Source organism: Sturnus vulgaris, chromosome 25, assembly GCF_052056855.1.
Source record: "Sturnus vulgaris isolate bStuVul1 chromosome 25, bStuVul1.hap1, whole genome shotgun sequence".
Classification (NCBI taxonomy): domain Eukaryota; kingdom Metazoa; phylum Chordata; class Aves; order Passeriformes; family Sturnidae; genus Sturnus; species Sturnus vulgaris.
The window spans coordinates 293,505-860,183 of NC_142267.1; the positions used below are offsets into that span (position 1 = coordinate 293,505).

Here is a 566,679-nt window from a genome sequence, read left to right on the forward strand (position 1 = left end):
CCTCTCTGCCCCCCTTCCCGCAGGAGCAGTGCAGGGCTGCAGTGGGGCTGGGCGTGGGGGCTCTGCCCAGCGCCCACCCGGCCGTTCCCACAGGTGCTGTGCCGTGCCACGCTGCCAGAGAGCGGGCTCGGCTCTGGCACATTGTCAGGCAGGGAAGCAGAGCTGGGGGAGGGAAGAGTCCATCCTTAAGAGGACATGTCAAGTACAATTAGCGTTATCTGTCTAAATATGTACTGGGAACACAGAATACAAGAGGAGGCCTGGCTGGCTTTAATGGAGACATATGCAAGGTCATATTGCCTCATACAATCCCCCAATCTGATTTGGGGATTACACATTCTAAGTAAATTGGCGTTATTCCTCTTGCATCATTGATAAGCTGCGGCCAAAAGAAGAGGAGTAAAAAAAAAAAAAAAAAACAATTAAAAACCCAATCCCAAGAACTGATCGTGCACAGGGGTTAGGGAGTGAAGGCAGGAAGGCAGAGAGTTACAGGCAGAGAGGAGCTCGGGAAAGAGGGAGAGAACAAAAGAGAGGAAGAGAAAAAACAGTGTGACAGACTGGCAGAGAAAGCAGTGGAAAGAGCAAGGAAGAAAGGAAGAACAAAGGGAAGAAAAAGGTGGAAGAAGGGATGCCAGAAGGACTGAGGGTGCCAGGGTGGGGGAGGCACCTCACATCAGGGAGCTGTTACTCCAGCCATAACCCCTCAGCCTTTTTGGTGTCAGGATTTGAGTGGGAAAGGAAGGAGCCAGGCTGGTTATGCACCTTCTTCACCCGAGGGGCTCCGTCCTCCTGTCCATCCATCCAGCTGGGATATCTCACCAGCTCCTTCCTGCTCTGGGTCCCAGCCAACACGTGGCATCTATCTTTGGCAGTGGCAGAGTATAAGTGACAGGAGGAGGACATCCACATGCACAGAGCACCAGGGCCCTGGAACACAGGGGTGAGCCGTGGCAGCAGCACTGAGTCTGCTGAATGCCTCTCACTTCTGTCCTACAAGGGACTCAAGGGTCTCAGAAGGGCTGGGTAGAAGCTGACAGCGTGAGGCATGGACAGCTGGGGGTCCTGGCTTCAACCATGGGCACCTTGTGTGTGACCTCGGGGCAGTTTCTCATTCTCCTGCTGCCCTGGGCAGTTGTGAGAGCTGTTCTGGCAGAGCTGCAAAACACTCTGCAGGAATGGGCCAGGCACCCTTGCCACCGTGCAGGAAGCCACCCTGTGCTCCTGGCCACCTCCCAGCTCTGGGAGAGGGAAGTCCCTGTCTGGCAGCAGAGCAGCCTTCCCCCAGCCATGAGCTCTCCTCCCACCCTGCCTGAGCAGAATAACCCCCTCCAGAAGTCTCATGGCACGGCTTTTATGCTCTGTCACATTTTTGGAACATATGGTTTTAAATAATTCAATTTACTTTTCATGTATTTTGCTGTGACTTTTTTTCTGCTGTCCCTTTTCTCCTTCTTCCTCACTCTCTGCATTTTCCTGGGTGGTAAATGCACAGATGAGTGGATAAGGGGGTTCAGTAACATGGGACCCAGTCCTGCACCCTGTCATCTTGTGCCCCACAAGTTGTGCAAGGGAGGCCTCACCATTAGCACACAGGTGAACCTCTGGGAAAGAGGGGTCAACAGAGGAAATCTGAAGATTGGGAAGGGAAAATATGACATGGCACAGAATGCAGCCTTAGATGTGTGGGCAAAGTATGGAGCAGCACATGGTCTGAATATCCCATGCTGGACCATGTTCTTACCCAGCTTTTGTAAGTCTTGGCTCTTACTCAGGTCTGCCCTGTGTGTTAACTGGATCCTTTCTTTTCTCACTCCAGAATGAAGTGAATTTAGAGCTAAAAACGAGGCAACAAACAAGGCCTTGAAATCCCCGAAAGGTAGGAGAGACTTCAGACTGCAATGGGTATGTCACTATGCCCTCCTGGGTTCTCTTTTCCTCTGAGCAACTCTCACATTATGGCCTGCTCACTGTGGCCACGTCTGCACTAGAACTTCTGGGCTTGGACTGTTGTTACTCGTGAAGAGAGATGGAAACAGAAGAAGGTCAAGTGCAGACATGGCATATGTGTGTCCTAATCCTGTCTTTGTCTTTGTACAGCAGTTGTCCTGGGCACCCGGTTTTGTCATGGAGGGTTTTCCTCAATATCTTCTCTACTGCCTCTATCTTTACAGCTAAAAAAGTGTGTAAGGATTTTGGTGAAGGGGAACTGCTTTATCCTTATCCATGTGTGCTGGGGGAGATGGATATAATGTCCATCACTGAATAGGATGCAGTCTCCATCTACTGTGAAGTTTTGCTGAGCTCAGTTCACATAATTCAGATGGTGATATGCATGTTCTCCTCCTCTTCTGGCACATTTTTAGCTATTCAGACTGCAGAATCATGGTAGTAGTGTGGAAACATTCCTGTGCTTGCAGCAGAATTAGGGCTTTCCTGGGTTTTCCTTTACCTAGACCTTCATGGTCTGTCTTAGAAGGAAAAACCCCAGCTTCACACACAGTCTCCTAGAGCTGGATGGTCACTGAGTCTGTGCCTGGTAAGAGTTAGAGGTCTATAGCCCAGGGAAATGGAACATTGCTTCTTAAATGCCTTATCTCCATGTGCTGGGTAAGACATGGCACCTAAGAAAATGGTTACTGAGAAGTCCCTGCCATGCTGAGGCAGTTCCTGCTGTCCCTGGCTCCTCTCCCCCAGGAGGACCATAAAATTCCTTGTGTGTCACCTGAAGAGTTCCCACTCTCTCCCCGTGTCTCTGCTCTGTGCCCCCTGCATCACCAACCACATCTGGCCTCTCACATTGCTCCCCTCCATCCCCTGGCACCAAGACAGGTCTGGGGGCAGGAGAGGCCATGGGGAGGGTGGGAAGTGCTCTGCCCTGTGTGACATTACTCAGAGGTGCCAGGAGCACTCACTGTGCACTCACTGTGTGCACTCAGAGCATCCCTGCAGCAGTGGGGACCCCCAATGCTCAGTTTTGGGGAGCTCATGGACTGAGTCCGAGCAGCATCTGAGGGGCCCAGACTGGCTGGGGTGGGAGGGGGCCCCAGGCTGGGCTGGGCAGTGTCAGAGGTGACCGGTGGAAGGCCAGTGTTATGTAAATACTGCTGCTGTAACATGGCAGGCCTGAATGGCCCTATGCATCCATCCATCATTGCTGGGGAACAGAAGCCTCCCTTGGAGCACGGGGGGCCAGCAGTGTGGGGCATGCAGACACAGGCAGCATGTGCCCTACTCATAAACTGTTTGTTTTCTTTTTGTCTCTCTCGTTTCGGGGCACCCCACCGAGAGCAACTCTCTGTTCTGTCCTTGCAACCTCTCCCCCAGCCTTCCCCCACCACTTCAGGCCTTCCTTTTCCTCCCTTCTTTCCCTGGCCCTTAAAAAATGGAGGAGAAAAAAAGGGGGGAAAGCAAGTCCCCAGTTCACATTGCGGCTTCTTTCTCTGACTTCAAAGGCTCCTCATCATTGTTTGGGATCGGCAGGCAGTGGCCCTGAAAACGTGATCACAGCCGGGCACAGTGTAGGTCACCACTGAGCGCCATGCTCCAAGTGCTGAAAGGAACAGGCAGATTCTTCCCTTTTCATGCTTCACAACCCTGGTTACAGCACTCTGCCTCGCCCGTGTGCTCCTCACTGCATGGCTATTCTTGCTCTTTTCTCCTCCTTTTCCTCCTGCCCTCCCTCTCTCTGTTTCTCTCGGGTCCCTCATTTCTCCATTCGTTTGCTCCCATCCCGCCCCTCTCTGTGCCCAGCATCACACACTTCTCACACTTTCTTCTCTTCTTTCCATTACTTTTCTTTCTCACTGTCTCCTGCCTGGCACTGCTGCCACTTCTCTCTGTCATATGAATCACTGTTTTATTTCTCCCTTTTCCCTCTTCTAAAGGTCAGGTTGGAGGTTGATTTCCTCACGCTCCCTGTTCCTGTTTAGTAGCAGCCTTCCTCTGACATTTGCCCGCATTTCTGTCTTGGCCTGTGATATCTCACTCGCTGTGCCCAAAACTATGGCAGTTCTGTTAATTTCTGGATTAGTCCTAGGCAGCTGACAGCCCTCCATGCAAAGGTGTGAGCCCACTGCTTTCATGTGTAGTGGGTTTATCCCCCAAAATTTAGCCTGGCCGCACATGGGGAGGTAGCACACAGTGCCTGCCATCAATGTCATCTTCCAAACTTGCTCTTTGGCTTTGCTGGTTAACCTGAAGGAGTGAGCAGGTAGGGCTAGTGTTGTAGATGGATTTGGAAAGCCAGGCAGCGACTTCATATATATCACAGGGAAACACTTAAATCTTGTAGGTCTAATGTGGAACATGACACTGATGGTATTGCTGAGGGCAGAGTTAGGCAGGGATAAGGCAGAGGAAAACAGGCCCAGCAGTCGAATGGGCATCCCAGAACACTTCCACAGTGGATTTCAATGAGGGAACAACACTTCGTTGTGCTGAAGCTTGGGCATCTTTGGCAGCACAGTGAGGCACAGCCAGATGGCAACTCCCTGCCTGCAGAACATCTCCCAGCAATATCTGGAGCTTCATTTTGCTGCAGGGGAAGAGCCCAGGACTCTGCACCCCTCCAGCACCCATCCAAGGAACAGCCACCCTCTCTCCACCCCCAGAAGCAGGGATCATGGTGCTTGTGCCTCTGGTGATTTGTGAGGTTGTTTTAATGCCGAGGAGCCCACCAGGACTTGTCTCTTGCTAAATAGGCATATTAAGGGACATTGCAGCAGGGGTTATAGAGTAATAATTTGTTCTAATGAGCTGGTGTCACGTTCTCCCTGGCTGAGCTGTGCCCGAGCAGGAGCTGTGGTAGGAAGGGGCTCTGCTCGCTGACCTGTCAGCCCAGGTTAATGAAGTGCTGCTCTGCTGGGGGGTCAGAGAGCAGGAGTTCAGCCAGTCAGCAGTGGCTCGAGGGGCTGGAGGGGAAGGATGGGGCTCTTCCCTGAGCTGAATGCCCCGGGGAAGGCCTGTGGATGCAGCAGCAGGATATGTGTTATGGCACTGGGATTTCCATGCTGTGCTGGTGGCTTGAGTCCCACAGCAGCCTCATCAAACTGTCTGCAGGCAGGGGTGAAACTGCTACAGCTGGGCACTGGCTGGGGCTTGTCCTCTGGCCTTGCAGGAAAGCCCACGTTGACACACTGAGAAGGAGGCTGGAAAAATAAGAGAGCACCTATGTTACAGATGCTTACAGACGTGAGGGGATAGGTGCAGAGAAGTGGCCAGTGGTGATGACCATTGTCTAGCTAGGAAGTCCACAGGGAGATGGTGCTCATCCTTACCTTTGTGTGCAGAGTGTATGAACAGCCAGAAGTTTTCTTTGTCCTTCCTGTTCACTCTTTCTCCTCTTGTGATGCTCCCCCATGGCTTGCTGAGATCCCTTGCCTTGCAAACCCAATCAGTTTCTTTCATTCCTTCTGGGTACCTGGGCAGGAAAGACACAGGAACTTTTGCCAGTTCCCCAGTTACCACCCTTAAGGGAGCAGGTTGGTGGCAGGACAGCCTGGGCAGCTGCAGTTTGAGCAGGGCTCCACATCCTGCAGGAGACAGCAGGAAGAGCCACAAACAGGGAGTCCTGGCCCAGCTGCTGCCTTGGGTATCCACGGTCTGCCTTGCCTCTGTGAATGACACGAGCCCATCCATGCTGGGGCAGGATGCTGCCCTTGGTCACCACAGCAGCCTGAGCTCTACAGCACAAGTCCTGTATACCATCTTCCTGCTTCTCCTCCTCCCACTCTTTGCTCCCCCCCTGCTTCTCTTTGCTTTTCCCTGTCTCCATCTCTCTCTCCCTTTCATCTACTCAGAAGGCTTTACTCTACTTCCTTGTCACCCTAATTGATTGCATTAACCTTTCAGCGTATTGGATTTCCCCAGCACCGTGCAGAGAGCACTGTGCAATATGCTGATAATCCGGGCTGTAATGGACAGGGAGCAGTCAACGAGCTCCTGCTCCAACAGGTTCTGCTGACAACTTCTTCTCTGGAGGGGGGGAGAGGAGTGAACCAGGGGGACCTGGGCCATGGCTGTCCTGCAGCCCGTGCAGACCTGGCCTCAGTGCTCCCCTCTGAGCAGGCTTGTGTTAGCTTGTGGGAGTGGAGTCCTTGAAAAAGGATCTGGCTTGGGAAGCAGGGAGGAGATGTTATATTTGACCTATTACTGTAATTTTTCCTAGCGTTTGAGCACCATTCTTCCCTATCTGCTTGGTCTACAGTTTTCCTCCATCTGTTCAATACTAAATTAATGTAGGCTTTACATTTAGGCACTTGTTGCTAGTGGCAGGATGAGAAGACAGTATCATGGAATCTTCCTGTTTTCACATCGTGCTTGCCTCTGCCTTTTCCTTTAGGATGAGGATACGAGGGAGATGGACACATTTCCTCAGATTTCAAAGAAAAGCATAGGCATATTGTGTTGATAAGAAAGACAGCACCAAGGTGCAGAGAGACGAGGAGACAGAATTATATCTCAGGCTTAGCCTTGGATAAATCCTTTCACTCTCTGGTACCTCATTTTCACCCAGGATGTTGGAAGTGTTTTGGTGCTGCAGTCTGCTGGAGGGCTGGGGAAGATGGAGGGCAGTTATTGCTGCTCAATGGGCAAGGGATGAGAAAGTGGCTGCAGACAGGCAGTGAAGCCACACAGCCAAGTGTAACTGCTCACACTGCCTGTGAGGCAGGCAATAAACACACAAGATCAGTGGCAGGAGCATGTGAGCCTGTGAAAGGCTTGGCAGACTGCTGCTGGTCAAGGGCAGAGCCAAGAGATGTTCTGGCGTCCTTTAGTTTAAAGGATTGGAATGATGGATCTGCCGTAGTCTCCTGGCCATGGTTGCCCCTTTTAAGTCTCCTCGCCATAGGCTCAGTTCAGCACAATGCTTTGAGCTCTAGGTTGAGTTTTGCTTAAGCCAAAATCATTTAAGCAAATATTTAGGAGTTCCATTTGACATGGACCATAGGATGAGACCCAGACTCTTGTGAGGCCCTTTTGTAGTTCTCCTTTTCAAACAGCATTTAGCACAAGATGGTTCTTCATTTATGGTTACAGCTCAAAGTGTAAAAAACAGCAATAGTGGAAGGGCTGCTCATCACTTCATAGGTCTTTAGTTCAAGTTACTTCACCTTGTTAAAAGCAGTTTCTCTGAAGGTACCCAGTCTTCCAAGAGGATGTTTAGAGCTGGCCTCCAGAAACTTGGCAAGTTCCTGAGCACACCAGGAGGAGGGGACAGGGCTGTACTGTGCAAGGTAAAGGTAAATCTCCAGTTTTTCCAGGAAGGAACATGAAATGACAGGAGTTAAAAGGAGGAAAAACTTTATTCCAGGGAATCATTCCAAAAAGTGGGAGACTCCTTACAAGCTAGAAGGTAGTGAGGGTAAGGACTTTATTTTTAGGTTAAATAAAAAAGAACTAGGAGCAGTAAGCAAAGGATGAGAAATTTCAAACAAGCTAGAGAGAAAGCGTGAGGGAGAGCAGCACCTCCTAAATGGAAGGGTAAACAGGCACTCCGAGGCATTAACTTAATTGATTGTTCTGCAACAGGCTGAACGCTGTGTTACTCTGTCACCGTGGCAACAACCCAAAAAAATTGTCAGCCTGTTTGGATGAAGTGAAGCGAAACATTCTCTAATTTGCGGTGATCCGGGTGTTTGTTTTCCTTCCGAAGAGGCGGGGGCTCTATTGATCTATTGTTTGCACAGAGCTTTTTTTTTCATGGTGATACGGGGAAAGCAGGAGCCCTGGGGTGTGCTCTTGGGGCAGGTAAGGCAGCAGGGGTGTCTCTGCTGTCTTTCCCCATCTGCCCTTGCAGGGTGGCCATGCAAAGCCAGCAGGGGCTCCAGTGGTAGGAGCCATCCCGAAGAATCTGGAGGACAGGAGAAGGTGTTTGGGTGTGGAGAATTTGTGCCAAAAGTGTTTGGCTGTGATAAACTTGTGCCAGACCATAAACTGCTTTGGTCCATCCTGTTCTTGTCCCTTTGGGCTCTTGCAGTTCACAGAATCATAGAACCACGGAGTGATGGAATATCCTGAGCTGGAGGGGATCCACATGGGATCATCAAATCCAGCTCTTGGCTTTGCCTCGGACAACCCCAAAAGTCACACCAGTTCTGTCTGTATTGCAGTCTCTGGTGTTAGGTGGAGTCAGCAACAACTGCCTCAGGGACAAGAGCACCTCTGTCCCCCTACCAGCTCCCTTTCCAGATCCTTGCTGTTCCATGTTATGTGTGCAGACCTGTGTCTATGCACAGCCTGTATCGTTGCACACTCGGGGGCGTGACAGGAATCATGTTTATCCTTATCCCATGGCTATGGGAACATAATGAAGTCCCCGCTTTGAGCTGTTTGTTGCAGCAGAGATGAAATCCCTGGGCCAAAGGAGGAGAGATGTTGTCTCCTGGGATATGGGGTCAGTGTGCTCCAAGGGGCTGTGTGGGACAGGAGACGGGGATGGCCACAGTGGGATGGGTGACTTGCTGCAGGCACAGCTTGGGGCCGAGCCAGGGGAGCCACACAGGTGGGAAGAGGTACCACAAGTTGTACAGTGACTTGTGCCCTTCGTCAGCAGTGTCTGGCTCTGCACAGCCCTGGAGGCCAAGCAGGAGCTCTTGGAGATGCCACTGGCTGTCAGCACGTGCTTGGTTTCAGAGTGAAATGTCTCTGCAGCACTTGATTCGGCTGGGAATTGTTCAGTCAGAGTGGGAAAGTGCAGGGAACAAGGGAGAGAGTCCACATGGCCAGGGGTGAGTAGCAAGGCCTTGTGTCAAAGACATGATGCCTAGAGACGGGGGCTGTGGCAGGGGAGGGGAAAGCTGGCAAAAAGGTGCCTTAGAGGTCTGCAGTGGGGAGAACAGGCAACTGTGGCTCAGAGCCAGTGGGAGGGGGAGTGGCAGAGGCGGTTCTGGGCCAGCAAAGGAGAGTAGTTTCCTCGTGACAGGGGAGGGACAGGCTTGACCTTCCTTGTGCTTGGCCCTGCAGAGAGGTTTCATCCTCCTCTTTGGGGTTTTCTGCACTCTCACGGCCTTTGGGCACCCTGCAGGCAATCCAACGTTTCCCATACAGGCTGATCATCCTCACTCCTTAGCAGTGCCCCAGCCCCTGCACAGCTAGTCCAGCTGCTGTACAAGGGCTGTCTATTTGATCCCTAAGATTTCAGGGAGAGCAGTGGAATATGTTGGTGTCAACTGCTGGAGAGTGTTGCTTTGTGGGGTATGCAGGGAGAAAATCCCACCATATATTCCCGTGCTCTTCCTGCCTCCCTCCAGGATCCTTTCTCTGTTGTCCTAAGGGGTTTTCCTCCTCTGTTTGTACTGGTTTTGCTTTATCACCCTTTTCCCCTTCTGTCTCTCTCTTCCCTTCTCTATTTCATTCCTTCCATCCAGTTTCTAACTCATCTGCTCTGTTCCACTTTTTTCACGGCATAGATGTGGGTTGGGGATAAGTGACTGTGGCTGGTGGGTGAGTAGTGTTCTGAGGCACTGTGTGCCACCAGGGCATCTGCCCCCGTGCTCCTGGTGGGTGTGTGGGTGGGGGCACCATGGGCATGGGAGAGAGGAGTGCTGCATGTCTCCTGGGAGAAAGCTGAGCTGCCAGTGAAAGTTTGGTGGTTATCAGTGTCAGGAGAAGCTAAATAACCCTGTAAGTGGTATGAAGGTGAATTCACGGTCTAGTGAGCACTGAAAATTTGAAAGGGCTCTGAGACAGGCAGAGTGTGGAGAGGGGAATACAGCCCGCCCATGGCTCAGGGAGTGGTGTGTTGCTGGAGCAGAGCGAGGACATGTGCTAATGCCATCCAGATCATCAGCCATGGCAAAACACCTTTGGGGGGCTGGACAGAACAGACAGGGTGCTCAGGACTACAAGTTCGGAGACAAATGAGACACGCACACGTTAACATGGCAAGAACACCCTCAGAGAATGTCTGTGGGCAGCCACATCTGACTGCACAGCCCTGTACACATGTGTCCAAGTGCCCACACAGTGCCACAAGGCCATACCCACGCAGGCAGGTTCACATCTCTGCGTGTCATCCTGTGTGGAGATGCTTTCACAGCTCCATAAACACGGGGTCCCAGGCACACCCAAACTGCCAGTGCAGTGCTCTGCAGTGCTCTGTGTCAGCTCGCAGTCATGCCAAATTCCTTTTTGGTGTAACTGCACTCCAGTCAGGCAGCACAGACAGATTTATCCCAGCATATCTTGGATGTCTCTGTGGTTACCTGCTCTGAGCAGGAGAAGACTTGTGGGAAATCTGTTCTCCTTCCAGCTGGGAGAGGCTGATGCCATAGAGAACCAGAAGATGTGCAGAGAGGAAACCCCCTTCAGCTCTTCACCTGGAGCTGGTAATCTCCTACACCAAATCCCTGGAACAGGGGAATTGCAGTTGAAGCTCAGCCAGTGGTGATTTAGTGTTAGACATTTGCAAAAGAGACTTTGATTAATTCGTAGTAAAATCAAGTAGCACTTGGGTGCCAGCACCACATTCCAGGGTGAGACAGCGACCAAGGTGCTCGCTGGGCAGGCTGCCAGGTGCCTGAGCAATCCCCGCGGAGGTGGCAGCGCCATTCAACCCACAGCCTCTCCCTGCTTGGGCTTCTTAATTATTAATTTATTTTTCTCCCTTCCTTGGCAAAAAAATACTATTTGGTAACGACCTCAAATTGCAAAATGCTGATGATTTGGAGAATGTGTCACAGAAGCTCCAGGGTGATAAAGGGGAGACAAATCCCAGCCAACAATCCGGCTCAGCCAGTTTGCCTATTTATTAAAGAAAAAGCCCAGATCATTAACTTTTTTGTTGTTGTTCTGTTTGCGGGCAACTCCCTGCTGGCAACTTTCGGGTGCCCAGTAAATTAAACCAAGTATCGGCCTGGTTCAGGGCAACCTGAGCTTCTATTTAGAGCTGTGAGAAAACTGGCTTCGTTTATGTTAGCACGTGAATAAACCCTTTAGGGTACCATGCAAAAGTGCTCTCTGGCATAAAAGCAGTGTCAGAAAATCCTTACTCTTGCTGCCTCGTGGAGGGTCAGGTATTGTAACTGGAGAGCTGAGCTTCTCTTTTCCTCCCACTGCTTGTTCACACAGTTAATTGCCCCTCGACACCTCACTGTGCCATGCTGGTCCCCAGAGAAGCAGGGCTGGAAGAGAGCATCTGTAGGCACAGGCTTTGTTGGTTTCCCCGTTTGCCTGCTTGGTTTAGTTGTTGAATAAAGAACAGTTTAGGGATGGGCTTGCCTGCCTGGTGCCTCTGTGAACTCCGAGAGTTCCCTGTGCTATCAGGGAAGGGTGATTACATCCCCCTCCTCTGGAACATCCCACGTGCTCACTGAAGTAGTGCTTCAAGCTAAATCAGTTTGCTGAGGGCTCCAGCTTCCCTTAATTCGGTGTCAGGACCAGGCTTGCATGGCCATTATTCAAGAAGTTTTATCAGAAGCACAAAGCTAGCATCTGCCCTCCTGCTTCCCTCTGGGCATCACCAGCTCTCCTGCCCTGGCTTTGGCACACGGAGACTCGAGGGACTGCCTCACCGAGCCCATTTGCAGGCAGAGCTCGTTCCAGCTCCTAGAGAGTCTCGGCTGTTTCACTTGCTGAAACACCGGGAGCACGGTGGCTTGTCACTGGTGCCTGGCACAGCAGCTCAGAAAACCTGCCAGAACCGAGGAGCTCGTGTGGGAAAAGGGAGCAAAGACACTGCTCAGATTACTAGCCTCTCCCCTTCCCTCTTCCAACCCAGCTCAGTTGAACTAGGGCTGGATTTTAGGTTTTAATCTCAGCTGATATCCACATACTTTCTTCCAGAGGTAGCCACCTTCTTCCTTGGCCTACCTCATGTCCTTCTACACTCATTTCTCTGGTGAAGCCTGCCCAGACCCGTGTTCATGTGGATGCTGATGGGAGGAGAAGGGTATTTTTCAAGGTTTCTGCTGGGTTTTTTTCTTCTGAAATATAAGGATGTGCAATTTTTTTAGTTTCAATTTAGCATTGGAGAATTTTATAATTTAGTAATTAAAATCTCTGATAGGCTTTAGAAATTGCAGCTAATTGAATTTAATGGGAAGATGATTTTCAATTTTATTTGATTACCCGGACCCCTGGCATTGGTATTTATGGGAAAAAAATGGGAAATGTGCTGTGTGGGCTAAGATGGCATAATTGAATTAGGGCTAATCGGATTTCTTCGTCATGAATTTCACTATAATTTTCCTATAATTTTCCATTAGATATCTAGTTTACAAATATTCACAAAGAAATGAAGCTCTTTCGGAATGGAGATTGCTGGCTAACAGGATTACAGGGACGATAGCTCGGCACTGCCAGCCCGGGCTCCTTCAGTAATGCAATCGCTGCGTCTGCCTCACACTTACCGCCCGCCGCTGCTCCCGCACCCCCGGCTCTGCCCGGGCTGCGGGGCCGCGCTTCCGCCGGGGTGGGCAGGCTCGGCAGCCGCGGTGTCCCTGGGCACGGCTCGGTGTCCCTAGGCACGGCATGTCCCTGTGCCCCTCGCTGGCACACGGATGCCGTGCCCGGCTCAGTGTCCCTGTGCCCCTCGGTGGCACACGGATGCCGTGCCCGGCGCTCAGGTCCCCGCCTCTCTGGGAGCCACGGGCAGGCACGCTGGCACATCCTGTGTCAGCAGCGTTGAAGCTCCGGCCCCGTTGCACAAGCAGGGCCAGCCCACGCGGATCCCCGCGGCTGCATCTCGGGCAGCTCTCGGAGCGCGCCCACCACCAGCTTGCTTGGGTACGAGGGGACGCTTTGCCTTCCTTCCCTGCGCCCTGGTGAGGATCCTGCTGTCACATCCCAGAGCAGGAAGAGCAGCCAAGCCCCGCTGTGTGCAGTCCTGGGTCTGCTGCTCATTTCTTACCTCCTCCATCATCTCCCCTCATTGTCACTTCTAATGAGTGAGTGACTGCTCCACTGGGGACGGTCCCTGGCAGTGCTGTGTACCTGCCTCAGTGCTCCGCAGGGAGCAGGGGTGACATGGCCTCTGCCTGTGATGGGGCAGGTAGAGCAGAGCAGACAATGTGCCGGGTTCCCTCTGCCTTCTCTCCTTTCTCCTCTTGCCCCTGCCGAAGCCACATCAAATCCAGAGTGAACTTTTGGAGACCAGCCCTACTCCACAGTGTCAGAGTCCTGTAAAATCCAGCTTGTCTCTCGACCTGCCCCGTCTCTGTTACTTGCTGGGCTGCACGTTGGGAGCCTTTACTGATCTGCCCAGCCCATGTCAGGATGGAGCTGCTGGCACAGCAAGTCATTGCCCTGTAGAGTAAGTAGGGTGGCAGCTCCTCTCTACCCAGTGCCCCTTGACATCTCCATGTCGTTGGGCCTTCCACATGTGTCCAGAGCAGGACAGTCTCTGCTAAAACATCCATGACAATCCAGCCCTGTCCTGGGTGCTGCAGGACCATGTACAGGGCTTCCTGTGTCTGTGCATTCACATGTGACTCCGTGTGTGTCACATGGCATGTCCTCACATTTTCATTTGTATCCAAGCGTGTCTCTGCAGGAATACAAGCTGGCTTGCACATCCTCTAGACAGAATTCACCATTTCGTTTTGCACTTGCCCCATGCACTGCAGAAATAGGTCTTACCCAGTCTGCCCATCCTTGGGCAGCAGTTTCCCATCCCAGCTGCCTGCTTTGCCAAGCCCGAGGTCAAGGGCTTTGTGGGGTTCGGGATGGTTCAGGGTGGTATTTGCTGGTTTTGCAGGCAGGGCACCTGCTTTTGAGTGCCAGGTACCTTCCCTATTGGACCTGCTGCCTGGGTACGACTATGCCTTTACCTCCTCACCCTGAAATCCCCAGGCTGCACTTTTAATTGCTGCAGTAAATTGTAACTAATTGTTAGTGCATTCAAACCCCTGCCACTCCTTCCCCCCAAGTCTTCCTGGGCCCCTGTGGAGCACATGCCATGTACGTTCAGTGCCATATGCCCTGTTCCCTGTACAGTCATTCCCTCTGGGCAGTGGTCAAGAGATGAGCAGCGTTGGCTTCCAGCAGATGCTAGAAGCTGTGGAGTACCTGGAAAAGCAGTAGCCACATGATGGGGAGCTGGTGTCAAACTGTTTGAGTAAGGCCAAAGGAACAGTAAATGGCAGAGTTGCTCCCATCAGAGCCTTCCCCAGCACGCTGAGACTTAGCACAGCTGCTTTGGCAAGGGGTTCTGGGAGCCATGTGCCAATAATGTGATTGAAACTGAATTGAGAAGGAAGGAGGGAAAGAGAAGGAAAGGGAAAGAAAGCATGGATTGTCTGCTCCTGCCGCCCAGGCCCCGAGGCCTCTGGGCACCTCCCTTGACGAAACAGAAATCAAACAAAATTACAGAAATAGGGCAAGAGCATTTGCCTAATAGACTCCCCAAGCAGGAGCAGGAGGAGGGGCATAGCACTGCCAGATCTCCAACCTGCAATCTGAGAGCCAGCGCCCTGATCCCACATGAATCCAGAGCACAGTCCCAGGCCCCCAGGCCAGCTCCAGCTAAGGAGGGAGAAACTGCCAAGAAAGTGGGCTAAGCATAAAAAACAAAGGTAGAAGAGACACAAAAAGGGGGATGTCCCACATCTCAGTGTGACTCACCCCCTGCTCAGCCCTGGCACACTGTCTGCGGGGAAAGCATTAAACTGTAATAATAATAAATTAATCATCCTTCCCCCTCCCATTGCACTTTTCATCTGAGGATCTCTGAGCACCTGGCAAATATTAATTACCAAGAGCTCCTGATGCCCCTGGGAGGGTGGAAAGGGACACAGAGAGATCTCTTCACCTGCCACGGAAGGGCAGATGTGGCTGGAGCGGGCAGCGCTCTCGCCATGGCACAGAAGCACAGTTCAGAGCAGGGTGAGGGGTGCTGCCTTCCCTCGAGTGCTCCTGGAGAGCAGGGGGTCCAGGAGCCTTTTCATGCCAGGGCATGGTCAGAGGCAGCTTTTCCTCAGAGCGGATCCATATCCTGGAGGGATAAGGGAAGGAGGGGAGATGCTACCCTCATGGGGGGCACAGGAGCAGAAAGCTTCAGAGCCCTTGAGAGAGGAAAGAACCAACTCTCCTTGGGTAAGAGGCAAAGGAGGGAGTATGGGGAAATAAAACCTGATCCTGTGGCAGGAGATCGCTAAGATAGGAAATCAGGCCTTGCCATTGCGTCAGCTGCAGGGCGTGGATTTCACCTGAAAAAACACCTTGGCAAGTTGTTCCTGCACGGAGGAGTGGGAGGGGACAGTGGGAAGTCTGTGGAGGGGATCCTCCAGGTGTGTTTAGGTTGTGTATGTGGGTTCATGTGTGTCATGGTGTATGGATATGTGTGTATTTGAATGTCAGTGAGCACAGAGTATCATTTTCTTTGTGGAGGGCATATGCATGTTGCATGTGCGTGCTGGGATGGGAGGGGTGGGGAGCTTTGTATACTGATGTGTGAACGTGCTCAACTCGGTGCACGTAGAAGAACAGGTATGTTTAGAGGGTCTGTGGGGCTGTGTGTGTCTAGTGACATATCCACATTAGAAAGTGTGTTCCTTTTGTGAGGAGTTGGAGACACAGCTGGGGACAGCTCCCACTCTCTCAAGGAACAGTGATGGTGAGCAAAACTCCTGCTCCTTAAAATACAAAGTTCACAAGAGAATCAAAAATTAAGACATCTGACATAAAGTGCAGTGAACTTATGGGACTTGTCAGCAAACTCAAACCTGGAAGGAAGTGTTGAGTCCAAACGGAGCTATTACAGAGCCTACACAAACAATTCTGGTTGTGTCCATTACCTCGCAGGGTGGGATATTCCTTGGCAGGTGCTGTAGCGCGTGACTCAGGTGCAGGGACCAGGGCAGGCTCTGCTGAGCTCCATGGGTGGTGTTGGCTGGGCTGGTGCCTGCGTTGGGACCGAGTGAAGTGCAGACAGGCAGGATTTTACAGGCAGCACTGGGTGACAGTGCTGATCAGAGCTGATGGTGCGGTTCGAAACCAGTGAGTGGGGAAGTCGGGGCAATGCTGATAAAGCAGGAGCTGGACTGCAGCAGGTGGGAAGGCAAGTCCCGTACAGGAGTGCTGCTTGGCTGGGCAGCCCCCAGGCAGGGCACACTTGCCTCCTGCCTGACACTGCTGTCCCCGCGTGCTTCCAGACTTGGAAGGTCTCTGGGTGGCTCCATTTCACTAGACTTTGTTTAGATTTTTTTCTGAGAGAAGCTAGAATATTTGTGGTTTCCACAAATTACTCCCCTCTCCTCTTCCCTCTCCCTGCCCTCTGGCCTGCTTCGCTGCCTGTGCGTTTTTGCCCATGCAAATGCAGCGCTGCTGAGGTGATGAGCCACAGTTTGTGTTGCGTCTCCGGGCTCAGGACACTATCTGGGTGCAGCACATCCTGGTGCATGGAGCCAAACACACCTGGGCTCCTTCCAGCCCTGTGACTAACCTGTCCGGCCACTTCTGGCAAGTCACTTCCCTCACTGGTGCCTCAGTTTCCCCATCCCTAGTGGGGTAATGATGCTGGCCTCCTTTGGGAAGCACATAAAGTTCTGCTTATAAAAAGGATTTAAGAGCTGCTAAGTCCATGGGCAGCTCCGTGTGAGCCCCGGAGAGGAGCCTGGCTCTGCCAAAATCCTGGAGCCAAACGTGGTGTGTTCACAAAAACAGCCTACAACCTGCTCAAAATACCTATTTAATCAGGTAAATAATCTGCTCGTTTGTTTTAAAGAAAGAGGCTTATATCTGTGTTTACCCAACACGCCTCTCAGAACCTCCCTCGCATTCTTTGCTACTTAGAAAAATAAAGCAAAAAAAAAATGAGGAAATTCACTGCAAAAGGGCCCCCTTCCCCCCACCTCCCGTGGGCCCGGCGTTGAGGGGTAGAGCGGCGTGATCTTCCTGAGGGCCATTGGGCAAGATGCGTCCAGGCTTGTGACACCCGCAGGTGGCGGCCACCAGTGCCCCGAGGGCTCCCGTCCTGTTCGGTGTGCGCTCCGCACCGCACGGCCGAGCCCGGACCCGCGTGGGACGGCGGTGCCGGGGCAACCCCGCCGTGCCCCGGCCGTGCCCGTTACCCGGGGCATCGCTGCCGCTCGTCCGGCCCCGTGCGCCCCCGTCCATCCCATCGCGGTTTGCTCCGCGCCGGCGGCTCCGTCCCCGCCGCTCCGGGGCTTCCGGAGGAGCCAGCGCCGCGGCCGCGGGCCGGGCGGCGGGGACGGCCGGCAGCGACGGCAACGACGGCAACGATGGCAACGATGGCAGCGATGGCAGCGATGGCAGCGATGGCAGCGGGGCACCGCGGGACCGGGGACCAGGCTGGTCCCGCCGGGCGGCCCTGCGTGCGGGGCAGCTCCGCGCTCCTTCCCCGCCGCGCCGGGACCGCCGCTCGGTGCGCGGGGGCCGCCCGAGGTAGCCCCGGAGCCGCTGCCCCTCTGCCCCCGTAGCCGGTCCGACCCAACCCGTGCCGGCCCCGCACCTGCCCCCGGCGGGCCCGGGGAGGGGGCGGGTCCGGCGGCCGCCAGTCACCGCCCCCCGCGGCGGCGCGCCCGCCCCCGGCCCCGCTGCCAAAGTGACTCGGGGAGGACCGGCACGGCAATGACATCAGTGCTTTAAACAACTTGTTATTCGGGAGCAATCAGCTGCAATTAGGTATTAATTAAGTATTATGAAAGTTGATTATTTAAGTGAATTCGGCTTTCGTCTCTCCGACTATGGTAAGTACAGCACAATTGTCCTTTTCCTGCCCCCAGCCCCCCGCCCGCCTCTCGGCGGAGCCCCCGGCCGGTGCGGCCGCCGGTGCCGGTGTCCCCGCGCCGGGCGGAGCGGAGCGCAGCGCTGTCCGCCCCGGCCGCCGCTCCGCGGCTCCGCCGCCCCTCGGCCCTTGGCGGGGCCGGCGCTGCGGGCAGCGCAGCCTCTCCGGCCGCGGGGCCGCCGCCGCACCGAAACTTTTGTTGGCGGGTGCGCGGTGCAGAGCCGCGGGCCGGGCGGAGCGGGGCGCGGGGGCGGCACCAGGTGCGGGGCGCTGCGGCGGGGGGCTCGCCGCCTCTTTCACTTTGCTTCTTTCACTTGTTTTACGGAAGTTGCTCCCGCGCCCGCCGCCGCTCCGGCCCCGCTCTCCCGGCCCCGCCGAGGCGAGCCGGGGGCTCCGCTCCCTCCGCCGGTCCTTCCCGGCAGCGCGGCCCCCGCGGCCCGGGGCAGCGGGGCGAGATGCGGGCTGGCCGTGAGAGGATGCAGAGGGGAAGTTTATGGGGGTTTTGAAATTATTCTGCCTTTGTATTTGTTGTAAGTTGTGTGGGTTGTTTTCTCTTTCATTTTTTCCCCCTCCTGAGCTCTGGCGTGTCGGTGGTAAAGGTTGCTTGTCAGGTTCCTGTACTGCCTAAATGAAAAGGAATTTAATTTATTTGGGACAAGGCAGTGTCAGATGAAGAGGCTGCTTATTACATTTAATGAGTTGTTTTTTGATTTTTTTTTTTCAGCCTGGGCATATCTGGGATGGGTTTGTTTTTGTCCTTCCATGTGAGGTGTATGAGACCTCCCCCACCCCTTCACATCATGCAGGGAGGAGGAAAGGTGGCCAGGCTGGGGCAATGTTTTGGTTTTAGATTACAGGCCCTAGTGTTGGGGTTGGGTGTGTTTTAGATTGTAGCTTTTTGTGGCTTGTCCACTGGTTTTTGATCAGGTATCAGGATGGCGAGTAGGTTCTGGCCTGGTGCTGGGCTGGGTTAGGCTAGTAGCCCTGCTGGGGGTGATGATGGACAGGTCTCCATCAGCCTGGAGTGTGATTGCAACCAGGAGCTGTAGGACTCAAAGTGTTGGTGGTTGGTTTACCAATCCTCGGACCTTCTGGATCAGAATCTCACTTAGATTTGACAAAATGTGCAAATTCAGAGTTTGGTAGGAATCAATCCCTCGGGTGATGTTGCCTCCTTCTTTGGGACCAGGTCCCACACCATGGCCCGTACTGACTAACACAACTGTACTTGCTCCTCCAAAATGGTGTAAACCATTCTTTGCCATGTAAAAATCAAGTGGCAGCAATGAGCCAAACAGGCCTGTGCTGGCGATGTGCCATGGTCCAGGTAATTACTGCCAGAGTGTATGTGTGTGTTGTTTTTTTTTTAATAAGGAGTAAGATGGTAATAAACTGGTTGATGATTGACTGGGCCTGAACTATGTACTCTGATACTGTGAGTGAGAGGATAATTTTGTCGTCGTTTATTCCATTTATTTACTTATTTCTACCATTGATATCAGGAACCGAGTGGCTCCGGAGCCACTCCACCTGTGAGCGCGACGTGCCGGCTCTGCTCGGGTCCAGCCGTGGGCGTGCGGCTGCCTCCCTTCTAGATCAAGAAGCTGGGATGCTGCGTGGGCAGCCCAGGAGTTAAGGATGTGGTGAAACTGCAGGAGGGCAAATGCTTTCAGGAGCAATAAACAGTGATTTACCCCGCTCCCGTGTGGAGGAGCTGCGGCAGCCGCCCGGGCGGCCGGGCCGGGGTGGCCCCGGGAGGGCAGCGCTGTGCCCCGGCGCTGCAGTGCCCTCTGCCGGCTGGAGCGCTGCCCGCTGCCCCGGGGGGCTCCCCCGAGCTGGGGCTGCCCGGGCAACGCCCTCCCCTCCCCAAAAAAGGGACCCTCCTTCGCCTCGCAGCTGCTGTGGGTGCTCAGCCTTGCCGCCCAGGTAACACGTGGGTCTCGGTCTCTGCTATGGGAACCGGGGCTGCAGTGAGCCATGGAAATGAGGATCGGGGAGATCTCTTTAAGTCAGCATTACGGCGTGTGTGGGTGAACCCGTCTTGTCATGATCTTGGGGCAAAGACCTGCCCCATAATCACCACCTCTAACCCTTATCTGCTTGGGCCAGTTTATCTCCCTCAGTCGCTGCCTCTTGAATTCTCTCCAAGCCCTCAGGCGGTGACTCTCCAGAGGCAGTGCCCGAGGGCTGCTCACAAGAGCTGCCAGCTGGCAGAGGCAAGTCCAGAGGGGTTTCTTTCCCAGAGGACTCGGTATGTGGGGTCTGACAGTCTGCTCATGCTGAGGGCTTTCTCAGCTCAGTCAATCCTTGCGTGGACCTTCTAGGACCAGAAATGTTAATAGTGGTTAAGGGCTGGAAAGAATTTGTGGACTGAGTCCATCTGCGCAGGAATGTGGCAAGATGTTCCCTACATGTGACTTTCTGCGAGTCTGGTTTTAAATACCTTGACTGACTGGGTACTTGTCACTTCTTTTGGGAAACTGTTCCTCCGCCTAGTTATCCTGGGTATGAGATTACAGGAACCGACCTCAGAATGAGGACCAAGACTCCCATGGTAAATGGGCAGAGGAATACCCAATTTCCCACTCATAGGGTTATTTTGTGTCTTTGTCAAATCACTGCTGTTGTTTGAAACACCCAGTGGATAGAATCACCTTCTTTGGGCTGGTGACAATGTGTTTTTTCTTTTTCTTTTTTGACCGGAATTTTTGGGATACATTGACTCAATCAAGATTGGTGTCATTCCAGAACTCATGCTCTGGAAAAGGTTCCGAGGGCAGTTGGTTTGGGTGTTAATGTCCTTTTCCAGTAGTTCTGTGAGATACTTGTTGGGTGGAAAGCATTCAAAGGCTAAAGCCTACGAGTGAAGATTGTTCCTGGGGAGAAGGGTTTAGCAGGGCAGGGATTAACCTTCCCATCATGGAGTAAGCAGCACCCAGCTATTACTCGGTGAACATGCTTCAAGGCTGCTTGAAGTCCATAGGAGTGTTTCTACTGCTTTGGCTCTAGAGAGAGATAACTCACAGAAAGACCAGAAAGTTGATCTCTGAGATAAACTCCTGTTTCCTTACCTGTATTCTGTCTGCTGTGTCTAACGAGTCCTTCTAAACCAGGCCTGCCACTGGCAGAGTGGGGTCTGCTGATGTGTGCGGGTACTACACCGTTCTGCTCTGAGACACTGAGACCCCGAGGGGAAGAGGCAACTTGTACTGAAACTGGCTGGGCATGGTACGGATACCTTGACTGGAGGGGATCACATATTTAATGTGTACTTCCCGTATCATCAGTTTCTCTTTCTGTTTTCCTGAATTGTTTGTGGTTCTACCTGGAGTCCTCTTTCCTGCAATTGGAAAGTACTATCTGAGCTCGGAATTTATCTCAGGGCATTGCCTACGCAGCCTTTTCTGTCCCACTTTTTGCACTTGGCCGTGCTCACAGCGGGAGCCTTTGTGGCCACTTTGACTCTTCCTGTGGCCCCAGATCCCACCCCTGGGCTGCTGTGCAGCCTACAGTTTAGGCGCCCTCTGAAAAGTTGGTTGAAAGTGTCTGGAAAGTCATGAAAAGTCCTGTAGTCGGTGAAGATAACCATTGCCTGTGCTGCATCTCCCACCTCCACCTGGGCTCCTTCCCTCCCTCCCTCCCTCCCAGGGTTTGAAGATGCAGCCGTTCCCAAGGTTTGGAGAGCTCAGGTGCCACCCAGGGCTCAGCTCCCAGAAGTGCTGACATTGCAGAGGCCGTGCTAGCTGATCCAGCTGAGGTTTGGGAGAACCAATGTCCTCGTCCTCAGCTGCACTTTGCAAAGCAAAGAGGGGGCAGAGGAGGCTTGGCTGGAAGCAGGGGAGGGGCAGAACCTCCAGCCAAAAGTCCCACGCGGCACCGTCTCCTCCCCTCCGGTTCAATGCGGACTGGATCAATTTGGACGTCTTCAGCAATAAAAAATGCCGATGTCGTCCTAATTCACTAGGCCCCGAGATGACAGCAAATTTACATTTTTTAATTAAACTAGCAGCCAGTTTTTATGAGAGGGGGCTGGGTTATGCAAATCAAATGGTTGTGTACGAAAGATTAGGAGAGTTTGGGAATAAATTCCACAAATGCTAATAAAAAAAAAGAGAGAAAATGAGAGGGGGGAGAGAGAGGGACATTGTTCCATTAGCCCCTTTTAGGCTGATTTCCCTAGGGAGAAAGCTACAGGGGGTGAGAGATGGAGGCAGCTTTCAGAGACAGGTAAAAATCCATTTCAAGGATGGAGAGCCCCTTGGACCAGGACCTTGTTGCTCCCTGTTTCCTCTCCAAGGGCTCGCAGGGGAGGAGGCAGAAATTGGTGACAGAAGAAAAACTTGCTGATTTCTAATCCCCATTCCTGCTTGACCAGTGATCTACAGGCTGGAGCAGCAGTCAGGACTGACTTGAGAATGTAGAAGGTGTGCAGTGCTCAGGTGCTGGAGGGGCTGGGCCAGGTCACTGTGGTGCTGTAAGAGGATGGATGTGGCAGGGTGACAGGGCAGTCCCTGGATGGGCAAAGCCCAGGGGCTATGCAAAGCTGCTCTGGATAGGGCCCATCTTTGGGCTGACAGATGGTCACAGAGCAGGGCTGCAGCTGGGATTGGTACCCTGGGGCTTCATCTCCTTTGTGCAGCTCTTGTGGGTGGGCTCCTGGTTCCTGGCAGGAGCTGCTGGTTGGAACAGGCAGTAGATCTGATCAAGGTGAGGGTCTGGACTGCTGTTCCATGTAAGTATGGGCTTTATCTGCAGAGCAGAGTGTGTTTTGGAGAGGGATGGTGATGCTTTTCTGCTTTTCCCTCACCCAAACTGTGAAGCCCCTTTGTTGCCCATCCGTAGAGCTCTCAAGGCTCACTCCAGCTGTCACCGTGTCATTCTAGTGTCTAGTCGTGTCTTTCTTTAACCTGGCACCAGTCTTCATCTCTTTCTCAAGGGACTTTCCATCTTTCTTTGTGCAGCGATTCCAGAAAATAAAAGTTTGTCAGGTCCCTTCAGGAAGAAATAGTTACAGTGACCAAAAACCGTGTGTTTCACTCATGTAAAACATGTTCTTGTAGAAGTTTCCCAAAGAATTCCAAGTTCTCGTTGCATTTGGGAGTTAGGTGTGGTGGCTCGGTACCAAAGCAATTGTTTGCTCTGCTATGGAGAAACAAAACCAGAAAATTTCTGGAGGCTGGGAAACTGCTTAAAGCTTCCAGTCCTAAGGCAGTTTCATGCTTGGAATAAAAGCTGAACAACCCGTGTAGGCTGGCAAGAGAGAGCGAAGGGTGGAGAACAGGAGATACAAGGGAAAAGGATGGATGGGAAGACTAAGGTCACTGGGTGCATTTTATTACAATCCCCTGAGGATTTGGTGCCTCACTAGAGAGCTTTGCCACCCATTCCTGGTTTTGGGGTGTGAAATGATGATTCACCAACGTGCTCATGTTTTGCTTTGGAGAGGTGACATTTTGGCAGAGCCTCTGTTGTGAAATCAGTAAAAACACCAAGCTCTGGTGGTGCATTTCTGGAGGTGTTCCCCACACCCAACACCTACATCCCCGTCACCCTGTCCTGAACGTGCACGTCTGCCCCAGACACTCACCCACCTGCACGCTCCCGGACACTCACGTGTTGGCAGGTGCTGAACTTCGTGTTCCCCAGGTCGCTCTCTCAAGACGTTGCCATGATGAGCACTCTGGTTCTGTGCACTTGCATCATGGTTGCCATGAGTGAATCTTTCTTGGCAGCAAGAGAAAAGGAGTGTGGTCTCTGCCCTGTGTGTCGGGTGTCTCTGTGCTGCCACGCTCTGCAGTGAAGCCCCCACTGTTCTGCTGCTGGGGCCAACGGTGGCCTTGGCATCACCTGAGCCCAGAACCTCAGACAGACTGTTCAGGGGATTTCTGTAGCACGAGTTTCTGAGCTGAACTAGGGCCAAGTTCAGCCTAAATCTAACAAAGAGCTCCAGAACAGGTCTGTGAGACATGGCAGACTCTGAGGATTTGGTGTAGGATGAATAACTCCTAATCTATAAAGTGGGCATAATCATCCTCCGTTGTGCAGCCCAGAGCCAGGGCAGGGCTCAGGGATGGAGATAAGGGAACGAGGCCTGGCTGCTGTCCATGGCTGGGTGCGGGGTCGGGCAGGAGCGCTCCTGCCTCCAGCCGGGGTGGGGTGCCCGGGGTGTGGGAGAGCCGAGCCCGCTCCCTGGGAGCCCCTGGGAGCTCCTGTGCCCGCCTGTCCCACGGCTCCCTGGGCATCCCAGCAGCCCTGGGCCCAGGGGGGGCTGTCATGGACCTGCAAGGGGCCCTCTCCAGGACCTGGGCTGGCAGGTGAAGAGCTCCAGCTGGGCTGTTCTGTTGGAATGCTGCAGTGGTGTCAGCCCTGCTCCCAAAACTGGATGGGCCAGGGCAGAGCAGAGGGAGAACCAGGAACTTTCAGCTCCCATACATGGGAAACTGTCAAAAGCCAGGTAGTAGCACCAGCTTTTGTCTGGTATTTCCAGAAAAACCCGGCAGGACCTGGCATCCCAGGGCATAATTTATTATGGAAAAATAAAATAATAAAGTACCAATCCCTTTGAGGCCTGAGTCATAGAAGCATCCTCATTAAAACAGCTCCACCTCTCTGCCTGGTGTTTGCCAGCTCCATGCCTGTATGAATCCACTCCCTGAGCTGCCTCGCCCAGGGCAGCCCTCCTCCTCCTCCTCCTGCTGCTGCCTGTGCTTCCCCAGCACACCTCTCTCTCCTCCAGCACTCCTTCCCCTGTCTGGAGGAGCACGAGCAGTTCCACCTCTCAGCTTCTCCCCAGGCCCCCCCATCTTCGGGCCAGGTGGATGTTTTGTTGGTGTGTGCTGTAGACAAATGTCTTCATCTTTTCACCCACCCACCTCCCAGCCCGGTGCTATCAAGTTCTCTGGGCATGGCCCTGGCTCCCACACGCCCTTCTCCTGGCCATGTGGTGGTGTGAAGGTGTGTGTGGTGTCTTTCCGTGGCTCGAAGCTCTCTTCCAAGCGGCCCTGTGCAAGCAGGGAAAGGAGAGGAAGCTGCTTCTGGGGTAATTGCCATCTGCATGTCCCGAAGGCAGGCAGCAGATGTTAGCAGAGGAGGACCGGATTGGAAGAGGGTGAGGGAACAGAGGCTGGGGAAAGGGGGTCTGATTTTTCTTCTCGATTGCATATGAATATTTTTCACTGAAACTCAGTAGGACAAGAATCCCGGTTCTGCAAAGTTGATCCATGCGTTTGGAAGCTTAAGGGGAAAGCTCCTTTGCTCGCTCTTGCTGTGTTTTCTGTCACTCACTCTGCTTTTCTCAGCCTTTTTTTATGCTGCACTATTTAACTTTTCTTACTAAATAGCTTTCCTTTATGTCCTCCTTCCTTTCCATATTCTCACAGACCTGTCAGTCTTTGTCACTCTCCTGGACTTCCATTCTGTCTTTGATTCTGTCTTGCTTTCCCTTTCCTTCCCCCCCCCTTCCATTGTCTTACTCTATTTTTCATTTTCCCATTTGTCTGTGGGCTGATATTCAGATGAGCAAACTTCTTCCAGTTAAAGGAGGTCATGAATATTAGGATTTTTCTATCAAACAATGAAATATGGCTCAAATTACCCTAAAGAATAGGGCCCTTTTCATAAACCACCTGCTGTTTTTTTTGAAAGAAAGCACAACCACTCGCCTGTGTGCTCCAAGCAGTTGTCTCACATCTCTACCTCGCCAAGCTTTGCCGTTCCAATTCCTCCTGCTGAATTTGTTGCTCTTGGTGGAGTAAGTCTGCTCTTTCCAGACTGCCAGCACCCAATGAGTCTGGGTTTGGACAGGTTGGGACAGGATAGGGATTCTGGCAGGATCCTCACTACTTTAAATGTTGGTTTGTGATTGTGCTTTTTTGATTGCGGTGTGCATATTTTGGGGTTTTATTTTTGTTTTCGACAAACAACTTTCTGGTCTGAAACTCATTTGGTCTGAACCTCTTGACTTGAGTGAGGGATCCCATCCAGATGCTCACACCCAGTGGGGCATGGAAACACATGGACCCCCCCGCCTTGTCCTTGTCTTGCTGCTGTGGAGCAGCCGTCGCTCCCCGGCACGAGGAGGCTGTGGTGGAGGTGACCTGCTCAGGCCTGGACACCAACCCGGGCTGTGGTCATTTCCTCCTGGCTCTCATGGTCCTGTCCCTTTCCTCCCAGCCACATAGCTTCAGAAAAGGACCTCTGAGCACAGTGGCCACAGCTGCCTCTGGGAAAGCCAAGTTTGTGCTGCATGAGATCCTCCATTCCTCTTAACTGGAGAGTGCCGTGCCTTTTCCAGGGCAGCACCAGTGCAGCTTGGCAGGGACGTGGGGAGTGGTGGAGCAGTGCCCCAGGGAGCTGGAGAACTGCAAGCAGAAGAGCCTCTCTGCTCCTCTGGGAGTTGCCACGAGGGTAATGCCAGAGACAGGGACAACAGAGGACACCAGCTTGTCTCAGACTTGTGTTTTGTTTTCGGTCCAGCCTATTTATACTCTTCATAGTTGCTATTTTTTCCCCAGTTACATGAATGTGTCTTGTCCTCGCTGTCTTCCATCTTCCATCAGCAAAGCTTGCCATTTTCTGCGTGTCTTTGCTGGGAAGCTCACAGCACCATTCCTCCTGGGCAGAGACCACACTTCTCTGAGGAGGCACCTCTCACTGGTGTGCTCATTCCAGGAGCCTGGTCCAGCCCTTCCAGCCTCTGCCACCTGCATTTCCCTGGACACAAACTGCACACACGGCCTGGGCTGTGTGAGCACGGAGTTTGTTTTGCCAGGGTGACCTGTTTAATCATCTCATTTTCTGGTGGCCGTTTATTCCTCGTTTCCACGGTTACAGCCCCATTAAGAGGAGAAGCAATAAGGCAGCGAGTCAAACAGGTAATAAAAACATTAAAGCCATGTGCGCGCTGGGAGGGAGGGAGGGCGAGCGGCACTCAGTGAGACGAGACCGGCCGTGCCAGGGAGACAGCAGGGTCACAGGAGCCTGTGCTCAGTGCCACCAGCTCAGTGCCCAGCCTCTGCAGGGGCCTGGCAGCCAGCAAAGTGTCCTACAGCATCCCACAGCATTCTACCCTGCTCTGCTGGAGTGTGCTGACACTCAGGACAATGTCACTGCCACCAGCGTGCTGCTCTCCCCGTTGCTGTGCCGCTAAGGCAGAGTTACAAGTAGACAAAAGCACTCAAATTTAGGGGGTTTTTTTCTGTGTTTTCTTTCAGGGCTGTGACTGTCTGGCAAAATTTGTAACTTTCTGTTTCTGTTTAGTTCTGGTGATGCTGGTGGGCCCAAATATTTGTTCCTGTAACAGCTCTACCGTGGCACTTGCCAAGGTACCTGCTCTTGGTGGTGTTGGCTGTGCTGCTCCCCTGCAGAGCCACGGCTCTGCACAGCTCCTAAAGTAGAGCTGACTGCTCCACATGCTACACCGAGGTGTTCACAGCCAGCTACCTGAGCCAGCACAACCCAGAGTACTGTGACACTGATTTGAGGCTTTCCTAGGGAGAAATACTTGTTTATGGAGGGCCATATTTCTGCAGCCTCCAGGAGAAGGTCAGATGCCATGGAAACGGGATAGCCAGTTTCTGCTCCACAGCAGGGACTGTGGGCTGGGGAGTGGGTGGGAGCTGCTCACCTGGGAGCAGCAGGGGATGCCTTTTAGGCCATATGTAGAAATCAGGGGAGAGCTGTGGAGGGCAGGCAGCATCACTGGGAATTAGCTCTCTCCTGCTAGGAGGAATCCCCAGATTTCTGGCCTTTCATTGTGGGCTCCTAAAAGGAAAGTAGCAAAATGAAGAAACCGAAAGCAGCAATGCTGGAGTGAGGAGAAGGCAGAGCCCTGGTATCTCAAGAGAAAGAAAAGAACTGTTTTCAGCTCACTTCCCTCCAGGCAGTGGTCCTCAGGGAACCCCTCAGGGCTCTTGGAAGGTGGGAGCCTTTGGATACTATATGTTTGTTATCCCAAAACTGACTTGGCCAGCCAGGAGATGGTGGCCTCTCTTCCTTTGGGAAATTTTGGGCTAGATGTACTCCTGGCTGTAAAGCCATCACCTGACTGGCGAAAGCCAGCAAATTTACTTTTCCCTATAATTTCTCAGTGGCCGTGGAGGCCAAGCTGCGTTGGATCTTAGATGGTGAGATGCTGGGTTTGAAGTGGCAGGTGGCTGCCATGAAGGAGCAGGTGCCCATGGGCTGGGAGGATTCTGACCTGTGAATAAGGGTGAGCTTCACTGTGGATGAAAAGAGGTTAAATGTAACAGTCCCACTCATATAGGTGGCACAGCGCTGACAGCAAAACAGAAACATTCAGAAAAGCAAACTCTAAAGGAGAGCGAGAAAACAGTCCCAGAACTGCACTGAAATGGAGTGCTTTACCTGCTAGCTCTCTCTGCTGAAAGAGTCTGCCCTGTCACAGCCCCGCTTTGCCCTGGTGGGATTTTTTTATTTATTTCTGACATTGTTTTGAGTTTTACAGTTTCTTTTCTCCAGACTTTATCAGAAAGCATATTTGTGGTGAGAGCCTGTGAAAGGACCTGGCTTGCTGAGTAAATGTTCAACGTGGAAATGAGCTGCATGACCTTGAGGGGGGGAGAGGGAGGAAAGCTGACAGAAATTCATAAAAAGCTGAAAAAGTAAAGAACAAGGAGAAGGGAGGGGAGAGGAAAAAAGATAAAAGGACTGGCCAGACTCGAAGAAGTCACACAAGAGAGGAATAATGGTCTTTCTTGTTACAGCAGTGACTGGACCTGTCGTATTAGGCATCTTAAAGAGCCCGATTCTAAGTTGTGCTGAGCACTGACACTTTGAAAAATAGGCCCATTTAAGGTGACTCAAGTTGGGCAACAAAAGTCAGTAGTCACTTTAGATCATCTTGGCCCCTGTTCAGAAGGGTGAATTTTATCCTTGGCAAAAGGCCAGTGGGAGGCCCTTCTGTGTACTGTTCCCGTTCCCAGAATAGGACTTGGGGTGGCTCCTGGAGCTTGTGCCCCTCTGGGGCAGGGGCAGAACCCACTCTTCTCGGGTTTTGGGCTGAGCCCTCCCTGTGCAGCAGGCAGTGGTCACTGCCTGGGCTCATGTGTCATCCCAGTTGCCTTTAGGCACAGAAACTGGGCTTGAATTTTTTTGTGGAATTTCTGGGGGCTGTGGGTGTCTGGAGCAGGAGCTGGATGGAGCAAAGCCTCTGTCCTCAGTGCAGGAGGGGACAGGAGCAGCAGTGCAGGAGGTTTCCCAAGCGTCCTTGGAGTTCCTCACGTGTGTGAGATGGAGATGGAGACACTTGCTTTTGAAAACTAATGAGGATGTCAGCCAGAAAAGACCAACAAAACGCTGTTGCAAGGAAGAAAATTTGAGTGGAAACACGCTGCTGTCACTACCAGAGACCAAGGTGTGAGGTCCAGGTGTGCTCTGAGCTTGGCTTTCCAGAACTGCCTAGTTTGGGCTTGATGGTTTTTACTTCAGTCCCGCATCTAGTCCTGGAGGGTCTAAAGTGGATTTTAAAATTGTGTTGTAGGAATTGGAGAGAGATTGAGCCCAGGTTTCTGCAGGTTTGTATTCCTCTAGCATGCCCTTAGTATCTGGATGACAGCAGCTCCAGCTCCCCTCGGCCCTGCAGTCCTGGGCTCTGGTGCCATTTCCGTGGAGGGATCTGGGCACGCAAGGAGCTGGCACCCAGCAGTCAGGGGGCTGGAGCAGGAACCCTTGTGCTCTTCAGGGAACCAATGGCTTCTGCTCCTTTTTTTGTTGTTTGAATGCATGGAAAAAGTGTAAATGCACATAGGCTCCCCTTACAGCTCATTCTATTGTAATTTCTTTTACTCTTCAAATTCTCTTCGTTTTCAAGAGGGGAAGTCTGACTTCAGTGGCATCAGCACTTCCAAACCACTGCACACTGACATAAGCAGTTCAGGGTGTGGGGCAAGGACTGTGCTGAAGCAGAGCCCTCATTTGTGTTGAAACAGGGCTGATCACCATTCTTTGGTTAAACCAAAGCTGCACTATTGGTCCTCATATATACATCTTTAAATTTGAGTTCATTTAGGTCGGGGGGTCGATTTTTTTTTTCCATAAGCCTGAAAATTGTAGAGTAAGATTTTCATCTTTGCTGCTGGTATGGGAGAGCTCTACTGTATGGAGGGGAGCATTTTTTCATTTCTTCCCATTTGGAGTGTGTGAAATAGTAGGGAAAAGCCTTGTCTAGCGATGACCTCAAAATAATTTCTCTAGCAGTGCAATGTGATGTCAGACAGACATCAGTATGTGACTGGGTGGGAAGTGCAGACAGTGGGGGCACAAGTGCCTGACACAGGGGAAAACCATCAGTCCACAGCTCTGGGAGGAACTGGAGCAAAGTCACCAGCACAGATGCCAGAGCAAGGAACTGTAACTGTACATGTAATAGCTTTGGATGTTTGCTTTTATGTGACAGTTGCTGCTCAAGCAAACAGATTGGAGAATTCTAGACTTGCGTGGATTTCAGGGATTTTATTTATATGTGTTCAGCATGGGACATGAGTGGCATGGGAGCATAGGGGCTGTTTCAGCAGGAGAAGACCCTGTACCCTGCTCCTCCCTGCCCCTGTGCACCTTGATTTTATGAGCTGAGCCTTCCCCTCTCGCTCCTGTCTCTTACTCTTCCCTGAGGTCACCGTCCCTCCAAACCCACCTCACTCACCTGCACCCTCTGTCCCCAGCATCATCCCACACTCCCGGAGCATCCTCTGTCCTGTTCCCCTCTCCCTGACGTGCTCCCCTGCTCCTGCAGAAGCCCTGCCCCGTGCCAAAAGCCCCATCTGGAAGTCAAACAACCATGCCCAGAGTGCTGGCCCTGCCCGGCCTCCCCTGCCCAGCTTGAGGTGCAGCTGGAACTGTCCTGTGAGAGCTGCAATGTTTTCACGGTTTATTCTCCAAAAGGAGAGCCTGCAGGGGGTGAGGGGCAGACTCCTTGCAGCGAAGGTGTTAACAAATAGCAGGTGATTAAACATGACAAGCAGTGACATTTCTGTGTGGGGTTCTCAGTACCAGCAATGCCAAGAATGAAGCTATAAACCCTGACATTTTGTGTTATGCACTGAGGTTTTTAATAGACATCTTTCTCTCCCTCACCCCTGTTTGTTTCTTTTATTCCTCTATTCTCTTCTGTCCTCTTCTCCCTTTCCTCTCTCTTCCTGATCCTCACCCTGGCTCTGCCTCATCCCAAGTGCCCCCACCTCCATCTCCCATCCCTCCCTCCCCGCTCTTATCTTTGCTCTCTTGCTTCACCAGACTCATTTGTTCGATGTCCTTCACTTTAGCTTTGTTTCTCTCTTCCTCCCTATTTTCTTGTTACACTTTTCCAAGATTTTCTGCTTTTCATGGCATCATTCACCGTTCCTTGCTCTTCTCTTGCTCCTCTTAGCTGCGGTCTGTGCCATATGCCCACGCTGGCAGTGTCTGTCACAGATGCACTCCCACACTTTATTCACGCACACTGCCGCTTCCCGCACACTTCCCTGCTCCCCACGCTCCCGCTCTCTCCTGCTCTGTCTCTCACATACGCTCGCACTTGCTCTTTTCTTTCTGTGCTTCCCCTCTCCTGCTCTTCTTTGTCTTTGTTACTCCCTTCTGCTGTCATCCTCCCTCTGTCTGTTCTTTTCCACTCTCTCCCCTTCTCCCTCCCTTTCCTTTCTCTTTTTGGGGTCTGATGTAATACTTTAACCATGGGCAGGCAGGCCAGTTGCTTGTCAGGGAGCAGGTGTCCCACCCCTGAGTGATGTTTTTGTTAATAACATTTTTGCCCTGACTCAGAAGCCGTCATTTTGGAGATTGGTTGGTGGGGTTTTTTTAAGGACAGGAGCTGAGGAGGCTGAGCTTTTGGGAACAGTTGCTGGGTTTGTGCTAAAAGGACTGCAACAGTTGTTCGGCTGAGTAAGAAACATTGGAACAACTGCAGATTCTCTCTTCCCCCCCAAAGGGCATTTGGAGGTGACACCCAATACACCGTCCCCCTTGCAGCCAGCTCTAATTGGAGCTGACGAGCTGCCAGTCGTTCTTGGCTTTGGAAATGGGGCACTTCTGCCACTGGAGTTGGCCCTACCCAGCCCTCGCTATTAGAAAAAACATTTCCTCCTCTTCTGCCTTCTCCTGGTGGTGTTGTGGGCACAAAATTAGCAAAACGGCAGAGTGACCAGAGCAGCCAAACACAGGGCTCTCCTGCAGCAGGTCACTCGGGGGCTCAGCTCCATGACCTGAGCACAAGAAAGGGGTGTCCAGGCACAGGAGGATAAAAGGGGTCAGCAGCGGTCATCAGCTCCCTGGTCCATGGCCTGTCTGGCTCCTGGGCCTTACCGGGCTGTGATCCCTTTCATGCAGAGGCTGAGAGGCAGGGCATGATGCTTCCCAGTGGGCAGGATGGGAATGGTGTGGGCAGGCCCGTCCTCTCTGCTGAATCAGCCGTGCTGTTGCCACCAATGCCAAGACTTTCCCGTCTGGCTGGCCCCAGTGAGAGCCACACTGCAGAAGTCACCAGGAAGTGCCTCCTGGGGACTGGAGACATCTCCAGAGGCTCCTTGGGTGGCACAGCAATTCCTTCTCACACAGCTGCAGAGTCTCTGGCTGTCCCCAGGTCCCTGGGGAAGATCTGTAGGGAGCTCCTGGACAATTACCAGGCTCAGTGCTGTGCATCAGGGATGTACCAGCCCATGGCTGCAGCTGACAGCTCTGCACTGAGAGCACCCAGGGTGGGCGAGAGGCTCTCCTGGGTGGACAGAGAGGACAAAGGCTGGTCCCCAGTGCAAAGGGCTCAGCAGGTATTTAAAATGAGTTCAGACTGCAGCTTCAGTCCCAGTATTTCCTCTTCCTTGATTCTGCACTCATTCTAAAAATCAAAATACTTCCCCATAAAGAGCCACCTTCCCATAAAAGGGCCTCTCCCTCCCTGTCTGCCCAGGTCTTATTGATCAAGCACCACAGACGGTGGCTGCAGCTTCAGTTGCCAAGTAGGGCAGATCGATAGAGACTCAGGATGGGATTTTTGGCAGCTGGAACATATATTTGTTTCTCCTTCCGTCCCACCATCCCTGTGGGAAATGGTCGCTGTCACAGTGGAAGCAGGTGGAGCAAAGCTCCGTCCTCCTGCTTGCCACTCACCTTGTCATCTGCCCTCTGTGCTGCAGCCCTGGGACCAGAGGCCCCTGCAGGAGCCTCTGTGAGGCTGCAGAGGATGTGGGGCGTGTGTGGAGACAGGGCAGTCCCATCCTGTGCTGGCTCCCCCGGCCCCTCCCTGCTGCTTACCTTTGGCAATGGCCAAGCTCACCCTTTTGTATGCTGGGATAATCCCACGGGTCATTTCAGGCTCCCCAAAAGCAGTGTTTGGCCTTTATTGTTTGCCCAGTCTCTTCATTCAACTAGTGTTTCTTCCCTGCCTGGACCCCAAGGAAGTCCCCTGTGCCCGTCCCTGCTGTGGCCATCAGTGCTGTTCCATCTTTCCAGAGATGGGCACGGTGATGGGAAGTGAATTCCTGAAGGCAGAGGGACTTGTTGCTGGAGCTGGGGTTCAGGGCCGTGTTCCTGGCTGTCCTTTAGCAGCACTCGGCCCCTTGGTGACGGTGCTTCCCCACTCAGGGCGTTCCCAGGCTGCCCTGTGTGTGCGGGACCAAAAGCTGTGGGCTGGTCTCCAGCCTGAACTGGGGGAACGAGACGCAGAGGGGAGCGCTGGGGAGGACAGGGGTGCTGTGCAGACTTGCCTTGCTCCATCCTGTCTGAAGAGCAGTTCTCTCTGCCATAAGATGTCCTTAACCCTCGCTAGCTCTCCTGGCTGCCCAACCTCTGGCAGGTGCTGAGCGCCGTGCACAGAGAAGTTAATGAAATGAGTATTTTGGGGAGGGGGGGAGGGAGGCTCTGTACTGCACCCTGGGGCCCTGGGTTTATTAATGGTGACCTGCCATTAAAGACTAAAGTGCTAACCTGGTCATATTTAGCAGCTTTCAGTGGTATCCCAGTGGTCTCTGCCTGCAATATCAACTCCTGCTTTCCCCCGCAGCCCCAGCTCGGCAGGAGCTGACTCCAGAGTTTCTCTGCTACAATGAGTCTGGTGGGCAGCACTAAGAAGTCTCTGTGCTGCTGCTGCCAGACAGATTTCCACCTCCTTCTGCTGCTTCATGCAGCTTTCCCCTCTTACTGCCAGGTCTTGCCAGGCGGCGCTTGGAAAAGAGGACCAAGTCCTGGCATCTTCATGATCTCTTTTATACAGACAGAGCCTGGGGGTCACTAGGAGAGGGAGATGTGCCAGCATGAAGCTCAGAGGGTTTGGCCACGAAGAAGAGGCATTCTCCAGCTCTGCAGAGCATTTCCACAGAGCTCTGTGAGAAGGCGCTGGCAAATTATCCCTGTGAGGTGGCAGGCTGGGAAGCGAGGCAGCAGCTCTGCCAGACCTGATTAAAACAGGACTCGAGGCTAACAGCTCCAGGTCAGACACGAGGGCTGCTCCCACTGCCGCTGTCCCTCTTGCTCCAATCTAAGAGGGATGTGGAAAACCCAAGCTTGGGGGCACGTCCCCTAGGGGATATCAGCAGTTGGATATTGCAGTGACAGGCACTTTAGAAAGATGCTGGGAGCTGCTGCTGCTGCTGCTGGTCCAGGCAGGGATCAGTGTTAGCAGAAGAAAAAAAAGCCCCAGAGTTTCCTTGAAGCTAATTCTGCTCTTGATGCTTCCCCAGAAGCAAGATCCTGCTGTGCTCCATGTGCCAACTGAGATTATTGCTTTCCCTGATCACTTCTTCCTGGATTAAAAACTCAGCACAGAGTATTTTGCAGTGTGTTATTCCAGGATACCCACTAGAAGCTCAACATGGTGCAGGCTCTGGCAGAGATATCAGGGAATCATGAGGCATCTCCAGCTCAGGCTGCTCCTGCTGCTCAGATCAGGAGGTGGGGGAGCACCTGCCCTCTGGCACTGGTTTGGCCTGAGCTGAAGGCACAAAGAGCAAGGCTGCAGGGATTTTCCTCTCTCCAGAGAGCCCCGTAAGCCACAGATCCCATGTCCTCGCAGCCCTGCCCTTCATGTGGGCATGTTTGTCAGTGTGGGCTGCAGGCCATTCCCCAGCAGAGCCAGCAGGGCAGGGGCCCTGTTCCAGCACAGAGCTCCTGCCTCCCAGCAGGACGAGTGCCGGCTTGGCAGCCAGGCTGGGGGCAATCCTCGCTCTCTCCTTTGGCTCTGTGCCCCAGCTGATCTGCAGCCAGGTTTTGCTGTAATCCCTACATCCTGTTGCAGGTCCTTAATCAGCTGGAAAAAAACCCAAAACCCAAACCCCAAACTGTTGTGGTTAAAGCTCCCTGCTGCCAGGTGGTGGGGAGGGGTGGGCAGCAGCTTCCCAGGCACCAGGTGGGAGACTGGAAGGGTTGGGAGAGATTGGTTGGGAGAGTTTCCTTGGTAGGGATGGAAGCAGAGAGGAGGGTGTTTGTTTCTGCTGGGGGGTCTCTGCAGACCCACTCGTGCTGTTCCCCTGCAGAGTGGATGGGTCTGGGTTTGAGGCACTGATTGCTCCTGTTCTCCCACTGCAGGCTCAGCTATGGACACTGCCCCTTCAGCCCCTCATTGGGCAGGCTTGGAAACTCTCCGGGTTGTTGTTGAGTTGGTTTTTTTCACATTTAATGCATAGAATAACACTGATGGGTCTGAACAGCTCCAGCCAGGCGACGAGGGGAAAGAATAACAAGCTCCTGAATGTCAGGCAAAATTATGGGCCATTGCTATTTAGGGTGAGTCTGGTGGATTTAGGGCCTCTCTGTTCTATTGTCCTGGCTGCTCTGAGCATTGGAGCAGGCGAGACACAAGTCGGGAATTTTATTGCAGAGCATGTTCAGGGGAAGGCTGGTTCTGAGCATTTCCGGAGTGAAACAGCAGCACTGGGGGAGAAGGGACCCTTTCTGTTGGAAAGTTGGTGAGATGTGATACTGGAGCCTGGAAGTCGTGGAGAGGTGGTTATCCAGTAGAGAACAGAGCCCCTTTGCATCGTGGTTTCTGTCAGGATTCAGCTCCAGATGTTCATCACAGTCCCCAAGTGTGTGTAGGGTTGGTCTCCACCCATCAGACCTGGGCTGACTGTCCGGCTACTGCAGCCCTTGGCAGACCCTGCTGGTCCCCACTGCATCTCAAGAGCACGTGGCTCCTTGCCTTCCCTTGTGAAGCATTCAGGAATGTAGTTCATATGAAAAACTGTGCCTGTGTGTGTGTGTTGAATGGGGATTCGGGGTTTTGGTGTCATCTCTTGGATTCCTTTTGGCTGGCACTGGTGATGTAACCAGGCTGGCACTGCACTCGCATTACCAGGTGTTAGGGGAAGGGCCCAGCTGAACAGCATAAGCGTAGAAGGACACAGAAAGGCTGAAGAAGGTGTTACACAGTGTGATACAAGTGAGTAGTCCATGGAAAAATGAAGTCTTCACAAGTCCTGAACAGGGTGTACCCTAAACTTCCAGATTTTGGCAAATACATTCTGTCCCATGCCAGGGTGGGGAGGAGTGGCAGAGAGCAAGAAAGCCATTCAAGCCTGGCTGTCTGCATAGGTGTGAGGCTCAGCAGGGTGAATTCTTTGCTTCTTTGGGGCTCTTTTTATTTGACCGGATTAAAAAGCCTATTTGAGTTTCTTAAACCATTTAATCTAAAATCCCCAGGTAGATGCGCCATTGGATTCAGTTTTAAGCTTATAAACAAAATAGGTCTGTGTGTGTCTCTTCTTCATTTTGTTCTAAAGAAGAAGGATTTGACCTGAACTCCCTGGAGCTGGGGGGGAGTTGAGCCTCTGGTGCCCATGAATCCCTGTGAGCTTTCTGAAGAGGGGAAAGTGTGGAGACTGGAGGGCTGGGGAGACCTTCCTGCAGCTCCAGGTGAGATGTACGTGTGCCCTGGGCAGGGGCTGGGAGAGGCAGCAGGGGCTGGGCTCCACTGGCTGGTCCCCAGGGCTCAGTACCTGCACACAGTACTGAGTGCAGGTAGAGTTCCAGCAGAACCATTGCTCTGCAATTAGTTTGGGTATGTGGAAAAGGAGAAGACCACAGGAGATGGGAGGAAAGCATGGAATGGTCTGGATAATTCTAGTTCCTATAGTCCTTTGAGAGGACTACTCCCAGAGTGTCCAGCTCCTTCCAGGGTTTCCTCCTGCTTCCATCCTCTCCACCCAGTCTCCTCTTGTCTTCTCTACAGTGCCATGTGGCTTATTGCTGCCACTGCCTGTGCTTCGGAGCAGGTTCCATTGTCCCCAAAATGGGACAGCTCAGGATTTGTTCACAGGAGAGAGGTGCTGCTGATGCCTATGGCAGCTGCAGGAATGTCACAGGTCTGTGCCAGATGCTCCAAAGGAAGGTACCAAACCCAGAGCAGGCAAATGTAAGATATCTGCCCCTGTGTCCCCTCAAAGTGCTTTCCGTGTGTCCGAGATCACATCGAGTCAGTGACACCTGCACAGGTGTGACAGTGGCAGTGCTCAAACCAGCTGCAGTGGGAGCAGTGTCCCTTCCAGGTCCTGTCCCCAGTGCTGGGAGCACAGCAGGGGCTCTGGGCCGTGCAGCTCCCTCGTGCAGCCGTGGAAAAGCTGGTTCCAGCACAGCCACAGAGGGGCCAGGGGGACAGGCTGTCCTCACCTCTTGTGGTCTCTGCTGTGAGCACAGAGGCCTCCCGTGTCCAGGGCTCCCAAGGAGACACTCTGTGTAAGGGCGAGGTGGGAACAAGACTCTGTCCTTCCCGCCTTCCTTCTGCCGAGGAACTGGAGACAGACAGAGGGACAGGCATCTGTCCGATGGCAGCTAGAATAGGAGGGAGCCCTGTTGGCTTTGCCGAGGGAGCCTCTTTCTATATGGAAATGAAGAATTTAGGCTAATGGAGCTCAACCATCTCTAATTTTGCGATGGCAGGAGGATTTTGATTGAAAGTAATTAAGCAAGCTAGCTGTAAAATTAATTAAAGCAAAAGGGGGGGATTTTTTTATTGGATTGGATAGCGATATAGCGGCTGTCAAATGGGGGACGGATGGGGGTGACCTGAATTCTCTGCCCTCCCTCCTCCCACTCGGGACGTTTATGTCACTTTAATCTCCTTACAGCGGCTGGTGTGCATTTGTTTGAAATAATCAAGGAAATATGGTCAGAAATTGTCAGCTTTCAGATCTAATTTACCTGACAGCCCTGCGCAGACCAGTAAGCCTCTGTGTGCGTGTGTGTGTGTGGTGCATGCGACTGTGTGGTCATGGAGGACTCCTTGTCTCCCCTCGCCTCTGTTTTTGTTCATTCTGTCTTCTCTTGATTCTTAGCAAAAATAATTCTGACATATCTGGGGCCACCCAGCACCTTGCAGGAAAAAGAAATAAGTTTGACAATTTTCCTGCAGTCCCTTCTCCACCCCCACCTTCCCATCACTATCTCCTCCCAACCTGCTGCCTCATCCTTGCGCCATAACCAGCTTTAGGGTTTAGGCAATATAGGATTAGGGGAGGTGGCTGTAATTCTTTATTCCAGATGGCTGGCAACTGCTAAACCCACTGTCACAAGCACCGAGTTATAAAAATACTTAAATTAGGCCCTTTGTTTCAGCCCATGTCCCTGCCAAGCAGCTATCCTGGTGTCCTGCCGGGAGCTCAGCCTGCACAGAACAGGTGGGGGACTCTGAGTCCAGACTCTAATGATGCTGGGGAGAGGCTTCTCCGGACTCACACCTACCTGGATTCCCCTGCTCAGCTCCATCTGCTTCTTTTTGCCTTTAGCTCTTAAAGAGAGATCTGCAGCAAGAAGGAGCTGGGCAAGAGTTGGTGTGTGCTCACTTAGCAGATGAACATCCCAGTCCAGGACATACAAGGGCTGCGATTCCTGCCCATCTGACTGGGTGGGTGGGGGTGTGCACATCCCTGACAGAAACCCCAGGCTTCCCCCTGGACCTAACCCTGCAAGAACCTGGTGACCTGAGCTCAGCATACTGGAGACTGGGGAAGGAGGGCAGCTGCTATAGGCCCGGTGTTTCCTCAGAGCTGCCCTGGTGCCTCACATCTGTCTTGCTAGATTGGCTCTTAGGGTTATTATTTACTATTTATTATTATTCATTAAGCGCCAAGAGAGTTTGGGCTTTTGTTTGTTTTGTTTGGGTCTCCATATAGAGGCCTTTGCTGAGGCAGACTCCGGTGCCAAGACCTCTGGCACTTTTACAATTACAGCCCATGATCCTACTGTATTGTTTATGTAATGACTCTCAGTCCCGAGGGATTCTGCAGCCTTTCTTAGACCAGAGCACCCAGCACCTGGCAGGGAGAGTGCAGGGCAAGTGCTGGACCCTGGTGCCAAGGAAAATCTCTGGGCTTTATATCCGAGGGAATCATTAATATGTAGAGGGCTCAGGCTGGACCTGCTGTGAGGATCCACATGCAGGGGAGTTGATTAAGCTGCTTCAGAAGGAACAGATGATTCATCCTTGCCTGGTCTCTGTGCTCACAGGGTCTCTTCATAGCTCAGACCTGATGTTCTGGCTGTTGGGTGTCTGCAGCCCACCAGACTGTCTCTCATACAGGGAGCTGAGTTGACTGGTCCTTGTGGGCCAGCTGATGTGACCAGTCCCTGAACGTCCCAGAGCACCCCAAACCATCTCAGCATGGGGATTGAAAGTTCTAGTTGTTAAGCAGGTGTGTGGAGGGCTCCACAGCAGCTCTGTAACCTGCAGGACATGGGTAGGACTGGTCATGGCCAGCTGCATGGGGCTGTGCTGAGGTGGGTGATGAGCTCATCACCATGATTCTTGGGTTTAATTCCAGCTTTGCCACTGATTTGCTTTGTGTCTGTAGCCATGTGAATGCATAGCTTTGTGCCAGTGCTTCCTCATCAGTATAATGGGTATAATTAGGCTTCCTTGATTGAAGATGGCGCTGAACACTCAGTGTGCTGGCAGACTGTTTGCTTTTGTTTAAAAGTCCCTTCCGAAAAAAAGGAGGTAAGGCTAGATTTTAGGGAGCTGCTTCCCGTATCATATTGCAGACATATGTGGGATGAGGTCTCTGACAATACCCAGCTCTTCCCTTGTGGGACAGGTCTGCTCTGAAGAGTTGGCTTCCCCTAAACCTAACAGGACAGAGTTAGGTTAAGACTTAAGTGCTTCTGAGTACTATCTCTCCTGTATTCAGCAAAATACAGAATGTGGCAGTGCTGATCTTCTGTGTTAATTACAAATATAACAGAATGTAACATGAAGAATAGTCTAAATAATTTCATGGCTTGTTAACCAAAGGAGAGCTTAAATTCTGGGACATGGACCAGGCTACCACTGATAATGGTATCTGAACTCTGGTGTCTGGAGGAAGGGTCATACCATGCTGGCTGCTCTGATTTCCCACTGTAGATTGCAAGACCAGATGATTAAGAGTGCATTAGATAATCTTCTAACATAACATTCCCTACAGGCAGTTACTGGCATTGCTGTAGAGACATCCTGAACGACGTGTTGGAAAAGGAAGTGCACAGGACAGTCTTTCTGCATTGTGAACATATTTGAGACCCCCATGCAAAGCTGTGCTCTGTTCTGACTCCAAGTCTCCTCAGACATGGCCGAGGAAAATGCATGTGAGTGCTGACCTGGGGGCACCTTCTGTTGTTCTATTTGCACCTGCTTGTACTTGTTCAACACCTCTCTCCTCTCCAAGCACTGCCACTCTCACTGCAAATGAGTCTGGAGACCCTGACTCCAGCACAGCCAGGAGCTGAGAAACATCCCAAAGCTGGGTGAATGGGATGAAAAGTTCAGATTTGGGTGGTGTTTCTTTTTCTGTCAGTTTAGCGTGAGTGGCAGTGGAAAGGCATAAGCTCCCTCCTGTCACTGAGGCGGTGTCAGCTGGGAAATGATTCTCCTCTGAGCCAAGCAGAGTGACATGAGCATAAGATCAGTCAGAGAGGGATCAAGCCCAGCAGGTCGGGAAGAGCTGAGGCGCTGGGCTGTGTCTGGAATGAGCTGCCCATCCTCAGCTGGTGGGAGGAGAGTCCTCCAGGAAGGGACTGGCAGCTCAGCTAACATCGGTTCAGGGAATGGGAATGTGCAGAGACCTCAGGAGTGAGTCAGGAATACAGACACCTGTACCTGCCTTTCCTGTGAACTGCTGACCCTCACACAACATCCTGCTCCAGTGCTGAATCCTGGCTGCTGCTCCTGTGCTGCTGGCTTGGGGCAGCAAAAAGAAGGAAAAAACAGAGCCAGCAGCTCAGCTGATCAGGGGTTTCAGGCACAAGTTGCCCTGCCTGACTTGCAGTGGATTCAGGAGCTTACTTTGGAAACTGTCTCTAGAGCAAGTCTGAACAAGCTAGTGGCACCTAATTTCCCAGGGAGGTAGAAAAGCCACAGAGAAAAAAAAAAATGTTGCAATAGAATTTTGGGGATAAGAGGACACGGTGTTGCTGGCCAAACAAGGCTGTGGATGAGAAGGTATCTGCCACGTCCCATTTGCCTTCCTGGCAGTGGGACTCAGGAAGGCTTCTGTGGACACATCCTGGGCAGGGAAGGTGATGGATGTCTCCATGTAGGCAGTAGGACAGTCCCCAGGTCAGGTCAGATCCACGCTGCTCCCCAGACAGACCAGGAGCCAAGTCCTAGATTTGGAGAGGCTCAAGGCAGCACTGCCTGAGTTCCCTCTGCACAGAACATACACCCTCACGGAGCTGTCTTTTTATTTGCAAACTGAGCAGTTGTACTGGAAGAGATTTAGCAAACATGGGACTGCACAATGCTGTGTGTACTGAGTCACACATCAGGGCTGGAGCCAGCTAGCACTGTGAGCTACTGAGGCAAACATTTGAGAATAGCTACAATAGGCACCAAAAATATCTTCAGATGAGATCTTTCTGAGTTGCTGCACGTTGGGTAACAGGGAGGGCTGACAGCCTAAGCTTAAACTCTACCCACATGCTCTAGAGCTCATCCTGGGCAAGCCAAGCTACTGAGAATGAGAACAAAACGGGGGAAAACAGGTTTTCTCCTGTAAAGGGAACTCTGATTAGCCACCTTCACATGGGAAACTTCTGGCTCTGTCAAGGCTCTAGGGATTGACCCTGTGATCCTGGCTCTGGCTGCATGTCAGGAGGGAATGACCCCAGAACTTACACCATGCTGTTGGATCTGCAGCTCACACCTGCACAGGGCCAGGGCAGGATCAGTCCCTACAAGATGTCTTCTGTCTGTTTTTAAAGTTCCCAGGCAAGGGGCTTGCTCCTGGAGTCTCCTGTAGAAGGTCTCTCTATTGCAAGATTTTTCTCAGGGGTTTGCTCTGGGGTTGTTCTTTCCTCTCTACTACTCTTAAAATAAAGGAGCCACTTCCCCAAAACCCAGCTCTGGCTTCTGAGACATGATTCCCCAAAGGCAGATTTTGGGGGCTTGTCCAGGCCATGCCAGCAGAACAGGAGGACAGGCAGGGGAGGTTCTGGATGCTGTCTGATGTGCATACAGAGGGCAGGGCTGGTGGTGACCACTGAATCTGAGCAGCCTCCTGCCAGGTGACCCTTTGGCATCCTTTCCCCAGCCCCCAAAACCCTTTCCTTGCATCCTGCAGCTCTCTACCCCCTCGTGCTGGGGCTGGGATCTCTTGGCCTTGCTGCCTTCCAGCACACCATCTCTCCCACTGGCTTTGCAGCCGTTTTTTCTGCCAGCACAGGGCACTGAAAAGTGCTGGCACTGCCAAAAACCCTGTGTGCACTACGACTCCCCAAACATCCCTTTATTTTTATTGTTCTGTTAATTACTGTTTAAACTTTAATAAGTCACTTCGTCAGGAGGGGGGACCTGCAGTGAGGTTTCTGTGCAAACACTGGGCCCGGCGGTGACTCTAGTGTAACATAACCCTTTATACAATGTGGGAATGTTTAGACTGTAACAGAAACTTGTTATTTTAATGACAGTTAAAGGGGGAAAAAAAAGAAAGGAGCGAATGAAAAAGGGAAGCAAGTTTGTTGGGGAAATGGCTCATCTCAATCTCTCTGTCTGGCCTCTTTTCTCTTGGCTTTAATGATATCTGGATAAGGAGGCTTTATGGCTGCAGTAGAGGCAGGGCTTGTTCCCAGAGATGCCCTATGCAAGGCAGTATGTGATCCCTTCAGTTCTGCAGGGTGAGGCCAACAGCAGAGAGATGCTGATGGAAGCAGCATGGCTTGATTTTGCTCAGACACAGCAGCAGATGCCTAAAGCCAATTTGAGCTCAGTCTAATTATTCTGACCCACACAAGAGACTTTCCCCTTCTATTCAGAGCTTCTTCCACTGGTTAAGTTTTTAAGTAGCTGTGTTGACACAGATGCTGGCATGTCATACATAGGAGGGTCCAACATCTCATGGAAAAAATGGGCCTTGAAGCAAGAGGATGATGTTTTGTTTTGACTCCTCAAAATGAGGAATCATGGAGAGCTGAGAGAGGGAGAGAGCCTGGCTCACACTCTTGGCAGTGGGAGAACAGAGGATTCACAGGAATCCTTGATTTTGGACTGTGACTTCTGGCATCTGCATTGCTTTGAGGTGGAGAGTGACTGTGCAGTGGCTGCTGTCCCCACACCACAGCACTGAAGTCACCTCCAGGTTTGGCTTGGCTAAATTTAGCACTCACTATAGACAAGACCATATAGAGTGATATATATGATCTGAAAACCTTCAACTCCTGCTGACCTCTGTTGCTACAGTGAAATCCCCCAAATCTGTACAGTGTGAGTGGAGAGTGACATGACACCAGGAGAAGGGACAGCTCCCATGTTTTCCCTCACAGAATTCCATGTTCCCCCATCCCCAGGCTGGTCCTCTGGGGAGCCCAGTTTTTTCTGCCAGACCTGGCTGAGGGTAGGGAAGGTGTGAAGAGGGTATGGGGGTGCAGACTGGGGCACAAGAGCTTTGGCAGGAGATGCTGGGAAGGAGAAAGGTGGAATGGTGCTGGGAACTTGAGGAAAGAAGATGGGAGAAGAAGAGCACCCTAAGGCTAAGGCCAGCAAGTAGGATGGGAAGGGAGGCACAGAGGACAAAACTTCAGAGGGGAGGGGAAGAGAGGAGGGTGTGGGGTGTAAGGAATACTTTGCTGGGAGAAGGAGCCTTCCTCAGGTTCCAGCTCATTCCCGGGGATGCAGTTCCTCTGTTCCTCTCTGCTCTTTGCTAAGTTTCTGTGCAGGACAGGAGCCTGGGGGACTTGTACTCCATAAAGCTCTTTGGTGAGGGTTGAGTGTAGGGTGGAGTGGGAGGGGATGAAATCATGGGCCTCTGGGGAGTGTGTGTTTTCCCAAGTGGGTGAGCATGCAGGGAGCAGGCCAAAACAGTTCATGCTTTCCTCACCCACTGCTGGGGTTGTGATTGTTATTGATTGGGTTTGCTGTTCTCGGCACTTTGTGTTTTTCCAGCTGAGCATTGGCTGCCCCTGGAATTTTTTTTTTTTTTTACCCTCTGCTTTAATTCAAATACCCACAAACACGGCAGATGGGGCAGGTGTTTGGCTAGCTCTGTGCCAGCCAGAGCTGCAGGGGCTGAGCCTGCACTGGGGCTGCACAGGGCTGGGACAGTGCCGGGGTCTGTGAAAGGTACCAGCAATGTGCAGACTTGCTGTCAGTAGGATTAAATTCATAGGTCTGTATTATCTCTGGATGTATGCCGTACAGAAAGGTAAAGAAATCTGCTCTTGTATGAAAACCATCAGGGCTTCGTGTTGGAGCAAATAATAGGGACATGCACAGGGATTCCCACGCTTGGGCATGTATAACATAGAGCTGGCTTTGGGTACATAAACGTCAACCTCAAAGCCAAAGGGCCAAGAGAATGCTAGCAGGAGAGAGAGTTTTGTTTCATTTCCAACACGTGGTCATGACCTTCAGACCCCACCAAGCCCCTGGTGTTGGGCTGTTCTCCCTCCAGCCGTGCTCTCGTGTCCTCTGCAGAGCTGTGCCTGCTCATGGGGCCAGTGGCAGGAGCCGTCCCTTTAGGAATGGTATTTTCCAGGTTCCTGTGTGAGGCCAAACATGTCCCAGCTGCAAAAATAACTAGTCTGTATATCCTGTGGAAACAGGAGCAGCAGCGACACATCTGTCTGGTCTGGGCAGAGCCAGCTTGTAACTAATGCCCCAAAGGGGCATCAGGCGGCTGCAAGCTCCTTGTCAGTGTGCAGAGATCCGAAATAGAGACCTTGGCGAGGAGCAGCCCCCTGGAGGGTGAAGCTCTGCAGTGAGCAGAGCAGCAGATACCTCTGAGCCTCTTGCAGGACCAGTGTGTTGCCGCAAGCCGTGAATATTGCCTGGCTCTCATGGCCCAGCCCCGGGCACGGCCGGGCACACAAAGCCCCAGAGCAGCCCCAGAGCAGCCCCAGAGCAGCCCCAGAGCAGCCCCAGCCTCCTCTGGCTCCCTCCTGCCTCCCCCGTGCCCACTGGGGTCACTTTGCTTGGAGAGCACAGGCAGAGCTCAAGGATAGAGCCCCCTGGACGGAGCCAAGGAGCCACCGAGTAAAAACGCTGAGGTTTTCCTTTTCTGTACAGCGCGTTTCCCTAAATTGCCTTTGACTGTGTGCATCGCTAATGAAAGTTTATGCCCTTGTTAGAAGGACAGGCAGGTCCATTCCAGTTAGGGCTGGGTCTATCCTTCTGCCAACTGCCCTCCCCAGCACACACACACACTCTCACTCACTTGCTCTCCCTGGTGAATAAGTAGAGGCTGTTATAAAAAAAAAAAAAAAAAAAAAAAAAAAAAAGAGAGAGAGAGAGAGGGAAAAAAGAGGAGGGGAAAAAAATTTCCATATTTGTGTAAGTTGCTTTAAAAGCATTTTATCATGTCATAAAAAAAAAGGAAAGTACTCTCGGAAATTGATCCTGCACAAGAGCCCATTGGACAGAAGGACGTTGGGATGTTAATGGCTATTTTGCTCCAGGGTGGCTTATTAAAAAATTTATACATAAATGCTTAAAATTGCATAAATTATTTAAAAAAAAAAAACATAGTAAGCAATTTGCAATCCCCATCTACTTTTCCTTTTTCTTTCCCTCATCATTCTTTTCTTCCATTCTTTCTTACAAAAAGAAAATATTCCTTCCCACTTCTCTTACCCTTGTCCCCTCCCTGTCTGAAAATGTGATGTGGCCAAAATTGTACATGTCTGTGGGTAAAATAAATACGATTTTAAATGGTACCTGCCACTGACCAGCAGAGCTATCTGTGAGGGGGAAAAGGAAAAAAAACAAAAAAAAAAAAAGAAGGAGAGAAGAAAAAAGAAAAGAAAGAAAGAAGTTTGGATATGATGAGTGTTTCTCGCAGGCGTGGAATGTCACCCACATATCCTGGAGATTGTACTGGGGAGGTTTATGATGGTTTCCCATTGATTTGTTTCCCCGACGCAGCTGCCGACCTCTATTGAGGGACAAACATAATCAGCACTGACGCAAATTAGATGGTTATTCGTTTTGAAAATTGACAGAAAAACAATAAAAAAGATGAAATGCTCCCAAATCAATAGATATAATGAAATTCAAATAATCCGAGAGATGAGGTCTCCATGGCAACTGATAATGTGGAAAAGAAAACAATTTAATAAAGGACAGACACACTTTGAAAACAGATTGGGCAAAGGGAAGGCGGGGGGGCGAGGGAGCAAGGGGGGCTGTGGGTTGGGTGGTGTGGGAGGGGGCAGCGGGAGGAGGTGGTGGTGGGGAGCCGGAGCCGCTGCCTCTCCGGTTGGTTAGCAGTGCTGGAGTGAAGGATCACTGTCCATCCCAAGGACGCTTGCCATAATTAAGAGAGGCTTTCGGTCCAGAAAGTGCAGATTCAGGTTTTAATACACAAAATTATTTCAGGAGCACTGAATCGGAAAGTCGTTTGTTATGACCTTCCTGAGAGGCCTGGAGCAGGGCATGTTGGAGGCGCGGCGGCTGAGCCAGCTGAGTTATGGCATATTTGTGTTTTTATAGTGCGGAGGGGAGGGGGAAGGGGGGAAGAAGGTTAAACAGTATTTACAGCTCAGTTGTTTTCAGAAAGGAAAGAGAAATAGAGTTCATGAAAAGATGCGAGTGGAAGAGAGAGAGGGAGAGGGAGAGATCCCCTGCCCGGCACACTCACTCTGCTGGGACGTCAGCTCCAGTGAGACGTTCCCCGGTGTGTTTGCCTTGAGGTGTGAGCCGCACATGGGCTGGGGCTACAGAGGGGCTCTTGGTGGGATGGGCAGCGTGTCTGTCCCTGCTGCAAGTCTGGCAGGGTCCAGCTGGCAGTCCACTGTCTTCTCACTCCAGGCTGCAGAAAAAACTGCATCTGGCGTTCGGGCTGATGCTGAGCGTGTCCGTGGTGTGAGTGCTCTGCTCACAGCAGCACCGCCTGTGCTGGCTGCACGTGTGCCTGCTCCTGGGCTCTCTGGGGTGCTGGTGGGCTCTGTGGGTGCTCCTGGGCTCTGTGGGTGCTCCTGGGCTCTCTGTGGGTGCTCCTGGACTCTCTGTGGGTGCTCCTGGGCTCTCTGGGGTACTCCTGGGCTCTGTGGGTGCTCCTGGGCTCTGTGGGTGCTCCTAGGCTCTCTGTGGGTGCTCCTGGGCTCTCTGGGTGCTCCTGGGCTCTGTGGGTGCTCCTGGGCTCTCTGTGGGTGCTCCTGGGCTCTGTGGGTGCTCCTGGGCTCTGTGTGGGTGCTCCTGGGCTCTGTGGGTGCTCCTGGGCTCTCTGTGGGTGCTGGCTGCGTGTGCGGGGCTGAGCGGAGCCAGGTGTGTGCAGGCGCAGGTGCTGTGTCTGTGTGTACACCTATGTATGTGCAGATGTGACACCTGTACAGTCACAGCTACACAGGCTGGTGTGCATTAGCATGTGCATGCACTTGTGTGTGTTTGTGTGCAGGCTCGTGTGTGCCTCTGCATGCCACAGTGTACCTGCACAGCCACGTTTCTGTACACGTGTGTGCTCCCCGGGATGGGGCTCTGCAGTCAGTGATGGCACAGGCACATGGATGGGCTCATGAGGACATAGGAGATAAGAAGATGAGCCCTAATGACCAGAAGGAACAGTAACAAAAGACAAGACATGGAATTAGAGTGGTGTGAGCACTGGGAAGCACGGGGTGAGTGGCCACATGGCCCAGCCAGGGGGCTGCTCTCCCGTGCTGCTCTGACAGGGCTGCTGAGTTAACTCGGGCATGACCCACTGCTTTCACACCAGAGCTCATTCTCCTCTGGCCTGATCATTCCTTCCAACAGGATGGAAGCATTTCTCCTGACCACGCTGCACAATATTTGCAGGTTGCAGACATCTTCAGGGACTCAAGAGCCCTTGAGCTCCCAGTGCTGTGTGTGATGGGTACCTGCTCTGGATTCACAGAAGAGTTCAGCCCCACTTGGGGATAACAGAAACCTCGAAGGGCACTGAGGGCCCTCCTTGCACACCCAGCCCAGAGCAGTTACCTGCTCACATACAGCTCAGGCAGGAGCCAGGGGCTCTGGAGAGGACATAACACAAGCTGGAGGGCTGAGATGCTCTGGTTTGCTCTTTGTATGCAGCTCTTGTAGAGGTTTCCCTCACCTCCTGCAGCCTGACACACTGATTTACTTTGCAGGACCTTGAAAGACCACAATAATGAACTTTCTCTGGCCTTGCATTTCTTAGTGGTGCAACAAGCATTCAGGCTCCCAACTCCTATTTAGCTCCCGACTTCCCACTGCAGTTAATTAGCAGCCTGCATTCTTTGTTAGGTCTGAGCTTAATAGTGCTGAAAGGGATTGCAAATTGCTCTTAAATTGCCGACCAACTACCAAAGGGTCAGAGAGACCCTATTTTAGGAGCTGGCTCACTTAACCCCTGCCCTCGGTCTGGGATGAGCCGAGCCTGACACCCGGGAGGTGCTGTCCACTAACTTGGGTCATGGTGGTTTTGGGTTCGCTGTAAAATCACTCATTAAAGACAGTCACCAAGAAGAACTGATGAAACTTTGAGCAATTCTGTTCTGAATCTGTCCTTTAAGAGATCTGTTGTCTCTCCTGGTCCTTTTTGTTTCCCCAGTGTCAGGTATCTGCTGTCCCTTGTGATCACATCCCCATGTTTCCTGCACCCCTTGCCTTGACTCCTTCAGCCTTTAGAGTGGGTGTGCAGTGTTCCCAAGAGCCTCATGTCCTGGCCTCATCTTCATTCCTTGGGAGCTGGCTCCCACATGAGGTAGCAGGCTTTTCTCCAGAGGCTTTCCCAGCCCTCTGCTTTTCCACCAGCCCTTGCGTCCCTCTCTGCATCCCCTGTGTCCTCCAGGCACAGCACTCCAGCCGTGTTCTGTGCCGTGGAGAGGTGAAGTTAGGCACTGTGTTTGCATTTAGTTGCCCGGACAACACGTCTGGCTTCACAGGGAGTTTTCTAAGGGCCACGGGGAGCCTGCAGGGACTTGAGGGTGATGAGCTATTACTCTTCACTCTCCCTTTCACATCCTTTTCCCCTTGGTTTTCTTCAAAACCTGTGGGGAGATTGATGGCAGGATTGTGATGTAGATGTTAGCAGTTCTGCTTGATTCATAGAGTTACTTAGGCTGAGTGAGGCTACTTATGCTCCTCTGGATAGTAAACCTTTTAACCGGACTAAAAAATTAATAACAAATAAATAAGGCAAAGAAGAGAAACTGGATCAGAAAAGCTGATCCTCTTGGCTTTATGTTATCTGAAAGAAAGATGGTGAGGACAGAAGGCTCCCAGGGAGCCACTGCTCAGCCTGGGGAGCCCAAGACCCTGCTCACTGCATTGGGTTGGAGCACTGAGAGCAGGTTTTTGTAGGAAGGAAACTGCTGAAATGTCTTATCAGAGATCCTGCATTGACAAATGAACTAGGAAGTTTGCTGCAGGACACAAGGGATTTTGAGCTTCCATCTGTCCTCTATCAGTGCTTTTCCTCTGCTGTTATTTGATTTGCAATAGTACCTAAAATTGCAAAGGCACTGGGCCCACTAAGCTGGGCAAGAAATCCTTTGCCAATGGGTGATCCATGAAGGGGAGTCACGGCAGAAGGGGAGCCTGCATGATGTCCTTTGCCCAAAGAGAAGGAATGGTAGCAGAGCAGGGAGCAGAATCAGAATTCCTGACTCTGTTCCCCACTTTTCTCCCTCTTCTTTACACTCGGCTCTTTCTGTTAGTTGTAGAAGCTTCCTGTGTTGCTTGTATGCAGAAAGGCTTTGTTTTGCTGTCCTTTGGAGGTTCCAGGGCACATGAGTGCAGAGCAAGTCAAAGGGAAGGGCAGAGATGAGGAGCTTTGCCTCGGCACAGGGGTGAGAAGCAGACCCTTAGTGGCTCTCCCAGTGAGGAGCTGTGGGGTAGACGAGATCAAAGCAGATTCAGAATCATTTCTGAGATCTGCCTAGGAAAAGGTTCAGACGTGCATTACTAAGGAGCTGTGAAGGATTAGTCCCATCCTTGCTCCAAGCTGAACCTTTCCCCACCAGCTGTGCCAAATGCCTGCAAAAAGCTGGTGGAGCAGGTGGGTGAGAAAGGTGTCAGAGGAGGCCAGTGGGGTGAGGCAGAGGGCTGGGGAGGCTCTCACTGCTCAGCCATCGAGGGCAGAAGGAAGGGCACTGACCTGGGCTGCAGCAGCACAGTGCTGAGCATCCAAAGTGCCCATCCTGCTCTGCTGCCAGCTCAGGGACTCTGCGGACTCTGGAGGACTTTGTGAGTTGCAGCCCATTGCACCATTGCAGCAGGAGTGGCTGTGCTAGGGCCAGCTCACTCCTAGTGTGAGGTCTGCACTGCCTTTCTCTCCCTGGCCAGTGATATATGGCATAAATTAGGCCTCTGAAGGGGGATACTGCATCCTTAAGAAGAAATATGTCCTCATTTTTCTTAAACACCGTTTGCACTGAGTGAAATGTTTAGAAGGGACGCTGAGGGATAACTTTATTTCTTACTAGGGAGTTCAGAGCCGTTCAGTTAAACCCATAAAACACTGGGAGTAGGGAAGCTGACAGCCTGCCCGTGCATTAGAAAAGCCATTATTCATCTAGGGGAAGTTCACCCCATGCTGGAGCTTTGTGTTACCAATGGGGTGGTCCAGGGGAAAACATGGGATCATCTCCCTTGGCCATCTAAGGGGGTCAGTAGGATGCTCAGAGGCGGAAAAGTCTCTGTAACAATCCAGCACAGTGACACAGAGTGCTGATACAGAGACCCCAAAGCACTGGGGAAATTCAGGAGGCCTGACCTCCTGTTCCATTTCTGTCACAAAGCCGTGTTCCCAAGTGGAGTTGGGAGTCCTGATTCCATCTTCACTGCACCAACATTCAGCCCTTTCTTCCCAGCAGGATTTAGAAAACCCCCTGGAAGATGAAGGCAAGGCCCTGTAGATATTAGCAGTGTGAATTGCTGTCTTGGGTGGTGGTTGGTGCTGTGGTGGGCTGCATTGCAGGTGGGGGTGTGCGAGCTCGTGCCCAGGCACCTGGCCAGTGCAGGCTGCATCATCCCCCAGTGATGGCTGGGGACAGGGCCACCCAGGGCACCCAGAGTCGTGGCAGACAAGGCATCGGCCACCAAGGAGCTGGTGACTTTCTCTTTGATTTTTTATTTTTGGAGGCTTGACACCAAAAGATTTAATATTTGTTTGAAATGAGAAACAGTTCTCGAGTGAATTTGGAGAGCCTGGGAATTAATGTCAGACCCCCCTCCCCTCCTTAAACATCCCTCCTCCCCGTCAACTGAGTCCCCCCCTTTCAATTTCTGAAGCTTGCTGATTTGAATATTTATAAATATCAGTAAATTATTTATTGTAGCAATCTGCTGTGCCATTTCACCAATCGCCGTTAACACTTTAGGGCTTGCTCTCCAGGAGGATGCGACTGGAGGAGACTGGAGGGCACCTGGGGGCTCGGAGCAGGCCCTGGGGAGGGGCCCTGCCCGCCTGTATGCCAGGAGGGGCTCTCTCTGTGGGGTGAGGTGTTTGCAGGAGAGGATGGGGACACTCTGTGTCCTGTACCAGGGGACACTGGGAGAGGACGTGGCTGAAAGGAGAGGCTTTTGTGTTCACAGGGGAGGGCAGCCAGGGCTGGCCTGAGGGGGTGGGCTGTTTGTGCCCTGTGGCATGCAGGGACCTGGCCCCGACTCACAGCTCAGCACTCGCTGCTCTTCACTTGTAGTGTCTGTTCCCATGAGGAGGAAAATTCCTCTTAGTTTCTCCTGTCCCATTCCCTCCCTTCAGAATTACACTCCTGCACAGGACATGCACACTGCTCAGAGATGCTGTGGCTGTTTTCTGTTTGGGGAAAGGAGGGGCTCCCAGTGTTCATAAGCTGTTCTCCCAGAGAAACCCCACCAGCAGCACAGGAGCAGCCAAATGGCCAGGTGAGAACCAGGAGCAGCCAAATGGCCAGGTGAGAACCAGGGCAGGGCTCCAGAATCTCTGAGCCCATGGCTGCCCCTGCTCTCAGGGTGTGCTGTCCCTCACTGCCCAGGGCTGATTTCTGTGCTCTGCCCTGCACTGTCACCAGGAAATTAGAGCTGAACTCTGCAGCTCAGCAGGCTGAGCAAAGGGAAGCAGGGCTTGCTGAAGGGAACTGGCACTGCTCTCTGTCCCTTTGGGCCAGGGCTGAACCAGGCTCTGGGAGCTGCAGATAAGGGGAAAAGGAGCCCCTTGTGGGTCTGTAAATGCCTGTGTGACAGGCAGGAGAAAGTCAAGCAGTGAGGACTGCAGGCAGACGGGGCTTGGCAGGCGCTGGATGTGGGGACCAGAGCAGAGTCCCAGCCTTTCCTCCCCGGTTTGTGGATGGGCTGTGTGGGGAGAGCCCTCCTGGCTGTGGGAAAGCAGGGAGTGAAACTGGCAGCTCTTGGGGAAGGACACCCTGGCTGCTCACTTCATTTCTCCTCCCACGGCTTTGATTCTCCTTCTCCTGCCTGCCCAGTGCTGAGCTGGAGCCTGTCACATCCCACTCTGGCACCCAGGGCTTTCCCCAGCTCCTTGCAGACAGGCTCAGGCGGGATCCATGCTTCCAGGGCAGAGGAGCTTGTTAAAGAGCCTTTGTGGACTCCCCAAGGTCAGCCAGAACAGACAGCATCCACTAATCCAAGGTCATTTCCTGGGCTAAAAGCAATAAAATGTTTTATTGATAAACTGAAGAGGGGAGAGAATACGAGCTAAATCCACTCTCAGACATTGTGGGCCATGCCTGGCATGTTCTACCTTTGCCCTGGCCCTGCCTGGGATAATACACAGGTCTTCATGCTGGAGAAATGAAGAAAATGTTTTCTGGTAGGGGCTGAGCATTTGGCTGCCTTCCCTGCCTCCTCCCAGCATGTGGCTGGGCAGTGCCAGGGATTGCTCCTCAGAAGCATGTTCCCAATGCTCCAGTGGCGTTCTGCTGTGAAGCTTTGGCTCCATTTTAGGGACTGCAGCTCAAGTGTGAAGAGGCTCCAGTGTGCAGCATCCTCACCTCCCACCCCAGCAAGCCCCGCTGCCCTCCTTGTTCGGGACTGCTGGGCAGGCTGGAGTCTCTCCAGTCACGTTTGCACCACAGTGGTTAAAAAAGAAAAGGACGGTGCATGCATGTCAGCCCTCCTTTCTTCCCCCTCCCCGCCCCAAATAATGCCGTTAATAATTAATCGAATGAGAGCTTGCAGCTCCTGGAAAGCTGGCACTGGGACCTCCCTCCTGAACGGAGCTGCTCAGCTGGGCTTAAAACTCTTCAATAGGAATATGAAAGCTCCATCTGTTCCACGTACCCGTCCTTCTGAAGTGACAGCGCTGTCCCTCCCCAGCCAGCAGCCCTGTCCCCCCAGAACAGCCCTGCTGCCCCAGGGGCAGGGCTCTGCCCTGCACCCAGCTCTTCCCGCAGCAGAAAGCTCCTGCTGTTACCCCCACCCATGCCAGCTGCTTCATCCAGCTCCTGCACGCCCTTTCTTTTCCAGCTGGGACCCTTCCTCCCCTCTGCCAGGGTGTTTTCATTAACCCCACGCTAAAGCCAGGCTTGGGCTCTCTCCTCCTCTCCCTGCAAAGCCAGACTTATCTTTGTTGCCCCTTGGCTGGGCTGTTTCTGTCCAGGCTGCAGATCCTTTTGTTCTGCACACTGTGTGTCCCCCCAGCCCGTTCTGTCCCGCGTGGGAGGCAGGGCTGAGCTCTGCTCCCCCCGTGCAGTTCGTGGTGACCCGGGGCTGTTTCAGGGGCTGCACGGAGGACAGAGCCAGGCTTGCATGTGAGGTGGAGCAGGGGCAGCAGCCCAGTGCCCAGGTGAGCTGTGCCCACCTCTGTGCCGGCCCTGGCTGCAGCGAGCTGTGCCTTTCCTGCCAAGGGACGATTGCCATCAAGATGCGATGGGTACAGAGGGGGAAGAGCCTGTGTCTCCTCGAAGGGTGTGGAGAGGGGGCAAGAGGAGTAAACTCCCGGCGGCATTGTTTTCAGAGGAAGTGTTCAGTGTAAATAGAGCTTGTGGGAGAGTTTGTCCCGGGCAGAGATGAAAAGTCCGTGTGACAGGCTCAGGTTATAAATGGCTTCCTTAGATTGATGTGAAATCAAAACATTTCTATTTAGACGAAGAAAATGAAGGGGGATGTTTACTTAGCCTGGAATCTTTAAACAGTGATTTGGGGTGGGGAGCTCGGTCTGGGGGGAGGGTGCCTCTCCTGGCTTTGGGGATCTGGCAGCCCTGACCTTGGGCAGATACAAAAATCCCTCATGCAGCAGCTCAGCTTCTCTCCTTCTGCCCGAGAGAATGGAACACAGGTGCTCTGGTCTCCTCCAACCTGAGGGCCATGTTCAGCATTTCTCTGTAAGAAGGGTTTCCCTTCTGCTCGTGGACTTGACAGCCTAAAAGAAGGGAACAGGAATGTTGATAGAGGTAATGTCCATCCCATTCCATAGACAAGGAAGTAAGGGAATGGAAAGATAAAATGATGTGTCCAGACTTGGAGAGAGGTGGTTGCAAGGTTGGCAGGAGAAAGCTGGAAGTTCTGACTTCCACCTATATTGGAATAGGTGAGATGAAGATGTGCAAGAGCCCTGGTACTTCAGAGCAAATCCCATTCCAGGAAGGTCTCTGGGAGGGTTAGTTTTATAGATCAGGGAAGTGGCATGTTTTCAGAACTTGCTTTATTTTTAGCTTAAACTTTAGGAAAATATTCTCAAAATGTTAAAGAGAAAAAAATCCCAAACACAAGAAGGGAGCAGGGTAGGAGCTGAGGGGCAGAAGCAGCGGAGGCAGAGGGGCAAAGCCAGGCTGTGTGAGACGGAAGGAGGCAGAGCAGGAATGGAAGACAAGTTGCAGGCTCCCTGGAATCGCTGCACACGCGGCAAGTGCAGCCTCAGGAACGTCTGTTCCTCTTTTCCTTTGAATAAATATTTATATATTCATTTGCCAGCTGGTGCACACACTTGGCTGCTCACCTCCAGACCAGAATAATGGGATCTGCCTTCCTGGCAGAAAGGGGTAGGGCAGTGAGGAGTTGTGCTGCCGAATGTCTGCCTCCCAGTTGTCTCCAGCTGCGAGCAGTGCTGATCTCACCCGTTAAGCAGGGCTGGCTATCGTGAGAACATGGACAGGGAATCACCGGGCGGTGTTTGGGAGAGAGGCTGGTGATTCCGTGCTGACCCAGTGCCCTGGCCCCGGGCAGGCACCGCACGGAGGCTCCGTCCCAGCCACCTGCAGCCAGCGGGGCTCTCCTGGCCCTTGGCCTGACCCACATCAGCCGTAGGTGTCCTGGCCAGGCTCCACTTGGAGCTCACAGCAGCCTCCTGAGATTGCCTCTGTGGTACCGGTTGGGCAAAGGATTGGCCTTCACTTTGTGCCCTAAATAGTGGGAATGCAATTGGAAGGGAAGGTGCCAGCAAACAGAGACTTGCAGCTTTATGGGCATCTGCCTGTGCCCATCTGTATGTGCGAGGGCTGCAGGCTTGTGTTGGGGAATGTGTGAAAAAGGAATGTGTGGGGGAAGGCACAGGAATGTATTTTGGGGAGATGGGACTTCTTAACCTGTACATGTAGGACTGTGTTTACGGAGTGTGCCAGCGCATACACACAGCTCTTTGAACAGCTGTAATTTCTGCATGGGGAGGGACGTGTTTGGGAGCATCGTGTGCTTTCCCTTCGTGAAAGCATGATTGCACGTAGGTGTTAGTGCCAGGGGGTGCGTTTGCAAAGTGGAGGAGTACATTTTGCCTCCCTTTGTGTAGGGGGCTGATATATTTGTCGGGGGGTTATTTTTCTTGCAGTCCTTGACAGGAAGCGTGTCTGAAGCTGTCAGGAGTTTACGCTAAGCAGCCACTCTCTGGCTGTTGGACAGCAGGTCTAAAGTTTCAGTCTGTTTGTATTGGGCTGTCATGTTATGGGATTAGGGGCTGTCACGGTGGCTTCTGGGTGCATTGTAGGGGGTCTGATTAATCTCACTGTGCTTCTGTGGAGCAGCACCTCTGTGCTGGTGACAGGGAGGTGTGGGCTGAGCTGCCACGAGGGACTCCTGTGCAATAAAGGAACCCATTCCCATCATTTGAGGTCTGGAGACATGTTCTGTTTTGCTCTACTTGTGACCAGCCCTCTTTCAGCACAACATAAAATCCAAGAGCCCATTTTGGAGGGACCTCCACCTCCAGCAATATCCCCACAAGTAACTCTTGTGGCATGTGTGTTACCAGCAAGTGTTTTATTGAGTGCTCTTCCTGAGCCCTGGAATGCAGGGCAGGGTCTGCCTTGGCTCTGCTCTGGGGGAAGAGCCAGGCTGTGTGCCCATTGCAGCCTTCCATCCTTTAACCCTGCTTAGTCTGGGCATCTCTCAGAGGTATCAGAAATAAAGAGAGAAATGAGACAGTGCAGCTGCTTTAGAATAATTATTTTGCTTTTATTTGGGATTGAACCTTGTTAATTGTTGGTGCAATAATTATGCAAGTGACTCTGATAGAGACCATTTAGTTCAAGATTCTCCATGACCTTGAAGTTAAGACCTTACCTTCTTCCTCTCCCCCCACCTTCTCTCACCCCTCCTTTACTAGCTGTCACATATGAATAAACTACATTAAAATAACAAACTCACACTAATTAGCTGATTGTGCTGGGAAGTATGAGAGCAGAATTTCCTGTGTGCAAGAGCAAGCAGGCAAAGGGGCCTGATCAGCCAGTACCAGCCCACAGCAATTTTCTCCATACTACTGTGACACACCAGTCTAGTTCTGGGGCTCTAAGCACACACACTTTGCCAGGGCTCCTGTCCTCCATACTGGTTCTTTTAGGTGCATGCTGGTTCTCTTCTCTAAGACTATGCACAAACTCTTTTAGGCGAATTCCTCTCTGTCCATAGGGTTAGGCTTGGGAAGCTGTTGTCCTTGCTAGAGATGCTTGGGTGCAGTTGCTGGCTGGTGTGGTTTTGGCACCTACTGCATCTGGGATAGAGCTGGGAACCTAAAGCAGGTGGTGCTGCAGTCTGAAGGAGAGGGAAATCCAGGCTTTTAACAAGTTTGTATCCTGCCTCAGCCAGGAGCAAAGATTGGTCTCGTGCTCACCTGCTGGAGATGTTTGGGGCCTTTCAAGCCCAGTTTTGTCCCAGCACAAATAAGTGCCTCTTTCTTGTGGCCAGTGGCATATTTTGGTCCCAGCAGGTTCAAAGGATGCTTCTCACCACGCTCTTCTGGCTGGGCTTCCATTCAGAGCTTAGGAAGCACACAGTAGCTCCACCTTCCCGAGGGTGAGACTGGCCATGCCCGAAAGCCCATTGGGTTGGCACCATTCTTTTGCTGTTTGGGTTCAGGTTGTCAGACCCCACTAATGCCCTTCCTTGCTTCCTTCTCCTCTCTCTTCCCAGCTGAAAGAACTCTATGCACTGACGCAGCCTCAGGAAAACCCGCAATGGCTGCCAAGCGCAAAGGCGGCCTGAAGCTGAACGCCATCTGCGCCAAGCTGAGCCGCCAAGTCGTCTTCGACCACGGGGGAGCCGAGCAGGCACGTGCAGACAAGGGGCCACAGCAGGAGAGCAGCAACAAGGACCTGCCCCAGCCTGGCACCAAAGAGCTGGGCACAGAGTTCTCAGATGGACTCAGCCGCGTGCAGAAGATCGAGGAGGACAAGAGGAGGGAGGTGATCGAGAAGTGGGTGAACGGCGAGTACAACGAGGAGCCCTTGCTGGGGCGAGCAGAGGGCAAAGAATGTAAGGGCACCGAGAGCACAGAGGTGCCCCCCGAAGGGGTTTACATGGTGCAGCCCAAGGGCTGCAGCGACGAGGAAGATAACGGGGACGAGGCAGATGCTCTGAGGGGCTCACAGGATGGCAACTTCTTGGATGACAGGGATTCAGATGGGCCAGCGAAGGATGATGCCTACCGGTCCTCCAGTGGCGAGCCAGGCTCCAAGCTGGGGGCAGGAACCACCTCAGGTAAGCCCTCTGTCCCCTCCATTTCCTGACACAGGACAGCCTCAGGGTTACATTTTCTGTGTCCATGCCAGGTCCTGCAGCACCTGGCAGCCAAGGGGAAGGGTGAGAGCCCGATCCCCTTGCAGAGACCTGTCCTTTTGCTCTTGGGACCATACGGAGTTTGCCTCTGGCTTAGCCTCCCCTTCCCAAGAAGGGTGGTGTGAGAGTGCACGTGGCTGGATAGCTCTTTCCAGACCACAAATCCCTGGGGAGGACAAATCCCACCCTCCAGACTCCTCCACACCACTCAGACGGCCATAGCTGTGGTTTCCTGGTCTGGTATTCCCACGAAAGCAAAGAGAAGCAGAGATTTGTCTTGTGACAAATCCCAGGTGGATTCTGCAGGGTGTGCACGCACGGGCTGCCTGTGTTATCCAAGCACACTCATGGCCACACGTGGCACCTTGATGATGAGTAGCTGCTGACCGCGGGAGCCCCAGGACGAGCTGGGACAGGGCCAGCAGCTCTGGCAGGGCCGCCTGTCCCGCGGCCCCCCCGGCCCGGTGCCGAGCGCCGACCTGCGGGACCCCGGGCGGGGCCGCACCTGTGGGCGGGGCCGCACCTGCAGGACGGGCGGGAGCAGTCGCCGGGATGAAGGTTCTGGAAGGAGTGGCAGCCGAGGTGTTCCTCCAGGGACCGGACCGGGGGCAGCCTGCAGGCGGCCGAACTGAGCCGGGGCAAGGTTGGGGTGGTCCCCAGAGAGCCCCTGCAGAGCCCCCAGCACTGAGCGTCCCGACCCCTTCTTGCTGTTCACGGCCCCTCGGCCGGGCTCAGGTGACACTCGTGTCGTGTCGTGGGGCTCAGGTGACACTCGTGTCGTGGTGTTGCCTCCCCTCATTAGGGGCCCAGTCCTCCAGCTTTGCCACCCTGAGCTCGATCCCGAGCTGCTGAAAATGGAGCTCCCACACCTCAGTTTCCCCCACCAGCTCGTGTGTTCTTCCTCCGGCTGTGTATTTCCTATTTTCAGACCGCTTCTGCTTCATTTTTGTGGTTCAAGAGATCTTTGGGAAAGCCCTAGATAACTTTCTTGCTCCATTTCTGATACCCAGGTTTCCCCCAGATTTACTCGAGGGGGTGTATGAGCACTAAGCCTTCTTAAAAGCTTTGGGTGAATTGAATTCTCTCCATTAGGGCAGAGCAGCTCCCTCCCCATTTGTCACTCAGCTGGGCTGGAGCTGTAATTGAAAGATCTTCCCCTAATCTGCTCCACCTGCACGCACCCCTCCCCTGATCTCAGCAGTTTGTGAATCCATCAAACTTTGCTCCTTTTGTGTGTGCGCATGTTTTCCTCCTCCTGTTAATAATGCAGCTGAAACTCATCTCCGTCTGTCCGTTCCCCTTCTGGAGAGGCACATTCTCTAGTCTTCACGAGTTCAGTGGCAGCGCACATAATTATGCATATAAGATATAAACAGAGCTGTTTAATTATCCTTCGCCACATCAGTGACAGAGTAATTAACAAACATTGCAAGATCAATGAGGGAAAGTGTGACCTTCAGTTTCCTTTGATAGGAAAGCCCTTGTCGTTCCCAGACACAAGGTGATTGTGCCTGGACTCTGGTTTAGTTTGTTTTAATTCACACCACTCCACCCCACCCCACCATTTGCAGCTTTTATTTGCTATGAAAACTAAAAGGAGGGGAACGTAAATGTAAAAAAAAAAAAATTGTTACCGAACTAAGGAAAAGGAAAAGAAGCTGAGGTTTCTCACTGGGGGAAGGGATTTCAGTAAAATACCTTTGCAGGGCTGTATTGTCAAAGGATTATGCAAAAAATGGGTAACTGTTTGGGAACGGGGAGGGGGGGGCTGAAGCTTCATTTATGTCTAAGGCAGGTAATGGCACATGAGGGGTCCAGTTTACATACAGAGCCACGTGGGATTTGACTTGCAAACAGACGTGCTGCCACGTCTTGAGCGTCTGCTTCGAGAACCTTGTTAGAAATGTCATTTGCAACATTTCCCTGAAAGCACAAGAAACATCCCTTGCTTTGGAAAGGACAAAGTTATTTTCCTTTACTTTTTCTGTCAGTGTTCAGGAAATGAATTTTCACCTGTTTATCACCAAGTTCTCTCAAGACCTGATGTTACTGGGTGTGAGATTTGGAACTTCCTCTGTCAAAGAGGAGGAATTTTTTGTAGGAGTTGGGGGATCACAGGAGTCAGATGAAAGGAGAGCAATACAGCTCTGCCCTCCCAGTCCAAGTGGCTTTGGGGGAGTCATCACAGAAACCTTGATTTGAAGATTGTGAGCACCAGTTGCTCCCTATGAGAACAGGGGGTACAGAGCTGACAGTGCTGAGCAGTGTTTAAAACTGAGCCCATGCTTGCATCAGCTGGAACCTTGTGTGAAAAGCAGGAGCCGCACAGAAAACCAAATCCTACATCTAACAGGCTTTCTTGGTCAGTGGCAGAAGTGATCCTAGTTATATGGGGATGACAAGGGCTCCTGCTTGCCAGGGTCCTGGTGTGTTCACACTGTCCACTTTCTGGGGATTCAGCTGGTGCCCATGTCTTCCATCAGCACCTCTCGTGGTCTGTTGCCAAATCCTGGCCACCTTTGTGTCCTTCCAGGCTGACAGGAATGCTTGTTGTGCATCAGGCAGAAGTTCACAGAGGCTCAGTCAATGCTATTCAAGCCTTTGAAACAAGATGGAGTTTCTTTGTGAGCCTCCCCTTGGAAAAACAGGACTGAGGAGTCGGTGCTCAGTCTTGCCCTGTGTGCTCCTCCCCGATGCACTTGGGAAGCACAGTCAGGAGTCACAAAGCCGGTGTCTGCCAGGAGATGGGTGTCAGAAGCTGATCTGGACGTGCAGATCTGTTTCTTCATTCATTCAGGCCCCCTCTCTTGCCCACTGACCGGCCCATGCTTCTCTGTGCACATTTATATATAGCAGTGAGATTTCTCAGTCTCTGACACAGATCCCTTTCCACAATCGCGCACTGACGCACACGTACCCAGGCAGATTTTCCTACACATGTTCTTCACTTTGTGTGTTACACAGTGGGCTAAAGCAGTCAGGAGGAGCTTCCCCCTGTACAAGCTTTTGGATCTGCCTTTCTTTTCTTAGTTTCTTGGCTAGGTCTCTTGGAATATTCATTGGCCCTGTTTTCAACCAGGAGAGTTTTCTCTTCCTAATTTCCTGGGGAGTCTCCACTTAAGAGAACGTATATTCCAAATGCCAGTTTCTTGCTCATCATCCTGTATCCCCCAAGTCTATGTATTTTCCCTCCCAAGCAGAATAAAAGACAGAGCCCTGGCTGGGATGTCCCATCCCCCAGTATCCAGACCTTGCACTCCATTTGGGCTGTTTTGCTTTTCCTTCCATATATAGTGTGCTGCTGCAGGCTATTTTTAGCGCCTTTTTTGCTAGCTTCGGATCCTTTGTGATATGATAGCTGCTCTGAGACACACAGATCTCTGCTCTTTGGCAATGCCCACAAATGGAGAGCAGAGGCAAGGGGAGAGGGAGCCCTTTATTATCACACAGGAAAGGAGAGGAAAATGCCATGCAGGGAAGGGGGTGGAAAACACAGGGATAATGCTTCCTGTGGCTTCCAGGACTCCTCACAGGGAGTGTTTCCCAACTGTTGTCCTGCTTTGTTTTCTCTGTTGGTGGATATGAGGAGGGTTTTCTGTCAGCTAGGTAATATCAATTACCTCTTCACCTTTGTCTGAAAATGTATGTGAAGTGAGGTGGCTGAGTCTCATACGATGCTTCTGGTGAGCCAGCTCCCTTCTCTAAGGTGCTTCCACTGCCTCTGTCCTTCATGTTAGGAGCAATTAAATGCAGGTTGTCTTAACTTCAGGGCATGTGTTGGGCTCATGCTGGATGAGTAGAGCTGCACTTCTGGCAGGGAGCAGTGGGAATTGGCCAGAGCTTTGTCTCGGATATGGGTGAGGAAAGACTGAGCAATGCCAGCAAAGCTGTTGATCAGGGTGGGTGTTGTGATCATCTGGAACCAAATCTGAGCAAAGGAAAAGCAGAATTCAAGGCGGGTTTGGGGATTAAATCCATGGCAGTGAAAGCTGAACTCAGATTTCACAAAGCTCAGAAGTTCTGAACCATCCCACACCTCTTCCTATAGGCTTGGATTTTGCACCTAACTGTTTACACCAGTTGAGGTATAGCCACATGGTACAAAGATGGGACACAACGGCTTTCAGGGCAGTGGCTAAAGCTAGCAAAAATCACATTTAATAGCTTGATTTCTTATCAGAGCCTCAGTGTGGTATTCTTTTTGCCCTTGCAGCTTGACACAGGCTGGCTAGAGTTTTTCTTGGAAGTGCTTGGAAGTCAGGGCATTATGAGGGAAGCTGGGGGTTGTTTTATAGGTCCAGAAAGAAAGGAGAAGCAGAACTGGGAAAGCAGATTTAACGGAAACAGGAAATTGTTTGTCCCAGTAGGGAATTCATGGGTTCATTCTCTTTTGTTGGGTCCTAGGGTTACACTGAAATGGAAGTGGGGAAAAGAAAAAAAAGAGGTGAAGAGAACTGCTTTAAAGCAGAATGAATTTTTTTAATACACTGTGTGTGAAAGATAAAGTTGTCCTTCAGGCAAGTCTTCTTACTGGACCCGGTGAGGAGTGGTTCTGCATTTAACATCCTGTAAGATTAATACCAACCCATGAGGTTGTGCTATGCCCTAAGCCTGACACTGCAGAGGCATTGCCACCCATTCTGTGACTAACAGGGTGTTTATTCTGGAGGCAGGCATCCCAAATCCCATGCAGAATGCTGGGCTTAAGTGCCCGGAACTGGAAGGTCATTTTGGGCTAAATCAGATCCCAGCAGGTGTGGCTTTGTCCTTGCCTTGCAGGCTCCAGGCGTGTTCTTCACATCGCCTTCCCCAGAACCACGCACACAGGGAACCAGTGCAGCAGCACTTGTGCTGCAGTAAAACAGCTATTCCAGGCAATCCTGGAGCAGGAATGTGACCTTCATGCTCTTGCCCATTTAGTGCCCGTCACAGGCAGTCTTTTCCTCCACAGAGCCCTGCGAAAACTGATTTGTGGGAGCTGATAGCTATTGAACTTCGGCTGTGCTCATTGACAGGCTCTCGTGTGCACAGAAATGCTCTCGTGTACGTGCCTGCCTGTGCAAGTGGCATCCCTGGCTGTCAGATTCCCACATCTTAGGGATCTTTGGGGTCTACTGACCTGTTCTGTGGCAGCGTCTTTGTGCCTTCCTTTTCCACTGTGTTTCAAGGCAGTGTTGCTTTGTTTTGAATGGGATCCCTTGCCCAGAACTTCCCTTCTGCTGTCAGTGCACCTCCCTGTGCTGGCTGCCTGGGAAGGAGTGTGCTTGCCCATTAGGGCCAGAGCAAGTGTTGAGTAAAGATGACGAGGGAGGTTTGAAGGACTCCTGCACACAGTAAATCTTTACTCTGCAGGAGAAAGCGAGAGGGAGAGGAGGAGGAGCACTGTGTCAGACTGGAGCCCGAATGAGGCTAAGCCAGCACATCAGAGCAGTCTTTATTTCCTCCTTTACACTGATATTGGGTGACCTCCAGATGTGTGTTCTTCCCATCCTGGTGGGCTGTGAAACTGCCTGAGGGAGTAGGGGAGGGAAGAAGGGAGGGAGACACTCAAGGAAGGACAGCTTTTGCTCATTCTTCCTCCCTGTAATCAGGCTCTGTTAGACTAACCCCTTCCTGCCCCTTCCCCGGAGCCCTGGCTTTATCCCCCTCCCTGGAGCCCTCATCAGGACAGCAGCTTTCTCTCCTCAGCCTAAATCCTGATGGAGGAGAAGGCTGTTCCTTGCCTATTTTTCACCTGTGTGGACTTCCCCCTTTCCTGGTGTTAGTGGAAGCTGTTCCTGGCTGCTTGAGAGGCTGGCTGTGGGTTTCCATAGCATTCACTGGACTGTGGCCCTTTTCCACATGGCAAGTAGTAGCTGTCCGGTTATAGGGATTGAGAAGGAAGAGAGCAAGCTGAGTGAAACTTTACAAAATGGACAGGGAAGGACTGCAGCAGAGATGGGGAGCTGCCCTGCCTTTGTGGTGCCTTCTCTTCTCTGCTCTTTCCTGCACTCCTCATTGCCCAGTTTCTCATGCACGCAGCCTTTGCTGCTCTTCCCCTGCCTCGATTCACCTCCACCTCTGCTGCTTTCCTGCTCTGTGCTCTGTTGTATTCTGCTCCACCCCACACATTGCCTTGCCCATCTCCCGTATCCATTCCACACCATGCTGTCCTGCCTGCTCTCAGTGCTGCTTGCTCTTCACCAACACACACGGCATTTTCACATGGCTATTCCCCCTTACACATGCTGCCATCTATCCTCTGTGCACCTCCTTCCATACACAAATATACACAAGGACAGATCTGTACAAACCTCGGCGTATTGGCATTGGTCTCACTTCCAGTAAAATTACTTTTTCTTCATATTAGGCCAAGGCAAGAGTGCAGAGACATTTATGAAACTTTGTTTAATGTACTGAAAAGCCATCGGCTAGAACATTTAGGAAATTGATTTTCCTGGCATTGATGAACTCTTTTTATTTTACCCCAGTATTAATTACTTTTTTTTTTAAACAAATTAATTTAAGAGTCATAAAACCTAACAAGTGAGCCAAACGTCAGTAGATCATGTTCCCCTCTCCCCTTCCTCCCCCCTTCCCTGCTACTCGTGCTGGTATGGGAGGAGAAGAAAAATCAGAGCCTGGTGTGAGCCTCTCCTCTGGTTTCACTGCAGGGGAAGCTTCATCACTGCGGGATTACGCCGCCACCACCATGAACGAGTTCCTGGGCATGTTCGGCTACGACGACCAGAACATGCGTGACGAGCTGGCCCGCAAGATCAGCTTCGACAAGCTGAACGCTGCTACCTCAGAGGCCGCGGCCAGCGCCGCCCTGCCCGGCGACGACGCCGGCAGCAAGCGAGCCCGCTTCTCCAAGTACGAGGAGTACATCCGCAAGCTGAAGGCTGGAGAGCAGCTCTCGTGGCCCATGCACTTGGCCAAATCTGAGGAGCTGGGCTCCAAGCTGGGCAAGGAGCCGTCCTCAGTGCTGGCACAGCCCATCCGCGTGCCGGGCCCGGACGCCTCCATGCTGACGGAGACCAAAGCCACCATCCTGCCACTGCCCTCTCCCAGCAGTTCCCAGATGCAGGGCCTGATGTCACGGGCCTCCAAATACGACTTCTTCATTCAAAAGCTGAAGACGGGTGAGAGCATCAGGCCACAAAATGGCAACACTTACAAGAAGGCCTCCAAGTATGACCTAGAAAACGTCAAGTACTTGCACCTTTTCAAGCCTGGGGAAGGAAGCCCAGATATGGGAGGAGCCATCGCCTTCAAGACAGGCAAGGTAGGCCGGCCTTCCAAGTATGATGTGAGGAACATTCAGAAGCTCACTCCAGTAAAAGCTCCAGTCCCCAGCCTGGCCCCTGCTTCCCTCGCCAGTACCCCCAGCAGCACTCCCGTGGCCGGGCCAGAGCAGTCCATCTCATTGCCATTCAACACTCCTGAGTACCTGAAATCAACTTTCTCCAAGACAGACTCCATCACAACTGGAACAGTCTCTACAGTAAAGTAAGTGTACTCCCATTTGTCTTATCTAAGTACTAGAGGGGGATCGTACCATAAGTCTGTGTGTGGTTCAGTGGGCAATTCCAAGTGCTTGCACTGTTAAATACTGCATTGTTCATGGGATGGTTCTCTTCGCCCTCTGCTCCTCTTTTACACCTTACATCTCCATTTATCTGGTTTGCACTCAGGCTGTGACTTGCCATCAGCAGTCATAGCCATGAATCTGGAATCCAATAGCTCCTGAGTTCATATGGTAAAATGAAAGAGGAGGGAACACGGTGCTGTCAGCACCATGGTCAAGGTTGGAACTACTTTTATTTTCTTCTCCCTCTGGTTTCCCAGGCATCTGGATGTGTCTGTAGGAGAGCCTGATTCTTGTTTCCATTTAACTCAAAGGCATGACTCTGCTAACTTTACTGTTAGCAAGATGGGGCTTTTTGTTTGTCCCAGATCTCAGAAGATATTTTGGCAGCTAATTCCCATCAATTTCCATAGGAGTTAGGCATATACCTACTTCTGTGGGACCAGGCCTGTGTCTTCTCAATTTGCTTACACAAATAGAGGTGATTCAATTACCCCTCAGACTGGGCAAACTCATTAGCCCAATTACCACTAATAACCTCCTGCACATACGTTGCCAGCAGTCTCTGCAGTGATGCCGTTGACTGAATGGAGGGATCTGAAGGCCTTGCCAAACCTTGGATTACTTTTTAATGTGACTTCCAGAGGTGGGAGCTGTAGAAGAGATACATATGTATGTCAGCCTGCAGCAGGGAGGAAGGGAGAGACTTCTCTGGTTTTTTGTCATGGTTTGGGTTTTCTTGTTTCTCACTGTGAACCTGGGGCTGTTGTGATCTGTGAATCCCAAGAAGTCATTTGTAGTAAGTCCAGAACCTTCTGTCTTTCCCTCTGTGCCATCACACACAACTACTGCTTAGTCCTCTGATGAGAAAAAAGGCTTGTCTTGTGTTTGCTACGTGGACCTAGGAGACCTTGGGCTTGCTTGAATGCTTTTTGCAGTCCCAGCAGTCTGCATCACTCACTTTCCCTGTTTCCCCACATGGAAGGCAGAGCCATGTAATGATATCTCTCTTCCATGTGAAATGGTTGTTTATCAGCTGCCTGCAGGCAGATGGGGAGCTCCATGGTAAAGGTGTATGGGAAAGGACAGAGGATTATTAACATCTGCATCTGCTCAGGATGCTCAGGGTCCTGCTCAGGATGAACCTGTGTGTGCTGCAGATGACAGGCAGGGACTCCTATTACTGAGAAACACAGTGTTGTAAATATTCCTGTAGACTCAGTGCCCTGTTGTCATGGGTGACTTGGTCCAAGAGTCTTGAGAACGCTCAGCTGCCTGGGGCTCAGTCGCCATCCTAGAGCTGTGCCCGAAGGCACAGGCAAGATTAACAAGCCTCTTACCTGCTGTGGTGCTGCACTGGGATCCCAGTTTGTTTTCCTTTCCCCTGCTCATTTTCTGCCTCTTGCCAGATGTGGGTTTGCCAGCACCATGGTCATTCTTCCTCTGGCCACAGGGCTTCCTCAGCTGGGGCATCACGATGGGGCTGCAGCTGGAATGGAGGTGACCAGGGCCTTCAACCTGGCACTTTTCCTGTCCTAATCACACTGCAGAGCAGAATGGGCTCTGGTCCCTTCTCCTTCAGGCTACTCACTAGATACAGGCTCCCATGAGGACACAGCACCTGTTAATTGTGCTGGTGAAGGAAGCTCTGTGGTGTCTGGGCCATGGCTTCCCACTCCCAATCCCCACTGAGTTCAGTAACCTGGCAGGAATTACCCTTTACTCTCACACATCTGCACATACACCCTTGCCATGGGTTTAAACTCTCTTAGATCCAATGCTCTTAACCTGCCCTGAACTCGTCTACCTTCAAGTGAACTCTGTGCAAAAGTGTCCTTGTTTAAACCAGGCTTTAAACCAGAGCTGCAGGGAGGAGGAGTGGAGATTGGGCACAGGCAAAGCACACAAAGGAGATGGTGTGCAGCCTGTCTGCAGGTGCACTGGGGTGGCCCTAACTCCTGGGTAGGCTGGAGTCCGGCCCTGCATCTCATTTTCCCTTTTCCTGAACTCACTAAGATTTTATTTCTGTCTGCCTCCTAACGATGTAAAATAATCCAGGCTTATGTGACAGTTGGGGTGGTTTTCTCATTGATTAAAATACATAACCTGTCTGTTGGAGTTTTGGGGTATCGTGTGAAATAAAGAGGCATTTGAAGCCCCATCCAGGGGCTGGAGCCACTGTTTCAGTGCTGGTCACAGAGCACCAGGGCTGCCGGCCACAGGGAAATGGGCAATAGCTCACAGCATGGCTGGCAGAGAGAAAATTCTCCTGCAGCTGAGCCAGGGGCAAAGCTTCCATGCACACAAGGGCAGCACTGCCAGGTGCCTCAGAGAGATGTTTGTTTGCATGTGGCCATCAATTTTGCAGAGGCATTTTTTCTGTAGAAACAGGTTTTTGTGGTTGATCTTCTCAGTTTCTCCAACAAACTGCTGTGAGTCCTGCAAAGAGGGAGCGTGCAGGGAGGGTGGTAGGCAGCCTGTGTGTGTTTCCCTAGGAAAAGAAGGAACAGGATTTGAAGGGCAAAGGGGAGGGAATTTAAACATACAGGTGTCTTTGCTGGTACCCTTCCCTGGGCCCTCTGTCCTGATGTGTCAGAGATGTGTGAGAGAAGCAAGGAGTTTAAGCTGTGCCCTGTTCCTGCTAACCAGCTCTGCCCTGTGTGTCTCTCACTAGGAATGGATTACCCACTGACAAACCCGCCGTCAGCGAAGACGTAAATATTTACCAGAAGTATATTGCCAGGTAGGCAAAACTTTTGACTTTGCTGGGGAGAGGGCTGGGAGTAAGAAGGTGGAGTGGTGGTGGGAAAGACAGGTCTTGTCTGGATCAAGTGTTTAAACCAGACGTTGGCACTTGCATTTCCCGTGGCATCTGTACTTGCTCTGCCCCCCTGCTTGGGAGAGCAGTAGCTGTGAGAGGTATAAGTTATGCCAAGAGCATGCTTAGCTCCCTGGAGCTGTTAGACTTTGTGACAAATAGTGGAAAACTGCTTCACTGAAGAAGCCCAGGATTTAAAAGGGTGTTCTACCTCTTGGCTGTTCTTTCTATCCACTGCCTTTTTCCCTTGCCATGTCCAGTGTCTGCAGGAGGCAAACAGAGAACATCTCAGCTCTGAGAACCTAGGCTGGAGAGATTCACAAGTGATTTGAGTTTAGGGGGCTCTTGGCATCAACATGGGATGTTCATCCTAGAAAATGTTTGCAGCTCATTTGTCTGAGAAGCCCTCACTGAATCAGGTGCAGAGTAGGGCACCTTATGAGCAGGGGCATGCTCAGGTCAGGACAGTGATGCTGAGAGGAAGCCCAAGGCTGTTGTGGTGAGACAGAGTGAGTAATGCCACGAGAGCCAGAGGGACAGAGGAGGTGATTGCATAACACCTGTCTGGTTTAGAGCTCATGGTATAGAGGGTCCATCAGGCTTTACCCCCAGCCAGTTGAATCCTCCATCAGTAATGTGAGAAATCTCCCAACAAAAGCCCCTTGTATCCAGACAGACACGAGGGAAGGAAGCAAGCACTTCTCTCCAGGAAAGACTCTGGAGGGTTTGCTCCCACCAGCACTTGGGCACTTACTAATGAAAGGGGAAGGGAGTGTGTACTGTGCTTTCCCACCTTGCCAGAGCCCACAGAGAGTCTCCTTGTGGGACACAGTCAGCTGCTAGGAAAGTGAGGGGAACATTTTGGCAGGGAAAAAGAGAGGGAGCAGCACTCTCCTCCCTCGAGAATGGAATGAGAAGTGACTTAGTTTCCTCCCTTTTGCCCAAATCCCAGATGTAGGTGAAGGGGGCAGAAAACCCCATGGGAAGAGAGGACAGTTGTGCCACCACAGGCAGCTCCTCAAGCAGCAATGTCTCAAGTGCATGTGGGAATTCACTGCCTTGGGGGATAGTACAGTAGTAGAGTATACAGAATATAGGAAGGAAAGCAGGGGTTTAAACCACTCTTTGCATGGGGAAGAGGGAGCAGCATCCTTTTATTTCTGAGATTGCAGGAATTGCAGGGATGGCAGTGGGAGAGGAGGTGGCACCTTTCTGTCCCCCATTCCCCTCTCAAGCAGAGAACTGTAAACGCTTGAGCCACATCCAGTGCTCGTGGAGCTCTGCAAGCCCCTTGCCCTGGCTCAGGCAGGTAGCTGGGAGAGGACTGTGAGCTGCCTCAGGGACACCACATCCTGCTTAAAAGGCTCCGCAAGCCACCCGTTGGCAGTGCAGCCACTTCCCTTCAATTTACACACATTTAAAAAAACAGTTTAAAGCCTTAAAATCAAGGGGTGGGGGGAGAAAAGACACAACACTCTTATGTCTGTACTGCATAATTAGCTTAATGAGTTTGCCAAAGCCACTGCCAAAAGCTGCCCAGGGATAATCCATTCTCTCACACAACAAAACAAAACCTCTTACTTAGCTAGTTTGGGTTGGGTTGTTTTTCCCCCTCCTCCTCCCTGTATATTTATAATTAAAAAAAAAAAGACCACAGAAAAAATTATTATTATTATTATTAGTGCCTCAGCAGATGGTGCTTCTGGCAGCACTTGCTTAAATATTTATTTCTGTGTGGGTTTCCTCCCCCCTTGTAATTGGGGTGGGTTTTTTTTTTCTTCTTTCACATCATCGTTACAGAGTAATGAGTCTGTAAACACTCTCTAAGCATGCTGACTTCTTTATTTATTATTTTTATTATTATTTATTTATCAGCTCTTGCCAGATCAAGACTTTCTGGCCAAAAAAAAGAGAGTGAACCGATTAATGTAAAGGAAGAGGGAGTGGGCTGTTCTTGTGCAAATGAATCTATGTGTCTGTATTGACAGCTTAGGAGTTTGGATTTTTGTATCAGTGTGATGAGCTGGTCTGTGAGTTTCCTTGTTTCAGGGGTGTGTGTTTGTGTCTGTTCATGTAGATTCAGGGGGTGTTGATGTTCTGCAGAGTCTGTGCATGTAAATGTGTGCGTGTGTGTGCGTGTAAGTGTGTGGTGTGTAAGCTTTCCTGTTATGAAAAACCTAAACAGATGCTGTGCTTTAAAAATTAATAGCTTTGAACTGTTTCAAGTGTCAGAAGAAACACAGGATAATATAACCCTTTAGGAGCCCAACCTTGCACACTGAAGGAGCAGAATTTCCCCTTTGTGCTGGGTTTGCCACTTGCCTCCTTCCCCCAGCACACGGCTTGGTGGAACACTTGTCTGTCCCTTCCTGTGCTGCAGACACCACACACACCTTTCCGTGCCACATGGAGAGGAGGGTAGGAGTTGGAAGTGCTGGAGTGCTTGTTTAGTTGTTTTTTGTTTTTAAAACTGAGCCTGTGTGTGATTCCTGCTAGGGTGCTTCAAATTACTCATCTCCTGGAGTCAGATCTCGTTGGTGTCTGGCCCTTCTTTTACTCCAGCTGGTACCTCTGGTCATTTTGCATCCTCATTTTTGATGATAATTTGAACTGCTTTGTATGTGTCAGCAAGGTCTGTATCGTGCTCTTCTCTCTGCTGGCCTGCACCACGCAGTTCTCCAGCCCTGCACAGCCCTTTGCTCTTTTTTCCCCGTCACATCAGTGGCACAGAGAGGAAGCTTCCCACAGGGCACTTACTTTCCTTGAAGAGCTGCTGGTGGTACTGCTGACATAAAGCCCTGGACTAGCAGGACCAGTTGGTTACGTGTGCTGTGGAGCCACAAGTCCCTGGTCAGTGCCACGGTGGCTCTGGAGGCTGCCCTGGACAAGCCCAGCTGTTGCCCAGGCGTTGAGCAGGAATCTCTTCCTCTGCTCTCAGTTCCACACCTTTGTTTGTGCAGCCAGCCCTGCTGTTTGCCTTGTGGTTTGTTTCTTCTCTGCTGCTGAGGTTTGTTCCAGTTTCTCAATCACCTGTTCTGACGTGATCCTGATTTCCTGCAGTATTTCTTCTCCTTCCCCAGGGAAAGGCATGTCTGCTCCTGGCATCTGTCCCTGTCTCCCTTTGTGAATGCTGAGGCAAAGAAGTCATTTAATTTTTTAACAATGTCTATCTTTTCTGTCAATTAAGTCCCCTTTCCATCTCCTAGAGGCCCTGCTGTCTCCATAGTTGACCTCCTCTTCCTTACTGTGCTTCAGAAATGGCTTATTTAGTATTGCTTTACATCCAGACTTTTTCTATCCTGTAGCCTTGCGTTACCCCACCTTACAATGATCCATAATCTTCCCTGCTCCTGCCCCATTCCTCGATTGCCCCAGGATACCCTCACTCCTCTCATTTTCCTTTTTATCTGTTGCCCTTCCTCTTTTCTTTCCCTTGCCCTTTATCATATGCACTCCTGCTGTGTTTAGCACTTAAGTGACGTGAGGAACCTTTGAGGAACCTTTGAGCAGATGGCACTTTATCTTTGAATGTTTCCCCTCTGAGTCCCCTTCTCTCCACTGCTTTTCCCTTTCAAGCTCTTCTATGGTCCTCTAGAATTTACACGAGGGAGTTCATTGCACTGATTACCCCATTACTGGATCATCCCCTTGTGCCAATTCCTGGTGTGGCTGTCAGTCAATAAATTCTGCGTACTGACTGTTTGTATTGTAGGCATTACACGGCATTTCTGTCTTTCTGGTGTTTTTTGCCACCCTGTATGTCAGGAGTTTTCAACTGTGCTGTATGCAGCTTTTCTGATACCCTACTAGATGGGCTTATACTTAAAATTTAGAATCCGTATTTGCCCAGCAATTATGTGTCTCTTTCTGTTATGGGAAGTTTCTGAAGCTTGCTGGTGTGATATCTAAACTCCGTTCTAGAATTGTGTGGTGTTTAGTTCTAGGAACTCTCCTTCCTTATGATTCCCCAAGTAAACAACTTAGATAACGGAGATGAATTTCAAGGGGAAAGACAGATTAGGGATGTACAGGACCCGAGTGATCCGGCTCAAGAAGCGCCTTTAAATAGTGACAAATCAGCGAGGGAAGGCGCAAGGGTCACCGTCCTCGGGGGGATAAAGGAGGTGGGGTTTAATGCCATAAACATGTGAGATGAGAGCAGGAGCAGGACTCAGTTTATTTGTGCCTTGCTTACGGGCACTGCTGCCAGGACGGTGGGTGACCGTGTGTGCTGTGTCCCGTTTGCAGGTTCTCTGGCAGTCAGCACTGTGGCCACATCCACTGCGCGTACCAGTACCGAGAGCATTACCACTGCCTGGACCCCGAGTGCAACTACCAGGTACAGCTCAGAGCACTGCACGGCTCCAGGCGTGTGGGGGGAGCGTGCATCCTCCTGTGCCTTCCTCCCACGGGCATGCACATCCTCTGCATGCTCTCGAAGAGGACAGGATATGTTCTGAGTTTAACAGAACTTTATTTTGCTGCCGTTTAACTCAATCTAATACCATTTAACCAAACTCAGACCACTACGACGAGAAGCCGAATGTAGATCAGCTCGAGTCAGTGGGAACTACTCCACATTTATATCAGTGAAACACCAAGAGCATAAATTGTGCTGTGTTACCAAGTGTGCCTGGAACTAGGGAATGCTGATCTGTTAGTCTGTCTCTTTCCCTCCTGCTGCCCCAGTGACTTTGTGGCAGCAGTATCTGCAGCAACCCCCCAGCAGGAGCAGCAGCGGTGTGGGATTTGTGGGCAAGGCACGGGGGCAGGAGTGATGCTGTAATTGCTGGGAGCACTGCCAGCCCATGCACGTCAGGCCAGCAGTCATGTGCTGTGTTTGTTTACCCTTCTGCCAGGTCCGGACTTGGGCACTGGCACTGCTGTGGTCGGGCTGATGTGTGAGCAGCAGTGCCAGCCTTTGCCTCTGCCCTGCAGCAGACACAGCTCAGCCCTGCCCGGGGAGACCTTTGGGTCTCCTGGGGATGAGTCTGACCACAGCAGAGGAAGTTGATCTGGAGCTGCTGGGCTTGCCTGTGGGTTTTCTATTGATCAAAGGAGGGTTTCTCTCCGGGATGCACGTACTGGTCCTTCCAGCCCAGCATCAAATAATCAAGATGAGTCTGTCCCAACTGTGGCAGAGATATCCCTGCACCAGAAAGTGAGGAACACAAAGGCTGGAAAAACAGAAAAACCTATTATTATGATTGGCCTCATGATTATTTCCTAAGGAGTCTGGAAGCTGCTTGCAAAGGAGCTGTCTGGTCTCGCAGGGAATAAGGATTTAGGCTGCTTTTTAAAATGCAAATTATTTTATGGCTGAGATATATTTTAGAATAAGTAACGCTTTGTAATAAGTGGGCACAAATTAACAATGATTGGCAATAGCAATCCTGTATGTACGCCCTGGGAAATCATAGCTCCAGCCTCCAAGGGATTTCTGTTGAAATCTATATCCATATATTCCCGTGCCAATACCAACGAGATTGATCAGGATTGATATTATAGGAGGAAAGAGTGGAAGCGATAATCATTTGTTTCCTATGAGGCAGACTAGAAAAGTTGTTAAACATTAGAATACAGGCCTTTTCAATTACTGCTCAAAATAAATGGATATTGATTTCTTTTTTAAAAAATCAGATTTACTTTCTCACCTTCAGTGGTAAATATTGATGTCTGTGGGAAATAGAAATAAAAAGCTTCATTTTAAAGGCACTTAGCCTGCTCTGACAATGGGGTACCCCTTCATTGCTTCAAGCAGGTAGAGATTGAAAAGAATATTCTGGTCATACAGATTTAGCTCTGAGCTGTATTTTTCTGTAGAAAAGCATCTGTGACTTGAAGCAAGTCTTGTGTCCCTATTTTCCTAATAAAACCGTCCTACCTTCTAGGGAACACAAGGGACTTAGAATGGGAAGAGAGTGTAAAGGAGCAAAGGGTTTTTCCCAGTTTCTAGTCCAACATGAATGTGGCAGCCAGTATCTTGCTAACCACTACAGTGAGTGACTTGGAAGCTTGGCTTACTTGCTTGTAGGCTGTTCAGTTCACTGGTTTGCTTTCTAACTATAGCACTTCTTGAGATAGTAGCAGCTAAAATTATGCTAGAAGAACTGCAATCTTAAAGCTGCAGGGAGCAGATTCTGGGCATCACCCCAGTGTCATGTTTACTCTAGAACTTTTCATGTGTATTTACTTTCCCTTTACCAAGAAGATACATGCACACAATTCCTCTTTAATCTGATTCTCTTACCGTGATTGCTGCCAAGCTTTTAACTCCTGGTCCCATAAGTTTATTAACAACAACAAAAAACACCCACCCTGCCCCTAGGATTACTCACCCACTGGCATCATGTGTGTCTCACCGTGTGTGTGTGTGTATCTCTGCAGAGATTCACCAGTAAGCAGGACGTGATCCGGCACTACAACATGCACAAGAAGCGGGATAACTCCCTGCAGCACGGCTTCATGCGCTTCAGCCCCCTGGACGACTGCAGCGTCTACTACCACGGCTGCCACCTCAACGGCAAGAGCACCCACTACCACTGCATGCAGGTGAGCTCCTGGCAGCGCCTGGGGCTGTGCAGGCCACGGGGGGACATCAGTAGCCTGGCTACAGGGGACATTCATGGCCTGGCCACAGGGGGACATTTATAGCCTGGCTACAGGGGGACATCCATAGCCTGTCTCACTCGTTTCTGATTCAGGAACCTGGCTGACAAGTCTATGCCCTCTCCTCACTGCACGTGTCCTGCCAGCTGTTGGGAATGGCAAGGGGAAGCCCCATTCTCAGTTTTTAGAAGCCTTGTCCATGCAGTGAGGCAAAGCAGCTCTCAAGGTTTTCTCATAGTCTTGGACTTGTTCAAGCAAGTCCCATTCTCTGAGACTCAGGGACTTCTTTCATGGCACTGCACTGTCTCTACTCAAATTTGATCTGTCCCTCCCTTGAAACCAGATTTTCTTTTGGCACATCTGCCCTTTAGCACTGGGTTAATTTCCTCCATAATCAATTTCCAAAGTAATTAAACTTTAATGTCACATATCTGCACTTAACACCCGTGGTTCTCCATGTCCTTTGCCATGTGTGTGGTGTAGGCTGAGCCGTGTTTCAGGGGCAGCCAAGCTTCAGCAGCAGTGTAGGCAGAGCTGGAGCTCTGCACAGATGTCACTGTGATGCCTTCACTGTTTCAGATGTGAACACACAACATTGTTTGGGTCTTACCCTGACCATTCCTCAGGTTCAATGGTTCGACGTGGACTCGTTTTAGTAGAATTGTGGCCTAAACCATTGCCCTGAGAATGTGCTGCAGTAACAAGCAGAGTGATCAGCCAACCCCTTGGTGACAGATTTTCTGGTCTGAAAAGTCAGGCTCACTTCCTGACCTGTCCCAGCAGTTTAAAACCCCAGTTAAAGTCACAAGGCCTTAATCACATGCTTAAATGCTTTGCTAAGATAGACTTCAGCATATGTTTAACTTGAAGTCAGGTAAGCTTTCTGAAGTCAATGGGGCTTAAGCACATACTTAAATGTTAGGCATGCACTCAAGTTCTGTCCTGAGCAGGGGCTGGTTGAAGCATGTGCTTGCAGCATTTGATAAATTGGGAATTTCATGTGTCCTTCTCTTGAGAACATTTCTGTTACACTTCCATAGTATTGATTATTTAGTTTCTTCAGTTGAGCAGCGTGGGATTTGTTTGATGTGTTTTAGTGTATGAGGAGTGTTGCACAGCCTTAAGCCACTCCGAGTTGGAATAGAGACCCTCGCTTACACAACTATATATGGCTAATTCCATCCCTTGCCCACTGCCTTCCAGTAAAGTAATGCCCATGTAAGCAGTGTCTTACAGGAAAGGTGTCAGAATATAAACTCCCAATTAAAGAAAATACCGCTTAAATGGCAGATTTTGTGTCATCCATCACATGGGGGTTTTTTTCTTTATGTCCATAATTGGTGTGGATAAAATTCAGTTAGTTGTTTATATAAACTGACATTTTTTTAGGCTTTCGCACCAAGAGCTGCATTGCAAATTATTCCTAAGGACGCTTTTGTTTAATTCTTTTTTTTAATGCCATGCAGGGCCTGTCTTTTTTCAAGGTGTCAGTGTGGAGAGAGAGAGGCTCTTTTATATTGGAAATAGCTAGAGATCCTTTTTATTTTTTTCTCTGGGTATTTGTCATGGGTTTTGTTATTGCCTGTTTGAATCAACCTGGGCTGAACTAAGGGGTGGTGTTTTCCTTCTCTTCATTTCTGAGATGGTGCAGGCATTGGCACATGTTGTGCTAGAAGAAAATAAAAAAAATCCTCCCTCAGCAGGGCTGAGGACGTTTTCAGATTCCAGTGGGTTTTTACTCAATATGGCAAAGTTGCCCCGCTTTACCCAGAGGAAAGCAGGTTTTCAGCATTCCGTCCTCGTCACAGCATTCCCATTCGCTGCACAAGTTTAAAATTATTGAAGTGGGAGTCTTGAACAGTGACAGGGAAAAAAAGTCACCAGTTTACTAAAATCAGCTGAACATGGGGTTTAAGATTTTCTAGAATGAAACTGTTTATTACAATCTCAAAAGACTGGTTGGCCTCATGTTGCACCAGCATGCCTTACCTCCCAGAAGGATTAAAGAAGTAAATAACTTATTCCCACTCAATTCTGTATTCCCCAAATAGATGAAATCCTACTTTGTTCTGTGTCATTCCCAAGATAACAAAAAGCAACAGCATCTGTTAGTGTTATGTTCTCTTTAAGAGCAGGAGCCCTACTAACTGTTTCCCCAAGCAGGCATGATTATCTATAGCTGGTGTTTTATCCCTCCAGTCCTCCTTTTTCCTTACTGTTTCATGCCTACAGTTTGGGTTGGGGCTTGGGTTTTTTTTCACAACTGCTCTATGCTCTACCAGTCTTTAGATTGGGAATTAAAGTGATGACTTAATACCCCTAGGAGAAGCACACAAATGGAACTATTAAATGTACGTGTGCTACTCATGTATTTATTGCTGCTGGTAATAATGTCAGGCTGTTAAACCGCTGTGCTGATGACTCCTCTTTGGGCCTGGGGTAGGTGGGTTGTAATAAGGTCTATACAAGCACCTCTGATGTGATGACCCATGAGAACTTTCACAAGAAGAACACGCAGCTCATCAACGACGGCTTCCAGCGGTTCCGTGCCACCGAGGACTGCGGCACTGTGGAATGCCAGTTCTACGGGCAGAAAACCACTCACTTCCACTGCAGGTGAGACAGCAGGGGAGGGGAGGAGCCCTGCCTCAGAGCTGTGTGGTCTGTTTGCCTCCTTCTGCCAAGTCATAATTTCAGGAGTATGCACAGGGACTTGATTTGCCCTGCTGTGACCTTCTCAGTACTGCTCCTGGGAGAGCTCGTGTACCAGAGCAGATGTGATTTCCAGGATTGTGCCACAGACCATTCTGAAGGCAGGAGTATGATCTGAGGAGAGGATACCCACTAGAAAATAGAGCCTAGAATCATTTGGGAAAGACCACACTGCTCTTCAGAGTGCAACTGAAGTAGGCCATTAATACACTGCTAATAGCACTTCCACGGTAGGGTTCTCTCCAGCCAGCTCATCCCTTTTGGGGCCAGACTTAGCCTTCTGTACACAACTGCTCTTCTATTGATTTCTTGTGTTTTCAGGACAGTTTTTACCTTAGTCCCCTTTACTTGCTGTTTTGTTGGAGCTTTTAGTGGAGGGTGGCTGTATTCCCATGTTCCTGTGGCAGTTCTGCAGGGTGGAGTGAGCTTCCCAGCTCTCCCTCACGGCAGCATATCTGCTTGCCTGGGTGTCCCAGGTTAACCCACAGACAGCTCCTCAGCCTCCCTGCAGCTGGGTGTCATTCCAGCCCCAGTCCTTGTCCTAGAGGGAGGTGGGAGACAGCAGCTCTGCCCACGCAGCCAACCACCCTCTCCTCGATGCCCTTGCAGGAGACCTGGGTGTACATTCACCTTCAAGAACAAGTGTGACATCGAGAAGCACAAGAGCTACCACATCAAAGATGATGCCTATGCCAAGGATGGCTTCAAGAAGTTCTACAAGTACGAGGAATGCAAGTACGAGGGCTGTGTCTACAGCAAGGCCACCAATCACTTCCACTGCATAAGGGCAGGCTGTGGTTTCACCTTCACCTCCACCAGCCAGATGACTTCCCACAAACGCAAACACGAGCGCCGGCACATCCGGAGCTCGGGAGTGCTGGGCCTGCCTGCATCACTCCTGGGCTCCAAGGATAACGAGCAAGAGGAGTCCAGTAACGATGACCTCATTGACTTCTCTGCCATGAGCTCCAAGAACTCCAGCCTGAGTGCCTCCCCGACCAGTCAGCAGTCTTCCGTTTCTCTCATCGTCCCAGCTGCGCCCTCCTCTGTGGCTGAGCTTGCTTCCTCACAGGCCACCAAGTCTGCCAACAGCATGACACCAGCCACAAAGATCTCTGGCCTGCTTTCCCAGGCTCTTCCCAGCAATATACCCTTGGCCCTGGCACTCTCCAACTCAGCACTTCCTGGAACAGCTGGATCCTTCTTCCCCATCATCCCCAGTCGGGTCTCTACACCACTTCCTGCCAGCTCGGCTAATCTGATGGCTGCTGGTTCTTCTGGCACCAATCCAGCATCATCTGCTCCTGCAGATTCCTCATCCCAGGCAGTTTCAGGATCTGGTGAGCCAGTGGCTACTTCTTCACCTGCTCCAGCAGCCTCTATAATGGAAAGGATCTCTGCTAGTAAGGGATTAATCTCTCCTATGATGGCCAGGCTGGCAGCAGCTGCACTCAAGCCCTCTGTGGCACTTGAAGCAGGTGAGTTACCTCATCAGTTGTGATAGTGGTGAGAGGTAGAGCAGTGCCTGATGGCTTGGAGGAGAGTGAATGAGAAGCCACTCAGTTGTCCATGGGGCTGCAATTGGAGAGGGGGTAGGAAAAGAAATAAAAGGGGGAATGAATTTGGTTGTGTCTAATTAACCCTTGAGAAGGCAGTCTTGGCAAGGTTTCCTGTGGAGCCTGGCTATGCCCACACGGCCAGAGGAGAGGCAAGAAACATCTTTGCCCATGAAGGGAGCAGGCTCTTACCAGAGCTGAAGAGTTGGCTATGTGTAATTGGCTATAGGCTGAAAAGAGAGAAGCACTGTATTGAAAAGAGAAATTAAGAAAATATACTTTAACCAGTCCTTGAAGGCTCTACTGAGACTCTATGGAGCTTTAGCTGGGCCCAGGGTTCATGGTCCTGTAGCCCATGGCCAGTAGTTTTCCTGATCTGAGGGACTCTTCTGTGCTTGAGCTTTGTTGTCCCAGCTGTGGATTTGGGGATAGTGTTGGTACAGTCCCCAAACGGGACCTTCTTTTCAGTCAGTTCTTGCAAGCCGTGCTCCCCTCTCCCTGCATTACCCGAGGGGAGGGGCAGTGCTCTCCTGCTGCCCCCACACCTGGGGCAGGTCAGTCCCAGCCCGGCAGGTGGAGGTGAGAGCAGGGGGAGCCTCCCCCGCCTGCTGAGCACGGGCAGCTCTCGGTGGGCAGCGAGGGCCGTGCAGGGGAGGCTGTGCCCGGCGGCACCGGGGCTATGTCCGGTTCTGGTTCTGTCCCCCCATCGCTCCCGGATCTGGCCCCGTCCTCCCAAGAGCAAACGGGGGAGTAGAAGGAAGTGATCTGATTAAAGAGGGAGGGGAACCTTCACATACTTTTAAAATTATTGTTTGAAAAATTGTTTCCTAAAGCAGAGAAAGGTCATTGAGGGAACTATTTTCCTTTATTTTTTAATAAAATGCCACTTGCTGTCTGAGAAGCAGCTCGCCGTCAGCTGTACTGCCGGAGGGTAAATTAATATTTTAGTCACTTGGGGATTGTGGAAAAAAGCTCTGCAGACATGTTTCTGTCAGCAACTTTTTTCCCGTCCTTTTTTCTTCGCTGTTTTTCCTAATTTTTTTCCTTGAATTTTTTCTCCTTCTCCCCTTCTGACCGCCCCCCCATACCTCCCCATCTCTCCCCTTCTTTTTTTCCTCTCTTCCTTCAATTTGGATTTTTCTCTGATGGGCTCGGCACTCTAAACCTGCTCCCTGGAAAGAAGCACTCCCGGTTTTTGTGGGACACGCCGGTGCCGGTGCCGGTGCCGGTGCCGGTGCCGTGGCTCCGGGGCGGGTGCGGTGCCGGGCCAGCGCTGTCGCTACGGCAACGCTGGGGCTGGCGACGAGCAAGGGGGCTTGACTAGCAGTCGAAAGCTGCCACATTGCCTCAGCATTAACAGAGTCTTTAATAAACGCTTAAGAGGCAGCCCCGCAAATTAGTTATGACAGTTTGTGCAGAGAATCAGGTCTCCCCCACGCTCCTTCCGCCCTTCTCCTTTAAAGGGCCCATAGCCTGGACAACTTTGACATAATTTTGCAATAATTATCACTTGAAGAATTTCCACGCTGGAGTGGACGTCAGAACCCATCATGTCAACTTGGCAATAAACGCTGACCAGCAATCCCAGTACTTCCCTCCCCCCCACACTTTTTCTTTGCTTTTTCCACTTAGGCACTGATGCCAATGATTTAACTTATTTATTTGCCGTTGTAACCTCATTTTAGACCTATGCTTTCAATTTATTCTTTTGCGCTTAATTTCACTGTACTTCTTGAGCAGGGAATGGCCAACCAGCACCTCCTGGACGGTTCAATCCAGTCCAGGTGAAGCAGGAACCTGCAGAGGCCATGGGACCATCACCTGCCACCAGCCAGGACCCCTTGCAGGAGCAGAGCTTGGACCTGAGTGTCAAGGACCATGGGTGAGAGAAGTGGGTGGGCAGGCACTCTCAACACTTCCCAGCATCAGGCTTTGGGAAGTTTCCATACCTGTAACTCAGGAGGACACAGCATGTTGGTGAAAGGCAGCTTCACAGTGGTTGAGTTGAACACCCGAATACTGGAGGCAGGCAGGCTCACTCTGCTCCCCATTAAGTGTATGTTCTCCAGATGGTTTTTTGGGCTCACAGGCATCTACTGGCGCTTCAACAAGAGCCTCACTTCTTTGCTCCCTTCTGAAAATCGAGCCACTGGCAAAGCTGTTTTCACTTAGTCCTCCTGTCAGCAATTGCTGATTGAAGCTGCCCCCGTGCCACACCTCAGCATGCTCTTAGCAGTATTTGCATTGCTGTAGTCTGTTGAATCAGGGCTAAGGGAAGCACATTCCAGAGAATCTGGACGCACAGAACAGCTGGGTGTCAGGCTAACTCTGGGTCTGCCATAGGCTGGTCTGCAGTTCTGGTGATGGTTGTGCAGGTGTGAATGCACCTATCTCAGAGCATGTGTCCCACCTGCCCAGCATCTCTGCTGAGAGCAGGAGTGTTTTGGGGATTGTGCTGTGTGGAAAAAGTGCAGAGAACTGATCCTGGGGATAAGTGAGCTCCACTTTGACCTTTGTATCCATTTCTTTCCATACCTTATTTAAACAAGCCTCCCTTTGGGAGTCCAGCACTTGGAGCCAACTGCAGAGATCCTAAGGCTGCCTTTCAGTGCAGGATTGAGCCTTGCCTTCCTTACTGCCCAGGGCACCCCTGTCCCTGGCAGTGTGAGCCTTTATCAACATCCCCCCTGCTTTTGTGGCATTTTTGTGATATTTCTGAAAGTTCTAACAGGATGAAAGGGTAAAACCTGGGGGAGGTCATGAGTTAACAAATGCAGTGTGATGCAGTGGACACTGGGGGAAGAGGTCTGGGCCATTTAGTAGTTGAAAGAACTAAATTCTGCAGACCTGGGACCCTCTTTCTGTCCCTCTTGGCTATCACAAGTCAGCGAGTTTGGCCCGCCCAAGGGAGGGGTGGCATCATTCTTCTCCTCTGGATGTAGTAGGTGAGGAGTGAGGCAGCTTGAAGGGAGAAGGATTAATCTCAGTGCTCACAGTCCCTGTGCACATCTTAACTAAACCCTGTTGGTTTGTGTGTTTCAGTAATGAATCAAATGGCCACACAGTCTCGGCAAATTCATCTCTTTTATCCTCGCTTATGAATAAGGTAAGAGCCATCCATCAAACGCCTTTCATTCCCCCCACCAAGAGAAATTAAAGCTGCGATAGCGGGGAAAGGGGGGGAAGAGATGTGTTTGTTTTTTAATGTTTTGCCTCTAATAAGATGAGTTTGTACCATTTAAATTTTGAGACCATTTTTCATCGGGTATAATTTCAGAGCCACTGCTTACGAATTAATTTAATGAACTGGCTGAAGAAATATATTGCCGCCTCTGACATCTTTTTTTTTCCCATCCTTTCTAGACAGAGGAGGGCTCCAAAAGGTTTTCTTTTCTTTTCTTTTCTTTTCTTTTCTTTTCTTTTCTTTTCTTTTCTTTTCTTTTCTTTTCTTTTCTTTTCTTTTCTTTTCTTTTCTTTTCTTTTCTTTTCTTTTCTTTTCGTTTTTTAGGTTTGTTTTTTTTTTGTTTTGTTTGGGTTGGTTTATTTGCTTTTGGGAGTGTTGTTTGTTTTTGTTTTGTTTTTGTTTTCAGAATCTGGCCACTTCTCTCACTTTCCTTTTATAGTTACTAATTTTGTTTACTTACTTAAAAACATTTTCCTTCATTTGGGGAGGGAGAGAATAATCTGTTTTTATGAAAGAGAAGAAAAAATTAGAAGTTTTGAAACAAAATAATAAATTTCTGTCTCTCTGATGTGAGTAATGGTGTCTAACAGAGTCCCCTTTACTGTGTTCTAGAATATTTATTTTAGATAATGCACAGTTTCTTTTCCTTACTTTTTTGTTAAATTATACATCATCTCAAATGTGTATTTCTCCTTCACATGATAAATTCTACTGTACCAAGATTAATTTTGTGGCTGTATACAACTGCAGTAGAGATCAGGGCACCCTTTGAGCCATGCTTTAATATTCTGCTATGTGATAGGTTTTATAGGCATAACTATTGCCATCCCCTTGGCTCTGGGTGTTACATGCATCAAGGCCATATAACCCTCAAGAGAGGGCAAAGTGACTTTGCCTCGTAATCTCCCACCTCCTTTCTTTCTTATCACTGTTTTTCTCTGTGTTGTTTAATTTCTGCATTTATCCTTATGTCCCTTTTCTCCTCCTTTGGCTCTCTGTTACACTGGGGTTTGATTTTCCCTTTTAAACTTAATTTCTTATTTGTTCCTTTGTATTGTCCCTTTAATGTTTCCAAATATGCAGGTCTTTTTTAGTGAGCAAATCAATTTAGTTACTCTGCTCTCTGGGGTCACGAGTCATTCTGAAGGTCCCAGATCAGGGAAATTCTCTTTCAGTGGAGACTTCACTTGAAAATCTCCAGGATGATAAGTGATTTAAGTATATGTTTAGAAAAAAGCATTTCTTTGTGTGCAGTCTGACATAAGGCCCTTTAAGTTGTGCAAAGCAAATGTAGCCCAGGTGCAAATTAGGAGTCAGGTTAAAGGACTGGGATTAACCAATGAGATAAACCAGCAAGGAGTAGAACCCACTGTGTGTGTGATTGATGGAACCAATCCCAAGACTAAAGATTGCAGAGTCAAGCTCAGTCTGCTCTGGAAGACATCACACTTGCCTCTTCCTCCTGCTGCACACAATTTCTGTCCATGGGGAATCCTTCATTGTTTTTCTAAGAAAAAGAGCCCTTTACCAAAGTGGAATTTCCAGTGGAAACACACAGCCTGAATTTCCAGCCATTTCTCCAGCCATAAAGAGTTGCAGTCTCCACACAGCAGCAGGGGCTTTACCTTCAGGGGGCATTAAGAGAGCCTCAAATAACCAGGATTCCTGTAGCCTACTGCAGTTTATTTAGGGGGCTGTCAAGCTTAATTAACTGATATTTATAAAGGGCTTCTAGACCCTCAAGTGGGTGGAGTTTCCAGTGCAAGTATTGGGCAAAATCCTGCATTTTATCCATGCTGTGAAATTCGCTGTTGTTACTGGAGGTAATTGAGAGCACAACAGAGAAAGAAAGAGTCTGGGAAATTGTGCATTTATTCTGAAAGAAAATTTTCCCTCTAGGCAGGCTTGAGTAACTTCATTTTTCTATCCTGTACATCATACACCTGGACCTCTAAACCTTCTCTGTGTAGATTCTATTTGAAGACTTTCATGCAATGCAGATTGTGAGTCCAGGTCCTGCTTCATGGAGGATGTGTCCATTTAGCACAGAAAAGTGACATGATTTTATTATTGAAGTTAATAAGAATTTCCCAGGAACCTGAGACAGAATTTTTTCCCCAGCTGAATGAGCTTTTCATCCTTCTACCCTCACACATACTTGATAGTCACTAAAAGAGACATCCTTGTGGCTGGGGTGACTAAATAAACTAGAGTTTACCAGTTCTACCACCAGCACTTTGTAGGAGCTACACAGGACTATTACTGTTGAAGCCCACACACCTTTTCCAGAGTCAAATAGGAGATGTCTCTCCACCTCAGTTTCCTTGTGGATAAAGTAGACATGATGCTTCATTACTTTAACAAGATCCATGAAGAAATGTTCAGTGGGGACCTGAGTGCTTTATGGTGGTTGGGTGAAAGATGCAGAAGAGTGAAGTGGTACTGACTTCTGCTGATGCAGTTGGAGCAGCCTGCACGGACTTTTTGTCTTCTCTTTTAGTCTTTGAAGACCCTGCTCAGTGTGGGACAGTCCTGGGGGTGGCTGTGGCTGTGTGCTGGGCTTGATGCAGGGTCTGTGCTCTTGTTCCAGATGTCCAAGAGCAGTGCCAGCCTTGGCAACCTGCTGAACATTAAGGCAGAAGGGGAAGGCAGCCAGGCTGGGGAGCCAACTCAGTACTTGGGCAAGGCAGTGAAGGCACTGGTCCAGGAGAAGCTCTCTGAGCCATGGAAGATGTACCTGCGCAGGTAAGGAGGGATGGAGCTGGGATGGAGGAAGGGAAAAGTGTTTCCTTTGCAGTGGCTGACTCTCTGGCTCACCCTGGACACAGAGTTCTCTTGAATGTGAAGGAAGGGAGACTCAGTAAGGAAATGGAGCAGGTACAAAGCTCAGCCACGTACAGACACATGCACATACATGCCCAGACAGACACACCCAGGCAGACACAGGGGTTTGTGCTCTGACACACAGAGTCACCTGCAAATGCCAGTGCACACTTTGGAAATCACAGGCTTTAATGGAGAAGACTGGAAAATCTTCTAGTCCACCAGCTCCTGGCTGGTGTGAGATCCTTCCCTGCACTCCATTTACATTTTGTCCAGTCTGGTTATTTTCTGACCTCTGGGAGCATTATTCTACCACCTAGAAAGTTTCAGTGTCACAACCTTTTCCATGGTGTGTGCCTGAATTCCACTTTTTGTAGTTTTGTCGTAGCTCTGTTTATATCCCCTTGAACCACAGCAGATCATCCCTCCCTGCAGCTGGAGTTCAGCCCTTTCAGACAGTCACAAACTTTCAGCATTCCATTTAACCAGGCTTACTTCCTTCCTTTAATCTGCCTCTGGATTAGTCCGTTCTGCCTGCAGCTCCTGTTGCTCTCCTGGTGTTCCTGGATGGTGCAGAATTGCCCCCCTCCCAACAGAACAAGCTTCCTGCCCCCAAATAGGCAGCTCACAATTTGTTTGTTTGTGCACAGTACCATGTACAGTACCATGTTTATCATCCCGTGACACAGAATTGCTTTCAATGTTGTTCAGTGAGTCCCCGGTGTTTTATACACTGCCCAGGTGTATTTGCTGTGTGTTTCCAGACATGATTCTCCTGTTCTGCACCTTCTCCCTTGTCTTGCCAAACCTCTCTGTGCTCTTTTTCTCCTCTTGCACTGGTGCTGCCACCTCCTCCCAGCTGAGTATCTTTGTGAATTTCATAAACATGCTGTTTACTCCTAGATCACTAATTAAGATGTTAAATAAACTCAGGCTAACCCAAGTCCCCCTCTCAGCACTCACAGATGCCTCCTCCTCCCAGCTCAGTGTGGTACTGGTTGTCATCAGCCTTTGTTTATGGTCCCTCAGCCAGTTTCAAGCCATGAGGTGGCATTACATCCAGGCCAGTTGGAATTAATTCTAAGCATATGCAAGACTGAATCAAATGCTTTACTAAAATCCAAATATATTGCATCCCTTCATCCACTAATTTTGTAATTCTATCAAAAAAAGCAATTAAATTTGTCTGGCAAGATTTATTCTTTATAATCCTGATGCTGTTTATTGCTCATGGTTCCTTTATCCTCTAGATGTTTAATGATTTTCTCCTCCCTCTTAATATTTGTTCCTTTACTTTACTGGAAGGAGAAGTTAAGGCCAGAGGTATGATAATTGCCAAAGATGGCTTGTCTTTTTTTTTTTCCCTCAAAGAACCAGTACCTTGACTGTTTAATTTCTTTTTTTTTTTCCACTCCACTCCACTTCCACCTCCTACTTCTCTATGGCTTAAAAACCAGCAAATGGTAATGTAATCAGTTTGGGAGTTAATTTCCATTGCACTTCAGGACATACATCATCCAGACTGACTGATTTGTGCATTTTTATATTTTTTGCATGAGTCCCTTTATCTGCTTTCTAGAAGGTCTTCACTACATCCCAAATTCTCTGCTTTGTCTTTAGTTTTCTCACCCAAAGCAAATTTTATAATGCAGCCATTTTTAATTCATCACCTCCCTTTTTGTGGGAGGCCTTCTTTCTAGGTTCAGCACTTCTTGTCTCTGATAAAACAGCCCCTTTAGTTTGCAATAACATGGTTTCTTCTCTCTTACCCCACAATTACTTCCCTTCTTCTCCTCCCTGTAAGCCATTACTGACAGCACATGTTGTATATCCACAGACCTTCCTTCTCCAGTACAAGTTTTTTTCTCTTTCCTTTACCCTCCCATTGGTGAGAGGTCCCTCCTGGGACCATACAGGCTGCTGTTTGTTTCTTGCTTTCCTGCTCATCAGAGCAATTGTAGTTTGTTGTACCTTAATTATGCAAGATTCCCTTGTTAAGTTTCAAATCCTTCCTGCCAGCGTTCCTTTCTTGTTTTCTTGATTCCCTGTGATTCTGGAGTTTCCTGATATTACATGTATTTGTGCTGCACTTATTAAGTCCAGAGAATCTCAGCAGTGGGTGAGCAGTGACACCACACTGAGCTGGTTTTGCCCTCTTGGCCATTTGCTCCAAGAGAAGAGATATCTTGGATAATGTGGTGGGTTTTCCTCTGGGGTTTGCATGGCAGGGTTGTTGTTCTGTACCTCAGGGATGGTGCTCTGCAGTATTTCTGCAGTCCAGGCTCTAATTGCTGCTTCCCTAAGCTGTCTGCCTGTCTGTTTTGGCCAGGTTTGGCACCAAGGATTTCTGTGATGCCCAGTGTGACTTTCTCCACAAGGTGCATTTCCACTGTGTGGTGGAGGAATGTGGGGCCCTCTTCAGCACCCTGGATGGAGCCATCAAGCACGCCAAGTAAGCAGGAGGGCAGGAGGCAGAGGAGGCTCTGCAGTCATTCTGGGCTTCTCTAATTTCAGCATGGGTTGGCACCTGTCTCCACCCATCTTAATGACTTCCCTTTTCTTCAGAGATGGTTTAGGAGGGCCCTAAATCTTACCTCAAAGTCTCCAGAGCCCCTCTTAGGGTTTATCCACACCAATTTGTTTATAGGCTCCTGCCACATTCTTGTTGATCAAATTACATGAAATGGTCAAGAATTTATGTCTGAATCAGGATCATGTTTTGCAGTTTTCACTTCCGAACTGAAGGTGGAACTGTGAAAAGCAACTCTGAGTCTCCCTTCTCAACTGCTCCTGAGAGTAAAGCTTCACTGGCCCCTTCATCACCATCTGCTGCTTCTGCCACCATGGCCAGTGCTCCTGCCCTCGACGTGCCCACTCCAAATCCAGCTGCTATGCCCTCTGCTCCCACACTACTTGCTTGGAAGCAGCTGGCTTCAACCATACCCCAGATGCCTCAGATCCCAGCATCAGTGCCTAACCTGGCAGCTTCACCCTTGGCAACGACTTCCCTGGAGAATGCCAAGCCTCAGGTCAAACCTGGATTTCTCCAGTTCCAGGAGAAGTAAGTTTGCCTCCTTCTATCCTACCCAGCCTTGCAGTCCCCTCTGTACCTCCCCTCAGAGCTGCAATACTCCACTTCTGTTCACCCACTGAGGAGCCTGTCTAGAAAGTACTCAGGGCTTGACCTCACAGAAAACTTATTTCTGTAAAGTGTTGGAAATACTACAAGATTTTTGAGTGCATCTGAGAGCACTTTTAGGCATGAGTTTAGAAGATAAATAAGCTTGGTGATCTCTCAGTGATCCCGTGTGAGAGCTGTGCAGAAATGCAGGTATCTTTGCAGTATGTTTGACAGTGAAGGTTCTTGGGCCAGCAATTCGTGGACTGAGGGTGGGGCAGAAGGTACCAGACCCATTTAGCTGATGAGAGGGGCAGTGCTGGTTCTGTCAGATCAGGGGAAGCCCTGGCATCCTGCAGTGGCCACACCCAAGAGTTGTGTTCCCTTTGAACTTTCAGTTGGAAAAGTGGCCCTCAAAGACTACAGAAGCCACGGTGCATTGCTGTGTTCTGATAACCCAGTTGAAGGAAGTGCAGTAGCTGGGTGGAATTGCAGTAATATTGCCAGCTTCAATCTCCCTGAAGAGGAAGGTGGCTATGGGAAATCTGTGGGCCATGTTTGGAACAGAGGCTTCAGCTGGGCTCCCCTTGAATTAAATCTTGGCAAAGAAACAAATGTGTGAAATGAGTGAAGGTGATGATTGGGTTTTGGATGTATTCCAGTGATCCCTGCTTGGCAACAGACTGCAAGTACGCCAACAAATTCCACTTCCACTGTCTCTTTGGGAACTGCAAGTATGTGTGCAAAACCTCTGGCAAAGCAGAATCCCACTGCCTGGACCACATCAACCCCAACAATAACCTGGTGAATGTGCGAGACCAGTTTGCTTACTACTCCCTGCAGTGTCTCTGTCCAAACCAGGTAAGAGCCACTCCAGAGCAGTGTTCTGGCAGCACTGGGGACAAGGAGATGAAGGGTCAGGGAGACTGACTCCCCAGCAGGAAGTGAGGCTGTGTGTGGCTTTCTTGGCATTACTACAGAACCATGGAAGTCATAATTATGTGGTTTGGAAAAACATTTGGTTTCTATCAAATGGGAAATCATGATGCTTTTGTGTTTCTTTGACTCGGGCGAAGTGGACAAGGGAATGAGAATAATCTGAGAAAGATGAAATGGAATAAAAATCTGTGATGAATTTGTGATGAATCCAGGGAAAGCCATGAGCAAGGTTTTGGACATTTCAATGTAGAATAGTGTATTACAGAGTACACGACAGCGATGTGAAAATACTCGAGAGGGAACGAGGTGCCTGGCAGGTTGTGGAAGATAAAATGAGGTCTTGAGTGTCAGTGCAGGCCCCTCTGACACCTCAGAAGGAACAGCAGTGGTAGCAGGCAGCTGAGAGTGCACTGGTGTCAGACCTGCCTGAAGCTCTGTGCCTTGTGTCCCCCCAGCACTGTGAATTCCGGATGCGAGGCCACTACCACTGCCTGCGTCCTGGCTGCTACTTCGTCACCAACATCACCACCAAGCTGCCCTGGCACGTGAAAAAACATGAGAAGGCAGAGAGGAGGGCAGCCAATGGCTTCAAGTACTTCACCAAGCGGGAAGAGTGTGGCAGACTAGGTGAGTTCTGTCCTGTTTCTCATGTGGTGTGTCCCATGTCCAGGCCGAGAATGCCATAAGTTAGAGCCTGCAACTTATGCTTAAGAGGTATTTGGTCATTAAATCACTAAACAAGAAAGGCAACAAAACATAAAGCAGCTCCTGGTCTGTCCAGTTGAAGCATGTTTTCACAAATAGACCCAAGGTAAATGAATAGAAACTGTACTATAAAGAATTGTGTGTATGAATTTGTCTGGACATACAGCTTCCTCTATTTTCTTCTTTTTATCTGTTTGTCAAAGCCTGTTTTTTGTCTGTGTGTTTGTTTGTTTTTATACTTTGTAGTCTTTTGGACCTAATGCTTGTGTTGGGTGAAATTTAAGGACGCTCTTAGGAAATTTTTTTTTCTCAACCAGTGCTAGTGCAGCATATTGAAAGTCAAATGGCACATAACCAGAGAGATGGACAGGAACATGTAATAAGCTACTCTCCTCTCTCCAAACCCACTCTCCACAGCCCCTGTGAGCAGCAGGGAATACAGAGCCCCTCCCAGAGCAGGGCCTGAATGTGGCACAGGCTCAGACTGGGGCTGGCCCACTTGCCAGAACTATCAGCAGCACTGCAGCAGTTATTAAAACCAAATGCCTCCAGTGTAAAGCTGGTAAAACAAATGCACAACAACAGAAAATAGAATGGATTCCTCTGGGGGTACCTGGAGCTGAAATGCAAGACTCTGAATGGGAATTCCTAAAGACAACTCTATCTTGAACTGCCTGGGATTCACTTAAACCTTCTCATTGTGGCTTGGCAGCATCACAGACCCAATCTTCCCTGTCACTCCTGGTTAGAACAAATGCTGGAACCAGAGAAGGTTCAGAATTACCCTTCTGGGTGCTCTTCCTTCCCACTGCAGGAAAACAGCCACAGTAGCCAGAGCAAAACTTTTCAGCTTTGAATGCATCAAGAATTTGTACCCAAATGGAAGTTTGTTTGTGGTAACCAGGGCAATGAGTGTCAACACACCACGGGCAGTACCTACCTGGGTCCTATTTACACATGGCAGTAGCTGTTATTTACTCTCCTTTTGGTGTTTCAGGTGATAGCAGGGGCTAGACAAAGCAGGACAGTGATATGTGACACCAGCCCACTGGGATGCCCTGGCAACAGGCGAGCCCTCACCTGCCCTTTGTGACAATGTTCCAGTCCTGCAGCACTGTTTGTTCCCTGTCCCAGAGCACAGGGCTGGGGAGGGAAAGTGGGACCTGAACAAACACTCTTGGCCCACACATGAAACACTGTCTGTCAGCTCCACATGGGCTGGGTGAGTCAGGAGCTGTTTGGCAGCCAGGCAGCTGCAGCCTTTGCAAGTGTCAGCAGTGTTTGGTTTGGGAGGATGGGGTACATGCATCCAGCAGCATGTACACTTGCTGTAGGCTGCCCTAAATGACACACATTTAACCAGCACCTTGCTTTTGCCTGCACAGATACAGGCAGCATGGTGGAAATGCGTAGGTGTGTATGTTTTACCAACATGTGCATTCCTTTCTACATCTGTGTACATCCCTGGGGTTTATGTTGTGTATTTATAGATAGCAAGTGCAGAAAGCATTGGCCTGTTTTGTGTTTCTGAACAAACACACATGATAGATTTTTTCAATGTATGTTTCTGTGTGTATAATATGTAAGTGTGTGTGACTGGGGAGAGAGGGGTGAAACACACATGAGTAAAGGTGGGTGGATGGAGATAGATAAGTCAAAGTGAGCCTGTCTGGAGATCTCTGGCTCTGTGTACCTGAGGGTATGGCCAAGCAGGATGGGGAGCAGCAGATCCTGATCACTGAAGTAGCTGTGTCTGGACTGTGACAAGCCTGTGTTTATCAGCTCTGCAGTGTGGCTCTGGGGCTGTTACTGGTATGTGCACGCCTGGCACACGTGGCTGGGGCCACGAGGAGCAGAACGTGTGAAGTGCCAGGACCATGTGAACTGCTTGTTGTTCAGTAGCTGCCCCTATTACACAACAGTTTTGGAGTGGCAATAAACACTTCTGGCTTATTCCTGTCTGACCAGAGCTCACACACTGTCCAGAGCTGGCATGAGACTGCTTTTCTGAGAGCACAGTTAGAGGGAGGAAAAAAAGAAAAATAACTTTTCATTTCTAATCTAATGATGAGCATGTATTTTGATTGTAGCTTCTATGATAGAGCTAAATATCCTGGCTTTGGTCTTGTAAAAGAAAAGGCATTAGCTAAAACTGAAGAGCATTAGGCACTACTAGATGTAATGGCAATGTTCCTGCCTTTATAATGGCACAAAAAGGGATGGGACTAGGCTCATGTCTTAGATTTCTGTACACAGTAATCCTCTCTTGCAGTTGCTCAGCAGGCTGTAGATTGTGGGTTTGGGTTTTTTCATTCAAGACTGTTCCTGAATAACCCATGACCACTGATAATGTTCAGTCCATCAGAAATCCACGTGGACAGCAGCCTTGTCCTGTCCAATCATCTCCCCTCTCAGTACCTTCATGTGCAACATAAAATGGTTTTTGTGTCTGCAGGTTGCAAATACAACCAGGTGAACAGCCACTTCCACTGCATCCGAGAGGGCTGCCAGTTCTCCTTCCTGCTCAAGCACCAAATGACATCCCATGCCAGGAAGCACATGAGAAGGATGCTGGGGAAGAACTTTGATCGTGTTCCTACTCAGGTAGCTCCTTGTTGTGGAAGCTGTAGATCCACAGGCAGTGTGGGCCCCTTTGGCTGCAGAGCCAAGACTTGTACCCAGAGTCCAGGGGAGCTTTACCTGGCTGAACTTACACAAGATGAGTAAAGATGATGAAGCATAAATTGCAAAGCATTGCTTAGTGCAAACAGCTTTTCCTTGTAATTTTGTAGAAAAAAATTGAGAAGGATAACACTAAAATACTCATATTTATAACTTGCAGTCTCTGCCAGCTCTTTGAATATATACAGTTGGCTTATTAAAATTAATGTGCTTAGGATGTGGAAGAATTGAACGTGCTGGTTAAAGCAAATATTTCCTGTTGCATATAAAGAATAATTTGCTCCTTTCACCTAGCATGGGAGAAATACCAATCTTGACATTTCTCTTCCCTTATTGATGTGGATTTAGTTGGGGCATTCCCTGTCCTCTGTTAGGAAGTAGCAGAGTGATGCAATTGCTGCTTCAGTAACACAGAGAGCAACTGGCAGATTAGGTCTGTTTGTTTCCTGAAGAAATGGAAGAGTTTCAGCTGCAGCACTAAGCTGCTGCTCCAAAGGACAGCATCCCTGCCACCTCTCACTTGTTCTTATTCTTTAGATGTTTTAGCTGCCATTGGCTTGAGAGATGAAACAAGCTGTCTTTATTTAAATGCCTGTGGCTGATCTGACCCTAAGAACATCATCTGGTATATGGAAAACAAAAGAGACCATCTGTAGAAGCAAGATGAGAACCCTCTTTTATTCCACAACATGGGAATGAGAGGTCCCTGTTAGTTATTAAGAACTGTCAATAAGTGAACTGTTCAACTCTAGTGCTGCTGGATTTAATGAGTTCACAGATGCTAAGGAACTGGTGTTGCTGTTGTGGCAGCTTTTGGTCTCTAATAAAAAGTTTAGGTCCAAGAATCAGACTTAGGAAGAATTTAATGAATAAATTCATCTTCACTGCTCTTCTAGCATAAGCTGAGTCTAACCCTAAGAATTCTAGTGCACACTGGGCAGAAGAATCTGTATTTAACCTCCGTCTTCTTTCACTGGCAATCCTGTGCCACTTAGCAATGACAAATAGGAGCAGTGGTCTGAGCAGCCCTGGGAGCACACAGCACTTGTCCTGATCTGCTGCTGTGTTCAGCCCATGGAGCAGTGCAGCAAACTGAGGGTGAAACCACAGCTCACAGCATGTGGCAAAGCTGAGCAGATTGCTGGTCTGCCTTTTGAATTGAAATGAAAGCCTCAGTTTCTCCCATGCCCTAGTGCTCTGTGGGCAGTTCATGGCGTGTTTGACCTACCCATGGAGCTGTCCAGGCCACTGCAGCTGCAGGTGACCCCCACGTGTGGCCCTGGTGTCAGTCGGTGCTCCCTGCTGCAGGGCTCAGCACTGACACACTCAGGCTTGGTTCCAGCATCTGACTGCAGCAGGACCCACACAGTGAGGGGGCAATGCCAACATTAACACCTCCTCTTTGTGAACCATCAGAATCCACACACCAGGATGCTGGTGCCAAGATTAACACTCCCAGCTCCCCAGTGCAGCACAATTCACATACCAGGATGCATGTGCCAGGTTTAATGCTCTGAGCTCCTAGTGCAGGAGGATTCATGCTGCTGGCCCCAGTTCATGGGTTCCACTCACAAGCACGTGCCAGCTATCCCTCATGAGCTGTGGCAGAGGGAGATAAATGTGCAGACAGATGGGTTTGGTCCTGGTGTCTTGCTTCTGGTGTAAAAGTCCCTGTCTTGTTTTCCTGCTGCAGGTTATTGGCCACACTCCAAGAAATGAAAATCTCCCCCAGGTTGGCAGCATGGCACCCAGCCCAGCCTCATCAGGAACCCCAGCTTCCTTTCAGGGACCCCCAAGCATGATGGACACTGAAACAGAAGAGTACATGGATTACACTGGCTGCAGCCCTGGGGGCATTTCCTCTGAATCTTCCAACATGGACCGCAGCTGCTCCAGCACTCCAGTGGGCAATGAAAGTACCTCGGCAGGTAAGGGAGAAGGGCGTGTGGGGATGGATCAGCAGCTGCCTGCTCTCCTGGGAGATAAACTCAGAAACAGAGGCCAGGGGTCACTTGTGCCTTAGAATGCACACTGTGCCAACTTGAGTAGTGCCTCACACTAACCCAGCTCTCTCCAGCACCTGAGAGAAGAGGTCCATCAAAATATAAACCTCGAGCATCCAGGAACTAGCAGCATACCTTTTTCCTCCCTTGAAGAGAGGTTTTTATCCTGGGTCTTGCAGTTGGGTCTATTTTAATAGCTGATTTAAAAAAGAAAAAAAAAATGAGCTGTGGGCCCCTTCTATACTTGGCATTTCCTCTGGTACCTCTTTGAGTTTCCTCAAGCAGCATCTGAAGTCAGGCACTTTGCTGTACTGGTGAAGTAAACAGCAGATCTGACATACACAGGAGATAAAACCTATCACATCTTCAGAAAGCAAAACCTAAAAGTAGCTGAGTTCCCTTCCTCACCCAAAAACTCTTGTTCCACTTCGTGCAGTTGCACAGAGCAGACCCTTCATCCCCACTTTTGGGAAATAAGTTCCTGCCCTGTTTGCCAGGATCATGCAGAGCCATTTCCCCCTGCCCTGCATTACAGGGTCAGCTAGTCAGGAGTCAGATACCTGGTAGGAATTCTGCCATCATGGATTGATGACCAGAGAGCTCTCAGCTGTCCTTCCCAGGGTTAGGTGGGGTATTCTGCATGGGCTGCCTCAGTTTGCTTTAATTCCATACACATTTTCCTTGTTTTCTTTCCCAGCCCACATAAAGGCCAGCACAGCACAGTCATGTTGTGGGAGCACTGCTGGGTCATGGCCCCACGATATTATGGCACCTCCAGAGGGTTCTGCTGGGGCAGTGGTTCCTGGCACTCTTCTGTGCCAGAACTGACCCAAGTGCTAGGAAATGCCCCCCACGCTCTCCAGGCAGGGAGCAGCTCCAGCTGCCCCAAGTGCTGGAGCATCCTCTCAGCTGTTAACTGAAGCAGCAACCCTATAGATGAGCAAGGACCAGAATGACCAAATGAATCCAGAATTCCTGTCTGAAAGCCCGTGTCTCCTCCCCCATACCATAGGCCACCTTACCTCCTGCAGAGACAACTCTCCTCTTCCTGGTGCTGTCAGTTCCTCACCTTCTGTTTCTTCTCTGTTGCAGTTCTGTTCCATACATTTGTGAATGTATTTTCCATTTTCATCATATTGCTTCTGCTCTTGGGTTCTCATTTCGGTTCTTTTGTTTCTTGTTTTGTTGGTTTTTTTGGTTCGGTTTTGTTTTATTGTTTTTTCTTTTCTTTGTTTTTTTTTCCCTTTTTTTTTTCTGCCTTTTTTTCTCTCCACATTCTCCAGGCTGCCTGGTTCCTTCTACTGCTCCTGCTGCTGCCGATGATGCAACCCACACTGCACCACAACCTCCACCACCATCTCTGCCTCCATCTTTCTCACAAGCCCTGCTTAGGTCTCCCCTTCCCACCCTGCCCTATCTCTTCTCTCCATCTTGTCTCTCGTACTCCCTGCTCAGTGCCACCCTGGGAGCCAGCAGAGGCATTGTCATGCCTGCCGCCAGCACCGCTGGGTTCTCGCCCATCATTGCCACTCCAACTCCAGTAAAAAGTGACGTTCCCTTAGTGCAGGATGCAGCAGGTAACACTTCTTTGCTTTCTCTCCGTGTCCTGTGCCCAGCTCTGTCCCCACTCACCCTGCCCACGTTTTTTCTCTGCACCTTTGGGTCGGTAGAGCAGCCGAGGTCACTCTGTGCCTGAGCAAATGTTATCCAAGGGCCCAGCCATGCCTGCTCCTTTTCCTTGCTGACACAGTAACCACAGCCGAGGGGAAACAAACCACAGCAAATCATTCACAGACATTGGGATGGATAACTGAGAGTAATTGCCACCAATTCCTAACTATGAGAAAAACCTAACAAAATCCACACTTAACATGCATTTTCAGTGTCTTGGTAACCTCAAAGTGGCCACAGAGCAAATGTTTGCTCATGTGGCATTAATGGGACTTGGACTTCTTGGTTAGATCTTCCAGGCCACCCAAGGCAGTGCCTGCCATAGTTTGCTGCACAGATCTCAGCAGGTGAATGTCTGATGAGGTACCCAGGTCCTGTGTTTCAATTGATCTTGCAAACTTCATTTGAAGCCACAAAGTTCAGGGGTGCCTTCCCAGGATGAGGAGTACAGGCAGTGTCATGTGGTGACATCATCAGACAGGTCAAGCTGTTTCTCACACTCATTATTTATATCTGCTCTAATCAGCTGCAGAAAATACAGATAGATTTTCATTTTAAACTGCCGTGATTCCCATGTGTGACTAAGATCAGAGATGTCTCAGGCTGGGTATTCTCATTCCATCTGGGAATGGCTTTAGGGTGTGTCTCATTTTTGGTTTCTTTTCCCAACTCTTAGCTCTTTTCTAGTTAATTAAGGACATCTTTGTGCTTAAAGTTCACACTTATGAGGCTTCTGGCAGCCTACAAATGTCCCAGTCATTCTTCCTGCCAGTTTTAGTAATATGTAAATCCAAGGTCAGTGGTTGGGAGTTCGATTGGAAGACCAGCTTCACAGGTTTCCAACTCCAGTTCATAGATTTTTCTCAAGAGACTTGGCAGGAGAAGGATCCTTGCCTTGTCCAGAGCAGTGTGTGCCAATTAAGAAAAATGACAAGAAACTCTCTCTTTGCTTCTTTTTTAACTGAATTGCATGCAGCATGAAACATTTTAACCTTGTGCTGTGCTCTAATCAAATATTTTTAAGTGTCTTTTGTTTTTACCTTGGTATGGTTTGGTGAATGCTGACATTATTAGTGGTTAAAGAAAGAAGCTTATGGAAAACACCATTGAGATTTGGTGGAGACCACATCCCCTGAGGCTTGTAATCTTCCACGGGGTGCAGGGACTGAACATTGGCAAAAGAGGAGACTGCACCAAGGTGTCATCTCTCTTCCTTATGCCCTTACTCCAAAACTTTGCCTCTATGAGAAAACAGAACTGGTTTTCAACTAAAGTTTTAAGCACATCTGTTTGAACTATTTCAAAAGCTGTCTAGATACAGAGTTTTGAAGTAAAATTTAAATTCTACTTACTTCCCATCCAGTCTTTTCTCTAAGATGAGTTATCCCTTATTCCTGTCCAAAGACAGACAATATGAGCATTAATTAATTAATGCTAAGGAACTTGATGGTTTGGCTGTAATTTTATTAAAAGGAGTTAATGTGGACAACAGCAGCTTGTCCAGGCACCACTGCACTTACACGTGTTGGCTGGGAGTGGAGAACTGGATTTTACAATACCAGATGTTTAGCAGGGAGCAGAGAGTAAATTGGTCACAGATTCTGTAGTTAAGAGCCTGCCAATTTCAAGTCTCCAGTGGCAGAAAGTTATTCTTTCCCTGGTAGCTGGTTAAATCAGCCTTAGCATGCAGTTTCCATCGTTCTCACTCCCTTGGTCTCACCATGGATGACCTAAGCTGCTGTCCTGAGCTCAGAGCCATTAACAAATGGTGTAGAAAAACCTTTTGTTCTTTGCTCATATCCCACAAACTGTAGAGCCCAGCCACGTGGGAGAGGAGGTTCCTGCCACCACTGCCATTGGCTTGTGGGGGGGTTTCCTTCAGTGGTCACCACCTTCTCCCAAAGGGTCATCACCTGTAGTAGCTGTGCACTGCCAGAAAGGAAATGATTTACACCAGACTGTCCCTTCAGTGCCCCAGACAAGGATGCAAACTGCTCTGGGTTCTGGAGCCCTATGCACCGTGTGTCACAAATTGTGCCTCTTTTAAGAAGATGGCAGTTTCAGTAGGGAGAGAGTGAAAAAAAAAAAAGTGTATGTTAGTTGCAAGCTATAATTTCTAATTACGCTCACAGTTCTGCACCTGGTGAGAAATTCTTGCCTCCAACCTTGTCTGTGCTGCATGTTGATACTGGAGATTGTGGGTTGATTCTGGGAGCAGCAAGCAGAGAAGAAAAAAAGTTAATAGATACATTGAGGTCGAGTCCTTGATGTTAGTGGGATCCTAGGGGACATGAGCAGTAGCCAGTTATGTTGGCCCTGTGAATCAAAGTGGAAGATAGATGAGGGATCTTTATTTATACTGGGGGCATCGTGGAATTTTTGAGACCCAAGGGAATGCTGCAGAACTGGTATTTTCTCTCAGAGTCCACTGGCTAGTGATGATGAGAATTAGCCCCATTGAACATCTGTCCATCTGTCTTTCTAAGTGCACTCATTGTAATATGTAGGCTCATTACAGTGAGGGATGTTGCAGTCTCCTGGCCAAAGTCCATCCTGTTTCTATAAATTCCACCCCCCCGTTGCAATTTTAATCACGCATGGGATCTTCCTTCACTTCCTGCCTGTCCTTGGCAATTGTAGTGCATTACAAGAGCCTGGGTAGGGGAAAACAGTGCACACCTACAAGCTTTTAGCACAGTGCAACTCTTTTTGCCACCCCAGTGAGCTACAGTAACACACCTCAGCTCTTGGACTGGAACAAGCCAGCTCCTCCCTATTAAACTCTGATTTAAAGGAAAACGGGACTAGAGATCAGTTACGCAGCAAGAGAAACTGTGAAAGTAGCAAACCAGAGAAGCACCAGTTGACATTTGTACCAGATCAGGTTTGCCAGAGCAGAGACAAGGCGGGATGTGCAGGAAACTGAGGCAGTGATGTCCTGCAGGCAGCCCCAGTCCTGGAGCTGAGGCTCACTCAGAGCTCAGGGACGAGCGGCAGGGTGGGAGCAGTCGCACTTTTGTGTCTTGGCAAACCCGGAGCTTGCCAGGCCGGCCGGGAGCTGGAGAGAGCTGGCTGTCAGCAACACCGCTCTGCGCTTTCTCTCCTCAGGGAACACCATCACTATGCCAACAGCCTCGGGGGCCAAGAAGCGTTTCTGGATTATTGAGGACATGTCCCCATTTGGCAAGCGCCGCAAGACCGCGTCCTCACGCAAGATGCTGGATGAAGGGATGATGCTGGAGGGATTTCGGCGCTACGACCTCTACGAGGACTGCAAGGACTCCAGCTGCCAGTTCTCTCTCAAGGTTACCCACTACCACTGCACACGGGAGAACTGCGGCTACAAGTTCTGCGGCCGTACCCACATGTACAAGCACGCCCAGCACCACGACCGTGTTGACAACCTAGTGTTGGATGACTTCAAACGCTTCAAGTCTTCACTGAGTTGTAACTTCCCAGACTGTCAGTTCTCTGGCAATAGCACACACTTCCACTGTCTGCGCTGCGGCTTCCGCTGCACCGACAGCACCAAGGTGACGGCGCACCGCAAGCACCACGGCAAGCAGGACGTGATCAGCGCCGCCGGCTTCTGCCAGTTCAGCTCCAGCGTGGACTGCGAGGTGCCCGACTGCAAGTACAAACTCAAATGCTCCCACTTCCACTGCACCTACCCTGGCTGCAAGCACACAGTGGTGGGGATGTCACAGATGGACTCTCACAAGCGCAAGCACGAGAAGCAGGAGCGGGGGGAGCTGCCTGCCATCTCCCCCGGCCCCGAGGGCCTTGCCCACTCCACTCTTGAGTATGACATCCAGAACTCTTCCATCAGCCTGGACAGTTCCCTCAACCTCAGCACTGACAACAACAGCTCCCTGTTCTTCCTGCAGAACGCGGCCGGCGTGGGGCTCGGGGACTCGCTGGACCTGAGCAAGAAGGCGGCGGAAGGCGGCGAGGGCCCGGCCCCGAGCAGAGCCGGGGCTGCCCCGCAGGACGGGAGCGCGGCGGCGCCCGCAGCCGCTGCCGGGGAGGACGAGGACGACTCCTCCCAGGAGGATGAAGAGGACGATGAGGAGGAGATGAATGAAGAAGAGGACGATGATGAAGAGGAGGATGACGATGATGATGATGAGGAGGATGAGGAGGAGGAAGACCTGAACACAGATTCTGAAGAATCGCTGCCGGACCCTGAAGGCCTGGCCGCTAAAGAAGATGGAGAACCAGACGAGGGTGCTTCTTCCACAGAGCGTGGCGATGCTTCCCGGCCACAGGGCGAGCCAGCCCTCACTCCAGCCCCAGCCCCTGCCCCTGCCCCTGCTCCAGCTGCTGCCTCAGCCTCCACTGCTGCTCCAGCAGCTTCTCCTTAATCCCAGAGACAGCAACGGCAGTGGTTTGGTTTTTCTCCTACACAGAATTACTGAGAGGACCCCGTACGAGGCAAGAACAAAGATGGGGATGGCAAATGAAAAACGAACTCCGTGCCACAAACGAGAGAGAGGAAGGAAGGAAACCCCTGCTCCTCCCCAGGCCCCAGAAGAGATCAGCTGGCAGCAGGACTGGTGCTGCATCACTCCATCCTACAGATCCCGGAACCGGGGGCAGGATGCAGCGGGAAATGCCCTTTCTATGGACATGAACCCTGAGGGCACCCGCTGCTTTTCCTTGCTCCCTGCACGGTGCGTGGGGCCTGTGCCCATCTGGGGACCCTTTTTTATGGGCGGGGCTCTATCCCCCCAGTTTTCTTTCTGGGTTTTATTTTTCCATGTTTTCAGTTGTACGATAATAATAATAATCTCCACTTCTTGGAGGGGGGTGGGTGGGAACAAGAGGTAATGAATTTTAGAAATATATATTTGTGTGTGTGTCTCTCTATATATAATGTACACACACACACACATATATAAAATTAAAGGAATTGGTGTCACAAAGACAAGTAGCTCAGCTTTTGCCAGTGGGAAGGAGGGGGTGAGGAGTGTGCTCTCTCTCTCCACCCTTCCCCCTTCTTTCTCCAGCATTAAATGGCATCAGACAGCCAGGGTGGGAGTGGGTATTTATTGTCACATAAATGAGGATGCATTAATGAATGAGCAGGGGTGGGAATGGGACACTCCTCTGTTCTTCCAGATCCTTTTTACTGTTAATGATAATAATTTTGAATGCTATTTATATTGTAAAATTTTCTCAGTCTACACTTTCTCTGTAGGACACCTCTCCTCATCCCTGCTGTTCTGACTGTAGGGATTTAGCTGAAGTAACCTGGGAAGAACAGTTAGTTCTAGCAGGCAGTTTAAAGGGTCTGTCACACTGGAGGACTGGGGTTACTCTGCCATCCAGTTCCATCTCATCCCAACCCCTCGGTGCTTCCTCTCTGTGGAGGGTGAGGCGTTTTTGTGGTGCTTCAGTATCCCCATCTCAGGAGCTGTGAGCTGCCCCAGGTGCAGCACAGGGAGCACCCAGCTCTCACAGGAGCGTCCTGGTCACTAAAGCAGCCTTGAGAAAGGGCCCAGCTCTGCCCCGGGCAGTCGGACCGGGACAGGTCCAGGTGGCAGCGCTGGTCCCCAGCCCTGTGCTGCAGACACGGCGCTGTGTGACGGGCACGGATCTCAGGTGACTCTGGCAGGGCACGCTCTGAGCCCCCTGGCGTGTCCTGCCCGGCTCTGGGTGGGGAGGGGACAGCCCTGTTCTGCAGCAGGACCGGCTGCCCAGCCCTGGGCTTTGACCCTGCTGCACCCCCAGCCCAGAGCTGGGGAGGTGCCAGCTCGGAGCTGCTGCAGCTCTGGCCCGTCCTGGCAGGGCTGAGGGCTCGGGCACTGCACTGTGCCGGCTCCTGCCACCTGCAGCAGCCTGGGCTCTCCCTGCTCCCAAACTCTTCCCTGCTGTCTCTTCCCGGCCTGGCTGGGAGCACACACTACAGGCACTGGCCCGGACCCCGCGGGGGCCACAGTCCGACCCCAAATCCTTGCCTGAGCCTGCAAGGGCTTCTCTACACACACCAGGGCACCAGAAGGACTAGTATGAATTAATTCTGAGAGTTATTTTGGTGCCAGTTTTAAAGTATACCAGATTAATCTGAGCTTTGTCCTTTTAAAAAAAAAAATTCTTTTTTTTTAATACCATGCAGACACCCTCTCCCCTCCTCAGCTCCATGAGCACTTCAGCTGTAAGGGATCCCCAGGATTTCTTTTCACCCTGAACAGATAAAGGCCTCACGAAGTTTGGGTAGCTTTTTTTTTTTTTTTTTTTGTTATTTCCCTAAGGAACTGGTGCAGATCAGGTCTGATTTATAAACAAGCAGCTCAGCTGTGTAAATGTGGGGACAGAATGTTCAGCTAATGTTTCAAAAGGAAAGGAAAAAAAAAAGTTGTACAGTATTTTTCCTGTAAAGGTTATTACTATATATAGAACAAAAGAGAAACCACCAATGCCAAGGGGTGGAGGGGGAGGTGTCACCTGCCTTCTGGATAGCCCTTACATATGGTTAATTGTGTGCAATTTTTTTTCTCCTTTTTTTTTTTCTCTCTCTTTTTTCCCCTTTTTTTTTTCTCTCTTTCAATGTAGTGTATGTTTGTAGGGGTGGCAGGGGAGGGGGGCCTTAATGCCGTGGTTTGAGGCTGACTTCACACTCCCAGCACTGACCAGACCTGCACGATTCCGAACTCTAACTTGAATTTTGTAGAGATGAAACAAATGAAAACAAATGAAATATTATCACTAGTTTGTAGTTTATTTAATTCTTTGGAGTTCTTTTACTCTATCAGCTATTTGTGTGGCTTTTATTTTTATAGGGGGTTTTTTTGTTGTTTGTTTGTTTTTGTTTTGTTTGGTATATCCCCTGCCCTCAGCTGTGTGTTTCCTAGCACAACCCCATTCTTGAATAGAATGAAGCTCACGTTCCTGGGGCAGAGTGATGGAATGATGCCCTGGAATTTCTCAAAATGGGATGGGGCAAAAAAGATTTTACTTTACTAGCATTTGCTGCAGGTTCTGTACTTGTACATTTTTCCCTGTGTTCAGCTACTTAGATAGTACGGTGATGGGCTCCAGGAGGAATCCTTAGGTTAACACAAGCCACATCTTGCAAAGCAGATGTGATTATTTTGTACAGCCAAAATCAAGAGGATCTCTGTCGGTGAGTGTGGGAGCAGGACCGAGCCCTGCTGGGGGCAGGTCCTGCCCGGGCACACGGAGCTGGAGCCAGGGGCCACCAGAGGCTCCCTTGGGCCACCGTGGCTGTTGGAGCTCTCCCCTGGCACACGGCAGCAGAGGGCAGGGATGGAGCAGGGGGGAAGGCAGGGCTGTGTGCAGCAAGGGCTGAGAGGTGGCCGTGGCTCTGCAGTCCGGACACGACAGCCCGTGCCAGGGGCAGCTGCTGGCCCGTCCCTGCTCCCGTGTGCCAGAAGGGCCCGTGTTTATCTATGCACACCATTTTCTCCCCCCAGGCACCCAACTTCTCCCCAGCATCTCAGCCCTTCTCCCCAACTTCTGTCACCTCTTCTCTAGGAGCTGGCACAGGGAATGAGAGTTCTTTCCCACCGGGCTAGAGGTGACCCCTGAGCAGGGCCAGGGGCCCTGGCAGGACAGTGGCCACCGGCCAGCCTGGCCCCGTCCTTCTCCCACTCCTGTTCCTGTAACTCTTACACTGTCTCTGTTTGCAACAACAACAAAAGAAAGTGGAACCCGACTTTTTATTCTGCCATGTTCAGGCTTTAATTCAGCGAAACCCTTAAGCAGATGACTCTGAGTGGGCCCAGGTTTAAGCCCGAGCTTAAGTGCTTTTCTGAACAAGGGCCTCGACAGCACAAGGACCCCATCAGAGCAGGTGGTTTTGTCACTGCAAGCTCTCATAGCAATGGGACTGCCCAAAGAATGACCAGAGAAAGAGAGGGAGATTCAACTGGCTCTGTAAGGAGGGGAAGGAGGAGAGAGGAAATGGAACTGTTTTGTCCAAAACAAGATAAAAACCAAACAATAATAAACCATGAGATGGACCCTCCTGATTCTGCTACCATTCACTGCTGAAGAGCAAAAAAATTAAGTGAAAACTATTGACTAGATTGTTCATTCTAGCCACAAACTCAACTGGATTAAAGTCTGCGTGGAAGGAATTTTGTAAAGAAAAATAAATTTCAAAAAAATTTTCCAATGTAGCAAAAAAAAAAAAAAAACAACTTTAAAAAAACAAAAATTAAAAAAAAAAAAAAGACAATGAGGGAGGATTCTAGCCTTTTGTAATATCCATATTGCACACTAGGACTATAAGCCATTGCTAGCTCATTTTGAATTTTAAATGTGTAATTTTATTTTGTTTTGTTGTTGTTTTTTTTTTCTTTCCATGGGGGAGGGGGGAAATAAATGCTTGAACCACCAATGCTCTTTTTAATGTTTTATAAATATGTATGTGTATATATATAAATATAAAAATAATATGTATGCACATATATATGTGTGTGTGTATATATCTATATGTATATACATATATATAGATATATAGATATATATATAGGTTTTGAGACAAAAATGCAGAAAGTGAAAAAAAACACCCTAAACAGGATGGTGTGCTCTGATTTACTTGAATCTGGTCTCTTCAGCACCTGCGTTATTAAGAACTGAATATTTTTCCACTTGAATTTAGTGCTATTAGAAATTTAATATATGTGTTTTATTTATTTGATTTTTTTTTGCATGACTGATGCAAGGTTTGACATTTTCACTCAATAAAAACTGGAAAAAAAACCCCAAAGTTTTAAGTGATCAAGTTGTCTTCTTGCCTGAGGAGGTGTTTGTGTTTGTAGGACTTTGGGGCAGGTGGGATGCTTTGGACAGGCTCTGCTGCAGCTCCGTTCTCCAGGGAGGTGGAGGGAAGGGAATTCTCTCTGCATGGTGTTAAGGTTTCCCAGCAGCCCTGAGGTTTTATCTGAGTTGCCATCAGGGCCCTTCACAGACATGATGAGAGCATGAGCTCATGCTCACAGCTCCACGGCTTGCAAAGGGACATGGAATGGGTCTCTGTGCCTCTCTGCCTTCACCAGAGAACCCAGGAGCAGCCAAGCAGCGCCTGCCAAGCCTGGTGCATTGGCAGCAGCTGCTCCTTATTAGCAGAGAGGATTACACTCCTCTCTCTTTCAAAGCCCCCTGGCTGCTCTGCTGCAGCTCCCAGCCATCCTGTTTTCAGATGTCATTATTTGAACATGCTCCTAATCCAACCGTGGAGCCCAGAGGTTTGTTCTCACTGGAGCTCTGCCCACAGCACATGGAATATTTAAATGGCCATGTTTCCAGGTGGGGACAGGGGACACGAATGACACAATTCATTGCTGGAAAGCTTTTGCTGGAACTTGCCTTTTCTCAGTGGGACTATGACTGGAACTTCATAAAAGAATGACTAAGTTGTAGGAGAAGCTGCAAGCTGGACAAATCCAAGTCTCACTATTGCATTCGTTCCAAGCCCTTCCAGGTGGAGACAGTGCAGTCCTGCACCCACAGCCCTGCAACCACTGCCCCTGCACCTGGTGAGCCCTGGGAAGCAGCAGACACCAAGCAAGGTCACTTGTTCTAATGTCAAGACAAAAACTGGGCCGTTGCTGCTGCCCTTGTACTTTGATACCTCAAGTGTATCCCTGTAATAGGCTTTGAGTCCTCTGGCAGACACTGTCACATGGAAATCACTCAGGCTCCACCTTCTGGGTCTCCGCTGGAATCTTGAACAGATTCCACCAGTACCTGAAAGCTGACAAAACCTACAATTCCTACCTACAAAAAACAATTCCTACCAAATGGGTGAGGGAAAAGAAGGAAAAAAGGCACTGAGCATTTCCAGCACGGGAGGCACTGTTCTTTATGCCAGCCCTGGGGCAAGAAGTGGGCTCGCTGGAATCCCTCAAACACTTCTTCCCTCGCAAGGGTCAGGCATTGCTCAGAAGATGGGAGCACCGTCCATCCTGAAGCAGATCCCTTCATCTTCCCAGAGCAAGGCTGGGTGTCCTCGCCCCAGTCCTGCTCTTGCCCCTGAAGTGCCCCAGGCCCATCCTAGCTGAGGAAGGGTGGCCAGCAGAGGCAGCTTCCCTTCTTCCTTTTGCTCTTTTTTGGCAGGAAAACTCTTAAACAAACAAATGAAGAAACACTGAGGATTTAAGTAAACAGCTGAGGATTTATCTGACAGGCAGACAGAGCTGTTCCCTGCCCCCTTCCCTCCCTTCCCACAGGGCAGTGGCCACCAGCAGCCCCTGGCCTGAGCCCCATTGCTGCTGGCAGCCCCACAGCCCCATCTGTAATCCCAGGGCATGGCCAGGCTCTGCTCAATGCCACAGCTCTGCGATTGGCACACTGAACTGGGCACAACTGAGCCACTTGAACTGTGCCCAGAGCCCTCAGAGGGGAGCCAGGGCCTTCATCCAGTGGCCAGGAGCTACCCCTGCCATCCACATCTTGGGAAGAGCCTGCTGTGCCTGTGCCTGGAGGCACCCAATCCTTGTCCCTGCTGTGCCCAGGCCCCTCACACAACCTCTGTCCCCAGGGCTGGCAGAGCTGCAGCCACAGCAAAGGGGGGACACCCACTGCCAGGGGCATCCACCACACTTCCCCCTTTTGCCACTATTTTACACAGAGCAGCAGGTTCTGCCTGCACTTTTTACAGTTGAGGGGAAAAAGGAGGCAAGAAAGAGATGCAGTCGTGAGATATTTCAATTCCAGGCTGCACCAGGCTTGTTCTGGCAAACAGAAGAGCCTGTCGAAGCAAGAGGGAGTCCCAAGCTCCATCTCACACCCAAAACCTGCCACTGCTGCCATGGAAGTGTTGATATTACTGCAAAAAAGCAGACAGGTAAGCAGGCAAACAGGCACACAGAGATGGGACCTGCTGTTGACAGTGAGGGGGGCAGAAAGCAAGGAATAATTCATCTCTACAGGAAAGCTGCAGCATTTAGCAGCCAGTCCTCAGTGCATGCACAAAGGATGAAACTGCTTAAGTAAAGCAAATCTGCTCAAAGAGATGGAAGAATGTCCACCCCAGAATTTGCTCTGGTTTAATTAAATCAGTTAAAGAAATTAATTTTAGATAGGCATTACTCTAGCTGTGCACACACAAAACCTCAGCAGCAGCTATAGAAGCAGAGGTATGAAGTGAAGCAGTCTGTGAAGTGTTGAAAGGAAAGAGCACGGGGAGATAGACATGAGGAAGGTGAAAGGCAGACACGAGCAGGATGCTGCACAGAACAGCCTTGCCAAGCAAAGGGACTGGGACACAGGCAAACAGCCTGGCAAAGAGACAGGCAGAGAAAGAAAAATAGGCAACAAACAAGGCAGTTGTACTCCTCAATCCTCTGAATCAGCCCTACCCAGCCAATCACCTTCTCACACAGGACACAGTCCCAAAGAAAAGAAAGTGTTTTACCTAAACCAATAAAAAATACAGTGTCACTCTCCTATTCCCCTTCAGGCTGTTCTTGCAGCCAGCATCATAAAACATCTCTCATTATTTGCACAAACATAGAAGAAACAAAATAAAACCCTGAAGGATGAATTCCTTGAGCAGATGCAGAAAAGGAGGTCTTGGTACAAAAACAGGGTGTTGTTCTAGGAGGCTCCATACTGTAAGTAATCCCTGAGCAGTCCTTGCAAAGCATTTGGGGAGATTTTTAGCCTGAAAGACACTTTACAGAAATAAATTGTAATTGAGTTTTAATAATCTTCCCCTTTTCAGAAAGGGCCTGACAGATGCTGCCTAGTGCTCACTTCTGCCCCATTTCAAATATTTTTACCTTATTTGGATGAAATATATTATTTTTCTAAAGAAAGGAGGTTGGGTTTTCTTTTTTTTTCTCTCCAAAGAGATGGTTTTCCCTTCGTCCAGCTGGTGCCTTTATTAGGTTAGTGCTTGCTCCCTTTTGGGGATGGGATTGTTTTTTTCCCTGATCTGGGACAGACCATGCCAGCCCCTCAATCTAAAAGTGTGCAGCTTGTACTGCACAGCAAGTGGAGAAGCCAGGCCCTGATTTCCATCTTCCCTCTTCCCTGATACCCCAAAATTCACCCTAAGTACATTTCCAATTTTTTTATATTATTTTTAAGAGCATAAGAAGTGGTGAGAGCCACCCTTTCACCAGCACAGAACATGGACACAGCTCCACAGGTCCCTATTCAGGCTGACTCCTGGGGAAGCAGCATAGTCTGGGGACAAGACAGTAAAAGGGAAGATGAAGAAAGCTGGAAGCTCTCTCCTGTACCCTTAGGTAAATAATTTCCCTTGTTTCACCTTCCAGCACCCCTTTATTTATGTTTCCAATCCCTGGAGATCAAGCCTTTCTTTTGCTTTGCACCTGCAGAGCACTCCATGGTATGAGAGGGCAGGAAAACTCACAGCTCAAGCTCATCATCAGTTTTTGGTGTGCAGGGTCACCAACCACAAACAATTTGTGCTTAACACAAAGCACCACCACACAGAAAGGACCTTCCAAAGCTTCCTGTGTCAAAGCCCTTGGAAAACACTTAGATCTCCACAGCCTGCTGCTGAAGGGTTTAATCAAGCATGGAGACCTTGACTTTAGCAAAACAGATTTGCAACAAAATGCTGCTCTGGCCATGCTGCCTGAGCCTTTGTTTTCCCCAAGCATGGCACTGCCCCAGCCCAGGAAAAGCAAGGAGCCTCAGTTCCTGCAGCAAGCACTGCCAATGCCAGCGATGGGGCAGACACCACCTGGGCTTTGCCACACCCCAACACACACCACACTTTATTCCACCAGCACACACCAGGATGGACCTTCTGGCAAACCCTCCTGCCCTCTACCAAAGACAAAATTAAGAGAGAACAGTTATAAAATAGTGCTTACTTGCCAGAAGAAGCTGAGCTGCAGCAAGGGAAGGGCAGAGCCAAGTGAGTGTCTCAGAGCAGGCTGAGGTGCTGGGCAGCTCCTCACTCACACCTGCACAGCCCAGCCCCAGGGCCAGTGGCTACAGCTGAGTGCTGGCCACAGCAGGGCTGGGGCTCTCACTCCAGGGCAGAGCTCCAGGGGCTGGGGGAACTCTGCTTCCCAGAGGTGGCTTTCCCAGCAGCATGTCCGTGTCACAGCTCTCTGTCTATCAGGCAGTATTTTTTACCAGCATGTGTGAACATATTTAGGAGTGAAACACTTTGCAAAGTCATCCTCTTCCTTCTGATCCCAAACACTTTGGTTTATTTGGTTATGTCACCAATAAACAAAAGACAATAAAAATATGATTCTTCCTGCTTTTGACAAAGATGCACAGGACCAATTTGGCACATCTGAGGGTAAGGAAGGTTGGAGGGAGATGATCAGGAGACATCTCTCTTAATCTTTCTCTCTTTTGAGTAGCCAACATTTCTCTTGCAGCTATTGAAAGGGGAGTTTTTATATTCTCAAATTACTGGGAAGTACCAGTCTGATAGTGTTTCCTCTAGGAGAAAGCACAGGGTCACAGGCATTCACTGAAATGTATCCAGATGACACTGTCCAGAGGAAGCTCCCTTCACCTGTTTTTATATGCTATTAAGGTCCTATAGAAACTATGTTAGGAACCCACTGAACTCAACTGTAATTCTTCTTCCTGTGTAAAACAGAGTAAAAATACAGTACACAGTAAAACAGCACTTGAATAAGCCAGGTGGTAGGAAGCTGCTGCTGGTGTCTCATCCTGCAGATAAAAGGTTCTCTACCTGGTCATCTCTCAGTTAATGGGATGCCACTCTCAGTGCCAACAGGCCAGTGGGGTAAGCATTTCACAGGGCAGCTGAGCTAAGAAGTTTGTTTCTAGCAAAAAAAAAACCAAACAAAACAAAAAAAAACAAACAAAAAAAAAAACAGGAAAAAAATTACAAGTTAGTAGTCAGGCTACAAGGAGCAAAATCCTCTTCCTGCAACTGTTGCTATGCTGGAAAGAGAAGGAACACGACACAGAGGAACAGAACCTGTGATTCATGACTGTACCTGCAGGTTAGAAGGTCTGGCTTCTCCCAGATTCTCTGCTTGGATCTCTTCAACAAAATACACAAATACCCCATCAACAGCCAGAGGCACAGTTACATGTTTTGAGCAGCAACGACCTTGATGGGGTTTTCCAGGATTCATCAGGTTGGAGAAAGGAAAAACTTTAGAACTGGCACAGAAAACCTACAGAATTGGTAAGGTAGTAAGAAAGAAAAACGAATGGACAGAAAAGTGTAGTTAATGAAAACTGCCTTTTACTCTGCACCAGAAATCCTGAGGTAAATGAATTGAACACTGGCAACATGGAGGAAAAGGAGGGAAAAATGAACCTGCAGGGATGCTTGTACTATAAACCCTGTAAGTCACTCTGCAAGGCACATACCTCAGCAACATATTTTCCACATTTCACCAACTGCTGTTGTCCAGGCACTTTCTATTTTCAAAACCTTCTATGTATATAAAATGTATACAGGCAGGACAATACTTTTTCATCACATCCCCCGTGTTGTTGTGTTTTCTTTCCATTTTGGACAAATGTCACCACTTAAGAAAAGCCTTTCTTTTTAAACACTTTCAAATTTGCCCTGTTTTAGCTAAACGTGACGTTCTTTGTGAACGTTAAACAGCAGAGAGAGAGACTGGGAGGGAGAGAGAGACACACACACACACTCACTCACTCCTGGGGAAGATATTCGTCCATTTAAGGCATGAGAAATCATCACATTCAGCAGCAGGTCTAAATACAGTAATATGAAGGTCCCTTTCACTCCCCCGAGCAGGAAAATGTCACTGTGTACCAGACACCCAAATACTTGGGAATCAAGCAAATCCCTCATTTTTCAGAAGGGAGCCAAATCCTTCTGCTGAACAATGATGGAACTGTAGTGCTACAGTTTACTTGCTGCACACCATCTCCTTCGTGGCTTCTGGACTGGGATGGCAGGGTTAGACCAGTCATGGGACCAGCACAGCATTCCCTCCTGGAGATAAGCCTGAGGGGCCATGGGATATCTCACAGGCTCCCTTCAGCACCTCCTGCTGCTGGTGGAAGGAGCAGGACAGCATTATTCCAATGGCACACCCTGCAGAGCCTCCTGCTGGGAGCAGAGGCACAGAATAAATGCACTGCCCTCACTGGGGGACATCCATCCCAGCCCCTGCACCATCAGAGACAATGCAGCATTGCCACACTCCTGGGAGTGCATCTTACACTGCACTTACCCCACTGCCTCCTGCTGACACTGCCTAGGGCTGGAGCAGTCAGAAAACCAACAAGTGCCCTTTGGAAAACATTTTAAAAGGACCTGATTTCTGTAACCATCCCTTTTTCCCCTCCCTTGACCACCCTACATACATATTTCTCCTGAAAATAAGAGTCACAGCAATCCAGTAGTAGCCTGATGTTAAATAGTGGTAACTCATATTTATTACAATTATATACAATCATATTTTATATTTGAATCTATACATGATCACACAGACGAGCACACTTGCTTGGTGAGGACAGTGAGACTCAGTTGTTACAAGAATTGCTCTGCTAAGATGCTCTGATGCAGTGAATATCATGGACACCACCATTTACCAGCTGCAAACACAATGCTGCAAATGAGAGGTTTAAAATTCACTGCTTTGTGTATGGCCCAATGGGGCAAAAAATAAAAGGCTGGACTGGGCAAGAAGGGCCAGTGGTTAAACCTCAGAACTGGAGCTGTTCTCTGCTAGAGAGACACTGCTTTGCTGCAGGTGCCTGCCACTGGAGAGGTACCATTTATGATCATTTTTCTTCTCATTTAGGGAGAAAAAAAGGCTAAAAACCATTGCAAATATTCAGAATTAACCAACTAGTTCAGCATCTGATTTCACCCCATTCATTCATTCATTCATTCATGGCAGCTATAAATAAAAGATGTCAAAAACTGATGTGAGCTCCTTGCCTTTGGAGGAGGAAGGGTAATAACTGGGATGAGTAGAGTCAACTTCTTCTAAAGCCTTTTACTGGGGAGCAATCATCAATAAAGTCACCTGTTCTCATGGATTTTATGGTGGCCATGACACCTGGACTTGGTCCCTACCAACAGGCCACTCTGATGAATATAAACATGTGGGGTGGAAATAGAATTCTTTGGACCCCACAGAAATTTAGTGTTTTTACGTGCTAGGTAGTTTCAGCAATTTGAGGCTTGGTATAAGGTTTGGAAGAGCCAAGACTGAGATCTGGTGAGGAATTTGAGGTTAAAATTTTTTTTGTTTTGGTTTGGTTTTTGGGTTTTTTTTTGCAACAGAGTATCAAGTAGTCTGAGAAATAAAACAGGGTTATTTTGGGAAACAGAGAACTGGTTTGGGCCTTATGTGGGATTAAAGGCTTGTGAAATCAAGGAGCTCAGGACAGACTGGTTTCTGAAATTGGATAGAAGGGCTCTAGGATGCAGCAAGAGGCCAACTGCTTCTGTAAGAGGGAGAATTCTGTAGCTGTGGTGCATGGTAAGGCCATCGGTCTGCCAGCCTAGCAGTGACCCCAGCTCATGGGAAGAAGGGCTGGGAGGGGAGAAGAAGCCACTGCAAGACTGCAGAGCCCTGTGGTGAAACAGGGCAATCACGCTGTTCACCAAGCAATCATGACCTTGCTCAAGGTCAATCAAGGGAGAATCACTGCAGGGAATGGGAGCTTTTCTCTCCACAAAATGGGAGAGGCACTGGGGACAGTGCAGCAGGCTGGGGCAGATGTGCAGCAGCAGCAGCAGCAGCCAGGGTGTCTTAGTCAATCTCGTTCTCGTTGCTGGCCCCCTCAGGTCTCCGGAGCTTTTCCACCTGCTCATTGATCTGACCATCCCCTCCTCGCCGGTCCTCAGTCTGGACACCCAGACATTCCTCCTCATCCACGTGGCTGACATCATCATCCTCATCGTCCTCCTCCTCCTCCTCCTCCTCCTCACTCCTCTTGGTTTCCCGTTTCTCCTCCTCCCCCTGCACCTCCATGCGCACCTGGCCCGTGACGTCGATGGCCTTGGTGGCCTCGTCGGGGCTCAGCAGGTGGCAGCTGCCCTTGGAGCCCTCGGGACTGTGGCTCTCCTTCACTGGGGATGACGTGCTGGACTCGTTGCTCACGGGGGAGATGTCACTGCTGCTGTTGTGGTTGGCAACAACAGGGGTGGAGGGCGAGCTTGGCTTCACTGGGATCTGCCATGACGGGATCTTGGGAGCTGAAGGGGAGGGAGGGAATTGCCTCCTTGGGGAGGAGAGGGAAAGAAAAGGAAAGAAAGGGGCTTTTACTATAAATACTGAGGGGTTTCAGCAAGACTGAAACTGCAAGTTCTTTGCCATAAAAGAGCAAAACCAAGGCCACTTCTCCAGAGAGATTCTCAAAGTGCTTTACAAGCACTCAGCAACTGAGCCTGTACACAAGGAAAATATCCCAGCTGGGCAGTCTGAAGCACTAAACTGATCTGATTTGGCCAATTTCACAAAGTAAGCTAGCACTGCTATGCTGCCAGTGAAAAGACATGGGTGTCCCTTTATAAGACAATCACTAATTAACTGGTACAGAAAATTCCCACTGGAGCAAGAAGTCAGACACACCAGGTGCCTGAGCCAGGGAATTTCACCACCTGGCTCTCACTCACTGTGATACACCACTATTGCACTCTGATCATTGCAATCCAGAGCCTCACTCCCAGTCCCAGCACGCACTTTTACATGTTTGGGCCAGGCTGCCACAAACTGGTTCAGCTCCTCTGACCCGAATGGAGTCACACCAGCTTGCACCAGCTGGAAAGCTGGCCCCGAGTCCCTTCCTAGTGGATTTTAAGGGTATGATACCAGCAGGCTAATGCCCAGTACTAACAGGAGATTCCAAGTGCCAAGCAGGACAAACACAAGTGCAAGGGGAGCACTGGTGCCCTCAGGAGCCATCCATCGTGAAGGGTAAAGCACAAAAGCATGCCTGATGTAATACTCCCATGCATCCTTGCTGTGTATGTGAGAAGTGGGAGTATGAAGAGGGGTCAGATCAAGGTCTGCAAAGGCTGTGTGCCAGGGGGTGCTCATGGCCCTCAGGGCAGCTGGCAGAGCAGAGGAAAGCTGGCTGCTCTCCTGCACCGAGTGCTCAACTCAGCACTGCCTTCCCTGAGCCTCAAGTGGGAACAGGAGCTGCTGCTACTGCCACCAGCAACCCTGCAGAATTGGGCTGAGCTCACCCCATCCTCTAGGAGTGCTCTGCTGATTCTTTTCATCCTGGCTATGCCCTGACCACGAGCAAGGCAACTGAACTGCACCCACAAGTGACTTTCTAAAACAGAATACAGGTGCAGCTGCAGTCAATTCCTCCAACTAGATGAGAGACATCCTGACTGTGGGGGAAGAGCAAACAAAAAGGAAAAATCTTATCAATTCCCTAAAGCACACTGTGATTTAAGGCCAGGTTGCAAACAGAAAGTGATAGTGAAGTGAAAAATGGTGTTATTAAAATAGTAGTAACAGGATACAGAGATAGTTCCTGTTGGAAATGCCTTTCCTCTCCACGACTGAGGGAATCCCAGAGAGCAGCACTTCCCCCACAACAGTCTGCTCCTGTATTGCATCCATACCGGTTCAGGAGAAGTCCTTTCAAAGAGTAGATCTCAGATTTCAATTCATTAATATTCTGCGACTCCAGAATCCAATTGGTGGAAGTTGTGGCCTAGGATGTGAAGAACAAGACATAAAGATCAATCTTTGAACTGCAAGATGGTTCACCAATGTCACTTTTTCCTATGTTGTTCTTCTGCTCCCATCTGGGAATTTCAAGCCCTGTGGATAACTCACATAAGCTCTATCACTCAAAATTCTCAGATCTGAGCAAAACAACTGCCACACTAAGGAGTACTTGAACAGATCCCCACGATGACCAGAAACAATACCTGTCTCAAGGTGCCAAGACTATTCAATATTTGCCTTGTGTTTGAGAGACTAATTAATCCTGTCTCCAATCTTCCCTCCCATGCACAACCATTGCTAAAGCATCTCAAGGGGACATTTCTTTTTTCAGGAGGTCAGCACTTGTGAGAATTCAGGCACAGCTGGGCCCACATTGGATGTTTTCCACCAACATATCAGACAGAGAACAATACACAGAGAGATAAACCAAATCATTTGGCACTGACCTACTGAATGATTTCTAGACAAGAACTAGAACTAGGATCCTGAACAGCAGTGGGAGTTGCACTGAATCAGATCCTTTACTCCTTCATGTGACTGAACTTAGCTGAGGCAACAGATTTGAATATTATATGTTAACAACTGTTTTAAAACCATTTGCTCATTTCTCCTAAATCATTAAAGAAAGAATCAATTATCTGCACTCTGTAGCACTTAGAGGTGGGCTGATAAATACATACTTGAAAGTTACAAATATTTTCCCTACTTGATCTGAAGAATTAGATCTATGCTTGAGTTACCAGGTGGTATCTCCAGAAGCAGCTGGACTAGGCACTGTCTCTTGGATATTTCAAGGCAATGAATGCAGTTTTGTGGGGAAAGATGATAAGTAACTCATGGAAGCCTGGTACAGCTGCTGTTAGAATTGCATCAGAATTGTCATGGGATATCAGGCAGAAATTAGAGTCAGTAACTGAGGATAACATGCTGTAGACAATACTTCTTGCACTCTTTCTTTTAACCCTTTTGAGAACGTGAGAAATGGGACTTTTCTAAACACAGATCATGGTCTTTGGTTATCCCATCCTTTTGCTCCAGTAATTCCTGTAGCCATGAGACCAAAGAATACTCTGCCTGGCACGCCCCACAGTCATTTCTGCTAAAAGCCATTAGGAACAAACACACTGGGGACTATCACTGCAGAGATAGTTCTAATAAATTCCCCACCAAAGGAAGCCAGAATTGGAATAACTAAAACCTCCTCAGCAGTTCCCACTAGATGCAGCCAGAACTGTTGTTGCTGCTCCTAAGCAGACCTGAGGCAGTGCAGAGTGAGCCTGCAGCCAGCACTGCTCCCAGTGGCTGCTGGGCTGGGCGAGGCCCGGGCTGCAGTAGCTGAGTTATCCACACATGGGATCCCTCAGGATTCACACTCCCAGCCTCAGACAGCAAGAATCCAGGAGCCACTGTTCTGGCTTTCTAAGACCTTGAAAGCTACAGCAGCACATTAACAAGGGAGTGATTTCCACTCACTGGCCTGCAAAGGACTCAAATTTCCAAAACACATATGGTGCCAGATGCCTAGGATTTAGAAATAAAATCTGACATCTGGGGCTTTTTAGCCAGTCTCTTTAAAAACAGTTGTAGAAAATTCAAGCCTTGAATTTTTATGTACGTTTTTTAATTACTTAAAGTCCCTCTTTTTAATTTTTTACAGCATGCCAGTAGGAGTTTGAAAAGCAGATATAAAAACTTACATTACAGCTGAGAAAACACAGCTTTTATTCTTTGGTTTGTGGGGTTGCCCAAGTTTTTCTTTGTACACATGAGGTTTAGATATCATAACAATGTGTGCTACCATTTCAGTGCAGGGGGTAGAGAGGGGGAAGGAAAACTTCTTCAAGACTCTCTAAACCACCAAGACTTATGGCCTTTTTCCTTCTTAAAGCTCAACATGTGTTCTTAATCTTAACACTTAAGACCTGAAAACAGTTTTCCAATTTCCGGACTGGCTCCAGGCCACTGTCAGGCCACAGTTCCCAAGGAAAATTGAAGCAGAGTGTTGTGACCATAAAGTGGCTTTCATGGCTGCATTTACAGCTGAGGGATTCCTCCTGCACAGTGTGCACAGCACAGAGTCAGCTGTGCCCCACCAGTTACACACCATCAAAGGATCTGCAGCAGATCCAGTGTGCCAAGGGGAGAAAATTGCTCCTGCTGCAGGTAAAGGGCTGGAACACTGCCTGAAGGACTTCACAGGAAAACCTCCCTGTCCAGAGATTCCACACAATAACTGCATAATAACCTTGGCCTTGAACAATCCCAGTCAGTGAGTCAAAGGAAGACTTCATCTCCGTGTGACTGCTTCACATTCTCCCTGCCTCACATGCCAACAGTTACTGCCTGATAGAATGCTTGGGCCAAGGAGTAAAGCACTAATTCTCATTGCCAGAAAGAAAATCAATTTTGGTTAAAAGTGGTTACTTTACTTACATATGTAACAACACAAACTAGTCAGAGTTGATGGTTTTATTGCCCAGTCAAGAGTCAAGGGGAATGGGTCACTGTGTGTCATTAACAGGGTTGTAATGGGACCACCTGTTACACTCAGCTGACCAAAATCATTGAAACAAGAACCCAAAAAGTAAGAATGCTTGGCCATTACAGGGATCTGAACAAGTGACTTCAGGACAGTCTTTCAAATGTATGCTTGGCTGAACAGGATGCACAGAGTACAGGACACATACAAACCTGTAAAATTACATATTACATACACAAAAAAAATTCTCTGCACAACTATCTTTGCCTCTTTTGGTCAGTGGACAAACTCCACAACAACTTCATCTAAAATGCAGCACAGCAGATGCAGAGCTGAGAACAGGTCTCAGACCTCAGACACGAGAGCTTCATCTGAAACTACACAGTAAAGCCCTCTCTGAAATCAGATTTATTTCAGTGAGTACCCAACTCTTATCCAGTGCTCTAACCACACCACCCATGAAGAAGTCAGATGCAAAGAAACTGTTTGGGGATGTGGCAAAGCTGATGGCTGGCTTGTGAACCCAATAGGTGCTTTCCATGTGCCCACAAGAGAAGCCATGCATGCTCCAAAACTGATGATGCTCTAAAGGTGAAGAGTTGGAAGTTGGTACCTTAGAAGCAGCCAGTTCTTGGGTGAGCTCTTGGATTTTCTGTTGCTGCTGGATTAGCAGCTCTTGGACAGCTGCTAAGGTTGTCTGTAACTGAGTCACTGCAAGGGAAAAAGCAGAAGAGTTAAAGTGAGATACATCCACATATACACACACTCACCCACGCCTTTCCTGCTGTCTAGCTACAAAGATGCCTCTATTCCCACTATATTTAATTTATCTATGCCCGCCTGCTCACTTTAATCCATATGATTTATTTGCACTATGGGTAATCTACCTGCACTGCATCTAACCTCCAGTATTTCTAGTTTATCTTTCCATTGTATAGATGTCTATAGCCCACAGTATATCCGTCTAAAACCTCTCCCTTTTAATTATATTGGTTTATGATTTGTACATCTCCCTGAACTTACACAATGTTTGTATCATTTATCTATCTCAGGGCTCTTGCAGGCAAACACTGGGGCTAGCTGCAGTCTGGGAAGAGGCTGCTCTCGGGGTTGACCTTAGGGTATCATGAGAAATGAGAGATGCTTTTCCTCTCACCCTTCAATGAAAAGTGTAATTAGCATCCTCCCATTCTCAACCCACCAGCTTCTTCAACCTCAATATCTTTAATAAACTTACAGCTGAAAATCATAGGATTTTTTAATCCCAACTGAATATACTTTGCACTTTTCCCCTTTTATTTCAAGAGAGCACCCTGTATTTCCTTCCTACACCCCAGCAAACACTGAAGAACTTCTGCTGGACTCCAGCTGTAGAACTTTTTCTACTTTGACACTTTATCCAAAGCTTCCAGGGAGTAAACAAGCTGATAAAATAAATAAAATTTAAAACTGCATTGGTATGACAGGTAACAGCTAATCCAGACCATCATTAGGGCTTTGGGTAATGAACAGAAACCCTATAGAGTCAATAACATAGAAGGTGGCTAAGGTCAGAGAGGCACAGTAATTACAGACTCTCCTGACCCTTCCTCGGATTTTCAGATGGAAGGTGGGGATAAACCACCAAAAAAAAAAGCCCCTGAAAACATCAGAGAAGCAGAAATTAAAAATGAACTTTACAGCCCTCCGAAAGGCTGTCATTTTATTCCCCTTATTAATATTCTGAGGTTGGGAGCCTTTCCGTAAAAACATAATTAATTGAGGCCGTGCCGACAGTAAACAAGCAATTTCAAATTAAACCGAAATGACGGCGGCTTCATTTGCAAATGTGAACAGATTCTCAGAGCAGATAAATGAAGTCACCACATAAAGTGGAGATGGAGGGAAAGAAAAGGGTGGGGGTCTTGGCAGAATGGAGGATACAGGGAGAAAAGCTTTGAGGGGTGAATTGATGGAGTCATTAATCTTTACCTGTCTGTGTCACACTGCCACTCATCTCAGAAATGTTGGACTCAATCCTCTGAAGTTGTTTCCTGTCTTCTTTGCCTCCCATGATGAGAGGGACCAGATATTTCTGCATGGGGTACAGAAACTTTTTCAGGAAATAGGGATGTGCAGAGTGCTATTTCTAATATACCTGAAACATCCTCAAATCCCACCCCCCAAGTCTCAGCCTTTATCACAGAGTCAGTGTTCATTTATCCACACATCTGGCTGAGAAAAGAAATTTCCTCTACAGAAAGTGTTAAAAGAAGTTGCAGAAGAAGAGTTTTGTGGTTACATCTGTCAGGGTGCTGAAAACCAGTTCCTAAATCTGGACACAGCCACGAAATCTGCCTCATTCCACCCTTGCAGAGGGTGCACTGGATATAACAGGTCACAACTCTCCTCTAGCTACCATGGGACCTTCTGCAACCTCATCCTAGGAATGGAAAATGCTTCAACAGGAGCACACACAATGGACATGACCTGATTTCCAGTAGTTTTGAGATCCACGGCTAAAAACTACTTTTGTTTACTTGCCACGTTTTGACTCTGCATTTTCATGTTAAGTGTCTACATTTCTCAAATAAACAAATGGCAGTGCCAGTGAGAACAGAGATGCTTCACCAGCTTGGAACCAGCATGATCATTTGGACACAAGCAGCACACCATGTTTCTCTCAGAGTACAGCGTGGGAGTGGCAAGGGCCACGTTACCTTGTAGAGCTGGTGGAACCCAAAGGCAATTCCTGCCATGATGATAGCCAAAGCCCCATAATCTCGCCATCTGGAGCCAGGGGGACCTAAAGGTCAGAACCAAGAAATAATCACAGTCAGAACTAGAGGTGACAACATTTTTGTACATCCATTTTATCAGAGAAAAGAGTAATGATTAACACACAGTGTGCAGGCCTTTGGCTGAGGACATTTAAACATCTGGCCAGACCTCTGGCATTGACTCTGGCCTTGTAGCATCACAGGGAGAGAAATCATAGCAGCAATTAAAGAGGGCCCATCAAGACCCAAGAGGGTCCATCCTGTTTTGCCCAACTCTTTCCTTGTAGAAGGCACTCTGAAGCCAGGTAACTGTCTGTGGGGCTGGTACTAGCTAAGGTTAACTCCTTACCTGAATACCTACTGTTCCCCACTATCACAATTTTTGAAAATGGGGACAGAGCCAGAGACCCAGAAGAGTGCTGGAGAAAGGAAAGAAGAGAGTGTTTTAGGAAAGAAGAGAAATCTATCAGGGCAATAAATGGGTTTATGAAAACTGTGTCAGCAATTATGGACCATTTCAATGAGGAAGGATCCAGTGTCTTTCAAGCTTAAATTACAAATAGGGACCAAAGCACATGTAAGGAGCAGAAAGAAAATATGCAATTAAATATCTACAGAGAGAGGTAAAGAAGCAGATAAAAGCTTGAGATATTTAACACACAATTGTGCACAGAAGCTTAGAGGCTCCACAGAGGAAAGCAGAGATAGGCATGCCCTGCTCCTTCAGCAGAATCAGAAGGTACCTGTAGTTTTCCACCACTCTTATCCTGTCACCTCCCTCGCAGCTCCCTGAACAAACCTTGCACTGCCCCCGGTTTTCTTTAATAACAAAGAGGATGCAGAATGATCTGCCTAAAGTTCAATGGCAGGATGTGGGCAGAACTGACGAGATGGAAGACTGGTGTGGTCTCCAAACCTACTTGTGACTACAGTCTCATAAATGCATTCTCCAAAGCCTCAGTTTAGAAGGCTTAACTGGCTGAAATGGGTGGCCTCTGGTCTCCTTTCTCCTTTGCTCACCTATTGCCATTTTGCTTTCTGCTGAATTCTTCCACATAGGCATTTCATTCCAAAAGTTACCCCCCATCCCAGCACTTAGGGTCTAGAGTATTTGGGTCTGACTCCCAAATACTGGCACTCAGAGATTCTTGCTACATTTTAGGACACAGCTCCTGAAATTATCCTCTGGCTAGAAATCTGAACAAATTAAGGCATCTCTGTCAGAACTGGTGAATACTGTCACCAGGAGTATTTTGGGTTGCTGCAGTTGCAGTTTTGGAGCTTAGGCACATGATCAAATTATCATAACTTTTTAACTTAATGAGTTAACACACGTCAGCCAAACTGCAGTAACTGGCTGTGTACATGTCAGGATTTAAAATGATCTCTCACTAATCTTGCTGTGAACCCCAGCCCTCTATCTCCCCTTCCCCTCTGTGCTGTGCCCCCACTGTCACTTCTGGGATCTGAAATCTCTTGGTTGTCCAGTTCTCTCCCCTGAACTTCTGACTAAAAATATCCTCCTGTGACAACACAGTTTGTTGCAGGCTGAGCTGCTGTTGCACAGGGTTAATTATCTCAGGGTCTGTGAATCCTGCCCATGGCTGTCCTTGATGTCCCCAAACTGTCCCAAACTCCCTCCCAGCTGCACTGACCTCTGAGCAGGAAGGAGACACACCTGTAGGAATCCATCTGCTTTGCCCTTTCACCTCACTCATCTCTCCCTCCATTCCTATAATGCTTCAGCTAAGAACATTTTATTGCCCCCTGGTTTTCATTATTAATGAAAAGGGACCAGAATGATCTTTCCTAAAGTTCAGAGAGTCTATAAAGACAAGAAGCTGAAATGCCATTTTACTCATTTTAGAGATGTGTGAAATCTGTCTTGTGACCAAAAAAAAAAAAAATTAAAAAAAGTAGGGGGGGATGGAGAGAAGAAGTGAGCAAGTGAGGGACACAGCAAAGGCTCTGCACTGACCACAGCAACTTGACAATGTTACAGAGAATGTCACAGCTCTGCCTAAAACCCACGCAACCTTTCTTTTTCTCTGCAGTTCTCTAATCTAAAGAGTGAAGAGAGGTTTAGGAGTTTCTCTGTTTTAAGCTCCATGTTCACTATTTGCATTTCCTCAACTTCTCCACTTGTAAAACAAATAAAATTCTGATAAAGTGAAAAAGCACTGACAGCCTAGTTACTTTAGTCACTGCAGTAGAAACAAACCATTCTACTAAGAGACCTTCAAAAGTCAAATGGAAGGGACACAGACATTTTCTCCAGGTATAAACCTGTTTTCACTAAGTATATTTAATTTCCCCAGAAGTCACTGTAAATTGCATTTCCAGAATAAATACTTACTATTTTTAAGATCCCCATTCACCTAAGAATTAATTTTCCTAACAGTAACTAATTAGGCCTTGTGCATCCAACTTAAGGTCAGCTTCACTAGTATCTGCATTTAAAACTCTAGAAACTGATGCTGGCAGAGGTGATTTTCCAAAAGAAAACAGTGAATCAATGGAAAGGTGTTGGGGAAAAAAAAAGAGTTTGGATTCTAATCACCATTTTTAATTGTAAGAGGAAACAGTGTGTATTCTACAGACTTCTACATAATGAAGACACGAGGATGGGAAAAGAAGATCCAAATGGCAAGAAAAAAGTCACTGGAGCTGATTTTTAAGCAGGTGTAAAATCTGTACAAACCCCCATAAATGGAGCCCATAAATACCATGGGGAACAGCACAGACAATACCTGGATGATAAACATGCAGCTTTGCACACCTTGCTCAGAAACTCCCCTGAGTTTGCTTGTAATTATATGGGTTAGAAAGGTAAAAAAAAAAAAAACCAACCAAACAAAAAACCCCCAACAAAAATAACAACAAATTAATCATGTAAATATTTAAAGTCAGATTTTTGTCCTCACTGCTGGATTAGTGTATTTCATAACACCAATAGCAGACAGCCCTGTTTTTTTACTGGGGGTTCATTTTAGAGCATGTTTAAACTAGTCAGATTGAGTGATGCTTCCAGCAACTAATCGCATGTCAAATAAAAGATACTTTATGTAATAAATTACTGCTACAAGTAATTCAAATGTCATTTATCAGTTTTATTATCAGTCAGGCAAAGTCTTGTTTCTCTATATTAATCAAATTCAAGCTTTCTTTAAGCATTTTTTTTAAGCAGTTTTGACACCTCTTGGCAAAAGTACAAACTGGAGAGAAGGAATTACTCCTCTAGAACAAGAGGAGAAGCAGTAGAGATGGTATTGACCTAAAATACTCAAAATTTAATTATTGTCTCTTGTCCATAAAGTTTTTATACTTTCTCTTCAATCAAACCCAGAAGGGGTTGAGCATACAGGACCTATGCTACTCTGAAGGTTTACAAGTGTGCTTTTTTCTTGTTAACTCTTCAAGAATTAGGAATATGTATATAAATTACAGGTACTTCCAATACAGCATTAGAACACTGACTTCAACTGTATAAAAGTATTTAAGTGGTATGAATTTAAGAAATAGAACAAACTGTGGTGGCAACAGCAGGAGATGAAGGAAGCAAATTCCAAAGGGGTACCCAGGATTTACTGCTGTGACTCACAGGAGTGGGCATCTTACACTGGCATTACTGGCAAGATCATCAGCTTGGCTGTTGCTTCATTCCTGCTGAAGAAATGCCTGAGATGGTTCTGAACTTCTGTACTTGGAACCCACAGTTCTAATGTAATTTTTAAACATGAAGCAGCAACACCTTGTGGGAAGAGGGTGCAGAGAGAAATTAGATTTTGTAAAACACGAGACTGTTTTCAGCACAAAACCCTCCTCACTTTGTGTTTTGTGTAGAGGTGTCAGGACTACTAAAAAAAAAAAAACTTTAAAAGAACCAAAAAAATCAAACACAAAGTGGTTCACACTGATATAAGGGAAGATTAACTCTTCCAGAACAGGGTTGTGGTAAGAGTTATCTGAATGAGCAATGGACAACACCAAGAGGGATCTGGCCCTGCTTCTGCAGCCAGGCAGCAAATTTCAATTTCCTGGCATTTTCTGTGGACTACAGCACACAGGAATTAGCCCAGGAGGCAGAATTCAGCCCTAGCCTTCACCAGCACACACAACACAACAGCCAGAAATATTCCAGTTCTGAGCCCAAAGAAATCACAAAAGATTTTTGCCTCAAACTCTGTCAAACCAGAGCAGCTAAAAACTCAAAAAGCAAGTCTAGTATTATCTCCAGCAAACCTGTGCCATAAACTAATAAACACAGCTCTAAGTGGAGTGTTACATCAGTCAGTATCTGCCATAGAGCTGTTTAAGAGCAGCAACAAAATCCTATTCTTTATACTTGGCAGGTAAGTGAAGTGATTTTCAAACTACCAGACACACATGTGAGCTGAACAGCTTCTTTTGATGGATTTTTAATGGTGTGTACTTTGGTTTTTATTGTTTGGAGCTTAGATACTTTTTTGCGAGGTTTGTTTTAAAATGCAAATATATATGTAAATTTTGAGTCTACGCAGATTATGTTGGGACTCTAAAATTTCTTTGAGAGTGTATTTTGTACACAAAAATCATACAATCATATCCACATAGTCTACACAGAATTTCTGCTGTCACACCTCAGATTATTTAAGATGGGAGAGAAAAGTTTTCCAAGTTTTAGAAGGGAAGACTGAGTCCCATGTTGACAAAGTGCTTTTCTGACGTCCTTCCAGTGTCAGAATCTAATTTGCATTGAGTATCCACCTTCAGGTGCAGAGGTGTCACAGGCTGCTATGGATGGCATTTGTTTGTGGACACTGATCATCGGTATCGCATTTTCCTTGTGTAACATGATCTTGTCACAGGCATCAACAGCCACCAAGTGCATTCAAAGTAACATTTGGTGTCCCGTTCTGACAAACAGTCTGTCACCAGGTGAACTGAAATCCAGCTGCAGCACACGAGTGTGCAATCGCTGCAGAAATCAGAGCAGAAAGCGATGGGGAAGGTGTTTCTCAGTGGCACTTACTGTACACCACGGGGGGAGGAGGCTGAGCTGGCACGGGGTGCGTGGCAGCACCTGGGGACGGGGGCTCATCCGTGCTCGTGCCCGACTGCTGCAAAGCCAGGTCGATTTCTTCATCTGTCAGGCCTGGGGGAGCAGAGGAAATGAAATCAGTTTAGCACCTTTACCCACTTTATGCACACATAATTAAATTCTCAAGCCAGGCAGAACCCTTTCAAGCTGCAAAGAATTTTGGCACTGACTTGAGCAGTAATGCCTCCCCAATTTTGGATTCACTGGAATGTCTCCCTCTCTCTTTCTCTGTTGCAATTTAACCTTAAGCGACAGAATATTAGCCTCAACGCGGCTTCCAAATGTGGCTCATTCAATTTCCTTAATTTATCCTTGAGTTTATTGCTGCTTTTGAAGTAGCTTTCTATTGCAATTCTCCATTCTTCCCCCGAAAAAAAGATACCATCAACTGCAAATGTGGCTCATTTTAATCTGTAATGGTGTAAAAAAAAAAAGAGGGGAAAAAACTAACAATAATGCATGAAAACAGACAGGGAAACAAAAAACTAATTATTGGGTTAGACGACTAATTAGTCTAGATCGTTTCCGAAGACGGGAATAATTTGCTTTATTTTATGACAAATGCAGAAATAAAAAAGAAAAAAAATCAGGACTGACTGTGATTAGTATGAATGGGACACAGAATGTAAGGAGGAAATAAAACTATAACAAAACAGATCAAAACAAGGCCAAGCCCAACTTTCAGCTGAGCATTGCCCCGGCCCATTGGTACATGATTAGATTGCCCAGGGGCAGCCTGGCTTTCATTTCACACAGAGCTGCAGTAACACTGCACACATGGTACACGCTGCTGCACTGACTCCTGCCATCAGGAAACGCCAGGATGACCATCTGTAATTGGCCACAACATATGGAAAGAATTTGGCCAACAAGGAGGAAAAGAAAAGCAGCTAAAGGATTCACCATGACCAGCATCTCTGAAGAAGGAAGCACAGCTGGATTATTTTTTCCAACAGGAGAAAATATCCTCTGGAAAAAGAATTTAGTACTCAGATGGCAACCACGAGATGGGAGCTGGACAGTTGTGCATCATTTCCCCTGCACAGAAACACATAAAAACCCACGAGGAGCACGTGGAGGGATCCGGGACCTTCCACCAGCCAGCGTGTGCAGAAACACCCAGGAAGGCAGGAAGTGAGAACATGGATTTAAGGAAAGAGAATTAGAAGAAAGGGGCAGATCACTTGATTCTCACATGATTCTTGTAGGGACTGAGCACAGTGAGGAAAATGGTACGAGCAGGACAGCACTGGGAAAAAAAGGGGGAATTCTTTCTCTCCATCATCCCCACTGGAGATCCACAAAGCATTGCTGAAATGCTTTCAGATGAAATCCCTGAACTTAATACTCTAAAAACCCTACCTTTTTAATATTATAGAGAGATACATAGATGTATAGAAAATAGTCAAGCCACTGGGTATATTAGCTAAGTTGCAAAAAATTTTTTCAGGATCTTTAACTTCACTGCATTCTGGGGGGTCTAGACAGAATAATCTGTAGCACAAACAATATTGTCAGAAACAAATACACAACTCTGTCTCAGAACTGTTCTTTAATATCATATGCACTAACACAGTGCCTGTGGTATTCAGAAGGCTTTATAACTATTAACAGATCTTCTCTCTATTCCTGTGAGCGTGTGAGAAACTGAGTTCCTGTGAGACACCATTCATCTGCTCCACCGAGCATTTCAGAGAACTTCAGTGACTCCTCTAACAACAAAATACTGTCAGTGGAAGAAACAGTATCAGAAATGAAAAGTTCCTGATCTTTGGTCGTGCAATCTGACAGAATCATTCCATGACTTGTATTTGATGCATGGCTCAAACAGCAAGGAACCAAAACCACACAAAACAGTATGGAACAAGGCTTGCAGTGAGAATAATAAAAGGCAGATAAACACAACTCAGCGTATTGCTCTACTCACAAAAGCATTTTTTACAGTGTCTAATACATGCTAAAAAGCAAAGTCCAATCAGAAAGAAACTGTTTTAACCAGCTACTCATTATCCAATGTAGAACTCATAAACAGATGCCAACACTGCAGATCACCAGCAACTACTGGATTTCATAAAGATGGAGACAACATTAGTTGCTTGCTGCAAATGTGGCATTTTGTTCTATTTCCATGCAAATCTGATAATATTTAACACTTAGAAACATGAGAAGTAATAGAGACTCCTCATTCTGCAAAAAGCATACATTCATGCTGGTCATTTCTCACACACAGTAAAAAAATGGACAAGATATTCTAAAGCTCTTCTCAGGCAAGTATAGCCAGCTCATCACATTTCCCTTTGGAATGTTTTTTCTTCAAATTCACCACCTATGAATGCACACAGTATGAATTTTCCATGCCCAAATTATTCAACTTGGATATATTCATTACATACAAAAGTGTGAATTTCTAAACCAGATCTAAGTGTCATCTGTTCCAATATCTCATCTTGCTTTATTTTATCACAGTCCTATCACTGCACTACATGAAAAAGTATCCATGTTCATTCATTGTTCTAATCTAGCAGGAAATTGGTAACCCAAAAACAATACCACTGCCCTTGGATGCAAAAGCAGTGTCACAAAAACTGGGGCTTTGTGTCTAGTGTAGCTCTCAAACAGGTATCTCAAGAAAATCACCTCAGCTGAACAGTGGAATTGCTCTAAATGCACTTCCCAACACTCTGGAAAACAAACATTTTCCTTGTTCTGCGGCTGCAGTAAGATCAAGTCCATGCAGAATGCAAAAGGTTAAAAGGAACAATAAAGGAAACTGCCAATTGTAAGTGAATTATATTTGGCTTTGAAAGCTGAGCCACGGCTATATTATAAAAGGCATCTCTTTGCGTTGTTTACCATCACCCTGACTAATGCAGACCTTTTTTTTGTTTTAAATAATCTCATGCAAATTAGACACACACTTCCTTCCAGTTGATTGCTATCTGCAAGGAATAATCTAACTGCAGAGGGTACTGAGCAAGGACTGAGCTGGGGAGAAGGATGCACAGAAACTGTCTTCAGAGCCCCACAGAATGCAAACCTGCTCCCTTCCCCCAGCCAGCACCACAGCCATTGCAAAGAATTAGTCATAATTTTCACAAAGCTTTAAAAATTCCTTTTCAGGCTTCAGGGTGTTGATTTGAATAATCCAGCACCCATGATTGTTTTGCACTCAAAGGCTCTTGCTGACCCTCTTTTTTGATTGTCACTGCTGCCACTCAATTTGCAGGCATCACTCAGCCTCTAAACTGTAGTCAAACACAGAAACAGAGCAAGTCAGAAAATGAAATGGGTTGTCACAAGCGTCTCTTGGTGCCTGCACCTTGGGTGTTGTATAAAGAGCTCTTTTGTACAAAAACTTTTAAGACTTGACTGTCTGTTGATGTCCTTTTATAATACCTCTTACTATTTAAGGACCTCAGGTACATCAAAACACTGTTCCTCTTATGACCACTCTGAAGTAAAGGAGTACTTACAGTACCATCACCCATATTTCATAGATGAGGAAGAAGTGACACATACACACATGAGAAATGCTCCAAGGTCAGAACTGAACCTTTGGCAGACAGAAAATAAACCTCAGGAGATGTGAGTTTTAGTTATTTTCTGCAAAACACAGTAGCAATAATTGCAATGTAAAACCCTTTCATAAACTTAGCTAGATGAGCCACTGCTTTTTCTTCTTCTGACAGGCTCTGACATATTAGTGACAACCCTTTTCCTGTCCTATGCACTGAAAAGGTATTTTTCTTCATTATATTCCTCCTTACGTTACTCAGTCCAGTAATTCACACAAGATTTTCACAACCCGAAGGCTACATCAGTTTTGGGGAGGCATTTCTGTTTAGGTGAAATTAAGAAGTCTGCCATAATCAGGAAAGGTGGTAGAAAGAATTCAGTTCTTTGTGGGTTTCCAAAGCCAGCTTTATTACCACTCTAGACCACCCTGAAGCAACCCCCAGCCACCCCTGGGCAGGGACAAAAGGCAGGAGAGGCTGTGGGGCAGGGCTGGCAGCTGCTGGCTTTTTCCCACACTCTATTAAGGAGAAAACAAAGTAGGGCAGGACAACTTGTTTAGCTACAAGAACCCACACGAGCACCTGAAGCTAGTGCTGCTATCACATGACTGAAAGGAAGATGTGCACCCTGAAATGACATTACTCTGCTGTTCCTGGAAGCCACTGAGTCAACTCTGCTCAGAAAGAACATGGCCACATTTTAAGAGAATCATCATAAAATCCTTCTGGGATCTGATCCAGACTAATGATTCCACCTGTTCACTCGGTTCCATGCAGTGCTGGGTGACTCTTATCAAACCTGCCTGCTACGTCCTGTCTGTGCCCAGCTGAAGGTATTTCAAAAAGGTCACAAAGGCAAAATCTCCTGACCCATTTCTTTCACACATGGTCATTCATGAGGGCGAGCCCAACCCAACATTTGAATAAAACCCAAGGTTTCAGAAACATCACTCCGATTTTTTTCCCTTGATTTACACTGAGACACTGCATTTGAATGTAAACATCCTGGTCCTGCACTTCCAGTTCAAACTTTAGTAAAGGAACCCACACATCAAAGGGACATGAACTGGTCTCAACTGTCAGGCTGAAAAATGCAGAAATAAAAGTAATTTGAAAAGTTGCTGAAAGGGCTTTGAATTCTTACAGCTCTGTTCATCTAGGAGACTGTTAATTATGCAAGTGCAATCTTTCAGAAACATGATACACTTTAACCCATCAGGGTGACTAAGCAGCAATCAGAACTGATAAGGGTGCCCTAACCTCAGCTGCACAGCACTAAAATAAGGAAGGAAAACCAGACTAACAGAGCAATGCTAGGAATTACACAGTGAGTCAGCCAGGAATGAAAAGGTTAAAACAAAAAGTATTTTGGCATAACAAGTATAAATAAATAAATAAATAAACAAATACAGCAGCAGTTTTTCTTCCTACCTAAGCTTTTTGGAGTCTATAATAAAATGAAGTGTAATGGAGGAGAGGAGGGCAATGTCAGAGGGTGAGGGTTTGGGAGAGAGGTTGTTAAGTATCTCCCTCTCCTCAGCTGTGTTTACTCCATTTACAGGATCCCGGGTGATTGATAGACAGACAAAAGAAAAGCAAGCAGATAGTAACCCCCCTCTGGGAGCAGCAGCAAAGGGGATAACTCCTGACATCATCCAGAGCCCCAAACTCTCCTTAGCCACTTGTAATTAAAAAGACAGAGCAAGATATGCAAACCGGAGAAAAAGTAAAAGCGGATTTTTTTCGTTATTTATTATTAACATTTTGTTGGAACAGTAGAGTGCAATAAGGACTCTCAGAGCCGTTAAAAGTCGTCGGGTGACCTGCAGACCCCTATTTCCCAGAGCCTTGTATAAAATTGAATTTTTTAAACATAAATTACACGTAATGACGACACTGTAAAAACTAACAGTAATGGAAAGCTGTGCTGTATTTCATTAGCCTGTATTATTCCGTGCCACCTGATCCAGCCGGGCCTTGTTTATGAGTTAGTGTGTTAGCAGATGCCGATGGAAGCATTTGCTTCGACCTTGCTCTTCTCATTGGGGCATGAAATTACGACGGCAGCACCTTGATATTACAGCCATAAATACAGTAAACTGCAAATTTAAGCCAACGGCTCCTATTGTCTCTGAACATAAAGCTGATCGGTATTTATTTAAAAGGAGAACGAAAAAAAATATTATATATCACCTTGTTTATGGGTCCAGTGTCCCCCCTTCCCCTAATCTGCCTTATTCACTTGGTTAAATACTAAACAAACAAACTAAATCCTCTCTATTTTCTACTGATTAAATATTCTTATGAAATGAGTATTGTCTTCAGAAAACTGGATCAAAGTATTTTCACTCTGAATAAGGAAGGGCAAGTGACTTGCTTAGCATGTCTTGGAATGGAAGAAACAGAACAAATACTACAACTTTTCTTCTCAGTTTTATATATATGAGAAGTTCAAAAGAGAAAATGAAAAAGGTGCTTCTGGTCACTCATTCACATTTGTGTGTAACATGTGTATACATATGAATAAGAAACATGTTTTCTTCCAGCTTTCTGTTTAAAAATATCTCCCATGTTAATACTATTTCAAAACAAGGAGGAAAAGACAGAAAGGAAATTGCAGTGAGGTTAATTGGAAGGGCAAAAAAACATGGGATTCCTTCTCTGAGGCAGCAAACAGCAGGGAGAACGCCTCACTCTCCTATGGGCATTTTGGGTAAATACCCAGTAAAATTTATCAGAGGAGAAAAAATCAAACACAAAGGCAAAAGGACATTGTAATATCACAAAGCATACCACAGCATAAATCACAGCATTATAAGTCAGTTCAAAATGCATTTCACTGGTAGTTTCAGGGCAGGGAAAATACAGTTTCACTTGCAGCAAGAGAGGTCAGGTCTTCCTCTTCTAATGTAAAGTAAGCTCCTTGCTTATATGAACTATGTTATCTCTGTTCCATATAAAAAAGAAAGGAAAGAAAGAAAGAAAGAAAGAGACACCTTTAGGAGAAGCTCCTAATACTGAGCTATACATTTGAGGGGTGAAGGCACTAAGAGGAGAATTCAAGGAACACACAGGACGAAAATAGGGCTCACACTGGGGATTCTGCAAAGCCAAAGTCCCAGCAGATGGGATGGGTGCTACCACAGCCTCAAAGGACTTGGACACCCTTTTTTTGAATTAATCTACAACAAATCTTCAGGCAGCACACAGCATAATTCAACAGGCATAATTTTTGGTCCACAAATAGTTCAAAATAGAGAAAAAAAAAAGGAGATAGCAACATGACTAAATCAGGAGTTCAAAATAGAGAAAAAAAAAGGAGATAGCAACATGACTCTAAATCAGGCAAGACAGGTCCAGAAGTCCTCACCAACCTGAATTACAGAGCCAGAAGTTTGTTACAAAGCTCATTTACATTCCTACACAACAAGTATATGCAAAAACACTGACAAAATTCAAACTTGGGTACCTTCTTCTGAAGACCTGTCTATTACAGAATCATTCTGAGAGCACCATGGTCAGCAAAAAAGACAGAAGAAACAAGTCTTTCAGTAACATAAATAAAAATCTCTCCTAAAAATGGAAGGAGATTTTATTTTCTCATCATCTGTGATGGTGGTATTTTTATTTTAAGGTCTCTTGCCTCCAGCTTTTCCTTTCTATTAGCACAGTAGCTGATGGAAACCCTGGCAGAGGATGTGCTCTCGTCTGCTGCGTGCCTGGAGCTGGACACGAGGTGTGTGAACAACCTGCAAGGCACTGCTGCCCCACAGCAGCACAGCACAAACGTTCAGAGACATAAGAACAAAAACCTCTGCACGTTTGAAATTAGTTCAAATTTGTAACTACTTGGGGTTTGAAGGCTTTGAAGACTATGCCAGGATACCAGTTCTAAGGTAGTTTATCAGGAATAGTACATAACCAGGGCTCTGACATTTGTTTAAAAGAAGTCCTTAGAGAGCAAAAAATCCAGCTAATGGAAGAGACACTACTCCAGTAACCATAGTGCTGTCATGAATCATTACCACAAGTGACAACTCCCTAGAAATAAGACCAGGCATTCAGAGAAAACAAGTACTAGGTACACTAAACGGGTGCATTTCCAGGCACATCCAACCTGTGACCTGTAAATTCCTGCTGCTATTCCTGCACAGAAACAAGTCTCACAGTGATGGTTCCTGATCCTCATTATTTGTATCATAATACTCCTCAGAGGTGCCAAAAGGCATTCAGGGGGCAGGTGTGGTGCCAGGTATGTGCAGGCCACAGAAGGCAGCCAGACCCAAAGCATCCAACAGCCAGAGTGAAGCAAAGACAGGCTGCAAAGAAAAGCCCTGCACACAGAAATGAAGCAACTTGCCCAGAGTACACATCAGGCCTGTGCAATTTCCTATTAAACTGGGAACTACACCATGAAATATTATAGAAGAGTGAAAGAATATTAATTTCTTCTACATGCTCTTTTCCAAAAGGACAGTTTGGTACACGGCCCTTAAGAAACACATGCACTACGACCATAGCTTATAAAGCTTACCACATATTTTAATAGCAGCAGTGACAGAAAACATTTGTGCTTCAGATCCATTTATTTTGTGTGAACAAAATATATTTTGTTAAGCAGCTTCTTGAGCAATAGTAACAAAATGATAGCCTTTGGCTACTCTTTGATCTGTGATATTATCTTTAGGAGCTTCTAAAGAGAAAGCCAGAGGTGGTCTTAAATTCAAGTAAGGTAAAACACTGGCAATACAGGAGCTTTGGTTTTGATCTACCTTTGGAGCACCAATTTGAAATTGTATTTCCAACAACTTGAACCAGCATGTCACAAGAATTCCAGTGCTGATCCAGAAGGAGCTGGCCAGGGGGGATTTGCAGTCAGACATTTGTAACTCCAACTTGTCAGAGCAGTGAAGAATCCCCAGGCCTCTCTGTGGTGTGGGGGTGAACACAGACTGTATGAGGTCTGACCTCAAAGCCCAGCCCAAACTCTGGATCACTCACTGCTCCCCTGGGATTACTGGGCTGGGCTGCCTTGCAGTTCCAGAACCTGCCACTCTTTCTGGCCAACTCGGCATTCAAAGGAAAGGAATCATGTAAAAGAACAGCAATTTCAAGCCATTCTAGGAAATTCTTTAGCCAGATTTTTCAGAATATCTGAACAAGAGCACCTGGCTATTTTCTCCCTTAGACAAAACCAGTCCCAGAGCAGCCTCTGCAGACAAAGATGAACTGCAATGTGAAGAGCAACTTGGCTCAATGCTATTTATTTTCTCTTTTACTTTAAACTTTAGAAAGGAACAAAACAAACCCATTTGTACAGACTTATCACAGGGAAAGTGTCTATAAATGAAGTTTGAGTGTTTGAAGAGCACACAATGAAGCACTGAACACGCAGTGTGACACACTGGACACTCCCTCTGTCAGGAAGTTGCTATAGGGAGCAGGGAGAACTCAGGGAGCTACAGCTGCACGTTTTAAAAAAATGTAAAAATACATGGAAGTGTGTATGGAAAAACATATGGGAATGTAAGGAGACCAACACTGGGTGAGGAGCCATGAACACATGCTTTTTTCTGACAGGTGTTTTCTCACAACCCTATAGAGCATCTTGGCTCCTCTAACCCAATTTCTATAAGGTGGAATCAGTGTTAGACACCTGCGAGTCAGGTAACATCACACTAAGAAGATAAGTTGAATAAAGAAAATTACATCTAAATGCTACATACTTGATTATTATGGTACAAATGTTTCAGGTAAATTTGGTTTGCACTTCCCCCAGAAAGACAGAGATGCTACTACACTACCATAAAAAGAAATGTCAGCAAGAATTCATTACAGATTATAAATCACCTTTGTTCCTCAGTACTCTGTTTTTGAGAAATTTTTTACATGCCATTAAAATATTTGCTGAATGTTACTAGAAAGGTAGCCACCTGTAAAATTAAAGGCTGATGCTGCCAGGAACAGTGTTGAAATACCTTCTGTTTAAAAGACAAACCCACTTCGTAATTTTTAATGCAAGTATATAAATATTTCTCCACCCACCCTACACAATTTTGTTGGTTACGTCACCATTCATTTAGACAACAACCGTCTATATCATCACACAGGATGTTAATCTTGGGTGGGGAAGAAAGAAACAATAGTAAATTAACTTTTAAGAAACCAAGATTAGACATTTAGGCAGGGTCCTTCATGATGAAAGAACAACAAAGACAAAAAAACATTAGGGGACAAGTCAACAAAATAGAAGAAGTCTCAAAAGATCATTTTTCATCTTTTGGTTTGTTTATTGCTTTTTTTTCTCCCCTTGTGGCTTCCACAGAGCCTCTTCAGGGCTCTGGAGAAAATTAAAGAGCCTGGATTAAACGCCCAAAGGACGACTAATGCTAACAATACTAAAAATAATGAGGTTAAGTGGTGTAAAAACTATGGTGACCACACACGGAGAACTGGAGTGGTAAGGTAGAAAAGGAGTTTCATCATTGCTCCCTGGGGACATGCACAGAACATACTAACTGCTTCTAGTTCTCTGGGGTTCCGATTACCATGCCAAACACACCTCCAGAGTTTCCTTATTAGTATAATAAAAAGCCTCTACACATTTGTGTTCTATTCCCAGCCTTGCTATTGACCTTGTGTAGGCCATTTAACCTCCATCTGCCTCAGTTTCTACGTCTGTGAAAGAGAAATAATATTACACTGTATCTTTTCTAAAACATTTCAGACTGCCACAATCATCATGTGCAAAGACTGACAGGTTTGAGAATCTACACATGCCTTATATGCACTTGAGTTAGTAGGGCCCTTGCAACAAATAATTTATTCAAATAACATATTCATGTCTCTTTTTTTTGGTAGATCATCTGTGGAAATAGTTTCAGATTTCTAACTCTCATCTAGAACTCAAATTCATTAATTGCTTTGATTGGGTGCTAAAATACATGGCATTTCTCTGGTCTCCTTTTATCCAAGTGCTGCCCTCAAAATCCAGTCACTGGGGTTGAATATTCAATAAGGAAATACAGAAATATTTCTATTTTTAACACCGTCTGTTGTCTTAAAAAGGCTCACAAAAATTCCAGCCCAGAAGTTAAAATGGGAGTGGCTATACAGAATTCACACAGAAACTGGAGTGAACATTAAGAAACACTTAAGGCCAAGTTCCTGCAATATAACACGAGTCAGATCAGAAGGGGAGGCAGCCAAAGCAGTTCAAAGGATGAGGATAGCTCTTGCAGTTCCTGGGCTAGGAAATATTCCCTAAACGAAGGAATCGCCATAGAAATAAAAAGGGAGCGAATACAAACGGGAAGATATTCCCTTCTGGGCACTACCCAAGGCTGTGTCCCCAGCCTTGGTCCCCAGGGATGCAGAGCCCCAGACCCCTGCGGGCCAAGGAGCTCACACAACACCTTACCCGTCACCACAGGACAGAGCTCACAAACCTGACACCCGTTCTTTGCTTCCTCCATTTCCTCCCTGCTTTACTTTTGCTGCCACTGCTGCGTGTCTCGGGTGGGCTCTCCTTTTCTGAGGAAACCTGAGGGCCAGGTGAGGCCCTGAGTGCAGCGCCTGCCCTGCTCTCCCAGCCTCACACACACCAGCCCTCGCTCTACCCGACACTAAACTCACACCTCGCAAACAAATTATTTAACTGCTCTATCCCCCAAGGAAGACAGTGATCATTTCAAATGCAGCTCCCTGCTCGTCTCTCACATACACGCAACGGCCTGATAGGTTAAATGCTGCCATTTAATTACAGTAATGGAACCTGCTATTTTTTGGTTCCCTTGAATCCTCTCTCGCTCTCTTTTTTAAACACATACAGAGTCATCTTTTAAACATGTATTTTATATCCTGAGTTTAACAGCTGCATTCTCCTGGTTACTTGAAGAGCAGGAGTAATGATATTCTGATATTCTTCCCCGTACTTCTGAGCAACACTTTCAAACACTACATGAAAAACACAGGCTGGGGGATGCTGTAAGAAGGGATCCAGGCTAACACTGCAGAGGCCAGTCTGCCCCTCCATTTACTTAGATGCTTTGTGTTGATTTTATTGAATAAAACCAACTTAACCTCCTCCACCAACGCTCAAAGCAGCTGGGGCTGGAATGGTGGATAAACATGAAAATGCTTTAAGTAATTTTACTGAAAATTCTATGCATCAGTACATCACACTGACAGTATGGCACAGGGTTGTATTTATAGATCTATGGCTGGCAGTCAGAATTTTCTCAGATCTCACTGTTAATACATCTGTCTCAGTGTCCTCACCTAAAATTCCTCTGTTTTCCACAAAAATCTGGAGTTTGCAAACTGTTTCAAGAATGTAAAGGTCTAATGAAAAAAAAAAATATCAGAATGCTTTAAATTAATCTTATAATCTTGCCATTTTATAAAGGGTGTCTAATATTTGCAGAGTACTTTGAAGATGCAAAGTGGCATAGAAATATGGGACATAGGTGTGTTACATTCTTGAGCATGCTACAAAACACTTTTTTGTCAAGTGAATTCAGGGAAGAGGCTGTAGGTAGCCAAAGCCCAGAGAGTTTTATGCTTAGTTATTATTGAAGGGGGGCACGTAACACAGCACTACGAGTAACACAACAACTGCTAGGGGATTTTACATTTCATATTGCATAGCAATTAGAAAAAATCCAGAAGCAACGTGTAGGTATTTCCAAGTCAAAATAAATTCTTACCTATGCTAAGGCCACAACACTCCTAGAAAAATACCCATATTACACCTGTCCTCAGCTTTATTTACTATGTTTTATGCTTTTTATGCTTTATTTATTATGTCCTCTAAATGTGAAATGCTTATTTATTTGTTCCCTGCTAGGTGGCTCACAATCAGCCAGCCAGCCATGCAGGGATATTGCCCATCTTCATTCTCTGCTATGGATATCCACTGGTGTCTCTAAAGGATGGAATCTTAAAAGGTGAGGCAAGGCACAGACAAAGACAAATTTAATTTTATCACCGTAAAAAGGGACATTTCCACATGGGCAGCAAGGACATGAATATCATGTGTATGCAGGGGTGGGGGGATTATAAACGCATTTTTGGCGAAATTCAATAAAGCTGATTCCACTGCATAAGGTCAGCAATTTACTTTTAAAAAATGATATGATTGCAACTTTTAATATAACCCATGTATTTGCTGCAAGATGCTCTAGAAGATTGTGTAATGTAACCACCTGACCTCTCCACAGGAGCAGAGATCACCCCATTTACCCTTTATTGTCTTGCTAAAAGCAATGCACATTTGCACCGTACGACAAAGTCAACAGCTTTTACTTCAGAGCGCCTCAGGTTTCATGAGAATGAATTCTCTGCTCTGCTCCTGGGGAACTGGAGTCACCTGGACTAGGCTCCAGGAGAAAGAATAGCAACGAAAACCTAAATTAACCTCTTAGTTAAGGAAAGAATGATTGCACTCCAGGCTAAAATTAAGAGGGAACAGTGTGCAGCAGAAAAGCAAACTGTAGGATTTGGTGTTCACAGGAAGTCGAGACATAATTTTAAACAGAACAGAAATGTTGTCTAAGAGATCCTAGAGAATTATCTCATATAGGAACTTATTTTATCTTTCCTAGCAGGAAAGTATCATTAGGTCTGAAACGGATCTCAGCAGAAGCCCACAGATTATCCTAAGTACACCCCTTGTCTCAGCCTCAAGAGGGAAGGCTGTTTCTTTAGACCTGGAGCACAGGCTCATTCTCAGAGCAGGTCAGAAGCTGAATTCATTTACTTGCTCTGAGAAGACTGTGGGGAAACCCTGGGCTGGATGACCATGAAAAACAAATTCCGTCTGTCACAGAAATATTTTTATACAAACGTACACGGATTTCTTCAACCATCTCAAGGTGAATCTTTCTTCAAAGGTCAAAGCTGCAGGGCTGGATTAGGATTGCACGCAATCTGCCTGAGCCTTGACATTCTGACATTCTCAAGTTTGCAGCTTTCCCCTCCCATACACAGCTGATGGAAGTAAACTCTTAATCTCTCTGAAAGTGTGGCTTTTACTGCAGTACCTTCGAAAATCACACATGGCAGCACCAAGAACTCTGAAACAAGCATATCAGAGCAGTTTATGAACATAGCTAACATAAATCTTACTGAGTCAATAAGGCAAAAGTGGTAATTAACCCCATTTTACAGATGGCCAAGCTGCAAACAAGAAATTTACCCAAAGCCAAGGAAGCAGTCATGTCTCAGCTCTCCCATGCCTGCTCTTAGATTGTAACTACAAAAGGGACTTTCTCTTGGACTTGGCATTTACTTTCACTCAAAAACATTATAAATAAATAATTAAATTTACAAGTCAGACTTAGGGGCTGGGTCTTTTTGGCCCATCACTAAGGCTAACAATTTCAGGCCTTGGAATATAACTGACTATTTTAGCATTACCTTATAGGATAGACTTCAATTCACTCTGCTGTAATCATACTGTTTTTTCAGTACTACCAGGAATGGAAACATTACTTTGTCAGTAAACAAGGCAGATATGACTCAAAATACACTCAATGAGCAATAGGAGTTAATTTTGCAAAGCCATTTTTAACGGCTCTTTTACATTACATAGTTACTGTCAGATAGCCAAGTGGAGAGACATCATTAAACCCATGACATTCCAATTATTTCTTAAAATTAGGCTTACAAACAGCATTTTGTAGCATGCACAACTGCCTAAGCATTAAACCAGTCTGTTCCAATTTATCAATAATTTTCAAGCCAAGAAAGGATTGGCTTCCTTTGCACACTGCATCACATGGGCAGGTACGTGTAAGCTGGTGTCAGAGGGGTTTCTGCCCTCTCATAAACCACTAGTGACTGGGACAAGAGTCAGAGACAGCAATCAACTGATTTCTCCATGTTTATAGGGACTAAACTGACTAGTTTTTCCAAACTTCCTTCCAAATCTTGAGGAATGACAGTGAAGGGTTTCTTCAACTATATTCTTACCAAAATCCTTACAACTCCACAGAAGGACCATATCTGATTCCCAGGATGTCCTAAGGCTGAGCAGTTTACCACATTTTGTTAGCACTACTGTACCTCCCTTGTCACCAAAGAAGCCAAGAAAATCCATAAAGTTCATGACAAGTTCAGACATCACAAACAGTGGTAAAATTGATGGGGGAAGAGTCAGCATGATGAATAGGCTGGCACTGAACAGCAGGTGACAGATCTGCCTACGAAAGAGTGGCAGGACAGGGAGACATCTCCTTCTCAGCAGATGGATAGAGATCCTCAATCATTTTCGGGACGAAAAAAGAAGGCAACTAATGTGAAACACAGAAAGGTGGAACTCATTTCTGGATCACGAGCACATCTATTCTTCTGCATTATGACACTCCAGGAGTGGAAATCTGTATGTTGAACATTATCAGCACTGGGCAAACACACCAGAGTGCCACAAATGGATGTGATTACCACTAATGCTGATTTAGAGAGGAACTGGTGTGAGTTTGTTAGCAATGACAGCTTTCATTCTCTCACTCTTCATTCTTAAGTTCCCTAATAAGCTCTTTGGGAGACAATCACATTTCCCCATTTATGCAGGGTTGTGTAGAGCCAAAGCTTGGATGGAGGCACCTAAAGGACAAAATGGTTGCATGACAGGTGTAGGAACATTTTTCCTTAACCTAGTAAAATATTGTAAGGCACATTAGCTGTCTTGCACAGTCATAAACAGAGGCCAAACCATCTTTAGTAATTAAATATCCCATAGTGCTCCTCAAGAATCTTAGTAAATTTTTTACTCAGTAATTACATTCTCTATCCTTAAAGCTCCCTCTGCAAGATCACTTAGATAAAGTATTCTTCATTTCCTCTCCTAAAAATCACAAAGTGATGTTGAGCAGCTGCTATCCTCTACCTCAGAGGTGGATGCTTTTTAGTGGGCAGCACAGTGAGATCCAGATCACAGCATGATTCTGATAATGACAGATAACCCTATAAACACCATGGAACATACTCCATGCAACTAGCTGCAAAGTTTCTACAGTTAATGGGTACAACGTGCTCCAAAATCCTGACATGAAAAGCATTGTGAAAATGCAGAAATGTGCTGACTTCCATTCAACCTCTACAGTAATTTCTGTAAGTCTACACAAGATGTTAGACTTTATGCTACTTGAACACCTGCTGCAAACTTCTTATACAATCAGAAAGCACTTTCCTGCTGCTACCTATGCTAGTGAACTTTCACTGTGTTGATTTGTACTAGAAGCTTAAAACACTAAGCATGTTCTTGCAATAAATTTTTGCTATCAGTATCTGAATTTCAGGTCTTGCTTGTAGCTTTGCAAGTGCAAGTGATGAGGTCTGTGCAGGCATTGGTGTGAGCAGCTAGAGAACAAGTTACCTGAGCTGCAAGTACAAAACAGGACAAGCCTCACTCACACAATCAATTGTGCAATTGTGCTGTGTCTGGCTGGGATTGAGCACTGGATTTCAGTGTTTAGTAGCTAGTATGGGGCTATGTTTTGGATTTGTGCTGACAACAGTGAACAGATAAGATCTGTTCCCTTGGCCAGCTGGGTCAGTTGACCCAACTTCTCATGCATTTCCAGCCTCCTCACTGTTGGGGTGAGAAGTGGAAAAGCTGTGGCTCTATGTGTGAGCACTGCTCAGACACTGATAAAACACCCCTGTACTAGCAGCACTGTCTTCAGCACAGATCCACCACAGCCCACAGGGCACTGTGGAGAAGCCAACAGCAGCACAGCAGTGAAATAAAGCCCTTACTCCTTTTCTTCACCATCTCTCAAATCCATATCCTGGCAGGAAGTTTGAAGAGAAGGACAAGTCACCTAGCACTACTTGAGCAGCCAACACTTATGGTGTAATCCCACATTTGTATATCAAATATGGTACTTTCTTGAAAAGCAGAAGGTTTGGAGAGCCAGAGCAGTTTGGCCTAGATAGGTATTTAGACACCATAGGTTACTAACTCTGTTCTTCTGGCTGAGTTGGCACTGGACTCTATTGGCTTGCATTGTATTTTCTTGTCAAGAAAAGCCTTTGCAAAAACTGTTTGAGCTTCACTGAGACATGTTAAAGAATTAATTACAAAGTAAAGCTGAAGGAGAAAATTAATTTTGGAAACACAAGAGGTTACTTTTCTTTTCCTCCCTTTTCTGGAAGTGGGGGAGGAAAGGCAGTTATTTTCATCTTCATGCTGGGGGCAGGAGCTGGGAGCTGTCCAGTCGATAACCTGGCCATCAGAACAAGGTTTGTAATTAAAAGGTCACTGACCTGGAAAGCTGGGGCCTCACTCTCAGAGCTTCTCAGTAATGACGGCACTATTAAATTAAGACTGTTATGAAATCAATGCTAAAAAAGCTTTCATGGTAACGAGATTCCATTCAAGGACATGCAAACTGCTTCATGAAATGGACTTAAATTATAAAAAAAAATAAGAGTAATAAAAGATGGTTAAATTGAAATCTGCTGAAGAATTTGCTTTTTTTAAGCCCTCCAGCAGTGGGCTGTGCCCCTTCCCTCAGGTCCTGAAGGTGATTTACTTGGGTTTCTTTGACAAAGAGGAAAAAGGCAGGTTCAACTTCTAAGAATGCAGACTACAGAAAGAGGAAGAAAATTAAGTCAGTTTTCTACTGGAGATTCTGGGGCTGACAGCATTTGTTTCCTGGGGATCAAGTGCCTTTGAGCTCTGACTGGAAAGGGCATGTGGAATTAAATAATTTTTTCATCTCTTCAGAAATCACCATACTCTGGCATCTTGACACTGGAAAAATTTTCTGGAACACTGCTGCACTGCAGAAAACCTTCTGAGTGGACATTTTCCCAACATAACTCAACAATTGCACATTAACTTGCTCTAATGCACCTCTGTTCTTCCATCACTATTATTTCTGAGCTTCTCATATGCTTTCATCAGTTTCCACAATCCCACTCTGGAAAGGCATTACTGTAGTCATTTTACAGATGAAGAGACCAAGCAACTAAGAAAACAGTTCTTCATCCAAGATGACACAACAAGTCTGTAGCTTAGCAGTTTTCCCCTCCTCTGCCCCAAAAACCCAGCACCCTGAAAACAAAGCTTCCCATGTACAGTGCATTTCCAAGCCCTTTCTCTGTCTTGCCAGAACTTCAGAGATTCAGAGCACACAAAATTAACAAGCCACATGAGTTAGCGGATGGGTAACTGAGCAGTGCAGGACATCTGAGGCACACCAGTTAAATGACAGACACATTTCCACAAGGGTTTAAGCCCCACATGCTGTCTAATTACTCCCAAGGCGCCGCTGATTCTGTGGCATGTCATCAGCAGAATCAGCGAGTTGGACAAAAAACAAACAGCATCTTTTTTTCCTTTCTTTTCTTTCAGATACTCTGAGGGGAAACAGCTGTTTTTCCCTTCATCTGAAGAAGTTCATGATAAAAAGGAGGAAATGTCATAAATTACACAAAATGCCAGTGTAAGCTTCAAAGAAAATGATAAATGATTCTAATAACTTCATGTTTCTCATTAATGCCTCTGTATATGGGAGTTTAAAAGTGCTTAAGACAACAGAGAAATCTCATCTGACTTTTGAAAGCCCTTTTACAAATCCAGGATACCCTCACTCTCCTAACTGTCATCAACACTATATCACCCCATGTGCCAGAGAGAGCAGTTCAGCACCACCTGAACTGCACAGACCCAGGAACGCCTGATTTCAGCCTCTACAACTACTGTTTCACCAAACCCAGTCCAGATGATAATCCTGCAGAAACTTTCATTTCTCATCTCACTGCAATGTACTAAACCAAATCCAGCTCCTATATTAAAAGGAAATAAAATTTGATTGGCCTTTTTGAGGAAGGAGATGCTTACAGCAAAAGAAGAAAGTATTGTTATTCTAGAGAGAACCACCTCTGTGAGTCTCTGAAGCAAAATTTCATCGGCCAAGTAAGGCTTGCAGGACCTTTTTCAACTGGCAGTGAGGACTTCTCTAGCAGAAGCCTCAGCTGGGGATAAACATTACCACTGGGATGGCAGGAAATGTACATCAGAGAATAGAGGGAACAGCCCACCAAACCCTGTAGTCCCTCATGCACTCAGGACTAAACCAGCCATGACTTCTGCCTTCCAAGACTGGCTCTATCTGCCAGACCACACAGGTACCACAACACTGAGGACAGGCCACATTCCATGTGGACATATTGCCAGTGACTGCTGGGCACAGGCACTACTGGACCCTACTCCTTCCTATCTCCTACGGTTCAGTTTAGAAAAAAAACCAATTAGCACAGAGGCAAGGAGGGCTAATTAACAAACAGGAACAAACAAACAGTTCTACCAAACCATTTCTGCTCTTTAGTAATTATTAGCCAAGTAATTCATAAGAAGTATTAGTCTGGCCACAGTTTCTCTGGGCCTCCATCTCCCCACCCTTCCTCTTCTCCCAGTCAGGGATTTATTAAAATTAAACAGATTAGATGGAGCTCCTGATACGAAAAACTGTTCAGCGAAGCCTGCGGTGGGGAAGTGCAGAGCAAACACCAGAGACATTTGTCTCTAAATTGCTCTAAATACCTTCTGCAAATGAAATTCTAACCCAGCTGTGTTGAGAGAGAAAATGAGGACTAACTGGTCATTGTCAGCACAGAAGAAGATCAGGCAGTTATAATATTGCACGATATACTGGGGGCTAAGGATCTCTCGGCAACAATAGATTTTGTATCAGGTTACCCCGGGTAATCAGCACAGCTTTTAGGCTCAGCTTTCCCTTGCTTCATTGCTTCGATGATAGAGTTGAAATCCCCAAGCTTTTATGATTAATTACTCCCCGTAGGTCCACATATTTCAAGGAAAAACTCATGGTGCACAGCGACCAACAGGCTCCAAATTTTAATGTCATCCTGATGGCAGGGCAGGGCAGGGCAAGCAGCACACCTATGTGATTGGAATGTCCTCTTAACTGGCACTAGGACAAGGAGAGGATCACACTCCAGATGATGTGCCCCTGAACCACTTGTCATGGCATCACTGCCAAAACACAGGGCTGCCATTCCCTTCTAGGTCATCTGCTATTCAGGATGAGCACACTGGTGCACACACTTGAACTCTCCATCCCATGACTTCAGGTCTCAGGCATCCCAATAAGCAGTTCGTAACTCCAAAGAGAAAAACACGTATTTCATAGGCTTCCCTACTTTTCAAAGCTCAAGATCTTTAACTCTAGAATTTGATGTACCTTGAAGTACTTATGACTTCAATGTATATGTGGGCCACTCCCTTCTGAAGTCTGGAATTTGTATTTTCCATATCATTTCAACACCTTGCAGTGCTCCAAAATGCACGTAATTAACTTCAAGTTAAAACTGTCATTATTTACATCTTGTGGTAAGCAATATGGTCCCAGGACTGTAGCAAAATATGGAGTGAACATCACCTGGAATGCACTGCAAGTTGTGGAATAAAAACTTCAGAAATGAAATAGGAACAAAATATAGTTCCGCCATGAGTCAGAAAGTAAAATAAATTCTCTGTAGGCAATGACCAAAGTATGCTGCACCTCACTAAGATGATATAGGATTTGTCAGGATCTGTCTTCTATCCCTGCTATAGGAAAGGGCTAAACTCAGTCAGTAGTTTACCATTTCAGCCTGAAAGTCAGGTTGACCCCAAGCTTGACCTTAACCTGACCTTGCTGACTTTTACCAAGTTCTTTGCCTCTCTCTGTCTCTCTTTGGAAACATTTGACCTTTTCACCCAGAGATCGGCCATCCTAAAGCCAGTGTCAGTAAGGTTTGAACTGACCAGCTAGTCCTCAGCTCTGAACCATTCTCATTGCAGAAAAGATCTGATAACAGTTAACCCAGAAATTTCCCATGTGTCTTTTGTATTCTACAATTCCACATCTGGTGCAAATATTGCACTAGTCAGTTGGGAAGAAAAGAGACAGATATTTCTTATAAACCTCAGATCTTCTTTTGAGACAGACTAATTGCTTTGTCCGTAACATCTAATATTCCACAGCAATACTCTACACTAATTCAAGGTCCCTCATTATCACTGAGATCACAACCTAAGGAGTTCATACCTTTCTTCTTCAGGAATGCTCTTCTGGTTGCAAGAGGACTTTGGCGGACCCGTGGATTCTGTAAAAATTTCACTGCTGTCACAATCTGAGGAGGGTAGGAGGATTGGAGAAAAAGAAGAGAGAAAAGATCCAAGTTAGGTATGGTCAAATCCCTATTTTATATTAGACATAGTGTACTGCAAGGTAAGACAACCTTGGTCTGGAGACAACATCAACTTTCAGAAATGGTTCAACAAGTATCAGAGCTTGTGGTTTAAACAGACAGCACAATTATTGTGTTTCAACCTACAAGTTTCTTGTTTAATTACTTTGGGAGCAGCTCTACCTGTACGAAAAAACTCCTTTAAGACTGTTAGGTATTTCTGTTATTTATATTGTGAATCTTCTAACTTAAGTTGGCTCCTACAGTTAAAGCCAACCTTGAGTCAACGCATGTGATCTGTAACAGTTGGCTTATTGTAAGAATGCTTCCTTTCTATCTGACTTAAAGCTCCCTGCAGATTCTGAGATAAAGGCCTTTTCTGCCATCATTCTAATTTATTGAAAGCAATAAATAAACCTCAGTTTCTCATGACCAGAGAAGAAGCGACTTCACATGTTTTGGATCACATAACAACAATCAAAAAAGTCACTTTGAATGACACAAATGGGTAGGCAAGTAGTTAAATTTATATTCCACACCAGCAAAAACCCAGATTACTTTTGTCTACAAACTGACTTCTACATCCTTCTTTAAGGTGACAGAACATCTAAAACAGAACACTTACTACAAGCGAAGGGTAAAGCTGGGATAACACTCAATGGCATCAACAACAACAACAGCACTAGATTTTTACATTTCCATTTAGTGCCAGTGAAAGGTATTTGATTTTTTTCTTCATATGTTAGTTCCATTTTCCACATACTTCCCTATATTGTTACACACGTTATTACCTGTTATTGCACCAGTGATTCCCTCCACTTTTATACAAAAACAGCTGCTCCGATTGTGGCATCATGAGGAATAATGTGCTAACAGCACATCCATGTGAACCAGTGGAAGAGATTCCTTCTCTAGAGCTAAAATTAACCATCCTAATATGCTAGACCCACGTTACTCAGGTCTTTAAGATTTTATCTTAAAATACAGTTTCTGGAATTCAGTTCCAAAAAGGTTTCCAAAACTTTGACAGCTGAAACAGAAGGGAAAATAACAGCATCACTCCTGAAATCACTAAGTTTCACTTTGTGTTTGAATCAAGCTTGGAATATGCATTTCTGGTCAGAGAGCAAAGTTCTGATGGGTTTAATGGCACTTTCAATGTACTCCTCAGTGCATTCCATCAATGTTTTTTTCTTTTAAATTGCATCTCTTATTTCTTTAAATACATTAATCAGGCTAGTGTAGGCAAAACGGATCCATTGGACAATGCAATAAACATGAATTATCATCTATCCAACATGCATAATGGCTTAAAAATACATAATAGCAGGTGTAGTTTAAATGATTAGTTATTACACCTGTGGTGGGTCTGATTCAATTGGGGAAAATCATCTTTAATAGGTTAAAAGGTTTAGATCACCAGGCTTCCCTTAAAGTGGCTGTAGAGAGGGTATGATGGAGTACGCTGTCATTACTAATTCATTTAAGAAAAACATGGGGGATACAGCAAAGAACAGCATAAACGAGCGAATCCAATTTAAACATCAGGTAAAGCAGAAAACACCTTTTAAAAAAGCATGATAAATGAATTTGGAAGAGAGATGAAATTGACATATTTATTTTAACGGGAATTTGACAAAGTCCCAGCACACTTCAAAGTTGGGAGGATAAAATGAATGGGGTATTTTTAATTCTTTTCATTTTCTTGTTTTCCTGCATTTTTTCCTCAAGTTCCATTCAGTAATTTTGAACCACAAAACAGCAGAGCAAAACACCCCACATAAAGTACACTTTGGCTTCATTTATGTGCACTTGATCTGTCTCCAGCTGAAATGCAGGTGACAGGCAAATCGCAGATTTAAACTGTGCTGATATTGCTGTGCCAGATGCAGAAATATAAAGCACCCAAACTAATAACCTTAAGATAATATGCTGAATAAGAAAGATGCCCAAACGAGCAGCCCGACAGACACGTGAACATATCAAAGCCACTCTCCTTCTAACAATAATTACTTGTTTGTGTCTTCAGATACTCCTTAACACTCCCTCCCACATTTAGTGAGATAGACACGAACGGCCTGCAGACTTGCAGTTCTGCAAGCTCTTATATTTAATTATCAATTTTTAAGTATTACAAAACCCGTGAGAAATAAGCTGTATTTTTCATTGTGCTATTTCAATCACAACCATGTGAACATTTCATTGATTCTAACCCTTTATTAAAGCTTATTTTTGCCATATAAAAATGTAAACATTTCAGTAGTAAATTTCAGTCCAAAATAAACTTCTATTTTATCTCTCCCCTGCATTACTTCCTCCGTTATTCACAGCCTTTTTAATCTTAAAACAAAATGAAATTACAAGCAACAACAAACTCCACAAAAAGAATGCTGGACATGTATTCCTCCCTCTGGTAATCCCACGTTTCTCGTACTGTGTTTGCATTTACCCCTGAACATTCGTTCCTATAGGCTGAGCCAAAATGTCTTCATTTTCATAATTAATCTTGTATACATGAGCAACTTTCGAAGCAATTTTGGCCATGTCAAAATGCCAATATTTTCAACAAACATACACAAGAATTTCCCTACCTTCTATGGATCATTTTCTTTGCACAAACAAGAGCAACTGCACTCCATAATTTAAACAACAGAAAAAGGAGGAGGAAGATGAGAAGTCCTGTGTACAGCCAAAAAAATCATGTGGCAAATAGCACTCTGACTCAGCTGCTAACATTGTTCCATACTATTTCTGTAGCATTTGTAACACTTCTCCAAATTTTTATGGTGTTAGGACACTGCCAAATAATGAGAATTGTATCACTGCGTTGATTCTTAGACTGCCAGCACGCACTGCCGAGCAGACTGGCTTTATCGAATGGCTCAGGTACATGCTTGTATTAAAGAAAGAAAGTGTACTTGGCTTTGAAAAGGCAGTCAGTGCCATAAACTTGCTTTCCCACCACCACCTCTCCTGCAGTGACAGGATCCACAATGACATCTTTCTGACTGGGTGGAGATGGGTGGAATCCTGCAGCAGGTCTTGTCCTACAGTTTGATTTTCCAACTGAAAGATCAATGTCACTATTCATAGATTATATTTGCAACTGGATAAATGACTTAAATTCGGGCCAAATACTCTGCTTCGATGTCAAAGATATAAAATAAAGACAGAAACTTTATTGCAGATGCTATGGGAGAGCAGAGGGCTGGCAAAATTCTGGGCCAAAGCACAGCACTTGGATGATAACTTAGCAGCCAAGATCCTTCAATCCTAATTTCCCTACCTTTTGTGTTAATGGGGGAGCTAAAGACAGCGTTATTTCTTATTGTGCTCAAAGCTGCAGGGTTTCCAATAAAGCAATCTAAGCTAATTTATCAGTTGCTTGCATTAAAAAAAATACACCATGAAATTTAAAATACCGTGGCAAATGCCTATTTTCTATCAACTAAAAAAAAATTAAAAGAAATGTAAAAGTTCTTCACTAATAAAAGTTACACAGGATTTGGTAAGAGAGTTCCATGTGGAAAACAGACTCAAAAGCCACTCAAAAGGGACTGTAAGTGTAAGCCTGTAAGAGCTCTAACAGATTTCCTAATACTGGGAACCCTCTGTAGGTTATTACTAAACAGCATTTGTTGATAGACTGAGACTTTGAGATGACCTGTGATGTAAAGGTTGGGTTTGAATTATACGTTGCAAGGGATGGTATTTTGTCTTTCTGAGTGGATCTGTATCTGTTTAAAAGCAACACTTCTTTTCATTAAGCAGAGGCGGCCCAGGCCATGAACTATGCACAGACAGTTTACATTACATGTGCGGAAGCAATCAACACTGGCAATATACATGACGTATGTAAAAGAAGTTGGAATTAATTTTTTTCTAGTGTATTAAAAAATAATAATATGGCAGTATCAACAAACACTCAACCTATTTCAGCCAGAGCAGAAGGCCACAGCTATAGGGCAAATGGAACTGATCAATATATTAGCCTACAGCAACACCCCCTCAGTGTACGGCTGTATGTTTGCAAGGCTCGGAAGATTAAATTGTCTGTGAAAGGTTTCTGCACTCCTACTCTAAAGGAGATACCCAGAATCCTGTTAACAAGCATCAGGCTGAAGCCAACTTACGTTTTAACAAGGGCTGACTTAAAAGCCTGGCACAACAGTGAACAAGAAAACCCCTTGCAACTGAAATGCTGTGTTTTAGTAAGAAATCAGTGCCCTGCCAGGACTAACTTGACAAATATGGTTATCGGTGGCACACGGAAATAGTTGCAAAGCAGCTGTTAATCAGGGAAACACATCATAGAACGCTGATGCCAGCACTCGGGAAAAATGCAAGGGGCTAATTATGAAGCCGTATATCTCAGTAAGGAGGCAGCGCTGCCGCGTCCCAGCGCGCTCCCGCCCGGCTGGCTGGGACACCAGCACTGCTGCTCTTCCACCCCAGCACCGTGACATCCCTGTGCCACACTGCCAGGACTGTGACATCCCTGTGCCACAGCACCAGCACTGTGACATCCCTGTGCCACACTGCCAGCACTGCTGCTCTTCCACCCCAGCACCGTGACATCCCTGTGCCACACTGCCAGGACTGTGACATCCCTGTGCCAGCACTGCCAGCACTGCTGCTCTTCCACCCCAGCACTGTGAGATCCCTGTGCCACACTGCCAGCACTGTGACATCCCTGTGCCACACAGCCAGCACTGTGACATCCCTGTGCCACACTGCCAGCACTGTGAGATCCCTGTGCCACACTGCCAGGACTGTGACATCCCTGTGCCACACAGCCAGCACTGTGACATCCCTGTGCCAGCACTGCCGGGACTGTGACATCCCTGTGCCACACAGCCAGCACTGTGAGATCCCTGTGCCACACTGCCAGGACTGTGAAATCCCTGTGCCACAGCACCAGCACTGTGACATCCCTGTGCCACACAGCCAGCACTGTGACATCCCTGTGCCAGCACTGCCGGGACTGTGACATCCCTGTGCCACACAGCCAGCACTGTGAGATCCCTGTGCCACACTGCCAGCACTGTGAAATCCCTGTGCCACACTGCCAGCACTGTGACATCCCTGTGCCAGCACTGCCAGCACTGCTGCTCTTCCACCCCAGCACTGTGAGATCCCTGTGCCACACTGCCAGGACTGTGACATCCCTGTGCCAGCACTGCCAGCACTGTGAAATCCCTGTGCCACACTGCCAGCACTGTGACATCCCTGTGCCACAGCACCAGCACTGTGAAATCCCTGTGCCACACTGCCAGCACTGCTGCTCTTCCACCCCAGCACTGTGAGATCCCTGTGCCAGCACTGCCAGCACTGTGACATCCCTGTGCCACATCAAACACTCACTGTTTGTACAAGAATTAACTGCAGTCCAGTCAGGGGAGGAGGAAAGCTTTGAAGCACCTGTGATTTCATTGAGATTTAAATGAAAACATATAGAACCCCGGGAATTACTTCGGTTGAGATACAGCCTAAAAACTGACAAAGTTCGGCAGATCTCAAAGTTGGATGGAGAAGAGTTTAAAAATGCTGTAACAACAATGGCAAAGCTCTCATGTAAAACAGTGAGGAGAAAAAATACAATTGAAAGCAAGATTCATGGGAACAAAGGTGAGGAAGAAACACACTTTGAGCCGTATCTGAGATGAAGAATTTGGAACTAAGATAATCCAGAATAGCAGCCTCCAAAAAAGAAAAAAACAAAACATCAAACAAACACATACCAAAAAAAAAGGCCACACACACACACACAAAAAAAAAAAGGCCACAGAAAAAGCACCAAAAAACCAATCAACTGAAAAAAAAGTAAAAAAGAAAAGAAAAGCCAAACAAAAAATAAAAAAAAAAAACAAAAATCCCACAACAACAACAAAACATAATACAACACCAAAAAGGGGAAATCCTGGGTGCTCGGAACTTGGACTGTGAGTGACACTAACTCAGAGGCACCCACATGAAGGGTGAGGAACCCGGTCCTGTGTCCCTGTCATGGGTCCTGCTCAGCCTGAAGAAAACGAGGTTCAGGGGGGACCTTTTGCTCTCTACAACTCTGTCACAGGAGGTTGCAGCCAGATGGGATTTGGGCTCTTGTCCCAGAAAACAAGCGACAGGAGAAGAGGACACAGTCTTAAGCTGCATCTGGGGAGGTTCAGGTTGGACACCAGGAAGTGTTTGTTCACAGTATTCGACACTGGAAGGGGCAGCCCAGGGAGGCGGTGGAGTCACGGTACCTGAGGGCGGTCGGGGAAAGCCCGGCCGCGGCACTCAGGGCTCTGCTCCAGCCACCTGGGCTCCGTGGGCCCGGAGCTCTCACTCTCCCAGCCAGACCCAGATCCCTCTCTCTGTCCCAGCCGGACCCAGAGCTCTCCCAGCCGGGTCCGGATCTCTTTCTCTCCCCCAGCCGGACCCAGATCTCTCTCTGCCCCAGCCGGGTCCGGATCTCTCTCTCTGCCCCAGCCGGGTCTCTCTCTCTCTCTCTGCCCCAGCCGGGTCCGGATCTCTCTCTCTGCCCCAGCCGGGTCTCTCTCGCTCTCTCTGCCCCAGCCGGGTCTCTCTCGCTCTCTCTGCCCCAGCCGGGTCTCTCTCTCTCTCTCTCTCTCTCTCTACCCCAGCCGGGTCTCTCTCTCTCTCTCTCTCTGCCCCAGCCGGGTCTCTCTCGCTCTCTCTCTCTCTCTCTCTCTGCCCCAGCCGGGTCTCTCTCTCTCTCTCTCTGCCCCAGCCGGGTCTCTCTCTCTCTCTCTCTCTCTCTCTCTCTCTCTCTCTCTCTGCCCCAGCCGGGTCTCTCTCGCTCTCTCTCTCGCTCTCTCTGCCCCTGCCGCCCCCCGCGCCTCCCTCACGGCGGACCCCGCGCGCCCCCTGGCGGCGCAGCCCCCGCCCCGCTCCCGCCGTCAGAGCCCCAAATTAAGTGTTTTCACTCAGTGGAAATGAAATGTTTTGCAAGATGAAACAGAAAGAAAATTGAGGTTTTAGGTAATTACTAGTTGGCATTTACATATCACAGGCTGGTTCAACACCTATTCATTTTCCTCTTTTATTTTCAATTTTTTAAAATTGCTCATTAAAACGAACACATGACAGGGACGGGGGGAAAAAATTGCTCTTCCTCTTTTTCCTGAGGACTACAAAATCCAGATCTACTTTAAATACATTTATCTATAATTATCACATACAAAAAAGCCTTACTTAATTTACATGAATAGGGTGACCGAAAAAAAATTAAAAAAAAAAAAAAATCTAAAAGCCAGGAAAAAGCACATGTGAGCTGTCAGTGTGTTGTGCCTGCGGAGTGCCGGGGCCAGGCTGGAGCAGCTGAGATCCCGGAGCTCTGAGCTGAGATCCCGGAGCTCTGAGCTGAGATCCCGGTGCTGTTTCCCATCCCATTATCCCATCCCATCCCATTATCCCATGCCCAGCTCAGCTGGCACTCCACGCTCTCGCTTTCCCCTCATCTCCCCTTCTACTCCCACTACAAAGAAGTGACTCCACACAGTCCCTGCTTTCAACTTCTTTGTTCCAGGAGCTACTCCACACTTCCTCCAGCTGCTCCTGAAGGCGTGACCTTTCCACCTCCTCCATTCACACAGAATAAGCCTTTCCTCACATAACCTCCCTGCCTGCAGGATCCTGCTCTGCAGCTCCAGTCACACACAGGCTCTCAGCTCGCTGCATTCTCCACTCAGATTCCCTTTGTTCAATTAAATACATCTGTCCCATGCAACGCCCTTAATTTTCCTGCACCCTTCAGCTTTTTTTAAATTTTAACCTTGTGAAAGGCTCATTTAACCCCACAGCGCATTTTAGGATACAATTTGTATGAAAAATGCTATATAAAATAAAGTTTTATTGTGTCATATGTTAAGGACATAAAACATCCTAGATAGAAGTGTACAGGAGTTGACATGATAGACTAATATATTTTAAGGTCTATTGTGTAAATATGTATTTAGGGAATTCTAAAGCATGGTATTATTGACCCAAGTCTCTCTTAAAACACATTGATATATGGAGTAAAAACCCTTATGAAAAGTAGCAACTTCATCTGTGTAGTAGTCACCTTTCAAACTGAAATATCTGTCATCTTCAGTTTTTTATAATTCAATGGAGAACACAATGGACATCTTCACAAAATTCCTGTCTTTTTAAGAGGAATAATATTTAAGCTAAACTTACATGCATAAACCTAAAAAGAACTAGAAACTTTTACAAGTACATTAAAAGAAACGTACAGTAACTATTTTTATTTGCAGAGAAAATGTGCTAGATACGTATTTTTTGAGTTCAGAAGTACACCTACAAATGAGACTTCATAACATCAGGCTTAACACAATAAAAACTGTTACAGGGAAGTGATAAATGCTGGAAAAACATCTTATAAGAAATACGAGCAGAAGAGCAAACTAAATGTATTAAACTGATAATGCAGCCATAATAAATTTAACCGGTGAGGAGCATGAACCTTTTTTCTAGAGTTCAAACATTTTAACTTTTTATTGAAGAGAAATCATCTCACTTTCGGAGGGAAAATAAACCTTGAAAATCCCCTTTTTGTACTTCTGCCTAACGTGAAGTTGCAAGCTGCCTGTAATGCCCAGAAGCACCAAAGAAGGAATTGCAGCGAGATGAGCAGGGTGGGGTGGGGGGAAAATGGCCTGAAATCCAACGGGCAGCGAGGATTTGAGCTGGGCTTACACAGAACAGCAGCGAGGGCTGAGCAGGGAGCCCCGGGCTAAGGCAGGGACTAACTCAGAGCTGGGGATAAGGCACGGACTAACTCAGAGATGGGGATAAGGCAGGGACTAACTGCAGAGCTGGGGATAAGGCAGGGACTAACTCAGAGCTGGGGATAAGGCAGGGACTAACTGCAGAGCTGGGGATAAGGCAGGGACTAACTGCAGAGCTGGGGATAAGGCAGAGACTAACTGCAGAGCTGGGGATAAGGCAGGGACTAACTGCAGAGCTGAGCCGTGCCCAGGGTAAGGCAGGCACTAACTGCAGATCTGAGCCGTGCCCAGGGTAAAACAGGGACTAACTCAGAGCTGAGCCTCACGCTGTAGGTGAGGGAGCTGCTCCCCTCTGGGACAGCCATGACAAGGTCACCAAAGTCCACAGGACCTAAGAGAGATGCCAGACAGAAGGTCAAAGCTTAAGAAAAAGAAGCAGCTTTTTAGAACTTTCCATGACAGTTCCCAATTTCCACAACTTGCTTCTCCCTTCTTACAGGAGGAAGCTTAGGGATCACTGGGTGTGCTGTGAAATTAATGATGTTGGAGCTGTCACTCCAAAGGAATGTGGCAACCGAGTGTCCAAGGTGCTCACTACAGCAGAACTAGGACCAGTCCCTGGCTCCACAACTGAAAAAGATCCATGATCCAGGTTCCAGGGGAGCAGACGACAGCACCTCTGACTCTCACCTTCCTCTCTCTATCCCTGCTGCCATTCCTGCAGAGCTCAAATACAGCAGCTTTCAAAGAAATCCCTTTTAGCCCGCTCCCTTCACACGTGAACAATGTAGAAACCAATGAAGCTGTAATTTATTACATTTTCATTCTTTTAACTGCAGGGCAGGCAAGGACTGCAGGACGCTCATTCACGTGTTAGGGAGCTGGAGAATGACGTGAGGATACAAGTCTGTGTCACACCTAAGAATTGTGCCTTAAATTCACTATTGAATGGGAGACTCCAGAAGGCTGAATCAAGCAGAGATGCACCAGAACAGGAGCGCTGTTCACACTTACTCAGTTCTTTCTAATTCCACAGTCAAGGGACTGGACAAAGCCAGTGAACAAAGGTTTAGATTCAGTCCAAGAGGATCGAAAGTAGAACCCATCTGGAGAAGAAGCTATGAAGATGTTTTAGACTGAAAAGACTCAAATGACAGGAAAAAACATCAAGTTACTATTCCTCGAACCTCCTATTCCAAGAACCTAATTTCACAGAATTTTTTAATAATAGGGAATGTAGATTAGAGAATGAATGTTTTCCTTTCAGCAATAAAGCCCCAAACAATTAGGGCTGAAGTCAGGGGGCTGAGATGACAAGGAAGGACAAGGAAGATCTGAATGAGAATAAATATAGGAGATACTGGAGGAAACTATCTGGTTCACCAGAATCTAACAAACAAAAGGTTTCATGTTGAAAGAAGCTGGAAATTGTGACAGGTGTACAATAAATCATGCAAACCACAGCAGTTGGGAAGAAAGAGCAAAAGGAGAAGCACTTGAAACACTGGAAGACCTTTTTGTAAATTTATTTTTTTTTACTTAGAGCTCTTTGGGACAAGAATGGTCTTTTTCCTCTGTATTTGCACAGCTCCTGGTGCTGGTCTGCAACTAGCCTCCTCGACATTTATTACAACACAAATAATAATAAAGACTGAGCAGACCATGCACTTTGTTCCTGCTGTTAATTGCCCCATTAAGGGAAAAACCAAGTCAGGGGCAAGAAGCCTGATTGGCCAGAGCTGCCCCGTCTGTGGGGACTGCAAGTGGAATAATTTTATAGATTCAAAAGCAGCTGCGTCCCTTGTCTTTGTCCAGTTCTCAGCAGAACAGAGCTCACATCACACAATCCCTCCTGCAAATCTAAGCAACCTCCATGACCAGCCTCAAAAGCAACTGAGCTTCCTTGGCAATTCTTATGTTGCTTCCTCTATAACAGGGGTGAAACACAGTAAAATGGCAAACATGAGGAACATTTCCATGGTAGCTGTCCAGACCATAAATATTCTGCAAACAATGGGCCCACTTCATTTTCCCCTGGGGTCAATCTAGCATTGTTCACGGATGTTACATTCACTGCTTAAAGAAACAAAGCAGAGAAGTGTCAGGACAAATCCAGGATGCTGCTCAACCTATGCAGCACTGTGTGTACCAAAAAATGCAGCGTACTGATCACCTACTCTTCTTTCTCAAAACACCTGAGTAAGATCCCATCGCCCTAAACTGAGTTAAAGCATCCAAGAGAAAAGAGAATTAATGCTACGGAGAATTAAACTGACGCCTGTGCTCTTGTCCCAAATTCCTACATAGAAATTTGGGTCCAAAGCAGGAAGGCCTGAAAAATCAGAGACGGTTCAAAACAGCACTTCTACTAGGTTCTATTTTTCTTAAACCTTGGCACAGCCAGCATATGTCAGGGACTATTATAATTATGCTCTTTATGTGCTGAAAAATTAATAAACAATTACTCACTTCAGGAAAAAAAAGAAAGCAGCCATTTCCTTGACAAATGCTGCAGAAAGCATCAACAATCTCTCTGAAATCTGGGTCCACAGCAGGGAATTAACACCGAGGGAAGAACAGCCACTGCTGCTACAGACTGGAACGACTGGAAACCCAAGGCTGTAATGCACTTTTCTCAGGAGTCTGCACCTGATCTAACGGAGCCACAAAGCATTTTTATATTTTTGTAACAGAAAAAAAAGTACATGCAGTCTTTAATGCTGCTTTGGCTCAAGTACAGGTCCGTCAATCGATTTCTATCAAGCCACAACGTCCAAAATTTGGTATTTGAAATGCCCTAGTTTCAAACCCTCCAGGGCCAAAAAGGGCTTCTACACTGCCTTCGTGGCTGGAAAACCTCTGCTGTGGTAGGAAGTCAAGCTCACCTTCCCAGGAAACCATGAAAAAGATAAAAAATACACTTTCCTGAATAAATGAAAGAGACAGCAAACATCTTGGACCTTGATAAATTCTCATATAAATTTATTTACAGCCTAAATTTTTACTGAAACTTGCCATTCAGTAAGTTCTTCCCTAAAATACTGGCAAGAACTATATTAACTTCCTTGAGAATCCACAGGGAACTCTGGTGCACTTGCACTGAAAGGCTTCCAATATTCTTTAAAAAATTAAATAAGCTAAATAAATCCCGTGCATCCCTTTTTAAAGCAGACCCACAATACACAGTCTTCTCCCCACCTTAAATCAATGGTAACCCAATTCAAATGCCTTAGAGCTCTGTCTGAGAACTAGTGGAGAGATCAACGCTTTTTATCTGGAGGATTATGGATCACTCCCTGGGTGACTAACACACCCATTAGAACCACCACAAAGGGCAGCTGCTCCTCCTCCCACCCGACTTGAGAAAGCAGAATATAAAACTTCACCCCTTCACGCTGCCGTTCTTCTCCTGCCTGCCTTGTTTCATACTCTAAACACACCAAGATTTATTAACCTTTACAGTAAAAACAAATAAAATGATGATGAAGTAAAAACACAGTGATGTAAGGGCTGCAGCTAGCACCGTTTATCTGTGGAAATCCAATTAGTGCTCAAGTGGCAGAGATACCTGGAAAAGTGCTCACAATCGAATCAAAAAAAGATACAAAAACATTAACCTGATGGCTAAAAACTCCACATTTAAACATTTAAAGTAATCAGGGTGCTTTTATTGAGTATTTTCTATATTTCATTAGGTCCCAAATTGACGAGGAACCCCAGAGATGCATTTCCTGGGCTTTTGGATCCTTAAGACCAAACGCTTGACTTTGTTGTTGGTGTTGTAAAACACAAAAAGAAAGAGTGTTTCTTGCTAGAATAGCAAAGTTGTGCAGCAGAAACGACAGCAACAACTGCACATCCAGGAAATGCTGGAAAGCCTATGAGGATGTTCTTTGATCTGAGACATTCATTCTGTACTCAGCACGACGTGAGCAGAAATGCTGCTGTTGTTTGAAATATTTCTGCACATAGGAATATCTGGATTTCCCTGTACAGTGGTGCTTTACCAGAAACTTCTCTCTCAAAGCCATGGCCCGTGTCCCTTGGCTGGGAAAGGGTTGCTGCAAAGACAAGCACCCACTGCACACCTTGCTGGGCTCCAAAAGGAGATGGGAACACAACAAACAGAGGAGTCGAGCCCCCAGCAGCAGGGCCCTCAGATTAGGTCTGATTACAGATTTACAGAAAAAGCAGCCAGCACAACGTCCCTGCTGTGCCCTCTGAACACTCTGACTCTGCCAGCATTAAATTCACTTACATTTATTAAAAGAGGAATCAGGAGAGAGTCACTGTCAATGAACTGAAGAGCAAACTTCTGAGTAACAAGCTGTCTAAAAGCACAGAACAGGAGACAATAATGTTTCACAATTTTGGGAACATCTAATAGAACCTTCCCCACAGGTTTGGTTATGGCAGAACATTGTACTTGCCCTCAGAACCCATTTCTGTGCACTGCTCTCAGGCTGTACAGAGTCCAATATACACATCCAGAACAGACTGCACTAAAAGCAAAATAAAATGCACTAAAATTCACAATTCACAAATTTAACTTTGTTAAAAGAAGTAAACTTAATTGAATTATACAGAAAAATAGGTTTTATTTTGTATTTTTCCATCTATTTTCAAAAATCCTAAGTCTTTATCACCTTTGCAGGGATATTTAATGACACTGTCGGGATTTTTACTTCATGATAATCCTCAACTTTCTTTCTTTGTAATATGAATCCACTGCTCAAAAATAAATTTAAGACTCAAGAATATCATATGAACAACTTGGGCTGTACTTGGTACCAGAAAAATAGTTATTTCTTGACTTTACTGTTTCCCTGGGCTGCTACTCCAGCTCAAAGGTTCTGAACAGACTGGCTGTATTTGTGGTATTCCCTTTCTGCAGAGAATATTCAGGAATTAGCTTTCACATGCTCCGCAGTGCAATTTGTCTTTGGGGAGAAATTTCTAATCTCTAACTTTTGTGCTTGGTATGTAGCAAATTACAAAGAAGAATATGATACCCAGAATTTGAACGCTGAAATACAAAATGTTTAACATAAAAACTGTAGAAAAAATATCCTGCATCAAACAGATCCAACACAGCAACATTTACACAGCAATATCCCCTCCTCTCCATCCCCTGTAACCAACAGGGATGAGAACGGGGTGAAAATCAGTGGTGAGAGACCTCCTGCTCTTGTCTGGAGTATAAAGAGTCCTGGATTATTATTCTGCATTTGCATGTGGCAGCAAATGTGTAAATGTTTTAATAATACAAGAATCCCAATAGAGTGGAGGAGGAGGATATGAAAGAAAGAAATACAAGGACATTTACTTTCTTGAGAGTGAGATAGAAAGGAAAAGAGAGAAGGAAGATGACACGATAAGGGACAAAGCTTTTCTGGGGTATATCTGGAAAAAGCTAAAAGAGAAATCATTAGGAAGCCCATAGTGCATCTACAATGATACAGTGTGGATCAATTCATTTAACACTGCCCTGTACATTTACAGAAAAGTACTTTTGATATAATAAAGGCTCATAAACACACAGAAATTGGGTTAGACCTGTTTCAAATTCCTGCCAAACAATGGTTCAGAAAAATGAAGCTCTATTTTAATTAGCTCGACTCAAGAGTGATTTGATAACAGCAGATGCTGTCTGGATGCTTTCAGCTTGATGGGCTCCACATACATGAACTTAAGAGTGGCTTTGATGCAATTAGGTATCTCTCTCTCCTTTAACATGTGCTAAGCTGAACCAGTGGCTTGTGTCTATTTAACATCTTGAACTGGAGGGACACTGACACTCCTCGTCATTCTTCTCCAAAGGAGAGCAGCTAAAGTGAAGAGAAGCAGCTTATTTGGGGCTTACCCACAGCTCCAGCAACTTGAGGACAGAGAGGAGCAGGCACCAGTTCATGGCTCACAATGCAATATTAACATCTTAACATTAGGTCTGTTTCTAGCACAAACCAGGCTTCTGGCGTGTCACATTTACAGGCTTGGTTAGTCCCAGTCAAAAACCCGCCCTGTCAATTGCTGCTTCAACTCAGGTCATTTTCTGTAAAAACAAGAGGGATTCAATAACAATTCCACACGTCCCTTTCAGTGCAGTGTTCCCAGAAGATACTGCACCATTAGAGGGGCTTCCATGCAGTCATGGTACAGCTCTCCCACCTACTGTCCACTGCTTCCTTTTAGAGACAACTTCTATTCCTGGAAATATTTGTGCACTGACACCTTAGAGGCGCCTTTGCCTCTCTGAAGGGCTGTACCTACCTCCCTGTGCAGCCAGAAAGCACAGGCACTTGCTAAAGGACACATGCAACATAGGAGCTGCTTTAATGCACCAGGGACAAGGCTAATAGGAGGTCTTGATTTGTTAATTATCTGTCAGTTTGTCACAGCTGGGCTGCAAGGAGTGGGTGAGGGGGAATCTTTCTGCTTGGTTCTTTCTCTAAATGCTGAATTAGGCTGTCAAAACCTTCATCCCACCACAAGACGCAGTGAAAAGAAGAGCCAGACTATCCTTTTCTTCTTCCTTTTCCCAGCAGGATCTGCTGCTTCAGATGTCCTACCCTCCCACCATGAGTGCAGAAATGTATATTGCATATAGAAAATGACCTTCACACCATCACACCATGCCCCGTTTAGTCAAGGGACATTAGCAGACCTGAGCAGGATAAATCAGAGAGGAAATCCCAGTGCCAGGGGAGCACACAGGAGGCATTTATTTCCTAAGGAGCCCTAAAATTGCTACCTGCTTGAATCAGCGATTTCCAAGCAGGGTTTTGGAAGGCAGAAGGCCTGGCCCCCGTGAGAGCAGACAGATATACATGGAGTTAGAGAGATAAAAAGGTGGAGCAGTGTCAAGACTCCCTTTCTTCTCACATCTCTGCCCCACATAATCTTCTAAGTAGGGGGGAAAGTTCAGGCTGTGAAATTGGATAATGTATGGAATACCCCCATGGAGACAAAGCTAGAAAAGCAGAAAGCAGGCTGTGATACAGCAGTAGAATTTACCATAAATGCTTATACCTCCTAAATCCAGCTAAACGTGGCTGTTAAGCCATGGGAGCCCAGGGAGATCCCCACCCACTCCTCTGCTCTCCCGGCAGGCCACGTCCAGCACATCCCATCACCCCATCCTTTCCTCAGCAGGATTATGAAAAATCCCCCACAGGAGCTTCCCACACGCAAGGGACACACCCCTTCCATCCCTTCCACCCCTTCCTTCCATCCTTTACACCCCTTCCATCCCTTCCTTCCATCCCTTCCATCCCTTCCTACCATCCCTTACACCCCTTCCATCCCTTCCTTCCATCCCTTCCATCCCTTCCTACCACAGCAGTGCTGCACTGCCAGGTGTGGGAGGCTCCAGGTCTGCTCCCTGTACACAGGGGCACTGCCTGCTCCAGCTGGGAAAACAGAGGGCATTCATTCTTCATCCATCCACGTCTGCCTTTGTACGGGTGGTCAGAGCCACAGACTCACCAGAACGGGACAAAATGACCATGAACATCCCTCATTTCAACAGCTCAAAAAAGGTGTCTTAAGTTAACATTTGTGTATTTTACACTTAGGACAGCCAAGGAGCACACACATATGGTCAGCACACAAGTCAAATTCTCAGAACAGTTTTCTTCTCCTAGTGTTGGAAAAACTGGTGTTTTTCATCTTTTGATCTAAAATCCTTAGAACTAACATTTCATTTTCTAGTGCAACCCACCCATCACTATACAGAACACCAGCTGGAAGGACAGAAGAAGACCTACAGCTTCCTTGACTGATTATTTGGTCCTGAGCACTCAAACAAATGATACATTTTGCACAGACAGTCCCACCTTCCCCAGATGGGGTCTACTGAGAAATCCACTGGAGGGACAAAATAACTGTCTCTGTTTCATCAGGTGAAGTTAATAGATCCATTTTGAGCAATATTTCCAGAACTTAACCGCAGAAAATAAAATTTGCTACAGCATTGCTTCTCAAAATTTATGCAAGCTTGACTCCCTTTTTCACTCATTTACTGTGGTGGCGCATCCCACATTCCTCAGCTGAGATGGCATCAAGTTCCTTCAGGAAAATAAGAGTTACTGAAGTAAATGCTACCTCTTCAAACTAGGAGGAACAGAGCCCCAAATAGCAATTACAAGTAGAAAGCTGTTTACTGGTGAGTGACTTTGTGACTTCCTTTGAAGCCTTTGCATCCCTTTGGAGTTCTAACCTAAGTTTGAGAAATTCTGCTTTAAGGAACTTAACTATAAAGAGACCTAGCAGTGGTGATGACAATGTGATGACACAGCATTGCTCCCCACCCTACACCTCCAGAGGAGTGCAGGAGCAATTTCCCTGCAGGTCCTGGTGGCACCAGCCCCTCTGCCCCACAGTGATACCGGCTCCTGGCTGCTGGGATGATGCTGGAGATAACAAGCCAGCAGCATTGATAATATAACCAATGCAGCAGTCAGCATTAATTATCCCAAACTACTACAGGGCAAGGCCTCTTAAAACATCTGTCTCTCAATCTTCTGGTCTTTAATAAAATCACCCTCCCAGCCATAGGGTGTAACTACAATTGTACATACACATGTGCATGCAAAAACATAAATGCATAACGAGAGATTCAGGTCCTCATTAAAAAATGGAATAAATAAGAATTCACTAAGGAATTCTGCCCAGCTCTGATTTCCAGATCTGGTTTTGCTGCATTCTTGCCCACAGCCTGAAGAGCTCTGGGTGCCTCCCTATCCCTCTCCAGCTGCACCATCCTCTTCAAATTCAGACTTCTTGCACCTATAATTACTAGGTGCTCTGTGCCAGGCTCCTTTAATTAACCAACCCAACTCTTCTCCCTTTGGGATCAGACTAAGCTCTTTTTTATTAGCTCCATCATTAGCTCCATCAGTATCTAGGCCTAAACACGATACCTTATACCACTCCACGAGTGGGGCTGTAGGGTGCAAATGACCTCCAAAGCACCTGCCTGCAGGAGAGCCAGGAAAAGGAAGGCTATGAACTCAGGAAAAGCGGCACGAGGGGTGGATACAACACCTTCCAAATTTAAGTACATCAGCAAAAACGACACAGCTCAAAATCTTCAGAAAAATGTATTGTGTGAGGGGACTTTGGTGTTCCTGTTTGGTGCTTCTGCAGTGCTGAAGGTGGTTCAATCCAAAGAGGAGCAAGAAGAGAATAAATCCCCTGATTTGTCATTACACTGCAGCCAACCTTCTGATTTTCAGGGCTTCAAGAAAGAGCCAAGCATTCCTGGAGTGCATTACTTCTCCAAGCCTCACTCTCCTACTGACAGTCTTAGCAACTTTCTTTCTCTGAAGCTGTTTCATCTGATTTCTAGACAAACTGCAGTCCACACAGAAAGAAAAAAAACCAAATGTCAGAGTGCACCCTGGCCTTTTGTGGGCCCCGAGATGTCCTGCACGGAAGTGCTGGGGAGAGAAGAGGAGGTGGAAGCAGAAGAGCTGGGAATGCCCTGGGATTTCTGGGGCCAGGTCACTGCAGCTGCACAGCCTGACTTCCCCAGAGAGTTCTCTCAAGGAGAAGCCAGCCATCGATCTCGGGACACACAACTTCCAGGACCGTTCCTTATCTCAGAACAGCTTCTGCCACGGATTCCTGAATGCGCTTTAATGTTTAAATTATTAAATGCATTAATGTATTTACATTATTCAAGTCGTATGTGCATTTTTCTAAGATAATTTATGTATAAGAGCTTGAATGTCCATGACTGTTAATGTCTACAACCCTTCCTGTTCATTATTGATTCTGGAAGGAAAAAAAAAAAGGCAGTGTTTTAATGCCTTATTTTTAATGTATTAAGAGTCTGAATAAGTGCATTCTCTTTTTTCTTTTGTAATTTCATAATTTAAGTAGTGCATTTATTAAACTGACACAGTATGAATTGTGGTGAAGTCTGGCACAGGTCCATGCTGCCAACGCAGCCCAACCGACCATCACGCTACTCTGCAAATCAAGCACAGGCTCAGCTCCTCTTACTCCAGCTTCTACTCCCTACCTGAAATCAGAAGGGACACAGACTATAAAGTCTTTTAAAAACACATTTGCTTTGCTATTTACATGGCTTTTCTCCCATCTCCGTTTTAAGTTGGTGAATTTTTTTTATGTTGTTGATGAACCGTTTGAACGCAAACCTGATTTTTCAATGAGTTTTGACACACATACTACAGCTTTAAAATGTCTACAGTACCCTTTAATCCCTGTAGTTCCCAAGCTCTTGAGAAATCTAAACTGAATATAATTTTGCTGTTTCTACACCACAGTTGTCACATCATAAATCCAAAACTTTGATCACAGGTTAATGTTCACAGGCAAATTACACACAGAAATCAGGTCATCTCCACTGCTGAACCACAGTCACTTCAGAGCAGAATGCAGAGCTATTCAGCAGTAGCTGCCCATCCTGTGTGGCATTTTGGGACATGCCTGCTATAACAGGCAACAGAAACTGCAAAGAAAAAAGTCAGCTAACACACAACAGAGCCACCTCCGCTCTCTCCACCCACACTTAAATGGTGTGTATGGACATGCTCTTTATATATAAACTATGTGTAAATGCCTTGGATGTTTATAGCCAAGAATACTACTTCCAAAGTCCAGTTTTTACTGCCACACAAACCCACTGCCAGCTGAGCCTCCACAGAGCAACAGTGACACCCGATGGCTTCCAGCTTAACCTTGGGACACAATTCCCTGGGAGGAGAATCCAGGGGTTCCATTCCCTCTGTCGACGCGGTGGCCCCAACTCCAATCACCTATCAGAGCAACTCATCAAGGAGCTGAGCTGCAGAGAGATAAAACTTGCTGTACGTAGGCACTGTATGTAATTAAGAGTGTGCATAAGTTTCACAGTACATTCTGCATAATTACAGCCCTGCCTGGCACCGCTGCCAGTGCGAGCATGAACACACACGCACACACATAATGTATGCACAATATTGTGCATATGGACTTGGGAAAAGACAGCGAACAGTGAAAGTTGCTGGCTGTTGTTTTAAGAGCTGACTCTGCCATTTCTAAGGTTAAGTTTGTGTTTTTTTGCTGCTCATTACCATTCTTTAACTGTTACAATTTATATCAGCATATAATGTTAAATAATTACAGGGAGCGGAGCTCACTCTAGCGAGGATATAAATGCGCTGTGGGATTCTACAGATTTAAACAAATAACACTCACAGCAGGGGGTGAGCAGATGAATTAGCATTAATATCCTGCCTGGGAGATCCCAGTGCAGTGTTATGGCTTAAATACAGATCTTTTCTGTAACAGTCAATATGACAGCTACTACCAATACAGCCCAGCACATCCACCAGTCAATATACAGCTGCAGCTGAAAGAATGCCCTCGTAATAATCCATACAGCAGCCAGTTAAAATAAATAACTTCCCTTTAACAGTCTATATCACAGCCAACTGCATTAAAACCTTCCCTTTTAAGGTCTATACAATAGTCAGCTAAATGGAAAAACTGGCATCCTTCTTGGCAGCTTCCGAGGGAAGTCAGGCACCAAATGGGTGAGAGACTGAACTCTCCTTTCGCTCTTGGGGACGAGGGCGTCCCTCGGTGTCACGGTGGGGGATCCTGCTCTGCTGCTCTCTCGGCTCACAGGGGAGGACAATTCAAGCCTCCAAAGCACTACCTTTCACAAGCAAGCACATTTACTTTAAACAATAAAGACCCAAACCTATTTCTTTCCCGACTGGAATAAGGAATCAGAGCCGAGCTGGCCAGCAGTGGCCAGCACACAGATGTGTGTTTCCTCAGGGTAAAGGCAATGTGCTTTTTCTAGCACTTTTACCACCAGAGAGAGATATCCTATCTCAGCCTAAAAGCAGAACCCAAAGCTCTCTGTTTTAAATCAGTAGCTGCTTTTTCACTCTCTAACAAGAAGCAACAGGCTGAGGTAGGCTGAGAGTCTGCCTCTTTGGACTAGAGCACAGCCTTTCATTGTGCAACAGCAATTGCAACAGACCCTAATATAAATCATGACAGACATGGTTACAAAGCACCCAAATCTGAGAACTGAACTGCAGGATCCAGACCCATGGCCAACTCTGTCTCAAGGCCACTTTTACACTTGGGGTCAAATCCCGTTCTCACATTTCAGATTTAGATTTAAGATTTGATAGATTTTATCCTGGTACCCCTCTACTGGGATGGAGTGGCTGTAAATTTGCCCTTGAAATTAACTGCAAAACAAACCTGCAGAATTTCAACAAATTACAACAATACTTCTTGAGGCAAATTAAGAAGTAAAACACAAAAAAAAGTCATAAAGCACTTAATACTGAGCTTAGAGTTTACAAACTGCTGTGCAAGCAGTAATAAATCTCTAGAAAATTAAATGTGTAGCTATTTTCGTATTTTCCATACTGCTACGAGATTTTACCAATAGAGAATTTTGCCACTAAAATACTGCATTTGCTACCTTCCTTTAAATGAAAAGAGATAGATGACAATTTGGTTAGAAATAGAAATGATAAAGTAGGAATTGCATTTATTTTTTTAAAACTCCACAAATTCAAAACATCTGACTGCTTCCTTTTTAAGAAACCTGTCCCTTTGGGTATATATTAAAAAATATAAACATAAACCAGGGGCCTACAGTCCCACCAGATGTTTGGCACCTGGAGTCTTTTCAAGTAATTGATTAAGAAAGTAATTTTTTTTCAAGTAACAGGAAAAAATTGTGTTTAAAATCCTTCACATTTTCAATGCTGTAATTCTACTTCAGATTTGAAGGGAAGACTGCAGCAACAAACTCATTCCAGCTTATAGCCTCCCAAATTAAAAATAAATACACACCACCCCTACTCCAGAAGTCATGGTTTGAAGCTTTGACCATATTTTGCAAAATGACAGTTATTAAAAACAACAAACATGCATCACTGTGAGTCATCTGGTTTCCAACTTCTGAGTCAAAAGGGGCTGATTCCACACAAACTGAAACCTGGCTCTCCGAGGACTCGCATGTTTAACGATTTGTATCTCTGCACCACAGCTTCAGAACAGGATGTGGAAGAAAAGAATGAAAAGGAGGGAGAAAGGGGAGGGGAGGGGAAGAGAAAAAAACACTTTTTACTGGTCCCAGTGTCGCTGCAAATAAAGACCACGTCAAGATTTAAACCATAATAATGGAAAGGCTATAAGGTCCCTGCTATAATGTTTCCTCTGATATTCCCTTTCATAAATGTTCTCTTTATGCTGCCTGCTTGGCAATAATACATGTAATGTTTGTGAAGCAGCCCCGCTGGGGAAGCTGCAGCATATGAAGCCTCACACAACACACATTAGAAGCCAGGCAGTTCATTTACCAGTTCCACAACTTTCCTGAGCTCACCCATCATCTTCAGGGAGAATGCAACAAACCTGAGGAGACAAGCCCTATAAAGCAACCTCCAAATATGTTTATTTGGAAACAGATCCGTGTGTGCCAATGCATGGACATGCAGCTGCCTCCTCCTCCAGTGCAACACCTTTCTGGGCTCCCAGCTCCTGCAAGCACAAGCAAGAGCCCAAACCCACTGAGCTGTGCCAACGGGACCGGTGGCACCTGAGCTTCCTCTTGGCACAGACAGGGCAGGACCATTCCCCCAGGGAGCTCAGCTCTGCTCCCCAGAAGGAATGGCCTCAGCAGCCTGGGGCACTGCTTGCCTGGCAGGGGCAGGGGGACACAGCAGCACCTCCACAAGAACTTGGGCTGCAATCCCGTGGGGCAGCAGCTCTGATTTCCCAAGGGACTGATGGCTGTTCAGCAGCTGACCATCAGACTGGAAAGTAAGCCCATCTTCATGGAGTTGTGGCAACCTGAGCCAAGAAAGGGGTTCTCAAAAATCCAGTGTTGGGGTCGGGGGCAGGCTCATCTCAGCCCTGTCTGTAATTCTCAATCACTGCACAGAAAGTATTTATATCCTGTTGGCAGCATGTGCAACCAATGCGACTCCCTGTGTCAGAGCTGTCAATTATGGGCTTGACTTATGAGGAAAGATTAAATGAGCTAAATATGTAGAGCTTGGCTGAGAGACCGGGATGGGGGTGGGGGGAAGGAGAAATGATGTGATAACTGTCTGCAAACATCTGAAGGGTGCAGATGCTTAAGGAGGAAAGGAAACACTTAGGATCGCACACAAAACAAACAGAAGCAAGCTGGAAGACACAGGAGATTCTATTCTCACTGTAGAGCTGGAAATCTCCATTCCAGCAAGATGTCCTCTACTGTGGAACTGCATGCCAAGGAATTCCATCACTCAGGCCATTCAGCCTGACAAAACACCAGAACACTGACAGCTGAGGAGAATTCTGCTCTAACCAGAAGATGAAACAAGTAATGTAAAGAAGTGGGAATATTGTGAGTCCCCTCTCTGGCTTCTCTCCAGCTGTAAAATCATTTTACTAAAAAGTCATACATATTTTCTTTGCTATTTTTCCAGACTGACGCTTGTCAAAGTGTGTTACAGGATCACAGCTGGGAAGAGGACACAGCTTGTACAATGTAACAGAGAGAGATGCTATGTAAATGTGCACACAAAACAAAAACAAATTAAAAAATCCCAGTAATCGTTAGGCTGTTTGGAAGAATTTACAATGTAACTGACATATGGAGAAAGACAAGAAATAGGAAAAGCAGTGAAAATTCCTTGTAAATTATGATGGTCAGGGACTCCAAATCCAAGATTTATGCCAACTCTCAACTTCCTACTTTGGCAAATCTTGGTTCTGAAGTGCTGGCATCAGAAGAATCTGAAGAATGTATTCATGTGCGCTGTAGAGAAAGTTCTTTCAAGTTCCTGAATATTCTGCCTTTTGTGCCCCTGCTACCTCATTAATGTGATGAACATATCTGAGGCATAACAAACGTTTTCAAATGGCATAACCTCCCAGGTAAGAGGAGGAGATAAAGGCCAAGAGGAAGGAGGAAGGCAAGAAATGAGGGAAGGTATCCCACGCAGGCAGCTATGATCCTACATGGACCCCAGGCTGCCACTGGACTCTTTTTGGTCGCAGTAACAATGACACAGGCGGTGCCTGGGCAAAAGGAGTCCAACTCTCCAGTGGTGTTAGAGGCAGCAGAGGAATTAACAATCTCTAGCAACATTTTTCAGAGTAGGAATTTAATACTGTGGAGTCAAGAGGCACTCCAAAGAACAAATTCCTGCATAAAGTTATTTCAAGAAGCTGAAAAGGCAGTCAGTCTCTCTGGTGAAGTTCTTCAGCTGGTCCCTCCTCTCCTCAAGCACAGAGAACTGTGGGCAATTGCTGCCCTCTACAAGCTGCTCTGCACATAGCAAAGCTCGCACATCTGGAGCAGGAACGGTGCCTTTATCCCACCTTGATCCCATAACCACTGCCAGTGCGGGCACCTCTCTGCTGTGCCCCCATGCCAACACCTGGGGTGCACACAGCAAAGTGCTCCCAATCCTCCTGCCAGCTGAGCAAAGCAGCACAGGAGCTGTAAAATGCTGTTTGTAGGTGTAGCACATTCAGATCCCGAAAACATCACATGAACATTAAAAATTTGGGGTTTTTCAACGGGAAAATCCCAAGTATTAAGTATTTCCTAGCTGTGTGCCAGTGTGTTTTTCCAGTGTCTCAAAACACTGTAACTTCCATTTTACCTTCAGTGAGAGACCTGGGATCTCTGGAAGTCAGATCATACCTAATATTATAGAAAACTCTAGCCTAACTCCCTGAACTTCAATTTCCTTGTGCATTCATAAAGAACAACTTAGAGTATTACAACTATCTTAAATCCATTTTAAAAGTCTTCTGACCAGTGATGTTGGTTTGTCTGAACAGCAAGTAGGAGCTGCTTTCAGAGCTCTTTTCTGCACAAGTGCACAAAAAAAAGATTATTAACTACTAACTCATGCCCCCGTCAGTGGCAGAGGAAGGCTGACCCTGTCCTGGTTGTGCTGCCTCCTCCACTACTCTGAAGTGTCATTTAACCTGTCAGCTCTTGGGGACAGCCAGAGCCACCAGTACATTTCATACAGGCTGATTTGGTCTTAAACCTTCTTTGGCCTGTGACTACTCCCAGTTTCTAGCTCTCATTAATTAATATATAATGCTGTGATCCAAGTTATATCCCAAACTATTACAGTCTATCCTCTTTTAAAATTGAGATTTAAAAGAATTCCAAACTTTTCCACTGATCTCAAATGGACAATTTAACCTGGTATGACAGTGTTTCTTTAACTATGCTCAGTCAGTTTGCATCTGTGCTTGGCACACATTAATATATTTGTCTAAATCAACAGAGTAAAAGGAATCGACAGATTAAGCGAGTGCACTTTGCATGAACGACAAAAGAAGTCAGTGAACATCCAGAAGAAAGAGAGAAAAACAGGCAAAACCCAATAATCTTGAACTTATCAGAAGGTCAAGCACAAGAGAGCTCTGCTTAGTAAATCAGAGAGTTCTCTTTGCAGCAAACCAAGGTTATTGTGCGTGGCAGTCACACACCTCTGGCTCCCTGTTCATGGCCCAATAAACCCAAAATCTGCACAGGAATTGCCCTCCAAGCCTGGTGGAATGATTGGCCAGCACTGGGATCCAGAGCAGCACCTGCAGGAGCTCCCCAAACCAAGGCAGCATCACACAGGAGGCTCCTGGCCGGGCAGGAGGGCCTGGAGCTCCGGCCCCTCTGCCTCTCCTGCTGACAGGGCTGAATTACCCTGACTGATGCTTCCCTGGGGGCTCTAAGTCAGCTCTGGCTCTGGCTGTCTGGAATCCCCTCTGGACAGATTTACTTGCACAGAATCATTCCGTGTACGCCACTGCTAGGAACACACCCGTTGTGGCAGATGAAAAATTTGTACAGTAGACAGGTATAAATCTGGTGTTAAACAATAAAGGGTGGGAAATTGGAAAACAGAAGTGTGATGGGGAGTGCCCCTCCAGCACACTCCAGTCCCTCACATCATTTCTGGGAAAAAAAACTCTTCTCAAAAAAATCCAAAAAAACAAAAAAAAACCCCACCATCATTTTCTACAACTCTAGGCTAAAACCTTTGAAATGTAAAAGAAAGGGAAGTATATTACAAGGTATCCCTTGTGCTCCAGAAAACAAAGTATGTATTTTTCAGTGAAAATATCATTCTTGATTTCATTTCAAACAGTGATTTCAGGCAAAGAAGAACTTAAAAAAATTCTCATGTATCTCATTTTTTGTAGGATTTGACAGGGCAGAAAGAGCATCTACCCCTTCATAACAAGGATATAAATTCTCAATTTGCCCAATGATTTGTTTGTAAAAAATGTGTTTATAAAAAACCAGACTCTTAACTAACATGAACCCCAACAAGCTCTCTCAAATCTTGATACAAATCAGGAGCCTCTCCTCATTCCCATTCATGGTTTTGTTCAAATGGTAAAGACAACAGTATTTGTTAGCACCAGTCTCCATCAACTTCTAATTACACCAGTTAGAGCTAAAAGTAAAATCTCAGTTGCAAAGCTCCTTTCTCTGAAACCCAAATGAAATTTTCTGTACTCGCACTCTACCTGAGAGGAAGCCTTAACAGAACAGATAAGGTGTAAAATGAGACAACAAACCAGAAAGGATTTAATAATTCTACTGTCTGTCACTCACTGCAGTGTACCCTGTGATGTTTGCACAAAAAGGGGAGTTAAAAAGTGTTCTGGCCATTACCCTGACCCTTAAATATTTGAAAATCAATTTAACAAAGGGTGGGGGAAAGCCACGAGGGCTCCAGCACATTCCAACAAACTCTACACTAATTGCTATAGAGGCAGCAGTAATTCTTGTTAACTTGTACCTTTCTACAGCCTGTAAAAAAAGGAATAAAACGTCCACATTTCAGTGTTAACTGTTCTCATCTGCAGCAAGAAACAGAGAGAAACAGAATATGCTAAAATAAAAGGAGAAAAATTAAATAATCTGCAAAAGAATCCTGATCCAGGAATTTTGTAACTTAGTGAGCAACCAAGAGAGTGTTTTACATTTACAACCAGTACTTTCACATTTACAACTAGTACTTCTTCTGGATACCAAGCAGCAGCTAGAGCATGAGTATGTTTTGTGAGAGAAAAAACCCCAAAGAAAGAAGCAGCATGTCCAAAGGCCTCACTGACAACTCTCCTTCCTTAGGTTCTCCCTACAGCCCAGGCTCCTGTTGGAGGCTCTTACAGGCACAGCCTTCAGAGCTGTAATTCAGGCTGCAGCAGAAAGCAAAGGTCAACAGAAAAAACATTCAAGCTCTTGAAAGCACCTCAAAAGCAGCACAGGATGGTCAAAAAGCTACAAGACTCTACCAGTGAGAAAGAGAACAAGCTAAGCAGATGATTTAAATAATTCTGGAGAGATATTAGACCAAGGAAACAGATTCCTGATGTAAAGGGGATTTTCTACTGGTTTAACCTCACTGAAAGAGAGCTTGTCCTATGCAATTACATCCTTTGCACACCCCAGGACTTTGAGTGGCTGTAAAAAGACAAACCTATTCCAATTCCACAAGTGTTCAGAGGCTTATCAGGGGTGGCTGCTGCAAGCAGCAGGGGATGCAGCAGTGCTCACTGATAAGCCAGGCTCAAGGAGAAGCTGATCCTGGCTGCTGATGACAAACGTGGCTGTAAACAGCAGCAGAGCGAGATGCTGACACCCTCTGAACACAAGGTTACATTCCCACTCTGGAGCTCCACGGCAGATTTTAATGGGCCACGACAGACAGGCAGGGAAATGAGTGTCTGCTGTGCTGCAGGAATTATGGAATGATGGAATGATGGCTGTGCCCAGCCCTCCCACTCACCCACTGTCACTGTGTAACACACTGACCTCCTGCTAGGGAGGATTCTTCAGTGGGACAGCTTATTGTAAGGACACTGGATAACTCAAGGCATTAATGGCATGGATATGGAGTCTGCTATCTCCAGTTTGGTGGCTCAAAATATCAAAAGTGGGTGGGAGGAAGAGCAGTTTGGATTGTGACATGAGTTTTTAGGGCTGCATTCTGAAGGCCTCAGTAAGGCCATAAACCTTTGCAAGGTACCCTGGAAGACTCAAATGCAGGACACAAAATGATGTGTCAGATTGGCTCTGTACAGGATCCTGCAGAATGCTCAAGTCCTTGTGCAAACAACTAGGAATCCTGGCTTCTCCTGGGCTCCTGCTGAAAGCAGCAGGCTGTAGGCAGGGGTACAGGGTGGGCAGAAGACAGTGCCCCAGTGCACAGGGCAAGGATAGTGTCCATTACAATCACAAATCCAACACAAAACCAGCTTGAGACTGTAACAATTTTGCTGATACAATGCAAGGTGTTTTAATTCTACTGATTTCTCATTTTTGTGTGCTGCTGTGATCCAAACAGGTCTGTCCTGCGAAGCACTGAATCCTTCCACTCACTGATAAAGTCAAAAAGGGTGAGGGGGAGCACAGCAGAATTTGGTCATTGTCTTCCTCCTCTGGACTCCCCAAGTGCTCACCACCAAATGTGAAGTCCAGGCTGACAGCCCCGAGCACAGAGCCCCCCACAGAGCCCTGCTGGATCTGTGCCATGGCTCTCTGGTGTTTCCCTGAACACTTTTATGACACAGCACCATGTGCCTAGAGCCTGGTTTATGGGCCAGGATCTCCTGTGTGTGGAAGGCAGCGTGCAGGATCCTGGCCACAGGGAAGCCACAGCAGGATGGTGGAAGTCAGGTCATCTGGCTCACAGACCTGCACTGCTCATTTAATAAGGCATCTACAGAGGAGCACATGGAAGCAATAATGGCTCATAAACAAATGTGACAAAGACCCTAAGAGTTTACTATTTTTAAAAAGTTAATGAAAAAAATAAGAAGGAAACCTCCACCTTTCAGAGGGCTCTAATTAGCTCACATGCTAGACTCACCATCGTGTGAGTAAAGTTTATATTGGAGTTCTTTAAGTGTATAAATAATTTTATGTAGTAAGAATATCCACCCAACAGAAAGATATACAACTGCTACTCACTTCCTCTGAGCAATTCTGCAGTCACATATACAGTAAGAAATTAATTATATCTAAGGTAATGTTAGAATCTGCCTTGAGAAGGAACAAGCTGTTGACCAGTACAGGCTGTGATGATCTGCTGCCTGCCCTGACCTTTCTAAGGGAGGGACAACCAACTCCTCCAAAAACAAACCACCAAATCCAGCACAAAGCACATGATGCCCATAACTTCAGGTAATCTCATGTACAGATATCCATGCAATTAAGGGATGGCACAATGTCACAAGAGAAACTGCCACTGCAACAGAATTCACAAACAGCCCTTTCATGAGATGCATTAATACTGACTTTTCTCAGTTCATAGTCTTTACTCACATCTCTCTTTTTAAAAAATCATCTCCTGGGTTCTCTAGGTCAGAGTTGCTTGGTAAAAATACTTTGATGTGGCCAGTGCCACAAGTACTTGAGTTTTCTCCCTGCAAACAGCTATGATCAACAAATGAAAGCCAGAGGAGAAATTTAGAGATTTGTATATTTAGGACAAAAGCATTGGCTAAGAATTTTGTCAAGGCTTTAGCTGACTTATAGATGGCTGAAGAGGAAGGAAGGAAAAAAACCCCCAAGGCTGTAAAATACCATATACTGCAGCTCCAGGAGTAGTGGCTCACTTCCCACTCTGCATCACCATAAAAGAGCAAACAAAACAGGGTTCTCTTAGTTATCCTCATATACAAAAAAATCCCAGGGTCCTTTCCAAAATGCTTCTAGAGTAAAGACATGGGATTACACGCACTGCCAGCTGACAAACATTTCTAAGCTCACTCTGAGTGCCTCTGAATACAAAGACAGCTTGAATGAGGTCTCTGAGCAGCAGAGGGGTTTTTGTAAGAGTACAGCACCACGAATCTGGTACACAGGGCTTTCCTCCGACTCTGAACGAGAGCACAGGCCGGGACAGCCCAAGTGAGCCAGCTCTAACCCAGGCTCAGGTGGCCACAGATCAGAACTGGAGGTGTGAACAGCACGGCCACCTGCGGCACTTTACACCTGTTCCAGCACCACCAGCTCCTCGGAAAAGCGAAACAAAGGCTGAAAAATGAGGCGGCAAAGAGAACAACTCGTGCATCAACAAGGACCGGCGTGCTGCCTCTGCAGGAACTCACCAGCGGCTCCCGGGACGCGGCGCTGTCGGTCGCAGGGCAGGAGGCAGCCTGTGGAGCAGACAAACAGTGAGGTGACATTGCCACCGCATGGCCACCGCCAGCCCCCGCGCACGCCCGGCTGTGCTGGCAGCAAGCAAAAAGGTCAGAGCCACAGAAAAAGGTATTCATTCCCCATTTAAAACAGGGGAATTAACAGAATCTGCTGAACTGATTTTAGGGAGCCAGCAGTGAGAGCCAGCAAGACAGATGACATGGGAGTAGTGGCCACTACAACACAAATTTTTTAATACTTCTCCCATTTCCAGTAATGCACCCTTTGTTTTCTGAACCGTTCTTCTAAAGATTTCTAAACAACCATGATTTACTTAAACCTCACAAACTGTCAGCAGTACCAGGACCATCCTTCTTCCCATACTTAATTAAGAGATTAAGTTTTGTCCTCCAATTATAGTCCTCATTTTTATGCATATACCTCACCTTCAAAGTATCTCAATATTTCTTTCTCCTATTTGCAAAATTCACAAAAACAATAATATTTATATTATAAAATAAGTATTTACCACAAGAGGGTGCCAGAAACTCAAATATACTGCAACTCATCTGCTTCCAGACAAGGATCATCACCAGGACCCAGCCAGATCTCCCAGCTGGGCAGGGATTCTCTGGGATCACTTGCCATAACCTCTGGGTGGGAAGAAGGAAGGAAGGAAGGAAGGAAGGAAGGAAGGACCCACCACTGAATTAATATCCTCAGGAAATTCCAAGAGCAAAGTATTTAGCATTAAAGAAGCACCGATAGCCAAGAGAAATCTAAAATTGGTTATCCTGTTCACAGGCTACACCATCATCTTGCTCTTCTCTTTCTTTTACTATAAAAAAACAGTAACAGAGAAACAGGATTTTTTCTTTTGCTTATTTTTAGTAAAGACATTGCTAAAGGCCCAAGGAATATGATTTCTAAACAAAACAAAGTATTTTAAAATCTCTGGCAAGAATATTTATTGCCTTTAGAACATAATTCTATCTACGTAAACTATTTCATTTGAGCTGCAGTACTCCCCTCTCCCTGCATTGCTTGAGGCAATATATTAATTCATGAGAATGAGAAAATTAAACTAAGAAAAACTGATAATAAGCCATAACACATCTGACACTCCCTTTTCAGCATCTAAATTAACTTGATTTGTAATAGAAAACATGATGGGGCCCAAACATAAACATGTTAAGTGAGGCAGTGCCACTACTCACAGTCTCATGTTGAAAGCTTGGCAATAAATAAACAAACATCACCAGCGGCAGAAAGCAAATATTTTATTAAATTCTCTAAGCGTTTAGAGTGCAATGGGGACAACTTTCTACAAGCATCGATGACAGTGTCAAAACTGCAATGGTTGTGTAAGAGGAGTGGTGTTTACGTTCTGTGAGACTTGTAAAGATATTTTCATTGGTTTAATTCTGAACCTGTCCCCTTGAAAAGTCACCCATTGTACCATATATCCTTCAATCATATCCCCTTTTTCCAGGCAAAGCTCTAGGCCTTTCTCAAATTCCATCCAAGCCCCCAGAATCTGAGAGCACTGAACACTTCTCAGAGTTCTGGCTGAGGAATGTGCACCCGTGTGAGACCCACAGGGGCAGAGTTACAGAATCACAGAACGGTTTGGGGTGAAGGGACCTTAAAGATCATCTCATTCCAACCCCCTGCCATGGGCTGGGACATCTTCTACAGGATGGGGACACCTGTCCCCAGCAGGCAGGGCCAGGCTGGGCCAGCAGGAGCAGCCCCTGTGCCCTCTGAGTGGCACACGAGGGGAAGGAGGAGGACGCTGGAGCAGCTCTGGAGGGGTCAGGGCTGTTAATAAGCAAGACTTTCCCATTTCCAAACACTGAACCTTATTCTGAGGTAAAGCAACATAAATAAACGGGGCAGGTTTAAGTGTGCAGTGGGAAAGTACAAAATCCAAACAAAGGAAACTGAATGTGTTTTAGGCAATCACATTTGCCAATTAACCAGATGTGTGTCAGAAACTGCCAGCCCAGGAGACTGCCCAGGTGCCTTATGGACCAGTCACAGATTGTTCCAGGTTTCCTCATTCTGGAAGCATTCACGGGAGGGGATGGACTGTAACACCTGCACCTCAGACTGGGGCTGACGAAAACACCCAGGTGATGCAAAGCTGCCCTGCCCCCTGACAATTTGGTAACTTAGCCTTTCACAACCCACATCTGTGCTGGTTAGCCAAGAGTACAGATTTTATGTAATTTATTTCCATTTCAGTTTAGTTCAGCGGCCTTCCCTACAAACTCAGCCTCCTCAGTCCAAAGTAAAGGGATCAACAGAGAGGTTCATGGTTATTTCACCAAATCTGGACACATTTGAGTGATTGCACATAATAATGTGTCACTGGCAGGCTGCCCTATGTTTCACACAGCCAGACCTTTCCCCTCCTGCTGCAGTGGGACCCTGGGGGCACTGAAAGGATTTTACCAAATCCCATTGGCATCACACACTCAGGAACCTGTCCGGGTGAGATGAAAGAGCTCCAGGAGGTCACAGAATTTGAGGTGGGTTGAGCTTGCAGAGAAATACAAGTGACTGTAGAGCATGAACAGGACAGTGTGAGAGGAAGCCTACACTCTACACTACAGAATCACAGAATCCAGCTCGGAAGAGGCCTTCAAGAAAATAAGAATATATGCTATATACAACTCCATCACGCTTCTGTTTTTCCCTCTGGCTGCCCCATTCATTTCATGCCCCAGTTTAAAAATATCTTAAGCCTTTAGTGTTTCTTGAGCACTCAAACCAGTGAACTTCTATTTCTCTTTTGCTCTCCCCATTCAGTTTTGCCCTTTCACGCACTCGGCTCAAGAACCTCCTTCCCTTCCTCGCATTTGCAAGGCAGAGACAATCTTTTTGCCTAACTAGTCATAGAATCACAGAATATTCTGGGTTGGAAGGGACCCACAAGGACCATCGAGTCCAACTCCTACACAGGGCTCCACCGAGTTTAATGACCCAGCTGCACACTGTCCCCTTTGTCTCTGGCCGTGTTTGTATTTATTCTTCTCCTATTCAAGTGCTTGATGAGTTCATACACAAACCCTCAATGCCAACACGCCTGTGCCCTGGGCCCGGCCTGCACACCCTTCAGCCAGCCCCGCACAGCCCCTGCTCGCCCAGGGCACGGAGCCCGGCTGCGGCACCGAGCCCGCGGCGCACGGGGGCGGGTCCCGGAGCGCCCGGGGCCCCCGGCCCGGCCCGACCCCCTCACCTGCCCCGGCTGCTCCGCTCTCTCCGCGGCCGCCATCTTCCCAGGCGCGCCTAATCCATCCCCGATGCACGGACCGCCCGCTGCAGCGCCCGCCCCCGCAGGCACGGCGAGTCGAGCGCCGGCGCGGCAATGCGGCCCGCGGGGGCGGCCCCGGGGCCGTGAGTGCCCGGCCTTAGCCGGGCCGGGCCGGGCCGGATCTCCGGCAGCAGCGCCTTCCCCGCCGGCAAGAGCCCTTGGGGCACTGCGGAGCCGCAGCTGATGGCGGCGCGGCTGAAGCGGTGCGTGGTGCGGCGGCGGGACGGGCCGGAGCAGCACGGCGTGGCCGCGTCCTGCCTGCGAGAGCTGCGCGACAAAGGTGAGCGGCGGGCCCGCTGGGGGACCCGCTGTGGGACCCGCTGTGGGATCTGCAATAGGACCTGCTGTGGGATCTACTGTGGGATCGGCAATGGGACCCGCTGGGGGATCTGCAATGGGACCCGCTATGGGATCTGCTGTGGGACCCGGCTAATGTGCAGCACTGTGAGGAGACAGCTCCTGGTCTCCAGCCTCAGTCACTGAGAGTTGCCTGTCCTTTGTGCTGGGGGTAATAAAAGGGCAGTGCTATGTCACTTTTATTGTTCTGTTAAGTATTTTTTCTGTTCTGCAGCTTGTGGTGTTCTGGCTATTGACAAGGCCCGGGAACCCATCACCTTGGTACTGGCAGAAGATGGGACCATTGTGGATGATGAAGATTACTTCTTGTGTTTGCCATCTAACACCAAGTTTGTCGCACTGGCCAAGGATGAGAAATGGTCTGGTAAAAGCTTAGGTATGCTGTGAGTGAGGAAGCATGGAAGGGGAGGTGTGTTTGGAATACACCTAGTGACATTAGGCAGCGTCAGGAGATCAGGAATGACCCATGAAACTGGTGACTCTTGTGTCAGACAGTGGAACATCCTGGCTCTCGGAGTCTGTGGATGAAGTGGACAGTGCTACTGAGAAGTGGAAGCAACTGGCCAGGCAGCTGAAGGATGACCTGTCCAATATTATCCTGATGTCTGAAGAAGACCTCCAGGTACAGTGGGGAAACCCCCAGTCTCTGTCCTTTTATCTGCCCATCATCCATTTATCTCAGTAGAGAACTGAATCAATAAACAAGAGCTCAGGCTTAATTCAGCTGCTGCTTTTGGCTCTTGGTGCCAGAGTCAAACTTCTGCTTGAAGGGAAACATTCAAGTGTCCAAGGATGCTCTTAATCCCCAAGTACCCCTCACAGGGTGTTGTTCCAATTCTGACAGTGGGAGGGCAAAAAGTTGAGATTTGGCCAAATGACAACTGAATTCAGCACATTCCCTAAAGCCAGACACCTGTATAACATGTGCAGAGGAGAGGCTGAGCAGCAGGCCAGATCTGTCTGCTCCAGAGGGGTTTGAAGAACTGCTGTCACTTTGCAGAGCTGATTGATTCAAGTTTCTGACTGCTTAACACCTTGTCTGTGGTGAGGCATGGCAATAACTGTCCCTTCTTGTCCTTCCCAATGTGCAGCTTCCCAGGTGCCAGGCTACTGCCTTTCCTTTGAGTATTTACGTGCACTGTGAAGAAGCAGTGCTTTGCCATTATTTTTCAAGATTACTATTAAAATTGCACATGATTCCACACCTTCTTGAATGCCTTATGGCTTTTAGTAAAAAATGCTGCCTGATGGAGTGCCACTGCAGCCTCTCAGAGCTCAGGGGACTTGCTATGACAAGAAACCTTGTGGAACATGCTTGGTTTCAGAAGGGTTTGTACATTCTGTCTGTACTGCAAAAAGTGCCATGAAATAAGTTACTCAGGAGCCCTCTCAATGTTTTAAGGTGCTCATTGATGTGCCACGCTCAGACCTGGCAGAAGAACTTGGCCAAAGTGAAACCAAAATCCAAGTGCTGCAGGACACCCTGCAGCAGGTGCTGGACAGACGAGAAGAAGAGCGTCAGTCAAGGCAGCTCCTAGAACTCTACCTAGAGGCCTTGAAAACTGAAGACAGTATCTTAAGCAAAGTCACAGGTAGGGAGCATTTGTATGCTAGAGAAGGAGGTTTTCAACCCCTACTGAGTGGAATAAATAGAGTGAGTAATTTGGTCAGCTGCTGTTAAATGAGGTTGATGCAAGAGCAGGTATAGTGTAAGAATTCTCTGACCAGAGAGCCCTCTCACTGCTGTGTCACATTTCTCACAAAGCCTGAAAGCAGAATACTGGGAGAAAAGCTTAGATCCTGTAGTCCTCCTTAACATTATGGATTTCTTAAGTTCCACAATGCACCTAGATTGGATGTATATTTTATTAATCTCACAACCATCAAAGCAATCCAGGCCACTTTTCCTGTCCTGTGTTTGTCAGGGGCTGTACTGATTCTGCTCCTTTCCAGAACCTCAGGCTGCACCAAGGAAGGAGATGGATGTGGTTGACACAGGTACCAGCAGCACAGATACGTCAGCCACAACAGCACTCAGCAACCAGGTCCTTGCTGCTCTGAAAGAGAAAACTGCTCCAGAACTCTGCTTGGACAGCCAGGATCTAGAGGTGGGTGAGAATGACACAACCATATTCTGGCAAACCTCTCCCTCTGAAAGAAGGGCTATAGGGAAAGCTGTCCCTGCTTCTGGAGGCTGTTATGTTCAGTAGATCTGTTTCAAAGTGCTGAAATTTAATTAATTTCTCTTCCTCAGTAACACTACCCCTGGCTTGGAGCTCCTCTGTAACAGCCAGCTGACAGTGTTCCACACACTCTGCTCTGTGCTCTGAAAAGCCACAAAATAATTTTGGGTTTGGTCTCTGCCAAATCAGCCAGCTGTCCTAACGGCAAGGTTCTTTGGGTTTTTTTGGATGCTTATGCATCTAGCTATGTTTCTTTTATATATCCCAAATCAAAATAAAAACCTTATTTTGGAAAAAAACCCTGCATTATAGCTTGGAAAGTCTAGATAAATTGTAACCATTTAGGAAGGTGTTCTTTCAAGCTGTGACTTGCTACTCCTGCATTTCCTTCTGTAGAAAATAAGTAACTGCTTTCTCTTCCTTTGAACACCTGAACAGAGCTTCAAGCACTGAGTGCTGACAAATTTCTGGAAATCCACTAGCCCACGGGATAGGTGATGAAAGCTGGGAACATGTCCAGTTCCAAAGTGCCAGTACTAAACTTTGGTGCCTGGTTCCTGCTGTAGTTCGTGTCAGCAGAGGGTTGGTGGCTGGGGAGTCAGTACAAAGACTGTTACTCTGTCTTGCTGCAGCTGGTGTTGAAGGAAGACGCAGCAGCCCTGGCCTCGGCTCTGGGATGGGACAAGCAGAAGGCTGGAGCTCTGCAGGGAGCCTGTGAGCAGGAGCTCTCCAAGCGCCTTCAACAAGTGCAGGCTCTGCACTCCCTACGGAGCACGTCCAAGGGCAAGAAAACGCTTCCCTGGGGGGACTGGCCCAGCGCAAAACGCAAAAAGTGAGACTGCAGTGCTGCTTGCACTTTGGGTTTTGCTTTTGCATTAGAATCAATACAAGCAAAGACATATCCTGGGAACCATAGTTTGCTGGTCATTCTGTGGTCTGGCTATAGAACTACTAAAATCTGGACATTGTCCTGAGGCTTAAACTCCTCTGGTGATTTGAATTGCGTAAGCAAAGGGATTTTGACTTATTGCAGAATGCTAGAACAATGGTATTGCTAAGCACAGCATGTGAGTGTTCAGCTTTCAATTCCTGGTTGGTGGCCAGCAGCTTCCATCTGATAATGGTGGATGCAGCTCCTGAAGCCCCAGGCAGTTTGCTTACTTTATCTTCCACCGTTTTCAGTGTAAAAGGGATGGAGGATCTCTGGAAGACACTTTGAGGCACAGTTAGTGATGAGGGCAGAGGGACTCCAGCCTGGGATCTAGGAACTTGAATTCTCACCCTGATTTTATCAGTTAAAGTAAACTCAAAGTCCTTCAACTTCAGTGCTTTTTTTCTGTAAGGAACTCCAGCCTCTTGGATGCTGTGTAAGAACTATCATATAAAACACAGAAAAGGTGGAAATAATTGCTTTGTAAGGCTGTGTGACAGAAGATTTGCATTTGGCCTGCTGTCTTAGTCTCCTAATCATAATGCTTTTGTATTAGCTGGCTTATTTTTAAATTTGTTAAAGTATTTTTTTTCTAATATCAATAAAACCTTTTTATCTTACTGTTGGACTAGTTTTGATATTTCCACCAGCTGCTATAATTAAAGAATGGGCTGATAAATATTACCTTAGGAAAAGAGGATGAAGAAATTAACACAGAATTGAGAATGGTCTGTTTCAAACTCTTTATTTAAAGTATTTTGATTTTAATAATAGATACCTTTTGTGAGCAATTAAGGCATTTTGGCTGTAAGCTTACTGAATTCTGACAGACTTTCCATTTTGGAACAATAAAAATCCAGTCGCATTCACCTGAAAACCTAAAGATTCATTCCTGGACCTAACCTGCAAGATGAATAGGCTAATTTTGGTTTCTCTAGGATAGTAAATGACCTGAAACATTACTCAAAAGATACATCATGCCATGTTGGAATCTTCATTTTCAGTCACAACTGCTTCTTGTTCTCCAGGAATTCTCTCTCCCTTAGCTGTGCTGGACTTCTTTTTCTTCTTCTCCTTCTGCTCCATGTTATTTGATGCAAGCTCTTCACTCTTCTGAGTGATATATTTTAGCTGGGAACAATAAGCTAATCAGTACTCTACTGAGGAACTTCATTCATTCACAAGACATTAGAAAGAAATACTGAAGAGAAATTAACACGGCAAATTCTCATTACAAGAAACATGACAGACTCCAAAAAACATTTACTTTGCATTCTCAGGCAAGTTTGTGTTGTATCTTTCAAATTATATGGGGAAGGAAAACAATCTCCTCACATAAAAGTAAAATTAGTATTGGAAGCATTTTTCATGGATCCACATACAATCTGTCTTAACAGACGAGTGAGTTTTATCCAGTGAGCATCATATAGAGCAGCAAAGGAATACAGTGATTCTGTGATCCCTGTATTAATGTTGGGAGACTCAGCACCTCGAGGCAGACTCAAGCTATTCCTGACCTCAATCTACAACAAAGAAACAACATCAGGAAAAAGCAGTGATTCACAATGCTGTGTCTGTCTATTGCACTTCTGAACTTGGACCGTCAGCAGCCCTGGTGCAAGGAGAGCACTGCTGCTTGAACTGCAATCAGATCTCACCACAGTGAGGCAGAGTGGCATGAAACAAAATAAGATGAAAATTTAAAAATCACTGGATTGTGCCTATCTACCTCAGGAAGACCGTGCAATTGCTTATGCAACAGTTCCTTCACAACGTGTAACCTTCATTCAAATGCTTTTAGGAATTAACTGGTTTAAGAATGTTGCAAGACAGAAAATAGAGTGCATCTCACCAAAGAATTGCTTCTTCTAGCCAAAAGCTTCACATCTTCTGTAGTGACTGTGGTTCGTTTTGCATGCCTGTATAAAACCAAAAAACAGCCCTTAACATTTTTGCCAGTACTGACCATAAGAGGCCAAGATCAAAGACTACCTACAGGGAATTTCTAATTCATAACTTCATAGACACTATTTAAGCAGCCAACCAAGCCCTTTAAAGCTTGAATTACAAGATGTGTTTTAAATATTATCTAGGAGCTAACACAAAAAAAGGGAAAGCCTTTGTAACAATCAATGCATACCTTGCAAACATTTCGAGGTCTTTTGCAAAGATTTCTAGAGAAAACACAAAGATGTAATATATTTTAAGACACTAAGTGGGAAAAAGTACACAATACACAAGTTATCCAAGTCAGTTACGAGAAATGACCATAGCTGGTTGTTAGGCACCACTCGTACACAAACAGGAAGCCACACAAGATTCCCTCATACATCTAAATGCTTTTTTCAGGCCTGAAAAGTCCAACTAGTATTTCTTATACTTAAAAAACATATAATGCAAGAGAATGCCCCGGTGACACCTAGTTCGATGCTATTATTTTTGAGGCCTCCAGCGATGGCTCCTGAACAGCCATGGACCGGCTGCAGTAACCCAGGTAACAGCAGGTAACGCAGCTGTACCGCACTGCCGGAACGTGATGTCCGAGATGGCCGCGATGCACTGTTTGCTGAACTGCACGTCCTTGTCCTCCTCCACCTCCTCGCACAGGCACCCGACTGTATAGTGAACCGCCGCCTTCAGCCTCTGCAGGGACCACGGCAGGGACAGGCAGTGACACACCGGCCTCGCCCCAAAGGACCAAAGCCGAAACGGCCGCTCACGGCCTGGGCCCGCCGTGCGCCGCTCGGTACCTGCGCGAGCATCTGCCGCTCCTCGCCGGCCGCCGCCGCCGCCATCGCGGCCCTCACGAACCCCTGCCCCTGGCGCTTCCCGCCCTTGGCGCGCGGGGCGGGGCGGGGCGGGGCGGGGCCGCCGTGAGGGGAGGCACCGCTGCCATGCCGGGTCCCGCCTCCGGACACCGTGAGGGGAGGCACCGCTGCCATGCCGGGTCCCGCCTCCGGACACCGTGAGGGGCGGCACCGCTGGTATTTCGAGTCCCGCCTCCGGACACCGCGAGGGGAGGTAAGGCCGCCATGCCGCGTCCCGCCTCCGGACACCGTGAGGGGCGGCACCGCTGCCATGCCGGGTCCCGCCTCCGGGCACCGTGAGGGGCGGCACCGCTGCCATGCCGGGTCCCGCCTCCGGGCACCGTGAGGGGAGGCACCGCTGCCATGCCGGGTCCCGCCTCGGGACACCGTGAGGGGAGGCACCGCTGCCATGCCGGGTCCCGCCTCCGGGCACCGTGAGGGGAGGCACCGCTGCCATTCCGGGTCCCGCCTCCGGACACCGTGAGGGGCGGCACCGCTGCCATGCCGGGTCCCGCCTCCGGGCACCGTGAGGGGCGGCACCGCTGCCATGCCGGGTCCCGCCTCCGGGCACCGTGAGGGGCGGCACCGCTGCCATGCCGGGTCCCGCCTCCGGACACCGTGAGGGGCGGCACCGCTGCCATGCCGGGTCCCGCCTCCGGACACCGTGAGGGGCGGCACCGCTGCCATGCCGGGTCCCGCCTCCGGGCACCGTGAGGGGCGGCACCGCTGCCATGCCGGGTCCCGCCTCCGGACACCGTGAGGGGCGGCACCGCTGCCATGCCGGGTCCCGCCTCCGGACACCGTGAGTGGCCGAGGCGCCGCCCCGCGATGCAGCGTCGCTGGAGCCGCGTTCGTTCTACAGAACTCCCACATGTTACCGCGTGAGCTGCAGAAAAGGTACCTTACATTGAAAGTTATATTTCACTTATACAAATATTCAACTAGTTACTAAACAGCTGTCCTAGCAGAAATGTATATGGCCAAAAATTAATATAAAAATCAGTGTGCACAGCACCAATTTTAACAGATGAAAAGGTTCAGATACCCAGGTAAACTTTCAGAAGTCCTGAAGATGACTGGCAGTAGCAGTGCAGGGAGAGGATACAAAATAGAGCCAACTTTGCATGCTGCTCTGGGTATTTTTAATTGCCCCATGGGAGGAATAGGCAATGAAAGAAGGGCCTTTATCTGCCTGGAACCTTGTGTAAGTTCCTATGCTGTCTGCCACTCTCCATCTCAGCAATTCCTGAACTGGAGGACTTTATGCACTACAATACTATAAACCTAACATGACTATAAATTCTGTTAAATACTGCACAAAAACATTTTACCTAGTTTTGGCCAGCACCAGTGGGAAGAAAACTTCAACACATTTATAACTAAATTTATTTAGTTTTCTTATATGATACATATAGATACATGTATATGTGTGAAATACACCCACAAGTTATTACAAAAGTGTCCAAACACAAGTTCTAGCAGAGTACAGTAAAAAGTGATATTCTAGAAGAAATATTTGAGATCTACAGTATCTTGGTTTCCATTAGACATTGTAAGCAGAAGAGGACACATTTCCTCCATGGCCTGTCCAGTTAGTATGGATAAATACCCCTGGCTTTGATAATAATTCATATGTATGTGCACCAAAGTAATCACGCTGAGCCTGGAATGAGAACACACAGACAAACCAGACACAGAAATGTCAATATCATGTGAGTTCTAGAAGTTACACCTACTGTTACCTAATGAGGAATAGCAGAAATATTATAACACTCAAAATTATTTTCTCATTATGAGCAAAATCACTGCAATGAAAAATTTACTAATATCTAATAATTCAATAAAGAGTTCTGCAGAAATACAAGTAGGATTTCTGCTTGGTACCAATCTAAAAAACAAGCACTTCCATGTATCCAAACATTCAAAGTTAATTCTGAACAAACCATTTGGGTTCAAAGATACCATTACCCTTGGTCCACAGAAGGAACACAAACACACACTGGGTGCTGCCATACCAGTATCTCCGGTGTTCTCTATCCAGCTGTCTCTAAGTGTTTTACTGACAGGAATTTCAGGTACAACAGAAATATATTAGGCAACCTACAGTGTGAGTGATTAGGACATATTGCCATTGAGACCTTTAAAGCAGTATTTAAATAACAGCATGATGAGATTTCAGTACCTACCTGAATCAGGTTAGCTGGCAGTATCTCATGCCTGTATCCATCATAAAAAGAAAGTGCTGTCGTGAAGCAGGGCATAGGGATTCCAATCTGCACTCCAGTACTGATCACACGGCGCCAGGACTCCTGGAAAGAGGAAAAGGGGGGCAAAGGAAAACTCAGAGCTACTGCAGGCACATGAACTGCTCCAGTACAACTGTGTGTGCTATTTCACCTTCTATGAGATCTAATAGCCAAATCTGAGCAAATACAGCAACAGATTCCTGATTTTATATAAACGAGGTTGATCCAAAATAATGGCAAGTAAGACGGAGTTAACAGCAGGATGAGAACAGTTGAGACAGGCAGTCAAACCACAGCCTCAAGCAAGGATGCCGTTCTTTCACATAAACATGGTGAGAGCGTCTCAAAAGCCTGAACTCAGCAGGGAGAGGGGAATGTTCTGAGCTCTGAGGCACTTCCAGGACCTCTCACCAAGCACAGAACAAAGCTCACCCAAGGGCATAAGAGGACAGCACTGATAATTCAGAATGTGGATAATCCTCAGTTCAACTCTTTATCTGGTCTCGTAATTTGCATGGAATATTCAGATTCAGTTACAAGAACTACTTATGATAATACGATACTTCTTTTTTGGCCAGATAATGTGGTTTTAATTCTGCCTATCAGCTCCATCCAAATCAGGACACTGTTTGCACAGACACAGGCCTAAAGAATGGGTGGGTCTGGAACTGTTGTTCTGGGGCTACTGCAAACAATGGTACTGGAACAGAGCTTTATGGTCTGCTCAGCTGAAATCCAGATGCACAGTAGGCACAAGACACAGGGCAGTGATGAGAATGTTCACACAGGCCAGGCCTTTTCTCCTCATATTATGGTCCTTTTGAATTGCTGAATTTCTGCCTAAGGCTCTTCTGTAACAGTAAAATGAGAACCTTCGGTTTCCAATCAGAGCTTAGTCAGTATCAAAGGGAAAAGAAAACCATGAGAGTCCTGGCTGTAAATTGTTTTTATGCTCTCCTTTCCTTGGAACTTACCTGACAGTTTTCTACAGCTCTCTTAAAGAAATCATCCAACAGCAAATTCTGGAGTTCAGGGTTTCGATCAAAAGCATCTTTGATTTTTCCCAGGAACACACTAGGCAAAAGTTAGCCAGGAATAAATGTTACAGCTTCCAACAAAGGCCCAGAATCCAAAACTTACAGTGCCAAAACTTGACTCAGCCAAATTCAGATTCCAAACATGACAAAGACCAAATAAATTTTCAGCAGTTAAGCCACCAGAATAGTGAGCTCATCTAGTAACCTTTGGTGTTGTCTACAGCCTCTCAGAATCTTACCAGCAGAGTAGCTCCATGGATTTTCCAAGGAAATCTCTAGGCTTGTCAGCTAAGCCCCTCAAACTAAACTGCCTGCTCTTCCCCCCTCGGCAGCCAGGTTACCTTCTCATCTCAATTACCTTCTGATGATGCAGCCTCCCCTCCACATTAGTGCAATACCACCATAATTCAGTGTCCACCCAAATTCCTTGGCTGCTTGTCTCAGCAGCATGAAGCCTTGAGCATACGAGATAATCTTGGAAGCATACAGGGCCTGAAAAAAAAAAATGGAATTCACGTTCCAAGAGAAGTCTCACAAAGTTGAACAACAAACTTCATGGTCTATGTGCTCTGTTCAGTCCACATCTCAACAGGGATGAGTACAGTAGCAACATTCCAGTAATGTGAAAAACAAAATATCCTTTCTCCTTGGAAAGTCTGGTTTCAACAGACAGAGATCAAGAGATCAATACCCAGGCAAAGGCAGGAGTATTGAGGGGGGGACAAGCTCCTGTGCATGATTTATGATCTCTGTGCCTCATGCAGCCGTCTCTGCCCATTGTGGTTTAGAGTTGATTTGCTTCTGGGTCCTTCCTAACCCTCCTTTGGTTAGGAAAGGGTCACATTACGCTTTGTGGACATCATGAGACAATGGCCAGTGCTGAAAGCAGGAACCAGTTCTCATGAAGAATGAACCCAAGATCTGCTCCCCAGGGCTCAGAGCACCCCAAACCTGCTCGGACCCTGCAGCAGGACTCACCTTGCGGATGTCCTCCAGGAAGGCCTCCTTGTTCCCACTGAACTGGGTCACTCTGGGCCCTGCCAGCACCTTACTGGCCTGCACTCTCTCATCCTTGAGGGAAGACAGGCAGCGTGCAAACACAGCTTCACCTTTGGGCATGGCAGAAAGAGGAGATCATTAGTAAACTGGGCATCACTGTTCATGTCTGAGGTACTCCAGCACCACGGAGTGTCACTGAGTGATGAGCCATGTACACAAGCAAAATAACTGCTGCACAAATGAGTTATTCCAACAGCATTCCTGGGGGACAACACTGCCATTCAGTACAACCATGGGTAAGTATTGACTGATACAGCTTTCAAATGATAAAGAAAAAGGACACAAATCATACACGTGAAAATTTATCCCCAGGAACATTTACCAGCTCTCAGTTTTGAGAATTTACCTTAAAATCTTTTCCTATCTATCAGAAACAGACAGTGTTGCACTGCAATCTAGGGAACAGCAAGGCTGAAGACTTCACCAAGTATTGTATCATGATTTTAAGATAAAAAGATGCTCCTTAAATGCCAACTCACATTAACTGAATGTGCTTTGAAATACATACGTGCAAAATAAAGGCAATTAAAATCAAGAATAAATCAGCAGGTTAACTTATGAGATGAAATAAGGTTCACAATCTGGTAGGCCCCTAGCACTTAGAAAGTTTTCTAACATCACTAACCAGGTTACTAAATATCTGTCAGGCTGGCTCAGTAAGTTCTTAATCATGCTGGTTAAGCTGTATTGTTTGCAAACGAAGACTGTAAAATGAGGAAGAAAAAAGTTTGCTTTTCAGGGTCTGGTAGAAAGACAAGAAGCAAGTCTTCATACTGTCATTTTGTTCCACCCTTTAAGTGAGTTGTGATATACCAAAAATCAAACACAAAAAAAACCCAAAAAACCACACCCCAAAATCAAACCAACAATTTTTTTAAAAAAGAGTGAGTAATGTTTTCACAAGACTCTGGATCCTCCCTACAGCAGGAGGATGTATCATACCTTAATCAGAACAGACTAATTTCCATTTCTGCAAGAACTTCCTTCTACAGTGGGGAGGAGCAGCATGGTAGAAAAGTCAGGGAAAAGCAGGAGTAGCATGACTCTGCTTTTACAAGCAGAAGTTTGCAAGTCATGCTCGTGCAGTAAAACCACACAGCAAGTGCCCTGAGCAGGGCCACGTTTGCGCAAGGACTGTGGCACACACTTCCCTATAGCTCAGCATTACCTAAGCACGCTCCCTGGCCTTGCAGAGCACTGATAGGGGAGTGTCTCCTCCACCCTTAACCTTTGCAAGCACCCCGAACAGGAGAACATTAGCAGCACAAGCAAGAAACACTGTTTCAAGCCTAGAACTGACAGACTACAGTGGGGGTAGAGCACAAAAGCCATCTAGAGAACTTGTTCTGCTGCTGGAATGCAGCCATGTTTCTGTGACAGCTACACTTTCTTTCAGCTACTGAATATAATTTTTCTTCAGGACTTGACCAGCCAATACAAAGGAAAAAAAGCATAGAACTGAAAGTAAATCTGAGAGCAAAGAACCTGTTGACTCATGTAATTTACTCAATGGGAAACCCACTCTGGACCTGTGGTATTAGGGCACTCTAAATGTGCTGCAGATGTATTCCAGCTCCTCTGCATTACAACACTCTGAGCACAACACTTAATGTTCCCCTGCCACTGAGTCCTCACAGCACTGCAAGGACACCACGGACACAGGTGTGACAACAGGACCAACATTTAAGGACGAGGGTAAAAACAAGCCCAGCAAAGAAACCCAGGAACAGCTGTCAGGGTAGAAAGCCTGGAACAGCTACACCTACAAGAGCCTCTTGTGCCAGCCTAGCCCTGCTGTGGGCTCGCTCCTGAGACTGTCTTTTCCCTGCTCCTTCCTGTGGTGTGGTACATGGAGGCAGGAAAGATCAAAGCACCAGTTACCGATGAGTGTGACCGGGACTCCGTACTCCAGGGCAGAAATGGCTGTCCACTTCCCTGTGCCCTTCTGCCCGGCACTGTCCCTGATCTTTGGGAGGAGGTATTTGCCATCACTGTCTTTGAATTTGAGAATATTGGCCGTGATTTCAATCAGGAAAGAGTCCAACTCTGTCTTATTCCACTCTTGAAATACCTGAAAAAGGAGAAGAAGTACAAACACATTCATACACACCCCAATTTGCTTTATCTCTACTATATCTTTTAACTGATTATATATTTTGCCTGATTGATTATAATGCTCAGTGTTTTACTTGCTCTTTTCAGGCAAGGTAATTCACATCTCTACACCTGAAAGTGTGCTTCCTGGGGAGAAATCAACTGTAGCATGGGAAGAGTTTTAGACAATTTCTGTAAGCATTCAGCTGTCCATGCTCACTGCTCCTACCTCATGTAAAGCTCAGGAACATTGTGCCCCACCCTTGCAGGAGGCATGTCAGAAAAAAATCACTTATGTACACACAGCAGCTTTACCAAAGCCCAGCTGCTCACCAGTGGCAGACAGACACCATGGCACAAAAAAAGGAAAGCCATTAAAAACTGCAAATCACCTTTGCCATCTCATCATGCTCCATGCCCACCACATCTTTCATCAGGTGATAGGCCTCACAGATCAGCTGCATGTCTCCATACTCAATCCCATTGTGCACCATCTTCACGAAATGTCCAGCTCCTTCATCTCCCACCTGTCCAGAAACATCCAAAAATTCCCTCAGCAACAGCATCATCACCACTTCTGGTGTTTAATACGGACCCATGGTTTCCTTCTGCCTAAAGGAGGGAATCCAAGACAGTGCTAACTGGAACCAATGGGTCACAGCTCCCTCAGCACATGACCCAGTCACAAAACTTTGTCTTTCCAATGCATGGTGTGAGTTATTAGAGATGGCAGATTGGAAATGAACACAGCCAGAAACTATCCATCACTGATGGTGCTGTGCTTATTGTGGACAAATATCCATGAGCTTCTGTAACCAAACTGCCTAAGCAGGGATGTAACCCCCAGTTAGGGTCAGTATCAAATGACTATTTACCCAATCACAACAAGGTTCCCCAGATCCCACTTTAGCAGCAATGCTTTGAAATATGGTCTTGATGTGGGGCCTGTGGGGAGAAAGAATACACCTTAGCAGACAGGCAGGGATACAAACAGCACAAGAGAAAACAAATCAAATCTATCTGTATGATGCCTCTTGGTGTAACCTGCCAAAAGGCAGCCTGGGCTGAGGGCAGCTGGCAGGTTGATAACCCATCCACACAGCAATGCCAATTACATGTTTTTCCCAGTTAGACACTTTGCAAGACATTGGGACAATGAAGTCATGTGTCCAACTGTACAGACAAGCACAGTGCACTTCTAGGAGCCCAAACATCCTCTCCATTTGAACACAGCAGCTGTCCTTACTTAGCTGTTCAAGGCAAAAGATGATCAGGCAGCAACTTACTGTTGTTGATGGCTTTGTGCCATAGATTTGAACAGGCTGATACAGGTATGAAACACTAATGCAAACGGACAGGGACTCGAGAGATTCTAAAGCTCAGGTAAAGCCTTGACACACCTTTTCTTTCCACATCTACACAGAGAATGGGCAACCAGGGAGAAAGTCTCATATAAGCATTAATGTGCAGTCCTTTACTGAGACATGAGTACAAAACAGCACAGCAGCATGCAGAAACTTGCAAATAAATTGATGCATTCAGTAGTAGTACAAACATGCACTGAAGCTCCTTTTATAATGTGTCACTACAGGGCCATTTGCTGCTGCCCAATTCATGGTTAGCGGCTTCCCAAGTGTGTACAGCTTCAAAAGAAAAAAATAACAAATAGTACTTGCTTGAAATTTAAGCAAACTTCCCTTGTCCCTTCAGATGTCTGTAGGTCCTACTTTTGCCTGTGGATTCCTGGAAGAAAAGCCTGCCTTTGTTCTGCCTTACATGAAGGCTCAGCACTGCCCCATGACCCCAGCCAGGTTGAGAAATCAGGAGCCTTAAGGAAGTGAGATGGCAACATATCTTGTTCTCTCCACACCCACAGCCTCCTCTTTCCTGCCCTCAGTGCACAGTGTGAATTGTTGCAAACCATTCTGAACAAGAAAAAATATAGTAGTTCATGCTTACCAGGCTTCCTTGGCTCCTCCTGGCATGAGAGACGGTCCGTATCTGGCACCCTCCTCCCCACCACTAACACCACTTCCCACAAATAAGATGCCCTTTGCCTGTAGTTCCTTACAGCGCCTCTGGAACAAAGAGCAGAGCAGCACTATTTAATTTTGTTTAATGCCAGAGCCTTACACACAAAGCTTAGCAATTCAGATGTAAAATCAGGCTTTAGGTTCTGCTTTGGATGTGCTAGAAGCCAGCCTTAAGAAAGCTTGTACATACACCAAAGTGAGCATTAGGAAACTTCCTGTTGCTTTGACATGGATCCTTGCAAAAGCAACATGGTGAGAAAACAAGTCCTTATAAGCACCAGACACACATGACCAGCACTGAGACCAGAAGAGGCTGGGAATTAAATGTCAAGTGACACATGCTCTGTGTGAAGATGTGGGGGAGGCAGATTAGGCCCAAGGTGGAGTTGCTGAGTTCACTGCAGACTGAACATGCAAGCACAGAAAATTCTGAAGGCAAGTAATCGCTTCTGAGTGGGACAGAGGCACAGGCCCAGATCCTCAAGGACAGCTGCAAGTCCCCAAGGACTGACCCTCACTGAGTTTTTCACTCTGGCATGGCCAACTCACATATCCAAGATCAGGATGTCAGAGCAGGAAGACAAACACGAGCACCTCTTCTAAGATTCAGAAATACCAGTCTGAATGCGATATTTTCATGTGAGCACCCTAGATAGGCTAATGTAGCTTCTGTAACTTCTACAGTTACAGCCTGTTCACAAGCAGAGAATTACTCTGCTGCTTCCATTACCAAGAAAGACAAACCAGCAGTTCTGTCTTACTGGCCCTGCCATCATGAAGGATTAAGAAATAGCAACAAATCTATAAATACCCTTAGATTCATAAATCTCCCTGAAAACTGCCTAAGATTGTAAAAGGAAATTTTCTAATAAGTCTTCACTCTTTAAAACACATCAACAAAACATTCTCTGATGATCTGGGCAACTTCTATAAAAATATTCTTATAACACAGTCCTTAATTACTTTTTAATACTTTTTAATTTTGCAGAAATAATTCAGTTTGGCTTTTCCTGAGCACAGGGACGATGGCATCTTATTGACTAACTATTCTAATGATCAGAAGTGGAAGAGTTGAATGTATTTTATTCATTCACTTTAGGTTGGAAACAGGCTTACCGTGGTATCTCTATACTCAGAATTCCCACCATCAATTATGATGTCTCCAGTCTCCAACAATGGCACCTGTCAAAAATAAATCGCATTTTGGTTTTCTCCATGCATTCAAAACCTCACTAATGATGAATACCTGAAAACTTCCAGAGGAAACTCCTCCAAAACACCGCAAGAAGTCAACAGGTAGAATGAATGTCTGCCTCACCAGTTTATTGATGAAGTCATCCACTGCACTTCCAGCCTTCACCAGCAAGATAATACGGCGGGGCTTCTTCAGCGTGGAGACCATCTCCTCCAGGCTGTGAGCACCGATCACCTTGGTTCCCTTGGCCTCGTTAGCCAGGAAGTCATCCACTTTGGAAACCGTCCTGTTAAAAGCACAAACCTGGGGGGAAAGAAAACGTGTTAACAAAAGCTGCCAATGGAACAGGTACTTCAGCTCAGACTACAAATGATACAAGCAAGGTTCAATATCCTGTGCTCTCCCACTTCCACCTTCCTGACAGGCACAGGGCAGGGATGAATCTGAGCATGTCTTTGCAAGTGCCTCGGGAACCTGTGGTTAATGATAAGGCCAAGGCAAACTTCAGGAAAGTCATGTACAATTAGCATATCAGGTGCCAGCTGAGCACAGGCATGCACCGCTGTTCTTCTCTGGAAACAGGACAAAGGCCAGCACAGGTTATAACTAAAAGGAGGAAATAACACCCATTAGATCATCACAAGAGCGGGGGAAATGCACCCACAAAATGCTCAGCTCCAATTCCCGGTGCTACTAGTCAGCCTTCCGAAACAGTGCTTCCTCACTTACCACGAAGCCGTGGTCATTCATGTTCAAAATCAGGTTCTGACCCATCACGGCCAGTCCAATCAAAGCAATGTCAGCCCTGGAATGTGAGAGACCAGAAATGCCAGGTAAGTCCCTGGCAGAGATCCAGCAGTAGCATCCATTTCTTTGCCAGGCTGTTTTGACCATGCCAGCCGCCAGGGCAGCCTACCCCTTCTTAACAAACACGGAGTTTGAGTTAATTCTGCCAGCTATTACTGCAACAGATCCCAGAACGGAGGCTGTGCGGAGTCAGCGGGCAGGGCAGCAAGGCCGGCCTCCCTCCCTCCCAGCGCCGCGAGCGGGCTGCAGCCCCACGGGAGCGCGGCCATGGCGGGCCCGGCTCCCTCTCCCGCCCCGCACTCACTTGGCCATGGCAGCGGCGCTCGGCTCTGGCTCGGCTCTGGCTCGGTTCTCTCCGCTCCCTCTCGGCTCTCCGGGACCTGCCGGGGCTCTGCGGGCTCGGCCTGCAGCGCGCGCCGCTTCCCCTCAGCAGCCGCGGGCGGGGCGGGGCGGGGCCGAGCGCGCCCATTGGCTCTTCCGGAGCCCCCGCCCCCGCCCATGGCCCGATGTGCCGAAGACCACGCCCCCTTAAAGGGGCAGTGGCGCGGCGAGTGCGGGTCGGGCTGGGGCCGGGCCGGGCCGGGCTCCGCGCTGTCCCCGCGCCGTCCCCGCCGGGCTCTGCCGCTTCCCCGCCGCCTGCTGGGCCCGAGGAGCCCCGAGAGCCGCGCTCAGCCGCGCAGCTGCCCCGTACCGTCGGCTGTGCCTTTGTTCCCAGCGATATGCACCCCTGGGACCGCCGGGAACCGCGCAGTTTGTCATTTCTAATTACTATTAATTAGTTTCGATTGCGCCGCTCAACATGCTCCCAGGCGGCAGTCAGCCCCTCGGGTATCGCCGTTTGTCTTTGTGTGCCCGGGCAAAACTCGACAAACCTGTCCTTCCGTGAGCACCGAGGCGATCCCCGGAGCACAAAGCGCTGCGCTACCTTCTCTCCGCTGGATCCGCAACACACGCACGCTCTTCACACTGTAGTTTCTATTAAATTCTATATTAATTGTTTTCTAAACAAGATGACCGGCAGCAATCTGGCCCATCAAGTTTTTGGTTCACCTTAATTTTGCGCACCTCTTCTTTCTCAAGAACAATGGAGATGTTTCTTTTAATGAAAGCATCGGCTTGTTCAGCACAGGTTTAAAAACAAGTAATCGACATAAGATACCAGTAATTAAATCACACTGACAGGAGCACACATTCTATCTGCTAATGCACTGGTTGTACCTTTATTGTTTCACCTCGGTCACTAACAATTCAGTGGTGCAAGGTTACCATACACAGTTAGATATCTGCATTGCACACCTAAGGCTATACAGCAAATGGATCAGAATTAGTACAAATACATGAACTATATTTACATTTTGTATACTCAAGCTCCAAATATCTGATATATTTACAAAATAAAATAAGAAAATGAAAACCTGAAATTAATGTACAGTGTTGCTGATACACTCCTTCGCTGGGATGAAATCAGTTTGCAAAGAGATTTGTTCAAGAAGGCCACTTATACAGCATTTACCTTGTATACCTTGTGTACAGAGATTAACAGGGCCATGGGGACAGCAATTCCAAGGGATGTATTCCAGTGAAGAGCATGTCTAATGTCCAAATTCGGGAGCCATAACCAACTGCACATGAAGTATGAACAAGCAAAGTGGAAAATTCAGACCTAATGCTGGGAAGTGCTGATCATTCAAGACTCCCTCTGCTTCCAGTCTGTGGTTTCCAGGCAAGCAAGAGGTAAATTCAGCACTGCTCAGGGGCAGCCCATTCACTTGGCAACATTAAGAATTGAAGACTTAGGAGCTCCACACCAGTTTTCTGAATACACAGCTGATCCCAGCAATTTAAATCCTGTTCCAAATAACATTGGACACAATCATCTGGTTAGTGTTGGACTAGTTTTGATTTCAAATACACAGAACACATAAATGGCCTTCTGAACAAAAGTCAGTCCTGTTCTTGAACAGCTGATGTTTTTAAACAAGGAAGCACAAAGTTAATACATCCTGCTACAGACACTACAGCCAGACCACAGACTGGTTAGTAACTACAACAGAGAGATGCACACGTCAGACCCGACTGTGGGACAGCCAGCAAACTCTTCCAAGCAGCAGCAGGACCCTTCCTCCTCCAGCAGCTGCATCTTCAGCAAACACCCAGCACAGCATCAGCTACCCCCACTCAGGTGTGCAGCAGTACAGCAGCTGCACGTGCACAGGCAGTTCAGTACCAGTGGGTGTTAGACCAAAGCTAATCCTCTTTCTTATCTAATGTGCAATTAATTACAGATGTATAAATATACAATACATTACATAAAATTAAATCCCTGTAAATTAGGTAACAAGCAGCAAAAAGTAAAGTCTTTGCTTTGAAATACCATGCTAATCAGTAATAAGGACTATTAGACATTGACCAAAAAAACCTTTTTCAGCAGTCTGGAAAGCAAACTCTCTGGAAATAGCACTCCCTTCTCTTCTGTATTCCCAGAGTACAGGAATCTTCTTTAAAAAGGTACTTAAAGTGCATTTCTAAAATACAGTATAGGAGGTTTAACTTAATTTTAAAATACCCAGGAAGATCCAAGATAATTTTCAATGGACAAAAAGGACAGTTTTCTCCTTCCTTCTGGCAAGCAACAAAAAACCCAAATACAGCAGAGTTTGACACTCGTTCTCCCCAGGGAATGCCCAGCAAGCTCCTGTAGTGTGTGCCCTCACGGGCTGGCAGGCCCACAGCAGATTCCTCATCTGCAGAGGCTGAGTCCCCAGAGCTGCCTGACCCTGGGACTCCACACACACAGCAGGCAACCAAGAATGGGCACTGCAGTGTCACGAGAAGGCAACTCACTGATTTTTCCTTCCTCATTCTACTTCCAAAAAGAAATTTCTAACATCGTAAGCTAAGCTTTGAAGTGAATGGAAATTCACTTTTTTTGTTTCTTTGTTTGGTTTGTTATCTCTTTAAAGACAATTTGGATTGGTTTCAGTCCAGTTTTAAGCAGGGAAACCAAATGTCTCAAAGCAGGCTTCAGTAATTGCAGAAAAACTTTGTCTGCCTTTATGTCAGACCTGGAAACAGTAATGCCCATTTGAACTCCACACAACAAGGACTGAGTTTGTCACAGATTTTGCAGCTTTAAGAGATGCTGATGCTTAAAACCAGACTTTTGCTCTTCTGATGATCCGTTATCCACTCAGACCTCAAGTCACCACAAGTTGTTTGGAGTTTTAAGAAAGAAGAGTGACATTTATGCAACAACTGTAACACTTCAAGCTCTGTATAAAATACGTATCTGTCTCTTCCTGCTTTTAAAGGAAGATCCCCTACTCATTTTGTGCAATGCCTATATCCACTTGGTTCATTCTCTGGCTTATCCAAAGCAAAGACTTAGAAAACTGGTTTTCTTCTAGTTAAAAAAAAAGAAACAGATAAAAGTTAAAATGCTCTCAATGTGTCACAACCTACCACCACCTCAATCACTCCGTCTCCTCAAACAGGTTCCACTGTCATTATAAACAGTGGTGATGGTAGCAATAACTTAATGCTTAGAATTAACCTAATTCTTGAGATCAGCTTAGCTGCAGTGTGAGGAGCTCTCCTGCAGGACAAGCAGTTTTATCCACACACTGGAAGTGCTTTATCATCACTGTTTAACAAAGGAATATCATCACTGTAATTAAGAGTCACATACAATTAAACAAGACAAAAACAGAAGGAAAAAAATACCAAAAAAAACAACAAAAAAACCCATCCCTATCATGTTCCTGGGTCCCCAGGATGCTCCTTCACTCTGGCTTCCAGTTCTGAAATAAATCCAAGGACCATGAGAGATAGCATGAGCATATGATTTAGCTTGAGAACTACCTTGAGATATGTAAAGATATGTCCTAGCAAGTGTCATCCACTCCATCTCCCTGCTCCTTTGCCTTGCAGGCTGTTAGGAGGTCTCATTGTGCACTGCACTTTCCTGAATGATGGAACCCCACAAAGCAAAGTCCTTTCCCAAAAGATTCCAGTCCCACACACCACACACTCGTGGCCACAGAACTCCCGAGCGTGGCTGAGGCATGACCTGAACCCAAATGAGTTTCCTGGGCTGGAGCCTCCAGATGAAATCCAGGAACACTGCCAGGATCACAGCCAGCCCTATGTACAGCAGAAAGGACACACACACTCCCCTCAACCGCACTTCCACTTGACTGACAGAGTTCACTTCCCCAAAAGGAAATTCAGTCTGCTCTTCTTTCTTGGGTAAGGACCAAAGCTTTGGCCACAAGAAGAACTTACAGTATAGGTGAAGAACAGGACCAGAATCCACTTGCTCTATTCCCCAGGAAGGATTAACTCTGAAGACAGTGGGGTTTAGCTAATGAAAATTGCAGCACGGCAATCAGGAGACACTCAGCAGTTATTTCAAAAGAAATTGAAAGTGTCCTGCAGCTTCCTGGAGAACACTGCAGGGGCTGTTCCACAGACCTTGGATGCTCCCATGGACAGCTGGGGTGATGTGGGAGCATTTCAGGTAAGGGATGCACAAACAGGTCCTTGGGAATGATGCTGCAGAGCTGCTACCCTGACACAGCCATGGCAGTCCTAAACCTCTTCCCAGAGAGGTGAGAACTGTTCCTGCAGATCTTGGGAGTCAGGACGAAAAGCAGGAAGAGGGGATCTGCCCTCCATGGTGATCCAGGAACCAACTGCACTTTCATTTCCATTTAACACTCTCCCTCTGTCAAATACACAGCTTGAGCATCTGAAATTTTGGGGGTTTTATCTCATATTTCAGTTTGTGATCTATTTCCCCTCATATCAGCACAGTCTGCTCAGCTCAGTTGAGAGGCTGAGGAGTGAGTGTTGATGGAAACTCTTCTGGAAAAAAGTCAAACTCAAGCAGTGTTCACCTGCAACCCCCACAGCAAGAGTTTAAAGGCAGATTGTTCTCACCAGCCCCTCCTGGTTTGTTCTCTAACTTTTTCTAACTCATGCCTTAGGCTGCTGCACCCTGGAAACTCAGAAACTTGCACAAAGTCCAAAATCCAGTCTGCCCAGATAGATTTGTCCAATATCAGCTTTCAACAGAGTTTAACTTAGAGGCTGGATCCAGAAAGCCTGAGGAGCTATCGCAGTTCCTGGCTGGGTAATGTCTCCATTAAACAATTTATCTTTCCCTGGCATTGGAACTTTGCCCTGAGGGAACCAATGACCACTGCCAAGTCACAAATTGAATGAAAACCCTGTAGCAGTCTAGACAGACAGTGGACAGTGGGACAGACACCAACAGGTCAGCTGAAATGGAAAACAATTGTTATAGGAAAAAAAAAATATTTTTTTTCTTTTTAGAGTCGTGCATAATCACTTGAGTTTTTTGATTTTTTTTTTTCTTTCTCTTTTTGTTTGGCCACATGCTACTAGTACAATTCTGGTACAGGTGAAAAGAAACAAGGTAGGGTTAGGATACCTAGAAAATGAGCTGAAGGAGTGGGGAAGGTGGGGGATGTTAAGCCACAGGATTACATACAAGAGAAACCGTCAAGTATCACAAAGAGAAATGAGAGGTAACACTATCTATGGGAAGGTGAGTGGGGAGAACAGATGAGAACATTGCATGGACTCAGTACTTCATCTGGCCCGTGCGTCTTCGAGCCAGTTTTGACCTGCACAAAAAAAAAGTGAAAAAGTAGTTGGTGAATTCTGAAAGTTTATTTTTCCTCCCTCCCCAAAGTTTATCCATTTTCTTTTTCTTTTAATCCTGTGGTACAGTTCTAGTTTACTCCATATGTTAAGAAAGTAAAATGTATCCAGGGCTGTAATGAGAAAGAATTCTCACTTCTCTGCTCTGCTTCTTTAATGGGAGAAGGGATCATTTAAGGGCTGCACTGTTCAGAAATTATTTGATGCTGCATGGTAACAGTTTTGGTTTTTTGGTTTTTGGGGGTTTTTTGCTGAATGGAAGAGCTACTGCAGTGGAGTTAGATCTGTTTAGCGAGCAGGGGCTGTCCATGATAATGGAAAGGCTGCAGAGAAGTTATAAAAAGGGAATGTAATTTCTGCTTTAGCTCATAACCAAGAACCTAAAAAGGTAGTCCAGAACAGAGGGAGGAAGTAAGAAACTTTGTAAATTTGTAAAATGGCAATACAAGGAAATCATCTTGTCATCCACAAATGCAGCATCCCACACACGTTCAAACTGGACATGGCTGTTCAGAACATCACAAGCCAGAACAACAGCCCCTGCAGTTCCTGAAATACAGGGCTGGTTTGTTTTCTGATTGTTTGGAAGGTTCTGCCTACGCTCCTCCCTCCTCCAGTTCCCACATCTTGTCAAATTCCTCAGAACAAGACTATAATCTGTGACCAAGCATCTCCCTTGGCAGCCCTGGCTGCACAGGAGCTCCTCTTACCGAATTGTGCCAGCAAGGAGAGGGTTGAAGGCATATAACCAATCATTCATGTCCTTGTCGTTGATGGCCTGGAGCAGGACTCCACGGTGCTTTGTGCACACTCCAAACGTGTTGGGTGTCTGCAACACGAAGGACAATTTAAAATACAAAGTCTACAAGCACAGAGGCTGATGCACATCTCCTCTCTGAGAGAATCTGCTCTGTCACGTGCCTCTTTCATTTATGTTTGACTGGAGATTCCCAGCGCATTATTAGTCATTATCTTCTACAAAACAGAGTCTTAACTGCTGAGTGTGGGCTTTAAGAGCTGCTGAGATGGACCAGCAGAGTTCATTTGATTCCTTGAAGGATGTTTGTATGTGTTGTTTTGTGGGGTTTTGTTTTTAAAACAAAACACATAAGCCCAAAACAACTATACAAAGGAAGCTGCAAAAACCCAACATGCAGGGTGATGGTACAACAAATGCTCCTAAAAGCTATTCTGATGTGTGACAGCAGTCAGGGTCACTCTCTGGTACAACTGTGTCCAAAACCATAAGAAACCTTGAACAAACTGGGAACTCTGTAGGCAGGATCCTCAATGTCTCCACAACTCAGATCCATTTTCCTCAGATCAGAGATGGCACACACAATGGTACAGATGTACTGCTACTTGTAAAGTTCTTGCTTTATGGATAAATAAGCAACAGCTCTCAGACTGACCTTTACCATTGCCTGTTGATCCTCACTGTATTCCACCTGAGCTGTGGATAAGTTTATGATTCCTCTTTCTACCGGATCTTTGTCACTGTTGTAAATAAAAACGTAGGGACGGCGAACCACCACAAAGTGCTTGGCCCAGGAGCTGGAGAGTGGCTCCTTGAAGTGGAGGTATCCTTTCTTTGACACCACAGAGCTGGAAAAAACAAACCCACATCAAAATAGAAATAGATTTTCCCCTGAGTATCCCTATTAACTCCAAAACACTGTGAAAGACACTTGGTTCTTAAAATGTTTTGTCTGCAACAGTATTCTGAAAAAGTTCTTCTAAAACAAGCTGAATTGTGTTTTCAACAACTATGCAAAAGTGTGACAGAAAAAAGGTTCCCAGAGATCTCTGCTTCAGTGAACTTCAGCCATGGTTTGATGATAACAAACATCATATTTGAGTCACTGGAAGTCCTGTTTATTAAGAAGATGCAAGGAACAAACTCCGCAAAGATGAAATATCAACACAACCTTCCCTACTCCATCAGAGAAGATTCTGCAGCTCTGCTATCACCCGTTCATTGTCCTTCTTCCAATGGGGCACAGAATCAAAACATCTCAGAAAGCCCTTGGGATGGCTCTTAGGAAGCCATGATCACACAACAATCAAAAATCTCACCCTGGTCTGATTTCCTCAATATCAGGAACAAGGTTTAGGAACTCGTTCTTTCCAGCTCTGGCAAGGTAGGAAGTTTCTACTGCAGGAATTATCTGGAACTGTTCCACCTCATGGCAGGGACTGGAGGCACGAGAATTTGCTTCTGGTGTCCTTTAAAAAAAGTAGAGAAAAAAAGGTAAATCGCAACAAAGCAACTGAATATGAGAATGGAATTTAAACTGCCTCTACAGACGAGCTTCAAGTTCCATCCTCCAGCCCAATTTTATTGTAGGACATTGGGATCCTTTTGTACAACATTAAATAGCATTTTCCCTTGTTATCTGTGAATAAAACTTAAAATAACTGCTAGTAAGTTGTTTCCCCACTTCTTCTACCTTGTTTCTCCTGCTAAACGTAAGTCACAACACAGATATGCTTCCTACTAGTTTGATGTAAAATGTTCTAATTCCTCAGCACTCCTCCCTCAGCAATGCTGAACTGAGAAGGTACAAATTACATCTTTCACTACAGTTATTCCCAATTTCATCAAAAATATCTTGTACGGATAGAGCTGAGAAAGATAAACAGAGATTAATGGCTGAACTGGTTTATTCTGGGTCTTTAGTAGTAGAGCTTTTCAACAGACCTCTGAAAAAACTTGTGTACTCTGCACACTGTAGATGCACTGGTCACTGGCATGACAAGCATCTGTTCCCCCAACAAAGGGAGGGAAGAAACACTTCAAAAGAACCAAATGGGGAAAAATAATTGTGCAGAGCAACTGCGAAGTAAGGCAAGGGGCGGTACAGAGAAATATCTAAAAGTAGGGAAAAGGAAGAAGAGAGGAAAAAGAAATCAGAAAACAGCAAAGAGATCTGTGAAGCACTGAAAAGTGACGTTTTCCTTTTCATACATCACACTTACTTCTGATCAACTGAATTGCACCTGGAATCCACCAGAGAAGGGCAGGTGGAGGAAGGGGTGAGGGTTGCACTGCTGAAACTGGACACGGACGGGTCCCGCCCAATGGGTGAAATATCTGAGAGCTGCAAGGAGAAAACACAGAGAGAGCATCTCAGGATTGGGCTGCAGCTGATGTTCACCCCTGGCTGGAAATGCCGTTCAGCAGGGAAGGCTCAGGTAACAGAAAGGCTTTTTCATCAGCTGTTCCCCTCCCAGTATGAAAATCTTCACACAAACCACCAAAACCCCATCCGGGGGCAGGAATACAGCAGCACTTCTGCAGACACAGCTTGTAATTATCAATGTCCTACACTTCTGATTATTCACACTGACTTCCTCAGTGGGTAAAGTCATCATCCAGTTTGAAACTTGGTGCTCCCTTTGCCTACAGGTAGAATTTTTAAGAGCTGATTTATCCTTTCACGTGTAGGGAAAGACAATAAAAGTCTGCTAATAAACTGGGAACTGCACTACAGTCCAAGTCTCCATCATTTCTAATTCCTGCCATAGCCTTTGGAACCTGATGCTGAATAGCCAAATGCTTCCAATGGACTGAAAATAAAAAATACTGGATTAATATAAAGTGGTTTATCTTTTCATAGTATCAGCAGATTCCATGGCCGATAAACACGCTGCTATTGTACTACAAATAGAGTGTATTGCAATTAAATACTACATGAAATATTTACCTTACAATCGCTGATGCTGTTGTACACCTGGTTGAATTCCCGATTGAAGGTATGAGTAAGAAGCTGCAGACACTAAAGGGGGGGTGAGGGGAAACAAGTGAGACACAGAGAATCTTATATTTAGATTTTCAGAGAAATTTGAACAGAAGTGATTTGCTAAGACACACTTGGCAGCTCATGAAAGAAAAAAACAAATTCTAAACTGCTATGAAAAATCACAGAAGAGGGGAATAATCGATTCACTTGATAAAATTAGGAAGTTTTTATAGAACCACTAACACAGGGGGAATGAGATACAGCCACAGCCCAAACCTCCAGCAGCACTGGCTGGTGAGAGGGGCTACTTCACTAACCAAAAAGTTAAAATGAAACTCTTCCAGTACTGGATATTCACCAAGCTATCTGAGAAGTTCCTGATTGACCTGTAATTCCCTGTGGCAGCCCAGCTCCAGCAGGGTGGCTGCCCTGTGCCATACCTTGGTGGCCAGCTCCTTCTCCCTGTCCACCAGGCTCTCGATGTCGGCCGAGTCGTAGCCGCTGCTCTCGCTGGGCGTCACCGCGCTCTCGAAGGTCGTGCTTGAGATCTGAGAGGAGATGCTGGTGGAGGTGCTGAGCGTTCCACTGCTCAGGCTGGGAGACAACGAGTCACTCAGGGACTTGGGGATGCTGTCACCAAGCTTCTCACGAAGCAGAAGAAAATGTCGGGTTTTTTCCACCTAGTAAAGAAAGAAATCAGTATTGTCTGCTTCAGGAAGGTGCCAATTTGACAGACACTGAATTCTTAAGAATCCTTGACTCTTCCTACCAGTAACTTTCCCTAGGGAAGGGAGTTTACAGTGGCACTGGAAATTGAATTTACCTTTGTTGAATACACTGAGATTCTGAGATGAAGACTCTACTCAGCAGCCAGCCACACACTTCGTATTTTCTCTGCCAGGGGAATTTATTCAAATCTTGACTTTGATCTCTTTACTCACCTCATGCAGCAGCTCCAGTTTCTCCAGTTCCCACTGATGCTCTAGAATGAGGCTGTCACCCCTGGGCCTCCAACCTGCCAGGTTCTCTTCTCCCCTCACATATGCCACAGAAGTATCCAGGACTTTCCTCCTCCTCCTCTGCATTCCTGAGCAGTAAAAAAACAACACGGGATGTATTAAAAACCATAGCCAGAGAGGTGTCACTAAGAGATAATCAGCAATTTGCAAAGAACCAGCACTTCTGCTGTTTGGCTGGAAATACACAACACAAGAATTTCGTTACCTGCAAATACACGACCAAAGATATTTTATTTAGTCCAGCTTTTTTACTTCTTTCAGATATTTTCTATTGACCAAGATACAATGTAAACCCCTATTCAATTTAATTCAACACAAGGACTTCAATTTCTACATCTTAGAATAAAAATACACAGATACACCATGAACTGCATTCCTTCCAAGTGGTGAAGTTGGCATCAGAAATCAGCAACATCTTCAAAACACAAGAAAAAGCTCTCCTGCTGCAAAACCCAGTCTCAACCTTGAGTTATGCTCCATGGATTGTGCCCCTAAGACTCAGGTACATGGGCTCAGTGTCCTGAGTTACTCACATCAGAAAACATCAAGTTTCCAGTGAATCTTTGTTCACCAATGGTGAACACAGACCTGAGTCTGAAGTAAAACCCTGAGTAAATATTTTATGGAATAGCAACGTTCCATTGCTCCAGTGAAACACAGGAACTGCTTCTGATCAGGACAGAAATGTTTACTCCATTCTGTCTGAGCAATTTTCTTTAGTATTTCATATTTATCACTGGAACAGCCAGTCACTGCTTACCTGGACTTCCTGTGTCTGCCATTTTGCATAAACTCAGTTCATAGATCCCAGTTACTCGATTGCTGTTCATAGGAAAACAGAAGAAAAAAAAAACACTATTTGTTATCTTCAGAAATAAACTGCTTCAGCTTTAGCTCAGTGGTTCCCAAAGCAGACTTTTACGTATAGTTATTAGTTAGAAATAGATCTCAATTCTACTCTTGTGCAAAACAGCCAGAACAGACTGCAAGATCCCCAAAAATGGCATTTCCCCCATGTTCCCTCCCCACTCTGCACTGGACTTGAAGAGCACAGGCTGCAGTAAATTCCAGGTCAGGATCAAGGTCATCTATGGGCAAGCCTGAAAAATGGATCCCTCTCCCCAACTCTGTCAGTCTGGAAAAGAGGTAAGTAAAGAGAGAAGCCATCGGAGTTTCACTGAAATAAATGCAAGAGAAAACATTCAAAACCAGACTGAAGAACCTGTGAGTAGGTAGAATTTCAAGGAAAAAAATGAAGAAAACGAAACTACATCCTCTAAGAGAAAACACAAGCACTGCCAAAAGCCATCAAGAGCAGAATTGTAAGAGCACTCACGAGTCTGGGGACTTGGAGTAGCCGCTGCCAAAGAGGCTGCGCAGGGAGCGCGGCGGGGAGATCTTGGCATCCCGGGAGTAGAACACCATGCACACATCCTTGGTGATCACAGCAGGCTGGATGCAGTGGTCGAGCTAAGAGGAACAGCAGCAGGGAATGAATGGTGCAGCCAACTGGGCCAAGTTACACTGCTGCCCTCGGTGGAACAGCTTTTGAAACTGGCTCTTGTTTGGGTCTTTGGTGAAGGGTTTGCATGTGTGTATCTGTGAAAGAGAACTGGCAAATTTCTTGATGCATCTCATGAGTGAAATAATTTTACTACATTAAACAACAGTGTCTTGCACACAAAGCCTAGAGCTCAGCCACTGTTTGTAACACCAGTACTTACACAGCAATGTTCACTGATTCCAGTGGCTTTTCAGATACAAAGATAGATAAAACAAGGCACAAAAAGGTAGGATCACCAGTGTCTCTTGTCTTGCAAGGCAGTTATACCTTGACATCAAGATGTTAACTGTGAGTACATTTTTCCCACCCAGTTCTCAGGAAATGAATAAATACTCTTACTGGCTTTAGGACTCAAATCACTTTTGAGTCTATTTCTCTCAGGTACACTCTGTGTCCTGTCTCAAATACTTCATAACCAGCAAGAAGGCAGTGCTGTCTCACCTCCAGGTAGGCAGAAAGGGTCATGTAGATCTTCTCTCCATATGGTGTCACTCGATTGAGGAGGAGGGAGTTGTGCAAGGAACTGTCCCAAACTGCCTCGAACCGGTAGAAAGTCCTAGAAGAAAGTACAGCAGAAGGTCAATAGTAAGAGTTCCTCTGCAGCCCTCTCAGCACTCAGTGTAAAATCTCTTCCCTGACATCATCCTCCAGTGACGTGGACAACAAACACTTGAAGCAAAACTTTCTCTTTATTTCCAAGATCATTTACTTCTACCTCAAACGTGTGGCATAAGGACCACAGCCTCTTATGGAGAGGACTCATCTAAAAGAGAAAAGAGGGAATGCAGAAAGCAAAAGCTGTCACAGCACTACAGGGAAGTTAGCACTAAATAATTGTTTCTAAGCAGAGAAAATTAATTTCTACCACTTCAGGTGCAATTCAGCGCAGCTGGATCTTAAAAGTGCATGGGAAGATTCTTTTTAATAAGCAACACTCATTCTGCACCATGTTTTAGGACTTCTGTAAGATGTTTCTTCAGTGTGGGACAAGGAAAGAGGATCTGAAAGCTTCCACAGGTCTACCCCAGCAATCCAGAAGGTTCAAGTAAAAAGTGAGAGACAGAATCACACACAGCACAGCTAAATCACCACATCTAAAGGCATCATTACATTCTTCCCTCTCTAGCAGGGGCTTGGGGAAATGAGATTTCTCCTTTCTCACAGGCAGTGACTGATTGCAGGAAGGTCCCTTTGGAAAGAAGACCTATGCCTCTATTCAGGAACTCAGCACACCTTTCCCCACTGCTAACAGAAACACAAGGTATTCATTCTTCATCACCTCTATATCATTTCCCTCCCAAATCCTCTTCCTGTTTTTTATCCCATTTTGAGTCCAAATGATGTGGTACTAGAAGCAAGAAAGTGCTTAATGTATATTCTTTTTTAAAATAAGTTATATATCTGAAGAGTTTCTGTACTAATTCCCAACTTGGAAAAATAGAAGATGAAACTAAAGACAAAGGACAAACAGCAGGATGGGGATAGAAGATAATACAAAGCAGAAAAGAAGAAAATACAAAGGAAAACAAAAAGAAATGTGAAACATGAAAGAGCAGACATGTCAGAAACGAAGAGTTTGATCTCAAACAGAGCTTCCAAGAATCCCCTTTCTCTGACACCAGTTACACAATTCCAAGCTAATACATGAAGGCACCATGAGCTGCAGTCAAGTGAGAACACTGCTAGATACTGTTTGTGTTTGAAGAACCATATTTAGGAAACTACTTCTAAATATGTTGTTTCTATTAAAAATACAGAGAAACATAATCTAAAGGCCAAGTAATTGGTAGCTTTAAAAACACTGTGAAGCAATAATCCTCATCTGAGTTAGATTAGGCAAGGAGCACAGTTGTCTTCTAAGCCTTTACACATCTGTGTTGAGTCTTTGCATTTTCTTTCATCGTGACTTAGTTATGACAGCAAGCAATTTTTTCAATTTCTAGCAAATTCCAGATCTACTCTTAGGGTGGAATAGAAAGTAGTAAAACCTGTCTGATGACAGATGGAAAAATCACTGTACACAGCCCCAGCATCAGCTCTGCACCATCTGCCAAACAAGATTTCTCCTCATGGAGAGAGAATTCAGGTGTGAATGCTCCTCAGGGCAGAAATACTACCAGCCTCTTGGGTAAAATGATGTTTGGACAAACACCTAGATGAAGCCAAGCACAGCTTTGAGGCAGTTATTTTAGTGGGTCTTTTCTAGCCAGGAAGGTAAATACACACAGCTTTGCCTGTCCAAACCAGAACTTGCTGCAGTAAGTTCTAGAGGGAGACAAAAGCAGAAGGGAGCAAACTCAGCACAGCCAAGGACACACAGAGGAGAAGGGAGCACAGAACACACAGAGCAGGGAATACAAGAGAGACAGGTCAAATGTGCTATTAAAACCCATTCTGAAGTGCATCTGGTATTAGTGAAAGGTGGTGAATTAGGAACACTGAAGACTGTATTCTCTTCTCCAGAGGCAGAGCACAGAAAGCAGAGTGCAAAGTGCCCCAGACTGTGCAGCCACCAGGGCTGGGATCCCACTGGGAAGGTGAGACAGGAATCCAGCCTGGGCAGCTACTGCAGCTCTGGCTCCTCTGCCAGATGGTAAACTAAGGAGTGGCAACCACAGGGTTAAATTTCACATGCAAATCCAGCCCCAGAGCAGAGGCTGAATAGCAGTCACATGGCAGCCACTGCTATTTGATCACAGCAATTCAAGTAACCTCATAATTCAGTCCTTGGCTTGGTCCCTCAAACAAGCAGCATTACAGAGTCAGAGACAGCGAGAAATTCCAAATTTAGTTCTTTGATACAGAACAAGGCAAGAAAATAGCAAGGACTATAAAAAGAGTCTGTATTTGACAGCACATCAAAGGAATCAGAAAGACTGCACAAAGGGAATTCTCCTACTCTCACATGTGAAGGGAAGTTCACCTTCACAAGTCCCCCAGTGAACTGTACCTGAATAACCTGAGACAGAGGAAGAGGGGAAGGAGGAGAAGGAGGAGGAAGACTACTTCTGGAAGAGCTAAGATGTGTGCTGACAGAATTCAGTAAAAGCTGAGGTAAGTGGCAGCAATACAAATGGGATATAAAGCATTCTATTTTCAAGAATCTTTATGTACAAAGGAAGCAAACAGAAAATACCTAGGCATATCCTTATCAAGAAAGAGCCTGTAAAAACATAGAAAGAGCTTCAGTTAGTGCAGCCAAAAGCAGAACAGAAAAGCAACAGCTGAGACGAACAGAAGAAGTGGACTTAAAAAACAAAACAAAGTAAAAAAACCCCACAGAAAGCAGCAAACAAGTCTGCAGACAATGAGCAAACATAAGACATCCCTTACCAGGGCCTCAATCCCATTCCACCACACTGCCCTGCACTCATCCCACAGCTTAAACCTGGGCATTTTGGATGAGATGGCCAAGAGCTTCATCACACTCATCTTCCACCCAAGCTGCCCACCTTACAGAAAACTACAGAGACATAGAGGAATTTATTGAAACAGAACAGAAAGCACAGGGCTTTCCGACTGCAAATCCAACAGTATCAGACAGGAGACCAGCAACAGTCTCTCTATTTCCCAGTTACATCAATCCATTAATTCAAACACTTCTCAGAGGAAGGTAAAAACTGCCAACCCCCTGCTCCTGCCTGCCTTTACAGACACCAGGAGGCAGAGAGGCATCCTGTAGGCAGCAGCAGCATCCCAAATCCACTTTAATGCCACAGGTATTTCAAAGCCCAGGCCTCTAACAGAGAAGGAAGAATTCCAGTTCTTGGAAGGATCTCACTTCCAGCATTCAGCTGGTGCAAAGCAGGAGTATCCCTGGAATGGGGCTCTGAGGGGTTGTTTCCAGAGGGAAGGAAGGTTTGAGTCCATCTCTGCTGCAGCAGAGATCCACCACTTCCATCCACCCTGTATGGTCTGTACACACGGTAAGTAATTCAGATGCATTGTCAGCAAACCCTTCACGTGGATCAACAGAGTTCAGCTTTAGCAAGAATTTACAGTGATGTTCATTCTCTACCTGTGTGTTCTGTGCCCATGGAATTCTACATTTAATAATTAGCCACATTCCCAGCTTCCCAAACAACCTGCCAATATATCAGAGGTCAAACAAATTTCAGATTCCTGGTGGAGTGCTCACTTCATGCACTTACCTGTTGGAGCTGTGAGAGGACTTCAGGTATTTTGCAGAGATAATATTCAAAGACAGAATGGCATCCACAGCAGCTTCATCTACCTCTGCTTTATTTCTTATACGCCCTGAAAAGGGGAGAAGGAATCAATTAAAATTCAAACTGCAACATAAAAGGAATTTGTTTTCCCAAATATAATTTCAGACTACATGATTAACAAGCAGCTGTAAGTGGAAGTTGTAAAACTTAAGTTTTTCTTCTGGATCTTTTTCAAAATCCTCCTCTTACAGGCAGTGCTCATAAAAATGACAGAATGTGATACAAAGAGAAATTACCAGTAATAGTTTTTCTTCCTTACAGAGCAAGATGCAAAACCATTTACTCACCAACCACCAGCTCTCGCACATCTTTCCAGTGCAGCTCACTGCCCTTCTCATGGATGATGGTCACTGTGATTCTGCGCTGGATTCCCTGCAGAGTTCAGAAACAAAACACTGCTCAAGTGTTCACATACACACATTGTCTATTTTGCACTTATACTGCAGAAGTGAAGTAATTATTATCATTTAAAGTAGTCTGTAACTGAGCAAACACCTCTTTTCTTCAGGGTCCCTAAAATTCACTTCAAGGGGATGTTGTATTCTCATATGTAAAAGAAATTCAATGCTTCCCCCTCCTCACTTCACAGAGTAGGAAAAATATAACTTTAAACCTACAAATCATATTTAACTAGGATTATCTTTATAATCTAGCTACAGACAAAATATTATTAAGGATTATAAGAGGCATTTAAGATGCACTGAGATATGGTCACTTCATAGATTATGTGTCATAACCACAAGCAGTGAGAGAGAGCAAATGGAAGTTGAGTCCCCATGATCCTTCTGTATCCTTAGAGATGTTGGAGAACACTGAAGGCACAAATGTGGTCCCAAAGGTTCCTGCTTTTTAAAAGGCTTTCATCTTTCCTGAGTGGGATGCCCACTGATAAGCAACAGGAACAGCAACACCCTGAGGCCAAACCATCTCCTCACAGCCCAAAGCCAACAGACAAGCACAGACTGGGAGACCCCGAGTGTCACTGCACAGCACTGTGGGACAGGAGATGCAAAGGCCAGCCAGCAGCATCCCCTCCCTGCTGCAGAGATGACCCTTGCTGTTCACAGCTTGTTCCACATCAGTACCTGGTGCAGCAGGAAGGTGCCCTGGCAGGGCAGGCCCCCGGTGTGATCCACAATGGCAGGGATGTACCTGTGTGAGACAGACAATCAGCAGGCAGGAAAGATGCACAGCACAGCAGCTTCTGCTGCCAGCAGTCTCCTCTCCTGGTAGCAGCTGAAGACATAAGAGGGCGTCTTTCTACTCTCCAAGCAGGCTCTTTCTGGCATTACAGGATCAGTGAAACATGGAAGTACCATCCACTGTACTTCCAGTACTAATGGAGAACTGTGGAACTCACTTGTCAATATAACCCTAAAAACCTGTCAGGGAAAAACCTCCTTTATAGCAGAGATGAGCACTAAACAGTCTGCTATGTGACTGGAGCATAAAATCTCCAGGGTCCCAAAGAATCCAAACTCATGACCTATACAAGGGAAGCCTTCCCAGCACCTGTGCCTGGAATTTCACCATGGAAAGACCTCCCACGTGTGAAAGCAAGTCACTCTATCACTTTGGTCCTTTCCAATGGGGACAATTACTGCCAGCAGACTGGACACCCCATCACTACAAACCAGCCAGGCCCCCACCATGGTGACTGCTAAACATCAGTCTGGTCCAAGCAGAACAAAGGGGAAAAACCCCAGAAATCTCATAAACCACTGTTCTTGAAACACACAATATTAATAAAGGACTTACTCCCCTGTTGGCTCCAGTTCACTGATCTCAAACCACACAAGGAGGTCGTATTTGCTCACACTCTGGCCCAAGCTGGGCTTGCTCATAGTATTCAGCTTTGTAGCTGGCACTTAAAAGAAATAAAAAGAAAGAAAGAAGAAAAAACGAGTAGTTTACAAAGACTGAACAAGTAAAGCTTACTCAGGGCTCATGGGAACGTGCCATCTCAGAGGTCCTAAATGATCTATGTACGTAGGCAGACCACAGCTTTTACCATGAAAACAACATTGCTTACAGCAATCATTATTTCTCTACGGGTTGATTTTTAAATCTAGGTTACTAGATTGGAAAAAAATTTTGAAGTTAAATAATGGAACAAAAGTGCATCCAAAGAGCCTGGAAAAATACACAGTCCCTCTAGATCCACAGAGAAGTTTCCTCAAATGTGCATCAGTTGCTTTATGGCTTAACAGTTTATGATTTAGAATTGCTGAAGTCTGTTCATCTGCAGCATTACTCACCCATAAAATACATTTCACCTTTCCTACACAAGAGCAAAAGAATAGAACTTAAAACTTCAGTCTTCACTTCTTCATGTTACAAACTGCCAGACTCCTGCATCACTTGGTTAAGATATTGTGTATGTAAAAAGGCAGAACAAGACTTATTCCAGAGCCCTAATCCTGCCAAAGTATTTTTCTGGGCTCCTTATCTCTTGGCATTAGTGAGTACAACCAGCCAGATCCCCTCTAATTCCTATCATACAAATGTAGGGATAAATCATGTTAAAAAAAATAATGAGACAGCTTAAATTCTAGAAATAACCTAATACTCCTTCACACATCATACCTTTTAATTACCATTACATGCCTTCTCTTATCTGTTCACTCATTACATTTTTGTAAATGGAAATATTTTAAAAGTTTTGTTCCCGTACACTCTGGCTGGGATTTTTGTAACTCTGATTTTCCATTTTTTTCTCCTTTCATATACTAACCTTACTACTTTTATTAAGCCAAATAATTATTCTCCTTTCTACCTCTCAAGACCTAATCCTCCCTTGCTGAGGTGTTCTTTAGATTCTCCCACCTTTACACCTCTGTATCCTTCAGCTTCTACCATGACTTAATTTCCTATGGCCTGGAAGGACACAACAGGCTCCAGCTGGAACAGGCCCTTAGAGCTGTGCCTAGGTGCTCTCTTTTGAGATTTGTTTCCTTTCTGGGTAAAAGAGCAGCTGCCTCAGAGGGACAGATTTTACAGGAATCAGTTATTCACAGCACAGCTCTATCCCGTGAGGCAGGGAGCTTGAGGCTCATCATTTACCTTCCCATACATTACTCAGGGTAGTAACTCTCTTACACCCAACCTCCTCATGCAGCTGCATATGAACTCACTACAGCCAGGGGAACATCAAACACACAAGTCACTCAAGTTTATTGCTAAGCAGAGCGGCTCAAGAGCATCAGAAGAGAAAAACAACAGAAAGACAGATTTAACTAAACATGAAAGCTTAGTACTAGATGTTCCCACAGACTTGCTCTGGTACAGTTATTCATCAGCATGACTTTTTTTGAGTTAAATAGAACAGAATACAAATGGAAGTGAGGAACGGCACTGTTAGTGGCAGAAAAGGAAGATGAGTGAAAAGGAAACCTATATAGAACACAGCAGAATGCTTCCTCTATACCTGCCTGTGCTTTCATATGCATCTCTCATCCCAGTATCACAAAACTCTATGCAGAACACAGGAAAAATCAGAGGTCCTGGAAGTTTCAGGGAACAGATGCAGTGACACACAAAGCTCTGTGACTCCCAGCACACTGGAGTCTGTCTCTATAGTTCTCTCTAAAAGAGCCCTGAATTTAAGCACAGCATCATCCTTCCATGAGCACAACCATGGCAGCACTACTCCTAATACTACCACATGATGAAGGAAAAAGGAATTTCGAAGCACATTCTGGAACTACTTCTACATCTATCACAGACCAAGTTTGGCTACTAACCATCTCGTTTAGGAGCCCGCTCACTCTGACAACTGGGAACAGGCAGAAAGAGAAAAGGTGGCAGCTGGTCAGCTCCATCCTGGAAAGCAGCCACAGCAGAGGAGGCCAGCACGTTGGCATGCTCGGACAGCGTGTTCAGCACATGCACGTTTACATAGCCAGACATAAGGTACCTAATCAACTCAATTTTCCTTTCATGGTCTGCAGAGGGAGTGGAACACACACAAAAAAAGGATGGTGGAAATATGCAGGTGAGAGAAAGAGGGAGAAGGAGGAAATTAAAGGTGAAATGGGAAAAAAATATCACAAAAGAATTCAGCATGCATTATTCCAATTAAGCAAAGAAAACCAAGGATCATTTCAACAAGACTGACTCACTAAACGAGAACGTGAGAGAGCAGAAAGTTGAAGCAGTTAATGAATAAGCAGATTTCCAGTCAGTAAGTGCTCAGTAAGCACAGCAAGAGCCATAGCCAGATCTCATGGAATATGGTCAACACTTCAGGAATGGAATTCTACCCCCTAATGAACCAAGCAGCACTTCCTGCAGAGGAGACTAAGAAGAAATAAAAATAAATCATGTAAAGAGGGCAGAAAGCCAGCAGAGACATTCAGTGCCCCTTGTACCACTCACTCCATTTACATTTCTCATGTCCTGGATACCTCAGGAATACCCTACAACCTCCATTTGCAGTCCACACCTGTATGTACAGAGTCACAGAGCTGTTCTCACCTGGCTTGGACAGTGGCATAGGGGGAGGAAAGAATCTTCGAGAAGGCTGTGGAGGGCTACAGAGAAACGAAGAGTTATCAATACAGAGGCAGTTAAACGTAAGAAATGTCCACAAATGCACACACATGCATCTTTGGATACACGTGCCTATTATTGTCTCTAAAAATATCCTCACAATTCTATGAACACAGGTAAATATCCTCTGTCAGGAAAACAAGGGGGCTCAGCACACTTCTCAGACTAACTTATGCTCTTTTTCTATTCTAACTGAACCAATCCTAGGAGCACTGCTGAGGTTTCCCCAGGGCTCAGAGATCACTGGTAAGTTCCCAGTATTCCCAGTGCAGTGCTCCCATCACCAGGGTGTTTGTAGGGTGGACTGGCAGAACGATTTCCATGTTTGAGGGGGCAGAACAATCCCATCAGTCACTACACTGGGCAAACAGGCCTCTGCCAGCACTTTTACCTCCAGCAGGAGTTCTGCTTGTGAGGCTGTGGTGCACAATTTCAGGAGTACAGAAAACTGCATAACCTGAGCATGATCCCCAAGTGTCTTTATGCCACTAGCCTTTATGGCTAGTGACCAATACCTGCTGAGATCCTGTCCTTGCAGGTGGAGAGGATGCTGCTGATAATGTCCGAAGACTTCAAAGACAATAGGCTTTGTTTTGATGTACTCCACAAACGATTCTGTCACTTCCACAGCAATCTATTTCAAAAGTGAGGAAAGAAAATGAGACATTCAAAAAAGGAAATCTTTTTAGGAGTCTGTATTTTTCATATCACTTAGTGTCACTCACAGTAAAAGGAACTGCAATCCCTTTTGGTTGAGGCAGTAATTCTACTCTCCAATAATGGAGAAAATTAAAGCCTCAGTATGAGGCATTTCAAGTAGAAGAGGAGGCTGCATGTAACCAAAGCATTACACAGTTCATAAAAATAGATAAATCCAGTTCATCTGAGATCATGAGCACTACTATTCACACATATATTTTATTTCCTCAATTCTAGACTGTTTTCATCCTGGAAAGGAAACAAAGAATTCAATGGCCACAAAGTTTTTGCCACAAAGAATCTTTCTATGTTTTGTTTTGTGATGAGGATTACATCATTTACCTGATCACTCCTAGTACTATCTATTCTTAATAATTCTGCTTGCCTTGAGGGACACACACAACTCCCAGTGCTGACAGAGGGAGTTACAGCTCATGGGAAGCTTTACTTACATTCTGTACATGGTAAAACCCAAGGGGAGTCCCTCGGCCATTGTTTTTGAGAGGTTCTGTTGAGAAAGCTTCATCATGCCGATGTAAAAAGCTTTAAAAAAAAAATCAACCAAAAATCAGCCACCACAGAATGCTTTCATGAAGATTGTTGTGCTCTGAATCCAACCCTGAACAGAAATCCTAAAACCTAAAGAAATGTATTCTGCTGGAATTTTAGAAGCAGGTGAGTGATGGTCTAAAGCTGGGAATACCATAGTCTTGTGGGACCACAATTCCTGTACTTGTTTTATGTCTTTATTATTCCTTCTTATTCTCTTCCTTTAGAACCCAAGCCTAAGAACACTTTCACTTGAGAAGTACTGATTTCCTCCAGGGTCACGCAGCTTTCATTCAAGTGGGTGTATGTACAATCTAGTATTGAATTTTTCACAATAAAGGCTTAAAACTTTAAGGTATCTATAAACTAGTAACTCATGAGTTCACTTAGATTCCTAATTCCTTTCTGCAAAATTTTATTCCTTAACACCTGCTTAAGAGAAAGTGGGGACCAGGAACTCCAGTAAGTGACAATTGTTTTTCTCTGCTGTACAACACCTCCATCCATCTGAAAAGTTTCCAAAGTTCCACTGCCCACTGTTCTTTGCTCTCTTTAACAAACCATTTATTGCATAATGCAAGTAAGGACAAATACTTACTTGAACTGGCAGAAAATATCTGCATATTCGGGGAGGATGCCACTGGCCTGGAGCACTGTCACACGGAAGGTGAACACACTGCCCAGCTTCAGGTGATCACCAATTTCCTCAGTGAATCCTTCCATAGTCATCTTTCCATCCAAAGTGGCTGACTTCAAGTCTTAGGGAGAAAAAAGAATCCCACATTAATTTTTTTTTCTCCTTTCTTTTCTTAAAATAGCTCTTCAGGAGGCTGATAACCAAAATATCCAAATACTTGGGAAGTTTTTCAGCACAGTTCTTCAAATGAGGAAGTTCAGGATCTCTCATGTTCAACCCACTGGTAACATCTCTACCTTACCATGAGATTCTTGAAGGATGCTCAGAACTCCTTTCTATGACTGACTGAAAGTGTCACGGATTTCCCAGAAGTGCTCCAAAACTACCACATATTTCTTGCTTACCCAGCTCATTCATTCTGTTGATCTCCTCTGGAGGAGTGGTAACCTCTGAATTCTGTCCTTGCCCTTCCACAATTCTTAACTCCTCCAGTGATAGTCCAGACCGAGTCATCGCAACTGAAGAAAAATCACTCTGAAAAATTAAATACAGTGGCTTGTAGGAGACTCCTGCATTTTCTGGGTTTGCCATCCCCTTCTTCCCCTACAACAGTGCTCTTTATTTAGAAGCACAAACTACTACACTCAAAGACACCTAACTCAATTTTAAGAATTCTTACCTTATCAAAATACTCATTGTCAAATGAAATTTTAGCTGTCCCAGACTGTCGAATACCAGATCCATAATCTGGGGCTTCTTCATCAGCTGAAAAAAAAACAGGGGGAAAAAGAAGATAAATAAATGATGGGGAGGAGAAGGGAGATTCCCATCCAAATGGAAATTTTCATTGTAATGGAAACCAAAACAGAAAGCAGAAGAATCATCCAGTTACAAGTTGGACAAAGTGCTGGAAAAGATCATGCCAGGAAGCTATCCCTTGGGAACTCAGGTGTGGGAAAACAAGACAAGCTCTGAAGTTTCATTCTGAATATACTTAACTTCAGAGAATTTTGAATGCAAACCAATTTTAGTACTAATTTTTACTATTTATTTACTTCTGATTATTATACTGAGGTAAACTAACATCCGATATTCTGTAGCCATGAACTCAGCACTAGAAAAGCTCCACCAGGACATGCTGGAAGTCTGAAACCTGGGTCTGTCCATATAATCGGCTCATTTCACCTCCTCCTCTTCACAGAGAGCAACAACAGAGCCTGGTTAAATGCCAGGGGCTTTTTCACATTAAATGCATACTCACAGGAGAAATCCCAAGATTCACAATGTGCTCCAAGGCTTTGCTTAGGGATCAAATGGCCCTTTTCCAAGAGATGTCCCCAGTTCAGTTTCTATTAGCCATGCTGTATTCAGCTCATTTAGATGGATAAATATTTATTTGGAAATATTCAGTCAATGCTAAGGGGACCAAACCAAACTAGACTTTTGAACACATTAAACCAGATTTTAATTCACTTGTTTTAATCACTGCCAGAATGATTCTTATACATCTTCAGAGTCTGAGTTTCATTGTATGTTCCCAAGGAGAGCAAAGCTCCCAGGGTTACCCTACCTAAACAAGCAAGAGCTGCTGGCAGTTGGCCACTGCTGGAAAAGGCAAATTATGGGCAGGATCTGTGCTCCCACAGCATGGAAAAGGCATTGCCCTGAAACCAGCCCAGCTCACACTGAGCAAGTCTGAAACATCAGGACTGAGCAGTGACCTGCAGTTAACTCTGGCACACACACAATGGCAGCTCAGCACTGGGGGAGGCCCTGAGCACCCCACATATCTACTCTTCTCTTCTGAAAAGAATTCCTGGTGATTAAACACTGTGTTAAAGCAGCTTCTAAGTCTCCACATTTTTAGTGAGGCAATGAAGGGGGAAACTGGTGCTGATTTCTGTTTACACCGTGCTGAAAACCATCAGTTCAGGAACTCGTCCCACGCTCTCTGCAGACCCCAGAGCACATTTCTGAGCAGTATTTAAAGGGACAGTCTGAGCACAGCTACAACTTGGTACATTTAACTTTAATGCAAGTCACCAAAACTATCCAACCAGGTACCCTTCTCCACTGTTTATACTGGGTATAAACAAAAAAGCTTTGCTTTAGTTTTAGTTTTCAGACTTACTGACAGTAGTTAAAAGCAGTGTTGCATTAGTTACCAGGTATAAACTACAGTGGTCAACATCATCATAATTTTACAATCTTTTGATCAGTAGCATTATTTCAAGACTTATTCATGCTCAGCCCATATGGTGAAACAATGAATGAAATCATTTCAGTAAGACCAGAGAGCACCATGCAGGTTACTGAGGCTAGAGTGGAGGAGGATGTTGGTTTTGGTGGGAGCTCTCTGGCCAGCACTCAGGGTCTCACCTGCTATGGCCTGCACAGCCACGCGCAGGAAGCCCCGCACCTCGCCCTTCTCGCTCACCACGGCCACCCTGTGGATCAGGGGCACTGGGTACAGCAGATTGCTCAGGTACACGAAGGCTCTGGTGACAGGAGAGAAACACAGCAGCATTAGGAGCCACGTCCCAAGCCCCAGTGCAGCTCTGCTCGGCTCCTGGGACACTCAGATCTCAGGCACTGCATCTCCCGGACCTGCAGAAGGTCCTGGCTCCATCCTGCCCGCACAGAGCTCCGGCCAAGCCCAGTGCAGGCACCCAAGGCTCTCAGCCAGAGCCTGCAGGGAGCCAGGGCTCACAGAAGGAGTTACAGACACAGGAGAGAGGATGGCTGGATGGGAGGAAACTGGAGATGCTCTGCAGGTGTGAATGGAGCTGTTAGCAAGCTGAGAGAATCTATCAGGGAACTACTGATTATAAAGAATGAGGGAGTTGGAAGGGATAAATTAAAAATGAATTGATCTACTGTGCTCACACAGCCTCAGTTTTTTACTGAACATATAAAACCACTCTTTTAAAAACAGATGGACTGAATGTTTTCTCTCTTCTAGACTCCTTGGGTAACACTGTGTGCAGAATAATCAGAAACCCACAATAAACCATAAGCCATCACTTAGGTTTCTTGGAAGATTCACTGATTGTACAGTTAGTGGAAGACTGGCAGTCTTCACAGGTAAATCTCATTTATTTCTTTGAAAAAACAAAACATAACAAAGAAGACATGACAGCACTACTCTAGAGCAACCACTTAGAAATTACAGTTTCCAAATGGAAAGCAGCCTTTAGGCCCCATAGGGGACCATCTTGCCATTCCTTAACTTTTAAGTTGTATACAAGTATCTGTTTTGGAGCAGTAAGGTAACTAATTTAATTGTACAGATTTTAATTAAAAGTCTGACTAAAGTTATTAAAAGTTAGTTTCTGCAATGAATTGCAGTAGTTTTTAAAGCATCACACTTCAGTGGGATTAGCTTGAGCAAAACATTAAATGTTGACTTGTTGACTCAACAAGTCAGCTAAAGAACAGCTCTCAACAAGGGGAAAATGTAGAAGGTTTTATTTATGAAATGAGCTGTTTCAGAGTTCAGAGGAGGACTGAGATACACAGAACTTTAACCAATAGTTTTACCAGTCATTACATTTAAAGTGACTAATTATGTAATTTTAACAAATGTATGCCCATTAAATTATACTGAACAACATTATTTTAACTAATTTCCTCCTTACAGTTCTTTTTATAAGTCCTTAGTATTACATGTAATTAATTCCTGTAATTTATAACTGTTATTTTTAACATTCCTAGGAAAAGTCCTGCATGACAAAAGGGAAGTGTTGCTCCTTGGGTTCATGAGCCCCTTCCAAGGATGAATGAATGAATTCTTTTGAAATGACAAGGAAATCAAACACATGTCAGTCACGAACCAAGGACACAAAAACAATGTTACTAAAAAAAAAGTGGTGATAAAATGCAATAGAGAAGAAGATGATTAATATAGCTATGAAGTAGCAAAACAAAAAAATGAAGAAAACTATAACAACAACAACAAAAAAAAAACAACTGCAACATAACACTTCACTAAGATTAGGATTTAATTCCTTTTCAGTCTGCTTCAAAGTGAGGTAAGCACTGATTAAGCAGGGGAAGGGAGAAAAGACTAAATTTCAAGTAACAAAACAAGAAGTTAAATTTTCTTTTTCCGTCTAACATTGTCATTTTTAGCTTTGGAATTTCAGGTGATGCTCATCTGAGAAACCAGCATTCAAGCACACAAGAAAACAGTCCCTGAAACTGGAATGGTTCACTTGGGCTGGATCAGGGATGGAGTTCTCAAAGGTATGCACTCAACAAGAAAAACACACCCAGTTTGAAAAGCACATTCTAAGCCAGGGAGAACAGGCATTTCCCAACAGAACAGAAGCCAAAGAGCCCTGCACTGATGTGCACAGTAGGAGTCTCTCTAACTAGGAGAGTCAGGCATTGCAGAAGCCTTATCCCTTCAAAGCCAAACTAATGGAAAGTGAAAGCATCATCTGCATGAAAAATAATAATAAATGTTTATTTGCAGGAAAAAAGTTCTCCAGGTGCTGCTCAACATGTGACAGCCAAAGCATTCAGCTGGATTAGCCACTACCATTCCAAGGAAAAAAATGTATTTCTCTTCTTCCTCAAATTGCTTCCATCCAGTCACCTTGTTCACTGGAATCATTTTAACTTAGAGAAAGAAAAGCACATAATGCTAGAAAGTGTTAAGCCTCCTGCGTGCTGATGAAAATGCTGCATCTCTTTTGTAGAGTGGAGAGCAACTGCACATGTGCTGCACCAGACAGAGCTGGGCTATGCAGCACTACTGCTGCCAGGGCCACTGCAGCTGCTTCCTCATGAGACAGTGCCAAGTCAGGAGTGGATGAAATCTTTAGGTTCTCCTCCTCTTCCCACATCTGTGAGGACTCCCACTCCCCAGAGAGCCCCTAAGTGTCCCCCTGCACTTAGCCCAGCAGACTGAAAGAGGGGAGCTGGATTAGCAGAAAGATTGGTGAGGTAAAATGGCATACTCACAACAAAACTAGAAATTAAATTTAACAAACACAATCTTTTTAAAAACCAAAACAAAACCAACAGAACTCAGAATGATGGCGGATATTTTTAAAATAAACACATTAGGATTTAAATAAAATATCCCATAGTCCTCTCCCACCTCCCTTAAAAACAAAGCAAATGCTTGATATGTCACACCATTAAACAGAATCAGCCTTGAAGAAACCCAGCATGCCAGAAGAGATGGCTAAAGGGACCAGCTCTTTTTCCTTTTCTTTAAGAGTTACAAATAAAAGACAGTCATAGTACAGAGAGAGAAAAGAAAAGAACTGTGATGGCCAGGGAGTTGGATAACTACATGATCCATTTCTCCTCCTCCACTCCTTCATGACCTGCACTTGTTACTGCTGACAAATCCCCAGAAATACTAAACTTTCTTTTATTTGTCCTTCACATTCTATAGCATATCAACCAGTACATAGTTGGTAGTGATAAGGAATTCTGGTTTTGTTACAAACTGAACTCTACCTTGTGCCCAAGACAACACCTGTGTAGATGGACACGCCCCTGGTACTGGTGAGTCACTGCTCAAAACCAGAATTCTCACACTGGAAGACACAGAGGACTCAAAATAGTTCCTACTCAGTGGTGCAGGACAGTCTAACAGCCTCTGCTGACAGAATGGGCTCAACAGAACAGGAATAGAAACAACAGAAATAACAAGTGAGCAGAAGTCACTGAGCTCTCCAGCCTCACTTCAGGAACTCAGGTTCATTCCCCAGCACTTCCCAGCTCTGTACACGCAGCTCAGAGTGCTGCAGCTTCGTGTCCATGCACAGACAGAGCTCAGACCTCTCTGAGAGCTCAGAACAGGGAATGGATAGCAAGCTGTGTGACTGCCAGGAAGCACAAGTGTTTTCATCACACACTGTGTTTGCTCAGCCTGTGCTGTGCTTCCTGAGTGAGCATGAACAGCTCAGCTCTTTCCCAGGCTCCAGGGGCACACAGAGCAGCCCTGGGCTCAAAGGAGCCAGCACAGAGCAGCACAGAGGCTTTCCCAAACTGCCTCCCCACCTGAAGCAGATCATCAGATTTTGTAAAATGTGGCACCAGGCATTGCATGTAAGGGCACAGATTCAGAGAACACAGAGCACTAACTCAATTTCTTGCAACTTTAGAAATTTTTGTTTCAAAAACTAGATCAGGGAAGTTGCAAATTTCACTACAGACAAAGCCTGAGGTTAGACAAACACACTACACTGAATTCAACGCTTGATAAAGACCAGCAAACTCAGCCTCTCATTTTCATAAATTATGCAAACAAGTGTCCTGCATTTGAGGAAACTGCATAAAGATCCTACCATCCTGACCCTGAGGTCCTTCCTGCTTGCACTCTCAGAGAAGGATAAAGCCAAGCTCTGGTCCCTTTTCCTTTGTTCCTCCCTTCTGCTGGCCGTGGAGCCTTTTCTTTGTACCACGCCTGTGGCAAGCACCTTAATGAGGGTGTTGGCTTACAGGGTAAGCAAGGAAGCACAAAAGCATCACGGGGGAGTGGGAAGCAGCACAGAAAGGAGCCAAGCCAATAAATAAAAATGTTTCTGTTTCTAGTAATGAGAAACATGTGCTAGCAAAACTATTACTGAAGAAACAGTGCAAAGAACTACATTTCTTTAATGTACCTTGCTGTCCTTAAGGGTCTACACCACAGACTGAGGACTGATAATGCCTTAATTCTTTTTGTTCTGGGAAGCTCAATAATATTCTAAAATACATAAAGAAAACTTGCTTCAGGAATTCAAGCATAGTGCCTGGGGAAAGTGCCAAACACAGACAGTGAATTTCAGTGTTGATGACCTTTCCCTGTGTAATACTGGCTACAGAGAATCAAGCATAATCTGAGAAGCCAAACCATCTCAGAGACTCTTCCTCCTCCAGAAAGGACCACTCTTCTTTCTCCTCATGCCACCTTTTTGTATGCAGAGGATGTTAAGCCTGTTTTCAAAAGAAATGGATTTCTGGGTTTGGACTGAAAGACTTCCCACCATAGTCAGATTCTCTTCCATGGAAGAAAATAACACAATTACAATTCTGTCTTAGTGACCCTGCAACAGCTAAATAGGGAATTTTGTAAATGTTTAAATACTGTACACAAACCCCTGCTCTCTCCAAGCTGTGACAGTGATCTCGAGATAGATTTACTCACACTGTCACATCTAAGGGTTATTTTCTCAATTACTGCATAGGTCTTCATGGCCCCACACACAGGAATTTAAAACTTAATGCTGAACTACACTCATTCTCCGGCAATTCCAATTTGTGGCCATGGATATTTTGGCTAGACTGAGCATCTGTGTAGCACAAGGCAAAGCCATTGCAGTCTGCAGCAAGAGCTGGTCCCTTTAGGCCATTCTCAGAGTAACCTCACCAACCTTCCCACTAAAATGAACCAAGGGGATCGGTCGTAAAACGGGTCGCGCCCATCATTGAAGAGGTCTGATCCCTCCTCAGTGCCAACGTCGGAGCCAGTGTCATCCACAAAGGCCTCATCATCAAAGTCCTCCATCTCATCCTGCTGCTCATCTGCCAGCTCAGTGATGTCGGAGTCGGCCGTGGAGAAAGTGGGGGAGGGCGTGCGATCGGCCAGGCGCTCGTTGACGCAGCCGTGGAAAATGGGGGAGCTGCACATCAGCGAATTACAGCGATTAACAGGGTCAGCACACACAACCTGCACCAAGAGCCTCGCTGCCAAAGCACAGACACCCCTCAGCCACCAGCACCGCCTCCACTGCAACCCAGCGTGGCCAAGGGGCTGCCAACAAACTCAGGGAAAAGAGTGTCCTTGAACAGAGCAGGAGGCAAATGAAAAAGAAATAGAAACATGGCTGAGCATATAGATCTTGAGAGGACATCCATTTAACAGAGCTACATTTCTTATTTCCAACACAGCGGTTCTGCAAATAAAAATACTGTAAAGGTGCGGCCAACAGCAGGAAACGTTAAAGAATCCCATCAGACACTTCCCTAGGGTATGACCAAACTATTTGAACCACACATATGAGAGACTCTGGAGCACTTTTCCAGTGTTCTTTGGATTCTCACAGCTCTGCTCCAGTGACTTTAGAGAGAACTTAGCCGGTTATATTATTTTTAAATAAATTTATAACTTACTAAAGGCAGATTCTACTACTAGACACCTGAACTGGCAACATTCTAAAGAGCACTTTCTACTCTTAACTGTATTTAAAGTCTATTCCAAACCCCTGAAAGACAAGACCCAGCTGACACAGAGGCCACACGGTTGACTGCACACTCCGCGTGCAGCCAGAGCTGCCGGTGCAGCAGCAGGGAGGTGCTGCCCCGTACCTGCCCACGAGCTTGAACCAGTGGAAGCGGTCGTAGAAGGGGTCACTGCCCGTCATGGAGCCCTCGGGCTCCTCCTGGCTGCTGGAGGCCACGTCCCCAGCCCGGTCGTACATCTCCCGCATCAGCTCCAGCCTCTGCCTGCGGACACAGCACCACGAAAAGGCTCAGGACACAGCGAGTAAAGCAGAGAACACAAAGTGAGGTGTTCACCTCACTGGCTTCACCTGTACCAAATTACACCTAAGGACAGAGGAGGCTGTACCCTAAGTTTGGTGCCTCACTAATTCCCCAAAACGTTAGAGATTCTGGGGAAAATTTCGTTGGCAAAAACCAGACAGATAAGGAGCAGCAAGGGAGAGAATTTCTGAGTGAAGTTTCTTGGATACAGCGAATTTTGCTCTCTAATACTATCCACATACTTGAGTTTTTCCAAGGACCAGTAATGTGTTGCTCCGTTCTTGAGGTCCTGCACCTCCACAGCCAGCACGGTGCGGGGGAAGGGCCGGCGCTCGCGGCTCTTGTCCGGCTCGGGCAGGGGCAGCAGCTCCGGCGGCAGCGGCGAGTACAGCGTGTCGGTGAGCAGCACGAACTGGAACTGCACCTGCACGACACACACGGGGCTCTGCTGCTCACAAGCCACATGCTGGCATGGGACCTTGGTCAGGCAGAGGCACGATTAAACACTCACAACTGTACAGCCCAAATTAATAAGCAACGTACCATTTTAAAGACTACAAGTAACTCAGAGCATTTGCAGCAGGATGAAACAATCAAATGCCATGGAAGTGGCTCTGCATGTCCCTACCTTTTTCTTTAACTCTACACTGATTGCATTGGCTTCCTTCAGATACACTGCATTTCCCCAGAGCTGGTCCCTCAGTGAAGTGAACTGGTGGAATTTCCATTTCCTGAAAGCCCACTGGGCGAGTTCATATTCATGGCGTGTCCAGGGCACTGGGAAGAGGAAAGAAACAGAAATAAAACAATGTGGCTTCTTCTCAAAACTATCACATGCAGTACCCAATATTCCTGCTGACTGTGCCACCAAGTTCTCAACACATTTTCTGGAAGAACAGAAAACAAAACCCTACGTTTTCATTATTCATCATGGAAGAACTGGATTCAAACTACCTCAACATTAGCAGTGGAGATTAATGATCATGTAAATGAGATCTGGAACAGAGGAAACAAGGCTTTTTCTGCTCCTATTATTTTAAGTTATTTGGCAACTATTAAAGCCAAATGCCGAAAGAATGGAATAAGAGCAAGTATAATGGGAATAATAAATTATCTACTGTCCAGAAATGGAGTTATACAGACATGTCACAGCACTCTAAGAATTCCTAGCAAGGAGGAAAGAGAAACTTCGAGATCAAAACAAGGAAACAAAGGCAACAGTGTTACTTTGTTTTAAGACATCTGAGCTCTGTAAGTGCCAGGAAAAGAGAGATTCCTTCAAGGCCACAAAACGGAGGTAAAACTAATCTAATTTGTTCATCAGTTGTATTTGAAGACTTATGTCTACTGTTCATGTGGAATGTATTCTATAAACGGGTATTTGAAATCTTGATGCTGAGATCAAGAACTTACAGTGTTTTGCAGCTTTCCAAAGCAAGTTTTCTATCAATTACAGGACATGATACAGCAGCTGTTCCTTTAGACTTGGCTATATCCAAACTATTTTTAGCTTCAAACTCACCTTCCTCCTCCTCCTCCTCCTCCTCCTCCGTTGTTTCAGCTGCCAAGGACCGTGTCTCTACCTGCTTCTGGAGAGCCTGCAGCTTGCTCTCATAGTCCTGTGGGGAGAGAGGAGACACTGTGTAGGAGGACAGACAAGAGGCAGGAGGAAGCTGAGACAGACACAGATCCCATGACAGCAGCACTGCTCAGGGCAGCCCCCCTGCACAGAGAGCACACAGGCCAACACCATTCACATACAGAGCTGCTTTCGAAAATCACATTTACGTGCTCACAGCGTCTGAAAGAGGGAAAGGTTTAGGATGATCTTTTGGTGGGGTTTTTGCTAAAGACAGGAAGAAGGGGATATTATTTGGAAGCTGCCTGCTGCTTTCAGAGAGGTAGGAAAGAGGCAGAAATAGAGAAAAACGCAAAAATAAATTTGGAAGAGGAGGATTATTCACCTTCATTTTCTCAAACAGAAGGATTAACAACACCACTAATTTGCCTTTTTATACAAAAAAAATAATTTCAAATATTAGTGGGGGAAGCACTTTGTTTTCAATTCGATTTTCCCCAAGGCATGTAAGTACCACTCTCCCACATGCATTTAACACATCAGAAGATAAAATACCACCACTGCCCGGGCAGAGAAGTCTGTGCAGTGGCTTCCCCACGAGGAACACTTCAGCAATAGCTTCTGGTACAAGAGCATTTTCTTCCTGTTCAGACCTTATCGTGCCTCGAAATAAATGCTACTAAGTCCTAATGAGCTGATTATTTGCTGGTAAAACAAATACAAATTAGAACAGACTCTGCCATGGTGCTCTTGGTCTCAAAGCCTATCCCACTAGGGTATTTTATTTTTTTAAGATAAACCTTTGGCATATATTACACAAATTGAACTGGTTTCTCAAGATTTTTATACAAGAGTTACAACAATTCACTGTGTTGCTAAGATCTTAAGGAGAATTCTTGAAGCCACTCATCTTGTGTTCCAACCTTCTCTCTTCCACAGTTCCAAATCCTACAATTCTTCTCCAATGCCCAGTTTGCAAATACGTTCTTAAGTCCAAGAGCTACAGAATAAAAGCTTTACATTTTCCTCCCATCCCACTTAAGTGTCCCACCTAAAGAGATGCATCACTTATCCACAACATCATTGTGACAATTTAAATCAGCTTCAGTCAGAAAGGAGATACACCTCCAGAACATTCCTTCAGGTTCCTAAGTAATATTTTCTGGAAACAGCATTAACAAATGCTAGCTGTGCCCTTAAAAAGTGCAGAATTTTAAATATCACAAATTCAATATCCCTGAGAGCAAACCTGAACTTCATATGGCCTTCATATCTGTGTTTTAATTTTCTAATTTTCTCTTGAATATTTTATTTGGCTAAAATGCTCCTTCTTCATTTGTTTCTGCTCCATTCACCATAAATTAGCTTAGTTACACAGGAAGTGACCTCAGCTCAGCAGCCTAAGTACTGCAAACAAAACAAATACATATCCTTTCTTTTGATATTCATTCCAAAATTCTTAAAGATTCACCAAAAATCTATTCTAGACTCCATGAGACTTTTCATGAAGTATCAGACTTATCTACCCTTCTGAAATGCCCAGCATAATCCTTATTTTTTTTTTTACCCAAAGGCACTGTTTTGGATCCATTTCCCCCATTCCATACAGATAATGCTATTACATTTAAAACCAAGATAAAACTGGTCAGATGCAAAGTGACACAAACTTCTCTCACTTGCAAGGAAAGGCAAAATCATTTATTTTCCTCTAGTCTGAAGTTGATAATGTCATTTTGAGCAGCTAGATTGTAGAAATGGAAAGCTGTTCAAGTAGCATTTTAATGGAATCTTTCCAGATTCTTTTGGAAAAACTGAAAAGCTGCAGAGGGAATGGGGGGTTGGAAGAAACAAAAAAAAGAAAAAGACCCCAACCCACCAACAAACCCACAGCCCATATACACTGAGACTAGACAAAGCTTTGTAAGACCAGACTGGAGCAGTTAGAGCAGAGCACTGCAGCACAACTGAGATGTGATGTCTGCCAAGGTGCTGCTGTGGCTGAATCCCCCTGGATCTGAGGTGCACAGAAAAGTCCATTTCTTTTGCCTTCAATGAGCAAGTAAATGGACAACAGCCAGCTCTGTGTTTTCTTCCAGAATTTCGATAAACAGCACACAGGATGGTACAATGGAGCAGCTCTGAAGACACGAATGGTTTACAGCTCCTTGTGCTACAAAAACCTCTTATTTTCTTTTATACTGAATTTAAATAAGCTGTCCGAGATGGACACAAGTCTGTTTTGCTGCTTTCCACATAACAGCAGAAACACCAGGATGGATGAACTTACAAGAGTCAGACTGAGAAACAATTAAAGAAATCTTTATAACTCTGCTGGAACAAGCCCAACCCCAAGATAAAAAATAAAAGCAGGAGCAGCCTGCAGTCAAGTTTCATTTCCATTTCACTGAGACAAGTCTGACACTTACAAGAGTATTTCATAGTTTATTGAAAGAGCACTTGTTACAATACAAACCAGTTCTGCTTCTCACAAGGCAGATACTTGCTCTTTAGACAATCCAAAACAATAGACAGATCCGAAAATCCCATTTAATTCAAAGGCAGCTCACTGCTTTCTTTACAGTACAAATAGTTACACAGCATAGATTTCTCATGTGGCAGCTCCTGAAGAGATTTAATGGGAAGTATCCAAGAAAAATTTCAACATATAAAAAACTAATCCCAACATAGAAAAGGACACAGTGAGGGAGATATTGAAACTATGCTGAATGTACTGATAAAAATAGCATTTGACAGATCCCTAAATTCAGATTGCTTGAGGAAGGATGTTGGAGTCAATCTGAGTGAGGAGCATCAGTGATGTGCATTTAACCCCATTCCCCAAATCCAGTGTCCCAGTGGGTCCTACAGAACCTTGAGCTGTCCCCAAGGCACAGGTGGATCCAAGCCACTGTCAGAGCACAGCAGCACTTGGCAAAGGCAACTGAACTCAGGAAAAGAGCACTTCCACCATGGATGCCACATTTCCACTACCCTGAAAGCCTTTTCACACAGATCAGTGGAAGCAGCTGTCTCACTGCTCATTAACTCCATTAACACAGGATCTGGAGTGAGAATTGTTTGTATTTCTGAATAGTGCAACGAGAACTACAGCTCTCACACTGCTTCCCTTATCAGATGAAGCACTGCACTGCAATTCATACCAAATTCTTAAATATCCTCCTAAAAAGCAGGGAAAAAAGCTGCTTCCTTGAAGCAGGCTGGACTCAATTCTGACACTCACTGTCGTTTTTCTGTTTTGTCAAATCACGCAGCAGAACAGGCAGGGCTGTCCTAGTGCTGCCCTAAAGCAGTGGGGTGAGACAGACTGATGGCACCTACTGCTCACCAGCACCACCAAGGCTTCTACAGGGAGCTCTGCTCTGAGTTTAAGCTGAAGGAAGTTGGCACAAACATTTTAGTGTTTAGCATTAAGGCACCAAGCAGCAGAGTTTTAGTCTCGTGTCAGTAGAGGCAGCTCCGTGCCGTGGTGATTTCACAATCCCCAGCAGGGACAGGAGATGGGATTGCTTTGGTTCCTCGGCCCAGCCCGTGCAGCCAGCTCTGTCTGCCCCACATATTCCTACAGAATGGAGAGGCTTTTCCCAAGCATGCATGTTTAACAGAGTCCAAGCCTTTCTGAGGATATGTAAGAACTCATTATGCTTGACATGCACAAAACCAAAGTGCAATGCACTACTAAAACAGGATTCTAAAATAAAGACAACAGCAAAACATGACTTGCAGCCCAAAACTCATTTCGCAATTTGGACTCAAGCTCAAAGAAAGTATTGCTCATCTACAAGCCTTCTTTTCTTTAAGAATCAAAACAGTTTTGGAAATGATGCTCTATTTCCTTTGTTCAAGTAGGCCAAAGCACGAGACAAACGCAAGTTACGAAGCCAGATCTGGACAGAGAATTAAACCTGCCATAAAGTAAAACCCCCAAGTGACCAGAGCAGGTTGTTCTTTCAGGAGTTGGAGGACTGACTTTGTATCTCCTGCAGAAGAGGCCACTATCCCATCAGTGATACATGTGCTGAGAATTGAGAGCTGACACTTGATTAATTGATATGTAAATGCACGTGTGTTGCAACAGCACCTACAACATGCCCAGCTGAGGCAGGGGAAAAGTAGGATAGGACAAAAAAATATGGAAAATAAGCTTAAGGCACTTGCCACTCACCTACAGCTATGCTGAGCCACACACAAGTAACAATTACCAGTAGGGTTTCTATTTTATAAAAAATAAGTAACCTCAAGTAAATTCAGGATACTTGTGCAAAACAGCACAAATACACTGCAAAGTGGACCTACCTTACCAAATGTGGTAGAGTGGCCAATTTTGTTTTTAAAATTTTATTCAAGTTAAATTTAAAAGCAAAATAAGTCCTCAAATATTTCTATTGGCTTACAGTTAAGGCCACAGATTTTCAAAAGTAAGAGCAACTTTGTCTTGCACTTTTGGAAACTCGGAAAAAACCCCTGTATCAATAAGGCTGGGAAACTCCAATTGAGACAAAATCTCAGAACCTATTCCTTAATCACTAGTTTTTCAGTAATTTGCTTGAAACAATCTGAAGCAGGAATTGCAAGCCTTTGTGTTATGGCAAACCACCTGCAAGTACAAACCCCTTCAGAGCAAAACAGACATGAAAGATTTTAACTCGCATTTTGAGTGTGGGGAGAAGGAAAATTAATCTTATTTTCTCCTCAAAGCAACCTTCTCCTTTATTAATCAAGTCTTGAATTCAAGTTTAATCCAAGACCAGAGGCACTAACATGAGGTATCACATTAAGATGAAACAGTTCAATTCTCCCATCTCACAGGAGAATTCAGCCAATACAAAGTAGTGATTTATAAATCTTCCTAAGAATAACTATTTCAAGAACATCTCCCAGACTCATGCCTGAGAAAGCTGAAAATATAAAAGAATTAGCTTTTTGAGTGCACCAGAGTGTTTAAAAATCCTAGTTCTTTTCCACAATCTCAGTATAATAATTAAAAACTATTATATTTAGAGATATGACGGGAATTAGAAAAAGCTTATTTCCAAATAATTGCTTCAGCATTATATATATATTCTGACATAAAATTCCATCCAGGCTGGTTTAACTGTCACAGCAATTTCATACCAATAATTATGAACTTAAGCAGGAGAAGAGACATCGTCTACTCAGGGAGTGTGACCCAATAGCTCTTCTTCATTTCTTTATAAAAAAGCGAAACATATCTTGTCAGCCGACAACTTTTGGTTTATAGATTATTATTACTATTAAAAACTGAGTTAAGAGTGGAAAATGTTGTTCTGAAGATCCATTTATAAACAGATGGTCAGTTTCCTTATTGCTAAGAGAAAGGTCACGAGAAACATTCAATGCTAGAAACTAAATTCCTCTTTTGATTGTCTACATAAAACACAGGAGGAAGGTAGCACTTGGTAAGTTCCAGACAATATTTTCAGCATTAGAAAAATACTTCAAGACACACAAAAAACTTGGTAAATGAGCTACTGGGAAGTCCTCCCCTCCACCTCCCTCCCTCCAAGTCTTCTAGTCTATGAAAAAAGTTCTTACAATTTTTCAGAATATTCTTCCAATGGGTGCTGTTAAAACTCAAGGGAAGTCACATGCAGAGTGCCCGGGCCGCAGGGCCGGTACCTGGTGTGTGTTTGTTTGTTTGTTTGTTTGTTTGTTTGTTTGTTTGTGCTGGGCCTCCCGAGCTCTGCCCGGCCTAAGCAAAGCCGAGCCCGGGGCACCGAGCCCGGCTCACACCGCGGTCTCCCTGCCCGATTTCAGGTTGGGAGCTGAGAACTGGCGCCTCATGCGCGGGGGCGTCACGAACGGGCAGTGCTGGCCGGGCCGCTCCGCGGGCCTGGGGCCGCTGCCCTCGGCGCCGCCCTGGGGCTGCCGCTGCTGCCGTTTGTGCTGCGAGCCCTGCGAGCCCTCCGAGCCCTGCGGCGAGTGCAGCGCCTCGGAGGAGCCCGAGGCGCGGCGCCGCAGCCCCTTGTGCGAGCCGCTGCTCAGCGAGTTGCTCCTGCAGCGCTGCGGGCCGGGCGGCGGCGGGCACAGCTGCTGCCGGTTTATCTGGATGTGCTCCGCGCTCCTCGGAGGGCCGTACAGGTTCCACAGCTGCTGCGCATCTTTAGAAGCAGCTTTGCTTTCTTTCTCTTTGCCTTCGTCTTTGTTCTTGTCGTCTTCTTTCGGAATTCTAACCTCGATAACCTCGTCCTCGGTGATGATGATGTGGGTGCCCGGACTCCACGAGTTCCTGTGTTTGGGGTTGCTTTTGAAAGGAAAGCGGGGTTTGCGATTTTCAGGTGGAATAAACCGGTGAGGCATATTCTGTCGACGAAGCTGTTTTGCTATTTCCTGCTGCTGCAGATTTTTAAATCGAATCTGTTCTTGCCTCATCCAACGCAAACGCCCACGTCTGAAAGCTGGATCGCCTGCCATTAACTGAGACACACGCTCCTCCTTAGCAAGTTCATCATGCTCGCTTCTCTTTGCCTCATCTGCGGGCTTCTTGTCCACATCCACTGCACTGGCAGAGTTTGGGGACTTAGCATTAGCTACAGTTGACTGAGCTTTGTCTGGAGACCCTATCAGGGGTAAAACCTTCTCCATTTTTAGCATTTTATTTCTGAGAACTTTGATCTCTTCATCCTTCATGTTGTTCTGCTTCTTCACTTCTTGCAAAATATCTTCCAATTTGTCTATGTGCACCTTTAGGTCATCCACATCAGTGATTCCTTTGCCGTTGGCCATTACATCTTCAATCTTTTCATCTCCAACTCCTACTGTATCCCAGACATCCCGAGCGACAGCTCGCCACGACTCGCGCTCGTTTGGGTCTTTTTTCCCGTACATGGCACAAAGCTCTTTCATTTTAACAATGGCCAGAGCCTCAATCTCCTGCCTACTGTGCCTGAAGTCATTGAGTGCTACCTCATAGCAAATCTCCTTCACAGCCTGAATCTTTAGGTCTGAGATGGTGACCCATTTGGAGTCTTTGCTAAGGCGTCGGCGTTGGGGTATCTGGTACATTTTAATAGGTTCTCGTTTCTTCCCACTGCTGGGGAGGCCACACTTTTTTACAATGGTTTGGAGCTTGCTGGGGGGCAGCTTCTCTCTCAGGGAAGTGATCAGTCTCCAACTCTCCTCACACGATCTCTTGTCCGAATCATCCCCACTATCAGAGTCTGCATCCTTTGGAAAAACAAAAATCAAGAAGTGGCCCCAAAATAACCAAAATTAAAATTGTAAGAAAATGGAAAAGCTAAACAAGAAGTAGCAGGCAAAGAAAACTAAATCAAAAATCAAAATAGAACAAGTGATAAGGAGGTCCCTGAAGACTGAATGTTAGGGCATTAAAATGCATCTTCAAGAGTCATAACATCAAAACTGGAATGTCAAAATTGGAACTCTTCACTAAATAAAGATTAACATTATATTTAAGTCTTGTCATCTCAAAATAGCTGATAATCTCAACTCTTCCCTCCCAAACCCTTCCAAAATCTTTAAACAGACCAACTAAAACCAAGTTCCTGGTTTTAAATCTTAAAACCAAGTGTAAATTGCACTTCACACATGCTACAAAGACATGCAAATCCCCGCCACACACATTTGCCTTGGTGACTGCTGCTGCTTCTCTCAGCAAGTCCTCCCCAGGAAGGTGAGCACAGCAGCCATCAGAGAAGATGTCATGACAGCCAGAGTAAGTCGGGTTAACACTGGTTAGTAACGTTGCACGTGGTTGCAGGGATGCTCAAGTTTAGAATCCATTTCACTACAACAGCAGCCAGAGAAGGGTTAGACGATGAGAAAAAATGAAACAGAAGCAGCCGAAAGGTTCAATGTTAAAAGGACTGGAAGTGCCACTATGACAGACGAAGACAGTGGTTCATACTCCAAGACTTGCTACAAGCTAGAAGGATATCCAGGATCAGAGTTTCAGAGGTGGGTTGTGGTTTGTTTGACTTTTTTTTTTTCCATTTGGCACCTTGTTGCTTAGTTTAAAGAAAAAACCCCATTATCAGTCTTGTCTGTCCGAAGAATGAGTTTCAGCAGAATGCAGAGTAATGACTTTCTGGTTTAATTGTTTTAATATGAATTCTCTATTTGATATCCTTGATTTGTCTTCTTCTCAAACCCTAGAGCCTGGAGCTTCCACACACTTGCTAAGCATTATGCATTTTGTTTCTTCTTTACAAGTTTTCCACCTTTTGCTAATGGCTTTTAATGAGCATTGCTTCGGGTTTCCATATGCTAGGAATGTCTGTTCAGATCAACTGCCACCACAAGTTAAGGATATCCATCATTGCTTACTGCAACCAGGAATTAAAATCAGACCACTTTTCTTTAAAGGCTTATTGAGACATCTCTTTAACAAGCAAAAAGTCCTATGTACTACTGTCATCCACACACCTTCAACACAGCTGTCAGTGTCTGATGCACTTCTAACTAACACCCCTGTTTTCCACATGGAGATTTAGAGCACATGAGAAACCAGGAACAGTAACAGCCACTTAGTCTAAAGCCAAAGGAAACCCAGATCATTGAGCCAGCACCAGAGGCTCCTCGAGTTTAGACTTTGGCTAGATGACAACAAAGAATGGGGAATACAACATAATTTGGGGGGGCAATTACAAAAGGGGGTAAAGGAAACACTGTTCTGCACTGTGGTAAAGATTCACATTATTGAGCTTCTTGTAACTTAATGTAATTTTAAGAATAGTACTAGAGAATCAACTTCTAGTCTAGGACAAAATATAAGGAGAACACTGGGTTAGAAACTCTTTGTGAGTTTACAGCTTACAAAATTCATGGCCTAAGGAAACAGCATCTACCAAACTGCACACTGCAGTGGAAACCAAAGGTTCCCTGGAGGAAGCCCCAGTGCAGTTGGGCCAGGGATACAACGAGGAAGGCAAAACATGAACTACTCTGACATAAAGTCACAAGCTCCACGGGACTCTGATGGTTACAAAACTACCACAGAACTACTTAAGGGTAAAGCAGATGAAGAGACACTGAGCCATTGCCCTGTGTGCACCCCGAGCTTACCCAGACCAGTTAGTGCAGCTATAATCCACACTGCAATATCAACTGGCCACTGCACAGGCATTGTGACCATTTTAGCTCTATTACACATATTTTTACAGTCAATTTGTAAAATGGAGAACAACTACTTCTATTCTCTAATAATACTAGCAAGGCAAAGATATTTTAGTTGGCAATTCTGGGGGACAAGAGCTATTGTTTGGATTTTTTTGTACAGCACATCTAACAAATAAACACCCAGACTGGTTGGAATCTCAGCATAAAATCAAAACAATCTGGCAAACAGGATTAGCTAGCTTCTTACATCTGAGATTATACTCCAGTTTAGACCAAGAAGAGTATTTATATCTCAATATCAGTAACACAGCAGTAAGTCACAGAACCTGATACTACAGGTGGATATGGCAGCAATGGAAATACTTTTAATACAAGCTGAAATGCACTCCCAGATCTCCCACTCATTATTCAGCTATGGCTGCATGGATGCTCCAGTCCTGTCCATCCCAGGCTCTGCACACAGCAACACAGAAATCATGAGCTGTGTCAGCTGAAATATTCTTATTGAGCACTGTGATAAGCAGGATCTGCTGCTGCCCAAGGATCTCATTTGATATGATCCCTTACATTCAGGAGCTGCTGAGGCATGAGAGGTAGAATTCCACCTTTGCCCACTGACTGAAACCAGCAAGAACAAAACAAACTTGAAGAAACCAGCATCTTTATTACAATATTAACCAATCCACTCTCTAAAGAATTTCCCCTTAATCTGAAGTATCTGGGGACATAAATTCCCTTCACAACACTTTATAAATGCAGCCTTATTGGAAGTGCTTCCCAGACAGCCAATTTCACATCTTTAATTCATACAAGAGCTTAGCTTGTGCCTGTCAGCTAAAATTTAGGAGAGGGAATTCCATTACTTGCATCTCATTTGACACATTGCCAAAAGTTACTCAATACTCAAACTATTTTTATTTTCACATTTTTACTGTATGTTTTTTTGCTACCCAAATTTTAACTACAAAATTCCAGAGATTAAGCATTACATTAGTCACATTTAATCTTGTTTTCTGAACTAAGGGTTGCTTTGGTCAAAGTCTGCAGCCACTCATCTCCATCCAATAAATTAGCCCCTTGTGATGAAATAATTAGAGATGCTGAAGTCTCTAAGTATATAATAGGAATTTTTTAAAAAGAAATTATGTAGCTTCTTCCTATGGAAGCCACAGTACTTTGCTCCGTTCTGGCTTGGGGAGAAGGGCAAGAGCTTCACAGTGCAAAGTCCAGTCCACAGTTTTCATACTCATACTACAAACATGAATCATGAGTTTGAAATTTTTATTAGAATTCTGGCACAACTACATTTGTGTTCTGGCTAAAGACAACCAGCTAAAGCAGAATCAGGAGCCTCGTGTTTCTTAGGGAAATCTAGATTGCATTCCTGGGTTTGGTCTTGTTTTTCAAATTCACAGGGTGCTTGAAGACTGCATTGATTTCTATTTGTAATGCATTTCAGAGGTATTTGTTGTGAGAAGACTGAAGTCTTCCTATATCAGACTTAATTTATCAGACTTCCTAACTGAGAAACATGTGGAGTGGTGGAATTCCCAGTGCTCTGAGTGAGTTAACACCTGCTTCCTACTCAGAACCCCACCACTGGCTTGTGTACCACCAAGACCCTCACAAGGAACTCCATGCAGGGAGGGAGAAGGGTTAAAACATGCACAATGCAGCAACATTTTCAGACATCATTCAAAAAATAAACCTAGTGTATCAATGTTCTAGGAATCTCTTTGGCAGCACAAAATTAGTATGTTCTGGTGATCCAAGACAAAAATAAAGGCAAACATCCCAAGGAGTAGCTGTTTAGACTACTGAAAAGGAACTTCAAAAAACACAGAGCACAAAAATGCCCTTCTTTCAGGTTAACTTGCAAGAAATCCAATCTATCCCAACAAGAATTGATTAAAGCCTTTTTACTGTCAATCACAATCTCTGAATTAACCTGAAGGAGCTCATTCACACTGCTAACAATTCACTGTAGACACAAAGAATTTGAAAGCAAAGGGAGAACTGCATTGTGCAGACAACCCAAGCAGGTTTCCTAAACTTTCAGATAAGCAAGGTCAAAGGCATAGTTAATCAGGAGTAAGGACACATACCAGTCTTTGCTGCTCCAGCAAGAGATCAGCTTCCTCCTTCTCCTTCTTATACAAGATCTCCATTTCTTGTAATCTGAGGATGAACAGAAGAAGTCAGAGGTCATTAGTTTTGTGTTGGTGTTACTCTACATGCACAGTCCCCTGAATTACAGTTACAGGAGTAAAAGTCATTGTCTTTAACAGGAACTGTTCTCTGGCTATTCAATACTCCAGAGGTGAAACCCTGCAAGCTGCACCTCAGCCCTTACCAAAATGTCTGCAGTGTTATTGGCCAGTGCTTATCTGTGATTTTTTTAAAGGAGCTGGAGCACTGAAACATTACAGTAAAATAAGGAGGAAGCTTTCTGAACTTCCACAAGGGGTAGCAGAGGTGCTGTGTGGCAGAACTCAGTAACCTACTGCTGACTCTTCCTTGTTTCAGGTTGAAATTTTGAGTTATTTTATTACCTTTTCTCCATCTCTTGCTTCATGTCAATGCCCTGCTTCTCCAGAAGCTCCCTCTGAGCAAATGTCCAGTCCACTGGCTCTGAGGGAGTCTCAGCTGATGGTGTTTTCTCTCTTTCTGCTCGTGCTTGCTCTGGGTGGTTGAATCTGAAGACATGATTTTTACCCATGATGATGCGATTTCCTAGAAATAGGAACAAAAAACTGTAGCTGACAGAAGAATGGTACCAATTTCTCTTTAAAAGCTACACTTCAGAAAGGTGATGCTGTCCCTAAGCAGCACCTAGCACTCCCTGCATATGATGGCAATGTCACACAGAGAGTCTACAAAAAAAAATACCCATTGTAACATTTCTTACCTGAGCGCAGCTGCACAGGCTGCACAACCCTCTTGCCATTCACGTAGGTTTCTGATCGTTCACAAGGCTCCAAAGTAACAATAACTGCGAAGAAAACATTGGTGAGTGGGACTTTAGAGAGTCCCCTAGAGGAGCAGAAGTGTGAAAGCCCCGGAGGCCTCTCATTTGCTGCCTGTGCTCACACTAACATCAGTCAATCACTCCTGGATGACAGGCTGCTTAAAAATAAAGACCCGAGAGGAAATCAATGCTACTGACTTCTCTACCTACTGCAGCTGGAAATTACCTTTTTTTTTTTCATGTTTATAGTTAACCAGGGTAAGAATTTAACTGTTTCACTGGCTGCAGCCTGCAATTTGAAGCTATTATACTTTAAACAAATTTTCTTTCCCTAAGACTCAAGAAAACAACAAGTCAAAACTGATCCTTGTCTTGAGGTCAGAAAACCAAGGGCCAGCTATGGAAGTGCTAGGAAGGGGCAGAGCCAGCAGGGGCTCTGAGGAGGAGCAGTCTCACCCTCGCCGTTGTTGTTCCTCTCGCTGCGGAACACGCAGTGCTCCTCCTTGATGTGAGCCCCGCTCAGCACGATGTCCTGCCTGCGCTCGGCGTCCGCCTGCCCCACCCTGCCGACAGCAGCGGAACACAACATCAACAGCGACACAGCACACGGGCACGGAGAGCAGCAAATCACGGCCCCGGCAGCGCTGCACGGCACACGGCAGCCCCCGCACAGCCAGCGACCACGCTCGGCTCTAAACAAACCCTTCCCACTACAGCTCTGTGCTCTGCACGGATCCTGCCTGTTCTGCCGTGCGCTGGAGGACGCCAGCCGTGCAAAAGAAAACTTTTCTCTCCCTTAAAACAAGTCACTTGGAGAACTGAAATGTTGAATACCTGTGGGTTTAATGCAATTCCTTCCCTCTTGTGAAACCCTTCTCCTTTTAGAAAGGGATGCAGAGAGGGGGAAAAAGAACCCGACAAGAACCTGCGGTGGTGTTTCAGCTGGCACACAGGGATCATCCCTCCCAATAATCACCTTCTGCACTTGAACAAAGGAGCACAAATGGCTCAGGAGGCTCTTGCTGAATAATTTGATGGCACAAGCAGTTTCATCCAGCTCCAGAGAGCTTGGCTGTGCCCCTGGAGCACAAAAATGTGTGTCCATTCCAAACCTAAGTGTTTGAGCAATTCTAGGTACAGACAACTGAATTTCCAATCCTAATGTTTATGAACTTGCTCTACTTACTAATTTACACATTTCTGATGTCAATGAGCTAGGCTCAAAACTTATAATGACTTCTTAAGCCCTAAGCTACTCTAGTCATCATTCTCTGCTGAATTCTCTGCATTTTGATACTCCTCTCAGTGGGCTTAATGCATATTAGAGTAGCACCATATGCCAGTCCCTGTGCTGTACTCTCCTCCATTTGTTCCCCAGGAATATACAAACTAAGCAACCAAACACAACTTGGTGCTCCAAAAATAATAAAAATCACCTCTCTCCTTCCAGCTGTTTTGACAACAAGTTTTAGAATAAAATTAATTCTTAATTCGAAGTCTGGCAATTAAATTTTCTCATATCTGTGAATGCAGAATCCATTAAATGTGCATTGGCACAAATAACAATTAATTTAAATAATAAAGCTAACATTCAGCCATATTCCAATTGCTATGGTTTTCAATCCTGCACTCATCAAAGTCTCTCATGCACTTCCAGTAAGTTTTATTACAAACTTAAGAGGGGATGTCATGCTTTCTCTTACTGCCCAGGTGTAGTAACAATTTCTTAAAGCCGAGTGACTGCACACATTACTTTTAAAGCACCAAGTCAACTTGAAAGAAATTGCATTTCTGCACTTTTTTGCACCTACAGCAATCTCAGGCTTCATTTGTACCTGCAACTCGAAGAGCTCAAGGCACAATTATTATTTAAACTCATGGTGTCTCCAGCATGGGGATTTAAGCAAGCAAAGAAGGCAACTCCAGAGTGTGTCAGCACCAACTCTCACCTGGTAATGCCATCTTTGATGTAGTACAGCAGACACTCAGACATGAGTGGATCTTCATTAAGGTTTACAAGATGAGGAGTCTGAAAGAACAAAAAGAGAAAGTTAATTAAGAACTCAGGTTCTGCTTTCAGGCTCTCCCCTACAGCTGTGGAGGCTGTGCATTAATCCAGCAGTTTTGCCACATGTATTGAGATTATTCCATAATGGATTTTTCAAACATAACCTGCTAAAGTATTGCAAAGCATCACAAAGTTCCAGCAGAATACAGCTCAGACCACTTAGTTATCCAAAACATCAATTCGTGGAAGGAAGAACAGCTTCAGCTGGAGGAAAAAAAAGTCCTTATAAAGTGTCTGTAAACTTTGATAAAGGAAGTCCCAGAGCAGAAAAAGTTGCTTCAGTGAAATTTTGAAACTGATAGAGAATCAACTTTGGCTCTTCTTGGGCTACACAGGTCAGGTGCTTATTTGGCAAAGTCTGTTAACATCAAAACAAAAACTACCAATATTCTCTGATACCAACAGCTAAGAAGCTCTTCATCTAAACTTCTAAAATGTAAATCCACTACAGTTACTAAACCAACCTTCTTTGGTGAAAAAACCCCATTGGAATCAGCAAACAAGTCACAAGGTCTTGGTGTGAAAATCTAGCCAGTGAGGTGGCAGTAAGCACAAGCACAAAAGAAAAGGCAAAAATGGTTAAACATAAATAAAGCAGGATGATAGAAGAGAAGTAAAACTGTTAATAAGCCACTTGTCCTTTGTTACCCTCAAACAGAATAAATTTAGGAAAAATAAACAAATTTGGCTCAGATTCCTTATGAACACTATTTTCATCAACTTATCTTGATACTAAAATACACTAAATACTCTATCTAAAGTACTTAGATAGAAAAAAGTTTACTTATGAGAGCTTTTAACAGCACTACCTTTGCAGCTCAAAAATTACTGGATGTTCATGATGAATTTGTCTTTGAATGAAGGACTCTGTCAATTGCCCAATGGAAGATTTAATTATAAGGACAGAAGGGGGGGAAATACAGCTTTTTCACCCCTAAAAATCCAGGGGTGACCCAAAGCTGCAGCTGAAGATGTTCCATGCTGCCATCGCTGTTCCCTGCACAAATCAGCACCTGGAGCTGTTTAAAGCTCTTCAATCAAGAGAAAAATGGAGAGAAACCAAATCCCAGACACAGCCAACTGCTGTAACACCACTACAGCTGGCACCTCTTGAATACTTGGTAAGAAATAAAGCTGCACAGCGTGAGAGATGAATGGTGCTGGCACACCCAGCTCTTCACTCCTTTATACGATCAGATACACAGCAGTGTAGAGTCTTTATACAGAACACTTCACGTTCTCTAAGTTCTTGTCTCCTAATTTTCACAACAGCAGCCACAGTACTAGAGAACTAATGGAACTGCAAGGATAGCAAGGAACAGAAGCAGACAGGACTGGGTTGGGAGTTTTATTTCTCCTAACAAATCCTATATAGGTAAAAATAAATACTATCTATTTCCAAAGCAACTACTTTATCCAGGTGGCATTTATACACAAACCTGATCAGCTGAAAATGCACCAAAAGAATCATCAAAAAGAGCTGATGGCCTCTGAGGAAAAATCTAAAAGGAGATGAGGATCCATAATGTAAGGGAAAGAAATGTAAAGAATACTCAATGAATCAGAGTCTTTACAAACCTCAGGCACTCCTGGAGCAGCTGCCAAAAGCAAACCTGAATTCTACCAACTCCAAGCATCAGAGTCTGACACTATTCCAACTGAAGGATTAAACATTTCAACCAGTTCTGGGGTTCTACATTTCTGTGCAGTGCCTCTAAATACGTCCCTGTTTAACCCCAGATCAAGTTTATTACAAATTTGCACACTAAAATATTAACCATGCTGCTTGTTCAAAGATTTTTAAGGTAAAAGAAGGTAGGTTCTTTTCCTTGTACTTGTATAATTCTGCTTTACCTGCAGAGATAGCTTCCTTGCTAACCTAATTACTTTATAGTTACAGCACTGATTTATGCCCTTTTCCTGCACAGTTCTGCTTCTTTCAAATTTCAGAAAATAGAACCAATGGCAAGTATTGAATGAAATTCTCCTGCATCCCCTGTGTTCATGGGTTCATTAGATCACCACTCATTTTTCCAAGGGGAAGAAGGATTAACAAACAATTCAAGGAAGAGCACCTAAACAAGCCTTTAATCTCCTCTAGCTATCTCAAAGAAGAACAGGTAGAGCACACAAAGGTCACACACAGCTGCTGCAGAAAATGGCAACACAATGATTTGCTACTGAGTCAAGATACAAAAGGAGCTGCAAAACCCCTTGCAGCACAGCATCTTCTGAAGGAAGATCCAAAACAACTCTCATCACCCTCCTCTCAGGTCAGTTAGCCTTTGGGAAACATCAATAGTTAACAATTTTAACAATAGCTAACAATTTTCTTTACCTTTTTGGGTGAGAAGACTCCCAGTGTTCCTCCATCTTCCCGAATGGCAACTCCCATTTCTGCCAACAATGCCTCCCTGAGAGAGAACAAGATATTGACTCCATTTTAGGCTTCTCAGACAAGTAAGGTCTAATGAAAGCCAGGTAATCACTATATTAGACTTTGAAGCAGCCTACCCAGGACTGTCACCTCAGAGCACACCAGGGCAGGCAGGGAAACTTTAGTCTGAGAGTGGCCAATGGAACAGCAACTTTACCTGTGAGAAACCCAGGAAAGAGCAGGACTTTGTGCCAGCATTGCCCCTGCTGTTCTACATCCAACACAAGGGTCAGCAGAACCATCCCTAACACCATTCTCCTGCTCCATTGTTTTGGAATAGAGTAACTTTCTCCATTTTCCACTTTCCAGAAACCATCCATACTACAGCACTTCCAATCCCTGACCTTTCCATCCTAATGGCCTCTGTTTTCCTCAGTTTCTCTTCCCATGTTTCATTCAGCTCTGCAATGATCTTCTCAGATTCCTGCATAAAAATACCAAAAGCTGTTTTACAATTCTTCCCAAAGTTCTTCACATAACACACAATTGAAGCCTGTGCTCTGTTTAGGCCTCAAATTAATTTCACATATAAAAAGTATTCATAGCACCTTAAAACTCTTACTTGTTTCCCTTAGTTTTTAAAAGGGTAGATAGGCTTGGAGGCAAGCTGAGAAGAAAAGATGACTTCATATCTAACCAGAGTCAGACTTTATTTTGAACCACCTAAACTAAACTTGTTTCCCTTTTTTTTTTTTTAAATCTGATTTACAGACATGATTCAGTAAGTGAATGCCAAGGAAATGCAGAGCCCACACTGTTACTGCCATGGCAACAGAGGGTTTCCAAGAGGAAAGGGAAATGCAGTGTGTGTTCAGCCCTGTGGCAGTGTCTGATGGACAAACATGAGAATGTTGCAGAGATTCAACACAGGCAGCTCTCCCCACTCCTTCACTCTGGACATTGAGGGGGCTTTCAGAGAAATCAAGAAATACTTCACTGTGATCACTTTGCTGTGGTTCAATTCTGTGCAGCAGTGGGACAAGGCTGCCTTTGTCTGGCCCAAACATGCCATTCTGTGCTTCACATTTTAATCTGTGGGGGCTGGGCAAAGACAACAGTGGCAGGATTATTCTTCCTCCTTTTTTTCAACTTTGGGGTAATTTGGTTTTCTGACAGCTGAGTGCATTTGCAAGTCAGACCTGGCTCACACTAGTGCTGAACAGGTCTCTAAGTCTACACTTATGATCAAATTTTCCATAACTACAACTGCATCAGAAGACCCATAAATAAGAATGAAGAATTTAATTTACAATTTAATTGTAGCTCCAAGCTATTAAACCTAAATAATCCTAACAAGAAAGGTTGTGCATGGACCCAGTTTCCAGCCCACTGCAGTTAAGTGCCCTCCTTAAGGTCCAAGTGGGTTTCAGACAATTTCTACAGACCCAGGAGATGTTTATGAACACAAGTTCTCTCAGGTTCATGATTCTTTAGCCTCCTTGATACCCACCTTCAAACGTTCAATGGCCTCTTCTCCTCCAGGTGTTGACATGATTCTTTCCTGTATACTGGACACAGATGTTAAGCCCACCTGACTACTGAGAGAGCAGGAGGATGGAGATGCAGTGAGGGACCCCATGGAGGCTGTGGAAAAATTGCCAGGACGTTGATTCTCGGAGGCTAGCAAGTATCTATGCTTATTGTTCTGAAAATCTTTCAGATCTGAGAGAGAGACACACAGACAGAGGGAAGGCAGGAGGAGGGGAAAAAGGAAAACAGGAAGGGGGAAGGAGGAGGAAAAAGGGAAAGAAGGAAGGAAGGAAGGAAGGAAATACCAGTGTAAGAGGAAAGCATTTAAGCAGCAACAAGGCAAGTTTTGTAATTTTTAGATGGCAGTTCTGAAACAAATCTTTTAATACTAGCAACCATAACATAGCTCAGGCCCTGAAGTTCACTAGGAAAGACTGCATCATAAACCTTTCTAAACAAAAAAGCTTGAAAAAATAAATTACACATTGGCAAAAAGCAACCACCCTACTCCTGACTGAACACTGAGCTGAGCACCCTGAAGCTCAGAGCAGAACCAGATTGAGATCCTCATGAGATTAGTGACATTTGGGACTGAGACAATCCCTTAAGCTCAGGACAACATTCTCTTCCAGAGTCCTTTAATGTGAAATGATGATTAAGTAAATCACAGCAGTGGTTCTTCTGCTAAAGCACCCTGACCACATGGACAAAGAACTTCCTCTCCTTAAATTCTCACCAGAGAGGATGTGAATCACCTGTCAGTGTGACAGGGACAAGAGAACTTAAGCTCACAACATCATTATGCTGCTTCTTGACCTTCTTTATCTGACTAAAAATGGGAATCTAACATATCAGCAAAATATCTGATAAGGGTCTTACACTTCAGAAGGTGCCTCAAAGCTTTTTGGCTGTTAGTTTAAAATAGGAAAGGCCTTTTAAAAACCTCCAAATTTTAACAAGGTAGCTTTTGTAGCCTGAAAACGCTGCCTTGAATGCCAGAGAATAAGAAAAGGTGCCTGAATGATTTAAGAACAAATATAAAAGGGAAAATTATATTAATTTAACTTGGCTTCTTGGATACATCTGTGAACCATATCCTCAGAATAATCACACACTAAAAGAAAAATCTTCCAACATGAAAATATCAGATAACTGAATAGCTCTGTTTTAATAACTTAGTATTTTAATTTCAAAGACAAATCCTTTAAAATAAGTCACTTCAGGAAAGGAACAGGTCAAATCAGACCCTGCAAGTTATAAACAGGGGCATCACACTTACAGAAGTGAGATGCTCACCCAGACATTGCACAAATTTCCCTGCCCTCCTACATGTCCTCTGCTCTTCCCCTGAACAATCCTGCCATTGTCAGCCTCATGCCCTACTTCACTCCACGCTCAACCTGCTCTTTCAGCCTCATGGAACTGAAGATTGCCCCGAGCCAGTTTGAAAACCACCATCTGCAAATCCAGGAGGCAGGGCTGGGAGTTTCACAGAAGAAAAGCAGGTTAAGGGAAGGGAATGGTGGCAGGATGAGGAAAGCAGGCATGCCAGAGCAGGGATGAGGTCTCCAAAGGCCATGCAGTCCTGAAGAGAAAGGAAGGGGCAGTGGCTGTGAGCACCTGAGGACCATGCACGCTGCTCCTGGGGCTGCAGCTCCCACACCAGGACTTGTGCACACGCTGCAAGCAGCACCACAATGTCACACAGCCCAGGATGAGTCTTTACACCACCAGTAGCTTCCATCTTAGGAAATTTCAGACAGATCTCTTTCAGCTGATATTGAGAGAGGGTCAATCAGACTGACTGAAAGAGTTTAAAAAGTCTACCAACCCAAAATTTACATGGAGTACACTTCCCTTGCAATGGATTATATGTATTGTCCTTTCTTAGAAGCAAACACCAGGAGAAAAAATGCTCTTTGCTGACTGTTTTCAGCCCTGTTAAATTAAGCAACTGCAACCAAGTATACTTAACCTCTAAAACAGAGACCTTCATCAGTATAAGATGTCTGGCTTATTTCTTCTTTTTTTTAAAGCACTATAAAAAATACATTGCAGTGTCCAGGAGGAACTGGTAATACTTCATCTTGAGTTCATCAACTGAAACATTTAAAATAAATACTTCAAAGTGGAAAAGAGCTGCTAAAATGCCAGGAAGCTACACGAGCAGGAACTGAGTAACTGGGAAAAGATTTGAAAGAAAGATTTTCTATTTCAAATCTAAACCGTACACTGTCATGAAAACACACTGGAGAACTACCACTCTCCCTTCTGTACTCTGCCAGAAAGGAACAATGAACATATGTTGCACTTTAAACTTTGAAGGTTTTTTTGATTGTGGACTCAATCTAAGAAGTGCTGCTGAGGCTGGTTTTCATGAACCTGCACTGCATTCCAGTGAGTGTTCTGTCTGGGATTTCCCTGTGAGAAATGCTGGCATGCAAAGCTCTGTTAAAAGCTGACCCAGAGAAAGCAGGTTAAAAAGAGAACCACACAATACACACATTTGCCTCCACTTCCAGAGTATTCATCTCCCATTGGATCAACTGAAAGGAAGCAGGAGGGAAAATACAAGAAGGATCAAAACTGAAGGTTCACTAGTGACATAGGAAGGGAAGAGAATACTACTTGATGTTTAAAGAAACAAAACACAGTTTTCAGTAACACGGTTTTTTCAGTTTGGATTTAGAACCAAATCCCACAGACTGTAACAAGCATGAAAACTCTTGTATTTCATTGTCTTCTGGCCCCATTCTCTTGAAAACAAGCAAACAAAGAGGTAAATACATGTTACATGTCTTTAGTAGTCTGTGACTAAGTCAGGACTTTTGCTTCACTGACAAAAAGGTCTGAAAAATCAGAAACTGGTGCAACATTTCTATTTTTTAAAGTCAAAGCAACTTTTAATCCACTGGAATACATTCTGTGCTTTTATGAGCATTTCCTTCACTAGGAATTGAATCACTGTTCATGTTATAGAAGAATGTAGCAGCTAAAATTTCAGTGAATTTGTCTTGTTTGGAATGAGGATAAGGAAATTGAGCACAAGTGTGTTCTAGTGCTTTAAGAAGTTGCTGGCAAAGCAAATCAGTACAACACTGCTCTGCCAACCTGCCTCAAAATCTCCCAAAAGGCTTCATTACTTATTCACAAGCAGCTGTTGCATAGTTATTTCAAGATGACAAATGATTTGTCACTCAGGGCAGTGTGTAACATTAGCCATTGTTTTCTTTTGTGAGTGAGGATGGCATTGAAGCCAGGTATCAACTAATAACCTTAACCCTCTAGGGAGGAAGGAAAGATGCCTTTTTTCTTCAGTATGAAACTGAGTTTCTGTATCTCAGCTCTTTTATTGGCAGCCAGACAAAAAGCCCTTCATAACTCAGCAGAGCAACTCCTGACTGTGGAAGTTCTGTTACACTAAGGTATTTCTACAATAATAGGAAATTCAAACTCTGTATTTTTCTTTGAGAGTTTGAAGGTGGCTTGCCAACTCCACACACAAACCTAAGATGGTCATTCAAAGACAGAAGGGGCTGTCTGTGATTTCTAAAATCATGTTCAAAACTTAAGTATCAGCACCTATAATTAAAATGTGTTTTAAATCCCTTTCCCTGGCAGGCTCAGGTGTCCCTCCTCTGGTCCAGAGGCCAAGGCCAGGATGTGTTTGATGCACTTACTGTCAATGATGTCTCCCAGGCCCTGAGCACGCAGGAGGTCCTTGAGCCTCGTCACCTCCTCCTTGAGCTCCCGCACCAGTTTGGCGTTGGGGTCCTCGTTGATGACAGCATTGCATTTGATCTGCTTTGCACGATCAGCATACCTGGAGGCAGGCAAAACAATGAGACCTCGGTGAATCCTCACCACACACATGCAGCTGCTCATATACAACTCATATGCAACACAGGAATGCAGCAACACAGAAGACATTTCGCTTGCAGCTCTGTGTCACAAGGGTGGGCAGTAAATCACTGCTGCCTCTGCAGGGTAATTCAGTTCTTGCCAGTAGAGTCTTCTTCCCCACAGATAAGCTCAACTTACAATAAACCAAAGGTTTAAAGGACTAAGTATGGCCTTTAGAGCAAACAGTTACCCATATCCACCCCAGAGGAAGAGAAAGTACCTTAAAGTGCTCAGAGTTTCATCATAGTTTATGTCTGCTGGACTGAGAGCAGCAACCATTGCAGTTCTGGAGTTACCACCTACAGTGAACAGGCAAGATTTTAGAGGAAACTACAGCACACACTCCAGGCACCACCTACCTACCAAATATCAATGTTTTCAATAAATTATAGAATTCAATAAATTCTACAGTAATAAAAGACATACAAAAAGCACAGGAAAGAGTTATAGCATTAACACAAGGTGGAATTATGATGATGACTCAGATTTGACTACTAGAGATATTTAACCTCACACTCAATACAAATGGAAGTGAGTTAAAAGCAGTCAGGAAATTCAGTGAGACTTTCTTTCCACATTGGCACAGACAAACCAGCCATACCTAGATTTTCTCGAAGAAGCCACGTTAGTACAGAATCCCTGTAGGGTATGAAGTCTGTCTTCTTCTTCTTTTTGCTCTACAAAGAAACAACACAATATGAAAAATAAGAAGGGTTTTCTGTGTAAGAACACCTTCCTGACATCTAAATTCTGTGTTCTAACACAATTCCAAAGAGCAAACCTTACACTAAGCAAAGAAACCACCATCTACTCCTACTGAGACCATCATACCTTGCTGGTGCAGTTATCCTAAGTTGAAAGCATTAAGGAAAAAGAAAGAAGAAGAAGAAGGATGAGCTTCTTAACCGAGATTTATACATCACTTCCATGTCAGACAGTACTTCCTTTTCTTGAGAAGCCAAATTAACGAGAATTGCTCCAATTGAAAAAAAAATCATCTAAAAACACTTAAGCATATTCAACCTGTCCAAGGTGTTGACTCACTTTTAAAAGGCAAAACAATCATTTATTTGTTTTGTTTTGTTTGGGTTTTTTTTTTAACAGTAGTTGAGTACAAAAACAAAAGACAAAGTACTTTTCTAAACCCACAACATTTTGCTTGGATCAATATATGCTCACTTAAGACATTATTAAGTCTTGCCATTGCAAAGAAAGCCAGTGAATCAAATTATTGCACTGATGTTTCTATAAATTTTACCAACAAACCTTCAGTTAAGTTTTCTAAAATTATTCTTTCAAATAAAAATAAAAGGTCTAAGAAGGTTTAAAAGCTCACTATGTGAAGAGGCATTCTACATAAACACAGGCTTCTTCTCAGATAAACAAACCAATGCTTCCATCTGTTGACAGCCTGTGTGACACCCACAGAATAGTATCAGCTCTAGTCATCTATCAAAATACACCCAGCTAATAGGGCTGAGCATGCAAGGCCAAGAACAGCCAATGATTCTGCTGTACTCCACACATTTTACTGTTTCCATTTGACCAGCTGGGCAAAGGTTGTTGCAGGCAAGGAAATGCTCTACTTACCACTTCAGCCAATGCTGAAATAACTTTGCCCAGAGTTGTGAGAGACTTGTTAATATTTGCTCCTTCCTGAGAAAACAGAAACCAGTATTATATAGTAATTAAACCTGTTCAACCATGAATCTCTGTAGTCTTCAGGTTTGCAACTATTTCCCCCTCAGCTGTAAGTGATGATTTGTCCAGCACAGACCCCAGGGACGCTGGTGCCCACCCCAGTGATGTTGGTGCCCACCCCAGGGACTCTGGTGCCCTCCCCAGGGATGCTGGTGCCCTCCCCAGGGACGCTGGTGCCCTCCCCAGGGACTCTGGTGCCCACCCCAGTGATGTTGGTGCCCTCCCCAGGGACTCTGGTGCCCTCCCCAGGGACTCTGGTGCCCTCCCCAGCAGCCCCCGTGGCCCTGCACCTTTAGCCGGGTCCCTTTGGCCCCGGTGGAGTCAGCTCGCTCACTGCCAGCCAGATCCACGAGGCTGATCTTGCTGACCTGAGCAGAGAGAGAACGTGAACAGGACAATTAGTGCTGGGTCAGTCAGAGCAAGGACAGAACTACAATCACTGCAGGGAAGATGAGTGAAAATCAGGCAGAAAGCCACACCTTCTCTGTGGAAAGGTCAGTCTCTGTGTCATGTTTCTTCTGGGTGAAGACAATTGTAAACACAGCATGAGAGCGGCTGCTGGTTTCATTCATGTTGGTGGCTGCCACAGTCCTAAGGTATGAACAGATATGAGCATGTTTAAAAAAGGACAATTACCTGCAGGGCTGAATGCAGCTGCACAGGAATGAGAGCAAGAGGCTGCACAGGTGATGTGCTGCCCTGGAACCAAGACCCAGCCACGCCTAATACCATCATCAAGCCCTTTCATTTTTTCACTCCTGAATTACTCCCACCTTGATCACAGTTTAAACACGGCTTTCTCAATCTGTGTACTCAGTAGTCCATCTTCCATGCAAACAACCAAGAACACTTGAGCAGCATTTATGTGAGTCTTTCTCACACATTGTTAAATGGAGCCATCAGCTGACATGGAAACAACTAATAAGGAACCAGAAACTGAAGCTGGAATGCCAACTTTAGTCCTGACCACCCGAATTAAGGAATGAGGAGACTGTTCACATAGGTTTTTATACTGGGATAGTGACAGAGTACACAGCAAAGGCAGAAGTAAATGCCAGTATAATTATTCAGACTTCTCCTCAAGTCATTACAATCTTTAAATGTCTACACAGCTATTTGCAGCACTAGTTCAGCACACAAAGCAATTTCAGCTTTCAACAGCATTGATCAGTGCAGATTTCAACAATATTCCTGACTTGGAAGAGGTTTTTTTAAAGTGCTAATGCATAGCAGTGATAAAAATACATAACACACCCCATCACTAACCTGGCTTTGTTCCCAGCATCCATGAGGTCTGCAATGTCTGTGTAAGATGTGACTGCTAACTTGGACAGATCCTCCACGTAGGGTCCGAGGAGGGGATGCTCTCGCACCCGCAAATTCCCTTTGTTCTTCGGGTTCAGCAAGTCTCTGACTCTCTCACAGTAAATCTCCATGTAACTCACCTGAAAACAGGAATTTTCACAGACAAGTCAGTATTTCTGAAGGTCTCTACCACAGCATTTCCGAGTGCCAGTGGTAAAAATTCCCCCAGCCCACCACAGGAAAGCTGTAGGTGGTGTCTGGTCATTTAACAGCTTAAACACTGGCAGAGACAAGAGTCAAAATTCTTCTGCATCACATCTCTAACAAGCTGCTGGCCTTGCATCCATGTAGAGATCCTTAAAATCATTTCAGAAAACGTTGGTGTGTAATGAAAAATTATACACTGGAGTCCACATTCACCTTAACAGCTTTAATAAGACACAGCACAAGCATCCAACAGATGGTAAAAGGAGTCTGCTTCCAAGGAATCTCTCTTATGAACCACCAAAGCAAACTTAAGAAGACAAAAAAAAAATTGATCTTTCTTGTATGCAGAAGCAACTTTTGATTTTAAAAATCATGACTATAGTATTTGACAACAAACATGCAGTCTTTCAGCCATCAGTAAAAAAAAAAAAATCTGTAAATGTATCTTTAAATTTTTCAATTTTCAGCCCATCATTTCTTTCAGGATTACCATGCAGGTAAAGGAACACTGGCTTCTGATGAGGGTAAGAAAGAGTCACAGAAAAGGTTTCACATTTGTCTCAAACACGAAAAAGAGAAAAGAAATGAAGCCTTAAAAAATAAAATTAAAAACCCCAAATTAATCAGAAATCAGCATCTTAATGCAACATCAATAACCCAGCACCTAAGCTCAGTTTGATGTCCAGCATAGAGACATTCTTTGATCCCTCACCACACTCACCTCTACAGAATATGACATTTCCTCATTGCTGTTGTCATTGATTTTCTCAAACAGCTCTTCACATAGCTGAAAAGAGATTAAAGCCAAGGCAGAAATTTTACTGAGAAGTAACAGGAAACTATCAGGACACGTCATGGAAATGGTTTTAGAATGAGGGCAGAGGAAGAAAATGAACCCAGAGCATGAAGCACACACAACCTCAGTGGGAAGGAAATGGATCCCAATGCGAGCTCACCATCACCCTCACTGTGCCTGCTCTATCAAAAATGGCCCTGGCTGCACCACTGCCAATATTATACATATTTATATATACACACATATATATGGATAAAACATTAGCAGCAAGCTTTAGTACTGCTACCTCTTACTCACACACACCCAGACACACCCAGGCACACCCACAAAAATACCCCAGAGTCCCTTTTGCCCCGGCCCACCTGGGGAATGATGCCTGCTTGGCTCTCCTCCTGCTTGCCCATCATGGTGTAGGATTTCCCAGCTCCAGTCTGCCCATAGGCAAAGATGCACACGTTGTAGCCCTCAAAGGCATGCAGGAGCATCTCCTTCCCAATGTCATTGTACACACGGCTCTGAGATGCAAAGCAGGGATCTTCAGGCTGCAAAGACACCAAAACAACATAAATACACACTTCACTTATCATTAGAGTATGATTTCAAAAAGCAACTTTTTTTTTTTTTTTAATACTTTTATCCTGTGGGCCAATCCCTTAGGAAGAAGTAAATGAGGCCATTTTTACACACAGTTTTTCCCAAGGCAGAACAAGATGGAGAAGAAGAACAATGACAATGTCACTGCATTGTTTGTGAGTCTATGTTATTCTTAATCTAGCATTCTCTTGCTTCCTGAAATGTTGCATTTTAACATTACCTGCTCCTGAAATCAGGACAAATTTAGCTGTGCTAACATTCTAACGTCGAGATCAAGATTTTATCAGACCTCTTCTGTTCCTTGATGCTGCTTATCTGCTAGTTTTCATGCATTCTGTTCATAATGTTCTGTGACTGGGCTATAATCAACTTTCACGGCTGCTCTGAAAAACTCAGTAAGAGAGGCAAGTATTTTATTGTGAAAACAGTCTCATTGATCACACATTTGCTCAGAAATATTAAGCCTTATTTCACCATCCAAGTTACTAAAATTAATCTTGGAGAAATACATTATCCCTTCTTTCTACATCTTTTAGAAAACAAGGCAGGGGAGGAGGAGGTGGCAGAACAACACAGTTCTGCAGGAGAACAATTACTGGAAGTCGGTGAGAGCTTAGCACCGATTCACAGCAGGGTGGGGCACAGGAGCTGGATGAGAATTTATTGCTTTTGCAGCTATTGGAAACACGGATCACTGTGCTGCCTTTTCCAGATATGCCAACAAAACCCACACCACGTATCTCCTTGGACTGGAAGGACTGGAGCTACTGTCATCTGTCCAAGAGGAAAAATGAATTACCCATGGCATAGGCACATCCTTAAAGTATTTAGAAGAGAACATTGTTGGAGAATATTTTCAGTAATTTTCCGAATATTTACAAGTTCTTTTAGCTTTCTGCTCTCACTCAAACAGGGAAACACAACATACAATGACAAGCTTTTAACCTGAATGTGAGTGAGAAAGACTGTGTAGAAACATCTGACAGGGGTGGCATCATCAGAAGAGAATGTTAAATCAAACCAAACAGCAGCAACAACAAAACCAGGTTCTCTTGTAAAAGCACTCACCGATGTGTGGGACCAATAAGAGTAGTCAAAGCTGAAGGACTTTGGTGCTTCCTTAGGATTCTTTGGGTTGATAATACCTACAGGAAATAAAAATCAAACTCTCAGCTAACTTGACACTGAGGAGCATAATTAATAACCTGGCTGACCCACAGTCTGTGAGTCTGAGTATTTAAAGTTGCCACACAGACTCACTGCTTCCCAATACTATTGTTTCTGTAGGACTCGTTTTAAATAAGACAAGAAAAAATTCCTAGGAGGAATATGCTGTTGCTTAACAGAATTCTGTGTATTCCACACAGTCAACAAAATCTTTTCCAGATACCTTTAGGTTGGTGGGTTTAGTACTTCGGAGTTTTTTTCCTTCCTGCTTGGTATAACCTTTGCCTGCAGGGGAGCAACACACAATGGATCCAGCTGCCACTGTCATGGCACACACAGGGCCTGCACTTTCTGGATTCCAAGGAGGGTAATTGATAAGCACAGCCCTTGCTGTAGAAGTGAATCTACTGCTTCCTTCTTTTTGATACTACAGTGCTGGAAATACTTAAATCTATTATTTCCAGCAGCTGTTTTCAACACCATCTGTGTAAGCAGGACTGCAAAAAAGCATAGTCCTGAGGGTAGTAGATAAACCACCTTGGATTTACACATCTGCCCCTGCACCTAAAGCAGTCATTTGTCCTGGGAGTGAGACACTAACTGTGATGTGTGCAAGTAAGTCCACAAGGAAATAAGCCATATAAAGGTGTCAGCAGTCTTCCTGGGGATGATTTACATCCTGATACCAGACATCCTAGAAAGAACATGCTTATTTCTCACATATTCTGCCAGTTAGGTTATGCTTTGGGAGATGGGGGCTTCTCCCTTTCCTCTCCTGATGAATAAAAATTGTATCACCCACAGCTCTTACCATTTCAAACATAAACTTAGCATCTTGTTTCACCAAAATCTCTGAAAATGTGGTTACAGGATCCCCATTAAAATCAAATCATTCCTCTACCAGATGCTGTGTTCCTGAGCAGGGCTGTTGTCCAGAACGAGGGTGTGGAGAAAAGATCACTGGATTGCAAATAGCAACAGTTGCTACTCTATTTCTCCTGGCCAACTCCGTTTCACTTGGATGCACCTTGTGCTGACATTCTTGCCTTAAAAAAGCTGACAGACATGCAAAGCAAATGAATTATATGCACCAGGACAGTATCAAATTGCAAAAAAATGCTTGTGGCTTTGGATAGCAACGTGGGCATCAACACAGAACAAACTGTAACCTAAGCAATCATGTGGGGCCTGAGCTTCCCTTGACTTTGCCCGAGCAGCAGACCAGCTCCACTCCCACTATTCACCTACAGAGAAAAAACAAATTCCAAAGACAACTCCCTGCCCCAAACTTAAATCAGTTCTCTCTTTGCAGTGTATTCCAGACCACTACAACTCAACAATTTCTCATTTCAAAATTTAACATCAAAGCTCCGAAAGGTAAGGGAGATGTAATGCCTTGTGCCTGGAAGTCCCCACCCAACAAAGCAGTACAAGTAACAGAATCTCCACATTAGTGTCTCAAAAGGCACTACCAACTTGCCATTAGTTCCCCTATCTTGCTTCCAGCCTATTTGATTCATCACATTGGAGAAGAGCAAAGTTCAGGCTCTCTGATTTATGCAAGTCATTCCATTCAGCCCCATTTTTTCCTCTTTTTAAACCACTGCTGTTTATTATTATTATTGCTATTTTCTCAGACAGACTTTCCTCAGCCCTTCACACTGAGTTCCATGTCCAGCTCACTGTTTTGAAAATCACTTTCTAAGGATGCATGCTTTTGCAAAGCATATCTTGAGAAGTCTATCAGGAAAGGGAGTTTAATGTGCAAGCAAGCAGCTCTGTCAGAGGTTGGGAATGCAGCTGCCTGGCCAAAACCTTCCACTGCAGCAGGAAAGGGTCAGAGAAAACCTCCCAGCTGCCAGGAACTCTGCATGCTGCCCCCCACCACTGGGATCCAGACACAGCCTTTGCTGCACTCGGCTTCTGGGCCAAGCCTCAGTCTACTCATCCCTATTTCTGTTTCTTGCACACAGGCTACATCCTCCATTTTCAGAATCACTGCTTTCATGGAATTCTCAGTCTATAAATGAATCCAGCAGAGCCGACGGGATGAGAAAATAGAAGATTTCAGCTGGACTGAAACCCTCTTCATTTGGGGCACAGAGCACCAGGTGGGTGCTGCCAGCATTAGGGATGTTTGATGTGGCCTGGGTTTAAAACCAGTGATCAGGCAGGCAATAATGTGATTAAAATACCTGGAAGATGATGAGGCAGCCAAGAAACCAGGAATTCAAACTGAAAAAAACTGACCTCACTTGAAGGTGTCTATTGCACCAAGCACCATCTCTGGAGGGACAAGAAAATCCAGGAAATCTAACTACTTTCACAGCAAGCTAATGGCCATTTCTGAAGAAATTAAAAGGCTTCTTATTGTACAGGTAAGTTTTATCCTAAAAGTTCATGTGCTAAATTGGGAAAGAAAGCAATGGTGGTGCAGAAATTAGACTGAGTTGGCAACACTGATTTTGTGTGCCCTGTTTCTCAACTTGCTGTGTTTTCAGCCGAACAAGGAAACAAATCCAATGAAACAAATACAGAAAGAGGACTGCTTCCAGTGTCTCCAATATCCACAAGAATACTAACAGCTTTCCAGTTACTTTGTTTGGTTTTTAAACCATGCAAGGCCAAGAAGAATGATCTCAGTGAATCATGAAATAGGTTGTCATGTATCTCCTCTCCCCACAGCAGCCTCACCACACCGCACACGCTAATGGTTTAATTACAGAGCCTCAGGAAATGAGAGGCAATAAGGCAGACGACCACAGCAGGAACGCATTAATAGTCTTTTTATCTTACAGAATAAATTTGTTTATCTGCTATTTCCAAGGTCCAATGTGGCAATTAACTCTTCTGTTTGCAAACTGACACTGGTGCTTTGTGCTGCAGCTGTAATTACCATCAGCATGGCTCTGAATGCTGGGCTTAGCCAGTTTCTGAGGAAATCCCTCCTTCAGGCCCCTGGCTTCACCAAGAGCCAGTTTATTTATTATTTATTATTTATTAGCTCATGGGGTATCTTCCAGCTCTCCACAAGGTAAGCCTTCTGCACAAGAGCCCCTGGAAGGGATGAGTGCAGAATTGCTGTGTGCTACAGCACTGCTACTGAAACAGGTCACACCTGGAGCCCCAAGGTGAGCAGGACACAACGAGCTGAGGAGAATTTCTCTGCTGCAGTGCCTGGAACTTCTGGGATCAAAGCAGCAGCCACAGTGGGGGTTAATGCCCATCAGTCACCTTTGCAATGGAAGGCCAAAGAAAAAAGGCAAGGGAATATTCATGGGATTAAAATATTTTCTACAAATCACTGATTCGGTTGAGAGAGATAAATCCCATATTATTACTTTTCTTTATTTGAAAAATGAATTTCTGGGAATTTTAAATAATAAGCTTTTCCTTAAGAAATAATATTTAACCTGTTTCCTACCTCTGTACACACATAAGTAATTACACGTGGTAAAGTGAGATCAATAGAAGCCCTCAGCTGAGCAGCTCTGCAGCAGTGCCCACGTGAAGCAGCTGATTCAGTGCCCACTGCCATGCCCCAGAGACACAGCCTGCATTTCAACACCTCTGCCCCCCTTGCACTTGGACAGGAGCCAAGCTGAGCTGCTTCACACCACCCCGAGTTTCTCTAAGCACGAGTAATTCACAGATTCTCTGGAGTTAACTTCAACTTAACAATTCTTTTTAGCTGCTTAACTGTTTAAGTTTAGTGGACTTTTTGATACCTGTAACTACAAACATTTTCTATCTCAGAAGGTAAGGAAATGCACAGTTTTAAAAGAAATTTCTTCACTCCAAATAATCTAAAATTTTTTAGTATTATATAAGGCCCAAATACTGATTGGTCCTTGTACAGGACAAGTACAGAGCAGGAGCAGTACAGAGGAATAAAAGGAGAAAGCAGGAGCACAATAAATGAAAGAATTCTACTTTTAGCTGTGCTCTGCCAACAGTAACAGACCAATCTCCACAAAACATTTGGATTTTGACATACCCTTACTTAAACAGGCAACTTCATCTTTTGGCATTTTTATTTCCACAGTCCATCCCACTTGTTCCTTAATTAACATTTTATATACCATCCACCATCTGCTTTATCAGCTAGCACAAAAATAACATATACTTTCAACCTTTCAAATCTATGAGCTCAAATTTATCCCTAGCTTTTAGCAAGCACTGTAGCAATACTTGAAAGACCACTATTGAAACAGTACCCCTATATTTCATATGTATTATATTGCATTCCTATCGTCATTTTGGACATCCAAATTTTTTGCCTTATAATCCAATTTTCATTTCTGAAGCTTAAAATTGCTTTAAAATTATAACCAGAGTGTGGAGCACAACTGAGAGCTGATGCAGAGTTAAAATCTTCTAGGGTATTTCCAACGGGAAGCAGCATTCTGTCTTGTCACTCCTTTCTGAACACACACAAACACATTCTCACTTCAAGCCTTCATTCCTGGACTTACACTTCCAGTCTCCTTTAAATCTAACCAAGTAAACAGACAGTGGGAAGCCTACAAAGTGGAAAAATAAAATCCACAAAAGAAAGGAAACTTAGCCAAGATCAGCCCCCTCATTCCATTCCCATCTACTCAGCCACATAAATATTTTCGCAGGCACAAAGAATGACTAGAAGTGCTTCTTAACCACTCCAAACTCCTATCACATTGTGACACTGAATTTGCAGCCCAAGCCTGATCTGTTCTCATCGCACTCAGTGCTGCTCCTCAGCATGTCACAAATTTGGCAGCTTAGGAATCGTCTGCAGTTCAGTATCTGGGGATGCTGAGCACACACAATTCCTTCCAATGAGCTCTTGGAGCAGAGACAGAGCAGAGCACTCAGGAGGCACGAGCTGAAATGATTCCCCTCCCCTCCCTGCATTTAAAGTGCACTCAGAGGATTGGAGTGCCCAGGCTCAGGCTGCAGGGCTGGCACACACTGCTCACCACTGCTCACCCTGGGTGCTGGAGCTGGCACCAATGCAGCTTCAACAGCAGCACAGCAATGCAGCTTCAACAGCACAGCAATGCATCCTGCCCTGCAGCTGCAGCACAGCAATGCATCCTGCCCTGCAGCTGCAGCACCACTCAACTGGGCTTCATCCTGGGATTCAAACAAGCAAACGATTCTAATCAGAAATGAAACCCAATTATGATGAAAGCCGAGAATGGAACTGGAAAAACCAACCTTCCCAGATTAGTGCAACACAGCCTGCTTTGTCCTTGACATGTGCCATCCCCATATTGTACCGTGACTGGCAATGCTGAGGGCACAAAACCTCTTTAATTTCTACATATGAAATAAAATTAGATTTCTTTTCACGACGAGAGGCTTCACACCAGCCTCAACAATTCTCCCTGTGGCAGCATTATTCTAGCCCAAGCACACATTCCTACCAAATGCCACCACTCAGAGATAACAGCTAGCAAGAAAAGCACTGTCTTCACTTTTGTTCTCCTTCATCATTAGTAAAGGAATAGGCAGACACTTTCAAAAATCATTCTGGTCTCGACAGAACTTTGGAAGGGGCAACTTCTAGGGGAAAAATACAAAATAATTAATTTCTATGCCTTCTTCAAACTCTATTTGGATCAATATAAGCAGTAGTTTTATTATGTTCAAATAAACAATTTATCCAATGAAAAAAAAAAAATCTGGGGCTTTCAGAATTGACTCCACAAGACCAAATTAACATTAAATACAGAGCCTCTTAAAAGACATGGGTCTGGAAAATATATCTGCACCATCTGTAGACTAGAATGACAACAATGGGAACATGTTCCTTACAGAGAGCAGGGTGGAGCAGGCATTCTTTATTTGCTGGAACGTGAATAACACCACAAAGACACGTTTAATGCAGGCTTCTTTCCTAGGCATACGCTGCAATCAGATCTATGGCCATAATGCTTTTATAAGACAGACTTTCAGGGCTGTTATTATAAGAGATAAATGAAGGGAAATGGACACTTCCAGCCCATGAAGCAGTGCTTGCTTTTCAAAGCATTGTTTGCATTTTTCAAGTCATTAAAAGGGAAGGAAACCAAGCAGAAGCTAAGAACAGCTCATTTGGAATTCAACCGGATTCTCTCCCCAGTGTGGAATTTCAGCCCTGCACTGGGAGAAAGGTTGGCTGGGGGAGGGAGGGAGGCTCAGCAGCACCACAGCAAGGCCAGCTCTGCTCACAGAAGCTGCTGGAAAGCTGCTCTCATCCTCAGCTGCTCTCCCACATCCAGCAGCTATAAATACCAGCTGTCCAGCTGGTGTTCTTGGAGAACAGCACGGCAGCAGGCAGAGCCAGCCCAGCCCAGCCCACTGCTCTCTCTCCCTGGCTGAAAAGTGACCCCAAGCCATTCCCAAGGCTGGCAGTGTCCTGCTGCCCGTGTGTGGGGCTGGGTGAGTGCTCAGCTCAGTTCTGGCCTCTGATTTCTGCCTCCAGGCAGGTAAAACAGCATCTCCCTCCACCTGCTGCTCTGACCTGGCATCACCAAGAGCCAGTGGCCTCTCCTAAGATTTCCATTTTTACCTTCAGACATGCCAGCAGCACATTAAGAGAACACCATGGTAGATTCCATGCTGGAACCTTGGGAAGCCAGGTCTTAAGGATTTCAGTCCAGTACTTAAATCAGTTTGGTCAGTTCTTAACAGTGAATGTCTCTGAAGAATTTGTGTTGTGAATGAAAATATCCAATTCTTAAAGTAGCTCTTATTAACAATATGCATTCTCTTCTACTTGCATACTAAAAGGTGGCAGTTTATTTAAGCATTTGATAAGAAGAATCACCTCTAGAGGCCTAGTTCTGTCAGCGGGCACTGATTCTGAGGGGGAAGAATTTCACATGGAGAAGCACCACTGACAGAAACTGCTCAGGATTCATTAGTGATACCTCCCTGCTATAGTTCCATACTAACTTCATAACATAATGCAGTCTAACTGTATTTAACATCAGCTGGAACACCCCAGTCATCATCCCACAGTCTCACTCCAGAACCATCATTTGCATCTCTAGCATTTAAAGTTCATTAAATGTTCATCTTCCCCCAGATCCCCAAAGTCATCTTCTAAATTTTTTTAACAGTGCAGAAATAACACTTCTAGCTATTTTTATTCAATCGTGAGAAAGGAAAGAAGGAAAATCAAGCACCTAAAAAGTCCGTATTTTTATTTCTTCTCCAAAAAAATATCCCAGGCTTGTAGCAAAACATATGAGCTGCCAATAGTGCAGGGCACTCAGAGACAGTGACTAAGACAGACTGTGGGCACAGAAATCCCGAATGCTGCAGGACACAGAGAACGCTCCTGCTCCCTCTGCTAACACAGCAGCAGGGTCTGGGTCACCCCTGCTTTGGGGAGCCCGGCGACTCGAGGCTCGGCCACGAGGCCATCGATTGCTGTGGCTGCCACAGCCGGGCCACCTCCCCGGGCCACCTCCCCTGGCCACCTCCCCGGGCCACCTCCCCGGGCCACCTCCCCTGGCCACCTCCCCGGGCCACCTCCCCGGGCCACCTCCCCGGGCCACCTCCCCTGGCCACCTCCCCTGGCCACCTCCCCGGGCCACCTCCCCTGGCCACCTCCCCTGGCCACCTCCCCGGGCCACCTCCCCTGGCCACCTCCCCGGGCCACCTCCCCTGGCCGGCAGCAGCAGCCAGGAACACCAGCGACATTCCTGCAATGCCCTTTATTTCCCCACACAGCCCCACCATGCAAGATACAACTAGAAAACACTAGAAATACTTGAAAAAAAAAACCCAAACCAAACAAGAAATCCAAGTTGAATGCTTTTAGAACCAATGCTCTCTGGCAGGCACAAGGCATCAGAAAGGGAATATGCTTACTTTTTGAGATATCTAAAATTATTATTTTCATAGAACAGAGTGTGAGTCAAAAGTACATCAATAAAAGAGATGGCCGAATTATTGATGAGGTTACCTTGCTCTATGAACCTTTCAATGGTTTTGACTTTTGTATTATACTTCAAGTACCACTAATTTAGACAAACATGCAATAAATCAAAAGCTTTTTAACTTCAGTCCTGCTTTCCCACCCATTTTTAATTTGCCCCAGAACAACTGCATAAAGCAGCACATATCTTAAAAGGAAAAAAAAAAAGTAAAGAAAAGAACAAAACAAAGGAGAAATGAGAATTAGATGTTTCTGCATTAGGTTTTTTTTGTTTGTTTTGTTTGTTTGTTTGGTTTGGTTTTGTTGTGTTTGGTTGGTTGTTTTTTTGTTTTTTTTTTTAAATTTGAACATTTTAGTCTAGATATGAGGTTTACACAACTCAGGGAGGAAAAAAACCCAAACAACAAAACAACCACTAGAAGAAATGCACTTTTTTTCCTACAACCTGTACAAATGAACTCCAGAATGTCTTATCCAGATTTTCTGGTGCCAAGGATGGCTGGAGGAGAAGGTGACAGCCACATGTCCACAGCAGCAGCTGGGACCACTCCACCTGTTCTTATGAAACATCCAGACCCTTCAGCAGCCACAAAGGAACCTGAGGGTTCCTGAAACACAGGGAGTGCTGCAGAGTGAAATCCCAGCAGGCACCTGGCAGGGCTCACCTGAGCATCCAGGTGCACTCAGCCCCTCCAAGGGAAGCTGGGCTGTGCAGGGGCACCTCCCACTGGTGTTTATTGCAAACCAGAAGACACAAAAATCTCAGCTGAACTGTACTCTGAGAACTTTGCTTGACTCTGTCACTTGCACAGACAAGATGCTAAACCCTATTTTCATTCACCTAGTGCACAATTAATTGCAACAGACACATTCCAAGTAGGGTACTTCCTTATTTCTTTGTTTTGTTCTTTACACACATATTTAGATTTTTAAAAGAATAAGCCTGCTGGGCTCTTAGCTAGTTATTAGTATCTAAATGCTGTCTTGTAGCTACTGGTTTGAATGTCTGCTTCAGTTTCAGTTGTTTTTATTTATGCATTATTTATTTACAGGCCAGATTATCAAATCACTTCCACAAAAAATAACACGAAACAAACCAACCAACAAAACCAAATCAAAACAAAAAATCCCTCAAACAAACAAATGCCAAACCAGAAAAAGCACAACACTCTTGGAGTCTTTAGGCACAGGACAGCTTCTTTCAGCTCAATAACCCAAGGCAGCAGCTGCCAACGTTGTTTATATTTGTTACGTTTGAAAAGCCCATACAAGAATGAGCACAAGAACTACTGACACACAAAACACTCTCAGATCTATAGCTCAGCTTTCATGTATTACACTGCAGAATCTTTCTCCCACTCTCCACAAAAACAGCCATTAATTAACTGGACAGGAATAAGTAATTAATACATTGTGGGCAAGATGCATTGGTGTATACCTTTCTTAACAAAAATTGGAAAAAGCAGGAATTAAAGATAAAACACATTCAATCTGGATATGCTGAAAACCATGATCTATATCTTTATTATTAATTTCAAAAAGCCACTTGTGAGTTTGGCCTTGATGAGCCACCTATTCAGTAATTTAAAGATCATAGTCTTCAGAACAGAACTCCAAAAGAAAATATAATTTTGGCAACTGAATTCACTTGCTTGGCAGGTGCTTTTGAAAAGAAAGCTTATGTTTCTTAGGATGATTTCTAAGTTATAATTATTTAAAAAGATGGCCTTTTCTGAAATTAGTCTCAGTTACTGTTTTGATGGAGTTTTTTAATTACTAATTTGATGGTGACATTACTTCTTCTTTGGAAAGTATTTTGCCTTCCCAAGTTAACTTAAATAGCAGAATTTCACAGCTTCTACCTTGTCCTGTCTCTAAGATTGCTCCATTGCCTTCTCTTCCCCTTCCCCCACTTCTCCTGTGTCCACTGAGGAACTTGTGGCAGTACCATTGCAATGGATCCCATCTGCAAATAGAGATGATCCCAGCAGCACTGGCCTTCTGCCAAATTCCAGCCCCTTAATGCAGTCAGCACATGTGACTTCAGCTCAACTGCAGAATCTCCCTTCTGAAACATGGATTTAAGATATAAAGACTGACAATTTAAATGCAAGATGCATTATAGAGCAGGAAACAAAAAAAAAAAAAAAAAAAAAAAAGAAAAAAAGGACAAATAATATGTTTCAAGTACTGATTTCAAAATTTCTGTATTTTGCATCCTTCCAGCAGAAAAACAGAAGTCCCAATTAACTCACCATAAATGTCCTTAACATTATGGGTTAAAGCCCTTAGTATGAATTCTCTTTTTCTGGGATTAAGACATACCTAGAACTGTACTCAGCTGCATTGTCATTTTTAAACAGTAAGAAATGATAAAGACAGAGACCTACAATGAATCTTGATTAAAGGAGGAAATGACGTTAAAGCCAGATAGGAAAACAAGTAAACTGTGTGGGAGTGCACAAGCAAATGATGTTGTTTTGCTTCCAAGGCAAAGAACTGTGTAACGAAATTGAGCATAAGCTTTCTGACCCAGAGGGACGCTTTGCTTTGCTGGCAAGCACCCTGTGAATGCCAGGCAATCCCCAAAGCCCTCAACAGCCAAATTCACACAAAAACTGACACAAAAACAAAAGCAGCATGTCAGGCAACAACCCTGGTGGCATTCTGACTTCAAGAACCTACTTCATTATGTATGTCAAAAACCACTCCTTTTTTCCCACATTCACCTGAAGCTATTTATAACTGAAGTACACCTGTCATACACTTTATTTTCTGTATCTTTATACAGTTTTCCTTAACATAATCCTGAGCACTTTGCCTCAGTTTCACTGTAATGCAGTGGCCTCTGCCAATACATTTACACAACTCAGAGTTGCACAAAGTTTAAATGCAGGACCCACAAAGGATTTGCAGAACAGCTCTTCAATCAATACACACAGAATTAAAGTTTAAGTAATTGTCAAAATCCCTTCTCAGCTATCAGCCTTGGCACTGCCTCACCAATCCGGTATCACGACAGTCCATTAGGCTTTAATTCCAAGATAAGAGAACTTGAACTGTCCTGGAGGCTTAAAATAGTCACTACTCAGTCTATCACCATCCTCTCAGGTTTGCCTCCTGTCAACTTGACCAGTGCACAAATGAAAAAATAACCCTCTCAGAGGCAAGATACCAAACCCTTGATGACTTCACTGGCACATTGGAAAGCGTGAAGCAGGAACTCCTTTTTCTAGAATTACTACTGAATTCCCTTTATTTTCAAATTGCTGCATCAGATATGAGTCCCAGATACACTAATTTCACTTTATGTGCTCAGCTTTTAGCCAGCAAGTTCAGACCTTAATAATGAGTTCAATAATGTAACTGTGGGGCTACAAAAAACTGAGCATCATGAAAATGAAAGAATCACTGGCAGAATGGCACTTATGCCCCCCAAATCTAACATGTAACCTAAAAGCATAGCAGCTGAAGAATTTCAGCTGGAAGTTATGTGTGTCAGAAATCTTGGTTAGGAAGATTCTTTGGAGAAAAGATTTCTGCTAGTTTTTTTTCCTCACCAAACAATGCCTTATTCACAGCCTTTATTATACAATCCTCTTCTGTTCAAACTACTCCTCTGTCCATTGCTTTCTTGTATTTCTCCTCTATGAGGAAAATACAGGGAAAAAATATCCCACAGATTGTGACAATGTTTAACTATTGCAACTGATGATTCCTTCCCACAGCCTGTAATGGCCCCGATGACTTAAACCTGACCATCTGTCACATCACCCACAGCATGCAAATAAAAGGCTGCACATTAGAACATTTCAGAGTATAGACACAGCAGAAGTAGTAACTTCGATAAAGACATTTCCAATGAGATCAACCTGAAATATTTTTCTCCTTTTGAAAGCTGATGCAGTCTCTTGGAAATGTGTCACTGCAGTGCAGCTCTGGCATTCAGAAACAGAACCAGTGTCTGGCCCAGGCCACATCTCCAGCTCAGACAAACGAGCTGCCAGGCACTGACTGCTCACCCCTGCTGCTGTGCCACAGGCTCCTGAATTCAAACCTTAACCATCTAAAACTACTGCTGTGATGAGTGCAGCAGGAAAAGCTGTCACAGAGGGACCCAGTGGTGCTGCTGGAGCCCAGAGCTTGGTGGCATTTCCATAACAAATGTCCTCTAATGAAGCCCACAGTTCTTCCATTCTGCACTGGCATCCAATGATGGGACACCAGCACCTGTTCTACATGAGACGACTTCAAACCCCTCCCACCCCTACCTTCAATGGAAAGTTTGAAATCCAACCCCAAAAAAGTTTCTTTGGGTGTTATTGCACACACGGTCTGAAGATCACAACTTTCTGCACTAAAAAGCAAGCTCTCTTCTCTATGACACCTCTCTTCCAATGAAACCACAAACACTATATAATTTAAGTGACCACAACCAGACTTAAATTCCATTGCAGAAGCACAAGAAGGCTGACGTAAAACCTTGGCTAAAAAAAAAGGGAGAGGCCTGTATGGAAGCTCCTTTGTATGAAGGGGCATGAGCAAACACTCAAGTAATCAGACAGCAAAATAACTCCGTGCTCTTGGAGCTGCTTCCTACAGCTGCAGACAAGATGGCTCTACTTGATTACCTAAGAATGAGAAAGTGCCCCAAGAAGAGCAGTTTATGGGCAGAGCAGATGAGGAACGACACTCCCTCCAATGCTGCCAGTACTGCCTTGACCTCAATAGGAAAAACAACCAAGCCAAGAAGCAGAAAAGGTGTGCCCACACACAGGTTCCCACAGAACAGTGTCCTCCAAACTACACCCACAACAATTACACTGGAACACTTCTTAACACTTAGCACTTCTAACTGGTTAGAGAAGATGATTTTACATAGTCTGTTTGCTGTTGTTTAGACATCTGTTCTGGAAAGCACAAAACTCAACACCCTTTTCATCTCAGCTTTCTCACCCAAAGTAACCAAAAGCACAAACTGCAGAACAAGCACACCAAGAACTAAAGCACCAGATCCAGGCAGGACTCACACCCCCACAATTACCATGTGGTATCTGTATCTGTACCTGTATCTGTCTACCCACATGATATTCCCAAACACTGAAGTTCATAAAAAGGTTTACACTTTGGTACTCCAATCTTTCTGTAGAATTTTCAGATCAGCAGAAGCAAACACCATGAACAACTGCATAAAAATCAAGATACTTGTGATTTAGACTTTCTAGTTACATTCAGAGATAATCTAGTTTGTAATGACAGTCTCAGAAAAGCAGAGTAACTAAAAGATTAATTCTAGATGATACAATGTAGACAGTTCTCAGTCTGACAGAAGAAAATATTTCAGTAGGAAGTTTGGGAAGAGAGAAAGACTCCCTTACAAGATTAAAACAAACTTACTGGTTGAATTGCCTTGCATCTGGATGATACATTTGGACTCTTTGCTGGTTTCTCGGGAGTTGAAGGGCCGGACACGAACAGCCACCTTCACCGAAGCCCCCGACATCCTGGCTGCTGGTAGTGCAGTCAAGGGACTGGGAGTGAACAAGAGCCTTTCAAGTTATCCTCCTTGTTGGTGTTTTCTAAGGAGAAAAACATCATTTAGTTATTTACAGCTGTTGTATTCAAGATATTGATAAAATTAGGCAGGTTCAAAGTTACTCCATAAATGCAATTTCTGCTTTGCAGATCACGCTCCCTTCCCCCCAAAAGGTGTCACTTCAAAACCAGAACTGGAAATACTTCTCAGCACCTGTTCACTGTCTCCCTAGTCAAAAGTTTCTGTCACCTAAAGCAGGTTTTTTGAAGAGTACAAATATTTGTTTTTCATACGATTTCATACATTTCTCTTCTGGAAGAAAACCAAGTATTGGTTTTCTTCCAGAAAGTAAGGATGCCAATACCAAAATAAATATCTGGTTACAACATGTGTTAGGCTTAACCTAACAAAGATAATTTTAGCAGTAAAGACACAGCTACTTAAATTTCATCAGGAGGCAATGACCATATACCCCATACCCAGGTTCTCACACTGCCAACCCTTGCTGCCACAACGCTTCAGCAATGGCATTCAAAGGAACTCAAGTGGCATGGGCCACAGCACACTGACTTTCAATACACATGACTCCAGAGAAAAGGGTGTACCCTTAAAGAACCCCTTGCAGTCCTGGGGAAGTCCTCTTCTCCAAGGAAATAACAACTCATCAACTACTTGTATATCTACTGATTAAAGGACACACTGTAAGGAAGAAGAGGAATCGGGAATTATTGCCTTCAGGGTAAATATTATTATCTGTGTTCAGGCAAATGTCCACCATTAAATTCATCTCCATTATCAAAATACTTGTTCAAATCCTACCCCATCTAAATGATGGAGCAGTTCCACTGCAGGAAACCATCCCTGAAAGTGACCCACTATCCCAACTCGGAGGCGTGTCTGAGTCAGTGCTGGAATGTGGGCTTAGGAAAGATTGGTTTGTATTGGTTCAGCCAGCCTCTTCCTTACAAGAGAGGTTTTCAGTTGGTCCCCAGCTGAGAAGTTTAACTTAGTGCCACAGGACACGGTCAGTACTGAAGTCTAACAGCCTCAAAAAGCAATGACTCAAAGAATAAATCCTACTAAAAAGCTCCTGCCCTTGGCTAGGAAAGCTTCCATGGCACAGACACACAGAAGCTGGATGACTATAGTGAGAAAACATGATTTATATTTGATTTATCTTTATATCCTAAATATCTGCTATGGCCACTGCTGAAGAGAGGAAACAGAGCTGGATTCATCCTTGGCCTGACTCAACACAGGCATTTCTATCTGGAACCTGACTTACCCTGGCCAGAACTCAACTCTGCCCAGCCATGCACCCAGAAATCCTCACATCTCTTCTGGTTATCAATACACCACACAGCTGGTGAAATGCTCGTTTCAGGGTCCTGATCACAGAAGTACAAAACTTACAACAGGTCTAAAGCAAAAGCATTTCAGCCCTAAAGCAAGTTCCACACTTGGTAAAAGTACTTATACATGCTTAATTCAAGTTATGACACATTTTCCCACAGTACAAGAAGTCTTTAATAAAACTGCAATACCTCATTAATGCCATCACATGGTGAAGACAGCAATTAAATCACTCCCCCAAGTAGGAGCAATTTAAAGTATTCCCTATTTTCACATGTACCTGAGGTATCTCATCAGACTAGAAGAATGTCTTTAGGAGCAAGCCAACTGAATCTCAATGTCATTGGTACAAATGGTTGCTCAAACTGGTTGAGCAATGATTAATGACACAGCCACACCACCAGCTCGGGGTTAGGATGGAATTTTAAGAAGCTTCGCTAAAATCTTGAACATAGAATAGAGCAGAAAAGTATTGGGAATGAATTGACACGATCTGGGCTGCTGCAGACACTGCTTCACTCCGTGCTGTGCCTCCTTTTGTGTGGAACAAAGGATCAAACTCACAGCTTCATTTCAAACTTCCTCCCCCAGAGTGCAGCTCTGGATTCGGCTCAGGTACCCGAGCCCTCCCAGCAGAGGCAGGGCAGGAGAATAATCCTGATAATCCCGACAGGCCAGAGCTGCCACTGAACCTGCAGTGCCCTGCTCACCAAACACCTCTGCACCACCTGTAAAACGGCCACTCTTGTCAAGGCCCAGGGACACGACACAACCCACTTTGTCCAATGTGTTCTTGTAATACTGTTTGTGAAACAAACAGAGGGGGCTTGTTTTCCCTCCTTACTGTGGAGTCCCATAAAGAATTTTTTTATTACTTTTTCATAAAAACACCTCTCAGAACACTGCATTAATTTCCGCAGATATATCTGGGAAGCAAACAGAGAGTGGGATGAAAGAATCATCTACTTAAAAAAAAAATTTATATAGATATATATATATAAATGTTCTCAAGTACCTCTAAACATCACACTCACAATAAGACAGCATGAAAATCACACCTCCAGAGACTCCATATGCACTAGCTAAATGACAGACTTGTCTGAAATACAACTGTGAGGAGATTCTCACAGATCACAAAATCACCTGCAATATGAAAATTTAACTGCTGGACTTCTGCAGTTACCAATTTTTCCCAACCCTGACTTTTATGCTGACGGAAAATTAAATATGGTATAGTTTTAAATATCTTTTGTTCTCAACTCTGCTATTTTTCATAGCTGAAGTAAGCAAAACACCTACTTGTATTTGCACATGGATTTCAGATCCTTTGAATATAAATTCAGTATGCAAGATTTAATTTTCATTAAAAAGAAAATTAACCAAAACCAACATAATTTGCCAAACTTTCCATACATTTAAGATGTTGGGGTTTTGAGGGGTTTTTCCAGTTACCAGTAACCTTAACTGGTCATAACAATTTATAAAAGCAGCATTGCCCTCATCACACAGAATTGTAAAATAAGGCAAAATGAGCCCCAAGTTACACAGCAGGACAGATAATAAACTCCAACTGGCTTTTCAGGGCTCCCATTTACCAGTAGTACCACTTCCTACTGCAAAATGCTGACTACAGAGTGGAAACATAACTTGAAAAAGAGAAAACCAAAATATGCAATTCAGTCTATGGTACAGATTTAGAAGAACAATATTCATAAAAGACTACATTTTTAATGTTCATTATAGGCTTAGAAGGCTGCCATCCATGCTGGAATGAATCATCTCCCTAATGTCTTGGAAGGAATCTACAAGCTGTGTCTCTTTTAATGTTCAGTCTGCACGAATCCATCAGGAAGCAAGAAGGGAAGTGTGTGTGTGTGTCTGAGGTGATCCACCACTGCTCCAAAACAGGTGGTAGGTGACATTCGAGTTGTTCAGTGAGCTTCATCAGCAAAAAGCAAATCCTACATTCTAGTTTTACACCTGTTTGAGACTAAAGATACTCACCCTGTGAGTCACACAGTGACGTTTTAATATTAAAGTGTGTCATTAAAAAAAATCACCTAAATATCTTGTCTGTTTACTGGTGTTCAAGCTGCCAAACCCAATAGTGTTGTTGAATCACCCTTCACAGGCTCAACTAGATCTGGGCTTTCACAAAAATATTTGAATAAACATTAAGACTTGAATACTTGGATGTATTCGAAAGTTTTGGCAAATCAGTTTTTATGCAATGTCAAAATACAAACACATTGCTATTTATTTAAATAAAGTTACAAGCAGAGCAGGGATTTAGACTCAAATTATTATTTATACATGCAGAGAAGTTTGCAACAAGCTCGAAGTGGTTACAAAACAATGTTTCAAATCTGGATCTCTGCATTAAAAAAAAAAAAAAAACAACCCCAAAACAAACCCAAACTCATCACACATCACAAATAAAGAATCACTTTTATTTAAGATAACCAGTCATATACCAAATAACTGTGTCATATCTGCGTATCACAGAATGTGCTAACTTTGAGAGAAAAAATAGTTTGTAACTTAATCAGTGCAAGAGCTCTAAAGAAATACAGCAAGGGCAGAGATTAGCACACGGAAAGTTGGCAGAGCAGCTGTTTGGGGCAGCGGGCGATTGTGAACAAGGGGCCCCCAGCAGAGCCAATTTTAGGCTCGCACGGAGCTGGGGCAGTGATCCCTCAGCTGAACTCACACACGCTCGGCTATATCGGGACCAGGCGGAGATGCCAGATCGAAGAGCGCTGCAGAGCTCGGCCAGGCACTGAAACCCGATCACATGCACACATGGCTATTTACCAACAGCGCATTGTGCAACGGCAAAGAGAACTGAGCTAAGAAGCAGCTGGAAGCGGAAAGAAATACCCTTTAGAATTTAGAATTTGGTATGAAGGTATTTACATTCCGGAAAGCAGACGTAAATTCATCATTGCTTCTGGCGAATTCTGCACCGCAGGCGATGCCCGGGAGCGCCGGGCCCGGGATTGCCGGCTCGGGATTGCCGGTCCCGGATTGTCGGTCCCGGGATCGCCGGTCCTGGGATCGCCGGCTCGGGATCGCCGGTCCCGGGATTGACGGCTCGGGATCGCCGGTCCCGGGATCGCCGGCTCGGGATCGCCGGTCCCGGGATCGCCGGCTCGGGATCGCCGGTCCCGGGATTGCCGGCTCGGGATCGCCGGTCCCGGATTGCCGGTCCCGGGATCGCCGGCTCGGGATCGCCGGCTCGGGATTGCCGGCTCGGGATCGCCGGTCCCGGGATCGCCGGCTCGGGATTGCCGGTCCCGGACCGCCGGCTCGGGATTGCCGGTCCCGGACCGCCGGCTCGGGATTGCCGGCTCGGGATTGCCGGCTCGGGATTGCCGGTCCCGGACCGCCGGCTCGGGATTGCCGGCTCATCCTCGCAACATGGCTGCCCGAGCCGGGCACCGGGCACAGCCCCAGAGCCGCTCTGCCGCTCCCGCAGCGCCCCGCGGGCCGTGCCCCTCCCGAGCCGGCCCCGGCCGCCTCCGCCCCAGCCGAGCTGCACGGGGGGAGACGGGCGGCGGAACGCGGCATCCAGCCGGTGGAAAAGCCGGGGAGCGGCTGCCCGCGGAAAAAGGAAGGAGGGAGAGGAAGGGAAGGAAGAAAGGGAAGCGAGGGAAAGGAGGGAAGCGTCCCCGGGGACGAGGAGATGGCATCGGGCAGATGGCAAGGCCGAGCGAGGCCCCACGCCCTTGCGCCGCTGCCCTGACAGCTCCGGGGTATCCAGTGCTATGCATCCATCCATCCATCCATCCATCCATCCATCCATCCATCTGTCCGTCCATCCGTCCATCCATCCATCCTCCCCGCTCCCGGCCTCAGCCCCCCGCGGGGCCCCACAGATGCGCACGGCAGCATCGCCGCCTCCCCCTCCGCATTACGGCATCAGCCACCACCCCCGCCCCGCTCCGGCCCCTGCCAGCGCCGAGGCCCCTCCGCGCAGCCCCCTCACCTGGCGCAGGGTATCTGCGGGACGCGGGCGGTGCGCGGTCAGCAGCCGGCGGGGCAGCGCAGCGACAAAAACCCGGCCATCCCCATCGCCGCCTCCGCCGAGGCCGGGAGATTCCCCCCCCCGCTGCCGGGAATGGAGCGGGAAGGGCGAGGGAGGGAATGGAGGGAGGGGAGAAAGGGGAGGGAGGAGAGCGAGGCCGCGCCGGGAGGAACGGGCGCCGCGCTCGCCCGAGCGCCGCTCCGCACTGACGGACCGCGGGCCGAGCGCCCGCCCCGCGGGGGGAGCGCCCCCGCTCCGCCAATCGCCGCGCGCCGCCCCGCCCCCTCGGCAAAGCCCGCCAATGGCGCGCCGCGCAGCTCCGTCAATCACAGCCCGTGCGCCGCCAGCGCCGCCTGGCGGTGTCCGGCCGCAGCGGCACCGCCCTCCGAACACAGCGCTCCGCCGAGCGGCGGGGGCGCGGGGAGGCGGCGCCTCCCCAGCTCCAGCCAATCAGAGCCCGCGATGCAAATCACGTCTGCGCCCCGGAGCCTACCGGGAGCGGCGGCCGCAGCACCGCCCGCCGCGCTGTGTCCGTGCGCGCTCCCGAGCCGCGAGCGGGGGCGGTGCTGGTGGCGAGCACAAAGCGCGGCCACCGCGTTATGGGCGGGCACAGGGCCCGGGAACGGCGGGGACACCGCGTTATGGGCGGGCAAAGGGGCCGGGAACGGCGGGGACACCGCGTTATGGGCGGGCACAGGGCCCGGGAACGGCGGGGACACCGCGTTATGGGCGGGCAAAGGGGCCGGGAACGGCGGGGACACCGCGTTATGGGCGGGCACAGGGGATGAAAACTCCGCGTTATGGGCGGGCACTCGGGATGACAGCACCGCGTTATTCCCGCGGCCGCTGGCCCGGGGCGCTCCCCTGCGCCGTGTCTGGGGTAGCGAATTCCCCAGCTCCCGACTCTGGCTGATCCAGTGGGATTTGCATCGTAAACGAGGCCCAAGGGCGACGGCTCAGAGAGGAGGGATTAGTAATCCTCCCTCCCTCCCTCCCTTCACAACGTTTCTTGAGCAGCTCGAGTCATTTTTTTAAACCTCATAATGTATTTTTAGGCAAATGATTAAATTTAGTCAAAGATGCTGTATTAACTCTCATACTTTCAATAATTCCATGCATATTCTCATAGTAAATTTTTATTTTTGTGGCAATAATTCAGCTTTAAATTCCTCCTTATCATTAGTAATTTGGTCATTTCTGCTTTTAGAAACTAGTTCATGTTTAATCTTATAAGCACCTTAAAATCATGAAATGCCTTAATTACATATATTTCATACATCATCATATACAAATTGGATTTAAGATGTTGAGAACATTCAGGACCTGAGATTTCTAGTTTCAGAGCAAGGTTTATTTCTGTTCACAGCCTCCTGGCTATTAGCTATGTTAATCTCCACCGTGTCCCTTCTGTTCCCCTTAAGGTTCAGATTTTTGGCAGAACGAGTTATTTTTTACTTTGGTGAAAAGTGACTATTTCCCCTTGCCAGTCTCATCTGCAGTTATGGCAACAAATGCAGAAGCCCAACAATGCATGGCTGAACAGGAGGCTTAGGGAAATATTGCACAGAAACAACAAATCAAAACCAGGCAGCTTTCCTATGTCCTAAAAATACCTACTTCCTATCCATGGGACAGATAATTTAACGGTGGTTTTAGGGTGGTGTAATTGTGCTAACTTCTACCTACATCTATGGAGAATTAGGTCAGCTATTCTCTGAAAAGGGCAAGAACACCTAAAAAAAAAAAAATCCAACCATTTTCAAAATCTCCTGCGAACTGCCCAGATATTGGGTGCGTGCTGTAACCTCCCATGGCAACAGACACTGATTGATTTTACTTCAGCAAAGTTTGTGTAGTGTTTCCTGGGAACAGCAGCTCCTGCATCAGTCTAATGCCCAAGTTTGGGGAGTGCTCACACACAGCAGCTCCTGCACGTTAATTCCACCCTTGGTCACAGAGTCCTGAAAACATCTGCTAGAAACCGGCAGAGAATGCCAAGTTACAGGATGGAAAACAGCAAGGCAGTGAACGTACATTGGTTAGGAGAGAGGAAATTGGTTCCTGCAGTTAGACACAGCAGGGCAGGGGGAAGCTCAGGGAGAAGGGGCTGTGCTGAAACACTCCTGGGAGTGAACTCTGCCCGCAGCAGCGCTGCCACCCTGCTATGAACAGCGTCAGCAGGGAAGAGCTCCGAGATGTGAACTGGGCCATTCCTAAGGATAAACTGAGATACAATAGAATCAATTGGCCTGAATTGTATTGCTCCAGCTGCAGTGCTTGCCCCGGGAATTTCTCCAGTGTAGAGCTGGAGGACAAGGAGAGAGCAGTGATGAGGACAAATGCCAAGGAAAGGTGACTTTGTAAGAGTTGGCCTCTGCTGGGGTAAACCATTTACATTCTGCACACACATGGACGTGTCAAACGTAAATCCCTCCACTGATCATTTCTGGGACCTCTAATAAAAAGTCTCTGTATTGCAGTGAAGTTACAGCTGGACTGAAAAAGGTAAAGGACATTTAGTGAGGGGAAGGGAAATCACCAAAAACTGCATGTAGCATTTAATTAACTAAACTAAGAATTGTCACACAACCAATATGCTTTTGTGGGAGAGTGATTTTTAGTCCAGCTTCAGCTTTGCTTTTCAGACACTCAGATGTCCACTATCCACTGAAAGACAGGGGTTTGCTTCAGTTTTGTGGCCAGACACAATAGAATGGCACTTCAGCAGCTTGTATTAAAAAATATTACGTTATTCTACTCACAAATGCAGAATTTGGGAGAACACTTGTCTGAGCTCACACCTTTGAAATACTTGATACTAGCTGCCCAGATAAAATTGTTCTGGCCACTTATGTCAAGCCCTTGTGTCTTGTGTAATATCTGCATTGACATGTTTTCAAATGATAGATGTATGCCATAATTAGACAAAACATTTCAGTAATGCACTTGGCTATTTATATTCCTCAGGTCAGTCTGACACAATGGCAGAACAAATATAAATTCTGATTCTGAAGGGCATTGTGTTGAATTAAAACATCCCACACCAAATGTAAATATTTCTATTTCCTCCTGGCAAAACCCAAACTATAGAATTTTCATTTTATAATCTGTCACTAGAAGCAATATATGGTTGCAGAAAAAAAAAACCAGAACATAATGTGAAGCCATAGTTTGATCATCCTCCAGTAAAAACACATATTCACTACTGAAGAGTTGTCCTTTATCAAAAGAAGTATAAACTCTGGGATGTTACTAGAGATTTCATGTAGCAGTCCTCAATAATGAGGGGACAGTTGAACATGTAAGAGTTTATATAGAAATTACCTCTTCAGTAAAGGAGAAAACAGAGCTCAGCACAGCCTGTAACACATCAGAATCTGTGCTGGGTGCTCAGCTGCAGCCTGCAGGTAAAAGCAGAGCAGGCTTTGATCTGTGATTTACTGAAGAGGAAAGAGGGGGATTTGAACTGGTTATAACTCTAAACCAGGCAACAAACTTCCCTGCTGCAGCATCGACCCACACAGCAGCTTTGGAATCTTCTCCCTTCCTTGCAGAAAAGAAATTACACATTCATGCTGTTAGAGTAAGCACCACTAAAAAACCCACAAGCAAACAAAGAAACCAGCCCACAACTGGTACCTTCACATTTTATAATTCACAGTTATTTGCACACCTAAAAGGTCAATGCTGGATTCTACAGAACCTCACCAAAACTCCCCCTGGAGCTGTCACAGAGCTATCAACAGGTGCTCAGTGGCACCTGCTTGGGAACATTCTTGAGTTTAAAGCATTACTGGTATCTGTGTGCACAGAAATTTTCCACATAAGTTATTAAGGTATCTCCAGATCCTAAATCACTATCAGCAAACCTGAACAAAGACACCCAACCATTTGTATTTTTGTATTTTCACTGCCACTCTTACAAGAAAGAGCAAGCAAACATTCTGTGCGAGTGTGTATCATTTATTGTAGTTCAAGAGAGTCAGGAATTGAACAGAAGACATGGCAAAAACAAATAAAAGAAAAACAACTTTTTTTTCCAACTTAATTTTAAAACACTGTGGTTTCAAATCCTTTTTAAAAAGGAAATTCAAGTATCATATGCAGGGGGCAGTAATATAAAAATGTTTGTGAATTTTTTTTTTTTTTAAAAACGTAATTCTACATTTCCTGCACCCTTTCTGCTTTGGTAAGGCCAAGCCATGGATACAAATTGGTAAGCAACATAAAAAATGACCCCTGCCCCAAACTGCAGCCTCCAAGGATAAAAGTATCTGCTCTCTGTGGACAAGCTCCAATGGCTCAGAACTGTCAGTAAGCATAGATCTGCAGCATTGAAAGAATGTATTTCCTTTTTTTTTTTTTTTTTTCAAGTCACTGAAATCCTGGTATTCCCAGGCATCTCATTCATGGCAGCTGTTTTCACATATTTCTATCTCAAGGCTTTTCACAAGTACCAGAGCATCTTGATCAACATAAAGGAAAGGGACATCTCAAGGAAAGGAAATTAAAATCCACGTGTGAAGTCTTCGTTTTTTGAAATTATCCTTGTGTCTAACACCAATTAAAAACCAAATAGGCAAATATGTGTAATATAAAAATACGATCCCAAGATGAACACTTTGTTGCAGGCACAGTTATCGCACAAAATATGTTCTTTTAAGGGCAGGGGAATGATTTTGATTTTCACAGGGTTTGTATTTTTTTTGCATTACAAAAGAAAAAGACAGCAGTGCAGGTTTGATGGGTGGAACAGAAAGAAAGGAAGGGAAAGAGAAAAAAGTTACTTTAGCAGCAAAATGTCCAAGGTTCTAACCACAATCAAATTAACGGATATCTGGCGGTAAAAAACAAGGTTGAAGGGATGCTGCCCTGATCCATTCGTCTTTGCTAAAATAATTCAGCTGTAAAAACTCCAAAATGTGACATACTGAAGGACAGTTTTGTAACATAAGTAACTTCCTAGCTTGTCCTCCATGTTATTGACCATCACTTAAATATATGTACAAGAATTAAGCTGCTTTTGTCGTCGTCCACATGCTCCTGGTCACTACTGCAGCTCAGTGCCGTGGGCACAGCCCCAGGTGTGTGTGTGTCCACTCCTGCCAGAGCAGCCCCTGCCCTGCTCTGCCCATGCTGGGGGTGGGCACTGCAGGGGAATTTCAATGGTCATTCTGCTTGTCTCTCATCCAGGCTTGGATTTGCTCTTTAAGTTCTGGCACTAGTAAGGTAAAAAAAAAAAAAAAATAGAGAGAGAAAAAAGAATGATTAAATTACTTGGTAATAGTACTATAAGAGTCTCTTGTGACCAACAGCCATTTCTCATTCATATACCATAATGTTTTTCAGCCCAGTAGTTACGAAAGCAAGGGTGTGAGGGCTCCCCGCCCCCCCAAAAAAAAGGGAAAGCAGAGGGAATGAAGTTTTCTGTGCAAGTTGAAATGAAAGAACTGTTACCTGTACTGAGGCCCCAGACTGTGCTGTGAAAGCACAGAGCTGCCCCAGCCCACGGGCAGAGGCAGCTGTCCCTGTACCTGGTTCCAGCATGTTTTCTGTCAGCGTCTGACGGTTGAAGGGATCTGTGGAGGAGTTCAGCAGGTGCCTCAGGATGATGGACCTGTCCATGATGGTTCCTGAGGGCAGCCTCACGGGGTCAGTCATCAGAGTGTCCATCAGTGGGTCTGAGGGCACAAGGGTCTCCTCATTAGGGTGAGCAAACAGCTACAAATGTTATTTTCCATAAACCCACACCCAGTACACTGCTGAAGTTACAGAAAATGGTGACATGAACATAAATCTTTACAGCACTTTCCCCTTTCTGACCCGGCACTAAGCATTCACCATTGTCACCCTATTTTCAGTTGGGAGGGGGTTGCTGTTTTCAAGGCCATGTAAAAGGAACTCTTAGCTCTGTATTTACTTAACTATGCCATTGAAATAGAGCAAGATGCAAGGCTTCATACACAATATACAGTTTCTATTAACATATGGAATCCATGTAACAAACAAAATCCCTCTTTCCTACACAGGCAGGGCTGAGAAGACCCCACTTGCCTCTGAATTCATCCGGGGCATCGCTGTAATCAATCTCTGCACGGGCGTTCTTGGCAACAATTTCCTCCACTCTCTCTGCCAGCAGTTTGAATTTCTCTATTGCTATGGTAGACTTGATTCCAGCCTTCCTCATCTTGGAGATAACCTCCTCAAAGAGCTCTTTACTGTAGGACCTCTACAGGCAAAGCATAAAAGGACAACTTTGCTGAGTCGTAGTATCCTTACATACCATAAAAACAGTAAAGATATTTAATGCATTTTTAAAACAGAAGAAGGAAGGATCAATGAAACCTCAACCTTACATCAAAGCAAATAGCATGTAGGTAGCATTCATCTAGCACCAAAATGTCAGCCTTGGGGTAGACTTAGGATTTTTTTAACCAGTCATCACCACTGTAAAATTATTAAAGACTGGAAAAAAAAAGGCAGTATCACTTAAAGAAAATGAGGAAGATGCTGAGAGAGGTTAACTATAATTATTAGAACTGTCCTTAGACAAAACATCTGTCTTGCCATTCTCCTGTCTGTATTCTTGTTCTCATAAGTCTTGACTGAAAATACAGCATAAAATGACTTTTGAAAAATTTCTTAACTTCTCTGATAATATGCAAGGCAGTACTGGGAAAGGAGTGAATCTTTCTCCTAATCCAAACAAGAACTAACAAAAAACCCACCCCATGATGTAGCAAAAATAGTAAGACAGCTCAGAGAGAGTGAATGCTGGAAATTTGCCACCCAGTGCAGTAGGAATATCCAGAGAGACCAAATGCAACTGAAGCAAGCATTACTTTCATGTGAAAAAGAAAGTTAAGGAAGGATTTTTAGAACTGTGTTCTACAGAGACATAATTTTCTTTCAAGTTCACAATGTCATGTTTTGACATAAACCTCTTTATTACAAGTGGTATTTACTTTACAGTGCAAGGTTGAATTCTCTGACAAAACAAAACACACTAAGTGTCACAGATTTGTTTCTGTTGGGGAAGTGTTGGACACAGCCCCCCTGCTTTCACCTAGAGCACAGTGGCCCAGGCAGTGCCACTCAGGCAGGACACAGTGCCCAGGGGAGCAGAGCCATGGCAGCGTGCCCAGGGCTCAGGAAACGTTTGCAGATTGCCTCTGCTGCGTGCTGGGAGTTGCAAATGGCACAACTCTGAAAATGCTTCAGACACATCCCACCATGATCGAGCAACTTTTTGTTTGTTTTGTTTTTTCTCCCAATACCAGTAGCCATTAACCAACACATTTCCTTAGTGTTTCTTTCCTGTCACTGACAGTTTCCAAGAGACTGGTCACCCCCCCACCCCTTTCTGATGAAGGGCCACTTTGTTAATTAAGCTTTTTTCCAGTTCTCACACCCGCAGGATTCTTTCTTTTGAATCCCTGTGTCAGTCTGTGCATTTGCTGTGGCTGGCATGGATGAATGATGACAGCATCCTCATTTTCATATATACTGAACTGCATAAAATCATTCATTATACACAGGCAAACACATCAGGTCTGTTTCAGATGTGTTACTGGTATTACCTGCAGTTATCAGAACTTAAATAACTACAGAAAAACCATCTTGAGCTATCTCAATACTGCTGCTTCACTAGACATGCAAACAGCTTCCACTAGAATCTCAAGCAGCTACTGTGAACATTTCTTCCCCTCTAGACTTTGAAAAGTTTTTATTGTAAGACACGGGCATGGACAGATGTGGCTCAGCAGTCTGACAACTTTACAAGAACACAGAGCTGAACAAGAGCTTATCTTGCTCTGAATATTACCATGAGTTCAAAGGTGTTGTTAATTGTCTCATACATGCTGTGCATTGTCAGTTTATTACACAGCCATTTAATAACGTGATTTCAGAAGGAATACAATTTGCAAACTGTTCATTTAGAGAATGAACTTTGATTTGTTGAAGAAGGCTCTTGGTCCCAGCTCTGCCTGTTTCGATGAGGAAGGGGGAGGGAGTGAAAACTCTGCCTCAGTTCTCCCACTTGCAAAGGGACAAAGTATTTCTGCTAATTCACAATGAGGCTGTAGGCAACGAGCACATCATGCTCAGGACATTTCCTATGTGTGTGAAGTGCTATGGATATTGGGGTGTGTTTACAGGTTTGCAAAGCACTGGGAACATATGAACAGAGATGATCTGCTGAAAGAAAACAAACTGCAGGGATGTAAGACAAACTGCCTGGCAGCACACAAGCAAGATGAAACGCTTCTGGAATGTTCTGCAAAGTCCTGTTTGTCCACAGAGCTTTTGCCTTTCTCCTTCATCCTTCTGGAGCTCACCTGATCATCAGCAATTGCTTTAGCAAAGCGAGGACAATCCAGCTGCAGATAAATGTCAGTCAGTTGGTCCAACAGCTTCTTTGGTTCAAACCCGTATTTCTCTGGGTTTTCAACTTTCAGGTCACGGCACTTGGGGCCACACAGTTGCTGTAAGTTAAAGTTCAACATAGCAGCCAGTCGTGGTCCAAGTTCCTACAGAAGCAAAGTATAACACAGATCACAGTGTGAAGGCAGGGGTAAAGAAGATTATCACTAGAGCTGCACACAGCAAGATCAGGAATTATTAACTAATAAAATTTTCTTTTGGTAGGCTTGCAGGAAGTGTCTGTTCTTTATGCATGTTTGCCATTAAAAAATGTCATGCAAACAGTTTCTGTCTGGAAGGATCACACCATCCCAGTGACTCAGGTAATGCTCTCAAATAACACAACAGCATATATACATAACATCAAATAACATCAACAGCAATTAGATTTTAATGAGTTGGAGAAAGGGGAGGAGAATGGAGACTAAGTGCTACCAAACATTTCTAGGTTATAATCCAGAGATGTTAGAGAAGCAGGGAACCAACTTAAATCTGAGCAGGACTTACAGGTCTGAGGAAAGGCTTTTGGACCTGCTTGGTAAGGATATGGAACATATCAACAGTTTCTGTTGCCAGGGCAAGGTAGGAACGGGACACACGCTCATCCTGGGCCAGCTGGGACTGCCGGGCCTGCTGCTGCTCCTGCAAACAAACACAGCCATGGAACCTCCCACAGCACCACCCTGCAAAGCCTCACAGCCACGCTGCTAGGGGGAGCTAACAAAAGGAACACACTGATTCAAATACATCTGGGACATCTTTTAATCTAAGGTACAGCTGCTCGTTTTTATTACCTAGTACTAATGTCTGCATCAATTTTCCAGAATTCTGCAACACTAAGGAATGAATGCAAACAGGATAACAAGCCCCCGTGGTTACTGAGTTTGTTTATACCCTCTAACTGCTCCTCACAGCTGCAGAACTGGGTTATGCTTCCTTTCCATCCAAATGCCAATACTTCAAAACCAGCTTGGGATCTGAGAGTCAAATGATTTCTAATTCTCTCTAATTTATGCACCATCATAAATAATAAACACTCTCCAGTGGAACAATCTGTAGATGATGTACCAGCTCATTTTGTAACTACAGTAATGGCTTTACCTTGCTGGTAGGCAGAGACAGGAAGAAAGGCTTCAGAAGAGCAAATCAGAAAATGTTTAACAAACAAGACCTTTATAGCTTTTCCTTTTGTACTTTCTCTTTTTTTAAATCAATAACCTTAAAATAGAAATACCTGACATTGGTGGGTGAACACACACAATTACTGTTTAATCAGGCCAAGCTCTGAGGTACAGGACTATAATTATCTGCATCGAATCTACCAAGGACCAATGCATTAACAGAATAAAAGCTTCTATTCCTTGAAGAGAATTCAACTGGCGAGCATCTTCCCAAACCTCCTTCAGGAAGGTTAAAGTCTCGGTTTCTCCACTTAGAATTAAGTGCACAGTAATCTGAAACTTTATACTATTTCTACTTCACACCACTCTCTTTGCCAGCCACAACATAACTAGGCAGAATGATGGATTTTTGCAGAATGTCATCCAGAGTGACCATGGCCATACTGGCAGCAAGAAAAAGCATCGAGAACTGCTTCTCATAAGCAGCTCGTGGGTGCTGCCCCTCATAAAAAAGTTTTTTAATGGTCTTGTATTGAAGAATTGAAAATAAGTAAAGGGCACTTTGAAAAACAGCTCTGTTCACCCTGGGCAGCTGGTCCCATTGCTCTTTATTCTTCATCTCCTCTTGCACTTCATGGATACGTTTTAGGGACTCCAGACTCTCATCCAGCAAGAAAGTGGTGTCATTTATCAGCATGTTGATGTAGCGAACAAACTGCTTCCCAGAGCTGAAAACATCGAAACACAGGTATCACGGCAGAGCAGGTGGGTGTGCAGAGCAGGCTGCAAGCCCAGCAACACTCCTGCACTGAATATTTCCAACAATGATCCCATTCCCCAAGCCAAGTGGGTTGTGGTGTCCAGAGCTCAGTTTAGAAACACTCCAGTTCTACTGGAAGGGGTTCCATGTAAGACACAACGGAAAGCAGCATCACCCAGTCCCAAAGGCAGGGACCTCCTCAGGCCCCTGCCTGAGCAGCCTGCACGACAGGAACTGCCTGAGACAACCTCTTACTCACTTGAACTCTTCCATAAATGTACCATGGTGAGCTATATTCTGCCAGAGGCTTTTGAAGATGGTGCTGATGTGGTAGCGGATTGTAAACTTGTCATAGAACTCGCTCGTGGCTCCGGTATGTTCCACATCTGGAAAAGAGAACAGATCCCAAAAACCTTCCCACCAGGATTCACTGGCACCACTCCTCTCCCTGCTGCCTCCAATGAGCTTCAAGCACCCAGAGAAACTTGAAGAGATGAAATTCAATTCCTGTTCAGAAATCGCCATCTTAATTCCCATTAGAAGAAGCAGCACTGTACATTTTCCAGCCTCATTTAAGAAGAAAAAGCCCCAGAAACCAAAACATTTTTCTCTATTCAACTCTGCTCTTCATCCCACGGTCCAAAATTGTACTAAGAAAACTCTGGGTACCCTACAAAACTACTTGGTTTTGTTATGGGTGCAAAAACTCTTCTGAAACATCCAAATCTACAGGACTAGCAAAACTACAATGAAGAGTTTTGAAATCCCAATATTCCTTCAGAAGCAAAGCAAAGAAAAAAGCTTTAATTTTAGAATCTAAAGACCACAAAAGCAATTGTCACATTGATTCACACTGCTGGATTGTCAGTACACAACAGCTTGTGAAAGGACTGGAATTCTCAAGGTTCCATCTAATGCTATTTCCCTCAATTCCTGAGCAATAAAGCCTCATCTCCACAAGATTCTAACTCAAGATCTGTCGAGGGATCTATATGGGTTTGTTGGGGTTTTTTTGTTTTGGTTTGTTTGGGTTTTTTTTAATAGTTACAACAGCTAACAGAGCCTTTGGCCTTAGAATACCATTGTGCACTCACTGAGCTACAGACAAAGCACTTACCTGTGTAAAACTTCATCAAGGAGGGGACTAACAATTTAGTGGAGAGAGGGTGATTCTCAATCATTTCAAAGAACTTCTGTGTGCGGGGCTGAACAGCTGGATTTGTCATGAACATCACTTCCACCAGCTTGGCTACTAAATAAGGATTTCTGATGTAGTTCTGGTTGCACAGCATCACAACAAGGAACATCACAATGTCCTGAGTACAGGGCTCATACAGCACCTGAGGAGCATATCTGAAACAGGAAAGCTGAATGAAAAACCCCAACCCTAATGTTCTACTCCTAAGCCATGGCTTTTAAATAATATTATTCTAGTGATGATTTAATATATCAATATTTATCAATATTTAAATATATTTAATATTTCCTTAAAATATAACTTTACTTACTGTACAATAAAAAATAAAAATTCAGCAACATCTTCCACGTAAAACTCTGGCAATGATGCAAATACTTTTGGAACCTCGGGAGTTAAAGGCAATTTTATGCTGTAAAACAGAAGAGAGAAACAGGACAGTAAACCAGCAGGGTTAAGCAGGAAGTGTCATGTGCTCACTTATGAAATTCTTCCATGGGAATCCTTTATTAAAACCTGACTTTTTAGAATTCCATGTCAGTACTTCAAGGGTACCAAACATACCTGAGGGAGCCCCCCACCCCAAGTGAACATTGAACTGAATAACAGACATATTCCATGTCACCAACCACATAACAATGCAGACACTGCAAGTAAAAATAATTCTAGAACTGCTAAATTCAGTGAGCAATCTAACAGGATCTGAAATATCTTTGATACAACTTACACAGATAAAACCTGACACTCACTTGGGATAGGCAGGGTCAAGAATGCGAAGCATCAGCTGAATCACCATGCCATAGAAATTCAGGCATCTCCTGAGGAAGTTTTCATCCAGCAAACCAGCATCTGCACAAGCCTTGCACCTCACCAGTTTCTGCAGAACATGCACACAAAAACTAATCCAGGGCAAGACAGCATAAAGGAATGTGAGGCCTCTTCAAGATAATCAATAGATCTGAGAATCACTATGATTATACAGTGCTCTCTTCTTACAATGCACTCTTATTTCAAGAAAATAGGGCACATAAGCCCCAACAGAGCAAGTAAAATACAATTTAGAGTTGCAGGGACAGATGTGTTTTTATCAGGACCACCATCCAGTGCACTCCCAGGGGTCAGAGGTTCAAACCCATCATTTTCAAGCAGCAGAAGAGAGAAGTTGTACTTCAACATTAGGACACAAAGTCAACACACACAGAGGCCACAGAAGTGTTTAGCTGAGAGCTGAATCACTTACAAACCTTAAGCTGTGTCTTGCACCGTTTCAGCATCTCTCGATGCCTGGTGGCCAGAGGAGAATCCTTCCACTGACTTTCATTGTTTTTCAAATCTTCAACAGTCCTGAAAACCAGATGCAGGAACTGGTTATTGTGACAGAGGGGAAATGTGCTGCCAGCACAAGGCATTTCACTGACTAATCTGCTAAAAACCAAGGAAATACAGAGAAGTGGGGAAAACCTGATCATTTTCAAAGAAATGACCCATAATCATAACAAGAGAAAGAAGCTGCTTTTGTAAATGCAGACTGAACATCTGCACAGCCAGAACTCAGAGGCACCACATGCACTGGCTCCAACACATGACTGTCAGACACACCAAAGGCATGAAACACAAGGGCTCTATCCTGCTTGACTAACTAATTTTATCCACTGTATTTAAAAGGAACTAAATTGCCTTTTTCCACACTGAAGTCTATGGTCACTCTAAAGGAAGGTTAAAAGGATACCATGAAAATTAAACATTAACATAAGGAAAAGATGGTTCAGTTAATGAGACAGAGTTCATTCATCTTCTAGTATCAAAAAGGAAACTGGAAGACAAAATCAGCTAAGGAAGCAAAAGTGGCCAGCAGAAAGTCTTGCTAGAAAAAAGAAAGTTGCATGTCTGTATTCTGTATATCTTCCCCCTTTCTACTATCGTAAATTAGTTCTTTGAGTTTTGTTCTACACTTCTGAAGTGTAGAACTCCCAAGAAAACTCAGGCTTGTAGAGGAGTTCAGCAGGTGAATCTCCCTGTTGGTGTAAGGACCAGAAAGTCAAGGGGGTTGATGTTCCTCCCCTTCCTTACCCATCTCCTTACACTGCCCCACAAAAGAGAACTTCAATGTACATTACATACACCATCTGCATTAAAAAAGTTCTACATATTCACATATCTTAATCCTTTTCAGGAAGTGCAGCTGATTAGAACAAAACTCACACACTGAACTGCCTGAATACACGACTGCTTTTCATCCCTTCTCTAAACACAAATTCTCTTCCACGTCAATCTCTGCCTACAGCAGACAAATATCCAGTGTGATTTCTTTACTAACAAGATCTAAAGACATTTCCAAAGTTGCAAGCAGCTCAGCAATTCATGGAAAATGCTGAAGCCTAAGCTCCTATTGCTCAGTAAAGCCAAGAGCTCTTCACTCTGCACCGTTGGATGGGGACTGCTGCATCAGCAACTCCTGTGAAACAATTCTAAATAAGGAAAAAGCAGCAATTCCTTTTTCAAGCCAACATATGGCTTTTTTACAAGTAATCCACAGGCTGTTTATAGGAAAATAGTTTTTCCTTTAACATATACTGACTCTTCCTGCTCTGCTCTGTGCTGCTTCCCAGGTTCTTGGCCTGCATATGCTTTAAAAATGAAATCATTTCAAATGCAGTCCAAAAATCTTGTAATGAACTGATGGCATTACTGCCAAGGAACATTTACCAAATCGCAATGAGTGCAATTATAAACAATGGAAAATACTGATGATACAAAAATCTGTTCTAATTTTAACAGAGTATTCTTCAAGGTTTAGCAACTGTAAAAGTCTATTTGAGTTTATGCCAAGATTAATGGAAAACAGGAATATCTTCATGTTAACACCATAATGTATTTATCATTTTTAAAACAGTACACCATATGCTGAATTACATGTAGAGAACAATATTAAGAGATCACTGCTGAAGGCCTCTTTCCCCCTGTCCTGAGAGTATGACAAACTGTGTCAGAAGCTGAGGGGGAAAAAGGTAAATATCTTCTGGGATGTTCAAAACAGCTCAGGCACAACTCACAGTTTCTTGTTTCTGAAACCACCTCACAGTGAGCTGATTATCAGACATGGAACATGACCTGAACTCCTCCAGCCCTGCCAGGGAACCTGAGGCACTGATGCCCACACCCCACCAACCACAGCACAGATTAATTACAAGGAACAGTGTTGAGTAGTGTCATGAATCCTAAAACATTCTGAAGAGTTATCTTTCAAACAGAATGGTCTTCTCACCAACTAGAGCTGCCTTATGTAACCAATACCCTCCATCTTTCTACTATTTGAATTTCTGAGTCAAGCCACAGTCCCTCAAAGCACCCAAAAATCCCCCAGGGCCAAAAGCAGCAGAGTAGGGGAAAGCTGAGGTGCTCTGTACTCAGCAGTGCTTCCACCTAAACTGCCAGTGCAATGCCATTCATTGATCATTATTGTAATGCCATTGATCGCTATTGTAATGCTGTTCATTGATCCTTACTGCACTGCCACTCACTGACCATTCCTGCACTGCCACTCATTGATCCTTACTGCACTGCCACTCACTGACCCTTACTGCACTGCCACTCACTGACCATTGCTGCACTGCCACTCACTGACCATTGCTGCACTGCCACTCACTGACCATTGCTGCACTGCCACTCACTGACCCTTACTGCACTGCCACTCACTGACCCTTACTGCACTGCCACTCACTGACCCTTACTGCACTGCCACTCACTGACCCTTACTGCACTGCCACTCACTGACCCTTACTGCACTGCCACTCACTGACCCTTACTGCACTGCCACTCACTGACCCTTACTGCACTGCCACTCACTGACCCTTACTGCACTGCCACTCACTGACCATTGCTGCACTGCCACTCACTGACCATTGCTGCACTGCCACTCACTGACCATTGCTGCACTGCCACTCACTGACCATTGCTGCACTGCCACTCACTGACCATTCCTGCACTGCCACTCACTGACCATTCCTGCACTGCCACTCACTGACCATTGCTGCACTGCCACTCACTGACCATTGCTGCACTGCCACTCACTGACCATTCCTGCACTGGGCTGCAGTGAACGTTCAGCCTCCCTGCCCAGCTGAGCACACCTGTTGAGCTCCCTGATGGCGCGCAGCCTGCGGATGTAGCGGCGGCAGCTGGGCAGGATGGACAGGTGATGGGCGTGCAGCGTCAGGAAGAAACATTCCGTGGGGAATTTTGGCTCACAAAATGGAGACGGATCCCTGTCTGAAAACCAAACAACAGTAGAGGTGAATAAATTAAAAAATGAACTGCTTTATCTAGGGTGAGACCTCAAATACAACTTTCTTTAAAACAAGGAAAAGCAGAGAGCATCAAGAAAAGGGATTTAGGAAGAGGGAATTCTTTGCTGGAATCAAGTTCTTCCATGTACCTCCATACCAGAGGGCACAGAAACGCTTAACAGATCTCAGTAAGAGTACTAACAAAGTTCAGCAGTCCAGGCTGCAAACTCCTCCATTGTTGCTTTCACTCTTGTCTCATCTGTGGGAAGCTCGATTCGACACCTGGGGTGGAATATGTACATGGGATCAACCGTTTCCAGCTTTATCTTCGTACTCAGTTGCTGCAGTACCCAGAGGAAGTTGAGCATGAAGCCATCTGTGGACACCAAACGATCATCTGTCTGTGGGGGGACAAAGCAAAGGGCTGAGGACACGAGCTGAGAAGTACAGGGGCACGTACAGTGCCAAAATCCCAGCCCTGTGGTTTCACTGGAGCCAGGCCATTCCATATCTGCCCTGCTCCTTGCACAGAGCCCAGACAAAGCCCAGCACTTCACCAGCTGCGAAAGCAGTGTGTTAAATACAATCACTTGGAATGATGCTCTCAGAAATGGGGCAGGGCAAGTACAAAGCTTTGAACATCTAATATAGAAGCCCTGTTTAATGAAGTGACATCTCAGTTCTAAGAAAGGAAATAAACTGTTAAAATAGGTAAAACAGATTAATTTCAGAAATGGAAAAATATATTGAAACAAGACAGGGCTTCTTGCCTGTGGTAGCAGACACTCAAAATTCTTTTCTGCCTCCATTCCAGACCACCATTGCATGAGCCATCCAGTGCTATTTGTGGCTGGATGAATCACAGGAAGAGCATTTCCCTTTATTTACCTGCATTTGGGCTTTCTTCATGTTGGCATTGACCACAGCTGCCATGTAGCTGAGAGCAGCCTCCCGGGTGTCCCCGTTCAGCAGGATGCTGTGCAGGATCTTGAACAGCTCTTGCTGCAATTGCAAACAAACACCTCTCAGCATCACAGTCCTGCTTTCTGTTTGTCTGCATTTTTATGTTCTACAAAATCCACAAAACTCAGTAAAGCTTCTCTTATAGGCTTATTGGCACTTTTATATGCATATATTAGTTATGACCTTAGTTAACCCAAAGATGTAAATACAAGACTAGTGCAACACATTACTAACACAGCATGTATTTACTCTCCTTTAACATGATCTGCAACTCATGACTAACTGATCTGATATTTTCTGAATTGGCTTACAGCCTTAGACAAATATTCATAGCATTCTAATTTTTTTCCCCAATTCATTTCAGCCATATCCTGAAAGATCTGTGGCTTAAGACAGAAGCTAATTTTTTAGATTATATTCTTCATCTATATCAAGAGCAAAAACCCCACTTTTATGCTTTTTTTTTACAGAGTAAGAATACTGACCCTTGCTAATTCCAGGTAATGCTGCAAAGACTGGCTGACAACCCGGGTGTTCTCCAGAGTAATGGCAGGCCCTGAGAAGTACTTCTCAACTACTTTGTTCTGAAAGTAAGATGAATATTGGCAAATGTATCAAAATGTTCTGGGGAAGTAAAAAAGCCCCTCACAACAAAAGAACCCCAACATGCTATTGCCAACATCCTTCTGTGACACTTACATCATCTTCAGCAAAGACAGACAGACTGAAGAAGGCTCCAAGGTAGGAAAGTCTTTGCAGTTCTCTTCCTGCACCTGTGCTTAAAGATTTAGGCAACCACAAGGGCAAAGAGACAACCTAAAAATAGGAGAAACAGCAAGTTCTTCAAAGCTGCTGTGTCAGCCATGCTGCTCTGTCACCTTCCAGTGTCTGCCACAAACCCTGGAACCTCCAACACCCAGCCATGCTGGTGGCAATGGAAACATCTCCTCAGTACTCCAGCAACCCAAGCAACTTGTGTTTGTCCCAGTTTTAATAAATTCTCAGGGTAAAGGACTCCCTCTACCAGCTTAATTTAAACTATTGTTTTGCATGAGAGCTCCAGTTGCTCTTGCTTAGAGTTCTGGAGAACATTATCAACAGGGATTGTGCAACACCACCAAAGTAAGTGACATGGTTCTTTTGAGTTTTGGAAAAACTCAGACTGGAGACACTCACCAAACTGCACATGGGGTGTGTTTTCCCAAACTTGATTTCACAGAGTTCACATAGTGCCTATAAAGAAATCCCAGTAAAAATTACTTTTTTTGAGTAATTCTTAAGTAACCTGTCTGCAACAAACAAGCTTACTATGACAAACTGCTGAAAGAGCAGAACCCTTCTCTCTTGACCAGTGGAAAAACTTCACAATCACAGTGAAGATGTCCCAAAGAGAACTAAAGCACACCCTGCTCCCATTTTAGTTTTTATGTCTGCTCCAAGCTGTCTCAAAAAAACCAACAGGTCTCACAGGATAACAAATTATTGCACTTATTTCAAGAATTAGCTGTGCAGAAATTGTTGTTTGCTCAGAACATGACAATGCCTGTGCTGGACTCCTGACCTGCCCCATTAAAACCAGTAACAATACTAAATAGAGTAATTGTTTAATTCATACACCAAGGCCTTTTGTCTTCTGAATGAGAGTGGAAAAAGGTCAAATGAACACAGAACCCAGAACAAAGAATCCCATCCAAGATCTCCAGCTCACTTTCAACTGCAGCACAGAAAGAAGCAAGCAGTGGTAACAGAATTCTGGAAACACAAATCTGCTGCTGGCTGTCCCACCTGTCCTGTGTTAATGTTCTCCCTGTTATACTACACTGAGTGACAACTATCCCATCCTTTTGTGCCATCTACAGATAAGGAAAACACAGACTCATTTTCATTTGCAGCAATTCAGAGATTGGGAGGATAACAAAAGAGCAGGAAAGCACAAAACCAGAAAAACGAATATTTTTTGCCAAGTACCAGAGTTAGTCACTTTGATTTGCAGCATCCCAGTCCAGCTGATTTCCCTAAGTACAAATTAAACCTGAGAGGCAACAGCCTTTTTTGGCATCATACACTGAAGATCCTAAAAGGATCTGAAGGTGATAAGCTGACAATGCTCAATTTACCAAGAATCCAACTTGCTCTTTGGTGCCAAACACACTTTGCCACACTTTGTTCATGTTATCAGGGAATATAAAGAAAGTGCTTCTAGAAATGGACAGTCCTTACCATAAGGGGATATTTAAAATTGTCACTATCGAGGGAGCACTCTTTGGAAGCCACAGCCAGGCCTTGTAAGATGGGAATAAAGATCTGCAAAAATACAAGTAAATTACTTTACTCAATTAAAGGAAGCAATCAAATGGCTCTATTGCCATACAAAGCATGAAATGCCTGTTCATTCTTCAAATACACAAAACAAAAACTAAGATTTTTAAAAATTTCTATCAGTTAAGCCTGAAGGCTTTAGAGAGTATTCAAAGCTAAACCCAACTTGTTTGCTGCAGTCTAAGCAATGGGGTGTTGCTCATTGAGTTCCCTGCAAGTTCTGTGTTGCAGACACTGTACAGGTGTCCAAGGCTCTGGACAGGTGTCCAACAACCTATTGCCCAAATGGGGAGTCAGCCACTTGTCTGCACACTTGGGGCAATAGCACAGCTCTCATTTTGCATCATGTGTAAGTTGGTAAAGATAATAAGCAGCAGTCAAGGGTTGTTAGGAAAGAGGAAGTGACTTGACAGGAACTTATTAATCAGAAGTAATTATACCCATTTAGTAAGTCCCAATCACACAGTTCTGACAACTACATCCTCACAAAATAAAACCATAGTAATTTTGCAACAACAACAACAGCAGCAGTCCCACTGAATTTTGAAGTATATGGTGTTGCTCCTGTGAAGAGACAAATTATTATTAAAACATATTCCAGAAAAGCACTATACAAATGGCCATGTGCTTCAGCTCCAGGAATGCTTCTCTTCTCCAGGGCAGGACCTTGAACACTTTTACAACTGCTTTTTATCCATCTTAAATGTACTTTCAACTACATGAACCTCTACTAAAAGGAGTCCAGACTGAAACATAAATTATTAACAGTTACTTGCATTACACATAAAAATTATCTAATATCATTCTTTGCAAAACTGGAAGGGTCAAATGCCATTTCAAAGGGCCCTTTACAGTCAAATCACACCCTCCTATGGGACTGCTAATTAGAGACAATTACAATCTTACTGATCTGCTTTTACAGCATACAGGCTAGAAATTTGCTAGTTTTGTATCTTAATTATTTATTATCTCAGTGAGCTACTCTCACAGAACAGACCATCTCATTTTTCTCAGACATTTCCTCTGTAAACATGAAGAATTACTGGACTAAGATCTGTAAAGTGCTCTTAGCACCTTAGATAAAATTTATTAAAGATGCAAAGAAGGGTAAAGATTGCAAGATGGAAAACACCACAAATCTGTGTAGGATTACAGAAAGCTGCTGTCTTAACACAAACATTTTTAGGAATTTGGTACAAAAGGATGAAAACTAAGATCAGCCCAGCAATATATGCCTGCACATTCCAAGTAGTCCACTCCTACTTAGTGCTGCTACTCATTAGAAAATGCACTTTTAATACTTAGAACCAGCAAATACTGAAATTCAGCCTTTTTCATAAAATGCTAAATGAGTTAAAAGAAGAATAAAACCAAACTTCAATTGCTTTAACTTTATAACTTTAAGGCTGCTAGTCCTAGAGGTAATGGGTAGAGGACTATGAGACACTGACAAAAGTCAGGAAATCCACTCTCTTGGATACTGCAAATTATCAAACCATGTGCTACAGCTGTTTTTTACCTATGCCTTACCTGTTTGAACACCTCTTCATCCTGGTAAGTGGTTCTCACCAACTCTTGAATGAAGCCAAATGGGAGATTCCTACACAGCATATATGGTACCAGCAAAGACTGCTGCTGCAACGACCTGAATTTGTATTAAAAAAAAAAAAAATTAAAATCTACTGCAGTAGTGTTCACAAAAACATCAGAGCAGTCACATGCAAGATGTGTCTGCAAGCACATTATCAGTGTCTGGATACATGTGTTCCTTTCAGAAGTAACTAATCTTGTCTGCTCAAGTTACTTGGGGAAAGGTTATTCTCAAAGAGATGCTGCCAACATCACACTTCAGTTAACAAGGCTGGAAGAAAACAACAGCTTCTCTGTAATAACTGGTTACTCCTTCTACCCCCTCTAATAAAAAACCGACTCTTTGTTAAGCTCAACTGGTGAAGGAACAACATTTTTACATGAGTTTTTCCAAATTAAAAAGAACATAACATTGGTCTTTTCTGAATTAATGCTGTCATCACTTTTAACATCACTTTTAACTCCTTCTTAGCAGTTTGAAAGAAGTGTCTCTTCTCTTCTCAGCTGCTGATCCCCCATTTAAACTGTTCACATCACCTGGCTGATTTTACCCAAATGCAGTTAGAAATCACTCAAACTGCTCCCCACCAACTCATCACTTGGAAAGCAACAAACTATTCCTCTGGCACATAATTCCTCAGCTCCGACAACTGAGCCCAGTTTTCTAATCTAATCCTGAGAAGGAAGAAAGGATGCTGGGACAGTCTAACTGTCCTGGTTAACATTTACCTTGGTTGTGTCAAGGATCCCTGGAGCACCAAAGCAGCGTGTGAAATGCACTGGGATCGGATGTTGCTCAGTAACTGGCTAACTGTTGGCTGGCTACACATCTGAGAAAAATAACTTCATTTTAATACAAATCAGAAATTAAATACAGAACACACAGGAAAGATGATAAATTTATTTGTGCAGTATACATGTAACATGCAAACCAAGATAAGAACTACTCCAGTTAAAACCTTCCAGATTATAGATAGGTAGTGTTGGTTGGTTGTTTTTTCCCCAGAAGCAAAAGCCTGGAGTAGGGAATACAGAACACTGACAGGGAGCTGATCTCATAAAAATGTTTTACCTGGAATAAACTTGGATAAAATGTAGTTGATCAAAAAGGAAATTATGATTTCTAAGAGTGCTTATTTAGGAGATAAAATATATCCATCACTCAAATTTGATGAACTAACAAGAGTTGAAGGACCCCAATGAATTCAATGAATCTATTTCTACAGCAAAGCCATCAAGAAATATCATTCCCACTGAAGAGTCAGAGGAGTGTTTGTGACAGCACTGACACCACCTCCCTCATCTCAAACATACCTTTGGTGCTTTTCTCTCCTCTATTCCAACCCTGTCAAAACACTCAATGAGGTAGTTCAGCATCTCTGTCTCCTTGCAGTTCTCAATGGTGAAGTGGTCACTGCAGGAATCGGAAACACTCGAGCTGCCAGAGCCCCCCACACTTCAAAACACACAAAAAACAGAAACAAAGCTTTAGGTAGAGTTCTTCACTCCTGCACAGTCAAACAATTCATCAGCACTCCTCTGTCAATGCTCTGAACACTCCATCCCATCACACACAGATGAGGGATTCAGCCATTCCTGTGATCTGTGGAGAGCTCTCCACACAGTCCAGCCCTGGGAGTTCAGAGCTGTAAATGCCTTCTTAAATAAGTGCCTGAAAGACAACCACAAGGTGATAACTCTGATGGGAACCAGGGAATCCTGGTCTCACAATGCAGCAAAGAAAACAAACAGCCTTTGAGTGGTACCTGACACTCAGGACACCACAACCCTTCCATGCCACCACTCAGAATGGCAGAAATGCCAAAATTCTGTTAACAGCACCAAGCCCCAGGAGCCCCCACTGCTGAGAAGAGACCTGGGCTGACAGACAGGGCTCCAACAACCACTTCCAGTGCTCTAAGGAAGAAGAATCAATAAAACAGAGGCAATGCATCCAAGCTGCTGCTGCTTTTGACACTCCCTCATTCAAGATCATTTCATTTCAACTCAGTAAAATACAAAATTTCATTAAGCAGCACAGCCTCGGTGGGGAAAACACTGATATTGTAAACACAAAAACTAAACCCACAAAACCAAGATCATCCTTGAGATGAGAGGGATTGAACACAAAAGTGAGAACAGACCCACAACTCTGAATCTCAGACTTCTTATCTCGACAAAATTCTTCTCTATATAACAGCTTGAAAAAGCTAATTAAAAGCAACATCCTCATTTTACAGAAGAGACTAAAGACATGATATATTCACTTTATGTAAGTGAAATCTAAAAACCAGCAATTACTTGGATGGTCTGCTGTAATTGTCACAGAAAAGTCTGTGTACAGTCAGGACAGATTTGAATGAAGACCAATTTATAAGCCCCAGATCTTAATCTGGAAAATAAGACTACTGGTTTCCTTAAATGCAGCTTTTTAAAATCATATTTAAAACTACAAACCGTCAGAACTGGAGTTTCCTTTAAACTGTAAAATAATTTACATTTCTATACTTGAGCCACACAAATCTATTGTGCAAACTTTACAGTCCAACAATAAATCCAGGAAAGGTTATTACTGTTCACATGCTGAGCTACCAGATGCTTAAGAAACACAACATTCTAATGGCAGCAATCTCTGTTTGCAGAGAGATGTTTTCAGTTATTCAATTAAAACTAATCCATGTAAAACACAGCTCTATTGAAATAGTGCTCAGTAACCACAAAATCATGCACATGGGGGTTCCTTTAATGGTCTCTTTTTTAAACTTCCTGAATTCTCACATCCAGCTTAAAAAGTACTCTTTTCTGTACATAAATTTATCTGAAAACCTACTAGTTGTACAGTCATTCTGCTGAAGATTTCAGTGCAGCAGTAACCCCAACTATTCTAACACAAAGCTCATACATGCTGCACACACACTGAATGCCTTGGTGTTTTCAGCATGCCAATTGTTGCATAGTTGTACAGCCACTGTGTTTATATTCTAACAACTCACTGCTGTCTGCAAAATGCCAGGACACAATAAACACACTAAAACCCCAGAAGCACAGCAGAAATCCTATCCAAAGCTTGGCTACTCAATCCAACATTTGGACTGAGTCACCAACAGGATAAAAACTAAACAGTGGGGAAAATAATCCTAAATTGCACACACACAAAGCCCTCCTAGAGCTGTTACCAAGTTCACTCTCCTGAAAACAGACTGGAGTAGAAAAGAGGAGATGGTACTTGGAAGGTGCACATTAACCCCTGTCCTCATTTTCCACTTTTTCATAGGAAAACATGCACAGGATGTACCAGGGATTTAAAATTACAGCCATGGGCAAATCCTATTCTTTCTACTCATACAGCCAAGAGAAGCTGCACTCAATCATCTCAGAACCACGTTCATGAGGCCCAGGAGATGAGGAGCATTTCCCTTAGTCATGTCTCCAATCCAAAGGAGAGCTGACTAACTGCACTCATTACACGCTGACAGACACAGCAGCCTAACGAGCCAGCCAAGCCACATCCTCGGCTTCAGCTGCTCCCCAATGACTTTGAAGATTCCCTTGACACTACACAGGCTGTTAGTTCCTACACAACCAAACATGCAGGTTACATTCTTTCTCCAATACCTGGACCCAAACTGGACACAAGAAAAATCATCGTCTTCATTTTCTTCATCACTACTGTCCTCAGACACATCAGAAACAGCAAGAAGGAGGAGGGAGAAAGGGTTGTCGTATAAACTACCACAACAAAAATGGAAAAGGCCATCAGATTTTTTTAAACCAGAAGAAAAAGTAAATGGTAGCTTTTCTTTTTAGTCTGTCAAAGATCATCTTCTCTAAACATGCAGACAACAGGTAACTCCATGTTAGTAAAACCATACTAACATGCTCTGTTACACTATTACAAGTTATTTGGGTATCATAAATACCACACATTTACAACCCCAAAACTGAGAAAGAATTGTTGAGAACCAAATAAAAATTATGGCTGAAGTGGAAAGTTTAGACGTGACTGAATAATAAATATTACAATTCTAAGCTAATGACTTCAAAGCCGTGGTGTCAAAACCTCGTGTCTTTGTTTCTCCCTCCTGCAGGAACAAGGGATCCCAGGAACAGCCAAGAGAGGAAAAGCAGTGGTACTGAGCCTGGTATTCTGACATATGCTGATCTGTAACTTAAATCTGTGCACCAGGGAATCGAATCCAACCCAGTCCAGCAAGTAACAGCATTCAACAAATTAACTAAGGCCCTACTAAGAAAACTGATTTTGGAGCAGGAGTTTTATGTGGTTTAACATCCAGCAGCAGCAACTGAACAGAAAGCTTATAGTTTAACTGGAATGGATCTACAGAGAGGAAGAAATTCAAACCATATTGCTACCTTTAAAGTAATTACATCACACCTCAAATGCACACAAGCAGGTCAAAGACACCTGGTTAGCAAGTCAAGGTATTAGCACAAACCCAAACACAGAAATCAACTGGGAGTGAGTAGGGTGAGCTCAGCACAAACAGAAGCTCTTCCACCCTGCAGGCTGATGCCACACCCTGCAGAGCACACAGCAAACACACTCTGCTCTTGTGCAATACCTAGGAGGAATCCTGCTCTGAAAGGAGGGACGCCTGCGCAGGGCACCGGGTGAAGCAGCAAACACAGGTGGGCCCATGGCTGAGGGCCTGTGCCTGGATGGGATGGCTGGCATGGCTGGAGGGCCAGCAGCCACGCCTGGAGGGCTTGGAGAGCTAGATGGGATGGAAATGCTCAAGGAACGAGGGGTGGCAGCAGCAGCAGAGGCTCCGGGATGGGCCACGGTGTAAGGGCGGTACCGAGGAGAGGAGGGCTGTGGCCACCAGGGGCTGCCTGCTGGCCCCTGAGAGCTGGCAGCCACTGCTGGGGTGGCAACTGAACTGGCTGGTGGGGTAAGAGATGAACCAGTCATTGGTACATAGCTTGTGAAATTGGTAGGAGGAGCTGGACTAGTCCCATAGAGACTAAACCAGTTACAGGGGAAAAAGAAAAAAAAAAAAGCAACAATTTAGGATATGCAGAAAAAGGGTGAAAAAGATAAAATGAGCAAGAGAAGTTCTTGCCCTTCTGATGACTCTTCAGCAATATTTTTGCAGCTCACACATATTATTCTTTTCTACAGTTGTTGAATAAAATTATGTCACAATCTACACACTTTAAAAAATCATGGCCTTTGTGATGCAAGTTAGGGATATTTCTCAGCAGAAAACAGTTACATCTGGCTTGAATCTATCAATACATTCCTAGCCATGGCAGTGTAATAAAAAATGGTGAAATGCAGAAACATTCATATGAAAAAGAGTGAAAAAATTTAAAAATCCATTCTATTTATTGTTCTTGGGACACTTCTACGCCCTTTTCTCTCTTCTAGTCTACCATGAGTATTCAAGTGAAATCAGCATTCAGTTACAACCAGAAGTCACCTGGATAACGAGCTGGAACCAAAGGAGCCCACATTACAGAACATGGGGCTGCTTCCAGGGTTGGAGCCCATGTTTAGGATGAGGCTTCTGTCAGGAGAGCGGGCAGCTGCAGCAATGGGCTGGGACGTGGCTGTCAGGCTGGCAAAGGGGTTCTCATCCCTTGCCTGGGTGGACATCATCAGCACTTCCATCAAAATCTGCCCAATCAAGTCCTTAAAATCTGCAAACACTGTGAAGAAGAAGAGACTCAATATCCTCACCTCTGACTTCATCTACACACGAGTCAGGTGTAAGCATTGGCAGAGAAAAAAAGGACAGAAAGAGATTTCTGTGAATTGAGTGCTGGTTTTGGCAAAAACAACCCACTGACACACCTGCAATTATCTCTGTCTATATTAACCTAAGTTCTGGAGTTACAGCTACACAAAAAGCACAGTCTTTATGGAAAAAGCAGGAGATCAGAGATGACCTAATGCTCCTATAGTTGGCTATTAAAGTTTTCTTGTGTGTTGCACTTATATTTTCCCACCCTGCTGTTGAGCTGGGCAAGTCATGTCAAAGAACAGAAAACAAAACATGCACATACCCCACACACATAAAATAACAATTGTTTTGGTCATATCTTACAGCTAGAATATATAGCCTATTACATAAAACAACTGGGAATTTTTAGCTTATCAAATTAACTGCTAGATGTCTACTATGATGCAAGACAATCCTTTAATTTACTAAAACGTTTCTAAAAAAATAAACTGAAGCAGCAATGTGCTCTGGATCAGCACATAAGTTCGAGGACAAAAAACACAACCAACAAGAGGAGGGAGGGCAATTGATTGAAACAGGAGCTATGAGCCATCAGTCCCACATTCCTGCTCCAAAATTCCATTTCCTGCTACATCTGCTGACAGCAGATGTTGAAACTGAGCAAAGACCACAAGTAGGTGGCTCTGGTATTGCAGCAAAGGGATAAAAAGGTAAAAATAAAGAGTGGGGAACATGCCACACAAGAGAAACAACCCTGCCAGTGCCTCCTGCTCAGGTACTCACCTTCCTTTGGGTTCTGCTTGAACTGGGCAGAGAGGGAATTCAGGAAAATAACATCTCTGTCTCGGTCCTTCCAGGAGACTCTGAAGATCTTACAGACCAGCTGTAGAGCTTGTTCCTCTGACACTTCTGAGCCCGACAGAGGCTCCTGGGGGAAACAGAACAATCAACACCTGATTTGCACTTGTATTGGTCAATGCACAGTCTGCTTCAGATCTTTGTTAAGAGGCTTCAGTTTTACTCATAATGGCAGATTTTGTGTAATCATTTTCACCGACTTTATCACTCTATCAATATTCCACTGGTTTCAAGTACTTCTACCCCCTGCCTAGTTCTGAAAAAAAGTTTCATTCATGACATCAGAAAAGAAAATTTCCTGCTCGTGTATGAGGACAACGTTGTTTCCCATCCACTTCATTTCTGCATCCCTAAATGAGTCAGAAGTATCAAATCAGGCTGCAAAGGTGTGATTTCCTTTCCTTGCTCCCCTCCAGCCCTGACTGGAGCAGTGCCCTGATGCCAGAATGTTCAGTGCCCACTGCAGCTCGGGATGCATGGAAGATCCTGCAGCAGCACTGCAGCTCCAGGCCAGCCCCACCAACTGACCTCAATACTGACAGGGCACAACAAACAGAGATATCTAATGAGCACTGCAAGCTTTGTGGTAGAAACTCCACTAAACTGATGTCCCATTTCTTTATGGCTCTGTTTCATGTGGGCCTTGAAGTCACATGATAAAAAGGGCAATTTGAGGAGTGGATTAGAGCTCTGTACTTGCTTTCTTTTTCTACTTTAAAGGGTTCATCTCTCTAAAACTTGATAGCTAATTCTTAAAATTTTCTTTCAATATCTAGAAGAACACCTTATTACACAACATTGCTCCAGCACACATAACACACGTTTGAAGCAGGACTTTGTGAGTAGGCCACCACGTGCTACACAAAGAAGATGCAACAATCTTCAAAGTTGCTTAAAAATGTTTCCTCAGGCCTACCTGTATTAAAAAATTGATGTGGGCATTAATAGTTCACTTTTTTGTAGGATATAAAATAAATTATTTTCTTCTTCTTTTGTAAACCAATTTGAGGCACCAAAATGCAGCTTTGATATTTGAAGTTTTGACCTTTTTTTTTCTTCAAGCAGATTTTAATGAGAAAATGCAGTGAAGAAATTGTTTGCAGATGATACCTGAGGGTTGGCTCCAGGATTAGTTCCATCCCCTCAAAAGCATGTGCTCAGTATTTGGAGGTAACTGAGCTGACACCTCCTGCAGGCAGCACCACCCAGGCTCACCTTGTCCGTCAGACTCCGCTTCTCGCGGCGATCGTTCTCATCAACCTCCATGTTCTCAATTCCTGAATCCACATCTACCTGGGACATACTGCAAGTGCAAATTAGAGAAAAAAATCATTAACTTGTAGAAAGTTGCAGACAGTCCTCTGTAAGATGCTGAGTGTCCCCTTAAGCAGATGCAGCAGAGAAAGCAATGCACATACAACAATTAAAATCACTGGTTGATAAATGTTTCTCATGTAACATTTGAGTTCTAAATTTCTTCAGCAGGCAATACAAACTACACAGCTATCACATCCCACAATCTTTTTCTTTTAAATAGAGTAGCTGAATTATCTCCACCAGACATGCTCATCTCTTATTGTCTAACATAATGCTTTGTCTTTTACCACTTTAGGTCAGGAATTCCCATTAAAACCAGGCTAAAAAAGCCTTCCAGTGGTTTAAACAGTGTATGATTTCCAAGCATTAACCCTGCTGCTTTAACACAGCTGGGAGGGAGGAAGGGCAGAGCCTTGTCCTGTAAGAGGTCTGAACACCAGCACTGTGCCACATCTGCCAGCTGTCACAAGCTGCTTTCTTTACCTTTTCTCACAGGAGACACTATCAATGTCCATGCTCTGAGACCGAGAGAGGGACTGAGATTGGGTTTCAAGGCTGTTTGATGGAGAACTGCTGAGGGAACTCACTCCTTCGCTGCTCTGGCTTCGGTGGGCTACTCCTAAAGAAAAGGCACCACCAACATTACTGCTACAGCACTGAGAAGGCACTACACATTATTTGGATGGAAAAGGAGAGGAAATACTGTATTTCAATCCAGTTCTTAGCCATTCTTGGCAGTGCATTAGAAAAGAAAAGTTAACAGCCACATTTGACTACAGATAATCACATTTCCTACCTCCCCTTGCAGCAGCAATGTAGGAATGCTTACCTGCATTAAACAAAGATAAACTTGCATCCATGAAGTGCTCAGAGATTCACTCCTATAAAAATTGGTATCTTATAAGATTGCTCTGTCCACTACCCTAAGACATTGTCAGAGCCCCTCTAAAGACTGTCCTATCACAATAAGACTTAACACTGGGCCATTACAATGGAGTTACATCATCAGCTATAAAGGGACAACAAATATTCCTTGAGTCCTTCATCTCTCCTCCTCCCTCTTCCCAAAGAAAATCCAACTAAGTCAGTGGACAAAGAGACCAGAGCAAACAGGGCTCACCAGGGCAAAGGACTGCACTGTTCTGCAACCCCTTGGGTCTTACTCTTATAGCCAGGAAAATGCACTTTAACAGTGATGCTGCAGCACTCATTAACAGCTCTCCTCAACCCTACCTACCATCTCTTCACACAGATCTTCCAGGATTTACTTGCACCTGTAGTCTGCTAGATCAGGTACACAATAAAATACCTGACAGCTGCAGTTCCAGTTGTCACTGATAACATTGGCTTTAGGTTCTCTGAGGTATTTTCAAAATACATACAAAATAATGATATTTTCCATGAAATTGATTCCTATGTCTGATCTCACCATGACAGGCAACTCCTGAGAACAATGGATGCTTACAAGGACACTATTCTGCTGGAGCTGCTCTCTGTGTCCAAATGAATTAAAATCCTCAGCAGTCACTTTAGTCTGCTGCTGAAAGGAACTGCTGCAAACCACACAGCATTAGCTGAGTCTTCATTTATGCTACATAAACACACAAGATAAACTGTTATGAATATTTTTTCCTGATCCATTCCCCAGTTTAACCGTATCTCTTACCCTGATGTGAAAAAGACACACGTTATTAAATAGCTGCACAAATGGCACTGGAGGAAGCAAACACCAGGACCTCCTGCCTTGGGTCATCAGCCAATCCAGCCAGCACAGTCAGGCACTGTCCTGGGGAATTCTTAACACAGAAATCTCCAAGCTCTTCCCTGTCTGAGCACTCCAAACCTCGATAAACCTGCCTGCCAATACCTGAGCATTTCTACCTCCAGGTACACATTTGCACACCTCCTGCTCTGCTGGCAGAATTGCTTACCCAGTGGATGGATCAGGACCTCCTCTGTTTGAAAAGTAAACATTTACTTTTCCTATGTTAGTTTTCACTTGCATCAAGCCCAGATCCCCCTCACCACACAGCTGCCACAGACAGCAGGGGAACAAATACTCCTTTCATCAAGAGTCAGAGCTCAGATGGATTAAAACAGTCATGCAGCCCAGGCTGAGGGAACACAGTGAGTGAACTCTGCACCATTCTTCAAAAAAAGAAGTCACCTCCACCTCTGGGTTGCTGTCTTTATCATGAGGACAATACAGAGTGTTAAATTCCATCTGCAATGAGTTTATCTCAGGAAATGCTTTTGATAGCTTTTCTCTGTCCTGCTTTGGATGCAAGGAAACAAAACAAGTAGGAAGGAGTCACTTCTAGGTATTTCTGAACAGCACTGTAACTGAACTACAAGATTTAAGCTTTAAAATACTCTGCTTGCCAAAGGGAAAAGCAGAAAATTCAAGAAGCAAGTAGATAAATGCTAATGAATTCTGCAAGCTCATCAAGGAGCATTGGAAAAACATTATTTCTATTAAAATATTAGAAATCATATTGAAAACCTGGTTAGAAACATCTTGACATTTGTTTTGACATTGGTTTGAGAACCTCTCAGCTTAGTAACACAACGTGCAAAACCATTTAAGTTTTCAGATAAAGATCACAATACTGGAAAACATACCAATTTGTCCTGATTTCCAAATCAGATAATTCGAAATCAAAATTAATTTCTGTTAGGTCAAATGTGGTATAAATACATTAATTTTGTCTTCAGCTCTCTACAGAGCAACCCTCCCAACTTCCCCTGCTTGCTGCACTTGTACGATTTTAACAGATCAGTTATTTGTTGCATCTTCTGAAATAAATACAATTTCTAAATACCCTGCCTGCATTCCCTCCAGTAAATAGTGAAGTTGGCAAAGTAATACAAAGCAGAAAGCAAATACTTCATTCTTACACGACAATGCCCAGTCACAGCTTGCTATTTTTAATTGTGCTGAATGCTTGGACCTAAAGATCAAAAATTAACTTGACTCTGATTGCTAAAATGTACCTCGAAACCAATCAATAGAAACTGTGTTGCAAGACTTGAGAGGGATTTTCCAGTCTCCTTGACACATCTTTTCCACAATATTGTGTAATAATAAACTTTATTACAAACTTCTTCAAGCTTTGGTAACCCATATTGTAAATGCCATAAGTTTACCCACACCTGGAAAACAACTGCAAATGGAATAAATGGAAAAACATTTCACCATTTATTACTTGGAAGTCTAAAACAAAAAGCACCTTCATTCACCGTTTTCAACATTTGTTTCTGAAAATGACTTTCGGCAAGAGCAGCGGCAGCGCCAGTGCCCTGCACAGTGAGGAGCTGTGGGGACGGGCACAGAGCCACCGTGGGCACCCAGGAGCTGCCGGCCTACCTGATGCCCCGATGGGAGAGGTAGCTGGGGTCATGCTGTGCACGTTGAGGCCCAGGCTGTGCGAGGGTCCCGGCGCCGGCGGCCCCGGGGGGGTCTCTCTCTGCGGGGACGTCAGGGGCGTGCTGGGCTGGGACGAGGAGCCTCCTGCCAGCCGTGCCAGGCGCCTGCGCCGGATCTGCGGGGAGAGAACCCCGGTGAAACCCCTGCCCGGAGAGAACCCCGCTGAAACCCCTGCCCGGAGAGAACCCCAGGGAAACCTCTGCCCGGAGAGAACCCCGCTGAAACCTCTGCCCGGAGAGAACCCCAGGGAAACCTCTGCCCGGAGAGAACCCCGCTGAAACCCCTGCCCGGAGAGAACCCCAGGGAAACCCCTGCCCGGAGAGAACCCCGCTGAAACCCCTGCCCGGAGAGAACCCCAGGGAAACCCCTGCCCGGAGAGATGAACAACAGGAGAACTCCACTGAAGGCTCGGCCTGTACAGATGTGCAGGGAGCACGGCCCCACCGAAGGCTCGGCCTGTACAGATGTGCAGGGAGCACGGCCCCACTGAAGGCTCGGCCTGTACAGATGTGCAGGGAGCACGGCCCCACTGAAGGCTGTGCTGGCTCCTGCAGAGGCAAACACTGAAGCCTCACCCGAAGCCTGCTCAGTGCTGGCTGCCCTTCCTTTGCTCTGTGTCACAGCTCTGTGGTACCCCCATGTTCAAATTTGAAGTATTTGCTGCCTTGGAAATCCACTTGCACTGGGAATGCTGTGCTTGTCCCTCGAGGGGTTGTGTAAGACCAGCTGAACGTTCACTGCTCAGCAGTTTCAAAACCTGCAACACTCCTCCCCATTGACTTTGGCATTTGACAAACCACGTTAATGTCATAAAAGGGACAACGTGAACGTGACCCTTGCTTTAATTTCACACCACATGATACCAACACACCCGTGCTAAAGAAGGTCTGGTTGAAAGCTATTCAAGACCACCACTGTCCAAATTAATCCAAATCAGAACTGCAACACCAAAAATATGCATCATGTGTGCTGGACAGAAGCATCCTGACAAGTAAAGACAGGGTAAAAAACATCCTCTCATCACCTAGAGACATTCCATCATAAAGAATTTTGAAAACAGTTTTTGCATGTTACTTTTAAAACAGTGAAATATCTGCCTCCAAAATCCAACTACAGAAAAGTGTTATAAACCTACTTCTTAAAAACTGTATGTGATCCCAGAACACTAATGTTATACTTGAGAAATAAACAGACAAAACAAAACTTATAAAACTAGATCTATAAAGCTTCAAGCTTCACATAAACAAAAATCAGAAAATAAATTATTTATCATCACAGGCTGCCTGACAGGATCTGCGCCCAAAGCTTACATCTTTGGCTTGAAATAGGCCCAAAATAAAAGTATCATATTTGAGGATGTCAACTCCCTGCAAAAATCAGGAATTCCTGTTATTCTCTTTGTATTATGACACTCAAGCATTGCACACAACTTAGAAGTTTTCATTTCTGCTCATAGTCCTAAAGAACTGCCAGGCAACTGAAAGAGTGAACAAAAGATTCGTGTCAAGTCAATGTCTACACCACATTTGTGTATCATTTAATGGCCCGTGAAACCTACTCCAACAGGAAGAAGAACAGATCAAATTAAATCAGACTTCAAAAACTGTGGGAAAACAGTGTCTGGAACGACATCTCCCTCCACGACAGGTGTCACCACATGAACATGGAAGGCAGCTAGAAGTTTTTTTAAGACTCCAAAAAATAGCAATGAATAGAATCTCTAATCCTTCCTCCTTGTCAAGTAAAATGGGGGAGCTTAATGCAGAAATAAATTGCTCAGCTTTGCCTTTAAGCAAAAGTAATACGTATTAGGGTCTCCCTCTTCTTCATTTGTACATCATTATTTCATTTTTTCAGTTTTTCATCCCAGTGCTCACCTGAAAAAACTCCAGAACTACCTCAGCCCTCAGAGGTATAACTGAGAAAATGTCCCCACATCTGAATCCAAATGAAGTGTTCACAGCTCACAAATACACACACAATATACACTCCTTATACACACACCAGTGCCTGAAGGACAAAGATGATTTCTTTTTCTTGCTTTTTATATAATTAATGTGATGTGGAACTCTTTCACAACTGTTCACATTAATGCTTGCTAGCTAGTTCCAAACCAGATGTAAGGAAGGAGATGTGTGAAGAGAAAAAGGCAGAGATGATACCCAATACATTTATTAATTAATTCACAAGTATAGTCCAATTGATTACTCAAACAAGGTCCCCTCTCCATCCTCTCCCATATCAGGGAGATAGCTGAGGGCACTGGGGGCACTGGGCACCCCTTCCCTTCCCTTCCCTGGCAAGATCCTGCCCAAGTTACAGCAAATCCAGTGCAGTCAGCACTGCTGGGACAGGAGGACTCTGAGACAAATCTGCCTTGCATTTGTCACTCTCGGCCCATCAGCCACCCAGGCTGTGACCTGCCCTGCAAAATAGTCTGAAGGGGCCTGGAACAAGAAACCTGCACAAACACTGGGCTGCTTGAGTTAAGAGATTGCAATAAAAACTAATACAATATTTTTCTCTGCCCCTTTAAGGATGATGAGCAAATTACACTTACCTTACTGCTAAAGAAAGTGATATTAAAATATAAATAAATTCCGAATATTTTTACCACTGACAGATACAGCTTTCACAAGTGAGGGTACATGGAGCACATGTTAAAGGACTAGATCTGGTACCTGGATACCCCAAGCTGTCATATTCCTCCAGGTTTATATAAAATTATTACAGGAATCTGAAGTTTGATCTGAAGACTAAGAAGTTTTAAGTAAGACAAAAGAGCAGAAGCATACTATGCTAAAAAGGCCAAGTACAGGCGGAACGAGGTTTGAAAAGATGGCATAAAATTGGTGGACACACTCTATCCAGTTAATTCCCAGTTAATTGTATCTTCAGGCTGAACAGCAGGGACAGGAGGGAAGATGGGTTTTATGCTGAGGGCACAGCTGGGGACTCAGAACACACAACACAAGGGACAAAGGAGACCCCAACCTGCTGCCTCCACAGAACACAAACACCAGGCCAGAAGTGGGGGAGTGCCCTCCAATTAACCTGTTCCATTTCAGACTGAATGAATCCCCAAATTACCGTGAAGCAGCACAAAGCTGAGGGTTTAAAATAATGTTTTAGGGAAGTTTAAGGTATTTGAATAATCCCCAACCCTTGATTTCAGACCTGAGCCAGTGACATATGACAAAGTTGTTATGTGTCATTATGTTACCTAATAGTGACAAGGTTTTCAGCCCTAACTATTACACGGGCACTGCTTGCTCCACAGCCCAGCTTCCCTGCAGAGCACAGCTCCAGAACACTCAGTTTAAAAGCCTAATTTAAAAAAAAACCTAATTGGCTGAATGTGAAGAGCACATTGCTTTTTAACTAGTACAGTCTAGTGCAGTTTTTGCTGGACACATCTGAACAACATCTATAAACAGCAGTTTTCAGAAATATATTTTTTATCTAAATGACTTTTTAAAAGCCATTAGCTGCAAGCACCACAACAAAAAACGTAAAAATAGCACCCTGCTAAAGATGGTTGACTGCTAATTTAATTTTGCACCAGGTAATAAATATACAAGCAGGAAGGCTGGTTCCTCGGGCTCACACATTCCCAGTTAAAAAACATCTGTATCAGTGTCTGCTATAGTGGCAACTGCTTGGGGAGACTCTAAAGAAATTTCCTATTCAACCATAGCGTAGATCAGTTCCAAATCTGTACAATAAAAGCTAATTTGAATTGATAGCTTCATTTTTTTTTTATTCATTAGAGCATGTTAAACTGTTTTAAGAAATGCTTCATTGTTCTGGTGATAGTGGTCACGTTCTATGCTCAACAATCACGTACGTGTTGGAAGATGACAAACTCATGTCATTCTTTTCCATTTTATGCTACATTTAGCTGGATTCTGCTTTTTTTCTGTGAAGTCCCTGTTCTCATCCTGTGCTATTTGCTGTGCTAAAACATACTGAGAAGGAAATCTCTTTCCCCTCCCTCAAAATTTTACTATGGTCTGTAATAAATTACAACTTCTAGTGCATCAACAAAGCAAACAGTGAGAAAATGTCAGGGAGAGACACTCTTAAAAGGAGGGGAAAATACCTTCTTGAAACTAAAATATATGTATGATCAATTGTGTATCTCTTCTTTTTAAGCCACAACCGTTAGTGTTATGTTTAATTATGTCTGATAACAGAAGAGAACCTTATCTGTAAGAGCCTTGCAATTAAACTTCCGTTGAGCGTTTTTTCACCTTCAGTCATTGCCTGCAAAATGTGTGAATCTGAAGAGGTCACCTATAGCATATTTCAGGTGCTGATTTTTCAATATAGGCTGATCCAGGCCCACCATGCCAAATAACAGCAAAGTGGAGATGTGGAGGAATATTAAAATTGACTTGGCTCTGACTTTTCAGTGAGCAATCCACTAATAACAAGAAGTGACACCGTGACTCTGTTAAAATAATACAAGATTGTCACAAGCAATCACCTAAAAGACAATTTGGTTTGTTCCTTGCTGAACTGGACAAGAAGGACGTGGAAAAGTCAGTCGAGACAAACATTTGGCCAAAAAAGGTGGATGAGTCCTCACTGGAGAACTCCATTCCTGCAGCCTCAGAATCATGATGCAGTGGTTTTGATGATGTCAGTAATGTGCTGAGGCAGTGACACAAACAAGCCTACATAGGTAAAATAACTCTGAAATTAATCATAAAACACCTCAGGATCAGGGCAGTTTAACAATGAGAAGAACTGCATGTAAACAAAGTACTCATGAAATACACCTGGAAAATTGGAGATGCTTTTCCACAGCAGACTCACCCCACCAGTGCCCCATCCCACCCCTCCCAACACGGGAACTCTTCTCCTTTTCTCAGAGTATGAGAACCTTCAGCAAGTCAACAGCACAAAGTATTTTCTCCTAGATCATGATGCAACACAGCAGGATTGCTAAATTGCAACAGACAACACCATCAAAAACATCCCAACTTTCTGGAATACAAATCCGAGTGACAACAGCAGCCACCCTGCTCTACAATCCCACTATAAGACATGGACAGAATTTAAAAAAATTCTTTTGATCACCCCTGGAATATAAGTACAGCACTGAGCCTGTATTGCAGCAGGTACAATAAAATACATTTTGATTTCAGGATTACAGTGGGAAACTTCCTGGATCCTGCTATAATATATCCAGGACATAATTAATTCGGAAATCCTCTAATATATGGGCAAAACTTCAGACCTTATTCTATATTAAAAACAAAAGAAAAGCAACATCCTTTAAAAGAAACAAGGAACAGTTCACCTTATTCTATGTGAACAGAATACGTACATTATAGATAAATGTTTGCCAATTACAGCATAACACTGGAATTCTTCAGTGAAAGACGAAGAGCTTGAATAAATAAAGAAAATCAAAGGAAATACTGGAAAACTGACAAGCCTGCTTCAAGCTGCTTCAAGAAGAACTCATACTAAACATAAGACCACGAACACACCCATACTGCTTCTCAGCAAAGAGTCTAAGGAAGCAAAATTTTCAGTATTTTACTATGTTAAAAGGTTGTTTGTTTGAAATCACACACAAAGAGCACGTAAACGCTTAGTATCGGACACAGAGAGGGACACGCTGCAGACAAAGGCTACCTAGCAGAGGGAAGCAGAGAATAAACAATTAACCAGGAGAGCAGCAACACAACCCCACGGCCGAGCCGGGGGGTCGCAGGTCAGGGACAGCCTGGGGATAGAAGGAAAAACAGCGAGCACAGACACGGGGCGAAGGCAGAGCTTTTCAGGATGGCTCCGTGCACACCCCGGGGTCCGAGCAGGGCCCGGCACGGCCCCGCGCCCCCCCCGCGGCCCCACCGCCCCCTCAGGCCCCGGCCCCGCGCACTCGCCTCGTCCGCGCTCAGCTCCTCCATCGCCTTCCTCTTAATGGTGCCCGGAGGGGGGGGCGCGTTCCTCCGCCCGGCCGCGGGGCCGCTCCGAGGCAGCGCTCTCCTGCCGCCGCTGCCCCCCGGGCCGCCTCACAAGGGCATCTCCGGGGCGACCGCGCCGCGCCTCGCCCGCCGGCAGCACCGCCGCCCCCGGCCCGCTCCCCGCCGCCCACCCGCGCCTCAGCTGCCGCCGCGGCCGAGGGGAAGCCGCCCTCCCGGTGCCCCCGCGCCCCTCAGAGCTCTCCACCTCGGCCCCCGCCCGCCCGCAGCCGCTGCCCCGCGCAGAGATTATTCATCAAAACAACAGGGCGGCGGCGGCCATCTTGGGGATCACGTGACCCCGCGGGGGGCCGGGCACGCCGGGGCCGCGCGCGCGCCGCGCTGGCCAATGGCAGCGGCCCGAGGGGCGGCGGGGGCGGAGCCTGTGAGGGACGAGCCCGGGAGAGGCGGAGCCCGGGAGGGGCGGGGACTGTGAGGGGCGGAGCCCGTGGGGGCGGGGTCCGGGTCTCTTGACGGGACGCGGGGCGAGCGGCTCCGGTAGCGGTGAGGGGTCCGGGAGAGGCGGGAACAAGGGCGAGCAAATGGGTGTGCAAATGGGTGTGAACAGGCATTAGCAACTGAGCGCCGATCTATCGATCGGCAGGCATTACCAGTCGATCGCCGACCTAATCGATCGGCAGGCATGAGCAACCGATCGCCGATCTAATCGATCGGCAGGCATTACCAGTCGATCGCCGATCTAATCGATCGGCAGGCATTACCAGTCGATCGCCGATCTAATCGATCGGCAGGCGCGATCAATCGATCGCCGATCTGATCGATCGGCAGGCATGAGCAATCGATCGCCGATCTGATCGATCGGCAGGCACGATCAATCGATTGCCGATCTGATCGATCGGCAGGCATGAGCAATCGATCGCCGATCTGATCGATCGGCAGGCATGAGCAATCGATCGCCGATCTAATCGATCGGCAGGCATGAGCAATCGATCGCCGATCTAATCGATCGGCAGGCGCGATCAATCGATCGCCGATCTAATCGATCGGCAGGCATGAGCAATCGATCGCCGATCTAATCGATCGGCAGGCGCGATCAATCGATCGCCGATCTAATCGATCGGCAGGCGCGATCAATCGATCGCCGATCTAATCGATCGGCAGGCATTACCAGTCGATCGCCGATCTAATCGATCGGCAGGCGCGATCAATCGAACGCCGATCTAATCGATCGGCAGGCATTACCAGTCGATCGCCGATCTAATCGATCGGCAGGCGCGATCAATCGATCGCCGATCTGATCGATCGGCAGGCATGAGCAATCGATCGCCGATCTGATCGATCGGCAGGCGCGATCAATCGATTGCCGATCTGATCGATCGGCAGGCATGAGCAATCGATCGCCGATCTAATCGATCGGCAGGCATGAGCAATCGATCGCCGATCTAATCGATCGGCAGGCGCGATCAATCGATCGCCGATCTAATCGATCGGCAGGCATTAGCAATCGATCGCCGATCTAATCGATCGGCAGGCATGAGCAATCGATCGCCGATCTAATCGATCGGCAGGCGCGATCAATCGATCGCCGATCTAATCGATCGGCAGGCATGAGCAATCGATCGCCGATCTAATCGATCGGCAGGCGCGATCAATCGAACGCCGATCTAATCGATCGGCAGGCATTACCAGTCGATCGCCGATCTAATCGATCGGCAGGCATGAGCAATCGATCGCCGATCTAATCGATCGGCAGGCATGAGCAATCGATCGCCGATCTAATCGATCGGCAGGCACGATCAATCGATCGCCGATCTAATCGATCGGCAGGCATGAGCAATCGATCGCCGATCTAATCGATCGGCAGGCACGATCAATCGATCGCCGATCTAATCGATTGGCAGGCATGAGCAATCGATCGCCGATCTAATCGATCGGCAGGCATTAGCAATCGATCGCCGATCTAATCGATCGGCAGGCATTACTAGGCGATCGCCGATCTAATCGATCGGCAGGCATGAGCAATCGATCGCCGATCTAATCGATCGGCAGGCGCGATCAATCGATCGCCGATCTAATCGATCGGCAGGCATTAGCTATCAGGCGCCGAGCAATCGATCACACTCATTGCACACACCTTGCACTCATTGCACATTCCTTACAGACTCATTGCACACTTCTTACACACTTCCTGTTCACTCCTTGCACTCTCCTTACAAACTCCTTGCACACTTTTTGCCCACTCCTTGCATGAGCAATCGAGCACCGAGCAATGGAGTGTGTAAAGGAGTGTGCAGTGACTGTGCAAGGAGTGTGTAAGAATGGGTACATAACCATTAACCCCTTCTCAGTGACGAGTGATTCAGAATTCACAGGATTTAAATCTAATTATTGTGAGCTGAGTAACGTCCCAAGAGAAAAATAAGATGCCAAGACCCCACTGAGCACTCGGCCTCGGCCTTTTGTAAATGTAATTTGAACATGAAGGTGTTTTTTTAATCTTAATATGAACTTTTCTGCCCCTGATTCCCTCATTATACCACAAAATATTTTGTTTCTGGAAGACATCAATCTTTTCCCTCACACTCGAAATGAAACTCAGCTACAGCCAAGTTACATGTAAGTACACTGGAGGCTCACCCCCAGCTCAGCTTTTTAAAGTTACAATACACGTAGATGAAAGAGAAAAGGATTTTTTAAAGTTGCTCTTTTAGCAAAGGATTAACGAATTGAGAGTTGCATCAGCAAGTTTTTAGCCCAGGATGAAGAGTCACTAATAATATGACCTGAACAGCAAGAGGTGCATGGGGCAGTGTGATTTGAGTCAGCAAGGGAAGGAATCCTGTAAAAGCTGTTCTTTGAACATGAAAAGGATGCTCTTAAGATGGAACTAAACTGATCCAGATGAGCTGTTAGGACATCTTTTCATGCACGTTGCTAATAATTATCCAGCAGTAGAATTGATCCAGTTTGTTAAGTGCATGGATGAGGCAGGCTGGCTATCTGGATTTGTGTTTTTGTATACATCTTTAATGTACTTTATTGATCTAAATATTTTTGAACAAAATATTTTGATGACTTAACCAGGGTGCTCAGAAAGGAGACCAATACTTGGATCATAATATAAATTGCCAGTCTTTTTATAGACTAGATGTATATTGTTACCTTTGATTTTTAGATTACACTTCATTTTGCATTAATTTCCTTCGGATTTTTTTTAAGATAATTGAAGTGGTTTGAAACACCTTTGAATAAAACCCTTCGAGTGCTTCTCTGGGGAGCTCTGTTATTATCCTTCAAGGTCATCGCTGCCTTTCTGAGTTGCATCTCGGAGCGGTTTTGCGGGAGATCCCGGCCGGGAGCGGCGGGCTCGGGAAGATCCCGGTCGGGAGCGCTCGCTGCAGAGGCGCCATCCGGCGGCGCAGGAAACTCCGCCTGCTGCTGCCTGTCATTAGCGGCGGAGTTAATTGTGATTTGTGATTTCTGCTAACGGAACGCTCTTATAACCGCAAGTTTGTTTTCAAGCAAATGAAAGCACTCGGTTCCAGAAGGGAGACGCTGTCAGGATCCACAGCATAAACACCAGGCATTTTACTGCCGGGGCGCACATTTCCCTAACTGTATAAAGACTACTAGTCCTTTCCTTTTTCTTTTGGAAACCAGTTTAAATTTATACAGGTGGAGGGAATCAATCTAACCAAAAGCCCTCCATGCTTCAATGGATTTTGTCTGACTCTGATGGTGACTTTAAGCGTTTTGAACCGATAAGAAGTATCACAAAGGTGGTGCTAATTGTTCCAAAATGTCAGGGACTATTTCTTTAATATGAAGTAATAGGTTACTAAGCTTGATCTACAGTTCAAGAATATGCAGCAACTCATTTCATTTGTAACTACCTAGTTTATATTACACGTTCACACAAGAAACTATGCAATATTTCTATGCAATATTGCACACTGTCATAAAGAAAAACATTTAATCTAACTAACTAACAGTTGCATGCAAACAAAGCTTAACGAAAGCAGCATAGTTTTCCCTCTGTGCTTACAGAGTTCAATTATTTTGCAGACTGGAAACTTCGTGGATCACTCGGACCCATCTTCATGGTTCTGGGATTTGACCACAGGCTTGTTTCCTCTGGTAAGCTCAACTGAATTATTTTTGAGAATAAAGCAGCTCTGGCACAATATGGGGCCTCACACCTCAGTGTGAAAGACACAAGCAAGTAAAGTAGTAGTCTACACCTTAAAGAGAAGCATTTTGAAAAAATGAATCCATACCTTTTGTTTGTTTCATTATTTGTTATGTTCCCTTCTCTGTCAGCACCCCACTCCCCGTTTTGTTTGATGATGACACACCTCTTAGAATTGTCACGTTTTCTTCTTTTAATTGACTTTTAATTACCTAGAGACCCACGCCTCATCACTTATGTTTTGGGTTGGGTTTTTTCCCTCCAAAAACATATTCAAAAGCAAGACTCTTAAGATTAGTTTGGTTTGGGGCGTTTATTAGCAAAATTTAGACCTTTAACAGTGGTAACAGCAGATTAATTTCCTGAGCCAGAAACTCCAGACCATTGAGGTTACTGGGTACAGGAGGCAGTTCTTGTCCACAGAGCCCTCCCTGGACACGAGGCTCCTGTGCAGAGCAGTCCCTGCAGGCAGCACCCAGCACACATTCAAGCTCTCTTGAAGATCTGTTTGCACACTTGATTCTCACAACGAAGCTCCTACCAAAAACAAGCAAACAGAAAACCCCAGAGTATAGATAGATGCAGTAATCAAAGGAACTGCTTCCAGAACTGAACACACACCCTTTGCCACCGCTCTGGCCACGCTGAAAACTCACCCCTAACATTCCCAATTTAACGACACATCACAGTGAAACAATGAAGCTGGTTCAAAGCAGAATGTGCTCACAATGTACCACCCATTACACATCCTACTGAGCTAGGAGACTTGTGCACACCACGACCACATTATAAATCTAATTTTTGCCATACAGAGATGTAATTAGTAGAAATCTGAAGTCAATACCAGGTGGAGGTCATCCCCTTCAAGCCAGTGAGTCCAGCCCCTGTTCTTCTTCTCACCAGTCTGGACACAGACAAGTTTGTCATTTTCCCAGGTAACGAGGCTCTGTAGAACAGGGAACAAAAATATGTTTCTGCATGTCTGTCTCATACTTGTATGATGTAGAAAATACTTTTAGAAAATGTGCATTTTGCTGGATAAAAGAGGAACTAGCTATTACTCCTGAGTGAAAGTGGCACTCCTTGTCTGTAACTCAGGCTCCTACTGCTGTCTTGCACTATACAAATATTCTTGAAACAATTTCAGCTCAAGCATCTGGATTGATCATCACCGTCTCATATATTCACTCTTACCTTGCATTTTCTGTTATCCAAGCCTTTATTATCTTCCTCAAACTCCTCTCCAACTTTGAATTCAAGCAGATAATCTCTGAATGTGCTAGTGGTGTGGATATAGAATGAATCACCATCTTGTTTGATCACTTTCTGAGGCTTCAGCATTTTTGCTATTTTGCGTGTTGCAAAGTCAATACCTTGGACAGAAGGCAAAAATATCAGAGTTGTATTTATCACCAGCCATTCTGGCAGCCAGGAATTAACCCTTATTACTACTGGAAGCATTTCTTTGGTAGTTTGACCTTACTGCTGTGCAGCATTTTGTTGTTTTATTGGAACCTTTAGTTTTGTTTAAAGCTGCATGTTGCACAGATTATGTTGTCCTCTTCTACTTTTTACTCTTTGAAAACCACTTTACTCAGTTGCTGCACAATTCCTATAAAAGATTTCCAGATTTTTTTTTTTTTGAGCCAGAAGACTCCTGCAGAAAGTTGACTTCCCCCTCAGAGACATCCAAATTTGGTTTCAGACTTCACCCCCACTTAGCAAGAGGTCAATGCCTATTCTCATCCTTTAACAGAGGAAAGGCAATGAAAGAATTAACAAGAATTCTCAGCATTCTATACCTTAAAAATGAAGTGCAGTACCTAAAATTCAAGAAGACCCTTCTGGGAGAAAGGAAGGAAGGACAGAATCAGGTATTTTCACCTACCTAAGGCCACCATATAACCTTCAAAGTTGTCATTGCTGACGAGGTTCCAGGTTCCACTGAAATCCACAGGCATTGCCAGACAGTAGAAGGAAGATGCAGACAAAAATGGAAATGTGGTTTTGTAGCCAGGCCTTTTATAAGGCAGCGTGGAGGGGAAGGGTGCTCTGCTGAGCCACTGGGTGAGAGGGTATTTTAGAATGGCTTCAGCTGTGCTGGAGGGAAAAGTTCACCGTGCCTGAAATCTTTGTGTGGAGCAAATGTTAATGGCCCAAGAGCCACAAAACAAGCCAAAAACGGGTTTAAACCATTTTGTCCATCTTGTATACCTTAAATGACTTTTGTCATTACTAAGACTTCCTGCAAGTTTATTAGATCTGGGACTTTATGATCTGAAATCCAGATATTTGTGGAAAAGGTGATGTACCCCTGTAAAGACATGCTGTACTTGAACAGACACGGATTGACTGTTCAACTGGATTGTATTATATCAACAAATCTTAAAGCAGTACCTATGGCACAGAGATAAGAATTATATCATTTTGGTTTATGTCTGGAGTGAAAGTAAACAGAATTCAAAAAGTAATCTTGTGTATTTAGGAGATGTAGCTCCTGCCTTTGCTTTCTGTTCTTGACACAGGAGCTGTTCCCACTGATGCTTTATTAGATGCTACACGTCGTGGCAGAACACACAGGCAGTGGAGCACATGATGCAGCAGATTAAGCTTCAGTGCTGGACTTCACCTTCAGTAAAGAAGTGAAAGAAATCCCTGGTAACCCAGCAATGTGTTTTGAAAAGTGAATAAAAAATGGTTGACTTCGAAGAGAAAGCACTTAAGGAATTTGTAAGTGAGGAAATAAGGGATTTAGAGGTGAGGAAACACACCTGTACCTACTACATTTATTTATTTATTTACTGACTTGTGTTGGGCTGATGTTGTGAATAAGAAAGTTAGTATTTTGCAGAGAAGTTTCCCCCAAGTTTAGCTCTGTTTTTGGAGCTGGCAGTCTCATCCATATGACTCACAGAATCATGCAAGTAGGAACTCAGGACGTCAAAGCTTCTTTCCTGTTTGCAGCTGGATATTGTTCTCTAACCTACACTAAACCAGGAATGGCACTGAGAAATTAAAATTACTGTTTCCTCTCCACTCAAATAGTAACATTTCACCCACAACTTGGTGTTCTGAGGTTATGGTAGTAAAGCACTGTTGCAACACTACTGACTCTTGCAAGATAAGTCAGTACTTGGTAAGTCCTGTCAAAGTCCAGATATAACATTTTAATTTAAATTATGCAGATAGTCTGGGGTGTGGTCCTTCTTTCTGCAAATCAGTACTTAAAGCTCACACAAAGACCTCTAAAGGGCACCAGGGTTGCTGTTTAAAGTCTCAGCCACAGAATTGCCTATGGAGCTCCTAAGAACTGCCTATTGCCCTGGCCACATCCCATGATGGTTCATTCCTTTCTCCTTTTAACTTTCTAATTTTATTTTTGTGGAAATACTTTTTTCCACTTCCATCCTAGTTGCTGTGAAGCACTGAGCATCTAACACATTCTCTTAGGGATGTGGCCCAATTACAGAAGCAGATCAAGTGGGTCCTGCTGCTGCTGCAGCATTAATAAAATATTTTGAGTCTAAATGACGTGTGGTGAAAGGACCCCGTGTTCCCTTGAGGGTCTGACAAATCCTCCAAGTTTTACCTGTCTGCCATCCATGAGCAGCCCCAGCCCTGGCTGTGGTGCTGGTGTTTCTAACTGGAACAGATGGCCAGGGAGCAATGACTTCCAGTGCTGTAACAGGCAGGCTCCTGGATCCTGCCAGTGAAACAAAGGATGCACAGCCAGCAGCCAGCCAGGAGGGTGGAACATGACCCAGGACCTGCCCAACAGCCTCTCCTGCCTGGACACTCCCACTTCAGCTGGGTCTGGTCTGAAAAACGTGACCAGAGTCATCCTGTGGAGATCCCAGGAAAGAGCTGTTGACCCACGAGAAAGTGGCTTGCGAACCTTGGCATTCTTAATAAGGCACATAATCAAAAAAAAAAAAGATAGCAGCAAATAAAGGGAGGTAGAATTCTATCACCACAACAGTCACAGTGCCTCTCTACTTATGTTCATACAATATAGAAAATACACTGATTTAAAACCAGATTTCTAGCAAAGAAAAATATTTCACTTACAGTCAGTATTGATATCCTACCATTTTCTCTCCAGTAACAGAAAACAATTCTGGCTATATATAATTATATTCTACTTATGGCTCAAAAGTAAAAGATACTTTATTATATGAAATAAATGTATTATTTGTAATAAAGGGACAAGTGTCTGAGAATTAGTGCAATGACACTATTATTAATTTCTATCTATTAAATCAATGGCTTTAAACCAGTTCCTGAGGTAGGTTTGTCCTTCCATCAGAAACAATACTGAGCTTAACATTACAGCCCTGGAAACCTGAACAGGAAAGTACAGTACAAGACATTTCTGGAAGCAAACTGCATGACAGCAAACAAGCAGCTGCATATCTCAAAGGCAAGCAGCTCAAAGCATGCTAAACCTAGAACCACTTCAGCCAGGAGGAAGTTCTTCCCTTCCAGGATAGAGATAAGTAATTTTTTGAGGTGAACCACACGTTGACAATTAAAAAAAATTTACATATATTTACTCTAAGTGTATCGTACCTCTTGAAACCAGATAACTTTGTTAAGACACTGTAAGTTATTAAAAATATTTCTGTTATTGTTTTACAAATAGCAGAGTAGTTTGAGTTAAAACCAATCAGAACATTTTCATTTGTTTTGCTTATACATTTGCAATTTTCATGTACCATGTGAATTCTTACACTCACTTCAGTGCACTGGGACAAAACATTAAAATGTGAAAATCTCATTACTGGACTTGAAAAAGGTCGAGTAGGTCCAACCACTGAGTGCACCAAAGCTCATCAGTAACGACAGATGTAGAGAATTAGCCCACTATGCACCTAAGAAAAGCCCCCACCCAACCCTCAGAGAACGCTGTGCTGCACTGAAATGCAGCTTTTGCCCAGCAGTCAGGGGCTCAGGGCCTGGGAGGGCTCAGGGACACATTTCTGCAAGGGGGCCAGCAGCACTCCAGCGTTGCTGGCCTCGCTGTGGGCGCTGTACAGCCCGTGCCTCTCGATGTAGGCGCGCACCCCGTCCGGCACCAGGTAACGCACGCTCTGCCCCCTCCGCAGGGCTCTGCGGATCTTGGTGGAGGAAATCTCGTTGGGGATCCACTCCTCCACCAGGTGGATGTTGTTCTTATGTCTCCACAAAATGTCAGACTCGTAGATGAATTTCTGGGCGTTGTTTCCAGCCCTACTGATACACACGAGGCCGTGCTTTTCCACAATTTCGGTGATGTCCTCCAGCTTCCACAGATTGGGGATGCCAAAGGATTCCAGCATGTCACTGCCACACAGCAGTTTAACCTGTGGGACACCTTCAAGAGAAAATTAAATGAGAAATAGGGCTTGGTTTAGGGCTTGGCAGATTTTAGCAAACTTGACAGGGATGTTTAATTTCTTGGCTCTCTCTCTCTGTATCTTTGGTTAAGATGAGACAATGGAATGAAATTTTTAAAAAGATTCAGAGTATATAATTTATAATTAGTAGCCATTACACAGCATTTTTCTGAATAAAGGTTATGGGAGTCTCTTCATTAAAGGGATCTAATGCCTTATGCTGTGGAATCTAAGGGAATAAAGTTACTGAGTGACATCAGAACCAAGAGCAACTATGAAAGTTGCTCATCCATGCAATTATCTTGAAATAACAAGGATCATTAACCATTGAATTTGCTAACAGACTTAACTTTTTACAGCCTGACTCTGATTTTTCTTTTTAATGGGCTCGTGGCTGTTTGGTTGCTGCTTTCTCTTCCGTCCCAGCTTTGTTATGGGTACAGGATCCTGCAGACTATTAGTGACACCAGCAGATAAAAGCTTTTGATGATGATACCTGCAAAACAGATGTATTTTAGGTATGTTAAAGACACAGGAAAAATCTGGAATACTGTGGCCTACCAAAGAACCTATCTCTGCAGTTATCCCAACTTGTTAGAGTTAACACCATTCCTAATCCTTCTATAGGTTCATGAGACTTTTGAGAGGTTGGCTGAAGAATACCTTAAAACCTTTAGTGTTTCCAACCATTCGCTCTGGCAGCTTTCCCAGTCATCAACTTCCACCCAATCTGAGTTTTTTGTAGCCAGTTTTGCCATAGTCACTCGGTGATTTGCACTGATCAGACCTTTCTTCTTGTATGCATCACTCACTGGTGAAATGATGCCTTTGATTACTTTGTATTTTCCTGTGGAAAAAAACACATTGCACAAGAACATGACAAGTGGTTAAGCAGATGTTACTTCCCCTGCACTGCATTTAACCTGTGACATAACCATTATCCAGTGCAATGGCAGCTGATAGCCAGCCCTGTGGAAAAATACAGGACACTTCTGCACTGTCAATGAAAGAGTTAGGAAGATATCTCAGAAAGATCTCTTTCTATAAACTATAAAGCCTGTGCTTTAGCTCATTAAAATCAGTAATAAGCAACACATATATGAGTTCTCTCATAATGGCCTACGTGGTTTTGTATAAGACATAAACACCTATCAGCTTCAATATCTGAGTAGCATTTGCAAAAATATGTCACTGTCAAACAAGCATTCATAGACACAAGATATTAATCCTAACATTTAAGTGTCTGAGTTATATAAATTGCCAGACCTGTTTCATGGAAGTAGTCTTTGGCCAGCTCAAACAGCCTCAGGTGCATGTTGGTGATGGGGTTGAAGGACCCACAGGCCAGCAGTACCACTTCAGTCCTCCTGTCAGGATCCTCCATGGCCATTCCTCACAGCCACGGAGCCAGGAGCAGAATGCTGGTGCCAGGTACAGCCTCTACAGGAAAAGGCATCAGAAAGAGTTAGTGTTACTTGTGCTGCCAATAAGCAGAGGATAAAATTTCAAGATCAAATTGAAAGCTGTATTTTTCTTCCATCAATCTGGCCTGTGACTGCTCATGTGACACTTCTTTGTCCAATTTCTAAGTGATTAAAATATGAAATCACTGCAAAGAGGCTGCTTGCCCAGAGAGGATGGTGTAGTGCCCACTCTGAAGAAAAGCAGATCATACTTTTAAACTTCATGTGGAGAGGTTATCTGTCCTGATTGCAGGACAAACTTTATCAGAATTTTGCACCTTTTTTAAGAAGCCAGTGCCAATCAACTGCCAAGAGACATGTAGGCAGGGAACTTCTCGTGCTTATAGGGAGAAACAGAACATCCTGTGACCGTTCCTAGTCTTGCCACTCTAAACTGCAGTGAGCCTTTCCAGCATGATCTATAAAACCAAGATCGTGTCACATATTATGTTGTATTAAATTATGGAGGAGAACAGTGTCAACATTTCTTCATTTGGGATCTATTTACATTTTCTGAAATATAAAATGTAAAGGGGGTCATTTATGTAATTCAGCATGGTATGTGGGAAGAGAGTGCTATAGACTAAACATAAGAAAAGTCAGCCTGCTTTGTGTTGCAGGAAGTGTTAGGTGGACCAGTGGAAAAGGTGAGAGAAGAATAGTAAATTACAGACATTTAGTAAAAGCTGCAATGAAATACTGGGGTTTTTTCCCTTTTCTAAAATACCACAGTTCTGTTCCATTTCTGAGCTTCAGTTTCAGAAAGCTGTTTAAGAATTGCTGAAAACAAGGAAATTTTACTATTTATTATTTAATTTCTCCTCACACGCATTTTTGCTTCTGTATTCTTTCCTGAGAATATTCTGGCTTGCCAAGATGTTTTCCCACATGTGGCCTAACAAAGGAGAACTGCAATGGGCTGTTGCTGTTTGTGAGCTGTCTGAGACATCCTGAGGAGCACAGAATTGTCTGCCACTGTTTCTGCAGCAACATCACCACTGGAGAAATCCCACAAGGTCACCCTCACATTGTGCCTCCCTTACAGAGAGGCTGAGTGATGTTCACAGCAGCCACAACGCTGAGACACCATCACAGCCAAACCCTGGACCAGGGACTGTGTCCTAACATCAAACAGCCCGCGGATAAAAGGAACTCCTGCAAGGCTTCCTATTTTGTAAGTGCTAGTACTCTTCTGTCCTTTCAATAGTATCACAAACTTTTAAAATGTTCTTCATTACTGCAGAGTAGCTCAGCAGTGGTGGTACTTGAAATGCAGCCTTCACAGGGGCACTAGGAGAGTTACTATGGGAACAGGGAGGAGAGGAATTAGACTGTCTTTGTAATGCACAAATGCTACTTTCAACAGAGTGATTCATGCTGCAAAACTGGAAAAGGTTGATTTTTTCCTTAAAAAAAAAAAGTGCAAAAAAGTAGAAAATTTTAAGATGGAAATATAGAGTGCCTTTTCGGGAGTTAGTCAAATCTCCCTTTCCATGCTGCTAATTTTACAGTTTACAGGAAAAGGCAATCATTGCCTCATAAACTCACCTTGCACTAAAAGACATCAAAAGATGCCTGCAGCAGGTCTTGGGATGGCTCTGGAGCCCAACCTGCCAGTCACCTTCCGGGGATAAGCAGGTAAGGATGCTTTGCTCAATCTCATTTATGTTTCAGAGGCAAATACCTGTCAAACACGATTCTATATCGGTATATATACAGACCACAAGCACGATGTGGGCGTTCACGGACATCCTCCCGCGGCTCTCCGCCCCCGGGGGCCTGCACGGGGCTCGGCTCCCCGCCCAGGGAGCGCCCCCAGCCCATCCGCGGTGAGCCGCGCTCCCCGTGCCCGCTCCGAGCCCTCTATCCCCGCTCCGTGCCCGCTCAGCCCCGGGGCTGCCCCCGCTCTGTGCCTGCTCCCCCTCAGGGCCGTGTCCGCTCTGTGCCCGCTCCCCCCGCCGCCGCTGTCCCGGCTCTGTCCCCGCTCCCGCCGCCGCTGTGCCCGCTCACCCCCGGCCCTGTCCCCGCTCTGTCCCCGTTCCGTGCCCGCTCCCGCCGCCGCTGTCCCGCTCGGCCGGGCCCGCGGGGCCGCTGCCGCTCATTGGCCCGGGCGCGGCGGAAGCGGCGCCGCCGGAGCGGGATGCGCCCGCCCTGCCGCGGCCTGCCCGGCTGAGGGGTGAGGGACCCGGGGCCCGGCGGGCGGAGGGGAAGAGCGGGGCCGGAGCCCGGCCTGGAACGGGCATGGGGGTCCCCGGGTAGCGCCGGATTCCGCCTGCTGCTCCCCGCGGGCCGCCTGCGGCTCCGCGCTCGGCCCGTCCGGAGCGAGGGCCGCGCTCCCCTTCCGCCCGCCCGCCCGCCGGCGGTGGTGCGGCCCCTCAGGGCGGCCGTGAGGCCGGCGTGTCCCGTGGCTGAGTGACTGTGACTGTGGCTGTGTGTCCGTGTGGCCTTGTTCGTGTGGCTGTGCCCGTGTCCCCGTATCCGCCCTGGGGTGATCCCCGGGCAGCTCGGGGCTCCTCTGGGCAGCTCGGGGCGCTCTCGCCATCCCGGGGCTCCTCAGGAGCGCTGGTTCCCTGCGGCCGCCGGCGCTGCCTCAGGCACCTGCACCCGGGCTGGCTCCGGAGCAGTTCAAGGGGCGGCCCCAGAGTCCAATCTGTTGTTTCATACAGCGGGGCCTCTGTATTTCTTGCCACTTGATTTGACGCTCGCTTGATGTGCTTGTGGCTGTTGGAGTTCCCTGCTGAACCGCCTCTTGCTGTCAAGATAATTCTGTACACCCAGCCTTGCATTTCTGTATTTCCACTGCAAGGATCTCCGGGCGTTGTGATTAAAAGTTCCATCAGCAAGATATTGCATAATTTTAATATTTAGAGCATTTAAAATACGTTTTAAGTTGTTGATACAGACAATAAAATATACTTTCTCTTAGGAGTGTCATGTAAAAACAACATTTTCATATGAGAACAGAAAATGGCTTCAAGAGGAACAACAGAGACCAGTAAACTAAAACAAAACTTGGAGGAGCAGTTGGACAGATTAATGCAGCAGCTTCAAGATCTGGAAGAATGCAGGTAATAAAAATAGTTGCTTTCCTCTTACATGGCAGTATTTTTCTTAAGGGATTGGCAGAAGAAAGTGGTACCTGTCAAAAATCTTGGGAGGGGGGAGCTTATTTATATGTGTGTTTTGTTGTGGCCTTCTGGTTTTAAATTAGATAAGATATTGGTGTCAGGTAGTAAAAATACTTTTAAAAACCTTTATTAAGATTGTATTATATCTCTGAGAAAAACACAAGCAGAAATTCTCAGTATTTTCTCTGAAATGTTATATTTCAGTGTGACTTTTAAACTTCTAATAGCTGAAGTCACAATTTTGCCCTCTGCTCCATGAGATGTCTCAGGTTAAATCCTGAATGTGTCTTCTTGGGTCCTAGAGAGGAGCTGGATGCAGATGAGTACGAGGAGACCAAGAAAGAAACTCTAGAGCAGCTGAGTGAGTTCAATGACTCCCTGAAGAAGATTATGTCTGGAGATATGACTTTGGTGGATGAGCTCAGTGGCATGCAACTGGTAAGGATGATGTGTTGCTGAAAAGGTTCATGTTCTGCCTGGAGTTGATGAAACAGCAAATAGATACGAGTGATTCACTACAATTCTTATGTGAAATCTAGATGTATGTAATTAATGCTTTTTATAATTTAATACACTTGTATATGTAAAAAAACTTGGATAGGTGTCTTCATTTAAAAGGGAAAAAAAACTCATTGATGAATTACAACCTTAACACTGTAGGAAATTAAGACCTGGACAGTAATGGAAAGTTTCACAGCTCTTTCTCAGTCTAGTTACATTAATTACAGGATTCTTTAAGCCCTCCATAAAGGTAATTTTTTTTTAATTTCACTTCCATAGTTACGAAATAAAAAAGATGAGCTCTATGTATCAAATGATGCAGAGGGATACTAATGATGCTCTCCAGCCCTCATTAATCTCATCCTGCTGCTGTAGTTCGTGATTCCTGTTAGTCCTGGTCATTCTTGCTCTTCTCCTTGCAGGCAATACAAGCAGCCATCAGCCAAGCATTTAAAACTCCAGAAGTGATTAGAATGTTTGCAAAGAAGCAGCCGAGGCAATTGAGGACAAGGCTGGCAGAGGTGAAGGCTTCTGTTTTACTGCAAAATTTGTTTATTTGATTCAAGGGTGTAATGATTGTAAGGAAAACTTGGTCGTAAAGTCCAAAAGAGATGGAGAGGTTCTCTTTCAAAATTTGTTCAGTTTTAAATGTTTATTGAGGTAATGGGGACAACCATGTGTATTTCTTGATTTATCTTCTATCTTTCTGCTTCAAAGCAAAGATGGGATTAACAGAGTGAACTGAGGAAACTGCACATGGAAAGTCTGTGATTGTGCTGGGGGCTGGAGAATGGACTCGATGTTTCAGAGTTCTAAAATGAAGACCCAGATAAAGTGAAATCAAATGTGATTCCTACATGTGATGTGTAAATACATAATTTTAAATTATTATCATTTTCTCATAAAAAGAGGTCCAAGTTTGGAGAAATCAAGTCAAGGTTAGGGGTAAAGAGTATTTGCTGAATGTTCAGAAAAACTTCACAGACATCTTTTAAATCATAGACAGCTCTGCCCCTTACTGCTGTGGGTCCACGACTACTGATGATATTTTTAGGCTGTTGCATTTCTTATGCTGCTGTGTTGGGTGAAATAATGAGAAGCTTATATATATTTTGACTTTTTTTCCCCCTGGTGTGCAGATGGACAGAGATTTAATGGTTGGGAAGTTGCCAAGAGACCTGTACACCCAACAGAAACTGGAAATCCTGACTGCCCTCAGAAAACTTGGTGAGAAGGTAAGGCCTTGGTATGATAGTCAGGTGAATAGAGTTTCTGCCTATTTAGGAGGAATTAGAAATAATTAAAATAAGAAATTACAATTTTATAAGCAAATGATAAAATGCAACTTGCTGTTATTTTATGTAATGTCCTTCCATTTTAATGCCAAACTCTCAGAAGCTGAACATGTATCAAATAGTTTTTGGTACCTTTCTCTAAGGCTGTTTCTACTTTTAAATACTGCCTTTGGTGGGCTGTATGCATGAATCACACACCAGCTGGTACAAGGTGATGGTATTTATAAAAGCTACAAAACAAGTCTCTTACTGGCCATGTGCCACCAACTCATCAGGAGCTATTCGAGACCTCTGACATGTATCCAGCTTCACTTTTGTAGTGTCAATTATGCCTACCCCTGGGTATGAGATCAAGAAATTGGAGAGATGAGTGATAAATTCATTGTTGCCCCAGTGGCAGAAAAAGCCCTGGGTTTGCCACCAGAGGGAGGAAGAGAAGTTACTTCTCTTTGTGGATGGTATATGAAGAAAATGGGTTGCTGTGTATCTCTGTACTTAAGCTTTTTTAGGAAATGAAGGAATGTAATGGAAAAGATCAAGTGCTGTACTTAAAGGAGCTGCAATCCAAGTAGTTTCCAAAGCAAAGACATTCCCTCAGTATTTTATTGCTTGACTGCCAGAGGAAAAAAAAGTTTTGCAATTCTGTAAAGGCTAGTTAAGGTTGTGAACTGAATGCATGAAGCTATCTAATGCTATTGCAATGAGCTCCTTGGACCACAGCATCAGTTCACTTCACCACACTCTGACCTGTCCTCTTCATCTTTTACAATAATCAGCAGCCTGCTGCACAGAGGGCTTGCTAGGACAGTAATCTCACAGCTGTTCTGCATGTGAACAATGACAGCAAATATTGCATATTTGTCTGCACAACATTGCAATTGTTAAGTAGCTGTGTGTTTGCTTACAAAGCCAGCAAAGGCAGGTAAGTAATGTTTTCCTTCATTCCAACATAATCCTGAATGTCTGTGCCTGATTTTTATATTTCTAATAAATAAACTGATGCAAACACTGTGAAGGGTTTGACACACATGCTTTGCTGTAATAAAGATGTGTATCTGAGGCTAATTAAATGAGTGACTTTTAACTTAGAATATCTCAACCTTCCAAATGTAGGTTACTGCTTCATTACTGTAAATATTTTATGGGCATCTGTCACAAGGCATCAGAGTACATACATAAAAGTAAAATATACATGGGGAAATGTCACTTTAAAGGAAGAGAACCATTTCTAGGTCATTGGCTCTTAACATGGTCAAAGCTGGCAGTGACTGCTTTTTTTTGCTTTCCTCAGTAGATGATAGGAAATAAACTTAGATCTTAGTCCATTACTGTACTGACCATGTGACAAAAAAGTTCTTGACACCTTGGCATAGTTTAGGTACACAGGTACAGTGTGACCTTTTAATAAAAAGTGATCACTGGAAATCTTGAAACTTGCATGTGCAGACATGTGTGACACTGCACATGCTGTCCTGCCTGGGCTGGCAGGAGCCAGGGAGGGAAGATGCAGTGCTAGGGGAAGCACATCTGCTTTTGTTCTAGGTTTCAGTATGGTAGATAACACTGCCCCTTAAAAGCTGCAAATGGACAGTTGCTGTAACCTGTCCTAGCTCATGCAGGTGCACAGGTGGGATATGCACAGTTAAGGTATCAGCTGCACAGTTGTGGTGTTTTTTTATTTAGCTCACTGGTGATGATGAGATGTTCTTGTCAACAAATGCTGGTACAGCCCTGAGCCAATTTGAGAGAGTTTCCACAGACCTTGGTAAGTTTTCATTCTCATAACTTCTGATTCCTTTGCCTCATTGAACACTGATTAATAGAAGTATGTCTGGTTCCCCTGTGAAAGAGAAAATATGAACAAGAGATTCATGCCATTAAATGTTATTATGTTTTATTAACAAGGAGATTGATACAACATCATGAGGAAAAAGTAACACAGCAAATAAATCCAATGCCAAACATCCACAAAATGTCAAGGGTGCCAGTTATGCTGAAGGCTTGAGTAGTGTGTCTCAAGCAGAGATGCTGCTCTTAGGATTAAACACAGATCTCTTTTGCATTAAAGACTTTATTCAGGAGAGTTTTGTCCTCTGCTTGATGCAGAGAATTTGGGAGTTATTGGCACATTGTCAAAATACATCTTTAAAGCAGTCTTCCTGCCATGATTCTCACACCTCTGATTGTGTCAGATGAAGAGTTCAGTTACAAAAGGCATTAAACAAGCACACCAGCTCATTGTAGCAGCAGTTCAACTGGGATGGAAGAGCTCTGAATGGCAGGAACGTGCCAGACTAGCTCAGGCTACAAATAAACTGTCTGGGTGCCCTGCCTTGTGCTCTGCTCTCCCTGCCAGTGTAAGCCAGGTGAGAACCTCTGTTCAGGAGGGGACTTTGGTGGCAGCTCTGGGTGTGGGAGGTGTTACCAGCACCATTCCAGCTACAAACACAAATCACAGCTCTGCAAGGGAAGCTGGGGGAAAGGGAGCTCCAGCCAGCCAGGCCCAGTGGCACATGGCTGCTCTAGACCTGGCAAGCCTGTGTGGAGTTTTTTTTTTTTTAATTAGCTCAAGTTCTAGTTTTCACAATGAAGGTTTGATTTCTTTGGATCTCAAATGTTTTGCTTGATTTAAATTGTGTATAAGGTAATTCACAATTTCCACTAATACTTACTGAAAATGCTTTTTCCCCCTCAGGATCAGGAGACAAAGTCTTTGCCCTTGCAAGTGTTGAAGTAGAAAAGGCAAAACAATGAAGAGGTTCATGAGGCTTGTGTCTCCAATTGTCAGCAGCATTGGATTTTGGTGATACTGTGTTTGGTTTTTCTGTTTCTAGCATGTTGAAAATAAGCAAAGCAAAACAAAAAACCCAAGCCCTAAACTTCTTGGGTCCTTAACCAGAAGATACGAAGTAAACAGCCTTAAGTGCACTTTGGAACCTTGGTGTCTGTACCCTTTAAGTAATACAAGCTCTGAGGCTGAACACTTAAGTGGAATTCTAAAACAAAAGCATGGTATGACTGTCTTTGGAAAGAGGCAGCTCTTTTGAACTTCTCTGAATGTGTATTTCTCTAACTATTAAAACTTAATCTTTTTGCATGTGGTTGTAGCAAGCAGATCTTTTTAAGAAGTGGTCCTGATGATTTTTTTGGGTGATTCTTCACATTGTCTTAATTTTTGTCTGGACTCCCTACTAAGTAGTTTGTGCTAGGAAAGCATTGAAGCTTTGGAAAATGGATGTCGTTTATTGAAATGCCATCTTTCTACAAACTGTTTGCAGAAGACCCAAAAGGAGCCTGGATGCTGATCACTGGCCCTTGGCTGCTGCTTTGCCGTGCACATGAATGAGCACTTTGTGTCCCAGCCCGGCTGAGGACAATGGCAGCGCTGTGGGGAGGCTTCTGGAGCCGTTTAACCTCGTGTATTGACAGGACAGGAATTGACAGGACATGGCAATGAGATGCTCTTCCCTCAGCTCCGGTGTGTAACTGCACACTGCTGTTATTTCAGAGGGCACATGGAATAACTTGCAAGTAGAAAGAGGTTTGAAAAGGGGGGGGAAGCTCCCGATGTGATCAGTGTTGCTCAGTCTCAGTGGTGGAGGGGGAGGGTCTGTGCCTCCACTGGACCCTGAATAAACTTGGCATAGGAGGATTTGAAATCTCACATAGTTGAATTTTTAGCTCAGAGACTTAAGTGGGTAGCATAGACTATAAACGGAAAATTAACGTGGTCAGTCGTCATTTAGAGTGCACTTACAGGGCATAAACAGCCTATAAATTAGCAAGTTTGTCTAATTGTAAGCTAGGACTGGAGTAGACTAGAAAATGTGTTTGTAGACTGTATTTTGCTTTAACAGATGTACTTTTGACATCTAGCATTTAAGAAATGAAAGGTATAGACAGCATAATTTGTTTTTCACTGACAGAACATTTTTCTCCCTGTTTTTAAAAAGCCTTTATTGAGGAGGGGTCTTTTGTCCATTCCAGCAGAACTATTTTCCTGTCTGGGACAGCATTGTGTTCTCTGACAAAGGCTGATTGCAGCTTCATAGCTGAGAGCAGCTTATTAAAAGGCATTATTAGACTCTGAAATTATGGGAAACAAAACAGTCTGTGGGGACTGGAGCTGCCTTCTTTTCCTTTCTGCTCATTACTGGTGCTAAGGAACTCTCCCCATACACCCCCAGCCTGCTTGCAGCATTACTATGTAAATTAAATCTCTCAGCACTCACAAAAAGTTTACAGTACAATGGCATGGAAATCTTTTTCCTTGTAGTTTGAGAGGTGCAAGTTTCCAGGAGAAACTTTTTTAAATTGGTTTGTAAATACTTCAGGATTTTTGCAAATTCCTCTACTGCTGGCAGTTGTAACTTTCCAATTAAATTGATCCTTGTCTGAACACCTTTCCAACATCGTGATGTTTCTGCTCTTGGAAGGATCTCTGGTGGTTTAGATGGACAAAGATGAGACTGAGATCAGTGCCCAGGATTGCAAGATTCAGTGTCAGGTCAGACTTCTCAGGAGCTGTGAAGGGTCAGAAATGAGAGCTCTACCCAGAGACTGGCTGTGTCCTGCACAATGCCCTGACCATAAATGTGATTTAACAAGGAAGCTGCTGCTGATGTGAAGCTATTCAAGTGTTGAACCTCACAGATAGTTAAGTAACCTCTTAAATAATTAGATTGATTTCAGGCATAGTAAGTTAATTGGTGTGTTGTGCTAAATACTTTGCTAAATAATCCTGGGATGTACCTCGATCACCATCTTAAATGTTTCTGCAGGGGCTGGGGAAAAAAAAGAAGTCCATAATCTATTTATTATAATAATGATTTCCTCAAATAAAAACTGATAACAAAAGAACAACTGCTAAATGAAAGCATGGGTTTGTGTTGAACAAACAAGCTTGTGATGTGTGAGTTCCATCCCCAGCTCAGTGTTGGACCTGGGCAGATCACTCATTCTGTACACATCTTTCTTTCCTGGAGTAAAATACAGATTATGATCCTTAAATATCGAGTGCTGTGAAGTTGTTATTGATCATACATTGCTTTGAAGATTAAAAGTGCTTTGTTTTTTTGTTTATCATTTTACTTCTGAAATAAGAATTGTAAAGTACAGTAGCTTTAGACACATCAGCAATGTTCCCAGAGTCCTTTTTTGGCCGTATATAACCTCCTTTTTTTAATCTTCTTTCTCTATAGAGTGAATTCAGTGATTGTACTGATCTGAAAGAAAAAGTGTTAGAAAATTTAAGCTTCAAAAATTCTGTCTCTCTTTCTTCTGTCTTTGTCTCCTTGTGTTATTTCCCTTCTTTGATCCTGAATGGAAAAGTAGCAAGTTAGTGTTGAAGAAAAAATACAAGATTTCTTAAGAGATACCTTATTTTCTCATGCTACTTTGCCTGTAAAAATCAAATTCATTTTGTGTTAATGACACCCTATGGACAGGCAGTTCAGGCTGTATCATTAGTGGCTGAAATGGGATTGATGCATGATTTTGATGGATTTGAATTACCAGACTAAGTCTGACGTATAAAAGATTAACAAAAGAAAAAGAGATTCCAAACTAAAAACAAGTCCTTCATTGGGTACCACACACATCTTGGAGAGAAAGAGTTTTCATTATTGTTGTGTGTGGTTGAACCCTGGATAATGAAAGCAGGGATTGTGTGTGCAGATGCTGCTGCTGGAAGCCCTTAATGAGAGGGGGATGCCAACAAGTACAGAGGGACTTGGAGGGTGGAAGCAGCTGTGCTGTGAAAGAATCCTAAATTAATTTCAGAGCTGATTAAGAAAGAATTGGAGATCAGGAAGGACAGGGTGAATTGAGAGAATTTTTCTAAGTCAAGTAGGGATTAGGAAGAAAAGGTTTCATGAAGTTTTTGGCTTACTAGAATAAACAGTAGCTTCATTAAACAAGAGATTAGAAGCTATTGAAAAATCCATTTAATCTGATAGATTTCTGTAAAAGAGTATCAAGTCTTTATACAATACTTGTGAAAATGTTAGACCTAACATTTAGATAATTAAACTTGTAACATCCCCTTGCTGAGGGTTAGATCAAGCAGTGTGATTGGGAAGGAAGAGATTTGATCAAGTGCAGTTCTACCTTCTGTTTGCTTTGGGAGGCTCTGTGCATTCCCATGAGACATGAACAATATTTTACTCTATCTCTTGCAGAACTAGCATAGTTGAGAGGCCTCTTGAGCATCCATCATGTCTTATGATGATACAAGTGACTGATGGCAAGATGTCACCTTGCTTGATAGCTAAACACCTCGGTAAGCTTGAAGGTAATGAACTAAGGTGGGGCAGGAGCTCAGGTTTAAGAAAATAAATCTAAAATTCTCCTAGGCTAGAGGAAGCCTTGTGGTATCTGTCCCTGCTAAAACTCTTTCTAAATGAATGCAGGATGTTAAATTGATGATCTGTAAGACTGCATTGCACTGCTGTACAGTCAGCCAGCTGAATGAGGAGAGCTAGACAGTACTTAGTCATAAAATGGTGTTGTGCCCATGATGTTATCAGTAAGGAAATTCATACTATTGCAAGGATGCAAATGATGGCTTAATTATATGCTCCCACTAGCATAAGATGCTTTTAGATCTTTCCCTCAGACTCATGTACTGTGCTAATTAACAGTAATCCAACTGGAGGATCCCAGAGCAATGCTTCTGCATATTTTTTCAGCTTATGCTGGAGCTCTTATGTTCTTTTCTTAAATAATTAATAATCATTACTGCCTGCTGTGCTGTGGGTATGTGCCAGTGATCTCAGATCCCAGCACATTTGCACCATTCCTGTTCCTGTCAGAGGCTTGGGTTTGCTCTTTGCAGAGGCTTTCATGTTAAGCCCTTCATTAGCTGGCAGTGGGGTTTGGATTTCAATGGCATCGGGCTTTGATGTCATTAAGTATCAAGCTGTTAAAGGAAGCGCCACCTATTTCATTACTGTGACTATCTTCATGCAAGCAAGTTAAATACCAAGTAGAAAACAGATGAATTTTACTAAATAACACTTGGTACACAAAGCATTTTTATCTCCAGGAATTTTATACTTGCCTGCTGGCTTCACCAATGCACCCTGTAAGGAAGCAGGGTAACTGTTAACCTAGTGGGAAACCATAGTGCAGATGAGTGGTGGAGCAGGGTGATTTAACGAGGACGGTTTCTGTCTTCTTTCGTTTTTAGTTTTAATTAATTCCTCTCTGTGTTAAATCTTCTCTGTGTTCACTGGGGTTTTACTCTTCCTCAGTCAATGTAGGTGAAGCATTACTTTGAGTGCTTCAATGACCAAATGACCATTTGCTCTAGTTGGAGGTTGGCATTTTCTGTATTGGCTGAATTAGCTCAAGCTGTACTGGATGTTGCAGTGTCTGTAACTTTCTCAGCGCAGTGTTACGGAGCAGCGCCCTGCTGGGCTGGATGTGGATGTGTGCTGGCCGCAGCGCAGCCGTGCTGCCCCGGAGCGGGGGGGACAGCCAGGCGGAGCCCGGGCCAGCGGCACAGGAGATCGCCAGGTGAGTGCGACCGGCTCCGACCCCGCGGGGAGGCTCCGACCCGGCCAGCGCTGGCCCCTCGCCCGGGCCTGCCCGCCCCTTCCCCGGGCCTGCCCCGCGTCCCCTCCCCGCGTCCCCGCCCCTTCCTCCCGGCCGGCTCTCGGCTGCTGCCTGCGGCGCCGCCGCTGCCCTGGGCGCCGGGACGCGGCGGGTCCCTCCCCCGGAGCCGCCCAGGCACCTCCCTCGGGCCGCCGCGGTGACTCACGGCGGAGGAGGAGGAGGCTGGGCTCGGCTCCGCTGCTCTCGCCCGCCCGTGCCGAGCGCGCCCCGCCGCCGCCCGAGCCGCGCCGAGCCGGGGCCGCCGGCCCCGCACCAGGTGAGCGCGGTGCCCTTTGTGCGCGGCCGCGAACAAAGGCGCTCGGCCGGCCGGGCCTCCCCGCTCCGCGCTGCCGCTGCCGGCCCCCGGCAGGCCCCGGCCCCCCGGCACAGGTACCGGGGCTGCCCTGGGGATCTGCTGCCCTCGCCCCTCCCGTCACCGGGCGCCCCGCTCCGCGCTGTGCCGCCCCGGCCGTGGCCGCGCTGCCGTGGGCAGGTGAAGTCACTGCCCGTGGAGCCGGGCACGGAGCGCAGGTGTCCCCGGTCCGTGGGTCTGCCCTGCTGGGCCGGCTCGGGGCAGCGCCCTGTGCCCGCGGTGCTCTCGGCATCCCCGCCTGGGAAAGCGCCTCTCGGACAGTGCTCAGCAAAGGAACTCCCTCGGGGTAATTCCTACCTGGGCTAAAAATTGTGTTTCTGGAGCCTCTGAGGCAGCACTCGGTAACTTTCAGTTTACATGGACGGTATTTGTCGGCACACGTTAGTTTTTTACCTGTTGGGAGGATAGGTGAGAGAGGGACAGCATCACCCTCCGGATCAGGATGTGCCAGTGCTCCAGACACAGACGAGACCTGATCCTCGTGTCTGCTCAACATCCAGATGTGCTTCATCACCGCATGTTTGCCTCTCAGGCTCGGGTTTGCTTTCTCTTCAAGAAGAGACTATTTTGCTCTGTTGTATATCATCTTTTATTTGTCCGTTCCTCATCTTGGCATGTTGAACAGGGTGAGCTTTGATGCTGTGTGTGATGAGCATGAGACATTGTGCAGATGTGAGGATTTGAAAAAAACAAAACACCGAACTCCAGCAGACTTTAGTGGCAAGTTAGATATGCTACTTCACAGTCCTGGTCCAAGCTGGCTCCAGCATGGTGAGAAGCATGTTCAGAAAGTATTTAGGAACATATTTTTAAATACAATACAAAATCCTACTATATTTGGTTTTTTTGGCTGCTGAACTTGCAGACTTTCAATTTCTTTTGGCCTTGTTTATTTTTGGAGCTCATGTGTGATGTGAAATAGCCTGCTGAGGGAGAACCTCTGTGTAAATAGGGAAAAAAAATGAGGTTAAACATGCACTTGAGTGGGGTTTATTTTGAAAGTACAGGTATTCAAGGTGAGGGAGCATACAGAAAGCTAGGTATTACTGCTTTTGAAAATACAGGCTGGTTTTCTTACCAAGCTGCAAGCTACTTCTGCCTTGACAAACAGATTCATGTGGAAAATGGTGACAGGTGTACTTCAGATAAATTTCTGTTGCTTCACTTTGCCCTTAGCTGAAAAAGCATCATCATTTTTTTGCATCTTGGGCTCAACTGGCAGCTCCCTCAGTATAATTCAGAGTTGTTAGGGATTTGTGTGCTGTCTTAGTCAGTACACAGAAATAATAAATCTGTGAAGGAGTGTGTTATGACTGAACAAATGTGGGAGCAAAGGTCATTTTGAAAAACTTAATTGGTAGTGGGTTGGACCCAAATCTGCTTTAAAGCAACTTTCTCTTTTAGTTCATTGTGAGCCTTGCAACAAGTTATAGGGAAGCTACATAGAGCAGAAAAGTGCTTTCAGGATTCTTCTTGATGTCCAGGTGGGAAGACAGAGAAATCTTCAGCAGGAAAACCATCCCCTGGGCTGGCAGGGTCACTGTGATCACCCCCTGTGTGATCCCCAGACAGGGGCTGCCCTGCAGGAGCTGTGTGGCAGCAAGGGCTAAAGGAGCCTCTGTCCCTGTCCTGACAAAACTGGTCCGTGCTCCTGAGTGTCACTGGGCAGAGCATCCTGTGGAGGCTTGGCAAAGCAACTTCTGAATCCCAGTTTTGTGGGAAATGTGCAGCTGTATCAGTTTCTGCTCCCTTCCATCCTTTCCCCCATCCAGGGTTCACTTTGCAGGAGGAAAGAGACGTTTCCAAAACAATTTGTGTTGTCTTCTAAACAAAGCCAAAAGTGAATGGAAACAAAACCTAGATTTTGTAATTGCTAGCAATGACTGTGATACATATCTGCTGCCAAAAATTAAAAATCATCCTGCAGTTGCATATGGGCAAACAGAACTAACACCTAAGTGTGCCTGATGTGGTTAAGCTGTTCAAGGTTGATGCTTTGCCTAGGAAACAGTTTGTCAGAAATAGATCTATTTATATGTGTTTAATATAAATTTTTCCTCTCCAAAATGTTTGTCATCTGTAACCAACACAAACATTTATATTTTTTACTAAGTATTTCAGTTCCTAAGTTGGTTGTTGACTACAAAGCACCCTCCTGAGCATCTGACCTAGTTTGAAGCATCAAACATCCACCCAAGTGCTGTGCACAGAGAGGCTTTTGGAGGCTGCTGTTGGAAATGCTGGAAGAAACTTCCAGGAGATTTTTTTCCAAAAAGAAGGATTTGGTATCAGAAATATTCCTATACTTACACAGGCAAAGCTGTTACTTCTTTTTACTGGAAGCTGTCATCAATGGCATTTCCTGCTGAAATGCAGCACGGGCAGAGGCAGCTGTTACAGCTGCCCCACACCATTGGGTGTGCAGTGCAGAAGTGATTGGGAGAACTGCAATCCTAACAAATGTGCCAAATGTTTATGTTCTGGGCTAAAGCCATTGCATGCTACAAGTGTGTGACTAGTCCCAGTTTTGATGGTGATGTGCACCAAAAATATAAATTCCTGGAATGAAAACATTGTCATCTATTCCACATCCAGTGTTGGGAATTTAACGGTCTTGCTTCTAAGTACAAGGGAGAAATAATATGTAAATAGGTTTGAAATGTGCTAAAAACTTTTTACCGAGTAACTTAACTCCATTTAGTAAACCCCTCCCCTCCCAACACTTTGTTCAGTGTAATATCTCTGAGAATGGAGGACTCCTGCAGTTCTTTTTCCCTTTGGAGAGCTGTGCCCTGTCCATGAGGCTTCCATTGGCATGAGAGGGCAGAGAGAGCAGAGTGAGCAAAACTAGAGGTGGGAAGAAATCAAAGATCAGCAAAATAACCAAAACCTGTTAGTTAGTACTGGAATAAGGAGAACACTCTCCTGGCTCTCAGATTTATTTTCAGCCTTAGTGTTGAGGAAGCATTATATAACAAATGTTCAAAAAAGTGAGGAAAGCTCATTTTTGTTTCTGCTCACTGCTGGTGATCTGACAATGTTACAGAGCTTCTGTATGGTTTAAATGTCAGTGTGAATTCAGGAAGGGGAGTCCTACTTCTTGCTTTTCAGTGAATACATCCAAGGTTTTACAAGTATCAAATCTGCCAAGCCTGTTTTCAAAAATAATACAGATATAATTATTCATGTTATTTAAGAACAAACAAAACAGCCTAAAAATCTCCAAAAGAAACCCCTAATAATTTCCACTTCTTACATTATTGGGATTCCTGTGACTGACTAAATGAGTTACTGGTTGGGGAGCAGAGATGGAGTCAGTGAATTTGTACAACCATTCCTCTTGTATCAGGACGTTCTGTTTTATTCCATGCAAATACACAGACCAAGAATTGATTTGATTTTTCAGCAGGTCCATTTTCTCTGTGTTGTGATTAAGCAATCACCTCTGTTTATGACCATGACCAAGCTCAGATACCTTCTGACTCAGTTTATCCTTCCATTAAATTAGTTGACTGCTTCACATGAAGGTGGAGATGTTTAATTAAAGTGTAATTGTTTTGCCTCTGAACTCATCCAGGTCCTGATTCAATGCACAGTGAAGTCAGTGAGGAGCTTTTAATTAATTTCCTTGAGCTTTAAATAAGTACACATGGACGTGCACCCTTAAAGGAAATGTGACCTAAATTTTTGCAGCAGAGTTGCTGTAAAGGAGGAATATAAATCCTGAAACAGATTAAGGTAAACTACTGAAGGAAGGCTTTTGTAGAACTGAGGAGGGGATAGTGCAGCTGCAGGGATCTCTGCTGCCTGTTGCCATATTAATGTAATTTTAATGGAGTTTCCTAACTTGGAGTGTGTTGGATCTTATGTGGAAAACTGGAAATTTCTTTGTGCCTTGGCAGCTTGCTCAGTTGGTCGGGGGAGGCAGTATCAGACTTCAAGATAAACATAGTTAACTGAATGTTTATGCAATACCAATCAGCAATAACACTTACAATATAATTAACTTTAAGAGTTGATGCCAAATTGAGAAAAATAGGAGCATTCACGTCTTCTTAGCTGCCTTTTTTCAGGAATGTCTGTAGATGCCAAATAATACTAGTTGGTTTATGTGGAATTCGTGAAAGGTTTTGCTTAACTTCAGAGGTCAGAAACATCAGGTTTTGCTAAACAGAACTTTTATTGCTGAAATCTTGGTCAGCAGCTACAATGAACTTGGTAAAATAAACCTTTCACATTTCAAGCTGCAGCCATTCTCTTACAGTTCCACTTAGTTCACTAACTGTTACAAAATAGGTTTTAATCTTTAAATAAAGTAGTGTGTGTGAAATAGCACACATGTGGGGCACTACAGTTCTGGCCCCTTGTTTTTGTATTAATTTCATTGCCCTTGGTAGCTGCAGTTTCAGATGGAACTGCTGTCAGCTCCTTTCTGTTGAGCAGCTGACCATTACTGAGATGGATCTACTGTGCTTGTGGTTTGGGAGCTGCAGAAGTCTGCCTGCACTTCCACTCATTCTCTTTGCCCTTTCTGCCTTTAGTTGGTGGTGGCTGGGTGCAGTCCTGCTCTTGGGAACGTCCTGGAGTGCTCTGGGATCTTGCAGTGGTTTTAACTTGTGTCACAATCAGCCACTCTGAGCATTGTTGTGAATGGTCTCTGGGCTAACTCCTCTTGTTGCTATTGTTATGTGGTGGAGTTTGATTGATCTAAATTACTATTTTTACATATGGTTGCCTTTAACATGTGTGTTGTGTCTTGCCTGTGATTCTTCCATTGTGCTCAGGAGTTAATCAGTCCCAGAGCTGATGGGGGCTGGAGCCCCTCAGCCCTGCAGTGCTGGCTTCTTCCTCTGCAGCCCCGGAGTTTCTTCTCTCACACCACGGACCTCGTGCAGCTTTTCTCTCACAGCTCATGGCTCGTGTACTTAAGGCAACATTCACAACTGTGACTGGGCAGGAAGGAAACTGCATCCGTTTTCCTGAGAAATAGGAAGTCTCTTGAAGGCAAGATTTCCTTCCTTGCAATCCCACTTGGCCAAACATAGGGAAAGCAAAATGTCCATGGTGAAATGGGTGTGTAATTAGGAATTTGTTTTAAACCAGTAAATGTTAAAAGCCTTCCCTTAAAACTGACAAGGACTTTTTCCTTCCTCCCTCCTCTCTCCATCAGATATCTTCACAGCACAGTCTTGTTTGGTGACCTAAGAAGGGACCAAAAATCCTTTTCTTGTGCTTTTTGTTTCTAGTAAGTCCTTCAGAGAAGAGAGAAGTTGGCGTACTTGGCATGCTCTACTGACACCAACCTATGGAACAGTGTCCAGGAAAAGTCTCATGGATTATTATTTTATGAAGGTCTTAGGAGCAAAAGTCTCTTGCCCATATTGTCCAGTGACATTGCTGCTGCTCACAGATCACTGAGGAGGCAGAGTTTGTGTTCTGGTTAATACTAAAGACATGATCAAGGCATGCAGCCATATTAGACAAAGAGCCATTAATTCTTAGTTCAACTCACAGCAAGACCTATTAATAATAGATCTCTTCAAATGGTTTTGAAAATTAAATCTTGATTCAGAACTGAAGCCTCTTCTTTGCTTTTTTTTGTTATTCAGATCACCCACGGGGAAAGCAGCATAGAAGTTTGGCTTTTTTTCTAAAGAGGCAAGATAACTAGGTGACATAAGGGCTGTGTTTCTCACGTTTTACAGGAAATTTTATTGATGTATGAGGCCAGAACACTGTTTCATGTTGTTGTTCAATGGTTACACAATTTTGGTAGTAAAGAACTATTAATCTGAGAGTCTCTGGTCCTAACAATGTACTTTGATACAGTGCAAAATACTGAAATGCTAAGTAGTCACCAACCTAATAACAGCTCACATTTTAATTGCTTTTAAAAATCTAGTTAGCCACAATCTCTCTACTATAAAAGATTTATGGGCATTTGCAGTGTGAAGTGTCTGTGCCCTGGCACAGATGATGTTCAGATGTCAGTAAAAATTACAGAGCAGCACAGGTCATGTTTACATTGAGAGCTCTCTCTAATACCTGGCTGGCTGTGGATCCTGTGCTGATGAGTACCAGAGAAATGCCTATAAATACATACATAGATATATATATAAAATATGTAGGGATGTGTAGACACACAGTGGACAGGAAGCCTTTCTGTGCCAGAACCTGTGCTCTGCCATTCCAGGTTAAATGCCCCCAGCCCTGGGAGGAGTTGGTCACTCCAGAAATGGCACTTCTGCCCTTTGGAGGCTTTTACTGTGTGGTTGTGAATTGAAATTCAATGTCATTGTTATTTTAACTGCTTACACATACTTACTGGAATTTTTCCTGTTCTCAATTAGGATTTTGCCTGTTCTGATTAAGGATTTGTGCTCTAGGATGACCTTGCTGGACCAGGGAGGCTGGACCAGATGACCCCACTCTGGTCCCTCCAATCTCAGCCATCTTAATTTTGTGATTTTAGACTCTTCTCTTTTCATTTATAAATAGTGTCACTTGCCTCTTTGTTTAAGTTGCCTGAAGCACCAAATTTTTTCACTAGGTACAGTTTAATATCAAAAATCTGAGAATGAATACACTATTAATGGATCTGTCTGGGAACACACCAAATATTGAAGTTCTTCACCATTAGCAGTGCTGCTAATTCTGACTGTCCTCATGCATGTTTCTGTTTCCTGTTCCATTTTAAGTCACTTGAGAATTGCTGAAGAGGCAGAAAAAGCACCTTAAGTGCATACACATACCTGCATCAATTTTGACATTGTACTGTGTGGTGGAGGCTTCTTTTAGGTTCATCATGAAGAGTGAACCAATATCCTGCTTCTGCAGCCAAGTAACTCCTTATCAGGGCTTATATTCCATGAGTGCAGGCTGTTTATGTCCCATGTATTGTTATTTTTTACCCTGTTGACTTCTGTATTGTAAATGTCCATCTTCAGCAGACCCCAGCAATACTGATGGTGTGGAAGGGGATCCAGAGTCTGGTGCTCCCCTTTGTGCAGAGCTGCTTTGGGAACGTGGCCTTGCTCATGGAGCTGATTGGTGTGACCACAGTTAGTGTTCTCCATGTTCCCTGTGCATGTTTGGGAATTGGCCTTGGCTCAGGCTCTGCCATGACCACACAACAGACCTGGGGACTGTCATTGGTGTCAATAATTAATAGTCAAAAATACCACACCTCGTGGGTGTTCCATGGGTAGGTGTTAGCACCATGCATGGCATGCCAGCCATATAAAATGGGGTGGATACACTGAAAATCATGTGTTGATTCCTGTAAGTAGTTGATAATTTCTGTCTATTACTGGTGCTCCATTTTTCCACTAGTTGATGTTCCAAGTTAATATCAAACTATGAAAATGGAGCTAATTTCTCAGAGACAAGAAAAGGCATCTCAAGTTTAGGTCTGGGTGATGGAAAGTTCATTTTCTGTTTCTGAAATCTGTACAGGTATATCCATACAAAGCTTTGCTGTACTGTTCTATTTTAATGATGGATGCTGAACACTTTTTATAGCAGTAATTCTTCAATGGGACACCTGGTAGTTAAATCCTTGGCTATCTGTCATTAGTGCCTAATTTCCTGCCTGGAAGATTTGTAGCTTTGGTTTAAAGAGGGGAAGAGGTGCCTGAGCCTGTGGAAGGTGCCCATGCCTGGAGGAGAGCAGCACTGTGCACCCAGCTCAGGGTGCCCATGTGAGTAAAGCATTGGAACATCAGCTGGGATGCAATTTGTGTATAAACTGCTGTTTATGAAGTGTTGTCACTTTTTAAAGAATTTTTGACACATTCGTCTTTGAAGTGTGAATACCTTTGTGAAATGAAAGGCTTTTTTTCAGGTTTGGTTGCTGTTACCACGTTTAATTTCAGAGGTTGACTGACGTGAACTACCTAAAACCCTGTGCTGCCTCTTTTAACTGTGTGAGATGTGAGAGGTGTCTTCTCCTTGAGAGAAGGGGGGAAAATCACCTGGTTTGTGTGTGCTTGAAGGTCAGGAGGCAAATTTTAATTTCATGAAAGTGGTGATTATGATAGTAGGATTTTTAAAATTTAAAGTCAGCTTGAGCATTGATGGAAGAACTGTTTTGGTGTGTTGGAAGCTCTATGGAATGCACTTATTGCTACTTTTGAAGTCCATATTGAAGCTCTGAAAGGTGATCCAGCACTGGGGAGAAAGCCCCCTGCTTGTGTTCATAAATGTTTCATGAATGAATGGCAGTGTTTGGGGCTGTTTCCTGTCCTTCTTCAAGAAGGAGGACTGTAGTGTTTCGTTAAAAATTTAAATCTAACATTTAAGAGATGTGAATCTACCACGGGAGTTCCAGCAGTAAATTGACCTAAATCTGACACTGGAGTTCAGATTCTGAAGTCAGCTAAAAGGTAGCACTGAACATAGAAATGAAGACAAAAAAACCCTCTATTAAATATTTCAGTTCTCACCTATAAATAGGTAGCTGTTATGAATTCTTCATTGTATCCCTCTGGAGATGGGAATTAATCCAGTCTCCAGCTGCCTGTGACTGAAGGTCATGAGTCAGAATGAATTAGAGGAAAATTTGTAGCAGGGTTTTTGCAGACTCTGGTTCCTGAGTTCAGGTTTCAGGCTCCAGCTTGGAAGGTTTGTTGGGCTCTAACTGTTCTCTGAAAAATGTCATTTGAAAATGAACAAGGCTTAAATGAGGGGCAGCATCCCCTTGCACTTCCAAGCTTCCCACTATGACCATGCTCAGGCACTGAAGTGCTGCATGGAGGAGCTGTGAGGGGAATGGCTTAACCCTGGATAATGATAGCAGACAGTCAAAGGGACCCTTCCTGCTGCTCTGAACTGCACTTGTGCAGAGCAAAGGGAACCTGCAGGGCTCGGGTTTATTCACCATAACTCCTTACCTGAGCTTTAGAATCCTATCCCATTAATTGAGGGCTTTAACTGCCTTCAACAGAACCAGTCAGATTCAACAAAAAAAAAAAAAAAAAAAATTGTAGCTGAACTAACTCCTGTTGGGTTTCTTTTGGCTATAACTGGAAATGCTACAAGATATTAAAGAGGTAGTCAGCTGGGACTTAGGTTTTAAAGAACTTGCCAGATGGCTGCTCTATGTACTCTAAATTGTTAAGACTGAAATGTAAAATGCTACATTTTCTAACAGCTTACTGCCTTTTTATTTTCTTCCCCCTTAATTTAGGCTGTGCAGATTCCTCACTTGCACTTTGTGTTTTCCCATACCAGTACAATGGGGTTGTTAGGAATTTCAGCATTACAGAGGACTACAGTGTTGGGGGGAATAGGAAATGTGAAGGAACAAAAGCTCATGTTGCTTTCTCATTGCATTAGATAAGCATGGCTTGAAAACTGAATGGGATGCTTAAGTAACTTCCTTTATGAAAATTTATAAAAATGCATTTTTTTAGTCTCTTTTTCTGTTGAGAGTGCGATTTTTGTTTATTTCAAAAGATGACAGGAGGGGAGTGAGAAGAATTTGGGAGTTCTTAATTATGAGCTGATCTGTGGCATTGTCCAGCAGAAAGTCCCTTGCAGGTTTTGAATTCATACCAGTGTAGGTGGAAGTGAAGGAAATGCAGTTACAAATCTGTAATTTTCAGTTGCTGTGTGTTGGAATCTTCTGAAGATGTTCAGTCAAAACAGTTCTTGCTGGTGAGGCTTGAGTTTCCTGAGGAGCTGTTTCCATCTGTTGGTAAAACAGACAAGTTAAACTGAGATTGAGTACAGATTTCTCCTCTCCACATTTTTTTGAAGTGAAACCCCAGTAGCTGATGTTCTAAACCAGTTAGGAATAAAGAATAAAAGGGAAGGTTAACTGCAGTTACAGCATTTTTTCATTATGTACTGTTGTGTCTGGGGTCAGTAATTGAAGGGACAGCCACTGTGGTCTTTTAATTCGTTTTTGGGAAGAAATATATTTTATTTCCATTAGAGACTTTTCAGAACAAGTAACAATGAGGAGAGGTGAGGAAGTTTCCCTTAATGCTGGTGGGGAAATGGGAAGGGTTTAGCTTTCCATTGCTCGGGTAATACCCATGTAAGGTGGCCCGGGTGTTTTCAGGTGTAGAAGCTTCTCGTTCCAGTCCCCGTGTGCTCTCCCCTGCTCTCAGCCGGCAGCTGCAGTGCCCGTGCCCGGTGTGGAGGGGCTGCTGTGCTGGCTCTGCCCAGGCCAGGGCTGTCCCCAGCCCAGCACACACCCGTGGGGATGTCAGGCCTTCCTGGCTCTGCCCTCTCCACATGGTGGGCCCTGCTGAGCTGCAGGAATTGCTGGGATCCTCACCCAGCCCAGCGTGGGGAGGGAAGTCTGGACTGCAGGACCTTCCCCTCTGTTCCTGGCAGACTCCTGTGCTGCTTGGGAAAGGGAGGGAGAGTTTCCAAATTCACATTTATTGCTCTGGCAAAGCTGGCTGGCAGTGTTGGCTGTAATATACAGATCTTGGTTGTTTATTATTCTGTCATGTGAATCATCTTAGAAATAAATGAGAATTAAATTTCCTTGTCTGTGCCTGGCAAACAAGGGAGAATTAGGTGACCCAGTTATGTCCATTTGCAGTGTGTTGGATGCAGCAGGACAAGCTTGAAGCATTGATTCTTTTAACACAGTTTAGTAAGAATGCAATCATTTCTAACACTGCAGCTTTTGAAATGCACAGGTCAGTCTTTGTGAGAAAGGAATGGAAGACTGGCACTGGGGAGTGGATGCACGTTTAGCTGCCAGGGGTAGGCACAGGCAGCCCAAACTTTCCTGTTGGCTCTGCACATCTGCCTCCCCCTTACCTGGAGAGAGCAGTTCCAGATCTGATAGATCACAGCATTCTCTATGGCTTCACCAGCCTTTGGCCTCTGTTCCTGCCCTGCCAGCATCCAGCACAGGATTCCCAGAAATTCAGCTGAGATCCCATCCCTTCTTTGCTGAGGCCAGGATGTATCAGTTGGGTTTTATGTGAAAGCTTCCTGAAGAATGCAAAGCTTGAATGCAATTCATTCTCTAGTGATTGAGAATGTCATTGGTATGGTCAGGGTGGAAATCTTGCTGCTGAAGAACAGCTTGATTTTAAAAAAACTTTACACATGGAAAGGTTCTTATGTTTAGCAGCTCCAGACAAGCATGCAGTTCTATGAATTTTACCTGAATAAGCAGGCTGGGAGTGAAGGTGTATTGAGTTAAGGATCTTGCTGGGGTTCTGCTGTGGATGTTCTGTAATTCTTTGCTCATTTGTTTTCACAGGACAGTTCCCTCATACATTTTTCCCAGCTCCACTCACTGATCAGGACTGAACACGTGCATTATCTGATCTGTGGTTTCAGGTACGTTGGCACAGAAATCTGGAGTTTTGTTGGCTGGGGATGGGGCAGTGACCACTCATCCACGTGCCAGAAGGATCTGTGGGAATAAACAGGGAAATGCTGCTTAAGGAGCATTTCATAATGAGCAGCATATTAATGTAACTTTCTGGAGAGAACACAGTTGATAAAGATTTTTCACTCCTTCATTTGCAAATGAGGATCATGCTGTCTCCTGGGCATGGACCAGCTCTGTACGTGGGTTTGGAAATTTTCTCATGTAGCATATGCTGAGTAATGTTGTCATCCTAAACTGTGTCTTCTGCAAGCTTTATGTAAGGAGAAAACAGAGATGTTCACATTTCTCATGCTGGCTCTCAGTGCTGGTTTTAGACCTTTATCTTTCTACTTTGATGTCAGGGAGTACATTGATGGTGGCAGGATAATTGTGTGGTGCAGGGAGAGCAAAGTGCTGTTGCTCTGAAAGTTTCACCTCTCTGTACATATTTTTTTTGAACCATGTTGGGTGCTTTTTTCCCCCCATGCTGCTTACTAAATTGTGTGAAGCATTTACTGAATGGGAAGGCTTTAGGATTTTTATCCTTCCTGGTAAATAGGTGGCTTTGTGACAAACCCACCTTGGCTGAAGGTTGCTTTAAAGGACCAGGCTTAGATAGGGATTCCCATCACCCCTTTTTAAAGTTTGAAAATTAATAAACAACTAGAAGATAGCTGTGGAAAGCAGTGAACAGTAACCAAACAGGTCTTGTAAAATGTGGTGTGCAGAGGAATGCTGAGGTGGGTGGGGTCTTCCTCGTGGGCATGGGGGCAGCTGTGGCATTTTCTTGGTGCTTGTGGATGGTGCCACCTATTGATGCCCCATCCATTTGGTTTTGGTTTTAAACAATAGTTGTCTTACTGCATTTCAGCTTTTGTTGTCGTGTTTTTTCTTTTCTAGTGCAGCAGCTTCCCTGTTCAAGTGCAATGTTTTATGAAAAGTATTTATAATATTAAGAACCAGTCACAATCTTTCAGACTGACTGGGTATCTTGGTCAATGTTTATTGTTTTATCAGTCTCTGGGTGTGTATAACTTGATGTCTATTGTTCACTATCTTATTTTGTCCATTGCCTTACTATTGGCATCATTTGTTAGCACTCAGTAAATTGCACTGTGGAGTATATACCTAGCAGCATAATCCAATTTACTTACTGGAGTTGACAGTACACAAAATTATGGGATTGTTTAATTCCCCCTTCAGAGAGCAGTTTGCTGGTTGTATAAAAACCCCAACAGTCATCACCTTGCACATGTACAGGCTGCAGATTTCCAAGCAGAACCATCGACAGCAAATCAGCTTCATGCAGCTCTTCCCACTGAAACATGTTCAAGAAGGGCTGGTGATGGATCTTTCTCACTTTTTACTGCTGTTATCTCCTTGCTCAGTAATGTGGGTGGCAAAGCCTGTCCCAGCAGCTGCTGCTGAAGTTTGCATTACTTCTGACTCACTCAGGAGGGCCTATGTGTAATTTTAAATGGTTTCCACACCCAGATTACTTTCCCTTAAAAGTAATAATGAAAATGAAGTGAGAAGAGAGGTTGGTAATGACTGCAGGAAAACATTACTGGGAAAGCAGTGTTTGAACCTGCTGGGATGCAGCCTTCCCCCTGCAAGCCTTGTGCAGTGTGTTCCCTTCATTACTGAGGCTCAGGAAATCACATTTATAGGTTGGTGTAGGACCAGACCCAGTTCAGGGAGTGATTGAAGACTTTTTGGAGCCACTTCTCTGAGGTGTGTGTGGTGCAGGAGTGGCTGGGTCACAGCTCCTGGGAGCATGGAATGGTTTGGCTGGGAAGGGACATCAGACCCAGCCAGTGCCACCCCTGCCATGGCAGGGACACCTCCCACTGTCCCAGGCTGCTCCAGCCTGGCCTTGGGCACTGCCAGGGATGCAGGGGCAGCCACAGCTGCTCTGGGCATCCTCGGGGGAGAATTTCTTCCCAAAATCCAAGTTAAATCACTCTCAGTAAGTGTGAAGCCATTCCCCCTTGTGCTGTCACTCCAGGCTCCTGTGAACAGCCTCTCTCCATCTTTCTTCTGGGGTCCCTTTGGGGGCACTCAGGGGTTAAATTTCTGCACCACACAGCACTGCTCAGGGCTTGGGTCAGTTTGGGACACTGCTGGAATAGTGTCCTTTGAAGCACCATTATTTTTTACATTTCAGGTTAGGGTTTTTACTATTGACTTAATAAACATGGTTCAAGATGGTTTTTAAGAGCAGCTGAAGAGAATGCCTGAATGTTTTCTTTCTGTCGTGGTAAACACCCTGTTGTGGAACTTATATGAGTATCTGGTAATAATTTAATAAAGTATAATCATGCTTTGTGCTATAGAATTTGGATAGCACAGTCTGTTTATTCCATAGCATAATTATTTTTATTAAAATAAGAAGCAAAAGCTCAGCTTTTAAATGATACTATTTCCCTGCTCCTCTTAGCTCTGCTTTCTCTCCAAAACGATTTCATAAATTTTAATAACTTTTACAATAATGCAGTGGCCTTTTTATTTGATATATCAAGGAAAAAAGAAGAAGAGGAGGAAGACTTGAGAGTTTAGATTTCACTCAGCTTTTGCTTAGCCATTGCAGGCTTGATGGCTGTGCATTCTGCATCCTGTTTTCATTCTGCTTGTGCTTATTTATGGAAAAAACCCCAAACCACGGACTCTTCTGTCAGGGTGATTCTTTCATCTGGTTCTGAGAATTCCTTTCCTACTCATGCAGTAACATAACCACAGATAATGAGCTGTGGGGATGTGAACATGGGCTCTGTGAATGTTTCAGTTGCACATGTAAGGCCCAGTTTAGCTGCTCACATTTTCAAGGGTTTCTCTGGGGAAAGATGTGATTCCTTATTCTGCCGGGATATTCAGTGATCTGCCCACTGATGAAAAACAGGTATTTTGGAAATTAAACTTTTCCTCTATTTCCTATTAGACCCCATTGCCTATTGTAGTTTGTCTTTTGGTTTTGTGTCTGCAGGAAATCCAGGAGCTGGCAGGAGGGGAATGAACCGAGAGGGCGTCCCCGGGAAGAGTCCGGAGGAGATGTACATTCAGCAGAAAGTGAGGGTCCTGCTCATGCTCAGGAAGATGGGATCAAATGTAAGAGACACTTCATAGCTCATCCCTGTGGCTTTTCAGGCAGCTTTGGACTAACTGGGATAGTGCTCGTTGGGATGGGCAGGTGATGGTCTGGTTTTAATGCTGGATTGTTTTAGTCATCCTGGATTGAGCTGTTATCAGTTAAACACAATGGATTTTTGCTTAAATATTATGAGGCTTGTGATGCCTGTAACTACCATATATAGATAAATGATTTCAAGTTTTTCATTGTTGGAAAAAGAGCCAAGTGAAGCAGCTGCTGCAAGGTGACACTGAACCTGCCCATGAGTTCATGGTGTGCCATGCATTCGCTGCTGTGCCCTGGCTGTGGTCGAGGTGCACACGAGGGGTGATGGGGAGTGAGCAGAGGCTGCTCAGGTGCCTGTCCCTGGTGCCTGCAGTGTGTGCTGCTGGTTCTGCTGGAGCTGAGGCATCACCTGTGTGCCCCCTGTGCCCCCAGCTGACGGCCAGCGAGGAGGAATTCCTGCGCACGTACGCGGGGGTGGTGAACAGCCAGCTGAGCCAGCTGCCCCAGCACTCCATCGACCAGGGTGAGTACTGCCCCTGTGCATCCCTGTGCATCCCTGTGCATCCCTGGGCCCTCCCTGTGCATCTCTGTGCATCTCTGGGCCCTGCCTGTGCATCCCTGTGCATCCCTGTGCATCCCTGTGCATCCCTGTGCATCCCTGGGCCCTCCCTGTGCATCCCTGTGCATCCCTGTGCCCTCCCTGTGCCCTCCCTGTGCCCTCCTGTGCCCCTGTGCCCTCCTGTGCCCTGGCCCTGCCTCCCCTCAGAAAACACCACCTGTAGCCTCCTCGACTTCCAGGATAGTGTGCCACCTGCTGAAACCCATCCTGCAGCCCAGGATATTCCAGTTTATTCCAGTTTTGTGAATTCTTTGCAGAAGCCTTGGTAAAGGATTGTGTGGAGCTGCTCTGAGTCCCCTGATCTCTTCTGAACCTGAATGTTTCTTACTGGATTCCTGTCCCTCCCCTGCACAGCCCTCGTGTCAGACCAAGCTTAGAAAGTTCAGTTTGGTGTTGCAGGAACGTTGTAAGGCTCATGCCAGAAAGAACTGAGCAGAAATTTGGTCTAGATCTGAGACATGTGGAAATCCATTACAAACACAACCTGCACAGACTTGCTGCTGTGCTCATTCCTTGCATAGCTGGGGGCTGATGGAGGTGGATGTACTTGAAGAATTCTGAGCCAAAATACACAACTTTTCTGCCAGTCTAAAGTGGGAATTTTCTTGTTTCTTGTCAAAAACTGAGGTAGACACATTCAGTTAAGAGAGACTTAGTTGCAGGTGGAATTTTTCAGCATTATCCTTAAAAGGTACATTTTTCACAGTGAAATCCATGCTGAATTACCTGCACTTTGGCAAAGAAAAGGTGATAAAATCAGAAGTCCAGCCAGAGGACACAGACACTTCTGCAGTGGTGCTGAAGCTGTAGTGTGCTCTGCAGCCAGAACAAATTATAATTTATTGCTCAGCACTTCAGTTTTCTTAGAAATCTCTCCAGGTTTCTAGCAGTCAGTAATTACAATGCTCCTTGCTTGCTGCTGCCTGTGCCCTCTGCTGTGTCCTGAGTGAAGCAGGAATTCCTGGGAGCTGGGAATGCCGTGACATCTGTGCCACCCTGAGGGAGATCCCATCTCCACTAGATGGCATCGCCTGGTGCTGGAAACCCTGCGAGTCCACACACTCCCTGTTCTGTGCTCCAAGATTGCTTAAAGGAATTTTCTTCCCTACTTCTCTGTTTTCATTGAGTCTCCTCTGGAGGATTTTTTTTCTCCTTTATGCAGCTTGTCTTACACAACAACAAAAAGGTGTTATTTAGGGAGTAACCTTAACCAGTTTAGCACTTCAGTGCATTTCAGAGTCTTTTGTTCCACAGTAGGACAGGTTGCTCTCAGCCTGACTTGTCCCTGATGAATCTTTAGAGCCATTTTCCTCCAGCAGGCACAAAAGACACAAAAACTTCACATCCCCATTTTGTTCCAAAAACCAGAATGACTTTGTTGGCCTGAGCACTGAGAGCTTTGTTGTGGACCTGCAGGTTTTTGTGTCCCTTGAGGTGCTGCAGTGTGACTCCAGTTCCAGGAAAGTTGTTTTGGTTTGTTGGGGCTGTCCTGACAAGAGTGGATGGTAGAATTCTGCACAATTCAAAGTCTCTGTTGCATTTTTTTGTGTTTATTTCTGTGTGTCCATGGTCTGTGTCTGAGGCTGGTGGCTGCAGTGACCTGGGCAGGGTTCTGGGCTGGGATTTCTGGGCAGGGTCTGTGGCTGCTGTGGGAGCCCCTTGGTTTGGCCACAGGGAGTCACTGCAGGCTCTGTGGCCACCGTGTCAGGATGTGGCTCTGAGGGAAGGGAGGAGTTCTTACTGTCCCTGCTGAGCCCAGGCTGGTGCCACCAACCCTCCAGGAGCCACTGTTGATACCAAGATCTCTGACAGCTCAGCTTCCTCCGTGAGACTCTGTTTGTAGTCTGAGGATCCAGCCATGGAAGCTAATTTGGATCAAGAAACCTCTTAGGATATCTCTGTAATTTTAATCAAGCCTGAAGGCTAAGTCTCCCCTTCAGTTTATGCTTATTTTTATTGGAACAGGAGATAAGGTAATTGAGTCTAATATTAATGTCATGCTCGCATTTTTTATAATTATTTTACTTTTCAATCATTGTTAGCACGTATATGAAAGTGCAAAATCCAGGGTGTTTTTCTTTGCTCCAGGAGCTCTTTAGCTGACATCTGTGGAGTGTTTGTTGTTTGTTTTTATGGCTCCAGGAATAACTGAGGAACCCTGAGGCATCTCAGTTCAAGCAGTGTGTGTGCTGGAGAGGGGCTGTAATCCTGAGCTGTTTTGGGATATTCACACATTGGTCCTGCCTGCATTGCAGCAAGAGCTAACACAGCTCACACTCGATGAAATCCAGCCTTTCTCACATATTTCTGAGTACAAGCAAAATGCCTCTCAGGAAATCGTGTGCACAGGAGCCTCTCCTGGCCCCTATTCCCTGTTGCCCAGCTCCTTGCATTTCCAGAGGCTGAGCTGCCCTGGCAGGGCTGGGACTGGGAGCAGTGCAGGAGGAAGCACGAGATGGGAATTGTGCAGAGACCTTGGTGGTGGCAGCTCTGGTGTTCCTATAGCAACAGCAGGGTCGTGCTGGCTCCTGCAGGAAGCTGCTCCCGTGGGGAGGCCAAGGCTGAGCTGCACACACGAGCCTGCCTGGCTGAGCCCTCCGGGTCCTGGGGCACCAGAAGCACCCCAGGCTGCTGGGGGGCTCCAGGGCTCCCTGCCCAGGGCTTGGCAGATGGAGAATGGAGATCCAGCTCTGCTCAGTGCACTTTCATTCTGTTGAACACAAGGCTTGTTTGAATGTGCTGCTGCTCTCAGCAGTGCATGGTGTATTTTTAGAATGCCAGACTAGGATGCTAATCCTGGGAATTGCAGGGAAGAGTTAATGTTTAGAAGATTGTTGCTGGAAGGTGGTTGAAGAAATGTATGTATGCAAAGATCTTGTGTGAAGTGAGGAATTTCTTTTTTTAAATTTGGCAGCCTTTAGAAATTCCCAACAGGCTAAACCTTCTGATCTCTAAATGCTTTTGGGGTTTAATTAATTCTGCAGGTGACTGCAAGCAAATCAGATGTACATATCTATTCATCACTCCAAGAGCACTTGGAAAGAGCAGCTGGTGGAGGTGTCAGCACCTTCCCTTGTGCCAAGGTGGTGTGGCTTTAATGCAGCTGTACCTGCTGGGTTCATTGTCTGTAGCCAGGTCCTTGCTGGGCAGCTCTGGCTTCAGCCCCCCTGGGGAAGATTTCTGCCATGGATGTGAGCTGGGGACACTGAGCTCAGGGCACCTCTGCAGCCTTCCCTGGCCTGCAGTAAAGTCATTCCACCTTCAGCCCATCTTGGCTTGCTAAGACTGAAGAACAAGTGCTGTAAAAGAACTCTAAACTCAGCAAACAACTGCAATTGGAACATAATTTCAGTGGGATTTTTTTGGAAGTTAGTGGAGTAAGATTGTCACTATTACTTCCTAAGATAGGACATAAGCCCACCTGTTAGTTATTGTTCATTTCTGGGAAGAATGAGGGTGAGAAAGCATAAGGCAGAAGCAGTGAGAGAATTATCTGAATGTCTAAAGATTGTGACAATTAATGCTTTGCTCATAAAAGACAGGGAATATTTCACTGGGTATGTTGTAAGTCTCTATTTCAGGGTAGAAATGTGTGCCCAGAAAAGAGGCAGCTGTGGAGAAAGCAGCTGAATGTATAGATGCAGGTCAGGTAAAAGTGTGCCTTTGTCATTGTTCTATACATTAATTGCTGGAAGTGCAGAGCTCAGTGCAGGATGTGCTCAAAGCAGACTTGGTTCACCATCCCATTGTCTCAGTCACAGGCTCTTGGCCATGTGCAGCTTAACTTTATAACCTGGGCTCTGCTTTTTGCATTATTTTACTTGATGACAAGAAAACATCCGTTGTGGGAGCCAAGTGGGCTGCAGGAGCAGCTCTGGCACTCGAGTCCCTGCTTTCCCTTCAGCACTCAGGAGCTCTGCTCTGTTCTCTGGCAGTGGCTGTGTCTGTCCAGCAGCACTGCAGAATTGCTTCACGAGCACCTCGTTAGCTCTGGGTGCTTTGGGTCCTAGGACAGGGCTGGAACCAAACCTGCTTTTGTCTCAGAAACGTGGATGACCTTTTTGTGGACCAATGTCAGCCAGGTTCTTTTGTGGGGGGACACCTGCAGATGTGGCCTTGGGGCAGGCAGGAGCACAGAGCTGTGGGCTTATCTGGGATGGATCCTCCTCTGCTGCCTGGGATTGCAAGGAAACCTGTGAGAATTTTGTTCCCATTTAGACACTGGAAAGGGGAGACCCAGGGAAAACAATCAGACGTGTTCAGGAGTGCAGCTCACCCTGTGCTGGGTGATGTCTGTGCTTACCATGGGACTCCAGCTGCTCCTGCCCCTTCAGGGATGTGAGGAACCCTCAGTGCCAGAGGTGCAGCTGCACTTTTGGGGATGTGAGGAACCCTCAGTGCCAGAGGTGCAGCTGCACTTTTGGGGATGTGAGGAACCCTCAGTGCCAGAGGTGCAGCTGCACTTTTGGGGATGTGAGGAACCCTCAGTGCCAGAGGTGCAGCTGCACTTTTGGGGATGTGAGGAACCCTCAGTGCCAGAGGTGCAGCTGCACTTTTGGGGATGTGAGGAACTCTCAGTGCCAGAGGTGCAGCTGCCTTTGCCTCCTGCAGTGTGGGGCTCTCCCTCCCCAGCACTGAAGGGTTTGTCACGGCCCTGGCAAGTGAAACCTTTGTTTTTCTTTAGGGGCTGGTAGTTCTTGTGTGTTTTAAGATCAACAAGGCAGCTTGTTAATTCTGAGCTGGATCCTGGTGCTATATATCATTTATGTTTTGATCAAGGAAGAAACAGTTTGTGCAGGAGATGAAAAGGGAGATGACTGCAGGGCTTCTGAATGCTGGCAAGAGGGTGCATCAGAGCAGTTTTTGATGTAGTTTTATATAAGATAAGGGCCCTACATATGAAAAACAAACTACTACTGCTGGGTCCTAATATTTCCTTCTTTGAGTACATATAAAATTGTGAAGTGTATAAAAGTAAGTACAGTTGCATTTCCTGAGTATTGACTTAGCTTTTAAGGACATTAGCAAGGGGATTTTACAACCATTTTTGACCACTTTTCCTGCTATTACAACTGAAGAGCAGATTAGATAACTGAGAAATGGAATTCATAAAATGAGAACAGATGAGGCATTTTTATTAGTCCTCTTCTACTTGTGTGCAGGTGTATAGGCAGAAGTTGCTTGGGGCACAAAACTGAGATTTGCTTCTTGATATGCTTCAGGTAAAAGACTGGAGGAATTTTACATGCTGATGCTCCAACTGAGCTGAATTTGAACTTTGCAAGGCCCTGGAGGAGGATTCTGTGGGGCTGAGCAGTGACCTGAGCAGTGGTGGTGGTTTTGGCATCCCCTAGTTTGTCATTTGTTTCCTGTTGGATGTATGGATGTGTAAATGACATTTTGGCTGCCTCATCTCTCCCCTGCTCTTTGAAGGAAGTAATTATGGCACAGTTCTCCTGTACCCATTGTTATTGCAGGTGCTGAGGATGTTGTGATGGCATTTTCCAGATCAGAGACAGAAGACAGAAGACAGTAACTACAGGACACCTGAACAAGACAGAACTGGAGAGGACAGTGAGATTCCTGAAGATAGAGGAGGATGGCTGAGCATTAATAAGTTCCTCTGCCCACCCTGATTGTTCCTTGGTGTTCCTTCTCCTTTGTAATGTTGTTTCCCTTTGCCCAACCCTCAGAATGCATCTCACAGCCATCTCTTCCTGTCACATTTTGCAACTCGGCCGGGCTGTGTTCATTGAGGACAAACCTAAGGCTGTGGTTTTGGTTGGTTCAAAGGGACAGGCTGTGGTTGGATAAAGGAAGGCAATTTTTCAAACTTGACCAATGGAAATCTTTTATCTCACATTTTATTTTATATTTTAAACAAAGTCTCTTGACATCTTACTTCTAAAGAAGCTTTTCATGCTGTGGTGCTTATTTAGGTCAAACTTGTGAATTTGAAGAGGGTTTGATTTGGCTGCATAGAACTGGAAGCAACTTGTGATTGGGTGACAATGCAAAAGCTTTCCCTTCAGTTGGCTTGCAGGTATTTTGCTGACTCCAACATTTTCATTGCAGGAAGCTGATATTTTGGTGCATTGTTTATTTCTTTATACTTATTGACTTGGGGGGAAAAGACAGATGTGCTTTGCAATATTTATTACATCTGCACACATATAAACGCTTGCTTTTGGGGGGTTGTTTTGGTTTTCTGATTGGCTTTGAAGTCATGGTTTGATTTCCTTTTGGCTGCAGTGTTTCTGATGCAATCAGTTTTTCCATACTCAGCTGCTCTCTGGCCTCGAGCTCTTTTGGGAGCATGTGTCAAAGCAGATTTGGTTCATGCACCTGGCCAGGCTGGGGGTGCCCAGCCCTGGTGGGCACGGGGGCTGTGCCCCAGCCTGGCACCCCTGGCTGCCACAGAGGAGCTGGAGATGTTCTGCAGGAATTGCAAGAGTGAGAGCTAAGGTTGTGACGTGAATTTGCCAAATTTGTATAGAGAATATGTGAACTTCTTTAAAATACTAGAGTCCCACTTTAACCCTTTGATTGCTGCACAGGACTAGCTCTCACATTAGGAACAATTAACGATCATTAACTTAAATCCAGCTTGCACTGGGCTGTAATAAACTGAAGTTTCTAGTCACTTGAACAGTTGTACATGGTTTCCCTCCTTGCAGCTGTGGTGATAGGGACATTCTCTGATCCTGGGATCACAGCTTGTTCTTGGGCACTGTTGAGGAGGCAGCAGTGCTGCTCTGGGCTGCCCAGCACTGAGTGTACAGGTGACACTCTCAGTTTGCTCTCTGTAGCTGCAGGGCCTTAAAACACACACAGACCTTCCCAGACTGAGGGCCCTGCAGTGGAATCCTGAGGTGCACTGACTGTTCAGGAGTCTGCACAGAGTCTCCAGCACTGCTGCCTAAAACCAAGCACTTCATTTTCTCTCATGTGTGCAGGTGGTTTTTACAAAACTTCTGGATTTTGCTGTGGGTTGCACTGACTTCGAGATGTTTCAGAATCTATTAAAGCTGAACTCAATTTACCTGTTCCTGGTTCTTTTCCTATGGTTGTTAATTATTTACAGTAACAATTCTAGAATCTAACTGTGAGAACATGACCATTTTCATGGCCAGAAATTCTGCTGACAGGATGCTGTTGTGGTCTCAAAATGGGGGAAGAGCTGGAGAGAAACCATGGACTGTCTGCAAAAGGAAGAATGGACCTGTGAGCACAAGGAAGAAATTATCTTGAGCAAATAAATACTGTGTAATGAGAGCAATTGTACATCTATTTATTAAAACACTCCTTTGGGTTCAGTTGCAGCTTTGTAAAGTTCTATGTGAAAGTAAATCTTTTACCCCTTTTTGTTGGGGTCAGATAAGAAATTTCTTTATTAAAATAAACCAAGAATGAGCCCAAAGGATTCTCTAGGGTTTGACTTGGTTGCCTAAGAAGCAGTTGAATGTGAATTTGGTGCAGAGGGGGCAGCCCTTACATTGAGAACTGGGGGGGTCTGTGGTGGGATCTGCTCTGGTGGCCTCCCAGTTCACACTCACCTCCCTGCCTATCCATGGCTAAAGCTCTTCAGGAAGAAAAGTGAACTGTTTGTGGTTTCATCTTTTCACTAAAAATGTAACTGGGGAGGGGGGAAATACAGTTTTTAATAGCTACTCTTGTTTCATATTGATTTATTACCCTGCTCAACTGCCAAATGAAAAACACTTGGCTTCACCCTTGAGAAAGACAGGACAGCAGCACGGTGGACTTGTTTCTTGTTTGTACAAATTTCTCTGGCTTTGCTGTTGTGTTTTTGCCTTCTCAAGTAAAGCATTACTAATAAAACCAGGAAATCAAATGTTTTAGAGGCCAGAGTTGAGCACAGATCTAATTTAAAATCGGTTTGTAACTAGAAAAGGCTTTGTAGTCCAATTATGAAGCAGACAGTGCTCAGGGCATGCAGAAAGGAGTGTAAAAGCTTCAGAGGCATCTTCCAAGAAAAGCACGTGCTCTTTGGGTGGTCTTCTGGGGAGAAATGTTCCTTTGGAGATTCAGAATGTGCTGTTGTACTGTGGCTGCCAAGCTGCTCAGCCCTCTCATAACACACCGTGTTTAGAGCTTGGGGAGAAGATTCAGAGCTGAGTCCCACCCTCCTCTCCCCAGGTGGGCAGCAGGTGCTGCAGTTGTTGGAAGCTCATTGTGTCTGAGCATGGCCTGTTGTAAATGAAAATGGGGCTCCAGCATTCACATCTTGAGTTTGATTCTCCCAGGTCCTAAAATAAACCCTGGAGTAACAGAGCATGTGAGCTGGAGGCACAGCAACACTTGGGAAGGAGATACTGCCTGTGAAAGAAGCTTGGATCACAAATTAAATTTTAAAAACTCTTGAGATTTTTTGTTCCTATTCCTACCCAAGGTAAGCAGTTACTGGAAGTTGTATCCTCCATGGCCTGTGTGAGAATTTCTAATGCTTGACCATTAAATCTGTTTCAGTTCCACAAAGTCTATTTTCTAATTCACCAGCAGCCTGAATAGTTCTGTTAAAGGCTGAAGATTTAATGGCCCATGAAGTAGAAATACCCATCACCTATAGCAGAGATTGTCCAAATGAGACATTGGGATCAGATGTGGGATCAATTCCTATGGCTGTTGAGAATCCCTTACAAGAATAGAACAGTGCCATGTCTGAAGTTACCAGTGTTCTGCACTGCAAAAGGGAAAAATAAAGGCTAGCAGTTAAAAGCTTTGTATTAAATGTATAAAAGATGTTAGAAATTATTTTATGAAATACAGAGTGCCCTGGCAGGGAGAGGAATACATAATTTGGATTTATTTAAGATCAGTCCTTCAGCTTTCTTTTTGGTCTCTTGCCTCCTCAAGAACTGTGGCAGAGCTGACAGCAAAAAAGGCTGCAGGGCATGGGACCAGCAGAAAGCAGGAGTGCAGGAAGAGCAGTTTCTGAAGTTTAAGGGATCTTGAGTTCTATTCAGTCTGCACAGAAGGAAGTCCTTAGTGAGTAGCATCTTTTCCTCACTGCTGCCATCAGAAGGAAAGTGTTCCAAGGCTTGGAGGTTAATGAAGGGTGTTTAGGAAGCTCCATGGAAGCTGCAGAACAATTATTTGGGGTGCAGGAGTGGCAGGAGCAGTGAAGTGCTGCAGAGTTGCTGCCTTGGTGGGATATTGACTGATTCTGATTTTTAAGGCTCTGACAGATGTGGTAAATGCAGCCAGGGCAGCAGCCCCTCCCCTGGGATGGACCCACTTGTTACTCACAGTCAGAGGTGTGTGCTGTGGGCAGGGCAGCAGCCACAGGAAGTAACATCTGTTTTTTCAGTTTCTTTGAGGTGAAATGTTTTTTTTTTTCATTCTTAAAAGATCCTGACAGTGAGGCCTGGATGAATTCTTTCAGTAGAGTAGGGTGGTGTGAATGGCCTCACACAAAACTAGCTTGAAGGAGTGTGACAATGTCAAATTTCAGTAATCAGGAGCAGGCACAGCACCAATGAGGGATTGGTGGACAGAGTTCTCTTGCAGCCTCGGGTGATGAGTGGTTGGCATCCTGCACAGTCTGTGCCCTGTGTGGCAGGAACAGGTCCCTGGATTGCTGGGGAGGTTCTTGCAGATCTGCCTTAGACTCTCTCTATTTACAGACACTTGGCACTGCAGCTTCCCTGAAACCTCCTGATACTGATGTTTTTCAGACTTTGATATTTGTAAAAGTGCTGTATGACAGGAAAACCATTGCTGTTACTTACCAGGGTAGGAGCTTGGATCTGTCCCCTGCCAGACTGAGGTGGGTTCCCATCCAGAGACAGAAATCATCTACTGCCTTCTGAGCTCTGCTTTCATTTGCTCTGCAGCTGATTTGCCCTAAGCAGGATTCCTGCTGTATGTTGTAAACAACCTGGCTGGTTTCCTTTGTAGCCTGAAGAACTTCAATTTGGGGATTGTTTATTTTGGAAAAGAGAAAAAAAAAATTTTGAAGCTTTATAACCTGGCCTGCTCACGAGCTGCCTCGTGTATCAGCATGAAATGGTTCTTTGCACAGAGCTTGACATTTTCCAGGTTGACTCTCCTTGGTACTAAATGGTGCTCTGTGGCCAGAGGCATGTGAAACTCAGAAAATAAACTTTCAGCCCTTGTTCTACAACTGTAATAGTGACTCCAACCCAGATGTGGACTGATGCCTCTGTACTTTAGTTTTTCACAATCTACAGTTCCTGCTGCTCTCTTGTGATGCAGTTACAAGTGCAGCAGCCCCCCAGGGGAGGAGAGGATCCTGTCTGTCCCATGAAAGGAGTGCAGGGAGTAACTCCATGGAGGGGCACAGGAGCTCGTGCTGCTGCTGCCTGTGCACTGGGATCCCCGTTCAGCTTCACTGTGAGCTCCCAGTCAGAGGGCACGGTGCCCATTGCCTTGGACGTGATTGGAGTGGATGGGGGGGCTGAGCATTGGCCTTCAGCCTTTTGGGCTGTACCTTGAGTGGCTGCTGCTGTGTGCAGGCAGGGCCAGGCTGTGCTGCTGCCATGGAGGGAGGGAGGGAGTGAGTGAGGGAGTGAGTGAGTGAGTGAGTGAGTGAGTGAGTGAGTGAGTGAGTGAGTGAGTGAGTGATGCTGCCGTCCCTGCAGTGGGTGCTGCCATCCCTGCAGTGGGTGCTGCCGTCCCTGCAGTGGGTGCTGCTGCCTGAGCACACTGAGGCACGGCCCTGCCTCCTGCCAGAACAGCTCACAGCATGGTCTCTACTCAGTGATGGTTTTTTTATTCTGCTAAATCTCTGGGGTATGTGAGGAGGGAAATAGGGACAGGTCAGGAAGGGATGAGTTCCTGTAGGTGGAGGCACAGGAGGAGAATTCTGCCTCACTGTTGTGTTCTTATAAGCTTCTTTGAGCCTACAGAAGGATGATAATTAAACTAGACAATCTTAAGCTTTTGCCTTGCCTTGCCAGCAGCACCAGACTTTGGTCTCCCTGTAAAAGAAGCTGTGCCTTGTGCTGCTTCTGTACATGCTTAGCTGCTCTCACACCATCTGGGTGTACAGCCTTGCCTTTGTTTGAGTCTGACCTTGACCTTGAGGTCACAGGCTTCTGAAATTATATGGGACATGTGGACTTAGCCTGGCTCTTGCAGCTACATGATCATTTTTACCAGATTTTTTCTTCTCTTTAAATGTAGCAAAGTTTAGATGTCAGAGGATTGGAGCAGTGCAAGGAACTAAATTAAATCTTTTCGTTGTCAAAAGGAGGAGACTTGGATAACTGAGAAGTGCTTAGATAAACCACAATAACAGTGAGGAAAGGCTCACTGAGGGTTTTGCAGAGGCCAGAACCAGCAGAGCTCAGAGTGTAGCTGCTCTAGCCTGGAACCACTGTGTATGCACACTGCCAGCTCATATCCTTCTGCAGGGAAGGTCCTTGGGGGTTTAAACAGAGAATTTGTCAGGAACAGCACCTTGACTTAAGTACTGGTGAGATGGATCACACAGAAAGAGATCTTTGATAGTCAGATCCTACACCTGGGCATGCTTAAAGCTGGAAGTCAGCACCTCCAATTCTGCCCTGACAGAAGGAATGTTAAATTCAGCTGTGTCAGGCTGCTGCAGAGCAAAGACTCAAAAATACTTTTGAAACACAAGTACTATTGAATATCACTGAGGGATCATAACATTCTATGTGCAGGATTGGGTTGTGGCTGAGTTGAGCCTCAGTCACAATTAAATTGATTCTCTAATTCTAAAACGACACTTTCTGACATCTTTGCAGGAGAGACCACACTGCTTTTGTGATGTGTTTGAGTGTGTTCTGTCACCTGGGTAGAAAGAAGAGGTCGTGTGTGTTGTTTTTTTAGTCTCCTGTCTTGACAAGAGCGCAGAGTTGGTTTCTGTCTGGACCTGAATAAGTCTTTGTGAAGGTTGTTAGCACCATTCTTGCTCAGAGCTACTAAAAAGAGAGGGGGAGCAGTAAGGGAAGAGAGATTAAAGGGGAAAACCCAGTAGGTTATAAATGCATTTTCCTCTGTGCTGGAGGTTAAATAATACTTTATGTGTGTGACAGATACTGTGATTAAGGAGCTGTTAGGCAGAATGAGAGCTGGGCAGCAAAGGGAGCAGAGATGCTTGAGGGAAAAGGGTACTAAGATGCTCTAGTGCTGAATTCTCTTGTGCATATCCACTGTGTGATATGTGCCTTTGTGTGCCTTTCAGGGGAGAAAAAAAAAATGGGATATTCTACAGATATTTAGAGTGTTTTTCCCTTTCATTGCTTTAGCATCTTTTCTGTCTGATGTGTCACTGCTTACTAGTGACGTTAGAAAATGGTCAGAGGCTCTAATCTCTGCTGCTGCTTCAAGGTCTAGGATTAGGACTGTAGAATGGCATATGATAATCTTGTACATAAATCATGGCTTTACCAAATGGAGGAGGTTTATCCTGTTTACTCTGTTGCAGACAGACTCGCCCCTCTGTGTCTTGCTCAGTTTTGAGGACTCTCAGTCACTGCAGAGCCTCTGGAGTTTCAGTGCCATCATATCTCCTCATTGAAATCAGTGAAACCTGGGCACTCATTCTCGGTTTTAGATCAGGTCAATAAATACTTGACCCATCCTGGGCTGTATTTTCATGTTCCACAGACGCCTGTCATTCCCAGAGGCTGTTCCTCACGCTGCACGAAGCTGCCTGTGTAAGCTGGGCTTCAGACAGGATGATATGCCTGTCTCATCTCATAAGCTTTTTACTTCCACTCAATGGACAATGTCTCATTGAAGCAGCAGTAAACAGGGAGCACTGGGTGCTGTTAGCATGCACTACAAAGCTCTGGACTTCAGTCATTTAACACGACATGGGATTTAAAGCCCCCCCGCTTCCTTTTGCAGAAGACAGTGTGTCATTCCACTTATTCAGCTGATCCACTTCTGACAGACACACAGCAGTGGATAGAGCAGAAGGAGAAAAAGTAGAAAGTCTCAGTTTGGAGGCTCTTTGTCCAGACTGAAAATAAGAGAAAGCCTGGAACGTTAAAAGGTCCAAGTGAAGTGGAAATTCATGGCTGTTGAATGTTTGTGGGAGTAGTGGCATGGTCCCTGACATCCTGTGGGGTCCAGCAGAAGTAGATCCCATGAAAGAGGTGAGCATATAACCTTTCCAAAAGGTTATTCACTGGAAATGTTTTATCTGCCCTCACTGGGCACAGGAAACCATGGAGTTAACAATTTAATGGATCCATTAAAGCAGCACACGTTGGGATGGGGAATTATTCTAAATCCCTCCTATTCATTTGCATATATTGGGTTGGCTGGGGAGGGCCCTGCTGAGTACCGGGGTTTGTTCTGCCTGGTCTGAGAGCCTTAACTCACTGCATGTTTGTTTCCTGCTCTAAGGCAGAGCAGCTCTGCTGACTCCCTTTTAGGGTTCGTGTGTTCATAACACCTATTGGAAAGCCACAGAACAGAATTCTGCTGTTCCTGCTGGTGCTGGGTCAGTGGCTGAGGCCGTGATAACAACAACAACAACAACAACAACAACAACAACAACAACAACAACAACCCTCTGTGCATTCCCAGAACGGCGTTCACGGCTTCACACCGGGACGGGTCCCTGGCAGTGTTTCACCATGGCCAGAGCAGCGAGGGAGCGCAGCAGCCAGAGGTGCCAAGGACAGCCAGCGGTGTCCCGTGGGGAGGCTGTGTTCCCTGGGGGTGCCCTGGCTGTGTCCTGGGGTGCCCTGGCTGTGCCCCGGGGTGCCCTGGGGTGCCTGGGCAGCGCTAATCGGGCTGGCTGTCCCTAATCCCCGATCCCCCGTGTCCGCACGGACACACGGACGGGCTCTGCTGTGTCCTTGTCCCCTATCGGGGCTCTGCGTGCGATCCCACGGCTGGTGATCAAAACGTGATTAGCAAAGCTGCAATTAGAGAGGAGGCCAGCAGGGCAGTGGCTTACGGCAGGAAGGGTCAGCACTGCTGTCTGCCAGAACAGAAATAAATCCGGGAGATGACAAAGGATTTAACTGCACTCGTGTGTGAGGAGTCTGTAACTTAAATAGCCAGGAAAGCTGGGAGCACTGGAATTTTAGACAAAGGTGGGGGGGAAAGAGAAGAAAAAAAGGAAAGCAAGCTTGAGTTTTCCTCCTGACCAGATAATTTCAAAAGGGACTTTAAAAAAACTTTCTAAGAAGTAGGTTATGTAGGTAAAACATTGCCTCAGGGAAATCTGGGAAGATTATCCACAGTGCAGATCCTGGAAACTGATTCACTGATCCCAGCCAATGTAATGGGGTTTGTGCAAACAGGGACTTGTTTTGGGGATTGTGGCTGCAGCCTCGGGTTTCCCGATTGGTGAAAGGGGCAGGAAGGGAGGAGAGCTGTCTGTGGGAAGGGACAGGGACATGGACTCTGCTGGTGACACCTCACGTCCCGCACACACAGCCAGACCTGCTGGACACCTGCACACGGCATTGGGAGGAAAGGCTGCTGAGGAACCTTCCACCAGGTCCTGTGCTGTTGCAGAATGAGGAAACATTTTGCTCCTTCTTTTCCTTCTCTCCAAAAAGGCAGTTAGAGAGGGAAACTGCTGGGATCTTTCTTTCCATTGTGAGGCTTTTTTAGTCGTAGCATATGAGACCAGTTGGAGGTTCAGTAATTTGTCCTGAAGGTAAAACCCCAAATCTTTGAGGTGTTTGTATGTACTTAATTTAGTGAAATCCACCCACCTTTTTTCTACCAGTTTTACAGCACTACGAGTGCTTGTTTTGTTTTGTTCCTTAATATTCCTTTGCATTATCTGCCAAGTGTTGATTTGTGGATGGCTGTGCAGTTGTGAATCATCTTGGTTGACCCTTTGTCACTTTTGTTTTTGCTAAATGGCACTGAGTTTCAGAGATGCCAGTGGGAGATCAGAGGTTTTGGTACCAGGAGCCTTTGAACATGTGATGGCATTGGAAGAGCAGTGCCAGTTCAGTCCTTATGGCCCTGCTGCTCAGGCTGATTGTCATGCTGGATACACAATTAGAGGATGGTAATTTGGTTCATTTTGGAATCTCTGAGATAGGCTGCAGCCCAACAGGAGAGCATCTGCTTTTCTTTTTGCTGAAGAACACTGCTGGAACTTCTCTGTATAAGCTCATTTGAAAACCGGTTGCTGGATTTTATTAATATGGGATGATTTGGCTCCTTTTACCTACAGAAAATTACTTATTGGAATAAAATGCAAGAATATTGGCTATGAAAGGGGAAAATAAAGAGTGTAATTGTGTTAATTATCAGAATACCAGACATGTAATTAATATGCCACAGGAATAAAGAGCAAATGTACTAATAGCACATAATTGGACTTAAACTACACCCTTGGTAGAAGTCTCTGCAATGGAACTGTTGTGTTTGTGCTCCTTTTCAAATTAGCAATAAGGAATAAATTAACATCCATTTTCTTGCCCATACAAAGACAGAATCATATTGTGGGGCCGGGTAATGAATTCAGAGAATGCCTTTACATTCCCATATGGCTCTTGGGGAGGGGAATACTCATGCACATGGCTCTTCTCCCTTGCAGGGGGAAGGCAGAGAGGAAAACTTCATTGTGTGACCAGATGTTTGCAGAATACCATGAGCCTAAAGAATACAAAACATCTGTAAGCTGAGAAATTTAAACACTGTCACCAGTACCTGGTGCAAATACAGGAGTTGGTTTATCCACCCACCCTTTATACCTGGTGTGTTACTGGACTGTGTTGTCAGACAAGGAAATAGGGCAGGGGCAAGACACTGTCCCAGAGGGACATCTGTGACAGAACTGGGAAAAAAACCACATAGTTCTTCACTGAGCAAATACTTACATTAATAAAGCCTAAATATTATTGAGGTCCTTAACAAGTATTGCTTTTCAGGTGAAGACTTGAAAGCCAGTCTGTTCAAGGTATTTCAAGGTATTTCCAGTATATCTTGATTGAAGGTATTTCAAGCTATTGCAGCATTTGTTAATTTTCCTTCCCCTCTTTGTTCCCTTCTTTCCTAAATATGTAAATGGAAAGCCTAGAAATTCTGTCTTATTCAATTGTAATGCACCTGTCACCACAGTATCCAGACACCTGCCTTTTGCTTCACAGAACTATTGTGAGAGTGCATTAATTAACGCTTGTAAATGCTCGGAGATCCTGGCATGGAAGGTGCTAATGAGTTGTAAAATATTATAATGATGGTGCAGAATATTCAGTCTCTCTTTGTAAGGAAGGACTTGCATCTCCCCTTCATTGCTTTCATGTTTCTGGATGCACATTTTGCTATAGAAGGTAAGTGTGAGCAGGAAGAAGAATTGAACAAGGTAGAAAGATTGCTAATGCTGCTGGTTTTCTTGTGAGGGAGCTGCTTGGTTTCATGTACTTCTTTGCTTATTGAATTTTCTTTTTGTCTCTCTGATGAGCCCCTACTTCAATGGCTTGTTGAGAATTCTCTGTACGTTCAGAAATGTCAGGGGAGAAGATTTTCTTCTTCAGATTGCCAAGGCCTTCATTTGCATCCCCTAAATCAATTCTCATACATGATCAAAGCAGTTCTGGAAGTTTTCAAGTGTGGGGAAAACCAGTCCTGTAATTTTTTCTCCTCTAAAATATACAGTCAGGTTCCAAAGCATTAAAAAATAATAATAAAGTCTTAATCTACTGAATCTAAAAACACTTGAGTTTTATGCCTGTGTTCAGAGGGTGTATACTGGGGACAGCAAGACTAGAAATTGTCTAACAGGTCACCTATGTGTGTTTTGTCTTCCAGCTGGCAGGGGCATTGCTCTGGCATTGTGTTGTGGAACTTTCTTTTGAATGACCCAAAAGATGCCACTATTGCCTGTTGCCTTACAAGAGTATTCTGGGGTTTCATTGACCTTGTTGTGCAGAATTAATTCTTTATATTCACCCTGAGTTATCTTGGTCTCATAATTGTTCGTTCTTCAGCCATGTCAGAAACAGAAAATCCCCAAATTTAAATTCCCCAAATACTTGGGGATTGTCCTATTGCCTTTCCCAGGTGGGAGCAGCTAGAGTGGTGCTGTTACAGCTTCTCAGCAGCTGCTCTCTTGTTGCCCTCATCTAATATTGTGCTTGGGTGTGCACGCAGCTCTCAGGAGCTTAATTACTGCATAGTGTCTATGGCAATTGGTCCCTTCTCAGAAGTGGTTTCAGGGCAGCTGTGATAAACTGGTGGAGGAGATAAAGCTGGGTTTTAACTTCCCCTTAAAAGAAATCCTCATCTGCAAACACACTACTATGCAGACATTAATTGCATTGAGATGACAAACAAGCCCACACTTGGTTCCAGATTCTTTATTTAAAGATAACCATTTTCTCGATGCAGTTCTAGACTATTTGAAGTTTGGGCCCTTTTCCTATACGTCCCCCTTCAAACAAGAGTCCAAGACTAATATCCAGAAGTAACAGTGCATATTCTGCATGTATTCAAATCATTTATGCTCCTGAGCTCTAGCAAGCAGATCCAGGTCTGCTGTTGATGCACCCGAGCACGTCCTGCTGCTCCCTGTATTCACAGTGTGCACTGCCTGCCTTTCAGGAGCAGGCAAGTGCATTCATTTTTCCCTATCACCCTATCTGTTCTGTTCTGGCTGCTCTGCTCCATCTGACAAGCACAATAAATGTGTCCTCCTGGGTCCTTGCAAGCCAGGCATTAGTCACACTGTGCATTTCAAGGACATCAGGCCGATAGGTTTGCAGCTGAAACAGAGAACATGTTCTGCCAGGAGCCATTTGTTCCAGTTTTGTTGCTTACCAATAAAATAAAAATCAATGGGTTTTTGGAACTTGAGAAGCAGGTCAGAGAGTAGGAAGGAGGTAAGTGGTAAAAGGAAGGTGCTCAAGTTAGTTCCCTGAATTTCTCTGAAATAATGGCATGTGGCATTTGGGATAGAATGAGGATCTGTCAGCCTGGGAAATGCAGTTTGCTCTGGCAGGCAGGAGGAACAGGACAGCTCTTGTCTAACAGCAAACAGGACTGCACAGCAGGACCCACACTGAGTGATTGAAATCAAATTGGGTTTTGTGAGAGAAGTGATGGGATGTTGTATTTGCTGCACTTGCAGAGTGAGTGGCCGTGGAACATCCATGGTGACAGGGGTCAGGATTTCATGTGGCTGCCTCACCTCGTGTGAGGGCCCATCCTGTCTGTACCAGCCCCTCAACTGTCTGTGGAAACCTCTTAGTCATCCAAGGAAACAAAGCCATCAAAGTGATCCCAAAATACAGGCTAAAGAATTGTTTGCTTTACTGAATCAGTGCCTTAGTCACAACTGACTCGGAGGAGTTTTGCTTAGAAAGTGAAATGTCATCAATGCCTTCTCCTTCCTTGGAAATTTCCCACTGGCATGACTGATTCAGCTGGTTAATTCATCTGAGCTGGTGTAATAAATAAGGTTTACCTGGACATAGCATTTCTTGTCTTAAAAATGTCTCTTCTTCCTGATTCTGCAGAATCAGAACAATTTAAATGAGTCCTCATGGTAACACCGAAGTCCCCTTCTCACTGTGGTCCGTGGTGCTGTGGTTTCTCCTGTTATAATGCGTGATACTGCCCAAGTAAAAATTTGTTTTTGCCACACCTAATCATAATTTATTTTGCAAAAAAATGTTTTAATAGAGAATGTGTATGTGAATGCTGACTAGCCAGACATTCAACCCTCGTCAGATACCTTTATATTGACATTAAAGCTCTATCCAAGGTTGGATCCCTAATCAAAATCCAATATTTGGGTATGTGTTACACCGTGTATTCATCAATGGGCAATCAATCATCTTTCAGCTGATGAGATCTGGCCTAGCAAATCTTTACTAATGGGATGGTTCTTACTCAGACAGTATGTTGGTAAGCCTGGTTTGAGTCACACTGTGCTGGACAGTCCTACTCTCCACACAAAAGAAAAACACATCATGTAGCACCCTGTCAGCTGGAGCTGCGTTGGCAGAATGTGAAGACTCAGCTCTCTGGCAACAGATGGGCTCCAGGCTTCTTCTGACATGATCTGCCACCCAGCATATGTTAGCCAGGCTGAGAAATCAAGGAGGTTCAGACTGAGGCTTTAGCTTTGTTTTAAAAAAGAAAGATGTCTCAGCTCTTGATAGAGCAGCTGCCCTCCAGTCAATGGAATAAATTGGAGTAATTAGGCTAAGGAGAGCTCCAGAGGGGAGCTCGCTGCCTTGGGCCCCAGGGTTCCCCAGGTTCCTGCTCTGCAGAGGGTACAGAGAGTGAAAGTGGCTGCTTTTGAGGATGGAACAGGAAGAACATTTTTCCTTTGGGTACCCAAATGCTCTGGCTTGTACAGACCAGGTTCTGTCACCTCTGAGAGCTGAGTGGCTGCTCCAGGGCAGTGAACAGGTTGGTTTCTCTCTTTGGTTTCTTCCCCATCTCGAGTGTGGTCAGCTCTGGGCTTGCCTCTGGAGGGAGGAGATTTTTCCAGCCCAGATCAATCTTGGTATTTAAGATGCACAGAAAATAAGGAAATACCACATCTCTAGGATCCTGAACATTCTGGACTTTATTTTTATTTCACTGTGGGAGTGAAATGGCTATTAGGTACAAAGCATGAGTAGTCAGATCTAATTATAAGTTGTTTGAATTTTAATTGTCAAAACTCAAGATCATGGTATTGATCATTTTTTCCTTTGTTGAAACATTTTCTAATTGAAATTTGTGATAGTAGACCAAAGAACTTTTCTATTATAGGACAAGTTATGTGCAACTTAATGAAAACTCTCAATTTAGATAGCACTTGGAAATTTTTCCAAATAGAAGTAATCTTTTGCTTTGACAGAAGTCACTACAGTAGAAGGGTTTGTTACTCTGCAGAGCAGACTCAACCATGCACCAAGGTGTGTTTGTGTTTGGACACATTCCTGCAGGATTGCAACAAGGGGTGCTGGGTTAACGGTCGGATTTGATGATATTAAAGATCTTTTACAACCCAAATGATGCAGTGATTGTTTGTACCTGATGCTCTAGCACCAGGTGTTGGCAGTTTGTTCCATCCCAGCTGCAGATGGGTTCGTGCAGCCCATTCCCAGTGTCCCTGTACCCGTCTTTGCCTTTGGCATCAGCGTCGGGCCAGGTAAAACCCAGCGGTTTTGTCTTTTTTTCTGAAAAGGTGTGTGAATATTAGGGTGAAGGCATTCAAATAGCTTTATATGGGGTTCATTATTTCTTAAATAGCTTCATACTGCGTTTAACTCTTTCTAACGGCTTGGGGGGCTCAATCAGCATTTATTGAACCAGCTGTGTGAGGCTTTGGGGCACCAATTTAAATCCTTTTTGTGAGGCTTTAGAGGGGCACCAATTTAAATAATTTGCGTGAGGCTTTGGAGGGGCACCAGATTTCCTCAGCTCTGTGACATGTCGGGGAGGCCGCTTTGCTCCCTGCCCGCTGTAAGAAGCAAAACGAAGCCCAAAGCGCCCGAAGCAGCAGCGGTGGAAGCGCTCCGGGCCCGGCGGGCGGGAGGTGCCCCTGAGGGAGCACCATGGCGGTGCCCGTGAAGGATCGGGGATGCCCGTGAGGGAGCACCATGGCGATGCCCGTGAAGGAGCGGTATGCCCGGGAGGGAGCACCATGGCGGTGCCCGTGAAGGAGCGGTGTGCCCGTGAGGGAGCACCATGGCGGTGCCCGTGAAGGATCCGGGATGCCCGTGAGGGAGCACCATGGCGGTGCCCGTGAAGGAGCGGTGTGCCCGTGAGGGAGCACCATGGCGGTGCCCGTGAAGGAGCGGTGTGCCCGTGAGGGAGCACCATGGCGGTGCCGCAGTGCCCTCAGCGCCGGGGGCGGAGCGCGCCGCAGCCCGCGGGGGTCCTCAATGGGCTCTCCCGGTCTCCCCCGCCCCGCGCCGTTGGTTCGTTCGCTCCCTCCCCCGCCTGGTGCCCGGCGCGAGCCCGGCCGCCATTTTAGGAGCCGCCGGCGGGGCGGGCGGGGGAGGGAGGGGAGGGACGGCGAGCGGAGCGGGGCCGCGCAGCGCTTCTCCTCCCTCCTCCTCTTCCTCCTCCTCCTCCTCCGCGGGGCCGAGCCGAGCCCTCCGCCCGCCGCACAGCGGAGCCCGGACCAGCGGGGGCGCCAGCCGGGGCTGCGCGCTGCCGTCCCCGCTCCGCGCTGCCATGCCGGCCCCCGCCGCCCGCCTGCTGCTCGCCGCGCTGCTCTGCGGAGCGGCGGCGGCCGCTCGAGGTAATGCGGCTGGGGCGGGCGGGGGAGGCTCCGCGGTGCCTTGGCGACGGCGACAGTCCGGCTCGCCTCCCGAGCCGCGCCGCGGGCGGGCGAGGGGACGGTGTCCTTGGCGCCCTGCGCAGGGGAGGCAGCGCGGAGGCGGGCGGACATCGAGGGTCGGGGAAGGGGGGAGGATGGAGCTGGGGCCGGGCCGGCCCCGCCGCGGCCATTGCACCTGCGGAGGGGACGAGGGGATGGCGGCTCTTCCTTCCGGCTCACCTGCGCCCAGCGGCCCCGAGCCCGCCCGGCCCGGCCCGGCCCCGCGGGGATGCGCGGCGGCGGCGCTCGCTGTGTCCGCCCGCCGGTTACATAACGGGGCCCGCGGCGGGCGGGGGGCGGCACTTGTTGCCGGGAGGGTCCCGCGGCAACCCCGGCCGGAGCGGGGCCGGGCAAAGCCGGGGCGGGAGCGGGGGTAAAACCCCCCGGGCAGCCGGGCCTGGCTGGGCTGGCGGGCGAGAGCTCCGTGCGGGGATGAGCCCGAGCAGCGCCCGGGCCAGGGCGGGCGGGTTCGCGATGTGAGCGCGGGCCTGGTGGCTATTGATTGATCCCGAGGAGCAGCAGCATCATACGCATTGCGGGGCTGCTCCCCGGCAGGCTTCAGTGAGAGGCTCGGAGACGCTTCCTCACCTGAAGGTTACCCCTGGCATCGGGAGTGCTGTTTCTGCAAGATTCAGCTGATCGCATGATGAGATTTAAGAGCGTTGAATAGGAGCGTACATTACAAGTGCGGCTGTAAAATGACTTATAAATACGTTGAAGGGAAGTTCTTGATCTAAAAACAGCTCGTTGTGGACACATCTTGCTGCAGTTTCCCTATGTGGGATGAAGAAGCTGATGCTGTAGTGTGTCTAGAAGTCCTCTACCAGCTGTTCTGACAGTGGCCATCATTTACCTCTCTAAGATCCCTCAGATACAATCTGTTCACCAGCGTTCTTGGAATCGTTATAGTATTTACCACACCAGTACACAAGCACAGTGTCTTTGAATTCCGTCATTTGAAATTAGTAATAAAGTTAAAATAAAAAAACGTTTTCCAAGAAAGCTGCTTGGAAGCAAATGACAAATTTAGGCAGCATTACCCAGGACAGTGGTGGTGAGCAGATTTTGTGCAGCTTGTTGGAGGCAGTGCCTGTTTTCAGTCAGATCTACAGAGCTGCTGGACTGCAGGTCCTGGTCTGTTGGACTTCATCACACATAACTGAGTTACAGAGCAAGGGCTGCTTCAGTGTAGTGTGTGCAGTTGCCTTAGTCCTTGCAGTGTTCTGGCTGCTGTGGGTAGGCCTGTTCATAATGTTCTGTGGAGATGCACTCAGTGACAGGTAAGCTCTGGAGGACACCTGGAAAGCTGTAAGGGCTACTCGATTTCATTTCCCTGTTGTTAGGAAATGCATTTGTTTGGAAGCATTTGTGGTGAGCTTTCCTTCTGTGCTGTATTGCCAGTTCCATGTTGTTTTTTTTTTTTTTTTTTGAGTATGGTTGAAGTTGCCAGTTTTGCCATTCGTGTTGTTGGAACAGGAGAGTGAAAAGTGGTTTCTTTTTTGATGATGGAAAGAAAGGGAAATAGCGTTTGGGAGATGTGATCTTGCACAAAAGGCAGGTGTGAGTTATCTGACCTCCCACCTCCCCTGTAGTTATTTTAAGGGGTGCAGAGAGTGATTTTGGGCTCTATAGAGGCATTTTCCTGTCCAGCTGGTGCAAAACTCTTAATCTAATCGAATTTGTTCTGTAATTGATCAAGTTGACCCAGATATTTGCAAGCTGGTTGCAGTGGAAAAGCAGTACCTAGCAGTGCATTGAGGCTGTGTTTGTGGGTGAAGCAGCTGGATGTCTCTGACCTGAGCTGCATGGCAGTGGGATGGAGGAGGCAGCACAGCCCAGGGCTGCTGCTTCCTTGGGTCCTGACCAGGCACAGCCACAGACCTGTTGGGGCTCTTCCAGCTCACTGTCATTTAGGAAGGGTATTGATGGAAGTAATACTATCTTGAAGAAACTTTGCTGATCTGTGATTATTTCAGGAAGTTATGTGGTGTTGTGAATGTCTTAAATCCAAACCACAAACCACTTTGTTACTACCACAGTCTTGCTGCAGATGTTTCTTTGACACAGGAACAGCCTTTTTAATACAGGGCTGGGGATTAGGTTGGTTTCTTTCTCCTTTCTAGAGACAAGGAAATGTAACACTACCCTAAAGCATTGTGTAGAGGTAATTTGGCTATTTATGGGACCTGTTTTTTTTTATTCTCCAAGTATTTACGAAAGTAAGAAACCACCGAGAAGAGAGAATTAACCACTACTAGACCTCTCTGCAATGTATAGTGCTTGGGAAAGCATTATATACAGCCATCTGTTCATCCAAACAATTTAAATCTTTTTCTGTGTGTGTTATTTAAAATAATGCACTGCTGTGGACACTGCAGTGGAGGAGAGATGGTCTGGGCAAGCATGGTTTACACTGTGTTGGGAATACTCCTGGGCTTGGTTGTCTTCTCCCATTTACCAGGCTGCAGGTTGTGCTGTCTGTGCTGAATTAGCAGGAAAATTTGTCAACAGAAACTTCTCTAGATTTAATAAATGTATCTTTGGTCTGAGGTCGTGCTGTTTCTACAGACACAAAATCACCAGTTGCAGATAATTGCAGAGGTTTTTTTAAGGAGAAGGAAGGAAGCTGGGCTCATGGGCTTCAGTGTGTCATGGAAGTTAGAGGGGCTGAAGTTAAAGCCAGGCCAGGCCACAGCTCTGCATTATGTGACCATCCCACAAGTCAGAATTTGGGTGTTCTGGGTAAAGCAGTGTTCCTGCCATGAAGCCAAGAATGTGGTAGCTGAGTGCCTTGTGGCTCTGAAACTGCTCTGCAGAGAGGGAGAAATTTCTATAGTCATAAAATTTTCTGAACAAAAGCACTTTTACAATTTTTCTGAGCCTTATCTCATTGTCTGTATTGGGAGAAGTCTCTCTGGAACGTGGTTTATGGTGTCAAGGGCCCCATATCTTGTAGCATTGTCATTGTTGTCAAAGACACAACCGACACCTCAGCATGGGAGAGTTCAGGGAGGCGGAAGCCTCGGTCTTAAATAAATCTTGTTTTGCACTCCAATTTATTTGTTTTGTACTGATTGACTCACATGGGCTTCTGTAGGGACTAAACCTCCTTAGGAGCCTTTAGAAGGGATTATTGGAAACCTCCGTGCCTTTGGAGGAGTGTCTGTGTGTCCTTTGTTTATAGCATTAGGTCTCATCTCGCTGGCTTTGTAGCTGATTGAAAACAAGTTGCAGCTACTGCTCCCAGTGGGTTTCCCTGTTTTTAAATGGACTCAACAAGTAGAGCCAGGAGTGCCAGCTATACTGGGGTGATGTTTGCTGTATTTTTAAATACTGTTTCCTTTCAGGGAGTGAAATTTGTAAATATGACAACAGTTAAAAGGGAAGGGGTTTCCACTCCTGCACTATAATTAGCAACATTTAAGATAACATTTATTAATTTAGTGTTTGTAGTTAAGGGCTTATGTTTTCTATTTCAGTCTTCTGTTTAGTGTAAAACATTTTAAATTCCACTTGAAATTAAGGCTTTCTTGTCTTAATCCAATTTGAACTGTTTTGTGGGTAGAATCTTTGTTTTTTCTGCCAGGCTTTTATTCAAATTTGGTCAGTTTATCCTCTGTCTAAGGTCTTTGGTGCTCTGAATGTTTCTTCTGTTGCAGCTGTGGATAAAAATTAAAAAAAAAATAATACAATTGCAAATAATAAAAAATAAAATAATAAAATTGTGGATAAAAATTGCAAATTGTTTCTAATCAATCATTTGCATGTCTCTTAGTTTCATCAGGCTTATAGCAAAACTTCCATGTATCTTTGTACAAATAAAATCAGATTTAGGCAACTGGTTCAGTGGAGAACAGGCAACTATGAAAAACAAGTGATTATTTTCTCTAGGCAAAACACAATTTAATAAAACCCTGTTGAATCCCTACAGCTGTTAATTTACATGTGGTGTTTGAAGAATTAGTGATAATTGTACAGGCTGATAGTGTGGGCAGCTGATAGTTTATAAAGATTTATCTCCAGTGGATGGCAGTGGAGCTTCCAGAGCAGCAGTTACAAATACTCCTGAGCCGTGGCAAAGGATGCAGTCAGAGATGTGGAATTGTGGATGAATTTCAGCCTGCAGGCTTTCCTTCAGGCAGCAGCCATAGAGGGGAATGGGGGTGTCCTGTCCAGGGGCATCTCCTGGGAATTCCGGGTGAGTCTCCTGGGTTCACTGCCTCACTCTGGGCTGCTGCCTTCAGCTCCAGCAGTGGAAATGGTGATGGGGGTTTGAGCTGGGCCCTCAAACTGGGGTGAGTTCCACACTGCCAGGGGAGTCAGCATTCCAGCAGAGCTGGTGTTCAGTTTTATCCCCTTGTTTGGACCTGGCTGGAGGACGATGACTTCTGATAAAATTCTAGGTTTGAGAAGACCCAGTTAAATAAACAAATACAATACATCTTTTCATGACCACTGGTTTATGTCAAGTTGCTTATATCCCAAGTTAATCCTGGCTCTTTTCTGCTGCAGGCTGGGCAGGACAGAACACACATTGTAATCAGGCCGTGCTAGGCATTTTCTTATTCAGCTTTGCTTTCAGGGTGGGGAAGGCATATTTCATTGTAGAGCTCAGCACTCCTTGGCTGGACTGTATTTTTCTGTGGTTAGGTACTACACAGACTTGTTCTTTTAATAATATGGCTTGACATTTCATCAGAACAGTACTAAACAATGACTGTTCAAGGTAAGACATGTTGAAGTTTTTATTGTCTCACTGAAAGGCATCCTTGTGATCTCTTGCATCCAGAGGAAGACAATTTAGCAAAAGAGAGACAGTAATCAGTTTTTGTCAGACCTTCAGGACAAGTAGTAAAGGACTCTTTACTAGTTCATCTACTGCAGATAAAGTGCAGTTTATCTGTATTAACAGAGAATTCTCTTTTTGTGAATTTTTCTAGGAATTTTTCATGAAGTCTCAAAGGTACGTTTTCAGAATGTCACTAGATTGAACAAATCACTTTCAAACTCTAGTCCTTGTTACCGAGTTTAATATGTTTAACCAGTTAATTCCTAAGAATTTGTTTTGACATGAATCATCCTTATTCAGTGCTAACAATCTGCAGCATGGCTAGACAGCAGTGTCTATTAGAAGTAGTTCCTAGAAGAAAAGGTGTTCCAGCTGCACTCCTTTCTGGGTGAGATGTGTTTAAATCTGGTCACGTAGGTGCCAGATCCCATTTGAATCAAATAAACTTCTGACCACTTGTAAGAAGATAACAGAGGTCCTCAGAAAGGACTTTGATAAGTACATTTAATTTTAGTATTAGCTTTCAAATTACAGAACTGAATTAATCTGATTGTCTTAATAGCTTTTGATTAAAGTTTTCATCCTAGCCCTGCACCTGGCTGCCCTGCCTACCTGTTCATTTACACTCATTAATTCTTTCGGGCAGCAGAAGGTGGCCACTGGTTATGTGCTGGGTTGTGTCCTGCAGCATCAGCCCTTGCTCTTGGCAGGGCAGCGTCCTTGCTCTGAGGAGCATTCCCTGTGTGCAGAACACTCTGTTCTGGTTCAGGAGGCACTGGGAGGTTTTTTCAAAGCCGGGGTTGGAGGCACACGTGCAGCTCCTCCCCTGTAGCAGCAGTTACTGCGGAAAGCAGAGCTGGGAGGTGCCTGTGCTCACCTGGTGGAACTGTTGTGCCAGGCTGGGCAGCAGGGAGGGCTCTGAGGAGCCTGCGTGCAGGGTGGCACCCGGCAAATGCCTGTGCTCAGCTCCCTTGGCATTCCCTTGTGCCCACTCAAAGGCAGGCAGAAGTCTGCGAGCTGCCTGTGGCAGCACGGCTCCCCCCACTTGACTAGATTAAATTGGGATTTACAGCAGATTCCAGCTGAGGCGCTGACAAATAGTGTGAATATTGTATTTCAAGGAAACCAGCGTAGTTTATCCCAGTTAAATGGCAAGAGATTAACAGCTCAGGACACTTCGTTAGTGTCAAGCTTGGAACAGGCTGCTGTTCTGGTTTGAAATTACCAGTGTGGCTTTGAACAACTTCTGCACATCGCAGGAGTTTTGTGACAATTAAACTACCCCTTCACATTTTTGTCCCTCTTCTCAGTGCAGCATTGAATGCTGTTTAAGCAGCTGAGCTCAGGATAATACTTGATTCAGGTTCAGTTTGATTGAAGGGAAGCAGTGATGTATTGCTCATAAGCTGTACTTCATATTTCAAATGGTAGCTTGAGAATTCCTTGCAGAGTGTGGTTATGCTGAAGTCAGTAGATCACAAATACGGATAACAGGCCTTTCCTGGATATTCAGCAGTAAGTTTGCTGCTATAAAATCCAGTGATGTTTAGCCTTCATACACACAAGGGGATTTAAGCTTTATGTTTTAAAATCTGGTGATGTTTTAGCCTTCCAAAACACAAAGGGGTTTAAGCTTTATGATTTTATTGTCTGCAGCACAATAAAAGGACATGACTTTGCTTTCAACTGAGCCTGTTGTTTGAAGGTTCACTAGACTCTGCAGATGCTCAGCATGCTCAAAATTCTGTTCATATGTGGTTACAGTACTTCAAGGTTTTATAGAACTCCCTACCCAGCAGTAGTGTGATTTAGGAGGTTGCTAAATTAGGAGAAGGTTTCTCAGAACTTTAAAAAAAACTTAAGTATTTTTGTAATCCACATTCAGAAGCATTAGAATGGAGATGGAGGGTTTTTTCTGGCAGAGATCTGTTCTGGTATTTTGTACCACATCCTTGCAAGGATGAAGATGAACAGATGAAAGGACTCAGATTTTCAATTGGGGTCTAACTGTCCCAGATGTACTGACAGAAAAATACCCCTTTGTGACCTCCTTGTGCTCCTGGAGCCAAAGCTGTGTTGGTGAGAGCAGGTTTGAATTGTGAGTGAGAGTTCCATGGGAGCCTCAAACCTGAGCAATGCCTGGCACCTTCCCTGGGATGGATGGACGGATGGATGGATGGATGGATGGATGGAGGGGTGGATGGATGGATGGATGGATGGATGGATGGATGGATGGATGGATGGATGGATGGATGGATGGATGGATGGATGGATGGATGGATGGATGGATGGAGGGGTGGATGGATGGATGGATGTGTGTGTGTGTGAGCAGGACCAGGTTTGTTCTGGGGGGGAGCTGCAGCACGGATCTGCTCGGGGTGCACAGGCAGTGCCTGGCATTCCGTGCCTCTGTGCTGTGCTGCCAGTGAGCTGGCTGAGCCTGCTGAGGCAATAAACAGAGTGCTGCCATGTTAAATAAAGCCACGTGGAGTAGTTAAACAGGGTTTGCATTAAAACAGTTCCTGTGAGCTCCTTCTTGCTGCAGTGTGTGGATGAAGATGATGTATCCTGTCTGCTCTTGCTGCTAACTAGTAGAAGATTGCAAATGAAGGCATATTGAGAGTGTTATGGTTTCCTGTATGAGTTCTCTAGGTTTAATCCTCTATTGAAGTGTCCTTTTATCACTGTTTTTTAATTCCCCTAGGTAAGCATATGGCACATGACAGGAATCCATTTTAGTTTGTTGAAGAGGCAGGATTCAAGAGTCTGGGTTAGCCTTCCATCTCTGCCTGTGACAATCTGCTTATATCATTCTTTAGAGGTGAAATAGCAGCACTCAGCTGTGTGATAGTGTTCAAGCTGTAGGGTAGATTTTGCTGTAATTGCACAGGTGTGCATTTCATACGTTTGAAGTTCTTGATATCCTGCAGCCCAAAACCTGGGTGATGTTGCCTGTGGAATTCTCTTTGGTGTGTTTGTTGTAACCTCTAGCAGAGCATTTCTTATATTTCACTGTGCATAGTTTGCTGGAGATGACTTGGTTTTGTCTGGTAAGGAGCAGTTTTCAGGCCCTGTAGGATGTTTTCCAGTGGGCTCTGAGGCGCTGGATGAATTAAATCTTCAGAGCTGCACTTGAGAAAATTGTACTGTTATGGAAACTCAACCATCCAGGGGCCACTCGGGTAGTCACACTCCACCACCTGAGCTGGGGATCATAACATAGAGCTAAATATTTAATAATTAAGGGACTCTCCTACTGGATTGTCCCAGAGTAGGTGACAATCTGCTAAATAATGTGATTTGATCTTGCATCTTTAGTGATGTACTAGAAAAAGCTCTTTTTGAGGCTGACAAGGAAAGATGCTGTATTTCTGTGCAGAGGTGAAGGATACTCTAGTGTGAGATTTTTTTAGTGGAGTTTCTCAGTCTCCTAACTACTCAAGAAATGAAGTTTGATCTTTTTTCCACCTGTTTTTTTAATGATAGTGAAACCCTTTATACAGGCCCAGGAGCTGACGAGAGAACAGGTGTTCCTGCTCTGAAGAACAGTCCAGCTGCTGTGTCCCAGGTGTTCCGTGCTGGGGAAGCACAGTGTAAACAAACCTGGTGTTTCCTTGGCCTCACATCCCTGCTGTGCTGCTCACTGAGGCTTTGCTGGTGCCACGCTTGGCACTGATGGCAGCAGCTCCCCATCACTGGTAGCAGGATTTTGAATTGCACTTCAGGGGCATCTTAAATCCCAGCATAGTTAGAAACTAATTTAAATTCTCAGAGTTACTTTTGGAAAGCCTACGGGGACACTCGGCTCTTCTGAACATACTTAGCCAGGATTTTGTCTCGAATCTTTTAGTTTATTAAAACCTTGATTCAGAATTCTAAAAGAGGAAAATACTGAGATTAGGATTGTAAAGCATTTTTGAAAGATGCTGTCCATTTCAAATGTTTTGACTTAGTACTTTGTTTTCCTTTCAGTTAACAAGCATAAGCCATGGATTGAAACAACCTACCATGGCATAGTTACAGAAAATGACAACACGGTGCTCTTGGACCCCCCTTTGATAGCCCTGGACAAAGATGCACCTCTGCGTTTTGCAGGTAAAGAATTCAGCTGCATTTTGATTGAAGATGTGGAAATGCTTTCTTGGGGGCAAATGCTCTGTGTTAGTGTGTTTTCCCTAACAGTAGCATAACATTTCAGAGCTTTTAGATCCTAGGAAATGTGTGTGCATGGACCAGTGTTTTATTCCAGGTTTGCAGCTGTATCCAAACCAGAAAGTACTTTGCTTCTTTCATTTCATGTATACGTGGTGATTTTTTCTGGTGTTTTATTTTTGTTTTCATAGTGTCTATCCTTTCCTCAGTCCTCTAGATTCCACATTTCACAGCAGTCAGCGTGGGAGTTCTGAAACAATGATTTCCTTACCATTCTGAAGAGAGTTTTGGTTTCCTTAGCATTTTTAATTTGTGTCTTAATAGAGGGAAAATACTAATTAGTAGAATTAGGATTGCGTGTCTATGGTAGATTTGCTTAACAGTCTAGGGTGTTTTGAAAACTGAACGATTTCCTCTGGCTGAAGAAAAAGCTTTTCCTCCTCTAGCAAAGAATAATAGAGAATGATACACAAGATATGTGCCAAGTGTGGGCTGATTCTTCACTTTGAACATAGGACTGACAATTTTCTTATTAACTTATGCAGTAGATTTTTTCTAAAAACTTTTGTTAAGGAATACTATATTCATTAATTGGATACAGTATTTTGGAAAGTCCTTTGAATTTGACAGTGTTAGATGTGTTTGAAGAATACCATTGGGCACTTGCAGGTATTTAAATTACTTGTAGTGGATAACACCAGCTTAAATTGGATATTTGCAGAAGCTTATTGGTAAAGCAGAATTTGAGAGTTAAGGATCCTAGTGAAATACCTAAAGGATGTGACATGAGCCATTTTTGGGAGCATTGCTCAGCCTGGCTTCATGCAGGAGGAGAAGGAGAGTGATTAAATGAAATGAAGAGCATTTGGAATGTTCAGCAGCTGACTGCAGTGAGTGCTGCAGCTTTATGGCAGTTTGGTCACAATTTTCTTGAGGTACTGCTTAAAGTAACAGTTTTGTTGTATTATCATAAGCCTGTAATTATCCCCAATGAAGGTGAAGATAATGGTAAATTTGCTGTTCAGAAGCTGGGATAATGCAGAGTCTCTGAAATTCAGACTTCCTCATGCTGGGTACATATGGCAGAGGCTCTTCTGCTGTGTTAACTGGAAACGAAACTGCTGTCTGTGTACAGAAAACTTCATTGCCAAACGAAGAAACTTGTGTTGGGATACACAAAATCTCTTAATTAAAAAGAGGAATGGGAAGCCTGACCTGTGTTCTCAGGGATGAGGAGAACATGAAATCACCTCTTGCAGTTTTTAAGTGCTTTAAATGTAGGTGCTGGTGTCCAGCACCTCTCAGTTCAGTGCTGTGCTTCCACAGCAAACAAAGCTCTGCTTGGGATTCAATGGCTGCTTCAGCCTTTGCTGCTGGATTTCTGCTTCAAAATCAAATTTATTCATGCTTCAAAGGGCTGTATATTTTAATTAATTGTGCCCTCTAGCTGAGCTGTGAAACTTCTGAACTATCTGCAGGTTTAAAATACTTTAAGTAGAGCTTTTTTGCTTTATTTCAATTTTGAGCGTGTCAAAACATCTCAAAACGAGTTCATTTGGATGCTTTGTAGTAAAAGGAACATTTTATTGCTTTGCTCACTCTGCTGTGGTAGGATCCTAAAATTCAGGTGTGCAAAACCAAGTTATGGCTATATAGATGTTTATTTCTTGAGTTATTTGTATGGTTTTCAATCTGAAATGACACACTTTTGCAGACAGGATCAATGTAGTCATGCCAGCTTGCCTTAAGCTGCCTGGCAAGTGGGGGCAGGATGGAATCAGTCTTCTGCTGGAGAGGACAGTGCCCATCCCTGTTCCTCAGTGAATATTTTCTACATTACAAATTGAGTCATGTTGGAATTTGATCCTAAGTGATTTTGCTGAAAAATTTTTTATTGTATGTTTATTGTTTGTGCCCAAATTCAGTCGGATGGCTGAAGCTCTCAAGCAGGGATTTTCCCTTTGCTGTGCAAAGAGGAGCTGAATTTCTATCAGATCTGAAGCAGACACTGTTATATCTGGGTGTGTTCTGCCACGAGAGTGCAGTGGAGGCTCTCCCAGCCAGATGTTTGAAATGTTTCCCTTGGTTTTTTGATGTGTTTGTCACAGGGCTTCAGTCCCTCTTCCCCCTCCCCAAGAGAAAACCACTTCCAGCCACACTCCTTTGTTTTCCTCTTGCTGCTCTGGGATGCAAGGAGTGTTTTGTGGGGGTTAGGAATTTTTAATTTAAAGCATGAATACGTGTAGAGCTTTGAAAAGGATCTTGCAGAATCTCTATTGATTCTTTTTAAGAACCCCAGACCCCAAAATCCGTGCAGCCCTTGGGTCCCTCCGCTGGGGGCAGCTTCCCCTGCTGGGCTGGGCAGGGCAGGGCTCAGCTGGGAGGGGGATTTGAGAAAAGAACTGTCCTGTAGAGGAGGTGACACTGGGAGCAAACAGGTTTTGCTCTTGTCCCATCTGTGCCTCACTTGGTAGCAAACCTAGAAAGAAGTTTTGTTGCAGTAGTGTTTTCAGCCATTCCTGTCTCAAATTTGATGCTATACTGCTAGGAAAATATATAGCTCCCCCTCCACATAACTTAAATTAAAACTTGTGTGCATCAGGATTACAATTTAATGGGTATATTTTTTTATTCACAAATTATGGCAATACTTTATATAGAATAATGTAAATAAATTCAGATAAATTCTGCTTTATGGGCAATTATTCATCAACATGCAATTTTGAAAATGTCTTGTTTATCAGTTGGTATTATTAAAAAAAGAAAAGGAGAAACAAAGCCTCGATTGTGTGAAATATTTCAAAATTCTGCAAATGAAAACCTGGAGTTAAAAGATTAAATCATATTTAACATAACTAAAACTCTAAAATTGTAACAGTTACAGCAAATCACCACTGGAATTTTAAAATGCAGTTTTTCCAAAGCTTTTCTGTGTAATGTGTGCATCTTTGCCTTTTCCTTATTTGCTCCCATTCAACCTTTCCTGTTACTGACTTGGGTTTGTCTTTTTTCCCTTTAGAGAGTTTTGAGGTGACAGTCACCAAAGAAGGTGATAAAGGGTTCTTTCTATCCCTTTTATGAATATTAACCTACTAACTTTGGTTATGAAATGGGGAATCAGCACTGAAACAGAAGATCCTGTCATGCTCTTTTGTCCCATTTATTCTCCCAGTTGTTTTCTATTTTAAAATATATTGATAAAAAGTGTTATGTAACCAAACCCTTGGTTAGAAATATCTGTAAATCAGACATCCATTTGAACCATTTGGGGTTATTTTACATTGTGTGGACACTGAGGAAGTTGTTGGGGAAAATCAGCATTTTCTGCTATTTTTGGTTGTAGATCACTTCTTTGGGACAGCTGAAGTTTGCCACATGCTTTGTGCAGTAATGTTGAGGTGCTGAGACGTTACAGCACCTTCCCTGCAGAGCACACCCTTCAGGGCTGACTTCAGTGGTTTAAAATGTGAATCAACCCCTTTTTTTGAATACCTCTAGACATGTTTTCATGAGGAGTGTGTTGTTGATACCAAGAAACCACTGCAACTGTAATAGCAAAGCAGTGGGGTTTGTTGGAGTAAGAAAACCCCCAGCAGAATGTAACAAGTTGCAGAGGTGCAATGGCAGTGTAGGTGGTCAGACACTTTATGGAGGGGCTTTTGTTTTGTGCCAGCTGGAGTCTGGGAGTGCAGCCTTGGGCTCAGATGGGTTTAAAAATGATGTGCTGGGGACTTCTCTTCCAAGCTTGCAGGGTGAAGAGTTTGAATAGAAGGAAAGTCTTCTAAATGATTCCCTGGGAGCTTCCCTCACTAACATTTGGCCCGTGTTATAGATAGCTGTTGAAATGGATGCCTGAGAAGTTGGTATTTCTACCTTTCTCATTCAGTAGTTTATTTTGATTCCCTGATTTTAGCCAGGTACATTGCACAGGAAGACTTTGTCCTTTGATCTGTTGACAGAATTTCTGTAATTCTGGTGCTGAACCTGTACTCGAAGCCTTTTCATCCCTTGACTTGTAACTGTGCATTTTAACCTCTTGCTGTGGTCAAAGTAAACCAGCTGCCCAGCTATTGCCAGTAGCTTGGCATAGAAGATATTACCAGTGGCCGTGGCTGTATGCTCACATAAGATCTACTCTTGCCCTAGAGCTGTCTCAAGTACTCCTGTGAAATGCCTGTCTACATTTCTCTTTTTCTCTTTTGTACTCCTGCATGAATGGATGCAAAATAAACAAGTTGCTTGGAAGGCAGACGTTTGCTTCTTTTTACTAAAGTTCCCAGAATTCACCCATTTTAAAGCACAGTGCTCTTGCTTTGTCCACAGACCCTCACAAACCCTTGGCTGCAAAATATTTGGTCATTTATTTTAAAAACATATTATCATGTTGACCACTTCTAACCTGTCTTTACTTTAACTCTGTAGGTGAGATTTGTGGATTTAAAATCCACGGGCAGAATGTTCCCTTTGAAGCAGTGGTAGTGGATAAATCCACTGGTGAGGGAATAATTCGCTCTAAGGAGAAGCTGGACTGTGAGCTGCAGAAGGATTACACCTTCACCATCCAGGCCTACGACTGTGGCAAGGGACCAGATGGAGCAAATGCCAAAAAATCCCACAAGTAAGTCAGCCTGGGGTGGGCTGAGGGGAAGTTTGGCTCTGAGGGGTCTGCCTGTGGTGGTTTATGGTCTGTGTGTGAATGTGAACCAAGTGTTCACACTGGGTCATCTGGGCCAACCCCCCTTACTATTAATTTTAATTAATAATAGTAATTAAAAGAGCAGCCAAATGGACATGAGCTGCTTGGACATCCCTTCATTTGTATTTTAGGTGGTACTGCTTTACCCCTTGATGTCTCTGAATTTACAGTAGTAAACCAGGTGGGGATAGAAGCAGGGAAACTGCTGATACTCTTGAAATGGTGGAGTTTGCATGGGATACCAGACTTGGATATTGTTTTGGAATTCAGTTCCTAAATGCAAAAAACTGGTTCAAGAAGTCAGTCTATCTCAAGCTTAACAAAATGCCAAAGCATTCATGTTTCTATCATTTCCAGACAGCCTCACCAGATCAATAGCATGGAGCCTACATTAAAGAATAGGAACAAAGCAGTCTTTAGCTCATCTTTATCTAAGGAAAAACCACAATATAAAATAGTCTCTAGAAAACCCACTTGAGAATAACTGTTTGACACTCTGGTGTAAACATCTGCAGAGCATGTGGGAGATGAGCAGTTGTGGGAAGTGGAGAGAGGGGCACAAATAAGATGAGGACTAGAGTAGCCGAGGTCAGCTGGGTGAGAAACAAAGCCTGGCTACTTCTGTTCCTCGAGCAGGGTGTGAGTTTTGTTGGGAGCACATGGCACAGGGGCAGTGCAGAGACTGGCATGGCTGTGGGGCCCAGGGGCAGCTGCTGTGGCCAGAGCTGTGGGAGCCCCGTGTGTGTCACTGCAGGGCCACAGTCCACATCCAGGTGAACGACGTGAACGAGTACGCCCCCGTGTTCAAGGACAAGTCCTACAAGGCCACGGTCATGGAGGGCAGGAGGTATGACAACATCCTCAAGGTGGAGGCTGTGGATGCAGACTGCTCCCCCCAGTTCAGCCAGATCTGCAGCTACGAGATTGTCACTCCAGATGTGCCCTTTGCCATCGACAAGGACGGTGAGACGGGGCTGGGGCTGGGACTCACTGTCACTGTCACCCTGCTCAGCAGGCTCTGGGCCCCACGTCTGGCACTGGAGAGTCAAACCTGCAGGGTGATTCACTTGCAGAGTTTATTCCTGTCTCTATGAAGGACATAGGTGGCACCTGGATGCATTTTGTGCAGCAATGACCCTGAAGAATTGTATTGATGTCTGACAATTGCATTTTTTCTGTGTCAGGTTATATAAAAAACACAGAAAAGCTAAGCTATGGTAAAGAACACCAGTATAAACTGACGGTAACAGCCTATGACTGTGGGAAGAAGAGAGCTGCTGAGGATGTGCTGGTTAAAATTAGCATTAAGCCTACGTGCAAGCCTGGCTGGCAAGGTTAGTTTGCTCTCTTTCCTCTTTTCTTTTAGCATTTGCTGGTGCTTTCATTTAAACACGAGAGATATTTAATATTGTTTCTTTGGATAAATATTCAGGTTGGAGCAAAAGAATAGAATATGAGCCTGGCACTGGTTCTTTGGCCCTGTTCCCTGGGATGCATTTGGAGACGTGTGATGAGCCAATAACCTCAGTTGAAGCAACGGTGGAACTGGAAACCAATCATATTGGAAAAGGCTGTGATAGAGACACCTACTCTGAGAAATCCATCCACAGGCTCTGTGGTGAGAGAAGGCTTTTGTTAAAGTGGTCTCTCGTTCTTACTTTTGCTTTGAATTTTATGTTAGACCAGAAATCAATGAGTAGCTCTGGTCTTCATTTGCACATAGTTTCCTTCAACTCATTTCCTCACTGGCAGCAAAAGGCATGAAATTGCCTGAAGGTGACTTCCACAATAATTCTCAAATGTGGTAAAACATCTCTTTCTTCTGCCTCTCTGCTGTCTCACGTAGACTAATAATGTCCCTTGCATGAGATTCATGTTCAAGAGCTGAAAGAATTTGGTCTCTCGGTTTTTCTGAGCATGATGGATGTAATGGCTGCAATCTGAGAAATACATGATGAAGAACTAGAGAAAACCAAGAAAGGATGGTTTGGAGAAAAAACAGTTAACTTGGATCAGTTAAATTTGTACTGTGCTTGCCCTAGGAATAAAGGCCCTTGTCGTCCACTTATGCTGCAGTTAAGGGTCTAATAAAAAATCAGTGAGTCCTTCGTAGCCATATGGAAGAATTGAGATTACAGGATAAATTATCACTCACGATTTATGTCTTCAACCTCAGTCTAAAGTAATTGAAAGTCTGAATAGCTTGTAACCCCAGAGACCCAGACAATTGCTGATCTCTTCCCTGATTGAGGTCAGTGTGACGTTTGAGGTACCTGCTGCTCTCTGTGCTGGGAGCAGGGAGGGTGACTGTGCACTGCCTTCAGCTAAGTACAGATTCTGGAGAAAGGCTTTGTGCTCATGGGGCTGAGGGACAAATGGCATTAATGAAAAGCTTCCTGAGATGGAGGCAAAATAAGATTCTACAGCTGTGGAGATTGAAACTGTTTTGCTTATTATGAGATTAGTTGTCTACCCAGAAGTCAAATTTGTGGAAGTTACCACGGTATTAGATGCCTGTAATTAGTGCCACATTATTTAAAAGGAATGATGGCAGTGCATAATCCTGACAGTGGGTGCTGAGAAATTACTGCTGAGATAAACAGTTGAATTTAAAGCCAGCAGTGGTCTGTCAAATGTCTGTTTTCATGTGAGCATTTGTGTTGTAGGTGCTGCTGCTGGCACAGCTGAGCTGCTCCCCCCTCCAAGCAGTGCTGCAAACTGGACTGTGGGGCTGCCCACGGATAATGGCCACGACAGTGACCAGGTCTTCGAGTTCAATGGCACCCAGGCTGTGAGGGTTCCCGATGGTGTTGTCACAGTCAACCTGCAAGAGCCCTTCATGATTTCTGTGTGGATGAGGCACGGGCCTGGAACCAAAGAGAAAGAGACAATTCTGTGCAATTCAGACAAGACAGGTTTGTCAATACTTCAGTTATAAACAGTCTCTTTGGTTGGTTGGGTTTTTATGTGCTCTGGCAGCACATGTGACAGCGTTTTTTCTACCTTAAGGTTTTCTTGGAATTGAAATGAAGTTGACATTAAAAATCACTGCTGTGCATATGTTTAGGCTCAGCCTGAGATTACATAGCTTCAGCTTGGGCAGACTCGTTTTTCTAATTCTATTTCAGTTTACATTATGCACTTCTTTTGCTGTGGTAGATCACTTGTTCTGGCACTGCAGCCTCCAGTTTGCATCTCCAAAGATAGCCTTGTTCTTGATGCTGCCTGAAAACATTACAACACACATATCAGGTCTAGTGACAGCATTTGCTGTCTATCTTTTTTTTTTTACTTAGGAGGATATAATTTCTTTCTCCAGAGATGAAGTTTGTTTTTTTTTTATTATTCTGTGCATAATTTCACTCTCTGCTTGTGACACAGAAACAATAACTTGGAAAATGCCACTAATAAGAAGGAAATGTGATAACCCTGTTTCCATAATTGCCAATTGTAACAAAAAAAGCTCTTCTGTTTGCAAATAGAGCTCTTTTTGTCCTGCTGACAGATTTATCTCTGGCTCTCCAGTGCTGTGCCTTGGTTTAGGCTGGGTTTGGATAGAGACTTGTCTGTCTGTCCTGAGCCTCATGGGTTCTTCAAGAGTGTTTGCCCTCACTACTGTGCAGATGTTTTACATTCCTCTTGCCACGCCTGATTTACTTCTGCATTGATTACTGCCTATCAGTACTTGGATATTTAGGTGTGGAATTGCAGAGCAGCTGACGTTTGTTGGTGAGGGTTTGCAGGGAATAACTGTGTCCATCCAAACACAGACATGAACCGGCACCACTACAGCCTGTACGTGCACAACTGCCGCCTGGTGTTCCTGCTGCGCCAGGAGCCCTCCCCGGGGAAGAGCTTCCAGCCTGCTGAGTTCCACTGGAAACTCAACCAGGTGAGCCTGCAGTGCCACAGGGAAAGCACCAACAGCTGAGCTAAACCACCAGCTAAGGGTTCTTAGTAACAAACACTTCGTGCCACTGCACACTCCTGGTGGGCTGTTCTGTAGAACCCAGCAGTGCTTGTTTCATTTGTGATCAAGCAGCTGCAGCTTCACCTTTGCACCTTGAATATGGAGTAGAAAATACAGCGTTGGTCTTACAGCTGTGACATCAGTTGTCTTCAGTAAATGCACTCCAAGGTGCATGAGAAAACAGGAGGTATTTATTCCAGTACTTCTGAGCATGTGACATTTTCTCAGCCCTCTGGATCTGTGATAAATAGCCATGTTTTTTTAACAGTTTCTCTCAGCAAATACCTGTCCTTTGTCAAGTAAGGTTGTCTTATAACAGTATTTCAGGATGTGCATGCATGTAGATAATGTATTTTTAGATTGATGTATGCTGTTATTTAATACAAAAATTAAAGGAAAGGAAGTATATGCAGCTTCCTGTATTGGCAACAGAACAAAGAAACTTATTATTAATGTTTGGCAGTCAGTTTGCTTTTCAGATGTGTGCCATGTGTGTGAAAGATCAACTGTGTCTGTACAGGCTTGTATTGTAGGTAGTTGGTACATCTGCATGTATATTTATGTAAAACACGGCACCAGATCACTTACTGAACTGTAATGGGAAAAAAACATGACAGTAGAATTTTTAAAACTCTCTCCACTCAGGTGTGTGACAAAGAGTGGCACCACTACGTCGTGAATGTTGAATTTCCTGCAGTGTCTCTCTACGTGGATGGTGTTTCCTATGATCCTTTCCCAGTCACTGAGGATTACCCACTGCACCCTTCCAAGATAGAAACACAGCTGGTGGTAGGAGCATGTTGGCAAGGTAACTATTTACAGTTGTTAATATTTCTAATTAACTTCTTAAAACGAAATCTTTGTGGTTATCTAGAAGTACCCAGCAGATGATCTCAGTGCATGAAGTGTAACTTGTTTTGCCTCTTGCAGATGGGTTTTGCTCCAAGCTGGTATCACTTATTTCCTCTGAGTCATTTTTTCCATGAGTGCTTGTTTGTTTTCTCCTTGGCCACAGGTGTGTGAAATACAAGGCTGCTCACCAGCCTGTGTTCCATCAGTGTGATTTTTGTGGTGGCCACGGGAATACTGATAGCTTATTTTTAATAATAGTTGGAGCAATAGCTCATGTACTTCAGATTACCAAGCAGAACACTTCATTTCAAGTAGGTTGAAAAGCATCTTGTAGGAAAAGTGTTCTTGTCAATGGAAGCCTGAGCAGCAGACAGCTCTGCAGAGCAGCACAGCAGTGCTGTCTCCTGGGTGTTTCACCATTTGTGCTTATAAAAATAGACATCTGCTTTATTGTCTGCTCTGTTCAGGCTGTTCTAAGTTGTAGATACAGCTCCTCTCCAAGGAGAAAGATTTTATCCTTTTGGAGAAGTTCTTTTAACATTTCTTTTAAAAATTTAAAAGCCATTTTTCATCTTTGGTGCTTCCAGTTGATAAATTGACTGCTTAAAACGTGATTTCTATTATTGATTAAGAAATCTGTGTTGATAATGGCTTCTTTTGATCAGCTTTCAATACATCTTGGTGATTTGCTCTATTAGTCTGGATCTCACCTTAATTTCCCCTCAGATGGAGCCAGTTGTTAGACTTGTGTCACTGAAGGTGGTTTGTGTGAGGTTTCCTCTCTTGGTTCAGGTGTTCTGCAGCTCTGCTGGTGTCCCTGTGTGGTGCCAGGACTGTCCCTGTAGCAGCACACTGCTGTGTCTTCCCTGCACTGCAGCTCTCGGTGTTTCCAAGAACTCAGAACCCTTGAGGAGCTGGGGCCAATATAAGCAAATTTTGGGGGATGTTCTGCTTTGTGTTTTCTGGGATTAGAGAGTTTGCCAAATTGTAATTGCTTGGTCCTTTCCCTATTGTCCTATTCTTTCTCTTGCTTTTCTACAGAATATACAGGAAATGAAAATGACAATGAAACTGTGCCCGAGACCTCTGCAGGTTGCTGGAGTTTTTTCCCTACTGTTTTATTTCATTTTTAAGCCAAGACATTGCTTCATCTCACACACAGCATGAAATGCAGGCATTGCATTTGGGCCATTGACCTTCACATAATCCTCTCCTAGGCTGTGTCTTCATTGTGCTTCTTTTTGCAGAGCATCATCAGCTGACTTCTGCTTGGTTTTGGGTTGTTTTTTTTTTTGTTTGTTTGTTTTGGGTATTTTTTGGTTGCATCCAAATGTACCTCCATGTACAAACCTGCAACTGTTGAGATTGCACTGAAGCGGTGAAAAAAAGTTGCTGATGTAAAATATCAGCTATAAACTCTTTCATCCAGTTTTGTTAAAGCATAAACACACATCATCCTATATAAATGTATGCATTTATGCATGTAGGTATGTGTCTTTATGATAGAATTTATTCAGTGGGAAGGATCTGTGGAACTCAGGTTCCCTTTGCTCTTCTCTCAGAACAAGACTAATTTAATATTTAGATCAGGCTGCTCATAAAGACAGACCTGTAATTTACAGGGGACACTCAGTGAGATATTTATATAAAATTCTAATTATGGTGAATGGGCAGAAAAGCTTTGGCTCCCAGCTATATCAGATTGGCTACAGGGTTATTTCCTCATAACAAATTTTAGTGATAGTTCAGTTGGTTTTGTGTCTTGAGATGTTTTAAAAATTAGCATATACTTTTAAAAGTGAATTCAAGATATGTGCCCTTCCTGTAAAGTCTAAGAATTGCTGGAATAGTCTGGATTTAAATGGCAAGAGGTTTCTACCTGAGCATCACCTTTTAATTTGGCCAGGAGGGAGCAGGGTGTCCAGAAGCTGAAGCCATATGAAAATTGTATAATTTGTAACAGGATGTTTCACCACTGAATATTTGAATTGTATCAAAGATCCTTTATCACTGAGAACTTTTAAAACAAGCTCAGACATCTTTCTAAAATCAGGTTGCTTAGTAAGTAATGGGCTTGAAATGCAGATTTCCAGGTGGTGTTTTGTGGCCCCAGGATTTAGCAAGATGCACTAGATAATCATTGGGACATCATCTTCAAAAACACTAAGGAATAAAGGCCTTGTTAGGCTGCCCTTATCAGACTGAACTCAGATATCTAAAAATGAGTTCCCTGGGTTTAAACTGCTCACTTGAATGTGCAGAGAGAAGATGGCACCTTTAGAGGGGCAGGTGACTCTTGGACACCTGTCTCACAATGGGCTGAATGACTTTACAGAGTTCCTTGGCACCCTTGGAGCAGGGAGAAGCTGTAGTTTGGGGGAGATCCCTCACACCTGCAGGGATGCTGTGCTGTGTCCTGAGGAGAGGGAGGTGTTACCTCAGCAGGAAAATTCAGCTTTCATGGCTCATCCCATTGGTTCTGTGTTTGATTTCTGAGCACCACGTCGCTGTATGGGGCTTCTTTTGAAATGCTTGCCATGGAGCAGTCAGTTCCAGGTGGCCACAGCTGCCTGAGGGCCACGTGCATGGTGAACTGGTTAATTCTTTATTTATGCCTGACCATAATCACAAGGTTAACCCCCAGAATGGATGAAAACTAACCTGCATGTGTATAATACTGTGTGTATCAGCTGGCATACTTGTTATTCTACAAAAGGCAAAATGAATCAAAACAAGTGAAGGCTTTTCCTCCCTCATTTTTTGAAGGTGGTGAACTGCACATGGCTCAGTTTTTCCGAGGCAATCTGGCAGGGTTGATGATTCGTTCTGGAAAACTGGAGAACAAGAAGGTCATTGATTGCCTGTACACCTGCAAAGAGGGGCTGGATCTGCAGATGGCTGATGGTGTTGGCAAAGGTGTGAAGGTAAATTTGCATATAAACAAAAGGAAACCTGTGTCTTCCTTCCCTGATAAGAGTGACAAGTTTTACTGGCAGAGTTAACAGGGTATCCCAAATATAACAAGGTCATCTCTTGTGGCATTTTGCATTCATATTATATAAAACTAGGAAATTTTTCTTGTATAAACGTGGTCTTAGGAATGAAAGTTACTTTGCTGTCTTTTAAGTCTTGAAGAGACACTCCATATTTGTAAGCCTCTGTTTTACCAGCTGTGCAGATTGTCTAATAAGAGATCTTTAACAAGCAGCTTCAGAAAATGAGATTATGTGGCTTTTTCAGTGGCAAGGTTGTGTGAACTAAATTTAAAGAGCTAAATTTCTGCTTTATGTTAGCTGTGTCTCTTCTGTCTTACTAGAACCAGAACTATGGTATGTGCTTGGATTTTTTCTTAAAGAATGAAACCCAAAATACATTCCACTGGGACAAGGCAGTGAGTGGGGAGTTCAGAGTGTGCCACAAGGCTGGCAAATAATGAGCCTGTTGCTTTGAATATGGATGTAATTATCCTGCATTACCAGTGCTGAACTCCAGTCTGAGCTGCCACATCATGTCACTGGGTGTTCTCTTATGGTTTTCTTCCCTTTTTTCAGATCCACATGAACCCGAGCCAGTCTGTGCTGAGCATAGAGGGGGATGACATTGACAGGGTTGACAAGGCCATGCAGCACATCTCGTACCTGAACTCCAGGCAGTTCCCCACCCCTGGCATTCGCAGGCTGAAGATCTCCAGCACTGTCAGGTGTGTCCTGGTGCTGGGCTGGAGCATCCCTGTGCAGGGGGGCTGGAGCCTGCTGAAACCAAGGAGTCCTGGGCTATGTGACCATCACACATTTCAATACAGCAAATGTTTTCCACACCAGCACTCTGCTTTCTGCCTGGGCATGGAGCAGGGAGTGTGTAAGATGGGGAGGGAATTACTGCCAGAGTGCTGGGAGTGTCACAGCTTCATTACAGGGGTTACCTGTGGCTCTAAGTCAAAAGGTAGAAATGAGGCCAAATGGTAACTGTAAGTAAAATTAATTGTAAGATTGCTCCCTCGGTGGCTGTTTCATACTTTCCAGAGCAGCTGATGAATTTATCTAAGACTCTTGGGTCTGAGACAGCTTTTCAAAAATTTATAAAGCAATTACTGTGTGTAATTGTGCTTCCCTCTGAAATAGCCACCTTGACTGCAAACCTGCTTCTGTCTCTCAGGTGTTTCAACGAAGAGGCCTGTGTCTCCATTCCCTCTGTGGAGGGCTATGTCATGGTCCTGCAGCCAGAGGAGCCAAAGATCAGCCTCAGTGGCATCAACCACTTTGCCCGCTCTGCCTCGGAGTTCGAGAGCTCCGAGGGCGTTTCCCTGTTCCCCGAGCTTCGAATCATCAGCACCATCACCCGGGAGGTGGAGCCGGAGGGGGATGGGGATGAGGATCCCACAGGTAACTCCCCTGCTGCCCACCCTCACCTCCCTCAGGGCTCCTGCCACAGCAGCTGTGGATTTCTCCTTTAATACAGAGTCCAGTGAGGGGAAAAAGGTGTAGATCATCTGGTCTGGGTTAACAGAAACTTAGCTGGAAATGATAATCCTCGTATCTCTTTGTTTGTATTCTGTATTTTATTTTTTAAATCATTATTTCGTGAATACCTGTTCTCATCAGGCCTTGATTTTAATATTTGTTCTGGTGTTTCTGCTTAAATCTTTGGCTTTTTCTCTGCTTTTTAGTCCAAGAGTCTCTGGTATCTGAAGAGATCATGCACAACCTGGATATGTGTGAGGTGACAGTGCTGGGAGAGGAGCTAAATCAGGAACAAGAGAGCCTGGAGATTGACATGACACGATTGCAGCAGAAAGGCATTGAGATGAGCAGTTCCAACCTGGGCATGATCATCACAGGTGGGGGTTCCTGCTGCTGCTCCTGGGAGGGTCTGAAGGGACTGACAAAGGGAGCAGTTCTGGAGAGGTGTTTTGTAACACCTTCTTCCAAATATTTCCTTTTTTTTAGAATTTCAAGCTTGGACTATCTTTAGAATTCCAATTCTGTAGAAAGCTGTGACTCTAGAAAATACAACATTCTAGAATCTTCCTTCTGTTCTTTTCTCTGTTCCAAATAGCAGGTCACCTCTGGACTGTGGAACTGCAGTTAGGCTTTGCCCCAGAAAAGGCTTGTTCCTTGCACAGATAGCCCAGTGCCTAGGAGCATGCATCATTCTTTTCTGTTGTATTAAAGTTTGCATTGAAAAGCTCCCAGAATCCCTTGAGAGACTCACTTTAGGGTTTAGGATTTTCTCCCAAAACCAGTCCAGAGGATTTCAGTGGAGCCCCACGTGTGTGTCAGTTCCCATTTCTGTACTCCTTGAAAAACTCTTTGGCCAAGCAGACTTAGGTGAAGAAAAGGAGCAATATTTCTGCAGTGAGTGAAGCTGTGCCAGCTTTGCCAGAGCAGCTGCTGGAGCTGTGTCTGTCCCCACAGGGGTGGACACCATGGCCAACTACGAGGAGGTTCTGCACCTGATCCGCTACAGGAACTGGCACTCGGCGTCCCTGTTCGACAGGAAATTCAAACTGCTCTGCTCCGAGCTCAACGGGCGCTACGTCAGCAACGAGTTCAGGGTGGAGGTGGGTGAGCCCCATTCACAGTGTCCTGAAATGGGAGTGTTTCAGGCAATGTTTTACATATAAATGTGGTTTTAGTGCTGTATTTCAGCTTGAGATACAGTCGTTGTTGTTTGTAGAAGAAATGGTGTGGCTAGTGGAGTTGTGGAGTTCAAAGGTTGCATTGAAAGCACAGATTATTAATTTAGCAAATGGAGTGAGAGTGGTGCCACCAGAGAACTGAGTGGCCTTTGTGTGCCACTTCTGGGATGCCACAGATGGATGTGCTGTTCACTGTGGCTTCGTGGTTTTCTGTGTGTGATGTGTAAATTTCTGACACTGAGGAATTATGTTAAGGCACAGAGAGGCTAAAATTGCATTTCCTCTGCAGCAGGGTACACAGGTTAATTATTATTTAGTATGCTGACATTAAATGGATGGAAGTATAGCAGAAAACAGCATTAAAGGCACTAAAATTTTAATTTTTTTCTCTTTATTTTTATCTCTTCAGAATTAAACTGTTGGGTTTCTGGAGTTTAACACTTTGTGTTTGTCTCTAGGTCAATGTTATCCACACAGCCAGCCCAGTGGAACATGCCAATCACATTGCTGCCCAGCCACAGTTCATCCACCCAGTGCATCATTCCTTTGTTGATCTCTCTGGTCACAACTTGGCAAACCCTCATCCCTTTTCAGGTCAGGATTCTCAGCCATTGAAGTTGAGCTGTTTTTTTGTGGTGTTGCAGAGTTCTTTTCCCAGAGTTTAAACCAGTGTGCTGGACTAATAAACCAGGCAGCTGCTCAGTCTTGTTCTGCTGTTGCCCAGGCAGGGAGGAGGGAGTTTTCAGAACCCGGTGAAATTCCCTCTCCTGCCAGCAGAAGAGCTTTCTGTTGGTGTGTGTGTGTTGGAAAAGGGGAGGAGACTGCAAGACCTCCAGAAAGTGAGGAACTGGGACAGAATTTCTTCTGAATGGCAGGAGGAAAGAATTGCAGTGCTATTCCTTTGATGAGTCATGGTATCTGCCCTTTCTTGTTTTAATTACATTAATTTGGCACGGGTGTAAGATGTGAGGAAGAAAAATAGGCAATTCAGAGAGAGTCTGTGTGTGGTGGAATGTGCTTTCCTTGTGTTTTCAGTCCTTCAGATTGATGTAATTACATTTAAGGAAGTGAGGTCCTGTTTTTACTTTCCTACTGACTTTTCAAGTGGCTGTAGACAAAGTGCCTTAGTGTGAAATATGTGAAGTACAGTAACACACATGAAACACCTGTAAAGCCATTTCCCCTGGCAGGTGCTGGGGAGCAGTTAGCACAGTGTAGGGTACCAATGTTGTGTTTTGTGTGGCAGTTGTCCCCAGCACAGCCACGGTGGTGATCGTGGTGTGTGTCAGCTTCCTGGTGTTCATGATCATCCTGGGCGTGTTCCGGATCCGCGCCGCGCACCAGAGAACCATGAGGGACCAGGACACGGGCAAGGAGAACGAGATGGACTGGGATGACTCTGCCTTGACCATCACTGTGAACCCCATGGAGGTAACCCTGGGCAGCTGCTGCCCTTCTCCTGCTGCACTGGGGGGGATTGGAACCAGCCTGAGCACAGGCAGAGAGAGGCTGGAGCTGGGAGTTCAGAACCAATGTGCCAAATGCCAAGAGCAGTTGTTGGGAATCTTGCAGGGGTTGGAGTTTCATGGGATTTTACAGGCAGTGTCCAGCACTAGTGTTCATCATGTGCACAGTGCCTTAAACACAGCCTGCTTTTGTCTAAACTTGCAGGAATTTATTGTCAAAACATCTGTGTTTATGATGTTTCCTTTCTCCTGTGGCTGGCAATTGAATTTTTAGAAAATTGGGAGCAAGAAGGACGTGTGACCTTCATGCTCTGTGTGCTATTGTAAGATCCTTTTCCAGAGGAATTTGCAATACTGCATCACCCTTCAGAGCCACGTTGTGTAGAGTGCCAGGATTGACAGCAGTGGCACAGATCCAGCAAGGAATCTGCAATAGCTCTTCCTCAATATAGTGCCTTGAATAAAGAACAAAAAGAATTTTGGCCAGTATGGTAATGACAGCTCATTTTTGTCTGAACAGACTTACGAGGATCAACACAGCAGTGAAGAGGAGGAGGAGGAGGAGGAAGAAGAAAGTGAAGATGGAGAAGAAGATGACATCACTAGTGCAGAGTCTGAAAGCAGTGAGGAGGAAGAGGGAGAGCAGGAGGAGGACCAACAGAATGTTAACAGACAGCAGCAGCTGGAATGGGATGACTCTACCCTCAGTTATTGATTCCAGCTGCTCCCTTTGTCTTTCTGTTCCCGCTCTAGAAGACTCCACTGTAACACTCCATTGGTACCAAGGATTCATGGTGTTTAAAACAAAAAATTCATTCTGGCCAGTAGATTGACCCCCACACAAGCTGTGTTTGTGTTCTGTCAGCTAGTTCCTGATGTTTAGGGTTGTAGTTAGCACCTCTTCCTTCAGCCATGCCTCAGTGACTGGATTTTTTTACGCTCTGTGAGGAACCACCTTGCACTTTTTTCTTCATGTCATCTCAGCTAAGTGACTCTACAGCTCTGTAGCCATTGCACATGAATTTCTGAACTGTTGTTTTTTTTTTTGCTCAGTGAAACAAACTTGGCTTTGTTCCTTTTTCTCTTTCTAAAAGATGCAAAGATTGCTTGTTGACAAAGGGTAAAGCTGCTCATTTCAGCCTGTTGATTTCTTTTAATTTTTTTTTCCCCGAATTAGTGCATGTGTAAAGTGGCAGAATGAGGTTAATATTTAGAAGATTAACAAGACTTTTTAATATTTTGTAAATATATTGGAATTATGTAATTATGTCATTTGTGGTAGTGAAAACAGGGATTGGGGTTTAAAACATGCTAAAGTAAAAAAATCATGCAGCATGAACTATTCCAAGTCTCATCCTACTGCAGCAGGAGCACGGGCACAGTTCTTAGTGTAGATGTTCAGTAACTCTGTCTTGGCCTTGACTGCCATGTGTGCTCATGCCCCACTCTCCTTGAACTCCTTTCTTTTCTTTCATCTCCTTTTTTTTGCAGAGGGAACAGACAAGCTTGTGAGAAGTTGTAAAGGCTTTAGGAGCCTCTGCAGAGGTTCAGCTCCCCTGTGCACTACAGTTTGTTTTTTATTTTATTTTTTTCTCCAATTAAGGCTTGCCATAAAGGCTTTTAAGTTATTGGGGAAATAACACTACATGTCTGGTGGGCAGATCTGTGTGGTGGTTCCAGGGAGGGTGCCTGGAGTCCAGAGTGGGCTGGGCACTCTGCAGCCAGGTTTGGGTGTAGGGGATTGGTTCAAGCTGGGAGCTCTGACACCTGAGCACCTGGGCTACCAGTCTACATGGACAGGGATTTGGGGTTTTTTTGTTGTTCATTTTTTTCTAATTTGGAAGTGGGAGGGTTTGGGGTGTAGCTGATACCACTGAACACTCCTGCTCCTCCCCTGCAGCCCCTTGTACAGTAATTCAGATTGTCGGTGTTTTAAGCCTTTGTTTACACTTAGTAATTGTGTTTTCCTGCTGGTGAGAAACTGTAGCATAAATTATCCAACCAGAAACCCTTGGGAATCATGTTAATTCATGTGATTTGGGTTGTTCTGATCCCAGTTCCAATTTGGGATTGCAGAGGACAGTAGTTGGAAGGTACACATGGGGGGGGGGGGGGCTGTTTTTTCTGTCAGGCAGGGTTGTTTAACTTTATTTGGTCTGATGCAGAGTCGTGAATAATGAATTTCTGCTTGGTCTCTGTGGAGGTGGATTAAAGAGTGACTTGTGCTGCCTGTAACAGGAGCCTGGGACTGCACTCCCTCCTGAGCACGGTAAGAGTCTGCTCGTGGGTGTGGGGGCAGAGCCCAGAGTCACAGGCAGGGCAGGGCAGGGCAGGGCAGGGAGGGGCACAGAGAGGGATAAAAGATCAGGGCTGAGGCTCAGCCCTGTGCTTGTACAGCTGCAGGTCAGAGCAGCCCCACTCTCACCTCCCAGGAGCCTGACTGAGGAGTGCCTTTACAATAGAGATGGACCTGGCAGCAGGGCAGGAACCCACACCAGAGCTTACTGGTTTTTTGGGGTTGTTTTGGTTTTTTTTTTTTAATGTAAAATTTTAGATTTCTAAAATGGGAAAATGGTTTTGACTACTTATGTGGTAATTAACTGCTAGTTTTAAGTAAACTGGGAAACTTTTAACTTATGTCTGACAGTTGTCCTGTGTTAATGTGTAGAAGACTTATCCTTCCATATACTGTTGCTGTAGCTGCTGTATTTTAGACCAAAACTGATCATGACTTAATGGTAATACTGAGGGGTTGTAATGTCCTGATGCAGTTTGTAGCCACTGTGGGTATAACTTTTCAGATGTGTATATTGGTAACAGGTCAGTTTGGAAAGTCTATAAGCTACAATAAATTTCTGGTTCTAAAGGTTGTTTGCATTTTTATTTTACTGAGTGAAACAAAGTATAATCCAGTTATATAAACTGTTAATTTTCCTCTGCTGGGGGAGTAGGGCAGTTTTTTGGTCATTGCTCTCAAGCACAGCAGCATTTGTGTACAATTTGTCAATATCTTTTATTTTCTTATTTACAAAACATGTACCTAAAGCAACTGAAAAGCTACACATGTAAACATTCTCTTCTTGCAGAACCACGGTTTGGCTTAAAAAAATACTTCTTTTTCAAAGGCAACAGAATAAGCACAATCAGTTTGTACAGAGATAAAAAAAAATAATGACAGAAACATCTCTAAATAAATAGAAATAGGTCTATCATTCTGAGCATATTTATAAAAATGAGAAGCCACTTGTAATGAAATGGAACATTTTTGAAAATTATATAAGTTTCAATCTTTAGTACAGTTCAGCTTGCTGAAAACCATCAGGTGAGCTGCTGCTTTGTGAATTTGGAGTCAAAGGCTCTTTGCTGACCCAACAGAGCTGTCAGAGATTTACCCAAGGTCCTCTCCCAGGGTGCACAAGGAAGAAGGTCCACATGGTGACTCACTGAATTTTTACTGCTTGTAGGTAAGTCAAGATTTCCAGACTAAACTCTGTAAAATGCTCCGTTCTTGCAGTTGATCCTGACACACCTTTGTGTTATTGCACTTGTCAGAGTGAGGGCCAGGACAGGAGCCACTGCTCTGAAACCTGGGAGGGCCTGACCCTTCTGCTGTGAGCCCTGGGAGGGACTGAGGAGAGCAGGGTCCCAGTGCTGCAGCACCCTGAATCAACACCAGGCTCTGGCACTGCAAGAATTGCTTTTGCAGCTCTGGAATTGTAGTGTCTTCCGTTCCACAAGAACCTGACTGGGGCTGTGGTTTCAGTGCATCTCACCTTGCACAGGGCCCAAGATTTTTTTTGGCATACTTTATGCTCTGTAAATTAGTTTAATAAGCAAGGAAATAGCAATCTTTACTCTCTAAAATGGAGCAGAGGCACAGGACTGTTTCTCAGTGAGCAGCCTGCACAGAGCTCGAAATCCTGCAGTATTTCCCTCTAGTACCAGAGCAGCTGTTAGAGCCTGAGTGCTTCAGTCACAGTATCATGTAAAGGTGTAGGAAAAGGGGCTCTCCCAGGTTCAATTAAATTAAAATGAGGTGTCTTCTATGCCAGAACTGCTGCTTCTACCACAGGTATTTGAGAAGCAACAGGGTTTGTATGAACAGATCCAAACCAGAACAGACCTCACAGCTTAACATCTTTTATGAAAAGAAGCAGTAAGTACTTTAATTTGAAAATGCAATCTTAGCGTTTTCAGGTTTGAAACCAAAATAAATGCAGGGATTTCTTGAGGCTCAGCTAAAGCCTAACTTTGGAAAGCAAAGTACCTGGTCCAGTGGCCACCCCAAAGCTGCTCTTGTGCCATCAGTTCTAGACAGCAGTAGCTGAGTTCCAGCTCAGTTTCAGAACACTTTGGCCTCTGGAGCAGACAGAAAACATTATGACTGTGGATGTTTCTATCCCATCTCAAGGCAGAGTAAAACCATTTGTGCAAGTCAGCTTTGGTGTGCTTTGAGCTGACCCACCTCAGTGGACACTGACACAGGGCAGGAGGAGTGACCACATGCTGGAGTTAATGCCTCTAAGCTGTCCTAGTGCTGACCTAGAAGATGGGCTACAGGCATAGGGGGGTCTCTGCTCAGCTGAATTTTCAAGAAAATAGAAATACAGACATTAGCACACTGGAGGGATGTTAGAACTGCCTCAACTCCTCCACTGAAACCTGTATTTGAAGCTCAAGGAGTTCTCAAGGGTACAGCACCTCTACCTACCTTTCCTGTATGCAGTAGTTTTATTGCCTCACATCTCTCCCTTGTCCCCCAGAGATGTGCAGCAGCCACAGAGCTGTGGCTGAGCACAGGCCAGCAGTTCTGCAGTCATGCAGCAATGTCTGCTCTCTGGGAAGCAGGTGGGGGATCTTCCACACTGCACCATTCTTCAGTCTTTGGGAACGTGTCAGTGCTGGGCTGGGGCTGTTCCATTCTCCTGAGCAGGGCCAGGCTCCTGCTCTACTGCCTGTTGTCTTTGGACACGTTGTGTGCCAGCCAGTTCACTTTGGTTTTCCAGCTCTCCCGCAGGGCTTCATTAAACTTCAGTCTGAAGTGCTTCAGTGCCTCCTCATCCGTTTTCCCAAGGGCCAGGGAGTCCTGCAGGCAAGAGGCACAAATCAGTGCACAACTGAACAGGGTCCTGCTCAGCCAGTAAGATTCATAAGAAATATTATATATAATACTTTATATATATAGATCTATATATTATCTATCTATATATATATATATATAAATATTCATAAGAAATTACTCCACTGAAAGGAGGAATGGAGGTGCCATCAATTGTTTTTAATTGTTCCTGTAGTTGCCAGGAGGTTTTTCTCTGATAAACACTTGCACCCTCTGCTCCTGTTGGTGCAGGGAAAGAGCAGATTCTGTATTGCTCTTGTACAAAGTGTTCTGCAGCTGCCAGGGATGGGTGGTTATTCAGGAGGCAAACTAGGAAATGAGAGCCCAGGGCTGTTCCTCCTTCCTGGCACCTGCTGCCTTTGTGGTGAAGAACCTGAAGAGATTTCTGATGTTCTGCACATGGGCACTGGACATCCACTCCCAGTTCCTGGAGCTCATTTGGTTCTAAGAATCTGGCCTTGCACACTGAACTCCTCCTCCTCACCCAGCCACAAAATCCAGTGTCCAGTTTTAAGCCCTGAGCTGGGCTCTGCCTCTTACCTTGAGGTACTGGATGTCTTTGGAGCAGCTGAGCTCTGGCAGCCCAGCAGCTTTCATCAGTGCAAAGAGGTGCAGGAAGAGGAGCCCGTGGCGCCGCAGGATCATGTAGGCTCGTTCACAGTAACCCCTGAACCTGTGCAGGAGCAGAGATCAGCAAAGCAAGGGACACTGCAACCTCTGCCATTCTGTAAAGCAAAGCTGCATGTCTGAACCTTCTCTCTCCTGTCAATAATTTATTTACTTCCATGTGTACAGGCAGCTATAGGCTGCATATTGGTGGAAATAAGTACTAAAAATTTAGAGCTTCAAAAGCTGAAGTCAGGTTGAACTCCCAGCATTTACCTTTCAAACTTCTCGTTGTTGTTGGTTTTTCCTTGCTGGATGACGTGCACAAAGTCATAGGTCAGGATGAAAGGGACTCGTTCTCTGTTAATACCAAATTTAGTCTTGAAGTTCCCCAAGAAGTGACCAAAATCAATATGGAACAGCTGCAAATAAAAAAAAAATATTTTCAGACTATTACCTGTTTTAGCTGATCAGCATTGAGTTCTTTTCAGTTACTGTATTCAGCAGCTCCCTCCCACAGGGTTTTGGGAGAGAGAGGCATGACTTCTCCTTTGGGAGGAGACAAATTCAGGTGCCAGAGCCCCCGGGGTTACCTGGCCTGTCTCCCTGACCATGATGTTGTCACTGTGCCTGTCCCCAATGCCCAGCACGTAGGTGGCCACACAGTACCCAGCACAGGACAGGGTGAACTCCTCGATGGCTTGGTCCAGGGCATCTCTAGAGAGGGTGCAAAGAGTGAAAGAGAATTTTACTTCAGACTCCAGTACTGCCCCATGAGGAGAGCTGTTTTCAGCTGCAGGACAAGGGAGGGAAGCTCCTCTGGATTGCTCTAGTGCTCTAGTCCTGCAGAGGCACAACTCCCAGCCCTGGTGCCCAGAAAGGAGCTGCAGTAAGTGTGACTGCAGGGTGTCAGTAAGGTTGTGTCCCAGTGGCAGTGAGGTGTGCCAGGCAGGGCAGCAGGGAGGGAAAGGAGAGCCCCTCACCCCGGGTTCTTGGACTTGAGCCAGTTGAGCAGGGCGTCCTTGTTGAAGGCAGCCGTGGCCACCATGTTGCTCTTGTTGAGCTGGATGTTGGCGATGGTGTCCGAGTGCATGACCACCTCGATCAGCCCCGTCCTGTCTCCTGTGGAGAGGCAGCCATAAGGGGTCATCCTGCAGAGATGAGAGAAACCCTTCCACTGAAATCCTGCCCACACGAGGCTGCTGGTCACTTCTAAGCTTGCCCTGTCCCCTCCCTTCCTGCTCTGCAGTTTTGTTCCCCAGCCCCACAGAACCTGCCCAGAACTCCAGCCAGAGCTGCTGGGGGCAAAAAAAAAAAAAAAAAAAAAAAAAAGCCTCAGCAGCCCTGATTTCCCAGTGCAGGAGCACTGTGTGCACACTGCTCACCTCAGGTCCAGCCCCTCCTGCTTCCACAGGATGTCCATCAGCTGGATCATCTGCAGAGTCAGCATGTCCTGGCGCAGATCTGGGCAGCAGCACAGAGGAAAATACAATTTTACTCTTCAAAGGCATCCAACTACCACTGCACTAAAGTCTTAATGGAAGAGGGAAGCAGGTGAAATACAGAGGGGAGTTAATACCTATTTTCAGATTGCTACCAAAAAGCTCACCCAAAAATGTTAAAGGTCCTCATTTACACAATATATTATGGTCCAGATTGAGGCCCACTCACCCCAGTAAATACTTGAGACTAAAAGATATATTTTCACAGGCATAATAAAGACTTACCATCTCCATTTTTAAAAATGATGCCCACTCCACCTCCACCTGTCTCTTCATTATTAAACACAATCCACAAAGGTTTCATTTTGGAGTCCATGAAGGTGCACTGATCCACACTAGAGGAAATAATAAAAATATTAGCATCAGGTTCCATCTGTTAAAATATCCATCCAAGCTGCCAGTCCTAGAGCAACTCCACTCACTGATGGACTTTGGACTTCCATGAGGAAAGAACCTTGGGATAACCCAAAGCCTGGCTCCAGTGTGAACCAAAGCCCAAAATTCACACAAATTCAGAGGTGCAGATCTCTCCCTTACCAAACTTCAGCGAGGATAATGTTGGGGTTCAGGGGGGACTGGAGGTGGGAAAGGGCTTCCCTGTAGGTTTCCTGCTTCATGCACATGTGCATCATCTCCTTGGTTTGAGGCTTGGTGGCCTTCTGAGAACTCACTTTCACAAAGTCATTCAGAGCTTTCATCTTGTTCAGTGCTTCTCCCTGAAAAAAAGGGAGGGATGAAACAGGGTTAACAAATAGGAAATTCGTGGAGAAAGTTTAAAAAACATTAAAATCTCCTACGAAATGTAAACCTTGGTTCCATCTCTTACTTTCTCTTCAATTTGTAGCAATTTCAAACGTTGCAGCAGAACAAATTTAGTAGCATCTGCTTGAGGAAGATCCATAATTAATTGTGGATACTCTGCTGGGCACAAATGCATTGCAAGGTAATGACTGCAGCAGGAATAAAGCACATTACCATGCACCAGAGGAAGAAAGGAGGTGCACTGCCTGGAAAAGTGAGGATGAGAGCAGAGCCCAGCCTGCCCTTCAGTACTTTTGGGGAGTTCTGGTTGTGCTGCTCAGGCTTGAAAAGCAGCAGCACTGACCTATGGGCACATCTTGGATAGAATTTTGTCTGGAGATGAGTCCCTCACTTCTGAATTTGTACAGTGACCCTGGACAGGTAAGAGAAGTTTCAGAGTGGGAAAATGCCAGCAGTTCCTGCACCCAGCAACTGCAAGGGACAGAGAGCACTGCTTTGAACCAGCCAAGAGCTGCACCTCACCCAGCTGCTCTCACAGAACATCTCTGAACATCTCTCTGAACACCTCAGAGCATTCCAGGCACAGACTGCAGCCTCTGGGGTGAGTAAGGCATCAGCAAAGCCACAGCAGCCCTCAGCAGGCTCTTCCTGCATTACTGCTAACATGAACTTGGGAAAGCCAAGAGAACCAGCCCCAGGCCAGAGGGAAGGCAAGGCAGCCTTGTGGGCCAGGGCAATCTGTACCTGCTTCATCAGCACCTTCATGTGGTGGGTGCTGCCCCGGCAGTACGCCTCCAGGATCAGGCCAAACCTCAGGGACACAGCAGGGACGTGCATTTCTGACCTGGCAGGGAGGTTAGAGCAGAGCTGGGTCACGGCACTGTCACTCATTGTCCCATTCACACCAGCAACGGGGGACAACAACACAATATTTGGCTGCTGTTTCGATTCTGTGTGGTGGGGAAGGAGAAAAGAAATGCCCCCACTCCAGGTGATGGAGGAAAAGCATTGCTTGAGGTGATGAAAGATCTTTGTGACTCAATCACCAGCCCCTCCTTTGAGAACATCACTTGGGGAGCAAAAACAGTTCAGAGCTTATGGCTCAGAGCTGGCAGGTGGCCATGGAAGCCCAGAGCAAATTCCAGCTCACAGGCATGTGTGTGTATAGTAACAAATATAAATTCTGGAAACAGAACCTAACCCAAACACCACCACTACAACAACGAACGACAAAATTAAATTAACAAAAAAATGCTATTGTGTCCTCCTGGAATAGGAGGTAAAAAGTAGCAGCTCCCACTGCACAGAGCAGTGGAGGGGTCAGTAAATGCAGGTTTCACTGAGAAAAGCCTGAGCCATTTGCTCTTCACCTCAGATGCCAGAAGAGGAAGTGGCCGATCTTGCGGTTGGACAAGGCCCTTTCCAGCAGGAACTTGGTTAATTCACAGTCTAGGTAGGATTCATACTTGAGCACCTGGACAAGCTGCAGCAGGTACTGGAACACATCATCATCCCTGTGGGCACAAAGGAAACATGAAACAACCTTGTCTTCACTGCCACGAGTGTTCTTGTCAAAGCTGTGAAGACAAAGCTGTCACTCCTGTTCACAGCCCCTCAGCAGCCCTGAGCAGAAATAGAAACAGAAATACAAAGGCTCTGCCTCTCCCCTGGGGACAACACTCACGTCAGCTTCTTCAGGGAGTTGATAGCAAAGGAGCCAACATAACGGTCAGGAAAGCTGAAATCCAGCAGCTCCAAGGCATTCAGGACAGGCAACTCTGGCCAGGTCTGAAGCAGGGAAATCATCTGTAATGACCAAAAAGAAAATAGTAAAAAAAAGGAACAAGGTTTTTATGACAATGGATATAAATCTGAAATTCTATTGATGAAAGAGCAGCTCCTTAAGGGGGGTCACTATTTAGAGATGCCTCACAGCAAGTTTGCAGATACCAGGTCAAAAACTGACCCTTCTCTTACTATCATTTAAGAATATTCAATCCAGATCTCTTTCTTCCCAAGAATTAAACAGATTTTTTTTGGCCTCCAGTTTCTTGAAGGGATAAACAAGACCTTGCTGGCAGTAATGAATCTGGGACAGCCCAGAGAACCAAACAGAGCCAGAGCTCAGCTGGAACCAGCTGGGAACTTCCCTGAGGAAACTGAAGCATCCCTGCTCAGCTGGGCTCCCAAACAGAGCACAGGAATGCAGACACTGAAGGATTATCAGAAAGGGAGCCCTGGCTGCCAGCCCCAGCATCCTCACCTGGGCCACGTCCTCGTGCTTGTTCCATTTGGTGATGATGAGCAGCTTGGCCAGAGCCTGTGGGTACTGATCCCGGATGTCAAACCTCATCTTCCACACCAGGTCCTTCTCGTGCTCGTACAGCTCCGTGTGGCTCCTCCTCTCCAGGATCTCCTTCAGCTGCAGCTTCTGCCCAGGGCAGGCACAGCAAAGAGCACAAACATCAGCCAGAGCACAGCTCAGCTCAGCTCACACACCCTGCAGCACTGGGGCACGACCCCGTTACTGAAAAACGCTGGGAGGGGTAAGGTGGAACAGGCAGTCCATGAAACCAGGCCTGCAGGCAGCTGAAAACTGATGGCAGAACTCTCACCTCCTCAGAATCTTCTGGTGCAGCTCGGGGTTGTTCTCCATTCCTTCCCAGCTCCAGCAGCTGGAAAACAAATAAAGAGGGTGAGAAAAGCTCCTCAGTTCCCCTGTGATTGTCACCATCACTTCAGCATTGATGCTGCACTGGAGATCAGGAACTGCCACCTCTGCCCAGGCTCCCCCTTCTCCCTGGCACAGCCCCTGAGCAGCCCCAGCCCCAAGGGGAGCACAGAGCTGGCTGTGGCAGAGCAGATCCCCTTCCTCCCCTCAACAGCCACATTTCTCCTTCCACTTGTCTGGCCATTGCAGATGGAAAATCTGCACCTCACACATGGCATGTTACCCCTGCTGAAAGGGAGGGACTGCCTGTTTTCACTCACTTCCCTTTTATTCCTCTTCCTTCCTACAGAGCCAAATGCAGTTTGAAGGCAGCCCAGTTAAAACCATTTTTTAAACAAATGCTCATCTATGAGAGAAGCTTTACCTCAGTAATTCACAGCTTGGAAAAGTATTCACTCAAAGGTCCATTAGTTAAGAGGGAAAAGTGTGATTTTCAGTTAACAACATCTATTCATCAAGTTTGCTGGCACCCAGTCCCCGTGGATGGCTGCCCCAGGGGTTCCCCAGTGCAAGGGACAGTGAGGGAATTCCTGTCCCTGCCAGGAGTGTCCCTGTGCCCCACCTGCTCGAAGGAGGGGTAGTACACAGGATGTGCTGCCACGCTGGGGAAGCAGATGACCAAAGCTGCTGCACTCTCTGTGTTGGGGTTGCACTGCACTGTGCCCATGGGGTTCAGAAGTTCCCCTTTCTCATCTGAAAAACAAAGCACATAAAAGCCATGAGCCCAAACCTTGTGAAGCTTTGGTGCAGAAAGCAGAGCAGAGACTGTCCCTGGGCACTGCCCACGGGCACTTCACCCTCCCCAGGGAGGGCAGGTGACATCCCCAGGTGAGCAGCTCCAGAGCAGAGGCCACTCCACCTCCTGTGGGGACAGCAGCTCCCTGTCCTGCCGTACCTGGGAAGGAGGACCACATGTGCAGGCAGCACTCCCCTGTCTTCAGCTGGTCCTTGTAGTCGAAGAGCATCACATTGACCCAGGCGATGGGACAGTCCTGCAGGGCAGGAGAGCTGAGAGTGAGGGACCCCCCTGCAAAGGGACACCCTGTCTGCTCACTGCTGTCTCCAAATCCAGAGCACAAGGTGGCATCAGGCACGTGCCAAAACCTGGGGTCTTCTGTGTGGTGCTGAATGGCACCAAATCCTCCCCAAAAATGTGTCTGAAGCTTCACCACCTGGTATTTGGCATGGCTGAAGAATCTCTAATTTTCCAATAAGGCCTTGCTACTCTACACTCAATATTTGAGGGAACTACTACATATTTCATGTATTTCACAATTTGAAGGGGAGGGAGAAGAATTTTCATTTTGAAACAGGGAACACAGAGTAGGCACGATTTTGGAAAATGAGACAAAGGCTGCTAGAAATAGCTCATAATAGGAAAAAAAGGCTTGGCTTCTTTGTGCAATAATAAACACTATCTATAGAAATTAAATGTTATGCTGCCAATCCCTCACCACACCCCCATATAAACCCCACAAATCCAACCCAGGCTCGTTTTGGGGAGGGGAGACTCCAGCAGTGAAGTGACTGGGACATGGCCAAGACAAAGAACCCATCCCTGCCCTCACCCAGCTCCCAGCCCCAGAGCAGACACATCCCACGAGTGAGCTCAGCGTTCCTGCAGTCAGGTTCCCCACATGGAACACTTCACTCACACACTCAGAGCTCAGATCAGAGCTCAGCACACAGGCTGGAGCAGGGGTTACATGGCAGAAATCCTGCATGGAGGCCCCACAAACAGGGCCAGGTGTGAAGGAAGCACAGTGACACTCCTGGTTCCACCGGGGCAGGCTGGACAGTGCAGCCTCACCCCCAGAACACCCAAACACCTGGTGCAGTAACAGAGCCCCCATTTCCCTCTAATGTGACAAAAGGAGTCACTTCCAAGTGGCCTCCCACAAACCCTGGAGCTGATTTCATTACTCCAAATATCTTCAGTAAAATCACATTTGAGACATCAGCTTCCAGATCACAGGGAAAAGCCAAATAAAACACCACTGCCAGCAATAATCTTCCCTAACAGAATAAATGACATCTAACCACAGCTCAGAGCCTGCCAAAACACAAGGCAAGATTTCTGGTGGATAAGGTCCAGCAAAACAAGGATCCAGCATTCTACAGAGAGCCACCCCCTGCATGACTTAGAGAAACACTGAAAGCCAGCCCTTGGGTGACATTAACCCTCTGACTCATCCAGTCAGCCTGCAAACAGGCCTGGCTCTGGGGTAGTAAATTATTTAGTCCCACCTATCTGCTCTGGACAGTCTGCATATAAACAACACGTATGGAATTAACCTCTGAGGAAGGAAAAAAAAATAATAATCAAAACAAACTAACAAAAAAATCAGGGTGCACTCTGTAACCTGCCCTTACCAATCATTTGAAATGATTTCTGGGCACTTCACTCAGAGCTGTAGCTCACCATAGGGAAAAATTCCTTTCTGCAGTGCTCAGTTGTAGTGAGTGTTGTGATTTTATACTAAAAGCTCATCAGAATGCACCCTCCTTCCCCCAGCAGCAGAATACACATGAATAAGATCCTCTAAACAACTCAGCTAAACAGACTGGTTGTGTTTTGTCAATCAGAGCAGCAAGATTTCCTTCTGACTGCTTCAAAACCGAAAATTATTCCAGTGTGACCACAAACATCCAGCCTGTGGATGAATCAGATCTTCTGTCCAACAAAAGCCTCCAGCAGGAGCTGGGGTTCTGCTATTCTTAAATAAAAAAGAAACCCAACAATGAAACTGTTAATCCTGGTCCTGGCCTCAAAATGTTTCCAGTCTGGAGCCTCCAACCCAGAAACTGGTCCCCACAAGCAGGATTCATGAGCTGGCTGCTGCTCCCAGACATGACTGCACAGCAACCCTGAGAACCCCACCGATGTCTACAAAGCTCAGTGAACCTCCCAACGGTGAGGAGGAGTGAGCAGAACTGAAATCTTGTGTTTCACACTCATCAGTGCCTCATTCCTCTGCACTCCAGCACAGATGGCATGAGTAACCCTCTCCTTAAGGCACGAGAACAGTGTCTTTGTGGTCACAGAAACAATCATTTGCAGAGGCTCATAAAGAGAACTCTCACATGCAAAGAGCTTGAGGCTTCCATTACAACTCTGGGAAATCAGCAGTTCAATTACAGGCTGCAGCTGGATCTGCTTTTAGTTACTAAATCATTAATGGGCCAGAAGTATCACTACCTCTGATTAAGATGCTCACAGCAAGAGCTTCCAAAGTGATTTAACACTTTATAATGGTCAGTTTGATGTGAACAGTAACCTTGAGGAATCTGCACTTTAATTTTACCTTGCCTGATGCTTTGCCATAACCAGTGTTTACAATCCTCAGTTTATTCCCCCTCCCTGGCTGGTAATTTGCTCCACTGGGGATTTGCAAGGAAGACCTTGTTAGAAAGAAAATGCAACAGAGGTGATGGTTTAACCTCAACTGCAAAACAAGGAAGTTGTGGAACAGCAACAAACGGACACCACCACAAGTGATTCCTCTTTAGGTGCAGTAAGATGCTGGGTGTTTCTTAATGGTCTTTCTAGAGAAGAAATTACACATAACCAGCCTTTCTTACAGGCAGCCACTTCTCAGCTTCCTGCCCCTGCAGGAGAAGCTGCTGCCCATTATTCTGTAACTGCTTTCCTAACGTGACAAAGGGCACACGGCTCCGAGCTCCTGTGCCCCGAGCTCTTCACTTACAGCTTTCTTGGACTTCTTCTTGGTGGATCGAGCCTTCTTGGCCTTCTCGATGACGGCGTAGAGGGCGAGGCAGAGCCGGGCCATGCGGGGCAGGTCACACACGCTGATGTCGAACTCCAGGCGCTGCCTCCACACGGGCTCGGAGCACACGCTCACCTCCGAGCTGGACACGGTCTTGCACAGCATCTCATGGCCGTGGAACAGCCCTGCCTGCACCACCAGCTGAGGCACACCAAGAACAGAAATGACCCCTGAACCCACGGCTGGCTGAGGACAGCACCAGGACAGCAATGGGGCAGGGCAGCCTCTGCCCTGGACTCGCTCCCCTGCTCCTGTCTCCCCCCAGGTCACTGGCACATCCAGCTCTGAGCTCTTTACTCAGCTTCACTGAGGGCACTGTCATCTCCTCACTCCATGCAGATTTGCATGTTGATTAATGTTCTTGCTCAGATTCCTTCCTTTCCCAAAGGGCAGCTGCTCCTCCTCCTCATTCTCCTGCTCCCCCTCCATGGCAAACACCCCCCACACCCCAGGCCCCTCTGCCTCCTGCCTTCCCTTTGCAGTCGCCACCTCTCCCATCCCTCTGCTCTCAGGGCTGGGTTTCCCTCGCTGCTGCTGCAGTTCCCTGCCCAGCACTGCACAGTGCCCTCACCTTTCCCAAAGCCTCTCCCCTCCCCATTCCTGCTGTGCTGCAGCTCAGGACTGCCCAGAGGAGCAGGTGAGATCCCACTGCCAGCACCACTGTCCCCCCACACAAACGAGAGGGATGTGGCTGGGAAAGCACAGCACAAACCCAGGCTGAGGCAGGACCCACCTTCATCCTCTCGTCTGCATTGACCTTGCTGCCTTGCACCAGCTCGATGTAGAAAGGCTGCTCTAAGGACCAGAGAGAGCCATAGTTTGGCTGGAAAGAGGAGAGGACTCTGATCAGAAACGGGTGCAACAAAGGCCTCTCCAGCCAGCAGCAGAACTCATCTCCCATTCCACACTTTTGGGTCCCTTAGGAAAGAGCAAGAAGGCTGGGACAGCCAGGGAAGCAGTGGAGGGAGCTGAAGGCTGGAAACCCCCACCCCAGACCCCAGCTTAGGTTCCAGCTGTGCTGAGAAGGGCAGGGAGATCCCAGAGCTGCTCCCAGCCCTGTCCCCACGCGAGCCCAGGGTGGCCCAGGGGCCACTGCCCCCTTTACCTTTTTCTTGGGGAGCGGGGGGGGCTTGCAGGCCGCCTTTGGGGGGCTGGTGATGCAGTTGTTCTGCTCGTCCCTCATGGCCAGGATGGCAGAGGAGTGCACCATGGTCAGGTGGGGGGTCAGGCCCCGCTGCAGGCAGCTGCGGATGTGCTGAGAGGGGACAGGGTCAGCCATGGCCACCAAACAGCCAGGGCCACCAGCCATGGCCACCAAACAGCCAGGGCCACCAGCCCAGGCTGCAACCCTGCAGCGACTCAGGGAAGGACACAGCAACAATCCAATTCCAGTTCTCAATTATCTCCTCTTGCTTTATAAACCTGCAGCTCCCTGGCCTCATGCTGCCAGAAGTGAGAATATGAAGTGCCTTTTACAGCTGGCATTTCATCAATGGACTCAAACGGCTGCACTAAGGGAAAACACTGAGGAGGATTCAGCACTCCCAGCAGCAGTTTGCCCTGCCAGAGGAGCACATGATTCAAAATAATTTGCCCAATTCTCAATAGGAGAACCCACCATACAAGCAGGCAGATATTTCCAGAACCACTCTCTAAAGGTATTTACACAGCACTCAGCACCCGGGGACAGGCTTAGACCACTTGTCCCCAAAAATAAGGATTTGTTAGGTTGCTGGAAGTGCCCTTTGCCCTAAGTAGCACCCAGGTGCTGTCACTGATGTGTTGCACCCCTGGAACCAGCAGTGTCTCCCTGGCACCATGTCCCACCCCACGTCCCCAGCAAGAGAAGGGAACAGAGCCACTGGCAGAGCAGGAGAGGAGGCTCACCTGGAACTGGTACAGGGGGTAGTTGCCATAGAGATATTCACATTTGCCGTTCACCTGCAGGGTGTAGTCCTCCGGCTTCTGCCGGGTCCCGTGGCGGAACACAGTGGCCTGTTTCTTGATGGCATAGCTCATCAAGGTGATGGGGAACTCCCAGGGGGAGATCTGGAACGTGAAGCTCTCCTGCAATCCCAAGAGCACAGCAAACTGTCAGACAGCAGCAGGGGGCTGAGGGGGCACAGACAGGAACAACATTGCTGCTGCTGCTGGCATGAGGAGCAGGATGGGAAGGTACAACCACACACGTGGGGCGTTTGCCAAACTGGCAGCAGCAAGTTTCACCAGTGCAAGCACAAGGCTGGAAATCAGGAACTTCAATTTTAAGCAGTTCACATGGCTGCAAGTCATTAAAAACCTTCCCACAGCCTTTCCACCAGCAGGGCAGAGGCTGCAAGGGTCCCCACACTGCTCTGAAGGCCCCTCTCCTGAGAGAGTGACCTTGCCTCACACCCAGGCACAACATGCAGAACAAGAGCCAAGGGCAGGGCCCAGGGCAGCACAGACCAGCCCTGCACGCAGATTTGCTGAGCATGAGCTGAGCAGGCTCCTGAGCTTCCAAGGGAAAGTCAAGTATTGGATTCTGTGCTCCTTTCCCACCCAAACCCATGAAGGTTTCCAGCCCATGTACATGCAGCAACCTCAGCTTCCAGCTGACCAGTACAGCCAGGGCATGCTCAGGAGGGGGAACAGCTCCCTCCCAACCATCTCCACAGGCAAAGGAACCTGGAGAACGAAGATGAGCACTGAACACATGGAAACCCTGCCCAGGCACACGTTATTCTGTCTCCACACACACAGAGGTTCCCAAAGGAAAAGCACAAACCATCAAACACCGTGACAGAAAAGTTTGTGCTTTACCCCACCAGACTGGAACTTGATGTTGACAAAAATGTTCTTGGTGGGGATTTGCAGAGAGCCAGTGCCCAGGCCCTTGGCCATGGGCTCCAGCTGCAGGGGGAAGTTGTACTCCATCCACGCTGCCCAGCCGAGCTGCTGCCGCTTGGCCGCCTTGTCCTCGCAGAACTGGCACATCTTGGAGCGGAAATCGCTCACCTCCGGGTCCTGCACCGAGTCAAACTCGTGCAAACCTGCGGGGGAAGCAAGAGAGGAAGGCAAAATAAGCACCTGCAGCCAGTGGGGAAATGAGCCTTCTCCTCACATGTCTGTGAAAGTGTCCATGAGCACGTGTTTAACACGTGGCAAAAAAAACCAAGCCACCAGCAATCACTGACTGATGATGTACAGGGACACTGACCCAACTTCCAGCAGGAACTTCCATCCCAGGCTGTGCACAGACAGTGCTGCCCCTCTGCATCCCCTGCACCCCATCCTGGCTGTGCACAGACACTGCTGCATCCCCTGCATCCCCTGCAGGTGACAGCTGCTGATGTGCCAGTGCAGGAGCAGGGCCCCAGCTGTGTCCCACGGGCAGCCAGGCTGTCAGGGATAGGAGCAGCCCCAGGGACCCCTCCTGCCGTGGTCGTGGCTGTGCTGACCTTTCCCGATGAGCAGGCTGATCTGGGAGTTGATGACTTTCTTGGCCCGGTCTCCCTCGCGGGCCACGAGGCGCAGCACGGGCAGGAAGGGCTGGATGTCACACAGGCGGCGCTGCTCGTCCTCCAGCTCCTGCTGCTCGGCCGTCTGGTTGATGCAGGTGAACACGTAGGCCTCGGGGTCACTGAGCATGTGGAACAGCGGCTCATACTGGGCGTGCTTCCAGAGCACCTGCGGGGGACACAGGGTCACCTGTGCGCCGTCACCTGTACACTGTCACCCTCACAGGGTCACCTGTGCGCCGTCACCTGTACACTGTCACCCTCACAGGGTCACCTTCACTGTCACCTGTACACTGTCACCCTCACAGGGTCACCCTCACTGTCACCTGTACACTGTCACCCTCACAGGGTCACCCTCACTGTCACCTGTGCAGGGTCACCCGTGCACTGGCACCTGCACAGGATCACCCTCACTTGTCTCCATCGCTGTCACCCTCAAAATTGTCACCATCACACTGTCACCCTCACTGTGTCACCCATGAATTGTCACCCTCAGATCGTCACTCTCACTGTCACCATCACATTGTCAGCCTGTCACTGTCACACTGTCACCCTCACAATGTCACCCTGCACTCTGTCACTCTCAGACCATCACCCTCACTGCCACCCTGCCACTGTCACCCTGCACACTGTCACCCTCTCTCACCCTGTGCTGTCACACAGAGCAATTACTCACACTGGAAACAAAACTGGGTTAAGTGACATGAAATCTGTGACAGGAGCCAAGAGCTTCTCAAGTCTTGTCAACACTGCAGCTCCCAAAGCTCCTCCCCTCCCTGTGGACAGCACTCTCACGGCTCCACATCCCTTTTTCACTCCCACCCTAAGTGCCTGCTACTGGAGCAGGGTTACCCTGGCTGTAACACAGACCTGTCACCCAACAAGGCTCTTACCTGCTTGATGGTGCCCAGGCTGGCATTGCAGGGCACTGAGAGGTTCAAGTATATGCCTGTGGGCAGCAGAAAATCCACCTGGATGTTTTGGTTCTCCCCCTTGGACCAGAATTCCGTAGGGCAGTAAATGCCTGGGGGCATCCTGCTCACTGCTTGGCTACCACCTGCAAGAAAAGGAGAATAATTTCTTGCTGTTGACTACTTATTATTTGCTCAGTTCTGTGCTGGGCTCTGTAGGAAATCAGTGTGCAAAAGAACCCAAAGAAAGGAAGGTCAGCACAGCCTTAAAGCTCAGGGAAACGTGGACCTCAGTAAAAATCCCACTTCAGTGCCTTTGAGCCACATGTAACTACAGCATTTGCTTCTATTTCAATGCAAGCCTCCCTTAATCCCTTCTAGGCCAGGATTAACATCTACATCTGCATTTGACAAAGAAATAAGAGAATTATCTTCTCTGGAGAACACAGACACTTGTCCCAACAGCTCATCGACACCAAGCAGCCAAGAGAAGCAGTAAGTTCCTACCCCTGGCTGTGTAAGGCAATCCTCAGGCCACATGCTCCAAGCTCCACTTTGTTTTTCCAGAGCTCAGTTCCAGTCTGCAAGAGGGAGAAAGAATTGTTGCTGGTTCCAAGTATGAATTAATTTTTATACACACAAACAAATAATACTCTGCTGCACATATATATACAGTATAGAAAAATGAAGTTGAAGGGTGAGGCAATCAGAACAAGTTTGATAATTCCATCTGCAGCCTGTCCCTTGGCAGGATGCTACTATTTATTTTCATAAAGGAAAGTAAATTTTGCATAAATTTGCATCCAAGGAATGCAAAGAAGAGAACAAAAATCTGAACACTACCAGGTACTGTACACTATCAGGCTGCTGTTTTCAAACACAGGATGAAACAAAAAGCATTCAGCAGCAGCCTGTCAGACATTTCCTTTCTCAAAGACATGCAACAAAGTCTCCATCCATTTGCCCACAAGCAAAACACCACAGCAATAAAATCTCCAGCTTCCTGCACAGACAAGTGGCAGAGTGTGGTGTCCCCACGAGCTGGGACACTCTGGCACTGCTGGCTCCCAGCAGGAGACAGAGAAGTGGCTCCAACTGATCCTGCCCAACCACCCCAGCAGAGAAACCAGCTCACCTCAATTCCCTCTCACCAGTTTTTGTGTCAGGTCAGCAGAGGAAGAGCCCAGGGCTGCAGCCTGGACGGTTCTGCCCAGCCCCAGCTCCAAACTCAGCCCTGAGCAAGCCTGTGTCCCTTCTCCTCAGCCTGTGAAACCAGCACAGAATTTCCCCATTCACAACTTCCAACTCAGCTTTGCAGCTGTGGGTGCAGAGAGTTTGGAAGGAGCTGAGCACAGCGCTGCTGATTCCCAAACCACAGAGCCCTGCTGGCAGCTCCTCCAGCCCCGGGCCTCAGCACAAGGAGCCCAGCACCTTATCTGCCAGCCCCTGGGAACACACCACTTCCCCGGCAGCACTGAGGTCAGGATTCCCAGAAACATGAGCCATGTTTTATCTGTCCTGCTTCCTCAGCAGAGCCTGCATCACCCAGGCCAGATAGAGAGACCACAAAGCCCTGCAGGGAGGGAGCACAGGGGCAGGAGGCAGGCTTTACGAGTTTGAATAAAGCCAAACAAGCTGGCCTTGCTTTCTGCCCATCAACAATAAAACCAGCAGGTTCCTGGTGTATCTGCCACCTCAGCCTAAGTCAGCAAACCTCGACTCCACTGACCAGCAGAGACAGACACAGCAATGCCTGAGCTGCCTCCTTCAGACGAGGATTTCTGCCTGGCACCACAGCCCAGGGAACATGAAGTGCCTGTCTGAGCCATGGGCACTACAATGTTGTTCAAGCCCAACACCTCCTTTTTCCAAACTCCCTGATTTGGAGGATGCAGGATTTTTTTCAACAGAACCTGGCATGAATATACCAAAGGAAGAATAACTCTGGACTTTAATACATCATTTACCAAGGCTCTCCCCTTCCCATGGCTAAATTCAGAATGTCCTACCTGTTGGAGCTCGGGTCTGATGCAGTGTGAGAGTTTTTACACGAGGCTCCTGCACACCTGACTTCCCTCTGCCCCTTTGCCTTGGCAAACTGAACAGTTCTCCAGGCTCTTTGTTGGCACTATCTTGACCTCACGTGTACAAGTAATTACAATTCCCTTTTCTCTGGGTCATTTTGCCATTTGTGAACAGTCAAGTGCAGCATCATTCCTTTTTGGCAGGGCTTACACTACTGGAGTAGTTTGAGATATACTCTCTTTCACTGCAGCAGTCTTCAAAAGAGAAGAAGAATTCTCCAATATAAAGAATTCTCCAATATAAAGAATTCTCCAATATAATTGTCCATTTTTAAAGCCTAAGCATCATCTCAGACTCTCATTCTGGTGGGCAGACAGATTATTGTTAGAAATCCCAATTTTGTGGTAGGGTTCAGACCTGTAGATCTGGTAGCCTGAGGTTCAAGTTAATCAATCTACACTCAACAAATTATTTTCCTGTACAACTTGTGTAAACCTCAGAGCCAGGATGAGACAGAATTCAGCGTTTTAGAGGGATGTAACCTCACAGAACCACCCCGAGCAGGGACCCAGGCTCACCCACACTGGGCTGCAGCCACCCACACTGTGCCACCCCAGTTGTCACCTTCCTGCTGACACGTGCCCCAAAACATCCTCCTAACCCTAACCCATCTCAGCCCTTCCTCCCAGCAGAGTTTGGGCTGCAGGGCAGGCACAGGCTGCTCCCCATTCCCAAAAGGAGGAAGGGAACTTCCCTCCTGCACAGGGATGGGACAGGGAGGCACAGCCAGGCACAAAGCAGAGCCCAGTCTGGGGCTGCAGACAAACAAACCCTGCCCAGCCAGCCCTGCCTCACCTGAGCCTGCAGGGGCAGGGAAATGTCCCTGTCACACAGCACACACCCCAGGCACCACCAACGTGCCCAAGGATGGATTCCCAGGGCTCCAGACACAAAATCCTTCCCAGAGAACTCGAGTGTGCTCTCCTTGCCTCACGTGCTGCTGCTCTGTGAAATGTTTTTGTGAGGCAGAAGTAAAAATCTGTGCAAGACAGACTTTCTGAGGAAATTAGGAATGAAATGCACATGGAGCCATTCCACACTGACTCCTGCCCCTGGTTCAGACCAGCACAAGCAGCAAAGACTCCACAGTTGCTCCATAATCCCCCATTAATTCTGAGGTGTGGAATAATAGAAAAGCTGCACCCATTGGTATTAATCACTTCCTTGGAGTCATACATGCCATGAACCCACCAAACACTGCCAGACCTCTTCATCAGTGTGGTGGAGGAAAATAACCATGAGACAAAATTCCATTTTACAGATGAAGGCAAGTCCACAATTTCCCCTGTGCCCTTTGCCTCAGACCATTATTCTTCACTCTGCAGGAAAGCTCCAGGCTGCTCTCCCCTCCCCAGGGCTCCCCTTGCAGTAATTAGTGTGCAGGTAATAAATTGTGTCTTTAGCACAGAGGGGAGCTGGCCAAGGCAGCAGTGATGTGCACATGGGATGAGTCCATGCACCAGGACAGAAATAAAACCTCAATTTCACCGGATGCCATGTAGAGAACACAGGCACAGGATCAGGATAGGAACAGTTGAGGAACCTGAGGAAAAGCAAATTCATGCAGAGCGTCAGGGTGCAAGAGACACATCTGAAACCACCCAGTCAGAATTTAACAAGCCAGCAGCCAACATAAAACCTACTCACACAAGTTTCCTCTTGTGAAGTTTATCAACCACAGCTCTGGTGTTTACAACACTCGACTGCTTTGGAGAGGAAAAGGCAAAAATAAAAACCCCAAAAAACACCAAGCAGCAAGATCACCCATGGAGCAGCGTTCCCCAAACCTCTGTGGGGCTGCAGCACCAGACAGACACGGAAGCTCCAACACCCACAAAGAAACAAATTGCAAAATTACAAAACCCCAGCACTACCAAAATACCTCTCGAGTTTACAGGAAACGAGCAGTGCAGAGCTCACAGGTGATGTGCTGTGCTGCATGGCAGGCTGCAGGAAGTCACTGTCACTGTCACTGTCACTGTCACTGCAGGCACGGCTTTGGCTGGGGGAGGAGACCACGGGAATTCTGAACACACGTGTTTGGCATGGCTTTACCCACAGCCAGCACACCTGAGCCTGCTCTGAGCTTCCACAGCACTTCAGAGCCTTCTGAAATTCAGCTTGCTCTGGATTTTTTGGTTGGGGTCACAGGGTGAAACAAGTCATTTGAGCCTTGGCTGACAGTGAAATAACCCACAAATTGCCCTTCAAGGCAGACTGGGAAAAATCCTGCAGCAGGTGAGTGTTGTCAAACTGTGCCTGCACGGGGCACTTTGGGAGAGAGGGGGACTCTCCTGGCAGGGTTTGAGGAGACTCACACCAGGGCCAGTCACTTCATCACCCAGCAAAACCAGGCTGGAGCTGCTTCCCTTGTGCAGCTGGCAGTAACAGCTCAGACTTTGCTCTTGTCCAACAGATGGGTTTGATGTGCCCCCATTACAGCTCCAGGGGCTCTGTAAAACAGGATCCGTGTCTCAGTGTGCCATGAGCACATCCCTGCTCTCCTTCAGCCCTGGGACAGGGCTGCACCTTCAGCACAGACCCAGCTGCAGCACAGCTCTGCCTCTGGCTCCTCCTTCCACACGTGCACAAGGGCCAAACTCAGCTCAGGAACACTGGGGACCCCTTGGAAAAGCCTGGAAAACCATTCAAGCACTGAACAACCCCTAAAATCAAGAGCCTGGCTTTTTATCTTCCTCAAACCCTAGTTTAGAATATTTGAATTTCCTTTACCTGGTTTACCATCATATGACTTCTACCTCTACCAAACATAAAAATCAAATGAAGTTTTTTTCATATTATCAGCTTCCATTTTGTACATTGATCTGTCCTATCCTGCCACACAGTTGCCTGCACTGATTCACTCATTCTTTCAACAGCAGTCCATTGTTCATCCAGCTCTACATACCAGACACACAGTTATGTTGCTTTGACAATGCCTTTTCTCAGATATGTCTGAGAAATGCCTGATCAATCTGATTTTTGCTTACACAAACCATTAGATGGGTGTAGATGTACCATGAACTGTCCTGGGCAAGGCATGAAAATGCCCACACCCAACTTCAGGCCTCTAAGACACTACAGAGCATCCTCTTCCCTCCCAGAGGTGCTGATGAAAACCAGCACTAAATTAACAAAAATCAGCATCTTCTGTGCATCAAGATGTCACTGGAGAACCAAAGATTTTCCCACCTTCCATGGAACTGTTCTGGTTATGTGGAAACTACAGGATCAAGCTTTAAACAACCACTGGGATTAAAGAATCCCTTGGCTTGGGCCCTTCCCTTAATGAAATAAAGACTCCTTTGAGCTTTTAAATTGTTCAATGCCCACCTTACTCACACACACTCCCACAGAACAGGCTCACAGGGAAAGGTAATGGAAGCAGAACTACACTAATATGATCTGAACTGGGGATAACCTTGTTTGTGTGCAGGGCTGATGATGAAAGGGGCTGTCAGCAAGAGAAGAGATAGGAAAGCAGAATGTACATGTGGTGATAAAAACAGGCTGCAGGTTTTGGGGCTCCCAGCTCCACCAGAGCAATATCCCATCATTCAAGCTCAGCAGAACCTCAGATCCAACCAGAAGCAATATCCAGAGGGAGGGAAATTAGAGTGCAGGCAAAGCAACCTAAGAGAAGAAGAAATGTAAAGCCATTCCTCATTCTGGGAGTAAAACAGGAGCACCACAGAGAGACATCAGAGAGTGAGAAAAGCACCTGATGGGAGACTTGAGAACCTTCCTCTGGTGGAAACTTTCAATCAACTTTTAGGCAAGTTCACAGCATTGCCTGAGGAGCTACCTAGTGGGAAACCGTATAATCAGTGGTTAAAGCAAAAGCTTGAAAAACCAACCCTGAGCAAAGCTCTGCTCCCAAACCTGACAATTGTTTGCTGCACAACATCAAACAACAAACTCCTCCGTGTTTCAGCTTTCTCACAAGCACAAGTACAGCCTGTAACTCGTGAGGGATGTTGTAACTCTTAACTGCTGGCACAGTGATATGAGATCCTTGCACCCTTGCTATTACTGCTAACACAGGCAGAGCTGGGAGCTGGAGGAAGTTGTGATAAACGAAAGCTTCCAGCTGAAGAAGTTGCTGAAATTCAGCTTTTTCAACTGTTCCTAATGGCTCCACAATACCAGAAACGTGAGTCCATCTTGTTGATGAAAACAAAAATCAAGCCATGCATTTCTAATGACAGCTATCACGACATTCAACTCTGGGTTCCCATCTCAGGCAGACAAAGCACAACGTGCTGGAGACTCCTCTGGGAGCCCCTGAAGGACCCCCTCGTGCCCTGCCAAAAATCACGATCCAAAGCTGACCCACAGCAGGAACACAGCCAGGCAGCACAAGTCCCACACCAGGGAAGGTCTGGGCGCTCAGGTGCTGCCACTCCCCGAGCCCGGAGTGACAACTGTGGCGACAACAACGCTCCATGTGCCAAACCCGCCCTAAAGGCCAGGCAGCACCAGAGCTCACCTCACCAGCACCCCGCGGGGTGGGTACTGCCAAAACAGCCAGCCCAAAGCCTGCCATCCATCCATCCATCCATCCATCCATGGATCTATCCTTACATCCATCCATCCCTCCATCCCTCCATGGATCCATGCAGACACCGAGCCCAGCGCTGCCACCAGCTCGGGGGACACCGCGCCAAGGGCGGCCCCCGAGCAGCTCCAGCCGCGCATCCCCGCGGGTCGGGGGCTGTGTTCAGCCCCGCACAGCCCAGCCCAGCCCCGCACGGCCCCGCACAGCCCCCCTCTCCATGGAGCAGAAGCGCTTTTTCCACGAGCAGCCCGAGCAGAGCCGGGATTTGCCGCAGGCGGCCCCGCAGCGCCGGCCGCGCTCCCCGCAGCCCCCGGAGCCCCCGGCCCCGCTCCCCAGCCCCGGTCCCGGCCCGGTCCCGGTCCGGTGCTCACCTGCGCTGGCGGCCGGGGGGTCCCGGGGGCTGCGGGGCTCCCGCGCTCCCGGCCCGACCCCGCTCCGGCACCGCCCCGGCCCCGCCTGCGAACGGGGCGGCGAGGGGACCGCGCCCCGCCCGCCGTGCCCGTGCCCGTGCCCGCCCCCAGCCCCAGCACCGGCCCCGCTCGGTCCGGCCGGTACCGCGGGTTCCGCCGGGCCCGGTGCCCCCGCCCGTCCCCAGCCCCGCTCGGTGCCGGTGGCGGTTCCGGCCGGGCCCGCGGCCCCGCTCGGTGCCGGTTCCGAGCGCTCCCAGTGCCCGGAGTGACGCCGCTGCCGCACTGGCACGGGCGGCCCCGGGCACACAGGGCCGGCTCCGAACCGCGGGGCCGAACCGCAGCACCAGGACAGGTCCTGCATCCCCATCTGAGGGGGGAAGTGCCCGCGTAGGGAATGGGAATAATGGTTTGGGATTCGCTCCTTTCCTGGAGAGAGCTCCTTTGACAGCCCCAGTCATACAACTGTTCTTTCTTCCTCTGAAAAACTGTGGGAACCCTAGAAATTGGCTGGCACCGAGTCTGGGAGAAAAAGAGGGCGAAGGACATTTAAAGGGGAAAGACATGGACTGCAGGACGAGCGGAGAGAGCCCCGAGGAGAAGGGGAGAGACGCTGGTGGTACCTGCAGAGTGCAGTGCAGTAAGGATGGGGAATAGCCCAAATCCCAAAGCAGAGTCGGGTGGGTTTGGGGGATGAGAAGACACATCTCCAAGGCAGGGTCCAAAGCAGGAGCAGGGTAGGTTTTAACACGCCTGGTGTTTCACCTGCTAATCTTGGGAACAGGACCAAGCACTCCTTTAAACGCTGGATAAAAGGACACACAGCCTTATCCGCTGGGTTTTTTTCTCTCCCCATCCCGTTGTGCAGCTCCGTGGGCTGCACTAAACCCCTGTGCAGGGTCTCATGCCAGCAGCTCCCCAGGGCTCAGCTGCTCCTCACGCCCCTGGGGCTGCCAGCACAGCTCAGCACAGCTCTCCCTGTGCCACGGGACAGCAGCGGTTCCAAGGCAGCAGCAGATGGGGACAAGAAATATTTCCAGTGTTCAAAGACAATCATTCCTCTCTGTCTCATTAATTTTTCAGCAGCAATTAGATACTCAAAAGACCATGTGCTCAATTGAAAAGTCTCCCTCTTTTTCACACATCTCCTCTGAAATGCCCACCGTACTTTGGGTCACAAATGAGAAAATATTGGGAATGTGGATTTGTGATTTTAATTTTTTCGCTGCCACACATGGAAACAAACAACCCTGGGTTTGTGCTATTGCATCACCTCGACTGGCCCTGCAGTTTTATGCCTCCCAGAATCACCATTTTCCCTAAAGCTTTTGCTACCAGAGACATGTGATTAAGGTATAAAATCTTTTTTTTCCCCCTCTATGTTATCATCCAAGAAAAGCTCATTATTCTTGCAATCTGACTCATTTTTTTTTCCCTGAACATCACTAGCTGGTAACACAGATATCTTGCCAAGAGTACAAGATGTGACTGTTGAAACATTCATTGTTCAACTCCATTTGAATATACTATCATGTCTCCATGTGACCTTTTAACGCTCAGAAATTGTCTATTTTAAATCATCGGCCCTGACATGTGTTGAAGATATTTTAACAGACTGTTTACAGGAATTCTGGTTTCTGTTCTGTTTTTTTTTTTCCTTTTCAACAGTTTTTCTATTCATCACCTCCAAGTTTCACATGTACAACTGTACTGAACACCACCAGGGCATTTGCCCATGAGGCCTGTGAGGAACTGGACATCAGAAACTGTAGGGAAGGGAAAAAGGAACTCAGAAAAAATAGCTGCAACCTGCTAAGATGAAGATCCGAGACCTCCAGGAGGAACAGAAGGGAGGGTTCCTCAGTTGTTTTTCTTCTGTGTTATTGAGAACCAAGCAGGGCTGATGCATTTGAAGAAAATGCTAAGAAGGACGAGTGGCATTATTGGAAATGCACCCAACAGGAGGGACAGGCAGGGCACACCAGCTCACAACAACCATCTCCCCTCCGTGCCAGCCTGGTTTACGTTTACCCAGCCTGTTGACAAAACTCTGCAAGGCTGATTCTGAGTTCTCAGCTCCCAAGCTCTCCTGCTGCCATGTGCTCGATCACATCCCTTGGTCTGGTGGCTCTGCAGGATCACACAATTCCACGCTGCTGCTGAGCCAGGGGAGCCTTGTCCTGCCTGGGGAGCAGTGCAGACCCCAGCCTAACACTCAGCACCGTGCCTCTAGCAGGAAATTCAGCCCGTGTCTGCAGATGAGACGGGCTCAGCTTTTCCAGGAGAAACAGCACGAGGAAGGATGGCACCGAGCAATGACCCAAAGCACCTTGGTATTTACAGGACCACCCAGAGACACAGAACCCAGACACAAACCACCCAGAGAGACAAACACCCTGGCTGCCCTGCTGCCCCGAGGCACACAGATGTTGGCAGATGTGGGAACAGGGACACTCCTGCAGGTGCATTCCCTGCTTCCAGAGGAGTCTCCTGCCCTTCACCGGCGTGGGACAGACAGACAGACAAACCGGCTAACAAATAAACCAACAAACCAAGCCAAGTTTCTGCATTTCCCTGCAGCTCGAGGCGAACAGGAAGCCCGAGCAGTGTGAGCAGGGCTGCAGCTCCAGTGCATGTGGTTAGCACTACCCGGGGCAGCTCTGCTCAGGCTGGGGGCGAGCTTCACTTAAAAGAGAGTTGGGGTTTTGTTTTGTTTTTGCTTTTTTAACAGAGCCTGAAACGGGATCACAGCCTCTCAAAGTGTGCAGCCCTGACCCAGGGTCTCACCTGCCTGAGCTCACAGCCCTTGCTGAGAAAATCCTCTGGCCAAACCAGACTGCCTCAAGGTTTGAAAGGCACTGCTCGTTTTTGCACGTTACACAGCAGCTCTCTGTGGTGCTATAGAGTAATAGTGCACTGCTACAGGCTTTGGAGATTTATTTGAACACACACACATATATATATAAAAAACTATTTTTTTGTTCTACACTCCATCAGCCTTCTCAGGAGGACACTGCCCTGAAGACAAACGTGACAGTCACTCGGTCTTTGGGACAGCTGAGGACACTGTGGTTATAACATGAACTGTTTTTCTTTCAGGAACAAGGCCACAGTTTACTTGCTGATGTTGCCACAAGAGAGATTTCAGAGACTAAAACCACAACAAAGCTTCAGCACGTTATTCTCTCTGATGACCGTGCATTCAAACAAAAATGCCATTAAGAAAAACCTTTCCACAAGCTGTAAGGAGCTGCTGGTGAGGAATTAGGGGGTGGGATTCAAGGACCTGAGCAGTCTTTGTTCATAAAGCTCCTGAAATGGTGTCAATGTTGTGACCCCAAAAGGACAGAGAAGGGAGAATGATGACAAAGATACTCAGCTCTCTTGCTGAAGGCCAAAGTGGCCTAATTTGGTGTCCTTGCCCAGATAAAAATACTGTTTTATGTGTGTGACTATGTATTTAAATGAAGGATACCGCAGGCTCGAGAACAATGCGTTCCTCTCTGGTTTCCCCATAATGTTTGCAGAGCAAAAAATGTAACAAGACATGACCTGAGTCAGCTGAGATTCCCATCCTGACCATCAGCAGCACCACAGGACTGACAGGAGAACAATCCCTGGAGCAGCTCTGCTCCAGAGTTACCAAAATGAAGCAGGAGGGTTTGTTTGGTACCTCCCTGCTGATTCTTCATCAATTTGTGATTTATAATCCCTGCCCATGGCAAGGTTTAGGGCTGAGGGAAAAGGGAAATTCTGTGGATTGTGGCTGTTGCAAGCAGCACATCATCCCAAAAACATCATTCCAAAAAACATCATCCCCCAAAAAATCACCCCCAAAAAATCACACCAAAAAACCATTGTCCGAGGGGCACAGGTTTTACTGCCTGCTACTTCCCTGCCTGCACAGCACTGGGAATGTTCCTCGTGTGCCACATTTTGGGGAGCCTGGCTGCTGGCACAGCTCAGAGGTCAGAGCAGCAATGGCACAACACTCCACGATTTTATCGTTTCAGAGCATGAGTTGAAATACAAACACTGCATTTCCCACCACTCAGGGAATGCCACTCAAAAGCTCACTGCTGATCAAGAAGAGTTTTTGATACAAAACTAAAAAATGCCAAACACAGATGGCCAGAAGCTCCATCCCTTCTCTGAGTATCCATCCTTCAGGAGGGACAAACAACTTTCCTTTCTCTTGTTGTTTTCTTTTTATGCAACAAGAACGACGGATCTTTAAAACCACAAATTTCCATTATGAATTGCAACTGCCTATTTAACCAAACCACGCTATTTTTTCTTGAAATTACTGTTAGGGGATTCTGGATCCTTTTCTTTGCTAGCAGGAGGAAAGCAGCACCCCCCAGTCTTCCCACACTCAGCAGCACAGTTCGAGTTCACAAAAGCAGAGCTGGGTGACAAAGTCTCAGGGCTGAAATGAAAGCTCTTCATCCCTTTTGGGAATTTTGGGGTCTTTATGAATTATTTCCAGTAAGGCCTCGTGTGTGGGTGGCTGCACTCTCAAGACAGATGCAGGTGCCTGCCTGTGCTAAATATTTTGCACAAACTCAAGAGTGTGTTTTATTTCGGTGGTTTTTGTTTGTTTAGCTTTATTTGACACCTAAAACGTGTATTCCAAACTAAGCAACATTCAGAACCCAAACAAACACACACTCTGCATGAAAATCAGAGTATATGTATTGTGTTACCAAGTGAGGCAGATGCCAGTGACAAATGCTCTAAGAATTTTTTAGCAGCCACCTGAAAAATCACTTAAGAGTCAGAAATAAGAAGCAAAGGCCATTGCATGAGTCATCAGTGACAACAAGGAGAAAAGGAATGTGAATGGAATTTTTCTTCTTTTTTTTTCTAAAATAAGAGATGGCTCTGGCTGAAAGAAAATTACTTTTACTGTTACCAGAGGAAAATTTCCATTTGCAAACAGGGGAATTTCCACCTGAGACATATTGATGAAGACTCATTTACATAGCTGGAGGTAACAACTCTTACCCTGGGAACAGTGGTGAAGGAAAAACAAATTCTTTTCAGTAGCGGGAAAGTGCAAAATTTTTGTCCTCAAATTTTGGTCTAGAAATAGATAATGTTTGTTTTCATTAAGTCTTTAAAAATATTTACAAAGAAGAGAAGATGTATTTCACAGAAGGGAAGAGTCCAGCCAGCCTAAACAGAGCCAGGACTGGGAAACTGTGCAGGACAGGCACTGACTGTGCTAAACACTTGGATTATGAGCTACAAGGGCTCAAGAAATAAAGAAAAAAAGCTCCATTGTTTATTGTGGGAGTATAATAATTTAAAACACGGCAGCAGCCAGTCCTGAGTGAGGGTTCTGAGCACCCAAGTGGTTTTTCCATTTTCACAGAATGGCAGCAAGCTGACACAAATTACAGAGCTTTGCCCACACAGCCACTCATTGGAAACTGTGAAGGTCTTGGATTGAATTTGGTACAACTCCACTCAGCCCCAGCAGCCAGGGTCTGTATCAGTGTGCCCAGCTCAGAGCAGCTCCCCTTGTATTGTCACAGGGAAATGTCACTGTTATCCTGCCTGCTTGTCCCTTTTCTGAAGGGTCCCTGCAGCACCAAAGCACCTGGAGCTCAGCTCTTAGCCTGGCACAAAGAGGAAGAAACCATCAGACAAAAGCAGCCAGAAAAAAAAAAAAGCACCTGCAGCCTGTGCTGCTGGGGGCTCAGCAAGATGATAACTTTGCATTGAATTTCCTATTTTATTTCCTTGCTACCTGCAACAGGAAAAAACTCAACCTCTCATTTCCTCCTCCTACCCACTTTCTGTTTGGTGCAAACTAGCTGCAGTCAGGAGCCAGATTTGCAATTTGCTCTTCTTTGAAGGCCGTGGCTAGAGACAGAGCAGAGTGTGCTGGCTAAAGTGACAAAAGGACAGGGGAGAGGAGAGGGCAGCAGCAGCCACGGAGCTCACAGGCACCAGGGGATGATGTTTGGATGCTGCCAGAAAGGAGAGGGTTGAGCACAACTTTGGCTTTCTGAACTAGTCTTGGAAATGTAATGGAAAAATGTAGTGAAGTCTTTGCATCCTCTGTCCATTAGCAGCAGCTGCACAGGTATGTGCTGTTCTGGACAGTCACATTTTGTGGCTTTGGGGTGGAATGAGCACACACCACCCGTGCCTGGGGAGCTGAGGCACTCACCCACCCCTCTAGAGAAATTCACCTTGAAAGAAATTCCTCCCCACCCTCAGCAGCCCCAAGTAAAAATACAACTGGAAATACATGTGATTCCTTCTGTGGCAGAAGCAAAAACATTTCAGAAGCTGTTTGACACTAAAAATACATTCTTCTTCCTCCTCCCCGGACTTCTCCTTTAGCAGGAGGATTTCTCTCCCTGTGCCATGTCCCAGCCTGTCTCACTTGGCTCCAGACAAACGCCATCCCACAGCACAGAGCTGCCATGGGCCAGCAGCCCCCGCTCCCAGCCCATTCCCTGCCCGTTGTTTGTTTATCCCTCCTTTCCTCCGGAGCTGCACTGGTGGCTGCTGCTCGGGCTGTGTTCTCCCTGCACACACAGCAGTGAGCACAGAGCAGCACCACACACTTCTGCCACTGCAAGATCCACAGAGCAAACCTGAGTTACCAAACCACAAAAACACAGCCAGCAAACCCCTCCAAACCGTTTTGGTTTTGTTTTTTTTTTTTCCACTGCTGAATCAGAGCCAGCAAAAGCCCACAGGGATTTGGAATGTGCATCCCCTTCTCTTGGCAAAATACAAACACCAGCGTGGCTGAGCTCTCGGCCCCCATGGCTCCCATCTTCACTGAACCTTTGTCTTCCCTTTGCTGTGAGAATGGGCAGAATGTTTGGTGATAACAGATTTATCACAGGCACTGGGAATTGCTCAGTCCACAGCACCAGAGATTTTCCCCTGCTCTCCTTCCTGAACCTCTTTTGTGGGGTTCCAGCTGACCTCAGGAGGAAAAGCAGCCAAACATCTACTCAACTTACAAATGACAAAAAATAGCACACGGAATCCTGCTAAGCTGCAAAAAAGTAAAGATGACAACACCCACCAAACTTGCACAGGAGAGAGCTGACAGGGCAAAGTCCCTTCAGTGCCCTTCAGCCACCTTGGGCAGCAGTGACCAGCCACAGCACAATCAAACCTCCATTAATTCATTAATTTGTGATCACTTTGATGGCTCCAGCTCATCACCAGACGGTTGTGCCTGTTACCTTGGCTGTGCTTTGGAGACCGTGTAGGTACAAGCTGCTGTTGGGGAACACATTTCCTGCCCTCCTGTGAGTTAGCAAAGACTCAGGGAGCCCAGCAAACTGGTGCAGGGAAAAGTGGCTTGGCTTTCTTCCACTGGCAGCTTCAGGAGAATGTGAATTGTCCAGCAGTGCTCCCCACTCACTGCCTCGGGATCAGCCTTACAGCTGGAAATTAAAACCAGCCACAGTGCTTCTCTTAGGTCACAAAAAGGAGAGGAAGAGGCCATAAAAAACCCAGCCAGCAGCATAACTGATTCTGAATACAATGTTTTTCTCTGCTCTGAATGAGAAGTCAGCAGCTCTGATTGCATGAGGGCAAATTCCCCCAAAATTCCCCTGAAACCTTCCATTATAGAGAGGCAGCCGAACTCTAATATTTAGGCTGGTACTTGTTTATTTACCTCAGTTAAGATTATCTGTTAGATCTCCCCATGGCTGAGTGAATCACCCTCCACTACACACGTGCAGCTGGCTCTGCCCAGGAGGGGAGCACCAAGGGCTTCTCCAGCACTGCCCTTCCCTCCCTGCTTGGCTGGTTGCCTTAAATGAGGAAAATTTTCTGGTGGGAGGACTAAGCACAGCCAAGTGAGAGGCTGTTTCCTCTGACAGACAAGACACTTGCAGCTTCTGTGCTGCCTGTGTGCATCACAGGTTTACAAAACCCAAAAAGATTTGCTTAGGTAAAGCAGGAAAATCTCTCTGCAAGAGCTTGCAGAGCAAGGAGGGGATTCCTGCTAAATTCTGAACAGAGGTGCTGGGAAGACTCATCGTGGGAAACAGAACCAGGAGGGCAACAAGCCTTGGAATTAATCTGGGAGACATGAATGAGTGTCACCATGAAATCACCAACAGCCAAGTGACATTTAGCACACAGTAGAGACTCACTGTCAAATCTTGTATCACAGCAGACAGCTCTGCCCACAGATCACAGACCACAGCATTACAGTGCAAAAATCATTCATGGACCTGCTGGTGGCTCCGGAGAATGAAAAAGAAAAAGGAATCCTGATGGAAATGTACTCCCATCATTTAGAAACCAACATTCTGCCCAGTTCCCTTACAGCTCTGGCCCCAATCCAATGAAAAGTCAGGCAATGCTTCTGGACAAACATTTGCTCCAGCTGTGCTCACCTCTCTGGGCATCACAGGTCATACCTGGAACCACTGGTCACTGTTGAAAAGGCACAAAAATGTCCCTCAATGTGCAGGAGCCTCTGGGGGAGGCACTGAGGGGATGCCCCCTCCCTCCTTGCCCTGCTCCAATGTGCCTGCAAAGCTCATTCATTATTTCTCCTCTCTCCCCAGCCCCTGATTAAAGGGGCACCTCACCCAGTTCCCATCTCCAGTGATGTCCTGTCTTTCTCTGCTTTGGCAGCTGTTTTTCCTTCTCCTCCCAGCCCATTTGCCTGCTGTTGTCTGGCTAATTATTTTTACAAGGCTCAATAATTGATGCAATCTTCCCCATTTTTCATCTCCTTCCCGCAGCAGCAGCAGCTGTGCCCACCCACCTCCTGCCAGGGCCAGAGCAAGGCTCTAATCCTCTGTTTACCTTTCCCTGGGCTCAGCCATCCTTAGCCAGAGCTGCAGCTTTGGAAGTCACTTAGCAACGTGCCAGCAAACCAAAGCTCTGATGTCACCAGCAGAAATAGCAGCTCAGAAACACCCAATTGTGTCATGCTCTGAGCCAAAGCATCCGGGGCCACGGAGCTCCATTCCTCAAAAATTGCTGCTTCCAGAGAATTTATCCTTGACTCGCTGGCAGATGAGGCAGCAACGCAGTGATTTCAGATTAAAAATAATCTCATTATTATTGTTAGGAGCACAGGGCTCCTGCTGCCTCTCTAACGTGCAGCATTGAACGAGAGCACAGACAATAAAGTGTCACAGAAAGGTTTGTGTGGAAGAGCAGCTCCCTCAACCCTTCCAGTTATTCACCTGTGAAGATCAATTACAGATTTTAAACAGCTTTATTCACATCCTACCATTTACTTATGGTCAAACAGCAGGGAGAAAACATGGCAGTAAAAAATACAGAAATTACACTGACAGCACAGTTCCTAATGCAGCTTCTTGGTTTTTTAAGAATGCTGTCAGGCCCCTAAAAACAGAAGTCACAGCTCTTGAGAATTTTCAGTTCTTTGTGAATTTTCAGATACTAATTGACCCTGGCTCTCAGTTTGGGAACCACTTCCCTGGGAGTTCTTGTCCAGCTGTGCAGGCTGCCCAGGGTCATGGAGAGGGAGGGCAGCTCCTCTCTGGTGCACTTCAAACCAGATCCTTCCTCATTTCACACGAGCAAACCGAGGCTGCATGGTGGCTTTTAAACCATAAAATCCCAGATTCTGCAGGAATTCTGCTAGTGATCCAACATTCAGCATTATTCAGACACTGGGTGCCTCTGACTGATTATCACAAGACTCCTAAGAACTGGACAAATTCTAGATTTGTCCATTCCAGAGCAGCTGAGGAAAACAACTCAAGGAGGAAGATGAATGGCCAGTTCTGCTGCTGCACAGCCCTGAGCAGGGCATTTTTGGGGAGCTCCCTGGGGAGCCTCCTCTGTGGATGGGGTCACACCTGGGCAGCACAAACACACGCTGCCTTTTCCAGAGCCTGCCCCCAGCCTTTCTGCAGGTGTTTCCAGGGGTTCCTTCCACACAACCAACTGCCAGCCCTGTCCTGCTCTCTTGCAGCTTGTTGTTTCTAAGAGCAGTGGTGTGAAAAAACAGGAAGCCTTGCAGAGAAGAGAATACAGATTGAGGCATGAAACTGCAGTAGCCCCAGCTCCCCCAGCACTCACCCCACCCCCTCTTCCCTTCCCACCCCCTCACCACAGGCCACATTCTCGATGAGAAATGCTCGACTTGCTCTTGACGGGAAACTGGAGAGCCTCAGCAGGAGGGGAAACCCAGCAGCAGGAGGGAAATGCAGCTCCCTGGGCTCTGGTGGCCACAGGGCACCAGGAGCAGCTCAAACCAGGCTCTGCTCCACAGGTGCATCCACCTTGGGCTTCAAGGAAAAGTTTGGAACTCCCTCGTCCCCAAAAGTTCAGATCTGCTGCTTCAAACATCCACTGAGGACCATGCTGCTGTTTGAGCTTTATCTATGATTTGCTGCAATCCAAACAGGTTTTTGCACCATTGTGTGCCCGTGTAATTGTTTAAGGAATAAAGATTCCGAGTCACATCTCTCCATTGAAGAAATCCGGGGGATCCTCATCTACAGCTCTCCATTCACAACTCTCCCAACTCGCCCTGCACTGGCAAATCGTGACACAAATTTTTTGTTTTGCAGGACTCTCCATTGCTCACACCCTTATCTCTTCAGTCTCCAACACAAGGCTGAGAGATTAAAAGGGTGGAGATGAAAACAGCAAGAAGTAGGGGACAGAAAGGCCAAGCAAACCTCCAAACACACACCAGCACCCAGCTTCCAAGGCAGAGAAAATATTCCCAGCTTCATCCTGCACATAACCATGGCTGTGCTTATGTTAACCAGACTGGATAGGGGAGGAGAGGAGGAAATGTCTGGGGAATCCCGGTGTTGCTGAAAACCAGGAAAAAGCCAAACACCACACACAGCTTGGCCAGCACCTCTGGAGACCAGTGCTCTAAAATCAAAATGAATGCAGGTGAGAGGAGCGTGCACAGCCTGAGGCACACAGGGTGACAGTGCCCCAGGTGAAGGCACAAATGACCTGGCACATCCCAGGATCAGGTAAAGGCATTAACACACAGAGACATCAGCAGGGCACTGTGCTTGGATTTGGTCAGTAAAAAATCTTCTACATCTGTACTAACCCAGCACCACGCAAATAAATTGTCCTGCTTTTTTACATAACACGTAAAACCATTGTTAATCATTACAGCCAAGGAGTGAGGACAGGCGTGAGCCACACAAAGGAGAATTCGACAGTCTGATATCTACTGGTGGGAAAGGGGAATGCTGAATTCCCTTCGTCCTGCCCAAAGCCTCTGTGCTGTTCACAAGGGGATGTGCTGGGCCGGGGTTTATTTATAAAACCTATAAGAATGTTGACCCAAGGCTATAACTTGAAGAGAAATAAGCAGAGGTCAGGTTTTCTAAATGCAGTCACAACCCCCAGAGAGAAGATCACCAGCCAGACCCTCGGCTCTCAGAGGGAAGCAGAACTCGGGAGAGGCCCCAGCACTTCTGAGCTGCCAAGGAAACCGTGCAGCCCATGCCTGGTGTGAGTGCAGCCCAGGCTGCAGCTTTCTGCTCCAGCCACAGCAGCAAGGCAGGGTCTGGGGGGAGCCTGGGGTGCCTGGATGAGCCTGAGGGGGGTTCCCAGCTCCTCTCTTTGCTGGCAGAGGTAGCCAGCCTTCCCTTCGATTTTTTTTTTGTCTTTTTAAATCACTGGTGAAGAAAAGATGCTCCTACAAGTGGTGATTCAGAGCAGGGCCATTATCTAAACGCTCTGAATCATTCTTTGTGAGAGACCATCCCTGCTGACAGTTGAAGGAGCCTCTGGAGAAGGCAGACAGACAGAAATGGTGATTAACTCTTATGTGGCATTTACATCAGAACACCATGTAAGAGAGCTGGGGCTGTGGCTCATTGTCCAAACCTGCTGGAACAAAACCGCGCCATCGGAGGAGGAAGAACACGCGGTCTGCAAGGCAAACATTTGACCCACAAATAACTCACAAATAACCACAAATAACCCTGGCCATCCCCATCCCTGCGGTTCCTATCAGGAATGCCGAGAAATCCTCCCCGGCTCAGCGAAAATGATCCACGCCCAGCAGGACGGGGGATGCTGCTGAGCAGAGCAACCCTTGAAATAATTCCCATCTGCAGGTGCAGATTTACAGGCTCTCCCTTTGGCCAAGCTCCGAGGCGCAGTTGCTGTTTCGTTTCCCGGGGGTCCGGTGTTTCTCCAGGAGCCCCTCTCAGCCCCGGTCGCCCATCCCCGGTGGCACCAAGGCCCCATCTAGTGGCGACCACAACGGGAAAAGCCCCGGAGCGCGGAGAGCGCCCGGCAAAGCGCTGGTGGAGCGGCAAATTGCTGGAAATTGCCGCAAATAGCTGGGGAAAAAAAGCGCTTTATTTGTGTGTTCCTGGGCCCCGCAGCCCATCGCCGCTACCACAGCACAAACAAAGCACACAGGGAGGAAAAATTCCTCGCTCTGAACCCACAAAAGCCAAAGCTGCCCGAGCGCCTCGCAGGCACGGAGCCCCTCGGGAAACACCCCGGGCTACGAAATTCGCTTTACACACTCCTTATAATCCCCGATTTTTGCGAGGAACAATCCCGGGAGGAGTGATCTTTAATTAAGGGCAGATAAAAGCAGTTTTGTCCGTGCATTTTCTGGGAGCGCACCCGGGACAGCCCCCGGGGCTGAGGGCACCGAACGCTGGATGGGATGGATGGAAGGACTCACCTCAGTCCCACCTCCGTCCTTCCCGGCCAGGTGGACGCCGAGCCGCGGCAGAAACAATCCCTGATCAGGCACAGGAGTTTGGGGAGACCCCCTGGTTGGGGGGACCCTCCTGATGCCCAAAATCCCCCGGGAAAAAGCGAGTCTGGAGCGAAGAGCCCGGGTGGCACCAGCAGCGAGAAACTGCAGGTGAGAGGAGTGAGGGATGGGAGATGTGACAGGTGAGGGAGGTGAGGGAGGTGAGGGAGGTGAGGGGTGCCAGGTGTGAGGGGTCTGAGGGGTGTCAGGGGCACCGCCCACTCCCCCAAACTCGGCCCAGCCTCAGCTCACCTGGGCACAGCCATTACCCGGCGCTTCAGAATTGGCCACAGCTGTTACTCGTCTACAGGAGATGATTTTCTTCGTCAAAAAAATCCCTAAACTTCCCCCCCCCAAAAAAAACCCCCAACAAACAAAAAAAAAAACCCAAAAAACCACCACAAACCTAAAAAAAGCCCCCCCAAACAACAACAAAAAAATCCCACAAAACACCCCACCGAAATAAATTTAAAAAAACAAACAACCCCCCCCCCAAACCAGCAAAACAAAATCCGAAAACGACCCCAAAAACAACAACAAAAAACCAACCCAATGCCACCACCAAAAACCCCAGCGACCCCTTTAAAAGCCCCCCCTCAGGCCGGGTTTCAGCCTGCACACACACAGGGCTCCTAAAGCAAGTTTCGTGCACTGGACCCAGGCAATGGAAAATCTAAATGTATTTCCAGCACTGTTTTCGTCATGTTGGTGGAATTTAAAGATGATATTTAGAATCACTTTTTAAGTATAAAATGTATAAAATAGCAACTATAAAACTGAGTTTCACTTGTACCTTCTTTCAAGAAAAGCATCAAAATAATTTAAGTAATTTCTGAAGCCACAACTCTTAGGAAATACTCTTTATTAATATAACATACAACCAGTGCTGTTCCTCACACAACAGTATTTGAACTCTTCTCTCTCATAAACTAAAAACATGGTTCTTATTGGAAGCATGTTTTGTCTCTGAACCCTTATTTTGAGAGAAAAGCGTAAAAACTACTCCCCCTGAAATCAAAAGGGAATGATCTTACACAGTAATTACAGCATCGTTTATAAGAAACGTGTTAACAATGAACGTATGCAAACATGCATAACCAACAACAATATAAAATAACCCGTATGAAAAATCCCATATAAATTCACTCTAAGTACAAACCCAGAAGATTTTCAGTATTAATCCAAATATCTTTGGGATTTGCTGGTTTGAGGTACTTTCCACCCAAAACAGACCTATATTGCTTTTCTTGAAAGAAAAGCTTCAAAAAAAATTAAGGACACTTAAAAATATAAATTCCCTGCGCGAGGCAAGGACTGTGTGTGCTCTCAGAGGACGCGCGGTTCCGAATCTCTTGCTCGGTGCCGCAGCTCCGTCTCGAACGACAAAAGCACAAAACCACGAAAGCACGAAAGCACAAAAGCACATTTGGCCCGAGCTGCAGGCGGGCACAGCAGCGGAGGAGCGCGGTCGGCTCCGCTCGGGGCGGGCAGGAGCGGGACCCGGGCGCGTCCCCATCGCAGCCCCCGCTCCCTGCGGCATCTCCGGGACCCCGGCGGCGATGGAGCAGCGCCCCGAGCCCTGCCCGGAGCCGGGCACTCATCTGAAGGCGGGGACCAGCCCCGGCTCGGCGGGGAGCGGCAGCGGCGGCCCCGGGTACCCGCGGGGCAGAACCAGCGCTGCCCACCGCCCCTGCGGGCAACCGGGCACCGGGGGCATCCCGGGGGACGGCGGCGGCCACAGAGCGACGGGGAGCGGGGGGAACCCGGAGGGTGGCGAGCGCCAGAGAGCGGCGGGGCCCGGAGGCAGCACGCAGGGCGGTGGGGCCATCCCGGAGAGTCTCGGGGCCATCCCGGAGGGTCTCGGGGCCATCCCGGAGGGTCTCGGGGCCATCCCGGAGAGTCTCGGGGCCATCCCGGAGGGTCTCGGGGCCATCTCGGAGGGTCGCGGGGCCATCCCGGAGGGTCTCGGGGCCATCCCGGAGGGTCTCGGGGCCATCTCGGAGGGTCTCGGGGCCATCTCGGAGGGTCGCGGGGCCATCCCGGAGGGTCTCGGGGCCATCCCGGAGGGTGGCGGGGCTGATGCGGACCGGCCGCGGCGGCGGCGAAGGTAATTCCCCTCCGGGAACTTGTCCTGGCAAGCGGGGTCCAGCGTCCAGTCGCCGGCGCGGCCGTGGCCCCGGGGCAGCCGTCGGAAGCAGGAGTTGAGGCTGAGGTTGTGGCGGATACTGTTCTGCCAGCGGCGGCCGCGGCTCCGGTAGAACGGGAAGCGCTCGGCGATGAAGGCGTAGATGCCGCTCAGGGGCAGCCGCTGCTCGGGGCTGGCCCGGATGGCCATGGCGATCAGCGCCGCGTACGAGTACGGAGGTCTCTGCGGCGCCTCCGCCGTGCCCGGTTCGGTGTCCGGTTCGGTGCCCGGCCCGGTGCCTCGTTCTCTGTCCGGCTTTCTGTCCCGTTCTCTGCCCGGTCCGGTGCCCGGTTCGGTTCTCGCCGCCCGCTGCTCTCCGGGCTCCGTCTCGGCCATGGCCCCCCGCTCCGCTGCGCTCGCCCCGGCCCCGCGGGTCCTTCTAAACCATCCCCCCGCCACCTTCCAGCCCGGCCCGGCCCAGTCTGGTCAGTTCGGGGTCGCCGCCGGGTCAGGACGGCGCCGGGCTCGGCAGCCCCGACAGGAGCGGGGACCGGCGGGGCTGGGGCGGCTCCGGGCTGGGAACGGGACAAAGCTCAGCGCTGGCATCGCCGGCAGCTCCCGGCCGAATCCCCGTCCGTTCTTACCCCACCGGGATGAGCTGCACACCCGCCACGTCCAGGGCCAAACACGGCCGGGCTTGAGCCCCCGCCGGGACCCCCTGAGGACGATGGAGAAGCTGCTCCACCAGAAACGTGCATTCTACCGGGTCACCTCTGGGCAAGCACTGCAAGTCATGAGATCCTTCAAAATACACCTGCATGTACTGGTGAGCTGCTGCCAGTCATTTAATTAAAATATGTCCTCCTTTAAAAAGTGTTGATCAGCTTATGCCACCTGCCCCCTAACTTAATAACAAAATAAAAACATAAATTTAAGACCATACAATAATACACAAGCACTCTCAGTCATGATTTCATTAAAAACCCACACTTAAGTGCCCAATAAACACAGAAGTACGGTGTGCATATAACTGGACCACTCACACTAAGGTGAAAACTTATCTGGTTTTATTTTTTAAAGAAAAATATTCCTCTTTAAACACAAAGCATGAACTAAAAACCTCCAAGGAACAGCTTCTTCCTTGGAGCATGTTTAACTAAACTGTACAGTGACAGAGCTCCCCAAAGAAGTACACACATGGAACATACAGTCTTTCTTTCACAGGAAATTAGGTTTAGGACTTGAAATTGTCCTCCTCACCCTCTCTAGACACCCATTCAATCCAAAAATACTCTGTACCTTACTCCCACCCCAGAACACAGTGATGATAATTTCTGGATGCAACATATATTAAAAAAAAAAAAAAAAAAAAGCATGGGCCAAATTGGCCCATTCTAGCCTTTTAACAAACGTCTGTGAGACAGGTTAAGACCATTGTTATTTCCAGGAATGGTGTTTGGAAGAAAAAAAAAATATAGCAGCATCCACAGGCAACAGAAGCCCTTCAGTGCAGCTGCCCTGTTACAAGGAAGCCAGCCAGGCCAGCAGTGATTTACTGATGTTCCCAGCGCCCAGGACAGGGAGAGGGAACCAAACATTCACAGGCCTCGTGTGTTGCTTGAACAAATAGCCTAAAATTCAGTGAATCTGCCCTACACATGCCAGCAATGAGCTTTTCCCACCCCAGTGACCAATTTAATGTAAGATTTTACATAAAAAGGTATGATAAACTTCAGAAACCAGAAACTCATTCTACCCACTCCCTCTATCCCATCAAACAGATATGTGCAGAATATTTGTCACATCTGCCAAACTCCCCAGACTGCGGAACTGGAACCAGACTCCAAAATACAAATTCATTCTAATTCAGAACAGCAAAATCATCTAAAATATCTGCAAGGTCTCAGAACATGCCTAACAAGCCCATATCCAAAGAAAAGGTACTGGGACATTTTCAATGAGAAGTAGGAAATGGAAAAGGCCTGGAAATAAAGCTCCTTTATATTCCACCTGACCACTAATTGTTGGTATTAAGTCATGTTCAAATTTTATCAGGCCATTTTGTAAAGATCTTTTCCACTCCATACACTCCAATAGTTTTTACAGTAGGAAAAATATTAGAAAAATAAAATCTCCCCCCTGAACAACACTGTATGAAGATCAACACCATCAGTCACAGAGATTTTAACAAGGGGACCAGATAAACTTCTGCTTCCTCCAAACCAGCTTTGTCCAGAAAAGAGCAGCAAGACAGACACAGTATCTACGAGCTAGATTAAGGCCAACAATATAAAGACAAACATGGGCTCAGATCTGAAATGAAGAAACCTTCCAAATGTTTTTGTAGATCTGCACACACACTCACACACACACACTCACACACTCACACACACACTCACACACTCACACACTCGTGTGCTCCTCAGCAAAGGCTTCACAACCGTGAGAGCACCACGGGAGAAGAGTTCTAGCACCAGAATGAAAAACTTCCCTCTGCAGTCATAAACCCCCAAGTCTCTCTATTGCTTTGGACAAGGTCACTGAAGCCCCTTCCAACAAGAGTTTGTGAGCAGCCACAAGTGCAGTGCCAGTTAAGAGTTCCTGCTCTGGAATGAGGGTGGGAAGAGCAGTGCAGACGCTGCAGCTCCAGGGGAGCAGGACAAGGTTGGTGCTGCAATCTGGTCGAGCGTGGTGGTGAAACAGCACAGGCTGGGAGGTCAGACAGGGGGGTTTGATACACGGAGTCACAGGGCACATCTGCTGGGTGACAAGGACAAGCAAAGCCACAGCATCCTCTGGCAGCTTGTCTCTCTGTGTAGGAGGCCTCTAGGCAGGACAAGGATCCGTGGATGGGATGTCACACACTGCACCAGAACATCATGAAAGCCTGAGAGCAGAGGTTCTAAGAGGAGCTTGGCAGCTGCTCTGCCATCATCCTGCCCCTACACATGCACAGGTGAGCGTGCAAAGTCTACAAAAGGGACAAAAATCTCTTCACAACAAGGTTATGGGTCTGGTTTGGCTACAAGGAACAGTTCATGCAAGTTACAATAGAATTAATCATCAATTTACAGCACATCTTTCTGCTGCAGGTGCCTCCTGGCTCTGGGCCCTTGTCCAGGAGGTGCTGGCTGTGCAGCTCTCACAGCTCTCACTGCTCTCACAGCTCTCACAGCTCTCTGAGGAGCCCAGGGGAGGTGCAGAGTCAGCAGTGACCTCTCCCCAGCCCCTGGGAGCAGCACCAGTGTGTGCAGCTCTGCTCCCCCTGCTCCAGGGACCAGTCTCAGCCACAGGGAGGACAGCTGAAACCATGCAGGGACACTTGGGAAACAGAGACACTCAGGTTTTCAGTGCTTGAATCAGCAGCAGTAAAGCTGATCAGAGTCTGGCCAGGGCTCCCACCATCTACCAAGTGAGGCTGGGGTAGGAACTCAATTAAAACGTGCAAGAAAAAAAAACGAAGTGAAAGCAAGGGTGATCATCACTGTGAGGTGTGAGCCTCAGGTTCAGAGCTGAGAATGGTCAGCAGCACACACACTTTGTTCTGTGCACATGCAAAAACACAAGACAGGGAACAGCAGCAAACTGCAAGGGAGGGAAAGACACAGGAAGCACCAATTTAGGATGCAAACACAGGGCAGTGGGGTGAGGGAGTGACATTTGAGGTAAAGGAGCCCAAAGGAAGAGACAACAAAAAAAACTCTCAATAGATCCGAGTCCTGCTTTAGGAAATACACAGCTAATGCCAGTTAACTCTCTTCTCACCAGGAATTTTTGACACACTGATAAATCTTCTCTCTGCACTTGGGTTTTGGGAACCAAAACATCAAGATCAGGATTTGTTTTTTCCCCCCTAAGTTGCACTAAATTATTCTGAATGTTCAGCACAGTACTCTAAATGGCCCCTGAATTCTAAGCAATGCTGAAGACTCACCCAAAAGCAGAAATACCCAAATTACAAACTGCTTTTGGAAATCTACTACTTTCAGAAATCTACTACTTTCCTTGGGCTAGGAAAGAATCTATCCAGAAGGCTGAATTGTCCAGAAGCAGGTTTGGCATTTCTCACTAAGAGCACCTGGGCATTTTACTAAATAAGAAATATCTTAAACAGTTACTTAGCAAATCCCAACATGAGGCTGAGGTGTCAGATAGATGTATACAATCAGACAGCTCCTCACCTACCTCTGACAATCAGATTTGTGCGATTTACAGCAAGAACAGGCTCTGGCACTCACTGCTTCAGTGAGAACTCCAGCAGAGCTGGGAGCTGAAGCCCTTTGACTACGGTGCAAATCACACCAGGATCCTTTCTTTGTACCCACTTCAGTTAATGCCTCCTGGGCAAAGCAAAGCATGGGATTCCAGGTTCTGCTGCAGCCAGCACAGGATGTCTGTGTGGGGCTGTGCAGCCCTGCAGCCTCAGAGCTGGCTGGACACAGGCACACACAGGGGGCTGAGAACCAGCACGGCCAGAATGGAACTGGTGAAAGCCTCAGGGCCAGGTCCAGCTGGAAGCACAAGGACATCTAAGATACAGGAACATGACAGAGCAGCCAAGGTCACCCATGTGCTTAGGCAAGCTTAAGGCAACTAAAGAAAGTTCACTGACAATTTAGAGGAGAACGCCAAAGACAAGAGAGAAGAGGAACCACTGAGCAGAGGCTGGGGATGCTGTGACAGTAGCCAAAGCCCAGCACCAGCTACTGAGCCATCCCTCTTCTTCAGCTCAGTTCTAATTCTCCCCATTTTACCAGCACCATCAGCACGAGGTCAATATGTCAGAAAGAAGAGCTGGGGGTAGGTTCCTAAAAATGCAGCTCACACATTTTCAGGCTTCTGTCTCAGGTCAGTTCTTTTGAAAGAAAGTCTGTGGGCCATTGGACTGGCCTCCTGCTTTGAACTGGAGCTGGGAATTCTTCCTGCCATCTCCAGGGACAATCCTGGGATATGTTCTGCCCGGAAGTGATGGCACCAGCTGCCCAGGTTCCTTTTCATGCCAGTTGAGGGTACAGTAGTTTTTCAGAAAACAGCATGCACCGGTGGCGTGGCCATTGGCCATGAAGCCACGGTTGGGTTCTTCCTGTCTCCTCAGGACCAGGTGGGAGCAGGAGAAGGGAAATGCTGGCACAGATCAGCGTAGGCTCCTGTACACATAGGCTGATGTGAAGACAGCATTGAGAGTCAGGCTGATGGCGAGCAGGCCCCGGAGAGCAGAGGTACCACAGCGACCTTGGCAGGAGAGAACACCGAGAAAAGAGACATGAAAGAACTGGTAAGTAAAAGTGAACAGATGTTGTACTGTTTCTCTCTGTCCAGTGTTTCAGCACAAGCAGAAATTGCTGAAACACTTTTCCTGTCAGGAAAGACTCCACTGCCCTCTTTTGGCTCTATTTTCATCTCATCTCATCTCATGCTCTTGACACCTGCATCCCCACCCCTCATCTTCTATCTCAGTTTAGCACTTTGTCAGTGTTCTTCAGACAGTCCAAAGAACAGGAATAGCTTTGTTAAGATCTTAGAATACCAGGCAGAAGGTCCATTTTGCAACTACTTATTTATTTGATTTCCAGGAAAGATCTCAGTTACCCTCACAGGAATGCTCACCCATGTACAAAGCAGTGACCAGACTTGCACTCACCTCTCCAACCTGCCAAATCTTCCCCTTTGGTAGTTGTGTCTACCACACAGGTAGATGAGTGTGATGAGTGATCCTCCTTTTTGATGGAATTATCACTGCAAATGCTCCCCCCTTCCACAGCAGATTTCATATCTGCAAGGAGAAAAAGACAGGAAAATTCACGCCTGAACGTTCCGGTTTCTCCTGAAGGCTTCCCATCTATTGTGGCCTGGATGTTGCAGGGCTGTGCCCCTGCCCGCAGCACTGCCAGCTCACCTGGCACTCCCCGCTCCAGGAGGCTTTTCCTGGGAAAGCCGGGCAGCTCGGGGGCAAAGGCGTGGCTGTCGGTGTGGGTGTGCTCCTCGGAGCCGCTCGGGGTGAGCAGGGCCTCGCTCTGTGCCGGGAACAGCAGCAGCTTCTGGCCCTGCAGGTTGAGGCGAGCGGGGCTGATGAGCGGGCGGCGGAGGCGCAGCGAGCCCGAGCTGGACGTGACCGAGCCGGCCACGGACGGAGCCGGGGATGGGATCCGGGACGGGGCACGGCTGCCGGCCAGCAGCGAGAAGGGATCTGCAAAGGAAACAGAACCACCGGGTTATCGTCCCCCTGCAACAGGCGCGGCTAGAGAAACAGCACTGCTAGACAAAGGAATGCGAGTTGTGAATGCCCATCAGTATCTTGTACTACAATTCGTTATTTATTTGAGTCCCCACACTGCAAAACACAGAGGAATTCCACAAGTACACTCAGGAACGGCTCAGGAGTCAGGTTAGCAGGAGCCTGGTGAGCTTTCTCATAGCTCAGCTGTGTCCATCCAGGAGAGCCTGCACAATCCATTCTGCAGGTGAATGAATTGTACTGGCACGTCCTTCAGAGCTGCTGAGGAAGAGCATTTACATCACCCAGGGTGTGACAGCCTCTGCAGCAGCACCAACAGCCCAGGGACCCGTCTGGGCCAGAAGGGCAGCAGACAGGTCACGGAGGACACAGGAGCCAGGGCAGCCAAACAGCACCTGCTGGGAAAGCTCCAAAAGAGCTGCCCTGCAAACACCTGAAGTCTCCTGCCCGAGCAGCTCCTGGCTGCTTGTTTTGTCCCACTGATGTCACCATGAGCTCTCCCAGAGAGAACATCCAACACAGCACTTGATTTTAAGCCATCTCACTTGTAGCTGGGACTCTCCCTGCAGCATTTCCAGCAGCAAAATGGACATTTTCACTGGAATGCAAGCAGGGAGGAAAGAATTCAACCAGACCACGTGTTTCAACCCCCTCAGTGCAAACCCTGCAAAGACTGCTGCTCTGGAAGAGCAGTACCTGATGGAGGGGACTCCTTGGACTGGGATGACTGCGAGGCCGGTCGACTTCCACTGAACAAGTAGCCAGAATCTAAAAGCAAAAACGAAACAATGTGAACCCAGCTGGCTCAGCTGCTGCCAAGCCCCAAATCCTAATGCTGCATACTCCTCTGTGCCACAGGAGCAGCCATCCCTGAACAGGACTATAACGTGTTTTCATGGAAAGAATAACAAGTATTGGAATGCTTTGCCTGGGGAGGTGGTGGAGTCACCATCCCCGGATGTATTTTAAAAAAGACTGGATGGCACTTGGTGCCATGATCTAGGTGAGGTGTTAGGGCACGGGTTGAACTTTATTATCTTGGAGGTCTCTTCCAATTTGGTTATTCTGTGATTCTGTGTGGATCCAGTGCCATTCCCTGTGGCACAGTGCCCTGCACACTCACCTGCCCGTGCCAGCGAGGGGATGGTGCCCAGGGAGAGAGCCCTGTTGAGACGGCCGGGGAGGGAGGATGAGGAAGTTCTGCGTGGGGACCTGAAGAGCTGCTGGTTTGTCAGGTGGAGGATGCTGGGTGGTGTTGGGACAAACAGAGACGTGGCAGGTGAAGGGAAGGCTGTGCCAGGGCTGCTGGGAAAGACGGTGATGGAGTCCCCAGAGAGGTACCTGCAAAGGACACGCACGACACACACTTAGCAATGAGAAATCCCAGCAGCTGCCTCTCCTGCTGGCCTTGCAGGAACACTTGTTTTGGTACCAGGGTTCTGCTGGCCTTGCAGGAACACTTCTTTTGGTACCAGGTTTGGACTAACTTTTCAGTGCAGGAGTGCTGAAGAGTTTAACGGGAATGTCCCCAGACTTTGGGAAAAGAAGAACTGCTCAACCTTACTTAAATTATTGTGCACCAACCTGTCCCACAACACAGGGTGGAAAAGAGGGTGGAACAGTTCAGGAATGCCAGTAATTTTCTCGAATGAGAAAATTACCCAGAGAATGCCTTATGAAGTCCAGATGTTAAAATACAGGAATTTTGTGTTATTTTTAACAATTGAATGAAAATACATGAAAGAAAGTCTAGAACATGAACCAGAATCTCTGAACATCCTTCTGTAAGATTTTTAGTTAGAAGCAGGTAATAGAACTGTCAAATAAATCATAATAAAGAACTGAGTATGAAGTGCATATGTTTTTAAATGGAGATATCTGACTTTGCAGATACAATTTAGCAGATACGATATTTGGAGGTTTAATCTCATTTCTGATGGAAACAGAGACAGATGAGAGCAGCAACATGGTTACATGGCTTTTCTTCTGTCAGAGGAAAGCCAGGAGTAAATCAGAGGGTGAAGAAAATCTCAGCCTTGCACTGTGGGGTGATTTATGCACGTGCCATTCTATCCTGGAGATTAAAGAGGTGGTGCAGCAATATTATGCCATGCTAAACTCTAAGAGTTAAGATTACAATTTAAAGTATTTTATAAATGACTTATCTGCTAGTGGGAGGCAGCCATCAGCAATCCTGACCAGCTCAGTGAGGCTGAAGCTGTGAGCCAAGCAGGGTCCTGGTGCAGGACACGCTGACCCAGGGATGTGCTGCTCTGGCACCCCCACAGCCCAACCTGTCCAGGTTCCAGAGCACCTGCCAAGGTGTCCTTAGAGCACCCCACACACATCTGCCCCACCACACACACACAGATGGATGTGCCCAGCTCAGCTTTGTAAGAGGAAATGAATGGCAAAGGGAATTAGAAGTGCAGCTCAGGACTGATAGGAATCACAGGAGAAAGAGTGAGAAGTGATACCTACCCCTGACTGTGCCATGGCTGTGGAGGGCCAAAGCAGAGCATCCCCTGTGAGCAACATGGTTCTTTTGTGCTAACTTTGCACCTTCTGTGTCTTTGGGCTAAAGGATCCAACTTTACACAGCTCCTTGCTGCAGCAGGAAACAGCTTAGCTGGTTTATTGGCTTTTGGAAGTCTTTCATTTAGTGGGCTGGAAGATATTACAATCATTTCTCACCACTCATAACCACAGTCCTGGGACTGGAACTGTTTTGGATCAGGCTTCCAATGGCTCTGCTGCTCAATCTCACCTAACTGCTAACTCTAGTTACTGCAGCCAGATCCTCAGGGCAGTGAAGAATCATTTGCCTTGAACCATCTAGAAAAGGGATTTTTCTGATCAGCAAAGAGGAGCTGAAGAATTTTAAGTATAGCTTATTAATGCCTTAGGACTGAATTCTGACCAAAGTATGTCTTAAACCTTCATCTGTTCTGAACAAATTCCTGCTAAGTGTGCAAAATCCTGTTCCTGTTCTCTGCACTCTTTAGTGTTTGCCACTGCCATGCCAATGCTGCTAAAAGCTGTCATGGCAATGTGCTCCATGCCTGAGAACGGGCAGCTGAACTAAAACTTCTTCCAGAAGAAGATGAAAAAGGGTGAGAGGATCAAGAGGATCACAAGGCAGGAAGCAAGCACAGCACAGCCCTGGGATGGAGCACTGGAGCTGGGTCTTTGCTCCAAGCCATCTGTCATGTGGCAACAGTGGCTCTGGCAACAGTAAAAAAAAATAACATAAAAAAAAGAAGGAAAAAAAAGGCTCTGGAGTCAGATAGTTTGTGGAAATAGTCAAGGCCCGGAAGCCGTTTATTTCAGAACTTGATATTGTGAACATCAAAAATTGGGAATCTTAATTAGTGTTTACAATGATCACAATGTTACTAGACAGTTGGGCACAACTCTGCTACACAGATACTTTAAAAATAAATAAATAGAAGGTTAAAGAAGAGTATTACATGGTATGGGACTGTACACGGTCCTGAAGAAACTCCTCCTGCCAGGAGAGCCTCCCCTGCTCTGTCCCTGCTACCACAGACACCACCATACGTGTGTGCCTTTTAAATTCACATTTTACCAGAGATGCTGCATCATCCTGGGACAGACAGAGCCATGGAGGGCAGGGGCAGGCTGCAGATGGACCCACTGCTCTATCAGATAATTCAGCCCATGAAGTAAAAAGGTGAGATGCAGCCACAGGCAGGCAGCTTGGGGGATGTGCCCAGCTCCCTCTGCCCTGGGCAGCTGGGGAGCCATGTGTCAGCCAGGGGGTGAAATATTTCCTCTGGACTTAGTGTCCCCTCAGAACTGAGCTACCATGCACTGCAGGGCCCCCCACTCTCCCTGGGCAGTGGGTGCAGAACAGGTCCTGGCACCCCAGGAACAGGTTACCCTGTGTGCCCTGACACTGCTCTGCTGCACCTCACTCAGGGCCACAGCCTGGGCCTCCTGCCAAATTCACAGAACCAGGAGTAAAGAGCAGTACAGGAACAAAAAAAACAGGCACAGGGACAAGGGAGAGTAATGCTAAAATGGGCACAGCTCTCAAACACATTTGTATTTTGATATGTGGCTTAGAGAGCTAGAAACTTCAGCTGCCAAGAGTAAGAATTCTTGTCTCTTGCCTGTTCTGCTTTGGATGGAAAATGAGGGTTGAATTATATAGCTGCCATGTCCTGCACTAAGACCTTCTAGAATACAGATGCTTGGCATCAGTTGTGCCTTTTCCCCCGAGCTGGTGGCACACAGTGGGGAGGTGTGTGTATGCACATCCTAAAATACAGACACAAACACAGACTTGCTGCCATGCCAAAAATGTTCAGGGAACTCTTCCTGCCTGGACACTCAAGAGCTTTGGTCCCAAACGAGGCTTTACAGGGGATGACTTCAGGACTGAGTACTGTCCCTTGCCCTGGAGAGCACCTGCCATGGCTCCAGGAGCCAAGTGTACCTGCAGGTGACAGCACACCTGAAGGGACTGGCAGGTTGTTTGTGACAGCACACAATTTCTACAGCATCTCTGAAAACCAAAGCAAAGCCATGTACCACAGCTCCCTTCAACTTTCATGAGTGCAGTCAGCCTGGAGCAATCATCTGGCTATTAATAATATTAATTTTTATAAGAGCATAAATACTTTGTCCACATTACATCAATACATACTTCCTATAGTATCTAAACATGATTATTAGCTTCACATAATTTCAGCACACTTGATAAATATGCATAAAGCCAAAATAATAAACCACTACAGCGTTTTTATATTCCCACATGCTCACACCCTTTGACACACCCAAGCTCACTAGGGCATGCAAAGCATGGATGTAGAGAAGGAGGAGTCAAGAGAAAGGAAAGAACTGGATATAAATACAGTGTGTTTAGAATGGTAAATGGCCACAAAAGTCAGTTTGCATGCACTGATGTCACTGAGGGCCTCAGGAGGAAGAGGAGCAGCAGCAGCAGAGATGCTGACTCGGCTGCTACCTCTGGGTTCTCCCTCACCCCCCTGCAGAGTTGCTCAGAAATGTTAGCCCAGGTGTCCCCCTGTGCCCTGCCACGCTCAGTGGTGGCACAGGAAGGACAGAAGTGCTGGCCTGGCAGACACATGGGCACTGCTGCAGCCATGGTTCCACCAAGCAAAGCAACACAGTGTTGTCCCAAATCTTGTCCAGGGAAAGGCACTTAATGAACCCACATTGGCCCCTTTATAAATCTGGCTCTGCTGGGCAGGTACAAGATTTTGAGTTGGCAGATCAGCCACGGCCAGAGCCAGGCACTTGGGGATGGAGCAGATTGGATTTCAAGTGACACAAAAAGCCACTAACACACCCACAGCACCTCAGCTCTGTTTGCTGTTACCATCCTCTGGTCCAGCACATGGTTAGTATGAAAAAGCAGCACCTTGAATTAGGGGCTTTTGGGCTAAAACCCTCTAATATTGTTAAGATGTTTGCATGCTCTGGCCTGCATGGCTGAGAGCAACAAACCAGCACCTGGAGACCACAGGTCAGCACGTGTTCCTCTGTGGCCTGAACTAAGAGCCCAGCTAAGGGAAAACAAGAAGCTCCAAGCACTGCCCAAGTGGTTCTGGAGGATTTTGTGTCAGCTGTGGTTGTTAGTTACCAAGCCTTTGTCAGCTCTTATCCCACCCAGCAGAAGGAAATGTGTCACACAAAATAGCACCTCAGCTGCACAGGACAGGACCACTGTGCACCAGAACACACATTTCCTCCTGCTGGACTCAAGCAATGGTGCAGTTAGATGATGAGCTCAGATATCTACATCTAGATGACACAGATGATATATCTAACTGCTGAGTGAAAAATGCAAAGCACCTTCCATACAGAACCTATGGCAGGGCAGAGTCTAGAACAGCCTAATTTGGCTTTGAAATCAAGTGTGGTAAGAACAGTCTCAACAAAGGCAGTAGTGGTTTGACTATTTTTTTTTTCCATAACCAACAGTAGAGTACTGCTAACTTACAACTTATCTGCTGGGCTCATTGTCTGAGACACAGCTGGTACAGACTGAATGCTACAGTTTATAAATCAGAACATCTCTGGGCAAAACCCACCCTGCTCCTCCTTTCCTCCCTTACCACAAAAGATCCATCATCAGCAAAATCATGTGAGACAAGGAGAAAAAGGAGGCTGTCAGCATCAGAGTCTCTAAAACACCAAACACAATCGTTGCAAGTTTGGTTTTGAGGCTCTGAGGTTTTTGTCGTTTTTAGAAGCAGCAGCACAGACATGCTGAGGCACCAAGAAGTGGGGAAAATGAGCTGACACCTGAGCAAAAACAAAAACTTCTTTGGCATTAAATGAACCCCACTTCCATATGTACTGTGTTATTCTGTTTCACCTTTGAAATGTTCCCAATTACAAGCACAAAAGTTCTTCAATTGTAAGTTGTGAACAAAGCACCAGAGAGATCAGTTGTACAGCTTGGCCATAAAACAAAGTAGCTTTCTGATGTTCTGACATATAAATTAGTGCAACTAGTAAATATACTTCATTTGTATTAATCTGCATAAAGTGAAGACAAACAGATGTCACTTGCAGTTAACATATCTCCCACATTTAAGGACTTTAAACTCAGTATAGATTTGCACTTGCTGTGCAAACAGAGCCAAAATATTCCTTAACAGGATTATTCAGGCTTCACAGTGTAAATCCTCTCCTTCCCACAGTTCTACCAACTGCCTGTTCCCAACATTGAGTGTGCATCCTCCCCATCCCAGCACTGCATAGGGAAAATGATATTAAGAGAAAAGAACAGGCATGGTAAACCAAGGTAACATTTAAGAGCAAAACATCACAAAAAGTGCCTGACCCCAGGGAGCTTGAGGATGAGTCAAGTTTAAATAGATAGAAAAAACCAAAGTGCTTCTAAAAAGGGAGGAAAGCAGCTACTTAGAGGAGATAGGAGACAATATGAAACAGGACACAGTGAAGCTTAACACAGCCTTGACTTTCAGCTCCTGAAAATAAAACATCTGAAGAGGCTGCCAGCCATCTTTAGAAGCTGCCACTGAGAGTTTCCTTACTACTGGGCAAGAAAATTTGGACAGATTAATTTCATTCTTATTAATACAAGGATATTGCTGACAGAAATGAGGCATGACATTACCATGACCATTCCCACTGAGTTTGTCAGCTTCTCATACCCCTCCTGTGAGCCTTCTCAATACATCCTTCAAATATGAGATTCCTCCCATTCCTTGGACACATCTCACAGGAGAATAGCAAGAGGAACTTTCAATACAAATTGTACAGGTAAGTGCAGAAGACAATCACAGATAAAAGTCTTTTCTTACATGTACTTTATGAGGAAAATTTGGAAGTCTTGAGGCAGAAAGAAGGGAGGAATTAAAAAAAAGTCCAGATGTCTTATTTAACTTAATGGCCATAATAGCTCAAGGTTTCCCGTGCCTGTGAGCTGGAATGCAAATGTTTTGGGCCAGGACTGGTAAGTGATGGGAACATGGAAGATGGAACCAGACTTTGCAGGTGCTGGGTAAGTAAACAACCCTCAGCATCATTCACAAGCACCAGGATGGAGCCAGGCTCTGTTAGCTTGGAGGTGGATATTGAAGTTACCTGAAGGCACCAGAAAAAGATTGCAAAGGAGAGCCCAGGTGGGCAGCAGGTCTGTGTGGCCATTGCCTTGCTAAGGTACAGGCACACAGCCAGGAGCTGCACCTTCCCATGACTCAGCCTGGCTTATTGTTAATGAATTTCAGAGCTTTTGGCAGTGCCACCTTTATGCTGTCACAATGAACAGCAGCTCGAGGAACAGGAAGTATGAACAGCTTTTGTTTCCTTTAAAAAAACTCCTCTAATTTCACCAGCATCTGCAGCACCCAGTAGTGTCTGCATTATGCAGTAGGAGTTGCAGATATTTCACAGTGAGAGCTCCATTCTGATTATTTTATAGTTTATACACTGGAAGAGCATTAGACCCAATTAACTTGTATCAGACTATTAGGGTGGTGAGTTCCACTGTGCTGAACAGAAGAAAACAGCAGATCTGTCAAAGTGCTATTTCCTCTTGAAAGACCAAAATCCATAGCAGAGACTCAGTGAAGTGCCTTTCAAACAACTGTGCAGGATAATCAGACTGCTTATCCTAAGAGGCCCCAACAAGTTAATCCTAAAAAACCCAAACAGCTGGAAGTTCCCTCCTCCCCACACAGCAATACCAACCACCCCAGCTGTCAGCAGAGGAGTGCCAGGCACTCAACCCCAAGTCACAATTTCCACACCCTTTTTTCAGCAGTATTACCACAATGCCAGACTACAAAAAGAACCCCTGCAAGTAACCCAAAAAATCCATCTCTGTAGCCATGCAGTCCCACAGCAGTTCCCACCCCCTCCAATCTGTGCTCTCAGCAATGAACACTGACTGACAGTGATGCACAATGGAAGCTGACCAGATATCACAGCATGAGATATTGTGATACTTCTTCTCTTCTAAGGCTACAGGAGTGGAGGAACATTGACATTTTTATCCAGTTGTGCTTATACACAGATGTTGCTCGGGGAGCAGGTGGGTAAAAAACCCAAAGAAAACTGGCACTGAAAGCAACAACCACAGGTAGATCTGGAAATTTAACCTCAAACAGCTGAATACTTCATGTATTAAGACACCCTGAGCTACGTGACTTTTTAAAGCACCTTTTTGAATAAATTACTGAAGTTTCAGTCAGAAGCACTTAAGGACACTTCTCCATTTCAAACAGGAGCCAGGAGAAGGGCAGAGTGAGAGAGGATACAGGTAAGTGATGCTACACAGTGGAAGGCAAGAAGAACCAGGTAATGGGCTCTGTGTGGTCCCCTCCTCGTGTGCCTGGGCACCACAGCAGTGTTAACGAGGACTCCAAATCCAGAGGCAAGTTCCCATCAGTTCCAAATTAAAATGATCAGCACCATTAGGAAAGTGAAGGTGGCCCATGGTGGATCAGGGCAGAGGGTTCCTCAGTGAGTGGCTAAGGATGGAGAGGCAGTGAGAAGAACCAGGAGGACAGGAGGAGCCAGAATCTCCTTGGCTGGAGGAGCAGAATGGGAGGAGGTTGCATTTATGGAGCAGTTTGTGAGGCAGCTGCTGAAGAACTGATTTGGGGGAAGCTGGATATTTGTACTGCTGATGTAGGATACAGGAGCAAGGGAGAATGGAGGCAGCACGAGCAGCTCCCATGGCTAGCAGAGGAAATGCTCCAGCAGCTAGCACAGTGGTAAGCAAGGATGGGGAAAAAATTATATATATACACATATATATATATATATATACATACATATATATATACATGTATACATAAATATGTATGTATTAAAAAAAAAGGAAGAAGAGATCTTCACTGCTTATCTAACTTTAAAAAAGAGAAACAGAGGGAGGAAAAATGACAAGAGGAGAGAGAAGCACCAGTCGCGAGGAGTTCCCAAGGCTTTTCCTCCTTCCCCCAGCGTCACTGCTCGGGCTCTGACCTTCGGGGCCGGGGTCTCCGCGGGCCCGTCGCCTTCCGCGTGGCCACGGCTGCGGTGAAGCCGACCAGGCAGCACAGGGACGTGGTGCCAAACTTGGCCGTGTCCAGCCAGCTGGGCGTGTCTGCCTGCAGGTACCGCTCGGCCACGTGCAGCGACATCACCAGCAACCACAGCAGCGAGGCAAAGGCGTCGATCCGCCGGAGCCTGCCGGGGGAACAGAACCCGAACAGATCAGACACCACGGCACCACCCCGCTGTGGGGAGGGACAGGGAACGTGGGGAGGGCACCCAGGCTGAGCAGGCTCTGCACTGCCTCTGACTACAGCACATGGTGTGCAGCCCTGCCCGCTGCTGGGCAAGTGTCTGAGCACATCAGCTCCATTTTCTACCAGAGCTGCACGGGCAGCCTTTCATTCACAGTCATTCAAACGGAATGAACCAAGGCATGCAGTACTGCATGTGCCATGCTGGGAAATGTTTACCCCTGGATCACTGAGGCAACACAGGACTAGACAGCTCCCACTGCAGCAGTCTGGGCTGACACAGAAGCCGAGCACACCCACCTGATGCGCCCAGCCAGGAGCATGGCCAGCAGGCAGGTGAAGAGCCCCAGCACGGCCACTGCCATCTGATGATTCTTGCCATAGGCCCACGCCGAGCTCAGGTTCTTCAGCAGGTGCTCTGGGAGAAGGAGGAGCAGCTCCTGCCAGCCCCGTCCCGAGCTGCCACCACCACTGTCCTTGTCACTGCCCCTGTCCCTGGCACTGCCCCCGCCAGCACCGGGGCTGGCTCCTGTCCTGTTCCACACGGGGCCAGAGGGGACAGGAGCAGGGACAGGAGCAGGGACAGCTCTGCTGAGGGAGAAGGGGTCTCCTGACCCGTACAAGGCCATCAGAACCAGGAATGCACAGCTGAGGAAGGCCAGGAACCGCAGAAGAATCACCTGAGCTGGCGTGGTGATGGAAGTGGAAGAGGAGGATGAACACAAACTCTGCAGAGGAAAGGAGAAACGCCTTGTCAGAATGAACTGAATGAATGAACTGCAGCAAGGTTCAGTGCTGTATGAAACACTTCCAGACTGTATGGTTTACTGGACTATTCTGCTCAAGTCCTTCTAAGTCTCTCCACTGGGCTGACACCACATGGGATTATTGTAGACTAGCAGAGACACGAGCAGAAGCCAAGGTCAGGCAGGGCAGTGAAACAAGAAGGCCATAATTCAATTCCCATTGTTCTTTTTTTAATTTTTTCCCCTTGTACTCTGTAATTTCCTGCACTGCACTCATAAATTGGCTTTCCTACCTCCCTTTTTCTGCCTGTCCCATTATCTCCCTTCCACTCTATTATTACATTAGACTTACCTTCTGGCAACTGTGCTGAGTGACACCAGCAAGAGGAAAACCTCAAACTAACATTACAAACATCTGTGGCAACTCTCCTGTGCTGTTCTGAACTGCTGCCACACACCCGAGCTCCCAGGGCTGGAGAGCCCCGGGCTGCTGCCTCCCTTTGGCAGCTGCAGAGCAGGTGCGGTGGCACAGAGCTCTGTCCCTGCCCCGCAGCCCTCAGGTGTCCCCAGGTACCTGGCTGTAGCTCTTGTCGGTGTCGCGGCGCCTGAAGTGGTGGCTGAGCAGCAGCGCGCGCAGCTGCCGGTTCTGGTGTTTGATGTAATAGTCCACGGCAGCCTGGCACGGGCGGCACAGCTTGTAGGTCTGCTCCAGGTGGTGCCTGTACACCTCGATCTCCTCATCGTACCTGCCCTGGGACACAGCAGCAGGGGAAAGGGGCGTGAGCACGGCAGGAGCCCCACACCTGTCAGGTTTGCTCTAAGCGTGACTCCGGTGTCACAGGGACAGATCCCTGAAACCAGGCCTGGACAGACACCGAGCTGCAGGCCAGGCTTAGAGCCAGCTCCACACAGAGCCTCCATGTCCCAGAAGGGATGGCAAAGAAGAGCCTTGGAGAAAGCAGCTGTGGCCCAACATCAGGATGTTGAATTTGCTGTCTTTGTTGAGATCTTAAGAATCCCACACCGGTGAGACAAGTCACTAGAATTGCTCTTCCTCTCCTCAAATGAGGGAACACAAAAGATCAGTTGCTCCTTCACTCCAGGCTCATCCCTCCCTGGAACAGCTAGCCCTGCTGTCACTGACACCCTTATCCAAGCACACTGGATAACACAATCCCAGGTTTCTCAGCTGGCACAGGCACTGCAGGTCACTGAATGCCTAAAAAGGGGCCAAAGGCTGGCAGTGCTTGAGACACTGGATAGGTCTGGCAAGAGGCAGGGACTAGAAATAAAGCTGAGAAAAGGGCACCAGCCAAAGATATTCTCATTAAGTGTGATCAAATTTCAATCTGTTCTCTGGGAGTCATCCTGATTAAATTCATTATAATCACACAAAGCAGACTGGATTAGGCAAGCCAGAGGATGGACACATCACACTACAACACAGGCTTGACCATGGTTGAAGGCTAAGGAGTGCAGCACTAAATTCTCTGCACAGAACTTCAGGGAGCCATAAAACTGTGAAGGAGAAACCCCACTGTCCCATCCTCCATGCACATCAAGTCATGGGGACGCCAAGAAATTGCTCAGTGGGAAATCCTGTTGCTCTAACTGCAAAATCCCTTTGCCCTCCTAGGCACAGATGCCTAACCAGGGAAATCATGTGGCTCACAGGATTCCTCTCACACTTCACTTGTAAATGCAGAGCAGCACGGCCAGGGCCTGGGGAACACAAGATCTGATAAAGTTTCCTGTTAATTAGTGGGCTGTTGTGCCTCTCAGGTCCCACAAACTCAGTCATGGGAAGTACTGGAGTTGTAAGATCATCTCAGAAATGTCTTGGGCTCAAGCTTCAATTCCCAGTGCTCATCTAGAACAGGGGAACATTCCAGCTTTGAAGTAGAATTGGGTAAATTTGCAGCATTAATCACTGAACTTCTCTGCACTGGAGTGCCACACAGTGCTTCTGGAGACTGTTGGGAGCATCACTCCACAGCACAATGGAAAACTGCTCTCTCTCCTGCTTACAAGGCTGCAGCATGGAATAAACAGAGCAGGAATAGCACACATGGATGGGAATGCCTTGGACAAACACCCTCCAGTGATGGCAGTCCCTAATGAACACTCACCTCCTCCCTTGGTGAGAATGAAGCCAGCTGCTTGATTTTCATGGTTTGATGGTTATTGCATTTCTTGCAGAGCAGAATTTGGCTGCTCACCCATTGCTGTGGCTTGGCAGGGTCACAGAAAGTTGGACTGCCTGACACAACGTGGTTAAGGTGTTCCATGTACTGGGCAGGGATAGGCTTGTTGTAGTCTCCATTCTGACAAAAAAAGAAGGAGGAAAATCAAACATTCAATCATAAACTGAAAGCTAGGTTGACAGTAATCTTACAAGTAATCCCTAAGCTCTGTCAGCAGCATTTCATTAGCAGTCAATTACATTACAAAATAAATAAGGAAAAAAGAGAAAGTGCTTCAAATCTTCCTCCCATCTCCACTGTCCTGCACACCCATCACAAGCAGCTGGTGGTGCTGGATTTCAGCTTAAGACAGGCTTTGCTATTTAACAGAATACAAAACCAGAGAGGAATTGTTCCACACAGTAAAAAAAGTATTCTTAAGAGATATGCCATGGCCACTTTTGCCCTTTGAAGCAAGAGAGGGAAATCTGTCTTGATCTCTCTAGTCAGCACAGCCCAGTGCAGTGGATTCCTTCTCCAGGCTGAGCTCAGGGGTGCTCAGCACAGAGCTGCCAGCTGTCCAACCACTGGCCATTCACCTGCACTGTGTTACCTGAGGACCAGAGCCCCCCAGGGCCCCCCAGGGCCCCCCAGAGCCCCCCAGCCCCCCGTACCTCCTGGAAGCCGTTGTACTGCTCGCAGTTGGGGCAGTCCCAGCAGTTGCGGTTCCCGTAGGGCACCACCGTGTCCTGGTTGCAGAACCAGCAGTTCACTGTCACATGTGTGGGCTTCTTCCTGTGGGCACAGCAAAGCCAGGAACACTCAGCTCAGCTGATGGCTTTCAAGCAGTGAAATGTGGGAAAACAGCCAATCTTCCCATTCTGTGTGCTTAATGGCATGGCTTGGAGTAGACGTTTCAGCAATGAAAAGATGGAATGTTAAAGCAGAAATAAATTCTGCCTGACAATCTCTTCTAGTACCATGGACATGGCAGGACTTTAATAACAACCTTGTGATTTACCCACTTCACTGTTTTGCAGGGGTATGTTTGGGGGTACAAGTCCCCTCCATAATCAGCAGTGCTATTTTATGAGAAGGTGCAGTAGAATTGATGCTTAATCCACAGGATTCCAGGAAAAAGAAGTCAGGATCCACAAGAGCTGCCTGTGACAGTGTTCAGAAAGCCAGGAAACAGGCTCATGGTTACAGTTCTGTCTGCCCTGCTGGATAGAAAATTTTTCAAGGACAATGGCACATCACATTATCCTGAGGTTCCAGCACTGTAAACAGCTGTTCCTTCACAACTTAGGTACTAAAGGAACTGAGGAATCAACATTTCATCCCCTGCTTTTATGCACTAGAACTGAAGGGATAAAGACTAATGACCTTGATCCATGAGCCCCTTGTTTTCTAAAGCAATCCTGTAAAAACAACAGCCAGTACAGACAAACAGCTGTGCCATGGCCCCACCACAACAGCTTGTGAGAGATGTTTGAGCACAGAACTTCACAGAACTTCAGCAGCTCGACCCCTGAGCCTGCCTGCCAGAGAAGCTCTGCATTTGTCTCCAAACTCAGAGCAATCCCCAGCAGGTTCCTGGCAGGACAAGGCAGCCCAGCCCAGCTGTCTGGGTTTATCAGAACCAGTCCCGGTCACATTTGCAAGGGAGGGCAGCTGCTCAGGACTCGCCGTGGCAGTCATGCAGACAGATGGACCCGGCTGCCACCAGCCCAGCTCCACCAGGGATTGATCTGTGTGGCTCCACTGCAGCACGGGAGCAACAAACAGCAGCCAAAGTGCTCCCAGCTGACAGCAACTCCTCCCAGCTCCAGGAAATGTTCCCTGCTGATGAATCTGAATGCTGCAGAAATGCAGCCAAAGAGCCAGGTGGGTCTTCCCCTCAGCCATCACCTCTGTAGCTGGATCTCCACCATTGACATTTTTCCCACTCCCATTTCCATAGACCATGCCTTGAAACTCAGTTCAGAAAATACCAAACCCTCAAGCAATGTCTGAGCCTCCTGTTTAGGCACTAACAATGAGGATATGCTTGAAATGAAGCACTGAAAAGTCAGAATGCAAAGAGGATTCCCTGCCAGATGCTGAAAGAAAATGGCTGGAGCTACTAGGATGACAGATTCTCATCTCAAAATAGATGCAAACACCCACACCCCTCTTAAAATGAATATTCCCTGCTCAACTTTCTTTGCTGCCAAGGGGGCTCAACTGATCTGAGTTAAAAATATCACTGCTAAAACTAACAGGCAAAAAAACTCCCCTAAACCAACCCAGAGTTCAAAGCAGACAAATGTAGGTTGATAGTCTGAGTTATCCATGAGCTCCTGCTGTCCAAAAGCCAAGCACTTGTCAAAACAGCCAGATGAAGGATGGACAGCAACACGTGTTGTATTATCCAATCCCACTACCACAGATATAAAATCTGTGCAAATCTAACATGCAGCCTTCAACCAGCAGCACACAAACCCTGCAGCTCCCAGGGCACAGCCTCAACTCCACCCTCTGGAGGAGATTATTGCCCAGGTACTGCAGAACCTGCCACAATCCCTTCCTCTGGCACCCAGGGAAATAAGACACAGCACCCCTCAGCCTCTACACCCCCCAGGCTCTAAATTCCATGGCATGACAGAAGTAACAGCTCTAATTTCAAGGCTAACAGGAGTGGGAAGCAGAGGTGAAGAAATGAATAAAGCAGTCATGCTTTAAAGCAAAAATCAGTGCCAAAGCCTGCCTGAGAACTCGCTAATATCAGAGACCAAATCCTCAGTATACTCGAGACCTTCCCATCTTTTTCCAAACAGGATTTCATTTCTCACTCTTGAGGCTCAGGAAGTACCAAGGATTAAACAGCAGCACTTCATTCTATGCAAAAGAATTGGCTAAGTCATGGATTATTTAGGATAAAAGGCAATAATACTTCCTTCCTTCCTACTATAATCTGTTGCCATAGAAATAGGTGCAAAAAATCCCAAATTCCTAATCTGGTGGATACAAAAAGAAGAACAAGGGGAGAAAAAGGTTTTTTAGGCAAGAACACGTAGGTAGGGTGCAAATTTTCTAGCAATTGGGCAGGACTGAAAAAACAAGTTCTGCATTTGGAAAGACTCTCAAATACAGATTTAACTACTTTGGAGCTATATTTACCTTGGCTGAATTGAGGCAGCAGCTGAGGGCAGTGAGCTAAAGCACACACTGCTTCTAAAGGCAGACCCTGGTATGAGACTGACAACACAAAATCGAGCCTTTGCCACGTGCTCAATCCCTTGCAAATCGAAAGGCAAATCATCCCTGAGGAGTTTGTAACCTATCACTGTACTAACCTGAACCAGCTTCACTGGACAAGAACCTCCCTGCAAACTAAAACCTGAGCAACAAGAAGTGACTGAGTTACTTGCAGCATTCAGAGCTGACTTGCTGTGCTAACTCCCTGGGTAACCTGCACACAAATCAAGCCCAGAAAAATTCCCAGGCTTGCACGAATTGTTTTGCAGGCAGAAAAATATTTGCTTAAGACAAAAGTTACCTGCAGTAAAGTCAGTTATGACATCAACACCTAAATGTCTGACGTTGCTCAGATAATGTGACAAAGTGTTCCTTTGTGAGAAGCTGCTGGATTCCTTTCTTTTGCTCACAGAAATCAGGCTGCAGCTCTGCAGGTCCCATTGACAAACACTGGTTAACAACCAGTTTGTGTCTGTCATGTAACACAAGGAGGAACTTAAGCTCCTTCCAACTCCCAGCACTCTTCACTACTCCTCATTTACACACACATTTAAGGTCATGCTGAAGTCCATGCTTCCAATGGATTGCCAGAACAACAGTCTACCTTAATAAGTGCTGGTAATAATAAATTGGATTTGTAAATATTTATATTTACATCTACTCCCCACCCTCTTTACTACTAAGTGAGAAGATGAAGATATTTACTTTTCTGTAGTCTTGAAAGAGATCACTGGTGGATGTGCAGTTCTTCGCTGGGTTACCAAGGATTAGAAGAAAAACCCAATTCCCTATTAAAAGTATTTAAAGCAGCAGTCTTCATTCTGGCACAACCGGGTTACAAAGCAATTGTTCAAATGGCTATGCCAGCAAATCTGGACAAAAAGTACACGGGGAAGAGGAGCTGTTTTGCACAGATCAGGTCTGATCAAACCACATCTGGTGGCAGCTGGACAGACCAAGTGCTGGCACTGTTGGCACAACTGGGCTAAGAGCTCAGCTCCCTGGCAGGGAAACTCCTGGGGGGCACAGAAGCTCCAGGCTGTGCCCGTGCCCATCACCTGCCAGTAAAGGGGTCTGCCAGGGCTAAACCCCATGTTCCAATGCAAAAAGAACAAAACACAGCTGCCTAGATTCCAGCAGGTGAGCTGTAATATAGATGCATTTGCTCACAACTGGCAGCTATAGACGAGATTTAGCCACAAGACCAAATTCCCAGTACAGTGATGGAAGTTACAATGCAGCCTGTCCTCCCCAAGACACAGACTTGGTGTCCTCTCAACCAGGAAAAGGTGCCCAGGGACACACACCCAGTGACAACCACCCCAGGTTCTGCTCCTATCTGGACATCAAATATTTTATCTCCTTGATAAACAAAAAGGAAAGGCAGCATCACATCATATCTGTGTCCCTTATTAAGCTGTCCTCCTTGATGACTATGGAAGATTTGTTTAACTAAGGCACAATAAGAATTTTGGAAGTATCAGAATAGTACTGAGAAACAAACACAGAGCCTCACAAAATTATCAAGGTCACCTGAAAGAATTTACCGGCAGCCTTCAAGCACTTGGGAAGAAATGCTTTCCATCCCAGAGACCTTTTGATAAACTTGAGCAAAACAAATCCAATCTCCTCCTTCAAAAGGCATGCTAGCCTCAGCTGGGTCAAAGAAATCTTGCCTGCTTCACTGGGATTGCTTTAGGCCACTTGGATTTCTTGGCTACCCTAAATATGTCATAGAAATGCCAAGTCTTGTATATGGGTTAATGTGCCATTGATCACTGATATGGTAAAATGAACAGTAAATGCTTCAGAGCAAGCCTTACATCACACAGAGGATGGAGGAATATGCTTCTCTTGCAAAGTGTAAACTTGAAGTGAACCTTAACACAGGGAGCCCTTGGGACTGGCTTGTCTCCAACAAAGCATTAAATAGATGAGCAGACTGCAAAGGCTATACTGCTACAAAGACTGAAATGCCTCATATTCCACAGATCCCTACATTCCTTTCATTCTGCGCCAGATTAGAATCTGCCAAATTAAGATTTTGTCCTTTTATGAGATCTGAATCGTGACATCTTTCCTGATGCTTTTCAAACCTGGTTTTCAACTGCTCTGAATTTGTTCTAATGTCAGGAAGGTTCCGTGCAATTAAGAAACAAGTAACCAAAGAATGAACAATAATTTTGACTGGTATAGAACCTCCCCAAGTTCTAGCACTGTGCTAAGAGCGTTGTTCTTTCACAGACCCGTTCCCCAGCAATCCTTCCTTCCCCCTACATCAACCAGCCGAAGGAGCAGGATCTTGTCTTTCCCTGCCCCAAAGACCTCAGGAAACAATCGGGGGAGCAGGGGCAGGGCGGGCGGTGTCGGGGCGCGCTCGCCGCTCCCCCCGCGGCGCGCCCGGGATGCTCAGCCCGGCACACAAAAGCCATTCCCGGGATCGGCCAGAACGCCTCCAGCCATTCTGCCACACATTCCTGCTGCGGACGGAGCGCGCTGGGGGCCCGGGGCCGGGCACGGACCCTGCCGGGGCTCTCCGGGATCAGACCCTGCCGCGGTTATCCGGGATCGGACCCACACCGGGGCTCCCCGGGATCGAACCCTACCGGGGCTCCCCGGGATCGGACCCTGCCGGGGTTCTCCGGTTCGGCCCCGCCGCTCCCGGCCGGGCGGGCCCCGCGTGGCGCCTTCCCGCCGCCGCGGGCCGCATCCCGCCATGGCCCTGGCCCTGCCTTCCTCCTTCTCCTCCCCCCTCCTTCCCTTCTCTTCTCTTCCCTCGCTGCCTCCCCCGTCCCCGTCCCCGTCCCCGCCGGCCGTACCTCCGCGCGATGCGGTAGAGCAGCAGCCCCGCGGCCGCGGCGCAGGCGGTGACGCCCAGCCCGGCTCCGTCCATGCCGGCGCTGCCCCGGCGGTGGCGGAGCCGCTTTGTAGGGGCGCGGCCGCCCCCCGGCCCGCCCCCCGGCCCGCGGGGGCGGTGCGTGACTCACGGCGAGGCCGGAGTCGTGCGGCGGGGCCGCCGTGAGTCAGCGCCGCAAAGGCCGCGATCGTGGCGGCGGGGGCGGCCCGGGGCCCGGCGCTGCCCCGGCTGCGGGGGCGGCCCGGGGAGGTCGTGCCTGGCCCGCCGTGCCTGGCCCGGCGCCCGGCGCACGCAGCTCAGCAGGGGGGGTTTGGTTTCTCCTAAAATTAGCTTTGCTGTGTGACAACAGGGACAGGCCCCGGCCAAGGGCGGCCCAGCGGCCCGCGCTCCACGGAGTGTCCCGAGCTGGAAGGGAGAGAATTCAGCCCCCGGCCCTGCAGAGAATGTCCTGGGCTGGAAGGGAGAAAATCCAACCCCTGGGCCTGCACAGAATATCCTGGGCTGAAAGGGAGAGAATCCAGCCGCTGTCCCTACACAGAATATCCTGGGCTGGAAGGGACACAGTCCAGCCCTGGCCCTACACAGACACCCCAAAATCCCACCCTGGGCAGCCCTGGCAGCGCTGTCCGAGTGCTCCTGGAGCTCCGGCAGCCTCAGGGCTGGGATAATTCCCTGGGGAGCCTGAGCAGTGCCTGATCTCTCTGAGAGGAGAAGCTGATATCCCACCCAACCTCCCCTGGGTCTGTGCCCACGGCGGGCAGAGATCTCTGCGTGCCCCTCTTCCCTCGGGGGGATGCTGCAGACCGGGATGAGTGACCCTCAGCCCCTCACAGCCCCAGCTCTGATAGGGAAAAAGCTTCAAACCCCTCCACACATCCACCCCAGCACCACGAACACCAGTGGGAATGAGGGGTCTGTGACCAGCACAGAACTGGCTCTTGCTCAGGAGCTGTTCCCTGGAAAGGAAAGGAACCCCAGGTATGCTCTGATCCCTCAGCTGCCATCTGCTGCTCTCACTGAACTCGTAGTTTGACAGTCCTGCTGTGCTTTTACATGAAAGTAAGAGGTTAAGATCTCTCCAAAATATGAGACTGACCCAGCCTCAAACTGTGTACCTGCTTTTGTGATTAAAACAAAAACTTCTCAGCACAATAAAATTACTTAAAATTAAGGGGTTCCACATTATGTCAGCATTGTTTTTTAAAAGGCATAAATGGAAAAGCTCTTCATAGACAAATATTTGTGCTGGGAGTAAGCTGTAACTTTTAAACTTAACTATGGTTGGGCTCTTCACTGTTCCATTTCCATCTGTACAGGTTTAACCATGGAAATTAATTCTGGGGAATAACAGCGACTATTTCATCTCAACGAATTTAAAAGGCACGTAATTTTTCCATCTCTCTTCCATTGTTTAGTGCAATTACTTAGGGATTGTTTTATGAGATCGAATGATAGGGAAAGGAGGAAGAAAACCCACCCAGTCATTTGGCACACCAAGACCTGCTGCATGTCCTCGTGCTGCAGGGCTGATCTGGTTTTCCTACACAAGTCCCTCCCTTCCTATCAGCTCTATCTGTGCTATCAGTCCAACCAGAGGTGCATTGTTTAAAATTTCGTTTCCTCCTTAAAGGAGCTAATGAGGAACCTGTGCAAGGGGCACAATCACAGTGCATGGAAAACAATTCCCAGCAAATGCAGATATTTTGAAGGGCTCTCAAGGCAAGCAGAGATATCTAAAGGGAGGCAGTAACTCTTACAGTGTAAGGACCTGGGAAATCCTCGAGTGGCTCCAAAATACTTCCAAAACAAAATTAACCCACAGGAGTAGCTCATAACATTGCAGCAACAGTATGTGTGTAATTTCCATTGAACTGATAATTTATGAATGGAAACAGGCACAGTCCTGGTAAAGTCAATGGAATCTTCGTGGTCACTTCAGATAGCAGTAGGTCCATCACCTTCCTGATAATTAAGCTACAAAGGGTCTAGTAATGAAGCCTTTACCTACCTTCCATGAAAATGACTTTCTGTAGAAGCTGGAGAAGAGGAAAGAACAGTGAAAAATTCCTTTAGATTGACTTTGACAAGCAGAGAAAGGTTGTTGGTTATTTTTAAATTCAGGTATCGTTTTGGAAAAAGCTACTTCAAATTCTTCCCTCTGGTAATAGGCTTATTCCATACTCAGTGACATCAATGGGATTGCTCACAGAGCATCACCTAAAAATGGTAACTCTTTACAGAGTTTAAGGAATCAAGGGTTAGTGAATTTTAAAAATTCTATTAGGGAGAGGAAGGAAAAAGGATTTAATTATACTAACTCAGAAACTCTATTATCTCCCAATATAGCTCATTAACCCCTTATCAAATTAAGACTAATTCTGTCAGAATTGGTAGCAAAGCTTAAAGGAGAAAACCAAAAATCCTGCAGAATTCTCGATTTCCCATCAGATTTAGGTGAAACAAAAATTCATTCACTTTCTCTTGCTTTCTCTCTTACCAAGACCCAGACTTCTCAAAAGGGTTGGAGTTCCCTCCCCTCATTCTCAAAAGACATCAGCAGTCTACACATTTGACTAACATTTTGAAGTCAGCTAGTGCACTGGAAGTACAGAGGAATGCTAATTTGGGAAAGCAAATCTCAGAAAATGTTTCAGAGTAGCAGTACAAGTGTCCTAGTTCTCAAAAATAGAAACACTGTTTGACAGTTTTGCCTCCTATAAAGAGCCTGAAGATTTTGCTGCTCATCATCTCCATAAAAAAAGCCATTTTTTACTCAACTGTTTCCTATTTTAGCTTAGGGGCAATGTGATAAGTAATTTCCAGGAAGACACAATAGAAATCAGTTATTTTTTGCAGTTTTGCCTCATAATGAGGTACACACACATTTCACTCTTTGCACTGAGCTCCCACATCCCACTGATGTCAAGCATGACCTCGAGTACCAATCATCAGCTGGGGTCTACTGGGAACAAATGGGAACCTTTGAGTCCAGTCATCAGCAACAAAATCCCAGCCTGGTCAAAAAACTCAGCTGATCAAAGGCAGCCCCAGTCACTCCCAGTGAGTCTCCCAGTGCTCCCCAGGCTCCTTCCAAGCCCACACATCTGTGCTGGGAGCAGTCCCTGAAGTCAGAGCTGTCCCCAGACCACGAGGAGCTCGTTGCTGTCTCAGGCAGGGAAGGGCAGAGCTGGGCTCAGATGCTGCAGTGCCTGTTCAGCTGCCAAAGCAAATGGCACTAATGAACAGGAAGGAGCAAACACCAGCCTACATGTGAGCTCTGAAATATGTTATCCTGCACTGTCAGTAGTAATTCATATGCCACACTTTAGTCACAAGGTGCTGCTGCAATACAAGTGGGGTGAAAATTATTAAAATGAAAGCATAACCTAATGCTTTTAAAAGAACTAATCTCAAGTATGTAAGATATTTGATTCATAAGTAAAAGGCAAGAATTGTGTCATGAGAACTGTTGAAAATCTTTCTCTGGTGGAGCTTCCACAGTCACTGACTGTCCTTGTGCTCTCAGGCCTGCACCAAAGCAAGGTCTAAAAGATCTGTTCATACCCAGTACCATATCCCAATGCACAGGGGACACAGAACTGTAATTACATTCTTCCTAAAAGCCTCCCACCATCATACTGCCAGTGCAAGTGGCTTTTCTAAGAGATGCTGGTGTGCATAGTTCATGCCATCAAAACAGAGAAACAAGTTTGTCCTATTTGAACACTCCAGGGTGTTCTTCACACAGCATTGAATGATGCACCCTGGAAAAACCCTCAAACTGAACTACCCTCAAACTTGTTTGGGCACTTAGGATATTACAGGGCTCAAAAGCAATATGACCCAGTTGTAAGAACAGTTTCAAATGTCCAAGCCAGTTCTCCTGTTTTAATACAGTTTTAATGAACATCAGTCCAAGAGATCACTTGATAGTATGAGGTACATTCCTTGACCACATATGGCTGTGCTTAAGGAAAAGGACAAACATATAATTAAATTAAATACTGTAAATTAATTTAGTAGTAATTATTATCAAGTTTAAAAAAATTATAATTAACTATTAACGACTTGAGACCTTTTAGAAAGCATGAGTCCAAAAGGAAATATCCACAGATGGTCACAGACTTGTAGTGTTTCCACCAGCACTTCCACCTGCAACAGTCTCTTAAAGGACTATTTGTTCAATGAAGAAATTGGTCTTCAGTCTGTAACTGGGATCTTGGCTCTGCTACTTGGCGTGGTCTTCCAAGAGATACACAATTAACTCGTAGGTGGACAAGACAATGGCTGTGTTTGGGATCTGCCTGATGAGCTGGGCAAAGAGTCCTCTGTAGAAGGCCAGGTACCCCTCCTCCCGAGCCACCAGCCGAGCTGTCTGCAGGAAAGTCTTGTACTTGGTGCCCTCCTCCCGCAGCCGTGTCCGGATCACCTCTGCAAACAGGGAACCAGAGCCCAGGGTCACCAGGGCCAAACGTGCCAGTGCCAGGAAAGCTCCTGTGTGCACAGCCCAGGGCCATGGAGACCTTGTGTGCCAACTGCCAGCCAGGGCAGCCAGCCACGGAGCCCTGGACACACTGCCCTCCAGGCAAGAGCAAGAGTCAGAGAGGAGTTCTCTTTCTTGTGGAATAAATGAACGATTTTCTCATTGGAGCTAATACAGATCTAAATGCTTTACTGCTGCTCACATAATCAATATTGCTCCTTCTAACAACCATACCATTCACATCTATCCTAAAATATTAACACTGTTCAGTCCTCAAGTGCTTCCCACAACCTGATCCCAGAATCCCAGAGGCCGTGGGTACTTACCAGCTGAGGCTACTAGTGAGAACAGAAAATTCAGGCCATCAGTTTTTTGGTTGTTTTTGAATTGTTTTTAAAGCAAGTCCCAATCACCAACCACATGTCTAACTAGGAATAGTGGGACCAGTACTGATAATGCCAGTGCAGAAGCCAAAGTGAAATGCATTTGGCCCTTTGAACAACTCAGAGTTTTACAGCTCTAGACCCATCATTTTTTTTTGGATTCCAGCTGTTGTACTGCACTCAAGAATGGAAGGGTTAACATACCATGAGGATAAGCAATGCAGGAGGCACAGCCCTTGGAAACAGCAGCAGCAACCATCAGTGCAAAGAAGCTTGTGGAGGTCCTCTCGGTCCCATTAGAAGAAGGGGGCAGCTGGACTTCCTTTAGGTACTTTTTTAAACTTTCATAAATAGCAAAGCAGATAATGGTCTCAGAAATGCCTGCATAGGAGGCAGTCAGGCCCCTATAGAAACCACGGATACCTTCTGTCTGGTACACATATCTAGCACACTGCAAAGCATTCATTGGTTTGGAGCCCCTCACTCTAGAACACAAACAGAAAAGAGCATATCATGAGCCAAGAAAAAGAATTAATATTAAAAAAAGAACCCTTATGGCTTTCAATATACTTTTTATAACTACAGAAATGGTTCTCCAAGTTTTACTCCAAAATTCTCCTAGGAAAGCTGCACAGAGCAGGATTATGATGCTAAGAGTGCACACTTGGCTTTGCCATTTCAGTAATATATACTCATAATTCCTTCAGCTCAAGTTCAGTCTGGTCTGTCACAGTTCACACCAAGGCCTTAAAAGACAATAAGCACTGAAGAGACACTGCTTTGTGTTAAACTGGTGATTCCATTTAAAGCCATCTTCAGCAGGCCCAGAGACAGAAGTCTGCTGCATGAGAAATAATTCTTCATTTTAACAGGCAGCACTCAGTTCAAACGTGCCACCCTGCAAAGTGCTGGAATTAAGTCTTATAAATTATTTATAAAGTTGTCGTGCCTTATAAGATCCTTTTTATCTGACCTAGCATGTCCTTGCAGGAAGGAATTTCCATTCTAAGCAGTCATGTTATTAGCAGAGCCCTTTATTGCTTTGATATCCACCAGTGACTGAAGCATTCAAGTAGAAGAAATTGCTGTCACATTCCCTGTGCCTTCTGGATGTGGTTAACAGTAACACAGTGGTGAAGGAGGCAAAAGAACATTAAACCACTGCAGCAGATTCTCAGCACATTTATCCTCATCATCAACCCCAGAACTACAGAGGACTCTAGGCAGCAGAGAGAAAAATAATGCCATGCTCAACTAAAGATTTACAATGCAACCAGAGGCTGAACCTAACCCAGGACTCAAGGCAACTCCCACATCCTTCCCAAGAGTTTCTGTGCATCAAATTAAGAACACACAGAACCTGAACCTTTAGTCTGACCACACAGAAACATGGCCTGAAAGGTGGAACTGAGAGTCAGGGAAAAACTGGGCAAGATCTATCCAAGTACAAAGAGCCATGAGTGAAACCAGAAGGGTTCAGATTCCAGGGGCTCCTGTAGCCCCCCAGGGGCTCCATTCCCCTCCCCAGTCACTTACTTCCGTTCCAGCTGCATTCTGGTTTTCACCATCCATATAGGGTTCATCAGGGAATTTGTGATAAAGGCTGAAAAAACAAGACCAGAAGTGCAGCTGAATCCAGGCCATTGTATTGCCAGGATCCTTGCAGCCTGTGCAGTCAGACACTTCTGCCTCCAGCTCTAGCCAGAGGTGTCAAAAGCCACACAGGTGCACAGATCCCAATTTCATCTCAACATTCAGGAGGCATCAATCCATGGATTATTCCTTTTTGCATCTATTTCAATATGTGTGCCATGCTCCTAAAGGCTGTTGCTGACAAGATCCCTTCCTGACTGACTGGTTTTGGAATTCCAGCTCAAAGGAAACCCGTGGGGACACAAAGCTGAACTGGACTCGTGCTCCCCAGGGCTGTAGGTGGTGCCATTGAGCTGCTCATTAACAGAACCCACTCCTAATTAAAGGCTTACTTTGGGAACGATTATTTTTAGTGACCACTCTGGTGACTGATGATTAAACTAGGGGAGCTCTTCTGCAGTATTTTTCCTACAAGAACAAACTATTTTTCCCAGCTTGGTGGGAAAAATACAACATCCTGAAACAATCTGGCAAAAGCAGCATCAGAAGTTTAATGGTGTTTACTAATATTTTTTCCTTGCATTAAGAGACATGACCAGAGCACTGCAGTTGGAAAAAAACATCCTAAATTAGTAAACAACAATCTAGAAATATTTCTGTGCTGAGCAGAAAAACAATTCCTCTGCAGGCAAGGCCAGCTAGGAGCTAGCAAACTCCTGGGTTTTGGCATATACCACCTCAGATTAAGTGCACGTTTTCAGCACTTGCCACACACTGGGCTCTGTTCTTGGGATTACAAACACTCACCTGCAGAACCTGCAGAACAGACGTGCACAATGTTGCTGTTGGGCACAAACATGCTGTTAAACTGCTCTTTGGCTTTGGAGTAGCATGCAAAATAGACAGCCCTGTGGGGGAAAAAGAAAAGCCATGTAATACAGACAATGTCAAACTAAACAATTACTGTTCTTTGCCCAGCCCCCTGAAAAAAAAGAACTCTGTCTGAAGAGGCTCCACATGACGACTTCCATCTGCACGGACACAGGGGCTTTGTTTTCTTTCCTCCCTTGCACTAGAGTGCCACAGTTTGACTTGACACCCACAGGAATATTTGGCTGTGGGAGGCAGCAGGGTGTTGCAGACAGCATGAGTGAGTGCAGGGAAAAGCAGAGTCCTGGATTCAGAGCCCTGCTGCAAAGGTTACCTGCACAGAAACACGATTCCCTGCTTCTGTGGGGGGGGAACCTCACACCTACTAGGCAAGAGGCCAGGGAGGGAGCTCACCTCTCTCCAGGTTCCTTTCTAACTGGAAAACTGGTTCTAACTGGTTCCGTTTCAGGCAGAGGACATCTGCCAATATCCAAGCTGTTAATGAGTTTTATCATTTCCTAGACAGGGATCTTCGGCCCTGCCAGGAACGGGGCAGGCACAGGGAGACACCACCGAGGTGCTCTAAGGCTTGCAAAGGCAAAGCAGCTTTGCTGCTGCTGAAGCAGGGACACACTCCCCCCTTCTGGGGCTGTGTGGCAGCAATGGGACTCCTTCCCCCTCAGCTGCAGTTTTTCATTTGAGAAGAATTGAGGCAAGCAAGGCCCAGAGGGCAACTCCTCTCCCCTGGCACTGCTGTGCTCAAGGCAAGCAGGACATTAGAATAATGCAATTATTAACCCTACAGACCTTCCTGCACTGCTTTCTCTTCCTTTTCAAGCAGAGAGGTGGCTCTTGCAATGACCTGGAACTTCAGTATACTTGGCATTTAAGTGCCTGATTTCCTCTGCACCTTCCAGTGTCATAGAAGCGTAAATCAGATTTTTATCAGCATTTCTTGGTGTGAACACTGAGCAGAATGCAGACACAAATCTCAGCTTACAGATGGGATAACTTCATGGCCTATTATTTTGAATCACAAATACACTGTAACATTTGTGTTGGCACCTTAAACATGGCTTTTAGCAATAGTTTAACTATTTACCTTGATGGTGCAACTCCAACCAAGTTTGGACCCAGCCCTCGGAAGAGCGACCTTGGTCCTTCTTTTTCCAGAATTGACCTTAAAATAAAAAAACAAACAGGGAGGGAAAAGATAGTATTTGATTTAAAGTTAGTTTTTTGTTCTGTCAGGCAGAGAGCCAAAAGAACTACACAAAAGCACAGAGTAGGACATGTGAAGCTGTTAGATTTTAATCTACGTGATATACTTCAAAATAAGTAGAATTATAAACTGAGTAAAACCACTGTACCATAAAATTCAGTTCTCTACAGGCAAATGGGTGTCAAATGGCACGAGGCTGTAATTTCCATTCTTTGAAAGCTGTCAGGAATTGAATTAAAGTTTCATGGAGAACCCAGTGATAGGTGACTGATGAACAAAGAATCTTTTTAGTGTTCTCTGTATCTAAGCAATTCAGAAGTTTTGCTTCTCCCGTACAGAGACCTGGAAAAAGAAATCCTTTTTCCTTTCACAATTACCTAGGGATGTGCTTTTTCCCCCAAGAAAGCTGCCTGTGGCAATCACCCCAGAACAATGTGAGTGCACAGTGTGCCAGACAGCAGCTCTAACCTGAGCTCACCATGGGAAAAGCAGGCAGGAAATTCTGCTGGCCCCAGGCTCCGTGGGGAGCTCACTGCACCCACGGGAGCTGCCAGGCTCTCACACTTTGCTCTCCAGGTCACTGGCAGTGCCCTGAGTGCTCCCCACTGATTCCAACCCAGCTCATTACACAGGGGGACATACATGAGCTTCTGAAACACTTTTGTTTTCTGCAGCAGAGCTGAACTTTCTGTCTAAACTCCAGGGCTGAGTGTTTCCAAGGAGACAGATCCACCAACTACTTGTTCTTTGTCACTTAACAGTCACGACTGCAGCTTCCAGCTGGGCTAACTCATCAGAATCTTAAATGGATTAGACAAAACCAGCCTGTCCTTCTGGAGGGCTTTCTGCCAGCAGCAGGCTTAACCTGCCCTCTGGGTACCTGTTTCCTTCCTAGTTACAGAAGTTAAGGCCTCTCATACTTGACCTTTAACTCTTACACAGCAATTGTACTGGTAGGGCTCTAGTGGCTCCTTCCTTTGCCACACACTTTTCCCAAACCACGAGGTCCAAGTCATGCCCAGTTTGGCAATGACCAGGACTGAGAAAGGGATGAAAGAGTAAAAGCAAGGGACTGAATGTCACTTCTTTCTGACATTTATATTTTCTCAGGTCGTAATCAATAGCATTTCTCTGCTCTCCACAGATGCTGCCTGCAGGGGAATGACAGCAGAAATACTCTGCTCTCACTTCTCAAGCATCTAAAGTAATCAGGTTGAAAACTTGGCAGTACACACAGCTAAGCAATTCCTGAAATTAAATGAAATCAAGATTCCAGTCACCAAACTTAATGAGCTTAATAAATATATTAAAAGGCTGGCCCATTTTAAACCATTTCTTCTCTCTCTAAAAAAAAAAGACAACCTCAGAAAAAGACGGGCCCAGAGGATGAATTAAGATCCTTCTGCCTAAAAGTTTTCACTTTCTTTAGTTACTGTTGCCTAAAGTCCAATGCTGCAAGGTGAAAAGATAACAAAGGAAAGGGCATTAAAATCAAAGCAACTGGAACTGCCTTATGCATTCAGTCACGAATTGCTCTAGACTCACCTCTGAGTAGACAAAGAAATGTTTGGCAGGGGAAAGCAGGCTGTTTACAATACAGAAACTCAAGTCCCAGAATGACTCCAGCCAGAGAGCTCTGCAGAGAATTTGAATTAGCACTCCAGTGTTATATAACTGTGCAGCTTCTCCCCAGGCAGTCTGCCAGGCGTGCTGGCCTTACATAAAATCATTCAGCTTGCTCTGCTGGTCGGTATTTTCCTTGGCACTCCTGCCACCTGATCTCAGCAGGACCTCTGCATCACCCTGGGGTGCCCAAGCAGCCAAACAAACTCAATCCTTCTGCAGGAGGTCTGACCATAAATCCATGGTGCTTTGGTATTAAAATACAGGAGCTGAGATTGTCACAGTTGCTGGTAGAACTATTGAGCAGCTGTTAGATAATTTCACATTTCCTCCTCTTTATGAACACACATCTGAAAGGGAGCAGCTAGAGCATCAAACACTGCAGGCTGAACCACTCAGGGCTTTCAACAGAGACTAAGACAGGTACAGACAGGAGTGATGCACAATAATAATCAGCAAAGACAGCAATAGCAGAGGAGAGCTCAGTGAGCCAGTGACAGCTGAGAGGACGAACCCCCAGGATCCCCCAGGACATTTTATTTTAGTGAAGTGAAACTCGGATCAGTGTGCCAAGGAACGGTGAATGACAGGGGAGCAGCACTCACTTGAGAACACTGAGGAGCCCAGGGGACACAGACGTTGGCCTGACCATTCCTTCCCCACTGATGGTCCCCAGCTGCACCTGGGGGTAGTACACAGTCCTGAAGGCCAGTTTGGAGGATTGAAGCCTCGTCTTTATCACCTCTAAGGGACACGTGAAGATGGCTCCAACTGTTCCTCCACACCTGCAAAGAACAGTTCAAACAGGACACAATGTGATAAATGTTACTGCACTGATGTGCAGAACCACAGAAATTCAGTGTGAAGACTCATCTCCAGTTCCTCCACACTGGACAAGTCTTTAGGAAACAGCTCTGGCTGTTGCCATGGGCTGGGGAGGGCCTGGTAAACACAGAGGTGACACCAACACTAACAAACCCCCCTGAGTGACCAGGGGGTCACGGCACCACTGACTGCTCCCATGGGAGCCCTGCCTGGAAAAACTTCCATGGCATCCATGCCCCAGAGGCTGCTGCCCTAAAACAGACACAGCCTTGGATGGATTTTTCTTATGGGAAGCAGGAAGCTGCCAGATGAGAACGAGCCACTGGGGATTAGGACACTACAGAATGAAAAAATAAATAAATCTTCACCATTTCAGTACTTATGATTAAAGAACTGTCTTCAGAAGTAGCAAACATCAAAACTACACTAAGCACTCTTAAAAATAATGGATAGCAACATTTTTAGGGGAGAAGGAAGCAGCGAGGATGAGGAGGGTTGGCAAACAATAACAGGGCAGAAAGGCTCCTAAAGAACAGAGCTCCCATAACCTGATAACAGAAGGACAAAAATGAAATATTATACACACATGACCCTACAATAGGCACATATTCATCTTAATACTGTCAGACTAAGCCTCAAAAAAAAGCACATTGGGCCAAGAATATAAAGTGTATGAGTCCTAATTTTCATTTTTATCAGTGATCTGGAAAGTGACTGGTCAAACTATTTCTCTGTGCTGCTGCTCCTCTTAGGTAATTGAATGTTCCTTCTGGCAAACTTCATGATTAAACATAATGCTGAGGTTGAGTAAAAGGTACTATATCTATATTTTGTTACTCAAACACACTGGGATTTAAGAAGACTTAACTAAATATTTTGGGTTTCTTGCAAGGGCATTTACTAGAGCTGAACTGACTAGGAAATATTTGCTTTGTTTGCACAAGTGCCAAAGCATGTGATTGCTTCAGAAACCTGTATTTAAGATTTTCCTCAGAAAATGCCAGAGGTCAACAACTTAAGTCTCTTTGATGTTCATGTGAAATTGCAATTTTAGTAATTTTCCATGAAAGGGAGATGAATTTAAAAAAATAACTGTTCCCTTTTTCTTGTGTATAAAACCCCACATTGCTTGCTAAAGAACATTGCATGCACTAATTTGGGAACAGAGATCCACAGAAGAACATTAACAAAGGTATTAGTGGTTATTTTCTAAAGCTCCTTCCAGACATAACTACCTTACTAGGAGAACCTTTTTTTAAACACAAGGGAAAGGGTAATAAAAGGATAGCAAAAAGATCCAAGCTGTAGATGCACACCAGCTCATGAATGCAGTTTATTTAGCCTGCTGAACCATTTTCCATGAACAGAAACCCCTCTCTGCCAAAGCCCCAAAGTCCCCACACGAGCATTAAGAGCGTGGCCAGCCAGGCTGTGCAGCCACAGAAATCGAGGTTCTCTACAAGGCTCAGAACACCCGGAGCTCATGGCCAGGGAACACAATTTCCTCACCACAGCTTTCAGGTTCTGCAAGATCCTGTCCCAGTGTGACCCCAAACTGGGCTTTCCAAACGCAAATGAACCCACCAGAAGAAACTGCTTTAATGGAGACTGGTAAAATGATTGAACAGAAACCTAAACTAGGGACAATCCACACATCACAGGGACAGGCACTGTAAGAACTTTGCCTCCTTCCTTTTGAAAGCACTGGGGCTGTTGAATGTTGACTAAAGTCACTGAGCTGATCATGGAACTCTGAAATTGCTGTCACTTGGCTCTGAAACGCCAGTGCTCACAGACCTTATCAGGCTCTGATTATTCTGTGTACTGAGCAGGGCTTGGAGCTGAGCCCTCTGAGGGTGCACACAGCTCAGGAGGAAATGGCTCCAGCTCATCCTTCTCTCTCACACTGCTCACATCTCCCTGAAATGACATTTCAAGGGGAAGAGCCCACCAGGAAAGGCTCCTCCAGCAAAACCTTCCCTGTTCCCACAGCTCAGACATTACCTGGAACAGGAAATGTTCTGAGGGTCCCCCACTGCTGCCTTTCCAACTGTGTCTATCCCATACAGACACACACATGTGCAATTAACTCCTGACTAATCAACACACTCCATAGCAACTGCAAGTCTGGGGGAACTTCATGAAGGTGATTTGATTGCCTTAATTCCCAATCCATTTATCTACCAATGCTCCACTACTGTGTATTCAGTCTCCAGTGCCCATTCATTTCACATTAAATCAATACTTTGACAGTAACAATTCATAAATTCAGAGCACTGGAACTCTATTTTCTATTTCTGAACTAGCAGCTGCTCAGTCAGCTGCTGACTCCTTGCCCCACAATTTTTAGCCTCTCTGGCATATTCCCTCCCACATCAGCTCTCTTCTTGCCTTCCTAGCCCACTCCTTGCCTTTCAGCCTTTTAGTCTGATAATCCAGTTAATTTATGCAGCCTTTAATATTTAAGTACTTCTGCTAATGCATTTGTAATCCTCTGATACCCAGCATGACGAGTTAGTATCTGCAACACCAGTTTTAACAGCTCAGAGTTTATGTTGCCAGTGGAACATTTGTGAAAAAAACATTATCTAACAGCAATTCTCAGAGTGTCATCAGGGTGACACATTATGCACACATTATGTCCCAAATAGAAATACTCTGCAGATAGTTCAGCTAAGGACTTTGATGTATTGGGCAGTTTTTTCAGACGAGATGATTTTCCTTCACATGGCAATTCCACACATCATCCCCTGGGGAGGTGCCTGGAAAACAACACACTGTGCACAAAAGAAACACTTTGTATTCCTAGGGTGTGCAAATGCCACATCTGGGAAAAAAGGAGAAACAACCTCAGCCGCATAAACAGCCACAGACCCTGAAACATTCAGGGGTATGAAGCAGGATAAATCCGATTTGGGAAAATCCTGAGCGGCAATCAAGGCAAAACCTCCAAGCCCTCATCCGTGAGTCAGGGTTTTTGCTGCATCAGTGCAGAACAGCTCCAGAGAGGTTAAAGCAGTGCTCACTGCACAAGCCTCTTGCAAAAAGGACAGAAACTCCCTGGAAACAAAACACCATGGCAGAGTATTTTCAACAGGTCAAACATGGTGATACGTGGAGATACATAATGTACTCTGTTAACTGAAAAAAATAATTTACTTCCATAAAGGGAACATTGTTTAAAAATATCTAGAGGACACACATATCAGAATGCAATTCCCATTTTTCTCTTGCTGCCAGCTTTCTATCTTCACAGAGTCCACCCCAAAGTATCAATGACCTGCATTTGAAATAAACTCTCAGCACCCACTAACACAATTGAATCTTAATTAAAACTTACTTCATCAGTCCTAGATTTAATCACTGAGCAATATTCTTAATACAAGTATCAAGCCAATGCTGAATGTTAAAGTCCTGCAGAACAAAGGTCTTCCAGTAGAGTTCCACTGACTCCACCAAGATCACAAAGATGATGGAGCAGCCTGGTTAGAGCAATCACAGCCACCCTGACACATTTGGCTGTGTATTTGAAATTCTATTGATTTTCTAAAACGTGCCACATGCAGAAACAGCAAAGCAGGTTCTACCTTTGATATTTCTGTGAACAAAACAAGCTTCTGCCTTCTCAGATGCCAAAGGAAACTAAGTGTCAGAACAATAGACTGTTCCTAATGCTTTAATGTGATTAATCGTCCATTCGATTTCCACCTAATGATGTTGTTATCAGGTGTGGGTATTCCTGTAAGCATTTCCCGTGTTCCTGAGGTAGGGAATGCACAGGAACCTGAACTGGGAGCAGGGTGAGAGAGCCAATCCCACTCCAACCCCCGGTCCTGGAGCACACACACACACACCTTCAGGAGAACACTGCTTCTCTCCACTTTACCGATGGAAACATTTCCCAGACCGGGTCAGCATCAGCACATTGCTTAACTGCCAGCTCTTAGGAAATGTCTGTAGTAGCCAGCATTCCTCCAGCTGGAAACACAACGTGGAGCAACCTCTGCTGCAGCAGCTCTTCCCAAACAAAAACCAGCATTAACAGCACTGGGGGAGCAGGAGCCGTGCCTTGAAAACACGCTCGTGTCTGCTCTGCAAGCCGGGCATCCCTGTCCCTGCTGCTCCCGAAACCTTCCAGCGCTCAGAGCCCCCTCCCACCAAAGCACCGAGAGCATTCTCGGGTTTGCTGCTGCTGCTGGAGGCTGAAAAGGAACCGACAGAAACTAAAGGGCCAACGAGCCTGCCTGCCTGAATAACCTGGTTAATAGGAAACCACCTCTTTCAACAACAGGAGAGCACTTTGCAACATTCAAGTGCATTTCATCAGCCTCTGAGGTGCTAAACGTTCTATTCTGGCCCCTGAGATTATCTCAGGCTGGCCTGCCTGCTCTGTGCAAACACAAAAACATGAATTACTTTTTAATCTGACACCACAGCCCATCCCCACCCTCTCAGAAAACCATCACAATACCAATGATGCCTCTATCAAAATTCTTTCAAGTGAATGGGTTCCTTTTCCCTTCTCTGCAAAAGCCCCTTTACAACTGAACAGAGTACTGGGATCCTTGCAGGAGGCAGAGGGCACAAGAAATCGCTAAGGAAGATGCTGACCTCCCAGCACGAGATTAAAACACCGACGAGTTTAAAAGTCTCGCTTATTTATAGTCTGAGGAGTTACGTGAGGACACCGAGGGCTCGGGATGGGCGCTGTCACTGTCCAAACAAACCCCATGGGAACACTCAGGCCCGGCTTTGCTCCAGGCTCCAGGTACTGCTCTGATGGCCAGAGGGGACAGAGGACCCTGAGTATTCAAGCCAGAGGAAGGGCAGTGTCCCTGAAAACCTTAAGATTTGTTTGGTTTAATATTATATTAAATAAACCTGTTTCTCCAGGGACATATCAGAGGAAACCGAAGTATCCTGTTAAGCAACAGAAAAACCAATGGTCGACTATCAGACAAATTTAAACTCACAACAGGCTTCGTGTTGGCTTCCTAATTACTGTTAGCTGACAAGCACTAAGGAATATTCTATTAATTAGCTAATTTAAGCTGTTTAAAAATTAATATATTTCTCACAAGGCCAAAAGGGCACTTAATCTGGACAATGGATGATTAAAACTTAATTTACACCATAAAATTACCTTCCTAGACTGCTATTAAAATACCTGTAGTAAGTTAATTTCCGAAGGGTTTCTGGGTGGCGGTTTGTGGGTTAGGGCTGTTACTTTTAGCTTTTAACACAACAAACCCAAGAGTTTACAAGTCCTTGGAGCAAGAACCGGGCAGCAGCGGCGTGCCAAGCCAGTCATTCACCCACGGTACCAGGACCTTCCCGAACCCTCCTTCCCCGCACCGCTGTCCCCTTTCCGGGCTGTAACCCCAGGGATGGGGCAGCCACAGCCCCGCTGTCCCGGCAACACCGGGGTCCCGGTCCCGGTCCGTGGCCCGGCCACAGCAGGGTCCCGGTTCGGGTCCCGTTCCCGGTCCGTGCCCCGGGCACCGCGGGGTTCCCGGCCCGGCCCCGGTGCCCCGCACTCACCCCCCGGCGAAGAGGTGCAGCAGGGTGTTCTCCTGCGGGCCGCCCGCCATGGCGGTGAGGATGAGGAGGGTGAGGAGGGTGAGGAGGATGAGGAGGATGAGGAGGGGGAGGCTGAGGCGGTGCCGGTGGTGCCGGTGCCGGTGTCACCGCCGGGCCCCGCGCCGAACGGGCCGCGCGCGCGTGACGCCGCCGGGGGGGCGTTGCCGGCGGCAGCGCGTGACGTCACGGCAGGAGGGGACCAACCCCCTTCCGTGACGTCACTAAACGGAGAGCGCCCGCCCCTTCGGTGACGTCACTGCGCAGCGGAAATTCGGTGGCTGGGTTTGTGTCCCGGTAAATGATTTATTTGGTTTATTTACACCATCGGTCTGCGTGCGGGGGGAAGCTGCACAGCCGGGAGATTTATGAATGCTCAGCTTTTAACGCTAAAATCGTGAAGGAAACATTAAAATGTACAGAGAGACTCGAGGTCTGCGTGTTTTTCATACGCATGAGTTTTCTATTGCCCTTGACAATACGCTTGAACAGCTTAAATTCAGATCCAGACGTGAATTTCCCTTCTGCCTTAAAGGCATAAATCAAATTCCCAGTCCTAAACCTGCCAGGAACTGGAGTCTGACATTTGTGTGTGCACATTCCCTGCGTTTAAACATCAGTGGGACACAGAGATTTATAGGTTAAACCCAAGAGATGAAGCAATGCCCGGGTCCCCAGTGGGGTCAGTGGTGTCTGGGTGTACCTGTCCTGGACCCTCAGTGTCCAAGGAACCTTTCAGAATTCCATGTTTCTGTTGGAGGTGATGGTGATGGATCCTGAGGTCCAGGGTGTCCGAGCTGTGTCCTGGCTGTCCTGACTCTGTCCTGGCTCTGTCCTGGCCGTGTCCTGGCTGTGTCCTGGCTGTGTCCTGACTCTGTCCTGGCCCTGTCCTGGCTGTACTGTTTTTGGGCACAGCCCCAAGCTGGGCAGTCCTGGCCCAGTGCTGCCAGTAAAGCTGCAGGACCTCGTTCCCAGCTCTGTTTCTGTGTCAGCCAGGCTGGGGCAGGACAGGTGAAGGCCACCAAAGTTTGACTGTTTGTAACTTCAGCCTAATTATGCTCTGCAACCTGTGGCCATGCAAAAGTAAAGATGGGCAGGAGGAGAAAACAGCAATAAGGGCAGACAGGGAGGAACTGGCGCAGTCTGGGTGTGTGCAGGTGACATCTTTAAACACTCGGCTCCTACAGAACCATCTTTACTCACTTTCTGCCCTTTGGTACTGCCAGAGACACATAAAGCCATAGAATCAGGGAGTGCTAAGGGTCAGGAGGGACCTTAAAGAATCTAATCCCAAGGCTGCCGGGAATGTTTAGGGAAGGTTGCAAGTTACGGAGAGGTTGTACAAAGCCAGTAAAGTGTTGCAGGCGTTTCATGGGGAGCGCAGCTGGCGGAGAACGCGGGGCAGCAGCGGGGGCTCCACGCGAGGCCCGAGCGCCGAAATTCGGATTTTAACCAAAACCGCAGCGCCCCCTGGTGGGAGCGGCCCCGCAGCGCAGGGAGCTGCGCTGTCCCCAGCTCGGCAGTGACAAAAGGGACACGAACCCAAACCGAGCGTGAGCAGCAGCCTGTGGCTCAGTGGCGATCTGGTGTCCCGGCTGGGAGCAGTAAAGAACCAAGCTCGTTATCCTGCTGAGCTCATTAAGGAGGGCGAGACTGTTCCGGACCGGTGCCCGGCACATCTGTCTTGGGCAGCCCAGATGTGCCCCGAGCCGCTCCGAGCTGTTCGCTGTTTGTCACACCCAGAACAGCAGCAGGGCACTGAGCCGCCTGCTCTGCATCCAGGAGCTCCATCCTGGAGCCCGGCTCCAGCCTGGGCCAGAGGATGCTGCACACCCCCCGGAGCAAGGCGTGAGCTGAGTCTGCTCATCGCTCCTCAGCCTGGAGGCTGTTTGTCTGCAGTTCAAGGTGCTTGTGGAGGTTGTTTGTCTGCAGTTCAGGCTGCAGGATACTTGTGGAGGTTGTTTTTTTTTTCGCACTCCGGGCCGGAGGATGCTCGGCAGCCCTGCCTGCCTCTGCCGCTCGTTCCCAGCAGAGAGCACTGCAGGAGCAGCGTTGGCAGCAGAGTCACCCGAGAGCCCTGAGGGATTAGCACAGGTTTGATCTTGTGCGCTCTGACTGCACCCCCGCCTGTGCCCATCAGCCACCCTGCACTCTCTGAAGATTCTCTGTCTCGGGGCTCCTGTTCCCCTTCACCAAACACACCTCCAAGGAGAGAGCAGGTCGAAAAAGCTCAGACAATCGGTGACTTTCTCGGAAGCCCTGGCACACAAAGCCATTGCACTGTTTGGGCACCTCACTTGTTTGAGCCAGGCACAAAAGCACTCCCAGCTTCCTGGGCACCCTCACCTTGATTTTCCTTGTCCTCAGCCAGGTGGAACGAGGAGCTGTGCTTGCAGCCTCAACAGCTGTACAGATGTGCTGTGCCCCTCCTTCCCCACTGCCATTTCCTGGAACTGATCTCAGAGTGGGGTAGGTGTGGACTGTCCAGTGTCCCACATGCTGCCCGTGCCAGAGGGACATTGCTGGAGAATCAATCTCTTTCTCCCCTGGGTTTGAGCTCCTCCCTCTGTGAGGTGTCTGCTCCTCCATCCTCTCAGCCCTGAGAGCTGCAGGGGCAGGGCTGGGTGCAGGAGCTGTGGGTGCAGGCAGGGAAACCAGAGCAAGGCAGGTTCTGTGTCGTGCTGAGGGCAGAGCAAAGCACCAGCAGAGTGGGCCAGCTCTGGGAAAACTCTGTGTCCCAGACACTGCTGGTACAGCCTGGCCAGCATTTCTAGGGAATTTCATGAGGATAAATGTGCACAGAGGCATTGTGGCTTCCACAGATCAGACACCACAGGAGCCACATCAGGGGAAGTTCCTGAATTACTCCCATGCCAGTACAGCATGAACCCAACCAGGAAAGGCTTGAGCTGGCTATTCCTGGGACTTGTTTTGTCTGGTGGCTTCCTACAAACTGGAGCAAGGAGTCACCAGCTTGTTCCACATCATTAGCAGCTGGCAGCTTCCCAACCATTACCAGCATAGCCTGGATCTCACCCAGCATCTTTGAGATGAAAGACATTGCAGCACCACTGCACTCACAGTTTTAGGTCCCAGTCCAGCTCCCACTCAAGGCAGTTTCTCTTTTTCCACTGACTGCAGCTGGAGCTGGGGCTGACATTCCTGTCTCAAGTCCTGAGTTAGGTGAAATATTGGTAAAATAGTCCAAAACAACAGATAGGGGTCTGCAACCCTGCTATTTTCTGGCATCAAATTAAAAACAGCAACACGGTCAAGCAAGAGCATGAGGAATTTTGGTTCCTTCCTGAAAACACTGAAGGTCTGAACTTAGAGCAGCCAAATGTAGGAGCCTGCTCTAAGTGGGTGTCTGTGGGAGGCTGATGCTCTCTCCAAAGTGCATCCCTGCCAGGAGCTCCAACAAAGAAATCTCTCTGGTGGTGATGAACATCCTGATAATTGCACTCATCTGCCCTCAGAGTGGCCGAGGTCATTGCTCAGATTTTGGGAGCAGCCTTGGCAGACATGGATGTCCAAAAGAGCATCCAAAGTCACAGTGGAGAGACATCACGGGGCTGTTCTGTCAGCAAAGTTTTGTGGAGAGCACTTTGAGTGGTTCAATGGACATCCTAAAGGCTGTAAAGCAAATGTAAAGTTTGAATTCCTTCTATCCCTCATTGTGCAGGGAGTGATTACTGCCTGCTCGTGTTTCCCTGGTGGAAAGGAGGAGGGCACAGCAGGAGCAGAAGGGATGAGGCCAGGGCAGGCTGCCTCGCCCCAGGGTCAGCATTTGTCTGTCACACCCACAGCTCCCCCAGCCAGCTGTGCTCAGAGGCTGCAGATGCAGAGCCTGGGTTCTTACAAGGCTTGGCCTCTGCTCCTGAACCTCTCACTGCTAAAACAGCTCCAGCTCCACGCTCAGGCCAGGACACCCAGCAGCAGCTCAGTTCAAACCTTGTGTCAGGCAGGGCTCACCCACCTGGGAGCAGCAGCCCCTGAGGAACAGGGTGGGCATTCAGGGGAAAGGGAAACTGGCTGGAATTATTGCTGGAAAAAGACTTTTTTTCCACTCTAGCATGGAGCTGGATTCATGAGCTTATGGTGAGAAGATGCCACCAAGGCCAGGATGTTTTCCTGAGAGCAGGAGGTGTGATCAGTGGGAAGGAGGGACTGGGAGCCCTGAGAGCCCCTGGGAAGCTGCTCAGAGCCTGCCCGTGGCCAGCCTGGCTCAGACAGACACCCCTGGCTGGGGGACAGCAGGAAATCCTGGCACTTCACACGCTGGGCAAGTGCTGAGACACCTCTGCAAGTCCCAGGGGTCTGTGAGGAGCAGCAGGAGCCCACGGGAGCCTTCCAAGAGCCAGCAGTGCTGAAGTGCAGGGGATGAACAGAGCTCCAGCCTTGGCAGCTCAGTGTAAATAGAGCCTAAAGAGCCAGAGAGAGGGCACAGAGTCACATACAGGGGAACAGTCAGATACAGGGGGTACAGTCAGATACAGGCAGAAAGAATCCTGATTTTTGCAGGATTAAAAGGGGATCAATGGAGCAGAGTAGCAGCATCCCCCTGTGTGAGCCACGTTCCCTCCATCCCCATAGAAATCTCCTCTGCAGGCAGGACTGGGATTGATGGGAAACACGTGGGAGCAGAGGCAGGGCCCAGGGGGAGCAGCTGAAGCAGAAGGAGATACCTGGAGCCCATTCAGGAGTGAGCTCAGGGACCAAACATCCCGTGAATGGGGAGTGGGCTGGGTGGGGAGCTGACACGGTCCAGGGTCCAGTTTGGTGCTTCCCACCCTGCCAGGGCAGAACTCCAGTCTGGGAGGAGCATTCCAGCTCCAGCGATGGGGAGAGTCAGAGCCATGCCCTGCACCTCCCAACAGCATCTCTTCCCACCCTCGCAGTGAAGTTGTCAGAACTGGACTCGTGGAAGAGTCACCAGGGACTCTAAAGCCAGTGGGGACATTGCTTCCTGCTGGGACCAAAGACACTGCTAGAATGCAAGGGAACAGAATATTTTATGTAGCAGAATGGGAGCTGCTCCCAGTTTAAACCCAATTTAAACCCAATTTAAACCCTGGTATGACAGTGACAGCTGCATCACCTACGTGCTCTTGTCATCCCCCAGCTGTAATTACAGCAGAAACATGGTGGGAACATTCTCAGTGTGTCCTGGATTTCTGTTTGCCATGTTCCTCTGCAGTTTAACTAACAAAATACCTGCAGGGATGAAATATCCTTCATCTCAGCAATACCTCTCACCTCCTTGGACTTGCAGATAATCACTTGATGCAATCTTTCCTTTAAGAATAAGGATTGGTCATTTTTGAAGAGGAATTAAATAACTGAAGGGAGGATGGAATGCACAGAGGAGAGGAGCTCAGTTACCAAAGGCTCTGCTGTTTTATTAGCTAACATCAGCATAAAGTGCTCAGTAAAATGGCTGCCCAACCCATCAGTTTTATTGCCTTCCACATGTGCTTTTTTACTGTCATTAGCTTAGCTTTAAACAATCCTTCCCAGCCTTTCCTGTGTCTTGATCTGTGCTGTCCTCACTCCAGAATTAAGGAACAAGGTTGTAACCAAGCATTTTCCATCCTCACTGTGCAGGGTTCCTTGGGTCATTCCAGGACCTCTTCCTTTCCCTCATCCCTGGCACCCAGGCTCTGCCAGGGGTCTGTGCCCACTCCCTGCAGTCACCAAGGCTCTCACTGCAACATTAAAGCTCTGCCTGACCTTCAGATTTATCTCAGTAAATCTTCTGTCCAGCACGGCCTTAAAACATCTGCTCCAACAGCCCAAGATGAGAATCAAGTTTTATAGAAACAAAAGTAATAATTGCTACAATTTGAACATATTTTCCCCTGGATTTGTTTTTTATTCAGTGGATGAGGATTTTCATTTAAATATGTTCTGTAACATTACCAATGGATGCAGGAGCAATGAGCCAACAAGGCTCTTGCAATACAGCAATAAACCCCTCAAGGACTGTGTGTCCTATTGTTCCAGCCTTATGGGCACTGCCAGTCACCAGACCCTTCCAGAATCTCCCCAGCCAGCTCCCCCAGGAGCTCCACAATGACCTGCAATGCCCTGAAACATCTCAGGATTTCTTTGGGGACCAAATCTGGACACAAGGATCTTTCAAAGCCCAGTCCTTTCCCTTTTCCCTGACGCTGAGGAGCTTCCCCAGCCACATCCAGTGCCCTGAGTGCTCCCCCCGGGGTCCTGGAGCTGGGCAAGGGCACACAGATGCTGCCAGATGCTGCCAGATGCTGCCTTGCTCCAGGCTGTGATTCCTCAGCAGAGCAGAATGCTGTGCTGCAGGCACAGGGACAAGGTGTGAGCAGGAACCCACAGGGAAGGGGAACCTCTCCCACCAAGAATATGTGCTTTGTACCCTCCACTTCTCTGCTTTTCAGCCAGCCACTAAAATGAAAACCATGTGGAGGGGTGGAGCAGGAGGGCAGGGATTTATGGCTTGTTTTATAGGAGATGATATAAAACACTTTTATGTCAAGTTCTCTGTTGTGTTAATTTCCTTTCTCCTTCTCTTGCTCTTTCCTTAACCACATGCAGGAGAGATCCAGGCTCTGTGCACTCACAGAATAAATTTACCCATGGAATGCCTGTGGTCAGTGCCCAGGCCACCCTTCCTGTCACCTTTCTGTCATTGTGGCTCATGGGAGATAAAACCTGGAGCAGGGCATGTCTTAGTGCTGTGGGCACAGCAGTCTTGCTGTGCTGAAATGTGCCCTAAATGCCACCTTTTAATCTGAATCCTCAGGATTCCATTGATTTAATCCCTTTGTAAGAACTCCATGGCTCACAGGCTGAGGGGATAAAGCAGGTAAATGAAGGAGAAATATTTATGTTTGATGGATTTATAAATCCATATGTGGGAGCTGGTAAGAGCTGGCCAGTGTGTGATCCTAGGGTGTGTTGGCCACTGAAAGAAACAGGTCACTCTATGTTCAATGTCATTATTTGATGTACTTCACACTTTTTCTGTCATCTCTGACTGAAACAACGAGGAAAGGCAAAGGCTGAGAATGGGTTAAGAGGGAAGGGGAAGCAGCACAAGCAGATTTTAAAAAATGAATGACTCTATCCAAGGCAAAGGCAGCCTGTTGATAAATCTCACCCAAAGGGGACTGAGAGTGACCTCATGCTGCTTGTCAAGCACAATCCCATCCCTCCCATCACTACCTAATGCTGCAGCCCCATCTGCCTGGGAGCCAGTCCCAGCTTCACCAGGGAGCCAGAGCAGAGCCTTCATCCCAATTCCTGTGTTTATTGTACAGCCTGCCCTGCCCAGGACATCTCCCAGTAAATCTGGGAGCAGCAAACAGCCCCTGAGTGCTGCCCTGTCACACGGGGCAGAATGTGCAAGTTTAGGTCCTGCTTTATGCAAAACCCCTTCATTCATCTCAGTGTCACTGCTGAGCCTGAGGACCTGGTGTTGGGTCACACAGGTACCCAGCCACAGCCTGTCCTAAAACCTGTCCTAAAGCCTGTCCTAAAGCCTGCCCCACTGCTTTCCCTGTCTTTTGCCAGTAATTTCAAGGATAAACCCAAAAGTAAGCTACCATTGATAAATCCCAGCAGTTTTTTTGGTGCCAGAGACCCGGATTTCTGCTCAGAGACTCTGAGGGGTCGTGCCAAGGGTTCTGCACCGCCTGAGGATCCTTGGGAAACATCCCCTGCTAAACGTCCCCCTGGATGTGTCCCATGGAGAGTCCAGAGCCTCACGGGAGCCAAAGGCAGCAGCAGCAGCAGCAGCAGCAGCAGGTGCCTGGATGTGCTGCTGCAGGGGCTGTGCTGACAGGACCAGGTCACCCTGAGCCTCAGCCTGGCACGGTTTGCTGAGAGCTCCCAGCACAGGCTGGGCTGCAGCCAGCTCGGCTTGCACTGAGGATTTCACTGAGGGTTTTATGGGGCTCCCTGGGACCAGGGGCAGTGGCAGCCCCCCCTGCCCCCCTGCCCCATCACCCTGATGTTGAGCTGTTTTACAATTTCTATCTGAAGTCAGTGTTTGGCTGTTGCCAGGTGACAGCTCAAACATTCCTCACCTCTGGCCTCCCTGCAGCTCCACAGGCTGCCTGGAGCTGGGAAGCAGAGCTGGTGCCAGCGCTGAGGAAATGAGCTCTGCAGTCCCCAGGACAGCCCAGAGCACTGAGAGCTCCGAGGGGAACATCCCCAGCCAGAGTGCTGGGCAGGCACCTGGTTCAGCTCACAGTGCTGACACTAACCCAGAACATCCCCACACAAACCCAGAACACCCCCAAACAAACCCCAGAGCATCCCCACACAAACCCCAGAGCATCCCCACACAAACCCAGAGCATCCCCAAACAAACCCCAGAGCATCCCCAAACAAACCCCAGAGCATCCCCCCACAAACCCCAGAGCATCCCCAAACAAACCCAGAACATCCCTGACACTAACCCAGAACATCCCCACACAAAGCCAGAACATCCCCAAACAAACCCCAGAGCATCCCTGACACAAACCCCAGAGCATCCCCAAACAAACCCCAGAGCATCCCTGACACAAACCCCAGAAAATTCCCGACACAAACCCCAGGAACATTCACAGGAATATTCACAGGAACATTCACAGGAACATTCACAGGAATATTGTCTGGGTAGAGGGGGCACTGCCAGGGCTCTGTCCCTCCTTTTGTCACCCGTGCCCATCTCCCAGGTCATTGCTCCTCGGTGTGTCATGACCACAGGTTCCCCCTTCCAAGGCTGTAAACATCCAATAAACATCCAATAAACATCCAATAAACCATCAGGGTCTCCCTGGGGACTGGCTGGCAGCTCTGTGCTCCCTGTCACAGCCACACTGAGCGGTTCCACATTCACAGCAAGCCACACAAGCCCTGTCCCGAGTCCCTTTTCCTTCAGGGAATGTCCTTGGCAGGGAGGAGCAGGGCTGGGACGCTCTAAGGCAGCATTAGAGACCAGGAGGCTTCAGCTGGGACTGGCCCAGGTTCTGGTCTGGTGAGGTTTCAGCAGTGCTGACACAAAAAGTGTTACAGGCAGTGCTCTGATGTGAGGTGTGAGCCCTGTTCTGTCATTTGTCCATCATGGAACAGCCCCACGATGTGCCAAGAGTGTTCCCAGCCTCCAGCAAACCCCAGGAATGAGAAGGAGCTCGCACAGCCCCCCTTACACAGCCACAGACAAACTGGCCCAAAGTGGCTCACTGTCCTTGATCCAAACACAAATTATCACCCTCGTGTTGAAACGCATCAGCTCCTGGCTCTGCATTGCTGCAGAGGCTCCTGTTTGTCCTTCCTTGGCAGCTCATCCTGGAGCCCCCCGGGTACCCCAGCCCGGCCCAGGGAAGGTGAGGCTGGGATGTTCTGCACCCTTGCTCTCAATGGGGCATTGAAGCCCATCAGGAAGGGATAAGGGCAGGCATTTCCTCTGGGCTGGGTGCCCGGCAGGCAGAGAATTCCCAAGGCTCCTTCAGAGAGTGGGGCCAGGGCTGCTCTGAGAGCACAGAAGGCTCTTGCCAAGCCCCCTCTGCAGCCCTGATCAAACACTTTGGGGCACCTCCTTTGTGCTGGGAGATGAAACCACTCCTCTCATGAATCTGGGTGCCCAGTGCCAAGTTTAGACACAGTCTAGACGCAGCAGGGTATTTATAACCTTGGCACATGGCGTGGCAGCCAGTGGGGTATAAACAACATTCAAAAACCATGAGGCACAAAGTTATTTATACATCAAAGTGCTGAGTGCAGGTACCACAGCCCCCAGGGCAGGTGAGATCTAACCCTGAGCTCCACTGCCCCATCCCACTGGCAACTTCCACTATTCAAGAATAAATTTAGTTTCACCTATTGCCACGAGAAATTAAAACGAGTGAGGAGCAGTTGAATGGCTCAGCCATTACCTGGGATGTAGGCAATCTCCATTCTATCCCAGCAGCAAAAACATCCATATTCAGCAGGTAAAATTCACAATGAAGCTCTGCTGACAGCAGCTCTCTCCCAAGGGTAAGAACTGACTAATCCATGGCAGTGACACAAGTCTCCAATACAGGAGAACATGAATGCAGCTGCCCAGGCAGGAGGGAGCAAGGCATCCCTGAACAGCCAATCTCTGCATCTCCTTGCAATTAACTCAGTTTTATGCAGCAGAGGTGCAGTCCACTGTTCTGCAAGGTTTGGGTGACATTGTCCTGAGCTGACAATGCAGATAAAGATCTGGCTGAGGATACAGAAGAATTACAGAATGATTTGTTCCAAAATATTGGCCTGTTTGTGGTAAAACTGATCTCCTTGATCTCTTGGACTGAAATGGGATGGAAAGACAGATTTGTTTTTTTCCCTGGGAGCTGGAGCTCTCAGCCAGCTCTGGCTTCCTTGTGGAAACCATCCATGGAGGAGGATCACAAGATGATTTTATTTCCATCTTGGCCTCGGTATAGGAATCAGGTAAAGGCTTTAGGAGCTCACCCTTGTCACCAGGCAGAAGCTCTCTGGGGTGTTATCAGCCTGGCTAAGTCGTGTCTGGTGGCCACTGATGTCCCCAGGGACAGCCCTGAGCCAGCCTGGGGGGACAGGCAGAAGGATGGGACCAGTCCCTGATCACAGGGTGAAGGAAGTTTCCATGTCAGAGCTCCCTTCAGGGCAAGGAGTGTCACATCCAGAGCCGGGACACTGCTCTTCCCTCTCCCCCCGTGTTGCCACACAGATTTGGTTTTGGGTTTCTGCCTCTGGGAGGGGAGAACCGGTTCTGCAGGGTCACGGTGGGGGAGCAGCAGGGGAAGAGTGAGCCTGGGCTCGTGTGGCAATAAATTCCCATCCTTTGTGTCCTTTGTGTGACTTACATGGCATGAAACACCTCAACCTTCCACCCGGAAAGAAACTTTCACAGACATAATTGCCTTTAATGATGGCTTGCAGAAACCCTCTGCTTTCTCCTGGGAATCCCACGCACTGGGCAAAGCTCAGCCCTGAGCACAGAGCTGTCACTGTCACTGTCACTCTGAGATGGATTACCCCAGCAGAAAGTCCCTGCCCAAATATTAGCTCATCCTAGAAGTCAGGGAGAGGTCAAGGAGTCGAGTCCTGCAGAGCAGTCACTGGGACAGTGTCCCTTGTCCCCAGCAGCTCTTGAAGGATGCCAGGGCTGTGCTTCCAGGTTTCTAAAGCCTTTCCTGCACTGGGTCTGGCCTGGGAGGGACAGGGGAAGGCAGCACAGCCCAGGGATTTACAGACCCTGGAAACTCCTGGGGCAGGTGAGGTGACTGCCAGCAGCCAGGGATGGTTTGCCAGCACAGCCTCTCCCCGGGCCCATCTGAGCTGGCAGAATTTATATCAGCCATTTATTTGGACTGGGACAGAAAGAAACGAGCAGCACAGGAGCCAGGCTGAGGAACCCTGCACAGGATGGGGGTAGCACAAGGGTCCTGTCTCTGGTTTTTAATCTGTGTATTCTGCTGGACCACGGCTTCCCTCACAGACCAGAGGGCTCTTGGCAATTTCTGCTGCAAACCCCATCACTGCTGAGCTGATTTCTCCCTGTTTGGTGTGCAGACACTGCCCTGGCCCCGTGATAAGGGGATCATTGTGGAGCAGTTATAAATAGCAATCGGACACGGGCCACTGGGTCTGAGTTACTCACAGCAAATGTGTCAGCCAAAGTTCTTCCATCAGGAAACTGCATTTCCCACCCTTTGTCTGTCTCACACCCTCCTCCCTTCCTAGAGGTATCTGAGGTATTAACTCCTCTTTGTCCAGCCTGGCAAGGACAGGGAGATGCAGACACTCACTTTGGTGGGGACATCGTTCACCGGGGCCCTCTCCTGTCCTGACACTGAGTTTTGGGAAGTGGCAGAACAGGGACGTGCCCCTGTGACAATAATTAGTGTAATTTCAGCAATAAAGAAGCTGCAGTCAGGTTGTGGCAGTGAGTCAGAGCAGACAGAATAAGGGATGGAAAGTCACAGCACTGAGCTGCTCAGGACAAAGTGCCCAGGTCTGAGCAGAGATTGCACTGAGGACAGGGCAGTGCTGTGTTGGGTGGCCCTTGGTCACAGCCCACGGCAACCTCAGCTGGGGACACAAAACTGAGGCTGGGCCGTTCTTAGGTGGCAGTGAAGAGGCTGGCAGGGTAAGGATGCTGACAGCTGAGATCGCAGAGAAATTAATGTTGCACAATTGTCTTTTATAGAGAGCCAGGGGCAGGTGGAAGGGAGGGCAGGGTTGTTTTTCCCTGGAGTATCTATACTGGCTGTTCTCAGAAGGCACTGAGCAGAAGACTCAATTACACAAGTTCCTAATATAGCAAGTTATATGATCATGGGCTATGTTTTAAAAAATTTTGAGTCACCCATTTGTCCACTACTAATGGTAAAGGTCTTTACTCTGTGGAAACTCTTCCTATTAGAGATTGAACTGACTCAAGGGAACATTTATTTTGGGAGACTGTCCTTTAAAAAGAAAACAGGGTGAAAAAAAAAAAATCAGCTCTGAGCACTATTCACGTTTATTCACGTCTTAAGCTTCCTGTGCAGACAGAGCAAGGCAGAAAGGAGGCAACACCCAAAGCCAGAGGCACCCTGTGGTGGTGAAGAGAGCTCTGGGCTGGAATTCAAGAGCCTGTGGCTCAGTTCCCAACTCTGCCCTGGCCTTTTGCTGCCATTCAGGGAATCAATTCACTGCTCTGTGCCTCGGTTTCCCTGCTCTGTAACAGCAGTGGCACTCCCGGGGCTCTGGTGTTAAATATCACTCCTGGAGGATTTGCCCAGCCCAGCCTCAGCTCATCCCCTTCCCAAGGTTTACTGCACTTCATTCCCTCTAAAGGATCCTGCACTTCAAACACTTTTCCTTAGAATAAGAGGAGAAAAAAAAAAAGTACAGTACACTAATAAGTAAACAAACCACAGCTCCATCAGCCAGGAAGAAAAACCAAAAAAATGCAGACAAAGAGACTTGTTTGGCTAGGTGACATCCTGCCCAGCACATCCCTGATTGCCCAAGATGCATCTTGTGCTCAGTTTGGGGAGCAGGGGGAGAGGGAAACCTCCCAGAAATCAATTCCTGCAGCAGGAGGGGGAGAAGGGCGACCCCAAGAAGGGGAGGGCAGAAGGAAAGCAGCCCCCCCTTGTCAGCCCTGTCCCCTGAAGGGACCCTGAGCTGAGTGGTTTCAGATCCTGTCTGCCTGAAACACACAGGGAGGGAAGCAGAGAGAACAACCTAACCCCAAATCTCTTTAAAGGAAGTCAAAGGCCAGATGTTTCTTGCTTCCTGCCCAGCTGCCGTGGCTGTGGCTGTGGTTTCCCTGTCTGGAGCTCAGATGTGAGACTGAGACTCCTCTGGGAGCTCCCCCAGCAGCACCTGGGGCTGCAAACCCCGGGGACACCGAGCTGTGTGCCCAGAGAACACCCTGGGTTCTCCCCTCCAAATGTAAGACAGGTAAGCACGACATTAGGGAAATCAAAGGTGTGCTTTGGACTGGTTTTAAAAGAAATATGTCAAAAACCATTGCTCCCCTCAGCCCTTTATTCCACCAGGAGGACTTAAAGACATTTATATGACAAAGAAAGGAGCCTTTTGGGCTCTGCCTCTATAGGTGGCCAGTAGCTTTGACACAGAAGTGATGTTCCCCTTTCCACCCAAATGAAATATTTTTGGCAGAAGAGAAAATGAAATCATTCCCCACACCCTGCCCAGAGATCTCTTTTCTGTCTTGTTTCACTGCACACAAACATTCTCACTGCCTTTTGTGGTGCAGGTGAGTGAAAGAACCACTCAGGGAGAGAAAACACAAATGTGTGTGCTTTGCTGTGGTGTGGGGCAATGAGAAGGGATTTCTGTAAAAGCTGGGAAGTTTCCTATTGCCACGATGTCCTGTGCTAGGGAATGCTCCAGAAATTGGGAGGATGTATAGAGTCAGGCATGGAATGTGTATATTTAGTAAATACCATTCTATTAGATCATGTTTCTTCACACTGCCCCTCTGTAACTGGCTGCATATGAACAAAACAAAACAAATAAATACATTTGTCTCTAGCACAGAAATGAAAGTGCAAGCAGGCAGAGCAGAAAGCGAAGCAGAGCAGCTGCAGGGCATGTTTTGGCCACTGCTGAAGAAGTGGAGTGTGTCAGATGGGCCAGCAGCACACACATGGCCAACAACTGCTCACAGCTCTCCTGAGATCAGAGCACACAGACAAACCCACAGCAGTTGGAGCAGCTGGGCAAGTCTGCAGTGGAGTGGAACTCGAAGCAGGACATAAACAATTTATCTAAAATATTGACAACCTTCATAGACCGAATTGGTTCTTTCCCTGTAGGTAGAAAACTTTTTTTTTTTCTGCTTGAGATACAGAGAGGACAGCAGTAACAGTGCCAGTGGAAATGTGCAATGCCCAGGGCTGGAAAGCAGTGACAGATTTACAGCAGGGATTGTTTGTGCAGCTCAGGCCTCAGGGCTGCTCTTCCCTTCCCTTGCCTTGCCTGGGCACTCTCTGTCTTTCATTTAATTGTGCTGCAATCCTGATCAGGCAGGATCACAGCCCGAGACCTGGGCACATCAAACACTGCTGATGCCACCCATCCTGCTCATTCTGACACCTCTTTAAATCAGGCCAGAGGGTAAGAAATAACAGAAAGAACTGTCCCAGGACAGCACACCTCCACTGAGGCTTCCTTGCAGCAGCCCTGACAGCCACTGTCACTGGGGCCATGTGCTATCCCTCACCCCAGTTTGGCTATGTGACCTCAAGGAAGTGATTTGTTAATTAAACACGACATTTTCCACCTACAAAGTCTACTTAACGACTATGAACTACTCTGCTTTCATGTGGTTTTGGCTGCAATTCACAATAATTAGGGGGATTTTCCATGCTTGTCCTTCTCTTTCTAAGCAAAGCTGATTTTTCTGCCTCTGATGCTTAGCTTGGGTGGCATTTGGCCACCACCAGCTCTGTGCAGGAATCATCTGTACATCCTAACCTGGAGCAAATCTCATTGCTGGTAGTCCCCATCATCCCTGACCTCCCTGGTGAGTTATTCATGCCGAGAAGGAGCCAGTTCTATTTCTGCAATCCCCAGGAAGGAACCAAGAGCTTTCCAGCAGTGAAGGAGGGCAGCACTGCATTCAGTGCCCCTGGACAGAGCCTTGGGCTGTTCTCCTCTCCTGCTGCAGCCTCAACAAGCAAAGCAGGACAAATTCTTTGGGGTCTGTGTCTTCTGCAAACATCCTACTCTGGCTGGCTTGTCTCACACGAAGCAAATTGGCTGGAAAAAAACCATCACAGCCATTTCCTGTGTCAGGGAATAAGAAATCCTGGCCAATTCCACGTCCCTGGGAAGGAAAGGGCAATCCAAGGAGCCACTGGGTGCAGGCAGCACCATTGCTTGTCACTGCCACCTGCCTGGGGCAGAGCTGACCCCTAACACTCAGCACATGCACAGGGTAAAATGTTTTTCCTGGCCCCGAATCAGCTCAGGATCTAAGGCAAAAGCTCAGTCTAAGGTCAGGCATCCTCACCTTCAAATCCTTTGTGTCCAGCACTGACATTGGCTTCTCTGGGCCACAGGTATTTGGCAGAGGTTGATGCAGTTTGGCCTCGAGTTTACTGATGGTGCCACAAGCTGCAATCAGCCACCCCCAACCAAATCCCACTGGGAACAAGAGCTTGGTGCTGGCCTTGGCAGAATGGAGACAAGTGCTGAGAAAATTCAGATAACAACTGCTGCAAATCCCAGCCTGGGCTGGATAAGACTGAGCTCAGCCAGATATTTTCATCTCAGAGCAGACTTTCTTTCCATGAGCAGCCTGTTTCCACTTACAGCAAGACAGGGACAATGCAGAGTTTCCCTCTCTGAAGGGCAGGAAGGCACAAAGTTAATTTGTGTTTTCTTCCTGCTCCAGGATTCATGAAGAACACCACGCTGAGTTAAACCCTTATGTCTCTGAGGGCTCTGCTAACACTGACAGTCCTTTCAGTTTTCCTCGGGCTGAACTCCAGGTGAGCTGCAAACATTGCACAGGTGACATTTCCCAAACCAGGGGAACAATTCCAAACTGCCCTTGCCCTGAATGCTCCACCAGATCCGGTGTTAAATGCATCACTGGGAGTGACAATGAAGGAGGAAAGGCAATGGAAGGACAGCACAGTGCACCAGAGCTGCTGAGATGCTCTGACCTGGAGCTGGAGCTGCTCCTCCCCGGGAGCAGCACTCAAACCCTTTTGTTTTAAATAAAGACTCACACAATCCAATGAATAGATCTTCCCAGGACTGACTTGGAGGGGGACAAGTGGGGACATGGGAGGGTGCCATCCCTGCAACGACAGCCTGCAAAGCCAGCAGGCTGACAGGAAGAGCCAGAACGTGAAGGAGCAGAATCAGCCTGGGGTGGATCAAAACACCAAAAAATCAACCCGGGGCAGGGGGGGATCGAGACACTGAGTGTGCCCAGGCCAGCCCTGAGCCTGCCCACACCTCAGGGCTGCCCAGCTGTGACATGGGGGTGACAGGAGCATCGTGAGCCCCAGCTCTGCCAAGCTCCCAAATCCGCTGACGGAAGTTGCTGCTCAGCAGGAGCTCTCAGTTGATTTTTTTTTTTTGGGTTGGGGTTGGTTTTTTTTTTTCTTGAAAACACTAAAGAGATGAGCAATTGAAAGAGTAACCAGCATAGTTCACTGCCTCTTTAGAAATGCCTGGTGGAATCCCAGCCAGAGAGGGAAAAGGGCTTGGGAGGGAGAGGAGAAGTGGCCAAGTCCAGAGAGAGAGAGCTCTGGCACAAGGGTGGCAAAAACATCCATCCCTCACACTTCCCTGCCAGGAGGGGAGAGAAAACTTAACCAGAAACTTAACCAAAAAAAGGAAAAGAGAGGGGAAAAAAAAAAAAAAAAGGGAACGAGGGGGGGAAAAGAGAGAAAGAGAGAGGGAGGGAAGAGCAACCCAACGTGGTTGGAATAACTCAGCTCACTGCAGCCTGTCCAACAACAGCCCTGGCGGATCATAAAACAGCCTCTCACATCCATGTGGTTTGTGCTGCTAGGAGACAAGGTACAAAACACACAGGGCTCCATAAAACCTTATATTCCCCCTCAGACCCAGAGTTCAGCTGAAGAATTTGCATCACCTAATTAGAACCGAGCTTTAAAATAATCCAAAATAGTAAAGCAGAAAAAAAAATGAACATCCCCCTTTCCTTTCTCTGCCCCCTTTTTGTGATTTTTTAGCCACCATAAAACTTGAAAAGTACCTTTCTGACTCCTTCCCAGGCAGGGTTTCCACACAGAGGCTTTGCTGGCAGGCCTTAATACTCAGCCCCTTTGAAGGCTCCATCAGTTCCTCAGGTGTGCCCAGCCAGGTGTGCCCAGCTGCTCACCTGAGAGGAGACCCCAGCTGCTGCTGGCCCTGCAGTCACACACAGCAGGGTCAGAGCCCCCCCAGCCCAGCCTTGTGCTGCTTTCTGACCCCCAGCTGCTGTCACCTCCTGAAAGGCTAAAAGGGACAGACATTTCTCTGGAAGAATGGAAAAGCCAACACCCAGGCCTTTGGATGTCAGGGAAAAAAAAAGTCCAAATCTTTTCCTTGCCTCAGCTCCAGTGAAAAAAATTCTCTTCTGCGTTATCTCACACTTATCCCAGGGTTTATCTCTGAGACATTTCAATTCTTGTCCTGGATTTTGCAACCTAATAAAGACTGTAGCCTGGAAAAACGATTCTAATCCAGAGTTTGGTGTCATGTCCACGCTGCCCTCACCAGAGCAGGCTCCAGGGGTGCACATGGAGCACATGAAGCTTTCACATGGAATGGCTGTTCCAAAAATTCCTTGAGACCAAGGAAAGGCCCCTGCAGAGCCCAGGGGTGCTGTGACAGGAAATGAAAACACTGTGCTCCCCAAAATGCTGCTGTGGGGAAGCAGAGCTGAGAAGGGAATTTCTTGCCAGGGCTGATTTATGGCAGCTGGAATCCCCCAGCCTTTGCAGAACCTGTGGAAGTGAAATGCTGAGGAAGTTCTGCATCCTCCAGGAGAGTCAAGGAAAAACAAAGTGCAGCCTTTATAAACACTCTGTGTGTGTACACTGCTCAAAGAGACTCTTTCTGCTGGGTCTTGGCTTTGTGTTTCCTGCTGCTGGCCAGGGAGGCTGGTTGGGAGCAGGAATTTGGGGATTTCTTTAAAATGACAGTATTGGAAAAACGTTGAAATGTTGACATTTCCCACCAAATGAAAGCTTTGGTTTCTTTTTCAGGTCAGGATCTATCAAACTCTATCATTTTCCTTCTTTTAAAATAATATCCACATTCAATAAGATTGTATGAGCATGATTCTTCCAGAGTCTAAAGGGGAACGTGACAATTTCATGGATTACATACCTGCACCTTTATTTGTCAAGAGAGAATCAACCCACCAAAAACTTTCTAAGCTTTGTGATTTTTCTATTTTTTTTTTTTTTCCTGATCTGCTTCTTCAGCCTGGGGGCATTTTGGCACCATCTTTGCCATCAGGAAAAGATCAGGACGTGCTTTAAGTGAGGATGAATGGTTCCTCTAATGGCACCAGTAAAGGAAATTTAACAGGAGCATCTCTGCCACAGGAGAGCAGGACAGGGCAGTGCTGCACCGTGGCTCTGCACTGCTGCAACAGAGAACAGGAGCTGCAAGAAACCAGGAAAATCCAGCTGGAGATCCATGAGAGGCTGTGAAAGCCATGAGAGACACAAAAAGGTTCTCAGTGAAACCCAGGAGAGGCACCAGAAAACTGAACTCCATCCCCTGGCTCCTGACATGAAATATTTCCATTTCTGAGACACCAAGCATCCCCTGGCATGGCCCCAGCTCCATCCAGAGGTGGCAAAGGAGGTGAGAACTGGGCAGAGCCTGCCCTCTCCTGCCAGGCTCAAGTTGGTTGGACAAGAAAAGGAAAAAAAACCCAAACCCCAAAACTGTTTTTATTTACAGTCATGTTCATGGGCCACTCTTTGTCTAGGCAGCTGGTATTAGCATCTGAAGCTGTCCTGGAATCTAAAATACCATTTATCTACAGGGGAAATACATCCCTGGATTAAACAGTCCATCAAAATAATCTGGGAATTGACACAGGGCCCAAGGAGAGCAAAGGTGACAAGATGTGGAGCAGGGACCTTTGTTTGTCTTGGCTGCAGGGATGTTTTCTCAGAAAACCAAACCAAACAAAACAACCTCCCCTTCCCAGTAACCCCCCCTCCCCAAAAAATAATTTGGCTTCAGGAGTTTCCTTTTGCTTCTTCTCCTCCCACCTTTGTTTGGTTGCTTTGAGCACATCCCCATCCACCACCCAGGGCAGTTTCCAAACAGAACTGATGGAAAAGTGGGGCTGGAGAGGGGCAGGGATGTCCTGGGAGCTGAGAGCTTTTCTCTTTTCCTGCACAGAGCCCTGAGTGCTCAGGAGAGCTGAAACCTTCAGGTTTACATCACTGGTGCCCAGTGTGGGGGTGTCTCATGCAGCCATTCTGGCAGACCCTGAATGAATGGATCATGCTTGATGAAACTACTAATTACAGTTGGTGCTCCCATTTTAACATTTAATCCAAGGAAATCTGCCATTTTAATCTCATGCAGGCAGTAAAGGGTGAAACAAAAAAGGTCAGTGCCAGATTAGGATGAGGGTTTAAAGCAAGAGACAGCAAAAATGTCACTGGATGTAGGTGCTCCTCATAAAAAATCAGCTTTTCCAGCTGCATGGAACAGTCTGGAATTAAATCTGCACACCTAGAGCAGAGGGGGTCATGTCCAGCTGTGACACAGAGCTCACACACAGCCTGCTGAAACTGCTGTGCTCTAAAATTCACCCAGCAGGTGAATTCCAGGTAGGAAATATTCCCTCTCTTGTGCTTTGTTTAGAGGCCTTTTGTGGTGCAGAAGAACACCCAGCACAAATGATCTGAATTCCAAGCTGGTGCTCAGCCTCCTTTCTCCTTGGCTCTCTGCAATCTTTGGAGCCTCTGCCACTTTTATCCAGTTTGGGGGTTTTTTTGTTTGTTTGTTTTTTAATCCAGTTTCTTCAGAGCCACTCTCTGTGGGGAACAGCTGAATTTTGGCCACTGCTCAGACTCAATTTGCTGCACCATGGTCCTGACTCGAGATGGCCAAACTTGTCACAGTGAGAGAGACTCTGGTGAGATCAGAGTCTGAAAAGACAAATTCCACAGTGCAGAGAGAAAAGGATGTTTTCTTTTCCTCTGGACAAAACACAACTTTTCTGGCAGGCCCAGGCAGGACAGTGTGTCCACTTTGGCAATAGCCTGGATGTACACAGGGGTGTTTTTACATGCAGCCTGCTTGGATTACTCAATCTCCCTCCAGGAGAATTTGGCAAGGAAGAGATCTGAGAGGATTTAGGAAGAGCAGAGCCTGCAGAGAGCTGCTCCTCTCACACAACTTCCAGCCCCACTTGGAGCCACTGACCACTGGGAAAACACCCAGAGAAAATCACCCTGAGAGCTGCTGGCCCCGGGGATGCTCAGGTACCCCCAGACCTTCATCCAACAGCCCAGAAAACTCAACCAGCCCCAAGCCAAACCCTCCCCCTTCCCAATCACGGTTCTGAACCTTTGCCAAAGGCATCTGGTAAAAGATTCACGTGTCAAAGGCTTTTCCTGACCAACAACCTTTCTGCATCCTGGCTTCTCCCAGGGTTAGAGCTGCTCCCCTCCTGAAAACACAATTTAACACCCAGCTGGGGAGACAGGGTTTACTGCTGGTGCTCAGCTCTTCTAAACTGCAAGTTAAACTCGCAGGGAAATGAATCATAGCTTGTCTTGGGATTCTCATGCTTGTTTAGGTTGCAAACACCCCACCTGTTTCACCAAAATATTATTTTATTTGCCTTTGCTGCTTGTAGAGAAAGATACACCCCTTGTGCTTACTGAAAAGTTCTTGTGATCAGTGCCAGGCAACCCGAGGGAGGAAAACAAATTTCTTGCAGTGAAGGCCGTGGTTAGCCCTGGTTATGAAGTGCAGAGCAGAGCTGGCAAACACAAACACGAGAAATCAGAGGCCTGGAGGCCGTGTGTGAATGCCAGGGCTCCCCCAGGATCCACTCTGCACACCCAGGACCTGCCAGCCCAGCCCAGCAGGGCCTGAGCTCCACCATGGCTGGGTTCGGTGGGTTCCTGTCCTGGCTCTTGTCCTTTTCAACTCCGGGGTTATTTGCATTCCTCTGCTTTTCAAATGCAAATAAACCAGTCGGGTTGGATATGAAGAATCACCTTTCTAATAAAAAGGATCTCCTCACACAGCACTTCACTCTGGAACAGGCAGCTGGCATCTGTGGGAGCATTAATTGAAAACATTTGTATTTATCCAAGTAGAATGCATCACAAGGACCTTGAGTGGTGATTCTTCTGGGTTTTCCTTTACAATCAGGTGTAAATTTCATTCCTGGCATTCTGCAAATCCGACTTTCACTCTGTAATTTCCTATTGTGCAGCACAGTTTCAGTCAGTTTTCATTTAACACCATTTCACAAAGAGCACGAGTGAAACACCCCACAGCTCACTGCTGGGAGGGTTTCTGTGTCAGTGGTGTTATAAACACCAATAACTCCTGAAATCCTGAAATCTCTGCACTCTCTATACCAGGCCAGAATGAAAAATGTCCAAGTGTCAGCCCCAGTGATCAAATTTCCTCCCTTGTCTGCTTGATTCCCTGTGCTCCCCTGGGTTTCCACAAAGCTCATTAAACAAAACAAACCTTTAGAGAGGAGTTTGACATGATTAACTACCTTTGCTGGTAATGTGTGCAACCCACCCAGGTGTCTAGACAGCTCGAAAAATACAGATCATATTTAGGAATAACAGCTGGTACTCCTCACGTCCCTCTGCTGGACCTCAAATTAAGTAGAAACAGACCTTATCAATATTAGGTGGTTCTCTTCCAAAGAAAACATCCAGCCTGTGGCAGGAAATTAAGTTACTGCTTTGGTGGGTGGCACTTCACCTGCAGCCTACCAGAAAGTTCTGCACTCTCAAAGGTCCTGTTTTGAGAAAAGTGAGAGAACAAAGAGTTCAGACCCATTTCCACTGGGGGAAACCTTCAGTATTTTTTCATAAAAGACAAAAAAATAAAAAATCTATCAACACCTACCAGATTCCAGTTTAGGCAGGTGTTTTTTGCCTGCCCGTGTATCTTTTAAAAGAATAATTTGGAGAACCTGTTTGCTTGGGCAGGCTTTAGACTGCAATTTTGTTAGGTGCTCCTAAATAAAATAATGGCTCAATAAGAGATTCTGAGAGGGAACAGGGACAGGCTCTGGCAGGAACAGGCATTACAGGGACAAACCAGGACAAACCAGGTGCTTTCCACGAGGTTACCCCAAAATTGGCTCCTCTGTCTTGGCCCAGGTCCCACCCAACATCACACATGGCAGAGGCAAGAGCAGTGCTAGGTGCCCGAAAAGTGTGGACAGGAACCCTCTGATTGTAAAAGATGTGTGAGCCAAGTGAAAAAACTGCATTAAACCCATTGAATGAGGGCTCTGGCCCAGGATGCCCCCGTGCATTTCCAGGAGTGTGAGTGGGGCACAGAAAGCCAAGGAGGTGCCTCCAAACTCATGGGGGACTGCTCCCAGCTCCCAGATTTCACACAAACTCTGCAAACACCAAGGACATCCCCAGGCATTCCCTGTTCAGCAGGCACCTCTCCTGATCGAGTCCAGTTTGTCACTCACGAGGGTCTTTGCCCCAGTTCACTGTGTTTGAGGATTTATCATCCCTCTGATGGGGGGGAAGCAGATTTATAACTCAGCTAAATTCCAGCCCAAGAGGCTGCCCAAGCCCTGAACTGTGGCTGCTCATCCAGGGCTCAGCCCAGGCCATCAGTGCTTTATTCTGAGGCTGTAAATCCCCTCGGCCTTCACCCAGCCCCGCTGGGCAGGGGGATGTGGCTGCTCTGGGCTGTCCCTGCAGGGCAGAGGTGGCAGAGCCTGGCAGGGACACACCCAGAGCTGGACCCGCACCAGGGAGCACAGGGGCAGAACGCACAGGGCAGCCCCAGCACGGGCCGGGAAGAGCAAACTCTAAAACACGAGGCAGACAAAACATCTGGCAGCTGCTGTGAATAGTTTTGTGTCTGAAGGGCAGACAAGCCTGCAATAGTTTCGAATGAAAACATGTGCAAAGGCAGGATCAGCTTCAGTGTGTTTTGTGCAAGCATTGAATGAGTTCTGTTCCTTTCAGCACGGTTTTGTAAGCCAAGAAAGGCTGTGCTTTGGGTTAGGTTTTTAATTTTAATAAACTTTACTGAATAAATCATTGTTTTTCCTTCTCCAGTCAAATGCAGCTTTGGCATAAGAACAACAGCATCAGCTCTGCATAGGAAGCGTGTGGGAGAGAAGAGGGGCAGTGCTAGGAACTGCTCTTCATAATTGTCTTACCTTATGCAGGAGAAAAGGTGTGACTGCCAAAATAAGTTGTGAAAAGTATGACGCACGTTCCTTCAAGTTCCCACATCCCAGGCCCAGGGAAAGGGAAAATTGCCTTGATCCTGGCAAAGGACTTGCCAGGTACAGGCTGGTGGCTGGGCTCCAGCAGGGAAGTTGTTTGAGCTCAGAAAGAAATTCTCAGTCCTGCAGACAAAGGAGAGAATTGGCAATTGTCCTCCCCTCTCCGGGATTTCCTGTCCTGCCATTGTCCCGGGCTGGATGAAGATCCACGGGCACAGGTTTGTGTACCCTGCACCCAGGACAGGCTTCCCCTGGGAGAGGAGCCTGCCAGAGGAGGATGACACATTTCCTCAACCCCTGCACTGAACACTCCCCCCCTCGCACGCTTTTCTAGACACAAATCGCTTCCACAAAGCCTCAACTCACAGCGAGAAACAAAAGCTACTCCAGTGCTTGTCCAGAGCACCAGGATGCCAAAGTTCTCTGCAGAGTGGCTGCAGCAGCAGCAGGGCCAGGAGCCTCCCAAAAAACGTAGGAGGAGCTCCAAGTGTGTAACCCTGATGAATCAGCAGCAGCAGCAGGAGGAGGAGGAGGAGGAGGAGGAGGGTGAGGTGCTGCCAGGGCAGCAGGGGTGGCTCTCAAGGCAGCCCTGACACAATCAGAACCTGCAGCTTTTACTCACCAAGGCAGAGAAGTGCCTGCCCCCGTGGCAGGGCTGGGATGGAGGAGGAGGAGGAGCAGAGCACCACTGATTTATGAGGCCTTGCTGATCCGTGATATCATTTGTTGATCCCAGCAGGTCCAGTCCCCAACTCATGACTTCCTGCCCTGTTGCCATGGCTCTGTACATAAACACTGCAGCTCCCGGCCCCAGCAGGTCATTTGTTTCAAATATTCCATGCAGCTGGAACACGAGGCTGTTTGGGTGTCTGGAGCTGAGCATGAACTAATTCCTCAGTTTTCTGCACCTGCCCCACCTCCTGCAGCCCCCCAGGGACAGGGACAGGGCTCTGCTACCTGCAGCAAAGCAGACTCCGTGTGCACAAACCCTCATCTTCCTCACCTGGCGTTTTTTCCACACGTAAGAGACACCCAAACATTAAAAATAAGGATCTTGTCCTGACTGGAGACAAGAGGCAAGAAAGCACTCGCGTTTTTTGGAGCCCTGCCTCCCTTTACCTGCACTTGAAGCTCACACGTTGCAGAGTTTGATTAAAAGATTTGGGCTCCTCACACAACTTGGTGGCTGCAGGGAAGGCAGAGAATTGTGAGCAAGGGAGGAGGAGCTGGAGCCTTCATCACCAGGGACAAAAGCATCACCACACTGGGAGAGGCACAGCCTGGGAGCATCCCTGTGCTGAACAGCCCTGGAACCCAAAATTCCAGCAGAATTCCCATCAAAATCCCACCAGGAACCCACGGCTGCCACATCCAGCTCTGAGGCACCAGGGGCAGCTGGACATGCTCAGGTGACCACACCTCACCCCTGCCCTCCACCTGCACACACCTTTCACATGCCAGCTCTAAACTGTAATTTTTCCAAGCAGAGATAAGGCCATGAGAGCCCTTGCTCTGCCTGTCTGGGCAGAATCCTTGGGAATAATCACTGCTCATGTAGAAACAAAGAACAAAGAAATGCGAGCATTTCATGCAAATAAAACCCATCACCAAGTAATATTTAATAAAGTTTATTAGGTTACTGAGTATTATCTACAGTCATAAAATAGAAAGAATTTTAAACTGTACAAAGTAATGTCCTGGTGAAGTGAGGAGAGATGGAAATGAGGGAGCACAAGGAGCATTAGAAGTAGGGAGAACACAGCTACTTCCCTGCAGTTCTGGAAGACACTGGTTCAAGTTGAAGGCAACCAAGCAGGGCTCCACACACACTGAATTTTGTGTCCCACCCTGCGACAGAAACTAGTACAAACCCCTATGTTGAAAAAAACCTCATATAATATTAGAATAAAAAAGGGGCACATCACACCCCACCCAGTCTTGGCACCAATTCTGTGCTTTAAAAAATATACTATGCAAGTAGTTTATTTTCAAAAAGGTACCCTACAGCAGCTGTTTAAAACATGTTCTTATACATACACCACAAATATATATATTAACATTTTCAACAACTAAACTCATTTGTACCTACACAAAACTGAAGGGATAATTCAAAAGAAAAAAAAAATAAAAAACAAACAAACAAACAAAAAAACCAAACCAAAAAAACCAACAATCACACAAACATTTTTTCAAGGAAAAAAACACAAAGAAATGTGCAAAATAACCCCAGAAAGGCAGCATAGTAACCTGTGGAGAGGTCAAGAGAGCAGCTCCTGCTAATAAAGGAGTGTCATCCTCTTTACTTGGCTACTGAGGATCTATTTGGGATGTGCTGATTGTGCCTGAATTGCTTGTCCTGTTTATTGCAGTTCTCTCCTGCTCCCCAGCTCTGGACAGGTTCAGTTTCTCTTGCTGTGCCTGAGCATCACCCGTGGCCTGGATTAAAAAAAGGGAGAATTCCCTGCAGGAATCCCCTCCTGGGCTCCTCAGTGCAGCCAGCCTGGCACACTGAACCGTTCCTGCTGCAGGAGATGAAGCTGCTCTGTGGCAGAACAAAGCCTGGCTTGCACGGATTTAAGCAGCTTATCCAAGGAGAATTCCCTGGCAGTGCCATTAGAGGAACAGCAAAGTTTCCCCAAAGCCTCAGCAGGGACAGGGGCAGAGCCTGGGGACACAGGATGTGATGGAACTGCAGCTGAGGGACCAAATCCCACCCTACTGCTCCCACAGCACCAGGAATCCCAGAGCAAAAGCTGCAGGTGTCAGTGAGGAAGGAGGAGTGTGAGGACACAGCCCGAGCAAAACCAACCCAGTCCAACCCAGCAGGAGGAGGCAGAGCAGGGGATGGAGCAGGACGAGCAATGGTGACAAACGAGCAAGCAGGAGTCACAGCCTGTGACACAGCAACAGAGCAAGGGGAGAAGTCCCAGCACAGCCATCAGCACCATAACCACCTCCTCCAAACTAACCAGGGTCCTGGTGGTGGAAGGGCTCTTGGTTTTGGTCTTTCAGGGCTTGGGCTTGTACTTTTTATTTTTTGGCTTTTGAAAAGTCATCAATCAATTCTTCATGGCATTCCAGACTCTTTCCAACTCTGCTGGCCATCCTGAGCCCTTCCATTCTTAGGACCTGGTCTTAACACCTCTATTCCTAATGCCTCCTCTTTCCCCACATTATGGTTCGATTCTTACTTTTATTCTTCTTATTATTATTTTATTATCATCCTCCCCTTTAGCTGGTACAGAACAACCATTCCCTCCAAGCCCCCGGAACCCCAGAGGAGGCAGCCCAGCCTTTCCTCAGGGAAAGCAGAGCCTCTGGAAATGTTCCTCTTGCAGGTGTGCTGGGGCAGTGACTGAGCTGTGACACAAGGGTTGCCTGAGAGCTCTGCAGGGAGGGGCAGGATCCTGTGGCCAGGAGCTGCAGCAGTGGGGACAGCCCAGGGCTGCAGGGCAGCTCCATGCAGTGCCTGGCTCCAGCCGTGTCCTGCAGCACGAGGGTCACTGGTAGAGCAGGTAACTCTTGAGGGAGGCTGGCAGGGGCAGCGTGGGGATCTCAGCCAGCCTGTCCTTGCCCAGGGCCAGCCTCACAGCTCGCCGGCACAGGTCCATCAGAGGCAGAGGTTCAGCTGGGAAAAGAGACACAGAATGAAGAGCCCAGCCCGCGAGGGACACTGCACCCTGCTGCTGCTGAACCCCCCAGCACACCCCGAGCATCACGAGGGGATTCCTGAGCCACCCAGCAGCCCCAGCTCAGCAGAGCACGAGGTTTCTGCAGGCTCTTTAAGCCATGCATGTGTGAATGAAACAATCCCACAACACCAGCTGCAAGTTCCTCCTCTGCAATTCCATTCATTCCAGCCAGAACACATCCTCTAGCTCGTGCCTCTTACTGCAGTACCCAGAAACTTTTGTGAGAGTCACTGAAGTGAAAGACTACAGCAGCCAGAGCACCCCAAAAATCCCAGATTCATCTCATGCAGGAGGGTACCAGCTCTCAACCCCTCACTGATGATGGAAAACAAAGCCATTTGTCAAAGCTTCACTCACTGTTTGCACTGTGACTCTTCCCTCCAGAGGAGCCCCTCCTGTCACAAACCCAGGAAGGACACAAGCCTTTGGCTATCTTTTTCTGCATCCTGTACTAAAAACCCTGAACAAGGTAATACAAGTTTTTCAGGAATGGCACACGGGGCCCTTGGCTGCTGAGGAGTCACTCAGAGCACAGAGGTCACAGGAAGATTCACATTAGCTCCTCACAGCCTGTGCTGAGCCTGTCAAAGCTCACCTTGACACTGCTCAAGCCTGAGGGGTTTGTGCTGGCCCCAGAGAGGGCTGACAGACACCCCAAAGCAGATACCTGGATTACCTGAGCAGTATCACCCTGAACATCCTTCTATGGCCTGGGGGCTCCTGCACCACTGGAGAGCTCCCTGTGCTGAACACACACCCAGCACCCCACGGGCACGGGATGGGTTTGGCTGAGGGGCTGCAGCTCCAGCTTCCACTGCTCCCCCCCAAAAATCAACCCAACTGCTCCCCCCCCCAAAATCAACCCAACTGCTCCCCCCCCCAAAATCAACCCAACTGCTTCCCCCCCCAAAATCAACCCAACTGCTCCCCCCCCCAAAATCAACCCAACTGCTTCCCCCCAAATTAACCCAACTGCTCCCCAGCTTCCCAAGCCCCCCACTCCCCCGACATGTTCTGTGCCACAGCTGCACCCAGCCCTGCTCCTGACCCATCTCAGCACCCATTTCTTGCTGCCTTTCCAGGGACAGAGGGACAGGTTCCTGCAGCTCCCAGCTCTGGCTGTGACACTGCCACAGGCCCATTACTGGCAGCACTCCTCTGGCACTTCCCAGTGCAGTTTATTGGAAAAGCACTGGGGCACAAACTCGCTGCATTCAGAGTCTGCCCCAGTTCTGCTGTGCTCAGAGGCAGCTGGGACAGAGGCACTGCCCAGCCAGCATCCCCAGGGACCTCCAGAGCCTTTAGGTATTCCCAGAACAAACACTAAATTCCACTTCAGTGGCCTTAAAAGGAGAGGATCTTCCACAGAGATTAAGATTTGCCCTCACCTAGCTGCACTGATAACCCAGCCTGACAGGAGGCCAGAAGAGAAAGCACACACACATCTGACCTCCTTCCATTCACAGGCTCCACAATCACTGGACAGTGCTGCTATTGAAAGCTCAGAGCCAGACACCTTCTTTCTCTCTGTGCCAAAACAGCATCCAGTCCCTGCTGGCCTGGTGCCCACACTTCACTGCTCAGCTGAGAGCACACCACGACCAAAGCCAGCCTGGAGGTGGCCCCTGCCTTGCTAAGAGCAGCTCAGTGCCAGCACTTCCACAGGCTCGCTGGCCCCGAGTGGAGCTCAGGTTTTGGCTTTGACCCTCCAGCAAAGCCTGGGTCCTGGAGCTGCTGGCATCCTTTCAGCTGCTGTGGCAGAAGGAGCTGGGCTTTCTCTGGGTGAGAAAATGCTCTGCCAAGAGCTCTCTCTCTTTGGGAGTTGAAATCTATTTCCCAATAGCAGATTTTGCTCCTGCTCCTTTGCAAGGCTCTCCTGGTCACTCTGACAGCTCCGTTTTTCTGGTGGCAGCTTTGTTGTGCTCAGGGTTTACCAGTGCTGGGCCAGCATTAGGACACCTCCAGCACAAAGAGAAGAGCCCAGTGTGCTACAGCCCTTGGGCAGACACTGTTCTGGAATGCAGGGGAAACTACTCTTCATACCAATACTGCCAAATTTATTTCACTAGCAACATAAATCCAGATTTTAATCCACTTCCTTCACCTCTCTCCTCCACCCTACCCAGAGGACTGAGTCACAGTCTGGCCCCATGGGAACTTCTGACTATGAGAGATAACAGACTTTAGCACATTTGGACAGCCAAATTTATTACTAAGCTTAGCTAGAGATTGATGTGCCTGTTAGTAAAAGGCCTGGCATGCAAGCTGGGCTGACTACAGGATCCAGCCCCTGCTAGAAATGAGCACACCCTGCTCTCAGAGAGGCAGGGATGGCAGCTACTCTTCTGAAGGATGAAGAACATTCCCATTTTCTTACATGGGAAAATCTGTCCCTATTCTTGCCTGCAAGGGATTTTAAGCATCCCTTCATTACCCATTTAAGGGAGGGGATTGTCTCAGACTGTTTTCTGTAAAGAGACACTGGGATTCCAGTGCCAGTAGCCCAAGTGTCAGAAGAATGTTCCCGTGGTAGCAAGACAAGGTTCCCCATCTCTAGCTGGACAATTGGCATCACCTTCTCCCACCAGAGCACCTCCCCAAGCCCTGCTGCCTGCAGAGCCTGGTGACAGCAGAGGTAGCAGTCACACACTTTGTGCATCTGCATCGAGGATTTGGGGTGCACCCTGCAATCCTGGAGCTGCCACAAACCCTGACCTCTGCAGGAAGACAAAAACCTTCCCCAGGATGGCCCAGCAGGGGCTGCCAGCCCCAGGGCACCCCTGCCAGCCCCAGGGCACCCCCAGGGCACCGCTGCCAGCCCAGGGCACCCCCATACTCACGGTCCAGTCCGTTCAAGTAGCACATCCGAATTTCACAGTGGCCCCACACCGCGCTCACCACTGGGTAGAGTTTTTTCCCTTTGAGTCCTCGGAAGGCAACCCCCATGTACTGCCCATCCACAATGAAGCTCAGGGTCCCATCGTCCATGTCCAGCACCACCAGGAAGGAGTCGGGCACGATGAAAGTCTCGTCGGGCTCCAGGAAGGCGGGGTAGGTTTTGCTGGGCTGGTTCTTGCCGTCGTGGTAGAGTCTGTTCCGGCCCAGGTCCCAGCCCCACGACTCGTGGTTGTTGCCCACCAGGGTGGTGTAGCCCACGGAGTGCAGGGGGGCCTCTGCAGTGGCCACCCCGACCACGGCGTGGGTGCCCCGCTGGCGCATGGCCCAGGTGATCTGCCACACGTGCAGCCCCCGCGTGTAGCCCACCTTGCCCCTGATGGCGTCGGTGCTCTGGGCCACCGGGTGCCGGTGGAACATGAGCTTGTCGTCCTCCTTCACGAACACGTTCAGGGAGCGGTCGTCGTTGTTCCACGAGTGCAGCAGCTGCACCTCGTAGGACACGGGGGGCATGTCCAGCAGCAGCTCCAGCCGTGTGGGTTTGCTGTAGTCCAGCCCCTGCAGCTCCTGTTTCAGTGGCCTGTACACAGGGTCCCTCATATCCACAGTCTTTATCCCACCTGTGACCTTCTGACCCATTGTGTGTCCTGCTCTCACCTCTTTACGGGCTCATCGATTTACCTGGCAGCTTCTGCTGTCATTCAGCCCTGCAGAAAAGGTTGCCAGGAGACTCTGTCAAGATGTGCACCACTCAGTATTGCCTAATGGATGGAAAGAAAAACAAGAGACAAGTTAAACATTAGCACGTTCAGCCTTGTGTGCCACATTCACAGAGCACAGCATTCATCTGTTTATCCCAACAACGTGAGCTCCCTTTCCAGCAAGGAAGGGGTGCAGAGATCACCATGATTCCCTTTTCCAGCAGCACAGATCCCTGTGATTCCCTTTCCCAGCAGCACAGATCCCCGTGATTCCCTTTCCCAGCAGCACAGATCCCTGTGATTCCCTTTCCCAGCAGCACAGATCCCTGTGCTCCCCTTTCCCAGCAGCACAGATCAGCTGGCCATTGATACAGATCCGAGGAGATCATTCTCTTCAGCTAAAGCTGTGCTGAGTACCTTGCAGGCCTGACTGCAAGTCCAGAGCAGCAGAGCAAAGCTGCTGTGCCCAGCCTTGGGGGACCCTCATTCCAGCAGCTCCTGGCCCCTCTGAACCCCTGCAGCCAGGAATAAACCTGCTGCCTTTGTCTCAAGTGAGCAGCTTCTCCTCTCCAAGAGGAAAAAATCCCCAGTTTCAGTTGCAGAGCCCAGGGGGAGGAGCAAGGTCCTTCTCACAGTTGAGCAGTTTTCCTTCCAGATTGCAGAGGAACCTCGGAACTGTTTGAGCCAGCTTGGCCAGGGATCCTTGCTCACTCTGTGCACCTCTCCTCCAGCACTGCATCCACTGGAGTCTCTGCTCTCACTCAGCAACACAAACAGCCCTCTGTCACACAGCTGCCAAACTGGGGGCAGCTATTAGGAGAATTAGAAGTGGGAGGGGTGCAAACGAGCTTTCTAAGAAAAAAAAGTGTTATTTTAACATTTCCTGAAGTGAGGCAATCATGCAGCGCTCCTGCCAGCTGCAGTCACAACACTTACTCACAACCAAGGACCTCATCTGGCATAGAAAACAGAGCATGAATCAGATCTGGTTTAAAAATAAGATTACTGGACATCAGCTAGAAGGTGAACAGGGAAGGCTCACGAATGTTCTGGGTGAGGGATCAATTCAGCAGCTTCCCTACAGGCTTCTACTGCTAGTCCAAGGTATGCCATTGGAACAGGGAGCTAAATCCCAATTCTTAAGTAACAAAGAGACAAGACTGCTTTTTCTTTCCTTACCCACTTTTTTTAAAATCATAGATGGAGAGGAAAATGCCTGAGATTCTTTAGAAGTCCCATCCCAATGCACAGGCTAGAGTACAGCAATTTCAAACTATTCAGATGTTGGGCACTGAGACAGAAGATGCCATTTAAATCAGCCCAAACATGTTATCAGCTGCTGGGATGCACACCACATCCTGGAAGGTAAATAAATACCATCCACAACATGAGAACAAATCCCAGCCAGTGTAAAGCAGCTGGAGAACAGCTGAAAACAAGGAGTGACAGCAAAACCAGCTGAGGGAGGGCAGGCCCTGGGTACCAGGGCATCACCCTCCCTTTGCAGATCCTGGTTTCAGCTGCTGTGCCCATCACTGCCAGGCACTGCAGCCCCCCAGGCACTGCAGCCCCCCAGGCACAGCTCCCTGGCTCTGCAGGCCTTAGGAACAGCAGCAGCCCCAACCAAGGCACCCCAGGATCGAGCCAAAGCTGAGCTGCCCTGGGAGGGGCACGTTAATGCTCACCCAAAGCAGTCCTTTAAAAAAAATTTTTGCTGGGATAAAGCCCATCAGGCTGCTGAGACAGAACCGTGGTGCTCTGCAGAAAGCACCAGGTGAGGCCCTGGCATTCCAAGGCCCATGGATAAAAGCTGCCAGCAAGGGACTGGCCATGCACACGTGGAAATCCACGGGCAAATCCAGCTGTTGGAATTGTGATTAGGATAAGGGAACAAAACATTGGCAGAGGGAGGAGAGGCAGAGATTTCCTGTGCAGTACATGTGAGAACACGGCATTGGAAACCAGAACCAAAACAAAGCAGGCTGCAGGAGCAGAGCTCTTTAAAGCACAAAATACTCGGGACAAGTAAGGGAATACAACTGTGCTCTTCATTAGCAGAACAATGCCTTGTTCATTGTGGCTTTTTTTTGCCTTTTGCCAACGAAAGCTTCATGACATTTCTGCGAGGCTGCTGCTCCAGAAGGGGAATGAGCCCAGTGAGACACAGCCCTCCCTGCTGCCCTGCCCCAAAAGCAGATTTCTGAACACAAGCACTCTCATCACTGACACTGCTCAGGACTCCACAGACAACGGCCAGAATAAAGAGAAAAGCGTGAAAAAAGGAAAAAGATGGAAACCAAGGGGTTGGTCAGAGTGAGGGCAGGCCGGGTAGCAGCACCCCATGCCAACACTGAAGTGCCACAGGGCTCCTTATTAGGGCAAGGCAAGAATTCTGCTCACAGCTGGCTCTGCTGCTCCTGGCACCAGGCTGGGCCAGAGCTGCACGGTGGCACCTTGCCCTGCAGCCAGAACACAATTATGCCCTCATTTCTTAAAAGGAAAAGCACAAGACAATACAGGCACTTTCCTGCAGGAGAGAGACAGAAAGGCTTCTCCTGGTGAATTAATGGATTAATGCCCTGGGCAGTTTGATATGAGACACAGCCAGCCAGAATTGAAGAGATGTGCAGGGGAATTAGCTGCTTCAAAACCTTTGAACTGCTACAGGTTTAAGTACAAATGTAAACACTGAAAGTGCTTTTTTCTGTCTTATCAACAGCTCAGGCTTGCTGCAACTCTGCTCATCCCTTGATGCTCACTCCTGCTCCATGCTAGTTTCAGTTCTATTGTTAACCTTCTGGGCTTAAAAAATGGAGAATGAAATTCTAAGGGAAGTGTCAGAGAAAAGCCTTCACTGCTATTTTCAGTGAGGATTAGCCCTCCCTTCCATTTAGGTGCTCAGAGCAAGCAGTCAGTTTGCCACACTAGAAGGAAATGCCAGGTTCCCAAACAACTGCTTGCTGCAAATAGATCAAGGCAGGAGACAGCAGAGACATTGAAATGGAAGGCAAGTCCTGCTGTTAAACAGGGAGAACAGAGCCCTGCAAGTGAGACACTGCACAAGGCAGAGCAGAGCTGGTGTCCAGGATCCCATGGAGCATCAACAACAAGAACACGTGAAGGATCCTAAACTCCTTGATTCCTAATCCAGTTTTGCTTTATTTCTTCAAGTCAGTTTACAGTGGCTTTATACCATAATATTCATTAGGTTTACTTGTACAGATAAGAGGCCAAACCTTAAAACACCTCACAGGCTCTGGGTGCTCTGCAGACAATGAATCAGAGCCCTGCCCTAGAGATTTCCAGCCTGGAACACACCTCAGGAGAAGAAAAGGAGATACAAACACTGCACATGGTCACTGATTGTTCACAGCTTTAGAGGCTGAACTAAAGGATCCCAGACAGTGAATGACACTAAAAAACCCACTGTAGATTTGCTCATATTTCCATGATTTCACAGAAAAGCATGAGGAAAGCTTGGTTCATTTTCTTGGGCTGAATGTTCATGCTGCAAACCAATACCCAAAGGAGCCCCACGGCTCCCATTCTGCTGCTCACCTGCTAGCAGGTAGAAATGTGCACACATCAGAAACCCCACAAATGCCCTTGACAATGCCTCCCCTTCTTCACAACTGCTCCCACAGCAGGGATTGTCCCTCCTGCCCTGCTGGGGCTGAGAACAGATCCCTTGCACAGGGATATTCTGTGTGACCAACTAAAGCCAAGGTGGGCCAGCAATGCTGCAGCACATCCTGAGTCGGGGGACAGGGAAGGACCCACGTGCCTCCAACAGCACCCAGACCCCAAAAAGCCAGGACACTCCATCCTCCCTGGTGGGAATTCTGAGCATCACAAACACAGGGGGTGATGTACTGTGTGTTTGTGCCTGCTGCAGAACCTGGCACAGGTGGGCTGGCACACCTGATGCCTTCATTCCAGCAGCGTTGTGGCCCCAGCACCCTCCTCACCCACTGAACATGGATCAATCCCAGAAAAAGACAAGCTCACCTGTGCTGCTGGAGCTCCCCAGTGCTGTGCAGCTCCAGCAGAGGGGACAGGAACAACTGCAGCACCAGCATGGGCAGAGCCAGGCTGGGAGTGTTGTAACTGGGATCAGGACTGGGCAGGTAACCCTGGCTGCTCAGCAATGGTTTTGGCAGCCTTGCCCCACGTGGAGGAAGTTGCCACAGGGGCAACTGGCTCAGCCCCACCTCCTGAGGAGCAGCAAGCTTGGCTCAGCAGGTTTGGCTGCTGGCAGGGCTCCGTGGCCTCTGCAGAAAGTGAAACTGCAGTCACAGATCACGAGAGGTTGGGCAAGAAAGAGCTCAGAGAGGTGGCACAGGTCCCAGCAGAGAGCAGAGAGGAAAATCCTCAGCAGAGCAGGAGAGCCCTGAGAGTCACTGAGTGCTCCAGATGTGCAGGGAGAACAAACCCCTGGGTGTGGGCAGTGCTGACCTGCCTGGACTGCAGGGTGACCCCAGCCCTGCTGAGCAAACAGCCCAACAACAACCAACAACAGCCCCCAGCCCAACAAACCATCCACAACAGCCCCCAGCCCATCCCATCCCAACAAACCAACCAACAAGCACAGCCCCATCCATCCCAACAGCCCCATCCATGCCCCAGCAGCACCAAGGGCTCTGCTGTCCCCTGGCACAGCTGGCACAGCTGGAAAGGCTCCTGCCCAGCACTCCTAACCATGAGAATTCAGCTGCTCTGTGAGCACAGCTCCCTCCCACTGCTCACCTGGGCAGGATTCAGGCAGCTCCTGCTGATGTTTCCTGGCTGTTTTTGCAGAGCTGAATTTTCAATGTCCTCTTACCCCATCTCTCCCCAAAAGGAGCACTGAGGTTACTCAGAGCAGCACATCTGAGTCAATGAAAGCCTGAAGTAACAACCACCAAGCCACTTACTAGACACCAACTTCAGCAAATTTCCACTGTCCACCGACCCAGCCAGTTCCTGTTAACTGCAAAGCTGCATCATCTGCCAGAAAAGAATCCTAAACAACAGGAGGGAGCTTACTTTGCAAAATATTTGCAATAATGGAAGCAACTCAGAAGGAATTGCAGAAGTTTGTGCCAGAGATCTCCTCTCCCATTGAAGGCAGGTCACAACCAGCAATTTTGGTTGCAGAGAAAAGGCATTTCTTTACACCAAACAAGTGAACTCGGGCTGGTTTTCCTCACAGAGGAAGTCTGGTGGATGTCTCAAAGGTCACCAGGCTCCTTCCAGCTCTGCATAAGGTAACTTATGACTGTCAACTGCATGTTAAAGCCCAGGCACAAATGAAGACTCTTTAGAGCAGCTCCTCACAGGCAGATTGCAGTCATTTGCCTGCAATAATTATGTTCTTGGCATGAGGCACTGCTGGTCCAGCTCCCTATGGCCAACCCACTCAGGCCAGGATCCCCAGCAGCTCTTTTATCCCTGTTCCAAAACCACCTTGCACAAGTTCTGTCCTGGCTGTTGTGAGGACAGCAGCAGCATGAGGAAAGGTGAACAATTGCTGCTGCTGAGCCCAGACCTCTGCAGCACCAGCAGCACAACCTTACCCTGCTCTGCTGTGTCCATTTCCTCCCCACACTCACTCTCAGTCTGTGGCCTTTGCAGACCAAGGCAGGAGCCTGTGGCTGCAAACATTTCATTTACTGCAGCTCACACATGGCAACAAGACTGAAGCAATTGGCTCTTTTTTCAGCACGTTAGCTGTGCACCAGGAATTTACTCCAAACAGTTTTCCCAGCTCCAGTTTCTTTAGCTGCACCCCAAGAGATGTGGCTGGGACCTGCCTGCAGGCCAAGAAATAAATGTCACAAGGAGCAGGAAGGAAGGTCACAGCCAGCCTCTGTTCACATATCCAGAGGTTCACCTCCCTTTGTGCCTGCCCAGCCACCTCCAGCCGAGTTTCCCTTTGCTATTGAGACTCTGCACGTGAATAAATGTGCTTGCAGAAGAATCCTTTAACGCTGGAACCTACACACTGCAAACACAACCCCCCAGCTTTATGACCAAGCAGCACTGGTCAAACTGCCAGCCTGCCTGATGGCCTTCCCTCCAGCACTGCAGCCACTGACAGCTGCATTTAGAGAGGCATTTCCTCCACAGCTAAGCCACCATGAATTTTAAACAGCAAATGTTTACATCCAGAACCATCTGCATTAAAGAAGCTCGCATAACCCAGAACCAGCCACCCTTTTGCACAAGAGCTTCCTGGTTTTTGTTACTTCCCCACTTAATCTGCAGCCTGCACTGCCCACTGTCCATCCCTCACCTCTGTTTAAGTATCTGCATTCATTAGTTTTGTCTGATAATGAGGGGAGCAGTGGGAGGAAAGGTTGAAGTTTGATGTTTCTATCGTGCCCAGAGTTTCCACTCCTGTATCAAAAGCACTTTTTTGGCTATGACTGCAAGACTGGGCAGCACCATCACCAACCCATCAGGAGAAAATTTTTGATAACAAAGCACTGCTTTCCCCTAAACACAGCCCATGAATCGCTGTGGTTTCTTGCTAGCAGCAGCTGCATTAAAAGAAATCCAAGTTCTCAGCAGCCACCTACCAGAATTCCCCCTCTGTCCCTTCCCAGGTGACAGCAGGGCACAGCAAAGGGACTTGGAGTCAAACACATGGCTTGAAGATGTCCACGGTGGACGGTGAGGATTGCAATCTCCTGTGTCAGGAGACAGAGCCAGCAGGATTCCTGCTCTCAGGTACTTGTAGCTGGAGCTATTTTAATACTAAGGTTGTTCAGTTACTGTCTCTTCCTTTTTTTCATGTAAGGATGTCACGAGCACTGCTAACAGTAAAGCAAAAATCCCCACAACAGAGCAGCTGCCAGCCCCAGATTACTCAGCCTCTTACCCTCAAACACGTTTATTGTGTCTGAAGCTGCAGCAATGTATTTCCACCAAACACATCTCTGCCAGAGGGGAAGTTGTGCAAGTGTCTGGTACTGCTCATCACTACAGAAAAAGCATCCTTGAAATCCGTGTACTGCAAACAAATCATTCTTGGTCCATTGCAACAGAGCCTCTGCTCCCTCCCAGCAGATTCCTCCAGCACTGGGAACTGGATGCTGCTGTGATTCAGAGCCCAGAGCAGCACACTCAGCACAATCAGGGTCTCGTGGTGCACAACTCAAGTTTTGCTCCATCCCTGCTTCCCTGGCACTCCAATCTTATTTTCTCTCTCACCAGTTTACTCTTGCAAACCTCCAAAACCAGAGGCTGTGCAACCTGTGGGCAACCCTGCTCCAGAGCTTGGCAAGCCTCGTGTGACAAAACTCCTCATACCTGGGGTTATGCACCTTCCTCCCTGTTCAAGTCATTCCAGTTTCTTAGCCAGCCAGTTTCAGGCTGAATTTTGTGTTAATCCTCAGGTCAAATAAATCCTAAACAAGCGAATCCAACCCTTTGTCCCAGCTCTTTGTGCCTTCATACCAAACAGCAAATTACTCCAAGCAACACAAACATGGATTCAGTTCACATGCCTCATTGTCTTACCTTGACACATGGAAAAACTCAGCATTCCTCTATAAAATTTACCCAGATCTCTTCATCCTGGGCTTCCTAAGCGTTGGAAAAAAAAAAGGGCTGAAGTTGCATCCTTGTGTATGAAGACCCCAGTGGATCTTTCACACTTTAAATGCAGGTTCAGGTCCTTCCTGTCCTGAGGTCTGTGGAGTCTGAGGGTGTCACCACTGAAGACAAAGAGGAGACAGCTGAGTCACTGAGGAAGTGACTTTTTCATTCTGTTTAGGAAACCATTCTGTTCACTTTGCTAAGGGATGTTTTCACAAGTCAACACCCCTGCAAGGCATCCAAAGCAGGAACCCCAGAGCCTGTCAGATTCTGCAGCTCCTCCACAGACAAAAACACCTTCCAAGGTGTCCCTCAGGGAGTCTGCAAGCTCCAGCAGGAATTTCCCTAGCCCTGCTCTGAAATGAGATCTTGCAGCACGACCTGCACAGCAGAGGTGCCTCTGCTGCATCACACGGCTCCTGTGCTGTGCTGGACGGTGACAGCAGCTCTTCTTCCATGCCCTGGCCACTGGCCAAGCCAGCCACAGCCGAACTTTAGCAATTCTGCATCCCCTAAAGTCACCTGGCACACGAGCAAGGCTGAGCCTCACCCATCAGCTGTCCTCGCTCTGAGACAGGCAGGCTTCAACTCCCCCTGGAAACCTCCCATCACCCTCCAGGAGGCACCAAACGAACAGGGCTCCTCTTCCCAGGGGCAGAAGAGGAAAGCCACGACAAGCTGGATGCTCCCAGGAGGCTTTGAAGGCAGGAAGGAACAATTCGGGGACACACAGAGTGTCCCTGTCCCAGCAGGGGCTGAAGGGCTGAGCAGAGCCCAGGAAGGGCTGCAGGGAGAACAACCTGCACAAACACTGACAGTGACACCTGAGAGTGCCTGGCACCTCCTTCCACACCTGCAGCCTCCCTATCCACACCTCCCACCCCAAAAGAAGTCCCTGATGTCCCCAGGTCAGGAGGGATCTGATGTTCACTCAGAACAAGCAGGGTCCAGGAGCTTCCAACTCTCAGATTTGTTTCCAAGGAACACGGAATTACCTCCAAGATAAAACCAGCAGTTTTACTATCAAAGTTAACTAGGCACTTTGCTTTGAAATACAGTTTCTTCCCCTGCATCAAAGGGCTGTTAATTTTAGTCTTGTAGCAAAATAAAAAAAATATAAAGTAAAATAAAGGAGAAGAAATGAAAGCAGCATCTGCTCGGAAGAGATGAATGCAAGATAAAAGGTGTCTGTGACAGAAAGCTGGCAGCAGCCTTATGTTTTCTATTCAAGTTTAATCTGGGAACAACAACCATCCTTAAACATAACAAAAGCTGTGGAAAAACCCTTTCCAAATCCAACAACATAGCCAGAAGATGCAATTTCTCTTCTCCAACTGCTGCAGCAGCCAGTTGAGGTGAAGAGCCCAGACAAATCCAAGCTTGCAATACCAGGGTCACCCCAAACCTCGGCTTGCTCAAACCCACAACACATCCCAGCTCCAGCTCCCAATTCCTTCCTCCCTCCCCCAGGTCTGCAGAGTTTCCTAGAGGTCCCCACAGCCCTGGCACTGTCCCTGTGCCCAGCCCTGATTTTTCCCTGTGCCCAGCTGTTCTCTTGGCTGCTCTCTGCTCTGCCTCCCACCCCTGCTGCCCTGGCAGAAGTGCAGCAGGGATCCCCAGGCTGCCCCTGAGGAGCAGGGAGTGTGCAAAGCTGCTCCATGTGAGTTTAAAGTGTCTGGAGGCAGCCAGCACAGGGCACCCTGCCTGCCCAGCCCTCAGCCAGGTGTGCTGCTCACCTGCCACTGCTGAGGAGCTGCAGAAGCTGTGAACTCCAGCACTGCCCACAAAAACCCAAGGGAAGAGCTGGATAAACATGAGCAGGGTTTGTCAACAGCCAGCAGAGCAGTCCAGCAGCAGGCTCGGAGAGGTGAGCCCCCCACTCCAGGAACACACAGCAGGCAAGGAGGGAGCACCCAGCAGCTCCAAACGCTGAAGCAAGAGGATGTTCCTGGCAGACATTGCACAAGAGACAGCTCACACTGCCAGCTCTACTGGAACACACTCAGCAGCTCCCCAAAGCACAGCATGCTGGATTTCTGACTTGTCATTAGCCCAGAAGGTTTAATGACATGGTTGGACTGTGTGTTTAGCTATAATTGACCTGGGACATCCCATAATTAGGAGGAGACACTGCACATCTCACTGGAGCTGGCAGTGAGAGCAGCCCCAGCGTGATGCAATGTTCTGCTTTCACCAGCACCTGAAAGGGTCCCTGGAAATTGCTGGGGTGGTTTGAGACAGGCAGGGTGACCCAAAAGCTTTGGCTCCCTAAATCATCCCCCAAAAGGCTTCACAAAGCAGCATTTTAAGAAGCCTTGCCAGCTTAAAGTTCTACCCCTGTGAAAGCTCAACGAGACAAATGATATTTGAAAGTGCAGAGCACACCAAAATGAAGAGATAAAAGCACATTATCCAAACCGTGGCTGCAGGAATGCACAGGCTGCTTTCACAGGACATCTGCACTGTAAGGTGGCCAGATACCCCAGAGCAACTTCTTCCTGGAAATAGCAGTTGTGGGAATACAGAACAAATGTTTTTGCCACAAAAAGTGACCAAGACATGCACTGCAGCACTGCCCCTCAGTCTAACCGGGACACACTCAGAAATTCACTCCTAAGCAACAGCTTCACAAGCCTGAGCTCTGTAAATCCAGTGATATTTAACGTGGCTTCCTCAGCAGCTCCGTGTGCCAAGACCCGGCTGCAGCTCCAGGCACAGATCCCTGCAGGGGAGGAGGGACACAGCCACTGCTCAGGTCTGGGCTCTGCCTGGTGGTGCCAGGGAATGCTGGGCTGGTTTTCATCCCTTCCCTTTCCACCTTCCAAACGCTCTGACTCCACCACAGAGGGCTGAGTAAGCAGGGTCTGAGGAACATGCATGTCCTTCCTTCTCCTCAGCAGACTAAACTGTGGCTTCCCCCTCTAAAACAACAAAATTCCATACCTGCAATTACACCAACAGCTCTCTGGGACCGTCCAGACTTTGCCATCTGGCTCCTTCCCACCGAGGTGACCCAGTGGAAAAGCTCTCCAGTGCAGGAGACGAGAAGAGGGCAGTGGTGAGGGATGGAGCAGCCCTGAGCCCTTGTCCCTGCACTGAGCAGCTGCCAGCACTTCAGAGCTCAAAGGCAAGACAAAAGCTGCACAGCCAACCTATCCTCCCTGCATACCACAGCCACCACAGGTCCTCCTAAGTCAACATGCCTTCCAAATAAGTGTTTAACATAAACATTTGTAGAGTCACTTAATTCCTGGTGAACCCAGCTATTTGATGTGGGCCACAGAAAGCTCCCATGACATCAATGGAAAGTTTCCAGTTAGAAAACCAGGCTTGAAGCAGATAAATAGAAGTTAAGAAACAGAGATGAGGAAGCCTTGTAGAAACAGCCAAAAGATCTGTTCTTAAGCAAGATGCACTCACAATATACTCAGGAGCAAGCAGAAAAGAGAAGCTGCCTCGCTTTTTGAAAGTTTAGAGATGAAGAACAGGAGAGATAAGGCAGTTGTGCTGTCTCCAGAGTGCAGGCTCCTGTCTTGTCTGAGGCTGCTCAGGCTCAGAGTGTGCTCAGCTGTTTCTTGGCTGCTGCTGAAGTTCTTATTCCTCCTCTCGAGGAGGCTTGGCCAAGATTTGCTGTGTGCAAACACCAGTTTGAAGGCAAGGAGAAAGCCACTGCCACCCACCCTCCAGTGCAGCACAGCCTCCCAGACACGGCAGAGATGTAAACTTGTCTGGAACATCAAACAAAGCCACCACATCCAACAGCCTTTTCCCCCCATTAAAACCTCACAGCAGACTAAACTCACCTTGGGCTTTGATTCCTGCAGTCAGCTCATGGCACTGCTGCTGCTGACATTGAATGAAAGCCTGAACTGAGCCCCTGCAGAAAACACCAGCCCCTGGAGAGACCAGCCCAGACTGGACAGAGCTGTTCACCCTGGAGAAATCCATCTAAGCACAGAAAATTGGACTCTTCTGTCAGACTTGTGGGCAAAACAGGGCTCCACTGAGGGGCCTGCAAAGCCACCCTGCCACCTGCTGGGCCACCTGGACCCCAGGACTTCCAGTCCACACCTCCCTGGCACCACAAGCCTGGCTCAGACACCATTTCTGGGACACACTCAGGTCCCAAAGCAAGGTTTAAGAGCACATTGAACATTCTCCCGTTGAGAAGGATTTTATGTCAATACAATCCCTGCTATGCCTTCTGCTGTTCTGCACCTTGAAATGGAGTTTGCCATGAGGCCAAGGATTCTTTCAGAACCAGTCTAGACTGAGGATCAGTTGGAGTTTTTGCCAAGTTTGAAGACAGCCTAATCCAAATACCATAAGAGCACATGCCTCTGAAAAGTGCTGGTTGTAATTCCTTCCTCTCCACCTGAATGGCTGTAAGCTTAAAGCCCATTCTCCTGTCTTAAACACACAGGGGGATTTGTCCTCAGTCCTAAAACACAGCACATTGTTCTCAGTGCCCACCTGCTTCAAGAAATCTCATCTAGCTAAAGCTCCAAGAGCCATTCAATTCTGATTTCTTACCAAAACTTGCAGTTCTTCTCCATTTGAGCAGAAAAGTGTTGCTATATTTATCCCAGCAAACTCTGGACAAGCTATATACCTCATTTTGCTCTTGCCTGCTCCTAAGTGCATCCCAAAAGTCCTGCCACACCTCTGGCCTAAAGCCCATCCTGCCCAGCTTGGTCAGGGGCTGCTGCCACATCCCAGTGTGTGCAGCCAGTGGAAATTCTGCTGAACCCAGGGATTCTGTGCTGCCATGTGGCTGAGCTGCTCTGCCTGGAAGGGAACAGCAGCAATCCCCAGGAACCACATCCCTACACCATGGAAGGCACCTCCTGAGCCACAGCCAAATTCCTTCCTGCAGAAAATACAGCAGGGAGTCTTTAGAGAAGCAATACCTCCAGCAGGTCTGCACCCAGCAGCACAGATCTCCTTCCAACACAGCAAACCCAGGCCAGCAGGGCCACCGAGCTGCAGGCACACGTGTGGAGGGCTGTGCCTGCTGCAGTGACACAGGGCAGCCCTGCAGAGCACAGGGCAGCTGCACAACCCCAGCCTCCCTGCAGATGTGGGCACTGCTCCTTCCAGGCAATCTCCCCAGGCGTCCCCTCCCACGGGAAGTGTTGACACACAGAGCTGTGCCTCTTGCAAAGCCAGTTCTGTGTCACACCAGGCTCCATCGGCTTACCCAGATAAAGATGGGATTTAACTTTACTGCTCCTCACACCAGGAGTGCAGATCTGGACCTGCACTGTGGGCACACAGGACCTGCCCCTCCAGAGGCAACATCTGCAGCATCCTGTCACCAGGGGATCAGGGACACCAGGACAGTCACACTGACACCACGAAACAGGGCATGGCAGTGACACAGGGAAAATGCAGCTGAGTGAACGTCCAGGAAAGCTCTCCTTTTCTTCCAAAGCTGCTCCTTGACACAGTTAAAAAACTTCAGCTATTTAGCAGCTTGTTGGTCCTTGAGTGGATCATCTCGATGTCAATTAACTAAGGCAGCTACAAGAAATGACAGAATCCAATTCCCAGGATGGATCTCAGTCACTCGTACATTAAAACACAAAATACACAGCTTGCCCTTTCTTCTTTTCCCCATCTCAACCTTCAGCGAGTCAAACCCCAGAAGCAAATTACAGTGCTGGTCTGTCTCTACTCCCCAGATTTCCACCATCACCCAAAGCTCACAGACACTTCACAGCAATCACTGCCCCTTTTTTTAACTTCTGCACAGCAGCTGTACCTTGGCAGGCCAAGTGCCACATTCCAAACCTCGCAGCAATATCCTGCTGGAACTGGGGCCATGTGTGCAGCCCTGCTGCCCTTCTGCTCCCAGGGCTGCGAGGAGCAAGAGCCTGAACCAGCACCAGGGGCAGCTCTGGGGATGGAACCACTCTCAGTTCTGATCCTGGTGAACAACCTGTGAACAGGCTGGAACCATTCTCAGTTCTGATCCCAGAGAACAGGGCTGGAACCATTCTCTGCTGTCCCTCTGATCCTCACTGCAAAGGGGAGCACAGCACCCCAGGAAGGCTGTGAGGGACAGAGAGGAAAGCAGTGCCCAGGCTCACCAAAGAGCAAAAGTTCAATGGTTTGATTCACTCCCAGCCCCAGCTCCAGTCTGCTCCGGCTGGAGCTGCCACATGCACGGCCACAGTGACACCGTGGGGACACCGGGATGGGGAGCAGTGACACCGTGGGGACACCGGGATGGGGAGCAGTGACACCGTGGGGACACCGGGGAATGGGGCCCAGTGCTCAGAACCCTGACACGGGGTGACAGCACAGGGTGACAGCACAGGGTGACAGCACAGGGTGACAGCACAGGGTGACAGCAGGTCGTGCCCAGCCCACAGCCCCAGCAGCTCCATTTCCTGCCCACGGGCACCAAGCCAGGGACTTTCTGCACTCACACAGAGCCCACGGGCTCCTCTCAGCACAAGGGTCAGCAGGTTTATTCTGCAGCTGCTGGAGCTGACAGGAACTGGGACACACACACACACACACCAATCCTCCCAGCTCAGCTCACCTCTCACCAACTGGACACCAAGTGTGGAGCATTTCTGCACATGGGCACCTCTGGAATCTTCAAGTCCCAGATGCACAACTGCCCTGGGATTGGTGTGGAACAAAGCAGCCCCTTCCTCATTGTCCACATGCAATAACATCACTGGCTCAGCCTTAAAAAAGCACGGGGTGACTGAATGTCAAGTGACACTGGGTGATGTCCCCATGTGGAGCTGTCACACAGCACAAGCCCCTCCAGCCCTCAGCAGTAAGGACCACAGGCACTGTGTGGAAGCATCTCCAGAGTCTTTATTCTCTTCTGACTGAGCAGCAATGCTGCTCTCCCTGCAGCACAGAGCCAGGGGCTGAAGTACCCAGCAGTGAATAAAGGCAAGAGCCAGGCTTTGGCAAACTCCAGGGCCTCCTACAAACCTCCAAATGCTATGGCTGGGATGCAGGCATTTTTCACATCTCTGCATTAAGCAGATTTTGATTTACAAGAGGCCATTCAAACCAGAATTTATCCACAGTGAAGTCTGCAGAAGTTTAAACCAAGAATTTCTAAACATCTGAGACCAATGCAGCCTTCTCCATGTAGAGAACAGCTTGGCCTTACCCCTTGCTTGCTTTTCTTGGCTGTTTCCCATCCGTGGCTCACGTTCTTCAGAACGAAGTTGTTTCTGCAGTTTTTGTGCAACTGAGTGCCTTTGTACATTTATGGTGTCAAGGCCCCATCTGGGATCTCCTCAGGACAGATTCCTGCCTTGATAACATACCAGCTCTCCAAAGAAAGCAGTTTGAAGCTAACATCCACACAGCTGCTCTGACTTAGAAGCTTCATCAAATTCCCCTTCCAGGCTAAAAGAAAAAGCCCATGTTTGGTAACTCCATTGAGACATTACCACCTTCTGCCCCAGAGCTCTCAGTTCCTCTCACTTTGGTACAGGGCAGATGGGGGTGGTTGGTGTAATTTTGTTTAAGTAAAAAGCTCTCTCCTTAAAGAGAAAGCTTTGTAAGAGGACAGAAATGTGTCACTTTCTCCTCCCAGGGGAAGTTTTCCTGTTATACAGCAGCAGCACTGCTTCAGCTGGAAGTCTGTCTTCCCATGTTCTAGAACAAAAAAATCCTCACAAAGCCACGAGGCAAGGAAATATCAGTGGACAAGACTCTCCAGCACCAAGGAAAACAGCTAAGGCAAACACACGTGGCTGTTTATTAAATGAGAATAAGATTCTAACCCAAAAAACTCTGAAGCTGCCCTTCAATGCTGCAGAAATACAACACATAAAACCAGAAGGGAGGAGGATGAGGAGGATCTTCCTCACGAATGGAACACTGGCACATCAATGCCTTGCCAAAGCCCAGCTGCTCACTGTGGCACTGAGCACAGACAAGAAAACATTTCCCACCTTTCCTGGGCACACAAACACCAGCACCAGCTGGCCTGGCAAGCTCTGAAGGTCAGGCCAGTGCCAGAGGGTGACAGAGCTGTCCCCAGCAGCCATGCTCACATCTGCTCATCCCTGTGCTCCAGGGACATTTCCTTCCCTCTGCTCTTTCCAAAGAAAGGGCTCTGCAAGGGCAGCCTGCAGCACCCAGGCAGCTGCCCCCAATTTCACATTATTATTATTATTATTATTACTACTAGGGCAGGACTTGATTCTGAGTTCTGTCAGTGCCTCCCTCACTGCCTGCAGTGCTGGGGCTGCAGCTCCACACAGCACCCAGCCCACACCAAACCAATTTTACCGGGGAAATTCTTTTTGTATCTCCTTCCCTTAAACCCCAGAGTTCAGGCAGCTCATGCCACCCCAGAGCTACAGACAAAAGCAGTTCCTGTACCCAATTAACACCCAGAATGAGGATTTTTCTTTTTGCTGCAAAAACCACTTAGTCTGCAAGAGAATTTTCTGACCAATGCCACAGACCAATTTACTTTATCCCAGGAGTTTCCAAAGCATTACCACTAAGGGCAGAGCAGTACAGAGTTAAAAGGGAATGGATGTTTTAGTAGTCCCTGGGAAAACACAGTTAACAGTGGCACATTTTCCCCACCATGTGCTTGGAAACTATTATTTTTTAGCTCTATTTTCTCACACTCAGCAGACAGTATTTGGCTATTACCTGCAGCACATATTCCATCTTTGTTAAGGACAACTGCACTCTTCCCTCAGCAATTATTCATGGAAACAGAGGCAGCTGTAGCAGTTACTCACATGGAGTAACTCAAGGGAAGATTTCTTTGTTTTCCAGAGCAGTGCAGCAACTGGAAGTGAGTCAACACCTTGACATGAGCTCATTCTGCAAAGGCCACCAGCAAAGGAACCCAGTGACTGCAGTCTGGTACCAGACACTTACTCACTTTTATTCTGCAGGCATCACACAGCTTTGTCTGAGAGCAGCTGACTCCTGCCTTGGCAAGGCCTGAGCTCCATCACACACCTGGAAACACAGAGGAGCAGCAGCTCCACAGCCAGGCACAGACACCGGGTTTGGGAACTCCCAGCTCGTGCAGGTGCAGTCAGCTGCTCCTCCAGGTAATGCATGCACAAGGCTCCTGCCACAGGACGTGAAGGTAAGCTCAGCCCAGCTGAAATCCTCTCACTGGTCCTCCCTGCCAGCCCCAGGGAATCCTCACCCCTTGCCAACACAAGCCCTGGGTGGCTCCAGGCTCAGTAAGTACAAGAATATTAAAACCCAAAATTATAACCATCACTGATGGCCTCTCAGAGCCCATCAGATGCCAATTCCAGTGAATGCACAGGCATCAGCCACAAAATCTGACCAAGACACAAACCTCAGAGAGCCACAGAACATACTCCATTCCACATCTTATATTCTTCAAAAACTACATTGTGACTTGGAATATTATCTGTCAGCACTGTCTGCACTCAGTCACAAACCCTGGCACAGTGTCCTCACTGGCTCATTAGCTACAGATTTTAAATTCCAGGAACTTAATGAATTCTTAATTAGCCCCCACAAGACAAGCAGACCTTGCAGACTGCTTTCACTTTTTCTGAGGAAAGGAAAGAGGGTCCAGGGAAAAAACCACCCCAGACACAGGAGAGCAACAGGCAGAGGCCAATCCCCACATCCAGCAGCAGCAGAGACTGCACACAAACACTGCACTATCAGCTGGCCAGTTCCTGGAACACAAGCCCACGCCTCAGAAGCATCCAGCAGGAGTTTACAAACAAGCTCCAAGCACATTACAGTGCACTTCAGTGACCTCCAGGGCAGAGAGAGGCTGCAAAGGCTGCTGCTGATGCACTCGAGAGCCCAGGATCCCCTGAGGAGCACACTCTGCACTTCATCCCCTGCCTTCAAGGAGGGAGAGCAGTCAATTGCTGCTTTATGCATCCATCATCACCACTGCTGCCAGCCCCGAAGGGGCAGGGCAGGGCCAGGGCAGCTCAGGGAAGATGCTCCTCCACCTCGGTGCTTCCCAGCACTGTGCCAACAGCAGCACGGCTCCATCGCATTCCCAGCTGCTCCCTTATTCACTCACCACTGAAATATCCTTCCCTGCAGGCTGGGAGAGCCACTGTGCCCATCCTACAGCCAGACCACTCTTACTGGAGGGCACAGTTTGGTCCTGGTGATGCAGCAGCCAACTTACACCAGCAAGTCTGAGCTGTCTGTCTGTGCCACTGAGCTTTGCAGCGCTGCATCTGGTGTGGAAATCAGATGTTACAGGGCTGGGAAAGACACACATTACTCCTGGGACAAAAGGTTCATTGAGCCATCCTGCATTGCTATCATGGAAAAAAAAAAAAAAAAAAAAAAAAAAGAGGTGATCTTTCTCCAAGAGCAACTCCCATTTTTACAATCATTTTGTAAACTTCCTTATCTTGAGCCACGGCTCAGACAGTTCACAGTTTTTGAATCAGGCATGGCCACCAGCAGCCACCAGGCACCCTGGCTGCCCACTTCAGCCAGGGAATAAAGACAAAACACGGCATAGTCCAGCAGGAGGCTACAGCAAGGCTGACCTTATAACAACACTCGAGGTTCTTCAGCGAGAGGATTATGTAAGTCCCCGTTGTATTCGCAGAGGTTGATGTAGTAAGGAAAGAGACACAGGAACCAGACCTTGTAAGGTGCGCACGGCGGTAACCACGGAGCCCCAGCAAACATCCCCGCTGCCCGGAGGGGCCGGAGCGACCCGCACCGGGTGTCGGTGTCCGCCCTGCGAGCCGCACACGGCCCCGCCAGCCCCGAGCCCCGGAGCCGCCCCCGCCGCGGCATCCCCGGCACGGCTGCGGAGCTCCGGCACCCCGATATCTTCATCACCCCGATATCTTCATCGTCCTCATCACCCCAATAGCCCCATCATCCCCATCATCTTCATCACCCCGATATCCCCATCATCTTCATCACCCCAATGGCCCCATCACCCCGATATCCCTATCATCCTCATCACCCGGATATCCTCATCATCACCCCGATATCCCCATCATTTTCATCACCCCGATAGCCCCATCACCCGGATATCCCCATCATCCCCATCACCCCCGGGCCGCTCCCCCGCCGGGCCGGGCTCCGGGAGCCGCTGCCGCCCGCTCTCGGCCTCGCCCCGGCCCCGCAGCTGGCACCGCCCGCCACAGGAGCCGCTCCCTCCGCGGGCACCGAGCGCGGAGAGGCCGCGGAGCCGCCGCGCTCCCTGCCCGGCCCCGGCCCCGCTCCCCGCCCGGCTCCTACCGTGCCCGGGCTGCCCTCCGGACCATGGCCCCGCTCCGCTCCGTGCCCCGGGCAGGCCGAGCCCCGCGCCCGCTGCTCCCGGCGCGCCCAGCGGGGCCGGGCCGGTATCACATGGCCCAAATAGAGCCCGGCACGGCCCCGCTCCGCCCCCGGCCCGGCCCGGGGCGCGGCCGCTCCGCCCGGGCAGCGCCGGCGGCGGGCGGGGCCGGGAACGGGGCTGGGCAGAGAGCGGGGCTGAGACCGGGAACGGAACGGGGCTGGGACCGGGAACGGGGCTGGGCAGAGAGCGGGGCTGAGACCGGGAACGGAACGGGGCTGGGACCGGGAACGGGGCTGGGCAGAGAGCGGGGCTGAGACCGGGAACGGAACGGGGCTGGGACCGGGAACGGGGCTGGGCAGAGAGCGGGGCTGAGACTGGGAACGGAACGGGGCTGGGAACGGGCACGGGCAGAGAGCGGGACCGGGAACGGAGCGGGATCGGGAACGGGAACGGGATCGAGCAGGGAACAGCAGGGCCAGGAACGGAACCGGGCCGGGCAGAGAGCGGGGCTGGGACCGGGACCGGGGCTGGGATCGGGATCGAGCGGGGACCGGGACCGGGGCAGCCGGCGGAGGTCGCGCATCGCGGGGCTCAGCCCAGCCCCGGAGCCGCCGCCCCCGTGCCCGTGCCCGCCCGTTCGGGGCTGAAATCCCTCCCCGCCGTTCCGCTGCTGCCGAGCCACGCTCGCTCCAGCAGCGGCTGCGAACAGCGGCGGGTCCCGGGCGCGGCGCTGGGATCTCCGCGCTCTCGGGTCGCATCCCCGCACATCCACACACGGTTCTGCATTTCCTCACAAAAAGGGGCTCGGACACTGCGGGGGATGCCCGGGGAGGTGGCGGAGTCTCCGTGCCCGGAGGTGTTTCAGAGATGCCCGTGGCACTTTGTGCCCTGCTCCCATTGACGTGGTGTTGTTACCGGTGATCTCGGAGTCTTTTCCAATCTAACTGATTCTGAGATTCTGTGATTTGTTTCAACCGCTCCTGGGAATGTCTCTTTTTGCTTTTTAAAGACTCATTTGTTTACTGAAATAAACCAGGGAAGTACAATTCTGTTCACTTCGCTCCTCATTCAAAAACCGCTTTCGACAAATCTGACCCGGTAGTGTCCCTTTGAGATTTTAATCAATTAAATTAATTTTTCAGTGTTTCCGGGCAAAAAGTCTTGTTTGTAGCAATGCTGCTCAAGCTGTAAACCCGTGGATTGTCATAAATCCAGCGAGCCATATTGCATGGGATGCCTCCAAGGACCACCTAGGAGCTGCAGGAAGTGGTGTGAGTGATTCAGGAGGTGGCAGCCTGCCACCTGAGTCAGTGTGGAATGAATGCCCCTGCAAGCTGCTGCAGTTATTGTTTTTTTGGGATTGGACATCAGCATGGTCTTGACATTTCTCATCACTGACGGTCTTGGGGCACATGTGAAAAAAGAGCTCAGTTAATTCACGTGTCCTCATATCTTTGCAGGACTGAGGCATTAATTTGTTGAGCATATTTTGATGTCTGTGGGGAATGGTTGCTCTATGCCAGCCACTGTGGTCCTTTAAAAAAAACACATTCACATCAGAATAAATTTATTACTCTGGCTCACTGGGGAGATTTTACATACAGCACAAATGCGTTCTTTCACACCTTCCAAAATAAAAATAGGAGGGTTTATGTCAAATAGGTACGTATTTGGGTAGCCTGTTCAAAACGACTTTGCTTTGACCTGGTCCTGCTCATATTTAAGTTCCTTTTCCCTACTAACTTCAGGGAGAAGTGGGGTGGAGGAGCTCTAGGAACAGCAGGGAAGCTGGAGGAAACCAGACGTGACAAGTGCTGAAGCAGAACTTCTCAGCTTTGTGGTGGCTTCTCGCCAGATGAGATCACAGCTCCTATGGAATCTTGTCTGCTTTTATTTCCTTAATATTTGACTTTCTTGCTTCCTCAAGAAGCAGGAATTGCTCATCTTCACTCACTTGCTTCGAGCACTGTCTGTATCTCAAACAACAGCACAAACAGGGCCAGAGGGGGTGGCTGACAAGGGCCAGTGTTTGTGGCCTGCAGTGGGATCCCTCTGAGCCTTTTTGGAGAACTGACTGGGGATGGAGCCTGGATGAGCAGAGACTTTCCCAGCTCCCATCCTCATGAATTTATGCTAAGACTATTAAAAGGAAGGAGGAGGAATGATGTGGCATGCTGCCTTTCTTGTCAGCATTCAGCACTGCAGGTCAGCTCTGGGCTCTGGACAGGGATGAGCATCCACCTCCTGAAAACACCATCCCTTCTGAATGGCTGGAGTCAAATATCCCAATCCTTTGGGCTCCCAGCATGGACTCTGAGGCTGGAACAGACTTTGTGGATGTTTTTTCTGCCTGCCTGGCACTGCCCTTGCAGCAACCAAGGGGATCCCATTGCCTTGTGTTTGGAGGGGCTGCACAAAGAGGGGCAGGCAGAAATCCTGGAGCTCTGTGTGCCCTGGGGACAGCAGGGGAGGGAGAGACAGAGCAGCCACTCTGCCTGGAAACATGGATGTGCTGCAGGCACAGGGACTGAGGGACACAACACCACAGATAATGAACAATGAGCTCCTGTGAGTGCAGAGCCAAAGTCACCCAGTGTGCTACAGGACAGAGGCTGTGAAAACAGCAGGAGAACCAGGAGAAACCCTGCCAAGCCTGCCTGGAGGACAAACAAACCCTCCTCAGCTGGAAGATGGGGTGGAAAAGGGAGTAAAGGGGAGTGGGATGGAGGAAATAAAAGAGGCATCCCCCCGGGGGGCACTTTGCAGGGAAAAGAAGAAATCATCTTCATTTTAGTCCTTTCTTAGAGAACTGAGATATCAGCACAGCCAACACAGCACTTCACACACTGCAACACGAGTCAATGAGGCTGCTGAATGAAATGAAACCCTTTATAAAAAATAAGAAAGTAGAATCCAGGTATTTCGTTTTACATTCACCTAGGGAACCCTGCTGTGCCGTCTCCTCTCATGACTCCTTTCCCTTTCTGTTTCAGCACAGGGTGCTGGATGTGAGGATGCCCTAAAGGATGGGATGTATGGAACAGGAGCACTTGGATACAGAATTTACTCCCTGTTCTTTTTAGAGCAACACTGCCAAGCCCAGCTGGCTGCTGAGGTAGCCGTGTGTGACTCTGTCCTCATGAGGGGAGCAGCCCTGGCAATCCCAGTGATTTACTCTGGTTCAGAGCCCTGCAGATGTGGGGAAGAGGCCACGCCCGACACCTTGTGCCAGCTGTGCCCGCGGGGAGCCGGGCACACCTGGGCAATGAGTTCCTTGGCTTTCTGATGGATGGCCACGAGTGGAAAATGGTGGCGAGCAGGAGGATACAGGAGCAGCAGAGCAGCTGGGCAGGGAGCTCGGTGTGCCCGGGACCCCCGCTCATCCCTGGGCTGGGCTGGGCTGGGCTGGGCCGAGCTCTGGGAAGCTCCTGTGGCAGCACAGGGCTGGGAAAAGCAGCCCGGGCTCGCAGCACCCTCTGCTGCTGGCAGAGCTGGGTCCAGAGCAGCTCCGGAGAGGAGCCGAGCAAAGGAACCTGCAGCGATGCAAGCACAGCTCTGCATTACTGCAGCACCCCCGAGTGCAGAGCTGCCTGCATTGCTGCAGCACCCCCGAGTGCAGAGCTGCCTGCATTGCTGCAGCATCCCCGAGTGCAGAGCTGCCTGCATTGCTGCAGCACCCCTGCCAGCTCTGCATTGCTGCAGGACCCGTACCACCCCTGCATTGCTGCAATGCCCCGGAGCCATCCACAGCTCCGCTCAGCTCAGCGGCCTCAGCTCCTGAAATGGAAATGGGCTCTTGTCCCCACTCCCTCTCCTCTCTTGCCCCTTTTTTCGGCAATGGACACATTTTCAATCGTCTCTTTTGGGGGAGAGGAAGGCACTAAAGCACATCCCTGCAGATGCAAATCCTCCTAAGGATTGCCCTGAGCTGTGGACAAAGGATAACTAGAGCACAGCACCAAAAATTTTGTTTTAAAAAAGCGTTAAGACACTGAGAGTTTTGCTCCTTTTCCCACCTCTGCCCCCGCTCCCTGCGTTTGGGGACATTCACTGATCCTGGCACTATTGAACACCTGGAGAGGGTGGAAAGCCCCACAGCCCTGCAGGAATTCACTGCAAAGCGGGACTGAGAGGGGCAGAGCCCTGCAGCTGCAGCCGGGGACAGCAGCGCTGAGAAAACATCGGATTCCAACCCTGCCAGGAGAACGGAGCTGCTGTGCCCCTTCTGCTCCGCCTCGGGATCACGGCTCGGGTGGGATTTCCCTTTGGGAATCAGCTGAAGGGGATGGGATTTCCCTTTGGGAATCAATCAGCTGAAGGGGATGGGATTTCCCTTTGGGAATCAGCTGAAGGGGATGGGATTTCCCTTTGGGAATCAATCAGCTGAAGGGGATGGGATTTCCCTTTGGGAATCAGCTGAAGGGGATGGGATTTCCCTTTGGGAATCAATCAGCTGAAGGGGATGGGATTTCCCTTTGGGAATCAATCAGCTGAAGGGGATGTCCCCAGAGCCCTGCCAGCCCCGGTCACTTCAGCTGCACCTCTGAGCTCAGGGATTCCCAGCTCACATTGAAAATGCAGCTCTGGAAACTCGTGCTACGGTGGCAGCACCCACGGAAATGCGGCTCAGGGAGTAAATGTGGATCAGGGGAGACTTTCCCGAGGCCGTTCCAGGACCCTGCACAGCCCTCGGTGATTCCATCTTCTCACCTTAAAAGGGCTTTGGCTGCTCCTTGTTTTGCGAAGTTCTGGCCTCGTCTGGATGAGACATCACCAAAAAAAAGCAAGAGTCAGAATGAACATTTAGTACTGCAGCAACATTGATCACTTTGCACAACTAAAACCCTAAAACTTCACTCACCAGGAGGGCAGGGGAAGACCACCCATCTCTGGAAGAAATTAAAAGACACTTCTTGTTAAACACAATTTATTGTTTTAAAAAATAGTTTGTCATTCATTAAACAACATGAAAATAATCACAAAACTTTACTCATGGGAAAAAAAGATTTTACAATTTGATTTATAAAAGTTGAAGTGAAAAATGAGTTCTTTCCAGTGTTAGTTTTCTGTAAAACATATAAATAATCATATCACTGAATTGTAGGAATGCACTTGACATTATAAAAATTAATAAAAATTGGTATCAATAATCACTTATGGGAGAAACAGACTGTAAGAAGTTACTCCATGGAGCTGCCCTTGCCAGCAAAGGTTAATACAAGCTCTCAAGAAGGTGCACACCTTCTATTAATAACTTTCACAAAATAAAAATAGCCGTGCTTCCCTGGCCCACAGCCCAGTGCATTGCTACCATTCCTCCTCATCAGATTTGCTGCTCATTTAACCCTTCTTCCCATCCATTCTCTCTCTTTCCAGTCATACATTTTGTATATTCAAAAATATTTGGTTTTTATTTAGCAAATACTAAATATTAAAAAGAGTTTAAAAGGAATTGTCTGTGTGAAAAAAAAATACACTTCAGAAAAATCCCACACAGAACCCAGACAGCTCCATTCACCACTGAAAACGTGGAAACTTTTAATGAATTTTAATAAAATCTAGGATACATTTTGAGGTGACCCACTAGATAGAGACTTCACAAATAAACCCTGTTTTCTGTAGCTTCCTGGGAAAAACCCATGTGCTTATTTAAAAGTGCAATTAAACCTCTCAGTGTTTATTTCAAGAGGTGCCAGCACCATATTACCAAGCAAGTGTGCAAAAATAAGAAAACTCCAAGCAGGCACTGGGAGACAGGAAAAAACTCAGTTCATAACGATGTAGTTCCCCTGTCACAGGTCAGTTTTGCATTAAAACTTGTTCCCTCACACCAAATACAAAAGAACTGGAATGAAGTGAACGAGGACATTTTTGTTTAGAAAGAAAAGATTTCCCTGCCAGCTAAACCCAAGCATTGCTGTGAGCACCAAGCTTTTCCCTCAGTAATGATTGCACTGCTGGCAAAGAGCAGCTCTGGGAGCTGCCACTGCCCCCTCCCTGTCCCCAAATCACCCCAAAAGCAGTTTGTCCCCAATCCCCATGATTTGAGCACCCCAAAAGCAGTTTGTGTCCCTGTCCCCTCCCCGGGCTCAGCCATCCCTCCATGACCGCAGCAGTTCCTGCTCTGGGGCTCGGGGCTGCACTGAGCTCACCCAGCAGTGCCGGCATTGCTGCCCCGAAGGCACAGGGAGCGTCCAGTGCCCGGCCACAGCCAGAGCCTCGGTGCCCCATCGATCCTGCCTGGGAGTGATTGATCAGTGATCAATTGATCCTGCCTGGGAGTGATTGATCAGTGCCCCATCGCTCCTGCCTGGGAGTGACTGATCAGTGATCGATTGATCCTGCCTGGGAGTGACTGATCAGTGATCCATCGATCCTGCCTGGGAGTGATGGATCAGTGATCCATCGATCCTGCCTGGGAGTGACTGATCAGTGATCAATTGATCCTGCCTGAATGATTGATCAGTGATCCATCGATCCTGCCTGGGAGTGACTGATCAGTGATCCATTGATCCTGCCTGGGAGTGACTGATCAGTGATCCATCGATCCTGCCTGGGAGTGATTGATCAGTGATCAGTTGATCCTGCCTGGGAGTGATTAATCAGTGCCCCATCGCTCCTGCCTGGGAGTGACTGATCAGTGATCGATTGATCCTGCCTGGGAGTGATTAATCAGTGCCCCATCGCTCCTGCCTGGGAGTGACTGATCAGTGATCGATTGATCCTGCCTGGGAGTGATTGATCAGTGCTCCATCGATCCTGCCTGGGAGTGATTGATCAGTGATCAATTGATCCTGCCTGGGAGTGATTGATCAGTGCCCCATCGCTCCTGCCTGGGAGTGATTGATCAGTGATCCATCGATCCTGCCTGGGAGTGACTGATCAGTGATCCATCGATCCTGCCTGGGAGTGACTGATCAGTGATCAATTGATCCTGCCTGAATGATTGATCAGTGATCCATCGATCCTGCCTGGCAGTGACTGATCAGTGATCCATTGATCCTGCCTGGGAGTGATTGATCAGTGATCCATCGATCCTGCCTGGGAGTGACTGATCAGTGATCCATCGCTCCTGCCTGGGAGTGACTGATCAGTGATCGATTGATCCTGCCTGGGAGTGATTAATCAGTGCCCCATCGCTCCTGCCTGGGAGTGACTGATCAGTGATCGATTGATCCTGCCTGGGAGTGATTGATCAGTGATCCATCGATCCTGCCTGGGAGTGATTGATCAGTGATCCATCGATCCTGCCTGGGAGTGACTGATCAGTGATCCATCGATCCTGCCTGGGAGTGATTGATCAGTGATCCATCGATCCTGCCTGGGAGTGACTGATCAGTGATCCATCGATCCTGCCTGGGAGTGATGGATCAGTGATCCATCGATCCTGCCTGGGAGTGATTGATCAGTGATCCATTGATCCTGCCTGGCAGTGATTAATCAGTGCCCCATTGATCCTGCCTGGGAGTGACTGATCAGTGATCCATCGATCCTGCCTGGGAGTGATGGATCAGTGATCCATCGATCCTGCCTGGGAGTGACTGATCAGTGATCAATTGATCCTGCCTGAATGATTGATCAGTGATCCATCGATCCTGCCTGGGAGTGACTGATCAGTGATCCATTGATCCTGCCTGGGAGTGATTGATCAGTGCTCCATCGATCCTGCCTGGGAGTGACTGATCAGTGATCCATCAATCCTGCCTGGGAGTGATTGATCAGTGATCAATCGATCCTGCCTGGCAGTGATTGATCAGTGATCAATCGATCCTGCCTGGGAGTGACTGATCAGTGATCGATTGATCCTGCCTGAATGATTGATCAGTGATCCATTGATCCTGCCTGGCAGTGATTGATCAGTGATCAATTGATCCTGCCTGGGAGTGATGGATCAGTGCTCCATCGATCCTGCCTGGGAGTGATTGATCAGTGATCCATTGATCCTGCCTGGGAGTGATTGATCAGTGCCCCATCGCTCCTGCCTGGGAGTGACTGATCAGTGATCCATCGATCCTGCCTGGGAGTGACTGATCAGTGATCCATCGATCCTGCCTGGGAGTGATTGATCAGTGATCCATCGATCCTGCCTGGGAGTGATTGATCAGTGATCAATTGATCCTGCCTGGGAGTGATTAATCAGTGCCCCATTGATCCTGCCTGGGAGTGATTGATCAGTGATCCATCGATCCTGCCTGGGAGTGACTGATCAGTGATCCATCGATCCTGCCTGGGAGTGATTGATCAGTGATCCATCGATCCTGCCTGGGAGTGACTGATCAGTGATCCATCGATCCTGCCTGGCAGTGATTGATCAGTGATCCATCGATCCTGCCTGGGAGTGACTGATCAGTGATCCATCGATCCTGCCTGGGAGTGATTGATCAGTGATCAATCGATCCTGCCTGGGAGTGATTAATCAGTGCCCCATTGATCCTGCCTGGGAGTGACTGATCAGTGATCCATCGATCCTGCCTGGGAGTGACTGATCAGTGATCAATTGATCCTGCCTGAATGATTGATCAGTGATCAATTGATCCTGCCTGAATGATTGATCAGTGATCCATCGATCCTGCCTGGGAGTGACTGATCAGTGATCCATTGATCCTGCCTGGGAGTGATTGATCAGTGATCAATTGATCCTGCCTGGGAGTGATTGATCAGTGATCCATCGATCCTGCCTGGGAGTGATTGATCAGTGATCAATCGATCCTGCCTGGGAGTGACTGATCAGTGATCCATTGATCCTGCCTGGCAGTGATTGATCAGTGATCCATTGATCCTGCCTGGGAGTGATTGATCAGTGATCCATCGATCCTGCCTGGGAGTGACTGATCAGTGATCAATTGATCCTGCCTGAATGATTGATCAGTGATCAATCGATCCTGCCTGGGAGTGACTGATCAGTGATCCATTGATCCTGCCTGGCAGTGATTGATCAGTGATCCATTGATCCTGCCTGGGAGTGACTTATCAGTGATCCATTGATCCTGCCTGGGAGTGATTGATCAGTGATCAATTGATCCTGCCTGGGAGTGACTTATCAGTGATCCATTGATCCTGCCTGGGAGTGATTGATCAGTGATCCATCGATCCTGCCTGGGAGTGATTGATCAGTGCTCCACTGCTTCTGCCTGCCAATTGATTACTGCTCGATTGCTTCCTGCACACTCCTTGCACAATCCATCGCTCGCATCTTGATTGCTCATGCCTGCCGATCGATTAGATCGGCGATCGATTGCTCATGCCTGCCGATCGATTAGATCGGCGATTAACTAGTAATGTCTGCCGATCGATTAGATCGGCGATCGACTGGTAATGCCTGCCGATCGATTAGATCGGCGATCGACTGGTAATGTCTGCCGATCGATTAGATCGGCGATCGATTGCTCATGCCTGCCGATCGATTAGATCGGCGATCGATTGCTCATGCCTGCCGATCGATTAGATCGGCGATCGACTGGTAATGCCTGCCGATCGATTAGATCGGCGATCGATTGCTCATGCCTGCCGATCGATTAGATCGGCGATCGATTGCTCATGCCTGCCGATCGATTAGATCGGCGAACGATTGCTCATGCCTGCCGATCGATTAGATCGGCGATCGACTGGTAATGCCTGCCGATCGATTAGATCGGCGATCGATTGCTCATGCCTGCCGATCGATTAGATCGGCGATCGACTGGTAATGCCTGCCGATCGATTATATCGGCGATCGATTGCTCATGCCTGCCGATCGATTAGCTCGGCGATCGACTGGTAATGCCTGCCGATCGATTAGATCGGCGAGCGATTGCTCATGCCTGCCGATCGATTAGATCGGCGATCGACTAGTAATGCCTGCCGATCGATTAGATCGGCGATCGATTGCTCATGCCTGCCGATCGATTAGCTCGGCGATCGATTGCTCATGCCTGCCGATCGATTAGCTCGGCGATCGACTGGTAATGCCTGCCGATCGATTAGATCGGCGATCGATTGCTCATGTCTGCCGATCGATTAGATCGGCGATCGACTGGTAATGTCTGCCGATCGATTAGATCGGCGATCGACTGGTAATGCCTGCCGATCGATTAGATCGGCGATCGATTGATCGTGCCTGCCGATCGATTAGATCGGCGATCGATTGCTCATGCCTGCCGATCGATTAGCTCGGCGATCGATTGCTCATGCCTGCCGATCGATTAGCTCGGCGATCGACTGGTAATGCCTGCCGATCGATTAGCTCGGCGATCGATTGCTCATGCCTGCCGATCGATTAGATTGGCAATCACTTGCTGATGCCTGCCGATCGATTGCTCATGCTCCAGTATCAGCAGGTATGAGCACTCCAGCTTCTATTTTGTAAAATTTTTAATTTTTAAACCTTTTAGTTTTTTTATTTTTAAACTTTTTATTTTTTTAAATTTTGAATTTTTCTATTTTGTAATTTTTATTTTTTATATTTTAAATTTCAACTTCTTTATTTTTACATTTTTTAACATTTTAAATTTTTTAACTTTTACATTTCTTAATATTTTTTAATTTTTAAATTTTTCTATCTTTTTAAAATTTTTAAAAATGCTTAATCTGTTTATCTTTAAGCTTTTTCAATATTTTGAAAATATTTTTCTTTAAAATTTTTTTCTTTTTTGAAACATTTTTAATTCTCTATTTTAATTTTTCAAATTTATTTTATTTTTTAAAAAATTAATTTTTTTTTTTTTTTTTTTTTAGGTTTTAAAATATTTTAATTTTTTTTTTTTTCTTTTTTTTTAGTAATGTATTAAAGGAGGGGCTGTGCTGCCTGGCCGTGCCTGGGGGCTCCGTGTGCTCAGCTCCATCCGTGCCCTCGGTGCCTCCACGGCCGCTCTGGGCAGGGCCGGCCATGAAGGAGCCACCGCTGTCCCTGAGCCCGAGAGCCCCGGGACAGCCAAACTGCGGCACTCGGAGGGAGCTCCTCTGCCCGAAGGGTCGCTGGGAATGTGGAGCAGAGGCAGAAACGGTGCCCGGGGCTCTGGGCACTGAGCCCAGGCTGGAGCTGCAGCGATGCAGCTGCTGCTGCCAACACTGCAACATCTGCGGGAAAATCCGGGCTGCAAAGGGCACGCAGACACGGCAGGGGGGACACTGAGAAGGCATCACCCCAGCAGAGCTTCATAGTCCATGTACCAGACCAGCTGGCCAGAGCTGGGGCTGACCCCCGAGATCGGCCACTTGCTGGGCTCGTGGCCCACTCTGCTCAGCAGGGCGGTGATGTCGTGCTTGCCCTTGCCCAGCACCAGCACGAACACGCGCCTGGCCCTATTGATGAGGGGCAGGCTGAGGCTCATCCTCTGGTGAGGCTTGACGGGGCTCTCGGTCAGCACCACGCTGGCAGCTCCCTCCAGGCCGCTCTCGGAGTGGGGGAACAGCGAGGCCGTGTGCCCGTCCGTGCCCACCCCCAGCAGCACCAGGTCAAAGCTGGCGTTGGCCACCAGGGCCGCGATGTCCTTGGCATAGAGCTGGGCACCAGCGTCCTCCTCCACGCAGAGGCGCTGGTTGAGGTGCACGGGCATGGGGTGGATGTTGAAGTAGGGCACCCTGACGTGCTGCAGGAGGTGCCTGTGCAGCCCCTGGAAGTTGGACTCGCTGTGGGTCAGGGGCACGCAGCGCTCGTCCACCAGCCACACGTGGGTGTGCTGCCAGGGGAAGCTGTAGTGGTGCCTGGCCAGCCTCTGGAACAGCCCCACGGGGCTGGAGCCCCCTGACAGGGCCAGGTGGAAGTGCCCCGAGCGAGCCACGCTGCTCACTGCTGCCTGCTCCATGTCTGATGCCAGCTGGGAAATCAGGTCCTCGGCCCAGGCCGAGACCAGCGGACTCTGCCGGAATTTGGACTGGATGGCCCTGAAATCGTTTGGCATCTGCCCACCGGGGCTCAGCAGCTCTGCTGGCTCTGCCACGCTGAATGCCAGTCCCCCACTCACCATTTCAAAGTCCAGGAGCTGCTGGTTCTCCACGCCCCCGGGGTAGAGGCGCGGGGGCTGGCGGGAGGTGCTGGCCAGCAGGGGTGTCCAGAAGGCCCAGGAGGCCAGCAGGTTCTCTGTGGTGATGAAGAAATCCTTCCTGCCGTGGTAAATGTTGGAGATGAGGACAGAATATGCATCTCTCTCTTTCACAGGGCTGTACATGTGGAAATCAGACAGCGGCTGCCCAAAGATGTGCAGGTCTGACCGAGCCTCTGCTTCTTTCCAGCTCTCTTTGGGCATGACAGGCTGGAAGAGGTTCCTGCTCACCAGCACTGCAGGGGTGCCGAGTGCACCGTGCCCGAAGTAGAAGATGATCTGCTTGGGTTTGCACTGGCTGTGCCCTGCATCCCTCAGAGTGCCACTCTGAGTGCAGTAGGCCCTGTTCTTGAAGAGGACACGGGCGTAGCCCACCCGCTCATCCAGAGCCTTCCCCGAGGTGAGGAGGAAAGGGACCCCTTCCCATCGTGGGCTGTCGCTGTGGATCAGCACCCCTGCAACGACACAGAGCCACTCCACAGCTGAGCAGGCACTCCTGGGCATCTCCATCACCTGCCCACTCCTCCTCAGCTCCTGTGGCAGCCACCGTGTCCAGCTCCACATTCAGCCCTTGCATGACTTCACTGCAGTCCCTTCCCACCCAGGCCATTCTGATTCTCACTCTCTCCAGCTCCCCTGCTGTGCTTGCTCCCAGCTCTCCCACTTGTTCAGCCTCCTTTCATCTTGCAGGAAACCAGTTTCTGAGCATGAACATCATTTAGACCAGTCTCTTCATGTTCACAGCATGGCTAGAGATGGCCTCGTGGTTCCCTCAGCTGCAGAGAGCAACTCAACTTTATGAAAAGGCAAAGGAGTTTACAGGCCACTTCTAAAATCAATGCAGAGATTTTATAGTAACAGGCCTTATCTCTTACACTTCCCATTCCCTGGATCACGGGTTAACTGACACAACAGCATTACCTTGTCCAGATCCCAGTTACCATGCCAGTGGATGCCTGGACACATCCCTGAGTCAGCACTGAGCTTCAGAGCCACGGAGCTGCTACTGCATGCAAGGGTTCACATCTCCTGCTCTCCTCAGCTCTGACTGCTCCCCTGGCCAGGGCCCAGCCCAAACTCTCACCTGCAAAGGTTGGTGTGGTGCTGACATAGCCCCGTGCCTCCTGCAGCTCCTCCTGCACGTGGCTGTCATAGGCCTGGTACTGCCCCAGCACAGCACTGCTCCTCTCCAGCCCCAACAGGGACTGCAACGCCTGCAGCTTGTGCTGCACCACGTCCTGGGCACTGCTGACGTTGGCAGGGAGCTCCATGATGAGGAAGATGAGGGCCTCGGTGAGGTGGTTCTGCAGCACGTCCCGGATCACCCCGTACTCCTCATAGAAGCTGGTGCGGCCTGGGCACGGCGAGGAGGCAAAATGCAGCTCAGGTGCCCTGGTTCCCCTGTGTGCATCACAGCTGGGTGCCAGGGACAGCAAAGCTCCAAGCTCCTCTCCTCCCCACCCAGCAATTAACCCAAGGCAATCAAGCTCAGGGAAGCTGTGGATGTCCTGTCACTGGATGTGCTCAAGGTCTGGTTGGACAGAGATGTGGGCAGCCTGTCCTAGTGAAACTTGTCACTGCTGTAGCAGGACTAGGTGGCTCTCCTGTCCTCGGAAGGCTCTGGCTGAGCCATGCCCTTGGGAGACAAAATTTCATGCACAGAGCCACACTTCCCTTTCCCTGCCTGGCTTCTCATGCAGGTGGGATCAGTGGGAGAAGGACAGAGCTGTTCTGCAGTGACTCAAGGCTGTGTCACCAGCAGCAGGCTGCATCACGACCACAGGCTTTCCCTCCTGACTGATAATTTATCTCCCCCGCTCTAATCCAAAGGCACATTCATTAATGGAATCAATGCTGCAGACTTGCTGGGAACCAGGCTGCCAACTGAAGCTGCACAGGGGAAAAAAGACATCAAATGACAAATGGCAAAGTTGTTCAGAGAGGGGAGGGTAGAGGGAGTAGTTGGGTGTTCTCCCTAAATCTCTCTGCAGTGCATCCCTCTCCCATAGACAGGCTCAGCTGAGCTCTGGGCTGCCAAACCAAAGATCACCACTCCAAGTTTGATGAAATTGCATTAACCGAGTCTGTAGTGGCTCAGGGAGGGAAGCAGGAGAGGGAAAGTGGTGGGGAAGCAATTCTGATGGTGCAGAGGCCAGGGCACCTGCTGTGGGTGGCAGCCCAGCCCTGAGCTTTGTGCTGAGCACTGCAGAGGGGATGCTGCAGCATTGCAGGCAGGCAGTGCAGCCGTGTCCTTCAGCAGGAGCCACGCTGGGCTGGGACTGTCCCTCTGCAGGGACTGTCCCTCTGCAGTGCTCTTCCTACCACAGAGAGCTGGGGAAAGAAAAGCAGACAAACCCAGACCGACCCAGGGACATCCAGGCAGGAGAGGCACGAGCAGCTCCCAGAGAACAGCACAAAGGCACACTGTGGGTGAGCCTGGTGTCTGACAGGACAGCACAAGAAAGGGCTGGTACAACAACCATGGTACTGCTGCACTGAGCTGAAGAGGCCTTAGACTGCATCAATTCCAAATCCAGTGCTGTTCACCAAAAACTGGGATAGAAAGGTCAGCAATGCCCCAGAGCTCTGCAGCAGAAAAAGGTGGGGGGTTCTGCCCCTGCTCTCAGATGAATTGCTAATGGATTTTTTTCTTAGAGGCAGCAACACTACCTGGAAGTGAGTGAGTCTCCAGCACAGGAAGTGTAGGACAGTTCCTCTCCATTTCCAGGGAGCAAAACACCATTCACCTGCTCCTTTTTGATTTCTGTACCAGCAGCACCTCAAGGGTCACCTCCCCATTATTAACAAACCTGCCAGCTCTCATCACTCACCCTGCACACCCTGCACACTTGCCTCACCAACCTTTAGCATCCACAGTCTCCTTCAAGACAACCTCCACTCTCTCCACATGGTGTCGGTTCCAGATTGGGTCCAGAAACTGTCGGTTCTGATCCCGAAAAGGCAGGATATGGGCCACAGCCTGGGAAGGGGAAAAAAAAAATCAAAGACTCAGTAAAAACTCAGCAGATTCCCACAGTGCCTCTGCCTCACTGCCCCATGCAGCAGCCAGGCAGCAGAGCAGAGGGGTCAGGGCAGAGAAAAGCAGCAGGAGAGCCTGCAGTGATGCACAGTAGGATTGCCAGTGACTGTCCAGGGCAGATATTAAAGGTCTTTCTGAGGCATTTTAAGGTTTCATGTGAGAAGGCTGAACTACAAACTGCAGAGCACTCAGCTTATATCTGTCAGAGGACAAAGGGCTGAGTCAGACCATCCTGTGACTAATGTAAGATTCCAAGGTGCTGAAATACATCAGCTCAGATGCTTACACCACTGAAGCCATCTGCTCTTTTGGGGAGGCAAAATAAACTCCCAAAACCAAAAGAAATCCCCCTCTTAGTGGAGATGCTCTCCTTGCAGCTGGACATGCAACTTCTGAGTAAAACGTGGCCACATAGAGTGTGGCATCACATTCCTAGGGAACAAGGATGGCACGTCCTTGAAGGCATTCCCTGGGACAGAGCAGCTGCACATCCTGAGCTGTACCTGCAGCAGACAATCCTCCCAGCCCGGAGTGCAGCACAGGGCAGGAAGAAACCTTCCCCATCCATCCCACAGAGCTAACATCCCATCAGCTCCTTATCATATCAAATGAAGGAGAGCTTCCAGAAGCCATGGCTAAGCAGAGAGGCCCGTGTGTAATGGGATGTGGAGCTGTGAGAGGAAAAGTGCTGCTCACTCAGCGAAACCAAAGCCCTGACCTTGGGGAGGAGGCCAGAGGAGTTCTGCATCCCTGCTCCAGGCACACACAGCCCAGCCCCACAGCCCAGCCCTGCTCTGCAGAAGGGACCCTCTTCACTCCAGCAGGAGGAAGCCTTGCTTTGCTCTGCACATTTCCTCTGCTGTCCCAGAGGATGGACAGCAGCACAGAACAGAGCAACAGGACAGGATTCCAGGAGCAAATGGAGGCTCTGGATCACACTGAGGGGCTCTGCATGGATTTGGGAGGGAAACAATGCTCTCATCAGATGCACAACTGACCACCAAGAGTCTCCTGGGCACTGAGCCCCTCAGTCTGGCAGGGGCTGTCACTGCTCACCTGCTTGCCCAGGTAATGGTCCACCCGGTACATCTCCTCCTCCCTGAAGAAGCCTGCCAGCTGTGCAGCCAGCTGTTGGGCCGACTCCAGGTCGTGGCCAAAGGGCTTCTCCAGCACCACCCGCAGCCAGGCTCCAGCAGGGGGCCGGCAGCTGCTGCTGATGTGCTGGGCAATCTCCGTGTAGGCAAACGGTGGCACCGAGAAGTAGAAAATCCTGCCAGCCTCCTTCAGCCCCTCCTGGGCCACCAGGGTCTCGATCTCTCTGTTCAGGGCTGTGTAGTTTTCAGCAGTCTTTAGCTGGTGGTACTGGCTCAGCTTCAGGAACTGATCCTTGAGCACTGCACACCTGTTGGGAGGCTCGTCGGGGGGACAGGACAGCTTCTTCAGCACGTCAAACATCAGCCTCTGCCCGGGCTCCAGAGCTGCCAGGGCAGCCCCGTGGAATGTGAAGCTGTGGCCACTGCTCACTTGGTCCATGTAGAGCTGGAACAGACCCTGCCACAGATACTTCTTGGCCAAATCACCCGTGGCTCCCAGCAGGACCACGGAGATGTGGCCCTGGGAAGCTGCAGCTGGGGATGGGAGGGCTCCCACGAACAGCACCGTGCACAGGACCCTTCCGAGCATCTTGGGGAGAAGAGGCAGAGCCAGGAGCACTGCAGGTCAGGAATAAAAACCCAAATCAATCCATGCTGTAGCACTGCAAAACACGACACAAGGTACCTGCTTTCCCCAGAGCAGCCAGAAGCTTCTGCCTGGATCCTCCACCCAACAGCCTCTCCTGCCCTGCACGATCTGAATCCAGGCAGTAATTTGGGATCTTGACAAACCTGCACCCCAGAAGTGGAAGGCAGTGTGTGCTGAAGGCACAGCAAATGCACTGCTCCCACTGCTGAGTTAACAAGGGGGTGCCAGTGCCCTTGCACGAGGAAAATGAAACCAAATTTCATCCAAATCTCAGAACTGGCCACAGAGGAACACACGTGCCTGCACACTGAGCACGTGTGCCTGCAGCCTGAATCCTGCTTCCAACATCCTGTTTGGGACTTTGCTCAAACAGTGCTGGGCTGCCTTGGCATGGCTTCAAGTCAATATTGTCAGAGCAGCTCAGGGACAAACATGACCACTGGCAGTCCCAGGCTCTTCTTCTTTCACCTAATGGCTCCTGTGCACCACCACTGAACTGGGCTCTAATGGCTACTGGGAGACTGCTGTGATAAAACCACTCTGGGGAAGAAGTTCAGTCCTCAGATTGATGTGAGGCAGTCTAGATGCTGCCACATGGCCAGGTAACAACCTGGGGTGTGTGTTCTGCCTCCTGCAACCTCCACCACTGAAGAGCAGGTCCTGTTCTGGCCTTCTCCACTCTGTGCCCATCCAAACCACTGCAGCCAGGCCAAAAAGTCCCTTTGATCACACTTGTTTACTCAAAATAAAGTTGTTTTTAAGAGAAAAGATACATTTAGCACTTACACTGAGAAACACAGCAATGACTTTGCATCTCAAGAGATGTAATGTCACTGAAGAGAGGTTTAGTCACTCCTGTATGGCTGACTAAACCACTGTGCTGCTCTCATTACATCAGCTGTTATTTCAGCAGCTCACCCTGGCTACCTCCTTCCCTTAATGCCATTTTCTGAAGCTGTGTTTAGTTGGACCAGAGCCTTCACAGCACACAAAGTTATTTACTTCTTTAAAAACTTTGAGCTCTGGTCAATAAATGATGGTAACTAAATAATTACAAGGAACATTTGGATATCTCTCCCTGTCTGCAGCTTGAAGTGGTTTGTAGAAATCTGGTGTTTCTTCAGCAGACTCACCTGTGACACAGGAGCTTTAGAGACCACGGTGGCAAAAGCAGCTGGAATTTTTTCTCCTGCACAGCCTCTCCCAGCACAGATCTCACTCCTCCTGTGCCTGAGTGTCTCTGACCAGTGGTTGGATGTGCAGGACAGATAAGGCACGTTGCTCCCTTCCTGGAAAACAGGAGGAAAGACCAATTAAAACAGAGAAAAAACCGAAAGTGCCTGAGCCAGCAGTGTCCCAGCACATTTCTGCTCACAGCCCTGCCCCACTGGCTGCTGTTTGTGAGCAGGTAAAACCCAGGCACGTGTGGTAACTCCTCTCCCAGACAACTACAACAAGCTGTGATGCAGTCTGCAGGTTTAACTCCTCCCTCTCCAGCCCTCTGTCCTGGCTGTCTCCCCTCTCTCCCTCCCTTCTTTCCTCGCTGTTTGAGCCCCATGGACCCACTGAAGGAATCCAGCAGCACTGGCAGCTGCAAAGAGGCACTCCTGAGGTTTTCCTGCAGAATAAATGATTATCTGCCATCCCTTCCCTTGCTGTGAGGCTGTAACACAGATGACACAGATGTGCAATAAAGGGGTATTTACACTTCCTGAGCAACCTTTGCTCCAGGAACCAGAGGCACTGACACGATGCCCACTGCACCCTGGCAGCCTCTGCTGTGCTGCAGCCACAGAGCAGGGACCCAGGGAGGAATGGGAAGGGTCTGGGTGGGCCATGCTGCTCCAGACACACAGAGAAGAGGGAATCAGCCAGGGAACTTCCTGGCAGATTCAGCCACAGTCACGTGTATTCCCAAACCAACTGAAAGCCAGTTTCACAACCCTCCCAATTGCAAAATACTGAGCTACACTGCACAGAATAAGCTCAGTAAAGGCAGCAGTGTTTGTTTACTGCTTTCATACCAGCTAATCACCACTGCTCACATTAAAAAATAATACTCCAAAAATCCCCCAGCCAGCCAGAACAAAGTTACTCAGTCAGGCTTCAGGAAAAGGCTCCTGATCCACATAAAACACATAAGAGCTTGGCCCAGCAGTCAGGCTGAGAATTCCCTTGCACAGCTCCTGGAACTCCCATTTGACAGGAGCTCATTTCAGGTCTTCATGGAAAAAATGCAAAAGGTATTTTTTATTAGTGCTGTAAAAATAATTACCAGATGCACAGATGAATTTTGATGATCCTTGTGGGTCCCTTCCAGCTGAGGGTGTTCTTTGATTCTATGATAAATGCAGCATGGTCTGGGGCTCCCTCAGGGCTCTTCACAGGTAACACACAAAGGAAAGGGCTCTGAGATTCTCTGAGAACTGGGGAAACCTTACTGGTCTTCTGTACTTGCACACACCGGGACGGGAATGACCTCACCATCAGCTTCTGGAAAAGTCTGAATGAGGAGACTCACATAAAAAGCAAGCTGAGAAGTGCACGAATTCGTGTTTGGCCATCCTGGCTCTGACTCAGCCTCACTCTGTGTGCTCTGGCCCCAACATCGTGACAGCAGCCGTTTCCAAAACCCTGGAAAAGCAGGACAGAGGGACCGTGAGGAAACCGCTCCAGTGCGTGGGCAGCGCACGGAATGCAGGGGATGAGCCACTTGTGACAGGAATGAAACCACCTGTGGCAGGAATGAACCCACCTGTGACAGGGATGAGCCCCGTGTGACAGGGACGAGCCCCGTGTGACAGCGCTGTCACAACCCCCGAGCACCGAGAGGGACCCGCCCGCCGCCCCCAGCGCTGGAGCTCCCCGGGCCGGGCCGGGCCGGGCCGGGCTGGGCCGCGCTCCCCGCGGGCTGAGGGGGCAGCGGGGCCGGGCCGGGGCTGCACAGCGCTCCCGGTGCCCCGAACACCTCTGTCCGTGCTTCCCCCGAGCCGGGGGCCGGAGCATCGCCCCTCGATCCCCGCATCCGTCCGTGCCCGCATCCCTCGATCCCGCATCCCTCCCGCCGCCTACGCGGTGAGGGGAGGCCGGTGCGCGGTGCCACAGGACAGCAGAGAGCAGAGCGGGAACAGGGCTGAACCCCCGGCCCAGGCTGACCCTTGCCCGGCCCGAACTGACCCCTCGGCCCGAGCTGACCCCTCCGGCCCGGCCCGGCCCCGCCGCCCCCCGCTCACCTCCCGCCCACCGCACGGCGCCAGCGCCGGCGGGCCCGACACAGCGCCCCACCCACAGCGCCCCGCCCCACTCAGATTCTGTGGTTGGAGGCCACTCGTGACTGGCGCTGACGCTCGGGCGGGAGGAAAAAAAAAAACCCGCAGGATGAGCGGATCTGGGGACACGGGGACACGGGGACACGGAACCCCCCCAGGGGGACACGGGGACACGGAATCCCCCCGGGGGGACACGGGTCCCACCCGGATCCCGCCCAGCATCGGCGCTGGGATGCGCCTGGAGCCTGCGCTCGCTCCGTTCAGGGTGCGTGTCCGCAGGAGTGCGTGTGCGGTGCGTTCTCCTGCCGGGGTTTGGGCTGGAAATGTTCGGAATTCACCCTTACAGCAAAAACTGGACCGAAACCTTCAAGGCCAAGTGTGATGTGGCCGAGTGGAGGGGATCCCTGACCATGGCAGGGGGTTGGAACAAGTTGAGCTTTAAGCATCCCTCCAACGCAAACCATGCCTTGAGTCTGTGATTTATGCTAAAAGAAAAATATCTGCTTCCACAGCACAGGTTGGAGCCAGGTGATCTTGAAGGTCCTTCCTAACCCAGACCATTCTGTGCCTCCATGACAAAACTTTATTCTTAATTTTTAAACGTAATTCTATTCACAGTATATAATTCCTTCATTCTGTAACATCCCCTGATCTGCTGTGGAAGTTATTCCAGCAGCACGTGTGAGAGTCCCAGTAAAGCACTGCAGAGACACCTGTGAGCAGAGGGGATGGTCTGCAGGAGCAGGGATCTGCATTTGGGATCTGCATTTGGGATCTGCCTTTGGGACTCACAGCACTGCAGAGAGCCCTGCAGTGAAAAAGGGGCTTTGTCACCTGCTTTAGCAGAAATCATTGAAGAGCAGATCTCCCTGCTGCATATTTCTGGCACATGGAATGAGATGAGCAGCTGAGGCCCTGATCACTTAAGCTTGTTATTATTATAGACAGAGCTAGAAGTTGGGAGTAGTAGCAGTTGTTTAACATCTTCTGTTGAGAGCCCATGTTTCCAGCTAGTTATATGATGCCAAACTTTAAATATTGAGGCTAAAATTGTAGGGGTGGTTTGCTTTATGCAGTCGTTTTTTTGGAAAACTGGAAAAAAAATAGTGCAGCTATTTCTGAGCTGAAGGTCAGAAGATAAAATAGGTTTTTTGACCATGTTAAAAATATCTCAGCTGTTTCATTAAGGAGCTCTAACATCTCATAATTTGGGGCAAGTAAGATTTTGTGAGGATGGTGGTTTGGATCAGAGTGTGCTTTTGTCAAAGCCTTTTCAGATTTCCTCAGCTTCGTTTGCCTTTAAGGGAAAAAGGTCCAGTGTGACAGATGAGACATGTGATGGCAACAGAGGAATAAAAGGCAGCTACAAGGAGAGGGACAATAAGGAGGCAGATGTTTTACAAGCAAATAAAAAGCTCTGTAGGGAGGAGAGCTGTTCTGGGTGGTGTTTAGAGGTGGTGTTCCAGAGGGGGAAGCACTAAACTGGAGTGAGCAGCTTCTCAATTCAGAGCCTCTGTAGACCTGGGGCAGAGGCTGTGTTTTGACATTGCAGTGGAAATCTGTTTAGGAGTGGAGAAAATGTAAAAAAAGTGAGTTTGCTGCAGTGGGGCAGCCACAGAGCAGACTCGAGGTGAGGAGAGGTGACACTGGGCTGGGCTGGGGTTTGCCCTGCTCTGAAAAGGCAGAGTGAGCTTCACTAGGGCAAGATTTTGGTGAGGTAACCTTAGAGGAAACTCGCCTGGTACCTGCCAAATTTCTCAGCCTCTGCAAAGGCGTTTAGTGCCAAGGAACTGTAGATGTGGCTGTAAATGACAGAGTAATTTCTGGGATGCTGTAATTCCTTGGTTCTCGTGTGTTGCTGTGGGTGCTGCAGCAGAGCTGGGGCAGGGGCTGTGCTGGGGGATGAGATTCCAGGAAAGCTCTCGAGCTCTGGGCTATCAAATTCACGTGTCTTTGAGTAAGGCTGTTGACTTCTGCTGTGAACCAATAAAGAACAGCTGGACAGCAGCTGGGGTTCTTAGGAAATAAAATTACTGTCCTGTGGCTTCTCGAAAACCAGACTGCAGAAATGATAACAGCAGCTCCTAAACTGCTGTGGGGGAGAAGGAGAAAGAGGGGCTTTGTTATGGCTGCTGGGACAAGTGAAGGATTTACCTGCTGAACCAGAGCTGGTTTGGGGTTAGGTGTGCTCAGCCTGACACAGAGAAATCTCCAGTGCAGTTTAAGAAGTTTAGGTTTAAATATTTTGGCCTGTTTGGTATTAACTAATGCCACTTCTGTGCATCCAAACTACATTTAGAGCTGGAAAGCTGATCCAGCCAGGAGCAGCATTCCCCAGACCCCTCTGCTCTGGTGATCTGCCTGGCCAGCTCAGCTCTTAAAGAGCTTAGCATCAAAGTACAGCTGAGACACTCCAAGGTGAGAGAGTATTACAGTAATGCTGCCTCTTAACAGCTTTTGTTTCTATTGTTTGTTGGCTTTCCTCTCCAGACCGTGGCTTTTAAATGACAAAAACCTTGTCCAGGGAACACACCGGGGTGTGCAGCTGGAGTGGGGAGTGCCCACATCGGCCTTGCTGGGAGGAGGGCATGGCTGGCTCCTTCCAGCCCCTCCCTGCTGCTTCCCCAGCCATCGTGGACTAAAGCAGGACTTGGTGCCCAGGATAAAGCCCTGCTGCACTGGGGGTGTGCTCTGGCACCCTGCAGCACCCAGGGAAACTCCATGAGAGCAGGGGCAAGGAGCTGGGCTGGGGAGGAGGAGAGCTCATCTTCACCAAGTGCTCTGCCTGAATCAAACAGAAGCTGTGCCTTGTTCTGCCTTTTGTTCAAGGAGTGATGCTCTCATCGGCTTCATCAGCAGATTAAAGATTGAGTGCTGGCACCTTCCCCAGGTATTCCTGCACTGGGACAAGCTGCCTTCTGTCTCTTCTCAGTCTTGGACTAAATGAGGATGAAAATGGAGGTTATAGGCTAAACATGCTGTTTCTTCGTTGTGAAATGGGGAAACATGAGGTTCCTCTTGTGCATGGGGGCAGCTCTGCTGAGCCAAAGACATTCCTGTGCCTCCTGAAGGCTCCTGGTGCATGCACTTGATTGGAGTTTAATAGTTATTATATCTTAGATAAATATTGATTAGTGAAGGATGACACAGTGAGCCTCTGAACCTCGCAATGGGCATTGTTTATCAGTTATCAGTTATCAGTTATCAGTTATCAGTTATCAGTTATCAGTTATCTGTTTCCTGACTGTACTGCAGCAGAGCAGGGCTGCACTGCATGTCAGAGCTGATCAGCCCAGACTGCTGCACTCAGAGCACAAATGCAGCTCAGCAAAGTCAGAGGTTTCCTCTGAGCATCTGACAGCTCAATGGGAAGGCAAAGTTGAGAAAATGTCCCTCTGCTCTTATCTCTATGTCCTATTAAGATTAGACTCACTGAGAAAGCTTAAAACCAAAATCCTTCATCGTAACATCCTCGTTCTCCTACAGCAAAGTGAAATGCACCAAAATGCATGAGCATGTTTCTATAAATGGACTGTGGTGCAGCAGGGAATTGGTGCAGAGTTTGGGATGGTTCGTGTTGTGTGCTGCATTCCTGGCACCCTGCACACAGCCTGGGCACTGGGGCTGCCAGGCTCTGCACTGGTGCCTCTCCTCACCCTGCCTGCTGCAGATTAACTCTGTGGTTCTGCTTTGTGGCCTTGAAATGCTGTGAAATGCTTCATTAAATCAGTGTTTCCTAGGCAAAGATAGGTAGAATTTCAGTGATATATTTTTGCCATTCAGGGGAGTCTCTCCTTGCTGCAGGTTCTCAGGTGCCACGGTGGGGAGGGCTGGGAATATCCTGCTGTGAATGCTCACTCTGCCATGCAGGAGCTGCAGCAGTGCAATGCTGGCAGCAGGGCACAAGGAGCTATAAAAACAAGGTTTATAACAGGTTTGTCTCTCTGTGCTCTTCTGGGGTGCTGTAAAACCAGAATCATCGAGCTAGTTACCTTAAGCAACAGGTATAGAAAAGCAGAGGTAAAAAACTGATCCAGACCTCTGCAGAGGGGGATGAGTGCAGTGCTGGCTGCAGACCTGAATCTCATCTCTCCAGGCAAAGAAAAGGCATCCTGTGCATTGGGCTGTGCACTGATGGGTGAGAGTGGTCCAGTCAAAAAGCTAATCTCCAAATGGAACAGCAAGGACGGTGCAAGGGAAGAAAAAGGCTCCATCTCTCAGTGGCAGATAATCAGCAGATCTGAAAACTTGATCTGAAAGCTTTCAAAGGGGGAAGCAAAGGCAGTAATGAATTGAGATTGACCCTGAGGTACACTTGGTGTTTGGCTGTGATGCATTGGAGAGTGTGGATGAGAAATTAAAAGTGTTTCAAAATTATGCCTTTGCAACTGTTGGTACCAGAGCCAGCACGTTGCAGAGCTCTTGCTCAAATATTTTAAATGCTCTGTGCCCCTGGAAATGTCCTTCAATAACCTTGAGCTTAAAGTGGTTTCCCCTGCCTCAGTCTCACTGAAGAGCAGAACAAGAGAACCAGGAATCCCTGTGCCTGGTAATTCCAGCATGCAAAGTCAAATGTCTTCTCTGCACACTTGTTCCTCTGGACACTTCTCTTGCATGGAACAGAACATGGACTGGTGCCTGTTGTCCCTGTGCTCTGCCATGAAAATGGCAGAATCCCCACGCAGTGCAGGGTCTGCACAGCATCACTGGCTGCAGCCTTGCAGGGCCTGAGTCAGGGAATAGCTGGGGATGAGCTGTGCATTTTGTCAAACCAACAAGGGGCAGGAATTAAATTACACAGGGCAGAAAGCATTGCTAGGCCTGAGCTGGTTTAAAACAACATAGTTTAGCTGAAGTTAGTGCCAGGTCTTTGGATGAGGTGTTGCACTGCTCTGTGTATCAGGAAAAAAATGTCAAGTGCTTAGGGGATGTGTGAGCTTTTTCCTTGGGGTGTTTATTTTTTTCAAATTTATTATTTATACTTGCAGCTTCTGTCTGAATTCTTGATGTGGCTAAGACCTCTTAGCAATGCCCTGGAGGATGAGATTTTGCCCTGCTCTTTGTGTCACCCCTGTCCTCACTGGCACAGTTACAGAGCTCATTCCCTGCACCTCACACCGGAGGAGGCACTGCTGACTCCTGAGTGAGTTCCAGCCTGCTCCCCAAATTGAGACCAGCCCAGGTGGGAGCAGAGTGCATTTGAGAGCCTTCTGCAGATGCCTGCTTTGCTTTTTTTATTTTTGCTCTTGGAGTGGCAACATGGCCAGGTGAGAAAACCCGGCAGCGACCAAAGGTCTGAGTCCCCACCTTGGGAAATCCGACGTTTTAGACCCAATCCTATAGGATCAGAGTTCTTGCAGTGTCAGGGATTTAAGACTTTTTAACTCCCCCTCCCCCGTTTTGGTTTTTTTTTTTTTTTTTTTTTTTTTTTTTTCCGCGGCTGTCTGAGCAGCTCCGGGCTCTCCCGGCATCACTCCAGTGCCAGCTCTCCTGCCAGCTCCTGCCTCCCTCCCGGAGAAGCGCTGCAACTTTTGCTGCTCCCGACAACGCCGCATCCCTGGGAGAGCAGAGCTGCTCACAGCGGATTTGGGGTAAGAAGAGGCAACTTGGGAGGGAGAGAACCTTTCCTAAGCCGGTTTTATGGAAGCTCTTTCCTTTTTTGCATGCTCTTTTAGGAAGGAAGGTATTTTGAAGAGGCTGCAGTCCTTCCTGCTGCAGGGCTGTCTTTTATGATTGATAAAAGCTTTAAAAGTGCAACTTCTGCTGTGTGCTTGCTAATTAAACTTCATTCCGTTCCTTTCCTTTCTGCCTTTTAAATTCTCCTTGGGACCGCTATGAGGGAAGCTGAATCAGTGGAAGCTTTTTTTTTTTTTTCCCCCATTCTGCTTTTTTTAAAACAAGCCGACAAAACCAAATTAAAAAAGCAAACCACTCAGAAGCAAAGGCGGCAGAAGGAGCAGCGAGGAGCTGTGTTTTTGCGTGCTGGCAGGCAGGCAGGCAGGCGGGGGGATGCTCCTGGTGCAGTTGTGCTGCAGTCCGAGCCCTGTGCTGGCTGCGGAGCATTGCAGGAGTGCAGCAGGACGCGCTGCCGCTGCTGCAGCGCCCGGGGACGCCAAGTTCGGGCTGTCCTGGCCCTGCCCCGCCCGTGTCCCCGCTGTCCCCGCTGTCCCCGCTGTCCCCGCTGTCCCCGTTCCCCTCCCGGAGCAGGGGAATGCGGCGTTGCCTCTTTAATGCTGCCCGAGCTCTTCTCCTCCTGCATCCGCAGCATCCTCAGCCAGGGATGCCCTCCCGAGCGCTGCCTCCTGCGCTCTGCAGCCACAAACCATTCGCTTCCACCCCGCATTTCCGAGCCACAGCGTAAAAAAAAGCGCTCCAGGCTCGGAGCTCGGCCCCCGCAGCCTCCTCCCCAAAAGCGTGTCCTTGTACCTGAGCCCAGCTCAGAAGTGTGCTGGCTGAAGCTGAGAAAAGCGCTCTCATGACCTCCAGGCGTTCCTGCCTCTCTCCAGCCGTCAAAAGTTGAATTTGCATGGGAACGTGTCAGCACAGCCCCCTACTGCAGAAGTTTAACTTGCTTTTTCTGGAGGCATGTGCGGTCTGATTTATTAACGGTGCAAGGACTGGTGGGTTTATTTTAACGATAAAGTAAAAAAAAAAAAAAAAAAAAAAAAAATTCACTTTGACATAAATATCTGCTAGCAGCTTGCGTTTTCCTAGTGTAAAAATATCTATTAATTGAAATGTAGCTTCTTAGCAATTCCAGAGTCTTGGGAACTGTATGGGGCAAGGGGAAAAAATGCATTTTGAGCAATTATCAATTCTGTTGCAATAGCAGTGAAGTCAGCTGAAGTCCCTGCAGATGTGGGTTTGATATTCTGTGTCTGGGGGAGGCTGCTCAGCAGTCAGGGCTCACAGCACATCCCCACTCAGAGCCTCGCTGCAGCCTGCAGCTGATGCTGCATGACATTAGCAGCATCTGAAATGACCAAATATTTGCCTTTCCCGTTTTAGTGATGTCTCCTGACAGCAGGAAGGGTGTTCTGATCCCCGCCGAGGCTGAGGCAATTACTGCTGTCTGCCACTCTGTTTGAGAGTAGTAGTGCATGTTTACTCTGATTAGATCTGTAATTGGGGTGGGCTTTTATCACAAGAAAAGTCACTGAGCTCTGTAGGAAAGGTGAGTTTATCCCAGCACAGAGCAGCTGGGACTGAAGTGTGATCTCTCAAGGTCACACAGTGCCAGCTGATGGCAGAGACAACCCCTGGCACCCTCAGCTCCAGCTGCTCCTTTAAATTCAATGAAACTTTCAGATCTTCCTTCAGAGATGTCTCTGGCCCCAGACCACGGAGGCACAAGGGGAGTCAGATGTAAGGCCAAAACCTTGAATTTTGTGTGATTTAATGCAGGCTTTATGCAGCACACTCACTCCCTGTTACTTCTGCTCCTTACCTCATCATCCTAATGAGCAAGGAGACTCAAATTCATTTGTACAGTACTTATGCATGAGTTTGTGGCATTCGTGGAGAACTCTCTAATTGGCAGAATAGGAACAAAGTCAAAGTAACTGAGTCGAGAGCAGGCTTGGTGTAAATCACTGAGGGGCAACGAATGCACCAGGGTGTTCCTAAATCTGGTGTTGTGGAGGGTTCTCAGCATAAATAAATAGGGTTCTCAGCATAAATAAATATCAGTCTGCCTGGAGGGAAGAACACACAACTGCTGTAAAAGGGAACAGAACAGGCTCCCCAGAGCTGGTGCAAGGGGGGGAAGCTGCCACATTCCCTGGAGTTCTGCTCCCCAGAAGTGTGCACAGATCCTCTCACAAGGGCTCTCCCCACAAAGCTGGTGTGGTGAATGGCCAGCAGAGGGAAAACAGGAATGGTTGTAGAGAATGAGCCAAAGCAGAGAACTGTGGGTTTCACACAGGAGCCCCTGGACTGAAGAGTGTCTGGCCTGGTGTCAGGTGAGGAGTGACTGTGGGGAAATTCATAGCAAAGACCCCTCCAGGGCTGGGCAGTGGCAGGAAGAGTCCCAAAAACCAAAATTACACCAGAGTGAAGAGGGGAGGGGGATGCTCTTGGTGCTGTTTCTCCTCTTTCATCCCTCTGCTGCTCCTGCAGTTCTTGCTTTGCACACCTGGGAAGGCTCCTCGGCACACATCAAATATTAACAGGAATTCACAGCACCTCCAGTGCCACCTCCAACTCCTGTGCTGTGCCTGCAGCAGCCCGTGGTGGATCCCCAGGCAGGCTGAGCACAACCTCAGCCAGGTCCTGAGCAGCCTGAGTGCAGAGATTCAGTGCCTGTGCCTGATGAAGGGCACAGCTGATTCCTTTCTTTAGTGCCAGCCTCTGGTCTGGAAAGCAGAGACCTTTTCCTGGCTGCCACTGTGAATTTTAGAGTGAATTTTAGAGTGAATTTTAGCATTTTGGGCTGCCTGGGGTATTCGGTCCTGCTGGAGTCTTTTCTTTTAATAAGAGTAAAAGAGTCTGGAGAAAGTAGTGGCTTTATAAAATGTGAGGAGGTTTATTCCTGGTGCTGATGAGCTGGCACAGAGATGCCATCTGAAATCCTCTGGTTACAGCCAGCACTGCCACCACAGCCTCAGATCACTCTGCTTCACCACGGGTTTAAGGAGTGGGACTTAAATTGTGCTTTGCTTGTTGCTACTTGACTTTTCAGTTCTGTTTCCAGGGGCTGGTGTAGAAATGTTTCTGAAGCACTGGGTCAGGTGACAGCATGTATTTTTGGAGAAGGTCAGGGATCCTGTGCCTGGTGCCCCACTGCAAAGGGCAGAGAGCCATTAAATCTCTGGGTGCCTTTGTTTTAACTCCTTGGTGCTGCTCAGGCAGAGCAGGGCAGTGCAGACAGGCTCTGTGCTCTGTGCAGGGATGGAGCTCTTCAGGCTCATTTGTGCTCCCGATTCCCTCCTTTAATTTACAGCAGACTCTGTGGGTATTGAGCAGCACTGCAGCAAACCCTCGTGCTCCAAGTTTCTTTCCTCCAAGAGCTCTGGTGTTGCCATGAGTGAAGAAACACACGAGTGCTGTGAGGAAGGGTCTCCTATACAAAGTGGGGTTCAGAAATTGCTCCTGGACCCTGGTGGAGGGTCACTGTTGCTGTGAGGGATTGGGAAGATGCATTTTCCCTTCCTGATGAATGTAAAGCAGCTTTTCCCACTTTCCTGCAGGCCTGGAACTCTCAGGCTGGGGCAAGGAGAGAAGCTGCTTCTTGCACAGCCTCTGCAGGTTCTCCCAGTCAGCTTTTCCCTGCAGAACTGGAGTGATGAGGAGTGCAGGGGTGGGGGTTTGCTGGCTCAGTCCTGTTCTGCACCAAAGTATCACAAACCCTCAGCAGCTGCTGTGAATTGCTTTCTGCCCATCCCTGTCTGACACGTGAACACAAGAATTCCCATGTGCTGGGAATCTTAATGTTCCCTTCTCCTACCTCTGTGCCTGGCTATAAATGTCCTTAAGATGTAATTTTTCCAGCTCAGCCTTCAGAATTTCTAATTATGCCAGGAGAGCTGAGCTGCAGTGGGGCTGCCATCCGGCTGCCCTTGTGCCTTTCCCCTGCTTCCCAGACAACTGAGCTTTTGAGAAGGGACAGTCCCTGCTGCTGAGTGAGGGACAATCAAAATTTGGCAAATCTAAATGAGTTTTCATTTGCGTCAATATTCCTCAGCAAATAACTTTGCACATTTGTAAGCAGAGGGCAAACTTAGCACATTTTAGGAGCTTTCTTGGGATGAGTTGGAAATACTCTGCTCTTGTCTGAAAGAACAAAATTCAGTGAGGGATGTGCTTATCGAAGATGCCTCTCACTCGGTTTAGCAGCAGAAATTGTGTTGAACCCTGTGGAAACAGAATAAAGTCCCTGCCCTGGGCACCTCACAGACAAGAGCTTATTCAAGAAAAGAGTGGAAATAGCCTTGAACTGTCTGTTGACCTTGAGTTGTTGGTGAAATTTTTGGTTTTAAAGTATTGGTGGATTGTAAGTGAGCATCACTCCTAAGTCCTGTAATTCAGAAAGGCTGGGCTGGCCGGGCACCATTTGAATAAACCAAGGGAAGGGACGTGGAGAGCCACTGTCCACCCTGAAGGTCACTGTCACACTGGGCAGAGCAGGGAGGACGAGGTTGGTGCCTGGGCTCACCCCCAGGTGCTGTGTTGGGCCCCGTGGAGCTCCCAGGCTCTGGAATTTTCCCCCACACCCCCCTTCTCCTGGGGGACACCAGAGTGTGCCTTCATTGAGAAATGAGCACTCCTGGCAGCAGCCACTGTGCCAATGCAGTGGCACTGCCATGGCAGAGCTGTGACCTCCCCTGTGTCCCTTGCAGGGTTTGTACAAGGGTTGGACAGAGCTGAGCCTCAGAGAGCCCCCCCTGACCTGCCCCAGGCAAGCAGGGCCCCCAGGGAAAGGGGTGAGGGGAGGGTGGACACTGGAGGCTTGGGAATAGCCTGGGCTGGGCAGGTGAGAGAGGCTGGAGAGGTCCTGAGGAGCCAGAGCTGGGGCTGGACAGCAGAGCTGGGGCTGGACAGCAGGAAATGTTCCTGGAGCCTGGGGAGGGCTCAGGGTAGAGGTGCTGGGCAGAATGGTGGTGACACAGAGATGATGGCACAGGGATGGTGGCACTAAGGGTGGCACAGGGAGGGTGGCAGGAGGGTGGCACAGGGAGCAGCATCCTGGGCAGCTCCCCGAGCTCAGAGCAGGGTGGTGCCCACCTGAGCTGCTCCTCCTGGCAGGCTCGGTCCTGCCCAGCACTGGGCACGCTCAGGGATGGTGTCAGGGATGGTGTCTGGTTTGGTATCAGGTTTGGTGTCTGTCAGGGTTGGTGTCCATTTTGTTGTCAGGGTTGGTGTCTGTTAGGTTTGGTGTCCGTTTTGGTGTCCGGTTTGATGTCAGGGTTGGTGTCAGGGATGGTGTCCGGTTTGGTATCAGGGTTGGTGTCTGTCAGGTTTGGTGTCCGTTTTGGTGTCCGGTTTGGTGTCCGTTTTGGTGTCCGTTTTGGTGTCCGGTTTGGTGTCCGGTTTGGTGTCAGGTTTGGTGTCCGTTTTGGTGTCCGTTTTGGTGTCCGGTTACTGAGCAGCAGCTCCGGGGACAGGGGAGGGCAGGGAACGCTCCAGGTTTGCTGGCAAATCACCCGCTCCTTGATGCACTGCAGCAAAGCCCTGGGTGAGAGCTCCTGAGCAGAAAGGACATTGCAGGAAGGGGAGGGGGGACCATGGACACCCAAAGATGCTGCTGCAGGGGCTGTGACAGCCAAGCCTGGCCGGGGCTGCTTCCCCTGCAACCATTTCGTGATTGAGTTGGCCAAGCCCTTGCCTTGTGTCCGTGGCTGGAGTGCAGTGTCCTCTCCCTGGATGTCCTTCAGGTGCAGCAGGGACAGCACTGCGTGCTGCTGTCCCCAGGGGCTCAGGGCAGCGATTCAGGGACCTGCCAGGGCCAGGGAGCAGCTCCGGGAGCTGGAGTGAACTTGGGTGAGAAGGCACCACTGCAGCAGCCGCTCTGCAGTGGCCTCAGCCTGGCTGCTCCAGCCTGGTGGGGACAGCAGTGACAGATGCTGTCACTCGGAGCAGCAGTGCTGGCAGCAGGGGAGTGAGGACCAAGGAGAAGCCTCCTGCTGATGCAGTGCAGGTGATCCTTGGCTCGGTGTCACAGCATGTGCAGGGTCCCCTGCCTGTCCTGCAGTGGCACAAGGGGTTGTTCATGAATTTTATCTGCTCTTCGCTGGCCGTGGCCCTTTCTGGCCCCCAATTAATTCCCTGCTGCTGCAGCCACCCTGACCTGTTCTGCCCCTCTTGGGGGAATTACCCCCAAAGTGACAACCCAGAGATGGAAGAACCCCTTGGTGCCACAGCTGGGCAAGTGCAGGGCTGCTGGCCACATCTGCCCAGGGTGACAGGAGTGCCCAGAAGGGTGGGCATCCCAGCTGGAGCTCTTGGCAGCACAACAGAGCAGAGTGTGGCCACCTTGCTCTGGAAGTCACAAGGGAGTGTGGTAGGGCTTCTTCACTTGGTGTTTCAAAGTGAACCTGTTATCTTAACTCCTTACAGTACTGGAAAAATAGTGAGGAAGAGAAGGGGGACGCTTGCTGCTGTTAGCTGAGGTGCAGCTTCCTGTGGTGCCAGTGACTGATACTTTGGCATTGGAGAAGAAAAGTTTGCAGGAGCCCCTGGGTGCAGAAAAACCTCACAGTTCTGCTCCTGAGGCTTGTTGTGTGCAGTGCCACCTCGGTGGCCTCAAAGCTGCTTTTCCCCAGGGAGTTTGGAGAAGAGTGGATTAGGAAAAGAATTTCTTTCCATGGCTGTCATTTCAGGAAGAATCCAGGTTTTTTTTTTCAGTGGCAGGAGGGGAGGTGTGGGCAGGTGAGCAGTGGCAGGTTTCTGCTGCCCTTGCAGCATCCCTGGGTGCAATTCTGCTGCTCAGACCTCCCTCCCCGAGCCTCTCTGCGTGTGAGCCACTGAACCTGACCCCTTTTCTTGATGGAAGCTGCAGATGTGAGCATGGAACAAAACAAAAATACCTGCAGTCTGCTGGGCATGGGGGAGGGAAAAAAGCTGACAGCAAAAAGCCCAGTTCTCTTAAACTGATCAACCAAAGAGCCCCTTGTTTCCACCTCTCAGAGCTTCCCCCAGATGTCCCTGAAGGAGATTGTGCCCCCTGTACCCCCCTGCCACCCTGGGTGCCTGCCTGGCTGGGGATGTCTCTGCAGCAGCTTGGAGGTGGCCAGGAGATGCCATTGCCAGGACAAGGTGTCCCCTCTGCCTGGCTCCCAGCACGGGGAGCAGCAGCTCACCAACCTGCAGCCCTGGTGGCATTAAAACCACCCCACAACACCTGCCCAAGCAAAGATTAATTTCTCTTGCTGCTGAAGTGTAAAACTTTTGAGTAGCAGGGAATTGCTACCTGTAATTGCAAGCTGTGTCCCTCACCTCAGGTGCTGCTCTCAGTTCAGTCCCTGCTGGGTCCCTGACAGAGCAAATGCTGAGCCTTGGTCTGTGCCTTTGGACAGATCAGGGGGATGAGTGAACGGGGAAGGATCTTCCCTTTTATTCTCCCTTGTGTGGGGAATAATGGAGACCGTGCTGGTCTGAGGGAAGGGAGTGCAGAGCTGATGGAAATGCAGAGGATGAGCTCTGTGCAATGGAGCTGCCCGAACTCAGCCCGAGGGAGCAAACAGAATGACTTCAGTTTCTTGTGACTCTTTGCTCTTGTGACCTTAGTCCAAAAGTCTCTTTTGTCTTTTCACATTTCTTTGATCTGAAACTGGTTCTCCAGCTCGCTGCTCTCCATTTTTCCCATCAGCTAAGAGGCAGAATCCCTGTGCCACCCAGGCCCTGCTCCTGTGGGTGAGTGTGACAGTGTGACAGGGACAGTGTGACAGTGACACAGCCCAGGGGATCCTCCTGTGCAAGGGATGTCTGCTTGGTACAGGAGCAATGTGGCTCCCATGTCCTCAGCAGCGTTTCCCCCCTCTGAGACTACAGGAACAGGTTTTTCCATTGCAGAAAAAAAGCAGAAAATATGTTTAAGTCGCTCTACTTTGGGCTTTCTGGACACAGTTCAGTGGTTCAGCTCCTCAGTGACTCAATCCTTTCTAACAGGGCAGCAGCAAGACATGGCAGTGCTGGGATGTACCTGCACCTGAACCTTCCCAAGGAACAAAAACCCCCCTCTTGCCACTGGCTCATGTCTGAGCAAGGCCAGACTGTCAGAGGGAGGAAGGCACTCGGGTCTGAGCTCTGATGTGTCACTGGGACACACTCAGCTGTCACCCCTCACCCTGTGCCTGATCTGCTTCAGTTCCTGGTGCTCATCCTTCCGTTCCTGTTTCTGCAAAAAGGGAAATGGTCACGGGCTGTTCTACCCTCAGCGGTTTGGGAAAGTTTCTGCCAGCGATCCTGGGGCTCCCTGATCCCTTTGCTCTGAGCTCACACTGAGGAAACCTCGTGCACATCTCACAATGTGAGATTTACCTCTAACGAGTGTGTGTGCAGTGGTGCATGGCTGCAGCACAGGTGCCAGAGGGATCTGCAGGGGAGTGAGCAGGGCTGGACCTGAATCTGAATGTTCCAGACAGAGCAGGGGCTGAGCAGGGCTGGACCTGAATCTGAGTGCTCCAGAGAGCAGCAGGTTCCTGCCCAGGTTCCTGCCCAGGTTCCTGCCCAGGTTCCTGCCCGGGGTTCCTGCCCAGGGCTCCTGGCAGCATCCTGAGGATTCCTCCTGTGCTGCTCCAATTCCAGCTGTGAATTCCCTCCAGGCTGCAGCAGGATCAGAGCAGGGGGAGGCAATGGCAGGATCAGAGCAGGGGGAGGCAATGGCAGGATCAGAGCAGTGGGGCTGCTCGGGGCTGAGAGCTGCCCCTGCACCCCCACACTGTGACACTCTGAACTGGGAGTGCTGGGAGGGGTTAACCCCTGCTGGACCAGGCTGGGAGGGAATGCTCCCAGCTCGGGATTTATTCCCACTCAGGCACTGCTCTTGGGTGCCTTCCACACTCACTGACTGCTCTGTTCCCAGCTCTGCTGCTGCCCCAAGTGTTTCTGCAGGGGAAGGTGCCAAACAGGTTCTTGAGGTTTGTCGGGTTTGTGTGAACACCTTGGGCTGTGCTTCAGCCAGGTTTTACTCACACACAAAGTGCAAGGGCCTGTCGAGTAGGCACAAGGTATTTATGTAATAAATCCAAGCAGAACACAGGAACTGGCGCTGTACATGTAAATTCCTTTCATTGTTAACAGCCCACTTTGCTGCAATTAAGGTAATTGGATCCTCTGCTCGTTACAGGTGCACAGCTACAAAGTCCCCAGCTTATCTGCCCTTGCAAAAGAGATCTGGAAATGTACTTTGGGGAAAGCCTCACATTTTTTTCCCTCCTCTTTATCAAGAATTTTGTTATCTCTATGTTAAAGTGATGGGTTGTGAGGGGAAAGAAATCTTGTATTGGTGGCTTGTGACTGGCAGGAATCTGCCTCCACAGTGGGAAAGGGCTGACATGGATGAGGAGGGTGGGCACTTCAGAAATAGGACAGCCCTGAGGAACTGAGTGGACAAGTGCAGAACTGGCCCTTTTTGCTGCCTTCATCCTTCCCCTCACACTCCTCTCTGGGGGACTCTGCTCTCCATCCTTCCTGAGTGGAAGAAATTGGGGAAAGGGTGAAGGGCTCATGCCCTTGTAGGACAAGCTTAAAGTCTGCACATAAAGCCGAGTTTATTTAAAAAATATATTTGTGATGCATTCAAAAAGAAAAAGAATGCTTTGGAACTGTCAGCTATCCCACTCACCCTGTCACTCTGTGTCTCCTGGCACTCTTCTTCCCTCAGCTGCATCTTCAGGTGAGGGCAGGGAAGGGAAGCCAGGGCACCTGGAGGAAGGCAGAGAATCGTGGGCTCATCCAGGGAGGCACCAGGGTCACTCTGAGCTTGTGCTGGGCTGACATCTGCACCTGGCCCTGCACTTTCATTAAGAAAAGTAAAGTGGACCCTTGC

The 566,679-nt window shown here is 47.0% G+C and overlaps 18 protein-coding genes across 48 annotated transcripts; 5 read left to right on the forward strand and 13 right to left on the reverse strand.

Moving 5' to 3' along the window:
• The first annotated feature begins 17,523 nt into the window (after positions 1-17,523).
• On the forward strand, positions 17,524-105,146 carry CASZ1 (castor zinc finger 1). The gene is made up of 19 exons (XM_088178769.1): positions 17,524-17,651; positions 57,375-57,941; positions 64,673-65,510; positions 68,264-68,332; positions 72,656-72,746; positions 74,795-74,959; positions 77,460-77,632; positions 78,338-79,206; positions 81,025-81,166; positions 82,327-82,390; positions 85,059-85,213; positions 87,621-87,743; positions 88,017-88,352; positions 89,072-89,270; positions 89,804-89,975; positions 92,509-92,657; positions 94,429-94,663; positions 96,022-96,315; positions 99,518-105,146. Exons 1-19 carry the CDS (start codon positions 17,603-17,605, stop codon positions 100,771-100,773), a joined length of 5,946 nt encoding a protein of 1,981 aa, XP_088034895.1. The 5' UTR covers positions 17,524-17,602; the 3' UTR covers positions 100,774-105,146.
• A 6,593-nt stretch (positions 105,147-111,739) lies between these two features.
• PEX14 (peroxisomal biogenesis factor 14) lies at positions 111,740-179,300 on the reverse strand. Of its 2 annotated transcripts, XM_088178664.1 has the most exons (9): positions 179,216-179,300; positions 175,941-175,988; positions 145,938-146,022; positions 125,288-125,410; positions 120,217-120,302; positions 119,489-119,591; positions 118,131-118,228; positions 114,930-115,021; positions 111,740-113,572 (listed from the first exon to the last, which is right to left on the reverse strand). In XM_088178664.1, the coding sequence occupies exons 1-9, from the start codon at positions 179,249-179,251 to the stop codon at positions 113,101-113,103; spliced, it is 1,143 nt and encodes a 380-aa protein (XP_088034790.1). In that variant the 5' UTR covers positions 179,252-179,300; the 3' UTR covers positions 111,740-113,100. The 2 variants fall into 2 exon arrangements, with proteins under 2 accessions (XP_088034790.1, XP_088034791.1); XM_088178665.1 differs by lacking the exon at positions 175,941-175,988 and having other exon boundaries at positions 179,216-179,266.
• A 14-nt stretch (positions 179,301-179,314) lies between these two features.
• On the forward strand, positions 179,315-183,381 carry DFFA (DNA fragmentation factor subunit alpha). Its single transcript, XM_014891897.2, has 6 exons — positions 179,315-179,570; positions 179,862-180,023; positions 180,139-180,269; positions 181,050-181,239; positions 181,601-181,755; positions 182,463-183,381. The coding sequence occupies exons 1-6, from the start codon at positions 179,474-179,476 to the stop codon at positions 182,664-182,666; spliced, it is 939 nt and encodes a 312-aa protein (XP_014747383.2). The 5' UTR covers positions 179,315-179,473; the 3' UTR covers positions 182,667-183,381.
• Positions 183,382-183,490: 109 nt separating this feature from the next.
• CENPS (centromere protein S) lies at positions 183,491-185,617 on the reverse strand. The gene is made up of 5 exons (XM_014891898.2): positions 185,512-185,617; positions 185,281-185,404; positions 184,902-184,935; positions 184,614-184,680; positions 183,491-183,892 (listed from the first exon to the last, which is right to left on the reverse strand). Exons 1-5 carry the CDS (start codon positions 185,554-185,556, stop codon positions 183,737-183,739), a joined length of 426 nt encoding a protein of 141 aa, XP_014747384.1. The 5' UTR covers positions 185,557-185,617; the 3' UTR covers positions 183,491-183,736.
• A 1,319-nt stretch (positions 185,618-186,936) lies between these two features.
• On the reverse strand, positions 186,937-196,490 carry PGD (phosphogluconate dehydrogenase). The gene is made up of 13 exons (XM_014891890.2): positions 196,344-196,490; positions 195,962-196,037; positions 195,356-195,535; positions 195,154-195,219; positions 193,964-194,082; positions 192,880-192,949; positions 192,397-192,531; positions 191,792-191,981; positions 189,830-189,960; positions 189,210-189,343; positions 188,789-188,888; positions 187,755-187,877; positions 186,937-187,231 (listed from the first exon to the last, which is right to left on the reverse strand). Exons 1-13 carry the CDS (start codon positions 196,349-196,351, stop codon positions 187,112-187,114), a joined length of 1,452 nt encoding a protein of 483 aa, XP_014747376.1. The 5' UTR covers positions 196,352-196,490; the 3' UTR covers positions 186,937-187,111.
• Positions 196,491-197,230: 740 nt separating this feature from the next.
• KIF1B (kinesin family member 1B) lies at positions 197,231-275,484 on the reverse strand. Of its 8 annotated transcripts, none has more exons than XM_088178672.1 (49): positions 275,307-275,461; positions 269,827-270,008; positions 256,419-256,495; positions 255,119-255,298; positions 254,682-254,747; positions 253,715-253,893; positions 252,928-253,039; positions 252,739-252,816; positions 252,338-252,403; positions 251,579-251,596; positions 251,349-251,424; positions 250,968-251,046; positions 250,525-250,667; positions 246,825-247,036; positions 245,719-245,798; positions 245,276-245,351; positions 242,819-242,898; positions 241,326-241,432; positions 240,810-240,893; positions 240,454-240,634; positions 240,007-240,079; positions 228,728-228,824; positions 227,834-227,982; positions 227,448-227,629; positions 227,029-227,166; positions 226,095-226,343; positions 221,098-221,216; positions 219,398-219,483; positions 219,123-219,252; positions 218,680-218,839; positions 217,985-218,075; positions 217,349-217,467; positions 216,759-216,814; positions 216,026-216,226; positions 214,041-214,149; positions 213,368-213,434; positions 212,570-212,654; positions 212,205-212,310; positions 208,495-208,609; positions 207,826-207,959; positions 207,250-207,311; positions 206,412-206,557; positions 205,911-206,150; positions 205,435-205,506; positions 204,707-204,828; positions 203,804-203,953; positions 203,140-203,332; positions 202,438-202,556; positions 197,231-201,690 (listed from the first exon to the last, which is right to left on the reverse strand). In XM_088178672.1, exons 2-49 carry the CDS (start codon positions 269,930-269,932, stop codon positions 201,648-201,650), a joined length of 5,613 nt encoding a protein of 1,870 aa, XP_088034798.1. In that variant the 5' UTR covers positions 269,933-270,008; positions 275,307-275,461; the 3' UTR covers positions 197,231-201,647. The 8 variants fall into 8 exon arrangements, with proteins under 8 accessions (XP_088034798.1, XP_088034792.1, XP_088034794.1 ...); XM_088178666.1 differs by lacking the exon at positions 216,026-216,226 and adding an exon at positions 249,349-249,390 and having other exon boundaries at positions 275,307-275,460; XM_088178668.1 differs by lacking the exon at positions 216,026-216,226 and adding an exon at positions 249,349-249,390 and having other exon boundaries at positions 246,825-246,958; positions 275,307-275,459.
• Positions 275,485-279,287: 3,803 nt separating this feature from the next.
• Positions 279,288-313,358, reverse strand: UBE4B (ubiquitination factor E4B). Of its 3 annotated transcripts, XM_014891889.2 has the most exons (29): positions 313,214-313,358; positions 307,254-307,428; positions 304,370-304,505; positions 303,785-303,872; positions 302,495-302,639; positions 301,448-301,676; positions 300,587-300,988; positions 299,619-299,732; positions 297,318-297,459; positions 296,733-296,833; positions 295,944-296,058; positions 294,315-294,398; positions 293,271-293,327; positions 292,794-292,910; positions 292,580-292,678; positions 292,020-292,133; positions 291,334-291,532; positions 290,976-291,114; positions 288,090-288,189; positions 287,595-287,722; positions 287,159-287,257; positions 286,768-287,003; positions 285,910-286,036; positions 285,474-285,618; positions 284,277-284,411; positions 283,685-283,876; positions 281,400-281,574; positions 280,880-281,026; positions 279,288-280,566 (listed from the first exon to the last, which is right to left on the reverse strand). In XM_014891889.2, the coding sequence occupies exons 1-29, from the start codon at positions 313,235-313,237 to the stop codon at positions 280,508-280,510; spliced, it is 4,023 nt and encodes a 1,340-aa protein (XP_014747375.1). In that variant the 5' UTR covers positions 313,238-313,358; the 3' UTR covers positions 279,288-280,507. The 3 variants fall into 3 exon arrangements, with proteins under 3 accessions (XP_014747375.1, XP_088034662.1, XP_014747372.1); XM_088178536.1 differs by lacking the exon at positions 299,619-299,732 and having other exon boundaries at positions 313,214-313,356; XM_014891886.2 differs by lacking the exons at positions 299,619-299,732; positions 300,587-300,988 and having other exon boundaries at positions 313,214-313,350.
• Positions 313,359-317,735: 4,377 nt separating this feature from the next.
• RBP7 (retinol binding protein 7) lies at positions 317,736-321,251 on the reverse strand. Of its 2 annotated transcripts, XM_014891894.2 has the most exons (4): positions 319,330-321,251; positions 318,636-318,814; positions 318,286-318,387; positions 317,736-317,978 (listed from the first exon to the last, which is right to left on the reverse strand). In XM_014891894.2, the coding sequence occupies exons 1-4, from the start codon at positions 319,400-319,402 to the stop codon at positions 317,928-317,930; spliced, it is 405 nt and encodes a 134-aa protein (XP_014747380.1). In that variant the 5' UTR covers positions 319,403-321,251; the 3' UTR covers positions 317,736-317,927. The 2 variants fall into 2 exon arrangements, with proteins under 2 accessions (XP_014747380.1, XP_088034783.1); XM_088178657.1 differs by lacking the exon at positions 319,330-321,251 and having other exon boundaries at positions 318,636-319,326.
• A 711-nt stretch (positions 321,252-321,962) lies between these two features.
• NMNAT1 (nicotinamide nucleotide adenylyltransferase 1) lies at positions 321,963-327,010 on the reverse strand. 2 transcript variants are annotated; one of them, XM_088178654.1, is made up of 6 exons: positions 326,878-327,010; positions 325,828-325,963; positions 324,083-324,256; positions 323,480-323,663; positions 323,167-323,312; positions 321,963-322,794 (listed from the first exon to the last, which is right to left on the reverse strand). In XM_088178654.1, the coding sequence occupies exons 3-6, from the start codon at positions 324,204-324,206 to the stop codon at positions 322,382-322,384; spliced, it is 867 nt and encodes a 288-aa protein (XP_088034780.1). In that variant the 5' UTR covers positions 324,207-324,256; positions 325,828-325,963; positions 326,878-327,010; the 3' UTR covers positions 321,963-322,381. The 2 variants fall into 2 exon arrangements, with proteins under 2 accessions (XP_088034780.1, XP_014747377.1); XM_014891891.2 differs by lacking the exon at positions 326,878-327,010 and adding an exon at positions 326,290-326,377.
• On the forward strand, positions 324,886-334,213 carry LZIC (leucine zipper and CTNNBIP1 domain containing). Of its 3 annotated transcripts, XM_088178655.1 has the most exons (8): positions 324,886-325,453; positions 325,791-325,917; positions 327,206-327,347; positions 327,710-327,845; positions 328,331-328,429; positions 329,048-329,143; positions 330,887-330,968; positions 331,899-334,213. In XM_088178655.1, the coding sequence occupies exons 3-8, from the start codon at positions 327,247-327,249 to the stop codon at positions 331,955-331,957; spliced, it is 573 nt and encodes a 190-aa protein (XP_088034781.1). In that variant the 5' UTR covers positions 324,886-325,453; positions 325,791-325,917; positions 327,206-327,246; the 3' UTR covers positions 331,958-334,213. The 3 variants fall into 3 exon arrangements, with proteins under 3 accessions (XP_088034781.1, XP_088034782.1, XP_014747379.1); XM_088178656.1 differs by lacking the exons at positions 324,886-325,453; positions 325,791-325,917 and adding an exon at positions 326,029-326,108; XM_014891893.2 differs by lacking the exons at positions 324,886-325,453; positions 325,791-325,917 and adding an exon at positions 326,385-326,455.
• A 922-nt stretch (positions 334,214-335,135) lies between these two features.
• Positions 335,136-359,546, forward strand: CTNNBIP1 (catenin beta interacting protein 1). Of its 3 annotated transcripts, XM_088178658.1 has the most exons (6): positions 335,136-335,495; positions 336,593-336,721; positions 348,406-348,485; positions 351,503-351,624; positions 352,085-352,175; positions 357,749-359,546. In XM_088178658.1, the coding sequence occupies exons 4-6, from the start codon at positions 351,529-351,531 to the stop codon at positions 357,805-357,807; spliced, it is 246 nt and encodes an 81-aa protein (XP_088034784.1). In that variant the 5' UTR covers positions 335,136-335,495; positions 336,593-336,721; positions 348,406-348,485; positions 351,503-351,528; the 3' UTR covers positions 357,808-359,546. The 3 variants fall into 3 exon arrangements, with proteins under 3 accessions (XP_088034784.1, XP_014741304.1, XP_014741303.1); XM_014885818.2 differs by lacking the exons at positions 335,136-335,495; positions 336,593-336,721 and adding an exon at positions 336,860-337,076; XM_014885817.2 differs by lacking the exons at positions 335,136-335,495; positions 336,593-336,721 and having other exon boundaries at positions 347,444-348,485.
• A 13,777-nt stretch (positions 359,547-373,323) lies between these two features.
• On the forward strand, positions 373,324-401,962 carry CLSTN1 (calsyntenin 1). 4 transcript variants are annotated; one of them, XM_014885775.2, is made up of 19 exons: positions 373,338-373,455; positions 382,295-382,417; positions 385,494-385,523; positions 386,897-387,092; positions 387,925-388,133; positions 388,355-388,504; positions 388,603-388,788; positions 389,837-390,085; positions 390,941-391,062; positions 391,786-391,948; positions 393,034-393,084; positions 394,759-394,916; positions 395,544-395,692; positions 396,148-396,374; positions 396,659-396,829; positions 397,407-397,552; positions 398,089-398,224; positions 398,877-399,061; positions 399,617-401,962. In XM_014885775.2, the coding sequence occupies exons 1-19, from the start codon at positions 373,389-373,391 to the stop codon at positions 399,809-399,811; spliced, it is 2,913 nt and encodes a 970-aa protein (XP_014741261.1). In that variant the 5' UTR covers positions 373,338-373,388; the 3' UTR covers positions 399,812-401,962. The 4 variants fall into 4 exon arrangements, with proteins under 4 accessions (XP_014741263.1, XP_014741262.1, XP_014741261.1 ...); XM_014885777.2 differs by lacking the exon at positions 393,034-393,084 and having other exon boundaries at positions 373,324-373,455; XM_014885776.2 differs by lacking the exon at positions 385,494-385,523 and having other exon boundaries at positions 373,325-373,455.
• On the reverse strand, positions 400,130-425,100 carry PIK3CD (phosphatidylinositol-4,5-bisphosphate 3-kinase catalytic subunit delta). Of its 5 annotated transcripts, none has more exons than XM_088178660.1 (24): positions 425,030-425,100; positions 418,523-418,596; positions 417,998-418,161; positions 417,045-417,273; positions 416,407-416,636; positions 415,492-415,671; positions 414,710-414,859; positions 414,338-414,427; positions 413,524-413,745; positions 410,712-410,808; positions 410,379-410,509; positions 409,701-409,760; positions 409,349-409,516; positions 408,770-408,891; positions 408,456-408,599; positions 407,830-407,929; positions 406,861-407,039; positions 406,549-406,658; positions 406,207-406,285; positions 405,805-405,972; positions 405,415-405,538; positions 405,098-405,243; positions 404,756-404,888; positions 400,130-404,182 (listed from the first exon to the last, which is right to left on the reverse strand). In XM_088178660.1, exons 3-24 carry the CDS (start codon positions 418,136-418,138, stop codon positions 404,045-404,047), a joined length of 3,141 nt encoding a protein of 1,046 aa, XP_088034786.1. In that variant the 5' UTR covers positions 418,139-418,161; positions 418,523-418,596; positions 425,030-425,100; the 3' UTR covers positions 400,130-404,044. The 5 variants fall into 5 exon arrangements, with proteins under 5 accessions (XP_088034786.1, XP_014741257.1, XP_088034785.1 ...); XM_014885771.2 differs by lacking the exon at positions 425,030-425,100 and adding an exon at positions 421,983-424,432; XM_088178659.1 differs by lacking the exon at positions 425,030-425,100 and adding an exon at positions 421,748-421,936.
• Positions 425,101-438,667: 13,567 nt separating this feature from the next.
• Positions 438,668-440,825, reverse strand: LOC148221230 (uncharacterized). The gene has a single exon (XM_088178538.1). It carries the CDS (start codon positions 440,323-440,325, stop codon positions 439,402-439,404), a length of 924 nt encoding a protein of 307 aa, XP_088034664.1. The 5' UTR covers positions 440,326-440,825; the 3' UTR covers positions 438,668-439,401.
• Positions 440,826-440,979: 154 nt separating this feature from the next.
• On the reverse strand, positions 440,980-464,999 carry TMEM201 (transmembrane protein 201). The gene is made up of 11 exons (XM_088178673.1): positions 464,908-464,999; positions 459,523-459,643; positions 458,795-458,989; positions 457,240-457,416; positions 456,220-456,647; positions 455,657-455,860; positions 447,288-447,505; positions 446,861-446,932; positions 445,826-446,116; positions 445,571-445,702; positions 440,980-445,161 (listed from the first exon to the last, which is right to left on the reverse strand). Exons 1-11 carry the CDS (start codon positions 464,979-464,981, stop codon positions 445,064-445,066), a joined length of 2,010 nt encoding a protein of 669 aa, XP_088034799.1. The 5' UTR covers positions 464,982-464,999; the 3' UTR covers positions 440,980-445,063.
• A 3,824-nt stretch (positions 465,000-468,823) lies between these two features.
• SLC25A33 (solute carrier family 25 member 33) lies at positions 468,824-481,731 on the reverse strand. The gene is made up of 7 exons (XM_014885786.2): positions 481,486-481,731; positions 475,725-475,904; positions 473,377-473,454; positions 472,212-472,312; positions 471,348-471,414; positions 470,016-470,296; positions 468,824-469,376 (listed from the first exon to the last, which is right to left on the reverse strand). Exons 1-7 carry the CDS (start codon positions 481,533-481,535, stop codon positions 469,174-469,176), a joined length of 960 nt encoding a protein of 319 aa, XP_014741272.1. The 5' UTR covers positions 481,536-481,731; the 3' UTR covers positions 468,824-469,173.
• Positions 481,732-506,591: 24,860 nt separating this feature from the next.
• SPSB1 (splA/ryanodine receptor domain and SOCS box containing 1) lies at positions 506,592-531,166 on the reverse strand. Of its 5 annotated transcripts, XM_088178644.1 has the most exons (4): positions 530,372-530,559; positions 529,999-530,134; positions 511,512-512,327; positions 506,592-508,607 (listed from the first exon to the last, which is right to left on the reverse strand). In XM_088178644.1, the coding sequence occupies exons 3-4, from the start codon at positions 512,203-512,205 to the stop codon at positions 508,480-508,482; spliced, it is 822 nt and encodes a 273-aa protein (XP_088034770.1). In that variant the 5' UTR covers positions 512,206-512,327; positions 529,999-530,134; positions 530,372-530,559; the 3' UTR covers positions 506,592-508,479. The 5 variants fall into 5 exon arrangements, with proteins under 5 accessions (XP_088034770.1, XP_088034768.1, XP_088034769.1 ...); XM_088178642.1 differs by lacking the exons at positions 529,999-530,134; positions 530,372-530,559 and adding an exon at positions 531,081-531,166; XM_088178643.1 differs by lacking the exon at positions 529,999-530,134.
• Positions 531,167-536,030: 4,864 nt separating this feature from the next.
• On the reverse strand, positions 536,031-551,213 carry H6PD (hexose-6-phosphate dehydrogenase/glucose 1-dehydrogenase). 4 transcript variants are annotated; one of them, XM_088178611.1, is made up of 8 exons: positions 551,157-551,213; positions 550,445-550,557; positions 550,199-550,302; positions 549,057-549,212; positions 547,237-547,892; positions 546,003-546,120; positions 544,225-544,494; positions 536,031-543,595 (listed from the first exon to the last, which is right to left on the reverse strand). In XM_088178611.1, the coding sequence occupies exons 5-8, from the start codon at positions 547,861-547,863 to the stop codon at positions 542,238-542,240; spliced, it is 2,373 nt and encodes a 790-aa protein (XP_088034737.1). In that variant the 5' UTR covers positions 547,864-547,892; positions 549,057-549,212; positions 550,199-550,302; positions 550,445-550,557; positions 551,157-551,213; the 3' UTR covers positions 536,031-542,237. The 4 variants fall into 4 exon arrangements, with proteins under 4 accessions (XP_088034737.1, XP_088034738.1, XP_088034739.1 ...); XM_088178612.1 differs by lacking the exon at positions 551,157-551,213 and adding an exon at positions 550,679-550,800; XM_088178613.1 differs by having other exon boundaries at positions 550,199-550,557.
• Between the last annotated feature and the right edge of the window lie 15,466 nt (positions 551,214-566,679).

Excerpts from the sequence above, each read along its gene's own strand:
- CASZ1 (XM_088178769.1), top strand. The coding sequence starts at position 17,603 with ATGAAAGTTGATTATTTAAGTGAATTCGGCTTTCGTCTCTCCGACTAT. Across the intron at positions 65,511-68,263 it reads GGAACAGTCTCTACAGTAAA|GAATGGATTACCCACTGACA; the intron begins GTAAGTGTACTC and ends GTCTCTCACTAG. Across the intron at positions 74,960-77,459 it reads CCCACTACCACTGCATGCAG|GTGGGTTGTAATAAGGTCTA; the intron begins GTGAGCTCCTGG and ends GGCCTGGGGTAG.
- PEX14 (XM_088178664.1), bottom strand. The coding sequence starts at position 179,251 with ATGGCGGCCGCGGAGAGAGCGGAGCAGCCGGGGCAG. Across the intron at positions 175,989-179,215 it reads GAGCGGAGCAGCCGGGGCAG|GCTGCCTCCTGCCCTGCGAC; the intron begins GTGAGGGGGTCG and ends TCTGCTCCACAG. Across the intron at positions 115,022-118,130 it reads AAGAACTGGCTGCTTCTAAG|GCCACAACTTCCACCAATTG; the intron begins GTACCAACTTCC and ends TTCACATCCTAG.
- DFFA (XM_014891897.2), top strand. The coding sequence starts at position 179,474 with ATGGCGGCGCGGCTGAAGCGGTGCGTGGTGCGGCGGCGGGACGGGCCG. Across the intron at positions 180,024-180,138 it reads ATGGTCTGGTAAAAGCTTAG|ACAGTGGAACATCCTGGCTC; the intron begins GTATGCTGTGAG and ends CTCTTGTGTCAG. Across the intron at positions 181,756-182,462 it reads TGGACAGCCAGGATCTAGAG|CTGGTGTTGAAGGAAGACGC; the intron begins GTGGGTGAGAAT and ends GTCTTGCTGCAG.
- CENPS (XM_014891898.2), bottom strand. The coding sequence starts at position 185,556 with ATGGCGGCGGCGGCGGCCGGCGAGGAGCGGCAGATGCTCGCGCAG. Across the intron at positions 184,936-185,280 it reads CATCACGTTCCGGCAGTGCG|AAATCTTTGCAAAAGACCTC; the intron begins GTACAGCTGCGT and ends TGTTTTCTCTAG. Across the intron at positions 184,681-184,901 it reads GACCTCGAAATGTTTGCAAG|GCATGCAAAACGAACCACAG; the intron begins GTATGCATTGAT and ends GGTTTTATACAG.
- PGD (XM_014891890.2), bottom strand. Across the intron at positions 189,344-189,829 it reads TCCTGGAGGACATCCGCAAG|GCCCTGTATGCTTCCAAGAT; the intron begins GTGAGTCCTGCT and ends TTTTTTTTTCAG. Across the intron at positions 187,232-187,754 it reads TGCCAGCTAACCTGATTCAG|GCTCAGCGTGATTACTTTGG; the intron begins GTAGGTACTGAA and ends TTCTCATTCCAG.
- KIF1B (XM_088178672.1), bottom strand. The coding sequence starts at position 269,932 with ATGTCGGGGGCTTCGGTGAAGGTGGCTGTTCGTGTCCGGCCCTTCAAC. Across the intron at positions 253,894-254,681 it reads AAATGTCATATTCTGTAGAG|GTGAGTTACATGGAGATTTA; the intron begins GTGAGTGTGGTG and ends TCCTGTTTTCAG. Across the intron at positions 203,333-203,803 it reads ATTGAGGAAATCAGACCAGG|CTCTGTGGTGTCAAAGAAAG; the intron begins GTGAGATTTTTG and ends TGTTTTTTCCAG.
- UBE4B (XM_014891889.2), bottom strand. The coding sequence starts at position 313,237 with ATGGAGGAGCTGAGCGCGGACGAG. Across the intron at positions 291,115-291,333 it reads AGCCTGGACTGCTGAACTTT|ACAGGGATCCGTCTCCATTT; the intron begins GTTAGTACTCTT and ends TTTGGTTTTCAG. Across the intron at positions 287,004-287,158 it reads TTTTTATTTTTTATTGTACA|ATATGCTCCTCAGGTGCTGT; the intron begins GTAAGTAAAGTT and ends TTCCTGTTTCAG.
- RBP7 (XM_088178657.1), bottom strand. The coding sequence starts at position 318,902 with ATGCTTCCAGTAGTAATAAGGGTTAATTCCTGGCTGCCAGAATGGCTG. Across the intron at positions 318,388-318,635 it reads TGGATAACAGAAAATGCAAG|AGCCTCGTTACCTGGGAAAA; the intron begins GTAAGAGTGAAT and ends CCTGTTCTACAG. Across the intron at positions 317,979-318,285 it reads AAGGGGATGACCTCCACCTG|GAGCTTCGTTGTGAGAATCA; the intron begins GTATTGACTTCA and ends TGTTTTTGGTAG.
- NMNAT1 (XM_088178654.1), bottom strand. The coding sequence starts at position 324,206 with ATGGCCATGGAGGATCCTGACAGGAGGACTGAAGTGGTACTGCTGGCC. Across the intron at positions 323,313-323,479 it reads GAAACACTAAAGGTTTTAAG|GTATCATCATCAAAAGCTTT; the intron begins GTATTCTTCAGC and ends TCTGTTTTGCAG. Across the intron at positions 322,795-323,166 it reads TCAGAGTCAGGCTGTAAAAA|GTGTCCCACAGGTTAAACTG; the intron begins GTTAAGTCTGTT and ends TTTCTCTTGAAG.
- LZIC (XM_088178655.1), top strand. The coding sequence starts at position 327,247 with ATGGCTTCAAGAGGAACAACAGAGACCAGTAAACTAAAACAAAACTTG. Across the intron at positions 327,846-328,330 it reads AGCTCAGTGGCATGCAACTG|GCAATACAAGCAGCCATCAG; the intron begins GTAAGGATGATG and ends TTCTCCTTGCAG. Across the intron at positions 329,144-330,886 it reads TCAGAAAACTTGGTGAGAAG|CTCACTGGTGATGATGAGAT; the intron begins GTAAGGCCTTGG and ends TTTTTTATTTAG.
- CTNNBIP1 (XM_088178658.1), top strand. The coding sequence starts at position 351,529 with ATGAACCGAGAGGGCGTCCCCGGGAAGAGTCCGGAGGAGATGTACATT. Across the intron at positions 351,625-352,084 it reads TCAGGAAGATGGGATCAAAT|CTGACGGCCAGCGAGGAGGA; the intron begins GTAAGAGACACT and ends CTGTGCCCCCAG. Across the intron at positions 352,176-357,748 it reads CCAGCACTCCATCGACCAGG|GTGCTGAGGATGTTGTGATG; the intron begins GTGAGTACTGCC and ends TTGTTATTGCAG.
- CLSTN1 (XM_014885775.2), top strand. The coding sequence starts at position 373,389 with ATGCCGGCCCCCGCCGCCCGCCTGCTGCTCGCCGCGCTGCTCTGCGGA. Across the intron at positions 396,375-396,658 it reads TGGGGATGAGGATCCCACAG|TCCAAGAGTCTCTGGTATCT; the intron begins GTAACTCCCCTG and ends TCTGCTTTTTAG. Across the intron at positions 397,553-398,088 it reads GCAACGAGTTCAGGGTGGAG|GTCAATGTTATCCACACAGC; the intron begins GTGGGTGAGCCC and ends GTTTGTCTCTAG.
- PIK3CD (XM_088178660.1), bottom strand. The coding sequence starts at position 418,138 with ATGCCCCCAGGCATTTACTGCCCTACGGAATTCTGGTCCAAGGGGGAG. Across the intron at positions 409,761-410,378 it reads ACTACCCCTCCTTCGAGCAG|CTGCTGGAGCTGGGAAGGAA; the intron begins GTGGGGCACAGG and ends TTTGTTTTCCAG. Across the intron at positions 406,659-406,860 it reads ATTATCCTCGCTGAAGTTTG|TGTGGATCAGTGCACCTTCA; the intron begins GTAAGGGAGAGA and ends TATTTCCTCTAG.
- LOC148221230 (XM_088178538.1), bottom strand. The coding sequence starts at position 440,325 with ATGGCCGAGACGGAGCCCGGAGAGCAGCGGGCGGCGAGAACCGAACCG.
- TMEM201 (XM_088178673.1), bottom strand. The coding sequence starts at position 464,981 with ATGGACGGAGCCGGGCTGGGCGTCACCGCCTGCGCCGCGGCCGCGGGG. Across the intron at positions 458,990-459,522 it reads AGTACAACGGCTTCCAGGAG|AATGGAGACTACAACAAGCC; the intron begins GTACGGGGGGCT and ends TTTTTTTGTCAG. Across the intron at positions 446,933-447,287 it reads CCCCTCGCTGGCACGGGCAG|ATTCTGGCTACTTGTTCAGT; the intron begins GTGAGTGTGCAG and ends TTTTGCTTTTAG.
- SLC25A33 (XM_014885786.2), bottom strand. The coding sequence starts at position 481,535 with ATGGCGGGCGGCCCGCAGGAGAACACCCTGCTGCACCTCTTCGCCGGG. Across the intron at positions 471,415-472,211 it reads CTGTTCTGCAGGTTCTGCAG|CCTTTATCACAAATTCCCTG; the intron begins GTGAGTGTTTGT and ends TTGTTTTTTCAG. Across the intron at positions 469,377-470,015 it reads CTGCATTGCTTATCCTCATG|AGGTGATCCGGACACGGCTG; the intron begins GTATGTTAACCC and ends CCCTGTTTGCAG.
- SPSB1 (XM_088178642.1), bottom strand. The coding sequence starts at position 512,205 with ATGGGTCAGAAGGTCACAGGTGGGATAAAGACTGTGGATATGAGGGAC. Across the intron at positions 508,608-511,511 it reads CTACTTGAACGGACTGGACC|CTGAACCTCTGCCTCTGATG; the intron begins GTGAGTATGGGG and ends CTCTTTTCCCAG.
- H6PD (XM_088178611.1), bottom strand. The coding sequence starts at position 547,863 with ATGCTCGGAAGGGTCCTGTGCACGGTGCTGTTCGTGGGAGCCCTCCCA. Across the intron at positions 546,121-547,236 it reads ACCATTACCTGGGCAAGCAG|GCTGTGGCCCATATCCTGCC; the intron begins GTGAGCAGTGAC and ends TCCCCTTCCCAG. Across the intron at positions 543,596-544,224 it reads CACCACACCAACCTTTGCAG|GGGTGCTGATCCACAGCGAC; the intron begins GTGAGAGTTTGG and ends GTGTCGTTGCAG.